The 563,176-nt window shown below is 44.1% G+C and overlaps 4 protein-coding genes and 3 long non-coding RNA genes across 26 annotated transcripts; 5 read left to right on the forward strand and 2 right to left on the reverse strand.

The window, feature by feature from the left end:
* Positions 1–20,023: 20,023 nt before the first annotated feature.
* On the reverse strand, positions 20,024–21,385 carry LOC310687444. The gene is made up of 2 exons (XR_014516430.1): positions 20,968–21,385; positions 20,024–20,295 (listed from the first exon to the last, which is right to left on the reverse strand). It is a non-coding gene; the product is annotated as an uncharacterized lncRNA (long non-coding RNA).
* A 67,886-nt stretch (positions 21,386–89,271) lies between these two features.
* On the forward strand, positions 89,272–458,047 carry CADPS2 (calcium dependent secretion activator 2). 16 transcript variants are annotated; one of them, XM_083463298.1, is made up of 31 exons: positions 89,272–89,789; positions 169,947–170,060; positions 219,061–219,393; positions 233,567–233,647; positions 234,255–234,491; positions 246,178–246,299; positions 268,456–268,567; positions 284,908–285,047; positions 319,657–319,723; positions 334,158–334,266; positions 334,540–334,740; positions 338,655–338,791; positions 342,434–342,621; positions 361,689–361,790; positions 362,965–363,028; positions 364,878–365,001; positions 371,200–371,220; positions 379,812–379,915; positions 387,678–387,834; positions 397,050–397,191; positions 397,313–397,432; positions 407,266–407,421; positions 409,124–409,271; positions 410,274–410,288; positions 413,797–413,871; positions 416,754–416,837; positions 416,938–416,970; positions 424,189–424,206; positions 424,769–424,876; positions 453,767–453,871; positions 457,066–458,047. In XM_083463298.1, exons 1-31 carry the CDS (start codon positions 89,433–89,435, stop codon positions 457,234–457,236), a joined length of 3,945 nt encoding a protein of 1,314 aa, XP_083319424.1. In that variant the 5' UTR covers positions 89,272–89,432; the 3' UTR covers positions 457,237–458,047. The 16 variants fall into 16 exon arrangements, with proteins under 16 accessions (XP_083319424.1, XP_083319433.1, XP_083319432.1 ...); XM_083463307.1 differs by lacking the exon at positions 424,189–424,206; XM_083463306.1 differs by lacking the exon at positions 410,274–410,288.
* Positions 105,282–125,599, forward strand: LOC310687995. The gene is made up of 2 exons (XR_014516722.1): positions 105,282–105,563; positions 125,535–125,599. It is a non-coding gene; the product is annotated as an uncharacterized lncRNA (long non-coding RNA).
* RNF148 (ring finger protein 148) lies at positions 211,042–212,372 on the forward strand. Its single transcript, XM_083462467.1, has one exon. The coding sequence runs from the start codon at positions 211,251–211,253 to the stop codon at positions 212,241–212,243; it is 993 nt and encodes a 330-aa protein (XP_083318593.1). The 5' UTR covers positions 211,042–211,250; the 3' UTR covers positions 212,244–212,372.
* Positions 453,583–459,348, reverse strand: LOC310687976. Its single transcript, XR_014516701.1, has 2 exons — positions 459,057–459,348; positions 453,583–453,693 (listed from the first exon to the last, which is right to left on the reverse strand). It is a non-coding gene; the product is annotated as an uncharacterized lncRNA (long non-coding RNA).
* An 18,409-nt stretch (positions 459,349–477,757) lies between these two features.
* FEZF1 (FEZ family zinc finger 1) lies at positions 477,758–486,193 on the forward strand. Its single transcript, XM_083462479.1, has 5 exons — positions 477,758–480,093; positions 480,356–481,645; positions 481,811–481,945; positions 482,810–482,942; positions 484,320–486,193. Exons 2-5 carry the CDS (start codon positions 480,743–480,745, stop codon positions 484,622–484,624), a joined length of 1,476 nt encoding a protein of 491 aa, XP_083318605.1. The 5' UTR covers positions 477,758–480,093; positions 480,356–480,742; the 3' UTR covers positions 484,625–486,193.
* A 33,470-nt stretch (positions 486,194–519,663) lies between these two features.
* Positions 519,664–559,305, forward strand: AASS (aminoadipate-semialdehyde synthase). Of its 5 annotated transcripts, none has more exons than XM_083463416.1 (24): positions 519,664–519,860; positions 523,165–523,387; positions 524,408–524,584; positions 525,678–525,762; positions 528,427–528,494; positions 529,110–529,256; positions 530,869–530,947; positions 531,027–531,154; positions 531,897–532,045; positions 532,689–532,811; positions 533,480–533,591; positions 537,315–537,374; positions 537,477–537,544; positions 539,489–539,614; positions 542,603–542,755; positions 543,790–543,900; positions 544,732–544,840; positions 546,409–546,549; positions 548,378–548,545; positions 550,426–550,521; positions 551,249–551,364; positions 552,507–552,595; positions 553,836–554,012; positions 555,548–559,305. In XM_083463416.1, exons 2-24 carry the CDS (start codon positions 523,175–523,177, stop codon positions 555,664–555,666), a joined length of 2,814 nt encoding a protein of 937 aa, XP_083319542.1. In that variant the 5' UTR covers positions 519,664–519,860; positions 523,165–523,174; the 3' UTR covers positions 555,667–559,305. The 5 variants fall into 5 exon arrangements, with proteins under 5 accessions (XP_083319542.1, XP_083319543.1, XP_083319544.1 ...); XM_083463417.1 differs by having other exon boundaries at positions 539,489–539,610; positions 542,626–542,755; XM_083463418.1 differs by lacking the exon at positions 519,664–519,860 and adding an exon at positions 541,454–541,483 and having other exon boundaries at positions 520,873–523,387; positions 539,489–539,610; positions 542,626–542,755.
* Positions 559,306–563,176: the final 3,871 nt, after the last annotated feature.

Below are 563,176 nucleotides of genomic sequence, written 5' to 3' on the forward strand. Positions count from 1 at the left end.
GATGTCTGCTGGCGATGCAACACTGGAAAAGGTACTATGATATATATATGGTGGAATTGTTTAAACATCAAACAATTTTGGGAAACAATATATAAAGAAATGAAAAAAATGTTTAGATATTCATTTAGGAAAGCACCAGAAGGTTTTCTATTGGGAATAGTACCAGGAAGTCTAAAGGAAGAAGACAAGACATTATATTTGTGTGCAACAGTAGCCGCAAGGCTATTGATTGCGAAAAATTGGAAAAGTGGTACTGTACCAACAAAGATAGAGTGGCTTGCCAAATTATTGGAGTACTACAATATATCCAAAACAATGGGAGAAATTGGAAGGATCTCAAAAGAGAAGATAGATAGGGACTGGAAGGTGTTTAAAGGATACTTGCAAAACCATATCGAAAAATCAGAACTCCTATGAGAATAAACAAGTTCCGTTTTAAATACTGAAATACTAAATAAGGTGGATAACAATGTGTAATAGAAAAAGAAGCATGAAATTAGGTTAAAGGTGTGTGAAAGAAAGTAATAGAAATGGAAAGAAATTGCAATTGAGTAGATTGGAAGTCTAACACAAAGGTGGGGTGAGGGGTGGTGGATGGTGATGGGGAAAGCAATTATCTGTGGGACTGAGTGTAGGTATGTTTGAATATTTTAAAGGATTGCATGAAATGTATGTTTGTATGCTTGTATATTCGCAATATGTGTGTATTAATGCTGAATTATTTTAACAATGAAAACTTTTCCAAAAGAAAAAGAAAAGCAATTTGAAACATTTTAAATTAAAACAGGGCAATTAAAACAGCAACCCCCAACAACAATGCCCTGTCAATCAATACCCCAACGCAAGAGCCTGTTCAGCCACCTAAACTTTTTGCAGCTGGAGTCAGTCATGACCAGGGGTGCCAACTTGAATAAAATATTGTAGGGGGCTAGGTAATTGATCACATGACACAGTGCACACACACCATTTGAATGGGAATGCCCATCAACTTTGTGGCCCCCTCAAATGTTTTATTGTGGGAACTGATGCCCCCACGGCCCCTAGGAGTTGGCTCCTATGGTCAGGGTTCCACCTTCCCAGGCCAGGTGGAAAGGGCCTGCAAAGCAGACACTAGACCCTCAAAGACCCACAGTGGGATGGTATAATGTCAACTGTTATTTTTTTTTCCTCCTGCAAGTTATTCAGCTGTATGTTTATTATTGTTGTTGTTTGTCTAGATAGTTCCTGGCAGTGAAAAATATAAGCACATCTCTCATCTCTTGAGTCATCACCCAAATGAAAACGTTATCTCAACAGGCAATGCCAGTGAGCAGAATTTTAAACAAATAACTGCTGATTTTTTTGATTTTTTTTAAAAAATGAGATTTGTCTGGCAGGGGAATAAAGTGTCCTTAGCTGACATACTGTCTTGCAAGATATACAATATATTTTCAGTGTTCCATCACATGAAGATATTTCCACATACATGGGCAGCCAGGTATTTTACTTCCCTGAAACAAATGAAGTAAAAAGTGGATAATGTCCGTCAGCTCAAACCCTTAGTGAGAATTTCAACACATATTGCTTTTAAGCAGCAGTTACAGATAGGTAGCCGTGTTGGTCTGCCATAGTCAAAATAAAAAAATTCCTTCCAGTAGCACCTTAAAGACCAACTAAGTTAGTTCTTGGTATGAGCTTTCGTGTGCATGCACACTTCTTCAGATACACAGGTGTTTTCTGGTCACATCTGTTTGGATTCTGTGGCGGAAGCAGTCAATGTACAAGTCCAGTGTGGTATTGCGTCCATCAGGAGGGGTCCATGTGGAGTCCCTTTTTGTGTAACACTTTTTCGGTGGTAGTTGGTTGTCAGTGTTCTGTTGGGAGGGTGGTTGTTGTTCTCCAGTGGGTTGAGAGGTGTTGCGTTGTGAAGTTGTTGTTTGTTCTGATTTGTCTTGTTGTGTGTGTTGAAAATACTCCTTCAGGCGTAAACGGCGGAAAAATGCTTCCAAGTCCCCATAGAACTGGATCATGTGTGGGGATTTGGCAGGGCAGAATGACAGTCCACGTGAAAGGACTGATTCCTCGGCTGGGCTGAGTGCTTGCTGTGAGAGATTGACAATATTGTTGATCTTGTTTTGATTAGTAGCCTGTAGGTTGGAAAGGTTAGAGAGTTTCTTGTTTTTCTGTTTTTTCAGTAGCTCCAGTTGAGAGTGGTAAATGTTTTGTTTTTCCTTTTGGAACTCTTGCCAAGTTTGGTGGTTCCTGATAGAGTTGTCCAATACAAGGAGTTCCTCCTTTATTAGCTTCTGTTTAGAGTAGAGAACGCTGATCAGATGTTTGAACAGCTTCTTAGAGAAAGTGTTGCATAGTTTTCTTGCATATTCACTGGGATACGTGGATTGTAGAGGGTTCTTAATTCTAAGACCCTTGGGTATAATGTCCAGGTTCTTGCATTTAGTAAGAAAGAAGATATCAGTCTGTACCTGTGCAAGTTTCTTGGTGAGGTTGATGGACTTCCATTTCATGCGGCTCAATGTGGTGCCTTCCATAGTTCCAGTTACAGATAGGTAGCCGTGTTGGTCTGCCATAGTCAAAATAAAAAAATTCCTTCCAGTAGCACCTTAAAGACCAACTAAGTTAGTTCTTGGTATGAGCTTTCGTGTGCATGCACACTTCTTCAGATACACTTCTTCAGTGTATCTGAAGTGTGCATGCACACGAAAGCTCATACCAAGAACTAACTTAGTTGTTCTTTAAGGTGCTACTGGAAGGAATGCTTTTAAGCAGCTTGTGAAAGATGGAGTCGTTTGTATGGTGGATTTCTCATTTAGGTTTACTATCTGACTAATTTGGAGGCTTCTTTCAATCCAACGGATGAACTATTAACATGCCCCAGAAGATCAGAGACATACCGTATTTTTTGCTCTATAAGACTCACTTTTCCCCTCCTAAAAAGTAAGGGGAAATGTGTGTGCATCTTATGGAGCGAATGCAGGCTGCACAGCTGTCCCAGAAGCCAGAACAGCAAGAGGGATTGCTGCTTTCACTGCGCAGCGATCCCTCTTGCTGTTCTGGCTTCTGAGATTCAGAATATTTTTTTTCTTGTTTTCCTCCTCCAAAAACTAGGTGCGTCTTGTGCTCTGGTGCGTCTTATAGAGCGAAAAAATACGGTACTTAAATATGTCCATAAATGATACATTTGTTAATGTTTCCCTCAGTCTCTGACATTAGATTGTGTGGCCTCAGCAGAAAGCAGGGCTTTAATGTAGGTCTGTAGGCTACTTTATAACCACTCTGACTGCTTACCCATATGGGAGAAATAATTGAGGCTCTGATGCTATCTCATTGGGAAAGGACAAATTAAACCACCATGATCAGCCACTCAGTTCCATAACTTCACAACTCAGTCCCTAAGCCGGTAAACTTTACTGAGCAAAGACTAGTTTTTAAATCGATAGGGAGTTTGGTACTCAGGAAAAGGTCAGCAAAGCTTGAACTGAAATTGCAGTAATCAGGGCTGCTTCCACACTGGGCATCAACTGTGCAATAGCCACCTTTTGCTTTCTTTTCTTTTCTTTTCTTTTTTCTTTTCTTTTCTTTTCTTTTCTATGTCATTTTTTTCCCCAGCTACCCTTGACTTTAATCACCTTTCAAATGTCTTTAAATACCAAACTGTTTTAGATCGAGAATTTTCATGCTTTATTTTATATTTTTGTAAACCCCTTATAATCAAGCTGTATATAAAGTTTAAGTTTGTTGAAATGAATAAATAAATAAATACTCCCATGATTTCCCTGTTCAGCCTTGACTGCCCCCTCTATGTGACCCCAGAACAATAATGTTTACAGATAAGGTAAAAAGGTAAAGGTAAAGGAGCCCTGGACGATTAAGTTTGGTCAAAGGCGACTATGGGGTTGTGACACTCATCTCGCTTTTCAGGCCAATGGAGCTGGCGTTTGTCCACGGACAGCTTTCCGGGTCATGTGGCCAGCATGACTAAACCGCTTCTGGCGCAACCGTGATGGAAGCCAGAGCGTACGGAAACATCGTTTACCTTCCCGCCGGAGCAGTACCTATCTACTTGCACTTTGACGTGCTTTCGAACTGCTAGGTTGGCAGGAGCTGGGACAGAGCAATGGGAGCTCACCCCATCACGGGGATTTGAACTGCTGACCTTCTGATTGGCAAGCCTAAGAGGCTCGGTGGTGTAGACCACAGCACCACCCATTGCATAGCTAAATGCCTTATCAGGAGCCCTCGTAGTTTTGCTTGGAATCACTCTGAGGAGGTTTTTTGAATCTGAACTTTTATATTTAGTTAGTAGAACAGTAATTTCCATTTCAAGTCTGGAAATGTTGTAGAGGTTTGTTTTTTAATACATGGTTTTTCTTTAATATGGATACCTCCTTTCACTGCTTTCATAGCATCCCAATGGTTGGTAAAACTGGTGTTGTCATTGTCATTTCTCTTCAGATAGAATTGTAGGGTTTCTACTATGCTTTCTGTAAATAGTTGGTTGGTCACTAAAAAGTTCCTCCCTTTCTCACGTCTTATAGAGAGACTCCTCGTATATTAAGGTGGAAGTTGCCCCCTAGTATGGGTTCTCCCTCTGCAAATTTAGGTGGAATCTAGACACATATAAGAAGCATTGTGAAAATGCTTTTCAAAAAAACTTTTTGAAAAACATGTTGAATTTGCCATAGCTCACCATCGCCATCTAGTGTCACATTTGTATAATGTACTTAAAACATTTTATTTGCAGCTGCATAACTGAGTCCTTACTGAATCTACATAATACACTTTGAATAAAATCAAGTTGCTCCAAGTTTGTGGCATATACATGTCCAACAGTTAATTTTTTATTATCATTCCTTGTCCCTTTAGTAAAAATGTATCTACCATTCTTGTCTTTCAGTATCAAGTGTATTTTAAAATTTATTCCTTTGGCAAAAAGAAATCCCTGTCCTTTACTTGAACCTGGTGCTGTCACTCGGTGTTGAAACCAATTGTCACTGAAGATTTTATTTCCCCTAGGGGTGGTGGTGCATCTCTTGTAAAAAAAATGCAATTTGTGGCTCCATTGCAAATAAATATGTGTTGTTTTTTTATATAGGACCACTAATTTCCCTCACATCTGCCACTTAATGAACATTAAAACCAATTTATATTATGTCACAATATTCTGTCCATTTTTAATGTGCTACAGAAATCTTTGTCATTTTCCTATGATTCAACAGTCATGGAAATATTAAAACAATACTCCATGTTTGTTTGTAGAGATAGTGATAGATAGATAGATAGATAGATAGATAGATAGATAGATAGATAGACATATATCCATATATATACATACCTATGTAAGAGCCTTTCGGATCAGATCAAAAATTTGTCTCATCTAGCACCCAGTGACCAATGCTATGCTTCTGAGAAGCCTGCTAGCAAGAGTGCAAAAGCCCACTCCCACTGTTGTTCCCCAGGGAATATTATAAATACTTCTGATGTAATCTTGCCCATCCTTCAAATTGCTCTGTAAGATAGTCCAGTTTCATTTTTATCACGATATTATGGATCCAGGGAACAGTGTAGAATGAAGCTGAGAGATTAAGTCTTGCCTAAGAGCCGAGCCTAATGACTGGAACAAGGCAATTCTCAGCTTCTGGTCCGACCACTATACCAGCTGTGACCCTTCATCAGGGCTGTCTTAAGCATATGCGGTGCCAGGGTGCAAAGATCCACCCCGTGTGCAACCCCCAGATTGCCCAGTCCCAGGTGCACAGGAGGATGGAGCTGGCCAGCCACCTCAGTGTCTTGCGGGCTCGGTCACCGCCAAACTCGCGGCACAGAGTTGCCCACAGCAGAAGAGCCTGCCACAGCGCTCTGACCGACCGGTGGGCTCTTCCCTGGACTCAACTCTCAGGCCCCGGGCTCTCAACCTGGTGCCCCTGAGAGCCCAGCACCCGGGTGCCCTGCACCCTTAGCATCTATGGGTAAGACAGCCCTGCCCTTGATCAAAAGCTGTGTTTGCCAATTGCCAGGTTCTCCGGTAAATATACTACCTAGCGGGGATAGTGAATTTGTGACTTTTCATATGTTGTCAGGCTCCCACCAGCCTCGGCCAGCATGGGCGATGGTATGGGATGAACAGAGTTGTAATCCAAGAACATCTGGAGGGCTAGAGGTTCCCTGACCCTGTATAATACCCAACATTTTAAACACAGATTGGTGGTGTTCATGCATTGTGTTTCCATCTATTCAATGGCATAAGGCAGGCATAGGCAAACTTGGCCCTCCAGATGTTTTGGGACTACAACTCCCATCATCCCTAGCTAACAGGACCCCTGGTCAGGGATGATGGGAGTTGTAGTCCCAAAACATCTGGAGGGCCAAGTTTGCCTATGCCTGGCATAAGGGAACAAAACATTTTATGGGTGCACCTAAAAGATCTCATGTGTGAAATGGCTTGGGGCAATCTGTGATATCATATGAAGAAATATACCCCGGACCAGTGGTCTTTTTCTAGAAAAAGAGGTGCCAGAACTCACCATGAACATCTCCCTTGCTCTCTTATAATGGCAATGGGCACCCACCTGAGAGGGATAGAATCAAGTTCCCGCTGGGAAAAGCCCTGCCCTGGACAATGCTGATTAAGATAAGCTTTGCAATTCTGTCTCTTCCTTCGTTTTTGCTCTTTCTATCCTTCCCTCTTCCTTCACTTGCCGCTATTATTTCCCTCCCAATGCTTTTACAAAGAAAATGGACATTTGAACATACAACTGAAGTCATGGAAAACTCATCACGCTTGCAGCCAAACACCAGCTCACGTTTAGGCTGATGAATATGAGGAACATAGAATTGTCAGAAATGATGGCTGACATATACTGCCCAGTTCTAATGAGTCAATTTGTACTGCAGCTTTTAAAAAAAGCCAAGCCGTTAAATTTGTTGGAAAGGTAAGAGAAAGAAATTTAGTAGCGGGGGCAGCACAATGCAAGGAATTTTAAGTTGCAAGTTGCACTCTGCACATAATTGTGTTGGAGACACAACTGAATCTCTTCTTTGGGCTGTCATGCAATGTTCGCCTCCACCTTCACAATTCAGACTTACAGCAGCATAATGAGAAACTATGCCAGGGTACACCAAAGGCACATGCCCTATTTTTATACATGTTTGACGGTGCAGCAGCAGCATTTAAAGGTGGAGAGGGCATGACTGTGCAAAGCTGGTAATAGGCCCAGGCCAGATGGGAAATGTAAACCACATTTCAGTAATATTTACCAAAGGGTCCCCCTTTGCCTCTACCAGAGGGACTTGGAATAGGCCACTTTAAAGCTGTAGGCCCATGCCAGTTGGCCCACCACTCCCCCTCCATTCTGGCCTAGGGGAGAGGAGAACTTCCCAAGCGACGCATGGCTGCTTCAACATGACTATTCAAATGAACAATTAATTAGTGGATCAAAATGGTGTTATGACAGATCTGTGATGGATGAACGGGTAGAAGAGACTCACCAGGGAGCTATATGTTGACAGGAAAGGAAGCATGCCCTCCAACATTTCTTCGACGGAAATAGGGACGTCCTATTCCATAACAAGGATAACAACAACAATAAATAATTATACTATTTATACCCCACCCATCTGACTGGACTGCCCCAGCAACTCTGGGTGGCTTCCAACATATCTAAAAAGATAATAAAACAATAAACATTAAAACCCTTCCCTATACAGGGCTGCCTTTAGATGTCTTCTAAACGTTGTATAGTTACTTATCTCCTTGGCTCAGGGGTCTCATAACTCCATTTCTCCAATGAAAATAGGGGTCTCCTGCTAGTCCCATCACCTCCTGGCAAATAGAAGGGGAAGAAATGGAGGCAGTGAGAGATTTTACTTTCTTGGGCTCCATGATCACTGCAGATGGTGACAGTAGCCACAAAATTAAAAGACGCCTGCTTCTTGGGAGAAAAGCGATGGCAAACCTTGACAGCATCTTAAAAAGCAGAGACATCACCTTGCCGACAAAGGTCATTATAGTTAAAGCTATGGTTTTTCCAGTAGTGAGGTATAGAAGTGAGAGCGAGACCATAAAGAAGGCTGATCGACGAAGAATGGATGCTTTTGAATTCTGGTGCTGGAGGAGACTCTTGAGAGTCCCATGGACTGCAAGAAGATCAAACCTACCCATTCTTAAGGAAATCAGCCCTGAGTGCTCACTGGATCCTGAAGCTGAGGCTCCAGTACTTTGGCCACCTCATGAGAAGAGAAGACTCCCTGGAAAACACCCTGATGTTGGGAAAGATGGAGGGCACAAGGAGAAGGGGACGACAGAGGACGAGATGGTTGGACAGTGTTCTCGAAGCTACCAGCATGAGTTTGATCAAACTGCGGGAGGCAGTGGAAGACAGAAGTGCCTGGCGTGCTCTGGTCCATGGGGTCACGAAGAGTCAGACACGACTAAACGACTAAACAACAACAAGGAAAACCAGAACATTCCAGAATCAAATCCAAAACCAGGATGGCTTCTGTAAATTTGGGACTGTTCCTGGAAAATAGGGACACTTGGAGGGTCTGCTTCCAAATCATCACACACTGAATCAGGCTGCATGCCACGTTCCCTTCTTGCAAGAGTGAGAAAATGCTGTTAGAACCAAGTCTCTCAGCACATTAAATTCCCAGTCAGTGAAATAAAGTGACATCTCTTTTTTCTGTCCATTAATTTGTTGTTCCATCTGTGTCATGATGAAAAGTGCAGGGGTTTTTAAGTTTGGTTTTTTTTTTACTTAACTGCTTCAATTCCGCATTTACAAGCATGAAGCCCTACTTTGACTTTTAAGGAGTGTTTTCATGGTGTTAGTGTTGGCAGAACATTAGAAAGCAAGAGGGCAAAATGGATCAAATACCCATAAAGCATTAAAACATCACGATGGATAATAATGCAGAAAGAAGAAAAGCTTTCATGATCGAGTCTTTTGCCTGCTGTAGAAAAAGGAGTCTTACTTGTAGCCCCGAGAAATCTAAAAGACTGGATGCAGCAATGACGGGAAATATATCAAAGTTTTCGGCTGTGCAGAATTCAAATGAGGAAAAATATCTTGCTGTACATGGCAAATTCCCAAGTGGGACAGGTTCAACAGGATCTCAATAATTCAAAGCCCTGGAATATTTCAGGTTAGATCAATGTGAAATGAACAAGGCTTTGTTAATTGCCCACCTTGTTAAAATTGTCCATAGGAAATGTAGACCTTTAAAGTGGATTTGCTTTTAAGGCTGGCATAAATCAAGTGGTGGCTTTTTCCTATAAAGGAAAGGCCTCTGTAACGTGGGACCTGGGGACCTAAAGACCAATTGCTGCCATATGAATAAAGCTGTTTTTTTCCAATCATCCCAGCTATCTCGTGTCAGCGGCAGCGGGGGATTTAAAGCAAGTGTACATTTTTAAAACAAACAAAAATAATATCCAGAGAAGCCCTCCAGCCATCCCCACTTGTAAGTATTAGGTACGTAACGACCAGGGACTGGCATTCTCACATGGAGCACCCCTGCTTTGAAACTCCCCACACTCCATGAGACTGCTTGCAGACTCTCCAAGTGCCCCTATTTTACAGGGACAGTCCCGGATTTACAGAAGCCGTCCCAGTTTCTGATTTGATCCTGGAATGTCCCGCTTTTCCTTAGGATGCCTCTATTTTCACTGGAGAAATGTTGGAGGGTATGGAATTATGCAGCCACCAAGCCAAGTAAGGTAAAAGGTAAAGGGACCCCTGACCATTAGGTCCAGTCGTGGCCGACTCTGGGGTTGCGGCGCTCATCTCGCTTTATTGGCCGAGGGAGCCGGCATACAGCTTCCAGGTCATGTGGCCAGCATGACTAAGCCGCTTCTGGCTAACCAGAGCCGCACACGGAAACACCGTTTACCTTCCTGCCTATTTATCTACTCGCACTTTGACATGCTATGAACTGCTAGGTTGGCAGGAGCAGGGAGCGAGCAACGGGAGCTCACCTCGTCGCGGGGATTCGAACCGCTGACCTTCTGATCGGCAAGTCCTTGGCTCTGTGGTTTAACCCACAGCACCACCCACGTCCCACCAAGCCAAATAGAGAAGTCTAAATACAACCTTAAGAAGGCATCTGAAGGCAACTCTCTATAGGGAAGTTTTTTTAAAAAAATGTTTGTTTTATTATGTTTTATGTTGGAAGCCACCCAGAGTGGCTGGAACAACTCAATCAGATGGGCGGGGTATAACTCATAAAGTTGTTGTTTTTGCTGCTGCTGCTGCTGAATAGGACTTTCCTGTTTTCATTGGAGAAATGTTGGAGGGTATGAAATAAGAGCAGGACTCCTGTACCTTTAATGGCTGTGTAGGGGTTTCATCAGGTGCAGCTGGTTATGCTGAAATTCTACACAGCTGTTAAAGGCAGAGCAGCCCTGCATTCTTTTGCATCTGGCTGCATTATAGATGGCGGAAATTGTTCTGCATCAACCACTGAATTTGCCTGCTTCCCTTTCCCTGGCTGCTGTAGAAGAAGGAGCTTACTTGTACCCCAGAGAAGAAGGGTAAGTGAATGGTGCCATTTTGAAACTTTTTAAACTATAGGCCCCATCTACAGTTAGAGACTGGGCATCCTCAGCTTGGAGCAAATAAAAAATGCATAAATGCAGCATGGGAGCATATTATTTGCTTTTTCTGGACGTTTTTTTCTTTTCTTTCTTTCTTTTTTTGTATTTTTCTTGTTAGCTGTACCAAGTGCTCGCTGTCCCTAAGCATGAGACAATAACATTACATTATTTAAGAGAGCCTCTCTAGCATTATCAGGATACAAACCCGTCTCTGGGAATAAAGGTCAGTAAATATATTTGGGTCTTTGTCTGCTATCTTGCTGACATTTTACTATTCCCCATCCTCCCCCCACCCCCACTTTCCTTGAGCAATACACAAAAACACAAACATTAATTTAATGGCCGCCTTTGCCTTGGGTAATACTACTGATGTCATGTAGAGAGAATTCAAAACAACTGGTTCTTCTTATTAGAAGATGTAATAGAATACAGTGGAGCGGCAGAAAGTGATAGATCCTTAAATTTTTTATTAGCGGTCATTTCACTCCATGAGATTTGTTCTCATTTGTCGCTTTTAAATCTTCCCTCTCCCTTTCACCATTTTCACCCCACCACTGTTCCTTTTGCAAAAGTAAGAATTGGGTAACCTGACCTATAACCGCTTACCTAGAAGAAAGCTCCATTCCACAGTGAAACATATTTCTGAGTAAACATACCTAGAATTGCATGATTTATTGTGTTTTTAATATTCTGTTGGGAGCTGCCCAAAGTGGCTAGGGAAATTCGGTCAGATAGGTGGCATATAAAACGTGTTGTTGTTGTTGGTGGTGGTGGTAGTGTGTAAACTCCTTGAGGCAGAGACCCTGAGCTTTTTCCCAAGCCCCCTTTTGCATCTGTTACTCTATGTAAATAGATATTTGCATCCCCTTTAGCATTTCACAGCTGCTAACAGGGACACACCGCTCCTCTTGTTGCCTCAGGAGCAGGGCTTTTTTTTCAGCCGGAACTCTCCAGAACTCAATTCCGGCATCTCTCAGGTTGGCACCATTGCCATTACAGTGGTACCTCGGGTTAAGTACTTAATTCGTTCCGGAGGTCCATTCTTAACCTGAAACTGTTCTTAACCTGAAACACCACTTTAGCTAATGGGGCCTCCTGCTGCCGCCAAGCCACCAGAGCATGATTTCTGTATCTATGTATAGAAATATAGTTACATGCTATCACTGTCTGGTTAGAGACAACAAAGAATCTTTCTTTCGGAATGATGCCTTTCCATTGATATCTGTTTGACAAATAGCACAGTTCCCTGATGTCACCGTTTGCCCACATTTCCCCATATTTTGATCTGGCAGCTACAACCGGGTACATCCGAACTCTGACATGCTTCTAAGAGCAAGAGCATGGTGCAAATGGCCTGCCTTGAGTCTTTTAAATGCCACTGTTATTAATCAAAGCTGCTAAGTAGTAGACCAGAGACGGATAATTAATGTACTTGTCAGGACAGCCGTGTGTACCTATCAGAGTCTTTTTATAGGCTAATATTTTAAATAGGGAAGGTTTTGCATTGAAGCTCTTGTGGGGCTTATTTAATCACCCTGAAGAGGCACGTACAGATGGTAAAGTAGCAATACACCACTTTCTGATACTTGAGTTACGGGGATGGGGGCTGCCTCTGAAGACTGTTTGGAAACTTAAGCTGGTGAAGAATTCAGCAGCCAGGTTGCTTATTGAGGCAAGATGGTTTGAGCATGAATTTGGAATAAGAGAGATGTTATTTGCTCAGTTTGGAACACGAATTTGGAAGATATTATTTGCTCAGTTTGGATTTTCAAATATGAAATGACCTCTTCCCTTCAGATTTATAAACCTGCTATAATGTGGTTTCAATATGGTATTTATTTTTTTAATCATCTTGGTTGTGTTATAGAACCATTTCAGAAGAGAAATGCCAAGAACTGGTATTTTTCCCAAGTGGTCCCATGACTGCAGGCTGCTCTTCACAAAGATCTACTCTTCTGTTTTTGTTTTTTGTTTTTGTTTTTTTGTCTGAAGTTTTGAGGCAGCTACAGCACAGGTTATTCTTCCCTGGTGTTTTGATAGGTTTTATGCTGTTTCTGGTTATATTGTATTCCCTATACGCCTTTCATTGCTGTGTTCAAGTTGGCCCCTGATCTGATTGGATGTTCACCCCATAATCTCAATTTGGGACCTTAGCTGTGCTAGGTAATTATCCATGGAACTAATTTTCATAGTCCTGGATAATTACAGCATGCCAGCTCTTCAGTTTGACATTTGTAATCCTATCATACAGCCTGCAGTACATTAGAATCATTTGCTTTATATTTATTGCTTAATATGCTGTTGCTCCTTTCATGGGTACCTAGACATTTCCTAATAAATAATACGACTAATAATTTATTATTTACATGCTTCCCATCTGACTCGGTTGCCCCAGCCACTCTGGGCAGCTTCCAATAAATTAAAGCACAGTAAGACATCAAACATTAAAAACTTCCCTACACATGGCTCCCTTCAGAGGTCTTTGAAAAGTCAGATATTTGTTTATTTCCTTGACTTCTGATGGGAGGGTGTTCCTCAGGGTGGGTGCGACTACTGAGAAGGCCCTCTGCCTGGTTCCCTTTTACCTCACTTCTCGCAGTGAGGGAACCACCAGAAGGCCCTCGGAGCTGGACCTCATTGTCCGGGCTGAATGATAGGAGTGGAGACACTCCTCCAGGTCAGTGGGTCCAAAGTGTTTAGGGTTTTAAAGGTCAGCAGCAACACTTTGAATTGTGCTTGGAAACATACTGGAAGCCTATGTGGATCCTTTGGATCTATCCTATTTGGATAGTGTTCTCGAAGCTACCAGCATGAGTTTGACCAAACTGCGGGAGGCAGTAGAAGTCAGAAGGGCCTGGTGTGCTCTGGTCCAGGGGGTCACAAAGAGTCGGACACAACTAAATGACTAAACAACAACAACAACATGTGGATCTTTTAGGACAGGTGTTATATGGTCCCAGCGGCCGCTTCCAACCAGCAGTCCAGCAGCCACATTCTAGATTATTTGTAGTTTCCAAGTCACCTTCAAAGGTAGCCCTACATACTGTGCATTGCAGTAGTCCAAGCAGGAGATAACCAGAGCATCTACCACTCTAGTGAGACAGTCCACAAGAAGGTAGGGTCTCAGCCGGCATGGTAGCTAATAGACAGCTGCCCTGGATACAGAATTGACCTGTGCCTCCATGGACAGCTGTGAGTCCAAAATAACCCCAGGATCCTTTAGGGGCATAGTTACCTCATTCAGGAGCAGGGAATTCTCCACACCTGCCCGCCCCTGTCCCCCAGAAACAGTACTTCTGTCTTGTCAGGATTCAACCTCAATCTGTTTGCCGCCATCCATCCTCCAACCACCTCCAGACACCCACACAGGACGTTCACTGCCTCCACTGGTTCCAATTTAAAACAGAGGAAGAGCTGGGTCTCATCCGCATATTGGTGCACACCAAGCCCAAGCCCACTGATGATTTCTACCAACAATTTCATGTAGATGTTGAAAAGCATCTAAATGATTTGCTGAGCTTTCTGATCTGTTACTGGGCAAATTAAGCCCATCCTTTCACCCATTGGAGTGAGTGGGACTTTCAAATGCAAGACTGGATCATGTCCTCAAAGAATTTTGTGTTGCATTGTTGCAAGTCTGAAAATAAAACTTCTCAGTGTGTGAAGCAAAAGTATATTTTTACAGCTCACTTTTTCTGTATTGTAATAGAGCCAACAGCGTTGACAGTGTTACAGTGCAGAGGCGCAACAGGAAATCAGACTGGATCTCTGGAGACAGAATCCATAAATCCATTGATATAATGGAGGAAAGACATCTATGTTTTCCCAGAATTGTGAGCTATAATTTTAAAAGTAGGCATGACTCATTGCATTGCCCATTTCTCCACGTTAAGAGAAAGCGCTGATTTTACCATCACTTTTCTGTCCACTGCAAAGATTAAACTAAAGAGACTTCTAATTGTGTTCCTCATGCCCAGGTTTTACAATGTGAAAATCATATGATATAGGAAAAATGATATTTTAAAGAGCGAAGGAGCAGAATTGAGAGCACATTTTAATAACCATCTGTCCCTAGCTTTAGAATTGTCCAGTCACGAAGACATAAAAAAGATATATAGATATAAAAATTAAATCTGCCAGCTCCCATTGTTGATAACCTTGCCATGAGCTCTTTTTCTGAAACTACCCGACATCGGTTCAAGGGAGGGAAAAGGAATGACATAGTAGTTAGGCTCCCTGAGCTCTCTCTTCCATCAATCTGTCCTCAAAAAAATAAAAAATAAAAATAAAATAGTTAGAGCTGGAAAAGGTGCAGAATAGGGTCAGTAAACCTGCATATCTTGGCCCAGTATACCTGAAGGAGTGTCTCCACCCTCATCGTTCAGCCCAGACACTGAGTTCCAGAAGTGCCATCTTGCCCTCAGGATTGTGGGGGCGCACCACCGCAACACGGATGTGCGACGTCTCACACACACATGCCTGCACACACATATGCATGCTGCCGGCTCCTTTTCCTCCTCTACGCAGCCAGTGAGGCACCCTGAAATACAGTGGTACCTCGGGTTAAGTACTTAATTCGTTCTGGACTGAATGTGCTCTTTTTCATCCCAGATTGAATCCCTTACTCTGCATTTTTCTAGACATTTTCAGATCTTATTTCCGAGAAAGCAGTTGACATTTTCTTTCTTTTTTTTGGGGGGGGGAGGGGAAGAAACATGAAAGAAAAGAAATTCCCTGAACTGCCAGAATGCAACAGTAGGAGGTAAGGCTTCAGCTGTCGGTTTGCTTCCTGGCATGCAATTTTAATTAAGGAGTCAGCATGCATGCCACACAAGCCCACAGGAGCTAGGAGCTAAAAATGAACGTGATCAACGGCTAGGAAACATTAGGGACAGGGACAACAATGAAGTGTTAAGTCTCAGGTGCCTAATATAATGTATACACGTCCAAATAAACAATAGCTATCATGGCTGGTCTGGGGAGCAAGATAAATGGCCTGACAAATGTACTTTATTTCACAAGCCACAGCTATAAGGATATTAATTATTGGCCGGAAGGCAGCATCTGAGAGGCAGCATCATGTAATGAGTCAGCCTGGGCCAGGGAGAACTAAGTTCAAATCCTAATTCAGACAAGTAACTCCTTGGGTATCCTTGAACAAGCCACTCTGCCTTAGCTTAACTTGCTTTACAGGGGTGATGGGAGCACAATATGGGAAACCCCTATGTATTCCTTGAATTCCACGGGGGAAGAGTGTAATGCAAATGTAAGTTTTTAATGTAACATTATACATTCATTATGGGACACGGGTGGCGCTGTGAGTTAAACCACAGAGCCTAGGACTTGTCGATCAGAAGGTCGGCAGTTCGAATCCCCGCAACAGGGTGAGCTCCCATTGCTCGGTCCCTGCTCCTGCCAACCTAGCAGTTCGAAAGCAAGTCAAAGTGCAAGTAGATAAATAGGTACCGCTCCGGTGGGAAGGTAAACGGCATTTCCGTTCGCTGCTCTGGTTTGCCAGAAGCGGCTTAGTCATGCTGGCCACATGACCCGGAAGCTGTACGCCGGCTCCCTCAGCCAATAAAGCGAGATGAGCACCGCAACCCCAGAGTCGGCCACGACTGGACCTAATGGTCACGGGTCCCTTTACCTTTTTATACATTCATTAAAGCATGATATTTATGGTCACACGCTTCTCCAAGCATGGGCTCAGTCTCTTCTAACTTCCAAACAGCTGTGTTTTCCCCTCTTTCCAGACTCAGTACTTTCAGCCTTCTGTATCTCAATTAAGCCATGCCTTGCCGTGCCTATGATTTCCACTTTTACCTTCTCCTGCAGTTTTGCTCTCTTTCTTTCAAGAAGAGAAGAAACACTCCAACACTCTGTTCAACTTAGCAGTGTTCACAGTGGATTCTAAAATACAGTCCTCTTGCTTCGGGTAAAATGCACTCTTTCCTTCACTAGATACTTCCCATGTGACCATCATTAGCCAATCACATGAGAACTACTAGGGAATTATCTAGAATTCACTTAAAAAGATAAAGGACCCCTGGCAGTTAGGTCCACTCATGAACGACTCTGGGGTTGCGGCACTCATCTTGCTTTACTGGCCAAGGGAGCTGACGTTTGTCTAAAGACAGTTTTTCCGGGTCATGTGGCCAGCATGACTAACCCACTTCTGGTGAACCAGAGCAGCACACGGAAACGCTGTTTACCTTCCCGCCGGAGCGGTACCTATTTATCTACTTGCACTTTGATGTGTTTTCGAACTGCTAGGTTGGCAGGAGCAACCAATCAAATTTCAACTCATAGTAATGCAAACAAGCATTTGCGATTTCAGTTAATGAAATTACTATACTTAACAACTTTTTATACACCTGTGTACTAGGAATGGAGGACCTGTTTAGATCGAAACTCCTATAACCCCTGACCGTTGGGCAATGTTGGCTGAGGCTGCTGAGGCTTTATTAGCTAAAGCCATTTTGGACCCTGAAGCTAAAAGGTAAAGGACCCCTGGACAGTTAAGTCCAATCAAAGGCGACTATGGGGTTGCGGCGCTCATCTCACATTCAGGCTGAGGGAGCCGGTGTTTGTCCGCAGACAGCTTTCCGGGTCATGTGGCCAGCATGACTAAACCACTTCTGGTGCAACAGAACACTGTGACGGAAACCAGAGCGCACTGAAACACCGTTTACCTTCCCGCTGCAGTGGTACCTATTTATCTACTTGCACTGGCGTGCTTTTGAACTGCTAGGTTGGCAAGAGCTGGGACAGAGCAGCAGGCGGTCACCCCATCGCGGGGATTAGAACTGCTGACCTTCTGATCGACAAGCCCAAGAGGCTCAGTGGTTTAGACTACAGCGCCACCCACATCCCCAAAACTAAAAGAGCTTCACCCAGCAATGACTCATGATACTTTACTACTCTGTCTTAAAGCTCCCTTAAGCAGCATTAAATCCAGACAATTCTTTTGAGTGATGTTATGCAATAAAGCAACCCTAAGATGGCGTTAGGGACACGGGTGGCACTATGGGTTAAACCACAGAGCCTAGGACTTGCCGATCAGAAGGTTGGCGGTTCGAATCCTAGTGACGGGGTGAGCTCCTGTTGCTCGGTCCCAGCTCCTGCCAACCTAGCAATTCGAAAGCACGTCAAAGTGCAAGTAGAGTGGTGCCCCACAAGACGAATGCCTCGCAAGACGGAAAACTCGCTAGACGAAAGAGTTTTCCGTTTTGGAGGTGCTTCGCAAAACGAATTTCCTATGGGCTTGCTTCACAAGACGACAATGCCTTGCGAGTTCCTGCGGGTTTTTTCCCCTCCCCCCTTTTTTCTAAGCCGCTAAGCCGCTTATCAGCTGATCCGATCAGCAGATAAGCTGCTAAAAGCCGCTAATAGCTCTAATCCGCTAATCCGTCAATGGGCTTGCTTCGCAAGACGAAAAAACCGCTAGACGAAGAGAATCACAGAACGGATTCTTTTCGTCTTGCGAGGCACCACTGTAAATAGGTACCGCTCCAGCGGGAAAGTAAACGGTGTTTCCGTGCGCTGCTCTGGTTCACCAGAAGCGGCTTAGTCATGCTGGCCACATGACCCGGAAGCTGTACGCCGGCCCCCTCGGCCAATAAAGTGAGATGAGCTCCGCAACCCCAGAGACGGTCACGACTGGACCTAATGGTCAGGGGTCCCTTTACCTTTTTAAGACAGCATTAAATCACCTCCAATAATATCTCTCTCTCAGGGTATTGGGGGGGAGGGTACTTTTTTCAAAAATTGGATGAGTGGCTGTTGTTTTCACCATTGGTGGAGTGATCAGGCCTAGCATTGGGATGGGAGCAAAGGAACGTCTGCACCTGCCTCCTTTTATATCTGCTCACATCAGTCTTGACGGCCTTGTACTAAAAATACCTTGTGAATGAGAAACAAATTCATCAGATGCGACTTAAAACGGAGAGCACCCAAGTTCGGGGGCAGAAACAGCAAAGCAACTCCTACGTCATTGCATTCCCTATCTCCTATAAAGGGCAATTAGGAGCAAGATTGAGTTTAAAATGTGTAGGTTAAACAAATAGAAAACGAGACAGTGGGATGAAGAAGAAGTATACAGAGCTTTTGCATTAATTTTGAATCCAGTGCTGTAGCTTGTGGTTGGGATGGGCAAACCTGTCCATTTTGAGTTCTCTCGGTTTCTCATTTTTCCTGTCTTCAGTTCTCCACATTTCCAGTTCGCTATCTATCTATACCGTATTTTTTGCTCTATAAGACTCACTTTTTCCCTCCTAAAAAGTAATGGGAAATGTGCGTGCATATTATGGAGCGAATGCAGGATGCACAGCTGTCCCAGAAGCCAGAACAGCAAGAGGGATTGCTGCTTTCACTGCACAGCGATCCCTCTTGCTGTTCTGGCTTCTGAGATTCAGAATAATATTTTCTTGTTTTCCTCCTCCAAAAACTAAGTGTGTCTTGTGGTCTGGTGCGTCTTATAGAGCGAAAAATACAGTATATTTAGCTCCTTGTGAAAATTCGCCAGCATTTCAGTGTGAATTTCTACAAACACGTGAATGCTTGCCTGCAGTTTTGCCCAATGCCCACATTTTTGCAGAGCAATTTCCCATAATGTACTGAATTTGTTTTGTCTGTTGTGTTCACTTAAAACGGGCATATTTTATGAACACCCTGCCCCAGTATGCACATTTTTTCTAGGTATTTCTTGGCTGGAGAACTACATTTCAAAATGCAGCAAATTTTGAAGGATTTCGGTTATCATTGTTTCACAAACTGTGATTTAGGCAGGTGCTCCTTGAAATGCGAATTGAACTGAATTTCTCCCCATCGCTTATCCATTGCTAGACTGCCTGCTTTGCAGGTTTTATCACCTGGCACTTTCAGGTAGGGTCACTGAAATATACTCGGAGTCGAGAGTGGATTTCATGCTCTTGATTCAGCTCATAGTGGTGAGGAGGAATGGAAGTTCCCCCAGAATGTCTGCTTTATATACATTATTTACACAATGGGCTGCATGTCATTGGCTAATTCTGGAATTCTTTCTCTAGGCCAATCAGGTTGTGGATTCACTTACACCTGAAGCTGGATTGGGTGGCTCCTGCAGACCAATCATACTGCTGCATTGTTCTAGGACCAATCAGACTGCTGCATTCTGAATCCTATTGTTCTGGGACCAATCAGACTGCTGCATTTTGGATCTTATTGTTCTAGGACCAATCAGACTGCTGCATTTTGGATCCTATTCAACTCAGTACATAACACCCCTCCCCTCTAAGTTCCAGTCCTGCCTGGGAGGTCGCATTCATAGTCCTCAAGGTACATCGGCGGCCTACATGTGCGTTGATCCTATTCAACTCAGTACATAACAGTCATGATACACAACTCTGAATTAGATGGATCAATGGCTAGATTCATCACGAGAAGAGAAGTAAATGTGTTGTGTTTCTCCCATGTTGCTATTCTGACAGTAAACAGAACTGGTGATCTGCTTGACAGCAAATATGGATGAGAAGTTTCTCTTTGTCATCCAAATGTTGCGAGCCATTTCCTTCACAGTTCAGGGTTCAAGTTTTGGTTAGAATGTGCTCCATATATCATCTTCTTAAGAAGTCAGACCAAGTGAGGTGACGTATTTATTTCCAATTCATGCAGTGTTGTCCTGGCATTTGGATTTAGTGCTGGTCTTCCTCAGTCCTCATAACTGCCTGAGATACTGAGATAATGAAAGACAAGGAACAGAGAGGGATGGTGTGAGGAAGAGAAATGACAAAGGTGATGTGTTCTAAATATAGTTGCTTCTCTGCAATGTGGAGCCAAATTGGGGTTTTGTTTTTGCCCCATCTTGTCAGACTTCAGTTACTACTTCCTTCCCTCAGACCCTCTTGGGTGTTAAAATCAGCAGAGGGAGCCTTCTTGTTCTTTTCAACCCCTCAGAAGTTCAGCGCATGGCAGCTTAGGAGTGGGAATTTTCTGTGCCAGCCCTAATGTATGGAATTCCCTCTCCACAAAGGTGTGTCTGGCACCTTCATTGTTTAGTTTCCATCCTGTGCTGAAGATGTGCCTCTTTACCCTGGCCCAGGCACAAGCAAACTCGGCCCTCCCTATGTTTTGGGACTACAACTCCCATCATCCCTGTTAGCTAGGGATGATGGGAGTTGTAGTCCCAAAACATTGGGAGGGCCGAGTTTGTCCATGCCTGCCCTGGTCTAAGACACCAGAGATGTGTAAATAGAGGGGCCACCCAATTCTTGGCAGTAATTTGTTTCAAACTGTTTTCGATATTGTATTCTTAAATTCCTGTAACCCATCCAGGTACGTCATGCTGGAGGGTGCATAAGAAATCAAATCGTTCTTATTTTGAAAACCATGTTCCATACCAAAGAGTGTATCAGTAGGGTTTATTCTCCAGGAGAAATCCACCAGTTATTCATTCACTGAATTTGTTCATTGCTGCCAGCAAAGGAAAGACTCCAGGCACTTCGAAACAATAAAAAACCACAATTGCCACAAATCCGCCATTTAAAAATATTACTGCAAACTAAAAGTGTTCATCCACAAAAAACAATTTAGAAATAAAATACTCTTTGCCATTCTTAGCAGCAAGATGATCCCTAAGATACAGCCAAAATGGCCACAGAAACCACAATGCTAAAGCTTCTGTCCAAATTCCTGAGAGAATAAAAATATCTTCGTCTGCTGCCAAAATAATGCATTGGCTGCAGGGAAGCATCCCCAGGGAGAATATTCCAGAATGATAGCCCGTGGGATCTAATTCTGAAGCTTCTGTTGCCTCAGATGATTGCTGTGCTGAATTCTGAAAAAGAACATAGCAAAAACATGAATATACTCAGCGATACTGAAAGCCGAGCTTATGCACTTCGTAGTTGAAGATTTATTCCCCAAATATGTGTCAATTCTGAATGTGTGTGCTCAGCATTCATCATGCTAGGGGCTGGCATCTGACTATGTTTTACTCAGAATTAGACCTATTGAAATGAATGGGCCTCATTTAGTCATGGTCATTAACTTCAATGGGGTGAATACCACCCTAGGTTTCCAAAGCTGGTAGCCAAGGACAAAAGTTGATTACTTCAGCCCCTTACTCTTGACTGAAATGGTCATTGATTGCTGGAACTGGCCTGGAATTATAAAATGGAAATGCATTTACAGAGCCAATACTTTAACTCTGAGGCAATCAATTGGCTTGATTGCCAATTGATTGCTTGGGGATGCCACATGCTGTTTTGGGGTTGTGTGTGGATCTGTAGCAGCTCTTGTTCCAGCTTGAGCCCTGCTACCAAGAGACTTTGTTGGAGATTCCAGAAAGGTTCATGTTTCATGGCTGCCTACTTTCCCTGGAGGCAATGTGATCAGCATAGCTGTCAACCGTCCCTTATTTGGCGGGAAAGTCCCTTATCTCCCAGCGCTGTGTCCCGCTGCTGTCCCTTGTTTCAAAGGAAGCCGCTCCTCTCCCTCCCTCCCTGCCGGCCAGGGAGGAGGGAGGCTCCAATTGTGTTGCTTGGCTGCGTTGCTCACCCAATAAGAAGTCTAAGAACGACTGGGGGGTGGAGCTTGCATGCCTTGTGCCGATCAAATCGGCCGCGTTGCCTGGGGACTCGCCTTTGCTCAGCGCTTCCCAGCGGAAAGGTGACGGTGGTTTCCCTTGCTGCATCCCCTTTGCCGGGTTGCTGTGCTGTGGGAACCACCGCTTGAGGCTTCGTTTGGCTGCTGGCTGGGCTTTCTGCTTTTGGCTTGGAGGGGCTCAGAAGTTGAACATACCTGTATTCGAAAATCCCTTATTTTGGCTGCTGATCCCTTATTTTCAAATCTGTAAGTTGACAGCTATGGTGATCAGTCAGGGTCCTCCTGGGCCATAACTGACTAAACCCATTGAACTGGCTTCTCTTACTCCCAGGGATTTTTTTCAGCTGGAATTTGCTGGAACTCAGTTCCAGCACCTCTTTTTCTACCAAAAAATAGCACTGCTTACTCCCATGCACTGAAATTCTCAGGCATCGTTACGAGAACAAAACACTGAGAACTCTCAGAAGAAAAGCTGGATATTTTTCAAGCATTTTGACAATGGTTTCTGGGCACAATTTCAAGTGCTGGTTTTGACCTATAAAGCCTTAAGTGGATCAGGACTGCAATACTTAGAACTTAGAACTAATTTGAACTTTAAACTAACTCAAACTTAGAGCTATGAACCAATTTGAACTTTGAACTAATTCGAAATTAGAGCTTAGAGCTAATTCGAAATTAGAGGTTCAAACTAATTCAAAGTTAGAGCTTCAAACTAATTCAAAGTTAGAGCTTTAAACTAATTCAAAATTAGCACTTCGAACTTCACACTTCGAACTTTCTCTCTGGAGCTTTAAAGCACAGACCCGTGCCTGGGACTTCCGGGTCAGTGCCATCGGTGAATGGCGGAGTTCCTCCGATCGGAGGAACGGGCTCCGTGGAAATTGGGTCTTCCCGCCGCGGCGAAGGTGGGGACCCGCTAGAAATCCCAGGTGGAGGAAGCCTGGGAACGTGGGGTTTGGGGCTCCGGAGTGAAGTGGGGTGAGCGGCGCGGTGCTGCGAACTGATTGCTATTTTTACGGAGTGAAGCCACACAGCCATTGCCGGAGAGCGCTGACTTTTTCCTGTGGACAATTGGATTTAAAACAAGTACCCGTGAGTAGAAACGGAAAATTGGATCAAGAAATATCTTAATTTGGCACTGAAGCGGGAAGGTTCAAAACAAGAAGTCCGCCTTCCGCTTTCTGTATATAGACTAAAGCAAAAACTTTGTAAGCTAAAGCCTGGAAAGCCGTTAAAAAAGTCTAAATTTCCTTCATCTATAATTATTGAAACCCCCTTGGAAGTAGGAGAAAAGGGGGGAGAACTTTGTTTAACCCCTGCAGGAGAGGGAGTGAAGGAGGACAAGTTTCCACCGTCTCTAACCTGGAAACGGGGTGTCAGAGGCAGAAATAGTTGGAGAGGTTCATTGACTGTGAATGGTATACTTTGACAGATAGCTAAAGAAGAGAAATAAACTGATTCCAATGTTGCCTTTTGCATTTTAAAGAAACAAAATATCTGAAATATATCTGAAAAATGAAAGTAATTTTCCTTTGTTGGACTTGCCTTAAAAAAAAATGGATACAAATAGAAATTGCCTCCCCTAGAGGGAGCTTGTTAAATTGTTGCTGCAGTCTACGTGAGGACTCAACAGCTGTGAGATTAAGATTGTGGGACTAGTCTTTTCTGACCTTGACTAAAGATGAGCTGGGAGGAAGACTGGGTGCTTGCTTTATGCAAGACAAGTGCCTTGCTGGAACAGATGCACGAGAAGATGGATTTGATGAATGAGAAAATGGACTTGATGACTGTTGTGGTTAACAACTCTGGACAAACAGGGAACATTGATACAGAAACCATTCAGGGACCAACTCATGAATCTGTACTGATTGGGCAAGTGCAGAAAATAATGGAGGAGGATGCGGTTGCACCTCAAATAATACAAATGGAGAAACCCGAGGTCCTACAGGAGTATAAGCTGCTGCCATTGAAGATGGAAGTTGGATTGGGCCAGGGGGAGTCTGGAGCTGAGGAGATTCCTAATTTTGGAGAGACCTTGAAATATGTTTTTAAATACTTTTTGGATTATGCTGATGACTGTGGGGAGTGGGACTGTGGGGAATGGGTGGGTTTGATGAAGGGAGATGGAGACAATTTTGGGTTGGAACCCCCCAGAGACCTACTCCTCAATGAGAAAGGAAAGAAATTAAGAAAGAGATCAACAAATGACAAGGAAAAGGGCAAGTATAAACAAGAAGAAGATCTGCAGAAGGGACATGGAAGAGACTTAAGGGCCTCGGACATAAGACTTCCAGGTTGATGGACTAGATGGAATGGACAGTAAGGACTGACACGACCCGAGACCAGGATGAAGACTGGAAGAAAATCTATAAAGAAAATTTTTATTTGGGGAATTAGCCAAAAATAAATGAATATTAGGGAAAATGTGGGAATGAAACTATATGACTCTAGCAGAAATGATATCAGGAGCTATGGATATTTGAGCATTAAGATTCAAGCTTTGAGGTATTTTAGGGTAAGATAAGGTTAAATAAATCAAGGTAATTTAAATAACATACCGTATTTTTCACCCTATAGGATGCACCGTCCCATAAGACGCACCTAGTTTTTTGGGGGGGAAATAAAGGAGAAAAAATTATTTCCCCCCCAGGCGCGCGCAGGCTTCGGGATGCCGGCAACTCTCCCCAAGCAGCGGGAGCGTTCCCGCTGCTTCAGGAGAGATCCGCGAAGCCTGCATGCGCTGAGATCAGCGCACGCAGGCCTCGGGATGCCGGCATCTCTCCCCAAGCAGCGGGAGCGTTCCCGCTGCTTCAGGAGAGATCCGCGAAGCCTGCATGCGCTGAGATCAGCGCGCGCAGGCTTCGGGATGCTGGCATCTCTCCCCAAGCAGCGGGAGCGTTTCCGCTGCTTGAGGAGAGATCCGCGAAGCCTGCACGAGCTGAGATCAGCGTGCGCAGGCTTCGGGATGCCGGTATCTCTCCCCAAGCAGTGGGAGCGTTCCCGCTGCTTGAGGAGAGATCCGCGAAGCCTGCACGCGCTGAGATCAGTGCGCGCAGGCTTCGGGATGCCGGCAACTCTCCCCAAGCAGCGGGAGCGTTCCCGCTGCTTGAGGAGAGATCCGCGAAGCCTGCACGCGCTGAGATCAGTGCGCGCAGGCTTCGGGATGCAGGCAACTCTCCCCAAGCAGTGGGAGCGTTCCCGCTGCTTGCCGAGAGGTCCGCGAAGCCTGGAGAGCGAGAGGGGTCGGTGCGCACCTACCGCTCTCGCTTTCCAGGCTTCAGCGAAAGCCTGCATTCGCCCCATAGCACGCACCCACATTTCCCCTTCATTTTTGGAGGGGAAAAAGTGCGTCCTATAGGGCGAAAAATACGGTAATATGGGGAAAGATGGGAAGGATTTGTTGAGTTAACTATTAGGTTAAAATGTTAAGATAAATTATTTAACAAAAATTGAGAAAGATGGAAAGAATTTGCTGAAATAACTAATTAAACTAGAATACAAAAGGGGAGGTGTGAGGAGGTCAATGAAACAAGCAAATGGAAGTTAAAGATATGTAATTTGAGATTTGTGTTTTTTTTCTATTTTTTGTTTTTTTGTTGCATTGTTGCATTGGTTTTTATGTTTTGTGTTTTTTTCTTCTTTTTATGTATTATAGTGTTGTTTTTTATTTTTCCTATTATTCTGAAACTATTAATAAATATTTTTTTAAAAAAATAAAATAAAGCACAGACCCGTGCCTGGAAAGAGCAGGGCAAAAGGCAAGTCCAAAGTGACACAGTGAACTGTTGCAGTTTCTTTTCTCTCACCTTATTAAACCACAATATGTACAAGCCTTTTCCTCATGTATGCAGCCCCTTCACCCCTCCCTTTGCAGTGAGCTTCAATTTTAAAAAATAAACCAGGAAGCCTTCAGTTAACCAGTTTCCCACTTTGCCTGCACCACAGAACTAGAGTTGCCAGCTTTGGAGCAAGCTATGATCTTAAGCCACTACAAACTATGGCTTAATATCCTTTTCGCTCTCTGCAAACCTTTTTAAAAAACTTGTCCAGAACTGCACATGGCTGACCAATCACTGTTTAGCCACCTCCCCTTCTATAATTATTATGCAATGGGCATAGCTGCTTCATTAGAATCACTCTTGCTTTTTCTGCAGCGCACAAAGGAAAAGATACCATGCAATCAGTGCTCCTAGCGATGTAACTAACAATAACCCTTTTCTAAGTTAACATACGAATAACACTGATAACACTTTTATCTGCTACCTCTTGTAGCATCTATTGTTGTTTCAACTTTCCATTCCTTACTGCAATGATAATAAACTTGATAGTTGAAATTAAACCATGGGGGAAAGGAGAATGAAATAGGCTGATCCCACTCGCATAGTTTTTAATGATCTAAATTTTTTTAAATGATCTAAGTAGCTTAAAATTAGATTTCCACAAGCTTTAGGTTTCCCCATTTATACCTATCAGTATTTTTATATTGCTGCTTCTGCTGTGGTTTTATCAGCTGTGCTGATGTTTTATGGATATTTTTAATGCTTGTTTCAGGTTATTGATGGGTAGGCAGACAGGCTGTGGATGAAGGGATGGATAGTTAGGGAGAAAGAAAATGGCTTGTGTGAGGTGCGAGTGTGGTTGCTCACGAAGATAACAGCCTGTCGTTACAGGTTTTATTGAGTGCAAAAACTTATGTACAGTGCAGAAGTCCAAAAACCTTGTACCTTGTCTGCCTTAATCACTAGAAGATTCTGGAAGTGCCTTCTTCCTGTTTGCCCTCCAGCCCAGGAAAACCCCCTCTCCGCCTTTTTTCCCTACGTGAAATTCCCTGGCGAAAACTATAATAATAATAATATTAATAATTAATATTATTTATAGCCCGCCCATCTGGCTGGGCTTCCAAAAAAATATTAAAATACTGTAATACATCAAACATTAAAAGCTTCCCTAAACAGGGCTGCCTTCAGATGTCTTCTAAAAGTCTGGTAGTTGTTCTCTTTGACATCTGGTGGGAGGGCATTCCACAGGGCGGGTGCCACTACCGAGAAGGCCCTCTGCCTAGTTCCCTGTAACTTGGCTTCTCACAGTGAGGGAGTCGCCAGAAGGCCCTCAGTGCTGGACCTCAGTGTCCTGGTAAAACGATGGGGGTGGAGACGCTCCTTCAGGTTAAAATGCTTTATTATGTTTTTATATATATTGGAAGCCGCCCCAGAGTGTTGGAGGGTATTCAGCAATTTGAATTGTGCTTGGAAATGTGCTGGGAGCCAATGTAGGTCTTTCAAGACTGGTGTTATGTGGTCTCGGCGGCCGCTTCCAGTCACCAGTCTGGCTGCCACATACTGAATTAGTTGTAGTTTCCGGGTCACCTTCAAAGGTAGCCCCATGTAGAGCGCATTGCAGTAGTCCAAGCAGGAGATAACCAGAGCATGCACCACTCTGGCGAGACAGTCCACAAGCAGATAGGGTCTCAGCCTGCGTACCAGATGGAGCTGGTAAACAGCTGCCCTATGTGACGGAAGCGGCACATCCACTTCCCTGGGAGAGGTATCTTGGCTCCCCTCAGCCTGAATGAGCCTTTGCAACGTGACCCCTTTCTGTCGTTGTTCGTGTCTCCAGAAAGCTCCCCCTCCCCAGACTCTGACGAAGTGCAGCTGCTCAACAGAGGAGGAGGCTGTCTGTACGTTCCTGTCTCTCCCCCCTCCCCTGAAAGCCAGACCCCTGACAGCTTGGGTTCAAATATTGCAAGATGGAATTTTCTTTATTCAGCGGACTTTATTTTTCTTCCTTCTGAAAACTCTTGTGCCTACAAAAAAAATCATCTCTTGAGGGTCACAAGTCAGAACCCACAAACATGCATCCTCCTTGCCAAGCCTCTTCCACTCATGTCCTTTTTGACTGCTCCAGTTCAGCAAATGGAGCCAAGCTACCCTTTCTCTTGAGGGTATGCAGGTGGCGCTGTGGGTTAAACCACTGAGCCTAGGACTTGCTGATCAGAAGGTTGGTGGTTCGAATGCCTGCGACGGGGTGAGCTCCCGTTGCTCAGTCCCCGCTCCTGCCAACCTTGAGTTTGAAAGCATGTCAAAGTGCAAGTAGATAAATAGATACCGCTCCGGCGGGAAGGTAAACGGCATTTCCGTGTGCTGCTCTAGTTCGCCAGAAGCGGCTTAGTCATGCTGGCCACATAACCCGGAAGCTGTACGCTGGCTCCCTCGGCCAATAAAGCAAGATGAGTGCCGCAACCCCAGAGTCGGTCACGACTGGACCTAATGATCAGGGGTCCCTTTACCTTTACCTTTACCCTTTCTCTTTTTTAATATTTGAGTTTTTATTTAGACTTTTCAAGTTTATACATTTCGCTAATTTTATACATTTCACCAATTTTACTATCATTTTGACATTTCAAAACTTGACTTCCTTCCCCCTCTTTCTGCGATTCCTTAAATTTGTTTTTAATATCTTCTGCATATCCAAATTAACTTAATTTGCTCCATTATTCATTCCCCTTTAAATATATACTCTTATGAAACTACAGGTTGTTGCAATAATCATGCCAATGTTTTTAATAATCCTGCCAATGATATCTCTTAGGCAGTTCAAGCAAAACTCAGGGGTGGTGAAGACAAGCGAATTTCAACATGATAATGGTCTGTCCGTCACTTTGCTTTGCCTTCCCTTCCCTATTAACATTGGGTGCAGGGAGATGAGGACCACTGAAAGGATACAGACTTTTTGAAATAAACGGATAGACTGCACTTCCTTTCTTTACTTCCAATGGGACATTTGGTAATTAGTCTGAAATTGACAGAACTATGTAATTAAAAATACTGTAGAACCTAATGTGCCTGATAATACCCTGAGAGATCTATTCCTCCTTCTATTGGGCCCATTAATATAACCATCTATTGCTGGGTTCTGTCTAACTAGTCTATAATTTAACTTACAGAAAAAGCATTAAATTGAGCTTCGCAAAGTGTATCTACCCCCTCCCCTTTTATGCCCACGTTACAAGAACTTCACCTAAGATTTAGAGTGCTAGGACTGCATAGGCACCTATAAAACTTCTATAGAGTTTTCAGTAATGTGAATAAATACATAAATTTCAGTTCCTGGTGCCTTCATGGAGATTCATGTTTCCTGCATAAATACATCCTTTGATTTCCCAAATGCTTCTCCAGAATAAATGTGTTTCTACATTTCTGTGTGTCAGAATTGAAAAGGGACTCATCACTAACTGCAGGGAGAAATACTTTATTTTTGGTACCCTCAAATGCCTCAAAGATGTATTTCTGCATTGACACAATTTTACAACGTAGGTCTATCTCACCTGTTACTGGGTAGCCAATTATTCAGCAATCTGATCCAATTGCATTCACTTAAAATAAAAAGCCACATCATTTGTTCTGTGGCTTCTCATATTTTTCCCTTCATCTGCCATTTTCCCCATAAATTTATATGTCACTCGATACCACCTCACCAAAACAGCAGCCTTCATTTTAGAGCGTCAAAATAAGATCTACTGCTATTAGAATAAGTTCCACATTCACGTCGTGAGCAGTATTGCCATCCATGAAGTTTCTCTTGCCAGACCTGAATGTTCCAGCTGCCATTTTATAATAGGATCTTGGTAGCACTTTTGCAAGTCATCCAGCCATATTACTGGTCCAGAAAGGCAACATTATTGGCAGCAATACTGCTCAGATTCGATAACCTAAATATTTTCATCATTCCCTTGACATTAAGCAGGCAGATCAAATTTGGCTGATATCTCTGCTATACCGGTAAGTCTTCAGTAGCCCATTTATGTCAAAAGGGTATAAATTTTCACACTGAATACCAGAAAATTCAAAACAAGACTTGATATTTAGAATGCACCAATGGCTTGACACAGCCTAACTCTGTACCGTCTACACAAGGGTTTCCCAAACTTGGCCTACAAATGTTTTAGGACTACAACTCCCATCATCCCTAGCTAGGAGGACCAATAGTCAGGGATGATGGGAACTGTAGTCCAAAAGCAGCTGGAAACCCAAGTTTGGTCTATACTATAGTGACTGGTCAGTGGTCTATACTATAGTGACTGGTTGCATGTCCTAGGGAATAAAAATAATAAATAATAAATAATAAATAATAAATAATAAATAATAAATAATAAATAATAAATAATAAATAATAAATAATAAATAATAAATAATAAATAATAAATAATAAATAATAAATAATAAATAATTTATTATTTATACCCCGCCCATCTAGCTGGGTTTCCCCAGCCACTCTGGGTGGCTTCCAACAAAACACTAAAATACAATAACCTATTAAACATTAAAAGCTTCCCTAAATAGGGCTGACTTCAGATGTTTTCTAAAAGTTTGGTAGTTATTTTTCTCTTTGACATCTGGTGGGAGGGTGTTCCCCAGGGCGGGTGCCGCTACCGAGAAGGCCCTCTGCTTGGTTCCCTGTAACCTCACTTCTTGCAGTAGGCAACCCCCAGAAGACCCTCGGCACTGGACCTCAGTGTCCGGGCAGAACGATGGAGGTGGAGACGCTCTTTTAAGTATACTGGACCGAGGCCGTTTAAGGCTTCAAAGGTTAGCATCAACACTTTGAATTGTGCTCAGAAACGTACTGGGAGCCACTGTAGGTCTTTCAAGACCGGTGTTATATGGTCTTGGTGGCTGCTCCCAGTCACCAGTCTAGCTGCCGCTTTCTGGATTAGTTGTAGTTTCCAGGTCACCTTCAAAGGTAGCCCTACATAGAGCACATTGCAGCGAGAGATAACTAGAGCATGCACCACTCTGGCGAGACAGTCAGGGTCTCAGCCTGTGTACCAGATGGAGCTGATAAACAGCTGCCCTGGACACAGAATTGACCCACGCCTCCATGGACAGCTGTGAGCCCAGAATGACTCCCAGGCTGCGCACCTGGTCCTTCAGGGGCATAGTTACCCCATTCAGGACCAGGGAGTCCTCCACACCCACCCGCCTCCTGTTCCCCAAAAACAGTACTTCTGTCTTGTCAGGATTTAACTTCAATCTTTTCAGAAAAGAGTCTTTTCTCCTGAAGATGTCAAGGACTGAACCTAGGAGACACTTTGGGGTACCACTAAGCTATGGCCATTCACAAATAAATTCCGATTGCAATGTTTAGCTTCTACACCCAGCCCAGCACTCTGAAAAAGATGCAAGTTACACCCTCCTGGTGAGGAAGGTGCAAATACTAATAGCAAACTTGCTCTCCAAGCACGGATCCTTGTATAGTCAAGACAGCGCCATCCACACACAAGAGGGAGCAAGAACTGTTTCATGTTAGCTAAAGTGGTACCTCAGGTTAAGAACAGTTTCAGGTTAAGAATGGCCCTCCAGAACGAATTAAGTTCTTAACCCGAGGTACCACTGTATTTGTGGGGCATAGGAATTCATTCATTTCCCCCCCCCCAATATAGTCCGGCCCACCACATGGTCTGAGGGACGATGGACCGGCCCACGGCTGAAAAAGGTTGCTGACCCCTGGGCTATAGGCATTGGAGTAAGCAACTTCATATCTCAGTCCAGCCCATCTGCTGGTAGTGTCACTAAGAGTAAAGCCAGCCAGAAGGGATGCCCTATGGCCTACGTCAAATCAGGGCGTTCCCCAAGTGGTCCTCATTGGAAGAGTGGTATGGCCCTAGTCCCCTCTGGGCATCAGACAGGACCCACTCCTCCCAAATCCTTTTAACAGGAAACCTTTACACGTGGAGCGGCTGGTGGAGGCTACAACCTTCCCTCCAACCAAGACCTAGGCTTACCCAATGCCTATCCGCCAATTGAGCCCTTTCTATTGTTATCCTTTCCGAGTACAATTCAAAGTATTGGTTCTGACCTTTCAAGCCCTAAATGGCCTTGGTCCAGTATACCTGAAGGAGCGTCTCCACCTCCATCGTTCTGCCCGGACACTGAGGTCCAGCACCGAGGGCCTTCTGGCGGTTCCCTCACTATGAGAAGCCAAGTTACAGGGAACCAGGCAGAGGGCCTTCTCGGTAGTGGCACCCGCCCTGTGGAACGCCCTCCCACCAGATGTCAAAGAGAAAAATAACTACCAAACTTTTAGAAGACATCTGAAGACAGCCCTGTTTAGGAAAGCTTTTAATGTTTAATTGTTGTTGTTTAGTCGTCTTAGTTGTGTTTGACTCTCCGTGACCCCATGAACCAGAGCATGCCTTGGAAACTCTCACTTTCTTCTCAAAGCTTCTCCTTTTTTTTGTCCATGGAGATTTCTTGGCAAAATACTGGAGTGGTTTGCCCATTCCTTCTCCAGGTGGATCACATTTAGTCTAAACTCTCGGCTATGACCTGTCTGTCTTGGGTGGCCATGCATGGCATAGCTCATAGCTTCTCTGAGTTATTCAAGCCCCTTCGCCACGACAAGGCAGTGATCCATGAAGGGGTTAATGTTTAATAGGTTATTGTATTTTAGTCTTCTGTTGGAAGCCACCCAGAGTGCCTAGGGAAACCCAGCCAGATGGGCGGGGTATAAATAATATATTATTATTATTATTATTATTATTATTATTATTATTATTATTATTATTTTATTATATTTTCTGCAAAGTTCTAGTCTCATTATTTAACTTGTTTTAAGGATCAAACCCAACGTAATTCGTAGGAGGTCAATTCTAGAAGAATAAGGTGGGATGTTAAGTCCTTCGAAAAGCAATGGTATTCCCATTTTGGTTGCCATGAAATCCTTATACAAAACATGGTAGTATCGCAATTTATGGAAACGGCTTCATCACTGCTCTTTTCTGAGGCGACGCTGCCCATTATATAGATGCCACAGATGTTCCTGACCCATCTGTGTTGTTTTTCCCCAGACCTACCAGCAGTGAACACATTCACAGCAGAGCTCCTCTGTATATCTAATTTATAATTTCTCCTCCTCAGACATCTGGAGAATTTTATCAGTGTCTGTGGTGTCACCTAATAGCTCAAAGCTGCCTGCTAGGCTGATCTACCATGACTTGCCTGCAGTTTGCTTAACGGGGATTTTGTGATAAGGCAGAGTCTAATCTGCTCTCTTGCTCTTAAAAGGTGTTATCTGTGCCATGGGAAGGCTGATATTGTTGCTTTATGATGCCTTTAGCTCTCTTCCAATTTGGGCTGTGGGAGGGAAAGGAGTGAATTGTTTCCTGAATTCCAGTCAATTGGGCTGCCTGCTGAGCCACCATTTTGAGGTTTCAGTCTCAATTTTCCCATTTAATGTAGCCTCAGATGTCTGTGCGATCTCGTTGCTAGAAGGCCCAAAGAATCTTTCCTTTCAAAACTTTCCTTTCGAAAAGTTGTATATTTGTTTGCAGCCTGAGCGCCAGTGCCTTCTGGGAGTTGGTTATGGGTGACCCATGTGAACATGGCACCTCAAGAGACAAGACTTGGTTATTGAAAGGAGACTCAGGGACCCGGAGTGTGGACTCCAAGAGAGAGAACAGGTTGTAGAAAACTAAAGCTGTCTTCAGATGCTGCTTTCTCTATGTGAGTAACATGGGGAGCACACAAACCCAATGCTCATATTAACATTTGCATCACAACAAATAGCAATGCCAACTTTTGTGCTTGTTCCTAAAGAACCAGAGAAACACTCTAACAAGTCAGACAGTTGCAAGAACTCTTCTCCCATTGGCGGCTAGCCTATCTGCAGAGGAGACCCTGCTCATGATTCCACCACCAAAAATAGCTCGTAGGGTGGTACTTCTTTGAGGGATGCGGCACTGTGGTCTAAACCACTGAACCTCTTGGGTTTGCCGATCACAAGGTAGGCAGTTCTCATCCCCACGACAGAGTGAGCTCCCGTTGCTCTGTCCCAGCTCCTGCCAACCTAGCTGTTCAAAAGCACACCAGTACAAGTAGATTAATAGGTACCGCTGTGGCGGGAAGGTAAATGGTGTTTTCATGAGCTCTAGTTTCCATCACGCTGTTCCATTGTGCCAGAAACAGTTTAGTCATGCTGGCCACATGACCCGGAAAGCTGCCTATGGACGAACGCCGGCTCCTGCAGCCTGAAAGTGAGCTGAGTGCCACAACCCCTGGAGAGTTAAGTCCAACTTTGACTGGACTTAACTCTCCAGGGCTCCTTTACCTTTTACCTTTACTTCTTTGAGGAGCAGAGAAAGGTAGCAGGGGAAGAGTTGGCTGTGGGTGCCCCAGGGATTATAGGAAATGGTGATTTTGCGCACAGGGGTAGGGCTATGTTTGTCATTACCTACAGGGAGAAGGCCCACCCACATCTGAAGTCAGCCCTGCTTAGGGAAGTTTTTAATGTTTGATGTCTTACTGTGCTTTAATTTATTGGAAGTCGCCCAGGGTGGTTGGGGCCACCCAGTTAGATGTGTGGCCCATAAATAATAAATTATTGTAATATCATTATTGGCTAAAGTCAATATAGGTTTGTCTCTTAATGTGCTGGTTTTCACCAGCTGGGTACCAGGCCTCTGCACATTTATTCCTAATATTAAAGTTTTCCATTCTGGTTACGATCAGCAATCATTTTCCATCTTACCAACGAAGCAAAGCCCATTATATGAAAGCCCAGCTTCCATAATTATCACATTTACCATGCGCAAGAAGCTTGTCAGCAGTTCTGAAATTTCTCATAAGTACAGAGGAAGAAGATGTAGCAGATTAGCTGGATGTCAATTACTGAAAACTCCAATTAAGATTTCTGGGAGATGAAACCCCCTTGGGGTAGAGCAGTCCCACATTGAAGTAAGGCTGATCATCAGATAGCTCAAGTTTCTTCTGAAGAAATGAATCCTCTGAGACAATGAAAATGCATAATGAAATGGAAAGTTACTCATTCCACTGCAGTCTGGGATGTTGAAACTACATGTGTAAAATCTCAACTCTTTGATGGTTGAGTTTTGTCCCAGAGAGGGATAGGGCAGAAATTTGATTTGGTCACTGTGGATTTTGGGATGTTTCTTAGGGGTTTAACACATCTACTTTTATTTTTGTAGGTAAGCTTAGGTGCTAGCAGCCCATCTGTCATCTTACACAGGTGGCACTGTTGTCTAAACCACTGAGCCTTTTGGGCTTACCGATCAGAAGGTCGGCGGTTCGAATCCCCGTGACAGGGTGAGCTCCTGTTGCTCTGCCCCAGCTCCTGCCAACCTAGCAGTTTGGAAGCACACCAGTGCAAGTAGATAAATAGGTACCACTGCAGCAGGAAGGTAAATGGTGTTTCAGTGTGCTCTGGTTTCCATCATGGTGTCCTGTTGCGCTGGAAGTGGTTTAGTCATGTTGGCCACATGACCCAGAAAGCTGTCTGTGGACAAATGCCAGCTCTCTCGGTTTGAAAGTTAGATGAGCACCACAACCCCATACTCGCCTTTGACTGGACTTAACCGTCCAGGGGTCCTTTACCTTTTTTAAACTATCATCTTAAGTTGTATGAAAAGTGCTGCTAGACTATTGACCCTTTGGAGTGGAAGGCCTGTTGAAAGTAGAGAAGTGCAGATGTTTGTTCTTGACCTTGTTTTTGGGTAAGGGAGAAAAATTGTACTCTTCCCACCTAGAAATTGAACCTGTATGTTTTTGTTTCTCATTTTTCCAGTCATAAATTTAGTATTCTACATTTCTGTATCAGTTTGTGATTTTTATAAATTTTTTATTTAAAAAAATCCTCATGGAAACTTCCCAGCATATTTTAGTGTATGTTTCTCCTAACATACAAATTACTTTTATGAAATGTAGCCCAATATACACATTTTCACAAGTAATTTCTCCCAATATAACGGAATTCAGCTTTGCACTATTATGAAAGTTCCGTCAGCCGAAGCATTTCAGCCACACTGAATAATCTCCGCTCTCCTTCTGCACTCTGTTCTGGTGTTTCTCCTGTTCTCCCCCCTCCACCATAAGCCAACTTTGAGAGGTGTAGGGGGTACGTGTGGGAAAAGAGGGAGGGAAGCCCCATTGCATTAGCAGGACTCATTGCATTGTACACATTATTTGCTTTGAAAACTGCTTTACAAAATTCAGAGTGCGGTGAATTTTGAAATATAGCTGTGTTTTGGTTTGTATATTGTTTCTGAAAGTGTGAATTATCTAGGTTGACATTAAAATTCTAACTGAACCAAAGTTATTTCCCATCCCTTGTGTCCCCCCAAAAAAAAACTGTTGGGGATTTTTTTTCTGCATCTGAGGAAAATCAGTGAAATGGTTCCCACCCAACCCCCAAAAAGGGTGGTAGATAATTTTGGGTGCCATTTGCAAAAAGCTCCAACTGGAGATGCTAGGAGACTATGATACCACTTTTAGCAGTAATGGCTTCCCCCAAAGAATTCTGGGAGGTGTGGTTTATTAAGAGTTGTAGGAGATCCCTTTCCCCCTCACGGAGCTACAATTCAAATGACTGGTTGTTAAATTGTTCTAGGAATTGTAGCTCTAGGATCTCCTTGGGGTTGCCTAACATCTCTCAGTACCCTTAACAAACTACTTCCCATAATCCTTTGAGGGAAGCCATGACTGTATAATAATAATAATAATAATAATAATAATAATTTATTTATACCCCACCCATCTGGCTGGGTTTTCCCAGCACTCTGGGTGGCTCCCAACAGAATTTTAAAAACACGATAAAACATCAAACATTTAAAACTTCCCTAAACAGGGCTGCCTTCTGATGTCTTCTAAAAGTCAGATAGTTGTTTGTTTCCTTGACATCTGATGGGAGGGCATTCCACAGGGCGGGCATCACTACAGAGAAGGCCCTCTGCCTGGTTCCCTGTAACCTCACTTCTTGCAGTGAGGGAACAGCCAGAAGGCCCTTGGACCTGGACCTCGATGTCCGGGCAGAACAATGGGGGTGGAGATGCTCCTTCAGGTATACTGGGCCAAAGCCGTTTAGGTCTTTAAAGGTCAGCACCGACACTTTGAATTGTGTCCGGAAACATACTGGGAGCCAATGTAGGTCTTTCAGGACTGATGTTATATGGTCTCGGCGGCCACTCCCAGTCACCAGTCTAGCTGCCGCATTCTGGATTAGTTGTAGTTTCTGGGTCACCTTCAAAGGTAGCCCCTTAGTGGTATCATAGTGCTTTAAATGTTTGATACGAATGTGGCCTAGGTGTTGCATACTGCTAGAACTGGATGTCCTCTTTGTATAATAATGGTATAGATGGCAGTTCAGTAGATCATGGTTTGGTTGGTGGGCAATAACTTTCCAACCCCTGGGTAGAACGAGACCTGGAAAGAGCTTTAGAACCCCTGCCCCCAGTGGTATTTTAGGCGAGGAAATGTGGGGGTTTTTATCCACTGGGGTTACCAGCTACTTGAAATGCAGTCATATTCCACCACTATTAAAATGTTTAAATGTATTTTACTTCCAGAGAGAAAGAAATTGCCCATGTTGTTTGAAATGTTTTATGGGTCTATATAGACTATTAATAGCTCTGCCAAACTCCCAGAGCAACTTTTCCATTATATATATTTTTTTCTTTTTAATAAAACTTATGAAAGAGGTCCATAATGGAAGAGAACATTTCAGCTAGCCCTTTTGCTGGTGATATATTACAATAATAGCCTGTAGGAGTGACATGCAGCCTTTTTTTTTAACAACAACAAAAAGTCTTGTAATGAAATAGAATAGCGATGGCTGCCTGGTGAAAGATAACCCCCCCCCCCTTTTTTAGGCTTCACTTTTTAATATATAAAAAATAAAAGTAAAAAGTAAACGTCAAGGTTGAAGGTAATAAAGAGGGAGATGAATTTCCTAATACGTGGATATTATCATCTTAAACCATAAATTTAATACTTCACACCTCTGAAGCTGAAAGCAGTGCCTAAATCACTTTTAGATTAATGGAACTTTAATTACCAGTGGATGTGCTGTTTCCTTTATTTTTGAAAGAAAAAACCCTTTCAGTCAACATATTTTTTCCATCCCCACGGTTTCTATGATTGAATATGTGAAGATAAGTTATGAGAATGGTGTCAACAAAGAAACCGCAAGATAATGGTCCGGGGAAGAAAAACCCTTACGTTTACAACTGAAGGTATATGGAAGTTGGTTATATTTAGGTGGTGTTCGGTTACTTGGAGAAATGGTGGCACAACTTTTTTCCCCCTAAGGTTCCATGGACTATTCAGAAAACCACCATTCTGCTTCTCAGTTTTTCTAATATCACAAAAGAAAGGAATACCATCTCTTTCTGAAGAGAAGTGGGAAAGGGGTCTATCTCTTAATCACGGTCTCTCTTATTGGCCATTTATTGCAACAGAAAATGCCATCTGAACCAAGAAGATTGGGAACAAAAGATAAGTGCTGAAACTATAGGCTTGATAGCTTTACCCTGTGTGGCTTCAACCTGTGGGTTAATTCTTGACATCATTCACCTACAGCAAATGCCACTCTTCTCCGTATACCATCCTCGGTGTTGTGTAACTGCTGCCTTGACTACAGCATCTACTGAAAAAAGTAGAAGCTGAAATGTTTTGCTTTAAGAATTTCCCATCTCCAGTACTTTTTTTAAGGGGCACTCCAGGGTACGCAGTACCAGCACCTCTTCCTTTGTCATTAAAAAGTATGGCACTTACTGTAACAACTTCATGGTGAGTACATACATTCTCCTGGTATGTCCCACGGAGGACCTTACGGTCTTCAAATAAAAACATCTTGCAGATCCCGGGCCACAGGGAGGTTAGGCTGGCCTCAACCAGAGCCAGGGCTTTTTCAGCCATGGCTCCGATCTGGTGGAACGCTCTGTCACAAGAGACTAGGGCCCTGCGGGACTTGACATCTTTCCGCAGGGCCTGCAAGACAGAGCTGTTTCACCAGGCCTTTGGCCAAGGCACAGTCTGACCTCCTCTCTCCTTCTGTAATCCTCATAGAACTCTAGCCCAATGCTTGCCATTAATTTGATTTTGAATTGATTTTAGAATGAATTGATTTTAGAATGTATTTCAATTAATTGATTGTGATTTTATGTAAACTGTGTTATTTTTACTGTTGTTAGCTGCTCTGAGCCTGGCTTCAGCTGGGGAGGGTGGGATATAAATAAATTTATTATTATTATTATTATTATTATTATTATTATTATTATTATTATTATTAATTACAGACACCTGTTTTTCTAGAGGGGAAGCCCTGCCTGTCTCTATTATATTGCCACCATAGTTTGCTAAGCCATTTCCAAATCAAAACAGAGGAGGAGAATCACATTTCACTACATTTCTCTCCAATGTGGAGTCATTGGAAGCGGGGAATCAGCAGCATAAAACTGCAGCAAAAGTCAGTTCTGAATGGTGCCATCTGGCTAGAACCCATGTCATTTCCAAAACATGCACCATTCCTGAAGATGTTTTGCAGCCTTTCTTAATATATATGTATATATCCAGGTTGTTGGGGGCTTTCTGATAAAGGGGAGAGTGATGAATGGGCTCATATATGATGCTTAAAAATAAAATAAAAATAAAAAGGCAGGCAGCCCACCTACCTAAATCTTGACACAATCGCATGAAACAGCATTGGACTTGATAGAACTTGCATGTGCCATGCAGATTGCTTGTCAAGGCCCCGGGCCTCACAGGTCCCTTATATAATAAAGGCACGGACATGAATATTTTAGGTTAATGGGATAAAATAGTCCACAGATTTATTGGTTATAGATGTGAGCAGTTTGGCTTAGGCATTGGGTGAAACCGGACTATATCCCGAATCCTGCTCATCCTCAGGGAGTCTCACTAAGGGTAAACCACCAGTAGGGGGAGCCCTATGACGTACGTCAAATTGGGGCACCCCTAGGGTCCCCTATGGGGTCGTGGCATGGCCGTAGCTCACACCCAGGCTTTGGACAGGATCCATACCTCCAGATCCCTTTAACAGGATACTCTTATCAAGGAGGGGCAGGTGGAAGCTACAACATCCCCTTCCATAAACAAAGGCTTACACAATGCCTGACCTCACAATTGCTAAAAGGTAGGCGAAAACCCAACGGCTGGAGCCAATTTGCCAAGTGGAAAAATTCTTACCCGGCCCCATCAATATGGCGGCCAACGTATGTCCATAGCAAGATCGCTGTCATAGCAACCAGGTGGGCTGGGAGATCCGGTGAGGAGGCAAAAGGAGGATGTCCCTGGCCAGACCACAGTTTAAACAGACTGGGGCCAGGTCCTGGCATGTCGATTGGACAGCCGGGGGTGTGACATGGCCAGGAGTCCCCAGGATACGGGCGGCATCCCTTCACCCTCCAGCTGGGTCACTGGAAGGTCCCGGATGCCCAGCCGCAACATCACCCACCAGGGAAGGTGAGCAGACAGGTTCACACCAGTGGTGAAAACACTCACCAAGATTATTACATATGTTTTCAGGGTGGAAAGAAGGAAGCCTGAATAACAATTCTAAATAGTTTCCATGCATATAGTGCACAAGTTTCAAATACAGGAGGTAAACCAACAGGGTGACCTCAAAACAAAATGCAATTTTGCCTTTTAAAAGTATGCTTTGCTGGCTGCTTTATACTATGAGCTAAGTGGAACTTATTTCATTTGGCTAAGATGAGTTCATGAGATGACATTTTAAATTCTACGATTTTGCTTTAGAAAATGTTCCCGATAACAGACAAATGGCAGATTATGTAAATAACCATTTAAGGCTCCGCTCCCTCTCCCCTCCCACTTTCACAGCCAGAGCACCCGGACCCAAATTGCTTTATGAACATTTTCATTTAAAAATGTTTATCTTTCTACAACAAATATGTTGAAACTGTTAGCTCTAAAGCTTTAAAGTAAAGAGCTACAACAAATAAACCTCTTGGCCGTGCACCAAGCATTCCCCCAGAAAGGCGGATGCAAGATTACAAAAGGAACCATCTGCTAAGCATGACAGAAACATCAAAAAGTGCAGCGGTGGGATGCTAATGTCTGAATTGAACTTACTATCCAGCACCACTACTGAGATACATCAAAAAAACTTTGAGTGTCAGGTCATTGGGGCAATGGTACCTTTATGGATGCTCTGCTTGGAGCTTCATAAAATTCTGAGCTTGAGCTCTCCATCATGTTGCCTGGCAAGAAATCATTTTGTGTGGAGAGTTCAGCCGGTGCTGATATAGAGCTGAGCATTCTCCTTTAGTTGAAAATCCACTGAAATAAGCTGTGGCACACAACTGCTGTCGGTTATGAGCGTGGCTCCAAGTTAGGCTTTGAAGGGAAGCTTAGGAAGGATCAGTGAACCTCCCAGTCCTAAATGCCAGAGATGGTGTGGTAAATTTTGAAGCGGGGGAGCTTATTGCGATGCCCCCGCAGTGATATGCCCAAAGAGAATCCATAGTCACAAGCCTTTTGCTTGCCTGACTGAAAGATGCAGAGAGTTTTGGATTTGGATTTGATATCCCGCTTTATCACTACCCTAAGGAGTCTCAAAGCGGCTAACATTCTTCTTTCCCTTCCTCCCCCACAACAAACACTCTGTGAGGTGAGTGGGGCTGAGAGACTTCAGAGAAGTGTGACCAGCCCAAGGTTACCCAGCAGCTGCATGTGGAGGAGCGGAGACGCGAACCCGGTTCCCCAGATCACGAGACTACCACTCTTAACCACTACACCACACTGGCTCTCAGAGATGTTGGGGGGTATGGGGAAGGGCTGTACCACTGAGCCAAAGTCTTGCAAGAGCTTTTCCAAGAGTAAAAAGAGTGTATTTGGTAAGCTGAGATTGTTTTCTTCTTCTTCCTTTGTTGCAGAATGATGATAATTTGGAAGGAAGAACTAGATTGCTTTGTAGAACAGCCTCTTTGGCAAGGCAAAACAAAACAACATCTCCCTGTGTTCTAGTGGCTTTAAACTTTGCCAAGCCATTGGCACTCAACCTCAGTCCCCATGGATAATATGGAGATTACTGAGGTAAAGTGAAACAAATTGAGCATTTTCTGCCATATAATTGCAAAGTAATATTGTTATGGTGGTTTGTTTTCCCCAGCCTTTAGATGACAGACTGAGGCTCCAGCCCTAGGCATGCGTACCAAGGAGTAAACCCCATTGGATTCATCGGGGCTTAGTTCTGAATTAGATTGCATGGTAAATGTCTTTAAAAGGATTCTGGTGAAGTTAATCCAGGAACAATACGGCATTATGCTGCAAAATGAAAAAGACGAAGTAGGTATAAAATTGGAATTCAGCTGACTTGGTAATATTGAGGAATCAAGCTAAATTGTCATATTCTGTAAGGGCTATAAGGAAGTTTCCAAGGTGGGGTCAGGAGGGGAGAGGCATTGATTTCCTCCTCCTTTTGGTAGTCACCAAGTTTGTCTGCAAATATCATGAGAAATTAAACCAGAAACACTGGTATGGGCAAAACAATTTCACAGTCAGAGCCAAACTTTATGCCATGTACACAAAGGTGAATGGAAGCTCCAACAGCTTTGCCTTTTAAAGAGAAGCATCTTCAGGAGGGCTGGATCTGAGGGGAGGAGCAGCCTGGAGGAAAGAGGCGCTGCTTAATCCTTTGCCTACCCACTACTTTCTCACGCAAAACTGTCACCTTGGGCTGCTTTCCCCTTTATAGCAGCCAACATGGTGTCTTTCAGACATTGAATGACAATTATCATCTTCCCTGGTTGGCTTCCATGCTTTTTTTAAAAAATAATTTTTTATTAGTTTTACATAAAAGTTATACACCATAAACACAACATTTTCACACATTAAAAAAGGGTTCTTTCAAACTCTGAGACCTCCTTCCTTCCCTCCATGGGTTCCAATTCTAAATTTTATCCATGCATCTTTCTTTCCGTTATATAATCATAGTATCCAAAATCCAAGTTACATTACAAGTGTCATTGTATTCCTGCCAATGATTTCAACTGTTTACAGTGATCTCTCAGCTATGTTAGAAGGTTATTCCAGTCTTTTAAAAATACTTGGTCTTCCTGATTTCTGATCTCTCCCGTCAGTCTTGCCATTTCTGCGTATTCCATCAGCTTAGTCTGCCACTCTTCTCTGGTCGGTACTTCTTCTTCTTCCCATCTCTGGGCAAGAAGCATCCTTGGTTGGCTTCCTGCTGGCTGGGGCTGATGGGAGTTGTAGTTTGCAACATCTGAAGGGCACCACATTGGCTACCCCCCCCTGCAGTGTTTCAAGAGTGTGTGTGGTGGTAAGTGTGCATTTAGAACCCTACAAGCCCAAACACAGCTTTGTCTATTTTGAACAGAATGCCTGGTGGGGAAAGGATTAAGCACCCCCTCTTGCTGTGACACTCCTCTGCTCAAAATCACTCCCTCCCAGAGCTGCTTTTCATCCCCCACCCCACTTATTCCCAAGTATGTGATTTTAAACTGTAATTTGCCTTTTGTTGTTGTTTAGTCGTGTCTGACTCTTCATGACCCCCTGGACCAGCGCACGCCAGGCATCCCTGTCTTCCACTGCCTCCCGCAGTTTGGTCAAACTCATGCTGGTAGCTTCGAGAACACTGTCCAACCATCTCGTCCTCTGTCATCCCCTTCTCCTTGTGCCCCCCATCTTTCCCAACATCAGGGTCTTTTCCAGGGAGTCTTCTCTTCTCATGAGGTGGCCAAAGTATTGGAGTCTCAGCTTCAGGATCTGTTCTTCCAGTGAGCACTCAGGGCTGATTTCCTTAAGAATGGATATCTTCTTGCAGTCCATGGGACTCTCAAGAGTCTCCTCCAGCACCATAATTCAAAAGCCTCAATTCTTCGGCGATCAGCCTTCTCCAGCTCTCACTTCCATACACCACTACTGGGCAAACCATAGCTTTAACTATACAGACGTTTGTATTTGCCTTTTAGGTTTACATAATATGCAGTCTCCCATGTCACCATGCATCTTCTATTAGCAAGATATAGGAAAATGAAGTCGGATACATGTTTAGTGTTCTTAGTGCTGTTCAGAAATACAGTCATTTGTATGTACAACATAGGAAATGGGATTGAATAAACTTCCTTTGAATTGCTGAGGACAAACTCAAAAGCGCGAGGTAGCTGAAATCGAGCATAACAGTTCAAAGGACAATAGCTTCGCCAATATATGCACAGGGCAATTATGGTGTCATACTGCTCTGTGCTCTGTAAATGAATTTGATTTAGACTGCGAGCTATAAGCCATGAATATTAATTTAGGGTGGAAATGATGGGATTGATTAAAGGAGAAAGTGTACTTGTGGAAGGGACGTGTCAGAGAGGGGTTGATCTGAATAGCATTGCATTCTGTTTGAGATCCATTAAGACAGAGCTGTGGAAGGAGCATTATCCTAGCTGCCATGGAAAGGAGTTTTCTAAAAATGGAACAAAGAGCCTTCTTGACAGAAAAGTTGGATTGTGTTAATTAGGATGTCTCCTGTTTTGAAAGATTGCAAGGAATTGCATGTGTGGTTCATGTTGGCTATTACAGTTTCCTCAGAGGCTGCTTCTGAATTGCTGAATCCAAGCGGCTCATACTTTAAATTCTAGAAGTCTAGTGAGAATGGGGAAGTAAACCATGCGAAGGATCCCTTTTCCCTGACCTTTGTACAACAGAAAGTGCTTGTAAACTTTATACCTAACACTGTGAATTTTGTCCTGAAGAGAGTATTGACTCTGAAACAGCAAACAACTACGAAAAATAATGTGCTTTGCAATAAGGACTTGGTTTAGAGCAGAGGTAGGCAACCTAAGGCCCTGGGGCCGGATGCGGCCCAATCGCCTTCTCAATCCGGCCTGCAGATGGTCCAGGAATCAGCGTGTTTTTACATAAGTAGAATGTGTCCTTTTATTTAAAATGCATCTCTGGGTTATTTGTGGGGCCTGCCTGGTGTTTTTACATGAGTAGAATGTGTCCTTTTATTTAAAATGTATCTCTGGGTTATTTGTGGGGCCTGCCTGGTGTTTTTACATGAGTAGAATGTGTCCTTTTATTTAAAATGCATCTCTGGGTTATTTGTGGGGCATAGGAATTCGTTCTTTTTTTTCTTCAAAAGATAGTCTGGTCCAGCACATGGTCTGAGGGACGGTGAACCGGCCCACGGCTGAAAAAGTTTGCTGACCCCTGGTTTAGAGGCTTAGCCTACATTTGTTGGGAAAGTTCTGGTCCTCTCCTCTCCTCCCTTTTCTTGTCTTGTCTTTTCTTCTTCCTCCCTTTCCTTTCCTTTCCTTTCCTTTCCTTTCCTTGTCTTGTCTTGTCTTGTCTTTTACTTTTTTTTCTTTTCTTTTCCTGAACTATTTGAGAATTTCTGTCCTGTCCTGAATAATATCCAGCAAAACTGCCTCCCCAGTTTCACCCCCTGTGAACACAGGAGTATGTGCATGCGAACACAGGAAACTGCCTTATGCTGAATCAGACCATTAGTTTGCCTAGCTCGTTGTTGCCTCTGCTGACTGACAGCTGCTCTCCAGGGTTTCTGGAAGCCCTACCTGGAGCTGCCAAGAATTGACTCTGGGGTCCTTTGCATGCAAAGCAAATATTCCACCAGTGAGCCACATCCCTTGCCCAAATGCCACATGGTTGTTGTTCCTAAAATAAATTTTATTAAGGTTTATAGAGAAAAATACAAAACGTAATACCTTTCCCCTTTTTAAAAAACCAAACTAAGGCATCTATATAGATTCAATAAAAACACAAAAGGGGGGCGGAATAGAGAAGGCAGAAAAGAGAGAAAAGAATAGAGGCTGAAAGAGAAAGATAGAAAAATAAGGTTCAGAAAGTAAAGGACTTCTGATTCCTCATCTGTCCGCTATATAAAAACACAAAGCCACTTTCTGTAAACAAACATTATCTTCAATCCGCTGAAACTTTAATCCCCTGCAATAATTGACCCGTGGATACATTATGGCACATCAGTAGCACAAGGTAAAGATAGTATCTTAGAATTCTGTCGCCTGCTATTGTTCTATATTCTAGGGCTATGTTTACCACTTTACCCAAGGTCTCAAACTAATCCCTTCATCACGTGAAAGGCTGTTGACGCTCAGCCTTTCCTCTGGAAATGTGTTTACTCCCCAAGAACTGAAACTGGTCTGGCTAAGTCAATTTCTTATCTGCATGAGCTCATTTAAAATGTATAAACGCTCACAATGGTTTCCTCCCCCCTTGGCTTACTATGAAGGAAAACACATAACACAGTATGTGTTGCCCAACGCAATAGACTAGCCTTTGCTTGCCTTCTCTATTAATCTGGTCTTTTCAGCAGCTGCTAAATAGCAAGAAGCAGGAAAGAAGATGAACCTGAGCCCTCACAGGAAAGCTTGACACAATGAGAAATGGGAAGTTAGCAAAACAAAGTCATTACAGAAATCCCTTTGGTCAATTTACAGGCGATGAAAAGAGTTGAAATCAGTTGCTTCCATTAACTAGAGTGTCCAGTTTAGGTGATCAGAGTCCGAACTTCTGTTTGCCAACAAATATTAAATTTACTGGGTTGATTGTAAAAAATAATGCTTGTTTTTGCTTTAATTTGATTGTTTTCCCTGGAGAAACAATGTGTTTGTCCTTAAACATTTAACATAAATGCACTGAATTAGGTGTGGCGGCAACAGATTTGATCTAGCAATTTTGCTTGCTGATATATTTTAATTGCACAATCAGGTGGCTCTTGGCTCTTTTAAAACATGTGAATAGATTTAATAATCTCAACAGATGTTGCATCCTGATGTCTGCAGATGGCAATGCTGCCAGACAAAATATCATAATGTCAAGCAAGTATAATTTTCCAACAGGATGAAGCTATTCCTTGCAGGCTACGGTCCAATAAAAAGTTGAGAGCACTTATGCCCATTGCTCTCAACTCTGTTTTATATAAAGTTCCCAATATATTGATACCAATGTTCACTTAAGGGAGTAGCAGTCTAAAGGCTCACATCATTCTTTATTTTTTGTTTTAAATTAAAGAAACAAATTCTTATTCATGCCAATATGAAAGCTGAGCAATATTCTCATAAGAAGCTGCTATAAATATTGTATAAAAGCGAGTGTTTAAAAAAGAAAAGATCAAACACGCAGCATTCAAAGCAACAGCAAGTTGTAAGAATTAGACAAATGATTATTATTTTTTTGTACATAGTATTTATAGGCATTTGAACAGAACTCTTAAGAGAATAGAAAACCAGTCTAACTAGGGCTTTTAAAAACCAAACAATGGTCTGGAGTGAATATTTAAGAGTTACATATGATGATTGCACGGTTACTGTATTGCTAGTTTCAGTTGTAAAATGCTTGGTTTGAGATTAGTGATTGTGTACTATTTTTGTCTGAAAGGAAATCCTTTCTCTCCCAGTTCATTTCCACTGTTGCCCAAAACATTTGAAAACCTAGGAGACCTTGCCCAGTGTGGCTGAACCGGTTGTGGTACTCAAAAACTGCCTCCGCAGTCAGTTACATCTGATCAAATGAGTCAGGTCAAAGTCAACTTGGGTCAGGTCTAGGTATCAAAAGGCAAGACAAAGCAAGGCGGTGCTTGGCTTGGTCGCATCAGGTTCTGATGACTAGTGAGCAGGACCATGGACAGCTCCAAGTGTTCTCCACTCCACTGTTTCCTCTACAGAGGACCAGAAGCAACTTAAGCCTTCAAAAGGTTGGCAAGTCCAGTGGTTCTGTCTGTAATCCTTAAAGGATCTGAAACCAGATCTGTAATCACTTGTTTCTATTGTGGAATAGGAGAAACCACAGGAAACCATCCCTTTAGCGCGAGGATGATGAGAAAGCAATGTACTTGGGCCAAGACAGTATAGGAAGGAGGGCCAAAAGCTGGGTGGGGAGACCTGTCATTCCTCTGGATTCAGATCTTTCCTGGGGGGAGACACTGGGGCTGGGGCACAGGGACCATAACAGAACCTTGCTAAGACTATATTGTCAATTACTACACTGACCTTGAAAGGAAAGTAGCTGTTTCTCGTTGCATTAATAAGAGTACCTATTGAATTTATTAGAATTCTATACCACCCAGAGGCTGCGAGTTCCACCTGACATGGGGGGAGGTTCATAATGTGTGTGTTACATCATGTAACGGAGGCCGTGAGGCCTGGTGGGGCCCTCTGCCCCTATATGGAGGATCAGTGGGGCCCTCCACCATTGTGGGGAAGCACAATAGGGCCTGCCATCACCACCGCGACCCAGCTCATCAAAATTGGGGAGCTCAGCCCTGTCCCCACATACTTCACAGGGGGCTCACATGTCCTCAGCCCCATAGAGTTGCCTATGATACAACCCTTCATCTGAGGATCATGGGGTGGTTTACAATTTTTTAAAAATACAAAAATACGCAACATAGTAACAAGCAAAATCAATGCTCCCTACATAGTTAAAAGGGCCATTGATTGTTTAATTAGCCAAAGCACTGGAAAAGAGGAATATTTTTGCCTGTAACCTAAAGATATGTAACCCCAGGTAGACTTTCTCAATTGTGGCTGGTGATGCTTACCTGACTGCATGCACCTGCATCGCTGCTGCAGGTCCACTGCCACCTACGACTGCACTGTTTGGCACCAAATCAAGGCAACTCTTATTTGCTGAATACTACCAAACTTCTGATGGGACGCAGGTGGCACTGTGGGTTAAACCACAGAGCCTAGATCTTGCTGATCAGAAGGTCGGCGGTTCGAATCCCCGCAATGGGGTGAGCTCCCGTTGCTCGGTCCCTGCTCCTGCCAACCTAGCAGTTCGAAAGCATGTCAAAGTGCAAATAGATAAATAGGTACCACTCCGGTGGGAAGGTAAACAATGTTTCCGTGTGCTGCTCTGGTTTGCCAGAAGTGGCTTAGTCATGCTGGCCACATGACCCGGAAGCTGTACACCGGCTCCCTCGGTCAGTAAAGGGAGATGAGTGTCGCGACCCCAGAGTCTGTCAGGACTGGACCTAATGGTCAGGGGTCCCTTTATCTTTACCAAACTTCGGTAGGCAGCTGTCAGGGACCATGCTGAGGAATGGTGGGAGCCACCCCCTTCCCCTGATCCTCATCAGGATCCTGAATCTCCCCAGGAGCAGGGGAACCGTATAGATTTGGAACAGTGGCTTGCAGAGGGGCATAGTTCAGAAGGCAGAAGCTGGGAAATACTGGATGTTGAACAGCTAGGTAAAGAAACACTGAAAGAGAGAGGGTTAACAGATTCACAGTTGCTGGATAGCATTCCTCCAATCTCCCCAAGGTCACGAAGAGCTCAGGAAGTTTCAGAACAGAAAGCACAGAGGGTACAACTCAGATTATGAAACGTAGGAGTGTCGTAGATTAATAGGGATGGAGGGGATGTAAGCTTAATTGGGAGCACCGCCATTCTGGCTGGATGCTTTCTTTGTCCTTGGCTGTGTTTATTAAAGAAACTAACTGGTAAGAATTCCTTTAGTTTGATCTGCCCATTTGTGGCCATGGGGGAGGAAGCTGATTCCCTGAAGCCTGAAACAACAAGCTTAATCATGCAGGGCTGTGTTTTTTCAGCCGGAACTCCAGCCCCTCTCAGGTGGGCGCCATTGCCATTTTAAGGGAACAAGGGAGGCATTTGTGGTGGTTTCCAGCCCATCTTTTTCTAGAAAAATAACACTGATGTTGTGTAACTTCTTTTCTTTCATTAAGACTCCACTGAATCTCAGCAGAAGCTTTTTTAAAGAGGAAAAATACTTCCAAGGTTTTTTAAGCAGAGTGGAAGGCTTGGATCTCTCTATGTGTCTCTTTATGTTATCCTCTGATCTGACTCTTATTTAGGGAGAGCCCCTCTCTTCAATTAACTCTCCAATTGCCAATTACTAACTGCTTCCTGCTGATCTTCTATTGATTTCCCTCTGCCCATTCATTTGATGGAATACTTACATATTGACAGTTGGCTTGTTAAAATTATTTGTTCCAATTAACCAGCAGTCTATATCCCTTGCTGATTTTCAGTTAGATGAGAAGGAGGATTGAAGTGCTATCTGCCAGTCTGGAAGACTGCTTTGTTTTGCAGTTTTAGACATTTGTCTCCTTTGCTGCTGCAAACTTTATTTGCAAATCTTCCCCAATATCTTTAACAACAATTCTGCATGCAGGTTTTGACCTATACGTCTTTGCCCTGCGAGTGCCAAACCACAGTGGTACCTCTGGTTTCAAACTTAATTCGTTCTGGAGGTCTGTTCTTAGGCTGAAACCATTCTTATCCTGAGGTGCACTTTCGCTAATGGTGCCTCTCGCTGCACGCCTGCCTCTGGTGCACAACTTCTGCTCTCACCTTGGGGCAAAGTTCACAACCAGGAGCAACTACTTCCGGGTTAGTGGAGCTCATAACCCGAAGTGTGTGTAACCAGAACTGTTCGTAACCAGAGGTAGCACTGTATAACAAGAACAATGTGAGGGATGGTGGAAACACAACAGCAGAGATGATTCTGTGTGCAGCTTAAGAGATAACTTTCTTAAAGTCAACTAAGGGAGGGAGGGGAGGTGTTGCTTAGCAATCAGGCAGAGTAGCATGATGTTTACTGAGGTATCACATGCCCTGATTGGCTGTGCAGTTGTTAGGGGTATTTTTTTTTTATTTTGCCACTGTACGTTTGGTTGACTGTCTCCCTGCTATGTTCAAGGTCTGACATAAGAAACACCAAACCTCTCTGTTGCTTTCTCCTCAGATTATTTCTTTATTTCTTTGTTGAACTTATATGCCGCCCTATACCTGCAGGTCTCAGGGTTCACAGAATAAAATCAGAATATAAAACCACAAAATATATAATCAAAACAAAAACAACTCAATAAACTTCCCCAACCCATTTTAAAAGGGCATAGGATGTCAATCAAATCAACCAAAGGCCTGGTTAAAAAGGAACGTTATTGCCTGGCACCTAAAAGTGTAAAATGAAGGCTCTAGGCGAACTTCTCTGGGGAGAGCATTCCACAGATGGGGAGCCACTGCAGAGAAGGCCCATTTTTGTGTCACCACCCTCCATACCTCTCAAGGAGGAGGCACACGAAGGAGGGCCTCAGAAGGTGATCTGAGGTCCAAGTGGGTTCATATGGAAAGAGGCGGTCCTTGTGGTGTTGCGGTCCTGAGCAGTTGTACACTGTTTTGGTCCAGTTTGCTCAGTGAAGTGCTATCAGGACTTCTTCCTGTTTTTCCTGGACTCTGTTATTTAGGTGACTTTGCTAACAAGGGAGTAATATAGCTGCCTTATACCAAATCATATCATTGGTCCATCTAGCATAGCATTGTCTTCACCAGCTGACAGGGGTTTTACGACAAGGGTGGAGAGTCTGTTGCCCTGTGGACGATGTTGGACTATGATTCCCACCACTGGCTATGCTGCCTGAGGCTGACGGGGTTCAACAATATCTCATATAAAATAATAATTATTATTATTATTATTATTATTATTATTATTATTATTATATTATTTATACCCTGCCCATCTGTCTGGGTTTCCCCAGCCATCCTGGGCGGCTTCCAACAGAATATTAAAATACAATAGTCTATTAAACATTAAAAGCTTCCCTGAACAGGGCTGCCTTCAGATGTCTTCTAAAAGTCTGGTAGTTGTTTTTCTCTTTGACATCTGGTGGGAGGGCATTCCACAGGGCGGGTGCCACTACTGAGAAGGCCCTCTGCCTGGTTCCCTGTAACTTGGTGTGGCGTTTGCCTCCTAGGTGGGTCATAAGGAAAGGGTTAAAATGAGTGTGATGTGATTGGCCAGTGGAAACTGATAGAAGAAGTTAGAGTTAGAGTGGGTGTTGTGTGGAAGTCAGTTGAGAGTTGGGAGTTGGAGAAGGAAGAGGGAGGAATAGTCTGTGGGTTGGTGGCAGCGAAGAAAGCAATTACAGTGGTGGCACAGGGTCAATAGACCGTCAAACGTCTGGGGACCCTGTGTGATCGCCACACTTGGCTTCTTGCAGTGAGGGAACTGCCAGAAGGCCCTCGGAGCTGGACCTCAGTCTCAATCTCAAGTCCCTCATGCCTGCTTTCCAGGGTGTCAGGCAGGTGTCTTCAACAATTCTACCTGGAAATACCAGAGATTGAATCAGGGACCTTCTGCATTCAAAGCATGTGCTCCAGCCTGCCACAGATTGACTGACAATGCTGGGATGTATATGTCATGGGTTCAAGCCCCACGTTGGGCAAAAGATTCCTTCATCATAGAGGGTTGGACTAGATGACCCTCGTGGTCCCTTTTAACTCTACTGTTCTATGGTTCTGACTACATCTCCCTGTTTTTCCTAAATATGCATGAAATGCAGAGTAACCTACTAGATGGCACTGTTGCTCACTATAGTTAGTACTGCAATGTCTGAATTTCCTTGTCAGATAGAAACCTTTCATTTTTCAATTGATATTTGAACTTGGATCTCTAGAATTCTCTTTATAGTATGCCAGTAAATTGGGGGGGGGGAGTTGAATTTAGCATCGATTTAATTCCTTTTTAAGTTACACACAGTGCAAATATTTGCTTTTACGAGGCTAAACATCTGGGGACCGTATGCTCAATTGTACCTACTAAAAAGAATAGTTGCTGGATATGAATAATCATACTGATTGGGGAATTATTCCTAAATCCAAATGCGAAAGCCCAGCACCAGGCTGTGTGTTGTGTTTTTTTTAAGGTATTAAATAGATTTCTTGTCATATTCTGGAAAATGTCTCAGAAACATTCTCATCAGCCAGACGTTCCAATTCATTATAGATTTTGAACTGAAGCCAAGTTGCAGGAAGTGATGACAGTTATATTTTGTCTTGTAAATGTCAGTGTTTCTGAGATGTCTGACAAGTAAATCTCTTTGTGGAGGTTTGCAGTTGTGTGCATGTAGACAAAAGACAAGACTACATGTGGGGACTAAAGGAGACCTTGTGGGTAGGGCTGCGGGGAATCAAAATTGATATCGCCAAAACTCAGGAAGAGGAGACGATTCAGAATTCAAAGTGGACCAAGTTTGAGTAAGCCGAACACCACACATGCTGCTTGAGTTATTTTTTGGGTCAGATCAAAATCTGACCTGGGAAAGAGATTCTCTTCATCCCTGGACCCTGCCCCTTGCCATCTTCCCACTTATTTGGCAGTAGCACCAACTGTTGAGAGGTCTCTTTGCATTCCAGGAATACTGGAATGTTGGTCTCTAAGGCGCTACTGGACAATTTTTTAATTTATTTTGACTGCGTCAGACTAACACGGCTACCTACCTGAATCTAAAATGTTTAGGGGTATGCGTCCCCTTGCGTCCCCCCAGGAAAAAAGCACTGGTTAAAAGTAGAAGTCAACAAATGTGTCCTTTTTTTTGCTCTTCAGAATACGGCAGGCCTACTTTCCACATACCACATCTGTTGTTGTTGTTGTTGTTGTTGTTTAGTCATTTAGTTGTGTCCGACTCTTCGTGACCCCATGGACCAGAGCACGCCAGGCACTCCTGTCTTCCACTGCCTCCTGCAGTTTGGTCAAACTCATGCTGGTAGCGTCGAGAACACTGTCCAACCATCTCGTCCTCTGTCGTCCCCTTCTCCTTGTGCCCACCATCTTTCCCAACATCAGGGTCTTTCCCAGGGAGTCTTCTCTTCTCATCTGGGTAACATCTGTTACCCAGCCCAAATTGAGCCTCTTCACGGTTCTCTCTCCATCCAATCAAGTACCACGGAGCAGCTTTACACTCAGCCATTGTAGCTGAGCTGAGGCCAGGAGGAGGGGAGAGTGATATCTCAATCGGCTGCACATCTTATTTATCTGGAAGAGTTCCAACACACTTCAAACTGTGAGCTTCAAGGGAAATTTTGCTTGATGTTTGACATTGGCAGGAGCAGACTTTATTATTGTTGTTGTTATATATTTGTTTATACCCTGCCTTTTCCCTCAACGGGACTCAAGGTGGTTTATAGATAAAAACAACCACTAAAAACACAGGGAAAAAGCAATCTTAAAAAAAAAAACCAAACAATTAAACATGAATAGATTTAAAAGTATATAAAATCTATTAAAACCATACAAATCATTGCAATAAAAACAGGACCGCACCAGCCCCTTTCATTAAAAGCTGTCAGTTCCCAAAAGCCTGTTGGGGGAAAAAACCTTCCAGATGGTAGAAGGGAACCAGTCTAACTTCTCTAGGAAGGTCATTCCAAAGTGTGTGAGAGGACCGCTTCACTGCCTTTGTCGCTAGGAGTGCAATTCTATGGCTACTCAGTAATAAGGCCCATTGACTTCACTGGGACTTTCTCTCTGGGAACTGCATGTATGATTGCGGCCTTATTCCCAGGGAACTGTGTATCACAAGGATCTGCGGCCTTTCAGATATTGTTGGACTACAACTCACTGACATCCCACACCATGCTGGCTGGGACTGATGGGATTTGTAGTTCAGCAGGGCCACAGGTTTGCCATCACTGATGTATAAGCATACATCCCTGGTGTATGCTTTTGCACTGAACCTATACACACACTCAACCCTAGAAATCTATTAAATGATCACAATAATCAATCATAAATGCATGAAGGGCAGATAGGGCTCACCAACCTGAGAAGGTAGCCCATCGAGGAGAAGGGAAACTATGATCCTAGACCTTCATTGCCTTGTGGAGTATCTTCAGGAGAAGAAAAGGCTAAGGAGTAAACCAGGCTTCCTCAACCTCGGTCCTCCAGATGCTTTTAGACTACAATGCCCATCATCCCTGACCACTGGTCCTGCTAGCTAGGGATCATGGGAGTTGTAGGCCAAAAACATCTGGAGGGCCAAGGTTGAGGAAGTAAACCAACTCTACATAAATCCAGAGCAGAGTCCCTGAGACAGTTGGATAACTCCTTGTACACCACCTTCCAGCAACTCCTGTGGTCAAGCTGATGACAAACATATTGCTTTCCTTTCCTTTGGACCACATCAGCAAGGCCAGGGGGGTGGGATCTTGTTACCTGTGTAGCCCAGGATCTCCATACACATTACCCAGGCTTACAAACCGCTAACGCAATGGATTGACTTCACCCCCAGAAGTGCACTCCATTGTCTCGCGAGACTGATGGATGACAACAATAATGTATGAATAATCAGTTTAAACGAAGTGACATAATAGAACAAATGTACCTCAGCAAATTAAATATACTCTGAGTTCATGCTCTTTATTCCGCTCATAGTAGTGAGGAATGGAAGTTCCCCTGAAATGTCTGCTTTATATACATTATTTACACAATGGGCCCCACGTGATTGGCTGGTTCCGGGATTCTCCTGTAGGCCGATCAGGTTGCGGATTCACTTCCACCTGGAGTTGGATTGGGTGGCTCCTGTGGACCACTCAGACTGCTGCAATTTGGATCCTATTCAACTCAGTACATAACAGCAAACAATGGAGGAAACATCTCCTCACTGTTCCACAACTTGTCTCCAGTACCTTCCACGCTGACTTAAAAAGACAGAAGTGGGAACTGTATCCCAGGTGTGGGCCACAATCTTCAGACACGATGGCACAATTTGCATATATCTTCATTTTAAAACTTTCCTTGCTCATTCCAAAAGTGCTTCACAAACTGGGGGGGGGGGGAGAATTAAACAGCCACAGAATAATGCAATCTCGATCAACCCAAGCAGCAATAAAAATAGAAACTGAAAATAGAAGCACCAAAGCCGTGCGAAGGATAGAAAAGAAATGGGCGAATTTCCAAAGCTGCAGAGAACTGAATTTGAGACTGGGAAAATGAGAAACTGAAATTGTCCTTGCCGTGCTGGTATCAAGCATGTCTCCTTGGAGACGGCCTTCCAAGGTCAGGGCACCACCACACACCTGTTGCAAAGAAGGTGGATACAAATCCTGGCACACCTGTAGCAGGTTAGGGACAAACTATTCTTTGTTGTATCAGAGCATAGACGCCAACTCCCTTCTCCCGCCCACCCCATAAAGCATTTAAGCCCCCACCCAAGATAACAGGCATCTCTACTTTTCTTTCTCTTACATGTTTGGACTTCATTTCCCAACAAGCCCTGTAAACAAACTTGTAAAAGGGGTTGCTGGGTGGCAAGAGAGCTGGGATTGGACAAAAACCTCTGACATCATTTCTTATGGCCTCTGGGATTGGAGCTGGAAAGGGGTATGTTTGCAGGGGTTGGAGCGAGTAGAGGAAATCCTGTCACCCCAATATTTTCGTCCATGAAAAATATTAATCCTTTCACCCCCAATATTTTCTTCAATGGGGTGTACCTGTATCAAAGTGACTAAGGCACCAGATCCAGTTAAACATTTTCCCCAGCCCAATTCTGGTCAGTTTGAACTATTGCTCAGAGAATGAAAACTGGCTCTTTTGCTTTTCTAGACCCAAGCATCTCTGTGAAGCAGGAGATAAGCAATAAAATGCACACGTACCAACCTTTTGGCTTCAGTCAGTAAAAAGAAAAAAGAGAAACAGGTGCAGGAGATGGAGACCAGATATTTCCCCTACCATGAAACTGCAAAATAATAAAACCATAAAACAAGCCAAGATGCCCACATGAATCAAAAAAACAAACAAAGACGGCAGCCAGCCATACTCTGGTATCTTTGCCATGGCAAAATATACAGAACTGTTGGTGTATAGAATGGTGTATAGAAACACACGCCTTATCTCACACTTGGAATTAATTTCAGTGTTCTGATGTTCTGTGGAATTTTTGAAATCTTTCCTTGATTTAGATAGCTTCCTCCTATCTTTTAATTGTGCTAGCTAGCAATTAACTTCGAAGAGGATATATGTGATATATCCCGTGTGCTTCAGACTATGCAGATGGTGTCAAAGGTCTAGTTTTGACCTGCCCTTAAGCTTTTTATGCAGAGTAGCACAAAGCTTTTGCTTGCATTTCATAGGTAAAGGATCTGACTCCTCTCTGTGAGTCTTGCTTTGTACTGCATTTCATGGTTAAATGTTATCATCTTATGTAAAAGGTAAAAGGGTAAAGTACCCCTGGACGGTTAAGTCCAGTCAAAGGCGACTATGGGGTTGGAGCGCTCATCTCGCTTTCAGGCTGAGGGAGCTGGCGTTTGTCCACAGACAGCTTTCCGGGTCATGTGGCCAGCTGGACTAAACCGCTTCCGGCACAATGGAACACTGTGACGGAAGCCACAGCCCACAGAAATGCCATGTACCTTCCTGCCACAGTGGTACCTATTTATCTACTTGCGCTGGTGTGCTGTCGAACTGCTAGGTTGGCAGAAGCTGGGACAGAGCAACAGGAGCTCACCCCATCACAGGGATTCAAACCACCAACCTTCAGATCGGCAAACCCAAGAGGCTCGGTGGTTTAGACCACAGCGCCACCCACGTCCATAATTTTATCTATTGCCAGCTAACTTCATTTGTTATTTACTAGCAGACAAATACCCAGTGTTGTTGGGAATTCGGGGTGGGGTGGGGAGGAATCAGTGCAGTTTAGAAATTGAAAATAAAAATAAAATAAATTGAAAATAAGACTTCCACTATCATAATGTCACTGTAGAAATCTCTGGGGTGGCCACATTTGGAATACTGTGTGCAGGTCTGGTCTCTCCACCTCAGAAAGCATATTGAGTAGGGAAAGATTCAGAAAAGGGAAAGCAAAATGTTCAAGAGGATTGAGCAACTCCCCATGAAGAAAGATTGCAGTTAAAAGGGACTTTTAGATGACAGGAAAGTTGGGTAAGAGGTGCCAAAGGAGGAAGCAGATAGAGAGAAATTCCCCCTCTCTCATAACATTAGAAGTCATGGACATTCAATGAAGCTGAACAAGTGCGCCAGCTTGCCACCATGATTATTTAAACAATGGGCCCTGCGTGATTGGCTAATTTCGGGCTGCTTATGTAGGCCAATCAGGTTGTGGATTCACCCCCTCCAGAAGCCTGATTGGCTGCTCCTGCAGGCCAACCAGACTGCTGCATTCTAGATCCTATCGTTCTAGGATTCAGCTCAGTACATAACACCTCTGTAATTTGAGCATGGATTCAAAACTTCAAACAACTGTTTCATCATTTCTCGCTGAAACAAGTGGGATGTCACCCGCATGCTAGAAGCTTGGAGTTATCCTTGGCCACGACAGATCATTAATCATGATGCTATTATTCACTGTCAAATGCCAAGCAGTACAAAAACAGGGAGGACGGGCAGTTTGTGTAACCAAACAGTCTACCTTACAGCATTATTTACGGCTGCACAACCATTATCCCTCTGTTTTGCTAATTTGTCAGTTCAGCAGCTCAGGGGTCCGGGGTGCAGCCCTTTCTGCAATTATGGTGACCTTGTTCTGATGTATGCTACAGACAACCTCTTTTCAGAGATCTTTAGACGGGAAAGAAGCCCTTCTGAGCTTCCCTGAAGAAATGGCCATGACCTCCAGCAGGGTGACCATAGGTTAAATAATGCAGAGCAATCCCAAACTGTGAAAGTAAGCGTGGACTGGAAGAAAGAGGAAAGTTACTGAGTCAAGAGTTAAGGTCAAATTCACTAAAACCATATAATTTTATTTCCTTCCTGTCTCTGCCTAACCATTTTGATTTCTTTCTGTATTGTTGATTAAGCTGTAATGCCTGTCAGCTTGTTTTAATAACCACCACCCATGGGGAAAATAAAAGGCCTGATCAAATATACTGGACTACCAATTACTTCCTTTCGTGGGCTTTGTGCAAAAGATGGACACAGAATTGCTCAGAAAAGAACAAGCATACATGTAAATGTGAACAGGAGCAATGTTTATAAACACTTGTTCCATACCCTCCAACATTTCTCTGATGAAAATAGGGACATCCTATTCCATGGTGATAACTTTTATATTTATACCCCACAAATCTGACTGGGTTGCCCCAGTCACTGTGGTCAGCTTCTAACATAATAAAACAGTAAAAAAAATAAAAAAAATAAAACTTCCTGATACAGTGCTGCCTTCAAATGGCTTGAGGGTCAGATAACTCCATACCCCCCAACATTTCTCTGAGGAAAATAGGGACATCTTGCCATACCCTCCAACATTTCTCCGATAAAAATAGGGATGTCATAAGGGAAAGGGGGGACATTCCAGGATCAAATCAGAAACCAGGAAGGCTTCTGTAAATCTGGGAGTGTCCCTAGAAAATAGGGACACTTGGAGGGTCTGCGTTTGCTTGGCATAGGCTGCTGTTTTACAGTGGCCAAAGGTTCGTTTTGGGAAACTGCAAAGCAGAGAGCACTAACTAGTTGTGTGTTTCTCTTTCCATCACAAAACTAACCAGACTCAATCACTGCCCTCTTCCTCTTACCTAGTGATGTTGGTGGGCCTGGGAGCTAAATACAGTGGTACCTCGCAAGACGAATGTCTCGCAAGATGAAAAACGCGCAAGACAAAAGAGTTTTCCATTTTTTGAGTCGTTCCGCAAGACGAATTTCCCTATGGGCTTGCTTCGCAAGACGAAACGTCTTGCGAGTTCTTGCGAGTTTGTTTCCTTTTTCTTAAAGCCGCTAAGCCGTTAATAGCCGTGCTTCGCAAGACGAAAAAACCGCAAGACGAAGAGACTCGTGGAACGGATTAATTTCGTCTTGCGAGGCACCACTTTATGGATATCTAGTATTGCTATCCAACTAACCCTCTAGGCCAGTGTTTCCCAACCTTTAGTCTCCAGCTGTTTTTGGACTACAACTCCCATCATCCCTTGCTAGCAAGACCAATGGTCAGGGATGATGGGAATTGTAGTCCAAGAGCAGCTGGAGACCCAAGGTTGCTCTAGACCCTCCCTTTGACACATACCTACCCAAACCCAAGTCACCCTCCTCACTGGCCTTGCCCCGTGTCTTCCTGTAGTATTTTTGCCTGGCTAGGATTTATCCTGAGACAATGCCTCTTATTTGCCTGGAAAAAGGATGGAGGAGACAGTGTGCCCCGGGCTCTTGCATAACTGAAATAATAATAATAATAATAATAAATTATTTATAACTAGTCCTTCCCAGTTCAGAAAACTGGGCTCAGGGCGGCCAACAACAAATTTAAAACACTTAATTGTAAAAGCAGCATAAAATACAGTATAAAAACATGAATAACAATAAAATGCAAAGTTCAGAAATCAATTCAGAAATCCATCTAATAAGCATTAGATAGTCATCAGGGCTAGCTGGCTGAATTGGTCCTACTTGGGCCAGCGAGGAGGCCAGGGGAGAATTAGCTGTGGGGTCTCAGAGCGGGTAATCTTCATAAAAGGGGAGGGGGAGGGAAGAGAAGGGAAATAAAAGATCAGGCTGAATTCAAATTAAAGGCCGGGTGGAATAGCTCTGTATTACAGGCCCGACGGAAGGAGGTTAAATCCTGTAGGGCCCTAGTCTCAGAGGACAGAGCATTCCACCAGGCCGGAGCCATCACTGAAAAGGTCGTGGCCCTGGTGGAGGATAGTCTGACTTCCTTAGGGCCCGGGACCTCTAAACTATGGTTATTCATGGACCTTAAGGTCCTCTGCGGGGCATACCAGGAGAGGAGGTCATGTAAATACGAGGGCCCTAAGCCACAAAGGGCTTTAAAGGTCAAAAACAGCCTCCTATACAAAGAGTCACATCTCTGGTCCTCCCCACTTTTATCTTTGACCCCACTCACTACCGTCTATTAAGTTGTCCACGAGGAAATATGGCTCCAATACCCATCAACCCCAACCAGCTTAGCCCAAGGGTCAAGAATGATGCTGGGGAACTGGAAATCAACATCAGGAGGGCCAAAGGTCTAAACCTCAAACTGCCTCCCTCATTCCTGATTTCTGTCACTAATAAGCTCCTCTCCCTATTTTTGCAATTTAAAGGTAAAGGTAAAGTAAAGGGACCCCTGACCATTAGGTCCAGTTGTGGCCGACTCTGGGGTTGTGGCGCTCATCTTGCTTTATTGGCCGAGGAAGCCGGCGTACAGCTTCCAGGTCATGTGGCCAGCATGACTAAGCCACTTCTGGCAAACCAGAGCGGTGCACGGAAACACCGTTTACCTTCCCGCCGGAGCTATTTATCTCCTTGCACTTTGATGTGCTTTCGAACTGCTAGGTTGGCAGGAGCAGGGACCGAGCAACAGGAGCTCACCCCGTCGCGGGGATTCGAACCGCCAACCTTCTGATAGGCAAGTCCAAGGCTCCGTGGTTTAACCCACAGCGCCACCCGCGTCCCTTTTAATTTAAAGGTGCTATTGTGTTTATTTTTCTTCGTGTGGCATGCTAACATTGACATTCTCCAGGACTGGAGCAGTGGAAACATTCCAAACTATTTTTGGGTCAGAATATGTGGGAATGAACCACAAAGAAGTGAGATTTTGGGAGATTTGTTCCGACTGAGAAGTGAAGATGGAGGTGAGAGAAGAATGGACGGAAACCAAGCAGGGTTGGAAAAGGCAGGTGGTTATAGCCATTGCTGATTGGAGTCTTTTGTTCCACACCCTGCTTGCCTAATCCTGCACCAACCAACCATGCAACAGTATTCTAAGCCACCTACCCAGGAACAATGGGGTCAGCTCCTGCCAGTACTGCAACTCTCAGCTGCTCCAGGTTCAGTAAGATCTGGAATAAATATAAACAGGACCACTTACTCTGAAAAGGAGGGACCTATGTTTCAGTCCTGGATTTTTCTCCAAGACAACTAAAAATAGCAAGTGTTTGGCGTTTTTGGTCTTCTGCCAGTTTTTATTCCAGACAAGTATTTGTCTGTTATTCTTGTCTTTTGCATCCCTAAGACGACCCAGAATTCATTGCACCTGGTTCATTTCCACTCCGCCGGAACGATTTGCTCATCATCTTTACTCAGACTGCGGCACTCGGATGTGTGGAGAAATCATCTCGACACCCTCCTAGAAAATATCTTTACCCTTCTGAATTCCACTCAGGCTCCTCAAACAGAGAGGCTATTTAAATCATTTTTGCCAATTCAAGCTGCGTACAATATTGTTCAATCAATTTTGCAACTGAAGTTGGGGGGAGATCAAATGTGAGGACACTGGTGAAGCATAAATCCAAAATTCTTCTTCTTGAATATAATATGAAAGAAAAACACAAACTTGGCCTCTTGCGATGTGCTGAGTGATTTAGTAATATGTGAAGTGGAGGGGGGGGCCTTTAGGGCGCGCACACATACTCCAAGTGAAATATATTACCAGTTCATCATTCCAACAAAGAAATCTGATTTTTATAGTGATAATGTAATTCAATCTCATCATGGTTACAAAGGGTGCTGAAATACAATAGTTAACAATTGGTGCTATTGTGAGATGTTTCGAATCAAATTGGACTGTTGCAAACAGCAGGATTTTACAGAGGTTGTCTATGACTAAATCTTACTCTTTTCCTCTCCTTCCCCTCCCTCTCTTTTGACCAAGAGATTAATGTGCATCACAAAGCAATAATCAATTCTGGTGACGACTGTAGGGCATCTTAGTGTGGCACAAGTTAAATTAACTAATAAAGAATTCATTTAAACAAGATGCAGTCAAGGCATGGAAGGGGGGCTTCCTCCCTCCCTCCCAGTTTTTTTGCAGTAATTTTGTTCTTAAATTAATGGGCCTGATTTATCTATCTAACTTTAAAATCAATCGACAGGCGTTCACAGATGTTGCTAGCTTCAGATCAGGCCTGAGGTCCAGTTATTAATCTTTGAAACAATGGCTTCATTATAATTATACAATAACCATTAAAAGCAAAATGACTTAGATTACATTTTGTGTCTAATTTTTCTTTACAGTGACTGTTACGCAAGTTTGTCATCTGGTTGCTCAGTTTTTGTGTGTGGTTTCTTCCCCCCTCATTAGCAACTTATGAAAAACAATAAAGGGTGGGGGGGGGGGAGAGAGAAGGCTTGTTTGTTTCCCCTGCAGCGAGCTTGCCAGCCAATTCCTTCTTTCTAAGCCTTCCAGATGGCTTTGAGCTATTTCCGAAACCAAGTGTTTAATTATGAGATGCCCGTTTTGACAATATGAATGGGCTGTGTTTGTCCACCTTGGAAATATGGCTGCCGTGAGGGATTATAATCAAGGGTGTCCATCGTTGTGTTAAAAGCAGCCACAACAAGTAAAAGCTACTGAGCAAAGAAATGTTGTTGTTGTTGTTTAATCGTTTAGTCGTGTCCGATTCTTCATGACCCCATGGAACAGAGCACACCAGGCACTTCTGTCTTCCACTGCCTCCCGCAGTTTGGTCAAACTCATGCTGGTAGCTTCGAGAACACTATCCAACCATCTTGTCCTCTGTTGTCCCCTTCTCCTTGTGCCCTCCATCTTTCCCAACATCAGGGTCTTTTCCAGGGAGTCTTCTCTTCTCATGAAGTGGCCAAAGTACTGGAGCCTCAGCGTCACAATCTGTCCTTCCAGTGAGCACTCAGGGCTGATTTCCTTCAGAATGGATAGGTTTGAGCTTCTTTCAGTCCATGGGACTCTCAAGAGTCTCCTCCAGCACCAAAATTTCAAAAGCATCAATTCTTCGGCGATCAGCCTTCTTTATGGTCCAGCTCTCACTTCCATACATCACTACTGGGAAAACTATAGCTTTTACTATACAGACCTTTGTTGGCAAGGTGATGTCTCTGCTTTTTAAGATGCTGTCTAGGGTTGTCATTGCTTTTCTCCCAAGAAGCAGGCGTCTTTTAATTTCGTGGCTGCTGTCACCATCTACAGTAATCAATAGGTTGAATTATTTGTTTAGTATTTGCCTAAACACACTAAACTGAGCATTTGATGGGAATTGTGCCTAAGGAAACATGCATAACACTAAGATGATAGAGCAGGACTTGGGGGTAGCCAACTCCAGATGTTGTTGGTCTACATGCTGGCTGGGGCTGATGGGAGTTTGAATCTAAGAACATCTGTAGGGAACCATGTTGGCTGGCTGTCATAGGAGTGTGCCGGTCAATAATCACACAGTTCAAAGATAGAGATACTCTTTACTGGCAAAACCACAACCTCCACAGTCTTGGTTAAGCATCAGGCCTAATCAGCAGAGCAACTCATTCCTGGTGGTCTTCATGAAAATCAGTTGCCAAGACTTAAATTCCCTGCCTCCTCACATCTGTCTAAGTCAGGCATAGGCAAACTCGGCCCTCCAGATGTTTTGGGACAACAATTCCCATCATCCCTGACCACTGGTCCTGTTAGCTAGGGATCATGGGAGTTGCAGTCCCAAAACATCTGGAGGGCCGAGTTTGCTTATGCTTGGTCTAAGTCCCTTTCTCTCCAGGACTTTCCCCAAGCAATCAGAGACTGCGACTGCATGCAGCCAACCTCTCCACTGCTCTTTTCATGCCTCTTCTGGTTCTGGGACACAAGCGAGGAGGGGAGCTTGTCACAACAGTAGGGGGAGACACCCATGACTCTTCACCAGCCTGACCCATCTCTGCCTCCTGGCCTTCCTCATCTCATCCTACTGCTTCAGCTTCTGCCCCTGGTTCTGAACTTCTCTCTGCCACAGACTCTCCCAGCTCACTTCAGCTTCCAACAACTCCTCTTCCCAGTCTTCTCCCTGTGACCACTCATCATTGTCCCAGCAGTGGGCTCTGAGCCTTCTTCCCTTGGCGCTTCCCCAGCTGGTTCCTTCCATCATTCCTCTGCATCCAACCAGTCCATCATTATTTGTCAGTCCAAAGCTCATTCTGCTGAAACAAATCCCTGTCAAGTCAAAGTTCCAGTCCTCGTGAAAGCAAATGCAGCACTCTTCTATTTTCATTCAGCCCTTAAGGAAGCTCGAAGAATGACTCACTCAAGATAAGCCTTCCTCTGCTCCAAATGCAAATTCTACAAGGTGCCTAGTCTTGATCTGAAATTCAAAACGTGAGCAACTTTGCATCATCTCAGCATCTGAACTGGGACCAATTTATTTATTCAGCATAATCAGAGTAATAGTAGGGTTTCCTCGATTGTATCATGTCAGGCATCGTTCTCCACAACGGGGCTCGTTTTGTATGTGCTTGAAATTTACTGTATAGGGGAGCATTCAAAGCTGGTTAGAAGTACTGCAGTTGAAAAACAGCTTTATCAATGGATTCTGCAGCTTATATTTGCTACTCCACAGCTACAGTATATCTCCCATGTAAGAATGATGCTTTCCTTCCTCAGAGATGGGATCTCTGCAATCTCAACTATTGTTGACCACTTTCCCTCCTTTACTCTGTTCATTTTGTGTGGAAAAAGAGATCTGCAAAAATGCAATCACTGATCAATAATGATTAAGCCAAAGGATTACAGCTTTCTTCCCAGCTTGCTTTGAGTTTCTAGGTTTTGCAGTTAGAAAATCCCACTATTTACTTGCAAACTGAAATCTTTGATTTTGGAATAATGCCAGCCTTGCAGGGCCTGTTTTGTTGCTTTGTTTTTTGCAGAATGCATCTGTTCATTAAACCAATTTTCTCAAAACAATCGCACACGTTAGAAACTGCGCATAACCTTTGTAGAACGGGCATGTTGTATTTAGCCTTTCTGGTAAGAAAAAATGTACACAAGCACACTGATTGCCAGGGGCAACAGATTGATGACATTACATCCCACGAGGATTATTCAGATAATAAATACTCATTCCACTTTTCTGGAGTGCATATTCCCTTCCAGATTCCGTAAAGCAAACCCTTCTGGAGAAAAAGCCTTCTTAACTTCTGAATATGATGGACCTGCCAATGGATTTAGAATGGAAACATGGTTCTTAAGAAAGTCCTACAAGTGTTTTCATAAAATGCTTGCGAGTGTAGAAAACCACTAGATGAGAACAAAAGATACAGGAAGTAAAATGGCAATCTATCCTTTTTATGGATTTTTGGTTATGATTTGTCAACCAAGCAGGGACACAAAAGCAAATGTCAATATCCAACTGATTTCTACTCAGAGTAAACCCTCTGAAATTAATGACAGGGTAAACACCAGCACACACAAAAAAAGGTCACATGGAAGTGTCCAAAATGAAGTACTGAACCCTGAACAAATTAATTCAATGCTGCACTTGTGTATTCTAATCTCATCAGGGAAATCCCCAAAGCCACTAAATGACTTTGTTCAGGTGGATTGGCTGGTGGGTGATGCTTACCTCTGATGTTGCCATCCAAAGGGGATTGTCAGCAGGAGCAGAATGCTCTTTCTGGTAGAGAGGGTGCAGAAAGTTCCCTGAAGGTGCTTCATTTCTGAATGATGGGTGGCGCAAGCTGGTCTTGCCCTTGCCATGGAGTTCTTCCTGGGGGGCAGGGGGTTCAGCCTCCTAGTGATCCTTGAGCACCTGGTTGTTAGCCAGAGTGTGCTTTCCTTTCCTTGTGGTTGGGGTATGGAGGATAAATCTGATTCAGTGTGCATTGACCTGATTTGCACTTTCCACTTTCAAAATTTGCACATTCCTGAATTTTGCACTGCAGCTTTTTAGCCAAGTAACATGTAGAAAATGTGTATATTAGGGCAAACTGTGCTTAAAAATGTATACATTGGTGCAAATAGCATGCAAAAGGGCATCATATCAGAGGAAATCCAAGCTGCATAATGGCTATATTCACACTAAAATGTTCATGGGTTCCATTAAAAAAAAGAAAAGCAATTGGCTTTAGAAATGTGGAGAGCATTTAAAATGGGGAAGAGGAGAAAAGGAAAACCTACATACAGCAACAGTGGCAAATGGCTTTAGATAACCATTAGGTCCGTAAATTGGTTGGGACGTGGGTGGTGCTGTGGGTTAAACCACAGAGCCTAGGACTTGCCGATCAGAAGGTCGGCGGTTCGAATCCATGTGTCGGGGTGAGCTCCCGTTGCTCAGTCCCTGCTCCTGCCCACCTAGCAGTTCGAAAGTATGTCAAGTGCAAGTAGATAAATAGGTACCGCTCTGGCGGGAAGGTAAACAGCGTTTCCGTGCACTGTTCTGGTTCGCCAGAAGCTGCTTAGTCATGCTGGCCACATGACCCGGAAGCTGTCAATGGACAAACGCCGGCTCCCTTGGCCTATAGAGCAAGATGAGCGTGCAACCCCAGAGTGGTCAACCTAATGGTCAGGGGTCCCTTTACCTTTACTCTGAGGATAACTTAGTTGGATACAACCCAATGTCTGTACTTAGCCTGAGGAAACTATGGAACTTCTTGCCACAAGGAAAATGCTGTGGCAAAGAATTTAGCAATTTCCAAAGATGGATTATGTGCAATGTCAGTCATTGCCAGTTCTATCTGCCACCATTTTGTGGCCGACTCTGCCCCCAACACCACAGTTTGTGACTGGTGGGCCTCAGCGAGGAGAGAATATTGAGGAACCCCAGCATATGAGAATCCCACAAGCAGGAGTTGAGTGCAGCAGCATGCTCACTTCTGATTCTCAGCAACTCCTCAAAAACCTTCCTTGTCTGTTTCCATGGAAGCTTTTCTTATTCTCTGTAGATGACCTGGTGAATGACTGCTTAAAAACTCAGGGCACCACGTTGAATGCATTGTCAGCCTGACCACTAACGAACAGTAGTTTAAGCGTTGAAAAGCATCTCCCTCAGAGAGTGCACCCATGCTGGCTGTTTTCTTGGTTTATTGACCTTCTCACTTGCTCCTTTATTCCTCAGAAATAAGTCCATTCCTAACCCCAAAGAATGTCATTCCTGTGTTCTCCTAGTTGCCACTTTTGGCCAGAGTCTTCATCAGTGGTGTAGTATGGGGGGGACCCACGGGGCGGTTGCCCTGGGTCCAAATTGTTAGGGGGCGCAAAATTTCAGCACCTGGTGCTGCCTCAATACATCTGTGCACTTCCGTTGCTGGGTTCCGTTGAAAATGACTTCTCCATGCGGACCAGGAAGTGACCTCTCTGGACAACGGAACGACTCTTCTTTTCTTAACTCTGTGGCTGTGATCTCCTGGGTGGCATGGATGCTGTTAGGCAGTTGGATGTGCATGCGTACTCTGTCAGTTTCCTTCCCACCCACTCCCTCCAGGTGGCCCTGTGCACTGGCAACCCATGCTACACCACTGGTCTTCATTTCTCACATAGTTGTTGGGTTTCTTAAAACTTTCACCATAATTTCAGTGCAGTGGCTTTGGTGACTGCGTGCAACCCTGACAGCACCTGCCCGTCCCATGTTGCTATTTGCGGGTTGAGGGTAGGAACCATCAGTTAAACGTGCAAGACTTCTTCCACATACAGAAAAGCCTGGTGAAGCTTGATCCCTAATCACATGCTTGTGTGCATAGGGAAGAGAGTGAAGCTTGTTAGTTTCCCCTCTCCTTCTGAACAAAATACAGTATTTTTTGCACCATAACACTCACTTTTTTCCTCCTAGAAAGTAAGGGAAAATGTCTGTGCGTGTTATAGAGCGAATGCCTGCGGGTGGCGGGGGGGGGGATCTGCTGCAGTCGTGAGCAGAGGATCCATGGTTCCCCTTCCTTTCCTCCTCCATGGTTACAAAGCATGGATCCACATGGATCCTCAGGATTTTTGCATTGGGCTACTCCAAACTCACTGTCAGATCACATGTCTGTGGCCACAGCATGAACCACAAAAATCATATATCCACTATTTCGTTTAGAATATTTTTTTTCTTGTTTTCCTCCTCTAAAAACTACATGCGTGTTATGGTCTGGTGCGTGTTATAGAGCGAAAAATACGATGAAAATGGAGGTGTTTGATGGGTGGTGCAGAGAGTTGGCTTCTTCTCTTTGCATAGAGGCTAGTTGATGAGCCATTGCAAGGCAATTAATTAAATAAAGAGCCCCACCAGACAGGTATTTTTTTCCTTGGATGTATTGTTTACTAAGATGGAATCATGACATCTTTCTCCAACATTTCTCCAGTGAAAATAGGGATGTCCCAAGGAAAAGTGGGAGATTCCAGGATCAAATCAGAAACTGGGACAGCTTCTGTAAATCTGGGACTGTCCCTGGAAAATAGGGGCACTTGGAGGGTCTGAGAGGAGTACAGTGGTACCTCGGGTTAAATACTTAATTCGTTCCGGAGGTCCGTACTTAACCTGAAACTGTTCTTAGCCTGAAGCACCACTTTAGCTAATGGGGCCTCCTGCTGCTGCCTCGCTGCCGGAGCACGATTTCTGTTCTCATCCTGAAGCAAAGTTCTTAACCCGAGGTACTATTTCTGGGTTAGCGGAGTCTGTAACCTGAAGCGTATGTAACCTGAAGCGTATGTAACCCGAGGTACCACTGTACGAACTTTTCCGCTGCAAAAAATCATACAGGGCTCTGAATTTCAGTTTTACAGCAAGCTCCTGTTCTTTGTAGATGTGCTTTTGCCTGCTTGCTTGTTTGTTTGTTTGTCTGAATTTTTCTAGAAACATAGCCATGCTTCCCATGCTTGCATATGTCAATGTATTCTGCTCTGTTTTGCCAACAGTGCAATCAAAAGTCTGTTCCGCAGTTCTGAGTTTCACAGATGTGCCGTGTCTGACTTGATCTGCGCAGTAGCTCCAGGTTTCGGGAGCCATCTCTGGCATTCTGCGCACACTTTCCCATCATCACCTATTGGAAAAAGAAATGTCATGAAAGGAGAAATAACACTTCAGGTGGTGGTGGGGAGGAAGGAAAACCACAGCAAGACCAACAGTCGACTCTTCAGTATTAAAAGGTGTGGGGAGGGAAAGGTAAATCAGCATGAATTAAGAGCATTCTTTTCGTAAATTGTAAAGGTTACATTTTTGGCCTTTATAGCTCATAATAACCAGAGGTATAATTCTACCTAGGGAATTATCACACATGATTTGAAAAATGGTGGGAGCTCAATCCCCCCACTGCACCCAGATGCTACCCTTTGGCATATATATTGTATAGGGAGCTTTCAGAACCCCCAAGTGTCTCTATTTTCCAGGGACAGTCCAGGATTTGCAGAAGTCACCCCCAGTTTTTTATTCGATCCCAGAATGTCCAGCTTTTCCTTAGGACATCCCTATTTTCATCAGAGAAATGTCGGAGGGTATGGAGTTATGTGACTTCCTGAGCCAAGGAGATAAGTGCCGTGTTTTTCGCTCTATAAGATGCACCAGACCGCAAGACGCACCTAGTTTTTGGAGGAGGAAAAAAAAGAAAAAAATATTCTGAATCTCAGAAGCCAGAACAGCAAGAGGAATCGCTGTGCAGTGAAAGCAGCAATCCCTCTTGCTGTTCTGGCTTCTGGGATAGCTGCGCAGCCTGCATTCACTCCATAAGATGCACACACATTCCCCCTTACTTTTTAGGAGGGGAAAAGTGAGTCTTATAGAGCAAAAAATATGGTAACTATACAACCTTCTGAAGACATCTGAAGGCAGCCCAATACAGGAAAGTTTTTTAATGTTAAAGATTATTTTTATATGTTGGAAGCTGCCCAGAGTGGCTAGGGCAACCCACTCAGATGGCTAGGGTATAAATATTATTATTATTATTATTATTATTATTATTATTATTATTATTATTATTATTTTACTATTCATAGTAGTGTTGAATAGGGTGCCCCTGCTTAATACCGCAGGAAGTGGTTGTGTGTTGTTTAAATATGAAGATAATAACAGAAGCACCAAGCACAGCTGAATAGGAAAACCTATTAAAATGAGAAGTGACCGTTGACTGGTTCTTGCCATTAAGGAAAGGGCAAAAAGGGAAAATCGGAACTATAAGCAGCTGGGGGTTGGGGGGCTAACAGTGGGAAAGCAAAGAGCAAATAATGAGAGCATATGGCCATCATTAGGTTTCACCACCCCCCACTGGAGCTCATATTTTATTCCTTGTCCTTTGTGAGTTTGGTCCCGTGTATTGAATTGACTCTCATTTAACCACCCAATCCAGGCTGTTTAAGTGTGTGTTCTGTTTACAACAGATAAAGACTGTGAGGTAACTGCGGTGTGCAAAAAAAGGGAATCTATATGATGGTGGCTTAGGCCAGGATCTGTTTGCAAACCGAGAGCAGTATATTTCTATCTTTCAAGTGGGAGTTTTAATAGCCACGGTACGCCTTCGTGGAAAAGGAAATTAAAATTATTGACGCTGACAAATCCAGACTAGGCTGAAGAAGATGAAGCGTTTGCCACTTAATTAAGTGACTTCCTTTGCTTGTTAGAAAAGCCATCAAGCGACATACACTATAGTTTGTGACAGTCGTGTGGCTGTGGTTTGTCACAGGGCTGCATGCGTACCTGAGATTAGATCCCACTGATTTCAGAGGAGTCACAAGCTAAGATTGCATGTCTCAGTAAAAACAGCTGAATGTAAGCTGGTCACAACTAATGTTTTTCCCTTGGAAAGCAGGGAACAAGTAGCACCCTAAATGAAATCATTAGTTTTGGTGGGGTCTTTATGATAACTCACTTAAGATAGAATCAGCTGTAGCTCACTGGTAGAGGAACTGCTTTGCAAAGGCCCAGGTGTCTGCAGGTAAGGCTGTTTCTTTCCTTGAAGCCCTGGAGAGTCACTGCTGACAACGCTGAACCCTCCAGAGGGACTAAGACATTCCTTATGCATTCCTGTGTGTTTGCTTCTGGTTATCTTTCCTTGAAGAAGATAGCTCAAGACTGCATTTAAACAGTTGCATATGAACTCGTAAAGGTAAAGGGACCCCTGACCATTAGGTCCAGTCGTGGCCGACTCTGGGGTTGCGGCGCTCATCTCGCTTTATTGGCTGAGGGAGCTTCCGGGTCATGTGGCCAGTATGACTAAGCCGCTTCTGACAAACCAGAGCAGTGCACGGAAACGCCGTTTACCTTCCCACCGGAACAGTACCTATTTATCTACTTGCACTTTGATGTGCTTTCGAACTGCTAGGTGGGCTGGAGCTGGGACCGAGCAACGGGAGCTCACCCCGTCACGGGGATTTGAACCGCCGACCTTCTGATTGGCAAGTCCTAGGCTCTGTGGTTTAACCCACAGCGCCACCCGCGTCCCATATGAACTCATAGTGGGGCACAAATCAAATTCAGGAGAACAGATGGAAATATACATTTGTTTAAGAATGTTCGTTCTCCGCTAGAAGCATTCTCCTCTAGTACCACTCTGGAAGCAAAGGCCTTAATAGATTGGAAGACTTTGGAGTCTAATTTTGCAAAATTGACTTCTGCATACCCTCCAACATCCCACCAATCAAAATTGGGTCTGGCGCTCTGGCATGAGGTAGCTGATTGACACAAGAGCAAAAATCAAGTGTCTTTGGTTTGGCACTCAGACTGAGACAATCCAGGATCCAATCAGAAGCCGAGATGGCTTCTGTTAATCTGGGATGCCACGCTCAGGTTGGACTGGCAGAGTGGTATTCTTCTGTTCTGGAGCCTTCAGACATTATGGTCAGTAAAGCTGTTGGTCCTTATGCTTTTTTCTTTAAATCGTTTTACTCAATAGTTTAAGTGAAAATGGGAACGGTTATAAAATATTTTACCTTTTGAAGACTTGGAGAATCAGTTGTGTTTTCATATTTAGGTGATATTCACACCATACATTCAAAGTACAGTGGTACCTTGGTTACTGAACGGCTTGGCTCCCAAACAAATCGGCTCCGAAACACTGCAAACCCGGAAGTAAGTGTTCCGGTTTGCGAACGTTTTTCAGAAGCCAAACAAGTTGCTTCTCTTCTGCAGCTTTCGACTGAGTGCAGGAAGCTCCTACAGCCAATTGGAAGCCATGCCTTGGTTTTCGAACAGTTTTGGGAGTCAAACGGACTCCTGGAATGGATTACGTTCGAGAACCAAGGTTCCACTGTACTCTTCTTGCAACACTTTGACCCATATGTAGAATCCTGCAAACTGTAGTTTATTAAGGGGGGTGGGAACTGTAGCTTGTTGAGGTCAGTGACCTTAATGAACTGCAGTTCCCAAAATGCTTTGGGGGAAGCCATGACTCTTAAGGTGGTATTTCGATTTAGGTTGCTCTTATTTTCCCAGTCTAAAGTTCTACTCTCCACATTTCTGTATCAGTTTACACTTTAAAAAGAAAATAAAAAGTTATTGTGAAAATTCATCAGCCTTCTAGTACACATTTCTCCCAATAGACACATGTTTGCAAAAGAGTTTCCCCTAACTTAGTGTATTTCTGTATGTTATTCTCAGAAATATATTTTTATTTGCACTTTAGTACAGTGGTACCTCGGATTAAGTACTTAATTCATTCCAGAGGTCCGTTCTTAACCTGAAACTGTTCTTAACCTGAAGCACCACTTTAGGTAATGGGGGATCCTGCTGCCGCCGCACTGCCGGAGCACAATTTCTGTTCTCATCCTGAAGCAAAGTTCTTAACCAAAGGTACTATTTCTGGGTTAGCGGAGTCTGTAACCTGAAGCGTATGTAACCTGAAGCATATGTAACCCGAGGTACCACTGTATTGCCATTTTGGTGCACATGCATTGGCTGGAGAACCGCATTCCAAAATTTGGAAAGTACAAATTCAGATGGATGTTTCATTTCACAGCTTTGTTTGAAAAGTGTGAATTGGGGAAGATTGTGTATCAATGGGAATGGTGTTGAATTTCTCCTCCCTCCCTCTGAGAAGAGTTGGTTATCTTCCTTAATGCTTGATCTGGTTTCAGGCTGGGTTGCAATTCAGCAGAAGAACTTACTCCTAACCTGAGTAAACATGAGTTATGCTGAACCACAGATCACTTTTGTTTGTTGAGCATTCTTCCACTATACAGTGGTATCTTGGTTTTCAAACTTAATCCGTTCCGGAAGTCCATTCCAAAACCAGAGTGTTCCAAAACCAAGGTTTGCTTTCCCATAGAAAGTAATGCAAAATGGATTAATCCATTCCAGACTTTTAAAACAACCCCTAAAACAGCAATATAACATGAGTTTTATTATCTAATGAGACCATTGATCTATAAAATGAAAACAATAAACAATGTACTGCGGTCACACAATCAATCAATCAATCAATCGGTCGCTGAACTGGGTTCCACACAGTCACAAAAGCAAAAAAAAAAAAAAAGAGCCACAAAAATGCAAAATAAATAACAAAAGCAGACAGACCTCAGCGTAACACTCAAAACGGAGGCGTGGCACTCAAAGTGGAAGTGTAACACTCAGAATGGAGCACGTTCGGCTTCTGAAAAAAGTTACACTTACTTCCAGGTTTGCAGGATTTGGGTTCCAAGTTGTTTGAGTACCAAGGCGTTTGAGGACGAAGGTACCACTGTATAGCCTACATCTTGCAATACTGTGTTTCTACTGCCGGTACTTTTGTTGCTAGTGCTCTGTCCATGCTGTTGAGAAGAATATGGTTGCCATGAGATGCTTCCGTGAGGATGGCGGAATGCCTGTGTGTGTGTGTGTGTGTGTGTGTGTGCGCGCGCGCGCTGGGCATTTGCATGCAATGTGAGCCTTGGAACAGCTGAGGGTTGGGAGCTCTCTGATTATTGGAACACTTCTCTTTTAACAACATATTTAACCAGTAGGCTAATTCCAAGCTGCGGATGAGTGGGTGGAAGAAGTCTTTGGTCTCATACATCTCTCTCAAAATCCACTTTGATCATAAATTAGTTATGAAGATCATTTCTCTTCCAGTAATGCCTTTTAAAGATCCTGTTCTGCTGCAGATATAATCAGTCTCCACGTAGAAAATTACCAGATGCCAGTTGCATCCCAGGCAATCAATGTATAAAGCGCCTCTCTCAGTAAAGCCTGCTGAGAATCAAGTGCATTTATTACACACTGGTGTCACGCCTGATGCAACCGTTTTACCATTTTAATCGGCCAGTGTGTCATTTTACACCGTAGCTATTGATGTGATGGTTACCAAATGTGTGCTAGGAAGGCAAAATGAATTGTGTGCCGGTGTGTGCACAACTACACACACACACACACACACACACACACACACACACACACACTTGCACATAACACAAGCAGAGATGTGACGGCATTCTTGTTTAATAAGGTTTTCCTTCAGATGTGACCTCGAGGAGGTGCGGCCCAGTCATTTATGAAATATTAATTGTACATCTATGCATTTTAGAGTACAGTCGCAGCTTGGAAGTCAAACGGAATCCGTTCTGGAAGTCCGTTCGACTTCCAAAATGTTCTGAAACCAAAGCACAGCTTCTGATTGGCTGCAAGAAGCTCCTGCAACCAATCGGAAGCCACAGAAGCCGCGTCGGACCTTCGGCTTCCAAAAATAGTTTGCAAACCGGAACACTCACTTCTGGGTTTGCGGCGTTCGGGAGCCGATTTGTTCGGGAGCCAAGGCGTTTGAGATCCAGGGTACGACTGTATGAAGGAATTGTTGTAATTGTTTTTAAAATGTGTATTTTTTATATTTATGACTGCTCTGGTGGCCTCAGGCAATGAAGTGGTTTATAAACATGTAATTAAATAATAATTACAATGTAGGTTTGTCTTTTTTTGTGACACAGTCTTGAGATCAATCTGCATTCCTCTCACAAATGTCCATTCTCACACAAATGCACACCATTCATGCACTGTGCAACTTCTGTACACATCACCACAACCATTTATTATTTATACCCCACCCATCTTGGCTGGGTTTCCCCCAGCCACTCTGGGCGGCTCCCAACAAAATATTAAAAACACGATAAAACATCAAACATTAAAAACTCCCCTAAACAAGGCTGCCTCCAGATGTCTTCTAAAAGTCAGATAGTTGTTTATTTCCTTGGCATCTAATGGGAGGGTGTTCCACAGGGCAGGCGCCACTACCAAGAAGGCCCTCTGCCTGGTTCCCTATAGCTTCACTTCTCGCAGTGAGGGAACTGCCAGAAGGGAAACGTCCATTCACTCACCACAAATATACAGTGGTACCTCGGGTTAAGTACTTAATTGGTTCTGGAGGTCCGTTCTTAACCTGAAACTGTTCTTAACCTGAGGCACCACTTTAGCTAATGGGGCCTCCTCCTGCTGTTGCCGTGCCGCCACTGCACGATTTATGTTCTCATCCTGAAGCAAAGTTCTTAACCCAAGATACTATTTCTGGGTTAGCAGAGTCTGTAACCTGAAGTGTATGTAACCTGAAGTGTATGTAACCTGAGGTACCACTGTATTTCCATTCTCATCCGCTCACCCACTCAGGATAATGCTCCTTCCTTCCTTTTCCCCATCAGTATTGTGTGGGTCTTTCTGCTCTGTGGTCACATGGGCTGATATTTTGTCATGAACTGGCAGGACAATTGGGAGGAGGAAGAGGACCCCGGCGAGGGGTGCAACTGGGACTGGGACACACTGGGCCAAGCTGGGGATGGGGAAGGTGAGGTTGGTGTAGAAAATACTCATAGGGCGACAGGGGATGATGAGGGAATGGGGGTCACTGCAAAGGAACCAGAGCAGCAGGACCCGTCACCAGAGCCAGAGGGGCCCCTGTCTCCATGACCATGGTGGGTTCTGAGGAACAGGGAAAATCTGGCAGGGTGCTCCTGAAGGCAGAGGCAGGCAAGGGCCCACAGCCCATCTCCATAGTTGGCCAGGTGGGGCTCGCGAGCTCTGGGAGGAAGTGTGTGATTCCTCAGCTTGCAGCAGGTGAGTTTCATCTGTGTGATGGCCTGGGATTCAGACTCAGAGGCTGAAGCTGAGGAATCCCAGCCTGCACAGGAGTCCCCGCCTCCAGGACCAGCTGAGCCAGGGCTGGGGCCTGAGCCTGAAGGGTCCTCACCTGTGCTGGATCCTCAGGTGCAGGCACCAGCTGAGTCTGCTCTGGCCCCTGAGGTGATGGAGGACCCATTACCTGCACTCCCAGCCCCGTCAGGGGAGGCTGAGGTTGCCTCTGGGTCCGATAACCCTCCAGCCTCTCCTGAGCTACAGAGGCTCAGGGCAGAGAGGCGGGGGGAACTAAGTTCCCGCAGGAGGAGTGCTCGCCTCCAGGCTAGGAGAGGTGAGTCACCTGTGGACTGGGGCTGCCATTTGCCTCGGGGCAGATAAAAGCCAGCTAGCCCCAGTCCCAGGTTGCGGGAGCAATGTTGTTGCTAGCCTGTTCCTGCATGCACCCTGTCCTGCTCTTCTGCCAGAGTTCCTGACTCCTCCCGACTCCCTGCCTTGGACCCAGCTACAGCTTTGACGGACAGCCTCCACACCGCACCATCGACCTCGGACTGGACTCGGACCTCGCCTCTCGGTTAGCCACCAGGATCGGCACAATCTGCCTCATCAAGCCCAGATGCTGAAATCAGCATGTTAAGGACAACAGGGAAACAGAGTTGAGGTGCTGGGTCTGCTCAACTGTCCATGCTGAAAGGCCTCCGCTTGGATGCTCCAGAATCTCAATGGGACTGGGCTTTGGGCACATGGATTGACCCTGAACTGGGGACTTGACATACTGACTTGCTGCCAGGTAGGCCAGGTGTTCAGGAGAGATTTTAACTCATTCTCAATCTGCATTCACTGCTTCAGAACTTTTTTAGGGGTGCAAACTGGTGTAACTTGTGGTTTCTGGAAAGTTGTTTTTTGTTGCTCTCAGCCAAAGTGCTACCTTCTCCCAAACTTCATCACCCTGTTCATGGGTTTCAAAGTAGGACATTGGGGGGGGGGGGGAATGAATGAATGATTGTTGTTATTATTTAAGAGCCCAAAAATGAGGGCAGGAAGCATTGCCCTTGCTCCAATTTGGCTTTATGATGACGTCAAGTGATAGCATCTGAAGCCAAAACAGAATGAGAGCAAAACTTCAAGCCTTTAAACTATAATACAGTCATACCTTGGAAGTTGAACGGAATCCTTTCCGGAAGTCTGTCTGACTGCCAAAACGTTCAAAAACCAAATCATGGCTTCTGATTGGCTGCAGGAAGCTCCTGCAGCCAATCAGAAGCCACAGGAGCCCCATCAGATATTTGGGTTCCAAAGAATGTTCGCAAACCGTAAGACTCACTTCCAGGTTTGCGGCATTCGGGAGCCTAAACCTTCGAGAACTAAGCTGTACGAAAACAAAGCTATGACTGTGTTGTGGGTGAAACGCATCGCACCCAGTAGCAGCAGCAGGGAGTGTGATTGCTACTGCCAACAGGGTCACGGAAAGGTAGAAGAATACAAAATTGTGAAACTCCAACCCCATGAAGCCTTTCCTTCCAACAACGACCTGGGCTTGGGGTTTATTTTTATACCTTAACCTTGTGATATGTGCTCTCAAAGGCTGGTTTACTTCCCTAGCAGAGGGTCTTCTTCCCTAGTAGAAACCTGGGGGTGGATAGAAGAGGAAGAATAGAGAGCAGAAGAAGGCCTCCTTCTCTTGTCCTTCTGTTCCCCTTCTGGAGGCATTTGAGTTTGGAAAGACGCAGTGTAAGGTAGTCTCTATGTGAGTATATTGTATTCAGTTATTGGGTATCAGAGTTTTTAGGGGCTAACTAGGCTGGGATAGTTGGGATAGCAGGTTTGTTGGTTTTTGAATTTCTGGTGCAGATTTTTTCAATTTCGTTGTTCTATATGGTACAATGACAATAAAGGTTATGGAAGCAACCCAAAGGGGAACCTCGAGATCAGAACCATTTCAGCTGCAAACCTGCTTACTTTGTGGTTTCCACTAGCTGAGCAGGTTCCTAGCTGATAACAGTAGGCTCACCATAGCTTTCTTCGTGAGAACAAAGAGTTAAAATTCTCACGGAGAGCCTTGAAGTTTCACTGGGCCTGGCCTCAGCATATCTGCGGCACATAGATTAGCCAGGAGAATAGGAGGAAGTTCCACCCAGCTTTCCTGTTTCCCGGCTTGGTCTGGTGCAGAAGGTGGGGAGTTGGTGTTTGAAAGGAAAGACTCGGAAGGGAAAGTAAGAGGAACCCATCTAGCACCACACCATTGAGAACAAATGCATGCTCTGAATGATCTGTTGGTTGAATTGCCCACTCTTCTGAATTCTCATTTGACAAAACGAGTGCCTACGTTGACTTTTTGAGTGTATTATCTTTCAAGAACAAGAACAAGTGCATTCAGAAATGCACTTAATAAGGCTCGATGTGCTGCAAATTATGATCTCTTAAACCCAACCAAGCAAAACCTTCCATCGCCAGTAACTGTTGCAGACGACCTCTCCTCTTGAGTTATCCTATGCATCTATTGTATAATTTATTTTATGTTTTGCATGACAACCCCCACTCATTAACAACTTAGTCATGGGTAGGAAAACTAAGGCCCGGGGGCCAGATCTGTCCGGCCCAATCGCCTTCTCAATCCAGCCCACAGACGGTCCAGGAATCAGCGTGTTTTTACATGAGTAGAATGTGTCCTTTTATTTAAAATGCATCTCTGGGTTATTTGTGGGGCCTGCCTGGTGTTTCTACATGAGTAGAATGTGTGCTTTTATTTAAAATGCATCTCTGGTTCATTTGTGGGGCATAGGAATTCGTTCTCACCCACTATATATATATATATATATACACACACACACACACACACACACACACACACACACACACACACACACACAACACACAGTCCGGCCCCACACAGGGTCTGAGGGACAGTGGACCGGCCCCTGCTGAAAAAGTTTGCAGACCCCTGACTTGAAGGTAAAGGGACCCCTGACCATTACGTCCAGTCGTGACCGACTCTGGGGTTGTGGCGCTCATCTCGCTTTATTGGCTGAGGGAGCCAGCGTACAGCTTCCGGGTCATGTGGCCAGCATGACTAAGCCGCTTCTGGTGAACCAGAGCAGCGCACGGAAACACCGTTTACCTTCCCGCCGGAGCGGTACCTATTTATCTACTTGCACTTTGACGTGCTTTCGAACTGCTAGGTGGGCAGGAGCAGGGACCGAGCAACGGGAGCTTACCCCGTCGTGGGGATTCAAACCGCTGACCTTCTGATTGGCAAGTCCTAGGCTCTGTGGTTTAACCCACAGTGCCACCCGCATCCCAGCCCTGACTTAGGTCTTCACAAATTGTGAAGGTTTAACCCACAGCGCCACTCGCGTCCCAGCCCTGACTTAGGTCTTCACAAACTGTGGCAGGGAATGCATGTGTTGAAAGGGATGTTCAAATTCATTCACTTGTAAAGCTCTAACCAGCTCTCTTAGCCAGGGGCCTGTGTGGGTTGCCATTTCCCAGGGCGAGGCAAGTGTTGCACCCCCTGGTGGACTGGGCAGCCATCAGTCCCTTCGCCCACCAGCATCTAACCAAGGGATTCTCTCCTTGCAAACTAGCCCCAACCTGGAAGCTGTCGTGGGACATTTTAGGACAAAATTTCCTCATTGCCCTTGCTGTAACTTGTGTCTCTGACTTGGAAAAGTGAGTCCTCTTTTCCGAGGGTTAAAAAGCAGGTAGAATAATAGCTTACTGTTTGCCAAAAAGGAGAAAATGTACAACCAAAGAAAGAGGTAAAAGATTTGAAGAAAATCTATATATGCTACAGTATGTTTAGCAGCAACTTTTAAAAGTCCTTGGTGATCCATTTTTCTATAGCAAAATTATCTGCAATGAACCTCCCGTCCCAGACTGAACAATTAGTTCTGCCTACAGAAGCCAATTTCAAGAACTTTTTTTAAAAATAAAAAATAAAAATTCATCGCATGTAGGCTCTCACAACAAATCCCCATTAGCTAAATTCAAAAAGAAACATGAACAGGTTGCTTTTTAAACATTAATTTCAGGCAAATTCACTAAATTTGTAATGAAAAATCAGTATGGAGAGGCTGGGAAGTGAGAAGTAATAATGAGACCAAGAATGTGTGGAAGTAGATGGGTTGCCACCTCACAAACATATTTGGATGAAGGATGGTATAGAAATTTAACTAATGATAATATACAAATTTGCATGGAATTTACATGTGTTCATTTGAATCTACAGATGCAAATATAGACATAATTATTATATGAACCTGGAGAAGGTAATCTGGAGACAGAGACTTAACAAGCTTCAACAGTAGTAGTAGTAGTAGTAAGGTAAAGGGACCCCTGACCATTAGGTCAAGTCACGGACGACTCTGGGGTTGCAGCGCTCATCTCGCTTTATTTGCCGAGGGAGCCGGCGTACAGTTTCCGGGTCATATGGCCAGCATGACTAAGCTGCTTCTGGTGAACCAGAGCAGTCTACTTGCACGTTGACGTGCTTTTGAACTGCTAGGTTGGCAGGAGCAGGGACTGAGCAACGGGAGCTCACCCTGTTGCGGGGATTCGAACCGCCGACCTTCTGATCGGCAAGCCCTAGGCTCTGTGGTTAACCCACAGCACCACCCATATCCGTTAGTAGTGGTAGTAATTTATTGTTTATACCCCACCCATCTGGCTGGGTTTCCCCAGCCACTCTGGGCAGCTCCCAACAGAATATTATAAACACAATCAAACATCAAACATTAAAAACTTCAGTTTTCTCCCATCCTTTGTCAGAGCAAGAGATTCATTTGGAGCTACCTGGACTTGCCTCCTTTTCCATGGGATCTGCCATCAAGTCAAAATATCATAGCTTTATAAAACCTGGTTTATTATACCTGGGCTCCACAGCTGCTGCCCCCTACTTTTGCATAATCAGCTACCTGCATGTTGCATGCACAAACCAACTTGCTCCTCCAACAGTTTAAAAGCTATGGGGTGAGAGAATGAGCTGGGGTGGGTGATCCCATTAGGCAATTATAAGTGCACAGATGCCAACTCTATAAGGCACAATGTTGGGCACAACTCAGCACCTTGGATTGAGTAAGTTCGGTTAGGCACCAACACCCACAGAAGCCAAATTGGGCAGAGCCGAATGCTTAAATTTCACTTCCACTGTGTTATGTTATTTAGGGTACAGGCGGTTTTAATTAATTTCTGCAGCAATTTAATACAAGGAGGCAGTGCAGCCTTCTGATCATGTAATTAATTTTACGTCAAATATGTCATATCATTCCAAATATATCATATAATCAAATTTCCCCAGTCTTGTTCTCTACCAACTTAAAAAGGCCTGTAATCTAATTAAGCCCTACAGTGCTTTCATTAATATATATATTTTTAGGTACTGGATCCCTGAGACACATTTTAAGGCTTATGAAAACAAAAGGCAGTGTTAACTGCATCCTTAGTCGCATGTTTACATCCAAGTCTAATGTTAGAGGCTGAAAAGACCTCAGATTTTGTAAATGATCTGCATGCTAGGAAGCCGCTAGCCATCCAGAAAATTAGTGACTCCAGACAATTCGTTGTAGGCCTGAAAGATACAAAGAGTCGGCTTTTCTTTGAATAGCAATGGGATCTTTATTATAAAATGCTACTGGCATGACCAAAACACTGCAGAAATACTTAAGATAATAAGCATGGAAAGTTCAAATGCTAAAATGTCAGTTTGGCACTAATAAACTCCTGCAAAAGGCCAACGTGACTGAAATATGAGGAGATGGGAAAGAAAACATTCAGATGTTGATAAAAATTAGACTATGGGGAGCAGAGGTGAAAAATTTCTCCCTAATAATAATAATAATAATTTTACAATTTGTACTCCATCCATCTGACTGGGTTACCCCAGCCATTCTGGGCAGCTTCCAACATGTACAGAGTTTAAGAAATGCTTTTTATACATGTCTGCCCTGTGATGTTTTAAAATGATATATCTAATATAATTCTAATAACATTAAACAGGTTAGGTCCATTAACTTCAATGGGCCAGATTTGACTAGCCAGGTGTGTTAGGGAAAGCTGCACAAGTGCTCCCACTAGCACAAGGAGGCTTCCTCTTTGTCTCTCCCCCCGCCCCCCAAAAAAGAAAGGGCCAGTGTAGTAGTTAGCATCAGACTGGGATCTGGGGGACCAGAGTTCAAATCTCAACCTGGCATGTCGGAGGAGCGAAAGTGGCATCGTTCCATCTGCCAAGCCCAAATCTTTGAACTGATGGAATGACCAGAGGAGCATGGCGATGAATTCCTCCCAGTAGGTCTGCTCTGAGCAATTGTTGCATGCCACCCTAGGTCTCCATTGCGCTGAATTAAATTCTCCTTCCCTTCCCACCCCCACCAGGGCCCCAGTTTTGCTCCAGCCTCTCTGCAGATACCACTATGTACACCAGGGGGCGACAGCGTTTACCTCACCTGGGCCTGTTCACTCCAGCAGAGATCCCTCCATGGGCCAGATCGTGCATGCGTCCATGATTTCCGGTGTCTGCGCATGCACAGACGTGATTTTTGGTGGCGCGGAAGTGAGTCCCTGAGCTGTGCTGCGCCACTTTAGCGCAGTGCGAAGGGACTCACCGAGCAAGCAGCTCGGTTCGGGTGCAGCTTGTGGCTGGTTAAACAACCCCCATGGGCTGCTTGTGGCCCATGGGCTTTAGGATGCCGACCCCTGATATACACATACAGTGGTACCTCGGGTTAAGTACTTAATTCGTTCCATAGGTCTGTTCTTAACCTGAATCTGTTCTTAACCTGAAGCACCACTTTAGCTAATGGGGCCTCCTCCTCCTGCTGCTGTGCCGCCAGAGCACGATTTCTGTTCTCATCCTGAAGCAAAGTTCTTAACCTGTAGCACTATTCCTGGGTTAGCGGAGTCTGTAACCTGAAGAGCATGTTACCTGAAGTGTATGTAACCTGAGGTACCACTGTACATCAATTGCATTCACACATTGATGCGACATCTGGTTTGGCCCGAAGCGGTGTTCCATATATCTGTCGTTTCAGCAGAGCTTTCCTGTGGATTGTACTTTAAGGCCTTACATTTCCTCTCCCTGCCTCGCCGTAGCAAGGATCCACATTTAATGCAACATCCAAGGGACTTTTAAGAAACAAGAACCAACAACGAAATCGGAGAGGCACAAAGGAAGGACAGCACAGAGATGCACTTTTATTGGGCGACTGTCTGTAGCCAGAATGCATCTGGCATGCGCTTTCCCAGAGAACACCAAATTGACAGGGATAAAATAGATCCACATAATGTACTTGCTGAAAGCCCACCTCATAAATATTGGATTCCCCCCCCCCGGTATCTCTAGCTTTTTAAAATTTCTTTATGCAGTAAAGACAAGTGGGCTATCTGTACTGTATCCCGCCTTCGAGAAATAGATTGAATCAAATTCCCTTCAAATGCCTGCATATTATATTCAAACAGGATTGTTCGGGGGGGCGAGGCAGGACTTGGGATGACTGGTCCAATTACTTGAAATGCAGATTTCAAAGATGGGCTCAGAGATTCCATTTGCTTTGATCGTACATTGCGGGCACCAGCGGCTTTGCAAAGCAAACCCTCTCTTCTCTTGAGCAGTAGCAAATAAGCTGTCTACGTGGCACAGAATGAAAAGATCCGATCATAGCTACAGTATTTCTTCCTGTTACCAGTTCTGATTGCTGTGTGTACTTGTGGGGATAGAGTATATGCTTCACTCTGGGTCTCCCTCCTTCTCTCCCTCCTATTATTGCAAATAGCTCATTTATATTGCTCTATTTGGGGAAATGTTGCCATTTGATTTTTTTTTTTTTTTTTGCCAGTGATGTTGCCTTAGCCTGGACTAACTCATAAATGTTAACAGGGACAGTTTAGAAAGAAGTCATATTTAGAGACTCGGCCACCCAGTTCCTTAAAGAGTTGAAGACTGTGAGTATCCTTAGTTTTGAGTAAACATGCTTGGTTTATGAATGATAGGGATTTTGTTAAGTACAGTGGTACCTTGGGTTAAGAACTTAATTCGTTCTGGAGGTCCGTTCTTAACCTGAAACTGTTCTTAATCTGAGGTACCACTTTAGCTAATGGGGCCTCCCGCTGCCGCCGCACCGCCACCGTGCGATTTCTGTTCTCATCCTGAAGCAAAGTTCTTAACCCGAGGTGCTATTTCTGGGTTAGTGGAGTCTGTAACCTGAAGTGTCTGTAACCTGAAGCATCTGTAACCCGAGGTAACACTGTAATATCAATGAAGAGGGGGGAGGGGAAAAACACTGGGAGAATATGCAGCTGTCCCATACAGGGATCAAACCTACAGCCTTGCCTTATCAGAACCACGCTCTAGCCTACTGAGCTACCCAAGAAAACTTGCATGGGCCCAGGGGCATAGCTAGTTGCTCCGGCACCTGGAGAGGCTGTGGTGGCGCAATCTGCGCATGGGGGCGCCGCGGCAAGCTGCCCACGGAGTCCGCCTGGCGGACACAAGCCCCACGCTGCTGTTTCGGGCAGCATGGGGCCCAAGCCACCACGTCACTCCCAGGAGAGAGGCGTGGCTCAGGCATGCTGCAGGCCAGGCCATGCGGTAAGTGTGCCCCCCCCCCACAGTGTACCATTTTGTCACCCCCTCAGGAATGACACCCAGGGAGGATCGTACCCCCCCTTCCTACTCCCCTGCATGGGCCTAAAAGAATTGCTCCATTCAAAGGGCTGACTTGATCCATGCAGTGAAATTATAGGCAATCATGGAAAATCCTGAGAACGGAAGTTTGTTGAAGGGTACTGCGAATTGTAGTTCTGTGAGGTTAGCACCCTTAACAGCACTTTTGTGATCTCTTTCAGCTTCTGCCTTCTGGAAGAAGGTACAGGGTTATAAAGACTAGGACTAGCCGCCTGAGAAACAGTTTCTATCCAAATGCAATTTTGGTTTTAAATGCAGTGTAAGGAGTCTCTATGGGAGTACATTGTATTTAAAAATGGGGTATCAGAGTTTTTAGGGGGCTAACCAGGTTGGGATAGCTGGGATAGCAGGCTTGTTGGTTTTTGAATGTCTTATTTTTTCAATTTCGTTGTCCTGTATGGGGCAATGACAATAAAGAGTATCGTATCGTATCATATCATATCGTAACAAGCTATAGTTCCCAGGATTCTTCATGACTGTTAAATGTATGGTATGGATGTGACCTGTGGCTTCTCAGGAACATAGTCCTATTTACAACTTTATGGTGGTATAGTACCAGAAAGCAAGCTGAGGCCAACTCTAGGGACCTTCCCGGTCATTAAACGATGACAACAGCTTCTGGGAGAGCTGTGTGTAAATGGCCCCTTGATACTGTCCACCCCATTTGGTCACTGAATTTCATTCTTCGAGTTTCTAGGGGTCAACCGTATGCACACTTGGGATACAAGCCCTGTTGAATTCAGTGAGACTTAGTTCCACATAAGCTTCTTCAAGACTGAGCAGCAAATGATTTCGGTGACCCAGGAGGACGCGACTGTTGCCAGTAAACTTGATGGCACAAACTCGGGTCATTTTTGATCAGCCTATAAAGAGGACCATGGTGACGGCAATCATCTCTTTCCTTTGTGATTTCTAATGGTTAATACCCAAAGGCAGGAGTGCTGATCCAGCAGGATTCAATCAGTTTTTATGGTGTTTTTTGTGATTTTACAGTTGCTTTGGAGCCATTAGCTGCCTCGAGTTTCCACTGGGAAAGAAAGGCTAGCTATAAATGGGATGAAATAATTAAATGAACTAGCTGTCTTTGCCAGGCTCTATACCTCGGTCGGTTGGATTCCATTGCCATGGAAGAACTGGTAGAAATACCTTTGATGATGCTCTGAGTGGTCAGTATGCTCCTCTTGTATACATTCAGGCTTTGTGTAGAAACATTAGGCTGTATTTCTTGCATTTTGCAGACTCCCCCCCCCCCTTTATATAATCTTTCCTCTATTCCCATTTGTGGGTATGTAATAATGCTTCATGCATCTGATGAAGTGAGTTCTAGTCTAGTAAGGCATTTGCTTCAATAAAAGGCCACCCTGAACTCAAGATACTGAGAAGTAAGTCTCACTGACTACAGTATGATGTACTTCTGCAAACATCTGCCTTGCTAGCTCTGTTGGTAGAACATGAGACTCTTAATCTTAGGGTCATTGATTTAGCCCCATATTGGGCAAAAGATTCCTACGTTGCAGTGGGTTGCACCAGAATCAGCCTTTCTTAACCTGTGGATCCCCAGATGTTGTTGAACTACAACTCCCATCACCCCACGCTAGCAAGGCCAGAGCTCAGGGATGATGGGAGGTGTAGTCCAACAACATCTGGGGACCCACAGGTTGAGAACTGCTGGACTAGACTATCCTTGTGGTTCCTTCCAACTCTACAGTTCTGTGATTCTATATGAATGGAATTGGTGTACATATGTGAAACCTGAGAAGGAACCCTGGAAAGACCCCAACTTTGGCAGAAGGAGAGGGGGCCAAGGCCCTCCAAGCAGGCCCAGCTTGCCCATGAGGTGGAGTGAGGCAGCCACCTTGGACATCAGAATGTCAACGGATGGCCAACCTCCTTCCTTGGAGGTTTTTAAGCAGAGGTTGGGTGGCCGTCTGCCATGGATACTTTAGCTGAGATTCATGGATTGCAGAAGGTTGGAGAAGACCTGCGAAGTCTGGGGATGGTGGTCTTAAAATTGTGTTTCCACACATTGAACTTTTAGAGCCCTGTATGCCACTCCCCCTTATTTGACTATAATTGCGTGAGCCTTTAAAGGTGGTAAAGGGACCCCTGACCGTTAAGTCCAGTCACGGATGACTCTGGGGTTGTGGCACTCATCTCGCTTTACTGGCCGAGGGAGCCAGTGTACAGCTTCCAGGTCATGTGGCCAGCATGACTAAGCCGCTTCTTGCGAATCAGAGCAGCGCATGGAAATGCCATTTACCTTCCCGCCGGAGCGGTACCTATTTATCTACTTGCACTTTGTGTTTTTGAACTGCTAGGTTGGCAGGAGCAGGGACCGAGCAATGGGAACTCACCCCATCACAGGGATTCGAACTGCCGACCTTCTGATCGGCGAGCCCTAGGCTCTGTGGTTTAACCCACAGTGCCTTTTAGTGCCCCTCAACAAGGTGCTGCCCAGGGCATGGACATAGCCAGGATTTTTGTTGGGGGGAGGAGAACCTCAGATTTGTATTGATTTTTATTGATTGGGGGGGACAGTTGCGCCCCCTGGCTACGCCCATGGCCCTGGGGCAAATTCCAGCATGGGCTCCCACATAGTACTAGGGTTGTCAGAGCTGCCTCCACTACTCTCTTCATCTCTGTTTACTATGCTACCTATAGGCCAGGATTTATGTTCGGGGGGGGGACACCCACTTGTTATCATCCTCTAGCTTTGTCTAGCAGATTCGGAATGAAATATCTCAACAACAGTTGTTCTATATTACTTTGTATTGACCCCAAGCACTCAGAAAAATATGTCGGAATCTTTCTACAACTTTTACTTTTAGTTAAGTATCTTTATTTACTTGATTTAGGGGGGCAGTCCCCCCCCCCCGCTACACCCATGCCTGGTGCTGGTGGCATTTATTAGGGGAGCAGAGCACTGCCATCGCTGAAGACAGGCACTGAATCTTGGGAAATCTAACATGGTGACCACTTGATGTGGAAGTGGATTGGCTCTCATAATAAATACCACTGCCCTAGAGCCATTTGTCCCCCCCCCCTTTTTGCTGGGCATTGCCATTCAAAAAGTGTCCTTGCCCTGCAACATCATGTGGGGGGGGCAGGGCTTGGTCCCCCCCCCGTATTTTATTCAAGTTGGCACCCTTGCATAGGCATAACCAGGATTTATTTTAGGGGGGCAGGCTTTTTGTTACGGGGTGGCAGAACAGAGTTACCTGCGATGCAATTGGTCCGTTAGTTCAGTATGTTTATTTATTTATTTGATTTAGGGGGGGGGGCAGCTGCCCCCTGGCTATGCCCATGCACCCTTGCCTACCAGAACCCCTAGATTTCCCCCCACCCCCAAAAAACACCAATTTTCCCGAGGAAGGAGAAAGCATCCTGCGGCTTATGGTTTTCAAGTAGTTTTGCAATGAGAAATATTATCCAAAGTTGACGGAGCCCTGCAGTTGTATTTAAGGTGCGGGGGAAGGAGATCTCTATCATGCAGGCGCAGACTCCCCCCCCCCCCTGTAAACATGGGCGTTACCAGGATTTATGTTCCGGGAGGGGGGCAGGCAAACCTCAGTTAAGTCTTTTTATTGATTTACTCGCTGGGGAGGCGAGTGGCATGCAGCTGCAGTACAGTACAGTGGTACCTCAGGTTACATACGCTTCAGGTTACAGACTCCGCTAACCCAGAAAGAGTGCTTCAGGTTAAGAACTTTGCTTCAGGATGAGAACAGAAATCGTGCTCCAGTGGCGCGGCGGCAGCAGGAGGCCCCATTAGCTAAAGTGGTGCTTCAGGTTAAGAACAGTTTCAGGTTAAGAACGGACCTCCGGAAGGAATGAAGTACTTAACCCGAGGTACCACTGTATAAAGCTGCTGGGTTATAAAAGCAGCAAGGTTGGGCAACTGCAGGGCCCGGGAGCACCGAAAGCTCGTGGCTGATCCTCTCACTGAGAAAGAGAAAGGGTCTTTGGCTCGGCTCGCTTGTCTGGCCTGGCGCGGTGCGCCTTTCGCCTTCTGTTCCACGTGTTGCTTGTTGTGGGCGCTACAGGTTTCCCACCTGTGCGTCTCGCCGCCGCTGCTGTCAGCGAGGCGGAGCCGCGGTCGGAGAAGTGACAGGCCAGCGCGGGCTCTGATAGGATCCCCGGTGGAAAACAGCGCCCAAGCTCGACCCCTTTCCCCCCAAACTCCGCCTCTCCTCCTCTCTCTCTTTCTCTTTCTCGCGGCTGCCGCCGGCGGCTCGCTGGTAGGAAATAGTCGGGCGTGGAAGCTCGACGTGTCCGGAAAGGTGCGCGCTGGTCGGGCAGCTGCAGGCGCCTTTGCGCGCGGCGCTCTTTCTCGCCTCCAAACGGCCGCGGGGAGCGAGCGGGCACCATTATGCTGGACCCGTCGTCTAGCGAAGAAGAGTCGGACGAGGTGCTGGACGAAGACCGGCGGGAGGTGCTGGTGGTGGCGGCGGCGGCCAGCTCCCCGCGCACCCTTCCTGCCGCGCACCGAGAGCCCGGGCGCCCGGGGAACCGCGGCGTTGGAGACGGCGGCAGTGGTGGCGCGTCTGGGCGCCCGGCGAGCCCCAGCCCTTCGGTGCGCAGCGAAGGCAGGGAAGAGCAAGAGCGGCTACAGAAGGAGGAGAGCGAGAAGCGGCTCCGGCTGCAGCTGTACGCCTTCATCGTGCGCTGCATCGCGTACCCGTTCAACGCCAAGCAGCCCACCGACATGGCCCGGCGGCAGCAGAAGGTGAGGCGCGCCCGGAGCGCAGCGCCAGCCGGACTCGGCCGCAGGACGCGCCGATGCTTCCCATTCCGCCCCTTCTGAGCGGCGGATGGTTTGGCTAGGGTGGGAAAGGTCCGGCGGGCGGGAGGACTTTCCCTTTCCAGCCACTTTCCCCTCCCACTTTCAACCTCCCGAGCAGGAAACTGCAGGCATCGCATGCAACTGGTAGCGCGAGCCTCTGCTTGCAAATCGCCTGTATTGCAATGCGTGCCCGGAAGATCTCCGCGCAGCGAAGCGGTTCCCAATAACTTCTGGGTTCTGGGAGCCAGGATTTCTGTCACGGGGGACAAGTAGCCAGGATTTATGTGTGGGCGGGGGGGGGGAGGCAGGACACGCACCTGTCACCATCCTGTGTCTAGCAGACTCCCAATGCAATGTCTCACCAACAGTTGTTTTAAATTACTTTCTTTTGACTTCAAGTCAGATAAATCTGTCAAAAATTGCCTGCAATTTCTACTTTGTTATTTTTATTTATTTATTTACTTAATTGGGGGGGGCAGCTGCCCCCTCTCTCCCTGCCCACGTCCATGTCTGGGGGTCGGTGAGGGGGAGAAGAGATTTACAGTGGGTCGCAGGATCTTCTCGCTTCTTCCACCTGGTCTTTCAGTAGATCGAGCTCCCCCCTCCTTTTCTTTCTGGCTGCAGTATGTTTTGTGTCAGTGGGTCACACGGCGCAGAGACCGGGAAGTCAACTCTTCCCCTGTGTGCTGAGAAATGCCTGTGCGCGCAACCGCTGCCTGTTGGATGGCGTTGCCGCTCTTCCTTTGCTGCAACAGGTTGAGCCGCTCTTTCCTAGTTATCGGGAGCCGGGAAGGGGGGTTGGGAAGCAGCTCTTCGAGCGCACGCAGCTCCGGGGCAGGCGCGCAGACGGCTGGGTTGGTGGGGTCAAGTCTCGGCGGTCGCGTAACGCGGATTCCTCAAGAAACGTCAACTCTGCTGCTCGCTGTGGAGCCGGAAAGCCGGAAGGAAACGCTCCCTGCAGCGTAATCCCCGTGCAATTAAATGCGGGATATAGAAACATAGGAATCTGCTTTATAGCCAGACGCATACCGTTGGTATTGTTGACACAGGCAGTCAGCGGCTCTCAAGCCTTTCCTGGTTACGCCATGCCAGGGAGGGAAGCGAGGACCTTCTGTTCTGCCTGCAAAACGTGTGCTTTGATCTATTGTCCCCCATCCTGCTGTGTTTAGTGGGGCACAGTTCCTAATAAGTATTTTTTTGGACTGCGGTCTTTACATTTGCAGTCCTGTACCCACTTACCTGGGAGGAGGTCCCAGAGAATTGAATAGGGCTGACATCCTACGACATGTATAAGATTGCAGTTAGAGGTTAGGCTAGCACAGAACAAAATTTGGAGATACTACGCTGGAAGGGCTGAACACTGGGGGACTGGGTGGATTGGTGCTGCTTGAATTCAGTAGGGCTTACTCTTGAGCAAGTTGTTTATTCAGTGGTAGCCTAAGGGGTTTATGTGCCTTTGTTTATTATAACAGCTTCACCAAGTTGCAACAACTCTAGTCAGCTGATACTTTGTTATAATATGGGCACAGCATTATCTCCAGTTGCCGAGACCCGCATTGTTTTCCTCCTACTTAAGCATCTCTCTGTGCCTCTTGAAGGTGATACATGATTTCCTTTGGAAAGCAGGTGATTGAAAGCAAGATGCTTAAGGGAAATAATAGAGTAGAAATTGCTTCAGGCAACAAGACATCCATTTTGCTTGGGTCCCCTGTGCAACTGTGTGTTAAGAGACCGTCGCCCAATGAAATGAAGCTATTGACACTCCAATAAAACGGAACAGAATTGTATCTGACTAGCCAAGCATTATTTAGGGATGAGCTTCTTCAAATGTAGCATCAAATGTAGCATCCTTTAGTTACAAAAGGGAGTGGGGCTGACTTCCTTGAAAGGCCTTTTATTTTATGGTGTCCCTGAGCATAATAAAGTATGGAGGTTAAAAACAACAACTTTTGAATGGTGCGTTGTGTGAGTACAGGGCTTCCCATCCCTAACATAGGTTCATCTTTCTCCTCATCCAGTGTGGTGTAGTGGTTAAGAGCGGTGGACTCATAATCTGGGGAACCGGGTTCGCGTCTCCACTCCTCCACATGCAGCTGCTGGGTGACCTTGGGCTAGTCACACTTCTCTGAAGTCTCTCAGCTCACTCACCTTGCAGTTTGTTGTGGGGGAGGAAGGGAAAGGAGATTGTTAGCCACTTTGAGACTCCTTAGGGTAGTGATAAAGTGGGATATAAAATCCAAACTCTCTCTCTCTCTCATCCTCCTCTTCAGCTCCATTTCCTTGAGTTAAATTGGACCCCAGTTCTTTTTTAGGGCCAGATCTCTGTGTGAGATTAGCCTTCAGGTGAATGCTTTTCGACAACAGATTTGAGGAGCTGAGGAAAATTTCATGTCCAATCTGAACACCTTCTCTGGAAAGATCTGTGAGCAGGCTGCTAGGGGAAGTCCTATGTTTCAACGAGAGATCACATCTTTTGCATACAGAATGAGTTCTCGGGTTCAAACCTTGGCCTCTCTGGATAAGGCTGCAAAAGACTCCCATTTTCATCCTCAGAGAGCTGCTTCCAGTCAGTGTAATCAGTGTAGAGTGAGGTGTGTGTTTGTTGAGTGGGCAAAATGCTGTGCCGGATAGACCAATGGTCTCTCTCGGTCGAAGGCAACTTTCTCTTTCTTCTAGATTCTTGCCAGCTCCTGGAGGTATCAGGAGAAGTTCAGAAGTATTTTCAGTCCTGGCGTAGCATTTTCCACGTGAATTCCTCCATCATAGTCTAAAATGGTGCCCATGAAGAGAAAACCTTGGTTTGGAGGGAGCCACTTAATGTTATTTTTCTCTATGACGCCTACTAGATTGTCATTTGAGGCTTTATTATTTGGGGCAATGTGGTGTTATTCTCTTGACTGTCTGGTGTGCTGCTACCAAGAGTTATGAAAGTACCTTATTGTGACTCTTGTGATTACTGTATGTCAGTGGCGTAATGGGGGACTCTTTTCTGCTTTGACCGGGGTTTCCCAAATTATACCGCAAAGTGACTACCTTGATAAATAGTCATTTTTATTTTCTGCCCCACCAATACATTCCTCTTGATTTTGTGACAATTAATGGGCTTACTGAGGGTGGGAGAACAATGTGGAAAAAGTATAAGGTCAGTGGACAACATAGCTTGATGAAGACAACCCAGCCAGATGATTGGGGTATAAATAATAAAATAAGAATAGTAATTGTGGTAGAATTGGCCTCTGAACAGCAGACTAAAGGATGGATATTGGGTGAAAAACATTTGACATCTTATCCTGAATTAAATGCTATCTGTAATCATTGCTCAGAAGTGATGGCTCCTGTATACTGTAATTAATGGACCTGAGTTTCATTTGCTTTGGGCATTTACGTACATTTGGCAGGGGGACATTAATTTCTGTATTGCAGTGGAATTGTGTCTGCAACACAAGCCCATAGATGTGATCATCAATCTTGCTTAAATGCTAGTACTGAGAGATGTGGGTTTTGAGAAATTCTTTGAAACCTTCCCTGTTTCTTTGGTAGCAACTGGAATGTTTTACTTGTTCCAATTACAGCTTCATTTAAGTGTCCTTTAAAAATAATAATTCTTTAGGCCTGCTGGAATCCAACTGTTTGAGAATGACTAAAGCACATGGCTTTATTTAGGCAAACAATGCTAAATGGACCCAACAATGAATGATACTGTACTGTAGCACAGAGAAACGGAAGACTTCACAAACCTGTTTTGTAAGGGCAAAGCCTATTGGTATTGATTTTCTGTGTTCTATATTAGTAAATAATTGCTGTTCTCTTTTTGTACCCCTGAGTATAAATTGCAGGAGCTACTGAAGTTTCCTTTCCTTTTCCGAATTTCATTGAATTCTCTGGCATTCCTCAAACTGCTTAATTATTGAGTCCTGCGTTAGTGGGGGGTTTTGTCTGCAAAAAATATTCCTGGATATGTTTGTGCAGCTAGAAACCAGCAGATCTGGGAGTTGGTTAATAAAAATGAGAACTTCAGACCTCCAGATCCTAAAGGATATTAACCTTTTAAAATATGTAGAAGAGCACTGGAAGACTGATGCCTGTCTTGGAATGAAACAAGGCACACAGAGTTCTTTTATAAGGTATCTTCCCGATACCTTCTGACAACAGATGATTTGTTGTCGTTGTTCTTGATGCACAGCAACCCCATCTGTCATTTTTTTCTTACTCTTCATTTGTCACTACTTTGAGCTTGTCCATTTGTGTCGTCTCCATCATTTCTTCATGTGCCTCCCTTTCATTCCTCCTCCTCCTCCTCCTCCTCATCATCATCATCATCATAAATTTTATTTATACCCTGCCCTCCCGAGCCAAGACTGGGCTCAGGGTGGCTAACACCAGGTATAAAAACAATTGATTGAAATACAACTTAAAAACAAGATTAAAATACGACATTAAAACATTAAAATGCAGCCTCATTTCAGTAGGAACTCAAATCAAAAACTTTTTTGGGGATGAAAACATCAAGTCTTCACCAAGGCCAGCTATCCAGACTGGTCCTACGTGAGCCAGAAAAAAGCCAGGGAAGTCTCCAAATAGGAGTTCCATCACAGAAAGAGAAAAAAGGAAAGAGGGGGAGGGAATCAGGCTGGTTCCAAGCCAAAGACCAGGTGGAACAACTCTGTCTTACAGGCCCTGCGGAAAGAAATCAGATCCTGCAGGGCCCTGGTCTCATGAGACAGAGCGTTCCACCAGTGTTGAAAAGGCCCTGGCTCTAGTTGAGGCTAATCTGACTTCCTTAGACGTCTGTGTCCCCGAATTGGGAGAGAACTGGAGGGGACCAGTCAGCTCAGATGTGGTGGGCTCTTTTGGATTCTGCACCACAAATCACAAGTCATTTGGATCAGCATGGCTCCCAGTTCTGTTTCCTTCAACCCCCAGGGAATGGCGTGGCAGGGCTAATGGAGCATTCCCTATACTGGTGTGTGTAACAGTTATTACTAAGCAACTCTGGCAGTCTTACTTTTCCTTACTGTTTTAGGGTAAAAGCTACCCACTATTCAGATTTCAGCCTTGGGGAATTTTAAAGCTGCAAAACTGAACATAAATGGTTTAAAGCATATTCAGATCCGGAACAAAATGGATTGCAAATGCAATTACAAATGTAGATGGACTATGATTAAAATTAAGGCACAGGGCCTTGGCACATCTCTTTGTATTAATACAGTGACCTCAGGTAAAGTTTTCCATTCCTGCTGTGCACTAGACTGTGTGCAGGTTTTGCTAATTGATTTCTCCATGCGTTGTGTCGGTGATTTACCATAATGTGAGTTATGTCCTACAAGCAGTAGGAAACTCACCTCAGACTTCAAAAAACAAGTGATACGTCTGTGGAGGTTCCTGTAATAAATATATAGTTTGGTCAAAACATGGCATTCCATCTGAATATCTACACTGTAGGAAACTTCCTACAGTTGTACTTCAATGTTTAGTGGTGGAAGTGAGATGTGACTGAGACAAATAACTCCTTGGATGGTAAAATAGATAACTCATCCTATGATAAGTCTCTCCTTGTGTTCTGGCCTTTTCTCTACAGCAATCTGTCTCTTCTCTTTTCCCTCCCCGCATACCTAACATGTACCTCAAAGTCAGAGTCGTACAGTTTTGCCATGTGGAGAGTTTAGGCCTGAGCTTGTGATAATTTTTCTCTGTAAGTCGAAACTATGTTAGAAACTCTGATATACAGGGGGTTCAAAAAGTAACTACAGTGTTACCTCAGGTTACATATGCTTCAGGTTACAGACTCCGCTAACCCAGAAAGAGTGCTTCAGGTTAAGAACTTTGCTTCAGGATGAGAACAGAAATCGTGCTCTGGTGGCGCGGCAGCAGCAGGAGGCCCCATTAGCTAAAGTGGTGCTTCAGGTTAAGAATGGACCTCCGGAATGAATTAAGTACTTAACCCAAGGTACCACTGCATACACCTATGGAGAGTGCATTTATAGTAGGTGTACAGTTACTTTTCAAACACCCTGTATAAGCTGCCAAATAGCTCCATAAATCAAGTTTGCAATCACCAAAACGGAATGTCTAGTTTCCATTTTGGGGCAAGATAGCTCTAAAGTCTTATTTTTAAAATGATGAACTGATTGTGATTGATTCTCAGTTAAACACCTGGCTAGTTCAGATGACAACCTTGACCTAGGTGAAGAGCTTTGAGAACTTAAAGAAGAAAAGTCACTTGATCCAGGGACTATTCCAACCTCTTTTCCCTAATGGCGGCTGCTCCTGTTCAGGCAGCACAGAAAAAGCTTTTTGCTTTCTAAAATTGATTCCGATTGTGTAGATAAAATAGAAGTAATAGAATTCTACAGGATGTGGTATGAGTATGTGAAAACAGTCAAGATCCAAGGATCCTTAGGCATTCACCTCCAGGTAGTGGAGATCTCAAGCACCATCCTAGCGCCCAGGCATCTTCACTGGGTTGCAAGTGGCCGATAGCTAGGTGCAAAATGTGCCTGGCACCAGGCTAATTTCGAACACTAAAATAATGGTGCATTTGAGAATTCTGCATTGGCTTTTCAAATATACATTCCCAAAGAAACCAGAGGCTTTTCTATTAGGGATAATAGGAGATGAAGTGAGAAAAGAAGACTGCAAATTATTCTTGTATGCCACGACTGCCGCAAGGATTCTTGTGGCCCAAAAGTGGAAATCGCAAGAGCTACCAACCCTAATGGAGTGGCAGACGAAATGATTCGAGTATACTGAATTGGCAAAAATGAGTTATAAAATTCGAGACCAAAAAGTGAGGAGGAGTGGAGTAAATTTGTTGTGTATATACGAAATAACTGTAGAAGTTTAAAAACTGTAGCAGGGATAACATAAATCTTGTGATGTATATAGAATGTAATTAAGAATCTGCAGGAATGGATGTAAATTGGGAAAACGAAAGGAGGGAAGTCCAGGCGCGAAATTGCGCAGGGTAAATAAGAAGATAAAAAAGGTTGAATGTTAAAGTTAAAGTTTTATTTAATTTTGTTTTGTTTATGAAAATCAATAAAAAAGTAATAATAATAATAATAATAATAATAATAATAATAATAATAATAATAGAATTCTGCATTGGCATGGCTTTTGATTGACTGTTGAGTGAAGGCCATCTGGCATGCCTGCCCATTTTCTCCACCAGTTCCCTCTTCAGGACAAATGAGTAGCTAACCTTCACAGGCTGATACCAGTGCGGATGTTGTGTGGATTTCACACGCACTTGGTCCCTCAAAAGATGGCACATCTTCTGTACTTAGTTCCTGTGTATTCTGTTCAATAGATTACTGTCATGTTCAAACAAGTTATTAAGGTCGCCCTTTGAAAAACAAGAGTGATTGGAGTCGCAGGTCTATGCAATAAATTTCCAGAGTTCAACCTTCTGACAATTGTGCTCCTTCGTTTTTTAAAGGACCTAACTTTCCAAGGGGTGATTTGCTGCTCCCCAGTGTTCTTTCCGTTTTATGTTTCTGCTAACGATTAATAACGGGCTACTTCTGCCTGCTCATTCACACTTGCTCAACATGTAGCATTTGCAGCCTCCAGTATCTTGCGAGGTGTGCTGCTATTTTTATGCTACTGAAAATGACTTTCCCCAGGGAATTCTCCCGGGGATTGTCTCCCGTTGCTTGACACAGGCTGTTAACGGATGCAGTGATAGCCTTTTCATGCTTGATGGGATCATTGTTGGCCGTGTTAGAAACTCAGATATATAATAACCCAGGCATCAAGTGCCTCCTTAAACCAAGGCTACAGTCACCAAAACGCAAAGTCTAGTGTTTTTTTTTTTTAAAAAAAATTATTTATATCCCGCCCTCCCCAGCCGAAGCCAGGCTCAGGGCGGCTAACAACAATAAAACAGTACAAAAGTACAACATAAACAACATTCTAAAATCATTCATTATAAAAATTAATTAATTCAAGCCACTAGCAACCATTGGGCCAGAGCTCTGCGAAGATTGCCGAGGGAGGGAGTCAGGCTGTGCCCTAGCCAAAGGCCTGGTGGAACAGCTCTGTCTTGCAGGCCCTGCGGAAGGATGTCAAGTCCCGCAGGGCCCTGGTCTCTTGTGACAGAGTGTTCCACCAGATCGGAGCCACAGCCGAAAAAGCCCTGGCTCTAGTTGAGGCCAGCCTAACTTCTCTGTGGCCTGGGACCTTCAAGAGGTTTTTATTTGAAGACCGTAGGTTTCTCTGTGGGGCATACCAGGAGAGGCGGTCCCGTAGGTACGAGGGTCCTAGGCCATATAGGGCTTTAAAGGTTAAAACCAGCACCTTAAACCTGATCCTGTACTCCACCGGGAGCCAGTGCAGCTGGTATAGCACCGGGTGAATGTGATCTCGCAGCGAAGACCTCGTAAGGAGTCTCGCTGCAGCATTCTGCACCCGCTGGAGTTTCTGGGTCAGTCTCAAGGGCAGCCCCACGTAGAGCGAGTTACAATAATCCAGTCTGGAGGTGACCGTCGCGTGGATCACAGTGGCTAGGTCAGGGCGAGAGAGGTAAGGAGCCAACTGCTTAGCTTGGCGGAGATGGAAAAATGCCGCCTTTGTTATAGCTGCAATCTGCGCCTCCATGGAAAGGGAGGTGTCGAAGATTACACCCAAACTCTTAACGGACGGTGCTGGCACTAATTGCACCCCCGCAAGAGATGGGAGTTGCCATTTTGGGGCCAGGCAGCTCAAAAGCCGTGTTTTCCAACATGGCTTTTTGGTTCCTGAAATTAGTTCTGATTGTGAAGATAAAATATCACGGGTGGAATTCTACAGGATGTGTTGCTAGTGTGTGAAAACAAGTAAGGCCCAAGGATTCCCCAGGCATGCACCTCCATATGGTGGAGACGTCAGGCACCATCCTGGCTCCCGGGAGCAGTGCACCAGAGCAGCGCACGGAAACACCGTTTACCTTCCCACTGGAGTGGTACCTATTTATCTACTTGGATTTTGACGTGCTTTCGAACTGCTAGGTTGGCAGGAGCTGGGACCGAGCAATGGGAGCTCACCCCGTCGCGGGTATTCGAACTGCTGACCTTCTGACTGGCAAGTCCTAGGCTGTGTGGTTTAACCCGCAGCGCCACCCGTGTCCCAATTGGTTGATAACCAGGGGCAAAATGCACCTGGTGAATTTCGAATGTTGGTTGTCCGTATCTGAAGCAGGGGTCCTGAACAGGAGCAGATCCACATATGAAATGCACCAGTTCTGTGTGCTGGTTTGTACTCTGCACAAGCGAGAAACCTGTTTATGTGGTATGGAGGAACAGTGTGATCATACGTACCACCATGTGCCCGATATAGTCAACATTGGACCGTATATGTGCTACATATGTTAAGTTCCGTGGAGGTGCATGTGCCCTTTTTGATTTGTTAGGTGTGAACTTCGCTGCCCTTGCTTATCAACACCATAGAGTGTCCCTCTGTTTGTCAGTAAAACTGGCTTCTCATTTTTTTATGTGTGCAAAAGTTGGCCCTTCAAACTTAGAGTGACTTTTCTCTTTGAGCACTTAGAATATGTTTGTGAACATTCCCAGTCCCCACAGCAGCTTATCCAGTGGCTCCAGAGGTTTGCTGGTGGCAGGAGTTTTTTTATTTAAGCTTTTAAAAATAATAATAGTAATAATAATGTTTCTTGGAAAGGTACTTGAGTTTATGTATGATGGGAAGTTATTTGTGGCATGCATTTAACAACAAAAATGAAAACATCAGCTTGCATGTGTATGTTTATAGGCAGTTTGTTACAACTTGGTGTGCAACTCTTACAACTTCTAGCAGTATAAAAAAGAGTTGTGCTTTTTTAAACTATGACAAGCTCTATATCGGAAAGTGCAGATACATGCTCAGTAAGTTCATTGCAAAAAGCCAACTCTAAAATGCAGAAATGACTGAAAAGCAATTGTTCTTTCTCTGTTCTGGCACGGAACCCTGTTGCCAAAAAAGCCAGATTCTAGTTCAAAGGCTGGTGAGATTTTTCTGAATCAGTGCCATTTTTAATTGGAATTGGAAATAGGAGCCTGAGGATGAGGAGATGAACAAGGTCCACAGGCCCAATGCTTGATTTGATCCTACTGGTTCTGCATCGACTGTTGGAAGTATAAACAATCCAAATTGTGTGTGTTCACACACACACACAAATACAGGGGGTTTTTTTTGGGGGGGGAGGGGGACAGTACTCACTGATATGGCGTACTTGCACCCTTTTTTGATGCCCATGGCAGCCATTTGAGCTGGCACCTGTGACACTTCTATCAATATGAGTACAGATACTACTTTTTAAAACCAAAACAACATTACATTAGGTGCTAGAACTCATGTTTTGCTAAAGGTGCTGTGGGTGCCAACACAAAATGGTTGCCATGGGTTGTAAATAGAGGCTGTATATACACATTCAGACAAGCACATACATTTGAAGTTCATGTCGTGATATTCGTTTCAACCCTGATGTGTGTGTCTGTGTGTGTGCTATGCAAAAACCACAATGTGGTAAAGACTGTGAAACTGCCAATGCCTCTACATAGCTCCATCCTTATTTCAGACGTTGTGATGTATATGGCGAGGTTTAGCTGGTTATACATTTCCGAGCACAATTCAAAGTGTTGGTGCTGACCTTTAAAGCCCTAAATGGCCTCTGTCCAGTATACCTGAAGGAGTGTCTCTACCCCCATCATTCTACCCGGACACTGAGGTCCAGCGCCGAGGGCCTTCTGGCAGTTCCCTCACTGCGAGAAGCCAAGTTACAGGGAACCAGGCAGAGGGCCTTCTCAGTAGTGGCACCCGCCCTGTGGAACGCCCTCCCACCAGATGTTCAAAGAGAACAACAACTACCAAACTTTTAGAAGACATCTGAAGGCAGTCCTGTTTAGGGAAGTTTTAATTTTTAACAGACCACTGTATTTTAATACTTTGTTGGAAGCCGCCCAGGGTGGCTGGGGAGACCCAGCCAGATGGGCTGGGTATAAATAATAAATTATTATTATTATTATTATTATTATTATTATTATTATTATTATTATTCATTGCAATGTTGAAAACCAGAATTGCCCATCCCTAGCTGTATGTGAACAAGCTTCCCCGTTAATTGGAAGCCTGATTGTGCAGATCTCCACATTGGATGAATGGGCAATTCATACATGTACTACTAGTCCCCCTCTCAAGACTTCCTCTTCCTCAGTGCATGGATGATAGGAACATGGTGGCAAGGTCATGAATGGAGGGCCCTTCAGAGAGTTGTGGGAGGGTAGAAGAGATTGGTGCTTCCACGTGGCATCAAATGAGTATCCCCTCTGAATTTTCTGTGATGCACATTCCATTTTGCAAAGAGATGGGAAATGTAAGCAGCCCAAAGCTCAACTTACAGTCATCACCCAATACTCTCTCTGGCCCTCCTATCTTATCTGACACAATTAACTGCTTTTTCTTTTGTGGAATAGTCATTAGGGAGAGCGATGGAAGCAACACATTTCAAACAAATCCTCAGTCTGAAATAAAGCGCATCTCTGAAGGGATAGTTGCTCTGCTTATATTATTTTGGAAAGCTTACAGAATTCCTTCCATGGGACCACAACACTTAATTTTATGAGCCGAGTTTCGTTAATGAATTCTAATTGTTTCTAAATGTGATGAGCGTTTATTCCATTTCCTCCCATCAGATGCAAAATGAGGTCAGCTCCAGTTACAATCATTTGGGAACATGCCTGCTAATAAATGCGAAAGCAGTTTTGATATAAGTGTTGCCTCATAGGTTGAATAATTTGTGTTTTGACTGACTTAACTACTGCTTTCTGACAATTTCCAGGGTGGTTTTTTTTTTAACAGTCTGCAAATACAATTGAGATAATTTGAAAATTTATGTATTGTGACAAAATGATCGTATCCTCTTCCATTGGGTACACTTGAATCTTTCTGCCATCTCATCCTTTTTGTTGAGCAACATTGTATTATGAGTAACTGAAAGAGGTCAGGGAATGGTGTTTCAATGAACAAGCTAATCTACAAAGGAATTTAAGGCAGTGTGTTTCCACTGACTAGCATAGCATTCAGCCTTCCATCAGCAAATTAGCAACTTACAAGTTATCGTTCCTTAGATAGTGCAGGAGGCAAAGTTCTTAAGTGCAGGGTGTTTATATCTTGGGACATCCTTATGCTGAATACCATAGTTTAGTGTGATGTGAAGGAGGGAGCCTCTGTGTAGCTGAGAGGAGGAATTCATAATTTCTCCACAGAGCCAGGGAGCACTTGTGAAGCATAGAAGAGCCAGAGCATTGTGGGTAATGTGTGAGGAACTTCTCTTATATTCAGAGTAAATTGGATACTGAAAGAACATATGACTTGTTGTGTTCAGCATAATTCTAGGAGTTACTTATTCAACTGTGAACATAGAGAAGAACCTCTTGTCTCTCTGCCAGTGATAGAGGCCTAGTTCTCACTAGGAGATGAGGATGTAAACTTGTGTCTGTGTACTATGACTTCAAGGTAAGGTAAAGGACCCCTGGACGGTTAAGTCCAGCCAAAGGTGACTATGGGGTTGTGGCGCTCATCTCGCTTTCAGGCCAAGGGAGCCGGTGTTTGTCCACAGCATGACGGAAGCCAGAGTGCACGGAAACGCTGTTTACCTTCCCACTGCAAAGGTACCTATTTATCTACTTGCACTGGCGTGCTTTCGAACTGCTAGGTTGGCAGGAGCTGGGACAGAGAAACAGGAGCTCACTTGGTTGCGGGGATTCGAACCACCAACCTTTTGATCAGCAAGCCCAAGAGGCTTAGTGGTTTAGACCACAGCGCCATCCACATCATGGTGTCCCATTGCGCCAGAAGCGGTTTAGTCATGCTGGCCACATGACTCAGAAAGCTGTCTGTGGACAAACGCTGGGTCTCTTGGCTGGAAGACGAGATGAGTGCCACAACTCCATAGTTGTCTTTGACTGGACTTGACCATCCAGGGGTCCTTTACCTTTACCTTTACCTTTTTATGGCTTCAAACAGCAAGCGGGGCTCACATTACGGCATGTTCTTTTTATTAAACAACGGGAACCCTACACATGGAAAACCAGCCGATTGGGGCTAGGTGAGACCCTCTTCTTGACACCTTAGATCAGTGATGGCCAAACTTGGCCCTCCAATTGTCTTGGGACTACAACTCCCATCATCCTTAGCTAACAGGACCAGTGGTCAGGGATGATGGGAATTGTAGTCCAAAAACAGCTGGAGGGCCAAATTTGGCCATCACTGCCCCTAGATAGAAAACAAGAATCTGATATACTGTCTGATATACCTTCTATGCTCTTGCCTATATATGCATGACAAGGGTGCAATAAAACATCTTTACCACAAACAAATTATGGTGGTATCTGTTTGGCTACTTCTGAAACGTTTTGAATTTGAGAAAGGAGGCTTCTGTTTGGAAATTGTTTGGCCGCTATCAAATCATAAATGAAAAACCAGCTAATACATGATGTCAGTACATCAATTCTACCTCTGATCTATTGATGAATACACGAGGAAAAACTCTGCAAATAGAAGTAACTTTTAAAAAGGTGACCTGCCTTTATAGAGTTTGTTTTTTCACGATGGGGGGCATTAGGGTTTCTGTTTGTGCAGTTTGAGAGAAATTAGTAAGATGTTGTCAGAGGCTAACAGAGCACAAGGGGAATTTCCTGCTGATGCAGGAAACTTGAATTATAGGTCACCAAGTTTTCAGTACATCCCTAGTTTAGGCTTCCAAAAGCTTCCATTCTTTACAGTCCCTTATTCACTGAAAAATTGAAAGTATAAAATATTTGATACACCCCCTCAATTCACAGGAAAATGGATCTGAGGCCTAGCCCATCGGCCTAGCTTTAAGACAGTACTGTATTGCAAGCCTACGTGCCTCTGAAGAGCTGGTCTTTGGGTTGCTGCTGTTTTCTCAGTTCCTACACAATGCCAAGAAAGCTTTTTAAATTAAATGTTTATTGAGCTTGTACAACAGGTACACAGCAGTTGCAAATGTAATGTGGTATGCCAAGCAATCTTGGCTGTACTTGGTAATATTTGCTCCATCTAATTTTTTTTGAACAGAGCCAAAACAGAGGCAAAAACAAATTAGTCTTATAATTATGAGGCGAGTTACATCAAATATTTTGGCTGGCCGTGAAAGGTGTTTTGATTTCCCTCCTTAATTCCAATTCAATGCCATAGATTTCCTTTTTTAAATTCAGAAGGATGATTATGGTTACACTTGCTTTCTTGAGAATAATATTGCCTGTACTATCAAGATTTAAGTGTACTGACAGGAGCAGCGTCCCTAGTTTTTTGTGACTAGAGAATGTAGCTGAAATAGCTAGTGTGCTCCACCCTATGAATCTTGCAAAATAGGCTTCCAGTTACATATTTCACCTTGCATTTTCTAGAATAATGGTTGTGAAGAAGCAAAGAGACTTTGCTGGAAGTGTAAACGGGTAGATGTGGTGGGCTTGCAAAAAAGTGAGGGTATTTTATACATTTTTTTTATCTCGCATGTATCATTTCCCAAAAGGAGCATATCAAAAAAGCCCAAAGGGTTTCTGTTAGGGATTATAGGGGCAGAAATCCCCCCTCCCCCCAAAATGTAAAAGTTATTTATGTATGTAATAACAGCAGCTAGGATTTTATATGTGCAAAAATTGAAAGGAAGAAGTTTCCACCAAAGCAGATTGGATAAGTAAGATAATGGACTCTGCAGGGCTGGCAAAATTAACAGCAAAATTAAGAGACTCTAATGATGAGTGTCTTATGGAAGAATGGATGACTTTGGGGGGACTATTTGAAGAAATATTATAGTATGATAAACTCGTGAGCAGGATTTGAGGTATGAGTGACAGAAGTAATTAGATTATAATATTTTGGTTATGATTTGATAGAAAATGGGGTGCAGCAGAAGGAGAAAAACAACTCCATGGGAAAAGGGGTGGAAAGTTGACAAAAATAAGAGAAAAGATGACACTGTGTTATGACTGTATATATTAAAAATGTTGAAGTTTAATAAAATATAATTGAAAAAAGAGACTTTTACAGAAGGCAATTGAAGATTTGGGCATGAATATCGGGTGCGGTTTCTGAATGGATGCTTGGGTGCCATTTCATAAAAAGAGGGGGGTGGAAATTTGGAGCAGAAGGGTCAGATTCACCGCATGTTTCGGAGCATATTTCTGCTCTTGGACAACTTTGAGACTAAATTCCAAAAGAAGACATTGTGCACAGAAATAATTTTATACTTTTTTCCAATGTAAAGCAAAGAGATCAACATATGACATTTTCTGTCTGCCAACTGTTCCAGAAGAAGGGATCCCCAAATGAAGGTTTTTGGCAGGATTTTGATTTGCAACCTAGGGTAGGGGAGGATGTGGACTGGCCCAGGGCTGGAAAGAGGAAGGAGATCTCCAGTATGCCAGCAAGTATGCAGATGTGTTGCTAGAGTGGTGTCTTGAAGCCTTGTGTGCAGACAGGGACTGCTTTGGAACTGGAGTGTAAATTTGGAGCCTCGGATCCACAGCTGGAGGAGATGCCAAAGAGAAATCAAAGGGCTCCAAAAAGACGGAACCTGTGTTTTGAGCCTCCAAGTAGCTTGTTGATCTCATTGAATTGAGAACGTTGTGAATCCCCAGCCCCGTGCCGGATTTACGTATAAGCTAAGCAAGCTATAGCTTAGGGCCCCACTCTCTTGGGGGGCGCCCAAAAAAATTAAAGGTAAAAAAAACCCTGGATGTACATTTCCAAAATATAACATAAAAAACAAATTAGATAAAACCTACATACAGCAAAAAGGGACGCGGGTGGTGCTGTGGGTTAAACCACAGAGCCTAGGACTTGCCAATCAGAAGGTTGGCGGTTCGAATCCCCGTGACGGGGTGAGCTCCCGGTGCTCGGTCCCTGCTCCTGCCAACCTAGCAGTTCGAAAGCACATCAAAGTGCAAGTAGATAAATAGGTACCGCTCCGGCGGGAAGTTAAACGGCGTTTCCGTGCACTGCTCTGGTTCGCCAGAAGTGGCTTAGTCATGCTGGCCACATGACCTGGAAGTTGTTCGCTGGCTCCCTTGGCCAATAAAGCGAGATGAGCACTGCAACCCCAGAGTCAGTCACGACTGGACCTAATGGTCAACGGTCCCTTTACCTTTACCTTACATACAGCAACAGTGGCAAATGGCTTTAGATACCCATTAGGTCCGTAAATTACCGTATAGCATATAGTCAGCACAAAAGAACAGCAACCATTTGTTGTTGACAAAAGACAGGTGGACATATAAAGGGCCCCATTACCTTCAGTAGCTTAGGGCCTCATCAAACCTAAATCTGGCCCTGCCCCAGCCGTGCACCGTTCTGAGATTGGAGTGGCATTCAACAATATTTCAGCATCGCCATGGTGTGTGCAGAGGATTCAGAAACAAAAGTTAACATTCCTCTTCTAAATCCTTTCACGTCGAAGCTAAAGGGCAGGTACATACCTGTTTTGTGTATCAAACGCATGTCTTGGTGGAAGGAGAGTAGAAGGGGCAGGATTCTAAAGTTGGCTCATGACAGCACAGTTCTAAGATTCAGCTTCCTAACATGAATGCGGCCGTTAAGCGTTGGCCAAAGTGAGATGCTTGGCAAGTAACCTGCAGAATTTGGCACAGATCCAGTAACTCTGACTATAGTGAAAGGGGATATAATCCAGTTTTGTTACATATTTTGAAATCAGTGGACCTTAGCAGTTTAGCTGGATCAACTTAAACAGGAGAGATTCTAAAACTTTGGTTTGATCATGCCCGATAGCAATAATAATAATAATAATAATAATAATAATAATAATAATAATAATAATTTATACCCCTCCCATCTGGCTGGGTTTCCCTGCACTCTGGGTGGCTTCCAACAAAAGATTAAAAATACATTAAAACATCAGTCATTAAAAACTTCTCTAAACACGGCTGCCTTCAGATGCCTTCTAAAAGCCAGGTAGTTGTTTATTTCCTTGACATCTGATGAGAGGGCGTTCCACAGGCCAAGTGCCACTACCAAGAAGGCCCTCTGCCTGGTTCCCTGTAACTTTGCTTCTTGTAGTGAGGGAACTGCCAGAAGGCCCTCGATGCTGGACCTCAGTGTCTGGGCTGAACATTGGGGTGGAGATGCTCCTTCAGGTATACTGGGCCGAGGCTGTTTAGGGCTTTAAAGGTCAGCACCAACACTTTGAATTGTGCTTGGAAACGTACTGGGAGCCAATGTAGGTCTTTCAGGACCGGTGTTATATGGTCTCGGCAGCCGCTCCCAGTCACCAGTCTAGCTGCCGCATTCTGGATTAGTTGCAGTTTCCGGGCCACCTTCAAAGGTAGCCCCACGTAGAGCGCATTGCAGTAGTCCAAGCGGGAGATAACCAGAGCATGCACCACTCTGGTGAGGCAGTCCGTGGGCAGGTAGGGTCTCAGCCTGCATACCAGATGGTGCTGGTAGACGCCTGCAAAGTCATGAAAAGTAAAGTAAGTTCATCATTTTTGGTCCGAGTTGGGCAGCTTACATGGAGGTTATTCAGTTTTATTTTAACAGCCACCTTGTGAGGTAGGTATCTAAGTGGAAAGATACCAGTGAAGCTGAGTTTGCTGGTTTGTGTGAGAGCTTTTCATTTCTTATTAGTGAAGAGGGAGGAGGAAGATAGCAAACAAAGCAGGCAACATGGTGCCTGCAAATTATTCGCAAAGTGTCTTTTTAATTTTTTAAAAAGTTTTTATTTATACTTTTCAAATTTATACATTTCATTAATTTTACAATCGTTTTAACATTTCAAAGTTTGATTTCCTTCCCCCTCTTTCTGCGGTTCCTTAAATTTACTTTTTAATATCCTCTGCATATCCAAATTCATTTAATTTGCTCATTTAATTATCTACTTTAAATATAAACTCTTATGAAACTGCAGGTGATTACAGTAATCCTGCCAATGTTTTTATCTGTTTGCAATTTATCCGTAAATATTCAGCAAACCATTTCCACTCTTTTACAAAAAGTTTGTTCTCTTGATTTCTTATTCTTCCAGTGCGTTTTGTCATTTCTGCATATTCCATAAGTTTTCGTACCCATTCTTCCTTTGTTGGGACTTCTGCTTCTTTCCATTTTGGGGCGAGTAGCATTCTTGCTGCTGTAGTAGCATACATAAATAAATTTCTATACAATTTAGGTAGTTCTGTCCCTGTAATTCGCAAAGTATCAGTTCAGCTGAGCTACCCCTTGGGAAGCTCTCAAGTCTCCACCTTTTGTTCACCAGTATATTGCCTTGCTGAAACACTTACCACAATGTTATTGTCCCCCCCCCAACTTTATTACCTGGGTTATGAAGGTGCCCTAAAGACGTTTAAAGCAAAGATTATAGGATAATACACACAGCGACTTGCGATCTCGATCACACGCATTCTGTAGTCCGCTGGCAGTAGGAGTACAATATGGGCATGTCTTTAAGTTAACACCTTACATTAAAAACCTGACAGTACCAACTTATTGAAGGTTATTCACCAAAGCCAGACTAAACGTCTTTCCTTCTGCAGTGTTGGGTTCCCTACCAGGACAGACTTTGCTCATGTGCTCAAGACATCAATTCTATAAAACATATTTTGTTGCACTGTGCGAAATATGAGCAGGCCAGGGCTGAACTGATATTACCCTTGCTGGTACCTTTCCCGGGAAAATCAGAGGCTCACCATGTCAGTTTCCTATTGGAAGACAGGACAAATGCTAGAACATTAGCAGTGGCCAAGTTTTTATCGGTGGTTGCAAGAACCAATGATCCCTATCTTTAAGTCTGAACAAAATGCTTGTTTAACCTGGAGGTAGGCTGTCTGAATTGTGCATTGCTTTGTAATGATTTGTTGGGTCTTTGGACCGTAATAAAGATGGATTGATTATTGCAGTTCTACACATATGGATACAGAAGTCCCATTGATTTTGGGAGGCTTAATCTCAGGTAAGTGTGTTTAGGACCTAGGACAGATTTGTTTACTGATATTTGTTTACTGATATTATGTTTGTAGTGAGATTTTGAATCTGGCTCATAGCTCATTCTCTGAACCAGCACGCTAGACTAGCGCCAATCAAATAATGTGTCGGTTTGATCTGCTCATATGGTGAATGAATGGCATGATGCTTTAATTGAAGACAGGGTGGGGGAAAGTAAATCGCTTTGCTTTAGGCAAATCATGGCAATTATCTGTCTTGCTGCTTGATGCTCAGTTGACTGCTCAGCTGGTGTCTACCATCTCTTCAACCCTTCATTAATTTTTGAATTACAGATTCAAAGGCCTCATGGCAGGAGACCAAGAGTTGCTTCTCAACATCATGAGATGGCTATGCAGCTACCTTTTTGGGGGATCTAAAATATGCATTAGGTCTTCAAAAATTAATATTGTCAGATACAGTAGCCTTGGTATGTCTTGCAATGGCAACAGCTTCACTCGTTTGCATCTGCATTCTTCTCCTTAAAGGAAATTTGATTCTGGTCGTGTACATAAACACACTGTGAAATGAGTTCAGAATCTGACATTTTTGCAAGGTGACAGAAGCCCATGGAACATCAAATCAAGAAAAGAACTGCTGTCTAATTCCTCAGCGTTGCTTTGCTTAAAGGTTGCAATTCAGCCTTTGCTGATCTGAAAGGTTGCACCCCAATGGAAATAGATTTGTAGCTCCAGGTTGGTCAGACATAACTATCATTGCATGGAAGGTGAAAGGTTTTCAAGTCCCTTGAAACCTGTTTTTTTCCTTTTGGAGGGAGATGGAATGGTCTCCCCAGGGAGCCTCGCTTAGCACATATATTTAGGCACCAGGCACTATAAAAACACAAAAATGCATACCATAAGGACAAACAAAAAGGAATGATTTTGCCTGGTGTGTGTGGTTTTGCTTTTGTTTGTTCTTGTGGCATGCATTTTTGTGTTTTTATATTGCAAATCACCCTGTGTCTTCAGTAGAAGGGTGGTATAGAAATTTAATAATAATTTTAAAAACCCAATATGTACAAATCTAGAAAACATGTAAATATCAGGATGAAATAGCTGCTTACAAGGTCTGCTGTTTTAATATTGATGCATCTTATTGCCAAACATCAGTAACCAGTCTTGCAAATACATTTGATACATATGGAAATAAGGCAGACCACAGCTCCCAAAAGTGTGCCATGCGGCCCAATCCTGTATAAGTTTACTTGGGAGTAAGCTCAATTGAATTGAGTAGAGCTTACTCCTAGGTAATGTTGCAGTGAGGCCCATCAGGATCAGTGTGACAGTTGAATAAATTTATATGTTCAGAATGTGAGACGGTGATCCTAAACACTCCACCTGGAAGCAATTCTGATTAAAAACAGAAGAGCTTGCAAGAACTGGCTCCTCAGACTAGGGACTCAAATACATTCGTAAAGAAAAAGTGCTTTATATGTGTTATGACACTGTGACACCAGATGGCACTGTGGAGTCCAGACTTTCGTCACCATGATTTCCCTTTATCAAGTTTAAAGGTAAAGGGACCCCTGATCATTAGGTCCAGTCGTGGCCGACTCTGGGGTTGCGGCGCTCATCTCGCTTTATTGGCCGAGGGAGCCGGCGTACAGCTTCCGGGTCATGTGGCCAGCATGACTAAGCCACTTCTGGTGACCCAGAGCAGTGCACGGAAACGCCATTTACCTTCCCGCCAGAGCGGTACCTATTTATCTACTTGCACTTTGATGTGCTTTCAAACTGCTAGGTTGGCAGGAGCAGGGACCGAGCAACGGGAGCTCACCCCATCGCGGGGATTCGAATGGCCAACCTTCTGATCAGCAAGCCCTAGGCTCTGTGGTTTAACCCACAGCGCCACCCGCGTCCCTTATGAACAACACATTTAACTGAAATGCTTCTTTGAAACGTGTAATCCAGCACAAGTGAAGAATGATTTGTTTGGCATGATTTGGGTGCAACTTAAGAAAGCAAAATGTCACTTAGAGAAGGATCGGAACTATTTTCCTTGAAGCTTGAATTTGTTTTATTCTGGATTGTTTTGTTAGATGTTTTAATTTGCTGTAAACTGCTTTGAGAATTTTTTCTTTAAAACATAAAGTGGTTTAGAAATGAAATGAAAAATAACTGCCATTGCAAAAATAAAAGCCACCTAAACATTCTGTTGTGGCCACCGTAACCTAGGTTTAAGGTTCCATTTGGTGATTAGCTTATATATCTAAGCTTCTAACACTGCTTAAAGTATTTTTATACCGCCATAACAGTTATTACTTCCCACAAAGAATTCTGGGGACTGTAGTTTGTTAAAGATGCTGAGAGCTGGTAGAAAACATTAAGCTGAGGTGGTTCTTTTTCACTATTGAAAAGTCTGGGTTCAGCTCCAGTGGTTATTCATAGTACTTCCATCTACAATTGTGATACACCTGCCCTCAATTTACTCTTGGGAAATTCTAAAATAATTAGCTAGCTTATCTAGCCTTTTTCCAAAGTGTGGATTAAAAGGCATTAACACCACGAACCGCCTCTGCCAAATTTTAGCTTTATGGTAGATTGGACTCAGTTGCTTGCAAATTTTTAGATACCCTTTGTGCTTAAATGGTTAGCTTTTGGAAACTTTTACATCTGGAATATAAATGTTCTGTGTCCTTTTTTTTTTTTTTAACATTGATAGGACTGCTGGGCAGTTCCAAGTATTTTGAACACTGTATTTATAGCTGCTTCTCCCCTGTTGAAAGAGATTGAAATGTTTGCTTTAAGCAATTAGGTTTTCAAGCAAATACATATCAATGTATTTAATTTAGACAGCTGTTGTGCCAAGTTCTCATACTCTAATATGCAATTCTTGCAAGTAAATATTGATGTGGTAATGTCAAGGGGGAGAGAGAGGGATGGTTGGGTATCCAACGCAATACAGATTAGAAGCAACTGCAGAACTGAGGTCTGGCACTAAATGTCTGTTGTAAGATACAATAGGAATAAGGCTGCCATACGTCCAGAATTTCCTGGACACAGTTGGAATTCATTCGTCGAAAATTGCATCTGGGTGGAATTTTCGGAAACTGGTTAAAGTGCCCAGCAAAACCCTGACGTATGGCAGCCCATATCGGAAGTGTTGATTTTTTGGGTGAATTTCTGTGGGGCGGGGGTGGGAAAGCTTAACAGCTTTGGCCCAAAACCAAACAGCACAACTTTATGGTCCAGATTTCCACTTCTTGAAATACGGCAACCCTAAATAGGAAGTGAAAACCACCTTCAGGACATATGCCAAGGACATACAAAACTTGGAGAAAGGTAAAATTATGTAGGCCCCTAGTTGCTAGGGCTTATTGACCAATAATAGAATTTTGGGTGAAGAGTTAATTCATTAAAGGAGATGGGACGGATTAATAACAAATGAATTTAAATGACCTTGGGATAAATCCCCTTTTGCTTAGTGGGAGAATGTATAGGATGGGTTGCCAGTAAATAAAGGAAATCTACAACACTGGTATTTATTTTTTTGAAAGGAATGGTTGTTCGGGCAAGCATTGATCAGTGCAGGGTTAGTTGTCATCCCTGTTTTGGCTCGGAGGTATCTACATACAGTAGAGCAAGCACACTAAATTTTCTAGATCCCGTCTGCTTAAGTGGCATGGTTGGGAATGGGCCATAAGAAATCACAGAGAACAAAGAAAAACTGGCTTTCATGTGCTGCACATGAAATACCGTATGTATTACAAGGTTGGATACCATATGCACAATCCGAGTTGTTGTTGTTTAGTCGTTTAGTCGTGTCCGACTCTTCGTGACCCCAAAGGACCAGAGCACACCAGGCACTTCTGTCTTCCACTGCCTCCTGCAGTTTGGTCAAACTCATGCTGGTATCTTCGAGAACACTGTCCAACCATCTCATCCTCTGTCGTCCCCTTCTGCTTGTGCCCTCAATCTTTCCCAACATCAGGGTCTTTTCCAGGGAGTCTTCTCTTCTCATGAGGTGGCCAAAGTACTAGAGCCTCAGCTTCAGGATCGGTCCTTCCAGTGAGCACTCAGAGCTGATTTCCTTCAGAATGGAGAGGTTTGATCTTCTTGCAGTCCATGGGACTCTCAAGAGTCTCCTCCAGCACCGTAATTCAAAAGCATCAATTCTTCGGCAATCAGCCTTCTTTATGGTCCAGCTTTCGCTTCCATACATCACAATCCATACAATCCGAGTAGTAGTAGTAGTAGTAGTAGTAGTAATAATAATAATAATAATAATAATAATAATAATAATAATTATTAATTATTTATACCCCACCCATCTGGCTGGGCTTCCCCAGCCACTTTGGGCAGCTTCCAACAAAATATTAAAATACTGTAATACATCAAACATTAAAGGCTTCCCTAAACAGGACTGCCTTCAAATGTCTTCTAAAAGTGAATAAAATATACCAAGATGGAATATAAACTTTGGCTTATTTTAAAACAGGTATTTCTGTTGAAATGTGTGGATTGGTAATTTCCCGGATGGTTTTGACCGTATAAAAATTAGCACGGTAGAGTTTCTCTTTCAGTCAATGCTACTTTTCCTAAGCTCAAACAAGCCTTTACAGCAATCTGTCTTCTGACTATGATGTGATAATCAGATTCCTATGTAGAGATCTTTGTGGAACTGATGAGATAGTAGATTGTGCTACTACAGTACATCTTATTTTGTCCTTTGTACATGCAACCCTGTTTTAAGTTTCTAAATACCGACTTCTCTTAGTGCTTGAAGGTATGCCTTGCTGGAAAAGGGAACATTGTGTTGTGTCTGTGAAATGTTGTATCAGGAAGCTTTTGTCTGCTTAGGGAGCTGCTTAAATGATTCACGTAATTAACCTGTTATCAGATATTGCTCATGACTGACAGTACAGTTTTTACTGTGATAATATAATTGGCTTCTTCACAAGTGGCCTTAAAAAAAAAAACCTAAAAAAAATGTGTGACTAAGTGCCAAACCTCAGTATAAAATATGTCTATGATATGATAAAGTATAATTTAAAAATTTGGGGTAAGGCTTTATTCCTCCAAATTGCTTCCAATAAAGGTAAAGGGACCCTGACTCCTTAAGTCCAGTCGTGAACGACTCTGGGGTTGTGGCGCTCATCTCGCTTTACTGGCTGAGGGAGCCAGCATTTGTCCGCAGACAGTTTTTCTGGGTCATGTGGCCTGTGGGACTAAGCCGCTTCTGGCAAACAAGAGCAGTGCACAGAAATGTCGTTTACCTTCCTGCCGGAGTGGTACCTATTTATCTACTTGCACTTTGATGTGCTTTCGAACTGCTAGGTTGGCAGGAGCTGGGACCGAACAACGGGAGCTCACCCCATTGCGGGGATTTGAACCGCTGACCTTCTGATCGGCAAGCTCTAGGCTCTGTGGTTTAGACCACAGCGCCACCCATGTTGGCTTGTGTTAAATCTAGAGGAAGTCCTCAGACCGAAACGATGCCAGTTGGACGTTGCCATCCCTGTACCACAGACTAAGGAGTGCTCAGTCAGCAGTAGCTAGTGCCCATTGTGACTTGGAGGGCAGAAGGAAGGGGACTTAGAGGGGTAGGTGAAGCCAGAACCAATGAGAGGCAGGGCCACGTAATTCCAGCTTTGTCCCCACTCCCTTCCTTGCTGGGTTCTGCAAGGGCAACACTGAAACTGTGGAGGAAGATAACAGGCACCCTCTGGACTGGTTTTAAATAAGAAGGCTGGCCGAGGGCAGACTGAGGTTGGTGGGGCAGTGCCCCATTTGCTGAAATGGACCAACCTCCAGAGGCTCAGTTCTGCTTAGTATCTGCTGGCGTATGTGGGAGCCTCAGATATATCAGCTAGGCACCAAGTGGCTCCTTAAACCAAGGTTGCAGTCACCAAAACAGAATGTCTAGCTGCCATTTTGGGGCAGGACCTTATTTTTCCAATGATGGATGGACTATGATTGATTCTCAGTTAAACATCTGGCTAGTTCCAATAACAACCTTGAGCTAAGTAAAGAACTTTGAGGACTTAAAGAAGAAAAGTCACTTGCCCAAGGGGCGGTCCACATATATATATATATATATATATATTGGCCTACTCAGACTTCTTTTTCTTAATGGCAACTGCTCCTGCTCAGGCTGCACAGAAAAAGCATTGTGGTTCCTGAAATTCATTCTGATTGCGCAGATAAACTATAACTGATAGAATTCTACAGGATGTGGTATGAGTGTGTGGAAGCAGTCCAAGACCAAAGATCTCCACAAGGTGGAGATTGTCAAGAGCTGTCCTACTCTCGAGTAGGACCCTGGCAGAGACACATGCCCAACTGGCATGTTCTCTCCCTCCTGGTTGATTATTTGGGAGCTTCAAAAGCTTTCTTCTGCCCGAACATCACAGCGACTGATGCCAACAGATGACTGATGCCACAGCTTTCTTCTGCCCGAACATCACAGTGACTGATGCCATCAGCACACTCACGGATCTGCAGAGTTTGCGCAGTTCATGTAACAGAACTCAGTAGCTCAGCATTTTGCTAATTTATGTTTATTTACATAAAATACACTCGGAGCATTCTGACTTTGCTCCTTCCTCTTTCTCATCAAACAGAAAGAGAAAGAACAAAGGACAATAGTCCAATTTCCCAGAACACAGTAACACAAACATCCTGTCTCCATTACTTCCCACTCTGTGGAGTCAAAACATACACCGTCATGTGATAGACAACAATCTCATGACCTCAATCACAGAGCAGGAATCTTAACAGAGATGTCAGGCACTATCCTGGCACCCAGGTATCATTACTTGTTTGCAAGTGCCCAACAGCCAGGTGCAAAATGCACCTGGCTGATTTCGAACACTGTGTGGGAGAGACAACAAGGATGATATTCCGGGCTTCCAAAAATAGCTCACTGATTCCTTCACCCACCTTACTTACTTACCGTGTGTTTTAAAGTGGAATATTCCTTTCTTATACAGTGGACGCTCGGGTTGCAAACGTGATCCATGTGGGAGGCATGTTCGCAACCCACAGCGTTCGCGACCTGCATGTCTGCGCATGTGCAGGTCGTGATTTGGCGCGCATGCGCAAAGCACAATTTAGTGCTTCTGCACATGCGCAAGTGCCGAAAGCCAGAAGTAACTGTTCTGGTACTTCCGGGTTCAGTGTGGTGCACAACCCGAAGTGTCTGTAACCCGAGGTATGACTGTACTCACCTCTTGTATCCAAAAAACTAGGCGCATGGGGTAGTATGTATAACATAGCCTCATAAGAACTAACCATAGCTAAAGTTTACCAGTGCTGTAGCTCCCAAGTTGTAACAAATAACATATGTGTATTCTTACTTTGTACAAAATATGGAGAACTTTGAGAGCAGCCTTTGGTTTACTTCTCTCTCCTGCAAGTAGCTACCTTTGTGTAAGTAGCTGGGCCTACATTTGTACATAAGGGGTGGCGCTGTGGGTTACACCATAGAGCCTAGGACTTGCCGATCAGAAGGTCAGCGGTTCGAATCCCCGCAACAGGGTGAGCTCCCGTTGCTCTGTCCCAGCTCCTGCCAACCTAGCAGTTCGAAAGCACGTCAAAGTGCAAGTAGATAAATAGGTACCGCTCCAGCGGGAAGGTAAATGGCGTTTCCATGTGCTGCTCTGCTTCGCCAGAAGTGGCTTAGTCATGCTGGCCACATGACCCGGAAGCTGTACGCCGGCTCCCTCGGCCAGTAAAGCGAGATGAGCGCCACAACCCCAGAGTCGTCCACAACTGGACCTAATGGTCAGGGGTCCCTTTACCTTTACCTTTATACCCTGCTTGCATAACCAATCCAGGCAGCCTCGAGAAATATGAAACAAATCAGACTTAATGGTTATGGCTCTGGCCTGTTTCCAGGCAATGTCCTCAAGATCACATACCATTTGGAAGCTTAATGCACATTTTGAACAATTTCACTACACAGTTAAGAGTTTGGTATTTTGTTTTCCTTAGGCAGTTCCTCAGTGGGCCGTGAGAGAGGAATCTCTGTCATGTAATTAGGAGTAGCAACATTTGTGTTTTTTGAAGTACACATCTGGGTCGTCTTTTAGGTTTTACGGATGAGGAAAGTTCGGATTGTGCATCCCTTTTCCCTACAAATGTTCCCATCTGGACGGATTGGGTTTCTTGCTGCCATGGTGGTCTTAGAGGCACAAGGGTAGAATTTATGACCCAATCTTGGCTGTGATAAATAATATAATTTGGTTGGACCTGGGAAGAATGGCAGTGGTTGTCAGGACCCCTACACTGACCGGCAGCCTAGACTCCGGCTTAGATGAGGAAGCGTTGTTCTGGAAGCAGTTCTAAATGTCATGAAATTCTACTCAATATTGATTCAGAGTAGAACTCCGATGTATGGTTAGCAGAGTGAAAACTTAAACACAGAGGCAATTAATATTTCATCTAGCAGAACTTTACTGCTACTGAAGGCAAATGAGCATAATGGTCACAAATCCAATACATTCAGGATTGGCACTGGCCATAAGAAATCCAGTTGCAGCAGACTTAAACTTACAATAACTTATAATACGTCTAAACCTTAATATTAAGCATCTTGTGTACAGAACACCATGCCAGAAGGAAAAGAGACAGAGAGAGTGAAACCCAGGCTCCCTCTGGCTTTACTTTTATTGTCAGCATGACCTTGAGTGAAAGAGATAAGAGAAACAGTTTAAGCCAGCTGTACGAAGCTTCTCTGAAGGTATAACACAAACATCATGAACCTTCTGCTTGTTTCTTTCACACAGAGAAGCTTCCAGAACCCTCTTGAATTAATTAGAATAGGACAGATCTCTACACATCAGATCAATACTTTCTGTACTGTACTAAGAAATTCAAACTGACACTAAAAGCAGTGGTTCTAGAAGCAGAGATGATGGCAAGCAACCCAAGTCCCAGTACTGTAGCTAGACCTGAACTAGAGTCCAGTTGGATTGGGACCCTTGATCCAAGGACCCTCAGATCAGGACTTCAGGAGTCCATCTCATCAAGAGCTTGCATCTCTGAGGAACCAACTCACACCCCCATGTTGCCCTTATCAGTACAGGAAGCCAACCTCCAGGTGTCTTTGTTGAAGGAGTGCTCCCAGGAAGAGGAAGAGCTTGGGAAATAGGACCTGGCCTTGGCAGCATAAAATACTTCAGTCCATTTTTAGGTCACATGATACATATGAAGCACATGGTTTCTCCTAATACATCCTGGGAACTGTAGTTTACACCTCACAGAGCTACCATTCCCAGCAGCCTTAGCAAACTACAGTAGAACACACATGGAGCTGTCCACGGTTCTGGAGCTATCCATGGTTCTGGAGCTGAGTGGCTGCCAGCCCCACCATGTTTACCTTGACAAGGGCAGGGCAGCAATGCTTGTTTACCCCTTTGTCGGCTCCTGGTGTGCCACTTAAGCCAATTAATATGCTCAGGGTTGAAGCATGGAACCTAGGAACGTAAGTAAGCCTGACTTCTCCATGAAAGGGGAATGGCATCCAGATAAATAGTGCATGTCCTCTTTGCCCTTCAAACATGCTTTGCCCCATATGATGCTCCTTAAGATAGAAACAATAGGTTAGACCTCCGATTAGGATAATAGAATTGTAGAGTTGGAAGGGACCAAAAGAGTCGTCTAGTCCAACCCTCTGAATGCAGGAATCTTTTGACCAAAGTGGGGCTTGAACCCACAATCCTGAGATTAACAGTCGCATGCTCTACCAACTGAGCTATCCCAGGAATGATCTAGGTAGCCTTCCTTAGCATCCAAGTGATCAAGTGATCCAACTTTTTTTAACCTCATGTCATCCAATTTTCTTAATATTTTGTACACTTGTTGAATGGTCAAAACTAAGTTTAAATCTACAGTTTTAATATTTTTAACTCATCCCAACTTTGAGTTACGTGAGTTTGAAATTTCAAAAAAAAAATTACAACTGGCCAAACTTAAAATGAAACGTCATGTGCAACCAATGCTCTTGAAAAGCATTTGGTGTAAAGTATAGATAATGGAAGAATAAATGCTTTCAGACCCATTTCATGTGTAAGGTGCCCCCCCCCCATAATTCTGATGTGTATTTTGTTCTAATGTTCATGAAATGAAGTAGATGAGGCAGATGAGGAGTAGAGAAAGGAGGTCAATGATCTGTGGTTAGGTTGGAACAATTGTGTCAATGCAAGGGTGTTTGATTAAAATTGTGTTCTGTCTTATGCATGAAGTGTGATGAGCACTTCTTGTACACAGTTTGTTTTATTCTCTTTTCAATGAAACCTCAAGGGAGGCATAAAACGTGATGCCATATAGCTCTCCTTGCCTGTGAATTCTGCTTGTGTGCCATTGTTGTAGAATTCCCTTAAATGGTCGCTTGTTCACTGGAGTGGGGGTGGGGTGGGTGTTGTAGGAAGAAATATAAATACATACATATGAATGTGCTGGAAACTGCAAATGCTACATCTAGTGGTGCTATATACTACTATGAGTCTAATCGGAAGTTAAATGTATTTATTTTCTCTTTTTAATTCTTTTCTTTATTAATTCCTTTCTAACTTTTTCTTCTTCCTTTTTTAATTTCTATCTCTTCTCACTTTTTCCTTCTAGTCTCTTTTCTTTCTGATCTGCTAAGAAAGAGACAAAGTTAAATACATACGAAAAGTTGACTAATTCGAAGTGATGCTTTGTAGTTTGTTAACTGTTGTTAAGATGGTCAACCGTAGCAAAGAGTGAATTGATATATTAGTTATTGTTGATTTATTGTTATTGTCAAATCTTAAATAAAATTTATTTATTTATTTATTTTAAAAAGAAAGTGTGGGGGTTGGACAAATGATAACAGAGAAGTAATGAAAATCAGGTGTCGTGGCTACAAGAACGATGCCAGTTGGAATGGGAACTTTTCATCCTTGCATATTGGGATGGGCAAGATCACAGGATTCCTTGACCTCTGAAGGGGGGGGGGGTTATGAAAAACTAACTAAGAAAACACAACCCTCATTAGTCTACTGTTTTGTGATGTGCCTCTTATTTTAAAAAGCAGTCCTGGTGCTTTACAACAACAACAACATTTTTATTTATACCCTGCCCATCTGACTAGGTTTCCCCAGCCACTCTAGGTGGCTTCCACCACATATGAAAATGATAAGATGTCAAAAATTAAAGACTTCCTGATACAGGACTGCCTTCAGATGTCTTCTAAAAGTTGTGTTGTTCTTTATCTCCTTGACATCTGATGGGAGGGCGTTCCGCAGGGCAGGCACCACTGCCAAGAAGGCCATCTGCCTGGTTCCCTGCAACCTCACTTCTCGCAGTGAGGGAACCTCCAGAAGGCCCTTGGTGCTGGACCTCAGTGTCTAGACTGAACAATGGGGGTGGAGATGCTCCTTTAGCTATGCTGGGGCGAGACCATTTGGGATTTTAAAGCTCAGCACCAACATTTTGAATTGTGCTCGGAAATGTACTGGGACAATTTCTGGGTTTGTTTTTTAAGCCTAGTGACACATCTTCCTGTAAGTCATAAAGGTTTTCCAAAGGGAATGATAGCAGTGGCTGGGGAGAAGAAATAAGAGCTTAGCCGATCTAACATTTCATTCCTTTTTTAAAGGTCTTACTTGGGAGCAGGTGTTCCTTACAGCAAGCCACAAGAGAACCGGGTGACTTGTTTTGTTTAAGCGAGGAGCCAATAATTTTACTAAGTCATATGACTGCAATAAAAGTCAGACTGCATGCTGCCAATTAGGTTTTGCTATACGCTTCGATTTGAGAAGAAGAAAATAAGGGGGGGAAAAATCTCCCCACAATTTTTACATCTAGCAATAGGAACATTACAGTGATTACCTGCAGAGCCCGAGAAGGAGTAACCACGTAATGTGGGTTTGCATCCATCCTCTCTGCACTTGAATAAATAGATGCCAGAATAAATAAATGACAAAATGTACGGCTTTACACAGTATGCACACATCTGTAATAAAGCCCATTGGTTGGGGGAACGGAGAGAAGCTAAGCAAGAATGTTAAAGAATGACTTCTTTTATACAGTGTGCAGATATATATATATATATATATATATATATATATATATATATATATATATATATATATTGCTTTCGTAGATTTTCACGGGTACAGGAATGCAGGTTTTGGTGTCTTCGGGTGTCTTCCCGTGTAAGAGTTGGGGTGTCTAGGCGACGTTTCGACGAGGTCTCACTCGTCATCTTCAGGCTGGTGTTTTCGGCTTCTTGTTACTGGAACAGAGCAGGATCTCAGTGTTTGAGTTCCTATAAATACTGTTGAGGGGGTGTGGTGTATAGCCTCCGACGTTCTGGGCAGAGAGGAAGTTCCCAGGTTAGTGTGACTTTTCTTCTTTTGTTCCTTAATTACTTGAGGGATATCTTGAGTGATTTCTTGAGTGATATTCTGAGTACCACTTAGGAGGGTCATTAAGTGTGGATTAGTTGCTAAAGCTTTCGTGTCTTGACCTCTTGAGCTTGTGAAGAGTTTTTCTGAGAAGATGGCTGTACTGCACTTAGTTGTGTTCTGGCTTGGCTTCGTGTATAGGGGCGAGCTGTGGTTTTGTGCCCTGTGCCAGCCAGATCTGAGTAGGGATTGCAGGGGGGTGCAGCATCCGGAGGTGCCACTATGGTTTGGCTACTGGATGGTGTCTGTAATTTATCTGTGGAGAGGGTCTGGGTTTGGGTCTGGTGTGGTTGATTGGAGATGGCGTTCTGTGTGCCTCTGGTTCTGGTGTCGGTTTTTGTGGGGAGGGCTAATTTCCAGATGTCTGGCAGGCGGGACGTGTCGTCACGCTTGTTCATGTTGTGAGGGTGTTTCTCTATCTCGATGGCTTCCATGATTATTCTCTTGTGGTGATGTTCCATGTTAAAGAGCAATTTGGAATCTGCAAAATTAATTTCGTGTCCTGTTTCTTTCATGTGTTGGAAACAATTTATCTCTCCACAGATAAATTACAGACACCATCCAGTAGCCAAACCATAGTGGCACCTCCGGATGCTGCACCCCCCTGCAATCCCTACACAGATCTGGCTGGTACAGGGCACAAAACCACAGCTCGCCCCTATACACGAAGCCAAGCCAGAGCAGAACTAAGTGCAGTACAGCCATCTTCTCAGAAAAACTCTTCACAAGCTCAAGAGGTCAAGACACGAAAGCTTTAGCAACTAATCCACACCTAATGACCCACCTAAGTGGTACTCAGAATATCACTCAAGAAATCACTCAAGATATCCCTCAAGTAATTAAGGAACAAAAGAAGAAAAGGCACACTAACCTGGGAACTTCCTCTCTGCCCAGAACGTTGGAGGCTATACACCACACCCCCTCAACAGTATTTATAGGAACTCAAACACTGAGATCCTGCTCTGTTCCAGTAACAAGAAGCCGAAAGCACCAGCCTGAAGATGACGAGTGAGACCTCGTCGAAACGTCGCCTAGACACCCCAACTCTTACACGGGAAGACACCCGAAGACACCAAAACCTGCATTCCTGTACCCGTGAAAATCTACGAAAGCAAATATATATATATATATATATATATATATATATATATATATATATAGTATGTATGTACTGTATAATGTTTAGTAAGGAAGACGCCCTGGACACTGTGCCCACATGCTCTTTGTATAGGCATCTGTTCCAGAGGTTTTGATATGGAATATTCCCTGGTGGTTCTTGAACAGCTTGTTATTTTTATCTCCTTCCGGTTACAGCAGGCAAGATCCATGTTTCTGATCACTTCACTGGTGGGTGGAGTGGATCCCACACTGGCCCTCCCTTGTACTGTGGATGGTTGAGTCCAGGCCGATCTCTCTAAGCACCAGTTTGCTTTCGACTTTAGAGCTTTACCCTTCCTCCATTTCCCCATTCCAAACTCCCTTTCTCATTTGCAGATCCTTTCTTCTCTGCTGTTTCATATTCTCTTCATAGGTTTAAAGAGTCACCATTGCTCTGCCAGCCAGTCTCCAAATCTATGGAGAGTGTCTTAATATACGTCCGTTGCGTTTTGTGTCATGAAATGTCTGAACTTTAGGGTCCTAAATGCCTGGCTTTTCCAAGGGAACAATTTAGTAGGATGAATATGTACAGTAGAAGTGACTTCCAGTGGATGGACGTCAATTATACTGTTATTTAGATGGTGTTGATTTGCTGTGTAAATTAGGCACATATTTGTCTAGCATATTTGACTAGGGCGCATTCCCAGAGCACTTTCTCATGAGCAGAGGGCTTATTTTTAATCCAGTTTTTGAAAATGACCTTGATGTGTATCTCTGTGTTAGATGTGTGTCTTTATCTCCAAAGGATCTGGGTGGCTTATACAAACACACAACTCATTTTTTTTTTCATTTCTAAAAAAGAGCAGAAAGAATAACAAAGTGAGTCAGCACCTTCATCCATTGCAGAGACTGCAGGTGGTTCCCTGAGTTGGACTACCATCAGAAGAAGGTGGGAGGGTCGTATTCCTACCTGACATTTTCCTCTGGCCTTAGATGTTGATCTCTGGACTTGAAAGAGACCCAGAAATTTTCATCTGCCACTTTCTGATTCTGTATTCTTTGCCTGTCTTTCCAGTAGTCATTCTGTAGATTCTTCTCTGCTCATTCACTTCTCTCTGTTCTTGGAACTGTCTTTTCTTCTTGCCTCAGTTCTTCTCTTTTTCTTCTTTAATATTCCTGTTTCCTTTTCTTGGTAAAAAGTAAACTTTCATCAGCTTGTCATGATGATTGTCTACTTTTCGGAAAGTGTTGTGCTTCATTGGAACATAGAATGTGAGCTTTCTACAATGATGTCTTCACTCTCCCAACTCCCATGCTTTTAGTTGCATTTTGTTTGTTAATACACACTGGATCAAAATATTGGTTGTATATACCCAGGAATGAAATATTGAGAAGGTGACAGAAAACTCACAGCATTGGCTGTTTGGGGAACTCCTTCTGGAATACTGCTAGGACAAAAAAAAGGTATCGAATTTAATTTCCCTAGAACTGTTTCATAGCTGCTGCTTTTAAAACAAAATGGTTGGAGGATAGACTTTTCCCCAGGACAGAGTGCTGCAAATGATTGCTATTCCAGGCTAAATGGGTACAGTTGGCAAGGAGACATTTCAGCTATGTACACACTCCTGTTTTCTCTGCATCCAGTGCTTTCTCAGTAGCAAACATACAACATAAGCCACACTCCATCTCTATTGTGCCATTTGTTTTATATACTGTGTTTTGATGGACACTCCCCCCCCCCCCCAATTAACCAGCTTCGGTCTGAATTGAGAAAAAGAACAGGCTAGGTGCCTTTTAAGCTGATACTGGGATATAGACTTACTTGTACTCATCTGCCTTCCTATTACTCAGTCTCCCAGTGTTGTTGTTGTTTAGTCGTTTAGTCATGTCTGACTCTTTGTGACCCCAAAGGACCCCATGGACCAGAGCATGCCAGGCACTCCTGTCATCCACTGCCTCCCACAGTTTGGTCAAACTCATGTTGGTAGCTTTGAGAACACTATCCAACCATCTTGTCCTCTGTCGTCCCCTTCTCCTTGTGCCTTCCATCTTTCCCAACATCAGGGTCTTTTCCAGGGAGTCTTCTCTTCTCATGAGGTGGCCAAAGTACTGGAGCCTCAGCTTCAGGATCTGTCCTCCCAGTGAGCACTCAGAGCTGATTTCCTTCAGAATTGAGAGGTTTGATCTTCTTGCAGTCCATGGGACTCTCAAGAGTCTCCTCCAGCACCATAATTCAAAAGCATCAATTCTTCGGCGATCAGACTTCTTTATGGTCCAGCTCTCACTTCCATACATCACGACTGGGAAAACCATAGCTTTAACTATACGGACCTTTGTCGGCAAGGTGATGTCTCTGCTTTTTAAGATGCTGTCTAGGTTTGTCATCTCTTTTCTCCCAAGAAGCAGGTGTCTTTTAGTTTCATGGAGTCCAAGAAAGTAAAATCTCTCACTGCCTCCATTTCTTCCCTTTCTATTTGCCAGGAGGTGATGGGACCAGTGGCCATGATCTTAGTTTTTGAAGCACAAGAATTGAATGCACCACTTCTGCTAAATAGCTAGCTAGGCGTCTCCATCTTCAGACTTGTGCTCTGACCTGGACAGTTGGAGCAACAGGGCAAACACACTGCCATCAGCACATTTAAACCCCCTCTTCTGACGTGGTGTGTGTAAGCCTTTGTGGCAGCTCCAGCTGCTCCAGTCACTTTAAGCCCTTTCTTTTCCTTGGAGACAGTCAGGGAGGAGATTGGGGAGATTCTCTCTGGGCCAGTCTCTTCCCCCTCTGTGCCTTTCTGCAAATCTCCCCTGCCACCTCTTCTCCTGTCCAGCCCCTTCCTCTTTCCCCTGCCTTATGAGCAGTGCCGGATTTACATATAAGCAGAACACTGACAACTGGGAAACACTGGCCTGCGAGTGCTCCAGTTGGAGAACAGCCTTTACCATGGGCTTTGAAGACACTCAAACTCAGGATGCAAGGGAGAAACATGCTAAGAGGAAGGCACACTTGGCAAATCCACACCGTGATCATCTCCCACCCGGAAACCAATGTCCCCACTGTGGAAGGATGTGTGGATCCAGAATTGGCCCCCACAGTCACTTACGGACTTATTGTTAAAACCATGTTTATGAAAGACAATCTTACTCGGCTACGAGTGATCGCCAAAGAAGAAGAAGCTAAACAAGCTATAGCTTAGGGCCCCACTCTCTTGCCCCCCCAAAAAAAAGTAAAGGGGAAAAAACCCTGGATGTACATTTCCAAAATATAAGATAACAAACAAATAAAATAAAACCTACATACAGCAACAGTGTTATCTGTTGTGTAAGCTCCTATGATGTAAGTAAAGGGCCCCGCCTGCTAGCCTGCTCCCTAAAATATCACTGGTTTGCTCATTTTTATATATAGGATGCCTACATTCTGCATGTGCAAATGGCTTTAGATACCTATTAAGTCCATAAATTACCATATAGCATATATTCAACACAAAAGAACAGCAACAATTTGTTGTTGACAAAGGACAGCTGGACATATAAAGGGCCCCATTACCTTCAGTAGCTTAGGGCCTCATGAAACCTAAATCCGGCCCTGCTCATGAGTGGCACAGAATCCAACAAATCACTGTCCTCTTCTCCTAGATCATCCTCCCACCCCTCCTCAGCGCACTTTTCGGATTCTTGCCTGTCCCTGACACCACCTGCCTCCCATCATCTTTAAGGGTTAATTTCATTTTGAAGTGCTGTGATGATTTAATGAATCAGGTCTCCTGAATTTCAGAAGAAGGCATCTGGAGGAAATTCTGGTTTTTAATTGCCGAAGAAATTTGCTTACTCCAAATGAATAATGCTCTGCATTAGGATAATTTTGTTACTGTTAATGAGTTGATAGACCTCAATCGGCATTTCAGATGTGAGGCAGCAGGGGACCGATGATGACAGGGAGATAATCAGGTTTCTCAGTGGACGAGCTGAGTACTTGAAAGCACTGTATGTACCAAGACAGTAATAATTGAGCATATATCTGAATGCTTTAAGTTGTAAACTGCTTAAACATTCAGAATCCTTTTGACCAGGGATGGGGAGCCTGTAGGAATTGGACTGGGAGGAACTTAACATTGCCTAGGTACTAACCTCATTCATCTTGAGTGAATGGCTGTGGAAATCAAGGGAGAGGCGTTCTCTTGGATTGTAGCTGCAGTCTTCTCCTTCTATTATCTACCACACTCAAAGCGCTCAGGAACAATGAGCAATCTATTTTTCTAACCCAAGGTGCCCTGACACACAGCCAGCCTTCTCCATTATAGTGCTCTCTTCATTGCTAAGAACACCCGGCCAATTAATAGTATGGCTCTCATGGCATTTTCAAAGGCACTCTTAGGAAGGAGGTGTATTTTTAGAAGATTCCTTATTTCTGTCTTTGTCCACAACCGCAGTGGTTTGTTTTTGAAATGAACATGGGAAAGTTGGGTTCCACGGTGGCTTATACAGCTGAAAGGTATTATCTTAAGCCCCTGACCATCTTTTAAAGAAGACATGCCTCAAGCAGTCCATCTGAGCTACTGCAAAGAAGGCCTCTCATGTTTAGTTCAAGGAAAAGTGTATCTCTGTGTTACGGGGATTGCAGCTTCCTTGTGCAAAAAAACGGGGCTGTGATTGTTCTGCTTAAATTCTCCAAAGCTGTTCCGGTTCCACAATTTCGATAAACAACTTGTTTCAGCTGCTCCTATCACAGCAGTAGTAAATTGTTGGTTACCACCTCATTCTTAAATTGTCGAAATGGAAGGAATGAGGAATTCACACTCCCAAAGAGATGAGGAGCTCACAACCACAAGGTGTGGTCTCACTCTCTTAACTATTAATTGGTGTGTATCTGAAGAAGTGTGCATGCACACGAAAGCTCATACCAAGAACTAACTTAGTTGGTCTTTAAGGTGCTACTGGAAGGAATTTTTTATTTTGACTATGGCAGACCAACACGGCTACCTATCTACTCTCTTAACTATGGTTATCAGATAACATTAAGTTTGTGGACTCCCCTTCCCCCAACCCAAATCTCTTTATTTTTTGTCTTAGAAGTGAAGGGTTAAGACGTGAAGTTGGAAAGAGTTGCTTACGCATCAGTGGTAAAAGGGTGGGTGTTATTCCTTAATTCATTTTCCCTACTCCTTGTAATTCAAGTTGAGAACCACTTCGGGAGATAAGTCCTCAGCCATGACCACCAAACCAAAGACACCAGAGATCTTTGGAGTCTGAGCTCCAAGCATAAATGGCCCAAGGCAGATTGGAGTGAGCCTTGTGGAATTGCTCACTTTGAAATATTTTTCAGATCAAAGGAAGGGTTTGACCAGAAAGTCTTGAGTAAAATAATATACTGTTGCACTCCACTCAAATCTCTGAAAGGTAAGAGATTCCAGGGGTTCTGCAGCTTAACTATGGCTCATGTTTTGGGAATGAGGCACAGAAGAGACTGTGGTATCTTTAGGATATATGGCTCATTTACACATAGGTAAAGGACCCTGGAGGGTTAAGTCTAGTCAAAGGTGACTATGGGGTGCGACACTCATCTTGCTTTTCAGGCCAAGGGAGCCGGCGTTTGTCCACAGACAGCTTTCCGGGTCATGTGGCCAGCATGACTAAACCGCTAGTGGCACGCAGAGGACTGTGATGAGTGCCAGAGTGCGCGGAAATGCTATTTACCTTCCCGCCACAGTGGTACCTATTTATCTACTTGCACTGGCATGCTTTCAAACTTCTAGGTTGGCAGAAGCTGGGACAGAGCAATGGGAGCTCATCTCGTTGCAGGGATTTGAACTGCTGACCCTCTGATTGGCAAGCTCAAGAGGCTCAGTGGTTTAGACCACAGCACCATCCGTGCCCCTTTTACCTATTTACTCATATATACAACTGAGCCTATGATAGAAGGGTTCACAGCATTAACACCCCAAGGGTCTTTTTTCTCCCCACTCCACATCCTTGGGTTCAAGCACAAATCAGCCATGGCGTTCCTTCTGCCTTTTCCAGCCTGAAACTTCTTGCATATCGCTTCTAGCTCATATAACCACAGACTATTTTCAGCTCTTGCCTTTTGTCTTTCTAACTAACCAGGGCAGGAGACCCGCCCATTTGTCCTCTGGCACAGAGCCACTCCTTTGTTTTCTTAATAGTCCATCACCGTTCCTTTTGTTCGCTTAATGGCCCATCACTCGGGCTGGCTTAGCTATTCCCTCACTAGTATCCTGCTGGATCCAGGAATTTGAAGGGTCTTGTTTACAGCCTGCTTCTTCCACCTCCTCACACAAACTGGTGTGGCACCCACAAACTCATAACAATATGTTTGTATTTTCTGAAGCTGAGAGCCAATTAAATGCCGCCTTAGAGGTTCAAAACTAACACCTGCTTGTGTAGGAAGAATTAATTGTTCTGTTTTCTATAGCATTCCTTTTCTATTCACGGGAAAAGGAGGAAGGGGTGAGTGGGTGCACAAATAAGATCACAATAGTCTTAAAAATACTTGCTTGGGGCCAACCATTACAGTAGTAGACCATGCAGCATCTGTGAGCTGGACAGGGGTGTATATAGCATACATTTGCTCTGCATGTAGTCTCTTGTAAAACTAGCAGCTCTCCTGTCTGCCTGGAGAAGTATATTTCTCTCTAGTATGCTTTGCTTGTATGTTTTCTCATCAATGTGGCATATCCAGAAAATTCCAATTTTTTTGCATAGGACAATTTCCATTGGAAAATTTTCTGGTCCCTTTGTGTTTCCATTCGGCATGTTTATTTTATTTATATTTAGTAAATGGAGCTAAAAACATTGAACCTGCCAAACTTGCTTAATATAGGGTACTTACAGTTGGTATGCATTCATTGCTATTAATGAACTTATGAAACAGCGAAAAAATAAATGCACCGGGGGGGGGGGGGGATCCACACCACATAGCAGATATTTGTGTAGAATCATAAAATAGTACAGTTGGAAGGGACCCCGAGGGTCATCTAGTCCAATTCCCTGCAATGCAGGAAGCTCAGGTAAAGCACAGTAGTACCTTGGTTTTCAAATGTCTCGGTTGACGAACATTTGGTTTTTGAACACTGTAAAAGGTAAAGGTAAAGGGACCCCTGACCATTAGGTCCAGTCGTGACCGACTCTGGGGTTGTGGCGCTCATCTCGTTTTCTTGGCCGAGGGAGCCGGCGTACAGCTTCCGGGTCATGTGGCCAGCATGACTAAGCTGCTTCTGGTGAACCAGAGCAGCGCACAGAAATGCCGTTTACCTTCCCGCTGGAGCGGTACCTATTTATCTACTTGCACTTTGACGTGCTTCCGAACTGCTAGGTTGGCAGGAGCAGGGACCGAGAAACGGGAGCTCACCCCGTCGCGGGGATTCAAACCACCAACCTTCTGATCGGCAAGTCCTAGGCTCTGTGGTTTGGGTTAAGCGCCACCCGTGTCCCGAACGCTGTAAACCCGGAAGTAAATGCTTCGGTTTTCGAACACGCCTCGGAAGTCGAACATGCCACACGGCTTCCACTGAGTGCAAGATCCTGGGGCCTAGCTGTTGGCTATTGAGTTTTTGGTTTTTGAACATTTCAGAACTCAAACGCTCTTCCGAAATGGATAATTATGTTCGAACACCGAGGTACCACTGTATCCAGATACAGATGGCTTCTGAATACCAGTTGCAGGAAACTGCAGGAGGGAAAATCTCTCTTGTGCTTGAATCCTGATTGTGGGTTTCCTACAGGCACCTGTGTGGGTGGCCACTGTGAGAATAGTGAAAATCTCCAGGGTGTGCATATCGACAGGAACCCTATAATATTTTCCCTGGACCAGTTACAGTACAACAGAGAGATTTAATGGAATCATGAGTGTGTATCTTACATTAATTTTTTAAAGAATTTTTCTTCCTCCCACAATTGTGAAGAATCTTGTTAAGCATCATTGTAACATGTTCCTTAAACCTTTCCCTTCTTCTTGTGTACAGCAATTATGGTGTTCAGGCAACCGGCATTTGTACTTTGCAAACTGTATTGTAACCTGATATTAGATGCATTGCAGTTGTGTTTCAAAATATCTCCCTCCCACTGATAGCCTCCCAGTATAAGGGTTAAAAAGCTTTTGGGAAACAGTTGCGTGTGCCTTCGAGGTTTAATAAGAATCATAATATTAAAGAGCTGAAATTAAATAATAAATTGCCTTTATTAAATGAGATTATACCCCGAACAACCCCTTTTATTATTAAATCAAACCTGGGGAATAACCATTTGCTTGGTAGCTTTGGGCAGTCAATATGTTTGTTGTAAGAACATCATCCATCATATTAAAAAAGAAAGAGAGAATAGGGAAAAGAAAAAGCTTTTGGCTTTCAGGATAAAAAACAACAACAACCCAACATTATTGTAGTTCATGTCAGAGTGATGTTTTCCAGTAATAATATCATGTTGACATTACGGAGGCCAACCTGAAGCCTTCCTCAGTCTTGTGTCCCCAATTGTAGTCGGAGAACAACACCCATCCTGGGGTCAGGGATTATGGGAATTGTAATCCAGTAGAATCGAGGTTGGAGAATGCAGTTTCACAACTGCAAGCAGAACCCACTATAACACGGAGAAATGAGTGTGCTGAATGACTATGAAGTTTACGAAAGAAGAGCTTGTATTTTTCAAGCTCTAGGTAGAAGAGGGAATCCGGAAGAAGAAGAAGAAGAAGAAGAAGAAGAAGAAGAAGAAGAAGAAGAAGAAGAAGAAGAAGAAGAAGAAGAAGAAGAGGAGGAGGAGGAGGAGGAGTTTGGATTTGATATCCCACTTTATCACTACCCAAAGGAGTGTCAAAGCAGCTAACAATCTCATTTCCCCTCCTCCCCCACAACAAACACTCTGTGAGGTGAGTGGGGCTGAGAGACTTCAGAGAAGTGTGACTAGCCCAAGGTCACCCAGCAGCTGCCTGTGGAGGAGCAGGGAAGCGAACCCGGTTCACCAGATTATGAGTCTACCGCTCTTAACCACTACACCACACTGGCTCTCTTCTTTTCTGGGAAGAAAAGAAACAGATAAATAGGAGGAGTGTTGTATCCGACAGAGGCTGGGATGAAATGCACAAGATTGTAAAATTGTTAAATGAGCAGTTCATCAAGGAAGCCTGTGTCATGAGAATGGTATAAGGGAACTGGAAACAGCTTTGTGGAGATTCAAGGATTCTTGAATTCAAACCTGATGGAAGTGTTTGCGCTGAGTCATTGGAAAGGCTGGGGCACTTGTGGGTTGCGACGAATTTCCATTCCACTTTCAAGGCAGCTGCCTGTGGAAATTTTGCCTTGGGCAGTCATTTTTTTTAGCTTGCCACTGTTTAACTTCCTTAATCAAATTGCAGTAGTAGACGACCCTGTTGTTCACAATAGATTTATTGATGTGCTTTGTTCCCCTACCCAACAACAAGAAAGAATGGAGCCTGTTAGCAGAGAAACAAAAAGCCATAGCCGTGTTTTGCATCATGAAAGTCCCATTTTCAATCTCTCAGAAAGCTTCCGTGTCTGGAACCCCAAAGAGTCCCTGCCATGTAAGACAATACTGAGCTGGATGAACGAGCAGAAAGAAATTTGGTTAATGGATTTGGTTGAAGGCCTAAAATCCTGGCTGCAGGTGTGGCAGGTTTGGTGGCAAGCATAGTTACGCTCGAGTGGCAGTTTAGGCAGTGGGTATACCTCAGGTTTTTAGGAACACGGGTGGCACTGTGGGTTAAACCACAGTGCCTAGGGTTTGCCGATCAGAAGGTTGGCAGTTTGAATCCCCGTGACGGGGTGAGCTCCCGTTGCTCGGTCCCTGCTCCTGCCAACCTAGCAGTTTGAAAGTGCATCAAAGTGCAAGTAGATAAATAGGTACCGCTCCGGCGGGAAGGTAAACGATGTTTCCGTGCGCTGCTCTGGTTCACCAGAAGTGGCTTAGTCATGCTGGTCACATGACCCGGAAGCTGTACGCTGGCTCCCTCGGCCATTAAAGCGAGATGAGCGCCGCAACCCCAGAGTAGTATGCAACTGGACCAAATGGTCAGGAGTCCCTTTACCTTTATACCTCAGGTTTGGGTGGAGGGGAGGTTGTCGTCTCTGCCTGCCCCTCCAAAGGTAGGGTGTCCCGTTAAAGGGATCTGGGAGGAGCTGATTTAGCATTCCTCAAGGCTGCAATCCCTTCAGGGGTCCCCTTATTTGATGTAAGGCAGGAATTGAAGTGTAGGTGGGTTCCCATGAGGCAAGACACAGTGATAACAGCAAGAACCTTTATTGAACTAACAGAACTGGACAACAGGGATGAAGCAACTGCTTATATACTTTTCTGAAAGCCTGGGCCACTCCCACTCCCAACGTGATTGGCTGTCTGAACTTCCAAGCTGCGAATCATGACTCAAGAGTTTAAGGGCCAATGGCAGAGACCCAAATCTTGAAATGTTCTGTGATTGGATATCATGTATCAAATCAGAATCCTTAGTCCAGACTCAAGCTTAGGCAAACACTGACCACTGAATACATAACAGGAATCCCCTGCTGTTGGATAGGCCGTTGGCTTCACTTCCAGCAGACGGGCCAGAAGTTAATGGTTGCCCAGTGCCTGTGCCAGACCTCTTAACCTCTGTCATCAATAAAGTTGTGGCCTTATTTGATCCCATCTAATTTGTTGTGTCCATCATTCATATCTGCTCAGAGAAGGTGTGGGTGTGCTGAGCCTGGGCACGCAAGCAACTTGAGCTGCAGCACATGGATTTAAGTGAGTTTAGTCACATTGACTTAATCCTAAGAAGTCTCAATTTTTGCAGAAGACTCTGAGAATCTTATGAGACTTCTGTTTATCGCTGTTTTGTTTGCTTTTTGGCATATCACCCGCCTCTTATTTGATTTAAGCCTTTGTGTATGAGCTGAGTGAAATTCAAACATAATTCTTTTTTTTCTTCTCCTGCTTGCGTTTGTTTAACTTTGGCTTCTTTCTTTTCCCCAATTGTAAAGGGATTTAAGATAAAGAATTAGAGGGAGTTATTTTCATCTCCCCCCCCCCCAAATGGGATTCTCAGGGCCATTTCCCCTTGTGCAAAAACCTCAGCTGGGAGCTCTTGCTGCTGAACAAGCTTGTTTATATATAAAGGACAATGAACTGAAGAATCCCTCTTTTTAAGCTTTATTGCAAGGAAATTTTCTAGAGACACAGACGTTTTGAATTGGAACCTTGGGGGGGAAAGTCACACTTTTGATTTCAAGGAGAGATTGACTTCGAGAAAGTTGCTTTGCTGCCTTGGAAGCCTTTGTGTTGTGTCAAAGTGACTCCGTAAAGAATTAGCATTTATTACCGAGAATTATAAACACTGTCTTTAAGCTGGGAAATATGCAGGAGGTGTTTTCTCTCCACCCCAGCCCCTCCCGCAGGATTGTCTATCTTGGGTTTCCTTGCTTTTTTGTGTGTGCATTTTCTAGGACATTTTGTAGCTTTTGTTTGGTCTAAAATCAGCTTCCCCTTACTCTTCTACCGCTGTTCTCATGACTTGAGAATTACATCAGTGAAATGCAAGGTCAAATACCACTTAGAGAGGAGCATAATAATAGGCAGCTCAAATTATCTTCTAGTTAGCCTTAATGCAAAATTAATTACCGACTATCTGCCCTTTTGTAGTCTCCCCGTCCATTTCTGCGCAGGATGCTTCTGCTGTTAGTGATTGGAGGATTAGGTTTGGATTGGTGAAACGGTTCTCCTCTCTTCTTGACGACTCTGTTCATGATGCTTAGTAAGAACTCCTGTTTTTGCACATCATAATCCCTCGCCAGCATTGCTGGTCACAAAGGCTGCTGCTGTTCATGCTTTGTTCGTTTTCTGTATTTGTAAAACCTGCTTGTTCCAGGACCTCTGAGAATGTTCCATGAATCTATTGAAGCTTATCATCTTAATTTTGTTCTGTTTTCAGTTTATGTATTTTTATTTTGTACTTTTCAAGTTTATACATTTCACTCATTCTATACATTTCACACAATCGTTTTGACATTTCAAAATTTGACTTCCTCCCCCCTCTTTCTGCGGTTCCTTAAATTTATTTTTAATACCTTCTGCATATCCAAATTAACTTAATTTGCTCATTTATTCATCTTCTTTAAATATATACTCTTATGAAACTGCAGGTTATTACAATAATCCTGCCAGTGTTTTTATCTGTCTATAATTTATCTGTAAATATTCAATAAACCATTTCCATGCTTTTATTTAAAAATTGTTATCTTGATTTCTTATTCTTCTGGTAAGTTTCACTATTTCTGAATATTCCACAAGTTTTTGTATCCATTCTTCCTTTGCTGGGACTTCTGCTTCTTTCCATTTTGGGGCGAGTAACCTTCTTGCCGCTGTAGTAGCATACATGAATAAGTTTCTGTACATTTTAGGAAGTTCTGTCCCTATTATTCCCAAAAGGAAAGCTTCTGGTGTTTTTTTTACAAAGGTTATTTTAAACTTCCTTTTCATGAAATGAAAAGGATGCTTATCACCTTAATTTAAGAATTCCTTGGAACTGGTTCACACATTAGAAGTACAGTGGTCCCTCAAGTTACAAACGCCTCAGGTTACAAATGCTTCAGGTTACAAACTCCGCTAACCTGGAAGAGTTACCTCGAGTTGAGAACTTTGCCTCAGGATGAGAATGGAAATTGTGTGCCGGCGGCGCAGCAGCAGCAAGAGGCCCCATTAGCTAAAGCGGTGCTTCAGGTTAAGAACAGTTTCAGGTTAAGAACGGACCTCTGGAACAAATTAAGTTCGTAACTAGAGGTACCACTGTAGAGGCATCCATCTCGTATCCTGTGTCAGAGGTTCACTGTCCAATAACACTGAAGTTTCTCTCCAGTAACTCTTTCTGAATGTAGACAGGGCTGCCCCTGCCATTAGTCAGAGTGAGGCAACTGCCTCAGGTGGCAGAAACCTGGAGAGGTCATTAATGGTTGCAAAAGTGCTGGAGGGCAGAGCTGTGTTTGCCATACAGCTTGCCCTGTGTCACCAAAACCAGCCTGCTGTATTGGAGACAGTTTTTGTTGAAGTAATATTTGACTGATGGTCAGGTTGGCTTCGGTATGCAGGTGGCGCTGTGGGTTAAACCACAGAGCCAAGGACTTGCCGATCAGAAGGTCGGCGGTTCGAATCCCCGTGACAGGGTGAGCTCCCATTACTAGGTCCCTGCTCCTGCCAACCTAGCAGTTCGAAACCACGTCAAAGTGCAAGTAGATAAATAGGTACCACTTCGGCGGGAAGGTAAACGGCGTTTCCGTGCACTGCTCTGGTTCACCAGAAGCGGCTTAGTCCTGCTGGTCACATGACCCGGAAGCTGTACGCCAGCTCCCTCGGCCAATAAAGCGAGATGAGCGCCGCAACCTCAGAGTTGGCCACGACTGGACCTAATGGTCAGGGGTCCCTTTACCTTTACCAGGTTGGCTTCTGCTTGTGGTTTTGGGAGACCTCATCTTGTATTTCTCCTCAAGGAGTAAAATTTCTGAACAAAGGCCTATGTGGTGACAGGTCATTGATCTCACTGACCTTTTGTGGTGCTGAGAAGCCCCTATGGTGGCATAACATGACCACCAATGGGTTGAAGGTTTTTTTCCCCCACATGAAGAAACACCATGGTGCAGCTGCATCAGTGCCACCAAACACATTCATCTGCCACAGCTGCAACAAAACGTCTCTTCTGTATTGGTCTCTACAGGTTTGGCTTAAACCCTGAAGATGCACTCATCCATTGTCTCCCGAGCAGTACTGTTTTTCATGAAAGAAGTGCCAGAACTCACTTTTTCTCTTATAATGGCAATGGCACCCACCTGAGAGGTGCTGGAACTGAGTTCTGGTGAGTTCCAGCTGAAAAAAAGCCCTGTTCCTGAGGCAGAGGGATGCCAGGCAAAGTTCCCCATAATGCAGAATTGGGTGACAGTCCCTGATAGCAGGAGCTGAATTGAAGAGATCCATATGACTCAAAAACTTCACACAGTACTTTCGAATCAATGTGTAGAAAAAGGAGGGGGGAAACACAAGCATGGCGCCTCTGTAATAAAGGGTATATGCAGGCTGCCTTGCCCACAGGAATGAAAGCATTGCATATATATCTGATGTAAAATTAGCCTATGTACGTAAAAACACACACATTGCAGTTCCCTCTCTCAAAATGTGTGGTGCCTATTAGGAGGCAAATCTAAACTTTCCAGACTCCTCGCCCTCTAAAGTGTCTTAAGGCTTTCCAGGTCCAGGGCCCACCTCTTAGTTTTAATTTCTAGCACGGTACATTTCTTAATTTCTCCTACTAGATCTAGCCTGTTGGCCTGTCCTCCATTGCCCCTTTCTCCCCATCCCTTCCCAGTGGTTGAGAATCCATTTGTTGCACTGCTGTTTGCCTTCCCTGGGTCAGATCGCAACGCTGTTTGAAAACAACAGCTATATCCTTCCATGTCATTAAACAGGGCTTTTGAGATGTTGGAGCAGTATTTCAAACCTTTCTTTGAAAGACCCTTTTAGGCAGTGTTTTTATTTTCTGGGGGGATGCAGGAGTACGCATACCTCTAAACGTTTTGTGAATCTAAGTTTGGCCACATTGAGGTGCAGTTTTCAATATGAGTAGGAAAATGAGAGCTCCCCTAAACATTTTTTTAAAGAAAAAAAGCACTGCCTTTAGGTATTGCTTACTGATTTTAATATAAATACAAACCTCTTACTGTGAAGAAGCTGTGTTTGTACACTTACATTTTAAGAGAGTAACTGGAGAATGTGATCTCTTTCTTCCTCTTCCTCCCCCCCCCCATTTTAAACATTTTTGGTGGAAAGGGCAAATAAAAAGGTAAAGGTACCCCTGCCCGTACGGGCCAGTCGTGTCCGACTCTGGGGTTGCGCGCCCATCTTGCTTAAGAGGCCAGGGGCCAGCGCTGTCCGAAGACACTTCCGGGTCACGTGGCCAGCGTGAGAAAGCTGCATCTGGCGAGCCAGCGCAGCACACGGAAACACCGTTTACCTTCCATACACTTGTATGCAAGTCCTAGGCGCTGAGGTTTTACCCACAGCGCCACCCGCATCCCGGAAAGGGCAAATAGAGAGAAACAAATGTATGTTTTATTTTCCCCATGCAGTGTATGGAGAGCAAACCACTTTGCAACTGCAATTCACGTCCCTTTTGTGTTTGTGAATGTGTGTGGGGGGGGGTCTATTTTGTTTTGAGTGGCTGAGCACAACACACCCTGGCTTATTTGTCATCGCGCCATGTAGGTATGTTTTGTCATCTGTTTGGCGCACGTCTTTTAATTTGTGTGGAACCCTTATTGACTTTCAGCAGAAGCTCGTCTTCATCTGTTGCTCTCCTTTTCCAGAGGAGGACACAAATTTTAATTGGAAGTTCTTTCTGCTTCTCCCTCTTATCAGTTATGGTTCATGTGCCTGTCTGCAGGCTTGCAAGCTGTCAGTGGGTTCTCCGCAGTTCCTCATACTGGAGAAAATTCTGCACAGATAACCCTGTGGAAGAAAGAATATACCTAACCCCAGAACCGGGGAAAAACAATTTTCGATTCCCAGGTGCTGCTACCAGCTAATTTGCAGGTGTCAGCCTCTCTGTGAAGTTAGGAAACAGCAAAATGCCTAGGCATCAGCATCAAATGTATAGGTACCCATTTATTGCTTTGTTTGGGGTGTATTTTAGTGCATTTGTTTGCCTCTCTGCAGGACAGCACTTTCAAAAGTGCTTTTAAAGGCAAAGAACACAGGAGGGCATGAAAGCCGGATGAAGAGTGTCTTTATCAGTCTCTTGTGTCCTACACACACCGCCCTCTCCTTCTTCTGCAGTGCTTTCTCTGAAATGCACAGCACCCGCTGGCTGTTCCCTAACATTGGTATTAATTCAAAAGCTGGTTGCCTCCCGTTCTCTGCAAGAACCCATGGGGTTCCAGGCATTCACCCAAGGTCTGTGGTCCTTTGGAGAACTGGGGCATGGCAGAGACTCTTGTAGCTTTAAGAAATATGGTTCATTCACCTATTTACCTCTTCAGTCTGCATGGAGGGGATCAGGCTTCCTCAACCTCGGCCCTCCAGATGTTTTGGGCTACAACTCCCATTATCCCTAGCTAGCAGGACCATCATCAGGGATGATGGGAATTGTAGTCTCAAAACATCTGGAGGACCGAGATTGAGGAAGCCTGGTCCAGATCTTACAGCATGGTCATTTCACAGGGGGCTTGTACTCCACAGCGATGTAGCCTTGGAGTCCAAGGCATCTCTCACAGCTAGCCTGCCGCCTGCCTGCCCAAGATGGATCCCAGTCTTTCCTCTTCCTCCTCCTCCTCTTCCTCCTCCTTCTTCCCAGCAATCCTTGCTCAAGATTCTCTCCTCCTGTCACCTCACACCCAGTTACCCTGGCAACTTTCTGAAGCCCCATTCTCTGTTCACACCCCAGGTCAAGCGGGGTGGGGAGAGAGAGACAGTTCTCTTGCATTGGCAATGGCTATCAAAGACCTTGTATTGTTTCTTAATGGCCAGGTCATTTTGCATGGGCTAGCCCAGGAATTCCTCTGCAGCTTGCATTTCTCCCTTCACATCCCAAATAATCAAAATCCTACCATTTAGTGGGTCCCCCCAATCTATAACACCATGAAGGGGGTCTTTGTGCACATAGCTTTTCTGTGTGTGGTTTATCACAGGAATAACTGGTTCGTGTAAACCTACTCCTGTTTCCATTATTAATCTTCATTCTTGCATGGTTGGGTTAGTACAGGGATCTGCAACCCGCGGCTCCGGAGCCGCATGTGGCTCTTTTACATCTTTGCTGCGGCTCCGGGGAGGATACTAGCGAGGGGAGGAGGCGCATTGTGCGCCCTGACACTCCTCACTGTGGCGGGCGCTGTACTGGCTGTGACGTCGCATGGGGGCAGTGCGTGCGTTACGCACCGTCCCGACGTCACCTTCCCGCCCACTGTCAGATCGTGGCTCCGGAGATATATTTGTTTTAAATGTCGCAATGGTTTTGCGGCTCCCAGTTGTTGTTTTTTCTTCGGAAACGGGTCCAAGTGGCTCTTTTTGTCTTAAAGGTTGCAGACCCCTGGGTTAGTAGTACTGGTACTACTAGTATGTATGTATGTATGTAAGTATGTATGTATTTATTTATTTATTTATCAGACATTTTAAAAAAAATCCTATACAAGCAACAAACAAACCAGTATCAAGACCAGAAGGTCAATACAGCGATTACACATTAATAATAATAATAATGATAATAATAATATATTTATACCCCACCTATCTGGCTGGGTTTCCCCAACCACTCTGGGCGGCTCCCAACAAAATATTAAAAACATGATAAAAGATCAGACATTAAAAACTTCCCTAAACAGGGTTGCCTTCAGATGCTTTCTAAAAGTCAGATAGTTGTTTATTTCCTTGACATCTGATGGGAGGACATTCCACAGAGCGGGTGCCACTACCAAGAAGGCCCTCTGCCTGGTTCCCTATAACTTTGCTTCTCACAGTGAGGGAACTGAGGGACCTCAGTGTTTGGGCTGAACAATGGGGATGGAGACTCTACTTCAGGTATACTGGGCTTAGGCAGTTTAGGGCTTTAAAGGTTGGCACCAACACTTTGAATTATGCTCGGAAACATAATGGGAGCCAATGTAGGTCTTTCATATATGCTTCTATTACTTTTTGTGACTTTGGATGGAAGTCTTGATTTCTTAATGGGTGGACCCTTAATCGGTAGCAACTGTGTCCCATTCTGATACATGTTTGGGCCAAAAAGGGTGAAGACAATTGGATCTTGTAAGGGATTTTTCTAAAGATCTTCAGAGAGAACTGCATCTTCAAATCAATACTGGACTTTTTCTTTATATAATAAAACTCCTGTCTTGTGAAGCAGTAGCTTTATGAAAGCTGGAGTACCCCATGGGGCCATCTACTTAGTCGTCATGTTGCAGCATGAATAACATAATATATTTAGCTACATGCTTGATACAGGAGAAGGTAAAAATAAAAATACAAGGTGATGTGAAAGAAGAACTGTCCCAAAAATGAGAGCTGGGTTGCCAGGTTTGGCACTCAAGACAGTCTGGTGCCTGTTTGTGCTCAAAATCCATATAATTTCTATTTTGCAATTGTTGGGGGTTGGGGTGGGAATATCATTCTTCATCTTTGTTTCCAAGTTTCTTTGCTTTACGAACTTGTCTAATCTATGCCTCCGGAGTTTTATGAGCTATTCCACAAAGTTCCTTTTGAAATCTGAGCCAAGATCCTTATCATGGATGTCTGTAGAGGAGAACTTAAACATTACTATAGAACAGGCCAGCACTGTGCCATTACACAATATCTTCAGACAAAAAGCCTACTTTTTGCATGGATTTACTCAGTACTTCTTCCATGTGCTTTCTATCCTGAAAATGTTGGGGTTTTTTGTATTCTGGATAGTGAGTAGATGCAGATGTTTATTTACCAGGTATGCATGGTTCAATCTAAACCAGTCGTCTACTCTAAAACATTACACCTCTGACTAGAATTTTACCATTCCTCTATTTAGCACATCAACTGAGAAATCTGGGCAGATTACTCTGCAGCTCTGGGTGTTACAGGTAGTTGTTTTACTATAGAGTTTACACAATACTGGGGACGCGGGTGGCACTGTGGGTTAAACCACAGAGCTTAGGACTTGCTGATCAGAAGGTTGGCGGTTTGAATCCCTGTGACGGAGTGAGCTCCCGTTGCTCGGTCTCTGCTTCTGCCAACCTAGCAGTTCGAAAGCACGTCAAAGTGCAAATAGATAAATAGGTCTACTCCGGCGGGAAGGTAAACGGAGTTTCCGTGCACTGCTCTGGTTCACCAGAAGCAGGTTAGTCATGCTGGCCACATGACCCGGAAGCTGTACGCCGACTCCCTTGGCCAATAAAGCGAGATGAGCGCCGCAACCCCAGAGTTGGTCATGACTGGACCTAATGGTCAGGGGTCCCTTTACCTTTTACCTTACACAATGGTACACAGCCACTTGGCCGGAAAACCCAGTGTTCTTCCAGTGTTCTGCTTTGAAATAGCGTCTGAGCCTGTGTGAACACAAACCTGTTTGTAGCAGGAAAATGGAGTTCTCTCTCTTTTTTTTAATAATTTTTTTATTGTTAAAATAATTCAACATTAATATACATACAAACATACATTTCATACAACATACCTACATACATACAACATACCTACAACATACCTACACTCAATCCCGCAGATAATTCCCATCACCATCCACCATCCACCACCCCTCACCCTTTGTGTTAGACTTCCAATCTACTCAATTGCAATTTCTTTCCACTTCTATTACTTTCTTTCACACACCTTTAACCTAATTTCATACTTCTTTTTCTATTACACATTGTTATCCACCTTATTTAGTATTCCAATATTTGAAACGAAACTTGTTTATTCTAATAGGAGTTCTGATTTTTCAGTATGGTTTTGCAAGTATCCTTTAAACACCTTCCAGTCCCTGTCTGCCTTCTCTTTTGAGATCCTTCCAATTTCTCCCATTGTTTTGGATATATTGTAGTACTCCAATAATTTGGCAAGCCACTCTATCTTTGTTGGTACAGTACCATTTTTCCAATTTTCCGCAATCAATAGCCTTGCGGCTACTGCTGCGTATAAATATAAGGTCTTGTCTTCTTCCTTTAGGCTTCCTGGTACTATTCCCAATAAAAAACCTTCTGGTGTTTTCCTAAATGAATATCTGAACATTTTTTTCATTTCGTTATATACTGTTTCCCAAAATTGTTTGATGTTTAAACAATTCCACCATATATGTATCATAGTACCTTTTCCGGTGTTGCATCGCCAGCAGACATCACTACAATTTTTATTCATTTTTGCTATTCTTTCAGGTGTTAAATACCATCTGTGTTGCATTTTGAGATAGTTTTCTTTCAATGTATAACACATAGTGAATTTCATATCTTCCTTCCACAATTTTTCCCATTGTTCAAACATAATATTTTTCCCAATATCTTGCGCCCATTTGATCATTGATGCTTTAACCAATTCATCCTTTGTTTCACACTCTAAGATCAAATTATACAATTTAGATATATTTTAGATATGATTTTTCTTGTATTAAGTATTTATCGAATTTTGATATTTCTTTTTCAAATCCTAACTTTTTGTCTTTCGCTAATCTGTACTTAATTTGAATATATTGAAACCAATCACTAATATGAGCTTTAATTTATGTATAATCCTTTAATTCCAATTCTCCGTTTTCTTCCTTTAATACCATTTTATAGGTAGCCCAGTTTTCTTTCATATTTAATTTTTTCACTTCGACAATTTCTGCTGGCGATGCCCACCAAGGAGTTTTCGGTTCTAGGAGTCTTTTATATTTCTCCCATATTTTATATATAGACTTTCTGACTATATGCCCTAGGAAGCCTTTATGCACTTTGACTTTTTCATCTATTAGATAGGCATGCCATCCAAATCTCGTCTCTACTCCCTCTAAATCCAATACATCCGAGTCATCTAATTTGATCCATTCTTTTAGCCAGGTCAGACCCACTGCATCATGATATAACTCCATGTCAAGGAGGCCAAATCCTCCTCTCTCCTTCTTATCTATCATAATTCTGTGTTTTATTCTTGGTTTTTTCCCTGACCACACGAATTTAGCCAAATCTCTTTTCCAATTATTAAAACATTTATCTCCTCCTAGTATTGGGATACTTTGAAATAAAAACATCATCCTTGGTAATATGTTCATCTTTAATACCGATATTTTCCCTAGTAAGGAAAGATTTAATTTCCCCCATATTCGCAAATCATTTTTTATTTCACTTTATCTTTTTCTTCCATTTTTTTCACTAGTATTTTGGTTTCCCCATAGTTTAATTTGAATCTTGCTAATCTGCCATATTCATTTATACATTCCAATATCCTAGGTGTGCATTGTAGGGGATTTTCTGTTGTTATCATAACGTCATCTGCAAAGGCTCTTAACTTGTATCTTTTTTCACCAACTACTATTCCTCTTATTTGGCTGTCCTGCCTTATTTTCTTTAATAGAACCTCTAATACTATTATAAATAACATTGGGGATAGGGGGCATCCTTGTCTTGTACCTTTAAAGATATTGATTTCTTCTCCAAATTCTCCATTAATAATAATTTTTGCTTTCTGTTGGTTATATATTGCATTTATACCTTTTTGGAATTTTTCGCCTAGACACAATTCTTTTAATAGTTTTTTCATAAATTCCCATGAGACTTTATCGAAAGCCTTCTCCACATCGATTGAAATCAGGGCTGCTTGTTTATCTCTTCTTACTTGTAGATATTCCATTACAGTGGTGCCCCGCAAAATGAATGCCTCGCAAGACGGAAAACTCGCTAGACGAAAGAGTTTTCCGTTTTGGAGGTGCTTCGCAAAACGAATTTCCTATGGGCTTGCTTCGCAAGACGACAATGCCTTGCGAGTTCCTGCGGGGTTTTTTTCCTTCCCCCCTTTTTCTAAGCCGCTAAGCCGCTTATCAGCTGATCCGATCAGCAGATAAGCCGCTAAAAGCCGCTAATAGCGCTAATCCGTCAATGGGCTTGCTTCGCAAGACGAAAAAACCGCTAGACGAAGAGAATCACAGAACGGATTCTTTTCGTCTTGCGAGGCACCACTGTATGTCTATTATATTTCTAATATTATCCTTTATTTGTCTTCCTTCCAGAAATCCAGCCTGATTTTTATGCACTATTTTTCCTATAATTTTTTTCAACCTGTTAGCCAATAATCCTGCATAAATTTTATAATCTGAATTCAACAACGAAATGGGTCTATAATTTGAGACATATTCCAAGTCCGTGCCTTGTTTTGGCAGGAGCGTTATATACGCTTGAGTCCAAGAGTCTGGAATATTCCCCTTCTCTACTGCTTCCTCTATTACTTCTTTTAGTGGGTCAATTAATTCATTTAACATTTCTTTATAGTATTCTGCTGGTATGCCATCTGGACCTGGGGATTTCCCTATTTTTAATTTTTGAATTGATTCCTTAATTTCTTCGGTTGATATTGGTTCATTTAAGAATTTGTGGTCTTCTGCTATCTCTATTAATTTATTTTTCTTTATATATTCCTCTATTTCCTCTGTTGGCACTTCTTCTTTTTGATATAATTTTTTATATTTTTTTGAATTCTTTTTTAATTTCTGTCATATCCCTTATTGTCCTCTCTTCTACCTTTATCTTATTTATTAATTTTTCATTTCTTTGTTTCTTTAATTGCCAGGCAAGGATCTTGCCTGGTTTATTTGCCCATTCAAAAATTTTATATTTCCAAAATTTGATTTGTTTTTCTACCTCCTGTTCTATAATTTTATTGTATTCTACTCTCAGTAATTTAATTTCTTGATTTAATCTCTCTTTATTTTTGCTTGCATAGGCCAATTTTTCCTTCCTTTTAATTTCTTCTAAAAGCTCCCTTTTCTTTTTTTCTTTATTCTTATATGCTATTGAGTTTTGTTGTATGAAATATCCCCTAACAACTGCCTTCCCAGCATCCCACAATGTTTTTACATCTATCCCTTTCCTCCAGTTGTTTTCAAAATATTCCTTCATCAACTTTCTGGCTCCTTGTATTACTTTTTGATTTTTTAATAGGAAAACATTCATTCTCCACCTTTTTCCCCCTTTCTCCTCTTTTCCTTTAAGAGTTAATGATACTGGATTATGATCTGTAAGTGTTTTTGGTAATATTTCAGCATTCTCTGCTTTAATTGTCATATCCTTAGTAATCCATATACTATCGATTCGACTATATGAATTTTTAGGTTTTGAGAAATATGTAAACTCCTTTTCGACAGGATATTTATATCTCCATATATCCACTAAATCAAAAATCCTTACCATTTCCACAAAGCTTTTGGGCAGCTTCCCTTCATCCCCCCCCCCTTTTCTTCTGTGATCTATCCAATTCTGGTTCCATTACTCCATTTAAATCCCCTAACACAATAATTCTCATATCTATATATTCCATTAATAACGATCTTACTTTAACATAGAATTCTGATTTTCTTTCGTCTGATCCATAGATTCCCGCTACTACAATTGGCTCCCCCTCTAGTGATATTCTGTCTTCCCTTTACTTTTGTGGTAGCATTACTTCCCCTCCGCTATTTTTACTCCTTATTTTGTTTTGGGTTTACTCGCTTCTTGAGGGGTTCCCCCCAAGTTTCCTTCCCCCCCTTGTCTTATTTCATTTTAGGTTTTATTGTTACTGCTACCACTTTACGTTTATTTTAATATAGAAATAGAGATTTTACCATCTTGTCGCTGCTTCAGTGATGTGAGGCTTTTCACCGGTCTGTTTGATGTTCTTCTCTGTGCCTGGATTCCCCCCCACCTCAGCCTTTTATTCTTTTGGCGAGGGGTGCCAGGACTCCAAAAAGACACTGCCGAAGTTTCTTTGGCTTGAGCTTCCTTCCAAGCCTTTTCAGAGGTCATTTAGCCAAACGTTGCCCCTCACAGTACCGGTGTACGCCCTGACTTGCTTACTGCAGTCAGAGCTCACACTGTTGCAGCTGTGGTAAAAGCGGAAGTCTCAAGTCGTTCTCAATCTGGAATTGTTCATGGTCATCTTCAACATGTTGCTCTCAATCTAGGTTAACCCTAGATCTTGCTGTCTTGGCAGGGCAAGTGTAATTGCTTGATAAGGATTTGAAAACCTTCCCTTTGTTTAGATTATCCATGCCTGTTCCTTCCTGCACATTGCCCAGGTGAATGAAGAAGAAAGTGGTGCTTACAATCTTGGTAGATGCCCACCCACAGCATCATTGGGCAGGTGTGGTTTCATCCCCACCGCCACCTTGCCAGGGCCACCTACAAGTGGGACGTGGGTGGCGCTGTTGTCTAAACCACTGAGCCTCTTGGGCTTGCTGATCAAAAGGTCATCAGTTTGAATCCCCATGATGGGGTGAGCTCCTGTTGCTCTGTCCCAGCTTCTGCCAACCTACCAGTTTCGAAAGCATACCAGTACACGTAGATAAATAGGTACAGCTGCAGCGGGAAGGTAAACGGTGTTTCCATGTGCTCTGGCACTCGTCACGGTCCTCTGTGCACCAGTAGTGGTTTAGTCATGTTGGCCACATCACCCAGAAAGCTGTCTGTGGACAAATGCCTGCTCCCTCGGCCTGAAAGCGAGATGAGCACCGCAACCCCATAGCCACTGTTGACTGGACTTTAACTTGTTTAATCTGTTTTCAAATGTACGCATTGCAGAGTGATGTAGAATCTGTCAGGACCAGTGCCCCAAGCCCCGGGACACCCCCAACTGTTGCTTGATAAACAGAGTAGTGGAATTTCCAAAAATTCACAGTATTTTCTGCAAAGTCTTCAGTAAAGATTACTAAGGCTTAAAGCTTACAGTTTGTTGTTAGATCCCTAGCACGGCAAACACTTGGCTCAATTAGGGCAAAATCCAGTTAAAGCATAAAAATCACACCACACGGATCTAAAATACAAAAAGGAAAGGAAAGAATAGAAGTCAGAAAAAGAATGAGAATGAGAAAATGCTCACTGGGCAGCCCTTCCCAGTGGCCTTGGAACTAAGATAAGACACGTAGCATGAAAACAACAGCTGTGCTTGCCTTGAATGAACACTTTGGAAATATACCAGAATGCTTCCGGTAGCTTCTATACTTCACAAAACTTCATACCTTGACAAAATCAGTCGGCAGTGAGCTTCTCAGAATGAAGCCAGTTTCAGAATAAAAGCAGTTTCTCAAGAAAAATAGGCAATAGATATAAATTGTGTGTGGACAACATAGAAAAAACAGTTAGTTTCCATGGATTCTAAAATAAAAATGTGGGCACACAGCCTGAGAAGATAGTTTACTTTTAAGAAACTACCTCAAATGAAATCGCAGCACCTGTTAAGTATGACTTATGTGCTTGTAATTGCTTCGGGAAAAGTGGAAATAAAGATGTGGCAGCAGAAATAAATATGGGAGAGAATAACTTTTAAATCAGATTGAAAGTTAAACCCACAAACCCATATTGCCTGCAAGGTTTTACTACCTTTACAATGGAATGATTATAAATTCTTCACAGAAAGAATAATTGCAACATAGCACATCCTATGAATCTTATCAGTTGTCAGTGCTTGAAGCGGGGATGGGTGGGTGGTTAAGATGGTTTTGCATCAAATTAGGCCTGTTGGAAAGAAAGGGGATTGTTTTAGGCCCACCTGAAACTATGAGGTGATAGATAGCCTATCCTGCTTTAAACACTGGCCAGCATTCTCTCTCTAAACTCTTAATAATGGAATACCACCAGTGTTAGAAACTCAAATATGTAACCTAGGCGCCAAATGGCACCTTAAACCAGAGTTACAGTTGCCAAAATGGAATGTCTGGTTGCCATTTTGGGGACAGACAGCTCAAATGTCGTATTTTCCAACATGACTTTTTGGTTCCTGGAATTCGTTGTGACTGTGCAGATAAAATATCATGGATAGAATTCTGCAGGATGTGTTGTTAGTGTGTGAAAACAGTCAAGATTCAAGGATTCCCCAGGAATCTTCACTTGGTCACAAGTGGCCGATAGCCAGGTGAGAAATGCGCCTGGTGTCTGGAAAATTTCGAATGCTGAATACCACATCAGTTCATAAGAATACATTCCTTGTTATTGTGGGATTAGATTTTGTTGTTAACTAAATTCTCATAAAGTGTCCATTCCTGGTTTTGGTTTCCAGATTTGGGATGTTGCATTAGATAATTTATTTCAAGAAACTTCTGTTTCCACCTGGGATAAGATGGACAATTCTTTCCCCTTCCCATCTCTTTTAATGTGCTGGCGAATCATGTGCACACAATCTCTCAATGTTATTATTGCATTCCACCATCACAATTTTTACCCAAGTTGTGCCATGTCAGGGGCATGTGAAAATGTCCTTTTCCTAACCACCAGATCAGTCAGCTTCTCCTGTCTGAGAGAGTTCACATTTCTGAAACTTAGGATCAAGTACTTGGTGGTGTATCAAAGAGCATGTGGTTCTAAAATATCATTGGAATAATAATTAGAACACCTTTCTGGAAGCTGACTCTTGTCGTGAATACAGATTACGAGCCTGCTCTTCATTTGCATTTAAAGGCAGGCATTTGACTTTAATCATTTAACCATATAGAGTTTAAAGCAGTACCGATAAAGAAATAATCACTGAGCACCTTTCATGCACATGACCTTTGGCAGTGTGTATCTTAACACGGAGACTGGAGTTTGAGATAGCGGCGGTCGAAGGAAGTATTAAAAGCAACAGCCTCCTCTTCTGCTTATAAACAGAAAGCTTGAACTCTTTCTGGAAATTCTTGGCACATGTCATGTTAGGGGACAATATTTGCAGACAGGAGATACTGAGGCTTGAGGAGTCATTTGTCAGTCAGTTAGAATGTCATAGGAGCGTTAAGTTAGAATAAAATGCTATTCATTTCTGATATTTAGCATAAAAGGTAAAGGTACCCCTGACCGTTAGGTCCAGTCGCGGATGACTCAGGGGTTGTGGCGCTCATCTCGCTCTGTAGGCTGAGGGATAGGCGTTTGTCCACAGACAGCTTCCAGGTCATGTGGCCAGCATGACTAAGCCGCTTCTGGTGAACCAGAGCAGCGCATGGAAACACTGTATACCTTCCCGCCGGAGCGGTACCTATTTATCTACTTGCACTTTGATGTGCTTTCGAACTGCTAGGTTAGCAGGAACTGGGACCGAGCAACGTGAGCTCACCCCGCCATGGGGATTTGAACCGCTGACCTTCTGATTGGCAAGCCCTTGGCTCAGTGGTTTAGACCATAGCGCCACCCACTTTTCTGTGTTCTACTGCCTATGTCTTTAATAGAATCATAGAATCAGAATCATAGCGTTGGAAGAGATCCCAAGGGTCATGTAATCTAACCCCCTACAATGCAGGAATCTCAGCTAAAGCATCCATGACAGATGGCCACCCAACCTCTGCTTAAAAACCTCCAAGGAAGGAGAGTCCACAACCTCACAAGGGATTCTTTGTCGCTACGTTCCCTCAGCCCTTATTGCTGTGTGACCAGTTCGTTGGTACCTTAGGGTGTCAGAAATCAGGTTATTAAATGATTCATATATATATTTATTGGCAAAAGTTGAGGCACCCTTTTTTATATCATCCGAGCACAGAAAAAGAAATAAGAACCTTTACTCTCTAGAAACAGAAGGCAAATGCAAGGGCTGAAACATGAATAAACCAACAGTTTTGATTGTCTGATACAACCAAAACTGTTTAAACAGCTGCATCAAATGCCTCTAGACAGAAATGTTGACTTCTGTAAGAGCTAGTCTTGCCACAAAGAAAGGTGTTTACAGTCCATCAAATTTTCTTGGATCCAGCTTACCCCCATGGCTGCAATGTTCTATGTGTTCACATTCATACTTCCTCAATGTTCAGTCTTCTCGTTACTATATAACATTGGCCTTTTGCAGTTAATTCTTGTCTTTGTATCAGAAAGGCACCCGGCCAATTTGGTTGCCAATAAATATTGCTGCAGGCATTTCTGAGATCATAGTCCTTCCAACGAGTGGCTCCTGTCCAGGTTTGTTAATTGTCTTACTTTAAATGTTGTGAAGATCCTGTGCCCTTTTAAAATGTGGATTTCTGGGGTAGGGGTTATTGGGTTGTTGTCTTTATTTTGATTATGTATTTTGTGGTTTTATACTATCATCTCTCATCCTATCATGATGTGAACAAACTCTCTCTGCCCCTGGTGCTACCAGTAGCAATATCTAAGGCAAATTTTGTCCAGTGGTAACATGGTTGTTATAAGAGTTCTAAGGTCCCAAATATAAAATAAACGTTGATAAATGTAAAAGGCAAACATGTACATAAGTATACAAACCATGTATCTGAAATAGGACAGGAGAGCAATCCTGAAGCCATTTTGACTCTCCCAAATTGACCTCAACAGCATCTTAAAAAGCAGAGACATCACCTTGCCAACAAAGGTCTGTATAGTTAAAGCTATGATTTTCCCAGTAGTGATGTATGGAAGTGAGAGCTGGACCATAAAGAAGGCTGATCGCTGAAGAATTGATGCTTTTGAATTATGGTGCTGGAAGAGACTCTTGAGAGTCCCATGGACTGCAAGAAGATCAAACCTATCCATTCTGAAGGAAATCAGCCGTGAGTGCTCACTGGAAGGACAGATCCTGAAGCTGAGGCTCCAATACTTTGGCCACCTCATGAGAAGAGAAGACTCCCTGGGAAAGACCCTGATGTTGGGAAAGATGGAGGGCATAAGGAGAAGGGGACAACAGAGGACGAGATGGTTGGATAGTGTTCTCGAAGCTACCAGCATGAGTTTGACCAAACTGTGGGAGGCAGTGGAAGACAGGAGTGCCTGGCGTGCTCTGGTCCATGGGGCCACGAAGAGTCAGACACGACTAAATGACTAAACAACAACAACAATTTCTCTGCAAGGAGGAAGGAAATAGGAAAGTCTCTCCATTGTCTTTTGCTTAGCTGTATTAAGGGTGTATTTGTGTATGAATAGGGTGAGCCTGTGACCTGGATTCAGGAATTAAAGTATTTACCATTGCAAAAGAATGGCTAGGCTGCCCAGGTAAAACAATCAGGGACCATTAACAGATATCCTGGCAAATAGGATTTCTGCTGTAGACCGCCCCCCTTCTGTGATGTATGTATGATGTTTTGTGGGGGCGGTCTTGAGCTATAGGGTGGGTAATTTCAAAAGTCTATATAAAGGGCTTGCGCACCATTGTTCTGGGTCCCTCTTCCTGCGTGTGGTGAGTGAGGACCCTGTTGCAACAGTTTAATAAAGATCAGGCTTACTAACTGCTTTGCTTCTCAATATTCTCTGGTTGGTCTCTGTTATTTTCTCCTACCGGCAGGGAACCCACTTAAGGACTCTATACAGGCTCTTGGATACCTCATAAGGGAAAAGGAGCAGGTTTTTTCTATAACATTGTACTAGTGGCACCTGTGACAAGAGGTTGCAGTGCATTCTCACCCGGCTACCTCTTTCTAGGACACTCCATTCTATTTCCCCTTTCCTCTAGCTTTCCAGTTTTCTTTTTCAACCGAAGCTCAACATCCTATGGCAACAGAGCATGCTCAGTCCTCAATGCACTACTTTGATGTTTTACCTGCCCCTTAGGTTGTATTTTGAAAAGATTCCTTGTACTTCTCCAAATCTTGGAGTCCCTCCAAGCACGCTGACAACTCTCTTTTGTTTTCCAGATGCCTTATTTTGGCATTGTTCCTATTGTCACTCAGCACCTCCGTTTACAATTAACGAGATTGCCTGTAACAGAGACACACACAAAATCACTTGGCTTCTAAAATCTTGCTTTTAGTTATGCTCCTGCAGGACTCTCAGCTCCTCTTACCTTTGTCTGGTTTCAAAGGCTTTGGTTTTAGCCACTATGGCTCTCACATTTTCTTTTTCTTTTTTTAAATGAATATTTATTAGCATTTTCATAAAGAACAAAACATATAACAACAAGCACAAAGATAAACAAAGAAAAAACAAGAAAAATACAAAAATCAAAGACATAAAAAAAATTAAAAACACCTGATTGTTCATATACTTATTCTCTTTTACCCTGTTTCTCAGACCTCCTCACACCTCCCCTTCCTGTATTCCAGTTTAAATTGTTGGTTCAACAAATCCTTGATCTACTTCTCCCATTTAACTTAATTTAATTTATTCTATCATTTTATTAATTAAAATCCGCCATTAAGCGATGGCGCCAACCCGGAAGTCCTATGGCTCTCACATTTTCACACACAACATGATGATTATATATTTTTTGGAGGGAAGAGATGAGAGCAATAGTGGGCTGATTTTATCCTTCCTCCCCCCACCCTTCCCCCTTGCATATGAATTCTTTCGGGCTGCACTTACGGAGCCTAGAACATTTGAAGATGCCAGTAGTATCATGAAAAGGAAGAGATTTGGGGTGGGTTGTTGTTTTTTGTCTAACCTTAAGCAGTATGTCAAAGACTTACATTACAGGAAATTCTAGTAGTGCAGATGGAAACAGCTTGGTCCCACAGTTAGAAAATTGCTTGCGGTTCACAGACTGTTAAGTATGTAATAGGTGATAATGCCTTGAATTTCTGCATCATAGAAACTATGTCGTGTGCCTAGAAGGAACATCACATTTCTTCACATCAGCTTGTCACATGGAAGAATGCCCCTGCCTTTCTCCTTTGCTCTATTCTGGAGGTTCCCTTGCCCTGGGCCCATGGGGGGGGGCAGTGTGTTGGGTGAGACGGGAGGAAAGCCCCATTCAGCAAGTGGAAAGCCTTTTGCAGAATTTCTGTTAGGTGAATTCTACCCTTAGATTAAGGGACGCAGGTGGCGCTGTGGTCTAAACAACAGAGCCTAGGGCTTGCTGATCAGAAGGTCGGTGGATCGAATCCCCATGACGAGGTGAGCTCCCGTTGCTTGGTCCCAGCTCCTGCCAACCTAGCAGTTCGAAAACATGTCAAAGTGCAAATAGAGAAATAGGTACTGCTCTGGCGGGAAGGTAAACAGCGTTTCCATGTGCTGCTCTGGTTCGCCAGAAGCAGCTTAGTCATGTTGGCCACATGACCCGGAAGCTGTCTGCGGACAAATGTCGGCTCCCTAGGCCAGTAAAACTAGATGAGCGCTGCAACCCCAGAGTCATCCATGACTGGACTTAATGGGCAGCAGTCCCTTTACCTTTACCCTTAGATTTGTCAGAATAACAATATGTGTATTTATCTGCTCCCACTCTGTATACAGTGGTACCTTGGGTTAAGTACTTAATTCGTTACGGAGGTCCATTCTTAACCTGAAACTGTTCTTAACCTGAGGTACCACTTTAGCTAATGGGGCCTCCTGCTGCCACTGCACCGCCGGAGCATGATTTCTGTTCTCATCCTGAAGCAAAGTTCTTAACCCGAGGTACTATTTCTGGGTTAGCAGAGTCTGTAACCTGAAGCGTCTGTAACCTGAAGCATATGTAACCTGAGGTACCACTGTAATTGGCTGTGGCTGGTAAGGAAACGTTAAGCTACATGCCAAAACTGGGGATGGGGTGGGGCTTAGAGAACTCAACAGGGGATCTTGGGTAAAATAGCATCTCCTTCCTGAGTATCTTGTCTAGTTCTGCTCCACATGTACATTCCAGCTCAGAAATAGTTGTCATGTTTTGGGGGAAGGAGGAATGACTCCCATCACCTTGTCTGTAGATACGGCACTTCAGCTGGGCCAGAGAGATAATTTATTGTCAAATAAGTGCAAGGTGTTTGGCACTGAAAAACCCCATAATCTTCAAAGTTCGAGGAACTGACTTGACAGTTATAAAATATATAGTCCAGACAGTGCTCAGTTCCTCAGCGAACACACCTGTCTCTTCTGATCAATAGTGGATAGACTTGAATGGCAAAGCTGTGTGTCATTCTAGCAAGTGCTATTGGAAATTCACAGTGCTCTGCCTGGCTAGTGGTAGATGAGGTGTTTCGAAGATATCAATATTATTTAGTCAGCAGGTGATTGTAGGACTTTATTAATTGCGGTTGAGCTTCCTGGTTGAGTGATGCTTCTTACTTTGGTTTTCGGCTCCTCCGCCTTCTATTTTAGTGCACTTAAAATCATGTCTCGGTATTCAGTTAGCCCGTTTTATTTACTAAATCAGATTATGTTGACTTCTGGACCCTCAGCAGCTTCTAGTCCCCAGGTAGATAGAATTATTTAGTTCTAGGCACAGGAGACTACTTCAGCAACAACAAAAGGAATATTGCCAATTCTCCTTTCCATCCTGCGCTACAAAAGACATATGAGCTATTTATGCACTGGGTTAATGCAAGATGTTAATACTGTCCTATAATTTAGGAGTTAAGGGGTCAGAATCACTCCCTTTTCCATTTTGGAGCTAACCACTTCAGTGCTTTATCTGCACCAATGTAAAACTACAGAGCGCAGTCCTAGTTGAGGCGGGTTTATGAATTGTGATTTGCGGTTCGTTTGTGGCTAGCATTAACGCCAGACCAAATGTAACGAACGAGCTCTGAAACTAAAAGGGATGGAAAGGAATTGTGTTCTGAATTGCCAAGACCTTAGTAGCATTGTTTTGCTGCCTGAGGTGACACAGGAAGGTGTTCCCAACACAGCCTCGCTTACCGGGATTGCGCAGCTGCAACTTCCATGTTCTAGCAAGGTCTTGCAAGAGGGTCATGTGAGCTCTCCGGGCGTTTGTGAGATCTTGCTGGAAGCTGCTGCCACCTCCTCACTTTGGCAGGGTAAGATGGGGCACCTACAGTGGCAAAGAAGTGACTACAGTGGTGGCTTCCACCAAGATCTTGCCAGAACCCAGAAGCCCACCACCACAGCTGCTTCTCTGGCAGTGGCAGCTGCAGGCAATCCATTGGGGGCGGGGGCAGATCTGTCACCCCTGTGGATCTTGGTGTCCCAAGGAGACCGAAATTGACTCATTAAAAGGTTGGCACTGGTTTTGAGAGAGCTGTTGTCCAGGCATAGGCAAATTCCAGCCCTCCAGGTGTTTGGGACTAGAATTCCCATCATCCCTAGCTAACAGGACCAGTGATCAGGGATGATGGGAATTGTAGTCCCAAACATCTGGAGGGCCGGAGTTTGCCTATGCCTGCTGTTATCTATAGGAATTGGTGTTCTCTGGACCCACCTTGTCCTGGATGCAAAGCTCCATGGAAAAGCAGAATCTTGAAGCGAATGGGGATTTCCCATCATGCCCCTCTTCACCTGCAACCAAGGTTTGGTAATTTAAACAGGTTGTTTTTGTCAAGTTCCTGTTTAGGAACAAGTGAGTCACTTTATAATTCTTAAACAAATCAATCTTTAAAGAACTGGCAACTCTTTCTGAGTGGTCCTCACCCCCTCTTTTCGTGTAGTTACTCAGAACAAAAAAGAGAGCAGATCTAGATGTGATGCTAAAGACATCATTACAAATCACAGCAGGGGTTTTTATTTATTTATTTATTTATTTTAAAAAACACATTAATAGCAGGGTGGGAGGGGAGCGATTTTCATCGGGATCATAGTTGGGGAGGCCAGGACCTCCCCATGTCATGCTGTGGTCCCATTGAAAGGCCTTGCTATTTCATTTTAAAACCCTGAGGTGGTTTCTAATGACATACCTCCCACTGCATTTAGTTTGGTGCTAGGGTTTTGTACAAACCTGACAGAAAAGAATGTGTTAAAACAAAAGTCCAGAAACCCTTCAGTGGGGTCTGCATTAATTGGATTGCAGGGACCCTAGTTTTCGTAAAAAATAATAATATTAATTAGGTTATACAAACAAAGAAGAGAAATGTTCCAGCAAGAAGAAGCGTTGATTGAGGAAAATACAACAAAACTATGTTGTTGCTGTTAGTCGTTTAGTCGTGTCCAACTCTTCGTGACTCCATGGACCAGAGCATGCCAGGCACTTCTGTCTTCCACTGCCTCCCGCAGTTTGGTCAAACTCATGCTAGTTGCTTCGAGAACACTATCCAACCATCTCGTCCTCTGTCATCCCCTTCTCCTTGTGCCCTCCATCTTTCCCAACATCAGGGTCTTTTCCAGGGAGTCTTCTCTTCTCATGAGGTGGCCAAAGTATTGGAGCCTCAGCTTCACGATCTGTCCTTCCAGTGAGCACTCAGGGCTGATTTCCTTAAGAATGGATCAGTTTGATCTTCTTGCAGTCCATGGGACTCTCAAGAGTCTCCTCCAGCACCATAATTCAAAAGCATCAATTCTTCGGCAATCAGCCTTCTTTATAGTCCAGCTTTCACTTCCATACATCACTACTGGGAAAACCATAGCTTTTACTATACGGACCTTTGTTGGCAAGGTGATGTCTCTATATATTGAGACATTTCTCCCTCTCCCCTGCCCTTCAGTCCTCAGCAAGCTTTGTAGGGTGGGAGAAATGAACACAAACTATGTCAATAACTATGCAAACCATCGCAATCCAAACCAAAGAGCTGCTGCAATGAGACTTTGGAATCAGTGGATCTTGGGCTTGTTTTTTTCCTGTTTTATTCTGTTGTTGAGAACTTTTCTCTTAATTTTCCTAAGTTCCATATTGTTGACCATAGCTCTTAATAAAGGAGAAAAATGCTACACTGTGCTGAACAAGCTTGTCCATTTTTCTAGCCTTTGTTTTTCCTGATAATCTAATTAACGTTATTGATACTAGAACTAGTTGACTTCTAGTAGCACATCAGTCAGAAATGGTTACCAGGGGGTAAGCTGGCAGTGCAAAATATGGAGGATATATTATAAACCTATTAAAATTAGAACACGAAACTTACGCATTGGTTATTAAATTCTAGAAGAACATGTATGCTATTATAACGAAATGAATCTGTGACAGTAGTAAAAGGCGGAGATTGTAACAGCCACCCAGAGTATTAAATTAAGGTAAAATTGTATTGCTCGATTTCTACCTGGTTTAATGATTCACAAGTGAAGCTATTCCTCACGGGTACACTGGAAGGTCTGGAGGGATCAGTAAGAAATTGCTGTTAAATTAAAATTGCGTGTCTGGAAGTTTGATGTAGTGATGGATGCCTGTTTATCCCCACAACTATTCAATGTGCTATATTTGATGAGTGTTTCCTAATATAAATGGGGTGCTTACTTTACTAGTGATAACATTCTCCGACCCATGTTCCCATATCTGTCGTAAACTATTTAGCTCAGGTTACAAGGGCCAGTCCTGAGCTAAATAGTTTATGGCAAATATTATTAGGTCAGGTTACAAGGGCCAGTCGCAAGGGACACGGGTGGCGCTGTGGGTTAAACCACAGAGTCAAGGACTTGCTGATCAGAAGGTCGGCAGTTCGAATCCCCGTGACCGGGTGAGCTCCCATTACTCGGTCCCAGCTCCTGCCAACCTAGCAGTTCGAAAGCATGTCAAAGTGCAAGTAGACTGCTCTGGTTCACCAGAAGCGGCTTAGTCATGCTGGTCACATGACCCAGAAGCTGTACGCCGGCTCCCTTGGCCAATAAAGCGAGATGAGCGCTGTAACCCCAGAGTTGGCCACGACTGGACCTAATGGTCAGGGGTCCCTGTCCCTTTACCTTTACCTTTTACAAGGGCCAGTCTGCTGTGCCTCCTCTACCCTTACCCTGGCAGCTCAGCAAAAAGCATTCTTTTGTAGCAGTGGCAGACTGTGTTGGGTTTTGAGGGCCAAAGATGGCAGAAGACCTTTTTCAAGTTTGACCACGTAGACACTGGCAGCCCCTTGCCAGTGTGGGCAAGTGGGGCTTTCAACAAAATGTTCCACCATGGAGTTCTCTTGTTCAGGATTCCAGCCGGCCCTTTCCTATCTCTCCACCCCCAGTTTTTTTGTTGCCTCTCTCTCCCAAAAGTAGGCGAGTTAAATCTGTGATGATAGATTGGGCAAGAGATGTAGGACAAATATAATATTTGAGGATTGGGAAAGATTGTGGAAGAAAGGGGTCAAGTTCACCGCATGTACTCTGTTAAAGGAAAATATAATGAAAATGATGTATAGATGGTATTTGACTCTTTAAAATTAGCAAAGATATATCACAACTGTGACAATATATGTTGGAAATGTAAAGAAAAGGAAGGAACCTTTTATCATATGTGGTGGACCTGTCCCAAGGTGAAAGACTTCTGGGAAAAGATTTGAAAGATGAATTGAAGATGAATTGAAAAAAATGTTGAAATATACATTTATAAAGAAACCAGAGGCCTTTCTTCTTGGAATAACAGGTTTGGAATTGCCCAAGAAAGATGTTAAATTATTTTTGTATGCCACAACTGCTGCCCATATTTTGTTAGCTAAAAAGCGGAAAACTCAAGAATTACCAATGACAGAAGAATGGCAGGTGAAGATGATGGGTTTTCCGGAGCTAGCCGACCTAACCGGAAGAGTCCGTGACCAGAAGGAGGAGGAGTATCAGGAAGAGTGGATTAAATTTAATGATTATCTAGCTAAATTTAAGTCAAATTAACTGAAAACAGCTTGCAGATACTTAATTGGCTTAGGATTTTATTTATGTTAAGTGATGAATTAACATGTTTAATTCCATAAGGTGAAGATTTAAGGATGTTAATGTCTAAGTTAAATTTTATAAGAATTGGGATTTGGAAAACCGTTAAAAGGACATGCAATGAAATTCAACCAAGGGGAAGCGAGGAAGTCACTTAACAAAGTTAATAAGTGTAATTTCCAATAAGGCTATGATTTATGTTTGTTTGTCTTATGTGTTTGTTTATTTATAATATTGTGAAAACTAATAAAAAAATTGAAAAAAGAAAAAAAAGTAGGCGAGCTTTCTGTATCAACTGAACCACCTGCAGTCACCATTAGGATGTTGGTTTCTTTTTTCTCCTCCTCTCAAGGGCATATGGTGCTATTCTGCATGCAGTAAAGATCCAAACTGTGAATGAATGATCTCTTGGTAGGTAGGATAATACAGAATCTACATGATACCTCACAATCTTTTTTTGTGTGATTGGCTATCCTATGCTCTTAGGACTCTTCTGAGGCCACATCGCCTCTCCAGTTGCCTCCTCCAATGTTTTTGCCTGGCTGAAATGTCTCCCTGAAGTCTGATAAGGTCTCTTGCTTTCCTACCGGCAAAGCAGAGAGGTCTGTGAATGTGCAGGAGCTAGCCTATGCTACAAAGGTAGAATTTGTATTCATTCCTTTGTTGTATTTCACCTCTGGCCCTGCCCGCCACTGGCAAGTGACCCTGGGGCTGGAAAAGGTTTCTCAAGACTATGATAATAGGTTTGTGACCTAAGACTCTCCTCCTGGAAGAGAGGGGAGTGGTTGTGGACGGGAACCCGAGCCCCGCCTCTAGCAGGGGGCGTTAGCCCCCTGCCTCCCACTCACCTGGCTGGCGCCCACGCCCATCGGCAGGCACCCAACCAGGTGCCTCCGAGGGGGCGTGTTCAGCAGCCTAAATGCTGCGGCGCCAGCCCCTCCTCTGCCTCACTCTTCGTCGTCCCGTCACAATTCACCCACCCTCCACTCCCTTTGAGCTCAGGGTCTTAGTTTTCCTTGGCCTTGCTATGGACCTTAGGTTGGTCGCCCTGGTTGTCCGGGGGGCCTGGTAGGAATTTTTCCATTTGGCATTAGGCTTTTGGTTTTTTCGCCTACCTTGTAGCAATCGTCACAACTCTCGTGGTATTGGTGGGTAGGATAGGCATTGGAATAATGTGTTGTGGTGTCGAAGGGCTAGGTGTGGCCATCGCCTATGCCTTCAATTTTTGGGTATTCCGTTAAAGGAATCTGGCGGTCGTGTATTCTGTCCGATGTCTGCTTGGCGGGAGGCCATGGCACGACCCTCGGTGACATCAGGGGAGAGGCTATAGTTGGATTAGCATCAACAGGCTGGTGAATAAACCCCCTTCATTTCAGACTCACCCCTCTCTGAGGAGGTGGAGTCAGCTGACGTAATCCAATGCCTAAGCCAATACCTTTTCACTTGCTGTAATCAATAAAGTTGTGGCCTTTTCTTGCCCATTAACCTTATATCACGTGTCCTTGTGTATTCATTCCTCTTTGGGGGGATCGGGTCCTCGAACCACAACTCAGCCTTAAACCACCACCCCCGCTTCTTTGAGATATATAACCTACAAAAGATACTGATCTACGAAATTCCCTGATATGGATGGTATATGATAATATTACTTTCATTAAAGCTATTGCGTATATTTCTGTCCTGTTCTAGATATCATGAGATTAGTAACATAAAATGTTTGAGTGGGTTTTAGTTGTTTTATGTGTGCTTTTTTATAATGCAAGTTCCAATACTACCTTGTCTTCAAATAATAATAATAATAGTAATAGTAATAATAATAATAATTATTTATTATTTATACCCCGCCCATCTGGCTGGGTCCCCCCAGCCACTCTGGGCGGCTTTCAACAAAACACTAAAATACAATAACCTGTTAAACATTAAAAGCTTCCCTAAACATGCTCTTTGTTCATTTGGTCAGTTCACGAGTGAAGCGTCTTTTAGTGTTGAAATTTGCATGATGCAAAGTCATGTTTCAGTTGGCAGACATTTAGCTAGCTTTGTTTTGGAAACACTTTCCTGTTTAGTATTCAACACGTAGAAGGCAAACTGACTCAGCTATTTAAATTCAGTTCCCTTAAGGTGTAAAGTACTGTCATAAATTGCATTTCTCCTATTAATAGTGATGATTTGTAGAAACTGGAACGTTTTAACTGATTTCCTTTTCCCCAAATATGTTACTCTGCATATAGTATATAAGAATAATATTTTATGTAGATTTCTTAGCAGAATTTCCTTGCTATGCTTTCATTTTTGTTTATTTACTTATGGGGCATAAGATTTAAGGGCAATAGCTATGGATGCACAGAACTGTTTTTCAATATGAAATATTTTCTGACTAGCTCTTTTTATTTTTAAATAACCTTTTCAGAGTTGGTTCTTTCAGTAAAGGAGAGAGTTCTTTCCTGTTGTTCTAAGAGTTGATGAGCAACAAACTTCTTTTGAAATGGGCATGACATGTTTTCAGTCTATAAAGCCTGATCTGTTCCTGGCTGCACAATGGATGGTGTGTTGTTGTGTACCTGCTTTGCTTTCAGTTTACACAAGGGAGTGATACAGGAAATGGGTTGGGAGAAATGGAGGAGTAATAGCATAGCAGGTTTAAAGGCAGCAGCGCTGGTAGAATTGAGGACTCCGAACAACACGAATCGTGGACTAAAAAGGCAAACAGGAAGTCACATTCAAGCTGTGGGTCTTTTTTTCCCAAGCAACACCTGAAGTCTGGGGGGGGGGGGTGGCATCAGTTTTCAAAATGAAGAAATTAAACTGTGGTTGTATAACGTTAACAATCATAAACAACTTCTCCAGTTACCAGGAAATCATGGGTGGGAGTGGGGAGCAATGGAGGAATAAAATGCTGTAAGGGGGAGCAGGTTTTGTTGTTGTTGATTAGTCATTTAGTCGTGTCCGGCTCTTCGTGACCCCATGGACCAGAGCACGCCAGGCACTTCTGTCTTCCACTGCCTCCCGCAGTTTGGTCAAACTCATGCTGGTAGCTTCAAGAACACTATCCAACCATCTCGTCCTCTGTCGTCCACTTCTCCTTGTGCCCTCAATCTTTCCCAACATCAGGGTCTTTTCCAGGGAGTCTTCTCTTCTCATGAGGTGGCCAAAGTACTGGAGCCTCAGCTTCACGATCTGTCCTTCCAGTGAGCACTCAGGGCTGATTTCCTTAAGAATGGATAGGTTTGATCTTCTTGCAGTCCATGGGACTCTCAAGAGTCTCCTCCTGCTCAAAAGCATCAATTCTTCAGTGATCAGTTTTCTTTATGGTCCAGCTTTCATTTCCATACATCATTACTGGGATGCTAGCAAAAACCCTCTTCTACCAGAGGGATAGTGAATGTATATTTTGCCTCTAGAAACTTTTTAAAATGAAACCTGGGGATTATTGTTTGTTCGGGGTGTGGGTGGGGAGTTACTAGCCTGATGCAAACCCCCATGCAGGAAATGCTTTTCAATTATATATATTATAATTAAGGAAAGTGGGAAGTCCATTTGTGCATTGATGAAGGCTCGCGCATACCTTGAGATCAGTGTGGCATTCATTACAAAGTAATATTCCTTTTGTTGGAGCCTGTCAGCCAAACTGAGGCAAAACACATAGGCTAGCCTTGTCAGTTAATGGTTCAATTTTGCTAGCACAAACTATGTAATGATTAAAACCATTACCTTCCTTTTCTGACAGAAATTCTCTTAGATCTCATCTGAACCCTGGAGATGCCAGATAGGACCAGCAAGGCATTCTGCCACCTGGGCACCAGCTTCCCTGAGCAACTGCTGTTGCTTTAAGTTGCTTTTTTGCCACTGGCATGGCAAAAAGCAGTGTTCAAAATTAGCCAGGCGCATTTTGCCCCTGCCTATCAGCCACTTTTGCCAACAAAGGTCCGTATAGTAAAAGTTATGGTTTTCCCAGTAGTGATGTATGGAAGTGAGAGCTGGACCATAAAGAAGGCTGATCGCTGAAGAATTGATGCTTTTGAATTATGGGGCTGGAGGAGACTTCTTGGACTGCAAGAAGATAAAACCTATCCATTCTTAAGGAAATCAGCCCTGAGTGCTCACTGGAAGGACAGATTGTGAAGCTGAGGCTCCAATACTTTGGCCACCTCATGAGAAGAGAAGACTCCCTGGAAAAGACCCTGATGTTGGGAAAGATTGAGGGCACAAGGAGAAGGGGACGACAGAGGACGAGATGGTTGGATAGTGTTCTCGAAGCAACTAGCATGAGTTTGACCAAACTGCGGTAGGCAGTGGAAGACAGAAGTGCCTGGCGTGCTCTGGTCCATGGGGTCACGAAGAGTCGGACATGACTAAACGACTAAACAACAACAACATCAGCCACTTGCGACCAAGTAAAGATGCCTGGGTGCTAGAATGGTGCCTGATTATCTCCACCATCTGGAGGCACATGCCTAGAGATCCTTGAATCTTGACTGTTTTCACACACTCATACCACATCCTGTAGAAGTCTATTAGTTATAGTTTATCTGCAAAATCGGAACAAATTTCAGGAAACAAAAAGCTTTGTCTGTGCAGCCTGAGCAGGAGCAGTCGCCATTAAGGAAAAGAGGTAGGAATGGACCAATATATAAGTAGACTGTCCCTGGATCAAGTGACTTTTCTTATTTAAGTTCTCAGAGCTCTTAACTTGGCCTTAAAATGCACTTCATTGCAAATGAAGCAGTAGGACTGCCCCAAAACCTTTGTAGGGGCAAATAATATTGAAAGTGTGATTGCATAACAATTTCGTAGGAGCACAAATCATGATGAATGCATAATAAAAATAACATTTGGGGGGACTCTCTGACAACTCAGCAAGGGCAAATAAATGCACATTTGAGGGGATCTGGAACTTTTTTCTTCAGCCAGTGATGAACTTGTGTATTGTATTTAGTAGATGGGAAATGCAGAAAATCAAACCCATAAAAGAAGTTATTGCTACCTTAGCTCCCTACCTGCGTCATATATCTGCTAAGGAAGGCCCTTTGATAGTCCTCCCTGAATAATTGTGTTTTCTGGCATCCTTATGTTAGACCAGCATTTTATTTTTCTTCCTTTACTAACTTATTAAGAAGATTAAACCCAAGTTTTATATGAGACAAGTTGTGCCTGCAGAAACCACACTAAGCTTTTATGGCCACATCTGTGCTTGGGTGAAATGGGAAGATGCCCAATGCAGATCACATAACTAATTGGAAAGGTTTTCTGCCACTGAGCTGTCCATTCAAGAAATGGAAACTATATCCTGCAAAGGATTTTAATATGGGGCCAGGGCTGGGAACCTTATTAGTTGGTAAGACTTTCCCAAGTCAACCTCTTGGTTGATATTAGCGTTCCATGACAGGTGACTCTGAGTGAGGAAGATATTCCACCAAGCTCTAAAGTCTCATTACTAGAATTGCTTTTCCTTCATTCTTCATGTGTTTTTCTGGTCGACATAAACTTAGGACGTAACAAATCTGTTAGTCTTTTACGCCGCTACAGAATTTTTGTTTTCTCCTTTGTGCTTTTCGGGTATTTAAGTTAGACTTCTGTCTGAAGTAGGATTTCCACATTTAGAAATAAGTTAAATATCTGTAGTTTTTGTGAGAGTTTTGAAGAGAAAAAAATATTGTCTGAAGAACTGGTGTGTGTCAGTTACCTCTGAAGTTTTGGTTCTTTGTTTGTGTGGTGGTGTGCGCTTTTTGTGACTGATCTTGATTTCAAGGTGTAAATTGAATGTTATTCTAGGCTTTTTCATCTTTTTAAGAAATTATACATAAAGCACAAATGGATAATCTAAAATAACACACAGTAGATGGCTTCAGAGGCTTAATAGTGAAACAACAGAGGATGCAGAAGGCTTAAAAGCGAATGGTCTTCTTTTTTTAAAAAACAACAACCGTGAAATTGGGCCTAAGAGAGGTGGGAAATATTTTTATGGACCTCTTTTAAAAAGTTGGTTCATATACCAATAAATATGTTGCTTTGGTCTTTGAGGATATAGTAACCAATGAACCATTTCGTCGCCCAAATTAAAAACTAGGAAATGACTAAACCGCTTCTGGCGCAACAGAACACCGTGACGGAAGCCAAGGTGCATGGAAACGCCATTTACCTCTGCGGACAAACACCGGCTCCATAGGTATGAAAGAGGAAATAAATGCCGCACCCCATAGTCGAATTCGACTGGACTTAACCATCCAGGGGTCCTTTAAATGCTGAAGTGGAGGGATTGGTCTTTAATCCATAGCAACAGAACCTGCCAGTAACTATGGGTGAAGCAACAGCAGCCACAGAATATGACGAAGCCAGCCATAGTGATCTGTATTGCTGCTATAGTGGTCACCTGTCTTCCTTTACAGAAGACCGCTCTCTATTAAGACTCCTTTGAAGGAGTCCTCTACTTGAAGGGCTAACTAGTTCAAGTAGTGATGACTCTAGGAATAGATTACAGGGGCCTCGAAAATTTGCTCATCCACAGTAAACACCCGGACAACAGACTGAACAGGTACAGTTGCTTTCTCTACGGTGAGATGCACTGTATCAGTAATTTTTCCCAGAATTTGTGTCCATACAGAAAAATGGGGAAATGTTAATTTTATGCAGATCTGTGCCATCTTTTGCACCCCTCTCTTTGGAGGGTGGTGGTGGTGCCATCCTAATTGCTGCATTTTATCATTCTGCACTAATTTTTAGAAGCAGGAGATAACCACGTAGTCATTTGCCCAACTGCATAGACTTGTAACAGATATTAAAAGTGATGGAGATTAAAAAGTTCAGACAGTAGTTGCAGTTGTTCCAGTATCATTCCCAGCATATTTCATCAGTTTGCATTTGCTTCTTTTTGGGTAGTGAATCATAATCCTCTTAACTACTTGTACGCAGTAAGAATCTCAGAGGCAGTTCTTATTTTTGTGGGGGTTTTGCTTGCCTGTTTCTGTAAGGAGAAATTAAATACCCGGTTTAGCGTTTATTTGCTTGCTGTTACTAGAAAAAGGGGCTTCAGCCACAAAAGAGTTATGCCACCTACTGGCATATCTGTATATTTTGGAAGAACCATAGGAGAAAGACAGCAGCAACTAACTCAGACGATACTGCATTTTTAGAAAACAGAATCACACAGATTGACAAAGGCAGTGATATCTCTGCTATTTATTTATTTATATTTCATATAATTCATTCGCTGCTTGATTGCAAAATACTCCTAAAAGGTAAAACAAGGGGAGAATCACAACCCTCCCTTCAAACATACAAAAGTTAAAATACTAAAACAGATTAAAATTGAGACCTCAACGTTCTAAACATCTATTTATTTGCTTTGCAACACGAAGCTACAAATGATTAAAGTATTAGTTAAACAGAGCTGGTAACAGTATCTAATTGCAAAGCATTTCGGAGAACAGTGAAACCATTTAGCATAATATGAGTATGGCAAACTGTAATGTGCCTTCATTAGCAAACAGTGCCTTTTGATTTGCGCAAAGAAGAATAAACATTATGCCTGCCTAATAAAACAATTCTGTGTGTGTTTTTGCAGGAAATGGGCAGAAAGCTTAGCATTTGTTTGTCAGCGGTTTATTTGCGATGCAGCATGTGTCAGGGAAACATTGTAATGACCAGCTTCAAGATGACACAGTCTTGTCGAAGAGGAAAGTATAGACCACATTTGTCAGGTGGCTAGAAAGCTTGATGCCCTCTTAGAGGCTAATGTTTTGGACTTTCCACTTCAGGACGCTTGAAATGTATATGGAGGGATTGGAGAACCTGTGGTCCTCCAGATGTTGTGAACTTGGCTGTGCTTGTTGGAAAAATGCCTGGGAAGGCCGCCACCTTCCCAAGACACCGGGGCATCTCTCCGGTGGTCACCCTCTGGCTGTAAATCTTCCTCAGTCCAGAGAGACCGGTAATAAGCGACCCCTCCCTCCTGAGAGGAGCACAATCAGTAGCTCTAAACTACTTTATTTACAGTCTATACACAGAGAATCCATCAGCGTGTCTGCTCTCTCTGAGCAGCAGTACAGAAGAGCACACTTCACACAGAAGCGAAAGTAACTTCATCACAGTACTGAGACTGTGCTGAGACTTCCTGTCTCACGCTCTCAGACACTCACATGATATAAACAACCATTGTGCTGCTCTCGGAGCAGCTGGTGAGATAAAAATCCTAACAGTGCTCGCTAGAGCTGATGGAAGTTTGGAACCCAACAAAAGATTCCTCCATTCCAGGGGGTTGAACTAGATTACACTCTTGGTCCCTTCCAACTCTTCGATTCTACGACTCTATGACACTTGGGAGGGCCGCAGGTTTCCAATATTTATTTATTTTATTTATTAGATTTATACGCCGCCCTTCATCATACGATCTCAGGGCAGCTCACAGAATAAAACACAAGACAAAAACAAGTAAATAAGGAAAACAGAACAGCAAAACAGTACCTGAAGTATACCTGAAGGCGCATCTCCATCCCCATTGTTCAGCCCAGACACTGAGATCCAGCTCCAAGGGCCTTCTGGCGGTTCCCTCACTGTGAGAAGTGAGGTTACAGGGAACCAGGCAGAGGGCCTTCTCGGTAGTGGCACCCACCCTGTGGAACACCCTCGCATCAGATATCAAGGAAATAAACCACTATCTGACTTTTAGAAGACATCTGAAGGCAGCCCTGTTTAATGTTTGATGTTTTATCGTGTTTTTAATATTCTGTTGGGAGCCGCCCAGAGTGGCTGGAGAAACCCAGCCAGATGGGCAGGGTATAAATAATAAATAATACATTATCATTACAATGGTACCTCGGGTTAAGAACTTAATTCGTTCCGGAGGTCCGTTCTTAACCTGAAACTGTTCTTAACCTGAGGTACCACTTTAGCTAATGGGGCCTCCTGCTGCTGCTACTGCGCTGCCACCATGCAATTTCTGTTCTTATCCTGAAGCAAAGTTCTTAACCTGAGGTACTATTTTTGGGTTAGTGGAGTCTGTAACCTGAAGCGTCTGTAACCCTGAGGTACCACTCTATTATTATTATTTATTTATCATATACCCTCCCCTACTATACCTGTTCTAAAGCCACGCAGACTGAATGCAAGTCCGCTCACCCTTGCGTTGCAGCGCAGGCTCTTCCAAGACCCTGACGGGGGATACTGGGATCAGCATCCAGTCCGGACAGGTGATTCATGTGTAAGCCCGTGCCGCCTATCAGGAGCTGAATCCTAGCCTTTACCTGGGAGTGGCAAATGGGAGTGCAGGCTCAGGTGCAGACTGGGACACAGGGTAGAGCTGATGGAGTAGGAAGGCTTCTCTCAGGTCCACGACCTGGCCATTTAAACAGCCCACACCTGGAGCCCTTACCTGTTATTTCCCTTGTCGGGTTCCCCACCTGCCTTCCTGTCAGGTGTGTGTGCAGGAGCCAGGCCCTGTGACCAACAGGACTTTGCAGGACTGGGGCCTTCTTAAGTTTGTTCTGAAGAGGCAAGGAGCAGCCTCACAGGTGAAGCCGATTGGTAACTCACAGCACCTGGTGGCAAGATCTGGGGAGGGATATAAGGTCAACATTTACCATCGGCTCTTTGCCACAGCAACACGCTTCCTGCCTTGTTGCGTTTGGCTTCTTGTTTCCTGATCTTTGAACCTCGGCTTCTTGACTCCCTTCTTCTTGATCCTCGGACCCTTGACTTCGTGACTCCTTGCTTCCTGATTCTCAGACCCTTGGCTTCTTGACTCCTGGCTCTCTGACCCTTGAACTCTTGGCTTCCTGACTCCTGCCTTCTAGACCCCTGTTCCTGCTCCCACCCCACCATCTTGCCCCTGGTCCTGACGTCCCCTACCAGGTCTTAGATTGCTCATGAACCGGACCGTGACACTTCCCTCATTTCAAGTGGTGGTTTCATGACCTTGCTGTGGCTAAGGTGGCCGTCGTGTTCTGGGGCCAGGTAGGAATTTGCCCACCGGTCAAATTGGATCCAGCCTGGTGGTTTTGCCTACCTCATAGCAATTGCCACAACTTGTTTGGGCATTGGGGAAACCTCAGCCTGGGCTGAAGGGGAGGTTGTAGTCTCTATGTGCCTCTCCAAACGCTGGGTATCCTGTTAAAGGGATTCGGGGGGGGGGGCATTTCTTCATGCCCAGCCAGGGCCCAGACTGATGGCACTCTTCCAGACAGAAGTCCTTGCAGGTGTTGTCCTATTTGAAACCCCTGCGCAGATTGACCAGAATATCACAGATTGACAGAATATCGGGCTGGAAGTATTTAATTGCCCAAGCCAAAGCTCTTTCATCTGTATTCAATGAAGATGTAGCCTGTTTTGATCCAAAAACCAGTCTGTTGTCTTTGGATTCTCTGTGGGGTTGGGGACTGAGGAACATGATGTCTGGGCCCACAACTGCTAGGACATAAGACTCCTAACTATTATTTATGGTGGGTTTTGATGTACAAAAGTGGCGTGTAATTGTTCGCCTTTAGTGCTACAAGTCTTAAGGTTTTCATTCTTGTTTGAGTTTTGTGGAGGGGGGGGGAACAAATACTTGTTTTGTTTAGATTGAGCAGTTAAGCTACTTGCTGATCTTTGGAGTAATCATTCTGAAAAATCTTCAGGCAAAACTGGGACATGTTTTGTCCCAGTTAGGGATTCTGGGCAGGGAAATGGTTCACAGTAATTGGGGAAAAGGTATATTTAAATTTCCTGGTTTTCGTAGTACTCTTGTAATATGGCCTATAGTCTCCATTCATGCTGCTGCCTTGATAACATCTCTCCCATCGTGCACATAAGCTCATTTCTGCTGCTTAAAGTGTGTACAGTACAGTGAAGTGTGTGTGTGTGTGCGTGTGTGTGTGTTGGGGGTGAGAGTGCAGCAACATGCACACCCTTCCCTCCATCTCTTTGTGTTCACACCACTGTGCAGTTGGAAACCTTTCAGATTTTAATAATAGAGGATGAGCCCGTTTTAACCAGGGAAATGGTAAAAGTACCAGGAAATTATTGTGTGACTGTAGGCTATCAGAACATGAAATTAAAGCTGTTCTGTTATAACAAATTACATAGATTTTGTAGCATAAACAAAATTGTGTTATCTATTTTATCTTAGGGTTGCCATATTTCGGGAAGTGAAAATCTGGACACAAAGGTTGTTGAGGTTTTTATTTATTGGGTTTTGTGTGTTTTTTGTCTACATTTGTTGAGCGTTTTCTCTCTCTCCAAAATATCCCCCCAAACATAGCTGTCAACTTTTCCCTTTTCTTGTGAGGAATCCTATTTGTAATAAGGGAATTTCCCTTTTAAAAAGGGAAACATTGACAGCTATGCCCCCAAAAGTTTTTAAATAATTTTTTTTTAAAATTCCGACAAAAAAAATCCACTCCCACAATGGATTGCCATTTAAATTTCCCGAACATTTAAAATGGCTGCCAAATTCTGGGAACATCCGGGAAATTCCAGACGTATAGCAGCCCTAATATCTATCTATCCAGGTGTGGTTGCTAGCAGTTATTGAAAGTAATGGCATACTGAGTTAAAGGAGGAAATTGATGTGTGGGACAACTAAGAGTTTTTAAATATTGGAACGAATCAAAATGTGTAGCTTTGCTGACTGAACTTTTGCTTTCTCTCCAGCTGAACAAGCAACAGCTACAGATTGTGAAGGAGCGCTTTCAGGCCTTCCTGAATGGAGAGACACAAATTGTGGCTGATGAAGCATTTTGTAACGCAGTTCGAAGTTACTATGAGGTAAGTTGAACGCGGTTGTTCCTGGGGCAGTGCCTAAAATGGGTGGGAGCATAGGCGTGTGTGTAAAAATCCTCGCCCCCAATTTTATAGTAGTATAAAATTGTGTGAATACAATTTCTTAATTCTGCTTGGTGCCTCCTAGGGATTGGAGTTGACAGAGGTTTAACATAAGATTTTCCGAACAACCAGAAAATGTTATCCCTTCCCCCACACTGATGGTGACATGCTGCTGATCTGCTGCCCCATCCAGCACAAATCTTGAGTCACCTTTCGACACATTCTGCTCAGCTAGGGATGTAAGAGGGCATCATTTTCTACTCCACTCTGGGTTTGTCATATGCAGTAGTGTTTCTGTTCTGCTGCAGTTTGCCTTCTGCCAGCAATTAAGTTATGTGTCTCACTGTCCACTATGGTGATATTGCAGTAGATAATACCAATCCTGATTGATTTACCTGAGATGAATAAGAGAACATAGACAATTCCCACTCCTGTTTCTTGTTTTCATTGGAATTCTCTGACATCCCTACTCTCAAAATCTGAATTCGAGATACCACCAGCTTAACTTTAAAAAACGAGGCCCCTGAGGCCTGACCGGAGCAGGAGTTACTATCGGGAAACTCGGAAACTAGGACAAACGAGCCCACCCAATCCCCTCTGCTCAGAGAGAAGGCGGGATCCCCTCACTTGACTGAGTCGGAGGAGTGGCTAAAAAACACAAGAGCACAATATTTGGACTTGGACAACTGTCCCTGCATTCTGATAGGGCTGTATAAAGATCTGCTGAAAGAATACTCAACACAGATAAGCAAAGAACTTGAGCCAATCAAAATTTTCCCCTCGGAATGTTTGGGCCTGCTTACTTTCCTGACTTGGCTAATTAGGAGAAAAGAAGACTGCCGTCCCCATAATGCAGTCAACAAGAAGCCAAATGGAAATATAATCCAGTCAGGTACTGAAATACCACCAGCTTTTTCAGCTTTCAGAAACTGGTAGGCTGGAATCTACTTATCCAAGCAGCAGTACCTCCTTGTTTCCATATGGTCCAACCCTTCCTTCCAAGTCTGGTGCCTAATAGAAACTTTACCATCAGTACCTTACCACATTCATCACTTTGCACCAAAGGTGATCCACCTGAGAGTTAAACTACTTCATCCTGTCTTCTGCATATTTCTTAGCTATCTCAAGTAAACACCATTTGCAGAAGAGTGGAACATCTTCATTCTGGAAACCTCCGCTTGTGCAATTGATCTACTAGCATAAATTTAGTGCATGAGCTAGAATATGTCAATTTTTGTGGCAAAATGTTTCCTGAGCATAGCTCATCATATCCTACATATAACGGAATAATTGACTCAGTCGACAGAATAATTAAAGCATATTCATCGCATTCATTCATCGCAGGTCATATATGTGCAATGCACAAACAAAGATATCAATTGGTGGACACCAGAGAATCATCACAAAAGATTAATAAGCAATTTTTCAACTGAGTTAGCCAGCTTTTTTCAGTACTACTGAAGACCCCAGCAGATATGATGCATTGTTAGCTAGAGTATATATTTTATATATACTAATGTTTTATTTTATATATACCAATTTTTTATTTTTTACTAATATATTTTATGTGTTTTTTTAAAAAATTCATGTTTTTAGGAGTATAATAGAGTGCCCTAACTACAGTAGTGCTTATTTTACAGCATCTAAAATATTTGTCAAATATGAAAATCCAGAAATCAAGTATTGAACAACATTGATCTAGGACCTTGGAAATTGAAAATCAGATTTAATTCTGGCTTCCATTTAATTTTTCTGCCTTTCCCTGGATCTTTTCCCATTCTTGCTATAACATTTTCAAACACATCTCTTATTACCATGAGGTCGAAGCCAAAAGGCTTGCAAGCCTAATTATAGATCGCTGAGTGTGGAGAGGCAAATTCCCTCCTGCTTTCCCCCCATATTACAGATGATACCACACTAGAAATGGCATATGAAGAGCTTAAAAAGTCTTCTGCAGAACTCTGAATAGACTTCAAGTCACAAGCTTTTGTTGTGGCGATATAAAGGAGCATTTCCCCAATGGGAACATTTTATTACAGTCCTTTTGTCATATGTACCCAACACTGAGACATGGACTATTTTGGCAAGCTGTAGAAATCAATGAACAAATAGACCAACTGAATGTCTGAAGAATATGCTTCCTAATTCTGGTGGCTGTTCGCTTTGAGACAATTCTGCAGAGCAGGCCTGCAGCGCAAATTTGGTGACGCTCCCAGTACAAAGTAGACCTTGATCACAAGGCTAATTATCAGCAGAAGAGAGGCTGTGCTTGCAGCGATCATTTAGTTATGCAATAACTCACTTGAAAGAGAGCAGTACTGTGCCATTGGTAATGCCATTGGTCTTGGCTATTCCAAACAACATCTACTCAGAATCCATGGGGGGAAACTAGAAGAATCGATTCTGAAAGCATATTGGCAACAAAAGAGAGGAAGAGATAATTCCAGAAGTAGAATCCAAGAGAAGAGAAGCAAGCCTTAAGCCAGTATTAGGAGGGGAAGGATTGTATTCTGGAAGAATGAAAACCCTAGTGTGCCAATCAAAATGCACTGGTTACTCTCTGGTTTCCTGCGTGCCAGAATAAATGCTTTTCTCCTAAGCACCAGCTTGAGGCTTAGCTCTTCCCTTCTACACCAGGAAACTGACAACAGAATGCTAGAGTCTTTTGAAGCTTTGTTCACAGTATTTACTGTAGGGAACCAGGCATACTTTCAACGAAGGGGAGGAAACGGATAGGAGGGGTAGAACTGTATGAGTACAAAGTTGGGTATATAGATGTCTGCTGCAAGGACACTAAAGTCTGGGCCCTGTACTGCTGTATGTGATAACTTTAGAAGCAATGTGGTTTCAGGGTTAGTGTTAGACTAGGGCCATGGACCAAATATTTGCTTAGATTTGAAGCTCACATGGTGAGGAAGTTGCGTTCTTAGCCCAAACCATATCAAGGGGTTGTTATGAGGATTAAATGTGGAAAGGTAAGCCTGTGCACCATCCTGAGCTCCTTGGAAGAAGCATAGCATAAAAAAATAAATCTAAATTTTATTATTACTAATAGTATTTGAAGGGGATGGGTTTTCTGAGTAGTTAAGGACATGTGTATCATTAACCAAAGCAAGTACAGTGGTACCTCTGGATGCAAATGGGATCCGTTCCGGCGCCCTGTTCGCGTCCTGAGTAGAACGTAACACACGACTGCGCGTCTTCACACGTGTGGGTCATGTTTTGCCGCTTCCGCACATGCATGTGATGTCATTTTGAGCATCTGCACATGTTCGAGTGGCAAAACTCGGAAGTAACGTGCTCCATTACTTCCGGGTCGCCATGGAGTGTAACCTGAAAACGCTCAACCTGAAGCATATTTAACCTGAGGTATGACTGTACTGTATATTATTGTCCCTACATTCATAATGCAAGATCTAAAAACAGGAGATCTCTGCACTTTTTCAGCAGCTGCTGATTACTGCCCTCTGTGGTGAAACTGAGTAACCGTAGACTCATGGAAGAACCACCAAGACCTGGCCTGACTTCACCCACCCAGAGTGTCCATTGGTTCTTCCTGTTCAGGAAGAAGTATTAAAAACGATCCTATTTTAGATATCATGCACTGGCTGGATGCAGAGGAATGGTGGTAGGCAGCAGTTAGGGATCACACAAGGGAAGAAGGCTCAGAGCCAGGGATTGGTGGTGGGATGGCAATGCGTGGTCAGAGGGAGAAGACTGGGAGGAGGACATGTTGGAAGCAGAAAGGGCAACAGGGTTTAGTGAGCAGGAAGAGGCTGTGGCAGAGAGCAGTCCAGAATCGGAGGCAGAAGTGGAGGCTGCAGAGGAGGCAGGCCAAGAGGCAGAGATGAGGCAGGCTGCTGAAGAAGCCAGGGGGTCTCCCCCTCCTCTTGGTTTCCTAGAATACGCGGAGAAAAGAAAAGTACCGAGGAGAGTTTGGTTGTGTGCAGACACAGCCCGCGACTGCTTGGAAAAACCCCTGGAGAAGAGGTGTAAGCGGCTGTGGGAAGGCAGGAACCTTCAGTCCTTGCAACGGCCTCATTGGGGCAAGACCTACTGGGAAGAGTTGCTGCGATTGCTAGGCCTGCACTGTTTTGGGTTTTTTGAAATAGTGTTCACTTCACGAACACTGTGGTTTTTTATTGCTGACCAATGCCTGACTCCAGCTCCCGACATTAGCTGAGCTTTGCTTGATCAAGGAGGTTTGCCTGAGCTCTATTGTGCTTGCATTTCTGGTCGGTCTTCTTGGTCTTGACTGTTCTTCTGCATTGCCCTTGGGTCCAGACTCCAAATCACTACCCTGTCCAGTGTGAGCAAATGCTTAAACATGCGGCTTCTTTTTCCAGCCAATGCAATCCACCCCACTTCCCAGACCATTTTTTTTTTTTGGTCATAGTAGTTATTTGCATACTTGCGACTGAAATGTGTCTGAGAGCGCTCTGTTGCAATGAGCAACACCGAATCTTCAAGAAGCTGTACCCTGTCAAATTATGAACTATTTTTTATGTAAACTTGAGCAGGGCAGTACAGTCATACCTCGGGTTAAATGTGCTTCAAGTTAAGTATTTTCAGGTTGTGCTCCGCAGCGACCCGGAAGTAGCGGAGCACGTTACTTCCAGGTTTCACCATGCGTGCATGCGCGGACGGTCAAAATGACGTCAAGTGCATGCGGCGAAATGCGACCCGTGCACGCGCAGACGTGGGTTACGTTTGCTTCAGGATGTGAGCGGGGCTCCGGATCCTGTTCTCATCCCGAGGTACCGCTGTATGTTGAGTGGAGAAACTGCAAAAACAGGACGTGTCCATGGCTGAAATCCCATAAAGAAAAATGAGCAGCAAAGGGCTAAATTTATGTAATCAGTGTTCATGATTGCTTGATGAAAACCAATGGAGAGCAAATTTATGCCTTCAAAATGGCCTGTTCTGGTAACTGAGGACCTCTTGACAGTAATCTTGTTTGATATTGGGGGAAGGGAGGAGAGAGTGGGTACGAGGGCTTTGCTCAATTTGCATTTTCCACTACAGTGATATACTGAAAGGGCAAACTGGGAAATCAGGATTTTTACAAGCTTGTATTCTCTAAAGAAATAGTTGTAATGCTGTCGGAACAATTGTTCTTATCATGTTCCCTTTTGAAGGCTGCCTTACGATCTACCTGAGCAGTAAAGAGACTGCTTAATGGCTAAAAGTAGTCTGTAGTTTTGCTGAGGGGTGAGGGTAATATCAATATCCTTTTTTCTTTTCTTTTTTGGAGACATGCCTTAAATAAAACATCATGGCTGAAGAAATTAATTACTCGCTCTACTTGTATGGGAAATATTATGGCTGCAACACTTCTGTTTAGTTAGCAGTAACTACCTCATTAAGGAACTGGTTCCACTGTCTGATCTGCCCTTGTTACCAAAACTTTCCTCTAATTACTCAGTTTATTTATTTTTCACTTTTAGCAAACGTAAGTTCATTGTCTAGCTCATTGCTTTCAAATGCAAATAGGCCTTTTCTTTTCCTTTATTACCCTATGAGGAATTGTGTTATGGTGTGCCTACTGAATATGCGTTATTTTGTCTAAATGAAGGAATTTTCCTGCTGTCCTTACATATCACCTATCTGCTGGCTATGTGTGAGTTCTTCCTGCTTTCTCAATCTGTTCCCCATAGGCCTGAAGGGGGCAGGGAGGGCAGGAGGGCAAGCACATCAAACTTTTAGGCCCCAGTGCCCATTTCTTCATCCTGGTGTGGCTGCAAAATCTTCAGATAAGTATTATGGGTGAGGTACAAAGTCCGGACAAGTGGAAGACCGGCTAGTCTTTCTCCTTTCCTGAACAGGCGGAAGAACTTTTACTGTGTTTACATAATCCAAAGAGTGATGGGGAGTGGTGGTTTCCTAAAAGTGGGGGGGGGGGGAGTATCAGAAACTAGGCTGTAGTATTCAATAGTTGTTATCTTCTATATGTCTGAATTGGTTGTGATTCCTCTGATACTGAACAGGGTAAAAGCTACAGCTGTTGGTCATCAATAGGGCTGGGCGATACTGTAACTGCTTTTCAACATAGTGATATTTCGGCTGCTAAATATAGGGCTGCCATATTTCAAAAAGTAAAACCACTGCCTTCTAGAAATTCCCCCCAGATGTCATTTCCGCCTTTGAAATCCTGGAAACATCTGGGAAATCTCAGACATATGGCAGCCCTACCAAATACTGTGATATGTTGATAATATCGCAATGCATGGAATTTATCTTGGCTGCTTCTTCCCACCTCAGGGGAGGAAGAAGCAGCTGAGATACGTCAACCAGCCCAATGTGAGCCCCAATGCCTCTCAGGCTTGTGTGTGGTCCAGAGGGGCTTGATTGAACTGCTTAGCTGATATGGGGGGGGAGCTCCTATTTGACTAAAAAAAAAGGTAAAGGAGCCCTGACAGTTAAGTCCAGTCATGAACGACTCTGGGGTTGCGGCGCTCATCTCGCTTTACTGGCCGAGGGAGCCAACATTTATCCGCAGACAGTCTTTCCGGGTCATGTGGCCAGCATGACTAAGCCGCTTCTGGCGCAGCCGGAGCAGTTCACAGAAATGCCGTTTACCTTCCCGCCGGAGCAGTACATATTTATCTACTTGCACTTTGACGTGCTTTTCAACTGCTAGGTTGGCAGGAACTGGGACCGAGCAATGGGAGCTCACCCAGTCGTGGGGATTCGAACTGCTGACCTTCCGATCAGCAAGCCCTAGGCTCAGTGGTTTAGACCACAGTGCCACCTGCGTCCCTATTTGACTACCTGTAGTCAAATGGCCCAAGCTTACCACAAGGAATGGGGAGCAGGTCTACTTCTCAACCTTTTCTGGCTTACAAAAATATTTAGGTTTATTTCCCCAAGGCGTCTAGAATACAGTGGCACCTCGGGTTACATACGCTTCAGGTTACAGGCGCTTCATGTTACAGATGCCACTAATCCAGAAACAGTACTTTGGGTTAAGAACTTTGCTTCAGGATGAGAACAGAAATCACACAGCGGTGGTGGTGGCAGGGGCCCCATTAGCTAAAGTGGTACCTCAGGTTAAGAACAGTTTCAGTTTAAGAACAGACCTCCGGAATGAATTAAGTTCTTAACCCGAGGTACCACTGTACATCAAATAAGGACTGTCTTCTAACCAATTAAATCATATCTCTGTCTGACTTTGGATTTGCATTTAAACAGAAAGCTGGATTCCCACCCCCCTGCTGTGCACAATAATAACCCTTAAGAAACACCCAGAGACTATTCAAAATACATTCTCCCTCAAAGCTCCTATTTACACCTGGCAATACAGAATGCTGAAACCGCACTTGTCACATAGATCTTTTAGTAAATACAACCTTGGTGGAACAAAGAAGTAAGCCATCCATTCTAATGGCTTCTGAAAGCCCAACTAACAAAACCTGGATGACTTTTTTTGAGAGAGAGTGAGAGCGAAGCAATGTTTATTTCCAAAGCACTTTTCATCCTGTGGGCTTTCTAAGCAGATGCTGGCAGAAGGTTAAAATTTTAAGCATTCCCTCCTTCCCCATTGCTTCATCTCTCCAAGTTGGAAAGGAACAAGAGGCATTGGCCCTCTTTTATTTATATATAGTAAAGGCTGCTAGAGTTTCACGTTTTGCCTATTCACCAGTAGTTTTGCTCAATAAAGGTAATGTTCCTAATGCAAATTAGTCAACAGGCTGATAGTTAACCAGCCAGGTGTGTGTAGGTAACTCTTATTAATGGGTAAGTATTGGGAATTACACGTGGAATAGAGAAGGGAGAATTGCTGGTGGGGGGGGGGGTTGATAAGGAGCCTCAGTATTGCAGCAGAAAAACTTGAAAGCTGTGGTCTTGTTCCTTTTATCCATTATTTATAATGCCATTATATCATAGTAAATTTCAATTTTATTTTCTCCTGTATGCATTTTAAGTACAATTGTGAATGTCGTTAAAATGCTTCTTTTTCTTCTGGGCTTGCTTTGGAATTCTGTGACTTCTATCTATTTCATGCAGATGCACGCGTTTTTATTATAAGCCCTGGATATAGACAATAAAAGAGATAGCAAAAAAAAAAAAAAGTTATTAGAATTGGGCCACAGTACCCTGTAGAAATCTTTGCGTGCAGTGGAAGCTTTAATGTGCTTATTATTTTTATTGCTGTAACAGTTTGTTTTGAAAATGGTTACCAGGAGCTAACATCACTACCATTTCTTCCTGAACATTTTTGTATGCTTGTATCTTTATTGGTTTGTTTTAAAACTGTTAGGAGCAACACTCAGAACCAGCCACTCATTACAGCATAATATTTAAAGTTCCAAGAATCGCTAGATTTTTAAAAATTCTATTTTTGAGGCAACTGCTAGAGACATAATGGTATTCTTACATTAACTTCTTTATTCCCCCCTCCCTCCTCAAGTTTCCTTGTATTCATTTATAAGGTACAGTCATTTCTCTGGATATTCCTGAATGATATCATGTTGCAGAGCATTAGACTGAAACAATTTCACTCAATATATGACTTTTAGACTACATCTGAAGGCAGCCCTGTTTAGGGAAGTTTTAACGTTTGATGTTTTATTGTGTTTTTAATATTCTGTTGGGAGCCGCCCAGAGTGGCTGGGGAAACCCGGTCTGATGGGCGGGGTATAAATAATAAATTATTATTATTATTATTATTATTAGTAGTAGTAGTAGTTACCACAGTTAGGGCTCTAGGACATACCTGTTCATTAAATTAGTGTTGGTATTTAGCCTGATAATTTCTGGAAAAAATTGCTACCAGAAGAAGCTCTAATAACTACAGTGGTACCTCGGGTTAAGAACTTAATTCGTTCTGGAGGTCCATTCTTGACCTGAAACTGTTCTTAACCTGAGGTACCACTTTAGCTAATGTGGCCTCCCGCTGCCGCTGCGCCGCCACTGCGTGATTTCTGTTCTCATCCTGAAGCAAAGTTCTTAACCTGAGGTACTCTTCCTGGGTTAGTGGAGTCTGTAACCTGAAGCGTCTGTAACTGTGACAAAAGGATTCTGTACTAGAGGAGCATTTTAACCTGCCTCACCAGGGCCAAATGCCAAGATTGTGTATATATTTTTGGAAAAATAGCATCCAGAAATTCTTTGCAAAAATGTGTAGATTGGGGTAAACTGCATACTAACATGTGTATTTGGAAGAAATTCACACTAAGGTGTGTGTGTAAAATTTTACTGTGGGCTTTTAAGAAAACCACACTGCGATGTGGAATTGTGAACTGCACTTCAGAATGGAAAAAATGAGAAATGGAGAGAAACCTCAATTGACAGATTCATTCATCCCTATTGCAGATTTAGATTTCTGATCCTTGGTTGTGCATGCAAACAGTGGCAGGGGATTGCTCTTGTGTGCTCTCTGTGCTCCAGCTGCCGCCACTGGTAATGGGATCCCAATACAAGAGCATGCCTTTAAATCTCATGCAGTCTTGAGCGCCGATTCCCTTGCGCCGAGGCTAGCACAAATTCAAATCCTCTTAAAAGTTGATCTTTTAAAATTGGATTATTGAATTAAGGGCAATGATCGGTGCGGAAAGCCTAGCATAATTATGTGTGGCTTGCTGAGGACTTGCTACAGCAGCCAGTCAGGGGAAAGGAGGGGACAGGATTTAGAGGACCAAATTCATGATTTAGCAGGATAGTATATTTTAGTTATAAGTTTGCTAATACGTAAGTAATCAACGTTTAATTAATCTACCCATTAGCTACTCATGTGTTGAAAATGAACAGTTTATTACATCAGTTGCGTATTGCAGGCGGCTGAAATATCAACTGCATTCAAAATTATACCTCTGAGAATACATCTTAATAGGCCACTTGGTGGCCCATTAGTGTAACATTGTTGTTTTTCTGTATCCTGTGCCAGATGAATTAAGCATAATTCATTTCTCTACTGCAAAAACTTACCTAATTTTGCAGAGCGCTATGATTGAAATCTCATTTCTCTTGGTAACAGTAATAAAAGAATGTAGAGCTTGCTGAAATATCTTATCAGGCTTCATTTGGCTGCTTTTAAGGTGGGGTATTATCTGTAGAATTCAAAATGCATCACAGTGAACTTTGATAGGCTATGAGCTATGGCTCATATCTTCTGGCAGACACAATCCAACTATGAAAATGTCCCCTAAGCTCTTTATTCTACGCAAATGTAATGAAATCACTTATGGCACTCTTAAGAAAGCTTAATGGAGATGTTTATTATATAGGCCACTTCGAATGGGGTGGAACAATCAGCTCAAATTATTGCTGTTGAAGGTAGCCTAGTTCCATCTTTTATAAAATGGAAGGAATAGGAAGATCCTAGGTGTAGCTGGTGGGGAAACAAAAAGTTTATATGCGTGTCCACCTAGCTGGAAATCTGACACTCACTGGACTAGCATAGAAAATTCTGGATATTGCCCAGTATAAGATAAGCATGCTCAGAGCTCAGATAGGCCAGTCATTTGCCTTCATATCCCTATGGAGGAAACGTGACTCTTAATTTCTGGAAAACATGTTTGAGTTCGTTTTTAAGGGCCAATTGTTTATCTGTTTCACTTATTTTGGTCCTGGATGTGGTGCGGAAAACTTTGGCGCAGGCTGATTTTGGTTGTTGTGGGATTATTATGATCTGCGCAGGACCTTCCGGTTATTTGATATAATTTTGAGGCCCTGAGATTCCAAACAGTGTTCACCAAAAGCAAAGTATCTTGGCGGTTAACAATGTTGGCTGTGTGTGTGTGTGTGTGTGTGTGAAGAGAGACCTGCCAAAGCAACCTGGTTTTACAGATGAAGAGGAACATAGTCTGTACTATAAAGAATACTTCATACTGACTGCAGTTTGTTTTGCTGGACCTTTTGCCCCCAAACAATTGGCATTTTTATATTGTGGAGAGTTGTATTAGCTCACTTTTGTCACACCGCTGGACATAGAAGGAAAAAAGAAACCAAGCACAACATTTAAACCTGGATAGCTCAGTTGGTTAGAGCACTGTGCTGATAACACCAAGGTTGCAGGTTTGATCCCTGTATGGGACAGGGGATTGGACTAGATTATCCTTAGGGTCCCTTCCAATTCTACAATTCTATTATTCTATGTGGCTGAAAAGCAATGCCCTAATGTTTTGCATATGCAGGACTGCCCTTAACATTCAGCAAGCCCCTCCAGTATTAGGAACTTTGGCAGCCATGCAGCAAAACTTGTAAAGAAATATTTGGGGGATCTGAGAGTCTCCTTCTCTCTCACAAGCAGAAACTAGGATGGAAAACATTGAGGAGCTGGCAAGAGAAGAAGTGCTGCCTCTGTAGAGATTCAATTTAAGAGAAGGCTAAAAGGTGATTCTGGAAGAATGCTCTTTAATCTGAGACATGACTTGAGAACATATGGAAGAGTGGCTGCTGGAACAGAGCAAAGACCCAGCATCCTGGTCTCACAGCAGCAGAGGTGTTGCCTATGGGAAGACTGCAAGTAGGAGTTCAGCACAACAGTACTGTTGATGTCCAGCAGCTGGTATTCAGGGGCACCCTGAACTTAGAGGTATGACAGGGCCATTGTGACTTTGTTGTTTAGTCATGTCCGACTCTTCGTGACCCCATGGACCAGAGCACGCCAGGCACTCCTGTCTTCCACTGCCTCCCACAGTTTGGTCAGACTCATGCTGGTAGCTTCAAGAACACTGTCCAACCATCTCGGCCATTGTGACTAGCAGCCATCAATAGTCTTGTTCTTCATTAATCTTCCTAACCCCATTTAATCCCATCCTAGTTGGAGGCCATGTCTACATCTGAATTCTAGAGTTTTAATTGTGCAAAGAAGTACCGTCCGTCGTGAATGGTCCAGTGCTCACAATGATCACAGAGTTGCCAGTTGTCATTCAGTGTCGCAGGTGAAGGGAAGGCCGCAAGAATAACACAAGAGACCGGTGTAAGGATGAATGAGGCCACTACTTTTTTGATTACAGGAAAGAGTAGGTTTGGCTAAAGCATTGGGCGTAGGGCTGCCATATTTCAAAAAGTGAAAATCCGGACACAAAAGCTTTTGCCAAAATCTACACTTCTGACATGGGTTGCCATACATTTGGATTTTCCTGGACATTTCCGCGATTTCCGCGTGGATGCTGTTTATGAGGGCTGAATCCTGGCTATGTCTGGGGAAATTCCAGATGTATGGCAGCCCTAATTGGGCATGTATCCCACATCAGGCAGTCCAGATTGTGATAGGAACCTGGTCGGGTTGAACTTGTGCCCCCAACATGAATTGGGCGTCACAATCCCACACAGGTCACCATTGGGAGAGGTTTTTTGGCCCATTAGTGAACTCCCGGACAGAGTCACCCCTTCTGGACCCCTGTAACGGGGTAGGTAAACCAACCCCTGGATGGTTAAGTCCAGTCAAAGGCAATTATGGGGTGCAGCTCTTATCTCGCTTCTGGCTGAACAAGTTGGTGTTTGTCTTCAGACAGCTTTTCTGGGTGAACTGCCGACATTCCGATTAGCAAGCCCAAGAGGCTCAGTGGTTTAGACCACAGCGCTACCCGCGTCCCTGATACCTCTGTGGCTAAGGATCCAGCCCAGTGCCTTATCCACTGTGAAGAAGTATTGTCCATCATGACAGGTCCAGCATTCATGATTGTCAGGGCTGCCACCCAGTCCCAGCTCACATAGGACCAAGTCAGCCAGCGTTCAGTTTCAAAGAGTCTTTATTGGATTACAGGTTCCATTTCCAAACTGCAATGTGCAGCCCTACTTCTTCTAGGTCAGAACGACGAAGACCCGTCTGAGTCCCCGCCTCTAGCGCACCAGCTTAATACCCTAGCCTTGCTCCACCTCCTGCGCCTTTCCTTCCGTCTCTGGGTCCTTCTGCCCCCCTGGGTCTCTCCCTTCCTACTCTCTTCTGACGCAGACCCCCCTGACCCTTCCGCCTCCTTGCGGAGGGCTTTGGGACCCGGCTCACTCTCTGGGCTGCTGACTGCGCCAGCTTCCGCTACATTTGAACTTGGCGCACGCGCCCAACTCTCCACTTTCCTCTTGATCGTTTCATCGCTCCCCGAGGTGGGCGTGACTACTCCTGACTCATGCCCTCCCTCCTTCTGAAAGTCTCCGGAGCCCGATATCTGGTCCCCTTTCTCCCCGCTGCTCCCGGCTGGGCACGTGGGTCCCGATCTCCAACTGCTGCTTTCTGATCCCTCTCTGGACCCTTCTTCCTGGGGTGTCCCCCTGCTCTCCCCCCTTGCTCTGGCTGCTGGCGCTCCCTTCTGGGAATCCTCGGACTCGCTAGACAGGCTCGGTGATCTCGGGTCGTCATCCCCACTCATCCTTCCTTCGTATTCCTCCCCCTCGCTCTCTGTCTCCTCCCTTCTCTGCGTCTCTGCTCCTGAACCCCTGACATCCATCCCCCCCTCGAAGCCCCCCTTCCCCCCTCCCCGCTGTCAGGGGTGGTTGGTGGGTGCTCTGTCGTCACGGGAGTGAATGTCGGATACAGTTCGCTCCCCGTTGCTGGCCGCCAACTGAAGACCTCCGAGTCTTCCTCCCCGCGTTCGTCAACGGTGATCTCCTCCACCTCCATTTCGGTGCCGCCGTGCTCGAAACCAAGGTCCTCCCCGCACACGTCCATGTCAGTCTCTGCGTCTGTCGCTGGACCTGGTGTCTCCTGCCACTTCCGGCGCCACTGCTCCTCTGGCCGATCGTCCCACCAATACGAGTTGTCGGACGCCGAACCCTCCGGTGACCCCTCTGGGGAACGTGTGCGCGGTGCGGGTTCCCCTTCCGAGTCGAAGCCATGGAACGTGCTGGAGGAAAGCGTGGGCGTAAACAACCAGTCGTCGAAGAAGCCCGCTGGCATAGGTCTGTGTGGGAAAAGGGCATGAAACTCGTCCTTGAGCAGGGGTTCCTCCAAGGCGTAGTCCGGCACCCAGCTATTAGCACTGGCCCGGGTGCCCTCCCTTGCTAGGAGATATTCCACTCCGTCTTCCCCCCATCTGGAGTCCAAAATCTCCGTGACTTCGTTGATGGGGTCCTGCTGTGGCAAGCTTCCCGCCTCCGTCCGCTCCGGAGACTGACTTGGTGCCGTTCCTGGTTCCTGGAACCTGTGCGGTGCCCTGTAGGGAGTGAGCACCGACCTGTGGAACACCGGATGCATCCTGGAACCCTCCGGTAGCACCAGCCGGAAAGCCACCGGGTTGATCTGCGCTTCGACTCGGTATGGACCGAGTTGCTTGTGCCCCAGCTTCCTCTTGGCTAACGATCGGGTCGGCACCGCGTGGGCTGCTAACCAGACCCAGTCTCCCACTCGGATCTCCTCGCCCACTCGCCTGTGCTTGTCAGCTTGGACTTTGTATGCGTGCTTCGCTAGCTCCAGCTGCCGTCTGAGTTGATCGTGGACCTCTTGCAACTCAGATGTGAAAGCGTCCGCCGTCTGTGGTTCCCCTTCCCCCACTCTGTCCAGTCCCGGGAAGGTTCTGGGATTCCTCCCATTGTTGGCGAAGAACGGCGTCACCCCTGTGGACACGTGTTTCGTGTTGTTGTAGGCGAATTCGGCGAGCGGCAGGTAATCCACCCACGTCGCAGGCTGTTGATTGGCATAGCATCTCAGGTACTGCTGCATGATGGCATTGACCCTCTCCGCTTGCCCGTTGGTCTGCGGGTGCCTTGCTGATGTCAGGTTGATCTTGACGTTCAGGAAGCCCATCAGCTTTTGCCAGAAATTCGAGATGAACTGGCGTCCGCGGTCGGACAGTATAGACCGCGGCAGCCCGTGCACTTTGAACACGTGATCTATGAACAGTTTGGCTGTTTGTTCTGCCGTGGCCACCTTCGCACACGGTATGAAATGTGCCATCTTGGTGAACAAGTCCACCACCACTAGTACAGCTGTCTTGCCTCTCGAGCTGGGTAGATCCGTGACAAAGTCCAGGGCCACTCTCTCCCATGGTTCAAACGGCGTTTGCAGCGGTTCCAGTAGTCCCGCCGGTGGTTTGTGCACCGGCTTGGCCCTCTGGCAGGTGTCGCACCTCGCGACGTAGTCCGCGACTTCCCCCCTCAGTCTGGGCCACCAAAAGTCTCTTGCGACCAATTCCACCGTTTTTTCTGTGCCAAAGTGCCCGGCCGTGGGTGCGTCGTGCAGCTGCTGCAGTACCCGGGCGCGAAGTTCGTCTCCCGGCATGTAGACGGCCCCTTTACGTAAGAGCAAGCCGTCTCGTATCTGAAACTCGTCGCCCTTCGCCGTGCCCTTGTGCACCTCTGCCATCTTCGCCTGCGCGAATGAGTCATCCTTCAACGCCCGTCGCACCGCATCCAGGTCTACTGTGGCTGAAGCGCACGCCCACGCTGTTGGCGCGAAGATGTGCATGGCTGCCGCTGGCGTCGCCTCTTCGAGGTATTGCGGTTTTCGGGACAGTGCATCCGCCATGATGTTGGTGTCGCCCGGGACGTACTCAATTCGGAAATTGAAGTCAGCAAAGAACTCCGCCCAACGTATCTGCCTCTGGTTCAGGAACCGAGCCGTGCGCCAGTGCTCCAGATTCTTGTGGTCCGTGCAGACCTGCACCGTGTGCTTGGCGCCGATCAGGAAGTGCCTCCACGCCTTGAAAGCTGCATGAATGGCAAGCAGCTCCCTATCCCAGATGGTGTAGTTCTGCTCCGACTTGCTGAGCTTTCTGGAGTAGAACGCCCCCGGCCTCCAGACCCCCTGCGGGTCCCTCTGCAGCAGGACCGCTCCCACCGCTCTATCGGACGCGTCTGTCTCCACCCGCAGCGGTTTGCTGGGGTCGATATGCAGCAGTTGCTCTTCCGACGCGAAGAGACGCTTGAGTGTCTGAAAGGACCGCTCCGCCTGCTCCGTCCAGATGAATTTCTTTTTCTTGGAGCTTAGCGTGTCCGTAATAGCTGCCGTCTGCATCGCGAACCCCTTGATAAACTTGCGATAGAAATTGGCGAATCCGACAAACCTCTGGACCTCTTTCCGGTTGCGCGGGCTCTTCCAATCCAACACCGCACGAACCTTGGCGCTGTCCATGGCTAGCCCCTTGTCCGACAGCTTGTAACCCAAGAAATCCACCTCCGTCGTGTCGAACTGGCACTTCTCCAGTTTGGCGTACAGTCTATGCTGCTGCAGCCTCTTCAGCACCTCCCGAACGTCCTGGTCGTGTGCTTGCTGCGAGTCAGAGAATATCAGGATGTCATCCAGAAAGCAGACACACTTCTTGTAGAGGAGTCCCGCCAACACGTGATGCATGAAAGCTTGAAAACAGTGAGAACCGTTTTGCAAACCAAACGGCATCACTCTGTATTCGTAGGTGCCCAGAGGCGTGAACATGGCTGTCTTCCACTCATCGCCCTCCCTCATGCGGATGAGATTGTACGCTCCTCGCAGGTCCAACTTGGTGAACACGCGTCCCTTGCGCACCGTCGCCAGTAGGTCGTCAATCCTGGGCATGGGGAAATCGGAGGGCTTGGTCATTCTGTTTAAGAGGCGGTAATCCACGACCAATCTTTTTTGGGGTGTGTCCTTCTTCTTCACGAAGAAAACAGGACTGCCCCCTACTGCGCTGGACTCCCGGATGAAACCGCGCTGCAAATTGTGATCGATGAACTGTTTGAGTTCCTGTAGTTCGTCCTCAGACATGGAATATAGCTTCCCCTTAGGCAGCGTCGCCCCTGGCAGGAGGTCAATCTTGCAGTCATATTGCCTGTGCGGTGGTAGCTTGTCTGCCTCTTTCTCGCAGAAGACCTCCAGAAAGTCCGCGTATTTGTGGGGAACTGCTTGCAACGTTCCCAACTGCAGTTGTGAGTCCTCCTCCTCCCCCTCCTGCCTGGGCAGGATGCAGTGTTCTGCGCAGTAAGAGGAGCCGAAGATCAGCTGTCTCTGGTACCAAGCCAGCGTTGGACTGTGCCTGTCCAGCCAACTCATGCCCAACACAATGGGCGTGTCCGACAGTCGGGTGACATTAAAACTGATGACTTCCCTGTGGTTACCAAGTTGCATCACCATTGGTGGCGTCTGCTTCACCACCTGCCCCCCTAGCAACTCTCTGCCATCCACTGTGACGACTTGCAGGGGCAGAGTGGCAGGCAGTAGCTTTATAGCGTGCTGCTCCACAAAATCCTGTGCTATAAAGTCTGCGTTGCTTCCAGAGTCCACAGAAAGCGGCACTTCTATAGTGACGCCATTGGGTAGCTGGAGAGACGCTGTGAGCTGCACTACTGGTTTGGGTGGGAGGGGGTCCGTGGGTTGCAATATCGCTGGGGACTGCTTCACTGATGCGTCTGGCTGGGCCCCAGTGCCTCTGTCTCCAGCCAGACATCGTCGTTTCCCTGCTGGGCTTCGCTGCATTGCGTGGTCGCTTTCACCGTTGCGGAGGCTGCAGTGTGCTTGGAGCTCCTCTGGGGACACTCTTTCGCCAAGTGTTGAGGGCTGTCGCATATGTAACACTTCCTGGTTCCTCTAGGGCAGTGTTTCCCAAACGTTTTTGGGCAACGGCACACCTGCTTACCGGAAAAAAATCTCGCGGCACATCACCATTAAAGCCCCGCCCCGTGACGTCAGCGCGCAGCGTCACGCGGGGGGGGGACGCACAAAAGTGAACGTTTTTTCCCTTCCCCTTGCCGGGGTGGGAGGAGGCAGCAGAGCGAGGGACTGAGGGACGGCGGCAGCTGAGGCGGCGGCGGCTGTTGTGGTGGTGGCGGCGATAGCGGGCGGAGGAGGAGCCGTCGCCGGGAGTTGCTGCTGCTGCTGTTGCTGCTGCTGCCCGGACATGCCGGCCTCCTCCTCCTCCGCTGTCTCGCGCTCCTCCCTTTTGCGCGCGCTGCCCCGCCGCTCGGCACCACCACCGCGGAGCCGCCCCCGGCTCGACGCGGATCCTCGCCGCCGCCGCCTCTTGCCGCCCGACTCGCCCGCCTCCCTCCCACGGCACACCAGCCGGTGTCTCACGGCACAGTAGTGTGCCGCGGCACACCGGTTGGGAAACACTGCTCTAGGGGGTTTAGTCTTGACTGCCGTCGGTGCAGAGGCTCTGGTAGCTGACTGAGCCCTGGCGCCTCCCACCTCCATAGGTTCCACTCCCCCTCCTGGCGGAGGTGTGGATTGCGCACACGCTGCTTCCCTTGGAACGAAAGAGAAACTTCTCGCTGCTTCGCGCCCTCCGCGTCCTTCATCTCTGCACCATGGACGTTCTTCCAGCCTCACCCCCACAGTCAGCGCCCTTTGGACCACCTCCTGCGTGCTTCGGGGCCTCTCCCCCCTCGCAATCTCATCCTTCACAGCAGAGCTTAGACCCTCCCAGAACAGGTCCCTGACTGGGGGCGAATCCCGGTCCCATTCCAATGCACTGACCAGCGCAAAAAAGCGGGCGTGGTACTGCCGGACGCTCGCCCTCCCTTGTTTCAGTCCATGAATCTCCCGTCGGGCAAGATCCACATCAATGGTAGACAAAAAACACGCATCCATCGCTTTGATGAAGGCATCTGCACTCTGAAGCGCCGGATCTTTATCCCTCCACAAATTGCGTAGCCACGCTTTAGCATCCCCATGCAAATGGGATAGTATAAACCCCACTTTCTCTTCCTCATCTCTAAAGTCTTTTGCCAGCAGTTGCAGTGCGCACATTACATCTGCTCGAAAGTTGGGGTACTGTGGTAAATTCCCATCGAAGTGAGCCACCAGCCCTCCTGCTCTCCGTGCCAACCCAACCCCCTCCGGTCTGGGTCCTGGCTGCCCGTGCTTAACCCATGCTTCAAACCTGGCGTGGAGATCTCGGTAGGCGGCTGCCGCATCCTCCTCCCTTTTCTTGGATGCCAGTACCTCCGCATTCAATTGGGTAACTGCCTGTTGCAGCGCTGAAACTTTCTCTGCTTCCGTCATCTCTGCCAACCGTCGTGAGCTTGCTCCCAAACACCGATCTCCTCCTCCAGCTGCTTCTGTCTCCGCTGCGAGGTATCAGGTGTCAGAAGCTTTGGAGACGGGTCTTACTGTCAGGGCTGCCACCCAGTCCCAGCTCACATAGGACCAAGTCAGCCAGCGTTCAGTTTCAAAGAGTCTTTATTGGATTACAGGTTCCATTTCCAAACTGCAATGTGCAGCCCTACTTCTTCTAGGTCAGAACGACGAAGACCCGTCTGAGTCCCCGCCTCTAGCGCACCAGCTTAATACCCTAGCCTTGCTCCACCTCCTGCGCCTTTCCTTCCGTCTCTGGGTCCTTCTGCCCCCCTGGGTCTCTCCCTTCCTACTCTCTTCTGACGCAGACCCCCCTGACCCTTCCGCCTCCTTGCGGCGGGCTTTGGGACCCGGCTCACTCTCTGGGCTGCTGACTGCGCCAGCTTCCGCTACATTTGAACTTGGCGCACGCGCCCAACTCTCCACTTTCCTCTTGATCGTTTCATCGCTCCCCGAGGTGGGCGTGACTACTCCTGACTCATGCCCTCCCTCCTTCTGAAAGTCTCCGGAGCCCGATATCTGGTCCCCTTTCTCCCCGCTGCTCCCGGCTGGGCACGTGGGTCCCGATCTCCAACTGCTGCTTTCTGATCCCTCTCTGGACCCTTCTTCCTGGGGTGTCCCCCTGCTCTCCCCCCTTGCTCTGGCTGCTGGCGCTCCCTTCTGGGAATCCTCGGACTCGCTAGACAGGCTCGGTGATCTCGGGTCGTCATCCCCACTCATCCTTCCTTCGTATTCCTCCCCCTCGCTCTCTGTCTCCTCCCTTCTCTGCGTCTCTGCTCCTGAACCCCTGACAATGATGATCACAGGATAGCAATTCCCAAGCAGAGTGTTGGAAATCTAGGGTTGCCATATTTCAAAAAGTGAAAATCTAGACACAAAAATTGCCGAGCTTCAAAAGACAGAAAGAAAAAGTTGAAGTTTTGGAGCTCTTTAATGAAATTTGCTTTTTAATGGGTTGCCATACATCTGGATTTTCCCAGATGTTTCAGTGATTTCCTCCCGGATATTGTTTTCGACAGCTGGATCCTGGCCACGTCTGGGAAATTCTCGATTTACAGTATTGCAACCCTAGGAAAGCAAACCACTGTGCCACAAGAAAATGGTTTCCATGTTTTAGGGAAGTATGTCAATCAAATAAAGAAGGCTGTGGAGGAGGTCTAAATCAATAACCAATTGTAGCCCCTGATTTGTAAGTTAATAAATATTGTCATTTTTAAAAAAAGATGTTCCATTTCTCTCTACCTCTCCCCCCCCCCCAAGAGATTTTTGCGCCAAATTTAGTTGTCATTTGGTGACTGTGGGTCTGACTTTGTTTCATGGAGGGTAAGGCTCTGTCCTACCTAAAGTATCAGAAACCATATGCCTCTGAATGTTGCTGGGGAATAAAGGTGTGGAAATTGCCACATGTCCTGTTTTCTGCTTCTCAAAGGTATTTGGTTGACCACTTTGAGAATGGGATGTTTGTCCAGAGGAGGCCTTTGGTGTGGAGCTCTTACATTCTTATGTAAATCCACAAGAGAAAATAAACATACTGATATAACAAATGAGACCAAATTTGACTGAATAGGAAACAGGTTCTCATTAGAAAGAAGCCTCCGAAAGAATCTTTCCAGTGCCTATAAAATACTAGACCACTAAATATTTGATATTTTATCTGAAAGTCAATGGCTCTAAAGGGAGAAATTACTATGACTAATCTGCCTCAGAGTTACTGTTAAAGCTATGTGAACCTTGACACCTAATTGGGATGCAGAAAAATAGTCTAATTTATAAAAGTTTCCATTTTGCATACTAAAATCTGAAGGGATTAAACTGTAGCCCAAATGTTCGTTAATCTTTCTGTTAAAGCGTTGCTGTCTGAAGTGCAGCTGGGTGATTACTAAATTTAAATGAATTTAATATTCAGAATGCATTCTGAAAAGCCATTATGCAAGTTATAACTTTTTCAGCCATCATTCTGAATCAATCAACTTTGCACAGAATGAAAGAACATGTTTTGTTACTTTTCAAAAGAGAAAAGTTCCTCGTTTTAAAAGAGAAGCTGGGAAGGAGGTGCAATCTTCTGAAACATTATTTTCCATTTAAAAGTTGTATTATGTCCATTAGAGAGTAATGCTTCAGGCTGAAGATGGAAAGAAAGAGGCAGACACAAGCCTCAGAGTACAAATTGTCCACAGCTTTATTTAATTTCTACAGTCAATAAATGGATTAACATGTAATAAAGAAGAGAAGGTAGGAAGGGGCCCCGGATCTCAAACTCAATCTCTTAAAACAGGTATGGAGAACTTTGGGCCTTCCAAATGTCACTAAACTACAACTCCCATCAGCGCCAGCAGGCATGGCTAATAGCCAGAGATGAGAGTTGTAGTATACAACCCTGGGATAACCCTGATAGATTGGGTAGGTTGCACTTCCTGCCCAGCCTGAAATGGAGGTGAAGCCATGAAGGACAAGCCATGAAGGACAGATAGGCCTCTTCTAAATCATCACCACCACCACCACTCAGATCTTGTGGTATGGAGAAAGTAGGTTTTCTCCTTTTTTGATGACATCAGAACTTGGGGACATCCAGTGGAGATGAAGATTCAGTACAAACAAAAGAAAGTACTACTTAGCACAGTGCATCGCTGGGCAGTGGAATTTGTTCCCATGCGAGACTGTGATGGCTGCCATCTTGGATGGGATTAGGCAAATTCAGGGAAAATAAGGCCATCATTGACTACTAACTCTGATGGATATGTGTCATGGTGGTGTAGTGGTTAAGAGCGGTAGACTCGTAATCTGGTGAGCCGGGTTCGCGTCTCCGTTCCTCCACAGGCAGCTGCTGGGTGACCTTGGGCCAGTCACACTTCTCTGAAGTCTCTCAGCCCCACTCACCTCACAGAGTGTTTGTTGTGGGGGAGGAAGGGAAAGGAGAATGTTAGCCACTTTGAGACTCTTTAAAGTAAAGGTACCCCTGCCCATACGGACCAGTCGTGTCCGACTCTAGGGTTGCGTGCTCATCTCGCTTAAGAGGCCGGGGGCCAGCGCTGTCCGGAGACACTTCCAGGTCACGTGGCCAGCGTGACGAACCTGCTCTGGCGAGCCTGCACCAGCGCAGCACACGGAAACGCCGTTTACCTTCCTGCTATAAAGCGGTACCTATTTATCTACTTGCACTTAAGAGTGCTTTCAAACTGCTAGGTGGGCAGGAGCTGGGACCGAACGACGGGAGCTCACCCCGCCACGGGGATTCGAACCGCCGACCATACGATCGGCAAGTACTTGGCGCTGAGGTTTTACCCACAGCGCCACCCGCGTCCCTTTGAGACTCCTGAGGGTAGTGATAAAGAGGGACATCAAATCCAAACTCCTCTTCTTCTTCTTGGAATACTACTCAATATTGATGCAGGGTAGATTCCAATGTATAGTTAGCAGAGTAAAAACTTAAACATGTTGCAGGATTCCCAAAAATAGACCAGAGGCAATTAATATTTCATCCAACAGAGCTTTGCTTCTACTGAAGGCAAATGAGCATAATGGTCACAAATCCAATACATTCAGGATTGGCACTGTCCATAAGAAATCCAGTTGCAGCAGACTTAAACTTACTATAACTTATAGTAAGTCTAAACCCTTAACACTAAGCGTACTAGGTACAGAACAACAGTCCAGAAGGAAAAGAGACAGAAAGATAAAGTGAAGCCCAGGCTCCTTCTGGCCTCACTATTATAGTCAGCATGACCTCGACAGATAGAGATAACAGAACCAGCTGAAACCAGCTGTATGAAGTTTCTCTGAAGGAATAACTCAAATACATGAACCATCTTCTTGTTTCTTTCACACAGAGGAGCTTCCAGAAGCCTCTTGAATTAAGTAGAACAGGAAAGACCTATTCTTTCTATACTAAGAAATGCAAACTGACAATATATTCCTCCTCCACTGTGAGAATAGGATGCTAGACTAGATGGGCCAATCCAGCGGGTTCTTCTCATGGGAGACTGGGCAATTTCATTTCAGTAGCTCTCAAGTCACTTGATCTTCTTCTAATGGCCAGAAGGCCCACATCTCACAGGAAGCATCCTCGGGACATATGCCTTGGCTAGAGGCCAGTGCCATCACTTTCTGTCCCATAGCTCTCCCCTCACCACAGGCCTTGCTGTGGATTTAAGGTGAGGTTTGTGTGTTCATGATACCCTTGTGCCATAACAAAAACGACTGAAGCATCCAAATTAACCTGTGTGCTTTGTTTTTACTGGTGCATTTACTTCTTTGATAGTTTTGTCACATTTAATTCATATATTTCTTGCAACCATTGAAAGAAAACTACACTTGATCTGTAACACAAATAACAGCTGCCATGAACTGGCAGGCCAACAGGGAGGAGAAAGAGGATGCTGGCAAAGGGGGTTGCCAGGACTGGGACACACTGGGGCAAGCTGGGGATGAGGAGAGGTTGGTGTAGGAAGTACTCACAGGGTGGGGGAAATTGATGAGCAGACGCTTAGACTTGATTTCATTAGAACTGCGTGAAGATGGCGGCTGCCAGCAGCAAAAAGATCTTTGGATTGATTCGGCAGAAACACCTACGTGTGAGGAGATGCTGCAAACTTACAGAGGAGAATCCACACAGAAACACACCATTGCCTGTTTTAACTCGCTTGTGGGAACAACTCAGAGGCCGCGAAAGAAGGAATAACAGGAAGAATTGGAGGAACCATTGGAAGTGACAATGAAAAGCAGTGGAGATATGAGATGATCAGAACCCTCCAAACTTGAAGCATGGGAAGTCCTATTAAAATTTTATAACCTGGCAGAATATTTGGATTATTTGATATGTATATGTATAATTTGGAATATTTAATGTGATTTGATTGGATTGTTAAAGTGGAAAATTTAATAAAAATGATTTTTTTTAAAAAAGGGAAGTACTCACAGGGTGACAGGGGAAGGGGCCCAGTGCACAGGAATCAGACCAGCAGGGACCCAGAGCGAGAGGGGCCCCTGTCTCCCTGAACACTGCAGGCTTCGAGACATAAGGAGCAGCTGGCAGGGTGCTCCAGGAGGCAGAGACAGGCAAGGGCCCACAGCTCAGCTCCATAGCTGGCCAGGTGTGGCTCACTAGCTCTGGGAAGGGGGTGTGATTTCTTAGCTGGAGGAGGCTTGGAACAGGTGAGGGTCACCTGCTTCATCAAACCCAGATGCTGCAATCAGCATGGAAAGTGCAAAAGGGAAGCAGAGCTGAGGTGCCGTGTTTGCATATTGACGGGCCTCTGCTTGGACACTCCAGGATCTTTGAGAGACTGTGCTTTGGTTTGGACTTTGGATACATGGATGGACCCCGGACTGGGGACTCGATATACTGACTTGCCGTCAGGTAGGCCAGGGGTTTAGGACAATAGTGTCGTCAGTGTGAGATTTTGTTGCAGGATGACTTGTGAAGTTCTAGTAATGTGACCCCCACATCCATGGGTTTTAAGTTTCAGGGAACCATGCAGTGTTATGTTCAAGGCTGCAGAAGATGACATGTTGTTTTTGTTTAGGCGTTTAGTCGTGTCCAACACTTCGTGACTCCATGGACCAGAGCACGCCAGGCACTCCTGTCTTCCACTGCCTCCCGCAGTTTGGTCAAATTCATGCTGGTAGCTTCGAGAACACTGTCCAACCATCTCGTCCTCTGTCATCCTCTTCTCCTTGTGCCCTCCATCTTTCCCAACATCAGGGTCTTTTCCAGGGAGTCTTTTCTTCTCATGAGGTGGCCAAAGTACTGGAGCCTCAGCTTCAGGATCTGTCCTTCCAGTGAGCACTGAGGGCTGATTTCCTTAAGAATGGATAGGTTTGATCTTCTTGCAGCCCATGGGACTCTCAAGAGTCTCCTCCAGCACCATAATTCAAAAGCATCAATTCTTCGGCGATCAGCCTTCTTTATGGTCCAACTCTCACTTCCATACATCACTACAGGGAAAACCATAGCTTTAACAATACGGATCTTTGTTGGCAAGATGATGTCTCTGCTTTTTAAGATGCTGTCTAGATGACATAACAGCAGAATTACCCATTTTGCTAGTGCTCCTTGCTTCTACTGGAGATCTTGTATTACCCTGACTTGTTTTCAGGTGCATTTCCTGTTTGCCAGCATCTCACATGGGCTGCCAGATTCAAAACAGGCATTATATATATATATATATATATATATGCAGGTTTTGGTGTCTTCGGGTGTCTTCCCGTGTAAGAGTTGGGGTGTCTAGGCGACGTTTCGACGAGGTCTCACTCGTCATCTTCAGGCTGGTGCTTTCGGCTTCTTGTTACTGGAACAGAGCGAAGCCGAAAGCACCAGCCTGAAGATGACGAGTGAGACCTCGTCGAAACGTCGCCTAGACACCCCAACTCTTACACGGGAAGACACCCGAAGACACCAAAACCTGCATTCCTATACCCGTGAAAATCTACGAAAGCATATATATATATATATATATATATATATATATATATATATATACACATGAAAAGCAAGGTTTCATCAACTTTCCTTGCTAAACTGCTCCTCTTTTTCAGAGATCATAGAATCATAGAGTTGGAAGAGACCACAAGGGCCATCGAGTCCAACCCCCTGCCAAGCAGGAAACACCATCAGAGCACTCCTGACATATGGTTGTCAAGCCTCTGCTTAAAGACCTCCAAAGAAGGGAGACTCCACCACACTCCTTGGCAGCAAATTCCACTGTCGAACAGCTCTTACTGTCAGGAAGTTCTTCCTAATGTTTAGGTGGAATCTTCTTTCTTGTAGTTTGGATCCATTGCTCCGTGTCCGCTTCTCTGGAGCAGCAGAAAACAACATTTCTCCCTCCTCTATGTGACATCCTTTGATATATTTGAACCTCCTCTTCTCCAGGCTAAACATGCCCAGCTCCCTTAGCCGTTCCTCATAAGGCATCGTTTCCAGGCCTTTGACCATTTTGGTTGCCCTCCTCTGGACACGTTCCAGTTTGTCAGTGTCCTTCTTGAATTGTGGTGCCGAGAACTGGACACAGTACTCCAGGTGTGGTCTGAGATGCCCATGAATCGGTTGACTTCTGCTCCCTGAAGCATTGACGGACCTGCTCAGCAGCCAGAAGTCTTTTGTCATCTTTCTCTATCCAAATGCTAAAAGGATGTCTAGTGTCAAGACAAAGTGTTTGTTGGACTTTGAGGGGGAAGGGCTATGTGTCAGTGGCAGAGCATTCAGAAGGTTCTGGGTTCAGCCCCAGGCATCTTTAGCTAGGGCTAAGAGACTTGTCTGAATAAGGCAGCTTTCTACATATGTTCCTAGCTGCTGTTCTCTTTGACCAATCTGGGCATGTACAGTGGTACCTCGGGTTAAGTACTTAATTCGTTCCGGAGGTCTGTTCTTAACCTGAAACTGTTCTTAACCTGAAGCACCACTTTAGCTAATGGTGCCTCCTGCTGCTGCTCCGCCGCCGGAGCACGATTTCTGTTCTCACCCTGAAGCAAAGGCCTTAGCCTGAGGTAATATTTCTGGGTTAGTGGAGTATGTAACCTGAAGCATATGTAACCCAAGGTACCACAATATATAGCTGCAGTTCATAGGGTGGAAAAATCCAAGGCATCTTGCAAGCAGAGATTTAGAGGAGTGGTAGAAACTCATGATAGGAAAACAGAGGGTTAATGCACCAAGAAGCCTAAAACATAATGTAGAGGCATACCGCACTACTTCCCTTATATTGCCTTATTTTGCATCTTTTCTGATGCAAAAAGGATTTAAAATGTGGAGGCTATATTTGGCTGCCAACATTACTCAGTTCAGTTTTCCCAATAAAGTCCAAAATCCCATCTGCTGGTGAAAGAGATCAAGGCAGTAGGGAAATGCTTAATGCTAATTCAGTGGTGTGGTCTTTTTCTCATAACTTCTCTGTAATACCTGCCAACATTTTTAAAGCTATAAACCAAGAATGAAATCAAGATATGACGTTGTTTGCTCCACATTTCTAGGTAAGTTAGTTACTCTAGCTGGTCAGCGATATTGGAAAGGAATGCATAGAACAGCACATACCTTAGATTTGTGTTTAGTTCCTTTGCAGCAAATAGAGGATGGGCACATCTTCCATTGCTTGCTACAGTTAATTTAGAATTATCCAGGAAAGAAATAGAGAAACCTGGAAAACTCTGTAAGCAAATCCAAAATATGAGGTGGAGGAGAATTTGGGGGCTCGTGCAGCTTGCCTCAGTTTTGAGATGGGCTTTAGTTAACTCCCTGAGGTTTACTTCCAAGCCTGATTTGGAGTAATTTAACCAGCACTTCTCATAGCAAGAAATGTAGTTTTTTGTTTTTATTTCTGTATTGTGGGGGAGGGGTTTGGCTTTGGAGCCTAAATTTGAAATTGTGACCACTGCTGACAGAAATGGCTCAAATATCATTGATGTTTCAGACAGAACATTGAAATGGCGCTTGCCTGATAAAAAATAGAATGGATCATGCCTGAGGTGTGACTTGCCTTTCCCAGTGGTAGAGTTGACTCCAGCAGTGGTATGTAGGATTGGTGTCTACCTCGTGCCTCACAAGAGTATTGCAAAGATTTACCGCTTGTGATTGGCTTAAAGTTTGACCATGTAGAAAATTGGCTAAAGGGTTTTTGAAAGGATGTGCTCCATGTCTCAAGTATAATATGTGCAAGTGGTAAAAAAGGTAAAGGACCCCTGGGTGGTTAGGTCCAGTCAAATTTGATTGTGGGGTGCAGTGCTTTACTTTGCTTTTAGGCCGAGGGAGCTGGTGTTTGTCCGCAAACAGCTTTTCTGGGTCTTGTGGTCAGCATGACTAAACTGCTTCTGGTGCAACAGGACACCGTGACGGAAACCAGAGTGCACGGAAACGCTGTTTACCTTCCCGCTGCAGCGGTACCGATTTATCTACTTGCACTGGTATGCTTTCGAACTGCTAGGTTGGCAGGAGCTGGGACAGAGCGATGGGAGCTCACCCCATTGCACGGATTTGAACTGCTGACCTTATGATCAGCAAGCCCAAGAGGCTCAGTGGTTTAGACCCCGCAGAGGATTGTTGTAGAAAGCACTAGTGTTTCTTATAGCAAATTCATACTGTGCTGGGAGTAAAATACACGTTCACTTCCTATTGGGAAGCTGGTGAAGCAGGTTTTCCAGGTGAGTGGTTCAAGGTGTTTGTACATGTGCATTGTATTATACTTTCTTCATCTGCTGCAGAAAACCAGCTTGACATGGGAGTTTCAATGGTGCTTCAAGTGTACTATGGATGAGGAACTTGTGGCCCTCTCAGTATTGTTGGACTACAGTGCCCATCATCCATGGACACTAGCCGAATTATAATCTGACAAAATCTGAATGGCCACAGGTGCTCCTCGCTGTTTGCGCCATTGTTCAGAATGCACACTTTTCTAGATCTTTCAGCCATAGTAAAGAAATGTTTCAGTGGGCTGGCTGCAGCCAGGTCATGCAGAACTTCCTTCAGAGTCTAGAATGCATTAAATCCCTCTTGAATTTCAAAACTCAAGGGCAACAATTTATGTTTCTTGTCTTGGCAGATTGGAATGATTGTATAAAGCACCGCTGTTGAAGTTTATTTTCTCCAGTGGGGCATGTTGGGGAGAGATTGAGGTGAAAGCGAAATATGCTGTCTAATGGCTAAAAAGCAGAAAACTCTCTGTTGGCAGAGGTCTTCATCTTATGTTTCCCTTTGCTGTTTACTGGCACAAGTTTTAAAAACCATCTTCCAGTGCCAGCAGGTTTTCAGAGGGCAGGTTGGGATTTTGCCCGTTGCACATCCAAGCTGTTAAACATAAAGCACAGAACAATTTGTATATGTGTCTTTTTATTTTTTCAAGTAGCTTCTCGTGAAACACAGATGTTTTATAATGCAGAGAGAGAGAGAGAACTTGATTATGTCAGCCAAGCATTCTACAGAATTTCAACGTATCAGCTGCCAGTGTACAGTTTTAACATTGACTGTTAACAGACTCCCCAAGGAAACAGACAGAGAACATAAAGAGCAATAGAACATTAACTTATTTAAGTTACATAGGAAGGAGGGGGGAACTATGCAGTTAACAGACTTTTGGTAAAAGAATGTGGACCATAATGTTGCTTTTGGCTTCATCGTCTGGCTTCATGGTAAATTCTGTAGACACCCTTGCACTTTGACCCTAGCTGTAGCCCATTACGGTGTGCTGGTGGTGTTGATTTATGAATCACATTTGACGTGTGTCTCCAGGGCAGTTTACAAACCTATTGTAAAACCGGCTAAAATTAATTCTAAAAGCAGCAACTAAAGATAGGTTTAACAACAACAGGTTGTGTTGTAAAGCTTTAATTTTTTATATACTGGTGTGCCTAAATATCAGGTGTCCTGGAGGTCTAGCTTGAATTTGGCATCTATATGGGAACCCTTGGAGAGTGTGGGATGTGCCCAGGTTTCCTTAAAGGTAAAGGTAAAGGGACCCCTGACCATTAGGTCCAGTTGTGGCCGACTCTGGGGTTGCGGCACTCATCTTGCTTTATTGGCCGAGGGAGCTGGCGTACAGCTTCCGGATCATGTGGCCAGCATGACTAAACTGCTTCTGGCGAACCAGAGCAGCGCACGGAAACTCTGTTTACCTTCCCGCCGGAGCGGTACCTATTTATCTACTTGTACTTTGACATGCTTTCAAACTGCTTGGTTGGCAGGAGCATGGATCGAGCAACGGGAGCTCACCCCGTAACGGGGATTCGAACCGCCGACCTTCTGATCGGCAAGTCCTTGGCTCTGTGGTTTAACCCACAGCACCACCCATGTCCCAAGGTTCCTTAGGGCTGTGCAAATTAACTCCTTTAATGATAACCACCCAATCTTGTTATTCACTCCGTGTCTTCTGTCTTTCTGCCTCTGGAATTCTGAATCTTCTTGCCTCAAGGAAGCATGTATTACCACTGCTAATAAAAGCATTCTGGGAAATGTTATATAATGAACTGAAAAGTAACTTTTATAACAACAAAACAAAACCAGAGACTTTTTTTATTAGGAATTGTAGGTGCTGAAATTCCAAGGGAGTAGAAAATACTTTTTATGTATGTGACGACAGCTGCATGAATGTTATTAGCCCAGAGATGGAAAGAAGATAAAGTCCCTACCAGAGAGGAATGGCAGATTAAGTTGTTGGACTATGCTGAAATGGCAAAACTGACCAGGAAGCTCAGGAACCAGGAAGAGAAGAGCAAAACTTTAATAAGGAATGGGATTTTTTTTAAAAAAAAAATCCTTGAAGACCACTGTAAGCAGTTGAAAATATCAGCAGGACTGCAATAACACTTGTGTAGCGAGAACTATGTATATAATGGAGTTATTAAAAATTTGATTTTTTTTTAAAAAAAAGATGCAGTAGAAGAGGTTTAACAACAGAACCCATGGAAGGGAAGGTGGGAAGTCTAGGGATTCGGAGAAATCTTGTAACTCTGGATGTGATGTGGTATGATTATAAACTTAAATGTGTAGAACTAAATAAAAATTATTTGCAAAAAGAAAAAGAAGAAGCATGCATTACACATGAATGAGACTTGTGCCCACCCATAGCTTTTCCCTTTCCTGTTATTAGGGCACGATTAAACCTGAAGTCTTCAGTGAACCATGTTGTCTATTCTGGAGTGGACTTTGCAATCTCTTCTCTCTCTTTCTCAACAAGCAAAAATGACTGCTGATGGAAACCCTTCTGGTAGAGAGCACTGCTGCAGACATTAAAACTTGTTTTACACCAGCATGGGTGGCGCTGTGGTCTAAACCACAGAGCCTAGGACTTGCCAATCAGAAGGTTGGCGGTTCAAATCCCTGTGACAGGGTGAGTTCACGTTGCTCCTGCTCCTGCCAACCTAGCAGTTTGAAAGCACGTCAAAGTGCAAGTAGATAAATAGGTACCACTCCAGCGGGAAGGTAAACAGTGTTTCTGTGTGCTGCTCTGGTTTGCCAGAGGCGGCTCAGTCATGCTGGCCACATGACCTAGAAGCTGTACACCGGCTCCCTCGGCCAGTAAAGCAAGATGAGCGCCGCAACCCCAGAGTCGTCTGCGACTGGATCTAACAGTCAGGGGTCCCTTTACCTTTACTAGTTAGAGAGAACGATGGTGCCTTGTATTGCCAGCATGGTCTTAGGTGATGATCTCCACACCTGAGATGAATCAATGGCCTCTGTTACTTGGAAAATATTATTTGGAGAAAAAAGATTTATACTGTACAGCACAATCATTATGCAGTTTTCTGTTATCTTTGCCACCTCAACAGCCCTGATAGCTGAGAAGTTAAACTAGGACCATGAAATCAGATGATACTTGCTATGTCAGGAAGGTTGTGGCCAGTTTTAGACTCTTGGCCAATAGGGTTGCAGTATTTATATGAGTCAATCCATTGTTTATGCTGTCTTCTGCTACTTGGCACCACCTCACTTCACATGGCTGTCAAAAGGGTAGGCTGATCCCAAGAACAATCTCTCCAAAACACAAACGTGGAAAGAAATGTTAGCTATCTGTGCCATCTTTTTTTGAAGAAACCATTAGCCATTGGCATCTTGTCACCTGAGCCATCACTTGGATCTTTCCCCCCTCCCTTTTCTTTTTTGCCTTTTTCAAAAGCAGGAAGGAGGAATGAAGCTTGACAGTAACTATGGAAGAAAGGTTTCGTCGTGCTGGAAACCGGTTATCTGCCTCCCCTTAATTTTTTGCCTGCCTCATTCTCAAGCAGCGAGTCAGTCCATCTACTATATGAACCTGACCCTTCACTGGGGGAAGTGGGCCATGTCTGAGGTGTACAACCCGCCACTGTTTGAAGAGAACCTTCCTTCAAAGAAGATGGTGGGGGTGTTGGCGATCCCGGCAGGAGAAGCAAAAGATGCCTGTAGTCTGGGCACGGATTTCAATGTTCCACCGAACACAGAGGCCTGGATAGCCTTCATTGCAAGAGGTGGTTGCACTTTCAAAGAGAAAATAAAGGTGGCTGCAGGGAAAGGTGCTACCGGAGTCATCATCTATGACCATACATGTCCAGACAAAGAGATTCTCATTTTGACCCACAAGGATGGAGGGGACATAGCTGCAATTATGATCAGCAGCCTGAAAGGAAAACAGATTCTACGTCTGATTCAGGAAGGTATCCGTGTAACTGCGGTCATTGAAGTGGGAACGACCCAGTGCTTCTGGAAGATCTATTTGTGTGCTTACTCTCTCATCCTGACTCTGGTTGCCTATTTAGTATTATGCTGCACTCCGGGGCAGATGGTGGTAAGACATGAAGAAAGGGGTATCCAGGGAACAAAGGCAGAGCTCCGCAAAGCTGTTCACTTGCTAGCGCTGCGCAGGTTGAAAAAGGGCGAAATGGATCTAGCGGACGAGACCTGTGTGGTGTGCTTGGAGACGTACAAGCCGAGAGAGGTGTTGCGTGTTTTGACCTGCCGGCACGTCTTCCACAAAAGGTGCATTGACCGCTGGTTGCTAAAGCGTGGCATTTGCCCTATTTGCAACCATGCCATTATCCAAAGGAACTGAGAAGGATGGAGTCGCTTGCACCTCGCGTGGCTTCCAGAAGCATATATAAAAGTATTCTTCTCACTAGACAGATGAAGAACGAATATTTGTCAGAGGAAGGTGATTTGCATCTGAGGCTTTTGGCAGTTGTAATCGGTAATTAAAGTCCTAAACGCATGATCAGCAGCTCTTAAATCTGAAACTTTTCTTTCGCAGAATAATCCCTTCAGCGATAGACTTCTGGGGTGTGTCGGCTCTTGTGTAACATCAACAGTTTATGAGTGAAACCTCCTAGCTCAGGAAGCATTTCATATATCCGTTCAAAGTGTTTTATTTTCTCCAGAGACTCTGTTCACGTAAGAAACCCATAAGCACAAAATTGGTTTATTTTGTCACCTGAAAAGCCTCTGAAGTTGAAACAATATTTCAGCTGCATTTTTAGCAACAGAGATTCACCAAGGAGGGGGAAAATATATATCAGTTTTGTGTCACGGCTGCATTGAGAGGCTCTTTTCAAATTATTTTTGAACCACTGGGCTTTTCTTTTGGTCCAAAACCTCTGTTGCACCAAATCCAGTGCCAGCAGCGTGAAATCACGTTTCTGTGTAATGTTCATGCATGGGAAGATTGCTTTGCAGCCAGTGGTCTTACTCATGGGCAACACAATGGGATGTGTGATTGAGGAAACAGAGGCGGGCTACAATAGATGGGAAAATATTTCTAAAACCAGTAAAAAAGGTTTGCAAAAGTCTTGCACTTTCTGTGACAGAAGAGGAAGCCTTATGACATTTACCACTTCTTTGTAAGGAATGTTTAAGTGCTTGAGTGCTGCAGCTGGGATGTGTTCTGTCTACTAAGCAAAACCCTTCTAGAAAGTTCTGTTAGTCTGGGCACCATGTGTGCAAGGGCAGATCTACTATGAAACTAAGGAAGCTTAAGCTCCAGGGCCCCTAATTCCAGAGGGGTCCCAGAATCAACTTTTAGTCCACGTTGCTTAAAAAAGTTGGGGTTTCTCCAGCTGGTTTTTTTGGAGTACAATTCCCACCACCTCCGACCACTGGTCCTGCTAGCTAGGGATGATGGGAGTTGTAGTCCAAATTTGGAGACCCCCCAAATTTGGGAAACCTTGGCCTGTTAGATCCAATTTGAGTTGCACAACTCAAATTGCTTAATTTTTCATTGCATATATTTCATCAATCCCAAAATTTGAAAGTCAGCAGCACAGAGGCTGTACGGGTTGTTGTAAACAACCCAACTGAAGAAGATAACAGTGGTTAACCCAGAGCTTGTTGCGAAGGGGCTCCCATAACAGTTGAAGCTCTAGGACCTCCAAAATGTGGGTCCACCACTGCATGTATGCGCAGTGATGTAGCCGGGCCAGGAAGAGTCCTCAACCAACAAGTTGCCCGTGGTTTTTTGGCAGAACTGTGTTCTACAGGTCCCTGATAAATGCAGGATGAAAACCTGTTATAGGTGTAGTGCAAGAAAAATGAGATTTCCCAGCAACAAATCATTCATTGGAGGAAAGATGTCTGCACTATGTATATAACTCTGGTAGAATTGTAATATGGAAGGGGGGGGGGAACTCTATAGGAAAGGTCTATTTCTTGATCGCCAGGTGAGGGGAAAAGAGGGATCAATGTTCACGGACTCTGCCCTCTGTACTGCATGCTTGACGCTGTCTTCCATGCATTGGATGGGGAAAGTCTGGCGAAGGGAATTCTGTGTAGGCACCCTGCGTGATTTAAAACCCACACTGAACAGGGTCATAAATCCTGTGGGGAGGCTATATGCCTAACACTGCTTCTCCACCTCAGCCCTCCCTGTCCCCTGCCACACTTTGTAACGTGGCAATGGGCATTTGACAGGGCAGGCACCAGCAAAAACATCCTTCCTTGTTCTTCCATCCCTCACTCAAGTTGATGGAATTACAAGAGGAGGAACGTTCGGATAGGACGACCATTCAAGTGCCGATCCATAATGCAGATCTGTTATTTTGTCAATGGCTTGCTTGTTTTCTTGTTTCTTAACAAAAACAATTGGTGGTATGGACTATGGCAATGCACTCTACATGGGGCTACCTTTGAAGGTGACCTGGAAACTACAACAAATCCAGAAGACGGCAGCTAGACTGGTGATTGGGAGTGGCCACCAAGAACATATAACACCGGTCCTGAAAGACCTACATTGGCTCCTAGTATGTTTCCAAGCACAATTTGAAGTGTTGGTGCTGACCTTTAAAGCCCTAAACGGCTTCGGCCCAGTATACCTGAAGGAGCATCTCCACCCCCATTGTTCTGCCCGGATACTGAGATCCAGCTCTGAGGCCTTCTGGTGGTTCCCTCACTGTGAGAAGTGAGGTTACAGGGAACCAGGCAGAGGGCCTTCTTGGTAGTGGCGCCCGCCCTGTAAAACACCCTCCCATCAGATGTCAAAGAAATAAACAACTATCTGACTTTTAGAAGACATCTGAAGGCAGCCCTGTTTAGGGAAGTTCTTAATGTTTGATTGCTTTTTTGTTGTTGTTATTAATATTCTCTTGGGAGCCGCCCAGAGTAGCTGGGGAAACCCAGCCAGATGGGTGGGGTGTAAATAATAAATATTCATTCATTCATTCATTCCTTTTTCCATGTGTGATTTTCAGGATTGTGTTTTACCTAGTATCTCATGGTATATTTTGCTTTCAATGGTGCCTGCGTAGGAGGTACCAGATACTTTACAATGTTTATTCCTAGATGGTACAGAGATCCACCAGAGGCCTTTAGCAATTTCCCATTCTTTAGCTCACCCCACAGCCTTGATTCCCACTTGGAATATCCCAGTTTGTGGACCTGAATGTACACAAGTCAGGGTTTATGAAGGCAGAAAGAGACAAAAGGACCAAATAATTGGCTGCAGCTTAGATGTGGAAATCCTGGTTCCTTGAAAGCAGAATTCCTTATTTGAAGTGAAATGGGGAGCTCTAGTTTAATGTTGGTTAATTTGCTGGGATCATGAGGGAAAGACACAGAGTACAGGACCGTGATGTTCATTCTCGGCTTCATAAACCACACTTTGAATGGCAGAATTTACATCAGAACTGAGCCTGTAAGTTTTCAGGAAATTTTATACTGCCAGGAAACATCATGGAAGAACTATAAAAAGATTATTATTTCTCTAGTTACCTTCTCACCGTGGTTACAATAGACTCAAAGCTCTGTTTTTAGCTCCCTGTGAATCACACCAGAGTTGTTGACTGTCGGCTGTGTACACACCATACAATTAAAGCACATGACTTCTGCAAAGAATCTTGGGAGATGTAGTTAAGGGTGCTGGGAATTATAGCGCTGTGAGGGGTAAACTTAGTTTTCAGAATTCTTTGGGAGATGCATTGTGCTTTCATACTGGCTGAATGTGAGCTTTCATGCAAGTCCTTCCACTGTGCTTGAAAAGTTGCTTGAAACTGTAACTGTTGTTATAAGAAGAATACAATCACTCCTCTTTTTTCTTTATCAGTCCCATTTAAAAATTAACGAGACTTCAAGATTATTCCTAGGCTGTTGGAAAATTGGAAGAGAGAGCTTTGGCTCTGTTTTGCAATAATCACGGCATAGGCTCTTTCTCTAAATCAGGGGTCAGCAAACCTTTTCAGCAGGGGCTGGTCCGCTGTCCCTCAGACCTTGTGGAGGGCCAGACTATATTTTGAAAGGGGAAAAAATGAATGCATTCCTATGCCCCACAAATAACCCAGAGATGCATTTTAAATAAAAGCATACATTCTACTCATGTAAAAACACACTGATTCCCGGACCGTTCGCAGGCCGGATTTAGAAGGTGATTGGGCCAGATCTGGCCCCTGGCCCTTAGTTTGCCTACCCATGCTCTAAATTGTCAAAGTAGTAGAAACCACCACCTCCCCCAATATTTTAAAGGGGCAGATATAAACAAAAGTGGCATAGCTGGTGGTATTGATGCTCAGGTCAAGAATATCAAAGGAAAAGAGAGAGAGAATAGGATTTGCCATCTTGCCATTATGTAGTCTGTATAAAAAAGTACACAGCATAAAATGAAATGGTTGGTGGTTTCAATGATCCCATACATGGGCCATCAACTTGATTTTGTGGACACAGTGCAAACCAAACATCTGTATTCGCTAGAAAAAAAGGATACCTGATCTTTCTAATTCCCTCACCAGTAAAGGAATATCCCCCCAAAACACCAGCAGACGTCTCAAGGGAGGAGGCCTGCCCCACCCCAAATGAAAACATCTCTGTAGGGAGCTCTACCTATTTCATACTTCAAGAATTTGGACTGGAGGTGTGTATTATTTTTCCCTGTGGACCTGAAGTTTCTTTGTTCTTCTCTCCCCTGCTCTCTTCCCCCTCCTCCCTTTAAAATATGAGTAAGCTAAGGAAGGAGTGGTCATTTGAGGCAGTTCTGATGTCACAATGGCTACAGCTCTCTTCCTGATGACAGACCTGCATGTTGTGATCTATGGTGGTGGTTCTGTGTCTTAGTGGTATGGAGTTAAGGGGAGTGGGGGCTGAAATTCTACGTATACATGTTTGTGAGGTTTAGAGTCTGCGGCGCCTTTCTAGTCAATGGGATTTTTGATCTTTCTACAAATATGGAAAGACATCTTTGTTCATCATGTTGCCTTGGCTGTTTGACCATGTGAGTCATCGCTTGGATTTTTATTTTTGCCGCTTGCAAAAGAAAAATGAAACTTCCCAACAATGGTGGAATAAATGTTTCCTCTTTCTGGAAGATGGCTTTCAGCCTCTCCCTAATATTTGGTGTGCCTCGCTCTCAAGCTGCAAGTTGCTCTGTTGGCTATATTAATCTAACCCTTGACAGTGAGAAGTGGGCCATATCAGTAGCACAAAATCCAGCTTCCTTTGAGGAGGACCTCCCTTCAAAGAAGATGGTAGGGCTGTTGGTGAAGTTAAAGATGCCCACAGAAGCTAAAGGTGCCTACATCATGGGAGCTAAGTTCAGTACACCACCGGACACTGAGTCCTGGATAGCCTTCGTTGCAAGAGGAGGTGATGCTTCTGAAAGGAGAAGGAAGGCACCTGTAGGAGAAGGTGCCACAGGTGTTGTTATTTATGACCATTCGCATCCAGACAGAGAGATTCTCATTTTGACTTGCGACGATGCCTGCGATATTGCCACCATCATGATCAGCAGCCTGAAAGGAAACCCAATTTTGCAGTTGATTAAGGATGGTATCCAGGTCACTGCTGTAATCGAAGTGGGAGCTATGCAGTGCTTCTACAAGATCTACCTGTGTTTATTCTTCCTCCTTTTGGCATTTGTTGCCTGCGCAGCATTGTGCTGCACTCCGGGGCAGACTGGGGCAAGACAAGAAGAGAGGAGTGTCAGGGCAGCAAAGGCAGAACTCCGCAAAGCTGTAGATTTGCTTGAGCTGCGCAAGTTGAAAAGGAACGAAACGGATCTCGCAGGAGAGACCTGTGTGGTGTGCTTGGAGACATACAAGCCGAGAGAGGTAGTGCGTATTTTAACCTGCCGGCACGTCTTCCACAAAAGGTGCATTGATCGCTGGTTGCTAAAGCGTGGCATTTGCCCTATTTGCAACCATGCTGTTATCCAAAGGAACTGAGAGGGATGAAATCACTTGTATCTCGTGAGGCTTCCAGCACTGCTTTAACTTTCAGAAAGCATGTATAAAAGTATTCTCCTCACTAAACAGGTGAAGAACTGATATTTATTGGGGGAAATGATTTGCCTTTGAGGCTACTGGTAGCTGGGACCGTTAATTAAAATCTTAAGTGTATGTTCAGCAGCTCACAGATTCAAAATTATTTTATTTCACAGAAGAATATATTCAGCAATCGGCTTCTGAGATGGCTGTGCTCATATGTGAGAACAACAGTCTTGAGTGAAGCCTCCTAGTTCAGGGAGTATTTCATATATCCTTGCAAAGTATTTCATTTTTTCCAGAGACTCTGTTCAATTAAATCCATAAGCACAAGATCAATCATCGCACACTGGTTCAGGTTGCTTGTTGAAAGCATTTTTGCTTTACTCCTACCAAGGAGGACAAAACTAAAGAGGGGGACTGCCATTTCTCTGTTGAGATACATATGCATCTACTTTTTAATTTCTGAAAAATAATGTTAGGCAAAAATGTGTTTGGGAGGAAAGCTCCATGGTTAATCCCAGATAACTGGCTTTAGCCCAACAGTGCATGAGCCTTTGCCTCATCTTTCCTAGAGTGTGTTGGCAGGGAGTGAAGAGGAGGAATCAAAAACATATGGCTCCTCCTCTTCACTTTTTGTTGTGCTGGAGTCTCTATCCATATGTTCAACTTACAATGCCAGTGGAGGATTCTAAACCGAAGCATCACCTCCATACGAGAAGCATATTTAACATTATTTCTCTTTTTAACTATATTTGATAACCCTAGTAGCAGCAGTCAGTCAAATACATATTATGGTCAACCAGCCACAAAGAAATATCATGTAAAAAAATACATCATCGCAGCTTTTGAGGAAGAAAAATAACAAGGGGGTCTATTAAACCAGTTACGGAATAGGTGACAAAATATCTGAACATCTCTTTGAGATGCTATGATGGTTACCTCTTTTAACCATCCCTGCAGCACTAACAGACATTCAGATATTTTGCCACCTATTTAGTAATGATTTTATTGGACCCCTCAAATAAGATACTCAGAAGGGCCTCTAAGGAAATTAGTATTATTATTATTAATAATAATAATTTCCCACTTTTTCCTCCAGACACAGACTCAAGGCAGCTCACGGATAAATCAGAAACTGCTAAAAACATGGACAAAGCCATCATTGAAAGCAACTGAACACTAATAGAATTAAAATAATATATGTGATATCTATTTTAAAAATACAGATAATTAGAATAAAAGCCCTACAGCACCAGCCCTTTCTTTAAAAAACAACAGTCAGTTCCCCCAAAGCCTATTGGAACAAGCAGGTCTTTACCTGCTGGCGGAAGAACAACAAGGAGGGAGGGAGCCAGTCTTAACTTCTCTGAGAAGGGTGTTCCAAAGTCTGGGAGCAGCTACCAAGAAGGTCCTCTTCCACCAAGCAGGACAGGGAGGGTGGCGAGACTGAGAGATGGGCCTCCCATGAAGATCTCAAAGCCCAGGCAGGTTTGTATGAGGGAATACAGTCATTCAGATAGCTTGGACCCAAGCTATATAGGGCTTTATAGGTCATAACCCGCACTTTGAATTGTGCCCAGAAACAGACTGGCAGCCAGAGGAATCGTCGTAACAAGGGAGTTATTATGCTCCTTATAACCAGCCACAGTCACAGTCTACCTGGAATTCATAAAAATAGATAGAACAACACCTCCAGCCCAATACCTGCAGAAATCTTGGGCAGTACATTAACAGCAAAAGTATAACTACCCCAGTCCATCAAAAGGCAGTGGGGCAGGGGAGCTAAGATTTTATTTGGTGCCAGAAAAAAATGACAGCAAAGGTGCCAGGCGGACCTCACTGGAAAGCGTTCCACAGATGGAGAGAACTATGACTGAAAGGGTCCCTTTATTCTCTGAGCCTCAGGGAAAGGCCTTGGATGAAGATCTAAGGGTCTGAGTAGGTTCATATAAGGAGAGATATGCCAGAAGATACTGGGGTCCTGAGCCATTAAGACCTTCATACGTCAAAACCTTGAGAGTGAAAACTGGCGGCATTTTCACACCTTGTCAGTTAGTACGTTAATCTAACGACAGAGCTGGGGGGTCATTTTTTTGCAGCGCTCTAACAGAGAGAGTCAGAACCTGACAGTGGAATATTGCATAGACTAAAGTGCACCAGCGAAAAACAGTTGTGTGTGTTGCTATCTGCTCACCTAAGCTGTAACGATACAGCATCACATACCTTCAGACTTCTATTAGATGCCAAACCCTCCAGTAAAAGTTACCCAGAAGGTTGTGAACATTGATTTACACACTATGCAATACTTTAGTTGTACATCCGCATTCTGTGTGGTGGGGGAGGGGATAATAAAAGTATAAGGTAAAAGGTAAAGGAGCCCTAGATGGTTACGTTCAGTCAAAGGCGACTATGGGGTTGTGGCGCTCATCTCTCTTTCAGGCTGAGGGAGTCAGCGTTTGTCCACAGACAGCTTTCCGGGTCATGTAGCCAGCATGACTAAACCGCTTCTGGCGCAATGGAACACCGTGACAGAAACCAGACCACACGGAAATGCTGTTTACCTTCCCACCACAGTGGTGCCTATTTATCTACTTGCACTGGTGTGCTTTCAAACTGCTAGGTTGGCAGGAGCTAGGACAGAGCAACAGGAGCTCATCCCATTGTGGGCATCTGAACCGCCGACATGATCGGCAAGCCCAAGAGGCTCAGTGGTTTAGACTACAGTGCCACCCACACCCAAAAGGGTATTTGGATGCTGAGCCAGTAAGATTTTATATAGACCACGTCCTAAGTCAGTGCTAATTGGCAGAGTTGTCCACGATGTCATAATTTCATTATGTAACAATGAGCTACTTCACTGGAGGAAAAGCCACCCTGATTTTTGCTTGATGCCACCTGCCATAAAGCTTTGCCAAGTATCTAAGCCTGGACAGCCTGCTGAGGTTGCTTCTCTGCAATTTTGGGGGGGATAGGTTTTTAATATCTCTCTGCTAGCAGCGACTCAGCTTTGGCATGCTGGCGACTTTTGTCCGGTCCTGCATTACTGATTCAGCAGCTATTTTGCAGGTGCTAAGATGAGCATGCCTGGGACTGCCATTGGAAGAGGAAGGGCAACATCTCTTTGTTACCTGCACCTTGGCCTCCTCCTCGCCCTCTGTATGCACAGCTCAGGAGCTGACGCCTTTTGGGTTGCCAATCTTAACATATCGTTCCTAGTAGCAAATCGGACTTTGTGGGAGATTTTGGAAAACGGGGTGTTTGCGAGAGCCTCTCCTTTGAAGAAGGTGTCTGGGGTTGTGGTGCCTCCAGAGGGTCTACATCAAAATGCCTGTAGCTCTTTAACACATTTTAAGAAGCCAGCGAACGGGGACAGTTGGCTAGCTCTCATCATGAGGGGACGGTGTTCATTTGCAAAGCAAATCATGGTGGCCGCAGAAAAGGGAGCTGCCGGTGTGATCATCTATAATTATCCAGGTACAGGCAATGCTATCTTTCCCATGCATAACTTTGGGGCGGAAGATATTGTCTCAGTTATGATCAGCAACCTGAAAGGCACAGATCTTTTGCATTTGGCTCAGAATGGCATCCAAGTGAGGGTAACCATTGATGTCGGAAAGCACCATTACCCATGGATAACCCATTACATGGGTACCATTTTTGTTTTTGCCTCCCTTGCTGTGGCATATTGCACCTGCTACTCTGCCGCAAGGCTGCGGAGATCAAGGAACCCGGTCCAGAGATGGCCGCAGGAACTTGATATCGGTAAGGCTATGAATGATCTTGAGCTTCGCACATTGAAGAAGGACGACAAGGAAGTTGGGTCGAGTGGAGAGAGCTGTGCGGTGTGTTTGGAAATGTACAAGCCGAAAGACATAACCCGTGTCTTGCATTGCAGACATCTTTTCCACAAAGCCTGTGTTGATCCTTGGCTTATGAATCACCAGACATGTCCTGTGTGTAAATGGGACATGCTCCGAATGGTGGGAAGCATTGCAACGGAAGCGGAGTCATTGGGTAGGCAAAGGCCAAATGAAGTTTCTCCCATGATCAGTTCTTCTAAGCAATAGGACTGTCGTGAGTTCATGAAGGAATGCAACAAACGCTCATTCTGGAGACAAGCAACTTTTTCCATGCTTAATTGTCTCATTCCTAAAAATCAAGCGTAAGCATATGTGAAATAAAAAGCTTTGCTTCTATCTCTCTGCAGTTTTTAATGTCTGTTGGTTCAACAAGAATAGAAATTGCTTTAGGTTCATGAGTTTCTCCCGGGTTGTATGCATTGAATTCATTTTGGGTTGTGTTTTTTCCATATATTTTTTTAAAAAAGCAAAATCGAAACATGTTTTCAAAATTGTAAACTGAATCTCTTTGAGTTTTACAACATACAACTGCAGTAGCGCAAATAACTTTCTCCAAAGAGGACTCTTGTATGTAACTTATTAACAATTAAACCTCAAAGGTGATGCTTTTTCCTTTTTAACTCTTTTTGTATTACATGGTCCTAAATGTATGGTGGCAAAGAGCAATGGAAACTGTTGTTGCTGTTGTTTAGTCGTTTAGTCGTGTCCGACTCTTTGTGACCCCATGGACCAGAGCACGCCAGGCACTCCCGTCTTCCACTGCCTCCCGCAGTTTGGTTAAAGTCATGCTGGTAGCTTTGAGAACACTGTCCAACCATCTCATCATTTGTCATCCCCTTCTCCTTGTGCCCTCCATCTTTCCCAACATCAGGGTCTTTTCCAGGGAGTCTTCTCTTCTCCTGCGGTGGCCAAAGTATTGGAGCCTCAGCTTCATGATCTGTCCTTCCAGTGAGCACTCAGGGCTGATTTCCTTAAGAATTTTGATCTTCTTGCAGCCCATGCGACTCTCAAGAGTCTCCTCCAGCACCATAATTCAAAAGCATCAATTCTTCGGCGATCAACCTTCTTTATGGTCCAGTTCTCACTTCCATACATCACTACTGGGAAAACCATAGTTTTAACTATACAGGCCTTTGTTGGCAAGGTGATGTCTCTGCTTTTTAAGATGCTGTCTAGGTTTGTCATTGCTTTTCTCCCAAGAAGCAGGCGTCTTTTAATTTCGTGGCTGCTGTCACCATCTGCAGTGATCATGGAGCCCAAGAAAGTAAAATCTCTCACTGCCTCCATTTCTTCCCCTTCTATTTGCCAGGAGGTGATGGGACCAGTGGCCATGATCTTAGTTTTTTTGATGTTGAGCTTCAGACCATATTTTGCGCTCTCCTCTTTCACCCTCATTAAAAGGTTCTTTAATTCCTCCTCACTTTCTGCCATCAAGGTTGTGTCATCTGCATATCTGAGGTGGTTGATATTTCTTCCGGCGATCTTAATTCCGGCTTGGGATTCATCCAGCCCAGCCTTTCACATGATGAATTCTGCATATAAGTTAAATAAGCAGGGAGACAATATACAGCCTTGTCGTACTCCTTTCCCAATTTTGAACCAATCAGTTGTTTCATATCCAGTTTTAACTGTAGCTTCCTGTCCCACATAGAGATTTCTCAGGAGACAGATGAGGTGATCAGGCACTCCCATTTCTTTAAGAACTTGCCATAGTTTGCTGTGGTCGACGGACAAATTTAGTGTCTCTGATCTGTCTCACTTTCACACATGCTTTTCCATAATTCCGTTTCATCTTTTTCCATATTAATCTGAAGATTGGATATATATATATATATATATATATATATATATATATATATATATACACACACACACCCTCAAATATACTTAACTCCATATTAGTTATATGATAAAATATTTTTGAATCTCCTATTATGAAAACTCTCAAGGTTGTTTATAATAACATCCATTAAAATACAATAACATCAATAAAACCCAGTAGCAGTGTCAGTCAATATAACATGTAGCTAAAAAAAAATTACCAGTAACCTAGTGTCAATAACCAGCAAAGGGTCTTAGTAATGAGTACTTTTTCCACCATGCGTCAAAATGGCCTCTTCATCAGCACATGCCTTATTTCTGGGCAGAGACTATTCTATCTAAATCATTGCACCACAACAGAAAATGTCATTTTTCTGGTTACTGCAAGATGTGCTTCTGCCCTCTGCAACACAACTAGGAGGAACTTCAGTAGATGCCCTTAGTGAATAAATAGTGTGTGTGTACATCACTCAAAATGACCAGAGTCCTATCTCCAGGCTGTACAAGGCATTGCAGTCATATAGTTTGTTACATTTCTATCCCAGATATCTTTCATGGTGGTAGTCTCTCTTGGGACACTGACTGAGCCCAGAGCCTCATAGATTTATCAAGCTGGCTCATTCCATTGTTATGCTCTTCAGACCATGGCCTGACACCTATAATCTTACCCTGCTAGGAGTTGAATAATATCAGCCATCCCAGTGTCCTTGGTTTAATAAACAGCTAGCAGGTCACACACTATACCTGGGTTCCTCTATGGATGGTGTTAAGTTTCGCCATGGAGAAATACCCTTAATTCAGTGTTTTATGTCGTACTGAAATTTTTATTAAACATTTAAATCTTGACAATTTTACTGATATTTTTTTTCTCTTAGTGATTTTAACTTAGTGATTGTATAATGTTTTCCTGTTCTGAGCTGCCTTGCCTGCACTTGACTCGGAAAGGTGGCATAAAAATCGTTCTTAAAGAAGAAAAATTATTTAAATAAATAAATTGGAGGGAAACGTAGCCGCCTGTTTTTTAAAAGACCCTCACTCGATTTGTAGCTAGAAACCAAGCCTTGCGATCATGACCAATTTAACCTGGGCACAAGATATTGGACATAATATACAATCTGAGGACTGGGGAAAACTGTGGAAAGCAAAAATTACAGATTGTTCTCTCTTGAAAGAAAACTATATGAAAATAATGTATAGATAAATTAAGAAATAAATGAGGAAATCCCGGTTAAAAAGAAAAAAAAAGAAAATAATGTATAGATGGTATATCACACTAGTACAAATAGAAAAAATGTACAAAACTGGGTCAAACATATGCTGGAAATATAAGGAAAAAGAAGGTACTTGTTATCATATGTGGTGGGAATGTAGAGAAATTAAAAATTTTTGAGAAATGATATATAATGAATTGAAAAAAATTTTTAAAATGACATTTGTAAAAAAAACAACCCAGAAGTATTTTTGTTAGGGATTGTAGGACAAGACCTGCCAAGAAAAAAAATATATTTATGTATGCCACAACAGCGGCAAGAGTCTTGATTGCACAAGGATGGAAGAAGGAGGAAATCCCAATGAAGGAACAATGGAAGAAAAATTGATGAACTATGCAGAGCTGGCTAAATTGACATACAAATTACGGGACAGGACAGCTGTGACATTAAGGAAGAATGGGAAGTTTTTTCAAATTATCTAAAAAGACAACAAAATGAACTGGACTCCTCGGCAGGTTTTGAATAAACATCCACAAATTTATTAGGGGAACATATGACAGACAAAATAAATATATGTACAATTTTATAATATGCAGAGAGTGATATGTGCAAAGAAATCAGAGAGGGGAGCTGAGGGAAGTCTTTGGTGGGAGGGGGAGGGAGGGATGGGGGAAGGGGAAAAATAATGTAATTGATTAAATTGATTGATAACTTGTCATGTTGAAATTGTTCAATAATTTTTTTAAAAAAAATAAAATAGAAACCAAGCCTTGCAACAGACAGAGATGCCAACTTTGACCCTTAATCAACAGCAGCAATGTACTAATAAGAGGCCTCAAGAGTGCAATTCATGTCAACTAATACGATTTAACTAATAATGTGTATTAAGTGCCCTCTGACATTATATATCAGAGAAACCTTAAGGCAAGGGTTGATAGGACATATATTAAATATAAAGGCCCAAAAACCTTTAGGAAGCCTATTGGTAAGCATTTTAAGCTTCTTGGAAACAAATTCAGACTTCAGGGTAGCTGTTCTATAGATGATCAGTTCTGGGGACGAATGGAATATATGATAGCAGAACGAGAACTTGTACTAGAATTTGATTGTAGCAATCTGGCTTTGAAGAGTGACTATGGGTTTTAGGCACATTACAGAGACGCAGATTGCCCTTATTATCCTCCATTTTTGCATGCTGAGCTTAATACCACTCTTTTTTGGGGGAGGGGGTTAGATATCTTTGTAAATGAAAATGGGATATCCTCTCTCTATCTGCTGATAGCTGACTTATCCCACTCTGCTTCTATCCATTTCTGCAGCTAATGAAGGAGATTATTACCTACAGAAACTCATATACAGCACCTAATTTAAAGTGCTACTCTGCTCTTCTACTGAACAGATAGGCTTGTCTGCAGAAAATATTTTTGCAGTTCAGTTTTGGGGGATAAAAGTAGCTCTGGGGGAGCTCGGCAGGAAAAACTTCCCCAGCCAATATTGATGTGGAAAAGTTCTTCCCGTACCTCGCAACCTGCAAAGCCCTCTTAATTGCCATGCACTTTTTGCATGGTATTTTTCTTTCCTGTTTCTGCTTCTTTTTTCTTCCTGGATTACTCACCTGGGTGATCACATTATGAATTGGATTGGATCCCATTGTGAACAGGAGTGATACCGTGATACTGCTGCATAACCAGCTAGATTTGGCTCTGTGGGTTTAGTCAAAGGCAAACAGTAATTTGAAAACGAAAGCGTTGCTGTCTCCCTCTTCTGGAAGGAAGCCAACAATTTTTCCTCTGGCAGATGGTGTGATAAACTGCAGATTGTTGACATGTTAGAAAAAGTCACTTGTGACATCAGGGTGACCAAAGGACAAGAAAAAGGAAAAGCTTTTTAAGCAACTTGGCATGTTTTTATTTTATGTACCTCAGGGCCTGGAGCGTAAAGATGCTTGCCAGTCTCATACATCTCTCTTCAGCTGGCTTAATCCCTTTTCTTGCAATAAGGGACATATTAGGGTGGACTGTGGGGCGGTTTGGGGAGGGACTGCCAGTCTCCTTTGAATAGGAAAAAAAGTTAACTGCATTTTGTGTTATGTTGCTTTCTCTTCAACTGCTGATTGTGTAGTTACTTTATGGGAAAGGAATCATAATTCTGAAATTAAAAGACAATGAGAGCATTACTTTCTTAACTGGTCATCTGGCCAATACAGTGGTGCCCCGCAAGACGAATGCCTCGCAAGACGGAAAACTCGCTAGACGAAAGAGTTTTCCGTTTTGGAGGTGCTTCGCAAGACGAGTTTCCTATGGGCTTGCTTCGCAAGACGACAATGTCTTGTGAGTTCCTGCGGGGTTTTTTTCCTCCCCCCCTTTTTCTAAGCCGCTAAGCCGCTTATCAGCTGATCCGATCAGCAGATAAGCCGCTAAAAGCCGCTAATAGCGCTAATCCTTTAATCCGTCAATGGGCTTGCTTTGCAAGACGAAAAAACCGCTAGACGAAGAGAATCACAGAACAGATTCTTTTCGTCTTGCGAGGCACCACTGTATGGGGTCACTTGGTAAATGGACATCACAAATCTAGTCAAGTAGATTTTGGAGACATGAAGCTTTCGCAAAACCAATTGTAGTGCAAAGGAATAGGTGAAAATTGTTGCAGGTGTTGTATTATTAAAGGGATGTTGAGTCTTTGGCACTTCTTAAAGTATTCACAAGATACACTGCATAATATTAACACAACCCCCTTAAGCACCTGAATTACAGTGTTGGTATTTGGAGTGAAAATCTGGCTAGTTTTAAGTGTTAGGAATTGGGTGGAATTTTTAGCGAGATCTTAAAGCTGATCCTTCAAAGGTATATTGGAGCATTAGATGGAGGAGCTCACTGCAGCGTCCATTGAAATAAACACAATTTTGAAATGATCTGCGGACTGGGCTGAGCTATCTGGCAAATTCTGTAGAAAGGGAGCTTCGCGCAATCTTTGCAAAGTATTGTTTGACCTAACTCTTCTCACTTTGGCAAGCAGGGCTGTAGCAGGGAAGAAGAAGTACAGTGTCCATTGCATTTGCGAGATGCCTTTGGGCTAAATTTTCTTTTAGTGCTCCTGAATGTACTCTCCATGCCTCATGGGAGGGACATATACATGTGGAAGAGAACAGTTCATGTAACTGGAACTTGACTAGCTGTATTCCTTGCGACATTCCCTATAGCCAACTTTATTTTCCATATACAGTGGTGCCTCGCAAGATGAAATTAATTCGTTCCGCGAGTTTTTTCGTCTTGCGAAACACGGTGTCGGAAAAGTTTTGAAAAAGCTTCAAAAATCGCCAAAAACCTCAAAAAAGGCTACCACACCGCGTTCTATGAGTTGCTCCTCGAAGTCAAGTCGCAACTGTATTAACGGTGTTAAGAAAAAGGAAACAAACTTGCAAAAAACGCAAGACGTTTTCGTCTTGCGAAGCAAGCCCATAGGGAAATTTGTCTTGCGAAGCAGCTCAAAAACCGCAAAACCCTTTCGTCTAGCGAGTTTTTCGTCTTGCGGGGCATTTGTCTTTTGGGGCATCACTGTAAATGGCAGGTTTTAGCAATGGCTTCAGCTACTCAGGCTTTGGCCTTTGTAGTAGTTGGAACCATTATCCTGAAGCAAGGGTGACATGTTAGTGGTGACTTTTCTTGCTCTCTCACACTCATGCTTTTACTGGCTTGGGAGCCAGTGTGGTGTAGTGGTTAAGAGCGGTAGACTCGTAATCTGGTGAACCAGGTTTGCTTCCCCGCTCCTCCACATGCAGCTGCTGGGTGACCTTGGACCAGTCACACTTCTTTGACGTCTCTCAGCCCCACTCACCTCACAGAGTGTTTGTTGTGGGGGAGGAAGGGAAAGGAGAATGTTAGCTGCTTTGAGACTCCTTCATGTCGTGATAAAGTGGGATATCAAATCCAAACTCTTCTTACATGCTTGTTTTCCTAATTCCACTTTTTTCTTTCTTTTCTTAAAAAAAAAAGGTATTTCTCAGGAGTGATCGAGTTGCCAGGATGGTCCACAGTGGAGGATGCTCGGCAAACGACTTCAGAGATGTGTTTAAGAAGAACATAGAAAAGAGGGTTCGGAGTTTGCCTGAAATCGATGGATTAAGCAAAGAGACTGTGCTGAGTTCTTGGATAGCCAAATATGACGCCATTTGCAGGGGAGAGGAGGACTTGAGCAAAATGCCCAACAGGATGGCTTTAAGTGCCGTGTCAGAACTTATTCTGAGCAAAGAGCAGCTTTATGAAATGTTCCAGCAGATTCTGGGAATCAAGAAACTGGAGCATCAGTTGATCTACAATGCCTGCCAAGTAAGGAGCTCATCTCAGTTCTGTAGACCTTTCCTTCTTAGGTTGACCAGTTGACCATATGTAAACCGCCCTTCGCTTGTCTTGGGAAGAGGGGTTGGTTGTTGAACCATGCTGAGATGTGTAACTCTGTGAGGGGAATTACGGATCTTCTGCCAGCACCCGTATCAGGCTATAGTTCCCAGGGTTCTTTTGGGGAAGCCATGGCTGTGGTGCTGCTTTAAAGGTACAGGACATATGTGGCCTAAGCAGCAGACCAGGGTTATCTGTTCACAAGAGCATAAATGAGCTGTTAGTTGGTGAGGGTCAGTCCAAATTTTTAGCTGTGTCTGCATCTCTCTCCATCTACCCTTCCTATTTTTGTGCTTGTGTGTGTTTTTCAGCCATCCTCTCTGCCTGCATGTGTGCCACATATCAATGGCGGAGTTATTTTGGCCAAGTGTACTCAGGAATAGAAAAGTCATGTGCAGCATCTATCTGTAGCTGATTGTCATACATTTCTTTGCTTTTCTTTTCTTGCTTCAGAAATAATTTTCATATAGTTCCATTTTTCCTGTTTCAGAAATAATTGCTTCTCTCTTTCTGAGTAGTTGTTTTTCCATTGCGAGTATGAAAATGGCAACTAGGAGTCAAGTGCAGACAATTTGAGCAGACAATTTTAATAGTGATCTGTTTTCCTTTAAATGGTGATGATCTAAGTTCCTTGTGTAACACAACAGTAAGGAAAACATCAATAGAAATCCCCTTGATCTTATCTTGCTAATAGTAAATTGGAGAAGTCAGCCTATAATATGGGAAATACTTGTACTAAAAAGAGTGCCTTCCAGTCCGTTGTGTTTTCAATACATTTTTCTGGGTATACTTTTTTTTTTATATTTGCCTTCCACAACTTTCTCATGCGTTGCCTAGTCTAGCTTTTTATCTTCAATTTAAATTCTGATTCTTTGCATTATGACCATTTTCTGCACACTCTCACTGATGGAACGAAATTTGCCATCTTTGGGTATTTTAATGGCATCTACATATTGCCATGGAAACATTTCACGATGAAATTTCTGAAATCGTCTAGGATAAGTTGTATAATAGGGTTTGTTATGAAAGGGATTAGACTGTCTGGTCCAATTTCTGTTTGGTGGAGATTTAATTTTGACTTTCGGGGAGGTATTGGGGTGGGTGGGGAAACAGCCAGGGTCTGTAAATCTATAAATTTTGGCACAGTACATCATTTGTATGGAATAGTTTCTGCTGGGCATTTGGCAAATCTTGGAGGTCTCCAAATGGATTGTGTCTAATGATGTTTGTGGCCTGACTCCTAAGTGTGAAATTACCGGAACTCAGAATTAATTTTCATTGGCTTGCACCATTGGGCTCATGGATGTGAGGTTTTCCATCTTCTCCCCTTTGAGCTACTTGAAGCCCACTAGAAAGCCTTTCTGGAGAATTGGGGGCCCTTTGTGTAAAATATGGGATGGAATATAGGTTTACTGGGGTGGGGATGGAATATCCCAAAATGGACAGACCTCTGACACCTGTACCTCACAGAAGGAGGAGAGCAGGTATGGATATGTTTGGAAACCAGTGGTGTGTTACATGAAACATTGGGACGTGGGTGGTGCTGTGGTCTAAACCACTGAGTCTGTTGGGCTTGCTGATCAGAAGGTCAGCGGTTGGAATCCCCATGATGGGGTGAGCTCCCATTGCTCTGTCCCAGCTCCTGCCAACCTAGCAGTTTGAAAGCACGCCAGTGCAAGTAGATAAATAGGTACCACTGTGGCGGGAAGGTAAATGGCATTTCCCTGCACTCTGGTTTCCATCATGGTGCTCTGTTGTGCCGGAAGCAGTTTAGTCATGTTAGCCACATGATGCGGAAAGCTGTCTGTGGACAAATGCCAGCTCCCTCGGCCTGAAAACGAGATGAGCGCCGCAACCCCATAGTCTCCTTTGACTGGACTTAACCATCCAGGGGTCCTTTACTGATCAAAGAGAGATAAAGGAAGTAATTCTAAGTGGAAGTGGAAGTCTCAGAGCTATTTCTCTTATTGCCTGTCCACACAAGGATCAAACCTTTTGTCGGTTGAAGGAGTGATATTTGACATCTAATGCTGTGATTGATTCTTTTGGTTACTTGGTATTCTGCAAAGATCCAGTACTTGGGAAGAGTTCTCAAGGCAGTATTCTCTGTTTTGCAATATTTATATAACTCCCAATAGACAAACGTTCTCTGGGTGGTTTACAAGTAAACACACGCCATAAGAAACACACGAGTAAACACACCCATAAGGACATAAGATATACAAATAAAGCCTAACAGCATGCAGTCTAAAATAAAACAAAGCCGGCAACAGGATGCACCCAAGGTAGACCCGGCAAGGCAGTGTGTGGATCTGAACAAGTACTCAAAAATTGTTTACAACTGGAAAGACTTGGAAAATTGAAAATTGCAACACTGTAGGCTCCAGGGACGCATATCTGGTGAGGGCATTCCTCAAACAGAGAGCTCTCTAGTAGCTGCTGCTTCTGGTGAGGGAAACCTGAGAGGAGTGTCAGAAGGTGATCTCTGGGTGTGTGTAGGAGGACACGATTTGTCAGGCATCCCGTCCCATAAGCAGAATGCTTATTATCAGTATTCTAGCAGTGGCACACACTGTGGCTTTACAGAAAATTGTTTCAGATTGCAGTATGCTTTGGGATCATATTCGGAAGCTGAAGTGTTAGATTTGGAACTCAGGAGTCCAAATTTGAATGTTGGGCTTTGTGTCGCTTGAATATATTGCCCAATTTCCCTGGCTGGAATTTAAACTCGGCTTGGGGAGCAAATTGTTTGAAGTTGTTATTCCGCCCAGACATCTGAAATAAAAATAACAAGCCAATTTTCTATCTGTCCAATATTTCTAGAAAACACCTCTCCATTTTATGTATTTATTTATTTTTACTTCAGTACTGTGCCAGGATCTCAGGGTCCAGAATATACATGGGTCAGCTGGGTGTGGAAAGTTTGCCAGACAACTTTGTAGCCCCTGCTACAGGGTTATGGATTTGAGAATATTTTAAATGGGTAGAACACAGAGCCACCCATTTATAAAAAGAATGTAACCATGATCAGTTGGATTCACTCTGGTTTCAGGTTCAAGAAGCCACTGCTTAATGATAAAGAAAGGTAGGTGGTATTATTTTAAAATCCACCCTGCTCTGTTGGTATCTGAATTTGTTCCTAAGCTATCCTGGTTTTCCTGTGGAGCAACAAATAGATTTTCTCAAATTAACCATTTATTTAGTGTGAAGAAATGTTGAGGACCGTTGACCAACATCTCTCCTGAGAGGGAGAATAGCATAGAACAGGCATCCCCAAACTCGGTCCTCCAGATGTTTTGGGACTACAATTCCCATCACCCCTAGCTAACAGGACCAGTGGTCAAGGATGATGGGAATTGTAGTCCCAAAACATCTGGAGGACCGAGTTTGGGAGTGCCTGGCATAGAGATACAATTTGGTATTTTGGTTACAGTGTCAAACTAGGACATGGAGACTAGGGTTCAAATCTCCACTCAGCCACAAAAGTCATTTGGTGGCCTTGGGCCAGTCACTGTCTCTCAGCCTAACCTGCCTTGTGGGGGTTAGGGCTGGACGATATCTAGTTTTCACCATTGTGATATATCACCAGCTAAATGAAGACACCTCTTCTCACCTTTATGTGAGATAAGGCACATCAAGCTGGCCCCTGAAATCTAGTTTCTAATCAATTTGTGGTTTTTTTGTCTCGTTCAAATTTTTCATTTTCAAGGTTTCAAATTAATACAATCAAGAACAAAATGTGTTTTGTTCTGTTTTCTGTTTGAAGGAAAGGACTATCCCATTAGGGACCCCTGACCATTAGGCCCAGTCGTGACTGATTCTCGGGTTGCAGCGCTCATCTCGCTTTATTGGCCGAGGGAGCTGGCGTACAGCTTCCGGGCCATGTGGCCAGCATGGTTCTGGCAAACCAGAGCAGCACACAGAAACACCGTTTACCTTCCCGCTGGAGCGGTACCTATTTATCTGCTTGCACTTTGACATGCTTTCAAACTGCTAGGTTGGCAGGAGCAGGGACTGAGCAACGGGAGCTCACCCCGTCGCGGGGATTCGAACCGCCGACCTTCTGATCGGCAAGTCCTAGGCTCTGTGGCTTAACCCACAGTGCCACCTGCGTCCCAATCCCATTAGGGTACCAGTTCCTAAATTATTATCCGACTCAACATTCAGCAAAATTGATTATTTTATTTGCTACTGAATGCTGACCTTAGCGAGGGAAATGTGTGTTCTGCCTGGTATTTATTGTTGTTGCCATGCCAGTTATAATTTCATATGTTATCCATCGTAGTTGAATACTTTCCCAGATCCTTAATTTTAGATGACAAGTCTACAGATCAAGGCAAATTCTTAATGCATATGAAGCCAAATATTAAGTCCCAGTTCTAGCAGACCTCAGCATGAAACACAGCTAGGTCAACGCTTGTTAGCAAACCACAACACAGAGGCTTTGAAAGCTGTGATTTATTCTGACTGCCTGTGTTCAGTTTGTCCGTAATGACCTTCCACCTGGAATATCCACATATTCCTGTGCTGTACGGCTAGGAGTGTTCACTGCTTGTGGCGTTCCTACAGTTGTGCTGCTTGCTTAAACCAGAGGAAGAGGTTTAAGAAGTCTCAACGCCACAGCTACATGACGGATTTGCTTGATGTTGCCTTTGGCATGAGATGTCATGAGCATGTTTTCCTGATCAAAAGCACGGACTTGGGATCACAGAATGTGGTTTGACTAACCAATTGCTCCTGAAGGAGCCATGAATGGAGGATGTTCTTGTGAGCGGGGGGGGGGGGGGGTCAGACATGTGTCCTCTGTGGTTGTTACATGACAGTTTCTCCTACCTGGGCGATTATCTTTCCACAAGGGCCGACATTGATGCCGAAATCCAGCATCGCCTTAGCTTCGCGAGTGCGGCTTTCTTCCGATTGAAGTGAAGAGTTTTTGAGGACCGGGACATTCGCAGGAAAACCAAAATGCTTGTTTACAAAGCTATTGTACTACCAGCCTTACTGTATGCTTGTGAGACAGGGGCCACTTAAAACGCCATCTCCAACTCCTCGAAAGGTTCCATCAACGGTGTCTCAGAAAATTTTTACACATCACTTGGGAAGACAGGTGAACTAATGCCAGTGTACTGGAAGAAGCAAATATCACCAGTGTTGAAGCAATGATTCTTCAGCATCAACTTCGTTGGACTGGTCATGTTCTGCGGATGCCTGATTGCTCTTTCAAAGCAACTACTCTATTTCAAACTTCAAAATGGAAGGTGTAATGCTGCTGGTCAACAAAAGAGGTTTAAAGACTCTCTCAAGGCAAATCTTAAAAAATGTACAGTAGTATAAACACTGTGAAACACTGGCCTGCGAGCGCTCCAATTGTAGAACAGCCTTTACCAAAGGTGTCATGGGCTTTGAAGACCCTCAAACTCAGGACAAAAGGGAGAAATGCGCTAAGAGGAAGGCACATTTGGCAAACCCTCACCGTGATCTACTCCTGCCCAGAAAGCTATGTCCCCACTGTGGAAGGACGTGTGGATCCAGAATTGGCCTCCACAGTCACTTACGGACTCAGCGTTAAAACTGTGTTTATGGAAGACAATCTTACTTGGCTACTAGTGATCGCCAAAGAAGATGACAAGGAAATTACAGAAGCTGACAGGCATCTGGGGTCAGCACTGTGCAGACGTGATGTCCTTAATGCAGTTCACATTTACTTCACCAAAGTTGGAGCATATTATCTTGATTTGTGTAACTGAAGGAAAAGAGGCACTATAAATACATGCAGATTTAAGGGTGTGTGTGGGTTGTGTGTTTTTTTCCTTCTGAACCTAAGAAGCTTGCTGTGACAGAAGGTGGGAGAGGAAATGCTGCTGTGAGCTGTTCCCCACGTCCAAATTTTCTTGTTGATGCTGCTTTTCAGCATAGCAGGACTTGATGCCACAGTTTTAGAGTTATTACCACTGGGCCTTTGGCAATAACTTTCTCTGCTTACTACTATTCTGCCTGGTTTTGTTGTTGTTGTTGTTTTTAAGAGGAGGGTCAACATGGGAATGAAAAGTGCGTTCTTGTTCTAGGTATGAATTGATAATAATATATAGGGTTGCTATTTGCATGTTCAGACCCAGAGACCTCCCCCCTAAATAAATTCACACATGACTCAAATTTTAGTTTTGGTTTTTGGCAGAATTTAGGCCACAACGTTATTGATTATAGAATCATAGAATCATAGAGTTGGAAGAGACCACAAGGGCCATCGAGTCCAACCCCCTGCCAAGCAGGAAACACCATCAGAGCACTCCTGACATATGGTTGTCAAGCCTCTGCTTAAAGACCTCCAAAGAAGGGAGACTCCACCACACTCCTTGGCAGCAAATTCCACTGTCGAACAGCTCTTACTGTCAGGAAGTTCTTCCTAATGTTTAGGTGGAATCTTCTTTCTTGTAGTTTGGATCCATTGCTCCGTGTCCGCTTCTCTGGAGCAGCAGAAAACAACCCTTCTCCCTCCTCTATGTGACATCCTTTTATATATTTGAACATGGCTATCATATCACCCCTTAACCTCCTCTTCTCCAGGCTAAACATGCCCAGCTCCCTTAGCCGTTCCTCATAAGGCATCGTTTCCAGGCCTTTGACCATTTTGGTTGCCCTCCTCTGGACACGTTCCAGTTTGTCAGTGTCCTTCTTGAACTGTGGTGCCCAGAACTGGACACAGTACTCCAGGTGAGGTCTGACCAGAGCAGAATACAGTGGCACTATTACTTCCCTTGATCTAGATGCTATACTCCTATTGATGCAGCCCAGAATTGCATTGGCTTTTTTAGCTGCCGCGTCACACTGTTGGCTCATGTCAAGTTTGTGGTCAACCAAGACTCCTAGATCCTTTTCACATGTACTGCTCTCAAGCCAGGTGTCCCCCATCTTGTATTTGTGGACAGAAGGTGAGTGGTTTGACTAGCTCCCTGCACCCTTGCAGGGATTTTTACTTATTTATTTTACTGGGTTTCTTGCCCATCCTTCACCTCAAGGTCCCAGGATGGCTTACAACAAGAAAATACACAATTATAAAATAGTTGCAACCATAAAACAAGCTTAAAAACAATTAAAATGGCATTTTACATGTGAATATAAACAACCACAAGCATGACATGACAAACCTGTTTCCCCCCTAAAGTTCAGCTAAAGGCTTCTCCAAGGAAACAGAGAACAGGTTAATGACCATTTATTGTATTGATAGTTTTGCCATCTTATTTGGTGAACTGATGATAAATTTAATGTTAGGAACAAAATCAGATGAACTTAGGAAAGTAAAATTTAACTTGGATGAGCATAGTCAAAATAAAAAATTCCTTCCAGTAGCACCTTAAAGACCAACTAAGTTAGTTCTTGGTATGAGCTTTCGTGTGCATGCACACTTCTTCAGATACACTGAAATAGAAGTTGCCAGATCCTTCTATATAGTGAGAAGGTGGGGAGGGGTGTTACTCAGAAGGATGGTGGGAATGGGAGATAGGCAGATAGCTGGGAGAGCCTCTCCCAGCTATCTGCCTATCTCCCATTCCCACCATCCTTCTGAGTAACACCCCTCCCCACCTTCTCACTATATAGAAGGATCTGGCAACTTCTATTTCAGTGTATCTGAAGAAGTGTGCATGCACACGAAAGCTCATACCAAGAACTAACTTAGTTGGTCTTTAAGGTGCTACTGGAAGGAATTTTTTATTTTGACTATGGCAGACCAACACGGCTACCTATCTACTATTGGATGAGCATGTTACATTGGTCACACAAACACCTGCTTTCTAACTTGTGCCAAGTGAAAAGAAAAATGGATATGTTTTCACTTTAATCTCTTCTTTGAGATTCTTAGCACGCGCGCACACACACACACACACACACACACACACCCCTTGTGAATGCATGGGGTCTTGATTTGGAGGCACTTATTTGTGGGTGACTATCTATGAATTGTCACGTTACATTGGTCACATTAACATCAGTCATTTGCCAGAAAACCTTTTCCCCATAGTTTCCAATGATCAGCCCCATAAGTTTGACATTTGCCCATGAAACATTAGCATTTTAAGTATATTGCCACAGATGGGGAGGAAAGGATTCATATTTTTAAAGAAAACACTTTTTTCAAGTTACAGATAAATTTTTGATGCTTCAAAACTCTTACCTGTGGTCACGTATTTTGAAACACAATATAAAGAAAGCATTAAGGCTACCTGTATCATATTTGTTGATTATTTTTGCAGGGAAAATCAAGGCAATTAACAAACAAATAGTTTAATGTTAATTGAAGTTCAAATTATATCAGTTAAAACACAAGATATTAGGTGAGGATGCATACAAATGTTACATTGGTCATCAAGGAGCTACCCAAACATCTGTTACATTATGCTGATGATTTTTGTCACAGGCTTCCTCCAAACTGAAGTACACAATTGGAGAAACTAATTTGCTGGTGTCTTGGGATGATCATCCGTGTTCATTTTAAACAGAGATTATCCACCCTGTTTTCCATTATTATGGATTTTAGGAGATTAGGCTGGATTAGTTTCATTGCTATGGTTGGTTTAATTAAATCGACAAAGCTGTGTGTTCTGGCGGCGGCAAGAACAGAATAGACTAGGCTAAAATTATGTTTGTGACAATTTTTCTTAAGAAGATCTGTTCTCCTGTTTATACACTTCGTGTGATGAGGGAGGTCTGACAGAATAGTAAAATTCCTCCAGAGGTGAGATGCTGGGCTGAATCTCTCATAGTGTCAGCTTCCAGAGAGTTTCTCTCATTGCTACATACATAGCTATTATTATTATTATTATTATTATTATTATTATTATTATTATTATTATTATTATTTTATTTTATTTATTTATACCCCAACATAATATTAAAAACACGATAAAACATCAACATTAAAAACTTCCATAAGCAGGGCTGCCTTCAGATGTCTTCTAAAAGTCAGATAGTTGTTTATTTCTTTGACATCTGATGAGAGGGCGTTCCACAGGGTGGGTGCCACTACTGAGAAGGCCCTCTGCCTGGTTCCCTGTAACCTCACTTCTTGCCGTGAGGAAACCACCAGAAGGCTCTCGGCGCTGGATCTCAGTGTCCGGGCTGGACAATGGGTATGGAGACGCTCCTTCAGGTATACTGGGCTGAGGGCTTTCAAGGTCAGCACCAGCTCTTTGAATTGTGCTCGGAATTGTGCTGTTTTAGTCATGTTTTGAAGGCACTCAAATGAAAACATTATGTTGTGGTATTTTCTTTCTAGTGAAGTATTTCTTGATTATTATTTTACTAAGTAAAATAAACCCCACTTCCTCTGTGACGTTCCTGCCTGCCCCACCCCGAGGGAAGATCTGTCGCAGGGATTGTATTCTAGGTGCAGAGACTCCCTATGTAATTTAGAATTTATGATGGGGGAAAGCTTTCATTCAGTTCTCATTTAAAGGCAAAATTACCTAATCTGCACTCTCTGAAACAACACGCAAACTGGAACACCGCCTCCTTCAGAGTTTGCACTTCTCCAAATGTTTTCAGCGCATTTCACCAGCTCAAGTAATGTGTGCAGAAATACACGTGCTGGGGTAAAGCGTGCATTAAAATGCATATATTAATGAAAAGAACATAAAAGATGCATTAGATTGAGCCAAGCGGTCCTGCAGATATGTGTATCGTAGGCAGAATTATACACAAACGAGTATATTCAGAGTAACATGCATGAAAATGCTGATACATTTTCGTGAGCATTGTCAAAAAGTCACAAACTTGCAAGGAAATTTCAGCAACCGGAATTAAGATTGACCAGATGACAAATTAAGAGAACCAGAAATTGACCGACGTGCCCATCTCTCTTGAGAACCCTGGGTGATCAGGGCTGTATTTCAAATGATTCTCATCCTATGAGTAAGAACACCCAAGGTGTGCTCTTGAAATGGCAGAATCTATTGATATTTTCTTACATCACCAAAATCAAGGTCATCTATAAACTGGAAGGGAAAGTATATTTCCATGTCAAACCAGATTCTCATTAGAACAGGCACCCCCAACCTTCGGCCCTCCAGATGTTTTGGACTACAACTCCCACCATCCTTGACCACTGGTCCTGTTAGCTAGGGATCATGGGAGTTGTAGGCCAAAACATCTGGAGGGCCGCAGGTTGGGGATGCCTGCATTAGAAGATTCTGCCATATTTGTATTTCAACGATTTCCAGTAATTTTGGTTTCGTTGATGGATGACCTTTGCAGAGGGACAAGGGTGGATGTGACCTCGCTCCTGTTTCTTGATCTCTCTTCAGCATTTGATATCTTTGACCATGTTATCCTCCTGGAAATGGGATTTTGGGGCACTGTATTACAGTGGTTCCACTCATATCATCAGGACCGAGTCCAGAGAGTCGTATACTGAGAAAGGGGGATTGAAATCTTCAGTTACAACCGACCCTGTGTTGAAACCTCTTTTTTGGTTTTTAGTGCCTGAGCTATGTTTTCGATATCATTCATTTGGCCACATGAATTCAAAATCACCCTTTATGGCATAAAGTTTAAGCCCTGAGAACAAACAAAAGAAGCAGCTGGATAAATCTCTTGGCTCTGCCTTGTGTGCAATGCCTTTTTTAACCTTTATTTAAGCTGTATGAAAGTCAATATGAGTAAATCAACACAATGCCAGGTGTACCTTTTCAGGAAGATTTTCTGCGTGGTGATTAAAAGAGCTCAATGTATTGCTTTAAGGTAAGCCAGCAGCAATGTGTTGAATTCTAAGAGGTTGAGTCTTGGATCAGTTTGGGTTTACCATGTGGAAGATAATATACAGGAGAGACGTGTCACTATACATCCAATGCTAGTAGAAATGTAGGATTCCCATGCTCTTACACACAAAGTAGACAACCCACAGCTCTAGCCAGAAGTTGGTTATAAATATATTCCATTTTTTTCTAACTACAGTGGTACCTCTGGTTATGAACTTAATTCATTCCAGAGGTCCGTTCTTAACCTGAAACTGTTCTTAACCTGAGGTACCGCTTTAGCTAATGGGGCCAGCCACGCTGCCACTGTTCTCATCCTGAGGTAAAGTTCTTAACCCGAAGTACCACTTCCACGTTAATGAAATCTGTAACCCGAAGTGTTTGTAACCCGAGGTGTTTGTAACCCGAGGTACCACTGTACCCCAGGGCTTTCAAAAGTGCCATGTGGAAGTTGTGCAACAAGATTCTGAGATACCATTTGCATTACAGAAGATGTTCTTTGAGTGTGCCTGCCTCAGGTTTGTGAACTCACCTCCATTGGCATTCAGATTTCCAGATTCTGAAGAACACAAACAGCCAACAGAATTCTACCTGTAAATTATCTTTAGGGCAGGGGTGAGGAAACCTGTGGCCTTTCAGATGTTGCTGGACACCAACTCACCCCAACCCCAGCTAGCATGGCCACTGGGGTATGAACCGCCAATGTTCTGTGAACATTGTTCTGTGAACCGCCCTAAGACCTCTGGGTATAGCCCAGTATATAAATTCAGTAAATAATAATAATAAGACAATAGTGCAGGGTAGGGCTGGGGGATAACTGGTTTTCAACATCGCTATATATCACCAGCTTAATGTCGCAATATCTGGTTTTCAACTTTCAATATCTGGTTTTCACCAGCTAAACATCGTGCTATACAGTAGTACCTCTGGTTGCGCACAGGATCCGTTCCAGAGCTCTGGTCGGATTCCGAGGAATTCACAACCGGAGGTGCCTGTTCTGCACATGCGCACAGCGCGGTAGAGCACTTCTGCGCATGCGCGCAGGGACGAAACCCAGAAAAATATTTTGCCGCGTTAGCATCCTGAAGGATATACAACCAGAGGTGTCCAGAGGTACCACTGTACTAATACCACAATGTCTGAAGTAAGGATGGAGCTATGTAGAGGCATTGGCTGGCTTCACAGTCCTTTACCACATTGTGATTTTTGCATCACACACACACACACACACCATAATTCACAGTATATTGACAGGTCAAAAATTATGAAGCCAATATCATGATGTGGACTGCAGACCAGTTTTGGACAATATATTGATACATTGTCCAGCCCTAGTTCTGGGATTGTACTATGAATTGATGGCGAAAAGCAGAGACATCACCTTGCCGACAAAGGCCCGTATAGTTAAATCTATTGTTTTCCCAGTAGTGATGTATGGAAGTGAGAGCTGGACCATAAAGAAGGCTGATCCCCGAAGAATTGATGCTTTTGAATTACGGTGCTGGAGGAGACTCTTGAGAGTCCCATGGACTGCAAGAAGATCAAACCTATCAATTCTGAAGGAAATCAGCCCTGAGTGTCATTGGAAGGACAGATCCTGAAGCTGAGGCTCCAATACTTTGGGTACCTCATGAGAAGAGAAGACTCCCTGGAAAAGACCCTGATGTTGGGAAAGATGGAGGGCACAAGGAGAAGGGGACGACAGAGGACGAGATGGTTGGACACTGTTCTCGAAGCTACCAGCATGAGTTTGACCAAACTGCGGGAGGCAGTGGAGGACAGGAGTGCCTGGAGTGCTCTGGGGTCACGAAGAGTCGGACACGACTAAACAACAACAACAACATTTCCTAGCAATCTGAAGTATAGGTTCCAACTGTCCAGGAGCACATGGAACCAGGCTGAAAATGGGAACCTGCAAAGCCACTTGGAGCCACATACAGGAGACATCTTACAGTATGTGGTGCCTATGTGGTGCCTGTTCTTCACTCGGAAAACACTGTGATCTAACATGAAGCTGTCTTTGGCACTGTGAAATAGAATCGATGGCCTTTGGGGGACCTTTCAGCTCAAGGGTTCTGTTTGAGCTGCTTCTCTGTGTAGCACTTGTCAGAATGGTAGCTGTAGCAAGGTGCTCCCTGAGGTATTAAACTGAGAGCACTCTTACAACACACTCAGAGTCACATAATTAACAATGTGTTTGCATTCGTATTATAATATCCCCAGGCTCCTTGTCATCTGAGTGTCTTTTTGAGTTATTTTAATTCGTTTATTCTCATCAATGTACTGTGCTTCAGAAATGTATACAGTGAGTTTATATAAATAATCAAGATGTCTCTGGAAATGGCTTTTTAGAGTGATGCAGATTTTTTAAAAAATAATAAGGTAGCACAGCAGTTGTTAAGATCATACACTCTATAATATAAACAGCCTGTTTGAACTGAAAGCAGAATTCAGCATCTTATTATTTTAAACGCGTTTCTAGTCTTGAAGATAGACATGAAAGCATGTGAGCCATGACTAGTACAATTTTAGAAGCTTGAAGAGATGGGATTGCAGCATGCAGAATGAAGGTTTGCTCTTCCGGTTGCTAACAGAAAAACAGTGCCATGCAACTGTGCTTTAAAGGTAAAGGGACCCCTGACCATTAGGTCCATTTGTGGACGACTTTGCGGTTGCGGCGCTCATCTTGCTTTATTGGCCGAGGGAGCCGGCGTGCAGCTTCCGGGTCATGTGGCCAGCATGACTAAGCCGCTTCTGGCGAACCAGAGCAGCACACGGAAACACCGTTTACTTTCCCGCCGGAGTGGTACCTATTTATCTACTTGCACTTCATGCTTTCGAACTGCTAGTTTGGGAGGAGCAGGGACCGAGCAACGGGAGTTCACTCCGTCGCGGGGATTCGAACTGCGGACCTTCTGATTGGCAAGTCCTAGGCTCTGTGGTTTAACCCACAGCACCACCCTAACTGTGCTTTAGCCTGCAAAACAACAACAACAAAAAAACAAACAAACCCAGTTGTAGTCTCCAGTCTTTTCCTCAGTGCATCTTGACCTTATTTTACCATGGCATCTTAAAGGCTGCTTTCAATTCAGAATATCACTGTCCAGTCTATGGATTTGCTTCCCATGTGGCACTGGTTGCAGCCATTTGTCAAAGGCCACTTCTTTGATATTTAATTCCGCCCTTGACCGCGAAATGAGTTTGCAACATTGTGTTTCCTTGTCTTGTTGATGATGCACTCCCCCCGAGGCTGAATTTTGTTTTGTTGATGCCAATATCAAATAGTGTGCCGTGCCTGATTAGTACTTTATTTTAATATTGTGGTGTGTTCCTTCCTTCTTCTTTTTTTATTCAAGCTGGACAATGCAGATGAGCAAGCAGCCCAGATTAGACGCGAACTTGATGGGCATCTTCAAATGGCTGACCAAATGGCCAGAGTAAGTCTGGTGTGTTTTTCTTTCTAGCTTTAACGAGTAGAGTATTTTAGTGATCTGTTTAAGGTTGCAATCATGTTCATGAATTCAGTGGGACTGTCAGGATGCTATCAGTGGCTCCCGCTGGTTGCCCAGGAAAATATATAATGATAATAATGTATTATTTATTATTTATACCCCGCCCATTTGACTGGGTTTCCCCAGCCACTCTGGGCAGCTCCCAACAAAATATTAAAACCATAATAAAACATCAAACATTAAAAACTTCCCTAAACAGGGCTGCCTTCAGATGTCTTCTAAAAGTCAGATAGTTGTTTATTTCCTTGACATCTGATGGGAGGGTGTTCTACAGGGCAGGTGCCACTACCGAGAGGGCCCTCTGCCTGGTTCCCTGTAACCTCACTTCTCGCAGGGAGGGAACTGCCAGAAGGCCCTTGGAGCTGGACCACAGTGTCCTGGCAGAAAGATTTTTATAAAGTATGTTTTTATATTTATGTAAGAGCAAATACCAGGTAAGCAGGCTTATGTTGATCTGAAGAGGATTTTAAAGTAATGCATGCAGTCACTGAACAGTAACTTACACACCGAATTTTTAAAAATATTTTTCAAGGAAAGAAAATTTCCAAAGTTTGTATCGAAAGAAATGGAACACATGTATATAGAAGAATTGCGGTCTTCAGTGAATTTGCTAATGGCAAATTTGGAAAGCCTTCCAGTGTCCAAAGGTGGCCCGGAATTTAAATTACAGAAGCTAAAGCGATCACAGAATTCTGCTTTCATGGACCTGGGAGATGAAAGTGATGTTCAGCTGTCGAAATCTGATGTGGTGCTGTCATTCACGTTGGAGGTGAGTATGCATATCGTGTAATGCTTGCTGACAGTTTAATTTGCTCTTTGTAATTCTAAGGCAACACTATTTGTGCAGCCCAGTCTTTAGCTGGCAAACACTCCATTGCAAATTTTGTGAAAATGTATGCAAGCCTCTGCTGTTATTGGTGGCTAAATGCATAAGAAAGATTTCAGGCTGTCGGTTAAATTTGGCTGGTGTAGCTCTCTTTTGTGTAAATGTCATGTTACCTTTTCCAAGGGTGTGATTCTAACTAAGGCAACACAAAAGAAGAATGATGATGATGGCTGGATCATATCATAAGTTCTTCATAAATAACAATATAATAATAATAATATAATAATAATATAATAATAATTTATTATTTATACCCCGCCCATCTGGCTGGGTTTCCCCAGCCACTCTGGGTGGCTTCCAACAGAATATTAAAATACCTTGGGTTAAGAACTTATTTCATTCTGGAGGTCCATTCTTAACCTGAAAGAGCCTGTTCTTAACCTGAGGCACCATTTTAACTAATGGGGCCTCCCACCGCCACTGCACGATTTCTGTTCTCATCCTGAGGCAAAGTTCTTAACCCAAGGTACTATTTCTGGGTTAGTGGAGTCTGTAACCTGAAGTGCCTGTAACCTGAGGTACCACTGTACAATAATCTATTAAACATAAAAAGCTTCCCTAAGCAGGGCTGCCTTCAGATGTCTTCTAAAAGTCTGGTTTCTCTCTTTGACATCTGGTGGGAGGGCATTCCACAGGGCGGGTGCCACTACCAAGAAGGCCCTCTGCCTGGTTCCCTGTAACTTGGCTTCTCGTAGTGAGGGAACCGCCAGAAGGCCCTTAGCGCTGGATCTCAGTGTCTGGGCAGAGTGATGGGGGTGGAGACGCTCCTTCAGGTATATCTTCATAAACACATCTTTCCTTGTTTTCCTCTTCTTGCCCAGTACATCAGGACCTGTTCAAAAAGAGTGGCAGGTATAACTTTACCACTTGAGGTTACAGGTAGACCATAAAGGTGTACCAGTGGGAAACAAGCACCTTAGGGTGAATGGTAGGCTAAAACCTCTCTCTCTCTCTCTCTGGTCATGCAGGGATCCATAGATATGATTGCTGTGCTGAGTATTTTCCATCACTTATTGCATGTGTGGCAACCCCACATCATTCTCCTGCACAGGTGGAGGGCAGGAGAATTTCCTTGTGCTTTGGAAGTCCTTGGAGCATTTCTGAAGTGCAGTGCAGACCCCCATTTGTCCTCCTCCTGAAGCACAGTACAGTGGTACCTTGGTTCTCAAGCTTAATCCATTCCGAAAGTCCGTCCCAAAACCAAAGCGCTCCAAAACCAAGGCATGTGTTCCCATACAAAGTAATGCAAAATGGATTAATCTGTTCCAGACTTTTAAAAACATCCCCTAAAGCAGCAATTTAACATGAATTTTACTATCTAATGAGACCATTGATCCATAAAATGAAAGCAATAATCAATGTACTGTACTGTAAAATAAATAAGACAGTATTGTAGATGATACACATAATAAAAATAAAAATTCTTACCTGCACTGATGATAGTCATTGTTTGGATGGGGGGCTTTTATCCATTTCTGCAATCACACAATCAATCAATCAATCAATCAATCAGTAGCTGAACTGGGTTCCACACAGCCACAAATACAAATCAACCGAAAAAGCCTCAAAAAGAAAAATGCAAAATAAATAGCAAAAACAAAAGTGCTAAACTTAATCCATTCCGGAAGCCCGGTTGACCTCCAAAATGTTCGAAAACCAAGGCACATCTTTTGATTGGTGCAGGCACCCCGGAAACAATAGCCGACAACCGCATCTGATATCTGGTTTCCGAAAAAAGTTCAAAAATTGGAACACTTACTTCTGGGTTTTCGGCATTTGAGTACCAAGGTGTTTGAGAACTAAGATACTACTGTATCGTCCTGACCTCTTATGCTGCCCTTTGGACGTATACCGAGGTTAGAGAACGTTTTTGCTGCTATTCAATCTTTTCACCAAATGTGGAGGTTTGTTCTCTCCCATTTCTCACCGCCACAACCCCTGGGCCATTTCAGCATGAGAAGCAATTCAGATATTTTGTCTCCGAATAGCTAGGGTCTGAAGTGTTCCTCTCCTGGAAGTTTGCTAATTCTGCATTGTGTACAGAATTACGCTCTAATTCAGCCAATTGTCTGTTCTCAGTTCACCGATACGGCCACTTAAGAGATTTTGGAATAGGAACATATACAGCCTTAAGTGTAAACTCTTGTCGCTTCCTGGCAAAGTGCTACAGGCACTACATTCAATTTGTGATGATAGTAAGACAGCGTCAGCACAAAAGTTCTCTCCTCACATTTTTCCCTTAGGTTTGAGGAGAATACCGTAACACCGGATTTTCACTTTTTGAAATATGGCCACCCTACCCAAGTGTCTAAAATAATCAGGGCGGAGGAGGCCGAACATGGCACAGCTTTGGGTGGTCTGCTGCTGCTGCTGCTGAGGGGAAGAGCTTAAAGCAGCTCCCTGCTGGGCTTAGGAAGAGAAAGTATAGAATGTGGCAGTGGGATTTAGCCATAAGTGATAGCCATTGCCTCTTATCACAGTGTTGATAAGGTTTTTGCTTTGTTTTTGGTAAATAGGTCTTGTGGGACATAATCTTTTAAAGGAAACACAAGCCTTTCTGCAGCATCCCTGTATTAATTTGCAGAGAGGAATCCACTTTTACCATTCACCAATCCATATTTTATATATATATATATATATATATATATATATATATATATATATATATATATGCAGGTTTTGGTGTCTTCGGGTGTCTTCCCGTGTAAGAGTTGGGGTGTCTAGGCGACGTTTCGACGAGGTCTCACTCGTCATCTTCAGGCTGGTGCTTTCGGCTTCTTGTTACTGGAACAGAGCAGGTGTTTGAGTTCCTATAAATCCTGTTGAGGGGGTGTGGTGTATAGCCTCCAACGTTCTGGGCAGAGAGGAAGTTCCCAGGTTAGTGTGCCTTTTCTTCTTTTGTTCCTTAATTACTTGAGGGATATCTTGAGTGATTTCTTGAGTGATATTCTGAGTACCACTTAGGTGGGTCATTAGGTGTGGATTAGTTGCTAAAGCTTTCGTGTCTTGACCTCTTGAGCTTGTGAAGAGTTTTTCTGAGAAGATGGCTGTACTGCACTTAGTTGTGCTCTGGCTTGGCTTCGTGTATAGGGGCGAGCTGTGGTTTTGTGCCCTGTGCCAGCCAGATCTGTGTAGGGATTGCAGGGGGGTGCAGCATCCGGAGGTGCCACTATGGTTTGGCTACTGGATGGTGTCTGTAATTTATCTGTGGAGAGGGTCTGGGTTTGGGTCTGGTGTGGTTGATTGGTGATGGCGTTCTGTGTGCCTCTGGTTCTGGTGTCGGTTTTTGTGGGGAGGGCTAATTTCCAGATGTCTGGCAGGCGGGACGTGTCGTCACGCTTGTTCATGTTGTGAGGGTGTTTCTCTATCTCGATGGCTTCCATGATTATTCTCTTGTGGTGATGTTCCATGTTAAAGAGCAATTTGGAATCTGCAAAATTAATTTCGTGTCCTGTTTCTTTCATGTGTTGGAAAAGAGAGGAAGTTTTTTCTTCTTTTTTGACGGCATTCTTGTGTTCTGCGATACGTGCATTTATTCGTCTGTTTGTTTGTCCAATGTACGTGGCTGGGCAGACTTTGCAGGGTATTTCATAGACCCCTTGGTTTTCCAACTGGATTTTATCTTTGGGGTTTCTGAGGATATTGGCTATTTTTTGGTTGGTGCAAAAGGCTGTTTTGATATTGTGTTTATGGAGGATTTTGCTAATTTTATCTGTAGTGCCCTTGATATAAGGAAGGAGGGCCATGCCATTGTTTTCTTCTGTGTCTTGGTTTTTGGGGGGTGTTTCTTTTTGGATTAGCTTCGTAACCCTGTTTTGCTGGTATCCATTGGCGATTAACACATTTGAGAGATTCTGTAACTCAGTTGTCAAGTGGTCTTTGTCAGCCAGGCGTTTGGTTCTGGAGATGAGAGTCTTGGCTACGGAGTTTATTTGTGCAGGGTGGTGGTGTGATTGTGCATGTAAGTAGCGGTTGGTGTGTGTTTTTTTCCGGTAGATAGTGTGTCCTAGTGAGCCATCAGGTTTTTTGTAGATTAGGACGTCAAGGAAGGGAAGTTGGTTGTTGGCTTCTATTTCCATAGTGAATTGTATTTTGGGGTGTAGGCTGTTGAGATGTGTGAGGAAGCTATCTAGTTTTTCTTTCCCGTGTGGCCAAATTACAAAGGTGTCGTCAACATATCTGAGCCAAAGTTTGGGTTTGTGTTCTGACTTGTCTAAAGCATTGGTTTCAAAGTGTTCCATGTACAAATTTGCGATGACCGGTGAGAGGGGTGATCCCATAGGTGCTCCTTCTATCTGTTTGTATCTTTGTCCATTGTGGATGAAGTACGTGTTGGTTAGGCAGTGGTTGGTCAGGTCCAGGATGTATTCGGGGGGATTGTATTTGTTTTGAATGGCTGTCAAGGCTTCATTAATGGGCACTTGTGTGAAGAGAGATACAACATCGAAGCTCACAAGTAGGTCATCGGGATGTAGGTTTTGCTTCTTTATTGTTTCTATGAACCCAAAATACAATTCACTATGGAAATAGAAGCCAACAACCAACTTCCCTTCCTTGACGTCCTAATCTACAAAAAACCTGATGGCTCACTAGGACACACTATCTACCGGAAAAAAACACACACCAACCGCTACTTACATGCACAATCACACCACCACCCTGCACAAATAAACTCCGTAGCCAAGACTCTCATCTCCAGAACCAAACGCCTGGCTGACAAAGACCACTTGACAACTGAGTTACAGAATCTCTCAAATGTGTTAATCGCCAATGGATACCAGCAAAACAGGGTTACGAAGCTAATCCAAAAAGAAACACCCCCCAAAAACCAAGACACAGAAGAAAACAATGGCATGGCCCTCCTTCCTTATATCAAGGGCACTACAGATAAAATTAGCAAAATCCTCCATAAACACAATATCAAAACAGCCTTTTGCACCAACCAAAAAATAGCCAATATCCTCAGAAACCCCAAAGATAAAATCCAGTTGGAAAACCAAGGGGTCTATGAAATACCCTGCAAAGTCTGCCCAGCCACGTACATTGGACAAACAAACAGACGAATAAATGCACGTATCGCAGAACACAAGAATGCCGTCAAAAAAGAAGAAAAAACTTCCTCTCTTTTCCAACACATGAAAGAAACAGGACACGAAATTAATTTTGCAGATTCCAAATTGCTCTTTAACATGGAACATCACCACAAGAGAATAATCATGGAAGCCATCGAGATAGAGAAACACCCTCACAACATGAACAAGCGTGACGACACGTCCCGCCTGCCAGACATCTGGAAATTAGCCCTCCCCACAAAAACCGACACCAGAACCAGAGGCACACAGAACGCCATCACCAATCAACCACACCAGACCCAAACCCAGACCCTCTCCACAGATAAATTACAGACACCATCCAGTAGCCAAACCATAGTGGCACCTCCGGATGCTGCACCCCCCTGCAATCCCTACACAGATCTGGCTGGCACAGGGCACAAAACCACAGCTCGCCCCTATACACGAAGCCAAGCCAGAGCACAACTAAGTGCAGTACAGCCATCTTCTCAGAAAAACTCTTCACAAGCTCAAGAGGTCAAGACACGAAAGCTTTAGCAACTAATCCACACCTAATGACCCACCTAAGTGGTACTCAGAATATCACTCAAGAAATCACTCAAGATATCCCTCAAGTAATTAAGGAACAAAAGAAGAAAAGGCACACTAACCTGGGAACTTCCTCTCTGCCCAGAACGTTGGAGGCTATACACCACACCCCCTCAACAGGATTTATAGGAACTCAAACACTGAGATCCTGCTCTGTTCCAGTAACAAGAAGCCGAAAGCACCAGCCTGAAGATGACGAGTGAGACCTCGTCGAAACGTCGCCTAGACACCCCAACTCTTACACGGGAAGACACCCGAAGACACCAAAACCTGCATTCCTGTACCCGTGAAAATCTACGAAAGCATATATATATATATATATATATATATATACACACACACATACACACACACCATATTTTTCCTTGTATTGGACGAGGTTTTTTGACACAAAAATCATGTCAAAAAACTGGGGTCGTCCAATACACAGATAGTGGGAAGGGAGGAGATGCTGCTGGGTGCGGGGAGTGATCTGTGGGAGCTGGCTGGAGGTGCGCAGCTTCTCTCAATGCCGCAGCAAGTGGGGAGCGATCTGGGGGCGCTGGCTGGCTGGAGCGCAACTTCCCTCAATGCTGCTGCGCGAGGGGAACACTCCCTATCTGCGCGCGGGAAAAGATCTAGGGAGTGTTTCCTGCCCGCAGCTGCTTTGGGCCATCTCCCCTCATTTTCTTAAAATTGAGTCCCCCAAAATGGGGTAGGGGTCCTAATACATGGGGGCATCTAATAGACAGGAAAGTATGGTATATCAGAGTGTCAGATGTTGCTAGGCAGAGTGTATCAAAACTGCTGTCCTATCAGGGATTAAGTTCTGATGGGCACCATGGTAATGTTTCGTAAGGAGACGGCATTGTTATTTCCCAGACATTCCCACCACAGATGGCAGCATCATTGCAAGGGGGCATGGGGCCATTTCTTCACAAGCTGGCTGTGTTATGTGAGGATTTTATTTACTGCCCTTTGAATCAAAATTGTTGAAAGCGGTTGTAGGGGTAGCTTTTCCATAATTATGAGCTTTGGTTTCTGAATTGAGAGAGGCAACTCAAAAACCGTCTGTAAGCCAAGAAGAGCGTAGTGGGGTTTTGGTTTGTTTTTGTACCTTAGGACTATCAAAATCTTTCTTTTGTTAATAAGGAAGAATGGTTTAGGAGACAAATGCTCACTCGAATTTAAAGGGGAGAAATGATCATAACATAGCTTTGTTGTGTGAAGAGAAAGCCAGAAGTCCTTTAGAAATAGGATCCTTCTACTAGATTTTCATTTGTGCTACAAATGTGAATGTACATAGTCTTATTAAGTCGGTATTCCCCAAACCTTTGCTACCTAGACTGTATTATTTAGTACTCTGGGATAAATTGGAAGACATGTTCAGTTCACACCCAGAGAAACATAAAATATGTCAATTTGCTTCCAGAACAATATGCTAAGATCTTCCATGCAACTGCCCCTTTGGGCAGGTTTTTGGATTAATGGTGATACTTCTGGGACCCCCTCCTTCACTGTTTCTGGGGATAGCAGTGGACTCTGGGCCTGTTTCCACTTGTCTACTTCTGCACATGTTGACTATTACGTATCCTGTCAACACCATTTTATCTGCGTGTTTTGCTTAACCAGTTTTAAGTTGTGCTAAATGTGTGTGTGTGTGTTTAACAAAACTGAAATATTTGTGCAGTAGTGTTTAAATGAAAAGTGAAGTAATTTAAAAAAATTAATATATCTGCTTTTCTGGTCAGTATTCTTTTAGCACTGTGTTTTTAAAATTGGGGGTAGGCAATACAGTGGAACACCGGTTTTTGAACGTAATCTGTTCCGGAAGACCGCTCGACTTCTGAAACGTTCAGAAACTGAGGTGCAATGGGTGTTGGCAAATTGCATTGAGAAAGACGAACAACGTGCAGTGGAAGCTGTTTGACTTCCGAGGAGCGTTCGAAAACAGAAACAATTACTTCTGGGATTTCGGCGTTCGAAAAATGAAGCATTCGGCCTCCGAGATGCTCGAAAACTGAGGTTCCCCTGTATTTTAATTCTAAAATACATTCATCTGCCTCAGAAAAACAAGTTAAACAAGTTAAGTAATTATGTAAAATAGCCAATTGGGAGTGCTCTAGTGAATATTGTAGACTTTCGTTTTAAAATTGTGTCCTCAGAACAATCTTCTCTGTTCTTGCATGGCCCCTTGTCCATGTAATTCCAGACTAGTTAAGTAGTATTGGGAGTTGCCTAATCCAATGATCTTTCCAAAACTGGCAAGGCATAGTTCATCCTATTTATTCATGTGAACTGAAGCTGATAGCAGCTTTATCTGTGGTAAATGAGCTAAAATGTCTGTGAAGTTTTCCCCAAAACTGTGAGTAAGATGTAACTGTTCCCGAGAGAGAGAGAGAGAGAGAGAGAATTGTCTTAGATGTTTTGTTTGTTCTTTTCCTCCAATTCCTTAGATGTCAGACTGTAACAATGATGTGCTACTTTCCACTCTGGGAAACGTGTGTGCAAGTTGGCCCGCATACGTGCAGATTTCTGTTAAAAAGAAGCGGGGGTGGGAAGGGGGGGAGGAGGAGAAGCTTTGTCCGAATAACATCAGACACTTGATAGGCTTCGGAGAAGTGCATGTGATGGAAAATCACATGCATAGCCAGGTATTAGTTAGCAGTTGCTACTCCGGAAAAAGACAAGCTATTTAATTCAGGAGGCTGCTTGGCGCGGGTGGCACTGTGAGTTAAACCACAGAGCCTAGGGCTTGCCGATCAGAAGGTCGGCGGTTCGAATCCCCGTAACGGGGTGAGCTCCCGTTGCTCGGTCCCTGCTCCTGCCAACCTAGCAGTTCGAAAGCACATCAAAATGCAAGTAGATAAAATAGGTAACGCTCCGGCGGGAAAGTAAACGGTGTTTCCGTGTGCTGCTCTGGTTTCACCAGAAGCGGCTTAGTCATGCTGGCCACATGACCCGAAAGCTGTATGCCGGCTCCGTTGGCCAATAAAGCGAGATGAGCACCGCAACCCCAGAGTTGGTCATGACTGGACCTAATGGTCAGGGGTCTCTTTACCTTTACCTTTACTCCGGAAAAAGACGAGCTATTTAATTCAGGGGGCCGCTTGGCTCTTCAGCGCTGGGAACTGTGTAGCAAATGCAAAAGCAGAGCCCTAATTCTTACATCCATCCAGAGGCAGAACTACAGTAGCGTCGTGTAACTGGAGCTTTGGGCAGTTGGGCTAAGAGTCCACTTTGCACCTAGCCCATTTTGTGGTGGTGCATTTTGTGGTTCATGTTGTTCTTCCACCATGCTACTGAAGCCTTTAGCAGAGCGAATGCATGAAAAGGCAAATAGTTCTTCCTCTCTGTGAGCAGTGCCATTTTGGTTTTTGGCTACTGTACCTTATTCAATCCCAAAATTGAAAACAAGCCTTAAAGGAAAATCTGGTGTTGGGCCAAAGTATCACAGAGGTAAGTTGAGGTGGAATGAAAACTTTGCCTACCAAAGTTTTGGGTTCTTGATTCAAGCTAAGACACTAAGACAGTGTTTCCCAAACTTGGGCCTTCAGCTGTTTTTGGACTACAACTCCCATCATCCCTAGCTAGCAGGACCAGTAGTCAGGGATGATGGGAACTGTAGTCCAAAAACAGCTGGAGTGAAGGGTTTTCCAAACTTGGGTCCAACACATAACATTTTGGGTGGGTTGAGGTTCTGGTTAGTTCTTACCTTAATATGTAAGGTATTTTTGACTGAGGAAAAAACCTCGACTGACAGGAACAGGCTTCCTTCCTTCCTGTAATAGGGAATGGTGCTACAGCATGTCTTTTTCTCCAGTAAAAAGAAGAAAAAGCAAAAACAAGCCCTAGGCCACCTCATATTAAGGCGGGATAGCCAATGTGGTGCTCTGTAGATGTTCTGGACCATAACTCCCATCAGCCCCAGTCAGCATGGCTAGTGGTCAAGAATGCTGGGGGTTGTAGTGAAAACAGACTGTTGCCTACCCCTGTATTAAGGTAAGAATGAAAAATACCCACACCCTGCAAAAAAAAGGCCCTAAAATTTCGTCCCCTCAAAAAGTCACCAAATATTTTCCCCACTTTCAGTGGAGGTTGAATGGTCCTGCAAAAATATGGAGGGATATTCAGTCCAGGTTCGGTATGATTAATCAAAAACTTCATGGAAGCAAATCTCTCTGAAACCAATACAGATGCTATAGTCCCTAGGTTTAATTTGCTTTTGACGTTGACTTAATTAGTTTCAGTCTTGCTTTGCTGGTAAAACAAGTCCTTGTTGTGAATGACTGCTAGTTGAAAGTAGCTTATGTGGTCTTAGGGTAATGACTGTATCTCAGTGATACATGCTAAAAGAAAATTAAACATGGCAATATCCGCATAAGTTTGTGTCAAGCACTCAGCCTCTTCACTGGTAGCAGGCTGGATCCAAAGATGTTCCCTTGGGTGCTTTGACACATTTCTGTCAATAAACTTGTATATCATAAGAGAGTCTTCATGTGCACCCATTCATATCCCTGAAGTTCATTAGCAGTGCAAGTATTTCTCAGAACCTTAAGTCTAACTAGTTTTTCAAATTTTTATTCAAGGACATCACTGGTGTTGAAGGATTGCATCAAGTTATGAAAAGGGAGAGTAGCTTCAAAACTTCACATTTTTTCAATCCACTCCTAAAATGTTTTTGAGCAACAGCATGGGCACAATTGATAAACTAGTTTTTGCTGTTAAAGGTGAACTACACACTCAGAGCAACCCACTATGGAAGTGGTACAAAGGCCATAAAGTGTTTTTTATATATTAAATTGCCTTTCCGCTTTAGATCTTGAAACTCTATTGTTGTGTTTTGTGTTTTTCTGCACAAGTGCTATAGAGTTTGCATCTTAAAATGGAAAATACTTGTTTTGTCCTAGTTTGGTAGCTTAAAAGCACTTTGCACAAAAGAAGCTCAGAATACAATTTTGTATGTTCGCTTCACTGTTCAATAATATAACAACAACTTCAGGGTGTTGTTGGTGTTCTCTTTTTGCATACCACTAGATTAAAGGTAAAGGTAAAGGGACACCTGACCATTAGGTCCAGTCGTGACTGACTCTGGGGTTGCGGGGCTCATCTCGCTCTATGGGCCGAGGGAGCCAGCGTTTGTCTGCAGACAGCTTCCGGGTCAAGTGGCCAGCATGACTAAGCCGCTTCTGGCAAAACCAGAGCAACGCACGGAAATGCCATTTACCTTCCCGCATTTACCTTCTACTTGCACTTTGACGTGCTTTCGAACTGCTAGGTTGGCAGGAGCAGGGCCCGAGCAACAGGAGCTCACCCCGTTGCGGGGATTCGAACCGCCGACCTTCTGATCGGCAAGTCCTAGGCTCTGTGGTTTAACCCACAGCGCCACCGGCATCCCAACGTATTGACACAAAGTAACTCGAACCCTCAATATTCTGATCCAAAGTCAGATGCCTTATCCATTAGGCCACGCGGTCACCACTAGATTACATTAGATTAAATGCATCTTTCAGGATTGTAGACGTAGCCTTGATCCTCAGATCATTGCATCCACCAAACAGATATTCTTGTGCTATCTGTGTTCACAATTCTGATCAATCGATGGACTGGGCTTCATCCTAGAAGGATAACTGTCAAATCTTACCTGGTAGACGCCAAGTGCGGACCCAGTCTGGTACAGATCACAGTACACACAACCACGTATGCTGTGTATGTTTGTTGCTGCTGTTTTATTCCAGAGCACCACTTAGAATGGAGGATTATCTGCACACATAGGCCTGCTTCTGGATGCGCGGCGTATAAAGTTAGCATTTTTACAGACCCATCTGGGTCCTCCTTTTTTATCCTTGATGATAATGTGGTTTACATGTGTACTGCTTTTGTTTCGAACGGTTGATGTTCATTTGCTGTGTCTTGTTTTCCTTGTTCAGATTGTTATAGCAGAAGTCCAAGGCTTGAAGTCGCTTGCTCCCAACCGCATTGTTTACTGCACGATGGAAGTGGAGGGAGGAGAGAAACTCCAGACAGATCAGGCCGAAGCATCGAGACCACAGTAAGCGTTGCGCCGGGATGGTTATTCACAAGAAATGTGTGCTCCACATGGTGGGGAAACTGTGCCCCAAAGTAGATGCCATCTTTTTTTAAAAGAGGCAAAATAGAAGCTTCGTTGGTTTTATTGATGTTATTTGGGGGCAGGCAACCCGCTACTTTGGGGACGCGGGTGGCGCTGTGGGTAGAACCTCAGCGCCTAGGGCTTGCCGATCGCATGGTCAGCGGTTCGAATCCCTGCGGCGGGGTGAGCTCCCGTCTTCGGTCCCAGCTCCTGCCCGCCTAGCAGTTCAAAAGCACCCCTAAAAGTGCAAGTAGATAAATAGGTACCGCTTTCTAGCGGGAAGGTAAACGGTGTTTCCGTGTGCTGCGCTGGTGCCGGCTTGCCAGAGCAGCTTCGTCACGCTGGCCACGTGACCCGGAAGTGTCTCCGGACAGCGCTGGCCCCCGGCCTCTTAAGTGAGATGGGCGCACAACCCTAGAGTCGGACACGACTGGCCTGTACGGGCAGGGGTACCTTTACCTTTAACCCACTACTTTAGTAGTAGCTACAGTGAAACGTACAGTCAATGACAAACCTAGATAGCATCTTACAAAGCAGAGACATCACCTTGCCAACAAAGGTTCGTATAGTAAAAGCTATGAATTTCCAAATAGTGATGTATGGAAGTTAGAGCTGGACCATCAAGAAGGCTGATCACAGAAGAATTGATGCTTTTGAATTATGGTGCTGGAGGAGACTCTTGAGAGTCCCATGGACTGCAAGAAGATCAAACCTATCCATTCTGAAGGAAATCAGCCCTGAGTGCTCACTGGAAGGACAGATCGTGAAGCTGAGGCTCCAATACTTTGGCCACCTCATGAGAAGAGAAGACTCCCTGGAAAAGACCCTGATGTTGGGAAAGATGGAGGGCACAAGGAGTAGGGGACGACAGACAAGGAAAGAGGGCACAAGGAAAGATGGAGGGCACAAGGAGAAGGGGACGACAGAGGACGAGATGGTTGGACAGTGTTCGTGAAGCTACCAGCATGAGTTTGACCAAACTGCGGGAGGCGGTAGAAGACAGGAGTGCCTGGGGTGCTCTGGTCCATGGGGTCATGAAGAGTCGGATACGACTAAACAACTAAACAACAACAACAACACAGTCAAACGTATGTCGCAAGCTTGGAAAGGGCACAGCGGTAGAGCATCTCCATTCCCATGTCCAGTCCCTGACATCTCTAGGTAGAAATTGGGAGTGTCCTCTTTGTGAGTCAAGGACCCGCCACCCACTTGGGGATAAGAAAGACAAATGGACACAGTACATTAGGTTAATGGGCTAAACAAGGCCACAACTTGATTGATTACAGCATGTGAGAGGTATTGGCTTAGGCATTGCATAAAACATCAGAGTGTGACTCCACCCCCTCAGGGAGGGGTGAGTCTAACAAGGTTTAACCACCAGTGGGAGGAGCCTGTTGATTCAAATACAACTGAAAGCTCCCCCTGATGTGACTGGGGGTCGTGCCATAGCCCTAGCCACCAGCAAGGGCATTGGACAGGATCCACAAGTGCCGGGTTCCCTTAACGGAATACCCATAAAGTGGAGGGGTAGGCGATGGCCACACCCTGCCCTCCAATACACAAACATATTCCAATGCCTAACCGCCATCTGAGCCAAAAGAGGCTCACCGCCAATACCCCCACAGCTGCAACCAATCCCTAAGGCTTCTGATGATGTCGGCCAGCCAAATATCATTGCTGAGATCCGAAAGGTGAACACCGTCATCTCGAAACAAAGACAACTCGCTGAACCGGATGTCAGCATCCAGAATCACATGGCCATACATATAGAACAATTTGTGTGCCACCACACAATTTAAGAGTTTCCTGGATTTTTCAATGGCCATAGGGCTATGGGAGCCTTGCCAAACCCTTTTCTTCAGAAGGTTGGACCGTCGAAAACCAGCAGTGGAATGAAAGGGAAGTGCTGCCATGGCAACATTTGAGCGGCAAAACCCCGCCCTCAAGCCTCCACCTGATTGGTTGGCTACCTGCCGCAGCAGCCAGGTCAGCAGGGCAGGGGCTGGAACACCCCCTGCTAACACGGGAAACAGCTCCTGCTCACAACTCCCACCTCTGTAAGGAGGAGAGGCTTTCTATAACCCTGGAGAGCTGCTATGAGCCAGTACTGAGAGAATACTGAGCTAAAAGGACCATCAGCCCAACTCTGTGTAAGGCAGCTTCCTATGTTCTCCCTTGCCATCCTGTCTGAATGTTGAAAAGTTGTTTTCGGGGTATCACCACCAGAGACAAAGTGAATGGCAAAAGGGACAGGGGGAACTTGTGTATTGTACAGTTAATCAGTGCATATTTTTCCATGATTTCCACTGACCAGAGATGCTTCAGTTATCCCTCCATTACCTTTAGTTTGGAATCTTACCTTAAATGAATTCAGACCAGAGTCAAGTTTTATAGTCTGATAAAGATTATTTTCCATTAGAGGATAACATGCCAAAAGTTTTTTATTAAGATTTGATTACCAAGGCACTATTTGGTTACAAGGAAGAATAGGTTTGCATTTTAATAATATGTTTACACTCAGTGCATTAAAGTGTGTGTGAACCGTGCAACTGATGTTTCTCCAGTCTAAAAAACCCCTCTAATATATATGTTTTTCTAAACACAAGATGCGTCTTTTCTAGGTTAGCAGGAGGGTGAACTGGGGAGGTTCAGCAAGTGCAACCAGTTTATAATTAACGCTCCATAATCAGTCCTAACAAAGCCTACTTATGCGCTGAACATCTTCTAATTGTACGATCCACTTATTCCAGGTAATATTTGGAGAGTACAATCAGCAAAAAGGACTTGATGATGCCACCTATCATTTGAAGTAGAAAAGTTGGCGTACGGGTAGATAATGAAGTGTTTATTTGGTTGATGTGATTGACCTCTGGGTTGCGCAGTTTTCTTCAGAGGCCTCTCTCAGCTGTTAAAATGTCATCCAGGGTCTTTTGCAAATGTGTTTTAAGAAAGACCGATGAAAGTTTTTCCTGCTCCCTAATTGGCCCTGTAAAACAATTGGAAAATTGTAGTCAACAAGCTCCCCAGACAACAGCTACAAAACAGACACTTGTTCAAAACAAACACAAAAACCCATTAGGAAGTATTGTAAGCACATAGATAGGATTATGGACCGCTGTATTAAAATTGCTGTAGACTGAAACTTTATTCAAATGTTGCAGAAAAAGCTTTTTCCAGTTTTTTTAATGTCGATTTTATTAAAGGTTTTTTTAACATATTAAACAATAAAATCCAAACTCATTTATGAAAGAATAGTACAAATGAAGATATCAAGAGAATCAGAAAAAATGAGAGGGGGGGAAAGAAAAGAAAGAGAAAAAACAAAAGAAATAGAGATAAAAGAACAGCACTTCCACAACCCTTTCTGTCAATTGTTAGTATGACCATTGTTTATATTATTTAATATAAACATGCCAATAAATGTTTCTGGCTGTAATTAAAATTCAGGTTTTGGTGCTACTCTGCTAAGTGGTATTTTTTCCCTTCTAGGTCCAACCTTCCTCTTTCATCACTCAAAAAGTTCAAAATGGCTTCTCATCAATTAATTTAGCATATTTCCAGATTGTATTACTCCTGATCTTGTGACAAGCTTCTCTCTCTCCCCCCCTCCTTTTTTATTTATCTTTCTTTTAAAAAAAGAGTTTCACCAAATCTGAGTAATATAGCCCATATTTCATTGCCTGTTAAGTCATATGTCCCCATCCCGAATTTCTGTGTCTCCTACGTTTTAGATGTCTGCTAGCACTTCAGCTTGTCCTTTTTTATCAGAGTATTCTCTACTCTTACTGAAGGAGGTCTTGCTCAGCTGCTCTCAGAGGTCCTTAGAAGCAAAGATTCCAAAGATTAAACTTGGAATCTTCTGCATGTGCAGAAGATAAGCTCTTCCGTTGAGTGGGAGGCCCCTTGTTTTATGCAGGTTATCCATGCTTCTGTGATTACTTTCCGTTTAGTGGCAACTGAAGTGTCAAGTCAGGGACAGGTACATCACATTTGCCTCTGTTAATATAACTGGAGAGCAGCATTCGGGAAAATAGTACAGGAACAGCTGAATGTTGAAATGTTCAAAATGGCTTCAGAAAGCTAATATAAATTATAACCTTTTTCAACACAATGGCCGCATTCCCTTGGGGGCAGACTAATGGTGGGCAGAAGCAAAATTAGGCAGATAAATAAATGTGAATTTTAGCTTTCTACGGGTGGCACTGTGGGTTAAACCACAGAGCCTAGGACTTGCCGATCAGAAGGTTGGTGGTTCGAATCCCTGCGATGGGCTGAGCTCCCATTGCTCGGTCCCTGCTCCTGCCAACCTAGCAGTTCGAAAGCACATCAAAGTGCAAGTAGATAAATAGGTACCGCTCCGGCAGGAAGGTAAACGGCGTTTCCGTGCACTGGTCCAGTTGTGACCGACTCTGGGGTTGCGGCGCTCATCTCGCTTTCCTGGCTGAGGGAGCCAGCGTACAGCTTCCGGGTCATGTGGCCAGCATGACTAAGCCGCTTCTGGCGAACCAGAGCAGCGCACGGAAATTCTGTTTACCTTCCCGCCGGAGCAGTACCTATTTATCTACTTGCACTTTGATGTGCTTTCAAACTGCTAGGTTCGCAGGAGCAGGGACTGAGCAACGAGAGCTCACCCTGTTGCGGGGATTCGAACCACCGACCTTCTGATCAGCAAGTCCTAGGCTCTGTGGTTTAACCCACAGCTCCACCCGCGTCCCATTTGCCCCTACATCAGGGGTGTCAAACTCAAATTCATCGGGGGCCGCACCGGCAGTTTGGTCACCCTCAAAGGGCCGGTTGTATCTGTGGACTATGTGTCCACTCTTTATTATCACTTTCCCATCCCTCCTGAAATTGCCTTCCCTCTGCATCAGCTCCGCCTCCGCCACTTCCACCCCCCCCCCAGGCCTGGTCGCTCTTCTTGCGCTTGTACTTGTCCTTGTACATCTTGTTGCGGTGCCTCTTGCACATCCAGGGCTTGCACTGCTTGGCCACTTGCGTGGTGGTCTCGCTGCAGCCTTTGTAGGTGCAGCTCTTGCAGCCACCGCCTCCTCCCCCTCCCCCCGACTGGGCGCCGCCCTCCTCCTTGTCGTCCAGATCCTCCAGGCCTCTGCCGGGGCTGCCGGCGCTGTTGCCTCCGCCCCCGTCGCCCCCCGCCACCGGGCCCAGCTCATAGAAGACCATGAGGCCCGAGGGCGCCTCCGAGGCCCCCCGCAATGGTGGCTGTGGCTGCCGCACCACCTGGGGCTGCAGCAAGGCGCCCACCGCCTCCCCGCCCCCGCCGCAGGGCTGCATCACCAGCAGCGTGAGTGGCTGCGGCGGGGAGGGGGAAGGCGACGATGAGGAGAAAGCGGCCGAGCTGCCACTCGTGTTCCCAGAAGGCTCTGTCCTCCGGCAGGCCTCGCAGCCAGGGCCTCTCACAGGGCCCCTCGGCTTCCACAGTAATGGCAAACGGGTGCCACGGGCCGGGCGCTGACAGGTTGCCAGCTATTATGCACGCGCGGGGAAGGCGGCACGCACGCGACCTCCGCCTCCTTTCCCCAGAAGCTCACTTAAGCGCGCAAGCGCAGAGGCGGCGACGGCGGGGCTTTCCCCCCAATCCTTCCCCGCCTGCGCATACGCGTTGCACGCCCGACGTCGCGCATGCTCAAAAAAGGCCGCTAGGGTAAGCAATCTCCTTTATATTGGCGTTAGCGGGAGGATTTGTCGCGCGCATGCGCCGTCGCGTTAGCAGCCTGCTCGATGGGCGGGTGGGAAGCGACTGGGCTTCTAATAGCGGGCTGGGGCTACACGGGCCACATGAAGAGGTCTGGCGGGCCGGATTCGGCCCGCGGGCCTTGTGTTTGACACCCGTGCCCTACATAATTACATCCTTATTTTAGACATTATGATATTTTGTTGTATCACAATGTTTAGCTGATGATATATCATGATATTGAAAACCAGATATCGCCCACCCATATTGGTGAGCGAAGTCAGAGAGCTGTGATCGATAAGCAAGTTGTTTGGATAGCTGGTAATAGGAATCGCTGGAGTCCTAAAGAGCTGTTGTTTCCTCCTCCACTTTTGTGCATTTTCCCTGCTTGTCTTATTTTCTAATCCTTGGAATCTCCGTAGTTTGCTCTATCTCCCCCCCTAGCAACCAGGATGCATCTTTTCTGCAGTATGCTCATCTGAGATCAGGTAGTCCCTAGAAATTACTATCTGCAAATACTACGACACAGTAAGTGTGGGTGGATGTTAAATAATCCCTTCTCCCTGCAAAATGAAAATATGAAAAGTCTGCAACAAAGAGTAGGCAAGTCCTGTTCTGCAGGAGCTAAAAACCAGATACGCATTTAGAATCTATGGTACTGTATAGTTAATTTACGTTGCAATGCTATGTATGTCTACTCAGAAGTAATTATCTTCATGTTTAATGAGGCTTAGCACAGGTAACTGGGCAGAGGATGGCAAACTAGATTTTGGTTTAGGGTTGGCATTGGGGGGAAACAGTTTTCTTCTCCCTTTAAGCATTGTATGGCAGACAGAAATTCAACAGATTAAGCCTTTTCTAGCATGGAAATACAATTATGGAAAAGCTTTGCCAAGATTGTACAGCTGTTTTGTTTTATGACACCATAAAATTCTACGCTTTTGTGGTATATGTTTAAAAGTCACTCCCTAAGCAGCACACAAAAAGCAAGGCAAAGCGTCTGAAGGCACACAGAGTCAAGGGAGGAGAATAGTTGATACAGCCAAAACACAAGAATCAGATTGCAAAATACCGTATTTTTTGCTCTATAAGACTCACTTTTTTCCTCCTAAAAAGTAAGGGGAAATGTGTGTGCATCTTATGGAGCGAATGCAGGCTGCACAGCTAGCCCAGAAGCCAGAACAGCAAGAGGGATTGCTGCTTTCACTGCGCAGCGATCCCTCTTGCTGTTCTGGCTTCTGAGATTCAGAATATTTGTTTTCTTGTTTTCCTCCTCCAAAAGCTAGGTGCGTCTTGTGGTCTGGTGCGTCTTATAGAGCGGAAAATACGGTACCTGGAACAAGTCCAAGTGAACTGGTGAACAGAAATAAAAGGAGCCCATTTTTAGGCCACGTTTTCTTCAAAACATGGCCTGAAATTTCTTCTTCCACATTTTCATTCACCCAAGAGTGTTAATGACTGCAGCCATGTTCAGCCTATCACTGAAGAACGTTTGGCCAAGGAACTGCACATGAACGTCCCATCTGGTAGAGAGCAGAGAGAGAGATAAATGAGGGGGGAGAACAAGAGAAGGATGACAGGAGGATAGAAGGGGGAGGGAGCCAAACGAGGGTGACGGAGCAAAAGAGGTGGGTGATAAACAATAGAGTTGGAGTAGGGAAGTGACTCACTGCTCACAACGCTTCTCATAATCTGGAGTGCACAATGGTGAACAACATTACAGTTTCTCCATGGGCGACATTGTCCACCACTGCCATGAGCAGCCATATTCTTTGAGCCATCAGACCAAGCCAGCATGACCAATGGACAGAGATTATGGAGTTGTACTCCCAACAGAAACTGGCTATCCACAGCTTCCTCATCTTTGCTTCCGACAGAAGGGGCAGGCAGGAAATAGCCAAATCCTTTATTTGAGCCCAGAGCAAGCAGTGTGACCAGTTGTTTCTCTTCAGGTAAACTGGGCTTTAATAAGAGCATAGAGCCCAAATATAGTTCATTGATTTGATTGATTGGTTATATTTCTATGCCGTTTTTCATTCAAATGAATCCCAAAGCGGCTTACAAGCAATAACTCACAATATCATGACAGAACATAATAGAGCTTTTGGCATAAAGCATATAGAATAACTAAAACAGGACAGCTGCATGTCCCTGCATTGCAGGGGTTTGGACTAAATAATAATAATAATAATAATAATAATAATAATAATAATAATAATAATAATAATAATATAATTTATTATTTCTATCCTGCCCAGCTGGCTGGGTTTCCCCAGCCACTCTGGGCGGCTTCCAACAAAAGATTAAAAATACATTAAAACATCAGTTATTAAAAACTTCCCTGAACAGGGCTGCCTTCAAATGTCTTCTAAATGTCATATGGTTATTTATTTATTTGACATCTGATGGAAGGGCGTTCTACAGGGCAGGCGCCACTACCAAGAAGGCCCTCTGCCTGGTTCCCTGTAACTTCGCTTCTCTCAGTGAGGGAACTGCCAGAAGGCCCTCGGCGCTGGACCTCAGATTATCCCTTCCAACTCTTTGATTCTGTCAGTGAAACAATTACGATCTGTAAAACACAACAGCTGAAAAATAAGCTGAACATCACCATTAAAGCAAAAGTCACATTATAATATTAACAAATCAAGACAACATTTATAATCTATAAAGCAGTATTAACAAAATAAAAGCCAAAAGATAGATTAAACACTGTTAAGTTCATATACACAATCTCCACACCAGAGGTGCCCTCTTCTCCAGAGGATCGAGGGGGCCCGTGTACAATGTCATGCGATAACAACAACAACAACAACAACAACAACAACAACAACAACAACAACAACAATTTTTTATTTATACCCCGCCCATCTAGCTGAGTTTCCCCAGCCACTCTGGGCGGCTCCCAATCAAGTTTTAAAAACAATACAGCATTAAATATTAAAAACTTCCCTAAACAGGGCTACCTTCAGATGTCTTTTAAAGATAAGATAGCTGCTTATTTCCTTCACGTCTGCCACCACCGAGAAGGCTCTCTGTCTGGTTCTGCAATGTCCTTAATGTCACGCCTGGTGCCCTCTGAACAATGAGGTGGACTTCCCCCCTCAAAAGTTCAGGGGAGCCACCATGCCTCACCCTCCAGCCCCCTTGCTCCACACACCCATGACTCTCAATCTTTCACTCTATTCAACTCATTAAAATGCACATATACATAATGCCCATGGTTGCAACTCCATTCTGAACGTTCCTCGGGCTGGAGATGGGGCAAGGCAGGTGGAAATAGCCTCTTAGTTGCCATATGAAGGTGTTTCAGTGTCATTTTTACCATGATGTAAATGGGACGTGGGTGGCGCTGTGGGTTAAACCACAGAGCCTAGGACTTGCCGATCAGAAAGTTCGGCGGTTCGAATCCCCGTGACGGGGTGAGCTCCCGTTGTTCAGTCCCAGCTCCTGCCAACCTAGCAGTTCGAAAGCACGTCAAAGTGCAACTAGATAAATAGGTACCACTCTGGCGGGAAGGTAAATGGCGTTTCCGTGTGCTACTCTGGTTCGCCAGAAGCGGCTTAGTTATGCTGGCCACATGACCTAGAAACTGTACAACGGCTCCCTCAGCCAGTAAAGCGAGATGAGCGCCGCATCCCCAGAGTCGGCCACGACTAGACCTAATGGTCAGGGGTCCCTTTCCCTTTCCCTTAATCTGGAGAATAAGAAGAGGCATCAGCGATGTGCTGATAAGCTCCAAGTGTTAGAAGATCATGTTCACTGTTGTCCCGATCAGTCTGCATGCAAAGCATGAGATCAATATACAATGTAAAGCGTTGCCAGCTGCTTTACTTGCCATTTCCAGTGCAAAGGGATTTTTTATCACAAATGTTAGAAATTAGATCCTCTTCACGTTAAGAACATTTGCTGCATTTCTCTAATGGTTATTCCCTGCTGGGAGTCTGATGGACGACACATGAGTAGGGAAGCAATCCAATTAATCAATTAAAATGTCTTAAATCGTCGAAATTAGTCTGTTACTCCATCAATTTAAATTTGCAAACTGGTAAAAACTGTGCTTCTGAAGCAAGAAATGTGTGTGTTCTAGGTAATGCACCTGTGTCCTAGGAGGGAATGTCTCCTTTGGTGATCCCTCCTTTGTGAGGAGAATGGTCGGTACCTCTTAAGATGATGCTTGTCATCTGCAATTTTTAGAAGTACTTGTATTAAAGCTTCATATATGTCTCAGAGAGGTTGTCTTTTTAAGTCCGTGTTTAAAAACAGATGGGTGGGGTACAAATAATAAAATTATTATTATTATTATTATTAGTGAATCTGTCAAATTCAGGTTCTCTCGGTTTCTTCTGTTTGCCCTATTTCCCCATCAATTTGCAATATTTACTTTACAGATTGGTGTTCATTTCTGCTACAATAGGTGATTCCTTGCTAGCTGTTTCCCTAATATAATGTACCTGTGGCCATCATTTTCACTGATATGTGTGCTTCTGTACACCTTTGGGCTGGAAAACTACATCACAAAATTCAGAGAAATGTGGATTTTAAAAGTAGTTGTGTTTCAGTTTGCATATTGGTTCAGGAATTCTTTATTTAAAAGTGAACTGAAATAGTTTCTCCCCTTGTTGTCAGCCAACTTAAATGTTTGTTGCTATTTGTGGAACATTTGTATTCTTTTTTCTCTTCTGTTAGCAGTTTTCTACTTCTTTATGCTTTCAAAAGGACACCAACACAGACAGTGACCTTTTCCACAAAGCCTCACTTTAAAAAATACTTTTGTTGAATCTTAGTTGTCTAAAGCAGTTACTGTTTCTCTCTTTTGCTTACATGCTACCAGGTTTCCCTGTTGCTTGAACAGCCAACTCCTTAGCATTTTCCTCTTGGCAGTTCTTGACATTGTTAACCATGGAGCTTTCCACAGTAATGTCCATAGGATTTCTTGACCATTTAAATTTTTATTGCTGTAAATGTTTAATAACAAAATGTTCAGACAGAAGCTCTTTACAGCTGCTGTAAAAGAGAGGAAATTTGAGTTCCTCTCACTTGGTTATACCAGACTATGTCTTTCTTGTGTGTGTTGACCCACCACAGAGATACCCCAACACCTGTGTGTTCTTTTTTCTATTTCTTCTTTTCCCATTTTTTAGTTTTGCCTGCAGAAGGCTTCCTATAGTGTATACCCCCATTCTACCCTGCTGCCATCCCTCTTTGACATCTTTCAGTGGCCATCTCTATTCAAAAGAGAGATTCTCAGTCTTAATCTTTCATAACATCTTCATCAATGTCTTCAATGAAAGAGTTGCACTTTGTGTTGTTCCTTTTACAGTAACAATTTTCAGCTTGCCGGGCTTTGTTCTCTCTACATGTTGTTTTCGTTACAAAAATATGCATTTCTGATTGCCGTTGCTAACCAAATCCCAAAGTATTGAATCTTATTCAACATTGATCTTGATAGTTTGATTATTTTTTTTAATAGTCTCTGTGAAATTGAGTTACCTTTGTAGACACAATACTTGCAGATGTCACTAAAATAAAATTACCCACTACAGCAAACATTGCAGCTGTTACATTTGTGTCATTTTCAAGAGTGTAAGTAAATAATACTTGAAACAGTACATTACTTTTGTATGCGTTGCTTACATGGACATATGTGCCGCATGATTCCTGCAAATGTAAGGACAGAGGAGATTTTAATGGAAACTCACAAGTAATAAATCTTCATGTTGAAATTTAATTAATCTGGATGCAGCTTGCTTGTACGTATTACTGATCTGAGTTCCATTTTGACATGAGTTTTAAAAGAATGTTTCTTTATTACCCTGCATTGGACTGAAAGATTCTGTGTAAATTGGATTAAATAATTTATTTAGAACATCTATCAGCATTGCTAAGCTGTTGAAAATAAGAATTAGTTGTACATTGCAAAGACAAGGGAATAACTTTTGGACGTATTGCATTAAAAGCAACTCCTTCAGAAGATCTGCAGCAGAAAGATGAGGAGGGAAGGAAAGGAAAGGAGGAGACTTTGGCAGGTTCTGCCAGTTCCTTCCCTGTTGTGGTAGGTGGGCAGAATTCAATACAGCAAATTTCAGAATAATTAGTTCACATTTTGGTTCCTGACATATTATTATTATAGCTGTCCAGAAGCCTTGGACAATGAGAACTTGATTTTAAAAATAAAATAAAATAAAATGGTAAGGTTGAAGGGGAGTGGGGAGTGTGGCATAACTGCACTATATATCTGTAAAAACATTAAATGCAACAATTGGGATCTTTAGGCGTAAAGGCACCCCTGACCATTAGGTCCAGTCATGGACGACTCTGGCATTGCAGCACTCATCTCACTTTACTGACCGAGGGAGCCAACACACAGCTTCCAGGTCATGTGGGCAGCATGACAAAGCTGCTTCTGACAAACCAGAGCAGCGCATGGAAATGCCGTTTACCTTCCCACCGGAGTGGTACCTATTTATCTACTTGCACTTTGACATGCTTTCGAACTGCTAGGTTGGCAATTATTTAGAAGTGTTGTGCAAGTGTTGCGCCCACATTCAGATCTTTTCAGCCCCATAGCTCACTGCGTAACTTTGGCCCTGTCCCTGTGCCTTTGGGATTAGTCAGAATGACATGACCCTATCTACATCCCCCATACTTTGCCATGTGCTCCTGCTCCTGCTGTGTATTAGCAAAATGCCTGTCACCACATTATGATGAGTAGGGAGGATGTACTGAGGGATGAGTTGCATCTCTCGGGGAACCCTGGATGTGTTCAGTGAGTGTGTGCTCTGTACCCAGACACATCAACTCTCCCCCAAAATGGGATTCTTCCCAGTGTCAGGTGTGGAGGGCAGTATTTCTCAGTACTGACAGCATTCTACATACATCCTACCTAAGTGTGATGCTTTGCTAGTCGTTCCTTGGGGAGGAAAGTAGCAAGTCACGTGGAACAAACGATATACATACATTTGAAGACCCTGCTAGAGCGGGATCTTAAACCTTGCCCTCCACCCTTCTTAGCTCAACATACTTCTCTTTGCACACATCCATGCTGGATTCCCTTTCTTGGTTCTGCTATAGCAACTGGAAATCAACTGTTTACACAAACGCGTGCTCTTCCAAAATATCAGGATGAATGAAAAGAAGCAGAAATTGGTTCCAGTGATCCTTGAGGTCCCTGCAACCCAGCAGGGCATCTAGACATCAGGGGTGGGGATTGATTTTCACTATGACTACATCACTGGATTGCATCCTTGAGCTATGAGAAGACCTCTTGCTTGCTTCATGGGCAGCCGCCTTGGGACTGCATTCTGGTGGTGGATGCATTCGGACACACGACTCTCCACCCTTCATCCAAGCAAGCAAGAAGTCTTATCACAGTTCAAGGACACAATCCAGGCAGGCAGAGTCACTAGAGGAAGTTGCAGAGCAGAACCAGTGCAGGGTGTGGCCCGTAGACAGTCCTGAGGGCTAGATAAAGAAGCCTGGAGGGGTGCCAGAGACCAGGCAGAGGAGTACTGCTCTGATGAGGAATAGTGGGAGCCTCCCCTTTCCCCCTGCTCCTGACCAGAATCCTGGAGCTGCCCAGGAGCAGTGGAGCAGTATAGATTTGGAACAGTGGTTGCAGAGAGGCATAGTTCTGGAAACAAAAGTTAGGAAGAACTGAGGGGGGTTAACAGCAAACTGAAGAAGAACAGGAAGAGAGAAAGCTAACAGACTCTCTCACACACTGGAAAGTGTCCAGCCTATCAGTCCAAGGTCATGTAGAGCAGATAAGGTGGCTACACAAAAAGCACAGTGGTTGCGAGATCAGGTTGCAAGGCATGGAAGTGATTAGAGGGGAAGTGGGTGGAAACCTTAATTGGGAACACCTTCATTCCGAGAATGGCTGCTTTGTTCTTTTGCTGTGATCATTAAAGACTCTTTAAATGGCAATCAACTCTCTTTGCTTTGTCCTGCTTATCTATGGCCAAAGCGGGGGAAGAAAAAAGCACACCAAGAACTCAGGCCAATGTAAGTTTCAATAGTGGGAGTGGTCCGTACTCACAAATCAATAGTCAATAGTAACAAAAACTAATCCATTCAAAAGTATGTATTCTGATAAGGATTACAAACTCAAATAGAGATTACAAACTCTAATAGAGATTACAAACTCAAACTCAAACTCAAAAAGATATGTATAACATAATAATTCGTTACAAAGATTTTCTCCTTTTCACTCTACAGTAATGTTGATCCTTATAATTTATCAGCTTGCAGATGGAGACTCAGTTTCAATCATAGAGCAGAAGTCAGAAGTCAATTATGGATTAGAAACCAGGACAGGGCCCTGTTTCGATGTATTCACCTTCATCAGCTGGAAGTATCAAATATTACATGAAAACACATTTAAATTCTAAATTATCATAAATTATAAAACAGTCATAAATTACAAAACAGTATTATATACCATTGGGGGGAAGAAGCCGAGTCTCTGAAGCCTGAAAAGGGGGCACGTTTGCCCCCCTCCAGACCTGAGTTTCCCCTCCCCTGATGTATATAATTTTGTGTATTTTGCACTCTTGCAGACATTAGTATTTCATTGGTAAACAATGGCACAAAGATTGATTCATTTTGTGAAGGTACAGTGGTACCCCGCAAGACGAACGCCTCGCAAGACGGAAAACCCGCTAGACGAAAGGGTTTTCCGTTTTGGAGGCGCTTCGCAAAACGAATTTCCCTATGGGCTTGCTTCGCAAGACGACAGCCCATAGGGAAATCTCCAGGACAGCGGGGAAGCGCAGCGCGTCTTCCCCACTGTCCTCGGACCTCCTCCCGCCGCCGGCTTCGGAACGAAGCTCCGATGCCGGGGGGAAACGCCTCCTCCCGCCGCGCGGCATCGGAATGAAGCTCCGATGCCGGGCGGCGGGGGGGGGGGAACGCCTCCTCCCGCCGCGCGGCATCGGAACCAAGCTCCGATGCCGGGCGGCGGCGGGGGGGAACGCCTCCTCCCGCCGCGCGGCATCGGAACCAAGCTCCGATGCCGGGCGGCGGGGGGGGGAACGCCTCCTCCCGCCGCGCGGCATCGGAACCAAGCTCCGATGCTGGGCGGCGGGGGGGGACGCCTCCTCCCGTCGCGCGGCATCGGAACGAAGCTCCGATGCCGGGCGGCGGGGGGGGGGGGAACGCCTCCTCCCGGCGCACGGCATCGGAACGAAGCTCCGATGCCGGGCGGCGGGGGGGAAACGCCTCCTCCCGTCGCGCGGCATCGGAAGGAAGCTCCGATGCGGGGGGACACCTTCTCCCGCCGCCCGGCATCGGATGGCTTTCCTGAAGACTTGGGGTGGGAGGAGGGTTTTCCTTCCCACCGCCAACATTCAGAATGCTGTTCTGAATGTTGGCGGTGGGGAGGAAAAACCCTCCTCCCACGCAAGCCCCGGGAACAGAGGGAAAGCGCTGCGCGCCTTCCCCTCTGTTCCCGTACCTGTCCTGAAGGCTTGCGGTGCGGAGAAAAGCCCTTCTCCGCACCGCCAGCCTGGCAAGCGGTTTCCCTAGGAACGCATTAATTGATTTTCAATGCATTCCTATGGGAAACCGTGCTTCGCAAGACGAAAAACTCGCAAGAAGAAAAAACTTGCGGAACGAATTAATTTCGTCTTGCGAGGCACCACTGTAGATGCCTGCTCAGTTTGCATGTGTGTATTCTGTTGGGATTGTGTGGGCTCACTTTCCGTTCTCCCCCCACCCCACCTTCCTTTTTTTCATTTTTGAGATGCAATTCCAAGACTTGATTGTAATGACTTTTCCCATTTCCTCCAAAAAATTCCCACTCCCTTCCATTAGCTTGCTAAAGGTGCTGTATTTTTGAGACGCAAAGCTGACGTCTGGGTTGTTTTCCCCCTCACTGCCACTAACATGTCAGGACTATATAAGTATTAAATCTGCGGTGACTGACATGCCATAATTGCTCCATCCCAGAGTAAGAGATTGCAGCATTTTGTCTCCAAGGCACCTGTTCCCTGCAACAGAAATCAATTCACCGTACGATAGCTCACAGATGGCTAGGTGCTTGGGGGTTGGGGGCGGGGTGAATCAAAATGCATAAATTGAAAACACGTACAAATGTTTTCCACAACTTTAGCTGATTAAATCTACAAATAAGGTTGTCATACTACATTAATGGTCTAAGACAGGCTAAAGTCTATGTTACCGAGGGTTGCTCTGTTCTTTAGGAAATGGTTGACAAGCCAGAAATGTAGTTTGTCACATGATTTTGACTCTGCCAGGACTGGTCAGGCTCCATATTAAAATCAGAGCACTGTAATAATGAAGGCCCAGTTTATGCAGCATACAAACATCTACATTTGGAATTTTTGCTGTGATTTGAGGCATTAAAAACAGGGAGGGGGAGAGATGTTCCACCTTTCCCCCAGGCCTTCACATTGCTGCACAACACATGTAACCACTGCCACCCCATATATTTCCTATGTCTCCCAGTGATGTGTAGTTAAAACAGACATGCAACAAGTCTTCCAAGCCGTCATTTATCTCTCCCCAACCCCTCTTTCACACACAGCAGCCACTGAAGTGGTTTGGAGGGCAGGAAGTATGTGGTCACAGGTGTCAATGTAATGTCACACATCCGGCTAGATATTATGAGGAGATCTAGGGGATGGGATGCAGACTAAAGTCAGCCACGTGGTCACAACTCTGTATCATGCTACGCACCTTTACATCTCAAGGGTGCAAAAGATAACGTCTTCTCCATACCCCCTGTCTATGAAGCATTCATTCTGAGTTGCTTGTACAAGTCTTGCAGAGCTTAGCTGGTACCTCGTCTCGTTTGAGCAAGCAATCTGGTTTTTTTGTAGGGAAGTTCATCAATGGCGCACGTTCATTCTGATTTGCTTGTAAGGTGTTTAGAAGTCTTACCATTAATCATTTGTTCATTCCTTATTCCCAATGCATTTCCCCACCACTTTCCTAACTGCAAAAAGAAAAAAAAAGCTATTTTAAAGTGGATTTGTTGCACAAGGACAACAGAGCCTTTTAGTTTATTTTAATTGCACAAACCAAAGTTTACGGTGTGCACTTGAATATCTCCTGCCAAACAGTGACAGGCCGGAGATGCCCTTAGGCAATCTGCAATTGTAATTTCTCTCTCTCTCTCTCTCTCTCCCTCTGAAATGAATACTTAATCATTTTTTAAAAATGAATTCTTTTTATACATGAAATGACTTCCTGAAGTGTATTATCTTACTAGCGTTTCTTTGAATTGTTTCTATCTTCATTTCTTTCCTACATAATAATGTTCTCTTCCTTGTTTCCAAGTGCACTTACTGTTTAAATTTGCATGATAAAAGGCTTGAAAATTATTAATTGGCTTTAGTGATGTGATGCCCCCTAGGGTCCTTTGGAGAATACTTAGCCTAGCATCTCGGGGGAGTCGCTTAGGTAAGCTGAATTAGATACCCAGTTGCTCAGCTCCAGGGAGGAGCATTAACTCAGTGACAGCTCACACTTGTTGCACACTGAAGGTCCCAGATTTCAGTCCCTGGAAAAGGACAGAAAGTTCCCCTGTCTGAAATCCTGGAAAGTTGTTGCCAACATTGACTGTTATCACCCAACTCAGGATGATAAAGGCAACCCCTGGCACTGTATTAAGCTCCAACAGGGCTCCCATGCTCCAACGCTTGTGTGCTGGTTCCGGGGGGTTACCGTGCAGCGTGATCCGAGTCCGGTCCAAGGTTGAGGGTGTGGTATGGGGGCTGTCCGTCAAGACTGAAGCCCCGGTCCACAGGTCACTCACCTCTCCTGGCCTGGAGGTGAGCACTCCTCCTGCGGGAACTTAGTTCCCTCCACCTCTCTGCCCTGAGCCTCTGCAGCTCAGGAGAGGCTGGAGGGTTACTGGACCCAGAGGCAACCTCACCTTCCCCTGACAGGGCTGAGAGTGGAGCACCTGCAGGCAATGGGTCCTCCATCACCTCCGGAGCCAGAGCAGATTCAGCTGGTGTCTGCTCCTGAGGATCCAGCACAGGTGAGGGCCCTTCAGGTTCAAGCCCCAGCCCCAGCTCAGCTGGTCCTGGAGGCAGGGACTCCTGTGCAGGCTGGGATTCCTCAGGTTCAGCCTCTGAATCCAATTCCCAGGCCATCACAGCTTGCCATCTTCAAAATCCTATGGATGAAGTTCACCAAGTGGTAGAGCCACTGCTTTGCACACACAACATCCCAGGTTCAAACCCCAGCATCTTCAGGTAGCCTTGGAAATGTGCCCTGTCTGAAATCCTGGCGGTTAACTGCCAGTCACTGCAAACAGTGCCAAGCTAGATGGATCCAATACAAAGGCGGTTTGTACTAGAAACCAGACTTTAATTGTTGCAGCTTCAGCCCTCTTGAATTCGATACCAATTGGAACTACACAAGCACCTAGCATCTTGATATTCTTCCTTCTTTTTTTGGCAATCACTTGTAGCCAAGTAAGATAGTCTTCCATAAGCACGGTTTAATCAGTGAGTCCGTAAGTGACTGTGGAGGCCAATTCTGGACCCACACGTCCTTCTACAGTGGGGACATTGGTTTCCGGGTGGTAGTTGATCACAGTGAGGGTTTGCCAAGTGTGTCTTCCTCTTAGCACGTTTCTCCCTTTCGTCCTGAGTTCGAGTGTCTTCAAAGCCCATGGCACCTTTGGTAAAGGCTGTTTTCCAATTGGAGCTTTCTCAGGCCAGTGTTTCCCAGTTGTCGGTGTTTATACTACTTTTATTTTTTAGAATTGCCTTGAGAGAGTCTTTAAACCTCTTTTGTTGACCCACCAGCATTACGCTTTCCATTTTTAAGTTCAGAATAGAGTAGTAGTCAAGAACAAACTATCTTGATATTCAGATAGCCGCTGAAGTTGTGTTTGTTGAAGAAGGCTTTACCTGAAGTGTGACCCATTCATTTTACTGAATTGAATTGTAGAAATTGTTTTACTGCTTTTAGTTTACTGAGTCTGCATCTTTTCTTTTTTAACTTATTGCACACCACTTTCGTAGCTTTGAGGTTTATAAATCTGCAAAGCAAAATAAATAAATTTTAAACTAACCCAAACCTGCCTTGGGGACCCTGTGAGCGCCCAAAAGATATAAGATGAATATTTTAAGTAAATAGAAGTTAGGTTATCCTAGCAGGCACAAAAGGCAGAGGTAGAGTCAAGGATATGAGTAGAAAATATTTCTTCTGGCATCTAATGCTTGCATAGCTTCATAAAATAAACACTTAGGCTATCTTTGACAGAGTTGCAGTGGATCAGTTGTAAGAGGTAACAGTTCTGTCAGAAGTTAAATGACCCTTTTCTGCCCTCCTGGCAGAATCCACGGAACATAACTTCTGCTATCTCCAAAACATCAAAGCCTTAATCAAAAATTGCATGTTTATGTAAAGTTCGCTGTAAAATTGGCACAGTTGCATAACTAATGGAAGGGAAGAGAATCCAGTTGTTATAGCAGCGCATGCTTTTGCTTACTTTAGGAAGGTACTGTAAGTTTGTGGTCTTGGTAACAGAAAGGTCAGATTCAGACTAGGACATGATAAGTAACTTTTACAGTTGACGTATTGCACCATTAACAACAGTTGACATATTGCATCCCATGACAGCGGAACTGCAAGGCAGAAGCTCTGTGCTGAAGGCAGACATGAACTTCGATTTGTGAGGACTAAGGGTCAGACTGAAGGTGATAATATTGACTATATTGTCAATTGCACGAAAGTCCCATTTATTTATTTTTTACAATCTGATGTTTGCAATCCAGTTTTGCTGTCTTTTGACAGGTTTGTTTTATGCCCAGGAATTTTGAAGCTTGTAGTATTGCTGCCTGTTGCATGGTGCATTAGTCAGTAATCTTTATTTCATTCGTGACTTCTTCTAGGATGTCCAGAGAAAAGAAGCATTTGGGCGATTAATAACTGTACTGAGTAAATAAAAAATATTTCTAAATCAGAATCTGGAGAAAGATGCAGTCTCAGGAGTAACCCTATAGTTTAATATGGATGACTTTTCCATTGTGGTCAAAAATCAAGACAATTGGGTCTATCGGCAGGAAGTTTTGGCATGGGGAATCTACCATGTGAGAATTCTGATTAATGGGCCACTCCTCCCCAACCAGACCCTCGTGACAACTGGTGTCCCTTGTTGCACAGATAGAGTCCTGTTACCATGTGGCTTTTGCAATTGACTGGGTCTTCTGTGTAAGCCTCGGCCCAGTATACCTGAGGGAACGTCTCCATCCCCATCGTTCAGCCCAGACACTGTGGTCCAGCTCTGAGGGCCTTCTGGCGGTTCCCTCACTATGAGAAGTGAGGTTACAGGGAACCAGGCAGAGGGCCTTCTCGGTAGTGGCACCCACCCTGTGGAACGCCCTCCCATCAGATGTCAAGGAAATAAACAACTATGTGACTTTTAGAAGACATCTGAAGGCAGCTCTGTTTAGAGATGTTTATAATGTTTGATGTTTTATTGCTCTTTTGTTGTTATTATTAATATTCTGTTGGGAGGCACCCAGAGTGGCTGGGGAAACCCAGCCAGATGGGCAGGGTATGTTGTTGTTGTTGTTGTTGTTGTTGTTGTTGTTGTTGTTGTTGTTGTTGTTGTCTTGCCATAGCAGCTACAGGCAGTGGCGTAGGGAGGGGTGGCATAGGGGGTGGGTCGCCCTGGGTGCCACTCTGGGAGGGGTGACAAGATGGCCCCTGCCTCCCCCCAGCTGTAGAGTGGCCAAGGGCACCCGCAGTCCATATGGGCGCTGCTTGTGCGCCGCCCATACGGCTGCCACGCGTGCATAGTCCGTATGGGATGCCGCTCGTGCAGCAGCCTGTACAGTCACCATGCAAGCGGCAGTCCGTACAGACGCTGTGCATGTGCGGCATTCTGTACGGAGTGTGCACACGCAGGTTGCTGCACATGCGCAGTCCATACAGGCTGTGCTGCCCCGGGTTCTGGAGAGGGTTCCTCCGCCACTGGCTACAGGCACTTCATTAACTCTTCTGCTCCCATGTTGTACGCTACCATTGAAGATGTGTTTTATAATAGGTTGGGTGTCATCAAAGAGTTGTTCAGGCATCTCTGTGCCTTATGTTTGCATGTAATGTAGACACATCCACAGTGTGTAGTGTCATGGTGGGTGTGGGGAAGGGTGCCAACTTGGCCAGGGACATTGTGGGGAAAAAAATATTATTATTATTTATTGAACTCTAAAGGTTCTCCGAGCGACTTAATAAATGTATTACACCACTGGGATAGCTCGGTTGGTAGAGTTTGAGACTCTTAATTTCAGGGTTGTGGCTTCGAGCCCCACTTCAGGCAAAAGATGTCTGCAGCTCAGGGGGTTCAATTCCTGACAGTAAGAGCTGTTCGACAGTGGAATTTGCTGCCAAGGAGTGTGGTGGAGCCTCCTTCTTTGGAGGTCTTTAAGCAGAGGCTTGACAACCATATGTCAGGAGTGCTCTGATGGTGTTTCCTGCTTGGCAGGGGGTTGGACTCGATGGCCCTTGTGGTCTCTTCCAACTCTATGATTCTATGATTCTATAATTAGACCCCCGTGGTCTCTTCCAGATCTACCATTCTATGATTCTGTGATATGTTCTAAGATGTTAATGTTCTGTACAACATGTAACCCCTCCAAAAAGCCCACCATAACAGCAGTACAAAACTCCCACAGCCCACTAACAATAAAACAAAACAATGCTCAGCAGTTTTAAGAACAGGAATCAGCACCCTAGCCCAGAAGTCCCTCACCACGTCAACCCATAGATTTTGATTGTTTCTTTGATCTCCCCATCTACCACCCCAAAAAGTCCGGCCTCCAGTTGGGGGGGGGGGTTCCTCCAGGGATGATCTGGCAAGCTGTTTTCTCCTTGCAGGGAGATCAACAGCAAATGCAGATAATTTGATTCTTCAACTCCTGTGCTGTGGAATCCACTGTGTGCACATAGGATCATTAATGCATTACGCCACTATTAGCCCACATGTAGTGTTCACCAGGATCCTGAGTTAAGAACACACTTGGGCTGCACTAGACAATTGTATAAGAAGCTTGAAAAGCAAGTTCAATGCCATAACATTAATCTTAACCACCTTCGGTTTATTTTAATGGGATAAATACAAACTTACCCAAACATAAATTTGTAGAAGTCCATCTGCTTCGTGCTACAAACTCCCCGAATATAGTTAATCTTTCATTATGCCATCTGCCACATTGGGTGATTTTTAATTACAGAACCAATATAGGAGAATTGCGAAAGCTCTTCTATCCTGGGAACTTGAGTTTTCAGATGGAGGTAGCAACTCTGTAGGGAAGTGCAAATGCTGTGCTTGCTTACAGGGGCCTCGAGAGATTGCCGCCGCCACAACGCTTGCTTTTTAATGCATTTGGAATTTGAATATTGTCATTTATTTTGTTGCAGATGGGGAACTCAAGGGGATTTCACCACCACACATCCACGGCCTGTCGTCAAAGTGAAACTTTTCACAGAATGTACCGGGGTTCTGGCACTGGAAGATAAGGAGCTAGGAAGGGTAAGCGCTCACATAATTTTCAAGAATTTAAGATGCTGATAGAGGGTGTGATGACTGGAGGCTTTGGGGGAGCTGAACCCCCTGAATGTTGATCAATTTTCAGCCATGGTGCTCAAGTGAAACTACCCTTTATTTGTGACCTTGGTGATACATACGCTTTAAGTATTCTATGTTTGCAATTTGACTTTCTGTTACCATACAAGGGTAAGAAGTTAGACAGACCTTTCAATGGGTAAAAGACAACCTGGTGTTAATTGCTGATTTTAAGCTTCCACTGTTGTTTAATGCTGACTATTGGAAGCCTTTTATTTTGGTGAGAGTTTGAGACACAAAGATAAAGTTATTACCTCAAGCTTACGCCGCATCCGAGACAATCTCTATGCAGCAACCAGTGTGTGGGCTTTAATCCAGTCTCTGTTCTGAAGTGTCTGGGTAGTTTGTGATGCCATATTGAAAGCGAAACAAAACTCCACCAATATCACAAAAGTTGGTAGAATAAGATGTCTCGAATATCATTGTATCTAGTAAATTGAACGGAATCTGTTCCGGGAGTCCGTTTGACTTCCAAAATGTTCGGAAACCAAGGTGCGGCTTCTGATTGGCAGCCAATCGGAAGCCACGGAAACCGTGCCGGAGAACGTCTGCAAACCGGAACACTCACTTCTGGGTTTGCAGCGTTCTGGAGCCAAAGCGTACGAATGCCAAGGCATTTGGTTCCCAAGCTATGACTGTATTAAAATGATGTGTTATTTATCATCCTATGCCAGGATGCTTCACAGCAGGGTTCGATTCTTTCCAGCGGCAAGGAGATCCATAATGTGAATCTGCAAGTAAGAAAGCATTCTCGATAGATAGGTGCATGGTATTTTTTTAAAAAGAGGATTCATTCAGTTGAGTTTACAAAGGAAAAGGGGTTTTTTCTTAGTGCAGGGATGGAGAACCACAGATCCAGGGGCAAAATACAACCCCCCAGGCTTCACTGTCCTGCCCCAGAGCCCTTCCTTGGCCACCCCCTCCCTGTTCTTGCTCTGAACAAAGAAAGAGAGAAGAGAGCGTCTGAATTTCCCAGGAATGGCTGGATTTTGACAGCAAAGGCAACACAGACGCTCCTGACATTTCCCTCTCATGAATTTGTGAGGTTTATTGTCCACTTCTAACTATCAAAAAGGAAGAGTTGAGCTGTGATATTCCAGTTCGGAACACTGTGTCCATGTAATGGTTTAATGATGCGATCTTAGCTGTTGCACATTAATGGATGGCTTTTTCATCTGGAAATTTATTTTACAGCAATAAAAATTCATTTGAGTTCCTCGGAGCCCAGTGGCTCCTAATGACAAGTTACCTAATGAAAGGCTCTGCTTTTCTCCCTGCTCTGAATAGTATTACCTTTATTTCCTCGCAGTGCTGTGCCACTTAGTGATTTGAATTATGCCTTTTTTATTATTATCTGTGAAATCTCTATAGGCATTCAGTGGTAAATCTTCAAAATTCTGAACTTCATTCCAGACAAGCAAGTCCCGTTGTAAGTAGGGAAAGCTAGCCTAATTCATCATGCGTCATTTTGAAAAGATGCTTCTACACTTTAATCAGAACTATGTTTTCAACACTCTTACCTGTTCTACAGTAAATTATGTCACAACGTCCGATCTGTGTGCAAAATACAAGTTGCAAAGCCAGTTTGAATATTTCTTAATCGTTCCAACACTTGGCTGGCTGCCATCCAATGCCTTATGGGACTTTTTTTGTTGTTATTCTTTTTCTGTGTGTATTTTGCATTTTTATATTGTGATTTTATGTTGTAACCACCTTGAGACCTGTGGATATAGGGCAGCATATTATAATAATAATAATAATAATAATAATAATAATAATACTCTCTAAGCATTGTTATCACTGGCAAATAAATAATACTAATGCTTTAGCTAAAGCTTGGGTACTAGATTTGCTTCAGAAGTGTGTGCCTGAAAATTTGCTTGACTAAGGAAATGTGACTAAAAATAAAGATGTAAATCATTAAATAATAATAATAATAATAATAATAATAATAATAATAATAATAATAATTTATACCCTGCCCATCTGGCTGGGCTTCCCCAGCCACTCTGGGCAGCTTCCAAAAAAATATTAAAATACAGTAATGCATCAAACATTAAAAGCTTCCCTAAGCAGGGCTGCCTTCAGATGTCTTCTAAAAGTCTGGTAGTTGTTGTTCTCTTTGACATTTGGTGGGAGGGCGTTCCACAGGGAGGGCGCCACTACCGAGAAGGCCCTCTGCCTGGTTCCCTGTAACTTGGCTTCTCGCAGTGAGGGAACTGCCAGAAGGCCCTCGGTGCTGGACCTCAGTGTCCGGGCTAAACGATGGGGGTAGAACGATTACTTTTGATTACTTGTTGCAATAGAATCAATTGTAATATCATTTGATTTGTAATATACAAATCAATTGTATATGTAATGTTATTGGACTCCAACTCCCATCATCCCTGGTACTGCTGGGAATTGGAGTCCAACAATAAGCAGAGGTTCTCCATTCCTTATTTATGGCATTACCAATATAAGGCTATTTACCTTCTTCCCTCAGCCCTCTGTCTCTAAAAAAAAAGAGAGTGAGAAATCCATGTCTGGCACTATGCTTGATAAATCAGATTGTGTAATCATGCATAGTGGTATTTTTCTGATAAGTTTTCCATTTTTTTATATATATATAAAGGGACCTTTATTACTTGAGTGCTTTTTGTTGACTGTTTTTATATATTGAGGCACGCATCTTTCCTCAGCGCCGAATTGAATGTTTTATTGTATAACACAGCTTTAGATGGGAAGAGATTTAGAGATGGAAGAGATTGCATTCAGTATGGTAAGAAAGGTAATGAAAATAATGGACAATGAATATGGGAGTCTGAAATGAATAAGAGGGGGAAAGTTTACAAGATACTCATTTTGCTTGTTGATCCCATCTGATAAGAGGCAGATGAGTGATAAGATCCATACAGTCATTATTGGAAGGAAGGGAGTAGGTGGTGCTGTGGTCTAAACCACTGAGTCTCTTGGGCTTGCCAATCAGAAGGTCGGCAGTTTGAATCCACGCTACAGAGGGAGCTCCCGTTGCTCTGTCCCAGCTTCTGCCAACCTAGCAGTTTGAAAGCACGCCAGTGCAAGTAGATACATAGGTACCAATTAATCAGGAAGGTAAATAGCGTAAAGGAGTTAATTGTATTAGAAAGAGGATTTTGGAGAACTGTCACAATGAAATTCAGTTGGGGGGGAATCGAGGAAGTCAGACTACAATGAAAGTTAACTTGGATTTTGGAAGTATTGACTGTTTTTATTCTTTATTCTTTTTCTTTTTTCTTTTAGTATTGTAATATGTTTCTTTTGTGTTTTTTATATGTTATATTTGTTCTAAACGTGGAAAATCAATTTGAAAAATTTGAAGAAGAAAAAAGGAAGGTAAACGGCATATCCATGCACTCTGCCATTAGTCTTGGTGTCCCATTGTGCCAGAAGCGATTTAGTCATGCTGGTCACATGACCTGGAAAGCTGTCTGTGGACAAACGCTGGCTCCCTTGGCCTGAAAGCGAGATGAGCGCTGCACCCCATAGTCGCCTTTGACTGGACTTAACCATCCAGGGGTATTTTATCTTACCTTTTTTACCTTTATTGGAAGACAACCACCCAAGTTTCATCCTATTGTTCAGATGTTCTTAACGAATGTGTCTGATCATTGAATCAGATCAGTGTTAAATGTTAAGGGAAGTTTTTAACTAAATGAATATTTTTAACCCTGTTGATTCAATTGATTGGTCCTCTTTTTCTGTTTCACATATATGTACTTTATGTTTCTGTCATGATGGCTCAAAACAACAATATGAACTTTGCTTGACTTGATCATTGCAAGTTCCAGCTAATCATGTGCCCATCTGCACGGCAGAAAAGAATAGGAGCAGAACCTGTTTGGTGTTCTCTGTTTACATTGCCCCTCGATAATAATAATAGTTGTTGTTATTTATTTATACCCCAGACACTTTGGGCGGCTCCTAACAGAATATTAGGTAAAGCTAAAGGGATCCCTGACCATTAGGTCCAGTCGTGACCGACTCTGGGGTTGCAGTGCTCATCTCGCTTTATTGGTCAAGGGAGCTGGTGTATAGCTTCCAGGTCATGTGGCCAGCATGACTAAGCCACTTCTGGCGAACCAGAGCAGCACATGGAAACACCGTTTACCTTCCTGCCGGAGCGGTACCTATTTATCTACTTGCACTTTGACGTGCTTTTGAACTGCTAAGTTGGCAAGAGCAGGGGCCGAGCAACGGGAGCTCACCCCGCCGCAGGGATTCAAACTGCTGACCTTCTGATCAGCAAGTTCTAGGCCCTGTGGTTTAACCTACAGTGCCACCCGCATCCCCAACAGAATATTAAAAGCATAATAAAACATTGAACATTAAGAACTTCCCTAAACAAGGTGGGCGGCACTACTGAGAAGGCCTTCTGCCTGGTTCCCTGTAACCCCACTTCTCACAGCGAGGGAACTGCCAGAAGACCCTCAGAACTGGACCTCCGTGTCCGGGTAGAATGATAGGTGTGGAGATGCTCCTTCAGCTATACTGGGCTGAGACTGTTTAGGGCTTTAAAGGTCAGCACCAACACTTTGAATTGTGCTCAGAAACGTACTCGATATTATGTTAGCCCAAAATCCACTTATGCTGTGTGGTATTTTCATGGGGCATGTGAAATATTACTATAGACCATCCAGTTGTTGGCAAATACTTATACTGGAGGCAAGAAAGGCTTCTGTGTAGGTATCCTTTGGAGGCAGATCATATGTTATAGCATTGTGTGCAAAACAGAAGCAGTGAGCAACTCATTTTCCTAATTTCTTGTGAAATGTGCACAGACATGTACATCTCACTCACAGTGAGTTCTGTGTGCTCTGTGATTCCAGACTGGATGAGATGCGTTTAATTCCGCATCTCAGTTCTTAAAGCACAAACCAATAGTATGAGTTACTCCCTCTTCATTCTTTGTTCCTCCCTAGTGTATAAACTGCTTCAAATCCACCATTGTTGGCAAATATCATAAGACCTCTAGCTTCACTTTAACAGCATACATAGTAAGTATATACAGTGGTACCTTGGTACTCAAACGCCTTGGTTCCCCAAACGCTGAAAACCCAGAAGTGTTCCAGTTTTCGAACGTTTTTCAGAAGCTGAATATCCGATGCGGCTGTCAGCTCTTGTTTCCAGGGCACCTGCACAATCAGAAGCTGCGCCTTGGTTTTTGAACATTTCAGAAGTCAAATGGACTTCTGGAACGGATTAAGTTTGGCACTTTTGTTTTTGCTATTTATTTTGCGTTTTTGTTTTTGAGGCATTTTCAGTTAATTTGTTTTTGTGACTGTGTGGAATGCAGTTCAGCTACTGATTGATTGATTGATTGATTGGTTGATTGATTGTGTGAAGCAAGAGATTCTGAGAGAAATAAAGTTACACCAAGTGCAGTATATGAAGATGATAAATCAGGAAATTGAATGGAAAATTAAACAAATGTGACAAAGGACTTTTGAATCGGCAAATAAATGTGGGAAACTGCTAGCTTGGCAGATGAAGAAAAGACAAAAACTTAATACCATTACCAATTTGGAAGTGGAGGGAAAAAATATCCAGAATCCAGTGGAAATTAGAAAATGCTTCCAGAGGTATTTTAAACAACTATACACACAAGGGCCACAGAAAGAGTTTGATATAGACCAGTTTTTGCGAACAAATGGACTTCAAAAAATCTCATAAGAAAATAAGATAATGTTGAACTACAGAATCACGGAACAGGAGGTAGAAGGTGCCATTCAGAATATGCAGCTGGGAAAATCTCCAGGGCCGGACGGTTTAACCTCAAAATACTATAGAACTTTGAAGGATTGGTTAATTCAACCACTAAAGGAGGTTTGTAATGAAATTTTGGAGGGGGAAAAAGTGCCAGAGTCGTGGAAAGAAGCATTTATTACACTTATACCGAAAATTGAGTCTGAAAAGACACAACTTAAGAACTACCGACCCATATCCCTGTTAAATGTGGATTACAAAATTTTTGCTGACATTTTGGCCAAGAGGTTAAAAAAAGTTCTAAAGGAAGTGATACATAAGGATCAAGCTGGCTTTCTCCCAGGCAGACATTTGTCTGATAACACGAGGAATATAATTAACATATTGGAGAAGTTGCAAGAGGAAATCAACACAAAAGCAGTTTTAATTTTTGTGGATGCCGAGAAAGTCTTTGATAATATTTATTGGAGTTTTATGAGGAAAAACCTTCAGGGGATGGGGGTTGGTCAAGGGTTTGAAAATGGTATAAGTGCAATTTATTCAGAGCAAAAGGCTAAATTAATAGTTAATAACGTGGTAACAGAGGAATTTAAGATAGAGAAAGGGACACGACAAGGCTGCCCAATTTCCCCTTTACTTTTTATCTCCGTCCTGGGGGTTTTTGTTAAACATGATTAGGAGGGACCATCTGATTAAAGGTATAATGGTCGGAGCTAAACAATACAAACTGAAAGCTTTTGCAGATGACCTAGTTTTGACATTACAGGAACCAGAATCTAGCACCAAAAGAGTATTAGAACTGATCCAAGAGTTTGGTCAGGTGGCAGGATTTAAGTTGAATAAGTTAAAAACTAAAGTTCTAGAGAGAAACTTAACAATGACCAAAAGAGAGAGGTTTCAGAATGAGACAGGTTTAACAGTGGTGAAGAAGGTGAAATACCTGGGGATCAATATGACAGCTAAAAATGGGAAATTATTTAAGGACAATTATGAAAAGTGTTGGTCAGACGTTAAAAGGGATCTAGAAATATGGTCAAATTTGAAGCTTTCCTTGTTGGGTCGAATTGCAGTTATTAAGATGAATGTATTACCAAGAATGTTATTTTTGTTTCAATCGTTACAGATAATAGACAAGATGGACTGTTTCAAGAAGTGGCAGAGTGACATTTCTAAATTCGTCTGGCAGGGCAAGAAACCCAGAATAAAGTTTAAAATATTAACTGATGCTAAAGAAAGAGGGGGATTTGCCCTGCCAGACCTTAAACTTTATTATGAATCAGCAGCTTTCTGCTGGTTGAAGGACTAGCTGCTTCTTGAGAACACAGACATTTTGGACTTAGAAGGTTTTAATAATATTTTTGGATGGCATGCATACCTGTGGTACGACAAGGTTAAAGCTCATAAGGCATTTAAAAATCATATTGTCAGGAAAGCACTGTTTAATGTCTGGACACGATACAAAGACTTACTTGAAAATAAAACCCCAAGGTGGTTGTCACCGATGGAGGCAAAAGCTCAAAAAAAACCTCAATATGGAGGCCAGGTGGCCAAAATATTGGGAGATTTTGGAGCAAGAAGGAGACAAATTGAAATTGCAGAGTTTTGAGAAATTAAAAGACAGAGTGCGAGATTGGCTTCATTATTATCAAATAAGAGAGGTTTACAATTTGGATAAAAAAATGGCTTCCAGGTGGAAAAATCAAAGTTGGAAATAGAACTGTTAGATCCCAAAACTAAGATACTTTCAAGAATGTATAACTTGCTGTTAAAATGGAATACTCAAGATGAGACGGTTAAATCTGCTATGATTAAATGGGCACAGGACGTTGGACATAATATTATGTTTGCTGACTGGGAACAGTTATGGACCACAGGTATGAAATTTACGGCATGTAATGCCTTAAGAGAGAATATTATGAAAATGGTATACAGGTGGTACATGACACCAGTCAAGCTTGCAAAAATCTATCATTTGCCCGATAATAAATGCTGGAAATGTAAAGAAACTGAAGGTACATTCTTTCACCTTTGGTGGACGTGCCCAAAGATTAAGGCCTTCTGGGAAATGATATATAATGAATTGAAAAAGGTATTTAAATATACCTTCCTGAAGAAACCAGAGGCCTTTCTCCTGGGCATTGTCGGCCAATTGGTGCCAAAGAAGGACAGAACTTTTTTTTATGTATGCAACAACAGCAGCAAGAATACTCATTGCAAAGTATTGGAAGACACAAGATTTACCCACTCTGGAAGAATGGCAGATGAAGGTGATGGACTATATGGAATTGGCAGAAATGACTGGCAGAATCCGTGACCAGGGAGAAGAGTCGGTGGAAGAAGATTGGAAGAAATTTAAAGACTACCTGCAGAAATACTGTAAAATTAAGGAAAGTTAAAAGGATGTTGGATGGGAAATAAGTGGTATTGGTAAAAAGTTTTTTAAGAGTATGCAAGTATGGATTGTTAACACTTAGAAATATATATTTACAATAGGTGATGACACAGAGTCATGAAAAATGACAGAGGGTAAGGATTTGCTGAAAGGACTTTTGAAATGGGAATACAAAAGGGGAGGTGTGAGGGGGTCAAAGAATCAAGGTAATGAGATAAAGGAGGATTGAAGGATGGAATTAATTTTAAACTTTTTGTGCTTGTTTTTCCTTTTTTTTACATATCTAATCATTGTTTTTTCCCTCTCTTGTCTATATAATTTTTTCTCTATGTGTATTTTCTTCTTGTCTTATTCCTCTCTTTATTTTTTAAATTGTTATTTGTGTGAACTGTATTGTATAATTCTATGTTTATTTCTAAAATCTTAATAAATATTATTTTTTTAAAAAATGATTGTGTGAAGAAAGGGATAAAAGCCCCCCATCCAAACAATAACTATCATCAGTGCAGGTATGAAAAAATAATTTTTATTTTTATCATCTACAATACTGTCTTATTTATTTTATAGTACAGTACATTGATTATTGCTTTCATTTTATGAATCAATGGTTTTGTTAGATAGTAAAACTCATGTCAAGTTGCTGTTTTGGGGGGTTGTTTTTAAAAGTCTGAAGCGAATTAATCCATTTTGCATTACTTTCTATGGGAACACATGCCTTGGTTTTGGAATGTTTTGGTTTTGAAACAGGTTTCTGGAACGTATTAAGTTTGAGAACCAAGGTACACTGTACGATCAATAAGGTTTATAGTTTTAATGCTGGCATTAAATAGGGTTTATTGGTTCTAGAATTGTCTGCTGCTTTTATTGCTGAGAAGCTTTTAGCCCAAATATCTGACCTAGAGGAGCTTTGGCCACATAACTGTCAGGACTTGATGAGGAATGTGTGAGTTGGTCAACAGGGAAAAGGAGTGAGACATATATACCGGTACTTAAGTAGCTAACCCTTCATTGATAGAATAGTGCAAGTGAAATGTATGGAATTTTGAGTTGTAATGGCAATGGTGGGGGTGAGTTGGGAACAGAGTTAACGTTTAATTTGCTTGGCAATGACTGAGATTTTAAAACTGTGTGCATATTCTAGCTTTCATGTACATAAAAACATCAGGATTTGTTTGACAGAGGCCAGTTGCAAAGGTAATCTGTGTATGAAATCCATTTTTAAAAATGTGTTCTTGCGTTTGAATCAGGAATGCTAATTTCCTAGTCCCAAAGATTCATTTCATTCCTTTTTTGTCATGTTCTGTCCTTTGAATATCAAATATTCAAGATTACTAATTGAAAGTGACAGCCATTGTACTTGCTTAACACACAAGTGAATACAATGTGGGAGCAACAGGTGGTGTTTGACTACAGCGACTATCTGAGTATAAAGATAATTCATCCTTGTTCTAGTGATTATTCAATTAAGAAAAGAAAAACTTATTATTCTTTCTTAGCTGCTCGTCAAATCCTAAAGCAGTTTGTATAACATATTATCTTTTATGGAGAAGATACTGCCTCAGTTCTATAATTGCTTGTAGAAATCTTAAAATAACTTGTTGGCTCATCTTGTCATTAAAAAGAAGAAGAAGAATCAGATCCAACTTCTTCATTATTATAAGTGTTCTTCTTTGTTGGAACTGGTATTGCTGTTTCGTTTCTCTTATTTCCAAATTGGACAGTGAAGGTTGTGTTTCCCCACCCACCTCTGCCCCCAAACCCTATATTTTTTTCATCCCACAAGTTCAAAATTTCCAGCAGTGTTTTAATCTGGGTGTAGGACCTTGAATGGCCGACTTTTGCTCATCCAAGCTGGTCAAGTACTGTATTTTTCGCTCCACAAGACACACGTTTTTCCTCCTAAAAAGTAAGGGGAAATGTCGTGCGTCTTATGGAGCGAATGTGTGGTCGATCGCTGGCTCCCTTTCTGGCCCTGCCCCCTTGCCCACACCTCCATTGTTGAATGTTCTGCAGATGGAGGCTGTTTGTTTCCCCAGCGACTGGCTGATTAGATTATCTGTCTGGAAACTGTAGACACGGCTCCCTTTCCTTCTTTCCTAAAGAAGCTGCAGAACTGTGAGTTGAACCCCATAAAAACAGGATTTTTTTTCCCTTTGCAAAGTAAGCTCAACAACTTTGAGCTGATCCTCAAAAAAAGGGGCTTTCCCCCTTTCCTCCTCTAAAAACTAGGTGCGTCTTATGGTCAGGTGCATCTTATGGAGAGAAAAATGTGGTAATTCTTGTGAGACGGACCAGTATATCTTCCCTTGCCTCTAGCACCACAGGCCCCTGGCGTTCTCTAAATCAGGTCCTTCATATTCCAGCACTTTCTCTCATCTAAATTCTATGCTAACATAAAATGAGCTCCAGCAAGCTTCAAGGCCTGTCACCAGAATATGTGGTGTCTGTTTTTACGGAATATCTCTAAATATCTAGCCCTGTAGACATTTGGAAAGTGTACTGCTCATCTTCCAGTGTGGTGGCCTCTTCAGCGAGATTTCTTTTTCGCTGGTCTTCTCCTGTGACCCTCTCTCTCGTTCTGTCTTAGTGGCTTAGTTTGTGTCTCGGCTAGAGAATGGAAGCTGATGGCTGGCATTCATCTCAAGGAGATTGAGGTTATAACCTGTACGTTGAGATAAGAAAACATAAGCCATGGTAGACGTTTTTGCTTCCCCCCCCACCCCGCCGCCCGCTCTCAGGTTCAGTCTATTGAATCTGCTGGAGCAGGTATAGGTCAAGAGGAAGCTGTGGTTGCCTGAATTTGATCCAGGAGAAAATGCTGCTATTCCTTCTGCTTTCTGTCTCTAGCTCAGTAATTGGCGTGGGCTGAATGGTAATCGTGAATGCAAGTAGTGGTAAGAAAAAGGAGGTAAGGTGAAGGAGATGTACTGTATTGACGCACTAATAGGGCAGAGTGAACAGGAGGGATAATAACGAAGGCCATCAATCTTTGCAAATATTTGTACAGCAGGGAATTGGGGCTGGTATCTAGAGTAGGAGGGACTCAAAACCATAGCTGTCAACCGTCCCTTATTTGGCGGGAAAGTCCCTTATCCCAGCACTGTGTCCCGCTGCTTTCCCTTATTGATGATGTCCCTTTAATTTCCCAGGTTTCAAAGGAAGCAGCTCTTCTCCCTCCCTCCCTGCCGGCCAGGGAGGCTCCAACTGTGTTGCTTGGCTGTGTTGCTCACCCAATAAGGAGTCTAAGAACGACTGGGGGGTGGAGCTTGCATGCCTTGTGCTGATCAAATCGGCCACGTTGCCTGGGGACTCGCTTTTGCTCAGCCCTTCCCAGCGGAGAGGTGACGGTGGTTTTCCTTGCTGCATCCCCTTTGCTGGGTTGCTGCGCTGTGGGAACCACCGCTTGAGGCTTCATTTGGCTGCTGGCTGGGCTTTCTGCCTTTGGCTCGGAGGGGCTCAGAAGTTGAACATACCTGTGTTTGGAAAATCTCTTATTTTGGCTGCTGATCCCTTATTTTCAAGGCTGCTGGTCCCTTATTTTCAAATCTGTAAGTTGACAGCTTTATTTATTTATTTAATTTAAATTCATCATTAATACACATATACAAGCATACAAACATACATTTCATACAATCCTTAAAAATGTTCAAACATACTTACATTCAATCCCACAAATAGTTCCTTTCCCCATCACCATCCACCAGCCCTTCACCCCACCTTTGTGTTTGACTTCCAATCTACTCAATTACAATTTCTTTCCACTTCTATTACTTTCTTTCACACACCTTTACCCTAATTTCATACTTCTTTTTCTATTACACATTGTTTTCCATCTTATTTGATATTTCAGTATTTGAAACGGAACTTGTTTATTCTAATAGGAGTTCTGATTTTTCGATATGATTTTGCAAGTATCTTTTAAACACCTTCCAGTCCCTATCTATCTTTTCTTTTGAAATCCTTCCAATTTCTTCCATTGTTTTGGATATATTGTAATACTCCAATAATTTGGCAAGCCACTCTGTTTTTGTCGGTATTATACCACTTTTCCAGTTTTTCGCAATCAATAGCCTTGCTGCTACTGTTGCGTATAAATATAAGGTCTTATCTTCTTCCTTTAGGCTTCCTGGTACTATTCCCAATAGAAAACCTTCTGGTGTTTTCCTAAATGAGTATCTAAACTTTTTTTTCATTTCATTATATATTATTTCCCAAAATTGTTTGATGTTTAAACAATTCCACCATATATGTATCATAGTACCTTTTCCCGTGTTGCATCGCCAGCAGATATCGCTACAGTTTTTATTCATTCGCTATGCATAGTTATGAGGGCAGCGGGAGAAAGTCTAAAAGAGCCAAATCATTTTTCCCCCTTCAAATTTATTTATTTATTTGGTTGGTTTTTCAAATTAAATTTTTACAGAGATATATCAAACATAAATAGTAAAAAAAAACCCAACAGGTTCTATTATTAATTATTTCTTCCAGCATCATTTATGATGCTCCAAATCCTTTACCTCTTCCATTATGTCCAGAATTCAACCATAAACTACAAGTGATATTCCAATCCTACTAACGAATTTAACTATTTACAATTTTTCCCCATTCCTTATTAAAATTTTGGTCTTCCTGATTTCTGACTTCCAGTCATTTTAGCCATTTCAGCATAGTCCATTAACTTCATCTGCCATTTGCCTCTGGTAGGGACTTTATCTTCTTTCCATCTCTGGGCCAATAACATCCGTGCAGCCGTGGTGGCATACATAAATAGTCTTTTCTGCTCCTTTGGGATTTGGGCACCTAGAATTCCTAAAAGGAAGACTAATTCCCATTGGTTAACTTATTAGTAACAGAACATGACTTGTACAAAAATGAAAGATGCATTACATTCTAAACTTGTTAAATGGTGAAAATTTGGACAACCTTGAAGCAGCTAAAACATACCTGGGTGGTCCAATTGAGAAAACCTTATATTATTATTTTTTTAGTTAGGGTTTGAAATATTCATTATTTACTGGCCATGGTACGAAGGAAATTCGGCAGAAATGTGAATGTAGAATTACCTTTATTGTACTATGAACTTCATACAATTTCTGGATTCATCTGCAATTGTTTTACCTTTTTTGTTCTGTCTATCACTTATTAATATATTTAAACCCATTTTAACCACTTTTTTTTTTGCAAAATTAAGAAATTATTGTCCCAATACATCAGCCCTTACCCATACATATAATAACAGAAAAGCTAAAATCAGAGATATTGCAGTTTCATAAATGGCAAAGAAAGTGTGTGTGTGTGTGTGTGTGTGTGTGTGTGTGTGTGTGTGTATGAATGACTAACACAGGGCCAGCCAATCAAAGCCCTGCTTAACTAAAAAACTATGGAGGTGGCCTTGTTATTGGCCCAGGAGCTGGCCATTCAGTGATGGGTAAATCCAGCTTCTGCTGCAGACCTGAAGAACTTATTCCTCCTAATCTTGAGTTCAAGGGGAAAGATCATTATGCACCTTAAATGTGGACGGTGTGCATGCACTGAAAGAGCATATAACTATATGTATCTTTTGGGCTTCAGATTTTCATCTTAAAAATATTGAGGAGTGGGTGATGTTTCCTCTGACTCAGCCTTTGGAATCAGAGAAACAATTCACAAAGTTTATCACGTTCTTGATATAAGGAGCTGGACGTAATTGAGAGGAAAAGAATCGCACCATTACTCACAAGTCCTTTGCTAGGAATGTATAATCCAAAAAGAAGAAAGGTGTTGCGGGAGGGCAAGGGAGGAAACCAACCTGAAATAAATCCGCTGGTTTATTTATTATAGATGAGTGAGAAATCTTCAAGAAATGCCTTGCTTGGGATTCTGTTAGCGTAAGCAAAAAGAATCATTTGAACTTGTTAGAATCCTTGTGTCGCATCCTAATGCCTCATCTTAATATTGCCGTTTCGTTACTTACTTAGTTCCTTTTATAAATTTGCTTCCTGTGAAACATCTCAAAGCCATTTAATGACAAAAACTGATACAGAAGTGTTAAGGTGAAAATCATTCTTTGAAATGGTTCGTGTGTTCTGGAAAACCTTCACACCTCTATATCCTCTTTCCCCCTCTGGCCATATTGTCTCCAAATGTGGTGTTAAAGCAGTAATGTCGGTCTGGGGTTTGTCAAGCTGTGCAGCACTGCAGGTGTGCATTCGGAGCAGGGCAGAGAAAGCATTGCTTCAAAACATGTTCAGTTGCCACATGACAGTGAATTAGAGCATAACTGGGAACTTCCGTGGGAGACGGACGGCTCCCAGTCTGGATTTTATGTTGATAAAAGCTTGGGGGCAGCAACAGCCAAAGCAGCAATCTGGAGAGAGAGTCACTTAGGATATGGTTACCAGATGTCCCTGTTTCCCGGGGACAGTCTTACAAATCTTTCCCTGGACAAACTCCCTCCCCAGAATCTCCCCAGATTTCATTTAATGTCCCCAGATTTATATTTTAAGTGCTGTAGATTTATTAGTAGGGAATGAATGTTGTGTGATTGGTTCAACGGCACAAGACACATCATATGGGGCCTTCCTTTGAGGCAAAATGGTGGGTGCCACAGCAGCGAGCACCTCCTGAAGCCAGCCAGAGGAATGGCTTTAGATCTAATTATGGTAGATCGAATCTCACATTTCATCTAGTTCAGCCATTGAAAAATGCAAAATTCAGCCATCCGTACCCTCAGCAGCCAGTATTAAGGCTGTGCAATTAATATTTGGCATGATGTAGATCAGGGGTCAGCAAACTTTTTTAGCAATGAGCCAGTCCACTGTCCCTCAGATCATGTGGTGGGCTGGACTATATTTTTTTTTTGGGGGGGGGGGGGAATTGAACGAATTCCTATGCCCCACAAATAACCCAGAGATGTATTTTAAATAAAAGCACACATTCTACTCATGTAAAAACACCAGGCAGGCCCCATAAATAACCCAGAGATGCATTTTAAATAAAAGGACACATTCTACTCATGTAAAAACACACTGATTCCTGGACCATCTACGGGTCGGATTTAGAAGGCAATTGGGCCGCATCCAGCCCCCGGACCTTAGATTGCCTACCCCTGATGTAGATCAATGATATTTTTCCACATCGGTGTTGGGTGAGCGACTAGTTTTGTTGAATTGGAATATAACTTTTAAGTAACAAATGTCATTTTTAATATGGAAAAAAGGAATAGAATATTCTACAAAATATTTTAAATAAAGAAATTACAGGACTGTCTCCAGAAACTATTATTATATTTGCTGTTTCATGACAATGAATGAAGACTACAGAAGCTGCTCAATCCTGCAGCTGCTTGCTTTGGGGAATTAATGTTCAACATTATGCCTCAGAGGATGCACTTAATAGAAGAGGGTTTTTCCTATAGAGTCTGCTACTGTGCAGGTGTCTGCGCTGGTGAGTATAAATGGTGACAGAGAGCAAGGCCTTCTCTGTTGTGGCACCTCAACTGTGGAACTGTCTCCTTCTGAAAGCACGAATGACAACATCTTTGGTTGTGCTGTCACCAAGCAAAAACACACCTGGTGTTCTGGACCATTGGGCGGATAATAGTAGTGTTTCTCCTTAATACATGGGGGGGGTTGTATGCTGCTCTGTTTCACTGTGGCTGGTACTATTAATTATTGTGTTTTAATTATTCTCTATGTTGTACAATATTTTCTCTATGTTAGAAACTGCACTCTATACAAAATTTCAAAGTGAAACAAATACTCCATGCCCTCTCATAATTTCATTTTATATCTTGTATAACCTGTTGTTTATAGCGGGGATAACTTGAAAACAGTGCATAGCCCCATCTTGAAAATGTTTGTATCGCTTGAAAGGTTGTTTTTCAGGCGCATTGAAGCTTTGAATTCATGAATGAAACAGGTTTGGTATCAAAGTGATCCAAAATGTGATGTTTTTTGGAAAATAAACTTGTCTGCTTTGAAGCTGGATGTGTTAAAATGAAGCTGAAGTCTTTAAAGATTTGCTTCTTCTATAATCCCCTTTCAAGCAGGAGAAAAGTGACAGAATCAGCTTCTGTACTGGCCAGAGCTTACAAGTCAATTGGTTAGAAGTTTTTCAGTGTGATAAGCAGCTCTCATTGTGTTCTCCGCAGGTAGTATTGTATCCAACATCCAATAGCTCAAAGTCACCTGAGCTGCATAAAATGATCGTCCCCAAAAACAGCCAAGACTCTGATTTGAAGATAAAGCTGGCAGTGAGGATGGATAAACCGGCACACATGAAGCATTGCGGGTGAGTTTTGCAAGCAGCAAAATTTTAATTCTGTTTCTAGTGGACACATAGTTTTTGTTTGGTTTGTTTTTTCTTCTACTGTATAATCCAAAGGGTGGGGGGGAATTAAAGAAATAATGCAAGTATGACTAGAGGAAATGCAAGCTTTGTTTAAACAAAGAGTAACTTGTGGCTTGAATTGAATGTATAATAGAGTCATTTGAGGATCAAAAGCCGTCAGGGGAAACTAATGTATGCAAGAATGAATATTCGCTGGATTTTAAAAAGACGTGCTCTTGAATTTTGGCATTATGGTTTCCATCAAAGGTTTTTTTTTAAAAAAAAAAAAACCTTTAAATATCAAATATTCCTGTCTCTTGTGTATGAAAAAATTGCTACATGCAGTTATTTTCTATTGTAATTTTCTAAGAGTTTGAGATCTGCTCACCATTCCTCATTCCCTGTGAATAGTCTAAAACATTGGTTCCCAAGTAGCTAAGTATTGCAGACCTCTTTCAAAAGCCAAGCTATGGACCCCCTACTTCTGAAAGTTTTTATAACTTTATGGGTCTGCGGACCACCAATTGGGAACCACTGGTTTAAAAAGATCATAGAATCATAGAGTAGAATCATAGAATCATAGAGTTGGAATAGACCACAAGGGCCATCGAGTCCAACCCCCTGCCAAGCAGGAAACACCATCAGAGCACTCCTGACATATGGTTGTCAAGCCTCTGCTTAAAGACCTCCAAAGAAGGAGACTCCACCACACTCCTTGGCTTCAAATTCCACTGTCGAACAGCTCTTACTGTCAGGAAGTTCTTCCTAATGTTTAGGTGGAATCTTCTTTCTTGTAGTTTGGATCCATTGCTCCATGTCCGCTTCTCTGGAGCAGCAGAAAACAACCTTTCTCCCTCCTCTATGTGACATCCTTTTATATATTTGAACATGGCTATCATATCACCCCTTAACCTCCTCTTCTCCAGGCTAAACATGCCCAGCTCCCTTAGCCGTTCCTCATAAGGCATCGTTTCCAGGCCTTTGACCATTTTGGTTGCCCTCCTCTGGACACGTTCCAGTTTGTCAGTGTCCTTCTTGAACTGTGGTGCCCAGAACTGGACACAGTACTCCAGGTGAGGTCTGACCGGATGATTATTTGCATACCCGGGATCACCTCAGGTGGCAGGTTGAGGACAGTTCGAAGGGGCAGCAGATCTGTGCCTCCTTTTTCCTTTCTCACTCCTTTAGCACAGTGGGGCTTCGCCAGGCCGTCTCCAGTTGCCTCAGGCAGAAGAGATGGTGCCATTTTGTATTTTGTCCCAAGTAGCACAATGTCTGGGGCTGGCCCTGGCTGTTGCCCATACAGTGGTACCTCGGGTTACATACGCTTCAGGTTACAGACTCCGCTAACCCAGAAATATTGCTTCAGGTTAAGAACTTTGCTTCAGGATGAGAACAGAAATTGTGCTCCGGCGGCGCGGCAGGAGCATAGGTGATGCTTCAGGTTAAGAACAGTTTCAGGTTAAGAACGGACCTCCGGAACGAATTAAGTACTTAACCCGAGGTACCACTGTAGTGCCTTGGCAACCAGTTTTTGAAATGAAAGGGGCATGGAAAAATCAGATTGCAAGGTGACGGGAAAATCTCCCTGTTCGGGGGCAGGATAAAAAATCGCACTGGGCATGCCTCAGCTCTTGGGCCCACTCAAAGTAGCTCAATGGATCCTGCTCTAACAATAGTAGTAGTAAATAATAATAATAATAATAATAATAATAATAATAATAATAATAATAATAATTTATTTATACCCTGCCCATCTGGCTGGGTTTCCCCAGCCTTTTTGGGCGGCTCCCAACAGAATATTTAAAACGCGGTAAAACATCAAACATTAAAAACTTCCCTAAGCAGGACTGCCTTCAGATGTTTTCTAAAAGTCAGATAGTTGTTTATTTCCTTGACATCTGATGGGTGGGTGTTCCACAGGGCAGGCTCCACTACCCTCTGCCTGGTTCCCTGTAACCTCACTTCTCGCAGTGAGGGAACCGCCCAAAGGCCCTCGGAGCTGGACCTCAGTGTCCGGGCTGAACGTGTCAGGAGCTGAAGGAATCTGTGTGTGGCTGCCCCTTGTTGTGAACCACTGAACGACTTTCTCAGGGAAGAAATTTCCAGACTGACTCTGCCCACCCCAGGATCACTGCTAGAGCTTTATGGCCAGGAAGGAGTGGGAAAGCCTTCATTTTTTAACTTGCTAGGTTTTTTTTGCATCTGAGCAATGTTATTTGGCGTGGTGGGATATAACTTTGGCACCACCCTCCCAACACCAGCAGCTTGCCACCATGGTAGTATAGCGTCAGGAACTGGCTGGATGAGGAAGAGTGTTGGGAGCTCCCCACCCGAGAGCCCCCCAGGGAGGGCACTGAAGACGACAACTTAAATCCTGGTGGTGGGGCACTGAAGAGCAGTCTGCGGAAGGGGCGAACTGAGAGGTGCTAGAAGCAGGGGGGTTGAGTCATCAAGGAGGGGCCAGGAGAAGTAGGACCTTCCAGGACAGGGTTAGAGGCCGAGAGTCACAGTGTGAGGACAGACAAAGAAGAGTCAGATGTTGCCCCTCTGCTACACAGCAGCAGGACAGTCCCATTCCTGATGGCTCACCTCCCCCTGTGACAGCCCAGTTGAGGAGAGTCCTCCACGCTGCTGAGCAACAGGCTGGACAGGCCCAGAGCATAGCTGTCAAGCGTCCCTTATTTGGCGGGACAGTCCCTTATCCCAGCGCCATGTCCCGCTGCTGTCCCTTATTGATGATGTCCCTTAAATAAGTGTTGTTGTTTTTTTGTGTGTGTTGAATATATGCTATATGGTAATTTATGGACCTAATAGGTATCTAAAGCCATTTGCATGCAACAAAATATGTATTTTATCAAAGTAATTGTTGATCTCTTATTTTGGCTGCTGATCCCTTATTTTCGAGGCTGCTGGTCCCTTATTTTCAAATCTGTAAGTTGACAGCTATGGCCCAGAGGAGGAGCTCACCCCCTCGACCCAGCCTTTGTCTGCTTGGGAAGGATCCAGAGTTATGGTTCCCAACGGGGAGGCAATTTGATTTTTAAGGGGGGCAATTCGAGAATGAGTTATTAACAGTGAATGGCCTTTTAGGCTTCCTCCACATGAATAGGAGCTCACTTTTTGAATGAGAAGAATTATGTGTCCCTGGGGGGGCATGCATCAGGATTTTAGAGATGCTTAGGCGGGGCATGGCCAAAAAAAAAGGTTGAGAACCACTGGTCCAGAGTGGAAGGCAGGAGGGGGAAGCTAGTGGTCAGTTTCAGCAACGTCTCAGCTGCGTTAAGGTGAACCAGAGGACTCTGCTGTTATTTTCTGTTAATAAAGAGCTAATTGCATTCTGTGCCTCCTGTGTGTGCCTGCTCTGTGCTTGACCAGGCTCCTTAATATCTCATTGACACATAGACAGGGCTCATGGACAGCAACAGTGAAATTAACCTTGAGTTCCTACCAGTGTGTCTGTGCAGCCCATGGTTTCTCCACTGCCTGTCTCAGCCCTGTTTCAGCTGCAGAGGTGGTTAGACCCTGCTACTGTTGTTGTTTAGTCATGTCTGACTCTTCGTGACCCCATGGACCAGAGCACGCCAGGCACTCCTGTCTTTCACTGCCTCCCACAGTTTGGTCAAACTCATTCTGGTAGCTTTGAGCACACTGTCCAAACATCTCATCCTCTGTCGTCCCCTTCTCCTTGTGCCCTCAATCTTTCCCAACATCAGGGTCTTTTCCTGGGAGTCTTCTCTTCTCGTGAGGTGGCCTCAGCTTCACGATCTGTCCTTCCAGTGAGCACTCAGGGCTGATTTCCCTAAGAATGGATAGGTTTGATCTTCTTGCAGTCCATGGGACTCTCAAGAGTCTCCTCCAGCATCATAATTCAAAAGCATCAATTCTTTGGTGATCAGCCTTCTTGATGGTCCAGCTCTTACTTCCATACATCACTACTGGGAAAACCATAGCTTTAACTATATGGGCCTTTGTTGGCATGGTGATGTCCAGTATCCCTGCCAAGAAAACTCCATGGACAAAGACCCCGCTACTACTTGTTCCTAAACTCCAGCGTGTCCCCATGTTCTTGGTTACCGCTCAGTCCTGATTTGCTGTTTGCTTCCAGTGCCCTCCTTGTTCCTTCATCCTGCCTCCTAGTTTTGCCCCAGCCTCCCTCACCGGTGCCAAACACGGACCTGCCGGGCTCCCAGCTCATCTCAGCCTGCTGCCCACGGCCCGGCTCTGACGGGAACAAAAAGCCTCAGCGACGCTGTTCCCCACAGTTAAGTGTGAATGCCTTCACAGGCAAACGGCAATAATAATAATAAAAAACTCTGCCTGCGAAGGAACAAACCGTTCCTTGTGTACCAAAACGAAAAGGTCACTGTATAAATAATTTATGGCAGGATTTTTAAAAATTTATGAAAAATACTATCTTTGAGCTCCAAGCGAGGGGAGCGGTTTCAAATGATTAGGATGTTACTGTTCTGCCTACAGTCCATGAACAGTACTGTTGCCCCTATTGAAGAGGACCTCCCTATATCCAGTGGTTTTAGAAAATCAGTTTCCAGGTTCTAATATTACCTTCCTTGGTAAGATGATCGAGAGTGTGCTAACCAGGTAGCTGCAGGTATGCCCAGAAGCAGATTATCTGGATGCGTATCATTCTTGTTCCAGGCTGGTTTTAGCACTTGGCCCCCCTGGTTATCCTTGGAGAGACAGGAATGTGTATGGCCCTGTTGCTTTCCCTTGATCTCTCAGTGACTTTCAACACCACAGAACATGGTGCCCTTCTGGAATGATTCAAGGAATGGAGGCACTGTATTACAAAAAATAAAATTGTAGGTCTGTCTCCACCCCGTTCCCTTTAATTCCCCAATCTCACTCCAATCTTTAATTTCCAGTCGTCACCTGATGAACAGAGATTAAATCTTGCTACCTACTCTGTGAAATTCGCAGCAGGAGAACAGGATCACACAGCCAGGGCAGGATCAAATCTTGTCCTCTCATCCGTCAGCTAACATCTCCAGTGGCGTCTTATCAGGGGGCTGTCGGGAGAATGCAGGTCATCCACAGGTCATGAGTATGACTTGAGACACAAAATGCAACTAGCTTTTACACACAAAAGTAAAACAACAACAACAACGCAACAGAGCTCATCAGAACTAGTCTCCCCTAGTTGAAGACATTGCTGGAACTGGTGTCTGGCCCCTCCTTCCCTCTCTAGGCCCCTCAAACTCTACTCCTCCCAAGCAGCCATAGACTGCGGCGACGGGAAGAGCTTCCTCTCTGGGCCTGTCTGGCCCATTGGTCAGCAATATGCAGGACTCCTCATGTTCTGAGTATCAGTGGAGGAGGAGAACTAGCAGGAATGGAGCTGTCCACCTGTAGAAGTAGCTTCTGCCTCCTCTTCACTGGTCTGCGCTCACACAAGATTCTTGGCACCCAGGCCTGTCCTGGAATGGCTTCCTTCTTCCGTCCTCTCTGTGCTCACTTGAACCTCCTCCTTCTACTACCTCCCAACTTGTCCCTTCAGCAGACTGGTCCCCACTGTCCTGGGTCCATGTCTCCTTCCTTTGTGTCATCCCTGGTGGTGGTCACCCCTCTTCCTCATCCAGTCAGACCCTGACATGTCTATGGCTAGAAGTGTTTATGCTGGCCTTACAGTGGTTCACTGGTACAGCTGTTTCTAGGCTGGGTTGCCCTGGGCTTAGTTGCCCATTCTCTGTTGACCTTCCATCTGGACTACTGTAATGCTCTCTTTGCGGGGCTGCCCTTGGAAGAGGCCGCAGCTAGTGGAGCATGTGGCTGTTAAGCTGGCAAGTATGGCAGCCTGGTGGTACCATGTGTTCTGAAAGCTGAGCACCGGCTTCCCGTGAGCTTCCAGTCCCGATTCAGTGTGTTAATACAAAGCTCAAATCAGCTTGAGACTCAGGTAGCTAAAACAGTGCAGCCCGCAATATCAACCACCACAGACTCTAGAGTCAAGCAGGAAAAAGGGCTCTATTAGTGGTGCTGCCTTTAGTGAAATGCCCTCCCTGGCGAGGTGCATTTGTCCCCCTCTAATATCTTTCAGGTGGAGCTTCAAAGCACTCATTTTCACCCATGCATTTGACAACTGAAAGATACTGTTCCAGTGCATGGATAGTTCAGTTGGTTAAAGCACGATTTCTCATAACGCCAAGGTTGCAGGTTCAATCTTCATATGAGGCAGCTGCATATTCCTGCTTTGCAGGGGGTTGGACTCTATGTGGGGCTACCCGGAAACTACAACTAATCCAGAATGCGGCAGCTAGACTGGTGACTGGGGCGGCCGCCAAGCCCACATCTTGAAAGACCTACATTGGCTCCCACATTGGGCAGCCGCCAAGCCCACTTCTTGAAAGACCTACATTGGCTCCCAGTACGTTTCCGAGCACAATTCAAAGTGTTGGTGTTGACCTTTGAAGCCCTAAACGGCCTCAGCCCAGTATACTTGAAGGAGCGTCTCCACCCCCATCGTTCTGCCCGGACACTGAGGTCCAGCACCGAGGGCCTTCTGGCAGTTCCCTCATTGCGAGAAGCAAAGCTACAGGGAACCAGGCAGAGGGCCTGCCCTGTGGAACACCCTCCCATCAGATGTCAAAGAGATAAACAACTACCTGACATTCAGAAGACATCTGAAGGAATGTCTTCAGGGAAGTTTTTAATGTGTGACATTTTAATGTATTTTTAATCTTTGTTGGAAACCGCCCAGAGTGGCTGGGGTAACTCAGCCAGATGGGCAGGGTACAAATATTTATTATTATTATTATTATTATTATTATTATTATTATTATTATTATTATTATTATCACCATCATCATCATTATGAATGATCCTCAGGGTCCCTTCCAACTCTACAATTCCATTATTCTAGCTGTGAGAGTATGTGGCTGTTTGACACATTTTTACATGCTGCTTTTATTTTCAGTAGTTTTGTTTTCTCACTCTGGTGCTCACAGCCCTGGACTTCTTTGGGAGGAAGGGCAAGGAGTGAGATGAAATAAAATATTTGCTGTTTCAACCATTTCAGCTAACTGCTTGGGACCCAAAGGGTGGATTGTGAAAGCCAACTTTGTTACATCAATTCTCCTGGCTTCGGCCAGGAAGATGGCATTTAATCTCAGTTGAGCATCAGTACAGCTTGGATATCTAAAATACAGAAGAAGTCTGAAATGCATTGGGACTAACTGATAATATTAATCCATGGGCACATGCATCCACTGAACAGATAAGCAGAAACACTGGTTTTAACTCACTTAAGGTTAAGTGACTTCAATTAAGTGCAGTGTGTGGCTTAAAACAGAGTTAACCTTGGATTTATGGTAGTTCACAATGTGGTATTGTATGTACGGTATTGTCAACTACAGTATGTATGGTGTTACATGCTCTTGACTGCTGCTCATAGAACTGAGACCGGATATACACTTTTAGGGTGTTGTACTAGAACCTGGTAAGGGGCGCGGGTGGCGCTGTGGGTTAAACCACAGAGCCTAGGACTTGCTGATCAGAAGGTCCGGCGGTTCGAATCCCCGTGATGGGGTGAGCTCCCATTGCTTGGTCCCTGCCAACCTAGCAGTTCGAAAGCAACACAGTGCAAGTAGATAAATAGGTACCACTCTGGTGGGTAGGTAAACGGCGTTTCTGTGTGCTGCTCTGGTTCGCCAGAAGCAGCTTAGTCATGCTGGCCACATGACCCAGAAGCCGTACCCGGAAGCCAATAAAGCGAGATGAGCGCTGCAACCCCAAAGTCAGTCACGACTGGACCTAATGGTCAGGGGTCCCTTTACCTTTACTAGAACCTGAGAGAGCAGGGTTCAAATCCCCACTTGGCCATAAAGCTCACTGGCTGACCTGGGGCCAGTCACCAGCTCTTAGTGTAACCAACCTCACAGAGTTTTTGTGAGGATGAAATTGGGAGGAGAACTACCTTGAGATCCTTGTAAGATAAAGGTGACATATAAATATAGTTGTTAATAATAATAATAATAATAATAATAATAATAATAATAATAATAAAACACTACCATGCAGCTTTAAAAAGCCATGGCTTCCTCAAAAGAACCCTGGATTTGTTAAAGTTGCTGGAAGTTGTAAGGAGACCCCTGTTCCCCTCACCAAACTACAATTCCCAGAGTTCCCTGAGAAGGGAGGATTGAGCGTTAAACCACTGTGAGAATTACAGCTCTATTGGGGGGGGGGGACTCTGAACAACTCTCCACACACTCAACAAACTACATTTCCCTTAAAACCATGGAGAGACCTGGTCTGAACAAAGACATTGGATTCTTATCTCATTATACATGACTAAGCCATTTTTCACCTTCTCACCCCTTGCCTTTTCCTGTAAGACCTATTGCAGTCGTTAAGAGTCGTCCAGGACATTCTATACAAGATCTCAAAGTAGCTGTTTTACTACAAAGGAATTTCAGAAATAGACTGGAAAGAGAAGCTGCTGAATTGCAACTCATTACCAAACTTAAAACCATGGAGAGACCTGGTCTGAACAAAGACATTGGATTCTTATCTCATTGTACATGACTAAGCCATTTTTCACCTTCTCACCCCTTGCCTTTTCCTGTAAGACCTATTGCAGTCGTTAAGAGTCGTCAACAGGCTCATCTCAGCTATCTGCCAATCACCCATTCCCACCACCCTTCTGAGTAATACCCCTCCCCACCTTCTCACTATATAGAAGGATCTGGCAACTTCTGTTTCAGTGTATCTGAAGAAGTGTGCATGCACACGAAAGCTCATACCAAGAACTAACTTAGTTGGTCTTTAAGGTGCTACTGGAAGGAATTTTTTTATTTTTGACTATGGCAGACCAACACGGCTACCTATCTGTAACTACATTTCCCAGGAATCTTTAGGGGGAGCCATGACTTTTTAAAGTGATGCTACTTTAGATGTAAAGTGCAGACAAGGCCGTGTGGACTTAAGGGGGAAAACATACTTCTTAGAACGGGTTCCTTCTAGCATGTATGCTATATGTGCATCTTGACTTGGAAGAAATGCCTAGCTTTGAAAGTAACATTACCTGAAAAATTCGTTTGGCTGGATGGGTTATGTTTTAGCATAGCCTAGTGGCCATCAGCACATATTGCATCGTCAAGCCAAAATATTTTAAAAACTCATTAAAAGTTGCTAAATAAAATCAGCAAATACAGAGTTATTGACAAGGGAGGGGACAAACAAGAAAGCAAAGAGGAGGAAACATTCTTTATAAGTTTTGGTTGCTCTCAGTCTACTTGTTTGCTTGTGCCTCAGGTGTTTACTACTAACTTAAGAGACACACAAACCTGCTAAGTCATAGTAGCGGTTCATACAATTCAGTATTATCTGCTTTGAGAGAGGCAGCAGCTCTAGTTAAATATGTTAAGTTAAATTAATTGGAGAAGCTTGCAAATAACAGATAGGCTTAGGATTTAATAATAATAATAATAATAATAATAATAATAATAATAATAATAATAATAATAATAATAATAATAAATAATATCTTTATTGTCATTGCCCCCTCTTGGGGACAACGAAATTACTTAATCAGGTAATGGGATGAATTAGTATGTTTAATACTGAATTGGAAAGGAAAACAAAAAGGACTTCCGGGTTGGCGCGATCTGGAAATGGCGGATTCCCTCCGAGCTCCGGAGGGAATCGGCTCAGCGGTGGATGGGTCTTAGCCGTGCCGGCGACACGGGGACCCTTAAAAACCGCAGGCGCGGAAGCCTGCGGACTGAGGACTCGGCGGGTGCCTCAAGCGCCCCCCCTGATTCGCAATGAGCCTTTTTAAAGGCTACGGAGGGGATACGGGGGACGGCGCGGCACTGAGAGTCGATCGCTACCGCCACTGAGCGAAGCCGCGAGCCATAACTGGAGAGCGCTGACTTCCTTCCTTGAAATTTGGACTGAAAAAAGGAACCCGTGAGTAATTTGGAACTGAACTTTAAAATTTTTACCTTTTGAATTTGAGACGACCGGGGGGTGTGCTAAAAGGAAGTCCCCACCCCCCCCCCCTTGCAGACAATCCAGAGCAACGAAACAAGAGCTAAGCTGGAGCGCCCACCCTGTAAAGGGTGAGTTTCAAAAAGACAGTAATTTCCAAGATTTAGAAAAGTAAATTTGACTAGGAGATTGGAGTGTTGAAGGAGCCTTTGTTTTTTGGCAAATAACCCTCCCCCCCGGGCCCGGGAGCGACCTGTTTTGGAGCCTGTACAGAGGAGCAGAGTTTGACAGCTGTCAAAGCTGTCAAATGGACTGTTAATACTGAAAAATTGCTACTTAAGACCTCTCCGGATTAAAAGGAGTTACAATTGAACTAAAATTGTGGGAAACAAAGAAACAATAACAGGACAGAGGATTGTTGGAGGAAAGAACACTCAGCAACCAGATTCCCTCTAGGGGGAATTCTGTGGAATTACAATGGCTGTGGGTGGAAAGATACTGAGAGAAATCGAAAGGATGTTTTCACTGGTGGGAACATTACAGGAGCAGACTACAGCTATGAGTAAACAGTTGATGACCTTGGATTTGGAAACAAGTAGTTCTGCTGAATGTGATGATGACCTGAGTGAGAAAGTACCCACAGCTGAATTTGAAATAATAAACAAAGAAGAGGAGAAGACAAAACAAGAAAGAGAACAAGCTATCTGGGAAAATACTAACCAGAAGCCGGCATCTGGAGAACACAAGCAAGGAGACTATTGGAGTAAATCCAGTGTAAGTCTACGAAAGATACAGAAGACGAAAGTGGAGGCCCTGGGAGTTTATGGAATTCAGGAAATAGAAACAAAGAAGTACAATTGGGGCCTACACATAGACTTTAACTTTGACTATCATCAAGATTCTGACCTACTGGAGATTTCTCAGCAGTTGCCTCTAAATATGGGAAGAGACTATGGACTGATTGGACTGATTGTTAAAGAAATCTTTCGAGACTCGATGACAGACAAAAAGGACTACCAACAAAACCGGCGGAGAGGGACTGGAAAGGATTTGAGAGCCTCGGATGTGCGGAACCCAGGCTAAAAACTGTTATTTTAGACATGTCTTGGGAAAGGACGCATAGCGGGGATGGGAGGGAGGGAAGCATTAAATCTAAACAACACTCAAGACCAGGGGGTTTAGTAATAAGAAAATTATGTAAGAAAAAATGAGAAATCGAGGGAAGAGAACTGGGGTCCAACTTAGGGAAAATTTTATTTTTGTTTTTTATAAAAGGACTAATATTAAGACGGAAGAAATGCCAATTTGCTGATACAAATTTGGGAATAGGGATGCAAGGGAGGGGGTGGGGGGAAGTCAAGGACCAGGGTCAGAAAATAAGATTTTTGGGAATTATATATGTTTGTTGTTTTGTTTGTAATTGTCTTCGTGTTATGTGTGTTGGTTTTGTCTATATAAAAAGTGAAAACCCAATAAAAATTTTTAAAAAAAAAAAAAAAAGGAAAGGAAAACAAAAAGATGTTAAGTGATTAAGTTAATTTTATAAGAGTAGTGGTTTTGGAAAACCGTTAAAATGATATACACTGAAATTCAACCAGGGGGATACGAGGAAGTCACTTTACAATGTTACTAAGTTTGATTTAAATACGGTAGAGATTTATGTTTGTTTGTGTGTTTGTTTGTTTGTTTAAAAAACATTTGGAAAATCAATAAAAAAAATTGGGGGGGAAAGCAAGAGAGGAAGCAGCTTTGCAGGGTCTGAGCAGACCCTTTCCTGGCTGTTTCAAACCCTTTGTTTGGAGGTTAATATGAGCTGATCTGCTGATCTGTGGGTTATATTATTCATTTTTGCAGGGGTGTGGATTTTGCAAACATCTTGGATTTATGTTTTTGTTTTTTAATTTTAAAGTGTAAATCAATTAAGGCTGTGTGCATCTTTTGTTTCCAGCTGTGAGAAAGTCGATCAAGCCTTGCCACAGATTGCATTGGGAATTCCAATCATTTCTGAGAATGGAATCTCTACAGTTTCCTAATACGTCTTTGCTCTGTTTTTTAAAGCTGCGAACCCTGCAAACGCTCGTGGCAAAGTGTGCCAAGCCTTTGTCATGAGAGGGCAGCCTCTTCATCAGATCTTATGGTGTGGGCGAGATGATACTGGTGACCGGGACGGGGTGCACTTTAGATGCCCTGTACCTAAGCCATTTTTAGGGACGCGGGTAGTGCTGTGGGTTAAACCACAGAGCCTAGGACTTGCCGATCAGAAGGTTGGTGGTTCAAATCCCCGCGACGGGCTGAGCTCCTATTGCTCGGTCCCTGCTCCTGCCAACCTAGCAGTTCAAAAGCACGTCAAAGTGCAAGTAGATAAATAGGTACCGCTCCAGCAGGAAGGTAAACGGCGTTTCCATGTGCTGCTCTGGTTTGCCAGAAGCGGCTTAGTCATGCTGGTCACATGACCCAGAAGCTGCACGCCAGCTCCCTCAGCCAATAAAGTGAGATGAGCGTCGCAACCCCAGAGTTGGTCATGACTGGACCTAATGGTCAGGGTTCCCTTTACCTTTACCTAAGCCATTTGGGGCTTCTTATGCAATATTCATCACAGTAATTGTTTCCGAAATATCTTGGTGACCAGTGCAGATGTTTCAGAGAAGGAGGGCAGACTTTTTTTACCAGATTGTCCCAGACTTTCTCATATCTCTCTCTCTCTCTCTCTCTCTCTCTCTCTCTATATATATATATATATGTGTGTGTGTGTGTGTGTGTGTGTAAATGTCTAACCTTCCTGGAATGTTATGGGACAAAAGCACAGGTACCTCCTAAGCTACCTCTGTAAAAGGCAATGAGTGTGGTAAGGCTGCAGCAATGAAGCACACAATAAGACAACAACACAATAAAGCACTATAGCACTAGGTCAATTTGCAGCACACCTCTACGATTTCTTAGCATATTTTTCTGCAAGTTCGTTTTCTTGCTGTATGTTCAGGCTGCCAAAGATATTGATGTTGATTCTGACATGTCAATCTCTGTGCATCAAGTTGCATATAATAGGTTGAATCATTGGAAATAAAGTTTAGTTTTTGCCACAAAAATGTGGTGGCATTTCAACCTTTTAGGTATTCGTTTGTTCTTGTTCTGAACAAAATGAATAGATTTAAGTAAGTTTAGCCAAAAAATAAGGAAATAAGAAGATTTGAACATTGCAGAGCAGGTGACATGCAGAAATTATTTTAATGAGTCATTGCATAATGATGATGAGATTACATGCAAAAGGGTTAGGTAATAAAGAAACAGAAGTTCTCCTGGTAGATCCATAGAGAACAGATTATAGCAACGAGCTTGATCTTTTTCTCTTTCTTTGCAATAATTGCTAGTAAAGGGATCTTGGAGACCTTTGTAACAAGTTGCAGCCATTTTAATTGCAGAGAGAAGCCGAGGGGCTTTTAATTGCCAGAAGATATATTACTAAACGAGGTATCACTTTGCATTCATTTCAGAGTAATTAGTCTGAAATATTTGCAAAACTTGGGGGAAATCAGATACAAACTCAACTTTTTTAAACCACAATTTGGACTAACGTCCCATACAGTGCTACGCAGCTGAACGGTTTCCTTAGTGGTTTAGGCTATAATCCTGTGATTGGTTGGCATTTAAGCCAATTGACTGCACTGGAAATAAACTCTCCACTGTGTATTGGACTCATCAGCATGTTTCAATCATGGGGAAAAAATCTGAATCAGGTCCTTTCAATTTAAATAAATAATCTGCTGTGATACTTTTATGCACTCATCAACACTGCAATAGAGCTTCAGTGCAATCACATTTATTTTTTACTGAGTTATTAAAGCTCTAGTAGGAGACAAACTATTTCAGAATGCTTATAATGTTCACCCTCCCCCTTTTTTGTCTTACCTGATTTGCTAACTGCCTGGAGCTTCTACTGCCAGGCTTGTAGAATTTTTGTTTTTGTATAAAATAGTATTTTATTGATGTCCAATGGCTCTGATTCTTCTTATTTCCACTTATCTAGACATTGCTTTGAGCCACTTTCCCCATACTTAAGTACAGTGGTACCTCGGGTTAAGAACTTAATTCGTTCCAGAGGTCAGTTCTTAACCTGAAATTGTTCTTAACCTGAGGTACCACTTTAGCTAATGGGGCCTCCCGCTGCTGCCGCGCCGCCAGCATGCGATTTCTGTTCTCATCCTGAAGCAAAGTTCTTAACCTGAGGTAATATTTCTGGGCTAGTGGATTCTGTAACCTGAAGCGTATGTAACCTGAAGTGTATGTAACCCGAGGTACCACTGTAATAATTGAGCCACATCCCTTGCTATTTATTCCTTTATTTCTTTTGTGATTTGAGTTATTTTATGCATACCCCATGTAATACAGCCTTCATAGCCTCTCATGGCATGCCAATAAAGATACCTGGTGCATAATTCTCATTAGAATAGCAAAGTACTGCATCTTTATTTTATTTTTCTATGCTGGCTTGTTTGGTAAGTAATAAAGGATTAAGATGTCGAACAGGTAATAGTCTTTTAAAAAGGTAAAGGTAAAGGACCCCTGACAGTTAAGTCCAGTCGCAGACGACTCTGGGATTGCAGTGCTCATCTTGCTTTACAGGCCAAGGGAGCCAGCGTTTGTCCGCAGACAGCTTTTCCGGGTCATGTGGCCTGCATGACTAAGCCACTTCTGGCGAAACCAGAGCAGCACACGGAAACGCCATTTACCTTCCCGCCGGAGCAGTACCTATTTATCTACTTGCACTTGACGTGCTTTCAAACTGCTAGGTGGGCAGGAGCTGGGACCGAGCAACGGGAGTTCACCCCGTTGCAGGGATTCGAACCACCAACCTTCTGATCAGCAAGCCCAAGAGGCTTAGTGGTTTAGGATGTTGCTTTTGGACTCCCATCAGCCCCAGCTATCAGCATCCATGGTCCCTAGGGATGATGGGAATTGTAGTCTTGCAACATCTATAAATCCACAGGTTCCCCATCCCTGATACAGATGCACATTTATATCTGTCCCTTTGGTGTGGGTGGGAAACTTCATTTACATGTATTGACTGTTGTCACATTAAGATGTTTCCCTATGTCTAGTACTAAATATGTGCTTTTTCTTGTTGTGCATGTTATCTCTTAACCTACAGCTGCTCTCAACACAACTTGTGGTCAGCTTTGAGGGGCTTCTGTCTCAAGATAAAACAAAGCTCTGTTTCCCCCCACAAAAGCATGTTTTGTTTCTCTGGAGTCTGGCCTATTTCTTGTGCATCTGTTTAGGCTCATTCCAGTTCTTTCTAGCACTGAGGAGAGAGGAAAAAATACTTCATTGTGAAACACTTACAGCTTCCATTTTGATTACATATTGAGAAGCATTTAATTATCTTATCTCATTTAATTAGCTTCGCTGCTGGGGTCAATTGCTTTTTTATTAGCATGGCAGACTTCCGACTTTGATTGGCATGAAATAACATAAAACGCCGTATTTCGTTTTAAGGCGGCACACTTCCAAGGCTTTGGCCGTTCTGTCGTTTTATCAAATTGTAACATGATATGTTCTATGTATTACTATCAGGACCAACAGAACTTCTCTGTTTCTGATCAGGGAATTTGAAGGCGGAATGTTCTTAACTTTCTGAATGAACAGAGACAGAAAAAGTCAAGGCGTAATCCAGAACAGTAGTGCAGTTTGAATTTCTATGTTCCTTAGCACCATTCCTGAAGCTAGTGGTGCATATTTTTAACGCTAATTAAATTTTGTGATGAAAATATAGCAGTCCCTTAAATTCAGGCGTGAAATGCTAGTCCACTTGTCTTCACATTGATAGTGGATGTGGGCAGAGACAAAGCCTACACAAAAAGACTTGGTTAGCGTGTAATACTACACCAAACTATGGCCTAGTGCAGGGGTCGGCAAACTATGACCGAGGGGCCGGATGTGGCCCCCCCCAGGCTCGTAAAACCGGCCCGCAGACCCTGGCACCCTCTCGGTCAGTCCCTGCGCGGGGACTGACTTCCGCGACACTGACACGACTTCGGATTGGCTGCAGGAGCTTCCTGCAGCCAATCCAAAGCTGCGGACGGCTCTGGGCAGGTGGTGACGCTGGCGTGGCTTCTGATTGGCTGCAGGAAGTTCCTGCAGTCAATCCGAAGCCACATTGCCCACGTGCTGAGGTAAACCTGGCAGCGGCCATGGACAGAGGGGCAGGTGGTGGGTCTGGACCACGCCATGGGCATCGTGACGGGCGCATCGTCGGGCTTCAGCCAGAGCTTGGCGCACCTGCTGGCCCTGTGCCTGGTGCCTGGCTTGGCACTGCTGCTGGTGGCACACTCGGCAGCCACGCTGGAGGGCTATCTGTGCACCACCTGCTCGCCGACCTGGCCTTGGACGACGGGCGGCAGCGTGTTCTGCATGCCGCCTGGGATCTCCATGGGGATGGGCTGATGGAACAGCTGCTGCTCGCCAACAACGCCAGTGAGCGGAGACACCGAGATGCGCTCCTGAGCGCGTGCAGAGTGTGTTCCTCCTGCAGGTCTGGAGGCAGCTGCAGGACCGGCTTGCAGGGTATTAATATTTTTCAAAATATAGTCTGACCCCCCACAAGGTCTGAGGGACAGTGGACCGGCCCCCTGATGAAAACGTTTGCTGACCCCTGGCTTAGCGCAAGTGTGCACTCTCCCAAACAGGAAATCACGGCCACTTTGCTCCTTCACTGGTCCTGCTGTTGCTCTGCACCTTCTCCAGACAAATCATGGGCTGCAAACCGAGAACAAGCCTTATGCTCGTGGTTGGTCTGGAGTGAGACAAACCATCACTTAGCAGCACAGCAGTAACAGGACCCAGAAGTAGAGCAGAACAGCCACACTCTCTTATCTGGGAGCCCACACATTCCTGCTAAGCCATGGTTTAGTTTGGCTTGGCATTGCAAGGTAACAGGGTCACAGATTTCCATGAGACTGAGAAGCCTGTGCTGTCAGGAATGTGCACAGATGTTCAATGTGAAGTTGGGGAAGGGTCTGGGAGCCACACACTTCAGGATGACATGTGAGGAAGGGAGCTTCAATTCTCCATCGTGAAGGGAGCCATCAAGGTACGTTAATGGCCCCAATGGAAGTTAATGACTCTTGCTATATAGGCATTGCCGTACAGAGAAGAAGCTAGACCAGTCTCCCTTGGGTTATGAGGCTGTATTTTGCAGAATGTTCATACCACAGAAAGAAAGGCATGACTCTCAATAACTGCACAGTCCCTGTTCTGCTATATTTAGCAAGGTGAAAAGCTGTTGAGGGAGTAGATTTTTAGTGCGGAAATGGCTAGTAAGGAATTATTTGGAGCAGGAGCGTCCTCTCTCCCAGTCACCCCTCTCCTCAGCCTGAAGCCACACACAGGTGTGATATTTGGTTATAGAAATCCCTCAGGGGAAAGGATCACAGGGCTAATTGTAATAAGACTCATTCTTACTTAAGTGGTGAATCTTTGGGCTGTACCATTTCAGACTTGCAGGTAGGCAGGTGTTCTGTAAGGGGGAGGGAACACACCCTGCACATAGAAAATTAGCATGTCCGAGAGACAAGGGTCTATCCTGTCCTTTTCTCTGACGTGCAGAATTTCCATGTGCCAAGCGCTCTCTCTCTCTCTCTCTCTCCCCCCCCCCCCATCTCGATGAACTTTTGCCTGCAGGTGAAAATTTTCCTCCTTTTAAGAATGTTTATCTTGGAGGGTCCCCAACCTCTAACTTCTCCACAGCCTTCATTAATATATGTGACTTTCCTAACACGTTGATATTGGCTGAAATTTCCATTTTACAGACAGTTCCTTCTGTCCAGCGACTTATTTTTTTCCACCCTTAAGGTAGTACTGTGTACAGTACAATACGTGTTCAGCTACACACTTGCTTATAAAAGGCAGTGTTAAAGTGCTTTCAAAAGGCAACTTTGATTATATTGGCATTTGTGATACCAGGATGCAGTTCATGCACAATCTTTGTTATTAATCCGCTGTCGTCTGGTGAGCAGTATATGAGCTATCTAAAACTAATACAAGTGGCTTCTGGTCCTCTGTATTAAACAGCATTGGCCACAAGAGGGCACCATGGTTTAAAGGAAAGCTAAGAAACTGTTAAGCCTACAGGTGAACTTGAAGTTCAAAATGTAAAATGGGCAATGTGAAAAGCGTTTGGGTTTCATTTTCTAGTGGCAAACTCAATTTTTTGTTTCCAAAGCTTAGTTATATGCAAACTATATCATGTTGGGTGCCCATTCTATTTTGTTTTGGAGGAATGACGACAGACACTATTTCCTGCCTTAAAATGTATTTCTGCTTTCATTTTGAAGAGTGTGCTACATGCAAGACGTTGCAGTCTTTGATATTAGGTGTTCATAACTTTTTGGGTTATATCCTTCAGTGATCAGACCTCAGCTATGTCTGTTCAGAGGCAAGTCACACAGACTTCAGGTTGATAAACTTACAGTGCCAACCCCCCTTAATGCATTTTAGGTGTATATATGTAAGGAGTTTTTAGAAGTCTAAATCAAAAGAACATAAAAATGTCAATCTGACACATAGGTAAAGGTAAAGGGTAAAGGGACCCCTGACCATTAGGTCCAGTCGTGACCAACTCTGGGGTTGCGGTGCTCATCTCGCTTTATTGGCCGAGGGAGCCGGCGTACAGCTTCTGGGTCATGTGGCCAGCATGACTAAGCCACTTCTGGCAAACCAGAGCAGCACACGGAAACGCCGTTTACCTTCCTGCTGGAGCGGTACCTATTTATCTACTTGCACTTTGACGTGCTTTCGAACTGCTAGGTTGGCAGGAGCAGGGACCGAGCAACGGGAGTTCATCCTGTTGCGGGGATTCAAACCGCTGACCTTCTGATCGGCAAGTCCTAGTCTCTGTGGTTTAACCCACAGCGCCACCTGAGTCCCCAATCTGACACATAGAGGAGTCTGAATCCAGCTTCATCGTGCAGGTATATTTGGCAAATAGGATTGCCTTTCCCTGTCAAGAGTCCACATGGGGTAGTTATTTGTCTCATTTGCATGTAACGCTAAGCCCATAAACTCTGATTTATTAAGCCATACTGAGCCCAAATGCATCTTCTTCACTCCTCCCTACCATGAAAGAAACCATGAAGAGGCTAGCTTAGCACGATGTCTGAACCAGGCCAGGATGATGGTTTGTTTTGCTCATAGCAAGCCAACTCGAAACCATCATTTGTTCTTGGCTTTGCGATCGTGACTTGTTAGGGTGAAGAAACCACGGTTGTGGGTGTAGACGACTCTTCGTGGTTTGCCTACCTCCTTGTGGGAGGTGGAAGCGAAGAGGAAATACTTAAGCTCTGGGCACCAGCAGGGACAAAATTGAAGAAGCTCAACTGCAAGACAGTTAAAGCCCAGGAGATGCAGAAGATGTCACCTTGTGCTAGAAAAGTTTTGCGCAGGAATGAAATGAACTACAGTGGTACCTTGGTTTACAAACTTAATCCGTTCCTGAAGTCCGTTCTTAAACCAAATCCTTTCTTAAACCGAGGCGCGCTTTCCCTAATAAGGCCTCCCACCACCGGTGCCCTTGCACCGTTCGGCCTCTGTTCTTAGACCGAGATAAAGTTCACAAACCAGACCCCCAAAAGTTTTGGTTCTGCACCTGGGAGAGAACGATTTGGTGGGGGTGGAAAGGCATTGCCCTGACCCTGGCTGCAGGCCATTTACCTGGCAATGACCATCTGCTGGTCCAATCTCCTATGCTGGAGAGGGATTGACAGGCCCTCTCGCATTAATTATGCGGTGCAAAAAGTCGACAGGGCCATGCGCCACACCATGCGACAAATGGACGGACTCTCTATTCCATATCCCACCATCAGAGTGGATAAGGGCGGTCTTTTTAGGGCTGACGGGGTACATTTGACCTCCCTGGGGATTGAGCTTTGGCTGCATGACCTGCACCAAGGCCTTAAAGATTGGGCGGACAGGCGTTTGTTCTTCAGCTGTGGGTTTCTTGGCGGTGAGGCCCCTTAGGGCCTCGGATGGCAGATTTAGGCCTTGGCAAGGTATCCTTTAGTCCAGTGGTTCTCAACCTGTGGGTCCCCAGATGTTGTTGGACTACAGCTCCCATCATCCCTGAGCTCTGGCCTTGCTAGCGTGGGGTGATGGGAGTTGTAGTTCAACAACATCTGGGGACCCACAGGTTGAGAAAGGCTGCTTTAGTCTATCTTCAAGTTGGGGGGGCATTTCATGTGCACAAACACCCCACACAGTGGCATTTGCAGGGTGCTCCACAAATAGGACTGTTCGTAAACCAAGGTACCACTGTGTAACTAAATAATAATAATAATAATAATAATAATAATAATAATAATAATAATAATTTATATCCCATCCTCCCCAGCTGAAACCGGGCTCAGAGCGGCTAACGACAGTAAAAATAACAGTTTACATAAAATCAAAATCAATTAATTGAAATACATTCTAAAATCAATTCATTCTAAAATCAATTCAGAGTCAAATTAATGGCAACCGTTGAGCTAGAGTTCTGTGAGGATTACCGAAGGAGGGGGTCAAACTGTGCCTTGGCCAAAGGCCTGGTGGAACGGCTCCGTCTTGCAGGCCCTGCAGAAAGATGTCAAGTCCTGCAGGGCCCTAGTCTTTTGTGACAGAGCGTTCCACCAGATCGGGACCACGGCCGAAAAAGCCCTGGCTCTGGTTGAGGCCAGCCTAACCTCCCTGTGGCCCGGGATCTCCAAGATGTTTTTATTTGAAGACCGTAAGGTCCTCCGTGGGACATACCAGGAGAGGCGCCCCCGTAGGTACGAGGGTCCTAGGCTGTATAGGGCTTTAAAGGTTAAAACCAGCACCTTAAACATGATCCAGTACTACACCGGGAGCCAGTGCCACTGGTATAGCATGTGTTCTGCTGGCACAAGCATGTGAATCTCTGTTGGAACCTTCCTGTTAGAGGGCTGCACTCTTCCACTAGCAATGACACAAATGTTTTCAGAACGCCACAACCAGTGTGGTACTCATGCTTTTGTAGATTTAGTCCTACGCCTTTGGTGGCTGTGTCACTCATGGAATTTGGTTTCAGGAAGCTGTTAAGACAGTATACTTGTATAAAGGGTCCTTCAGGTCCTCAGTTTCGGGGGGGGGGGATCTCTGGAGAACCTCATGTAGAGATTCCTGGAGCCTATTTTACAAAGTGCGCAATCGATCGTGATGAGCCAAGGAGTCGGTCAAGGGAGTACGCCGACAAGCTGCTAAATTCACTCCAAAGCTGAGCAGCCGACTCATGGAGCAATCAGTGTGGTATCCTATATATTAAACACCATGTAAAAATTGCCCCAGGATACTCTATGCCAAACGATACGGAGTCGATGTAATGACATTCTAAATCAGCCTGAGAGTGTTTAGACCACCCACGGGTAATTGGAAGTGGGGGCAGTTCTTTCAATAATAGGGTTTAAAGCTTTTAGTGACTGTTGTTGTTGCTGCTGCTGCTGCTGCGATTTTGCTTGTACAGTTTTGTAAGTTCAAAGTGCTACAGCAAAGTCTATCGTGGCCTAACCAGGATCCACCGTGCTTGCAGAATCCAGGAACAAACCAGGAACATTCCGCTATGTTTTCACACCTGATGCAACCAAGTATTACACATCCTACAATAGTTGCTTCTCCCCCGCAAAAAAAGAGCACAGTAAGAAGCTCAGATATCTGTCTCAAGCAATATGGATACTTGGGTTCTGTGCAATCCCAGCATGAGCCATACAATGTGCAATAATGGATTTATTGAATTCCAGCACAGAGCAGGGTCTAGATTCCACCAATGTTTTCTGCAGGTAGAAGCCAGCAAACATGCTCCCAAATCTGAGAGCCCACAGAAGACAGGGGGAGAAATGTGGTTTGGATAGACAAGCAGAAAAGCTTGCACATACTGATCAATCTCTTTAGCGCTACCTTGAATTGGATCCCAGATTTTAAATATATATATATTATTATTATAGAATCTGTTTTCTGGATCAGGATCAGTAGAACTCATAGGCAATTTCAGAAGTTTTTAAAGCCTCACTAGTGATCATTCGTGTTTGCGAAACATTTTATCCATATGAGAAATTAGGAGCAGTTTCTCTTAAACTGTTTTGCTTGAGTGAAATATTATTATTATTATTATTATTATTATTATTATTATTATTATTATTATTATTATTATTATTTATTTCTACCCTGCCCATCTGGCTGGCTTTCCCCAGCCACTCTGGATGGCTTCCAACAGAAGCTTAGAAACACATTAAAACATCAGTCATTAAAATCTTCCCTAAACAGGGAACCCTATCAGTTTTTATCGTCCCGTTTTGTAGCTACTTTAGATGGACTGCGCAGTGGAATGCAGAATGTGAGTCTACCTTGTATGTGTGTATACACACACAAAAACAGATATATATATATAAATATGTAACACCGGCTTGATGTTTGTTGACTCAGTAGTCTGACAAACAGCATCTGAGAGTTTCTAAGAAGGTCATCTAAAGCCCACTTAACACTCGTGTAGCCTCATTGACTTAAATTGGATTATACCCAATGCAAGCAGCCACTGAAGTGCCTCCTAACTGTGCTCAAAGTGCAATTACAAGATTACTGTACAACTCTGTGGTTGCCTCTGTGTGGATTTAGATGGTTTTGAATTTATCAGTCACCTTTCTGCTGTGTTTTTATGTCAGTGGCAGCCCAGTGGAGGGGAAATGCGTACTGCTTAATCTAGCAGGGTTTCCCAAACTTAGGTCTCGAACTGCTTTTCCACATCATCCCTCACCACTGGTCCTGCTAGCTAAGGATGATGGGAATTGTCGACCAAAAACAGCTTGAGACACAAGTTAATGCAAGCTGCTGTGTGTGTCCCATTAAAAGGTAAAGGGACCCCTGACCATTAGGTCCAGTCGTGGCCGACTCTGGGGTTGTGGTGCTCATCTCGCTTTATTGGCCGAGGGAGCCGGCGTACAGCTTCTGGGTCATGTGGCCAGCATGACTAAGCCACGTCTGGCGAACCAGAGCAGCGCACGGAAATGCCGTTTACCTTCCCACCGGAGTGGTACCTATTTATCTACTTTTGACATGCTTTTGAACTGCTAGGTGGGCAGGAGCAGGGACCCAGCAACGGGAGCTCACCCCATCACGGGGATTTGAACCGCCTACCTTCTGATCGGCAAGTCCTAGGCTCTGTGGTTTAACCCACAGCGCCACCTGCATCCCGTGTGTCCCATTACCCACGGCATAAATTCCTTCCCCAACCTGATGCTCGCCAGATGTTTTGGACTATAGTTCATTTCATCCCTGATCATTGTCCTTGCTGACTGGGGCTGATGGGATTTGGGGCAGCAGCAGGCTGAGGAACAGAGCAAATCAAGGCATTCATATTGTCTTAAGAACCTCTTGTTCGTGTTTTGGGACAGGCTGGTTGTTTTCAAGTGGAATTTATGGTTTTAATGAATATGTGCTGCTGTCAAAGGAGGTTAGCTGTGGGTGCCATTCAGGCTTGCCCTGTACTCTTGGAAATACAATGTGATTACTCGTGTGTTGGATCTGTGTACCTATGAAGCTGAGGTCGCTTCTCCACCATTGGGGTGTGATAATTAATTTGCAAGGCCCTCCATTAACCTCCCAGTGTAGCTTTGCTATTAAACAACTAATAAGTGTGTTGACTTGAAACTTTCTCGTTTCCTTGATGAGTTCCAAACCTCTGGCAGTGTTTTAAAATATTTTTGTTAAATTAATTTCTTTGGCAGCTTTTGTTTAAAAAGAAGGAGAAGAAGAAGAAGAAATGTGATTATGAGTGATTACAAGTATAATTACAAGATACCGCAAATAGCTTGGTTCATAAATTATGGGGTATATGCTAAATTGTTTCATGGCTGTAGCTGTGGAACAGGTTGAAAACCAGTAAGGTGCAGTGGTTGTAATTTTGGTCTAAGAGTGCAGAGATGTCACCATGAAGTTCAGGGAGTGAGCTGGGCTGGACCAGCCATACTCTCTCAGCTGATGTGAGGACAATGTTTGGACTCTTGGGCACACCATGTAAGTTTTAAGGACTGGTTTTAATTCCTGCATTGCAGGGGGTTAGACTAGATGGCCAACTCTGCAGTTCTATGATTCCATGAAAATGCTGTATTTTAAATAGTTGCAACCACCCTGGAACCTCAGGGTGAAAGGCTGGTAATAAATTAAAATGATGGTGGTGACAATGATAAGAACTGCTGCTCCATGTTCCCTGAAGGAAAGGCTAGATTTCAAATGTACCCAGATAAATAAAAATAGCCATGTATACTTCAGTTCATTATTATTATTATTATTATTATTATTATTATTATTATTACTACTATTATTATTATTATTGTTATTGTTATTTATTTTTACAGTAGTACCTCGGGTTATAAACACCTCGGGTTCAAACACTTCGGGTTACAAACTCCATTAACCCGGAAGTAGTACCTCAGGTTAAGAACTTTACCTCAGATTGAGAACAGAAATCACTCAGGTTAAGAACAGTTTCAGGTTAAGAACGGACCTCCGGAATGTATTAAGTTCACTACCCGAGGTACCACTGTATTATTATTATTATTATTATTATTATTATTATTATTATTATTATTATTATTATATTTTATTATTTATACCCTGCCCATTTGGCTGGGTTTCCCCAGCCACTCTGGGCAGCTCCCCACAGAATATTAAAAACACGATAAAACATCAAACACTAAACATTTCCCTAAACAAGGTAAATTTGGAAACACAGTTCTCCAGCCCAAGCAGTGCTTACGAAAATACATATGCTGGTGAAAATAGGATCCAGAAATGTTAGAAGAAATATGCCTACAAAAGGTATATTTTTAAGGAGAAATTTGCAGTCAAATACCACTGAATTTTCATAAGGACATTTTTTTAAAAATTACTAGCTGATATGGAAATCTGGAGAACTTAATAAGATTGGAAAGGTGAGAAACTGAAATGGAAATGTTTTCCCTTTCCTAATAGTGCATAAGAGAAATTATCACTGGAGAAAGATGGTTTTGGCTTTCTTATAGTAGTACATGTGTACTACATATCCACAATTGCATCCTAGTTACTGGGGAACTGCAGGGTAATGAAGCCTTATGACCTGCGGCCCCCCTCCCCTTTTAATCCAAGGGAACTGATCCTGTGATCTGTCGTACTGGGTGACAATCATCTCTTCTCCTGGCACTGGAGCTCAACCCTAGGCCCTCAATTTTACAGTGTTAAGCTCAAAACCTATTGTACTTCCAAGTAAGGTTGCTAGAAAGCATCACAAAGCAATGGCTGAGTTTACCTGCGCTATTGAGTGTCCCTGCAAAAAGGCTGTGTTACGAAAGGCTACCAGGAGTCAATTATTTGTCTTACATGTAACTTTCAAAATAATAGAAGTGTGGGCCTCCTGAATGAACATTTCTTGAGAGCATGTGCTGATTTCGCTTTTTTGCGTGTTGGTGAAGGTAGATGGTCAGAATAAAAATATGTAAGTGAAAAAAGAGGCACGACATATTATCTAATAGAACAGTTATGTGGCTAAAGGTTAATTTTTTATTTTTTATTTATACCCTACCCATCTGACATGGTTTCCACTTTTGTTCCACTTTTGAAAGGAACCATTTCAGAGTCTGTTGTTTTGCTCCTTCCCCATTTTTCTTTATTTTTCTTCAGTCCTTTCAAAAAAAAAAAAAAATGGGGAGGGTGGCTTGACATTTAGGCTAATTTATCTGAATCGCCGAATAATTGATGCTTTTGAATTATGGTGCTGGAGGAGAGTCTTGAGAGTCCCATGGACTGCAAGAAGATCAAACCTCTCCATTCTAAAGGAAATCAGTCCTGAGTGCTCACTGGAAGGACAGATCCTGAAGCTGAGGCTCCAATACTGTGGCCACCTCATGAGAAGAGAAGACTCCCTGGAAAAGACCCTGATGTTGGGAAAGATGGAGGGCACAAGGAGAAGGGGACGACAGAGTACGAGATGGTTGGACAGTATTCTCGAAGATACCAGCATGAGTTTGACCAAACTGTGGGAGGCAGTGGAAGACAGAAGTGCCTGGCGTGCTCTGGTCCCTGGGGTCACGAAGAGTCGGAAACGACTTAACGACTAAACAACAAAACATCTGATGTATTTATCTCTATTTCTATGCAAGCATATATTAAGAATAATGTTTAAATGCAGGTGTTTTTTAAAGGAATCTGTTCACTTTCTTTCTTTTTCTTGTATTGGATTTAGAATGATTATTTAGACTGCAATCCTGGGTTGAAGTCCCATTGAACTGAATTTACTTACTTTTGAGGAGGACGTGAATAGGATTGCTCTGATAGAACAGCTGCTTGGATCAAGATCAGGTTGTGACTGCTTTGGGACTTTTGTTGGAAATTATAAAAGGGTTCCTGCATAATTTCTGATTTTGTAAGCATGCATTCAGAAGGAAGAGAAACGTCTTGATACAGGAGGCGAGAAGTGACCACTAATTATCTAAGAAAAAGGTGGCATAAATAATATGATTTTGTTTTCTCTTTAGGATTTTTTTTTAACTTAAAGGTATTGAATCCCCTTGTTTGCAGAAAGTGGTCTGCAAAGGTGATTTAATAGATTCGTTTATTTTCATTTATGGCCCATGTTTATTCCATCATAAAATGCAAGGCAGTTTAGCTGGGGTTCCCAGGTGGTTTTCAGGCACTGAAAAAGCCTTGACCTACTTCATTTCAACAAGGTAGAGCACCATGCTGTATGCAGCTACAGTAAGTAAAGAATAAGAGTGGAGTGTTTCTGAAGATGTAACTCCCACCGTGGCAGTGGTCTAGCAAACATTTTGGAAGCCCGGTGGGCAGTTTTTCTTGGCTTATGGGGGGGACGACGACCCTCTAGCTTCACCTTTTCTTTTTTAAAGAAACCCCTTTTTTTAAAAAAAATAAAAATATTATTTATACCCTGCCCATCTGGCTGAGTTTCTCCAGCCACTCTGGGCGGCTCCCATTCGAGTGTTAAAAACAATACTGCATTAAATATTAAAAACTTCCCTAAACAGGGCTGCCTTTTAGTAAGGTTGCAGAGAACCTACAGACCACATATATACCTTCTACTTTTAGGTTATAAAAACCTACCTACCTACTGTTTGAGGGTGATATATTTGTTGCGTAAGCACTCTGTGTTTGACAGGCAAACTTTCCTGATTTACAGTGACTTCCAGCGTAATGCTTATATTTGTTTCAGTTGTCTTTATCAGTGAGATGTAGGATGTGCTTTATTTTACATGTGAGATGTGCTTCACTTTTCTTTAGTCAGAAAAATTGGAAGTTCCAGCTGGCCTGTATTGTTCAGAAACTGAACTGATGAATCTCTGTTGCTTTACATTTGTGGCAACAGCCAATATCTTGAGCCTCCTTCATTATGCCTGTATTAATGGGCAAAATATACAGGAAGGAGTAGAAGTAAAGTGGGGGAGGGAGGAAATCAAAGAAATATCTGGGGTTTAAATGCCAGTTTTCCTATTCATGATAGAAGCATCTTGTTCATTGGAAGTAAATAGAAATGTTCTCCATTATTGTTTAGCTTTCTTGACACTCAAGATATTTGTACTTAGCAAACATAATTGCAACAGCTGTTTGGGCTGATTCTTCCCCCCTTTCCCCCCCCCCCTTCCACCTATTTGTTGTGAAGATGTATTTAGTCCTCTTTCTCAAGAGCGCAGAAAAGTACTAAAATCAATCTGGAAATGTTTGCTGCTACGCTTCTGATGACCCAGGCCATATTGTCGCCTTGAGTCTGTTGTCTCTCTCATCCTCAATGGAAGGCAAAAAAAGAGGGGGGGCTTAATCTTGTAGGGTTAAATAAAAGAAGGAATGTGGTACAAGGAAAGATTCCTTTTATGCTAGGCAACAACACTGAACATGTCGTGATGACTGAAAGTGCCTGTGGGCATTTGGTCCCTATTGGTTCTCACATTGAATGCAATGATGCCAACAGATAGCCTGTATTGTTGTCAGTTAAATGGGATCATGAGTGTCTGAAAGGTGTTTGAGAATGAACTGAAAATCATTTTCACAAGTGGATGATTACTTCTGCCACATGTTAACCGAACTCTATCAGAATGGCCCAGATTTTGAGACTGCATTAATTGCTCTTTCAACCTTGACTGAGGTTTCTTTTTAAGAAAGCCCTTTGCCGGACTAAACAGCTATGTGTATTGATTTTTTTTCCTCCTTCTTCCCCTTGTTGTATTTTCCCCTATTGTGATAAATAAAACCTTATAGAAAGCAGAGAAGTTGTATTCAGGATGCATATGGGATTGTTCCATTCCTTAGAATAAAAAAAACACACAACCAAACAAGGAGAAAACAATCTCTCCGAAAGTCATAAAGCCAGCCATCTCACGTGAATGAATTGTTCCAGTATTCCATAGACAAATTATTCATTCTGCTAGCCATTAGTAATGAGGACATTGTCGTCAACATGTAGAACTGTGAAAACTCCCAGCTTGGTTTTAATGCATAAACTTTTGTTCTCTCTGTACATATTTGACATACTGGCAGATAATAGAAACTATCATTGTTGTGTATTTTGATTTTTTTGTTCCTTTTAGAACTTAACTTCAGGTGGCAGGGGAAGAATCTTTTCCACATGCTGTATTAACAATTTTGATTATTGCATTTAACACAAAACACCGTTTTCTTGTTGTGGAAGTCAGCACATCCGAGAAGGGAATTGTATAAGGATAGTCACTTGGAATATGTGGCAGGGGGAAACAACCCAGGACCCATTATAACGTTTGTTATTTTGAACAATACATTTCAATAATGTCTTTGAAATGTCAGTGGTGCTAAATGGGGGACTTTGCACACTCAAAAAGTCGCAGAGAAGAGAGCTCATTATGTAATGGATTAATTAGACATAGATTAGGCTGCAGTCCTCTATGTTTTGCATTTCCCTGCCGAAGGGCAGAGGGGAGGATCCAACCACCTAAGACCATAACCCAGTGACAGAGCAACTGTTCCATATATACAGTAAATCCCAGATTCAACCCCCAACATCTACAAATGGTGTGGAAACCTGGAGATCTGCTGTCAGCTAGTGTAGACATTATTGAGCTCAGTGGACCAGTGGTCTGACTCAGTATACTGCAGCTTCTTATTTACCCAAAAGGCTCTTCCCTCCAACCATGGAAACCTCCTCAGTCCTTGCCCTTTTGATATTGGAGCTCCAATATCAATAGAAGTAGAAAGGTGGTGCGTTGGAAATCATGCATCCCAAAGATCTAGAGGAACGATGGGGAACTTCTGGTACCCAAACCAGTCTTGGCCCATCGGGGGTCCGCGTTGGTCCATTGTGTACCTGTCCATCAGCTGACACCTCTGGGGATTCAATCCTCTGGGGCCTGAGCCACCCATTCATCAGCTGAGGGTGGGGTTGAGTCCTGCTCACTTTGGCTCCATACACCTGGGAACAAGGTGCATAGCCAAAGCAGTGCGCGGCTATTTGAAAGCCCCTTTGCAAACAGCCTCACGCTGCTTTATAAACCTCCGATTTTAGCATGGCATTTCCTGATTGTTGTAGCTTTTGCCTTTCCACTTCAGTTCTGAGCAATGTGAGTAGGGGGTTATTTAATTTCCCCCTTTGCATTGTTGTAACCAATACGGAAGCATGGGAAGAAGCAAGGCTTTTCCTGAAACCTGGTAAAGAATTCCAGAATTGGGGAAGCATACTGACCAAGCCTGCAATCTTATAACATACTTGAATTCAGTGGGACTTACTTCAGAGTAGGCATGTTTGTGATTACACCGTAAATCAATGTGAATTTCAGAAAGATTTGTTCATTTAGAAATGCGTGCAAACATTTTGGGGAGCTTGTAATCAAAGTTTGACGAGCTTAAATGGATTGTAGAAGACAAGGGGGTATTGCAGGCCTTGAAAGAACATGTGGAGGGGGTTGCAAGCTGCAAAATCTAGCTTCTTTGCTAGTTCCCACACCCTCCATTATACCTTAACAACTGCCACCACCACACAACCCCCAACATCTCCATATTCAACAAACGGAAGGCGTTCTACATGTATACAGATGTATTGGGTAAATAGCAGCCATTTTGTACTGTTTGCTTTAAAATACAGGGCGGTGCACATAATGTTGCATGTGGTGGTGTGTTCCTCTATATATACCTTCCCTGCAGGAAAAAGGTTACAGCATTTTCAACCTTTTTGAAAGTGGAGGAGGAGGAGAGAGTGGGAGATCAGCCAGCAGAGACCTCCTTGGAGAGTCTGGGAGATCCTCCTTCTCCAAGAACTCATTGATCACTTCGCATTCAAGAGCAGAGAATGCAGAGCAGTGTGGCTCCTGGGATTTCCCGTAGGCTCTCAGGATGTTGTTGGGGACGGAAGAGGAGGGACTCAGCTTAGGCAACGTCTCCCTTGCGTGGGGACATGGGTTCTTTGCCTTGCACCCAGATGACTGAATAAAACCCATAAATACGAACTTGCTTGTTCTTCTTGCCTTTGATGCTACCGGCGGGGAGGAGAGGATTAGCCATGCCTGACATCAAGTGTGTTTCATACACTTTGATGTAGCTGTAGGCTCCATGTATAGCTAGAGGGGAGAGGTAATGTTTGGGATATCAGCCACCTGTGAGGGTCAATGCCAGTCACCTGTGTTAATCATGCGATGTAGCCTGCCTGGGCCTATAAAGGTTGGGTGTGGACCAGCCATCTCCTTGCTCTGGAGTCTGTCCCATGGAATGCTGGGAGCAGGGGCAAGGAGGGAGCCATCGGACCTTTGCTATAAGTTTGTACCCTTTTTTAAATAAGCTGTTAGACCTGATCACTCTGGCGGTTTGGGCACCTTTTTCTTTTTTTAATAAATTTAAACGATTTCCATAAGTTCCCTTGGGCTTCCCTCCTCCCCTTTCGTGGGTCCTTATGTTAACTTTTTCTCATGCACCTTCTCTGTTAATCCAATGCTATTAATTCTCCGATAAAACCATAGCCCACCTTTTAACTACAAGCTTCATTCCAATCCTAGTAATAATGTTAATTGTTTACAATGAATGTTTTAGGGAAATTAGATATTTTCCCCATTCCTTATTGAAATTTTGGCCTTCCTGATTCCTATTCCTTCCCCTCGGTTTTGCCATTTCTGCATAGTCCGTCAGTTTAATCTGCCATTCTTCTCAGGTAGGGACTGTGCCTTATTTCCATCTCTGGGCTAATAGTATCCGGGCAGCAGTAGTCGCATACATGAAAAGTCTCTTCTGGGTTGCTTGGAATTTCAGCACCTACAATTCAAAAAAAAAAGGCTTCTGGGTTGTTTTTAGAAAAGGTTATTTTAAACATTTTTTTTTCAATTCATTGTATATCATCTCCCAAAATTCTCTTACTACTTTACAAGTCCACCACATATGATAGAAGGTGCCTGGGCTCCTTTCTTTGGAATTTCCTCCATATCCGAACTCCTGTGAACCCTCTGCCGGCTCTGCAGGGATATTTCAATTGGCGTAGTTGGCAGGATATTTCAGGGCAGTCACCTTGTGAAGCTGAACGGCAGGAGAGTCAAGACAGGTAACAGGAGGAACCTTTTCCCACGATGCATATTTGCTACCTTGAGATGGTGTGATGGCCACCAGCTCAGGCAACTAGCTTTAGAATGGGCTTCAATAAATCAATGAAGGACGAGGCTGTCACTGGAAATTATATTTCTTCCTATCCAAGACTGTGTGCCTCAGAGGACTCATATCATGTGTATGAAAGGAATGTTGTGGTTATGTCCCACTTGTGAGCTTTCTAACAGCATTTGGTTGACCACTGGGGGAGATGGAATACTGAACTAAGATAGATTTTTTTATCCAGTCCAAAAGGTCTTTACTTACATTCTTTTCTTTTTTAAAATAAATTTTATTTTCAGTCTACAAATACACACCTTCCAATCACATACTTCCAATGCAAATACATATCAGACTTCCCTTCCCAACGTTTTGTGGTTTCTTCTCTTACTGAAATTTTTAACACTGCCTTTTCCACTTTATTTTTTAATTATTCTACTATTAAGCTTAATAATTCTTTTAACTGCTTGATTTAAATTAGCTCTATTAATGTACTTAATTGAAAAAATGATTTTTCAGTTATTCCACAAATGTTCCCCACTCCTTGATAATCCCCCCCCCCCTTCTTGGTTTCTTACCACACCCGTTAATTTTGCCATTTCAGCATAATCCATTGATTTCATCGGCCACTCTTCCTTAGCTGGAACAGTATCCTCTTTCCTCCTCTGGGCAAATACCATTCTGGCTGCAGTTGTAGCATACATAAACCAATTTCTAAGGGCCTTCAGAATTTCTGTGTTCACTATCCCTAAAAGAAACGCTTTGGTTTTTTTACTAAAAGTTATTTTAAACATTTTCTTCAATACATTGCAAATCATTTCCCATAAAGCGTTGGTTCTCTTACAGGACCACCACCATATGGTAGAAAGTGCCTTCTTTTTCTTTACATTTCCAACACAGATTTGATTTTGATTTACACATTTTTGCAAGTCTGCTAGCAGATAAATATCTATAGATCATTTTCATATATTTTTCTTTCAATGTATAACATGCTGTGAATTTCAAATCTACGTTTCATAGTTTCTCCCATTTCAATATTGTGACCGATATCTCTTGCCCAGTGGATCATCACAGATTTCACCTGCTCCTTTGCCAGAGCTCTTCCCTAGCATATGCCCAGGAAAGTGTTTTGAGTTGTGATAAGGAAAAAGCTCTTCTGCATTCTGCTGAGCATGCTTTTCCTTTCACCGGAAACATCTCAATAATGCTAATATAAGGAATAAAGGGCAGGTTTTCAGAGCAAATGGTCTTCCGGGCAGGCTATAGCTCCTTTGCTGCTTCCTTTTTTTTGAAAGCCAGCAAAATCCTGCCTTTCATCTTGAGTAGCAAGAGTATGAGACTTTCTGACCCAGCTGAGACATTAAGGTAGTTCAGTAGTAATCCTATTTGCATTGGGTCTGCTTTGCATACGGGAGTGGTCATGTCATTATACCATTGTAAGCACTGCAGCCTGAGCGTGTGTTTGGAATATTGGCCTGCACACAGACACACTTCCTTCTGTGCAAGCGTGAATGAAGAAAATGAATCACTGCACGCAATTTGTATTTCCATAGGTGATTTATTCTTCAAAGTGTCTGAGTGCAAAGAGGTGGCAGCTTTTTAGGGGTGTAAAAAGTAGAGAATCCACCTGGACCATATTCTCCTCTTTCCATGCCTCTTTAGATGGAAAGACTTGGGTGTACATCTTAGGTCAAGCTTAACGCAATGCAAGCTTCTCTTCGAATGACAATACAGGATCTTTTTTCAAAAACAAGCAGGGTTGCTTTGTGTTTAATATTTACAGGAAGGTTCTTAAAACTGGGGTGGGGCACAGCTAACCTGTGGCCTCCAGATGTTGCTGTACTCCCCAGGGAATTACCATATTTTTTGCTCTATAAGACTCACTTTTCCCCTCCTAAAAAGTAAGGGGAAATGTGTGTGTGTGTTATGGAGCGAATGCAGGCTGCGCAGCTATCCCAGAAGCCAGAACAGCAAGAGGGATTGCTGCTTTCACTGCGCGGCAATCCCTCTTGCTGTTCTGGCTTCTGAGATTCAGAATATTGTTTTCTTGTTTTCCTCCTCCAAAAACTAGGTGCATCTTGTGGTCTGGTGCGTCTTATAGAGCGAAAAATACGGTGTGTTTTTTTGGTCTTTGAAGCATTTTATCAGCGTAGACTTTCTTATCAAACTGCTATTTCCCCTTGTGTAATTAACTACATCTTGACATACAAAATGTTACAAATACATTGAGTGTTCTTCTAGTGTTTAGAAGAGGCACCATCATGAGTAAAATTTTGATGGAGAATAGAAACCTACTGTTATAATAAACATCAGATGAATTGCAGAAAACTAGAGTCGGCAATGCAGACAAACAGCCTGTACAGTGGTACCTCGGGTTACAGACGCTTCAGGCTACAGATGCTTCAGGTTACAGACTCCGCTAACCCAGAAATAGTACCTTGGGTTAAGAACTTTGCTTCAGGATGAGAACAGAAATTGTGCAGCAGCAGCAGGAGGCCCCATTAGCTAAAGTGGTACCACAGGTTAAGAACAGTTTCAGGTTAAGAACGGACCTCCAGAATGAATTAAGTTCTTAACCCAAGGTACCACTGTAGTTTGGCACGTGGAGGTCTGCTTCACATAGTAGGATTTTAACGTCCCGAAGGCCGACCACACTGAAGTCACAGTGGTGAGCCAAGAACTCGCCAGTTTAAAATTTGCCTCACCAATAAACTTAACAAGGTAATGTTCAGCAAATCTTAACCCCATGGAAGACAATACTGACTTGCTTTACAAGATTGCTGAAAAGATGAGTAATATGATATCTGTATCATACTTGAGTTGAAAATAAAATTGTAAGCATATCATGCAGAAAATTATACAGGAATTTTAAGGGCAGGTGGATAGAGGGTAAAACAAAAATCAAGTGCTTAAGTCAAAAGGAGCTCAAATAGTGTTGCTAGTATGCCATTGGGAGTCATTTTAGTGTAACATTTTAAATTATGATATATATTTTTTTACTTGGCAGGTATTTGTATGCACTTGGGCAGAAGGTGTGGAAAAGGTGGAAAAAGCGCTACTTCGTTCTTGTACAGGTTTGTAATGTTTGTTACCTGTTCAATATGGATAGTAGTATTGCCAGGAACATTGGTGGAGCAATAAAGCTTCAGTGTATGTAACAGCTCCAGTGTTGAAGCTGCATGTGTGTTTGTTTTTAGTTTTGCAGTTGAGAAATGTGAAATTTAGCCCATAGAACTGCTTCTGGTTTCTTAAAACCTGGTTTCACCAAAACCTTTAGCATTCACAACACTTTTTCAAGTGGCCCCGTGATTATGTATGCAAGGGGTATACAACATCAAGCCCTTCAGATGTCTGGGACTACAGATCCCATAATCCCTGTCCATTGGCTGTTCCGACAAGGGCTGCCCCAGCACAGCTGAACGGTCAGGGATTTTCAGCTGTTCAGCTGTTCCCCCACCTGCCCCAGCACAGCTGAACGGTCAGGGATTTTGAGATTGGGAGTCCAACAATATCTGGAGATCCACAAGCCAGTGTGGTGTAGTGGTTAAGAGCGGTAGTCTCGTAATCTGGGGAACCAGGTTCGCGTCTCCACTCCTCCACATGCAGCTGCTGGGTGACCTTGGGCCAGTCACACTTCTCTGAAGTCTCTCAGCCCCACTCACCTCACAGAGTGTTTGTTGTGGGGGAGGAAGGGAAAGGAGAATATTAGCCTCTTTGAGACACCTTCGGGTAGTGATAAAGCGGGATATCAAATCCAAACTCCTCCTTCTCCTCCTTCTCCTCCTCCTCCTCCTCCTCCTCCTCCTCCTCCTCCACCAGAGTCCAACAGGGCTTCTCCAGAGCTCTCAGGATACAGAGCAGGGCTTTTCAGAGTCCCTTGCCCAGTGCCCACAATAACTTTGGGGTTAAAGGAAGGGAAGGGTAGTTTTTTGCCCCTCCTCTTTGACATGAGGCAGAACATTCTCTCTGCTTGTTCTCAGCCTCAGGTTCGTGTGGGGAAGGATTAAAAAAAAAAGAGCAGTATGCCCGTGTCAGAAGATTTACAGGCAGTAACCTCCATATTGAGCCATTATGAGTGTGGCTTTGTTTTCAGTACCTGAGAAAAACTTCGCAGGAAGATGCAATGCTTGGTTGTCTAAAGACCTCTGTTCAATTACTGCAGCAGACTGTAGGCTCTGTTCATTGATATAAGCTTATACAGGCCACTTGCAGCTTTATTGACAGTATAGGTAAAGCACACAGTGGTGAGGGATGAGCATTGTGATATTATTGATCCTTCATTGATACGCTTAGCGATTGCTTCGCAACTTCTGTTGGGGCTGGTGCATTTCAATATTGTGCGGGTGGTTTCTTTTTTCATACCCGCTGAAATTTAGATCCATGGTGTTCGAGAAAGCTGTTTGAATTCATTTGCTGTCATTTTGACCGTTGGGACACTTGAAGTCTCCCTTGCCCACGAGTAATCACTTGGTTATCTCAGTTATGTGAGCTGCCCTGCAGTTTCTGACAGACACAGATCAATAGAATTATGCCTAAGGACTGTAGCATTTATGCATGGTTAGTTTAGCTTATCCCAAGTTATTCATCAGCAGACATTCTAAATCAGTATCTCATACTGGTCTTTGCCTCAGATAAGATGTGATCATGAGTCTCTTTCCACTTACTAGTTGCTAAAATCAATATATTATCCTCCCCCCTCCCAGCATGCCATGTGATACTTCTTGTGAATGCCTAACACAACTACAATAATTTGCAAGGACTTTTTCCTCTCTTTTTACATTGTCAAGCAGGGGCACCAGCCCCCAAATATTTTCGAAGTAGGGGCCAAGCCCCACAACATCCAAAAAGTGCAGAAGCAAAGTGTGGAGCCAAGCACAGCATGGCTCCAGTGGTCGGCTCCTCTTCCTGCTACGGAAGGAAATAATAATAATAATAATAATAATAATAATAATAATAATAATAATAATATCATTTATACCCCACCCACCTGGCTGGGCCTCCCCAGCCACTCTGGGCAACTCCCAACAGAATATTAAAAACATGATAAAACATCAAACATTAAAAACTTCCCTAAACAGGGCTGCCTTCAGATGTCTTGTAAAAGTCAGATAGTTGTTTATATCCTTGACATCTGCTGGGAGGGCGTTCCAAAGGGTGGGCTCCACTACCGAGAAGGCCCTTTGCCTGGTTCCCTGCAACCTCACTTCTCACAGGGAGGGAACCGCCAGAAGGCCCTTGGAGCTGGATCTCAGTGTCCGGGCTGAACGATGGGGGTAGAGACGCTCCTTCAGGTATACTGGGCCGAGGTGGTTGAAGCAGCCTCCCACCGGTGGTGGCATCAGGAGGAATTGCCCACCGTTGAAGCTGCACAGCTGCAGCATTCAGCTCCGCCCCTGCCTCATCTTGACAGACTGCACAGGACATCAGTGTCACATTGCCCTCACAAGCCGGTGCCTCTGCCCACAACACAAATTCCAGTTGCTACAAGTGGGTTCTAGAACAAAACCTTCCAATATTTCCCCAGCCCCCCTAGCAGGAAGGATCCTGTTTAGGGTGCTAAGCAGCCAACCCATGCTTCCCTCCAAAATACTTTAAGCAGTTTGCGGCTGAAGTTGATTAACTACATCCACCCACCCACCCACCCACACCAATAATCTAGCTTTCGGTTTTGTTTTGAACCGCGTTCCTTCTGCTTTCTGATTCTGAGGTTGTCTTCAGAAAGGACCATCTTGTCCCCATGAAAGATCTGCCCTTGCATCTCCACATGCCCCCTCGCGCACTCAGCTGCTCATCCTGCTTTCCTCTACCTGCAGTCTGATCTGAAGTGCACAAGTCTGTTCCACCACTTCATTCTTCTGCATGAATAGGGCAGATGCAGAAGGACTCCAGGAAACAATACAAAGTGATGGGCATTTTGTTTCTGCTTTCATATCTTTTGCACTGTTGACACTTCAGGAGTTGTACAAAATCGGAACATTTTTTATTTCACCTCCGTGCAGCAGCATTTATCAAGAGGTTGATGAACTGTTGGGCTGCATAGTGAATAACACCATTAAGGGAACTAAGAAAAGCGGCGTGCATCAGGTAGCACCAGACTGTTGAATTAGCTCAGCAACCTCTTGCCTGATAGTGACAATCACTTTCCATTTTACGTCTTCTACCCGGCAGATGATGCAACTGCTGGTTTTCTCAGCAAACACACAAGACTGGAGGCCCCATAATTTCCTAGTTGCATTTCCTGATTGCTGGGGAAATGCACAAAGTCCATCTGTATGTTCAGGAGGCATGTTTTGCCCTGGCATATCTGTAATGGAGCACATGCTTTGTAAGGATAAGATTCCAGGTTCAACTCCTGGCATGCCCACCTAAAGGACTTCTCTCCTGCTTGGCAGCTTCATATGTAGTGGAAAGCAGCACAATCTAGAAAGGGTTTATGGGTGGGGGTACATGGAATGGTGATCTCAGCTGCAACTCAACATTTGTCATGGACTGGTTGGACGCAGAGGAGTGGTGGGAGGAACCAGCTGAGGAACCACGCAGGGAAGACGTTTCAGAGCCTGGGAACTGGTGGTGGGACAACAATGAGTGGTCAGAGGAAGAAGACCAGGAAGAGGAGGTGTTGGAAGCTGAAGAGGTATCAGGGCTTAGTGAGCTGGGAGAGTCTGAGAGAAGTCAAGAATCAGAGGGAGAAGCTGAATCAGGTGCGTGAGGTCAAGAGATGAGTAAGGCTGCTGGAGAGTCATAGGTGTTTTCCCCTCTTGCTGAGACAAGCTCTCCTCTCCCAGAACCAGAAGAGGGGCGAAAAGGGCGAAGGAGAGGCTGAATGCATGAAGGCACTGCCTCCAGGAAAAGCCCTGGAGAGGAGAGGACTTAGACTGCTGTGAGGAGGTGGGGACTTTCAGTCTTAGCAACTGATTTTCACAAAGTAATACCACCAGGAATGAGTTGCTGTGTTCATGAGGCCCGACACTCAGCCAAGTCTGTGGAGATCCCATTTTTGCTAATGAGGAGTTAACTCCAAGTTTGAGCTGTGTGATTACTGACCAGCACACTCCTGTGACATGATCATTTTCCAAAGTTGCTGTTCTGTAGGTGGTGGTAGTTGTAGTTCTTTACACACTTATTTTTCTTTTCTTTTTTTTAAAGATATTTATTGCAATTTTTAAACAACAAACGTAACACCAAACACATAACAAACAAAAAAGATCAAAGTAGGATTATAAGAAAAAGTAAGAATAAGAAAAGAAAATACAAATAAGATAGAGTTATTCATGAATCATATTTTCATAATCTTTAGACTTCCTCACATCACCCTTCCCTGCGTTCTCAATCATATAGTTATATGCAGCAATTTGTTACCTTACTTCCATTCTTATTTTATAAATCTCAAATATTCTATTCCAAATTTAAAATGTTTTAATCATAAATTAAACTGCTAGACTTGAACATAATATTACTTCAAATTTCGCCATTTCCTTATACATCACTTATTCTCATATATAAAAAAAAATCCTTCCAGTAGCACCTTTAAGACCAACTAAGTTAGTTCTTGGTATGAGCTTTTGTGTGCAAGCACACTTCTTCAGATACACAGATGTCTTACAATAAATTTACTACTGCCGTGTTTCTCTCAATTGTGCATTCTCCTAACATTCATACAGTTTGTAATGTTTTTGTAAATAGTCTTTAAATTTTTTCCAGTCCTCTTCCACCGTCTCTTCTCCCAGGTCTCGAATTCTGCCAGTCATTTCAGCCAACTCCATATAGTCTATCAGTTGCGTCTGCCATTCTTCCAGTGTGGGTAAATCTTGGGTCTTCCAGTACTTTGCGATGAGTATTCTTGCTGCTGTTGTTGCGTACATAAAAAAAGTTTTATCTTTCTTTAACACTCCTTGGCCAACAATGCCCAGAAGGAAGGCCTCTGGTTTCTTAAGGAAGGTATACTTAAATACCTTTTTTAACTCATTATAGATCATTTCCCAGAAAGCCTTAACCCTTGGGCACATCCACCAAAGGTGAAAGAATGTTCCTTCAGTTTCCTTACATTTCCAACATTTGTTATCAGGCAACTGATATATTTTTGCCAGCTTGACTGGGGTCATGTACCACCTGTATATCATTTTCATAATGTTTTCTTTCAAGGCATTACATGCTGTGAACCTCACTCCGGTGGTCCATAACTGTTAAGGATTGATTAGCTGCTTGTGCGTAAAAACGTGCTCCCTCAGAGTTTGTGCGACCCCACAAACCTCCGTGTGTGACGGAGCTCCTCAGACATGTCTGCTCTAGTCACTAGTAGAGTCCGACAGTGGCTGTCTGCGGAAGCGTTTCCAGCAAAGGAGCTCCTTAACGGAAACGCGTCTCCTGGACTCACGGCGTGACAGTTTCCGGCGAGGTGTGGGTCTCCCTATGGGAGACTCAGATACCTCCCCACTGTTCTCGCTGGAAGCTTCCCTGAGCCCTCCCTCCTGCTCGCATTCCCTCAGAGACCCACTCCTCCCCCTGCTGGTCCCTGCTTCAGCTGTTGAGTCTCTTTCTTCCTCCCTGAGTCCCTCCACCACCTGATGCTCCGATGGCAGTTCCCTGACATCCACCTCCCCTCCAGGGCCCCCCTCACCCCCTCCCATTTCCTCTCCCCTGGGAGGTGAAGGGCTAAAACCCCGAAACGAATCTTCCTCATCTTCCGACGTCTCGAACAATTCCCTCCATCGATCGTCGTCCTGGCTCGCTGAATCCTCTTCCTCTTCAGAATCTGGGAACCCCTCCAACTCCTCTTCCTCGTCGGTGGTGGCAAAGTATTCCCTTCGGAACCTCGCTACAGGCTGAGGTTTACGTGGGAACCTCTGATGAAAAGTCTCTATTAAAACTTCGTCATTGACATCCTCTGCCCTAACCCAGGTGTTTTCCGACTCCGGTTCCCCTTCCCACATTACCAAATACTCTACTTGATCTCCCTTCCACCTGGAATCGAGGATCTCCGCTACATGGTAGCTGTGTTCCTTCTCCTCCATTGCTGGTCCCCTAGTGACCCTCCCTTCACTGTCTCCTCTATACGGTGACAGCAACGACCTGTGAAAAACTGGGTGCAGCTTCATGTGGTTCGGTAACCGGAGCCTGAAAGCCACTGGATTGACCTGCTGCATGACTTCAAACGGACCCAGCCTTTTGGGTCTTAATTTCTTACAACCTCCTTTGAACGGCAACCCTTGGGTTGACAGCCACACCTGGTCCCCCACCCTGATGCTTTCACCTTCCCTTCGGTTTTTGTCTGCCTGCCTCTTATATTCCTCCTTAGCCCTGTTTAAGTTGAGTTGGAGCTGGCGATGGATCGCTTCCATTTCTTCAACGAACTGTTCTGCAGCTGGAACGCTCCAGTTCTCCCCCTCCCCCCCTGGGAAGGCTCTGGGATGGCACCCGTGATTAGCCAAAAAGGGGCTCATCCCCGTGGACACGTTCTCTGCATTGTTGTAGGCAAATTCTGCCAACGCCAGCTTCTCCACCCAATCATTCTCTCTGTCATTAACATAACACCTCAAATATTGTTGGAGAACCCCATTTGCTCTTTCCGCCTGCCTGTTGGTTTCTGGATGACGGGCCGTTGAAAAATTAACCTCTACATGCAGTAAGCTCATGAGCTTCCTCCAGAACCTGGAAGTAAATTGTTTCCCTCGGTCTGAAACCACCCTCAAGGGGGCGCCATGCAACCGAAACACATTCTCTACAAACAATTTGGCTGTTTCTTCTGCTGTGACCGCATGTGAGCAGGCTATAAAGTGGGCCATTTTAGTTAACAGGTCTACTACAACCATGATGGCTGTTTTCCCTCTAGACCTTGGCAGATCAGTCATGAAATCTATTGCTACTGCTTCCCACGGTCTTTCAGGTGTGGGCAGTGGTTCTAATAAACCAGCCGGCGCCCGCCTCTCCCCCTTGGCTCTTTGGCATTGTTCACACCCTCTCACATACTCCCGCACATCTTCCCTGACCTTGGGCCACCAAAATTCCCTGGTAACCAGCCACATGGTCTTGTGTTGCCCAAAATGCCCTGCTGTGGGGCTATCGTGCAGCTGCTTGAGTACCTTCTCCCTCAATTCCCCTTCAGGTATATATAACGCTCCCTTATAATACAATGCCCCGTTTCTCTCCTCAAAACCACCGGATTTGTCTTCCTCCCTCCTGAGATCCCTGAGTTTGTCCTGGGCGTATGCATCCTGCACCGTACCCTCTACCAATTCCCTTTGCCCCACCAAAGTCGCCCCACACACCCAGCGGTCCTCTGGAATGATATGGGTTTCTTCGGGTGCTCCCTCCCCCTCCAAATATTCAGGTTTGCGTGAGAGAGCGTCCGCCCTAACATTCTCTGGGCCTGGCACGTAACAAATCTCAAAGTTAAATTTGGAGAACTCCTGGGCCCATCTCAACTGCCTTTGGTTGAGCACTCGCGCAGTTCTCCAATACTCTAGATTTTTATGGTCCGTGCACACTTGCACCTTATGTTGTGCACCAACTAGCAGATGCCTCCATCTCCGGAACGCCTCATGAATAGCAAGAAGTTCTCGGTCGTACACCGTGTAGTTCCTCTCGGATTTGTTCAGCTTTCGCGAAAAGAAGGCACACGGTCGCCACTCTGACTCCTCCTTCCCCGGCTGCAGAAGAAGCACCGCCCCTATGGCTCTGTCAGATGCGTCTGTTTCAACCCTTAGCTTCTTTCGTAAATCCACATGCAGAAGTTGTTCTTCAGAGGCGAAGGCCCTTTTCAGCTCCTCAAACGCTCGCTCCGCCTCCGCCGTCCATACAAACTTCTTTTTACTGCTGAGACAGTCAGTGATGGGCGCCGTCAGATGGGCGAAGTTGCGGATGAACTTACGATAAAAGTTTCCAAACCCTAGGAACCTCTGCACATCCTTCTTGGTTTTGGGTGTTTTCCATTCCAGCACTGCCTGTACCTTGCCGGGATCCATGGCCAATCCCTTGTCTGACAGGCGGTACCCCAGGAATTCCACCTCCTTGGTATGGAACCGACACTTCTCCAGTTTCACCCACAGCCTGTTGGCTTGCAGTCTGCTCAACACTTCTCTGACGTCTCTCACATGTTGCTCCTCATTCTCCGAATACACCAACACATCATCTAGGAAAGCAACGCAATTCTTGTAGAGCAAAGGGCCCAGTACGTGGTTCATAAAAGATTGAAAACACGCTGAGCCTGCTTGTAATCCAAATGGCATAACGAGGTATTCAAATGCCCCCAAAGGGGTAAACATGGTGGTTTTCCATTCATCCCCTTTCCTTATGCGTATCAGGTTGTACGCCCCCCTTAGATCCAGCTTTGTAAAAATCTTTCCCTTCCTCACCCTGGTCAAAATATCATCAATTCTGGGCATAGGGAAAGCCACCGGTTCAGTCACTGCATTTAACCTCCTAAAATCGCATACAAGTCTCGGCTTGTCCGCGTTTTTTTTGTCCACAAAGAACACTGGGCTACCCCCTGCTGCTTTGGACTCTCTGATGAAGCCTCTCTTCAGGTTCTTGTCAATAAACCCTCGCAACTCCTGCATTTCTCTGTCTGACATGGCATACAACTTGCCCACGGGAAGCTGTGCTCCAGGGAGTAAATTGATCTGGCAATCAAAGGGTCTATGAGGTGGTAGTTGGTCAGCTTCCTTCTCGCTGAACACGTCGCTGAGATCTGCATACTGTGGTGGTACCTTCACCTTCTCCATTACTTCAGTCCCTGCTAGGGTGGCTTGGGCCCCTGCTGAACCCTTTTCCCCTTTGCAGTGTTCTAAGCAATGTGCTGAACCAAAGGACACCACTCTTTGATGCCAGCCAACCAGCGGATCATGTAGAGCTAGCCAGCTCATTCCCAAAATAATGGGAGCGCCTCCCAGGGTGGCCACATTAAACGCTATCAGTTCTGTGTGCCTTGCCACCCTCATTATCATTGGGACAGTCTGCAAGCTGACTCCTCCTCCCAACAACTCCCTGCCATCGATCGTGGTCACCTGCAGGGGGTTGCTTAAAGGGATAGTCTGTATCTGGTGTTCAGCAGCAAACTCCTTGCTCATAAAATTGCAGGAGCTGCCTGAGTCCAATAGCGCCTTTATTTTTAGGGGGTGCCCATTTTGCAGCTCTAGCGACACTTCAATCACTAGAGCAGGTCGAGGAGCTTCTGGCACGGGCACTTTCACTGCTCTTTGGCCTGGCTGCAGTGCCCCGATTGTGGCAACCAGGCGTTGGCTTTTACCTGCTCCGTTCCCCCCTGTTCTCCCCCCTCAACAGCTCCCACCATCCCTTGCCATTCCTTCCTCTGGGGGCAGACTCTGGCAAAGTGGCCTGGCTGTTGGCAGAGATAGCATTTCCGGGGGCCCTTTCCCTCCTTCTTAGCCCCCTCGCTGGTTTTTGAAAATGTGCGCGCGCGCGCTGTTCCGATTTCCATCGGCTCTGCCGGCGGGAAAGCTGGCTCAGGAATGTCTGGAATGCGGAACTCCTTCCAACGTTCCCCTCTCCCTTCCCGCCTCTCCAAGGCTCTTGCCTCCTGCCGCGCTCCTATGGTCAGCGCAGATTTGGTCAGCTGATCCATAGACTCCGCCCTGGGGCTCCGTGACAGCTCGTCTTTCACCGCCGAAGAAAGACCTTCTTCAAATAGCATTTGAATGGGTGCCGCCGATAAATCCCAACTCAGTCTGTGAATCAGCATGGTAAACTCAGTCCAGTACTCACGGACAGATCGACTTCCCTGCTTACAAGCCATTAGCTGTCTGCGCACCGCCCCTTCCTCAATATCGCTGGAAAACATGATATCCATTGCACGAAAGAACTTCCTCGTGTCCTTTAGTATGTCATTGTGCGTTGCCATTAGGGGTCGAACCCAGTCTCTCGCCCCTTTCTCAAGATGCCCAATTACAAAAGCAACTCGCGATTCCTCATCAGGGAACTCATCGAACTGCACATTAATGGCATATTGCATCTCTGTCCTAAAGGCATGGTAATCCTTGGGGTCCCCCCCAAATTTTTGCACCAATCCTGGTACCTTTCTGGGGAATTGAGTGGCTCTCCCCTTCTTGTCTGCATCCTGAGCCCTTCTCTCCTCCAGCCTCGCCGTCTGCAGCGCCAGTTGGACCTCCAACGCTCGGTATCTATCTTCCAAGCTTGGACCAGCTCCAGCCCCCGCTCCTCCGGTTCCGGTTGGTTCGCTCATGATGCTTTCTCTTGCACAGGCAGCGTACAGAGACTGTCGGACTGCTGTTAAGGATTGATTAGCTGCTTGTGCGTAAAAACGTGCTCCCTCAGAGTTTGTGCGACCCCACAAACCTCCGTGTGTGACGGAGCTCCTCAGACATGTCTGCTCTAGTCACTAGTAGAGTCCGACAGTGGCTGTCTGCGGAAGCGTTTCCAGCAAAGGAGCTCCTTAACGGAAACGCGTCTCCTGGACTCACGGCGTGACAGTTTCCGGCGAGGTGTGGGTCTCCCTATGGGAGACTCAGATACCTCCCCACTGTTCTCGCTGGAAGCTTCCCTGAGCCCTCCCTCCTGCTCGCATTCCCTCAGAGACCCACTCCTCCCCCTGCTGGTCCCTGCTTCAGCTGTTGAGTCTCTTTCTTCCTCCCTGAGTCCCTCCACCACCTGATGCTCCGATGGCAGTTCCCTGACAATAACTTTTCCCAGTCAGCAAACATAATATTATGCCCAATGTCCTGTGCCCATTTTATCATAGCTGACTTGACAGTTTCATCCTGCGTATTCCATTTCAACAGCAAGTTATACATTTTTGAAAGTACCTTAGTCTTAGGTTCTAACAGTTCTGTTTCTAATTTCGATTTTTCCACCTGCCTTAAAGACCTCCCTAATCTGAGCATAGTGTAACCAGTCTCGCACTTTATCCTTTAGTTTCTCAAGACTCTGCAATCTCCAGGTATCACCTTCTTTTTCTATTATTTCCCAATATTTCGGCCAATTGGCCTCCATATTGAGTCTTTTCTGGGCCTTGGCTTCCATTGGTGACAGCCACCTTGGGGTCTTGTTTTCTAGTAAGTCTTTGTATTTTGTCCAGACATTAAACACAGCCTTCCTGACAATATGGTTCTTAAAAGCCTTATGAATTTTTACCTTGTCATACCACAAGTATGCATGCCATCCAAAAGCATTGTTAAACCCTTCCAGATCTAGGACATCAGTGTTCTCAAGAAGAAACCAATCCTTCAACCAGCAGAAAGCTGCAGATTCATAATACAACCTCAAATCTGGCAGGGCAAACCCCCCTCTCTCCTTAGCATCAGTTAGTATTTTAAATTTTATTCGGGGCTTTTTGCCCTGCCAGACAAACTTAGAAATATCTCTCTGCCACTTTGTAAAGCATTCCACTCTGTCCACAATCTGTAGGGTCTGAAACAGAAACAACATTTTTGGCAATACATTCATTTTTATCGCAGCAATTCGGCCCAACAAGGAAAGTTTTAGTCTTGACCAGCCTTCTAAGTCCTTCTTAATTTCTGTCCAACACTTTTCATAGTTGTCCTTAAATAGGTTCAGGTTTTTGGCAGTCATGTTAACCCCTAGGTATTTCACCTTTTTAACAATTTTTAAATCTGTCTCTTTCTGAAACCTTTCTGATTCCTCAGTTGTCAAATTTTTTTCCAAAACCTTTGTCTTTTGCTTGTTTAATTTAAAACCCGCCAACCGACCAAACTCATGAATCAGTTCTAAAACCCTTTTCGTACTAGATTCTGGTTCCTGCAATGTCAAAACCAAGTCATCTGCAAAAGCTTTAAGTTTGTACTGTTTGGCTCTGACCTGAATCCCTTCAACCAACCGGTCCCCTCTAATCATACTCAGGAGCACCTCCAGGACCGAAATGAATAGCAAAGGGGAAATAGGGCAACCTTGTCGTGTTCCTTTCTCAATCTTAAAATCTTCTGTCACCACATTGTTAACTATTAATTTAGCTTTTTGTTCTGAATAAATTGCCTCTGCCATTTTCAAACCCCCATCCCACTCCCATCCCTTCAAGATTTTTCTTCATAAACATCCAAGAAATGTTGTCAAAGGCCTTCTCCGCATCTATAAAAATCAACACTGCTTTTGTATTCATGTTTGTTTGTAAAAGTTCCAAAATATCAATAATGTTTCTAGTGTTATCAAACAAATGTCTACCTGGGAGAAAGCCTGCCTGGTCTTTATGAATTACTTCATTTAATACTTTTTAAAGTCTACTTGCCAGAATGTCAGCAAAATTTTTGTAATCCACATTCAGGAGAGAGATGGGACGGTAGTTCTTAAGTTGTGTCTTTTCAGTTTCCAATTTGGGTATCAATGTGATGAAAGCTTCTTTCCACGATTCTGGTGCCCTCTTCCCCTCCATAATCTCATTGCAAACCTCCATTAATGGTTGTATCAAATAATTTTTCAATATTTTATAGTACTTGGAGGTAAGCCCATCTGGCCCTGGAGACTTGCCCAATTGCATATTCTGAATGGCACCTTCGATCTCTTGTTGTGTTATTTTATAATTCAGGGTTGTTCTGTTTTCTTGAGACAGTTTTGGTAGGCCATTCCTTTTCAAAAATTGGTCTATCTCTGTCTCATTTTGCGGCCCTTGAGTATAAAGTTGTTTAAAATATCTCTGGAAGCACTTTCTAATCTCCACAGGATTCTGAATGTTTTTCCCTTCAATCTCTAAGTTAGTAACCGTATTTAGTTTTTGTCTCTTTTTCAGCTGCCATGCTAACAGCTTCCCACATTTATTTGCCGATTCGAATGATCTTTGTTTCATTAACTTGATTTTCCACTCCACTTCCTGATTTATCAATTTAGAATATTGTGCTTGGTAAAGTTTAATTTCTCTCAGAATCTCCTGTGACTTCGGTTTCGATCTTAGCTTTTTCTCACATTCCCTAATTCTCTCCAAAATCTTATCCTTTTTCTCATTCTGTGCTCTTTTCTTTATGGTGTTCTGTTGTATCAGAAACCCCCTCATTTGCTTGCTTTGCTTGCGTCCCAGATTACTCTTTTTTCCACCGTGGTGTTCAAATTTATTTCAAAATAGTCCTTCAAAGCTTTTGGGGGCTTTTTAATGATCTCCTGATCTCTGAGCAGGTTGTCATTCATCTTCCATCTAAAGGAGCCGGTTGTAGTTAGTCTGATATCCATCTTTACTGCGTTATGGTCGGAGCAAGTCTTTGGGCAGATTTCCACTTTCCTAGTCTTAGGTGCCAGACCTCTAGTTACCCAAATTTGGTCGATTCTTGTCCATGTCAGTTGGGCTTCAGAAAAGAATGTTCCTTCTCTTCCTAGGGGGTTTTTTGACCTCCAAATGTCAATCAAATCCATATTGTCAGTCAGTTCAAAAAAAGTTTTAGGTAGTCTGCCATCTTTTGAAACGTTTTGGTTTTGTGACTTATCCATGTTTGTGGACACCACCCCATTCATGTCTCCCATCATAATGATGTTACTATAGTCCAGATAGTCCAGCATTGTCTCATGCAACTTCTTGTAAAATTCCGATTTCCCCTCATTTTAGCTTTTCACAGAGGAACACCCTTTTTCTCTCAGCCTCAGCCCACACCCTCCCATTTATAGCTAATGGTGATAAGTCACTTCCTTGCCATACCTGGCAAATAAATATCCTCTCTCAGTTCACCCCCACCCCACCAGATAAAATGAGAAGTCCATCTCCCCAAAGACAAGAAACAGTTATACGGTACATGTTAGCAGAAAGAGAAGGACAACATGGGTGACCGTCTCACAGATCAGAGTGGCCCAATTTTTGTCATTTAAAAAAATGGGTATTTCTTTAAATATTACTTCAGCTCATTCAAAATTCATCCTTTTTATTTATAAAATTAAATCAATTTGATATCACTACAGTCTTAATGTTGCAAAGAGATCGGTAGCATTATCTATTATCCCCAGTGCCAAAATGCATTTGTCATTGAAAGACTAAACCGTAGCTTTGCTCTGATGTGTTGAGTCCATTTCAGGCTGTCCGTGTGAAAGTAATAGGACATCTTCATGATAGCCATCTTCAAATATTTCAAGGGCTGTCACGTGGAGGATGGAGAAAGCTTGTTTTCTTCTGCTCCAGGGGCTAGGACCCAAGCCAATGGATTCAAGTTGCAAGAAAGGAGATTCCAACTAAACGTCGGGGGACACACCTTTCTGACACTAAGATCTGTTTGACAGTGGAACAGACACCCATGAGAGTTGTGGACTCTCCTTCCTTGGAGGTTTTTAAGCAGAGGTTGGGTGGCCATCTGTCATGGAGGCTTTGGTTGAGATTCCTGCATTGTAGGGGGTTGGACTGAAAAACTCTTGGGGTCCCTTCCAACTCTACAATTGGAAGAGTCTATTCCTTCTCAGCTATGTGGAAAGTGATTTGTAACTAGATAAGCAGTGGGTAGCTTATCTGCAACACACCAGGGAGTTGGGTGAGGTATCTTACCAGTCTTCTGCAAGTTGCAGTACAATACGACGTCATGAACTGTATCCAATCCAACTTCTTTTTAAACTCAGGTTAGCCAGTACACATTTGCAATGTGCAGCTACAGAGAGAAGAAATCTGAGCCCCAGGAGTTAATGCAGCTCGAAGGATACACTGTGGACTATACAGCGCCTCATGCAGGTATTTTGCTGTGTGATGCTTATTCGTTATTTATTCAACTGTTCTTGCAAATGATCTCATGTAGCTAAACAAAAACAAAAATTCTTCAATTGCAAAGTAAAACTAGCTAAGGGTCACAGAAAGAGGGGCAGGCAGGAGAAGCTTTCTGTAAAGCCCCTAAGTAGCAAATATTTGTGGCATTCTGTGGCCTGGTTCCTTTTTATGTTCCAACCTTGATCATATTGGAATGAAAGTCATATTGGAATCGGAGACTATGACTGATTGATTTTGCAGGTCTCCAGGGTGGTCAGATGTTCTTTAATGCAGTCAAAGAAGGTGACACAGTGATATTTGCCAGTGACGACGAGCAAGATAGAATCCTCTGGGTTCAGGCAATGTATAGAGCAACAGGTCAGTCCTATAAGCCCATTCCTGCAAGCCAAGCCCAGAAGATGAACCCAAAAGGAAGCAACATGCAGGCAGATGTGTTGCAGAGTAAGTTTGTTTTGTTTTTGTTTTTTGCTTTTAGGACTTCATTACTGTCATTAATCAGTATTGGAACTTGATCTTTCCCGACAGCTTGTGTCATGAAATGCCTGATTGCTGCTCATTACCACGCTTGCGCTACCTTTGAAAATGTACAGCTGATACTTTTAGAGCTCAAATGCAGATTTCCATGGAAACAGTATTTCCTTAAATAAATAAAAAAAAGTGTTGTGGTGAGGGTTGTGGTTGTTTTTTTTCCCCAGTGGTTCTGTATTGTAATGCATATTTTTGATCTGGGACTTTGCATTGCTCAGCAGCTGTGCAACATCTGCACAAAGGCAGCGGCTGAAGCGATGGCAAAAAGCTCCCAGCCAGAAGTGCATCTGAGGATGATTGAGGGTCTGGAAACTAAGCCTTATGAGGAGTGTTTGAGGGAATGGAGTATGTTTAGCCTGGTAAAGAGGCGACTGAGAGGAGATAATGATATCTAAAGGGCTGTCATGTGGAGCTTGTTTTCTCCTGCTCTGGAGGCTAGGACCCAAACCAATGGATTCAAGTTGCAAGGAAGGAAATTCTGATTCAACACCAGGAAGAACTTTCTGATAGTAAGAGCTGTTCAGCAGTGGAACCAGGCTCCCTCGGAAGTTGATGGGCTGTCCTTCCTTGGAGGTTTTTAAGCAGAAGTTGGATGGCCACCTGTCATGGATGCTTTAGTTGAGATTGCAGAGGGTTGGACTTGATGATCCTTGGCTCCCCTTCCAACTCTACAGTTCTATGATTGCAAATAACCCTTTTGCCAGGGAGAGAACCAGAGAGGAAAGCAAAAGCTGCCATTCCATCCACAACAGCACCCTTGTCCTAGTGTCCGTCTGAGATGACCTCCTTTCTTTTGGGGATTGTAATGGTGACAATAAATTTGAAATGGAAAAGCAATGCTCCTTGGGATTGGATGATAGGTGTCAGGAGTGCGTGCAGGAGCCAGGCCCTGTGACTAGTAAGCCTTTGCAGAGCTGGGGCTTTCCTAAGTTTGTTCTGAAGAGGCAAGGCATGGCCACACAGGTGAGGCCGATTGGTAACTCCCAGCACCTGGTGGCAAGAGCCGGAAAGGGATATAAGGTCAGCATTTCCCTTTGGCTCTTTGCCACAGCAACACATTTCCTGCCTTGCTGCGTTTGGCTCCTTTGCTCCTTGGACTCTTGACTTTGTGACTCCTTCCTTCTTGATCCTCATAAAGTGGTTGATATCTCATAAAGTTACCTCCTACGCTTACACATCTTTCAGTCCAAGCTGCTACAGTACTTCATGGTTTATTACAAGGGATGGTAGAGCAGGCATAGGCAAACTCGGCCAGTGGTCAGGGGTGATAGGAACTGTAGTCTCAAAACATCTGGAGGGCCAAGTTTGCCTGTGGTAGAGTCAAGCAGACAGCCCCTCTCACTCTTGCTGGTTTTCCATTGTTAAGAGTGTCAGCAGCTGATGGGATTATTTTGGTGGGTGATCCTCTGCTCCATTTCCATCACCAAGACCACTGAGAGAAATAAAAAGTGGGTTATTAAAAAAATAGTCTGTTATCTATCATAAAAACATACAGACACCATGCAAGTTATGGCTTTTGTTGAACAATGCCCATTGCGACCCCTGACTGTGGATTGGGTGCTTTTTCTTCTCCTTAGGAAATGATTCCTATTATATTTATTCTTGCTATATTTATTCAGCTTAACCTCATTTTATCGTATTAGTCATAGGCTGCCACAACAATGTGGAATCAATTTAGGTTGATGTAACTGCATTACATATGCAGGGGACCATATTAACAAGGAGTTGATGCCTTCATTGTGCTGCATCAATACATTTCCAAAAAGATGCATAAACTAATTTTCATTTTTCTGTTTTTGAAAGACTATATAATGAAAAGAATGGTATTGAAAGACCAAGGCTACGAATGCTTTGGAAATTTCTGTCTTGAGCTCTTATGCATGAGAAACAAAAGACAAAACCATGCTTTTCTGAGCCATCGGATAATAGTTGCTTAATTTTATGCAATGAACAATACTAAGAATTGTTTAAAAAAAAATCCTTCTTAGTATTGTTTGAAAATGAGGAGAGTTTTAGTAATGAGCTGTTCAAAATGTTTCATTAGTGCCATGTGATTTCAGGAAATAAAATGCCATGCAATTTAAGACCAATTCCCATTTTGTTTTGGTGTTTTGATATTATCTATTGTTGGTTAAGACATGTAAATTATATACAAAGTGAACTCTGTTTGTCCTTGAACTAGTGGTGATCCCTTTGGGGTGTAATCTACCTTTCACTTATCTGTATGTTCATGTTATGACTTCAATGGGATTTAACTGTGCACAGGATTGCAGCTTAAAGGGTGTTTAATCATTCATGGTGTTGCTTCGTAAACGCTGGAAAAATATACTACTGTTTCTGCAGATGATCATCTCGTACCTTAAATCATCAATGTACTGTCACACTGTTTATTTGCTACATCCACCTTGGTGAAATCTGTCACATGGATGTGACTCTTGCTTTGACAATGCAGAGCCAAGTGATATGAATTAGTTTGTGCATCTTTTCAGGACGTGATACTGCAGATCCTTCAGCTTGAATTAAATAATTCTTCCATCTGCAAATACAGCTGAAAGTTGGACTTGACATGGATCAATATGATCTGGGGCTAAATTTCTAAATGTGACTGATTATGTTAGCATCATGCCCACAGATCAATATGGAGTTTTATTATGAACCCAACTCTATAATTGGGTTTAATCAATAAACTTTTGTCTCTTTTTCTATAGAAATTTTAGGTTTGTACTATGCAGTTTTGTCAAAAGTACATTTAGGATGCATCTTTTCCAGTAACGAACATAAAAAGACCCATATTTGAAATTAAACGAACAAAGAGGGAGCGGAGACCTTATTGTAAGGGTTAAGTCAATTTTTGAGTTGATAGCAAACTATTCACCCCCAATGTTGTCTATGGAATCCAAGTGAGCTAATGTGCTAATGCATAACTAGTCCTTTTGGTCACTGTAAGGCTTTTTCCGTCCATACTTGGTGGACAACTCGCATTCAGGATTTTGACAAAACATACCATTAATGAATGCAATCACCAGAGCTTGTCTTTTGACAAACCCGCGGGGTTCAAAGGCGTTGAAAGACGCAATCTGTGAGCAACAATAAGTCCGGATCTCTGGTTGAAATGCCATTTAAGATGGTACGTTGTCTATAATTTACACACACAAAAATTGCTCCCTGTTTTGTTACTCAATCCTGGAAGGTTGAAGGCACTCTATCCCATTACTGCATTATATTTGTTTCATTAAAAGCCGCATGTAAAGAGGAAAAGGCTGGAAATGACCTCGTTCAAGCCTGTGTGTTCATTTCTGCTCCAGTTTGCCATTTGAGAAATGGCCTTGAAGCCATGTTTGCTTGCTACTTTGGTCTTTGATGAGCATCTTTGTAATGCCCATAAGCTGAGGCCTCCTCAAAACTTTATAGAGTGAGGGGTTTTTTAATGTACAAGATCTCTGTTGCACTTACTACCTTGTGAAAACAGGCACTCCAGAAAGAAAGTCTGTTGTTCCAATATTTTACAAGCTTTCTAGAAGCAGTTAGAGTAGACATCCTTTCTGAAAAATATCAGAATGGATTGTTAAGTCTGTCTCAAGTCTATGTAGGGGTAATGTTCATACTATATGAAAAGGGGACTGTCTGCTGCCTGTTTATCCATTGCTATGTTTAAACCATTGCCGTTTGCTTAGATTTTATTGTGATAGGTATTTATCCAGGAGGGGTTTGGCGAGGCATGAAAGAGCAGATGAAACTTGAATGAGGCTGTTATTGAATTAAATTTAAAGCCTGTCTTAAAGCGGAATAATCTATATCCATACATTCATTCTCCTCCCTATGATCAGATGCAGATCGCGCTCAGAAACATGGCATGGATGAGTTTATTTCTGCTAATCCTTGCAAGTTTGACCATGCTGCACTCTTTAGAGTACTTCAGAGTAAGACCTTGGATCACCGACTGAATGATTCCTATTCTTGTTTGGTGAGTAAAAAGGCTGGAATAAAAGAAGTGGGGAGAGAGAAAAAAAGTGAGAAATAGTTGTTGCAAAGTGGTCTTTTCTTCCAGACTCATTTAATAACTGTGCGTGAGGTTGGGATAAAGGATTTCAATCGATTGGCTTCAAATTTGAAAATTATACACTTGAAGACTACTGCTGTGCCACTCAATAGAGAAGAGAATAGACTCAAACTGACTCTGAACCGTGGTTTATCAGCTCCTCTAGGGAGGGCTGAATAAAAACAGAAGGCTTTAATAAATATGGAACCCTCTGTGGTAGGATTTGCTAACACCTGTACAGGCATTTTAAGGTACAAATCTAGCTCGCCAGATGTCAAGCATTATGTCATCTATCTTGTAATTCTCTCCTCTTTCATGGACTGGGAAGGAAAAAGAAATCCAAAGAATAGAATCAAAACCACAGGGGGAGAAAGGCAAATAGATTTATTGTGCTTGTATTCAGCTGAGTCAAGGTTAGCTTTGTAGGCTTAAATCCTGGATAAATTACTTACCGCTCTAGGGGTATTCTGTAATTTCACTTTTTTTCCACTTTCAAAAGAAAGCATAGAGCATTTGAGGAGTGGAGGCTGCAATCGCAAGGCTGCATAATCACGAAAAATTAAACAACATTCATGTTCTATCCTTCCTTATCTACTGATCAATCTTTGCCTCGGCTGACTGGCTTGTTTTGCTTAAACAACAAGAATGATCCCACTTATGGGGAAAGTGGAGGTTAGGAGTAACTTGAAAAATGCCTTCTCAGTTGCACATAAATTAATGTGATATGAGGTCTAGTTCATTAACTGAAGTGTAAACTCTGCTGTGGGGATTTTTTATTCTGATTATCTATGGTAATTCTTGATTCCAAGATGTAATTTTTCACCAAAGAACCCAAGCTCATGCTGATCATCGCCTATCCTGGCTCCCTGGCAAACATGCCACTATTATGTACATGTTTTCTGATGACGCTGTGGGTTAAACCACAGAGCCTAGGACTTGCCGATCAGAAGGTTGGCGGTTCGAATCCCCGCGACATGGTGAGCTCCAGTTGCGCGGTCCCTGCTCCTGCCAACCTAGCAGTTTGAAAGCACGTCAAAGTGCAAGTAGATAAATAGGTACCACTCCAGTGGGAAGGTAAACAGCGTTTCTGTGCACTGCTCTGGTTCGCCAGAAGCGGCTTACTCATGCTGGCCACATGACCCGGAAGATATATGCCAGCTCCCTTGGCCAATAAAGCGAGATGAGCGCCACAACCCCAGAGTCAGTTACGACTGGACTTAATGGTCAGGGGTTCCTTTACATTTACCTTTACTTTCTGATACAAACACCATGTTTGGAGAGTTTATGTTCAACATTTTTAGATATCCCTTAAATTAAAACATATTAGGTGTGAGAATGTTACTTGCCCCAAAATGGAAAGAAGCAGCAGTCCCAGCAAAGGAAGAATGGATACAAAAACTTACGGAATATGCCGAAATGGTGAAACTTGCAGGAAGAATGAGAAATCAAGATAACTATTTTTTTAAATAAAAGAATGGAAATGGTTTATTGAATATTTACAGATAAATTATAAACAGATAAAAACATTGTCAGGATTATTGCAGTTTTGTAAGAGTATATATTTAAAGAAGATGAATAAATGAGCAAATTGCTTTGGATATGCAGAAGATATTAAAAGCCAATTTAAGGAACCGCAGAAAGAGGGGGAAAGAATGATTGTAAAATTAGTGAAATGTGTAAACTTGAAAAGTATAAATAAATAAATGAAATATCAAAAATAATAAAAATAAATAAAAATAAAACATATTAGATGTGAACCTGGAAACTATTCCCTGAATGAGCAAAGTCATGGAAGTATGCAGTCATGGAGTTTATGGGCTGTTCTGGGGAAGGTGAAGTCTCTAGATGCCTCTCATATCTCCAGCTAGTCTTCTCACTCCCTGCTGTGTCAAATTAGTAAGTTGCTCACTGGTTACTATTTTTATTAATATTTTATTAAGAGAACTTCATTTATTAAAAGACAGAGTGAGGGGGAGGGAGGAAAGAAAAAGTGAGTGAGAATGAAAAAGAAAAAAAATCATACTGTTACATTACCATACATTAATATATAGGTGTGCAGATTCTTATTATCCTAATAGGCATGAAGTCGTCAGTAACCTAATATGTTCTGCGTAAAGTCATTCAGAGTATCATTGCATTTTCCAAAGAAAGACTGTGGGTGGTAATTCCTCGCCTCTGAAAATGAGGTTCTTAAGTTGTGGTGACCCAATAGGGCTTGAGAGGCTAAAATTATCTGCAACTAAACTACAGTGGTACCTCTGGTTACGCACTTAATTTGTTCCGGAGGTCCGTTCTTAACCTGAAACTGTTCTTAACCTGAAGCACCACTTTAGCTAATGGGGCATCCTGCTGCCGTGCGATTTCTGTTCTCATCCTGAAGCAAAGTTCTTAAGCCGAGGTACTATTTCTGGGTTAGCGGAGTCTGTAACCTGAAGCGTATGTACCCTGAAGTGTATGTAACCCGAGGTACCACTGTACTGCTGAATCTGCATTGGCCCACCTAAATGTCGTCAGCCTTCTAGTTAAAGTTTACTACGTGATCTCAGCTGGCCTTAAGAGAAGAACGTAGCTAGCAATTCTGAATGAAATTCAATGGAACAGGCTCCTGTGATCTTTGATCTCTAATAACATACTTCATACTGGTGACAGCAGTCACGAAATTAAAAGACGCCTGCTCCTTGGGAGAAAGGCGATGGCAAACCTAGACACTTTGAGACCATTGTAGAATGTACAGTCTAGATGTAATAACTGGCAGGTCTGGTTGTCAGCACTGGGGCATTTTGGGTGTGAGGGGTTTGTGCGGGGAAGATACTTTCCTTTTAAAATATTGGAAGCTGACTGGGCACAACCTTGGTGATATCTCCCAATTTGGACTCTTCTCCTGAGCAGTTAAACTTCCCTTTTGCTGTGTGTCTTTTCTCTCATGAGATAATTCTAAGTCATTCATATTTGTTATTTTTCCTGAAAGCAACATGAGAAACCTCTAACCTTCCTTCCTCAGGAAGAATTGGGAATATTGCAGGAAATAACTTTGAACATCTTAATCCATTTCTGTTTGCGATACCTCTCTTCCCTCCTAGAATCATAGAATCATAGAGTTGGAAGAGACCACAAGAGCCATCGAGTCCAACCCCCTGCCAAAAAATTGTTCACGACACTGTCAGTTTTGGAGCTAACAACAAATCACATTGATTAAAAATACAATGGAACCGTTATATTTTTCGTTGATGAACATTTTGGAACTCGGAACGCCATAAACTTGGAAGTAAATGCTTCTGTTTTCAAATGTGCCTCGTAAGTTGAACTTCTGAGGCGGCTTCCTGGTTGAGTTTTCTGTATTAATTTTTTCTGTTTTGAGGCTTCTGTATTGAGTTTTTTATTTTTGAACGTTTCGGAACTCAAACAGTCTTCCGGAATGTATTATGTTTGAAAACTGAGGTTCCACTGTATATTGCATGAAAAACTGTAGTTTTCTGTTCTTTCTCTCTGAAAATATTTGAAAACAGTGCATAAAAGAACAGTCCAGATTTAATGACGCAACACATTCCCCCTTCCCATCTCTTACAGGGTTGGTTTAGCCCGGGCCAAGTCTTTGTGTTGGACGAATACTGCGCTCGTTATGGTGTGAGGGGCTGTCACCGCCATCTGTGCTACCTGAATGAATTGATGGAACACTCGGAGAATGGTGCTGTCATTGACCCAACCTTGCTCCATTACAGCTTTGCCTTTTGTGCTTCTCATGTTCACGGCAACAGGTATTTTAATATGCAGACTTGCCAGGAAAGTCATAAGGCTATGTGACAAGGAGAGGGGAGTGATGTATTTAGACTTAGCTTCACCCACACACAGTGTAGCAGAGGAATGAACGAGCATCAAGAGTTCAGTTCTTGCAAACGGTCTGTGTGTGTTCTGAAGTGCAGTAGAACATTTTTATATCAAACTGAACCTCACTTGAAAATATGCAGGCATTCTGAAAGATCTACTTTGGAGGGCTATTTCTTACCAAACACAGCAGATGTTTGTTACATGTCTTTATATGCATTGTAGCATAAAAAGTAGAGGTGCATATTTTGTAAACGCATGAAGGGGTGGGGAACAATGCACCACTTATTTAGGAGAAATGTAATGCCGTCTAGGAAGACCCTGCTTTCTAGTGACCCATAGATGTCCACTGCAAATGAAGAACACTTGTGGGACCCAGTGATGACCTCTGGGTGCTGGTGTGAACTTCTATCATTGGCCTATGCCTGGGTCTAAAAATCTCTGTCAGTGTCTACCATGCATAAGATGTCTGGGAAAACGGCTATCATAGGTTCCAATGAATTGCTCTCGATATTGGCTTTGTTTTTGTTGATGCCAAAATACATCTTGAACTCTGCTTTGAGCTAAGTAGAGGGAAATTTTATAGTGTGTGTAGCATTTTCATATTCTGAAATGAAAGCTGCAGTTGTTTTGAAAGAGGGGATTTTGGACTCCTTGAACTTCATGTGGTAGACTCTGGCCTCTGGCCTAGTTTCCATTACTCCTTTCCTTGCTAAAATGGTTTGAATTCGGTCACACTTGCAATGAAGTAGCAATAAATGGACATGTGTGATAGTCAGTGTGGTGTAGTGGTTAAGAGCGGTAGTCTCGTAATCTGGGGAACCGGGTTCGCGTCTCCACTCCTCCACATGCAGCTGCTGGGTGACCTTGGGCTAGTCACACTTCTCTGAAGTCTCTCAGCCCCACTCACCTCACAGAGTGTTTGTTGTGGGGGAGGAAGGGAAAAGGAGATTGTTAGCCACTTTGAGACTCTTTAAAGGGAGTGAAAGGCGGGATATCAAATCCAAACTCTTCTTCTTCTTCATGTGAATTTAAGTGAACGTTTGGTTTTTCTGAGAACATAATTAGGGCTTGTATGGCAAAAGCCCTGAATTTGCAGCAGTGGTACAAGGCAAACAATCCCTAGCTGTATAATTCAAGAAATGGTGCATGTTCATCCCAAGGGACAGGTGGCTTTGGGTAACTTCGCTTTGTTACTTTGAGCACATCTGTTTCCATATTAATGGCTTACAGGTAAACAGACTTTTTAATTGTGTGCATGTATAGATTTCAAGAATATCACAGTGTGTAGAATGAAGAGGATTGTGTGTGGTGTTAGAGGAAGGGTAGATGAAAAGCTCTTCAATTTGGGTAGGCTGAAAGCAAAGAGTAAGGTTACCATAACCTCTATCATAGAGCTTCAATATGAGCTTCAATATGCTGAAGACAACATAGTCTGTGCACACTTGGAGGATGACCTCTAAACCATCCTAAATATCTTTGCAGAAGCTTATGGAAAGCTTGGCCTATCGCTCAATAGCTAAAAAAACCCAAAGTGCTGCACCAACAAGCACAAAACAACCCCTCTGCAGCACCATAAATTCAATTCAGTGGTGTAATGTTGGAAAATGTTGATCATTTTTCCTACCTAGGCAGTTATCTTTCCCCAAGGGCCAACATTGATGCCAAAATCCATCATTGCCTGAGCTTTGTGAGTGCAGCTTTCTCCTGATTGAAGCATAGAGTGTTTGAGGATCGGGACATTTGCAGGGAAACCACAATGCTTGTTTACAAAGCTATTGTACTACCAACTTTGTTTGTGAAACATGGACCCCTTATAAATGCCATCTCCAACTCCTTGAAAGATTCCATCAACGGTGTCTTCCCAAAAATTTACATATCACTTGGGAAGACAGGCGAACTAATGTCATTGTACTGGAAGAAGGAAAGATCACCAGTGTTGAAGCAATGAGTATTCAACATCAACTTGGTTATACTGGTCATGTTGTTCGGATGCCTGATTATCATCTTCCAAAGCAACTACTCTATTCCCAACTTAAGAATGGAAAGCATAATGTTGGTGGACAACAAAAGAGGTTTAAAGATGCTCTCAAATCTTTAAAAAAATAAACACCAACAACTGGGAAACATTGGCCTGTGAGCACTTCAATTGGAAAATAGCCTCTACCAAAGGCGTCATGGACTCTGAAGAAGCAGAAACTCAGAACGAAAGGGAGAAACGAGCTAAGGGGAAGGCACGTTTGGCAAATCCTCACCGTGATCAACTCCTGCCTGGAAACCTATGTCCCCACTGTGGAAGGACATGTGGATCCAGAATTGGCCTCCAAGCCAACTTAAGGACACACTGTCAAAACCATATTCATGGAAGGCAATCTTATTCGGCTGTGAGTGATTGTCAAAGAAAGAGAAAAAGAAAGTAAGTAAGTACTTCTGGGGGGACATGTTCTGTTCCTTCTGAAGTAGTTTGCCCACCTTTGGTCCCCATCCTGCACTCAGCTCTCACAAGTAGCTCCTAGAAGCTGTCAGCGTGCAACAGCGGCCACACCCCGGGAACGGCTTTGACTTGCCAGCTAAACCAGGTGAGAGTAGCCAATGGGCCTCAAAGTTCAGTGAGTTAGGGACTTCCCCTGCGTGTGAAGACAGGCTTCAGTGGATTGAGTGGACAAGATCAATAGTGGGTCCAATGGTGAAGAAGACGGTTTCAGCACATGCCGCAGAGGGAAGTGAAGGGCAGATGGGGCTTGCCACCAGGAAAGGGAGCTCATCTAAGAGGAGGAAAACTCTTGCCCTAAATCTCTGCTGCCTTGTACGTCATCTTTGGGAGACGAAAAGGAGTGGTGTCCCTAAGATGGTTGGATGGCACCTTGTAGGCCTTCTTCTGGCAACTCCTCCAGCCAAGCTGGTGCCAAATGTATTGCTCTGATTTCCATTGGACCACATCAAAGCCAAGAGAGGGGTCTTGTTGTCTGCACAGTCCAGGACCTCCATACACACTGCCCAGGCTTGCACCCCAGAGAGGTAATTTCAGTTCTGCTAATACAACAGTGTGACTGCACCCCTGCAGGTGCACTCCATTCTCTCTCAAGACAAATAGATGCTAACAACAACAACATCAACAACAACATCAACAACAACAACAACAGGATAATGACCTCACTGCTGCAATAAAGGTGTTCTGCTTTGATAATATATTCAGTTAGCTTTTCTACAATTGTAGGTTTAAAAAATGGTGGATAATCCAGCTTTCAGTCTATATTTTTGGAACAGTGAGAGAGAGAAAATTCTAGTCCATGGGTGCACTCTTTTGACTGGTGGTTTGGGATGGGATTATGGTTTTATGGCACAGATAATTTTACTCATATGCCAAGTTACATGGTAGTCATTTAAAGATCCAACTCAGTTTTAGGAAAAAGAAAGAATTCACGAGTACACCAACTTATCAAATTTGGCTCAATGTTAGGTGGTTTTTTTTAGGCAGCCTATTTCTCTGTCCTTGACTTTATGATCTCTTGTATCTTATACAACTACTTCTTTTTTTGCCACCTTGGACACAAGCTCAACAATTGTCTGTTCCCTTTGGTGTCCTCCCATTCTTGTCCATATGCCTGACTTACAAATGGAGTAGCTTTGATTGTTAAATGTTTTTCATAGGTTTCCTCTGCACTGATACAGTGTTCATATAGACAGCCCTGGCCTCTTTGTGAAATGATTGCTAATTGTCAAGGTCTCCTGCTCTCCCTGTCAATGCAACTCCTTTCCAACTGAAGGCAAAAGCACTTGGTTGCCACCCTGACTTGCATTTCCATTTTCCCAAGAATTTTCAGCAACTTCCTGATTAAAGGAAGCTTTTTTAAAAAATAAATAAATCAAGCACTCAACAATAATTGTACCCAAATAAAGAAGCAACATTATAGGACCCAAACTAGAATGGAGTCTAAAATAGTTCTAGAGTAAAACATTTGACATAAAATTCCTGATTTATCCACTGGTGTCCAAAGCTGATTGAAAAACTAAATAAAAATAGCAACAAACACCAGTATAAAAATACAAAATGGCCATACACAAGGGGAAAACATATAAGAGGATTCCATAATCTCCTGTTAAACCTGCAGAATCCAGTTCAGTGGAGGTGGGATTAACCAGAACTCCAGAGATTAAGAAGACCAAAGGATCTTTTCACAAGTTTACCTATAGGGACTCCTTTCTCCAAACAGGAAATTACTCTGCTTTTATACAACTCTGACCATTTTAATTTATTTGCTGTAGGGAAACTAGATCACCACTCTAGTCTTCACCAACAATTCATCTTCACCTCTCCTGCCAACAGCTTTCTCAAACAAACTAGGCATCTCTGTATTAAACCGGAGGAAGAAAATTTGTTCGGTGCACTTTCTAGGTAGTTTCTAGTCTTACATCCATCTGAAAAGAAGACAGAACAGGGACGAAAACAGCAAGAGTGAGAAGGGGGAAAGAGAGTCACCAGATGGAAAGAAAAGATGTAATCACATTTCAAAATGCAAGAAAAGTCACCAAGTCTCTCTTCATTTTTTTATTTCTTTATTTTTAATAACTTTTTTAAAAAGTTTTTACCTCAGGTTTAGGGTTCATAAAAGTAAAATATACAGAACAATATTAATAAAAAACAAAACAACAAGTGGGGACAATCAGATATTAAATCAATGACAAGTAAGTAGTTCCATATTTATGTCAAATATAGGGGGACCGATGGAGGTCACTCAATGCTGCTGGCCACATGAGCAACTCTTCTCATATCTTATTCACAAGGGTGTTTTGTCTTAGCTCAACTAATAATAATAATAATAATAATAATAATAATAATAATAATAATTTATTTATACCCTACCCATCTGCCTGGGTTTCCCCAGCCTCTCTGGGTGGCTTCCAACAAAATATTAAAAATAGGATAAAACATCAAACATTAAAAACTTCCCTTCAGATGTCTTCTAAAAGTCAGATAGTTGTTTATTTCCTTGACATCTGATGGGAGGATGTTCCACAGGACAGGTGCCACTACCAAGAAGGCCCTCTGCCTGGTTCCCTGTAACCTCACTTATTGCAGGGAGGGAACCGCCAGAAGGTCATTGGAGCTGGATCTCAGTGTCCGGACGGAAAGATGGGGGTGGAGACGCTCCCTGAGGTATACTGGGCCGAAGCCGTTTAGGGCTTTAAGGTCAGCACTAACACTTTGAAATGTGCTCAGAAACTAAGGCCTTGTCATCATTTCCGCACCTGACAAAAAACATCTCCACCCTTAAAACAACCATTCAGGCCTTATTCAGTCATGAGCCAGAGCTTCTTGACAAAATATGTTCTCCCTCCTCCCTGAGCTTCTGGGGTGATCACTTTCAGCATGCATGTAGATTTACCCCCTGCAAAAAAAGGGGGGTCCAGTGACTCCACTATCTTGTTTTTATAAGACCTATTTTTCATGAGCCTTCCTCTGATCACACTTGTACATGGAGAATTTAATAAGACTATGCAAAAAATTAACCTCCCGGCTTCCATTGCTCCTTTAGTTGTGTGTATTTTACTCTGATCTTCAGGAAAACAAAGATAAGTAATACATGTTTGAAGCAATATATAAATAAACCTGAAGGATAGATGGCCAGCTTACACAAAGCAAACGAGTCTGTCTCGTGGTGTTCAAAAGGCGGGCTCTGTCATCAAGGTCTCGGTCTTGATTGCCTTCTATAGTTGGGACTGAAATTGACAAGGACAAGAGAGGACATCCTTGCAAAGATGAGTTTCTTACAAGAATATGATGGGCTAGCTTTCAGCCTCTTTCATTAATACTATTTTGTTCAGTGAATGGGGATGGGCTTTTCTTTTCTTCCCCCCTCTTTTTTGTACAAAATCTCAAGGCCTTTACTGGTTACAATGAAAGCCTACTTTCCATGCCAACTCTTGAGCTGCCTGACACATTCATAGAAATTTTCGCGTGGAAGCCTGACTGCATGTGACTACTTCCCTAGCCTTATTTATTGTCTGGTTTTGAACCTTTTGGTGCTAATGTTTAGCACAGTGTGTCCTATAATTGCCCAAACTTATTTCAATAATTCAAAAGGAAGGTAGAAGTATTTTCTTTTATTTATTAACACGAGTGAAGGACATCGGTGCACGCAGGACGTTGAAATATCTGAGAGAGCACATCCTCCTCCACCACTCTGTATGTATTCCTCCTATTCAAGCCGCTGTATTTGTGAGGCATTATGAGTGTTTTAGAAATAAAAGAATAGAATGGCGTTGTAAAGAGAGGCTCCAGCTGGTATTAAGATACTGAAATAAGAGAAAAAGAAATGGGAAGAAAGGGAGAGAGAAGAAAGGTAAGTCAAGGACAGAAACAGTAGCTCTCACTCGGAATTTTGCTCACACACAGATAATAACATCCACTCAATTCATCTACAGCATTACAAAGGGGGAGAAAAGGAATTTCACAGACAAAGCAGGATAGGTCAGAGTTCTAGGCTGATATCTGTGATTATACATCGTGCTGTGTAATCCTATGTATGTTTTCTCAGAAGTAAGCTCCATGGAGCTCACTGAGGCTTCCTCCCAAGTAAGCACATGTAGGATTGCAGCTGTGGATCTTCTGCTGGCATCATGGAGTCACTGGGTTGAGCTCTGGCTCCACCCTGCTCATGAGGCAGGAGAAAAAAACTCTCTGGGGAAGTGGGCGGCTCCCAGTCAGGTTGTTTTGTTTTGTTTTGTTGCTCCTGCCTGAACGATGCAGTCCCATCATGATTGGCTCCTGCTTTTACTCAGGCTAGTTTTGCCCTTCTCCTTTTGAATTTCCTTCTCCAAATCCTGAAGCCTTCCCAGAGAAGCTACTCTAGGACAGCATGTCTTGATGGAAGTCATGGTTCCCACCTTTGGCACTTACGGAGCATGCTAAGAAGACCTGTGGGTATCGGAGGCCACATCAATGCTTCCTGTTGCTGCAGCCTGATCTCTCGGCATCCAGTTGGCCTGCTGCCTGCAAACCCTTTGCATGGCTGAGCATGGAACCACCTCAGCAGCCAGCGGCTTTTCGTGGTGTAGACCTCCCAGTAGCCCACAAGGCTAAACAGAAGCAGAAACACATGGAAGCTTCTAAAGCATCTCCTGCAAAAGCAGTTAGGTCGCCACAAGGCCCTTCCCTTCCTCAGTGACCCACAGCAGACCCAGCCACTATTGGCACTCCCTTGGGAAGGGATTCAGATGACAGCCACCCAACCCTGACACAGGCTTTTCATTCCACCACCTCAGATGAGGATGAATTTGTGGGGTTTCCGGAGGCTGCTTCTTCTATCTCAATCCCCTAGGAAACCAACCTCTCTCCCAACACATCCAAGACCAGCAGCGCCCACAGGGGGACCTCTATCACCATAAATTATTCAGCAAATTAAAGAAGCCATCCCTGAGTACAGGCTCCTTCTCCTTCGTTGTAACTGAAGAAGGGAAGTGGAGTGATGGATCCATGCTAGAGGAACAGACCTCTGACACCTGTTCCAGGATGCCCATTGTTGCAAGTCTTGAGCATCTCTCACTCTGATGACCCCGTTCCCCCAAAAGAGGCTAAAGTGCTACCAGAGCTACAAACTTCCACCAGATTTGTTCCAACCCCAACAGACAACAGGCAATTGAGGAAAATGGGATATATCTCTCATATATATACTTGGCAAACTATACACTTGATTCACCCACATTTTCAGCAAGATTATAGTTGCCCTGGTGCTCCCCTTTCTGGGCATTCACACCTATCCTTACCTAGAAAATCTAATCCTTCATCTCCCAACACAAGAAGAAGCACGCCATCATCTAGAAATCACTATGCCAGCCTTCAAAGCCCATGCCTTCATCATCAACCAACAGAAAACCCACCTAATAATGGCCTCTCCATGTCCTCCTACAGTCCGAAAAAATTTTCCCGTAACTTCCGTCATAGAGCTTCAGTATGCTGATGACAACGTAGTCTGCGCACACTCAAAGGATGACCTCCAAACCATCCTAAATATCTTTGCAGAAGCTTACGAAAAGCTTGGCCTATCACTCAGCATCCAAAAAACCAGGTTGCTGCACCAACAAGTACAAAATAACCCCTCTGCAGTGCCACAAATCCAACTCAGTGGTGTAACATTGGAAAATGTTGATCACTTCTCCTACCTAGGCAGTTATCTTTCCACAAGGGCCAACATTGATGCCAAAATCCAGCATCGCCTGAGCTCTGCGAGTGCGGCTTTCTCCCGACTGAAGTGCAGAAAGTTTGAGGACTGGGACATTCTCAGAGAAACCAAAATCCTTGCTTACAAAGCTATTGTACTACCAGCCTTACTGTATGCTTGTGAAACATGGACCACTTATGAACGCCATCTCTAACTCCTGGAAAGATTCCATCAACAGTGTCTCCAAAAAATTTTACACATCACTTGGGAAGACAGGTGAACTAATAGTGAACTGGAAGAAGCAAAGATCACCAGTGTTGAAGCAATGATTCTTCAACATCAACTTCATTGGACTGGTCATGTTGTGTGGATGCCTGATGATCGTCTTCCAAAGAAACTACTCTATTGCAAACTTAAAAATGGAAAGTGTAATGCTGGTGGTCAACAAAAGAGGTTTAAAGACTCTCTCAAGGCAAATCTTAAAAAATGTACAGTAGCATAAACACTGTCAACTGTGAAACACTGGCCTGCAAGCGCTCCAATTGTAGAACAGTCTTTACCAAAGGTGTCATGGGCTTTGAAGACACTCGAACTCAGGATGCAAGGGAGAAACATGCTAAGAGGAAGGCACGCTTGGCAAATCCACAACTTGATCAACTCCCGCCCAGAAACCAATGCCCCCACTGTGGAAGGACATGTGGATCCAGAATTGGCCTCCACTGTCACTTACAGACTCATTGTTAAAACCGTATTTATGGAAGACAGTCTTACTCAGCTACGAGTGATTTTCCACTGAACATATTTCAGGAGAATCCAGCACCCAGTTAGACTGGCTGAGTCAAACCAAACTAGATCTATGAGGAATAGATGCTGCATCATCCGATCTTCTCTCAGCTTCAGAACTGCTACGGGCTCTTCGTGGTGGACCTCTTCATGAACTGGGCCACCCAGCAGCTGCCACCGTTCTTCTCACTTCCAGGATCCTCAAGCAGAGGGCTGTCATGCTCTAACATCCCCATAGATGTGTGTTCCTCAGCAGCTTTCTCCACTAACGCCCCATTGGAGATATTTGTAGGGTTGCCACTGGGATATCCCCTAGCACCTTTACAAGGCACTATATGATTGGTTTGCATTCATCTGCTGAGGCTTCCTTTAGGTGCAAGCCCTGCCACAGTAACCTAGTCTACAGTTGGGGTCCACCCTAACTGGGTAAGCTCTGGTACATCCCAATCCAGTGACCCCATTGTGCCAGTAGGAGATAGTACGGTTGGTACTCACCTGAACTGTAGAACTCTGATGGCATCATGAGGTCACTGGAGCCCACACCCTAACATGGACTACAACATGCCTCATTTATTATTGCATGTTCTCATGCTCTTTGGGCAGCTGGTGCTGTTAATGTATTAGGAGAAAGTGGGCTTTTACCATTTGTGACATCGATGACTGTTGGATTTTGGCTGCAAAAATGAGGGAGAGCCTCCCATTTTCCCGAAGAGTTTTTTCTCCTGCCTTGTGACCAGGGTGGAGCCAGAACCCAATCTAGTGACCTCATGATGCCAATCAGAGATCTACACTTCAGGTGAGTACCAATCATACTTTTCCTAAGTCAGGCTTGACAAGGAGAAAGACATCAACATGGAGACAAAGGCGTCTTAAAGGCCCAATGGTGAAATGGTTTGGCTGTGCTAGATGAGCAGTGTGTTCTGTTCTTAAGAGGGCCATTGCATCCCTATTACCAGCTTGGCGAAGACCATATAAGGATGTTGCCTTTCAGAAGCCGAGTGCATAGGAGTGCCATGTTTCCACTTCATACAGCAGGTAATTAATGTTTGTTTTTAATGCCAGTTTTTCTCCCAGTGTGTGGTGGACAATCTTTTTGCATAAGATGCTATGAAGAAGCTCCCTGTATCTTCTCCCTGCCCTCTGTTTTAATTTTTCTGTTGCATTGTAGTCATACATTAACTCTACAGCCACACTTCAAAAAAGACAAACTAAATTGCTCTTGCTAGCAGTGGCAGATAGCTTTTAAAAATTAAAATGGAGTACCTTGCAATAACGTGAGTGGTGCAAGGAAATGGAGCGATTGTTGTACCACATTTGTCTGCGGTTGTTTTGAACCACAGCTTCCACATGCATAGGCAGATTGTCATCCTCTTTTATTTTACAAGTGTCTAAAGCTACTAGATGCTATACAGCAGTAATTGGAAAAAATCACATTTGTCCTGACCTTAAGGCTTGCAATCGCAATGTTACAGACAGAGACGAGAATGTGGTGGGAGGGGGGTCAAGATGAAAAATCAGGGAATATTTTAAGTTAAACTAACCAGATGAAAGACCAAGCATATATTATGTATAAAGGGAATTGGGTCAAAAAAACAGACAAGTGGGTATGAGAATTGAATGAGAAAGAGACGACCAGTCTGGTGCCCAAAAGTGCAGAATCAGCCCCCACAAGTTCCAAGTGGAAAACAATATATGCGGTAAAAAACAAGGCAGAGGTTCAAGGCATAAATATCAGAGATAAAGCCTAACTGCTTGAGATGATAAGAGAACAGGCCCAAATTCAGGTAACGGAGTGGATAAATGTGTCATCCCTAGCCTTCAACTAGAATTGTATCTCCTGGGACTTCCAGGGGACTTTGTCTTAAGTGATTACTTTGTCCTGGTAGCCAATCAGTACTTGATCTTTGAGGATCACCTTTTGAGACTATTTGACTGATTTGATTCCTGTGAGATGGCATTCACCTTTATTATTTTACTATTCAGCCACTGTATAATTGTGCCCCCGCAGTCCCATACTATTCAAGCATGTCAGGAAGATACCATGGGTGATGATAGCAAATGTCACAGAGAGATCCAGCAGAATCAAGAGGAACTGCCCCTGCCGCCGCCGCCACAGTAGTCACCCTCAAAGACTACCGACTGTGTTTTAGCCACAAAAGCAGGCCTGAAACCAGACAGGAAAGATCCCAGATAACTCTACTTCATCCAAGAAATCCCAGAGTTGAGTTGCCACAATCTGCTGTAGGAGCTTCTTCAAAAAGGAAAAGTTGGAGACTAGCCAATGATTGTCTAGGATAGTGGGATACGAAGATGAGGTCTTTCATAAAGGTATCACAACCACTTCCTTTGAGGATACAGGGACACAGCCCTCCTGCAAGAAAGCATTTATGATCACCACAGCACATCGGGCCAGCTCTTACCAACCAGGATGGACAGAGGTCCAGTCCAGATGGTTGGCATCATCCCTCCAAGCAACCTTTCCACACCATCAAGTTGAACAATATGAAACTCATTCATCAAAACTGGAGAAGCATCCCCACAGATCCTGCCCTTAGTGTGGAGACCATGTCAGAATGATTAAAGGTGATTTTGTCAGTGTTCTGCAAAATTGTCATCACAAGATCACCAAGGGTTGATCTATAACCCCTTGCATTCTAGAATCTATCATAAGATAAAGGGACCCCTGACCGTTAAGTCCAGTCGCAGATGACTCTGGGGTTGCGGCGCTCATCTCTCTTTACAGGCCAAGGGAGCTGACGTTTGTCCTCAGACAGCTTCCGGGTCATGTGGCCAGCATGACTAAGCTGCTTCTGGCAAACAAGAGCAGCGCACGGAAACGCGGTTTACCTTCCCGCCGGAGCGGTACCTATTTATCTACTTGCACTTTGACGTGCTTTTGAACTGCTAGGTTGGCAGGAAGAATCTACCATACCTTCCCCAAAATAACTGTTGAATGGCACTGCTAATGTAGTTGTGGCAGAAAAGCATAATTTTACTGCCATCGCTGCCGTAGACTAGGCCTGAAAATGGGCTCCCCCCTTCTTTTTTCATGAACATTCATTTGCCACTGTTCACAGCTGCTCTTTCACCCTTCCGTTTTCCGTTTGATAGCCATTCCCCACCCTGTTCCATTCTTCCTCAGGTGAACTCAGCCAATGAAGGGCTTACATCATAGATGTCACGATGTTACAGAGGAAACCAGATATGGCTCCTCGTTGACATCACTAACTTGGCCAAATCATGTCCATGTAGGATGAAGACAGCATACAGACCACAAAATGAACTCTTTGCAGCTCTCGTCCATCAGTGACTAAAATCTGCGAAAACAAGGCCTGTGATTTATAATGAGTTCTGGGAAATGTGCCCCTCCCTCTCAGCTCATGCCTTTCCTTGCATAGTGTTCCCAAGACAAAATCACTGTTTAGAGGTGCTAATGTTGCTCGTCTCTGCTGTCCTTAGCCCTAGATTTATATATTTGAAATATGCATGCAGTGGGCTAATTATGTAAATAGACTATAGACGTGGCAATCTAAACAGTAGCAGTGGAGGTTAAGTGAAGGTACAAAATACAGAAAAGGAGCTATTGTTTTCTTCTTCATCATCTCATCTTGTATCTAGTTCTCACGCTGAGACTTCCCATTTTGTCCCTCTCTTTCTGAAATGATGTTGGTGGGAAATACATGAAGTGCAAAGTGACTTTTTCTCCCTGCTGAGAAGCAGGTTGAATTGACAGATGCCCGGCCTGCTTCCAAGGTTGGCGCCTCACTCCCTCTCTTGGATGGAAGCTGATGCACTGAACTTTCGTCAAACAGATAATCAAAGCGAATGCCATCTCACGGGAACCAAATCAAGCCTCTTACCACCAACGTTGTAGCTTCGCCCTTTATTGTTCTTAAAGTTTTCCTTTCTTGCGGGGGGCGGAATCTGCAAAAGATGAACTCTGTAAGATATTTCACAGACTTTGGGAACACAAATGTCAGAACATGGAGAATTTCCTTTCCAGAGAAGAAGCTGGGCCTCTTGTGAAGGCACTAAGACATGGCAGAGCATTGTTGTACTAGTGCCATATCTGCCTTGCTGTTTAATAGGTTTGCAGCTGGAAGTATTTTTTTTTACGGTTGCAATGTTTGCCAATGGACGCAGAGTCTTAAAAAAAAGTCTCATTTCTCAATAGTTTGTGTCAGTGGCAGTTCTGAAGTAGGGACATTGGTGTATCTTGTTCTCTTTGATGTTTTGCAATCTTGAGTGTCTTCGAAACCCTAGTCTGCACTGGTTTTCACTTTGCTTCCCGTTGCCCCTTCAGTGAATTATTCTCTGTCCTGTGGGCCATTGGAGACTGCAGCAAAAAAAGAAAGGATGTCAGATGAATGTATTTTGGACTGTTTTCTATCAGTTGGTTTTTTGTAGCAGGGAAGATTAAGTCACTTAGCAATTTGCATTCCCTTTGATTTGTTACCTCTCCTGGTTGCTGTGTACTGTTATTTTAAGTGTTGGTGATGATAACACAGGAATGGGGTGAACAACTTTCTTGGCTTAAATACTGTCTATATGCCACCCATACGAAGTTCCTGTCCTTCTCTGGGAACTAGATTAGTACTAGGAAGAGGTCTTCCAGAAGGGAGGGAAAGGAAACAGTAGAAAAGCTTGGCGATACCCTTTAGATATTTGAAAGTGGGGAAAATCAACACCACTTGTGTTTGGGCTGTGGTAGAAAAACTTTAGGCAGGCTCGGAGATATCTGTTTATCTTTGCAGATACAGAATTTATGTCGTTGGCCCCAGCTGCTATCTCAGTGCAGACTTTGGAATCTAAGAAAACATAGCAGCTTGTAATCCTCAGTGGCAAAGGAAAAGCTTTCTTCCTGAAAATCAGGAAGCAGAATTCAAGCTCACTTTACACCTGACTTTCATCTCCTGTTTAATCTGCACTTATGCTAAGGAAGCCTGCTGAAAAGCACTTTCTGGTAAAAGGAGGAAAGGGGTGAGGTGGGAAATACGAAGGATTTAAGGTTTCTCAGGAAGCTGAATGCTAGTCATGACCTTAGACTCATTTTCATGGCATTTTCTGGTGCAGTAGTATTTGAAAATATCCCCAGTCCTTTGCTGGTTCTGAATGCTTCTAGTTATGCCTCATTTTAAAATGTGAGGAGCGGCATTTAAACTCTGCAGTTTACACCCTTATTGAGGACCTAAAAGATGGAAAAAAGGAATGTAGTGTGAAGCTCTTGTTTTTTTCAGCATTTCTCAGCTGGAAGTATCCAGGTCAGACTGTGATCTCACCATGAATCGCTGCTATTCCAGAGAGGTGCATTTCCTTCCTTAGGGACTGTACCCTTTAAGAAGCAGAAAAGATATCACAGCAAGGGTCTCAAGACCTGCCTTACTGCCACCTCTCAGTGGAAAAATAATTTTAAATCTTTATTCCCTACAAGCTTAGACAAGGGAAGACAAATTGCCTTGTTCCTGATGGAGTTGTCTTTGTTTCAAACCATACACGATTTTTTTTTGGGGGGGGTATTGTTCACTTTTACTATTCTGAGGTACAGGTCACTGCATAGTCAGTGAAAATGGATCTAACAAGCTCTTTGAAAATCCTAGGTGTTGTCAGCAGAGTTTTGTACGACAGCAAAGTCAGGTAGAGACATGACGGGCTGTGAGGTCTCCCATGTGCATGTAGCGAATCTCCTCTTACGGCAGGTTAACAGATGGTGACATTATCCTGGCTCACCTTTCTCACTTGTCACTATCAGGACCCCTGGCGCTCGGCTGTCACACGTGTGACACACTGCAGCGAAGTTTAACATGACAGAAGTATTTCCTTTCTCGCTGCAGAATGCAATTTCTCCTGACAGTCAAATCAGACGGAGGATTTTACCTGTATCTCAGCACGTTCCATCTGTCAGAACGCCGAGGTAACGGTGTCGTGGCATTCACTGCAAGGGAGGAGTGAAGTTCCTTCTTCTTTCACATTGCATTTATGAAAGAAAAGAGTGATGTACACATCTTGGCGGTGTCTGATGAAATTGCTGTCCTTGAAATTTATCTTTAAAGATGAAAAGCACGTTGGGCTTCCTAACCTGACAGGTCACAAGTAGAATTTATTCAAGAGAAGAGAGAAGCCGGCTGTGTGCCTATTGGTGCAGCAAATCATGTCATGACCAAGCGATCACATTCAGTTCTTGAGAGCTAAAACGTCCAGCTAATATTTGCTTAAATCTTTCCTGATATTTTTGATAGTTAAGTTATAAATAACACAGACGATATCAGCTATATAATACTCTTTTTGTCACTGATGTATGCTGCAGGAGAATACCTGGTTGTATCTTAGGTAAGGGTGTGTGCTGGAAAGGACTAACCTTGGTTTAGATCTCACTTTACAGGGACACAGGTGGCGCTGTGGGTTAAACCACAGAGCCTAGGACTTGCCGATCAGAAGGTCGGCGGTTCAGATCCCCGCGACGGGGTGAGCTCCCGTTGCTCTGTCCCAGCTTCTGCCAACCCAGCAGTTCGAAAGCACACCAGTAAGAGTGTGTGCTGGAGAGGACTAACCTTAGTTTAGATCTCACTTTAGCCCCAGCAAGCATGGTGGACGTTGTGCAGGGAATAAAGAACAGGATTCAGAGGAAGGACCAAGTGGGTTGACAGAGGAGTTGTGAGGGGCCCAGTCTGGTTCTAACCCACTGCAGGGAGCAAAGAGTAAAACCCCCTGTCCTTCCATGCTAGAGATCCAACATGGATTAGGGCCCCTCTGCTGGCTTCTGTAAATAGATGTACAGTGGTGCCCCGCAAGACGAATGCCTCGCAAGACAGAAAACCCGCTAGATGAAAGGGTTTTCCGTTTTGGAGGTGCTTCGCAAAACAAATTTCCTATGGGCTTGCTTCGCAAGACGAAAATGTCTTGCAAGTTCCTGTGGGGTTTTTTTCCTCCCCCCCCCCCTTTTTCCCAAGCCGCTAAGCCGCTTAACAGCTGATCCTAAGCCGCTAAGCCGCTTAACAGCTGATCCGCTAAGCCGCTTATCAGCTGATCCGCTAAACCGCTTATCAGCTGATCCGCTAAGCCGCTTATCGGCTGATCCGCTAAGCCCGCTAAGCCGCTAATAGCGCTAATCCGCTAAGCCGCTAATGGGCTTGCTTCGCAAGACGAAAAAACCGCAAGACGAAGAGACTCGCGGAACGGATTCTTTTCATCTTGCGAGGCTCCACTGTACAAATATTTAAGGGCAGAACCCTCAGTCTGTCCCTGTCTACATAACTTTAAACTACGTTCATATTAGTGTGAAAATAGGAGGGAAGGTCAGAGAGTACCCTTTTCATATATAATATTGCACCCACGCATGCAATGTCCCATTGGGCTTTTCCCTGGTAGTAGCATTTGCATGTAATAATAATAATAATAATAATAATAATAATAATAATAATAATAATTTATTATTTATACCCTGTCCATCTGGCTGGGTTTCCCCAGCCATTCTAGGTGACTCCCAACAAAATGTTAAAAACATGACAAAACATCAAACATTAAAAACTTCCCTAAACAGGGTGCTTTCAGATGTCTTCTTAAAGTCAAGTAGTTGTTTATTTCCTTGACATCTGATGGGAGGGTGTTCCACAGGGCAGGCGCCACTACCGAGAAGGCCCTCTGCCTGGTTCGCTGTAACCTCACTTCTCACAGGGAGGGAACTGCCTGAAGGCCCTCGGAGCTGGACCTCCATGTCCGGGCTGAACGATGGGGGTGGAAACACTGTGTCACCCTCAGCAATCAGAGATGGGATTGAGGTACAACAGGAGGTGTGCTTCTAGCTCTTGAAGTTGTACAGCAAAGGTAGGGAGTTTCTACCACTGGCAGAGACTCTTATCAGCCCTGTAGACAATATCTACACTTATTATGATCTTGCCACAATGCAAGAGGGGGGAGGGGGGAGAGAGAGATGTAAATGACCAGAAATTTAGGAGAGGATCTCTTGTTCTTGCTTTTTGGCATTTGAACTGACATTTCTAAATAGGCACACGACATGTTGCCATGTGCTCTGGGCTCTGGGCTACTCTAATCCATGAATAAAGGAGACAAAGATTTTGTACTTTACACCATATTCAGTTGTGCGGCTGAAGGAATGGCTAGATATTCAGATTTCTGCAAGCCTTTTGCCAACATTCTGTGTACTTCGATGAATCCTGCCAGACCTCATTCTGAGACACACACACACACACACACAAACAAACAATAGCCAAGAATGGCATTCCGCTACAAAAGGATGAATCCAAAGAACTGCAGGTGGTATGTGTTACTTTTGATGCTTATGTTGCATTCTCCGGTGTGCAACATGGACTTTCCAGGTGGGGTATACTCTGGAGATAAGGCATAAATCTGGCACACATTGCACCAAGCTATTAACTTTGAAAGTTGCCAATTGCATTTGAGCTCAAGCTGACTGGTTTTATTTGAGTTCTCTGTTTGTAAGACAAAGTAGATCACGTGGACTGGTCTCTTTTTTTTTTAATTCAGTGACCTAACAGTTATTATACACACGTGTACTTATGCTGTCATAGATGAGCAGGCATTAAGGAATGTGGAAAAAGAAAGAAAGGGTGCAACCCAAACCAAGAGAAGAGGACATGATGGGGAATTATGAAGGCCATGGTGCTATTCCATCAAATACCTATAAATTCAGGTTGCTGGATTAAAGTTGATTTGGTGCTGTCACGCAACAGACCCGCTCAAAATAAAGTCACTAAACAATTTTGCACTAAGGAAAGCGATGGGGAAAATGCCTGGGAAAGGATGGGATAGCAATTACTTGACATGACATTTTATAACCTCCTCGCAAACAAATGGAAATGGATGCTTGACAATTAGCCGACGTCGCCAAATCTCCCTGCAGACTTTGTGTGGCAAATAAATCAGAATGATTTCATCTGAAAGTCACCTAAAGTTACCTTCTGTTCTGCACATGGACATCGTTAACAGGATTTGAGTCACAGGCCAATAATCCAGAGAAGGAAAAATGCATTACATATCTACTCTTGTGAACGGATCCAAACTGAACAGCAAAGTACTGGAAAAATGGGTCCAATATAATAAAGTTCAGGTGGTTTGATTTGATTTCATAATTGAGTACTGTAAAGACATTTAACCACATCTCTAAATGGACAAGGAGGGATTTGGATCCATACAAAAGAAGGAAGACCTCACTGCCTTCTGTCCTGCTTAAACTTAAAAGGCAGGGGTAGGGGACATGCGACTTTCCATATATTGTTGGCCTACAACTCACATCATCTGAAGAATGGCCATGCTGGCTGGAGCTGATGGGAGTTGGAGTCCCAGCAACATCTGAAGGTTCCCCATCTCTAACTTAAAAGAACAAGAGACTGGGACCAGCCGTGAAGCAGTATCCCTAAGGAGAGCATGATAGCTGAACATTGTTTTCTCGATGGCATCACCCTTGCTTACCATCACATTAGGGAAATTGTGGAGTTTGGGATCAAAGTCAATATTGTGATGGAAGGGTGCTCAGAGAAGCCTTCTTTTGTAGCATTTTCATGAACCGATGCGAAATGTATATACGTTACAAAGCTGCCAGACATGTGGTCCATTAGGAACTAGGCTTTAAATTGAACAGCTTCTAACCTCATTCCGCTCTACCTGTTTTGTCGTCTCTGTGGGCCACAATATTAGTGGCTCTTAACTGCTCACTGCTCTTTAAGTTCTGAACTGGACTCCTCTTCACACCTTGAAAATGTATTTTAATTATTTTCAATTGTTGTGTCCTCTATTATATGTACGTGACACAGTTAGCAGCTTATTTAATTTCACACTTCTGCTGCACCATTCCTCTCAAAGAGCTGTCTCGGTAGTGTATGACTTCTAAAAGGCTGTTTTATTGCCATCAGGGCTTTGTCCCCTTTACTCCTTTTGATGCTGAAGTGTTATGTGAAATTATAACTGGTAAACTCTAAGTGCCTATGTTTTCAAGGTGACGCATTAATGAATTAAGACACGATTACCACTGTTCTGTCCTTAAACTTATGATGCATTTTGTTAAAACCTGTACATTTCAGACCAGATGGAATTGGAACGGTAACCATTGAAGAGAAAGAAAAGTTTGAAGATATTAAGGAAAGGCTTACTTCTCTTTTGGAAAACCAGATTAGCCACTTCAGGTAAACTGCAAGTTTGACATACTGCAAGTTTGACATGCCTATTGCTATGAGGAAAGAAGGAGATGGTGAATCAGGGTTTAGATCCTGGTGCAATCTTAAATTTGAATGCCGTTCAGTTTTTATAAACCAACTAAGGCCTTTGAAGAGGGATATCACTCTTCCCGTCAGTTGGTTTTTTAAAGAATCAGACATTTACTCTACCTAATGTTGCAAGTCGCATGTGAATTTTGCCCATTCTGTACCAATTTATGCCGGTTATGCAAACAGATCAGAGACTTGCAAGCATGGATAGTGCAGACCAAAAATATATAGCACAAATGACCCCTCCTTTAAAAAATATAACATTCTCACTTAACACTGATTTTGCCTATCAGTCATTGCTATTTGTCCTTGGTGGAGAGTGAATTGTTTACACTAGGCATGTCATAGCGATTTGGAATGTGAAATGCAACTTTACAACCAGTAGCGTTTCTGTATATCTTAACATATTTTATATGGTAACAAGAGAAAGCACAAGGACAGGGCAAAAATCATGCAGATAATCTAAGAATATCTGGGCAAGAAATTCAATACCTTTGTTATTAGAAGCTGAGGATGTAGAAGTTTATTAAGGCTGCAATCCTGTACTCATTTATCTGGAAGCAGGTCCCATAAACCTTAATGTAGCCTGCTTATTTCTAAGTAATTCTGTGTGGGATTGCACTGCTAACTTGTTAATCTTGTTGATTTAAACCTCTATGAAATCTCAAACAATACTAGTAATTGGGGTAGTACACATTTTACTTCTGACCCAGTTCCATCTTGAAGCCATCCCAATAGAAATGAAGAGCCTTAAACCTTGCACACCCACATTAAAAGCATCCATGAATAAATGTGTTTTGAGAGCATGCCTAAATGATTGGCATGAGAGAGTCAATTATACCACTCAGGGCAGGAAATTGTACAACTTTGGGGTTCTGTCCCTCATGCCCACCCACCTATGCCCCCAAAGGAGCACATTTCTAAATAATTTTAAAAGAAATATATGGAAATGTTGTTGTCACACAGAGGTGCAACTTTAGCTGAGATTCCTGCAATTCAGGGGGTTGGACTAGATTAGATGGTTCTTGGGGTCCCTTCCAACTGTACAGTTTTATGATTCTAATAAAGGGTCTATCTTTTGTCTATCTTTAAGGTATTGTTTCCCTTTTGGGCGTCCAGAAGGAGCGTTAAAAGCTACACTTTCATTACTCGAAAGGGTACGTTCTGAGTTTCATTTAAGTTTTTCCAGTACGTGTGTATTTTTTAGAAATTGACCAACGTGTACACATTACAAACTTTGGTATTATTTCCAAAATGTTAATTCCCCCCCCCCGGGGGGGGCAGACACCTATTTAGTACCGAATCAGTTGAGTAGAACATGACTTTAAATATTTTTAGACTATTTTAAATCAGTCATGGGATTCATATCTTTAGAATTCTCTCACATAGCAATATACTTTATGGAGGAATTCTCCATGGAAATAAGTAAAGTCTTTCATGCTCATAAAATGTAATCCCTAAAAAACGTAAGTAAAAGTGGGTTGGATCAGTCTACAAGTTGACCTAGTTCAGTATAAGGCTATCAGTGGCGAATATCCATGATAACCCGTGTTTAAGGAAATTTGCCTTTACTGCATACTGCTTTAAATACCTTCCATTGCTAGACTCTTCAAGAAATCTTAGGAAGCTCATGAACAATGTCCGGAGAGCTAAATTCAGACCTAGGAGGCATGAGTTCAAACAGAGGTACCACAGGTGGTGCTGTGGTCTAAACCACTGAGCCTCTTGATCTTGCCGATCAGAAGGTTGGCAGTTCAAATCCCTTCAATGGGGTAAGCTCCCATTGCTCTGTCCCAGCTTCTGCCAACCTAGCAGTTTGAAAGCTTGCCAGTTCAAGTAGATAAATAGGTACCACTGTGGCAGGAAGGTAAATGGCATTTCTGTGGGCTCTGGTTTCTGTCATGGTGTTCTGTTGTGCCAGAAGTGGTTTCGTCATGCTGTCCACATGACCTGGAAAGTTGTCTGTGGACAAACGCTGGCTCCCTTGGCCTGAAAGCGAGATGAGCGCCACACCCCATAGTCGCCTTTGACTGGACTTAACCATCCAGGAGTCCTTTACCTTTACCTTTTTACCAATTTGAATAAAATATTGGCTGATTGTCTTGCCTTAGCCGCACCTACTCTTTTGTGGCCTGTTTCAACCCAATACCAGTCTCCGGTATCATTCTTGTGGCCTCCCCTTCACCTGCCACCACCATTATTTTCCTGTGCCGGCAATGAGGTATTTTTCTTATTGGAATTTGTGTGGTAGGGCAAATCCAGATTTAAGTAAAGAAAAAGTATGGACTGGCATTTTGATGATGACGACATCATGCAGATGCCATGAAAAGCTTCTGAGTAGGAGCAGCACCCTATTCCACAATAGTGTTTTTTGGATTTGATATCCCGCTTTATCACTACCCAAAGGAGTCTCAAAGTGGCTAACATTCTCCTTTCCCTTCCTTCCCCACAACAAACACTCTCTGAGGTGAGTGAGGCTGAGAGACTTCAGAGAAGTGGGACTGGCCCAAGGTCACCCAGCAGCTGCATGTGGAGGAGCGGGGAAGCGAACCCGGTTCACCAGATTACAAGTCCACCGCTCTTAACCACTACACCACATAAACATCCATGTGAAAGCTCCCTACAAGTGCTGTAGATGAACTCAAGCCAATTGATGTTTTCTTATCCTTTCCCCTGCCCCCAATCTTTAATGTAAAGATAATTTGACCTTATGAACGGCTATAAATATTACAAGATAACATGTATGTTAAGTACTGTGTAAACACTTGTTTTAGCCTTGTGTTTCATTTAGAAATGATGTCTGCAGGTGGGCAAGTCAATGTTACGGCCTAAACGGCTGCTTTTCACTCAAATCTGCAGAGATTAATAGCTAAGTCGATTAGCGACTTCCTTTTCTTTCAGTCTCTAATTGCCAGCAAATCTAAAACAACTATTAGTATATGTTGAAACCTTTTCTCTTGGGGGGTTATGGTAATGTGTCTAACTCAAGCACTGTCTTTGACGCAGGTTTTAATGAAAGATATTGCCACTCCCATACCAGCGGAAGAAGTGAAGAAAGTGGTTAGAAAATGTCTGGAGAAAGCAGCCTTGATCAATTACACTCGGCTTACAGATTATGCCAAAACAGAAGGTTAGTCCAGCAATCAGCTAGCTACCAGAGTGGCTGCAAAAGCTATCGGCGCCTATTAACTGAATATATTTTGTGAGCAGCCTTTTCTCTTTCCTGAGCAAAACCTGTACCACAGCAAGGAGAAATATCTCATTAAAATCTCAGCTGGTGAACTACTGAGCTTTTTCCTATTCATGGCTTTAATATACCTCCTGGGACCGCGCTTGAATGAATGATCTTTGCTTTGTGCTGAAGTTCTCCTTTGTCCTTTATTTTAAGGGCAGTTTTGTGTGTCGCATAACTGGCCCAAATCAACCCATTCTAGAGGGTACTTTCTTGCCCAGTTTTAACATTTGAACTTAGTTGCATAAGGAAGAGACATTGGGCATTCCGGAGCCATTGAATATAGCCCCTTACCTAGCTCCAATTCCCGGGTTGCCCCTTGTTTATTAATGAACCGTTAAGAATACACATAATGAAATCCATCTCGAGCCCTCAGCCAATGGGCTCACTTACTTGTGAAGCTAGAGAAAGCTTTCTTCCAATAGGAGAGAGTGGACTTTTTTGAAATTTCCCTTTTGTGTGAGTAGTGTTTTAACTCCCAGGGGTGGGGCAGGGTGTCTCAGATGATAAATAATCATTTAAATCTTGAATAGAAACCAGATACATTTATATAACATATAATAAAGGGGCTTGCAACATCAAGAATTGTTGGTGAATAATAATAATAATAATAATAATAATAATAATAATAATAATAATAATAATAATAATAATTATTTATTACTTATACCCCACCCATCTGGCCAGGCCTCCCCAGGCACTCTGGGTGGCTCCCAACAGCATATTAAAACATGATAAAACATTAAACATTTTTTTAAAAATCCCTAAACAGGGCTGCCCTCAGATCATCTTCTTTATATGCAACAAGACTTGCAAAGGAACACAGGATGATACAGATATTCATCTGCACATTTTTTCACTGCCAGATTTCCACCATCTCTATGGTTAAATGGGAAAATGTTAGGTTTCTGACTTGATAATCAACTTGATAATCAGTTGGGGCTTGAGCTCCCCAAGACCATTTCCAGAAATGTTGACAATTGTAAACATGTACTTTATTGTCTATTTCACATTGCTTTATATTTCTACATTACCTAAGATGCTGTGGTGTGGTTTTTTTATTCCACCATCACCTATAATCTTTAAGAAGAAATCGGAAACATGATGGAGTTGTAATGGGTTATTTTGCAAAGCAAAGTATGGAACATATGAAGCTGTGTCACACCAAATCAGATTGTTGGTCATCTCCATCTCAGCCTACCCCATCTCAGTGCTCTTCAAATGTTATTGGACTCCAACTCCCCTCAGCCCCAGTCAGCCCCTGACAATGGTCAGGGATGATGGATGCTGTAGTTTACAACAATTGTGTGTGTGTGTGTGTGTGTGTGTGTGTGTGTGTGTGTGTGTGTGTATGTACCAATATTGTTCCAATAACAGCCCCATTATAACAATCCCAATTTTATCCAATTAATGTCATTTATTCAAATGTCAAATTATTCAATTTAATTAAACTGGGGGCCCTGCATGCTAGAATTGGTGAGTTCATTCTTCTATATTTTTTTCTGTGTTCCAAATTGTTAATAATTTTCATTCCATCCAGATGTAAGAATCTCCTATATAACAGCTACTATCTTGTGATTTCAACTTGTGTTGGTATAATAGGTAATTTATAAAGTTTTAAGTGAAGAACTTCAGCTGTAATCCTCATTCTTTCCTGCGTGTGACAATTTCCCCCATGATGTTTTCCCATCCATATATGGGTGCTTGTATCCTTTACTCCTGCAACTGTTGATGGTTCCTGTCATGTCTTGGGAGAAGCTGTTATCTCACAGTTTCCAAAAGTCACTGCATTGCTTCGTCCCGTGATTTGCCTTCCAATAAACAAGCCACCTTTGCCATTTTTCCAGCCTAGGAAGAACGGTCTGAATCCAGACTGCAGATAGTTAATCCAAAAACTTCTCTTCTCACAGCTGGTAGAATCTTTTCCTTCCTGCTGCTGATTTATGCCCATTTATCCTTATCTCATACACATTCCTTTCTGGATAATGGAGGTTACGGAAGATTTTGCTCTATATTTTCAAAGCACAGCATTTCTTCACCCCTTCCCTCTCAGCTCCTTTCTCTCAAACATGCAGTTCCAATTTTGTTAAGTTCCACATTATACAGTAGTACCTCAGTTTTTGAACGTAATCCGTTCTGGAAGACTGTTCAACTTCCAAAACGTTAAAAAACCAAGACGCAAAGGGCGATCTGCAATTTCAATGGAGACAATGGGGGGGGGGACTCAGCGGAAGCCGTTTGACTTCCAAAAAGCGTTCAAAAACAGAAGCAATTACTTCTGGGAACGTTCTGCATCCGAGACGTTCAAAAACCGAGGTACCACTTTATTCCAATTTATTCCATCCTCACTTGTGCAGATATTTTAAAATAAAACTTGCATTCTGGGGCAGAGGGTTGCCATATCATGAATGTAGAGAAAAACCGTAAGTAAGCAAACCTTGGGCTCCCTCCCCGTATTGTCTCTTTCACCTAATGAAATCCGCCCTCAATCCAAACCTTTCACATCCTTGTAGCTGGGTTGTATTTGCAGTTTCTTATCTCATCGTCTCTGACACGCACCTGTAGTTTACTCCAATTAAAGTCCAATTAGCAGGATAACCTGTGCTTCCAGGAACAGGATGGGGGGGGGGTCGCGGCAGCCAGAGTGCTCCATGCACCCAGTGTCTTTGCCTACCCTCACATTCCATGGGGAAGCGAGTGCCAGACCTCCAGGCAAACTGCAGATGGGAGCCTGATTCCTCTTCCAACTGAAGAGGAATGCAGATAATGAAATTCCCCCATCAATATCTGATTATCTGCATCTCTCTCTCTCTCTCTCTCTCTCTCTCCTTTTATGTTGGGAGAGTCTCCATTCTTGGCGGAGGTAATTTGCAACGTCTTCATACTAAGCATAACAATAACATGAGTTGTTTAAAATTCATAATTTGGTGGAGGCCATTGTATAGATTATTATTTTTCTAATCACATGCTCAGTATATTCTGCAACAGTTTATTTTTCGCCTGACTGAAATTGTAGTCACAAATAATACCAAAAGCAGGGGAGAGGAATGGTGCCGGTTGTATTTAACAATTCGTTTTAACTTATTTTCCCGTCTCTTCACCATCACTGACAAACATGAGTTAGCCAATCTCTTGAGTGATTAACCAAAAAAATAAAGCCATCTCATCACTATAGCAACCAATATTATATCATGGGAATAACAACATGAAAGCACCTCAGTAACCAGTTTATCATAATTAATTAAGATATCATGTTGTGTTTAAATGAAGGAGGATATATGTGGATCTTTCTGAAAATGAGAAAGATACCTTTTCACCTTCAGCTAGCATCCTATGCATGCTTGCAGCAGGGGGCTCTTGCTGTTCAATTATCTAGAGTTTTTAACAAGCTTGTTTGGCATAATTGGTGTAAAAATAGAAAGTTTCTAAAAGAAGGCACCCAAGCTGGGCTGAGAGTCAAGCAAAGTAATCTTGGTGTGGAACTCATTGTTTACAAGTGATATAAATATGTCATTCCTTAGATCCTCTGAAACTTTACAGAAATGTGAAAAAGGAGTCACATTACAAAGTACAATGTATTTTTAATTTCTTTTTTTGTCGTGGGGACTAGGTATGAAAGCTCACTGACCAGGGCCAAGTATATCTGAGTCAGACTGGTGGGGCGGAGGCAAGATGCTATATGTGCCCCCCTTGAGTTGTGGGGAAGAAAAGCATGAACAGAATTAGTTCTTGACGGAAACAGGAATTCCATATTGACACTCCCAGGGGGAAAAGGCCATATAACTGGCTCAGATTATTGCGTTTAAGTGATTTGAGTCAACAGTGTAAAGTACAAAAACCTAAACGGAAACAAAAGATAAGTGAGGCCTAACTCTCTCTTTAGTTAAAGGTTTCTTTCATACAGTAAATAACAACAAAAATATCACATTATTTCAGCCAGAAACATGGGAAGACTTGAGATTGGTAGCGTTAATAAATATTCCCACATTCAGCTTCCTGGTGTTTCTGGGTCCTGGAATCATGAGTGAGGGAGAAAAATGTCTCTCTTTCCACTATCCCCACATGTTGCTCCCTGTCCCACTGTCTAGTTTTTTGTCTAAACAGCTCCAAATACTGTATCCTTTCATATGGATATGCATATGGAACTATGCATAGCAATTCCTTTTCAAAGTGAACATGCCCATAGGGCCTAATTTTTCAGTTCCAAAATTTTACAAACAGAATCCAGTTTTTAAGAAGATTTCTGTACAGGCATTTCTTCTTTTCCTCAAACATTTATTAACTGTAAGCTTGTCTATAAACATAGGATCCCATGTTTTTCTCCTTCACTGGCCAAGAGTTAGCCAACAAGCTGATTTCCATGCTTTAGCCAGTGAAGCGCATGCTATTGTTAACATGTTCACAACTAACACAACACGTTCCTTTTGAACCTGCCCCTTTATTGCTCCCAGTAACATTGCTGGGGAATTAATTTGCCTGACATACCACAATTATATCCTTGATACCTTTTACAATAATAAGTCAGTATTGTTTTTCCTCTCTTAGATCTCCAATACCTAATGGATATATTTTGACACGTTTTTGCTATTCTCATAAGCATTAAGTACCAGTATTCTTCCAAAATATTTTCAATTTTCTTCTGTCACTGAAAGACTGAATTCTGTCACATGCTTTTATCCCCAAGTCATTCCTTTTAGTTGTATCCAGGAGTATTCTATAGATTTTTGGTGTCAAACCTTTTGTTATATCAGCTTTTTCATAAGATGTCAGTGGTCTCTTTATGTTCACAAAGGCCCTTTGAGACTTTTTTTTGTAGTAAGTAACAATAAGTGAAATATTAATAATAATATACCCTGTAGTTATTTGGAAATAGTTTCTAATTTGTAGATAACAGGAAAGGATAGCTGTAGACAGTGATTTCTTTATCTGGATTGATGATGCAGATTTCAGTCAGGGCAGGGGTGAAGTTTTGCAGCCCTGCAGAAATGCCATCAGAAATACAACAATTCAACACAAGCAAAACTATGTGAATTTGCTTAGTATGTATAATTCATTCAAGTTGCACAATCCAGTTTTTCTTGGCATACAATGTCAGGATATGTTTTAAATTCAGAGTACAGTGGTACCTCGCAAGACGAATGCCTCGCAAGACAAAAAACTCGCTAGACGAAAGGTTTTTCCGTTTTCGATTTGCCTCGCAAGACGAATTTCCCTATGGGCTTGCTTTGCAAGACGAAAACGTCTCGCGACTTTTTTTTCTTTGTCTAAAAACAAAGACATGTTTTGTTTATAAAGTTAATTTATTTTCCCTTAAATTTTTGAACTGCTCTTTACAGTATGTGTGACTTTAAAGAGCAGTTAATAAACTGTTGTTGTACCAAATTTGGCTTTGTTTGGACTTTTTTTGACCATAGGAACGCATTAATTGATTTTCAATGCATTCCTATGGGATTTCGTGCTTCGCAAGACGAAAAATTCGCTAGACGACAAAAATTGCGGAACGAATTAATTTCATCTTGCGGGGCACCACTGTACCCATAGTCATCAAATACTACCATTTTCTTAACAAAATAGATACCATACCTGACGGACGGCCTACAGAAGTTTGGTTGACCCAGTATCAGTTCAGTTGGTTGCTGGTGTCAATGGAATGTTTAAAAACGTTGATCTTTTTCTCTGATTTACATCTGCAGTACATTTACTCCAATCATTATTTTTGGTTGTGAAAAAACATTCAATTATTAATTGCAGAAAATGGGTTTTCTTGTTGGTAACAGAGCATATTTCATAGAAGTTAACAAAAACACCGTTCAGGCTTTTCCATATGAAGAAATATAATGCCCATTATAGGATAGAAAATAAAGTCACAGACATCATTTATTTTCTTGCTGATCCCATATAAAAATTATGTTGTGAACTTGATTATCGGGATGAATTTGTTTCTTTTTAACAGGATGTTAAAGAGGTTGCATATTTTTGGTTGCTAGAATAAACTGATTTCTTATACATTACAGCTTGACTTACATAATGGAGGTAAACTAATACTACTATTTTCTGCTTCTCCCTCCTCCCTTTTTTCGTGCCCTTTCATTTAAGCTACAAATGAAAAGGATCCAGGTGACTGCTGTGTTAATTGTGTGCATGTATGCATGCATGTATTTAAGTGTTCATTGCGGCTTTATTAATTGTACAATGTAACAACAATAAAATCAATGCATGCTTATTCAGAAGTAAGACCTATGGGACTTACTGCCACCTAAGTATATATGGGGCCTTTGGCTAAGTCACCGGGACCCATTGTATCAAAATGGAAAAAGAGCCCTCTCTATGTGTTGTAGTCAAGGAGAACTTGTGACAAGGTTGTGGATCTCTGCCAAGTAGCCCCTCCACATCCAGTTCAAATGTCGGAAAGGTGGGAACCTTCATACAGACTTCCATGTGATCTACAGTTCCATATCACGTGTCAGCCTTTTCATGCGAAGGCTTCCTCTTCCCACTAGACATTTGCACTGGGCATGCAAGAGCCAAGATGACATATTCTCCATAACTTGTTAGCATTACGCTTGAAGAGGGCTAATGTCTATCACAATTCAAGTTATCCAACTGGCAGATGCATTCTAGGGGGAAGTTATTACCATGGACAAAATATTTTACAAGATTGTATAAATGTTTCAGCTTCACTTATAGAAGATTACATCTCGCACATAACAAATTGACCACAGTATAAAAATAGACCATTTAATGATGACAATACAATACACAGTGTTTTGTTTTCTAAATGAACAATTAAAATGGCACTGCAGTAGCTTTACGCTTATATGTTACCTCACGGACCACCTCTCTTCATATAAAATATCCTGGAATCTGCGTTCACCATCTGTGGCCTTCCTTCTTCGTGTGCCTCTTCCATGTGAGATCCAGAGGGTGGCTGCATGAGAAAAGGCCTTTTCTGCAGTGGCCCCCTGCTTGTGGAATGCTCTCCCCAGGGAGGTTGCCATGCGTTTTCAATATGTATATTTTAGGCGCCAGGTGAAAACTCTTCAACCAGGCCTTTGGCTGATTAATATCCTACAGCCTTTTAAATGTGTCTGTGGGAAGGGGGGAGTATTGTTTTGTTGTTTTGGTTTAATCATTTACATGTGATTTATTTTGTATTTTATTCTGTGAGCCACTCTGAGATCTTTTGATGAACAGTGGTAAATAATAATAATAATAATAATATCAGTCTACACTGGGGAACCGTGCAGGGCCAAAATCTCCTCGTTTTTCCAACAGTTCTATGGAAGCTGAAACAACCACCAATTTGATCACCAGCAGTGTTCTTTCTGCAGAGAAATATCTAGGGGTAGCAAATGTGAGGTACAGTGGTACCTTGGTTGTCCAATGCCTTAGTTGCCGAACAAATCAGCTCCCGAACATCGCAAACCCGGAAGTGAGTGTTCCAGTTTGCAAACGTTTTTTGGAAGCCGAACATCTGATGTAGCTTCCAGTTGGCTGCAGGAAGCTTCTGCAGCCAATCAGAAGCCGTGCCTTGGTTTTTGAACCCTTCCGGGAGTCGAACAGACTCTCATTACAGATTAAATTCAAGAACCAAGGTACCGCTGTATTCCAGTACTGGGCTGGTCATTTGGGATCTTTTCTTTTGTGGAAAGCTTTTTTCCCCCCAAAAGCCATCCCAGAACCGGTTTCAGTCATGTGACACCCCATTCTCATCAAGTGTATGTTGAAGCAATTTTTTTTAAAAAATCATTTGTAGAGATTGACAAATGGAGCAGGGAGGAGAGCAGGAATGGACCATCTCCAGATATCAGGAGTGCATGCAGGAGCCAGACCCTGTGACCGGTAGGGCTTTGCTGGACTGGGGCTTTCCTAAGTTTGTTCTGAAGAGGCAAGGTGCGGCCGCACAGCTGAGGCCGATTGGTAACTCACAGCACCTGGTGGCAGGAGCTGGTAAGGGGTATAAGGTCAGCATTTCCCTTTGGCTCTTTGCCACAGCAACACGCTTCCTGCCATGCTGCGTTTGGCTTCTTGACTCCTTGCTTCCTCATCCTCGGACCCTTGGCTTCTTGACTCCTGGTTTCCTGACCCTCAGAGCCTTGGCTTCTTGACTCCTGGCTTACAGACTCTCATTCCTGCTCCCACCCCGCCGTCTTGCCCCAGGTCCTGTCGTCCTCCACCAGGACTTCCACCGCCCGTAAACCGGACCGTGACACCAGGGAATTTCAAAGGTGGAGGAATCACAAAGAGACAAAGGTCTTGATAAGGGGCCTTGCAAGTTTCCACCTCTTGCTTTCTCTTTGGTCTGCAGGCTGAAGGTTCCTCATCCCTGATCTCTTGCCTCCACTGACTACTGGCAGCATCTCTCCAGGGTACCCGACAGTCTTTCCCAGCCCTGCCTGCAGATGTCTGGGATTAAGCTAGTGACGTTTTGAATGCAAAGCATGTGCCTCTGCCACTGAGCCACTTGGTTAATATTACAAATAGATTAAAATTTCTCTTGCATGTCGAGGTCCCCCAGGCCACCCCTAAATAAATCACAATTCACACACAATTTTTGTTTAAGATTTTTAGCATAATTTTGGCCACAGCTTTATTAAATTGCATAAATGTGAGTGGTTGCTTAGGCATTGGTTCTGACTATCTGTCCCCTGCCCCGAGACAGAACTGACTTCTGGATTCCAGTGAAAGCCAGTCAGGGAAAATGATATTGGGGAATGAACGGAATTCCCTTTCTGCAGCAGCATTGGAGGGACAGGCACAGCCAATCCATGCCCCTCCACCAACCAATTCATAAAACCAATGCCTAACTGCAACCTTACAAGTTGTGATGATTTGCTACGCAGTAGGCAAAAACCAAATGGCACTAGCCAATCAGCCAGCTGGACAAAATTCCTACCAGGCCCCTGCCCGAAAGGCAGATGACCCCATGACAGGCATAGCAAGGTCAACGCAATAGCCCTAGATTAGGGAGGGTGGGCGGGCGATCCGATGCACACAGCAAAAGAGCCCAGTCAGTGCTGCGTGACTTGGGATAAAGTTAAAAAAAGGGGGGGAAAGAAAAAGAAAATTTAGAATTTTGAAGCACTGGAGAATTATAAAGTAAAATGTGTAATTTTCCAGAAAGTTCCACTGCCCACCTCACCCTGGTCTGAGGTTGACTTCTTTGAAGCTCATTTTCCTTCAGCAGACAGTAGCCTAACAGCATTTATAACCAGTCTCAATTGGTGGATTTCTCACCAGACTATGTGTTCCATCTAGTGTCAGCTCACAGACAGTATTATTTTATTTACTTATTCCAGTGCTTATCTTTCCTCAACACTACATAATGAGATTAAGGGAAGAGCAGGGCAAATGGCAGTAAGTTTAATTTCCACCCTCCAAACAATTTCTGTCCACTAAAGTGAGATGCCATCAATGGAAAAAAATGCCACTGTTGGACCTTTGGGTAACATATAGGTGTAAAGCCGTGACATTTTAATTGTTCATTTAGAAAATAAAACACTACGCATTGTATTATTATCATTAAACGGTCTATTTTGCTATTGTGGTCAATTTGTTATGTGCGATGCGTAATCTTCCATACGTGAAGCTGAAACATTTATACAATCTTCAAAAATATTTTTCCGCAGTAGGAACTTCACCCCAGAATGTGGTGGGGTACTACATTTTAGGTTGCCGCTTTTGTGATGTTGCTTCAGCGTGTTTTCTTAGTAGCGGCTAGAATTTCAGGGAACGGGTTGATTAGAATTTCAGTCCTCTGAACTTTGAAGGGGACCTTTCCTTGTCCATGTGGCCAGAGCAGAACTGGAGCAGCAATGTTCTCTGAAGTTCACACACCTATGAGTGAGCAGTGTGTGTGTGTGTGTGAGAGAGAGAGAGAGAGAGAGAGAGAGAGAGGGAGAGGGAGAGAGGGAGAGAGAGAGAGGGAGAGAGAGAGACCCACACACGTGCGCACGCAAATGTGCACATCTAGCATACTGATTGGTGGCTTGCCTCTGTGATACGTACATGCCATGCCAGGCACAATGGATTTCCTCCCTTTTTGTGCGCGTGGACTCTTGGTGCTACTGCCGAATCGGCACAGAGAAGGGTTGCCTTGGTGATGTCCCCGAGGTTAAGGTCACTTTCCATTTTCAAAGACGGCTAAGGTGGTGATGTGATAGCTTTGAGTGATATTTGTAGGAGTGGTGAAAAGGGAGCTGCTGACAGGGTTGTGCTCCCATTTCTCCTCCTCCCTGGGAGAGGCACGGTTTCTCTAACAAGGTTTTTTTCCCTGTTCTTTTCAAAGCATTTTGATCCCAGTGCAAATTAAATTACAAGCTTAAACACTCTTTGCATTTAATCACAGAGTAGGAGCTAGATCTGCTTTTCTTCTACCTGCATGGCACCCTTGTAGTTTCCACCTAGTTCCTGGGGAGTAGAGGGCAGCTCCAGGGGAAGAAAAACTATTCTGTGGGGGCCTAATAATGAGTTGTATGCATAGAGAATCTTAGCATCTCTGTGGATGTGATCAAAACTTGGGTGGTACAATATGGTTAGCAAAGCAGAAGCTGATGACTATTACAGAATTCGTTGCAAATTCTGCAAAATCCCAACCATATTGGGCTTTAAAACGTGTTTATAGCTCTCCTGATTGCTAGAGCAACCATAAAATATGGGAGCAAGTTTTACCTTGAAGTTCGTTTATATAATCACAATGGGACTGTCTGTGGTGGCGATGTCAGTGCCCAGGACTGCCTCAGTTACATGTCACCAACTCTCGTGGTTCCATACTAAGTACAGTGGTACCTCAGGTTAAGTACTTAATTCGTTCCGAAGGTCCGTTCTTAACCTGAAACTGTTCTTAACCTGAAGCACCACTTTAGCTAATGGGGCCTCCTACTGCTGCCGCGCCACCAGAGCACGATTTCTGTTCTCATCCTGAAGCAAAGTTCTTAACCCGAGGTAATATTTCTGAAGCACTATTTCTGGTTTAGCAGAGTCTGTTGTAACCTGAAACGTATGTAACCCGAGGTACCACTGTACCTCCAAATTCTCCCTGCTTTTCCTTTTTCTAGCCTTATCTGTCCAGAGCTGGTTTATAAAACACTCTTGAGAAAATAATAAAGGTTTTTGTCATTTGCCCTTTTTTGGCATTGTAAGCAATCTAGTAGATACTTTGAATCGACTCAGGAGTTTGACACTACCTTTCTTCCTTGAGCCCCTTTTCCAAAAAAATTCCAGGTAAATATTGTAGATGAATTAGTCCCCGATCCTTAACACATGTGCACATAGTTGGAAAACAAAATGAAAATTCTACCCAAATCTCCTCATTTTGAGACCAGACGAATGCAGGCAAATGAGTACATTTAATTTGTGCATATCTGGGTTTACTGACTAAGCGATCTGGCTTTTTAATGCAGAATTCAAATGCATAAATACAAAAGTAGACACGACATTATAATTTGGTTAGCTTTTGCCCCTCGCTGCCCCAGAGTTAATTTTTGCACATTTTCCATACACATTCTCTTTTTCATCCTTCATCCTTGGTTTGTTTGCTCATGTTAACAATAATGAATGTTTATAGTTGCATATCTACCATATCTACACTGGGGGAAAAAGTGATCAGATTGTGCCATTCAATAGGACTGGGATAGATCTGGGATCATGACATTACCAGATTTTAGCTTCTGTTTGCTGATGAAATTAGCCAGATTTCTAACTGTGAACGAGTGCAGCGGTGCAAATTTGCTGGGGGAGGGGGATGGAGAAAAGAAAAGAAAGAAAAAGGCTGACAAAGTGAAGGACGAAGGGCAGGCTATGGCCAGGAAAAAGGACAATGAGAGACTTCTGTCCAGACAAATGGCTCAAAAGCTTGCACCTCTTTAATGAGGTCTTTTACAGACAAGTTTTCTATAAAGAATGGCTGCATGTAAATGCCCTCCAAGCTCACAAGGACTTGTCTGAAGGAAAACAAGAGCACTAGAGGCACTATTGAACTGAAGGCAGAGTAGAGCCATTTGTGAATGTGGTGAGAGGCCTTCTGCGGTAATTTAAAGCTCTTAGTGCATGTTCATTTCACTGAAAGAACAAAGGGCAAAATCGGTGAGTTGGCCGGTGGCATATATCTTTGTGTTGGATGCTGGTTTTCGTTCAACGGCACAATAATCAAATACACGAGCAAAAGGCTTGTCTGTGCTAATGTGCAAATCCTGCAACCTTGCTGTGTTCATACAAGCAAGAATTTGCTGAGTCTGTGATGCTTCATCACTACCAATTCAACAATATGAACTCGGCCATTTCATCGCGTTGACCTCTGATTCACACACCCAGACCGCCCCCCACCTCTCTCTGGAGGGCCAGAGCTCCTTCATATCTGGTTTAGAGTGTTATCCAAAGGCCCACAACTCGCAGGCTTAACATACAGAATAAGAGAACAAGAAAAACATACGTTTAAAGAAGATTAGAAAACATTTATTGAATATATGGGAAATAATTGTGTACAGCTGAAAACGCTGGCAGCATTAAGATCAACAGTGTAAATAAGTTTTGATGGATGTAATAATGGAATACTGAACGGTATGGTTTTTGTAAAATATGCAGGGGTTTATGAAATGAAAAATGAGCCAAGGAAAGAGAAGAAGGGAAGTCATTTATATCTTAAGGATGTAAAATGAGTATCTTAAACTGTAAAACGAAAAATGGAATAAAAATGAGATGCAGTAGTCCCTCGGTTTTCAAGTGTGTCGGAAGCCGAACATTTTGGTTTTCGAACACCAAAAACCCGAAAGTAATTGCTTCAGTTTTTGAATGCGCCTCAGAAGTCTAACGGCTTCTGCTGGGTGTTTTTCAATTTTTCTAATATGAACTTGCAGCCAGCCCTTTGTGCCTTGGCTTTAAAACGTTTCAGAAGTCGAACTGTCTTTTGGAACAGATTACGTTCGAGAACCGAGGTACCACTGTATGCAATAGAGTGTCATCCAAAGTCTGCGAACAGTGCAGTTATAGCGTGAGATGCAAATGGAACTCATAACCCACCTACTTTCAGCAGCCAGAAACACCATAACCAGACACTGGAGAGACCTGTCAGGAGTAAGCATGGACCAATGGTACCAAATATTATGGGAAACAGCCTTAGTAGAAAAATTAACCAATATACTGAAACTGACATGGGGACAAACAGAAGAAGACGCCTTCACCCCGGTGTGGCTACCCTTTATCACATACACAGCCCAACAAGACAATGGCAAAAATCCACCAACAGCATACGAATCAATATGGTTAACCTGATTCAAAAACACCCACCCACCCCACTCACACACAAAAACAAAGATCACCACAGCCAATCACAAACAAAGAACCACACCCTAGGCCAACCCCAACCTCTCTCACTACCAAAGGGACACAAGTGAATAGCAGAGAACCGGCATAAGCAACACTGACACAAAACCTCACATATATAAAGTATAATAGAAACATCATCACCTGACACTACCCCCACTCACCTTTTCCCCCCTCCACCTCTTTCCCCCTTTTCATCCTAATGTCTCAACAAATGAAACTGATCTGTAGAAACTGTTACAGTGGTACCTCAGATTAAGTACTTAATTCGTTCCAGAGGTCCGTTCTTAAGCTGAAACTGTTCTTAACCTGAAGCACCACTTTAGCTAATGGGGCCTCCCGCTGCTGCTGCTGCACCGCCGGAGAACGATTTCTGTTCTCATCCTGAAGCAAAGTTCTTAACCCGAGGTTCTATTTCTGGGCTAGCGGAGTCTGTAACCTGAAGCGTATGTAACCTGAAGCGTATGTAACCCGAGGTACCGCTGTACTTGGAAAGAGAGAGAGAGAAAGAGACATTGCACATACTTTTGTAAACCAAGAAAATATTTATTAAAAATACATTATACATAATAAATAAATGAATGAATTGTTCCTGTAGAGCACAATTTTTCACCCACTGTGAACCCCAATGTAGGCAGCTCAATTTGAACATAACACTAGGCGTCCCTTCTACATCTCCAGTGTCGTTGTGAGGAGGTAATTTGTGGCTTCCATCTTAGATTAGGTGCAGTTTAGCATGTCATCTGAGCACTAAACTGAGGTTAATCGTAACTGTGGTTAGTGAAAACTTACCCGTCTCACAAACTGTGGTTTGAAGGTGGTTTGTTTCTATCGGCGGTAGGTAGTATTCGCCACGGTTTGTCCAGGTTTGAGTGACATGGCCGGCTGTGGTTGATCAAAAGCAGATACAGATGCTTCCAAACTCCTTCGGATGACCACATCGGAGGGAGAAGCAAGGAACGCACAAGCCTAGAGGAAAGCTAGTTTCATTCCCAAACCAGCCCATTGTGTGATAGAGGAGAAAAATAAGCAACTAACCTCTGCTTTTGTTCTATAGCTCACAATGGAGAGGATTCAGACTTGGGTGTGGCAAAAGTTGAGCACCTGATGTCCCAGTGCAGATGGACCTGTTACTTCTGAAGTATTAAATTAGAAAGGGCTCACAGAGTGGTGTTTTTTGGGGGTGGGTTAAATATTTTTTGCATGCATGCAATCTGGTCATAACAACATTGCCATTATCTATATTGAAAGCATGGCTGATGTGCTTGAAAGTGTCAGCCTTTTAAGTCCTCAAATTCTGTGTTGTCTCACTTCTCTGGAACGTTTCCTGTTCCCACATTTTCCTAGCTGTGATCATCCTATCATTTGTGTGTTCCTTTTCACTGCAGAGACACTGAACCAAGCGTCTCCTTCTGTAAAGCTGGAAGAGGTTATTCATTTAGCAGAGCTCTGCATTGAAGTCCTACAGCAGAATGAAGAGCACCATTCAGAGGTGAGGATAACGGCATTAGCTGTACTATAATGCTCAATAGCCACCGTCTATGGCCTCGGTGTGAAGCAATTCTGTCAAAAAACATTACAGCGAAATCCTGTGACATATGTTAAAGGCAATTCACATTTGCAGAGCTGTAATAGTTTTGAAGGTTATGAAAAGTGAAGTGAAATAAAACCCGACTTGGGTTTTCTCTTGAATAAGCTTCAGGTTTCAACATTAAAAATAAATAAATATAAACAGCAGATAAAGCAGAAGGGAAAGGGAGAGATGCGTCTAGTCGTCAGTCCCGAAATCTCACAGAGTGCATAGTGCGAATGATCCAATTTCCCATCTCTTGACTAAAATAAATAGCAGAAGAGAAAGAGGAAGGCCCTTATGAATGACACTAGATTTAAAAGTTAGAAGGGAGAGGCACGTTTAGTATTGCTGTAAGCTAACCAACAACACAGTCCCATTTAATCTGTCTTTTCCTTTTAAAAAAGTGGGTTCAGTCCATGAGGAAGCTCTGTTAAATGAATGAACATGCATTCTGCTCACAGGCAAGTCCTATTTGTTTTGGGGAAGCAAATGTTGGAGACATCCCTAAATAACTTCCACTGAAGCCACGCGGTACCAGTGATGTTTCAAGAATTAAGAGTTCCCTTTATTTTACAAAATGAACAAATATATTTCATACACTTGCATTAATATTGTTGTTATTAAGCGTGTTAAAAGTTTGATCAACTAGCTTACAAAGATGCTTGGAAGTTCATATTTTTTGAAATAAAAACCTTTTGTATTTTTTTTCCTGGGAAATCATACAAAGTGGTAAACTAAGATATGGTGTCTATAAATATGATCATTCAAAACATCTGTTTTTATCTCACACTGTCGATTCTAGATTTTAGCTTACATCTGTCATGTGTGAACTTGTTATGGATATTTTATTTTATACTGAAGAAACAGCTGCTTCAATAATTTGAAAAGCACTCCCAAGAGGGATTATTCTTCACTAGTATTACCACTGCGTTACTCTGTAAATAATTACTTAATAAAATGTATATGTGGGTTTTGTCTTCTGAAAATATGCATTAAAGTGAAACTTTTTTTAAAGTGTCATAGGAAATGTCAGAACTTACATCCTTATTATTATTATTTTGTCCTTAAATTGCAATTTTAGTACATAGTTCTGGAAATAATTTTACATACAGGCATACATTTTATAATCCTGATGAATATTGTCTTTTTGAAAAATATTCATTATATCTCTCTCCAAATATTAATAACTGAAAATAACTTGATACTATTAAAGACAGTACAGATCTCATATCATTGTAGAAAAAGAGAACCTGTAATCTGCTGGCTTCAAACCCGTGTTTAACCATTTTAACTTTTTCCCCCCACAACACTACCAAAATTTTGGATTTCCTCAGGGAAAAGAGGTATGTAGCTCATCCCAACCAAGGCAGGACATTTTTTTTCATGGTTCCATGCATGGAATTGTTAACCACTTTCAAACATGTCGCATCAACTCTGTTTATTGATGGTTTCCTTTCCCCATATTTATCTTCCTTCTAAAATCCATCATATTGGTATCTTCTCTTTCCTCCGTGTGGTTCTGCCTTTAAGTTTCACCTCTCTCGTGGAGCCATCAAACAACTTTGAGCAGGACTGGAGAACATTTGACCCTCCAGATGTTGCTGGACTGTAACTCCCATCGTCTTTGATCACTGGCCTGTTGGCTCGACCTGATGGACATTGGAGTCCAGCAACATCTAGAGGACCAAATCTTCCCCCAGACCTGTCCTTTAAAAGACACATCAGTAAAATCAAACTAATGAATCCATCACTGGGTTGTGAACACAAAGACGGTAAAATGTGCATGGTATGTTTGGAGCTTTTCAGGGCCTAGACTCAAGTAGGTTGGTATCCTGTAGCCTGTATCCTATAAGGTAAAAGGACCCCTGACCGTCAGGTCCAGTTGCGGACAACTCTAGGGTTGTGGCACTCATCTCGCTTTACTGGCCAAGGGAGCCGGCGTACAGCATAACTAAGCCGCTTCTGGCAAACCACGGAAACACCGTTTACCTTCCTGCCGGAGTGGTACCTATTTATCTACTTGCACTTTGACATGCTTTCGAACTGCTAGGTGGGCAGGAGCTGGGACCGAGCAACGGGAGCTCACCCCGTCGCGGGGATTCGAACCGCCGACCTTCTGATCGGCAAGCCCTAGGCTCTGTGGTTTAGACCACAGTCCCACCCACGTCCCATATGTATATGTATCCCATATAGAACACTCAAACCTACCTAGAGCCAGGAGATCCATGAAGGCTTCCAACGTGGCTGCAATTGTCCACCAAGCAGGATAAGGGAATCTGAAAAGAATCTCATCTAGCAGGAGGCAACCCATGTCACGGATGGTCCCCCAGGGAGAAGCTGCAGAGAAGGGATAGATGCCGTGTGTCACTTCAGTCTTGAGCAGAGAGTCAGCAAATTGGAGCCACTGCTGAGTATTGTTCTGTCGACTGTGTAGCAAGTGCTACCATATAGTATAATACACATTTTAAACAATAGCCTGGAAAAAAAGAAATCAGCCTTTAATCTCATACAATGACATTTCTCTCTCTCTTCCTCTCAGAGTGCATGTGATAAATCACTAATTGCATTCATTTTGGTGTCTTGTTATATGGAACAACGTTGTGTCTATGATATTTGTCTGTCTAGTTTAACCACTTTATTCATAGGCATCAGTGGGTCAAGAGAATTTTTCCAATACAATTGAATTCCCTCCCCCCCACACACTATATTGTTTCTCTGCAAGGATATATAGAGATGGGAAAGAAATTGACTGGTTTCCTGGGCTGCATTGTATGTTGCTTTAAGTACATGCTCGAAATGAGATATTTAGTAACGAAAGCAAAGCAAGATTGGGGAGAAGATTATATAAAGGGAAATCTTTTAATGCCTTTTTCTCCCAGTTTCAGCTTTTGAGCTAATTAATTAGATGGTTATTTATATAGTTTGATGTTCTTCCTCTTAATTGATTTGATTTTTGCAGTATTTTTATCTGAGATTTCTAGTTAGAGGAAGGAAGAATCTGACCTCTGGTTTTCACATAGGCACCGGTTATACTTTTTGATGCAACCAATTACCATTTTCTTCAGTAACAGGTAGAGAATGGTCCGGTCATTGTAAGAGCTAACCGATCTTGGAAAATACTTTTTCAGCTGTCAACAATATTCCCTTTCTAGCTGCAGCCATTAAACCCATGCCAAAAATTACCAAAGTCATAAAAGAGTCAAGGATATGAGTGACACCTATGTGGACATTTTTAGTATCTCAGTGCTTCGTTACTCTTAAGAGTCCTGATTTATTAGCAGATATGTCTAAGTACCTGTGGCTATCATTCATATCTACTGTAGTCACAATGATATGTTACTTCTAATAACTACCGTTAAGGAATTCCTTATCAGTCATCTACAATGTTGTTGTTTCAGGGGGGGAAACGCCACAATGTTGTATATTAATATTTTGTAATTATCCAGGGGAGCATATATCTCTGTAGCTGATACCGGTGAAGTATGCAAATGGTACATAGGAATATAAGAATCTGCCATTTACCAAATCGGACCATTAATCAGTCACAAAAGATCAGTCGGTAGAGCAGGAGACTCTTACTCTCTCATATATATATATATATATATATATTTGCTTTCGTAGATTTTCACGGGTACAGGAATGCAGGTTTTGGTGTCTTCGGGTGTCTTCCCGTGTAAGAGTTGGGGTGTCTAGGCGACGTTTCGACGAGGTCTCACTCGTCATCTTCAGGCTGGTGCTTTCGGCTTCTTGTTACTGGAACAGAGCAGGATCTCAGTGTTTGAGTTCCTATAAATACTGTTGAGGGGGTGTGGTGTATAGCCTCCAACGTTCTGGGCAGAGAGGAAGTTCCCAGGTTAGTGTGCCTTTTCTTCTTTTGTTCCTTAATTACTTGAGGGATATCTTGAGTGATTTCTTGAGTGATATTCTGAGTACCGCTTAGGTGGGTCATTAAGTGTGGATTAGTTGCTAAAGCTTTCGTGTCTTGACCTCTTGAGCTTGTGAAGAGTTTTTCTGAGAAGATGGCTGTACTGCCCTTAGTTGTGCTCTGGCTTGGCTTCGTGTATAGGGGCGAGCTGTGGTTTTGTGCCCTGTGCCAGCCAGATCTGTGTAGGGATTGCAGGGGGGTGCAGCATCCGGAGGTGCCACTATGGTTTGGCTACTGGATGGTGTCTGTAATTTATCTGTGGAGAGGGTCTGGGTTTGGGTCTGGTGTGGTTGATTGGTGATGGCGTTCTGTGTGCCTCTGGTTCTGGTGTCGGTTTTTGTGGGGAGGGCTAATTTCCAGATGTCTGGCAGGCGGGACGTGTCGTCACGCTTGTTCATGTTGTGAGGGTGTTTCTCTATCTCGATGGCTTCCATGATTATTCTCTTGTGGTGATGTTCCATGTTAAAGAGCAATTTGGAATCTGCAAAATTAATTTCGTGTCCTGTTTCTTTCATGTGTTGGAAAAGAGAGGAAGTTTTTTCTTCTTTTTTGACGGCATTCTTGTGTTCTGCGATACGTGCATTTATTCGTCTGTTTGTTTGTCCAATGTACGTGGCTGGGCAGACTTTGCAGGGTATTTCATAGACCCCTTGGTTTTCCAACTGGATTTTATCTTTGGGGTTTCTGAGGATATTGGCTATTTTTTGGTTGGTGCAAAAGGCTGTTTTGATATTGTGTTTATGGAGGATTTTGCTAATTTTATCTGTAGTGCCCTTGATATAAGGAAGGAGGGCCATGCCATTGTTTTCTTCTGTGTCTTGGTTTTTGGGGGGTGTTTCTTTTTGGATTAGCTTCGTAACCCTGTTTTGCTGGTATCCATTGGCGATTAACACATTAGAGAGATTCTGTGATTCTGGACAAACAAACAGACGAATAAATGCACGTATCGCAGAACACAAGAATGCCGTCAAAAAAGAAGAAAAAACTTCCTCTCTTTTCCAACACATGAAAGAAACAGGACACGAAATTAATTTTGCAGATTCCAAATTGCTCTTTAACATGGAACATCACCACAAGAGAATAATCATGGAAGCCATCGAGATAGAGAAACACCCTCACAACATGAACAAGCGTGACGACACGTCCCGCCTGCCAGACATCTGGAAATTAGCCCTCCCCACAAAAACCGACACCAGAACCAGAGGCACACAGAACGCCATCACCAATCAACCACACCAGACCCAAACCCAGACCCTCTCCACAGATAAATTACAGACACCATCCAGTAGCCAAACCATAGTGGCACCTCCGGATGCTGCACCCCCCTGCAATCCCTACACAGATCTGGCTGGCACAGGGCACAAAACCACAGCTCGCCCCTATACACGAAGCCAAGCCAGAGCACAACTAAGGGCAGTACAGCCATCTTCTCAGAAAAACTCTTCACAAGCTCAAGAGGTCAAGACACGAAAGCTTTAGCAACTAATCCACACTTAATGACCCACCTAAGCGGTACTCAGAATATCACTCAAGAAATCACTCAAGATATCCCTCAAGTAATTAAGGAACAAAAGAAGAAAAGGCACACTAACCTGGGAACTTCCTCTCTGCCCAGAACGTTGGAGGCTATACACCACACCCCCTCAACAGTATTTATAGGAACTCAAACACTGAGATCCTGCTCTGTTCCAGTAACAAGAAGCCGAAAGCACCAGCCTGAAGATGACGAGTGAGACCTCGTCGAAACGTCGCCTAGACACCCCAACTCTTACACGGGAAGACACCCGAAGACACCAAAACCTGCATATATATATATATATATATATATATATATATATATATATATATATATATATATTTGCTTTCGTAGGCCTAGACACCCCAACTCTTACACGGGAAGACACCCGAAGACACCAAAACCTGCATATATATATATATATATATATATATATATATATATATATAAATTTTTATTGAATTTACATTATTTTTACCATAATTACAATCCGTTAGAATCATAATGTCACCTACAGTATAGCCTTGCTCAAACTGAGCCTCGACTTCACCCCCTCCGACTGCTTGGCTTTCATAAATATTCACTTACAACTTAGCATTTCTAAATCAACCTACAGTGGTACCTCAGGTTACAGATGCTTCAGGTTACAAACACTTCAGGTTACAGACTCTGCTAACCCAGAAATAGTACCTCGGGTTAAGAACTGTGCCTCAGGATGAGAACAAAAATCGTGTGGCGAAAGCGCAGCAGCAGCAGGAGGCCCCATTAGCTAAAGTGGTGCTTCAGGTTAAGAACAGTTTCAGGTTAAGAACAGACCTCCAGAACGAATTAAGTACATAACCAGAGGTACCACTGTATTTACCTTCTTTCATGCTTATAAAATTTACCTTAATAATTGTACAGAGGTTCCAATAATTAACATTACAAAATATTTTAACTCAAACCTGCAAACGTTCTCAAATGTTTACAGTGTTCTCTCATCTATTGTACAAATTTACTCCAGTCCTTTTCAAACAGCTTGTCGCGTTGGTTTCGTATCTTCCCCGTCAGCTTCGCCAGTTCTGCATATTCCATCATTTTAATCTGCCATTCTTCCAATGTTGGAAGTTCCTGCTGCTTCCATTTCTGGGCTAAAAGTATCCTCTTGGCTGTGGTAGCATACATAAATAAATTTATGTCTTTTGGGGGGATTTCTTCTCCAATTATACCCGACAAAAACGCCTCTGGTTTTTTAATAAAGGTATTTTTTAAAAACTTTTCCAGTTCATTGTATATCATATCCCAGTAGGCTTTAACCTTAGTACAGGTCCACCACATATGGAAGAAATTCCCCTCCTTTTCCTTACATTTCCAACATTGTTTTTATTATCTAAACTTCACTGTCATTAGTTCTTTCAGTAATCCATTACATATATTTCAAATCCTGCCCACAACTTCATGTATGGGTAATACTTTGGTACAGGCATAGGCAAACTCGGCCCTCCAGATGTTTTGGGACTACAACTCCCATCACCCCTGACCACTGGTCCTGTTAGCTAGGGATGATGGGAGTTGTAGTCCCAAAACATCTGGAGGGCCACATTTGCCTATGCCTCCTTTGATAGATAATCCATCAATGTTCTCCATTTCTCCTTTATCATTATGTCCTCTTAGTTGGGCAGTTAATTTCACCATTTCAGCATAGTCCATCAGTTTCATAAGCTGTTACTCATAATGCTTTTAACCAATGAAACATTTCTGCCCTCAATGAAATATACCGTATTTTTCCGTGTATTAGATGCCCCCATTTATATGACAACCCCTATTTGGGGGGACTAAATTTAAAGAAAATGCCATGCCGCTGCAGGACACGTTCCCTAGAGTGTGCGCCTTCAGCATGGCATGGGGGGGAGTTGCGTGCCCGCCAACCAGATGGCTGGCGGTCCACAGCTTCCCCGCCACACCACTATCCGTGTATAGGACGACCCCAGTTTTTTGACACGATTTTTGAGTCAAAAAACCTCATCTAATACATGGGAAAATATGGTATGCGCTCTTCCTTCTTCACATAAGTAATATACAACGCAGAATATGACTTTCCTTAATGCCGTCTTTTCCCCCTAAGCAGAGTGTACACAACTTGCCATTGCTTCATGAAAATGCACGTTAGTGTGTTTCATCGTATTTTGTGTGTGTGTGTGGAATTTTGATTTATTTTCCTACTCCCTTTTAATTAAAATTGTGTCTCACTTGTGATGCAGGCCTTTGCTTGGTGGCCAGATTTGCTGGCTGAACATGGGGAAAAATTTTGGTCTCTGTTTACGGTTGACATGGATTCCGCACTGGAAGCACAGCCACAGGACTCCTGGGATACTTTTCCTCTTTTCCAGTTGCTTAACAACTTCCTACGAAATGACCGTAAGCTTTTTTTTAACAGTTTAGTTCTATCATAACATCAATTGCAGCTATGAATTATTTTGCCTTTCGAGTGTTCAGAGCTGGCCCAGATCGTGTAAATCTATGTAAACATATGTATTTCATTTAACCCTAGCCTTTTCACATTTGTGAAAGTTGTGACCCTGTGTGCTGGTACATGGGAGTAAGCCCTGGTGGACTCAATGGACTTCCTTTAGAGTAAACATGCATAGGCGTGGGCTGCAAGACAGCTGTCAGCCAATTATGTATATACTAAATTAGATATCAGGACACAGCCGTTATATTAAATTAGCAAAAGCTAATAAGATATCTGTGCAGAGTGGCTCTAACAGTTTTCTTGCCGAACGGGGTATCATAATTCCTGGGACATCCCCTGTTAGAGAATCATGCTCTGGTTCTGCTATGTGCTGCAAAACAGATGCATGTGAGCTGCAGAAAGGCTAAAAATCTCTTCTTGCCCTAGAAATTCAGAATTGAATACAGTGGTACGTCTGTTTTCAAATGTTTCTGTTGACTAACGTTTCAAAACTCGAAAGCCATAAACCTGGATGTAAATGCTTTGATTTCAAACACTTTTTGGAAGTCGAACACGCTGTGTGGGTTCTGTTTTGAGTTTCCCTATTGTATTGAGTTTTCTGTGTTGGGTTTTCAGAACTCAAACGGTCTTCTGGAATGGATTACGTTCGAAAACCGATGTACCACTGTGTTCCACAGGAGAAATTTTAGCAGGCAGATCTCCTTGGCATAAAAATGAAGCCTATGTCTCTCTCGTGCATATTTCCATGTTGCACTTCACAACGTTTCATTTCAAAATCTTTACTTATATAGGCGCCGCCCCTTACCCGGTGGGGGTTACGTTTCTGGCCCCCGCGTGCGTAAGTGAAATCGCCTGAAGTGGGGAGCACCCTCTAAACACCCCTTAAATGCTCTCTCTGCCGCACGCTCCTAATCTAGACCAAAAATAGTGCACTAAAAGTATCCACAACTAGAATTGAAGCTCTGGGGCTGGCGGGAGGCTGAAGGATGTGCCGGAGAGCAGCAGCAGCTGTACAACTTCTGCACATCAGCTGTTAGGCGGGGAGGCTGAGCAGCAGAAACAATCCCTACTGCACCGCCAATCTCTTCTGGGCTTCCTCTGCCCTCACTGACGTCCACAAGGACTCTCCAGCTTTCTCCAGCCATTTCCGGCTTCAATTTGAATTATTTTAATTTTTTTTTTCCTTTATCAAATTATCCTCTAATGGTGTTGTTTTATTTGCTGGTCACCTGAATGATATAGTGATAGAGACTGATTTTCACATCTGACTTAGAATTTACTTCCTGCAGCCAATATCTGTATTGCAAGTACGGTAAATTGAAAAGGGTTCCTTTTATTTTGGAATGGTATCTGAAAACAGGGCATGCTGAGATAATGTATTTTATGGAGAATCAAGGGGAGATAAACGTTGGTTTCTTTGAAACAAAAATGTAGATATGTGGGTTGATTTTTTTTTTTGCATTTTAGAACATAGTTCAAGATGGAATGCAACCATTTAGGGTTCCTGTCCTTTATTGTGAATGGTTGCATTTAATACCGCATTTTGCGCCCCATAAGATGCTCCGGCCCATAAGACGCACCTAGTTTTTTGGGGGGGAAATAAAGAAAAAAAAATTTATTTCCCCCCCCCCCCCAGGTGCGGGGCTGGAAGAACCAGGTCGGGGAACAGTGGGAAGGCACGCTCTGCCTCCCCGCTGTCCCCCGAGCTTGTGGGGCTGGCGATGGGGAGAAGTGCACCAGTCCCGGGAGGGCAGGCAGCTCTGTGCCGCCATCCCGAGCGGGGCGGGACTTAGCGCCCCGCTCGGGATGGCGGCGTAGACCTGCCTGCAGTCCCGCGACGGCAGGCAGCTCTGTGCCGCCATCCCGAGCGGGGCGGGACTTAGCGCCCCACTCGGGATGGCGGCGCAGAGCTGCGCTGGTCCCAGGACCGCAGGCAGCTCTGCAGGGCCACCGGGAGTGGGGCGGAGCTTCTCCCCCGGCTCCCGGTGGCCGGGCAGAGCTGCGCTGGTCCCAGGACCGCAGGCAGCTCTGCGCGGCCACCGGGAGCGGGGCGGAGCTTCGCCCCCGGCTCCCGGTGGCTGGGCAGAGCTGCGCTGGTCCCAGGACCGCAGGCAGCTCTGCGCGGCCCCCGGGAGCGGGGTCGGAGCTTCTCCCCCGGCTCCCAGTGGCCGCGCAGAGCTGCGCTGGTCCCGGGATTGCAGGCAGCTCTACGCAACCCTCGGAGCCGGTCTCCCGAGGGTTGCGCAGAGCTTCCTGAAGCCTGGAGAGCGAGAGGGGTCGGTACGCACCGACCCCCTCGCTCTCCAGGCTTCAGCGAAAGCCTGCATTCGCCCCATAAGACGCAGGCACATTTCCCCTTCATTTTTGGAGGGGAAAAAGTGCGTCTTATGGGGCGAAAAATACGGTAATTTAATAATGAATAAGTGATAAAATAATTCCGCATGATTTTTCATGGACCATTGACCAACCAGTACTGATCATCTCACAGACTCTCCAGAAATGGATAACTGGAAGGCTTGGATTTACATTCTTCCCCCCCCCCATCAGTCAATTAAATATGTAATTACTTCAAATAATTATGGGGGGAAGCTTTCAAGGGAGGAAGACAATTCATTTAAACGACAGAAAATGCGTTTTCATTATGAAGTAATTATGAACAACGTTATGAAGCGCTACTGAGGGAACTCAAAGCACTGGCATTTTAAAAGACCTAATAGCCCTGATATGTTGGGGAGGGGTGAGTTAATAGCAAGAAAAAGCAGATTTGGGAAGCGTTTTTTAACATTTGTGTGTCATTTTCCACCCTTGTTCTAACTGTGAGACATAGAGAACCTGATCTTTCTGGCAAGGAGAACCATTTGGGAATCCCATTTATGCCACCTGAAAGCTTTTGTGAGTTGTAAATAAGATAGCTAGGGGGGGGGGGGAATTATAGAAAATAATTCATTTTTTCCATCAGCAAACCCGCTAGTTCCTAGTAACCCTTCTGTCTCTAGAAATGCAAGCAGATTACAAATAATTATTCTATAAGGAATTGATTCCTAGATAAAATACACTATTCTATGTAGTTTGTCTGTAATACACAGACTTTTCACAGAGTTAGCCTATTAAGACCATCGGACAGAATACCCTATGCTTGTGGGACTGGTGTCACAAAGAATCTTCATGTAACGACTAATAAATATTTGTGGCTGAACTGCTAGGTATAAATCTATTGCTGAAGACGTCCAACTCTTTAAAAAGAGCCCCACATAAATTTTTAAAAATGGACACCCCCCCCCGAAAAAAAAAACCTCGAGCGTGTTCTCGTGAGGATAAAAAGGCTAGTGTTAGTAATTAACAAGGAGAGTGAAGTGGAGTCAAATTAGCCATAATAGAGCCCATAGTGACTGTTAAAGTTACCTCTCATTATCAAAAAGCTCATTAGGAAATGAAGAGGTGGAAATCCCACTGGGTTATTCTCTCGGTGAGGCCAGTATCAGAGATGATTTTTTCGGGTTTCTTTTGAAATGCAGAACTGTTAGGTCCCCATATTGTAGGTGAAGTTAATCTTCAGCCTTTGAAACGTGAAGGGTTGACACCTGCATGTTGTACTATCTCAAGAGCTTTCCGTCAACTCAAAATCTGTGAAACTGCAGATGGTTTCCAGATACACCCGATATGAGTACCCTGCCAACATTTTAAGTATTATTTTAACCTTTTGATTATTTAATGAAACAGATGTAGTGTTGTTATCACATGTATATAACCACAGTGCCATATTAGAAATTCCTCGGATGAGAAGCTAATTCATTTCCCGTGGAATTGCAACCTTTTGATAGGTGGCCCTCTCTTTCAAATAATGCAGAAAGAAAACCTTGAATTGCTTCCGTCTTCTATACCACATGATTCTTCTCTATATACTGACTTCATCCCTAGTACCTAAAATGCCATCATTTCTAAGATAGCTTCAGAAGACTGTTTGTGCTTACTGCATGTGTGTATATTTACCTAATGGGTTAGAGGCCAATATATCAATGAAAGTTTGTCGGGCTCAATTTGCTCAATTTGAAGGATTGTGATGGTTTTATAAGATATACACTGAAATTAGATGAAATAATTTGGAAGGTATGCCCTTGACTTCAGTAAAAAGCCATATTTGACTAAAGGTCAAGTACTTAAGATCTACCACTATGTAGAAACTCAAGTTTGAATGAAGGTCAAGCATTAAAATGCTTATCTTCAGCGTTACCATGTTTAATGAGTGGAGGTGGAATTTGCATAATATGTTACCATATATTCATCCTTCCCACTGGACCATATGGAGTGATGCTAAACCTCACACTCTGATGCACATCTGTCTACTTAGTGTTAAATCCATGTCGGCATATCATCATCTGTAAGAAATCTGCATACATTTAGATGGAAATCCCAGTGAGTGTTAATGTTGCTATTCCTATGCAAATCTATATAAATTGGCCCGTAAATCCATTTGATAATTCAGTCCACTTCTGTTTGATATGCTTATGGTGGGCAGCTTCCACATTCCATACCAAAAAAAAATGGTATCATTTTGCTATTTGTGACACTGACTGGTGATATGATCTTTAGGGACCACTTTAGCTGCTGTGATGGAATGAGGCAGGAAATATTTGGTTCAAATCTCTGGTGAGCCATGAATAGACGGGGCAACCTCTCTTTACTAACTTCTGGGTGGTTATAAGGATTGCTGAGTAATGAAGTACCATGGTACCTTGGTTGTCAAATTGCTTAGCTCCCAAACAAATTGGCTCTTGGATGCCACAAACCCGGAAGTGAGTGTTCCGGTTTGTGAATGTTTTTTGGAAGCTGAACATCTGAGGTGGCTTCCACTGCTTCCAATTGAGTGCAGGAAGCTCCTGCAGCCAATTGGAAGCTGTGCCTTGGTTTTCAAATGGTTCTGAGAGTTGAGAAGTGAGGTTACAGGGAACCAGGCAGGGGGCCTTCTCAGTAGTGGCGCCCGCCCTGTGGAACGCCCTCCCATCAGATGTCAAGGAGATAAACAACTATCTGACTTTTAGAAGGCATCTGAAGTCAGCCCTGTTTAGGGAAGTTTTTAAAGTGTTATCATGTTTTAATACAGTGGTACCTCGGGTTAAGAACTTAATTCGTTCCGGAGGTCCGTTCTTAACCTGAAACTGTTCTTAACCTGAAGCACCACTTTAGCTAATGGGGCCTCTTGCTGCCGCCGTGCCGCCGGAGCACTATTTCTGTTCTCATCCTGAAGCAAAGTTCTTAACCTGAAGCAGTGTTTCTGGGTTAGCAGAGTCTGTAACCTGAAGCATATGTAACCTGAAGCGCATGTAACCCGAGGTACCACTGTATTCTGTTGGGAGCCGCCCAGAGATTCTGGGGAAACCCAGCCTGATGGGCAAATTATTGTTATTATTATTATTATTATTATTATTATTATTATTAAGCACACAGTGCCGAAGCTTCCTTTTCGGAACATAAAACTGTGAGATGAAAGTGTGGGTTGTTGTTTTCTAACATGCTACAGGGAAGAATGTGTGTTGGCAAGTCTTCCTTCCGAGCGGCCATACAGACAGGCTCCCTTCTCAGCTTGACCTTTTTGTGGGGCTTTAAAAAAAGGTAAAGGGACTCCTGACCATTAGGTCCAGTCGTGACTGACTCTGGGGTTGCAGTGCTCATCTCGCTTTATTGGCCGAGGGAGCCAGTGTACAGCTTCCGGGTCATGTGGCCAGCATGACTAAGCCGCTTCTGGCGAACCAGAGCAGTGCACGGAAACGCCATTAGGGTTCCCCAAAATTGGAACATAAATAAGCCCATGGAAATGTATCCTCAGGCTGATGCAGATTCGTACCAATATGCTCATAAGGAGCCATAGCATGGCCCAGGGATCAGCAAACTTTTTCAGCAGGGGGCCAGTCCACTGTCCGTCAGACCTTGTGGGGAGCCGGACTATATTTTGAAGGGGAAATAATGAATGAATTCCTATGTCCCACAAATAACCCAGAGATGCATTTTAAATAAAAGCACACATTCTACTCATGTAAAAACACCAGGCAGGCCCCACAAATAACCCAGAGATGCATTTTAAATAAAAGGGCACATTCTACTCATGTAAAAACATGCTGATTCCTGGACCGTCCGTGGGATTTAGAAGGCGATTGGGCCGGATTCGGCCCCCGGGCCTTAGTTTGCCTACCCATGGCACAGCACAACGAGCTACAAAAAAACCGCAAGAGCTAATGGAGGGGGAGCAAGGGTGCATGTACATTATGCAGTCTGAGCTGTGTTCCCTTCAGGTCTCGGATCAAGGTCCATAGAAGCTGCGGAGCTGAGAATAGTGGGGAGAGATCAAGGTGAGGTTGGGAATGAGAGGTTGCAGAGGGAAAGGTGTGGAGCACAGCAGCGTAGTGGGGAGAAACCATGGATAGTTGCTGGCATTTAAAAGACATGTTATAAGAACAACAGTCCGTGGTGTCTAGAGAGCAGGTGTACTGGGTCTAATGTGTGTGCTTTGGGAGATGGGGGTTTTTTTTCCTGATGGCTTTAATGAACCTAAGTGCAAAAATATGTTTATGGTGGCTGAAGCTTGGCTTTGCTGCTTTGCTTTTTTTTTTTAACCGTTTTTCTTTCTGAGATGTTATTCAATAACAAACGCTGTTAATGTGAAGGAAACACAAGGGGAATGAGTTGCTCAGGCTTTGCCTGCAGCCCAATATCCATATCAAGTTGGCAGGTGAAAGCAACCTACTCGGACCCTGAGATCATCTTCTGAGGCTCTCCTTCAAGAGGTCCGGAAGGTGGCAAGACGAGAACGGGTCTTCTCTGCAGTGGCTCCCTGTCTGTGGAATGCTCTCCCCAGGGAAGTTCGCCTGGCACCTTCATTATACGCCTTTAGGCGCTAGGCAAAAACATTCCTTTTTAACTACTATAGGAAACAGCCCTACTAGAAAAATTAACCAATCAACTGAAACTAACACGGGGACAAACAGAAGAAGACGCCTTTGCCCCGGTATGGCTCCCCTTTATCACAGCCCAACAAGACATTGACAATAATCCACCAACAGCATACAAATCAGTAAGGCTAACCTGATCCAAAACACCCACCCACCCCACTCACACACAAAAACAAAGATCACCACAGCCAATCACAAACAAACAACCACACCCTAGGCCAACCCCAACCTCTCTCACCACCAAAGAAGCACAAACGAACAGCACGAGCAACGCTGACACCAAATCCTACATACATTAAGCAAAATAGAAACATCAGCACCCAACACCCCCCCACACCCATCTCCCCCCCTCCCCCCCTTCCCCCCGCCAAACGTCTCAACAAATGAAACTGATTTGTAAAAATGTTACATGGAAAAAATCCGAGAGACATTACACATACTTCTGTAAAACAAGAAAATCTTTAATAAAAAAGCACACACCCAAAACTAGGTCTTTGGTTGACCTAATCAACATCCCCATACCCTTTTAAAATATGGCTCTTTGGGGGGGGATATTATTGGGTTATTGCTTTTATTTTTATTTTATATACTGTGATCTTTTTTGTGAACTGCCCTGAGACCTCCGGGTATAGGTCAGTATATAAATTCAAATAATATTAATATTAATAACAGCAACAACAACTTGCAGCTCCACATCGGAAAATGCACTTGGGGCACAATCCTATGCACATTCACTAGAGGTGCCATTGAGTTCAGTGGGGCGTGCATTCAAATCAGTCTGCACAGGATCACGGCCTCAACGGGGCAGTTGGCAAATTAGGAAGTGCTTCAGTTCATTTTTTAACATATGAATTGTAAATGGCGTTAGCTTGTGCCAGACCTCCTGGTCCAAAATGTGTTCACCTCCAAGCAGGCGAATCAAAAGCATGCGCAAACAGGGTCTTTCTGGATCAAATCCTGTGTGAACACGTGGGGAGAAGGGAAGGGAGGGAAGTTCACTGCATAAGTGGAAATACAGTCATACCTCGGGTTAAATATGCTTCAGGTTGAGCGTTTTCAGGTTGCGTTCCGTGGCGACCCAGAAGTAACGGAACAGGATACTTCCGGGTTTCACCACTCGAGCAAGCGCAGGCGCTCATAATGATGTCACGTGCATGAACAGAAGCGGCGAATTGTAACCCACGCAGGCATGGGTTGTGTACTGCTCAGGATGCGAACGGGGCTCCGGAACAGATCCCGTTTGCATCCAGAGGTACCACTGTACTTGTGGGGGTGGGACAAACCTTTATCTCCATTGCTAGTCCCCCAGAGATAGCCTAACTACTGTTATTTAGGCTCTGGTAACCTCAAGGTTAGATTACTGCAACACGTTATACGTAGGGCTGCCTCTGAAGATGGTTCGGAAACCTCAGCTAGTGCAGAATTCAGCAGCCAGGTTGCTCACCGAGGCAAGACAGTTTGAGCATATTACGCTGATGTTTCGACTGCACTGGCTACCAGTTAGTTTCTGGGCCCGATTCAAAATGCTGGTTTTGTCCTATAAGGCTTTAAGGACCTCCTCTCTCCATATGAACCTACCTGGACCCTCAGATCATCTTCTGGGGTGCTCCTTCTTGCGCCTCCTCCAAAAGAGGTCGAGAGGGTGGCATAGTGAGAATGGGCCTTTTCTGCAGTGACTCCCTGTTTGTGGAATGCTCTCCCCAGGGAAGTCCGCCTGGTGCCTTCATTATACACCTTTAGGAGCCAGGCAAAGATGTTCCTCTTTAACCAGGCCTTTGGCTGATTGATTGACATCCAGTGCCCTTTTAAAATGTGTTGGGGACGTGGAGATTACTGGGTTGTTTTTGTTTTGTATTTTCGTATTGTGTTTTTATGTTGTCAACTTCCCTGAGACCTGCAGTATACTAATAATTGTAGGTGATGATAACAACAACAACAGTATCTAGTTAATTTTAAAAGCACTAATAAATCAGTATTTATGACTTGCTGCGCACGTTTTTATTGAAGAATATCAATAACTATGGCAGTAAACACCACAAAACGTGACATTAGATTGCTGTTATGGTACCCTCACAGCACAAGTATTTATAATTAAGATGTTTAAGTAACCTCTGGCGGAATGCCGTCAGCACGTAGTGTCATCTTTAAATCCGGTCGTAACCAAAGCTAGGGAAATAATTGCAACCTATTTTTTTTTTGTCTGTTTGTTTTTCAAGCACTTTTGTGCAATGGAAAGTTTCACAAGCACTTGCAGGAGATTTTTGTTCCCTTGGTCGTCCGCTACATTGATCTCATGGAGTCCTCCATTGCCCAGTCCCTTCACAGAGGTCTTGAACAAGAATCATGGCAGCCTGTCAAGTAAGTGTTTCCAGAAGGCCCTATGCCAAATTTGGTCCCCATTTGGTTTGCACCTACTCCTCCAGCTTTCCTTTTTACAATCTATTTTTATTGTGCTCCTACGTTGTCTATTTCTCTGCAGGACCATCACCAACAGTCTTCCCAATGTAGCTCTTCCAAAAGTTCCAAGTTTGCCTCTTAATCTTCCACAGATACCTAGTTTTTCAACACCAACCTGGATGGCTTCTTTATATGATTCCACGTGTGTATTCTTGACTGATCTTTAAACGTTGAGTGTGTGTGTCAGCTCTGCACGGCCTTACTGATGTCATGTACAGCTGTATTTGGACTGCATGGTGTTTTGTGATCATTTGGTTGGAAATTGCAGCTTTTTGGTTGAAAGCCAAGCATGGAATGTCATTGGGTTGTGCTTTTTGGTGTGTAAAATCTCAGTAGGATGTAGCTTAAAATTAACTAGGCAGAGGTTTGTTGTGGTACATTTAGCAGTCATCACCCTTAATTACATAATTGCTGCTATTTAGTTAATAAGCAGTGTGGAAACACTTTAAATTATTGTACTTCAGTATGGTGGGGTTGTTGCTTTTTTTTTTAATGTCAATAGCTCTTCGTGTTTTGGCATGTTATTACTAATCCACTGCATGTGCTAAAAGATTTTTGAAAATAGCAGCCACAGCAATTGGTTTGCGTTATTTTTCTCTGGCTTTTCTAGATTCCCTCGTAATAGGACACTGCCCAAATTAATCGAGTTCAAATCTCACTTAATTAGCTATTGGCTGTCGGAGATTACGTCCCTGTTGTTGTTTTTTAAAACAGATTCAGAGGAGCTTTTGTAGTTTAAATGAAGAACTTCTCAATTAAGCATTGCAGTGGTACCTCGGGTTAAGTACTTAATTCATTCCAGAGGTCCGTTCCAAACCTGAAACTGTTCTTATCCTGAGGTACCACTTTAGCTAATGGGGCTTCCCACTGCCGACGCACTGCCGGAACACAATTTCTGTTCTCATCCTGAAGCAAAGTTCTTAACCCGAGGTACTATTTCTGGGTTAGCGGAGTCTGTAACCTGAAACGTATGTAACCTGACGTACCACTGTATAGCAGAGAGAGGATTTTTTTTGGGGGGGGAGGTGGAAGGCTCTCCATGACATATATTCAGCAAACAAATGGTTATTTTTAGGATTGCTTTCATACCTAGTACAGTGGTGCCTCGCAAGACGAAAATAATTCGTTCCGCGAGTCTTTTCGTCTTGCGATGTTTTTCATCTTGCGAAGCACGGTCCGTCGCAACTACGCCTCTTCAAGCGGCTTTAAGAAAAAAGCGCAAGACGTTTTCGTCTTGCGAAGCAAGCCCATAGGGAAATTCATCTAGTGAAGCAACGCAAAACCGAAAAACCCTTTCGTCTAGCGAGTTTTTCGTCTTGCGAGGCATTCATCTTGCGGGGCACCACTGTACTAAATCAAAGTTTATAGCACATTTACAAGCAATGGCCCATTTCTGGTTCCATTACTCTTTGCTGCCTTGCCTCTACAGTGGTACCTCTGGTTACATATGCTTCAGGTTACAGACTCCGCTAACCCAGAAATAGTACCTTGGGTTAAGAACTTTGCTTCAGGATGAGAACAGAAATCGTGCTCTGGTGGCGCGGTGGCAGTGGGAGGCCCCATTAGCTAAAGTGGTGCTTCAGGTTAAGAACAGTTTCAGGTTAAGAACGGACCTCCAGAATGAATTAAGTACCGTATTTTTCGCTCTATAAGACGCACCGGACCACAAGACGCACCTAGTTTTTGGAGGAGGAAAACAAGAAAAAAAAAATCTGAATCTCAGAAGCCAGAACAACAAGAGGGATCGCTGTGCAGTGAAAGCAGCAATCCCTCTTGCTGTTCTGGCTTCTGGGATAGCTGCACAGCCTGCATTCGCTCCATAAGACGCACACACATTTCCCCTTATTTTTTAGGAGGGAAAAAGTGAGTCTTATAGAGGAAAAAATACGGTACTTAACCCGAGGTACCACTGTATTATTATCTCTATTTCGATGTTCGGAGGTGATTGGTCTGTTTAGGGAAGTTTTTAATGTTTAATGCTGTATTGTGTTTTTAATATTCGATTGAGAGCCGCCCAGAGTGGCTGGGGAAACTCAGCCAGATGGGCGGGGTATGAATAACAAATGTGTAACCAAAATAGCACTAAACAGGAGTGCTCCACACCGAAGCTGTCCAGATGGATTCTAGAATGTAAGTGGTGAGAAACTTTTCTTGAGGAATACCGGGCGCTCAGTAGAGTGCATGATCTTCTACAGGTAGATTTTCCATTGAGGCTTTTTTGGTGTGCTTCTGCGCCAGTCGATTCTTAGAACCACCAGTAGGTCACTGTGACCACTTTGCCTCTATGCCCTTCTGTGTGCCACTGCTCAAACAGTGCCTGGGGCATCCAGGGCACTGCGGAGACCTATTTCATGAGATCAGTTTAAGTTTTTGAGGCCTATTGTCAGGAGCCGGAGACAAGAGTAGATCAGCAATAAAAATAAACACAGTGTCCATGTGGTTAACTTTGAAAAAACCAAAACATTGCAGGCCTAGTGATCCCAACAGCCCTTCCCAATGAAGCAGTTGCCCCAATGAAGCAGTTGTGAGGTCTGGAAGTCCCTGCCTTCCCCCAGCTGCCTCACTCCCCTCCTCGCCAGGGGAGCGTGTCTGTGCACAACCAATCTCTTACCTGGCCTTTTCAGTTCTCTGCGTGTTCTAGGAGACCAAGGGGGAGATTGTTCCAACTCTACTTCCCAGTTGCTCATACCCCTTTGAAGGGCAAGTTGCTCAAGATGGTGGTGGTGCAGGTACTCTTGGAGGAAACTGAATATCAAGACCCATTTCATTCTGGGTTTAGATGTGGTTTTGGAATAGAACTGGCCTTAGTCATCCTGACCGAGGACCTTCTCCAGAAGAGGGACAGGGGAAGTGTCTGTCGGAACCGGGGGATGAAAAGCTAATCCCCAGAACTACAGATATTAGGCATGCATGCAATTTTACATTTTCCAAATAATCTTCTTTTCTGTTGCTTAAAAATAAATTAAAATGAGTACCGCCCACCCAACCTCATTTACTGTATTTTCCCGTCTATAAGACACCCCCATGTATAAGAGACACACACACACACACCATTTTGGGGGACTCAGTTTTAAGAAAATGAGGAGAGATGGCCCCAAGTTGTTGAGCCTCTCCCCATGCAGCTGCGGGCAGGAAACACCCCCTAGATTGTTTCCCGCGTGCGGTGACACCGGAGGAACTTGCGCTCCTGCCAATTGGATGGCTGGTGGGAACGCAACCTCCCCCAGTATCTCCGCATGCGGGAAACGACTCAGGGAGTGTCTGCCGTGCGCAGCGGCATGTGGGAAGTTGCGCTCCTGCCAACGAACTGGCTGGCAGTGCGCAGCTTCTCCCCACGCAGCTGTGGGCACGAAACACCCCCCACATTGCTCACTGCTCGCTACAGCATTGGGGGAAGCCACGCTCCCGCCAACTAACTGGCTGGCACCGCGCCGCTTCTCTCCCCCCCCCCCCATGCCACTATCCTTGTATTGGACAACCCCAGCTTCTTTTTCCTTTCTTTTATTATTTATACCCCGCCGATCTGGCTGGGTTTCCCCAGCCACTCTGGGCGGCTTCCAACTGAATATTAAAAACAACACAGTGCCAGACATTAAAAACTTCCCTAAACAGGGCTGCCTTCAGTTGTCTTTTAAAAGTAAAATAGTTGCTTATTGCCTTGACATCTGGTGGGAGGGCGCTCCACAGGGCAGGCGCCACTACCGAGAAGGCCCTCTGCCTGGTTCCCTGTAACCTCATTTCTCACAGCAAGGAAACTGCCAGAAGGCCCTTGGCACTGGACCTCAGTGTCCGGCCTGAATGATGGGGGTGGAGATGATCCTTCAGGTATACAGGACCGAGGCCGTTTAGGGCTTTGAAGGTCAGCACTAACACCGTGCTCGGAAACGGACATGACTTCTAAGTCAAAAAACCTTGTCCAATACACGGGAAAATACGGTATCTAAATAGCCTGGGTGACATCTGGAATTGGGATCCTTTGGGCAAGGTGCTTTCAGCGCCTCCCCCCAAGCTGCTATTGGCAGTGCCCATTCTCTTGCCTCTCCCTCTGGACCCAGGCTGTACCACCTCCCAGAGAGTGGAGGCAAGACATGCAGAGGCCGCAGAGATTTCTCTATGTGCTTCTCACTGCTAGGGCACTTGATTGCTTGTTCAGAGAGCTCAGGTGAATTGTCAGCAGCAGGAAAGAGAAGGCGCAGCAGAGCCAAGAGGCTCCGGGGATTAGCAACAGGCCGCTACTGGGACGTGGGCTCCAGCAAAGTGCTTGACAATGCCAATGCTTGACACTGGCGCTGGGATTATGCAGAGAGCGTTGTCACTCGTTGACAGGGAGAATGGGCAACTGTGGCTTATTGAGACGAAGACAAACTGTGGCTTGTCTGTGAAGCTCAAAAATATGAACGACAGAAACTGCCTCATACGGAGGAATCAGAACATTGGTCTGTCATCTCTGGCTAGTAAAAGCTTTTTCTTAGACCTGTTCCCACTCATCCCTGATCCAGAATTGCCAGGGATCTTTGGCATGCAACTAGTGTGTTTTACCACTGGGCTGTAATAACAAAATGGATTCTTAAAAAAAATCTTGGAGAATTGAAAAGTTACTGCTTGCACAGAATATCAGCTGATCTCTATTGGTCTTCGGGTTTACTACTTATATGTTTTAAACCTTGCAGTGTCTTCCTATTCTAAAAATTAAATTGCAAACCTTTTATAGAGGTATAGAATGCTCAACACAATTTACTGTACATTTTAGGTTACAATCATTCATACACATGCACACACATGGGGTGTCAACTTGAATAAAATATTGGGAGGCAGGTAAGCCCCACCCCACATAATTGATCACATGACATGGTCACACACACCATATTAATGGTAATGTCTACCAACTTTTTGGAGGGGCCTCAGATATTTTATTTGGGGTAAAGGGCCCTTGGCCCCTAGGAGTTTGCTCCTATGTATACACACATACTGCATATAAATTAAAAAAAATTAAAAAAAATTGTCCAGTAGCACCTTAGAGACCTATAAGTTTGTTTTGGGTATAAGCTTTCATGTGCATGCACACTTCTTCAGATACCACACAAAAGCTCATACCCAGAGCAAACTTAGTTGGTCTCTAAGGTGCTACTGGACGATTTTTGGATTTTTAAAATTTATTTTGACTGCGTCAGACCAACAAAGCTACCTACCTGAATCTAGAAACACACACACACACACACACACACACACACACACATATACACATATACACCTAGGAGCAAGTCCCATTAAACTCAAAGGAAATTCCCTGTTCAGGGAAGCTTTTAATGTGTGACATTTTGATGTATTTATAATCTTTGTTGGAGGCCACCCAGAGTGGCTGGGGAAACCCAGCCAGATGGGTGGGGTACAAATAATATGATATTATTATTATTATTATTATTATTATTATTATTATTATTATTATTATTATTACTTCTGAGTAGACATGCATAGGGTTGCACTATTCATCTAGCTGTACTCAGCTATGGTGAACTAAATATAGTTTGCCAAATATACTTATACCTATTAAAAGTAGTATCTCTGATTCCTCCAGAATCAAATTTTACATGTTTTATTTAATGTGCTTTATTTGTAATAGAAGTATGGGTTGTTTGCATACGGTATAGCTTGTCAGCTGGCCTTTCCATTCACACAAAATGGATACCCTCCCCCTTTGTATGGTTAGAAACAGGGAGTGTGTGTTCTTATCTCTCATTGCACAGCCCCAAGAACATAATTACTTTGTTTTCACTTGTTTTTGCTGGTCCGTCTCTTTAATGGCACATTTGGGGCATTGTGGATTAAGGTGGAGGAGGTATTAAGAGAGCAAAACGCTTTGCGTAGCATTCACTCTTCTGCTTGATTGGTCCCTCGAGAGGCCAACACAGAGGACCGCTTGGCTAGACATGAAAAGCACACTGAATTATGCTTGGCTGTGAGGTTTGTTTTTGAATTTTCAGGAACATGAGTGGGTCCTGTAAGGGCTAGCTAACATTCCTACGGGATACATGTCAGAGGAAAACTCAACAGGTCACCACTTGGGAGTGTGAGCTAAAATTGCGTTGTCCGCAGTGTGGTAGGAGCAGCACCCTTGTTCATAAGCATAAGAAAGATCAATATTCCTACAGCCAGGGAGAGAAGCGTAATTCTCTCCTTAGTTATACACAGTTGTGATTTCTCTTATTTCTTTATTAAAGTGATCTGCCCTCCACCCATTATTTCAAAGAAATGCCAGGACAATGAAACAAGCAGGACAGCAATAAAAGCTGTGTCAGTAAAGCAGCAGAAGCGGTAAAGTTTCTGTGTCATTTATGCAGTAGCCAGAGATACTAGGAATTAGCTGGGAGAAGCTTGGGTGAAGAGGTACGTTTTCAGTTGCCGGCAGAAACACACAACTGTTGATGCCCACCTGATCTCCAAGTGGAGGTCATCTCATAAAATAGGTGCCACCACAGAGCAAGCCTTCTCTGCACCACTGTTGAGTACAGTAGTTGAGATCCTTCACAGATCGCAGTGACATTAATGTTGCAGTACTTTGAAATGCAAACAGTTTCATTCTGTGCCAGGGGAGTAAGAATAGCGTATCCACCCCTTGCTTTTATATAAAGCAGTTGCCAAAGATTAAAATCTTTTTAAAAAGTGACAATTTATCATACGTTTGAATTACAAGAACTTTGTGCCAAAGGGAGAGACAAGTCCTAGTGCAGATATTGCGTCGTGATCAGCGCAGATAAATTATGCACCATTTCCATAGACTATTGTAGCATTGTCAGTGTCAAAGCCTCTTATCCCTGGGAGAATTTTATTCGCGCAACCAAACATATCCAGTGACAAAATTTCTGCTTAGCTGCATTGCTAGGAACACATTGTTTCTTTGTGTTGCTGCAGCTTACCTTCCTGTGTCCATCATCTCCCCCCCCCCCAAAAAAAAAAAATCCTTCTGTGAATATTGTTGCGCAAATTCCCAGATGAAAGAACAAATAAAGTTATTGTGACTTTGTGTCATAAAAACCATAAGAGGCATTGATTACTGGGTGTTTTTGACATTTCATGAACCAGCGGCTATTGTAGCTTTTACCGTAATTGGTGAAAGCCAGTTTAAATGGCTAACAGGAAATGGGTATGCATAGGAGTATTTTAACAGCATTTGAGAGAAAATAATTTCTTCATTCTTTTTATTAGGCCTGTTAGGAAACTGATACATAATTTTTTAAAAATACTGGACATCACACAATAAAAATTGGTTGGCTTCATTCTGCTTTTACAGATGGAGCTACATCACAGAGCACAGACAAACATTAAGCTGACTTTTTTTGGCTTATTCAACCTTTATCCTTCCATAAATTAGAGTGCGTGTAATGTACAGGCCAAATTCAGATAATGGGTGTAACAGACATTATACCATGCAGGACTTTTATCACAAGTGTCAGATTTTTCCTTGCAGACATTTTTCAATCTGGTATGACCCTCAAGGGAGTGGGTTGCGCTGTGGTCTAAACCACAGAGCCTAGGGCTTGCCGATCAGAAGGTCGGCGGTTCAAATCCCCACGTTTGGGTGAGCTCCCGTTGTCCGATCCCAGCTCCTGCCAACCTAGCAGTTCAAAAGCACATCAAAGTGCAAGTAGATAAATAAGTACCGCTCCAGCGGGAAGGTAAACGGCGTTTCTGTGTGCTGCTCTGGTTTTCATGTTCTGTTGCACCAGAAGCGGCTTAGTCATGCTGGCCACATGACCTGGAAAAACTGTCTGTGGACAAACACCGGCTCCCTAGGCCTGTAAAGCGAGATGAGCACCGCAACCCCAGAGTCGTCTGCAACTGGACTTAACGGTCAGGGGTCCCTTTACCTTTACCTTTACCTTACATGACCCTCAAAGCTTGCATAGTCTCTTCTTTGCCCAGAAACAGACACCCCAGGCAGAACGTAATGTACAACCTGCACAATTTTGGGGTTCATCCAGGGGTCTCATTGAACCTGAATCCATCCCAGATACAGGTGTAGCTCTTTGGGCCTTTTCATGTTAGTCCTCTAAAGTCCAGGTGCAAAGGTAAATAGTGAACTTATATTGACACCACCTTGACTGCAGGTTGCAAAGGGCAGGGAGGTGGCCATGGTCAATGTGCTGGCAGAAACTGCCCTTCCTGCCACCATTGCTGCCACTCCCTTCTCAAGACGTAGGGAAGGCAGAAACATTGCCATCACTCTCATCTGGCTTCTTGACTATATCAGTCAGACTTGGTTCCATGATGAGTTTCGCCCTGGAGAAACTGCTGAAGAACTTTTCCTCTTCCTAGAAAAAGGTTCAGTTAAATGGTTTCCCGTTTTCTGCTCACAGATAGGGCACAGAATTAGGAGAGGCGGTGTAAATATGTACAATTTTTTTGGCAAAGAGTGTTTAAGGAGGTAACAGAAATCACTGGGTTAGAGCTGACCAAAAGTCCAGAGGTAGCATTAATATCAATTTACAATGGGGTGGAAGGTTCACAGTCTTGCTCACAAATTTATTGACAGCTGCACAAATTATTATAGCCAGGAAGTGGAAGGGGCAAGCAGAATATAAAATGGAAGAATGGTATAAAGTGGTGTGGAATATAGCTCTTAATGATAAATTAACATGTGTCATTAAGGTAAGATGGGGAATAGGCAGGTTAAATGATTTTGAGGCGATATGGAGGGTGTTTGTAGAATTTGTACTGTTAAAATGGAAAGGGGTCAAACCATCGCAAGAGGTGTTGAAATTTGGGGGGGTTGGATAGTTACAATGACATATCGGCAGTGGCGTAGTGTGGGTTGTCAGCACCCGGGGCAAGGCAAGTAATTTGCGCCCCCTAACCCGTGGATTTGTGTCCCCTAACCCTAACCCCCAGATGTTGCACCCGGTGCGGCTGCCCCCCCCTGCCCCCCCACGCTACGCCACTGCATCTCGGTGGTGGGGTGCACATTTTTATCCTTATTTATTTATGATTATTACTTTGTCAAAAGAATAATAAATAATAATAATAAAAGAATTTGGAGAGGCAATCTGTGCATGGGTCTAAGTTGTGTAGCAACAAAGCAGCCAAACCACTGAAAGTACATTAAGTCATAATAATGGGTAGGAGAGCTGGGGGGAAGGAATCACATCTTGCAACCAATGCACCCCTTTGGTTTTTAGATAGTACATGGGTAGACGAGTCTAAAAATCCTGGGGCACAAATTTTCAGGGCCCTTTAGTGGCTATGGTGATTCATTTACCAGAAGTTATGTATTCAGCATTAACTCTAAAAGTACAGTGGTACCTCGGGTTACAGACTCTTCAGGTTACAGACTCCCCTAACCCAGAAATAGTACCTTGGGTTAAGAACTTTGCTTCTGGATGAGAACAGAAATCACAGGGTGGCGGTGGGAGGCCCCATTAGGTAAAGTGGTACCTCAGGTTAAGAACAGTTTCAGGTTAAGAACGGACCTCCGGAACAAATTAAGTTCTTAACCTGAGGTACCACTGTATGAACATAAGCCTCCTGGCGTATATTGGCTTAGGGGCTTGGCAAATCTTTTTAAATTATTGAATTAACGTAACCTGTGAATTATTGGGTTCTATCTCCAACCCCCAAAGATGAACAGAACTGAACTTTGATACTTTGAAACCCAAGAGGTGCATTGGTTGCCAGATGCAAAATACATTGGCATTGTTTTCGGCTCTCCTACCCCATTACAAGATGGCGCCCTCCTGCCAAGCTGTTGCTTGGCAAGACACCGTTTCTAGCCGTTGCTACCAAGGCACTATTTGTGCCACATCAGATAAACCTGTTGGAATACTGGACGGTCCAATAGGCATAACAAAATGATAATGTTGCCAGAGCTGCTTTTATGTTCTTGTAAAAAAAACACCCAGTTCCAGTGCTTAAAAGAGGGGAGGGCTCTGTTTTCACTAGCGCTGTAATTCAAACAATGCCTTGAATGATTTGTTGTTGTAGCAACGGGTCAGCAACGTCGGAAGATCTCTTCTGGAAACTTGACGCACTGCAGATGTTCGTCTTTGACCTTCATTGGCCAGAGCCGGAATTTGCCCACCACTTAGAACAGAGGCTGAAACTCATGGCCAGCGATATGATAGAAGCATGCGTCAAAAGGTATGTGGGCAATTTCAGAAATTGCCACACAAATGCTACCATTTCTGGTACTCCTGTGGATGTTTGAGTTGGGCAGCCTTGTGTGAAAGTGGCAGGATTAATCCAGCGGTGTGGCATTGGTTGTTGGTTGCCTGGGTGTCAGGCTTTGTGGAATCGGATCCCTCTTCTGGTGGCAGTAAATAAGCGATCAAACGAAAGGAGTGTTCTTACCAATTAGTTACCAATTCTTACCAATTAGTTTCTAATCACAGCGAGAGACAAAGGAATGTGTATCCCTCTAGAAATGGCGTTGCTCCCAGTAAAGGTTCACCCCCTCCATCCCCATTAATCTACATCGGGTAATCTGAGCTTGTTGCCACCGCACTTTCTGTTCTATCACTTTCAAAGCCTGTCTAGTCTTAGGGGAAGGGGAGCCAGGAATGCTGTCTAAGGACACTGAATCTGCCAGCTGGTATTTCCTCTTCTAGCTGTTCCTCCCCCAGTATTTCCCAGCTTTTCCTCTCTGGACTATGCCCCTCTGCAAACCACTGTTCTAAATCTATACTGTCCTCCTGCCCTTGGGAAGGTTCAGGACAGTGGGGGGTGGCTCCCACCATTCCTCCTCAGTCCAGCCTCTGACACTGTGGTGGGTGTAGACGTGTATGCCAGGAGAGGGGCATGCTCTAGGCAGGGCCGTGTCAGCTGAGCTCTTGCCGCTGACACCACCGTACTGACCCCCACCCCCACAGGGGCAAAGTGAGGCCACGTGCCTGCCTATGTAGGGGGAGCCTGGCCGGCTGACATGGCCCTTGGCAGGCAGAGAGGAGCACTGAGCCAGGCCACACTGGGGGAACCTGCATGGGAATGCCTGGTTTGCGTTTTCTCAACAATTGTGTGCCCAGGGCCACAGGCCCCCCACCACCACCACCACACACTATACTCCTGGATTCACCCAACAGATGGGGGTGGCTTTAAATCACTTCGTAAAGCGTGGTGGGCAATTGACATGATGGTTCACTCTTCAGATCTGGCCTCTTTCGCAATGCTGTCACAGACCCCATTTTCATGTGGGTATGCTTAAGACCACCTGATTGACTGCTTGCCACTCCATGGAGTGATTTTAACATCCCTTTCTGGCAAGGCTAGCTGTGTGATATATGTGCGCTGACCCTTAGACTTCACCACTCAAGTTAACTTCTGAATTCCACCCGGGTTGCGAGTGCTTTTGTAAGTGAAAGTGCAAAAGTGAAGAAAACAATTATTACGCACTCCCCCCCCCCTAAAAAACTGTCACACTTACTGGAACTCTTAACAGCATATCTTTTTATTTTAAAAAATTGTCAGAAGTACCTGAATATGTTACATGACAGTCTATATTCTGTTTTTGCCAGTTTGAAAATTGTGCAGAAAGCTTATCTGTCAGGATGCATTTGCTGCAACATGTGTTTTATCTGTGTTATGTTTTGTCATGCTGTTATTCAGTCAAAGCAGTATCTAACCTTGAGGGGGCTGACGGAGCACCTTGCTGGAAAGTTTTAATAAGATATGTGAAAATGATAATTCCACTGTTTTACGTGCAGGTGCCTAAACATTTCTACTTTGGTTTTTCCATATTTGAAATTAATTTTATGTTAGTACATTTAGCCTGGGTTTGTTTTTGCACTTCATTTATTTAGAATTTTGACAGTCCTTTCTGTTGCGATCCCCACATTTTAATTAATAGAACAAGAATTGCCTTTGAACTCAAACTGCAAAAGACAAATAAATCTACGGACTTGCGCATTCCCTCTCCTGTGTGCACGATGTTCAACGTGCTGGTTGATGCCAAGAAACAGACTGCTAAATTATGTGTCCTGGATGGCGGGCAGGAGGTAAGCAAACATCTTGAAATGTCTGTTTCACAAGATCAGGAAGAACACAGAAGGCTTTTGCCAGATTTCAGCTCCAGGGTGGCTATTACAGGTTTTGAGGAGGAAGAGCAGGGAGGCGAAACATAGTCAATAAAGAATGATGTAAGAAGCCACTGGAGCAATGTCCTTGCTCATCCCTTGTCCTACCAGTCTCCTACTATTGCTCTTCTATACCTTGCATTGTCAGATAAAGGCTTTCTGGCCAAGACAACCTGAGATGGAGGACAGTTGTAATCAGAATGTTAAACTACATTAACTCTGCAGTGCATGATTTTAGAATGTGCCTGCATTTTGGTGATGGTTTTCTTCATATTTGCTGTCAAAGTAGGGAGGGGTTGAAGAAGAGGTCCACAAATACAGTCATTAGTGGTGACCATACAAATAAAATGATGATGATGACGACCAGAAATTTAACTTTAACCACACACAAAAAAGCAAACATGTCCAGGACCTTCTGTTATAGGGGTGACTCTACTGACAACATATGGAGGCAGAGAGTGCCTCTTTCAAAATGGCACCAGACTTGAACAGCTTCAGTGTTGTGGATTGGAAGGGAGGGGTTTTTGTGAACACAGAAAGACCCACCTGCCTTTCTCCCTGTCACCTCCCATCCCAGGCAGTCGGTACAAAAGCAAAGACTCTCCTTGGCTTCTGTGAAGCAGGAAGTGGCAAAGCCAAACTTTCTGGTTCCTAGACCCATTGGCTGGGCCAACAAGGCTAGCCCAAATGGACCCCTAAATTGAAAGGTCATCACACATTACTGCAGTGTTTTGCTTCGCAGTACAAATGTCAACCATATTTATGTGCATTCGTTGTTTTATAGCATTACAATATTTTTATATTCTGTGTTGATCCATATCATTTCATTAAGTCTATTTATTTCTCATACTATTTTGTAATGATTATTTTCCCCATTTTTCCCCACTCTCTGGTTTTTGGGGGGCTTTCTGTCACATGGCCCAGTTTGCTAATCAGTGGGTAAGTTGATTTTGTTTTAGAATTTCTTTCTGTCTTCAAAAGTGTTTACGTGTCCATTGCTTGTTGTGAACAGTGTGGCGAGAGTGGTAACAACATTGGTCCAAAATGTAGGTCCCCAAGCAAGAGAGTCTGTATGTGTTCCATATTTGCCAGATATATCTTCAAGACTCAAGAAAGGAGATTCTGACTAAACATCAGGAAGAACTTCTGACAGTAAGAGCTGTTAGAGAGTGGAAGGGTCTCCCTTGGCAGGTTGTGGACTGTCCTTCATTGGAGGTTTTGAAGCAGAGGTCGGATGGCCATCTGTCATGGATGTTTCAGCTGAGGTTCCTGCACTGCAGGAAGTTAGACTTGATGACCCTCAGAGTCCTTTCCAACTCTACAATTCTATGATTCTTTGATTCTACATAGAAATAGGAATGGCAGGTCCTTCAGTAGTTGTGCGTGAGAGGGAATTTGGCAGCTTATGGCACAAGACTGGAGAAAGCCCATTTCCACACAAATGTTGAAGGACGGCAGCCCTGTACCCTTATGTATCCAATCACCCAAATACAAGGGAACCAGATATGACCAGCAGGCCAGATCCCTTATTCCGCCACCTGCTGCAGGCCACCTTTGGCAAGTAACAGGGCCGCCCACTTGTCAGAGATCAAAAGGGACTTGCTGTCAGCATCAGTTTACTGGTTGGAGGTTAGCAAGCCCCTTTGATTTAAATTCCACCTGTGAACAGACAGAGCAGGGCTCGCAAACAGTGCTTACCTCCTTCAGCTGAACTTGGGAGGTCTTGATGGGGGACTCCTTAGTGTAGCTGATCCCAGTGGGGCTTGCTGAAGATCAAGAGAAGGTCTTTCCTGCCCTCCCACCCCTAATCACAGAGTGAGAGTAGCGTGTGGATGTGCTTGTGGGTGCCGTAGGTATGGGGAGTGAGTCAGTATGTGTGTGCATGCACAGGTGTGTGTTGGCCATACCCACCTCTGGCATGCACCCCATTGAGGCATGGCCAACTTTCAGTGTGGGCCCGGGTTGAGGAAGGTTAGCCACTCTTGCCCTAGATCAAAACCATAATGGTTGTAAAAAGAGCCAAAGGAAGCTCCAACTCATTTTCACATGTTGAGATTTTGGAAATGTTTATGTATGAAGAAGTCAAAGTATCATTTCCCCCTTAGAACTTGAGGCTTGGCACCAAAGACGTATGTGTGCACTAATGCACGTGCAAACCAAAAGCCACTGCAAAAGGAAAAGTGAATAGAGTTGCCATGCATATCAGCATTCCATCCATCCATTCATTTATTTAACAGGCTTTATGTACCACTTGCTCATCAAAAACTCTTAAACAGTCTACATAAAATATAAAAAAACACATTTTAAAATGCCAGTGGAAAAATGAGCATTTAAAATCCCAAGGTTTAATATCTCAATTTCTACAGGCCTATTCAACGCCTTACTGAAATGGTGTGGCACAAAAGTATGCCCGTTCTTTGGAAGTGTTTCCATAATTATTATTTTTTTGCAGAAAGCAAAAGCCATACTTATTTAAAACATCCCAATGTTTGTAATCACAGTTTTAAAATATAGCAAAAGAAAACAGAGGAAATACCCCCTAGCTCGTCTCAACTATGCCTTACGCTTAAGGTGGTTGAAGGAAAGCCCACCAGTCCCTTCTCCTTTGCTTCTTTCAAGCAAAAGCCCACCATTACTGTTCCTTTTTTTTGGCGACTTGTTACTGACTCCTAAGGCCTTTCTCCCCATGCTTGATCTCATTCAGCATCACATAACTGAGCTTCCTACCATTGTACATATGAGCATTGGGCATCTTTTGTCAATTCCCTCTCATACCTAAACTGGGTTCATCAAAGCTCTCTTTTAATTCCTTTATAATCAAAGAAGACCCAAACACCCGAGAGGTCTTCGAAAAACACACCAAGTAGTGGCATTCCTTAACTCACCTGCAAATGGGCTAAGCATTGGGGGGGGGGGCTTTAACACACAAAATAATCCCTGGAGAAGATACATGATCGTGAGCACTAGGTATCGGCGCTAAATTATGATCCCCACAAATAGCCTCATTCAATCATCTTAAGACGGTTTCCTGAAGCCTGAGAAATTCTCATGCTCGCAAACTGAATCGCAAGCTCTTTTCTTCCTTGCATGTGATTCTCCCTGGCTGCAGAAGACTAATTTACTGTGATTATAAGCTTGCTCACGGTTACCCCGATGGCTGTGCCTTTGATTTTCGTGGGACTTGAGAATGGGCAACTGTGGACTACATTACAGTCCCTTTTATAAAAGCGGCAATTGGCACTTCCCGACATTACATGTGTATCTGCATCCATTTACTTGTATACAAAATGTTTGCTTCATTAATCTGAGCACAGTGGGCAGTTGCTTGACAAAAGGGCAGCTCTCCTGGGATTTATTAAGTACATCTGTGTGGAAACTTTGGGAGGAGGGAGGGAAAGGAGGCAAATAGCCTTCAAAAAGCTAAATTTTAGAAAACTATTCAATGGGCTCCTGCCAAGTTAGCCTAATGTTTATATTGATTTTGGTGCTTTTACTCTGAGCATTATGCTCTTGCTGTTTCAGGTAGCCTTGAACTATCAAGATAGGGTTAGTCTTTACAAGTCATATTTTTTTGTGAAGTGGTTGGTGGGGCATTCTTCTCCCTGGAACAAATGTTCTGAAAGGAGAATTACTTCTTCCTTTTTTAATGGATGTACTTTGAGAATAGAAAAGGAGCCCTTTCTCCTGCTAACTGCAGGATGGAAGTCTGCTCTATTTATCGCCGAAACAGGGTACGAAAGTCTTTCAGGTTTAATTTAAAGTGGGCTTCTTTAAAGAGACGGCATTTTCATTAGTGGAAGAAAAGGCAGAAGCAAGAAGATGGAGAATAACAGCTGATTTTGTTGTTATGCCTTTTGTTGTTATTACCATCTCTTCAGGTTTCCTGGTGGAATTTTATTTTTTGCCCATGTTTGAACAGATTATGCAGGAGTTGTATAAACTGCAGTTCACTTCATGGATAAAAGGGCTCTTTTTTAATATTTAACAATTGGCCTCTCATTTTATTTCTAGAGGCCATAACTTATGAATGAGAATGGTTAGATATAAAGTGCTTTATTTGGGGGGGGGGAGTCATCTTGCTTCTGCAGCTGAACCAAACCTTTGAGCTGAGGAAGAGGGAAGACCCACAACCACCTTAATTACAGAGAGACAAAAAGTATCTTTCACATTCCTTTGCCTGAATAAGAATAAGACCTCAGTGCGTCTAAATAATAACCCTATTAGCTGCTTAACTCAACAGCGTACATGGGAAATTTTTCAACACAGAGTGTAAGAAAGTACTAACAGGGTGGATCATTTTCAAGGTTTTGTTCATTGGGGGTTCAAAATGATAATTTTGAGCAAATCTGATCTGTCAGGTTTAGACTCTTTGTTCTATGTATGACTTATGGCAAAAGTGTTGTGTTCATATAACACACTAATGCTGCTTTTGTCTCCTAAAACGCAGCAACAATACCATTCAAAAATAGATGACTTGATTGAAGAAACGGTGAAGGAAGTAATTTCACTTCTTGTTTCAAAGGTAAATCTATTCACACTTCGTAGCTGAAAAGCACTGTGTCTTTTTTTTCTACAATGCCTGCTTTCTACAATAAGGAGATGTTTGGTATTTTTCCTGTTGCATTTTTAGAGGAAAATAGGCTTGGTGACTAACACCAGGTCAGTTCATCACGATGTTTACAGATTTAAATTAGATCCCTATTTGATCAAGGATTCCTATGCAGCGTCTATTAATCGGGTATATTTCTTTTGTGCTTCATACTACAGTACCTTCATTAATTACTGGCATCGACCATGACCACATTTGTACTATATTAAGATTAGCTTTAATTAGGTACATCGTTGTTTTCTTGCTTGTTTCATGATGCACGTGAAGCAAGTGTGTTCTCCAGATTTTTCAAAGGCTTTTAAAGCCTATTTTAATTTTGACATTGATCTTACATAGAAAGACCCTGAAAGGCTTTTTGTTTAACTCTTCTTTTTAGCCGCCCTTATTTTCAATGTTGCTTCTTTGCATTTCTCCTTCTATAAAGGGAAATCTTGAAATAATTACGTTGGTCTGAGAATGTTTCAAATAAAGTAACATAAAACTTTACAGAGAAGAAAATGCACTTTCATGAACAGGGTGGGTTGTGAGGTACAGGACCAATGGGAATGGCAGAATTATCAGCCTCAGCTTGGCCCAAAGAGTAATAAACAGTGGTACAATTGCACCTGGTTTTCCCCAGTTTGACTCTAGTATCTCTCCATGGTCTAGTAGCACTAGGGATGTGGAGGGATTCCAACATTTGAAGCTACAAGCTCTAAACTGGAGATTCTTAGGTACAAAAAAAGTGCTACCCACAAGTAATTTCAGGGACAAAGGCAGGGGGTCCCAAACTGTGGTCCACAAGCTTCGTTTAAATGGTCCATAGTTGTGCCCTATAAGTCACGGAGGCCTCTAGACACTAACATGGGCAGATAGCATCAAAATTAACCTTAGATTTTAGTCAGATTTGGATTTTGAGTATTGTATTGACCACACTGGGTGTCACATAGGTGCTCAGAATGAGTTGTGTGAAGTTAACTTACTTTTTCTTCACACCTGATCAGGCTAAAACACGGACTTGCCCCAGGCAATTAATTGGCTTCTTTGTGTTCACCAAATATCCCAAAATGTTTGGACATGCCTTCTCATCACGCCTTAAGTTTTTAGCAGCTACAATCCCAGTTTACCTGTGGAAAAATACAGGTTGATCCCTCAGTTATCTGAACCTGTATTTTCCAGGTCTAGCTCTAAAACTGACCACCTTCCAGCATTGGGGTCATTGGAGAACCATATTTACTATCATTTGGCACCCTGATTGAGATGACTACAGTGAATTGAGCAGATAAACTGCTTTGATGGGATTCAGCGGTGTATAAATTTTATGAAAGAAAACTAATAAACTTAAATAGAAGCTATTCAGTGTTGCGGTAATAGGAAGGCAGAGAACAGGTGCCATCAATTGAAGTGGGGCCCTTCCTTATATTCGAAACACAGCGAAGATCACTTCTTGGTGTAATGAGACATGTTTAGATGATGATGTAAGACTAATGGTCTTACAAATAGATATGTCGGAAACAGAACAGGTTAAAGATCTGACGACTGCAGTTTACTACCGTAACCCCTTCAAGCCATTAGGAGCCTGGGTGAGCGTCTCAGATCCTTACAAGGAATAAGGAATGTGACACTGTTGTGACACTGTTAGAGTGGCCATTAACAGCATGCCAGGGGGAATTTTGTCCTGTCCTCTCACTCACAAAGTGGTGCTCTGATGTTCTAGGAATGAGAGTCATCTGGACGGCAAGCAATTGCTCTTTAAAACATTTGATAGGTTTGTCATAAGGCCTATTCGCCTGGAAGTACAAGTTGCAGTAATGTGACAGCTAATACAGCTATAGCATATATCGGTGTGCATAGTTTTGTTTTATTTTTAAATTAATCTCTGGTCTCGTTTAAGGTGATAGGGTTCTCATTCTGCTTTACCCTTCTGGTGATGTGACTTCCAAAGTACGAATGATTAGGAATTGGAGTTCTTAGTTTTTTAGGGTGCAGGTTCTCATTAATGGCCAACAGAAGTGGCTTTTCAGCTCCCTGGCTGGTGTTTGAGTAACGCCAAGAAAGAAATGACACAATACGCTTATTTCTGGGAAGCTTTCTTGTGATTCATAACAGAGGGCCAAACTTGGCCTTACGCCAGTGGCGTAGCATGGGGGGTGCAGGGGGGGCTGGCCGCACCGGGCGCAACATCTGGGGGTTAGGGTTAGGGGGCACAAATCCACGGGTTAGGGGGCGCAAATTACTTGCCTTGCCCCGGGTGCTGACAACCCACGCTACGCCACTGCCTTACGCATGTAGCCTCCCAACCTCCTTGATTTTAAAATGAAAAGTACTGAGGGATGTCACCGTTTTGAACTGGCGGGGATGGGTTAGGATCTGCTTAACCTTTTCCTCCCCAGCTGTTTTTTCTGCTTAAAAGCATCTGGGTGAATTCTGACTGGGCACTCCTTTCAAGTGAAATGTTACAATTGCTGCAAAGCCCACAAGCAATAAGGAGCCAGAAGGACACAGAGATGAGAAGTAATATCATTGAATCTTTAAATCCCAACACTTTGTTATTTAAATTGAATGTTCTGGTTACAGTAGCTGTGGTGGGGAAGTAGTAGTCCATCAGTTTGTATCCTTCCACAACATAAATTTGTATATTCTAGATTGCTGGATAGACTGAGCGCCCTTTTATGTAGCATAGATCTAGCTAAGGAATTGCCAGTTGCAGTGTTTGGTTGCATAGTAGCAGCCACAGGAGAAAAATCCTTCCCCTCCTCAGCCTTAGGAGTTTTACAACGGCATTATCAATATTTACACGCTGCCTCTTAATGTAGTTCATTTCAGTGCTGGAAGGTGTGCTGTCTAAATTATCAAGGTATGATGAAGGCACTTTCTTCTCGTCAATCCTTTCATTCACTGTAAGTATTCCAGCTCTTGTAACAATTGCTTTCTAAAGTCCACTCTGAGCTAACAGTGGTTAGTTACAGGTTTTGTTTCTTGCTTTTTATCTCTCTGAAGGTGAAAGCAGCTGCAAAATACGTGGACGTTCCTGTAAGTAGCCTTTCCTCCCCGGTACTAGTTTTGTAAATTTTGCCGCTTTCCACAATGTGTACTTTTTCATGTGTTATCATTATGCTTTCCTTTAGCGGTTCATTATAGCTTTACAACAAAGTATTTAAACAGATACGTCGTGCCCCTAGAGGGGGTTTCATTTCCCTTAAGCAGAAGCTAACTCTCCAAGCAAAACTAAGGAAGGTTACTCTCAGTGTACTTTTTCAGCTGCGGAGGAGTGAGGATTGTAACCTAGGAACTGTTTCACGGGGGACGTCTTGTCATTGGGAAGTATTTCTCCAAGGCTTAGCTCATTTGGGTGGATGCTTTGAAAATTATATCCTTTGTCCGTGAATATCTTTCTTGCGCACCTCAGATGCTCCAGCCGCTGTTGCTCAGATTTGCCAGGTTATTCAAGCCTAAACCTAATTTCTTTCAAACACTGGAAAAAGCAATACTGTACAGAATGCTATCCTGTTCTAAACCACCTTTCCCTTTCAATTATCAGTCATTTTTCCCCTCTGAGAAAATTCTAAGCTTACCTGCTTTCTTTCAATGCTTTCAAAGCTGACCTAATGCAAAATCTGGGAGTACACTAGAGCCGCGCGATACCTGCTTTTCAGCTTCACCAGCTAAACATCGTGATATGCTGATATATCACAATGTCTGAAATAAGGATGGAGCTATGTAAAGGCATTGGCTGGCTTCACGGTTTTCCCCACATTGTGATTTTTGCATAGCACACACACACACACACATCATGATTCACAATATATTGCCAGGTCAAAAATTATGAAACCAATATCACAATATGGCTTTCGAACCAGTTTTGGATGATATATCGATATATCACCCAGCCCTAATTACTGTAAGTCCTGCCCTGCAGAAAGACGATCATGTTGCATGTATCCTTTATGTGCATAACATTTTCCTTTGAGTTCCACAAGTGAGGATAAACATCCCAGTATTTGCATACATAATTGGATTTCCAGTGAGGTTGTGGCAAGCCATTAAGTTATCTGACTAACCCAAATGTAGCCAAGCCGTGCTTGCAATTGTTACTTTTATCACTATTGCTGTTGGTTAAGATTCTGACAGATTGTTAAGATGTCAGTAATATCCCCAGCCCTTTCACCTGCAATGGCTTGGCTTTGTTTAGCTGCCTAGTTTTTCTTGCATTATAGGCTCTTGCTCCACTTAATGAATTATAATGTAGATTTTTTTAGGTTGCAAATAATTCTTACACTTTGGATCTTTTAAAAAAAAGATGATGAAGAAGAAGAATGCCCTCTTTTTTTGTTAAGAAGCATCGTGACAGTTCTGTGTTTCTCCCTCCTTCTGGTACACTGTTAACGCTCAGTTGAAAGGTTTGGCCTGCTCTTCTGTATTTGCATCTGTGGCTGGGAGGGGGGGGAACCCCTGTGGGGAACAGAGGTTTTTACCAGGCACCGGACCCTCCTACCAGTGAATGGAGAGACATGACCTGCACCTGCAGGATTAGGTGAAGCCACAGGAAGATCATTGGCAGAAGCATATAATTAGCAAGGAATTTCTCTCTCTCTCTCTCTCTTTTTAAATCATCTTCATCCTACCAGGTTAACAAGTGATTAACCCTCAGGAAAAGAATCTGCTGTAGTTTACTCCCTTGTTTTAAACTCTTTCCCTTTTTTCTCTTGCCGTGGTATTTGGTTACATGTGTTACAGTGACACACTAACCCTGTTACCATGCTTCATTTCCTGGGATTCTGCCTTGATGCCTTTGTGTTTCCAGATTTCCAGCTTACCTTTGCGCATTGTTGACTGTGATAAAAAGATGTCTATATTCTACCAAAAAATAACAGGCAGACCAATGTACCTTTTCTCCCTTGAAACTGGGCAATTGATCCACCGTGTCGGTTTTTTTAGCAATTTGTCAGACATTTGCTGAACCAAATATACTTTCTGCTGTCCCTTCCTCACTGCCATCTAATCCTAAAGAACCACAGAGCAGAGTTTGTTGCTTCCTGCATCTTCAAACCTTTCACGATACACCGAGTAACAAATTGCTCTATAAAAGAATGACTTTAAGCTGGGTTCCCTGTCTCATTGCCAGATGTGGCTGGCAGGGATAAGATGGTGTAGAGCTCCCAGCTTCAGGATCACTGCCAATTACCAACAGAGGTGAGGCACTGGGGAGGTCGACAGGGTTGGAGGTGCAGTGGAAGAGTCAATTCGCTTCTTAGGCCACTGCTTCCACACTGTGCAAACCTCCCCGTTGCCTTGCCTCTCTCAGTAACTGGCAGCGACCCCAGCATTGGAAATCGGAGCTGCCTAGCCCTACCCTACCAACTAGTACTAGCAGTTATTCAACCTCCGGGTATGAGGCGGTATATACCGTATTTTTCACTCTATAGGACACACTTTTTCCCCTCCAAAAATTAAGGGGAAATATGTGTGCATCCTATGGAGCGAATGCAGGCTCCTTGGCTTCAGCGATAGCAATGCAAAGCCTCCAAAGTGCAGAGGGAGCGCTCCCTCCGCGCTCCGGAGGCTACGCGTTGCTATCACTGAAGCCTGGAGAGAGAGAGGGGTCAGTGCCGCCTGAAGCCTTTGGAGATCAGCGGGAACTCTCCTGGCTTCAGCAGAGAGGGAGAGCTGTGCAGCGCCCCTTCAGCGAAGCTGGAGGAGAAATGGAAGGGGCTCCATTTCTCCTGCCACTTCGTTGAAGGGGCGCTGAGCAGAGAGGGGGAGAATTATTATTTTTTGTTCTCCCCCTCTAAAACAAGGTGCGTCCTATGGTCGGGTGTGTTCTATGGAGCGAAAAATACAGTAAATTCAATGAATAATAATCATTCACATAGTCTACCTTGGTGGTATGTGCAAGGTTGTAGGCCCAGCTTGAGCTGGCAGAGTTTTGGCAGCCTGGTCCAGCTCTTCCTGCTTCTCAGGAGTGGTGCATCCCATTTCGCCGCCTGAGGTAAAACAGGAACAGGCCACTATGCCATGCTGCCCTTACCTGGGAAGCCAAAGAGTCGGCGACTCTGCGGCACCGGCAGTACTTCTCTAGCGGCAGCACTGCTTCCGTTGCCTGAGATGGCTGCTTCTACTTCCTCTTGTTTAATATCCCATTGCAAATGGTTCCTACAAAATTACAGTACAGGCTTATAATGCTGACAGGTGAGTGACGACCTTCCCCTTATCAGCAGCTTCTGCCCAGCTATGTGTTTTCCTTGGGTTGTGGTGAGGTATTTTGGGACGATGGCTGCTGCCGATGTAGCAGTGCTGTCACCAGCGCGATGTTTTATTTATTTCATTTCAACAATTGTGGGTGGTACTGAGCTGACTTTTAGTCAGAGTTGACCCGCTGAAAGTTATGAACGTGACTCAGTTGGATCCATTCATTCCAGTTGATCTGTTCTGAGTCTAATACTGAATTTCCACTTATTGCTTAACACCACAGCTTTTTAAGAACTGTGTAATCAGGTTACAAAAAAAAGATAAAATAAGTTGAAATTAACTGTAAAATGAAGAAAAGGCTTGCCGAAAATGCCTGCGTGAAATTTAATAAGTCTCCACCAAGCACTTGATGTTCAACAGTAAGTGAGGTCACAACATGTTCAACAGGAAGTGAGGTCACAACATGTCGTTGGTCACAAAATTCCTGGTTTTGCAAAGCAATGTAAGGTGTTGCAGCACCACAGAGTGAGCAAAGTATGCCAATAGTGCAAAGGTTTTCAACCTTTTTGAGTCCACGGCTCCCTTGACCAGCTACATTCTTTCCACAGCACCCCTGTGGGGCTCAGGAGCCCAGCTATGTCACCCCTTGCCTGGAGAGCTGGCAACCTCTCACCCCTTTTCAAACACTCTCCTTTGTGGAGTGTTCCCTCAGCCTCATCTCCTCTCTCTTTGGGAGGCAGAGACACGGGAGGGCATCAGAGGAAGGGCGGGAAGGAAAGAGGAACAGTGGTGCCCCTGACCTTCATTCGAGGCACCCCAGGGTGCCACGGCATACTGGTTGAAAACTACTGCAGTAGTGACCTTTGCATTCTGAGAACTCCAGTCCGTAAGCGGACAACCCACTAGCTTGTAGACAGGCACACTCACAATTCTGTTCTCAGTTTCCCCATTCCATTTTTCCAGTTTTGCTCAATAACTATAAATTCCTTTACACTGACATGGCTGCAGAAATATATTTTGTCTCCTTAATTCTGAAATAAATAATCCTACGCTGGTTAACAAAGCAGCTTGTCAGATCTTAGACTTGCAAGTCAAAAGGCTCTGTTTGAGAAGCTCTTTTCAAATAGTGCCTTTAAAAAGTTTCCAGTGACTTAGGTAGTGTATCTTAAATATTTGAAAGTGCCGTAGATCTTTTTGTTTAAAATGCACTCCCTAAGTAAATTTTCATAAAAGGGAGTTTTAATGGCTCTTAATTAGCTGTTTAATCCAGCTTCATTAGCTTTATAAAGGAGAACTTAACCACTGTAGTTCTTTGGAGAATCATTTGTGTTTATCGAGGCATGTATAGACAGTGAGTAAAACTATTTAAAAGGAAAATTAGATTTTTTTCCAGCAATTTATCAGAGATAATTACCCTGTGTACACTGGAGGGGGGGAAAGATAGTGTTTTAAAGAACTGTAATTCTAATTGGTAAATGTCACCAGCTGTTGCAGTTATCATTCTTGTGTATATTCTTCTAATGATTAGAGTCTCATGCTACAAGCTACATGAAAATATATTCACTAGGTGTGAAATTCCCATATGTCACAAATTAGGTAAACATTTCCAAGAAAAAGGGAGAAAGATTGCTAATGGGAACCCCCCCCCCCAAAGAATCGACTGCTTTCAGGCTATCTCTTTTTTTAAAGAAAAAACGACAAAAACTAACTTGAAACCAAATTTGCATGTTTCACTAAAGATATTAAAGAGCAATTTGTTGGGAAGAATTGCTCCTCAACATAATACTAGCTTCCAAACTCTTTTCATTTGTGATGTTGATCACAATTTGGTTTCATTTTTCCTCCTTGTGAAATCCCCTGAAAACATTGCTGTAACATACATAATGTTGAAATACTACTACACCTTCAGTTTAAATTAGGGTTGCCATATTTCAAACAGTGAAAACCTGGACACAAAAGTTGTTGAGCTTTTTTTGGCCAAAGTTCTTGAGCTTCTTAGGCAAATTAAGATTTAAAAAAACACTTTTGAGCTATTTTAATGCAAAAACGACACTTATTAGATACGCCACGTTCTGTACAAAACACAAAAAGTGCCATTGTCCTCCTCTCGAGAGAGGTTGTGACATAATTTGGTGGGTTTTTTTCTGATGTGCTGAAATAGGGACCTCAGTAAAAGTGTGTACACACAATGCTCCTGATTCCTTTAGTCATGGTTAAGAGAGTAAGCTAGAAGATCCCCTCACCTCACCTCTCCCTGGCTTCCCCCCAACTGGTGTTAATTATGGTTATATCAGAACATAAAACCATGGCTAAAGGTAACCAGTATTCGCACTAAAGCTTCCCAGCATACCCTGTTAATCAGAGTTAAAGTTAAGATCAATGCTGACTTAAGCATTAACATAGTTAAAAACATAATTGGAAAGAGGAACAACTGCAAAGACCCACAATCCAACAACAACAACAAAATATTAAATACACGACAAAACAGCAAACATTAAAAAACTTCCCTATACAGGGCTGCCTTCAGATGTCTTCTAAAAGATAGTTGTTTATTTCCTTGACATCTGATGGGAGGGCATTCCACAGGGTGGGCACCACTATTGAGAAGGCCTTCTGCCTGGTTCCCTGTAACCTCACAGTGAGGGAAGCGCTAGAAGGCCCTCGGAGCTGGACCTCACTGTCCGAGCAGAATGATGGGGTGGAGATGCTCCTTCAAGTATAATGGGCCAAGGCTGTTTAGGGCTTTAAATGTCAGCACCAACACTTTAAATTCTGCTCGGAAACGTACTGGGAGCCAATGTAGGTCTTTCAGGACCAGTGTTATGTGGTCTCGGCGGCCACTGCCAGTCACCAGTCTAGCTGCTGCATTCTGGATTAGTTGCAGTTTCTGGGTCACCTTCAAAGGTAGCCCCACATAGAGTGCATTGCAGTAGTCCAAGCAGAAGATAACCAGAGCACGCACTGCTCTGGTGAGACAGTCATGGGCAGGTAGGGTTTCAGCCTGCATACTAGATGGAGCTATTAGACAGCTGCCCTGGACACAGAATTAATCTGCACTTCCATGGACAGCTGTGAGTCCAAAATGACTCCCAGGCTGTGCACTTGGTCCCTCAGGGGCACAGGTACCCCATTCAGGAACAGGGAGTCCTCCATACCCACCTGCCCTCTGTCCCCCAAAAACAGTATTTCTGTCTTGTCAGGATTCAACCTCAATCTGTTAGCAGCCATCCATCCTCCAACCGCCTCCAGGCACTCACACAGGACCTTCACCGCCTTCACTGATCTTTTAACCATTTAAGGTGTGATACACCCACCTTTTCTCAATCATGATTACTGGTTTTCAGAAGGAATTTGAAAACATTCATGTTTATCCAGGCATTTGATGACTGAACACCATTCTTGGCAATCTTGAGATGATTGAAAGACAGAACATTTTTTAGACCGTTTTAACTGTTTTAGAGGTGTTTAACTGTTTTTAGAAAACTTCTTTAAAAATAGCTTGCTGCAAATGTGTTTGACGCCCTGGACTCTTTCAGAAGGAAGGGTGAAATAATAATAATAATAAAATAATAATAATGGCTTTTTCAGCCAGAGCTCAGGGGATATTACTGACATCTTAACAATCTGTCAGAACTCAGTTCTGGCACCTCTCAGGTGGGCACCATTGCCATTATAAGAGGCGGCCAGCTTTGCAGGCAAGGGATGACCTAACTGGGCTCCTGAGCGCGACAAGGGTACTGAAGAAAGAATGTCATTGGTCAAGGGAGCCGTGGACTCAAAAAGTTTGAAAACCTCTGCCCTTGGGTCTTCATCCTGCCAACACTTTGAAACTTTTCAGATCAGGCAAGTGAAGAAATAATGAAAGCCTGTTGAATTCGCCTAGAGTTTCTCCTCCAAACTATGTCATGTGAATTCCTCAGTCTCAAACTTGGGTTGATTCCAAGACCAACCTGGGGCGGGGCAGGGAAGGAGGGAGAACAGTAAAAAGTACCGTGTGTTTTCTTGACTTGTAATGTATCCATCTTTTGTTTTCATATCCATGCTATGCTACTATACATCCAGACTGCAGACCACAACTGTGTATGTATGGATGAGTAAATATAATGGACTTTAATATATATATTTTTCATAGTATTGCGCATGAAACGTCTCATGGTATTTATAGAAGCCTTTCCATTCACAATCAAATTATGGCATTTTCCTCTCACTACCGTGCACTGCTATGTTTTTCTTTTTCTTTCCGTATGATTGCCTCTGTGTGTCAGCACCTGCAAAATACACATCTGGAAAGAAAATATATATCAGTGACACTTGAAACATGCATTACTGTATATTTTGGGGAGGTGGGGCTCGGGAGTGAAGCTCTTTGGAAACAGACCAGAGTCTGCTTCTGTTAGAAGAACGGACTCCGCGTTCACCAAATTTAAATTCCAGACCTGCTGTAAATTTCTGTCAAATCTGATATGGATTTTGGGTGAGACGAAATGATGTGCATATGTGCATGTTTTTATTATTATTATTATTATTTGTATAAATGTGTGTTTACCTGAAGAATAAGATTTATCACACAGTGCAAGTTATACCTCTGCGGTCTTCCCTCCTGCCCCTGCCCCCAATCTTTCTTTCTCTCCCCCTCTCACAGAAACCGGGAATGGATCTAGCAGACACTTACATAACGTTTGTTCGTCAGAACCAAGACATACTTCGCGATAAGGTCAATGAAGAAATGTACATAGAAAAACTGTTTGATGTAAGTATAAGTAGCTGTCTGAATCCCAAGTGATCTGTCTGAATATTACGAGCTTCTCTTTCGGGCTGCAATTGCAGAGCAAGATACTTGTTTTTGTTGGTTATTGCCATGCTGACAAACCGGCCTTAACTATTCTATACCCAAGAGGCATACTGGTTGACAAATAAGTTAATATAAAGATACTAGCGCTATGCTGTCATTGTAACTTCACCCTATTTTTTATTTTTTAAAGAGCTGCCACAAAGTAGAGGGTCTTGGGAACTCTGAAATATTGCTTTTCCTGATGGTGATGGTGATGATGGGATGTTATGTTTTGGTGAATCCTCTCTGCACTCTGATCTTAAATAGATGAAATTATCACAGTGGTTCACATAGCTGGTTGCTATATCCTATGCTGGTCCAAGCAGGGCAAATCCATTCTGCTTTTCACTCTATCAACTGTCAATAGTCCCCCTCTAATAGTACGTGGCCAGATGTCCAGTATGTGGGGCTTTAGATGAAATATCTTTCCAATCTCTCCCAAACCGTGTGCTTTGCACAAGCTCATTGTGTATATTTATGCAGAGCCCCTTTGCCCCCCCCCCCCATCTTCAGCTGACAAACTGCCCCCAGATTGACTTGCAAATAGAATTAAGACGGTCCCTGCCCTCAGGCTCACAATCTAAAAACCACAACACATAAGGAAATGGGACAAGGATGTGGGAAACTAACGCGTGAGCTAGTTCTTAGTTCTTGCAATGGCTGGCTGTAATGGCAACATTTCATAAAGAAGAAGAAGAGAAGGAAGTTGCTGGTGACTCAGCAGAGCCAACAGATTCTTCCTGTCCTCACCTATCTCCCTTTGCTGTAGTCTGAGAGTTTGGCTGCAACTAGATAACAGCTGAGGAACGTGGGTGGTGCTGTGGGTTAAACCACAGAGCCTAGGACTTGCCGATCAGAAGGTCGGCGGTTCAAATCCCCACAACGGGGTGAGCTCCTGTTGCTCGGTCCCTGCTCCTGCCAACCTAGCAGTTTGACAGCACGGCACAGTGCAAGTAGATAAATAGGTACCGCTCCGGCAGGAAGGTAAACGGCGTTTCCGTGCGCTGCTCTGGTTCTCCAGAAGCGGCTTAGTCATGCTGGCCACATGACCCGGAAGCTGTACTCCGGCTCCCTCGGCCAGTAAAACGAGATGAGCGCCGCAACCCCAGAGTCAGCCACGACTGGACCTAATGGTCAGGGGTCCCTTTACCTTTACCTAGATAACAGTTGAGAGAGGACCCTCACTCACACTTCAGACTTGCAATTTGCATTTCCATGGATGGGTGTCCCTCCTGGATGTCACGAGTGCTCACACAAAGAGAAAACTCCCAAGTGTGAGTCCACCTTTCACTCTCAACATTCTCTGCCTTGCTCTCCTGCTCTGTCTTTGCATTGTCGTCCTCCTAAAGCAAAGTGGCCACAGACACACTTTCAGTGCAGAGCTCTGTAAACTGCCCTGTGATTTTCAGATGAAAGCCAGTATGCAAATTTTTAAAAAGCATAAATCAATGAGCAAGCTCTTGAACGATCTAAACATATACGCTTGCACTGGACCGTTTGTATGGACCGTTCTTCTAAGTGATCTATTTCCTCGGGGTGTTGCAAACTTCAGCCCCTTGACTCTCCTCACGGAGAGCTGTGATTCCGATTTTTTTAAAAAATAGTTTTTATTAAAGTTTTTTTGAGGGTTACTAAACAGGGAAAGGTATCATCTGTCATCTCCACTTTGAAGTGATGGAGTCTTTTTCACAGTGAGAGACACTTTGGTCATAGACATCTTTCAGCTGAGGGGGAAAAGGATAGAAAGATGTTATTTTGCTCTGTTGCCTAGTGTTAGCATCGGGGTTTGTGTCAGCATCATGTGGGTAGCTCCTTTATTTTTATATATATTTATATTGATATTGCAAGAGATTGGGGGTCCAGAGCTTGGTTGGTTGTGTTCAGTTGATTGCAGTATGGCTTGTTTGCAGGGGGGGGGGCGAGCTAGGTTGTTGGGTCAGGTTAGCTAGATTGGTTTGTGTGCTGTTGGGGGGGATAGGTTGTCTTGCAGTGCTGTGTATGTGATAAAGAGGAACCATATTGAGATGAAGGCTTGTCTGTGTGCTAGTCTAAGTTTGTTGGTTAACTTCTCTATAGGTGTCAGGCTTCAGGGAATCCGCTTCATCCCCCGTGGCAGTAAATAAAAAGATCAAACGAAAGGAATGTCTTACCAGTTAGATTCTTTAATAATCACAGTGAGAGATAAAAGAACACGTCTACCTAGAAATGGTGGTGCTCCCAATTAAGGCTCACTCCCCCACTCCGTCCCCATTAATCTACATCACTCCTACATCTTGTAACCTGATCTTGTACCCTCTGTGCTTTCTGTTATAACACATTCTGAGCTCTTCATGTCTTTGGAGAAGGGGGGGGGGTGAATGCTGTCCAGAAACTGCGAATCTGTTAACTCTCTCTCTTCTAGTGTTTCTTCTGCTAGCTGTTCCCTATCCAGCATTCCCCAGCTTCTGCCTTCTGAACTATGTCCCTCTGCAAACCACTGTTCCAAATCTATACTGCCTTCCTGTTCCTGAGAAGGTTCAGGATCGGGGGAGGGGGGTGGCTCCCACCATTCTTCCTCAGTGCAGACCTCCTCAGCATGGTCCCTGACAATAGGGCAGTTTCCCATACATTTTGGTACCAGGGGTCTATTTTCACTCCACGAAATCTCCAGAATAACAAAACAGGCAATGGAAGCAACTCCAGAACTAGCCCTATTAAATATATTCCAGGGCAGCAACATACACACACGACAAGGAACTCATAAGTCACTTGCTCTCAGCAGCTAGAAATTTCACGATCCCATTTTATGTGTATTTAGAGCACTGAGTGCATCAGTCTGGATAAGCCCTCTAGCAGCCTCCCCTAAGACTGTTGGAGAAGTCTACCTTTCTTCGGCAGTTCACTACGGTCAGTTCTTGCCCCGGGTCTGAATTCGCCTTACCATTTGCCAGAGAGGTGCATCTTTATTTATGTTCCATCTCCACGGCATTTTAGAAAGCTTTTCTGGCAGTTTCGTTTAATTATGCAAGTTGCCGCAAATGTTTTCACAACAGCGATTCACAGCCTTTGCGGTGACACTTCGCTCGCGGTAGTTTGCGGAAGGTCTCGCTTCGCAAGACTCTCGTGTCGCCGTTCGTCGTCTGTTAGCTTGACTGCTCGAAAGGAGCTTGACTTTAGCACTCAGTCCCTTTTCTTACAGACACTTCTGAGCGGTTGTAAAATTATTTTTGAAAAGTATCATCTGTTTTAATAAGCTAAGTGTTAGTATGTGTGAAAGAACGGTTTATTTATTTATTTGCAAAAGCTATGATGCCTTGCAGAGGTAAAAAGGGAGGGGGGGAACAACTCCATCCTTCCAGCTGGCATTTTTACAAAGTACCAGAGACATATTAGCAACTTCTGCATCAGTTTGGTGTTGCAGCGGGATCTGCAAGCATATGGTTCATTTCTTAGGATTTCTGCCTGTTTGCACTGTGATTTCTCTCTCTACAAATGTTTAAAACTTAGATAGGAACCTTGATAGAGATTTCAGTGGGCGTTGGGCCAGATCCATAGCACTCGCTCCTGCGATGTATTGAACACACAGTCCTGATTCTGTGCTAAAATGTATTCTTTAAATAAAAAAAAAACAACAACCAGGCATTCAACATGGCATCCAGTAGTAGTTTCCAGCAGATGGAGTTTACCTGTTCAGCAGTGAGATGCCATGGTGGAAGCTAGGATTGGGGAGGGAATAGGAAAACATAGATCAGGTAACGGTCTTTGTGCTGGACCACAGCATCTGGTGGTGATTCTTACCTGGGATTTGCAAGCTGCTAGCATCATCCTGTATGGGTCTGGATCTCTGAATGTGCCCAGCAAAGACCATGCCTATTAACTGCGCTTACTGAGCAGGAAGAGAACTCACAGGAAGAAGGAGCACGCTGTTCTCTTCCCTCCTTCTCCTCCCTTTTAACTAACCCTCTCACCCGGTGGTCACAAGATTTTGGCCATTCAATAATCATGGCCCAATGGGAAAACTTATGGAAGATCAATTGGAAATTCACAAATTGTTATACGATTAGAGGGAACTTGCAAAAAATGCAACACCAATCCTCTGCACAGGGAAGAGCTGGTTTGTAGCCCAACTCCTATGAGCTCATGGTGAGGAAAAACAGGTTTTAGGCTTTTCTTTATTGGGGTCAGGCATTAAAGGGCAACTCATCTTTACCTGGGCGTTTAAATAATAATAATAATAAAATAAAAAAAAATTATTTATATCCCGCCCTCCCCAGCCAAAGCTGGGCTCAGGGCGGCTAACAACAGTCAAAATAGTCCAACATTCTAAAACATTCATTCTAAAATTAATTAAATCAAATTAAAATCAAATTAATGGCAACCATCAAGCAAAATTTTGTGCAGATTGCCAGAGGAGGGGGTCAGGCTGCGCCCTGACCAAAGGCCTGGTGGAACAGCTCTGTCTTGCAGGCCCTGCGGAAGGATGTCAGGTCCTGCAGGGCCCTAGTCTCTTGTGACAGAGCGTTCCACCAGGTTGGAGCCGCGGCCGAGAAAGCTCTGAGAAATGGGGTGGGAAGGAGGAGAACCACGCTCTGTTCACCCCTGGCTACATGTGAGATTATGTTGGACTTCCCTCCCAAAGGAGCTGAGGCAAGTGCCATCCTTGATGGGCTTTAGGTGGGCAGTGAAAGCATATTTATTCCATGTGGCTTCTAATCTATGGCTGTTTTAACTGTGTCCTTTTGGTCTTGTATCCAATGTGGTGCTAAGTCAGCATCCCATCAACACAATAATTCCTGCTTGCACAACAGGACTTCACCCCCTCTCCTCCCACACCCCAAACCCTCCAAAACTCTGCTCTGGGTGGTTGGGAGAAACCCCAGGACAGAATAGCTGTCAAGTGTCCCTTATTTGAAGGGACAGTCCCTTATTCCAGCACCATGTCCCGCTGCTGTCCCTTATTGATGGATGTCCCTTAAATGTCCCTTAAATGATGTCCCTTAAATGATGTCCCTTAAATTTCAAAGGAAGCAGCTCCTCTCCCTCCCTCCCTGCTGGCCAGGGAGGAGGGAGGCTCCAACTGTGTTGCTTGGCTGTGTTGCTCACCCAATAAGAAGTCTAAGAACGACTGGGGGGTGGAGCTTGCATGCCTTGTGTGTGGCTAGTTGATGCAAGCTGAGGGTTTTTTTGAATGTTGGACGCCATTTTGTTGCACGTGCTGCTGCAAACTTTGCAGTGCAAAGCCAGGCTGGGGAGCCATCTTAAGTTGAGGCTGCATAGGCCTTGTGGTGCATGTGATTCAGATTCTTTTCAGTTGAACCTCTGGTTACAAAGTTGGTTGGACAGTGTTCTCGAGGCTACCAGCATGAGTTTGACCAGACTGCAGGAGGACAGGAAGACTGGAGTGCCTGGAACAGGTGAGGCTGCAGGTCCCTTATTTTGGCTGCTGGTCCCTTATTTTCAAATCTGTAAGTTGACAGCTATGCAGGACAGATGCTGGAGTCCTGTGTCAGGGAGAAGGGGGTAGGAATCCCATTGCACCAGCAGGAATCCTTATGCTTACTTAGCACTGCACTAGATGCAAGCCTCCGGTTTAAAGTTTCTAGTTTTAACTATAACTTTGGTTACTTGGTTGTGTTTTGGCTTGGGGGTTTTACATGATCTACTTCAGGAGCCCATGTTAGGGGTGAAAAGTGGCCTAAAAAAGTAAACATTTGAGTTGCCGTATATCACCTGGTTCCAAAACCGTACTCTCTAAAATCCATAGAACTGGGCTAAGAAATTGCTATGGATCTGTTGCATCGCACTGGAGGACTCAGTCCCCTGTGCTTTTTAAAAGGGCTTTTGTTGTAGCTATTGGCAAACCGACACCTCCAATTGTGAAAGCCGTGTTGATGTGCTTCAGCTGTCTCTACAACACACACTGTGACAGCAGTTTTTATCTTGCCACTTTCTCCTCCACAATAACGGCGGTAAGAGCTCTCTCACAAAGCTCACCCTAGTTGGTTAAACACAGATTCACATTCCTGTGTGAAATATTAACAATGCGCCACCATCTCTACCTGTTCCAGTGGAGTTTTAATTGGCATTAGGCTTAGTAAATGAGATGCTAAAGTAACCGACTTAAAAAATAAAATTAGCTGGTGTTAACCTGGTCATGTGGCAAAGGTGAATGTTGCTCATTAAAAAATGTTATTTCTGTGGTAAACATGCTTTCTGATCCACATATATGCTTCTTTCCCTGAAATAATAATGCTTCTTCACATTTCTTTGGGTTACATATCAGTTTGACATATTGTCATTTGCGAAATAAATATGAAGATAATGTCTGTTATGAAAAGGAGAGAAGGTGTCAAGTAAAGTAGAAGAATGCTATTTCTTGCAAGTCTTGGGTGCTCTACTTTTTTTTTTTAAGGGATCTCTGTGGGCCCACCAGATGTGCGTTTAATTTACAAAAATGAAAGTGCAGTTTCAGGCTCTTGGAATAGTTAAGGCATCGCTAATTAATGTCACACGATCCTGAGTATATATTCTTGGTTAGTGGTGCTGGATCAGACCCAAGCCCACCAAGTCATAGAAACATAGAATTGTAGAGTTGGAAAGTATCCTGAGGGTTACTTAATGTGACCCCCCGGAATGCAGAAATCTCAGCTAAATTATACATGACAGGCATCCCCCTTACGCACAATAGACTCGTGTGTGACCACGTATACGCATGGCATCAGGAAATAAACTCTAACCAGAAATGGTGTGTGAGAGAGCTGGAAAGTCCTCATGGCTTGCAAGGAGACCCTCACCAGAGCCCCAAGAGGAAGTCAGTGAGCTAAAAGTCAAGAAGAAAATGATGCGTGGGAACATTCTTCTTATGGCTGGTCCAATAGGAAATGACTGTTGACCTGCCAGTGGACTGTTGGCTGCCTTCTGTTGATCTCCAATTGATTGGACAGAAATGATGCTGGTAATATTATGTAGGTTTTGAAACCACCTTAGTCAAGAAGAGCAACTTACCCAATGGCCGTGGGCCTTGCTTCTCGGCCTCTTCCTTTTTGCAGGTTTTCAGCTTGCAAAATGAAGCTTATTTTGAATATCAGTTGCATCAAAAGATATTGAAACCAAGTTGGTGGATGTACTGCATGTATTTTCATCCTAACCATAGAAAACATGGATTCACCATTCTCGGATATCACAAAATGGACTTAGAATGTATGGGTTGGAAGTATAATACATAGATTCCAATGAGAGAGAGATGAAATAATTACAGTGTAATAACTGAGCACAAGTTGTCCCTTTCTTTCTGCCCAAGCTTTCAAATGTAGCCAATGGAGTTTTCTTCCATTTGGAGGGTCAATCTACACTACTAACTTTGTCCTGATTAAACAGCTGTTTTGCAAAAGCTTAGTGTGATCATGGCTTCATTTTTTCCAGTAGTTGCAATCACAGAAATTGCTGCTGGCTCTCCACATGTTCACGCTAGCTAGTCTCCATGTGATCAGACATATGAATACGTAGAAAAATCCAACCGTTCGAATCGGCTCTTAGTTTAAATGCACCCCTGTAACACATTTGGTCGGAAACTTTGTCGCTAAGCTATGTACGTCTTTTGAGTACCTCCAGTGAGTCCCTCCTCCATAGCCCATTTCCATGTATAACCCACCCTATCTCTAGGGATTGGAGTAGTTAACAATATGCCCAATTAAAATGTGAAATACCATATGCCCAGAATAGATTAAAGGAACTCTGCAGCTGTTGAACCTCAGGCCTTACCACTCACTTGAAAACCAAAAAGAATTGTCGTATTTCTGGGAAATATTCTTGGCTTGGTGGAGTTTCCAAAAGACAGGGGCTCCGATGTCAAGGGCCAGCCACTATAACACTTCTCTCGATGCCCTTGCCTTGCTGTTCCAACTTTGAATCTGCACATCTGAGTGCCAAGATGTTAGTAGCTTGTGGGAGCGAGACCAGTGCAGCCTTCCCAAAAGATCTTGTTCAAATGTTGGCCAAGGGGGGTTGGGGTAGCTACACCATTTCAGCAACTTGAAAGCTGCCCCTGAAAATGGTCCTTTCCCTTCTTCTTCTTCATCATCATCATCATCTTCTTCTTCTTTTTCTTCTTCTTCTTCTCCTCCTCCTCCTCCTTTAATCAGCTTCGGTCAGTTCACTTCTGGGTGCTGGGTGAAAATGAGAGGTGATTTCTCTGCTACCAATATGTTATTGACATTGAATGCTAAATCTCTGCCTAAGTACATGCCTCATGTTGCACATAAGGAAGGAGTTGGTAAGAATGTTCTCTGTGACCTAGAGTTTAAGCTGGCAGAATCCATTGACTCTGAAGGACTGGAGCGACCAATGCATATAATCTGCTATTTTTGTTGTTTTTGACTTTCTCTGACCTTTGTTTTGTAGTACAAGCAATGCTTTCATGTAGAAGGCAGTCGTATGTGAACGGCACTCTTGACTTGGTCATAACCATTCTTGATGTGCATTTTAATGTTTATTTTTTTGCATCCAATGAAACAGATGGTTCCGTGATTTGGGGGTATAACAACAATCTGAATTGAATGCTAATAACATTTACCACATTTCAGCATTTTCCCGTCGAAGGAAGGCACAGGCTAATGCAGGCTCTGTGAGACACATGAGGCTGCTTGGTGGAACAGGGTTTCTTTTTCTGAAGTTTGCAGTGTCGTAATGGAGATCTGTGAGCATTTGTTCTCAGTCTTAAGTAACTAATACTATATGCATCACTTCTGCATTCTGCCCTTTTTTGAAGGAACTTGCTGGTTGGCCACATGGCAGCCTATAAGAGCCCACCCAAGACTGAGCTTTGTACATGTGGAGATTTATTACATTGAATGGTAACATCCTGCCACTGTGGCCTGGACTCTCATAACTTATCTATGTCATGTTTGAATGTTTTTTTGCCATCAATATTTTTGATACTGCTGTGGTTTCAATAGCACTTTTCTGTCCTGTTGAAGTCTGTTTTAACTCTGTCCTAATAATTCACACTTGGAGGGACGCGGGTGGCACTGTGGGTTAAACCACAGAGCCTAGGACTTGCCGATCGGAAGGTTGGCGGTTCGAATGCCCGCGACGGGGTGAGCTCCCATTGCTCGGTCCCTGCTCCTGCCAACCTAGCAGTTCAAAAGCATGTCAAAGTGCAAGTAGATAAATAGGTACCGCTCCGACGGGAAGGTAAATGGCGTTTCCGTGCGCTGCTCTGGTTCGCCAGAAATGGCTTAGTCATGCTGGCCACATGACCCAGAAGCTGTACGCAGGCTCCCTCAGCCAATAAAGCGAGATGAACGCCGCAACCCCAGAGTCGACCACGACTGGACCTGGTCAGGGGTCCCTTTACCTTTACCTTTAATAATTCACACTTAGTATTCATTGCCATAATTCTCTTTCTCTCTCTCTGTGTGTGTGTGTGTGTGTGTGTGTGTGTGTGTGTGTGTGTTTTCTCCCGCTCTTTCAAGGTACAAACTTCAGCTTTCAAAACAGCTCGTTCTCAGATTACAACTTTGTCAAGTGAGTTTCAGCGCATCATCTTCCGTTTTGCCACGTTAAATTATCGTTTGCAAGTTTGGGGCTTTGACACTCTTTCTTTTTTTTAAAGCAAGCTCTTCTTTTGATCTCGATTCTATGCCAGAACATCTCCTGCAAGTTGAGACTGGGCCAGTGAGCTCTTAAAAGTCCTCTTCTTGAATCGAAAGCCTGCATGAGAATGAAAATCGGGGGAAATTGGAGAGAAGCGTGACTAAGGGAGCCTCACGAGACAATGCATTGTAGCTTGTTGAGCTGCGTATTTCTTTGATAAGTCAAAATAATCTTTGAGAAATATGTGGACTTCTGCTATCGGGTTTCGAGAAGCTTAGAAAGAACACAACCGTCACTTGGCACAAAGCCAGAAAGAGACATTTTTGCCTGATGCACCTGGGCATATGAAGCAGATCTGGTAGAATCAGCTAATTAACAACACCGGCTTAAACAGGCACCTCATCTGGCAATGTAGTTAGTTGCCTGATGGTGCTCAGCAGGACCTGGTAGTGCTTTTTTATTTCTCTATCCTAATGGTCTGCTGCCCACCTAATTTCGCCTTATTGTCAAGCCACTACTTACCGCAGCTTGAGGCCCTCCCAGGAGGCTAAATTATTATCAAAGGATTAGGGAGATGTAGCCTTGCAGCTCTGACATTTCTGATTACTTGTCTATGCCAGAACACTAATTAGCTGTGACTAATTAAGAAAAATGTCCCTGCCATAGAAAACCATTTAAAAGAACCGAGAAGTAGAAAAACAATTCCAGAGCGGAGCACTGCTCAGATTTTGCTGATGCTCTGTACATTTCTAGTGAGTTTTAAACTCACCTTTAATTGTGCCTTTTCTCCCCCTTTTTTTTTTTTTTTTTTGTCCCGCTTGGGTAACAAAAAGCCCCTTCATATAAGAATCGATCAGAGGTTTTCTCCGTCGTTGGGGGTGGGGAAATAATTGCCTCCTTTTCAACGTTCTTTTGTAGCATCAGGTTTCCCCCCATACGGCATGAAAGAGCAAATCTTGTAAATTTCCAAACACGTTAACAGGCTGTTGTGGGAGAAGGTGCCTCGCACGCAAACGTGCATGTGCACACACACACACACACACACACACACAGTGCAATCCACCGAGCGCTGCTGAGAACAGCCACCTTTCATCTCAGTGGGGTTTGGATTGGTCCCTCACAAGCCTTATTAAAATAAGTGGAGGTTGTGCAACCACAGGGCTTGATGAATTGCTCTCTCGGTCAATCACCTTTGAAATGCCCTTAAAAACCATCAAAATATTTCAAGTAAGGGCTAATAAAGACTTCCTATCTCCCCGAGAATATTCACTGCCTGCCTTTCAACAAATGGAACCCGTCAAAATAAAATGGAATGGTAAATAATAATAATAATAATAATAATAATAATAATAATAATAATAATAATAATAATAATAATAATATACTGCCGTTCATCTGAAGATCCCAGGATGGTTCACAACAAAAAAATACAAAATGAGAACACAAGATACATTATAAAAACAGGAACAAAAACAAACTGATATCCCTTAATAGCGCCTACTGAGAATAGTGGACCAACTCTTTATTTTATGCTGACACCATCATAGGGAACATATCCAACTTAACTCTTGGACCGGGTGGTCCTGGTGGACCCTGAAAGGTAGGAGAGAGGAAAATACTGCATAATAATAATAGTAATAGTAGTAGTAGTAATTACTATTATTATTATTTGTTATTTATTTATATGCCGCCCCTCTGACTAGGGTGCCCCAGCCACTCTGGGCTGCTCCCAACAAAAGAATAGTAAAAACACAATCCTATAATACTGGTTCATACACTTACGCAGTTATGTACACTTTAAAATAATTCCTTGTTATAGTCAACTTTGCCATAATAGTTTGTGTCCTGTCCTCCGAAGGGAAGTGGTTTGTGTTTAGAAGGCTTGTGATAGTTCAGGCCAAGTTGATTCCATAAAGTCTCCCCCAAAAATTGCCTATGTGGGAAAGAAGAACAGTCCAGTGAAGACTAGGCATACTCTAGTCACAGGCTGCCAACTGAATATTGTGGGTGGGAGAGAAAGTAAACTGAGGGAATGGACTGGAATTTCCTGAAAAGAAGGCATCGTTCACCCACTGAACCTTTAGAAGGAACATTCTGCATTTCGATGTTCTGTTTCTGGCTTCCACTTGTTCTGTTTTATGAAATACTGAATTGCCTCAGCAGCTGAACACAGCTCTCAGCCTACCGGTGCTGCTTAAGTCTGTTTATACTGCTTAAACTTCACTTGCTCAGTTTTTCAACATTCATCTCGTAAGAGATTGCCCTTAGTAAAGGTAAAGGTACCCCTGCCTGTACAGGCCAGTCTTGACAGACTCTAGGGTTGTGCGCTCATCTCACTCTAGAGGCCGGGAGCCAGCGCTGTCCGCAGACACTTCCGGGCCACGTGGCCAGCGTGACGAAGCTGCTCTGGCGAACCGGCACCAGAGCAGCACACGGAACGCCGTTTACCTTCCCGCTATAAAGCGGTACCTATTTATCTACTTGCACTTAAGAGTGCTTTCGAACTGCTAGGTGGGCAGGAGCTGGGACCGAACGACGGGAGCTCACCCCGCCGCGGGGATTCGAACCGCCGACCATGCGATTGGCAAGTCCTAGGCGCTGAGGTTTTACCCACAGCGCCACCCGCTGTGGGTAAAAGAGATTGCCCTTACTTTCCGCATTTATGCCATTTCTCTCCCCCTTGATTTAAGGTGGTTTCAGGAGATTGGGAGTATGGCCAATAGCTTGACAATGTAAACATTGTTTAGATTTTTAATGCCTTTGATTTGGAACCGCCGAGGTACAGTTTTTCATTTTGCTGCCCGGCCAGAATTGGTTATGCATTTATGTATTTCCATTTATTTACTTAACTCATTTCTATTCTATTGCACCCTTTAGCCATGATGGCTCCCAGAATGGCTTTAAAAAGTCAGTACCAAGACGGTTCCTGTCCTCAGTCTTACAGTCTAAGACAGCGGTCAGAAAACCTTTTCAGCCACTGTCCCTCAGCCAGACTATATTTTGAGGGGGGTGGAAATGAATGAATTCCTATGCCCCACAAATAAGCCAGAGATGCATTTTAAATAAAAGCACACATTCTACTCATGTAAAAACACCAGGCAGGCCCCACAAATAAGCCAGAGATGCATTTTAAATAAAAGGACACATTTCTACTCATGTAAAAACACGCTGACTGTCCACAGGCCAGATTTAGAAGGAGCGTTTCCACCTCCATCGTTCTGCCCAGACACTGAGGTCCAGTGCTGAGGGCCTTCTGGCGGTTCCCACACTACAAGAAGCCAAGTTACAGGGAACCAGGCAGAGGGCCTTCTTGGTAGTGGCACCCGCCCTGTGGAATGCCCTCCCACCAGAGGTCAAAAAGAAAAATAACTACCAAACTTTTAGACATCTGAAGGCAGCCCTGTTTAGGGAAGCTTATAATGTTTAATAGGTTATTGCATTTTAGTGTTCTGTTGGAAGCCGCCCAGAGTGGCTGGGGAAACCCAGCCAGATGGGCGGGGTATAAATAATAAATTGTTGCTGTTGTTAGAAGGCGATTGGGCCAGATCTGGCCCTTGGGCCTTAGTTTGCCTACCCATGGTCTAAGACATGACAAACAAGGAAGAAGGAATAGGAGGGAGGAGAGAAAAGCAAACTCACCCAGACGTGCTTAAAGTCGCTATAATGTAGTTACACAGTTTGGTCTGTGCAGATTCTCAGTGCCCTGTTGGGGTCCAAATGTGGGTTCACTAGTCCAGATGTAGTTCTTCCCCCCTGTCTCTTTGTTCTTCCTTGTACCACTGTGGTGACACAGTTCTCAGGCCAAGAACCCACGAAGATGATTTTCTCTGAGCAAACACACATCCCACACTGAGTCATGATTCAATCAGCAGGTTGCACCTTTAGAATGAATCCTGCCACTTCCTCTTCACAAGCCTAATCATGTCATTGGCCCGACATCTTCAAACTTCCCTAGTTCTGAGAAACAATGATCCTCCAAACAACAGAAAAGTCTATATGTTGTATCCTGATAAAGAATTGCTAAGGTGTGTGTTTTTTATGTGAAGAGCTCCTGTCCAGTAAAATGACATTTCCCCCATGAGTCCTGTGCATTTTACAAAGTTCGTTCAAAAATGGCATTGTAACTGTAACACAGAGTAGTATTTTAAAATCCATGAAACATGATTATTTTTATCAGCAATTTTCAGATTGAATATATTCATTTTGATTTGAGATCGATTTTTGAAACAAAATGTAGTTTTAAAGACTTTGTTTAGTATTTTTTTAAAGCTTTGATTAGACATGTCTGTTTTATAGTCTGTGCATGTGGCAACATTTCTGTAACATTGCAAAACATCTGCATTCTATAGCGATATTGTGAAGTATCAGAATATTGTAGTATATTTATACTGCATCAAAATAGGGTTTGAGCATCACAGATTTCAGTGTAGTTAGTTGGACAAAATTTTTAAACAAGCCTACTTTTATTTAAGTGACCCTCAAGTACAGCCAAAAATGTTGATTTAAAGCACCCTGTAATTGCTGGTGAGGGGCTTCATAAATCTCTGTCTTAGAATTAAATAAACAGCCCACATGTCATTAGGAGCAAGCAGGAAAAAAAGTGGGTAGTTCACAATTATACAGAACTTTTATCAAGGGGGATTTTTAAAATGGTATTTCACCTTACTCAGATCAATGGGATATATCCAGCCGTAATAGCTCTGAAACTGTAGGTGAATCAGTTGGAGAGTGTTAACTGGGACTGCTGCCTCCTCGTTCCGTGCAGTCAGGAAAAATCAATAGGATCTCTACCATTTGGATTGTCTCAGGTCATATTTTTTTTCCACCATGAAGTGCCAAGCGCAGGCACCATTGAGGGTTTATTGATTTCTGCATGTACTGTAAATATACACACATTTAATCAGCAGGAGAAGCTCACAGTTTCTAAAGACAAACATGTACTACTTTGCCGGTGTGCTGTTGTATGTGTTACCTAGCTCAAGAGAGAGAGAGAAGGGGGGGAAGCCTGCCAGTGTTCATAGCAGCAGCTTTTTCTTTTCTGGAAGTCTTTGTGGAGAAACATAATAATTCTTACAGAGATACCAGGGAGTGGTGGTGGATATAATCATAATTCTGTCTTAATAGCGAACTTGGGTGGGTGAATGCCAGCTGGAAAGGACCCAAACTGAGGTCAATAAGAGACTAGAGGGAGGTTGTATGACCAGGTGAACCCAGAGGTATGCAGAAGTAAAGATGTTTCTGGTGTTGATTTTTACAAAACAGAAAAGGGTATGTATATATATCAACAGACACCGGAATGTCCCGCTTCTTCTTAGGACATCCCTATTTTCATTGGATAAATGTTGGAGGGTATGGAGTTATCCGACTCCCCAAGCTATCTGAAGGCAGCCCTGTATAGGGAAGCTTTTTAATGTTTAATGTTTTTATATATGTTGGAAGCCACCCAGAGTGGCTGGGGCAACCCAGTCAGATGGGCGGGGTATAGATAGTAAAATTGTTGTTGTTGTTGTTGCTCTCCTATTTTCATCGGTGAAATGTTGGAGGGTATGTATCAATGAGCATTGAGCATGCCCGGTGTCCTCACGGAGCCATGGAATATTGACTGTCAGCAGAAAAAGAAAAAAGTTCCCCTAGGAGAGGCTGGAAGGTGAATTCCTTACAGCTTATAGTATCCCAGAGCTTGAAGGCCTGGCTAGCTGGCTGGCATCCAGAAGGGCAGAACTCCTGTTCTGGAGGGAAAAGATGCACTGCACTGCAACACCGTGTTGCAGATCTAATGGAAAACAGTGGCAGAAGGGGCTGTCCCAGCATTAGGGTAGCCAGTGTGACTGAGCTCTTTCCACTCTTTCCAGCAAAAGTTCAATTAGGAAATGTAATGCCATAGGCTTTTTTTAAAGAATAGCTTCCGTAAATGTTACTGGTTTAGGGTGACCATTTACGCATCACCAAAAAAGAGAGAGTGCACATTTGCACAAAATTTGCAGGTGCTATTGCTATGCCACTGTGTGTGTGTGTGTGTGTGTGTGTGTGTGTGTGTGCATTTCAAATACAATTCAAAATTGTTACGTCTTCTATTACTTTCAAAGATACAAACATTAGTGGATTTCCCTTCCTCTCCTTCCATTGCTCCTTATATAATCTACTCCCTCCCACATCTTCTTAGTTTTCTAATCCTTTCTCTTTTGCAGCAGGAGGCCCCATTAACTAAAGTGGTACCTCAGGTTAAGAACAGTTTCAGGTTAAGAACGGACCTCCAGAACAAATTAAGTTCTTAACCGGAGGTACCACTGTATATTATCTAGTCCTCCTTAAACCATTTTTCATCTTGATGTCTTAGTCTACTGCTAATTCCGCATATTCCAACATTTTAAGGTGCCACGCTTCTTTCATTGGTACTGCTTTAAAGTTCTTTTTATATTACTTCCTAACAATCTTTAATTATGCTGCAAGACCACCACATGTGGAGGAATGACCCTTCTACCTCTTTACCCTTCCAACATTCCCAGTTCCGTATCTTTTTCAGTGTTCCTTGTTCCAACAGAGGATGCCTTCTTTTAAAGTGGAACACAGATATGACTACCCAATATTTGAGCTTGCCATTTGACTCTTTCTGTGTTTCCTATCTTAACTGCCTTGGAGGTTTTTTCCCCTTAGTGTCAAGTGGTATATACTTAAAAAAAAATATTACAAACTAAGGAGCTTGTGGTATATAGCATGGGAAGGGTTTCATACAGGATAGCAGAATATAAGGTAAAAGGTAAAGGACCCCTGGACACTTAAGTCCAGTCAAAGTCGACTGTGGGGTTGCAGCGCTCATCTCGCTTTCAGGCTGAGGGAGCCGGCGTTTGTCCAGACAGCTTTCCAGGTCATGTGGCCAGTCATGTGGTTTAGTCATCTAAACTGCTTCTGGTGCAACAGAACACCTTGATGGAAACCAGAGCACACAGAAACACCATTTACCTTCCCGCCGCAGCAGTACCTATTTATCTACTTGCGCTTGACGTGCTTTCAAACTGCTAGGTTGGCAGGAGCTGGAACAGAGCAACAGGAGCTCAATCCATCACAGGGATTTGAACCACCGACATTCTGATCGGCAAGCCCAAGATGCTCAGTGGTTTAGACCACAGTGCCACCTTCATCCCATCACAGCAGAATATAATCTAGGCAAGAAGCCCAGGATACTTCTACGTATCCTGTGGTTCCAACAGCAGAGAGAGATGTGCAAAGGGGACCTCATATATCGTGGCATGTGATTAAATGAGTTAATGCCGTATCTTGCTTTTTCAGTTTGGACTAATTAGACCCATTTACGATGGAAAGTGAATATCGAAATATCAGCTTAGTGTGGCAAGGCAGAAGCATTTCATCAGTTGAGTATCTGCAGCAGTTTTATTCCCAGGCAAGGGATAAGTGATGGCTTCTTTAAAAGAAGATGAGACAAATTCATGGATGACACGGCTATCAATGGCTGCTAGCCATGCTGGTTGTGTTCTGCTTTCACTGTTGGACACAGAAATGCTTCTGAATGCTCCTTGCTGGAAACCACAGGAAGGGAGAGTGCTCTTGTGTTCAAATCCTGTTTGCGGGTTTTCCTCAGTTACATTTTGTTGTTGTTGTTTAGTTGTTTAGTCGTGTCCAACTCTTCATGACCCCATGGACCAGAGCATGCCAGGCACTCCTGTCTTCCACTGCCTCTCGCAGTTTGGTCAAACTCATGCTGGTAGCTTCAAGAACACTATCCAACCATCTCGTCCTCTATCGTCCCCTTCTCCTTGTGCCCTCCATCTTTCCCAACATCAGGGTCTTTTCCAGGGAGTCTTCTCTTCTCATGAGGTGGCCAAAGTATTGGAGCCTCAGCTCTAGGATCTGTCCTTCCAGTGAGCACTCAGGGCTGATTTCCTCAAGAATGGATAGGTTTGATCTTCTTGCAGTCCATGGGACTCTCAAGAGTCTCCTCCAGCACCAGAATTCAAAAGCATCAATTCTTCGGCGATCAGCCTTCTTTATGGTCCAGCTCTCACTTCCATACATCACTACTGGGAATAGCTTTTACTATACGGACCTTTGTTGGCAAGGTGATGTCTCTACTTTTTAAGATGCTGTCTATATATATACGTTTGGATATTATTTTGAGACTTCATACCAATTGCATTGGGACATCCAGTACATATTATACTTTTGTTGTATGCAGGGCTGTATTTGTTTTGATTAGATTCTGTTCTCTTTATTCCTTCCTTGTTGGATACTGAGCTTGTGGGTTTTCCTCAGGCATCCAGTTAGCCGCTGTGAAAACGGGATGCTGAATTAGGTCGTCCATTAGCTTTATCCAGCAATCTGTTCTTATGAGGAAGGAATAATCAACTTGTGACCCTGACTGAGCACTACTGATTGGACAGCAAAAGCCATCATTATGCTTTTGACACAATCACATCTGGGCCATTTTACAGCAAGCATCGTGCTGAACAGCTCAAATCAATGGCAACAGAGGAGGCCTGCAGGATGGGCCTGTAGTACAGATGTGTTGAACTCCCATCATCCTTGAGTCATTATTCTGGCTGGGACTGTTGGGAGTTGAAGTCCCAGGGAGTTGAAGTCCCATCTGGAGGGTCCCAAGTTTCCCACCCCAATTTCAAGGCGCTCCACCATTCTTGTATCCCACATTCTTCCCATTTTTCTCCATGGGGGGAAAATAAGAAAATTCCCCATTCTAAGCAGCCAGCAGCATCCTAGATGCTTTTCTTCCCTAGTGAGGGGAAATCATATAAGGCTGTAACATCATCTTAGAATCCTCTTCTAGGATTGTTGTCAGAGTCTTTTCTCCTACAGTAGAAGATGATTGATCCTCCAAGCACCCAAATGTGATGGAAACGAACCAAGTGACTTTTAATATATAGAGAGAGTTAGATATTTAATTGCACTTAGTTAAGCTCTGTTTACTTACCCAAAGCCTCATAGTAGTACAGAACCAGTGTATTTAGGGAAGAAGAGTTCAACAGCTGTTGGAGTGGCTCTGTGCCCAAGGAGATTTGACTCCACTCCTTTTGTTTACGAAAAGAGGGGGGGAACCATCTAAGTAGAGGAGGCTGCCTTTGAATATATTTCATATTGTCGCCTTCCACCTCTTGCGGAGCTGTGTTGATTGAAAATCTCACGTAACGTTAAGTGGGCGGTTGTCTGTCTGCATCGCAAAGCTACGGCTCGGTGCGGCGCGATATGGAAACTTTGCGGCATCTGCTCAAGGGAGCTGCAGAACTGGAATTTGACGGGGCACTGAAGATCAGGTGCAAGGATTGGCGGAGAGGGAATTCCACGTGCCACTTCTGCAAGTCCCATAGTGCAAGAAGCATCTATGTTAGAACATAATATTTAAAAGCAGAAATAACATTGCAGGTGTCTAGGTCTGTGTTCCCCACCCCCCGTGCAGAGTTTTGATTCCGTTCTACGCCTACCATATGCATGGGAAGGCACAAGGGATAGGCAGGTCGTAAACAATGCCATTTAAAACTGCATCGGTTGGTAAACAGATTGTTTTGCGTTAATTCTGGTTTCAACATAATCCTTTAAATAAGGATTTGCGCCGACTCCATTTCCACAATGATGCTTTATTTCTACTGCCAATTTGCTCCCGGGTCTGGTTCAGTTCTGTAAATTTTGTTAATTCGCTAACATCTTGGGCCCAAACTACCTTCAGCAACATCTGATCCTTTCTGCTCCTCCTCAGTCTTTGAGATCCTCTGATGGGGCGATTTTTGTGGCTCCTCACACCTCTACTAGGCCTTATCCAGACAGACCTTAGCAATGGAATTGTCTTCTTACCAACCAGTATTTATTGATGTTCTCACCAGAGTTTTAATTTGTGCTTTGGCTCTTGTTGTAATTTTATCACTCCCGTTGTGATTTTGTGCAAGTGTGATTTATAAATATTTGAATGAATTGATGGGTGAAGTGGGGGTCATTGTCAGGACCCACTTCCCCTGGAACGCCATGCCCCTTGGTTTGGAGGGGGCTATATGGGGAGAAGGAGGTATTGTGAAATAATGGGTTGCAGCTCTGACCAAGCAACCCTTTGCATCAGAGTACTGCACAAGGGTATCTGAATGAGGTTTAGCTCTGACACAGAAGTATACAGAGTGGAGCTCCTCCTCCTAAGGAGCTTTGCTTTTGGCTGAATGTGTTTTTTCCTAAAAAGCATGCCCATTTGTTGGTAGGCTGCCAGTTGCCCGTTTTCTTCCTAAAGCAAAGGGAGATAGCTGGGGAATGTTTTGAATGGGCTGCGAAACCAAAGCTCCCCATGCAACTCCCCTGAAAAGAGCTGTCAGCATCGTTTGGCTTCAAGGCGAAAACTCTCTCTCTTGCCCACACACCAATAGCTGCCGAGGGACTAAATCCCACTCCCAACTAGCTAGGCATCTGCTTCTGAAGCTATGGAGTATTGTTATTGGTTGGAACCATAGTAACCCAAAGGGTGAAAGGGTCGAGATCCTTGGAAAGCACAGATTCTTCATTTCTCCCAATCTAGTTTCACTTCCCTTCCATACGGAGGCCATCTGTCCTCTAAAATCCAGTTCAGACCATGTGAATTGGGCATCGGTGGTTAAAAATATTTTGCATCATAAAATCACAAGGCCGTTTTTAAAAGCTGCTCCCGATCCTCCCTCCCCACACATTTACACGCTCCAAATCAACCGTACTAACAAACCAAATGTAGGGTAATTGTATAAAATTAATTCTGACACAGGCACAGTTTTACAGATGTGGCTTAGCATTACACACAAAAACGCAGTAGCGGGTGTTTTGGGTTTTGTTTTTTTTAGGCAATATTAATTTCAAGTGTATTGACTGGAGACCATCAAACTATAAATTAGCTGATCTAGGATAATTAAGGAGGTGACACACACCATAATGGAAGATTGTTGGCAGTTAATAGGCGGTTTCAATTATGAAGTTGAACTTTGCAGGGGAAGGGTAGGGGGCTTAATAGGCCATTAATTTTCAACCACATATGCATAATGGAGAGCATCCAAATCTCTCTCTGATCACTTGCTCTTATACCTACAATTGCACATTTATATGGACAAAACAGAGGGTTTCTTTTGTGGGGGAGAAGCCTTTTCTGTTCTCCCAAGCAGGTCTGTTTGCTTGCTTTTCTCCTTCAACAAAAAATAAAATAAAAAAAATGTTTTGGGTGACCTTTAAATATTGTCTTAGATTTTATTTTGAAAATTCAGACCTTTGGAAAGGCGTTTTAGCCAATTATTTATGAAAATTCTATTTTATTGTAGAAAGGTAGTGAAAGGTAGAGAAGCCTGAAATCATGTGAGAGAAACATAAACGATGTACCGTGATAATGAAGCATGTTTATGCAAAGAGGTATGTCTGTGTAATCTGTCATTACTTGAGCCGTTCACCATTCTGCAAATGAACCAGTTGCTCAATAGATGTGATGATCTGAAGTGCTATCTATTTATATATGTATATAGTTGGCTTGAAAACTAACATGTTTCTCCCCACCCCCCATAGAATTTGGGTAGCCCTTTTGCCATCACTCTCTGCAGTGCCGTCGTTTAATATAATACTGCAAATGATAGAGGCATTGTGGCTAAAATCCTAGGAGTTTTTTCACCTCCCTGGCTGTCCCTTAATAGGCTCGGTGTCACAAACGGACAGAGCTTCTGTTTTTTTGTTTTTACCTGCATTTGATTAAACTAAGTTCTCTATTATCCATGCAATTACAAACATTCTTCTCTGAATCCCCGAGCGTGTTGTTAATTTGGCCAATACTGCATTTTCACCCATCGCTAGACAACGGTGCAGCATCTAAAATAGCAAAGTCTCTTATTTAGCGGCATGCGGCTCTGCACCTCGGCTCCTGCCATCTTAATAAAGCAGGTCTTTTCCACTGAATGTGTGGTTTTGCCATTATCTAGGACTGTAACTAACACCGCGGAAGAGGATCCACCGGGATCTTTGCAGCGCTGGTTCCTAATCATGTAATATTATTTCACGGTTTGTGCTATCTGCTGCCCCAGCCCTATTCATTTTGGCCCTGGCAGGATTGTGCCCTTAATTGGGGGGAAATGCAGCTCTGCTCCTCGAGAGGCAAAAGGTACCATATTCTCCTCCCCATCACCACCACCCGCCTTCCTCTTCATCAGTGACCGGTCGCCAGAAGAGCCAAGCCAAAGAAAATCCCTATGTGGTCTGGTGATTCAAAAGTAGGAATATCAGGACTCCGAGGTCTACGGCTTTGTGTATTAGTACATATTGAGTCTTCGTTCCAGGTAGCAAACAGCTGCATCTTTTTTTTAGAAAAATCTTTTTTTATAAAAAAAAATAAATCTGCAATGTGTTTACCCCCCCCCCCCAAGAGACAAGTGTTCGATCTAGTAGGCTCCGTCTCAGAACATTATAGATTAGTAGTTGAGCGAGGTAGGGATTGTGAATATTGAATATATATTTTTTTGTATTTCCAATGGCCGGCCGAATAATGAAATTCCTTAACTACTTCTCTTTAACTTGGCTGAAGAAAGCTCGGTATGTTGCTAAATCTCTTTTCACCGGCACTGCCGAGAAACAACTTTAATCCTTGTTAGAAAATTGCCAAGTCTGAGGCTGACAAAGAGCTCATGCTTGTTCCATTGTTAGTGCTCCCGGGCCCTGAGAGTGGAGCCCTTTACAGCTGCGTGGATCCAGCCTGGCTCAGCTGTACTATTTAAGAGAGGAGGGTTTGTCAATTTCTATTGACAATGGAGAGAGTTTTTCAGCGCCTGTAGCAGTGCTGGACGCAGTTGGGGATCAACGCCAGCCATTCAAGCTGCACCCTCTTTCATTGCTTTGGTTTGTTAATTCAAGACTAAAGGTCCACTGGGGGGGTTTAGGGTGTTTAAGAAAGCTGATGAACTGAAAGCGTTTACGGCCCTGGTGTGGCAATTTCCATAGTCGGTGGCAGCTATTGGCACGGAGTGAGCTGTGTCCTTGTTGACCCTCTGGTTATTAAAAATGCACAAGTGCTGCGCTTCTCAATATTTCAACACTCTTTCATTGTCAATACCACCTTCTGAGCCCTTCAGCTTCTTACTTGCTCTAAAGATCTTCTTAGATTGGGTTTGAAAACTTCACCTTAAACACTAGATTAGACTGATGTTCTGTTTTCCGTGCTCCTGTTGATTTGTTGAACCTTCCTAGGGCTAGAAAGCAAGTAGCAGCTTGATGGGAAGACGGGTCGCTAATATGATTTACCAGTCTACAGTCATGCACAATAAGTGTGAATAAATACAGGGGTCTTGCAGAGTCAACCCTAGCCTTTCCTTTTTTTCCCTCTTTTTTTTTAAAACTTCAAAAGAGATATTTCAAGGGAAAATGAAGTGAGTAATACATGCCCTTACAGGAGCTGTCTGAACTATGTATTGGGGGGGGGGGGAAGGAGGGAGAGAACAAATTTTCTTTTAAAATGGTTGGCTGCTGTCATGCACTGGTGTGAAAAATATATATATAATATACACTTTCTGTTTTATTCCTGTGTAGGCAACAGCGCAGCAACAACAAAAAAGCAATAATGCCATAGAATTGACATCAGGGCACAATGTAATGCCTTTTCAATTTTCCCTCCTCCAAGCTCAGGGGAATGTGATTATTCGGGGTGTCGTTGAAAAGTATTGTTGTTTTTACTGTAAGAACTTTGGAGTCTAGCAGGCATCATTCATTGATGCGAGGGGAAAAATAATTGTTTGTCTTAAAAACACAAAAAGCTTGCATACTGCCAGTGAACGTTGTTTGAGATAAATAAAGGTATAGCTTTACTGTGCTCAAAATGCAGAGGGAATATGGCTTCCTTAGCTTTCGCCGTCTTAGCCGTTTTATTCAGAAGGCTTTGGAAGGGAATGGTTTGGCTAGGATTGGTTGGAGTCACAGGTGGAGCTTACAAATTTTGTTACGGGCCCTTCCGCTCCGACCCCACTGCCATACAATTTGAGCACTGGCTGTCCTTGTAAAAAAACATTACCTGTGGGTTGTCATTTAATTTGCTATATTTTTGCACTGAATATGAGAAGAGCCCTGCTGGTTCAGACCAAAGGCCCATCTACTCCTGTTCTCACAGTAGCTTACTGGATAGAATAACTGTAGAGTTGGAAGGGACCCCTTGAGGCATCTAGTCCAACCCCCTGCAATGCAGAAATCTCAGATGAAACATCCAAGAGAGTCTGCAACCTCCTGTGGGAGACTGTTCCACTGCCGAACAGCTCGTATATCATAAAGTTTTTCCTGATGTTTAGTCGGATTCTCCTTTCTGGTAACTCGAAGCCATTGGTTTGAGTCCTACCCTCCAGAGCAGGAGGAAAATAAATATTGATCCCTGTTACCTGGGACAGCCATTGAGATATTTGAAGATGGCTATCATATCTCCTTTCAGTCTCCTCTTTTCCAAGCTAAACATCCCCAGCTCCTTCAACCGCTCCTCATAAGGCTTGGCTTCTAGACCCTTGATCATCCCAGTCGCCCTCTTTGGCACACCTTCCAGCTTGTCAACACCCTTCCTGAATTGTGTTGCCTGCGGGAGGCAAGCAGGAGCACTGCGGGAGGCAAGCAGGAGCACACTTTCCCTACTTGTAATCAGAGGTGACTGGCATTCAGAGGCATACTGCCTGCAATACTTGAGGTAGTGAGCAGCCACCATGGTTAGCAGCCACGGTGAACCTTATTGTGCTGTTCTGTCTCACACCAAGTTGGATCCCAAGATTTTGTTCCATCAACAAACAAAGCAAACGAAAGCTTGGGATCCAACCGCAGCTTTGCAAGCCCTGTTTTGAGCCTGTGAGAGATTGGGTTAAGATCAAGCATGATTGGGACTTTAGCGGTGATGGGATTTCATTTGGGAGGCCTTTGCAATCATCTTCAAAACCAGTCCCTCTGGTACAGCGGCAGTGTTCGCTGGGAAGATTGCACTCAAAATGTGCAATATACCTTCCCAAAGATGCTTCCGCGATTACAACCTTTGATGTGCATTGCCTCTCAGCCAGTAAGGCTCCGTTTGACTGTGTATCTTTATGCTAAAGTGAAAAAAGACTTCCCGGGTGTGTGTTCTGGGTGCTGTAAGAAGCACGTCAGCGCTTCCCCTTTCAGGCAGCGATGAGATGGGGGTTTCTTTAGCCTGTATATATTCCTGAAAACCTTATGCACATCCAAGAACCTGCAAAATATTCCAGTCAAAAATCCTGTGGTCCTTTTGACTTCCAAATTCGGCGCTACACAAGGCTCGTTTTCTATTAGTAAGGAATGGAAGACAGCAGAAGTGTGACTTAAATAGAAATGGATATTATAAAATGGCTATTAGAAATCATGCTCGTGATTAACACTTCTCGGGGCTTTCCGCCCCACTCCACCCTGCTACTTGCAACTAAATACAAAGAAGGGTGATGCTAAATGTAAAATTCCGGACCCGGCGCTGTTTACCAGCTTATCCTGCCCAGTGCTAAACAGTGATTTTAGCATTTAAAGGTTCACAGAAAGGGGCAACAGCAAGCACAGGGCCCTGTTTGATGTGTCTGCACGGGGCACATGGCATTTGTGTGTTTAGGGGAGTGACTTTGGCCAAGGTTCTTTTCTCTATTAGCCTCCCGCAACCCCATTAATTTCCTTTTCAGGGAACGGCAAATCACAACACTTCCTTCGACAAGCTGCAGCTTGCTCATTTGTGCAAAGTGGCACCACTTCTGCTCCCGCCTTAATTGTTTGATGCCCAGTCTCCTTTGCATAGCTAATCGACGGCCCGCAACGTGGGCTTTCTCCTTTTCTCGTCGAGGGTGCCGGTCTTCCCATGGAAATGGGCAGCACTGGATTGTGTTGCACACCTCCGAGGTTAATTCTTCCCAAGGTCTGTTTGATAAGAGAACAGATTGGGTCTATCATATTGCATGTAACAATGAATAGATACAAAAGAACAAATGGTGGTTGAGAGAGTGATCAGGTGAGCGAATTTATTGTCGCAGTGAATTCACTCAGATACCATCTGTTAAGCTACATGACACTCATCCCAATGTGGCTGACAGCATTTATTTGAATGCCACCTGTTATCCATGGATTTAAAAATAACTTCTAATCAATAATCATTCATATATATATATATATATATATATATATATATATATATATATATATATAGTGTGAATAAGACTCGTAAAAGCAAACTCTGCAAGGCACTCATCTTTTAATGTTTGCTTACTTCCTATAGACAGGATTCAGCTCTGAAGAGAGTATGTCAGAAATAGATAATAAGTGAAAAGGAAACTCCTAATCTGCATATATTTGCATGCCTGTTCACAGCCTTTGCAGGTGCTAAACAACAAATGGTGGCTAGGTATTGTGTTCGACAATATCCTTATTTTGAAATAGTAACACTACAACGCCTCAGAATTTATATTTCAGAATTTTTAAATCATGGCTAGCAGTCCTAGAGCAGATGGACTTCGGCCAAAGAATCCCAGGAAATATACTTTGTTAAGGGTATTGGGAATCATAGCTCTGTGCAGAGGAGACTTGCACACAGCGTCATTGAAATGCAAAGCCAATCACAAGTCCTGCTGGGGGTCATCTCCACTCAGGAACACCAGGCTTGCCACCAGTGCAGAATTTAAATGCAAGACCTAGTGCAAGCCTGGCTAGGATCAGGTCTACTTTGGAACCCACCAGATGCATCTGGTTCCCCACCTCTGTTCTAGAAGTGCTGCTTTGGGACTCAATTCCGAGGAATTTCCCCAGCACAAGCCATATCAAAACATTGGTGCAACTCCCCATTTAGCTGGGCTTTGAGCAGAAAGCATACTGGCGGGCTGTGAATGTTATCATTAGCTCAGTGGTATCTGGGAGTGTGCTTGCCGTCGTTTCAATCTTTCCTTTATTGCCAGGGCTTGTCCAACCAGAGAGGCAAAATAGGCTCCCCCTTGGGGTGCCAAAATTCCAGGGGTGCCTGAAAGTGCCTCTGCCCATGCTTTTGGAGGATGTGCACGGATGAAGTTTAGCAGCTCCTTGGCTGGGTAGTATCTTCTGCTTCCCAAGAGACACACTGGAAGATACCGGTACTTCTGATCTCTGCTGCCCAGAGAGGGAATAGACAAGAGGGGTTTTTTAAGGGCAGGAAGTAAAGAACTGCCAGGCATTAGAAACCAAAGGAAGATGATTATCTGGTTAACTGTTCATTATTTAAGATGCTGTTATTTCACTGCTCAGCCTAACATGCACATAATAAGCTGCAAGATGGGTGCAGCATTATTGATGATGTTGTTGATGTTGTTGTTGTTTAGCCAGGATACCTTTGTTCAGCCCTAATTTCTGCTTGCTTGGTTCTGGCTGCATGTACTAAATCGTATTCATATAGCCTCCACTCCCTGAAGCTTTGTGTTCCCCATTTCTTGTGTGTGTGCAGATACACAAACATACCCTCTCCTATTGTAAAGGAAGAGGAAATTATGTTAGGAAAAGGTTTAAAGCTGATTCTTTCTTTTTTTTAAGAAAGCCCTGAAGTGCTAATTCTCTCCAAATGCAATTTTGCTCCAAAATGAAACCACCACTCTGTTTTTCATACTTTGACCACAGGGTTCTGTTTAGTAATTGATACTGAGAAAGACTGAAGCTACAGATGTGGTTTGTTTTTCTATTTTGCCTTGGCGACTGGTTAAATATCAATGCTACTTCTTTTAGCTAAAGCCTTCCTAACATCTTCGATTAAGAACATTGAATATACCTAGTAAGCAACCAGGTAGTGCCTTGGCCAACTCTGAAATGCCTTCGCCTTTCCTTAGGTCAGTATTTACCTCACGGATGGGAACCTTTGGCCCGCCAGATGTTTCTGGACTGCAGCTGCCTTTATCCCTGAGCACCCATTGTGGCTAATGCGAGTCAGGGTGCTCCAAACAGTCTCTTTTTTTGAGAGAAATTCAGTCACAGTCCCAGGCTGTGAAATTAGCTGGTTTGGAGCTCTTGCAAAAAACAACAACCCATTTTCCTAAAAGCCCAGACTTCCCAATAAGGGATGTGATTAGTGCAGTAGGGGAGCTGGGGGCGGGGGATGGAAATCACATCTGGCAACCAATGCACCGCTTTGGTTTCAGATAGTACATGGGTAAAGGTAAAGGGGCGCCTGACCATTAAGTCCAGTCACGAACGACTCTGGGGTTGCCGCACTCATCTCGCTTTACTGGCCGAGGGAGCCACCGTACAGCTTCCGGAGGTCATGTGGCCAGCATGACTAAGCCGCTTCTGGCAAACCAGAGCAGCACACGGAAACGCCGTTTACCTTCCTGCTGGAGTGGTACCTATTTATCTACTTGCACTTTGACGTGTTTTCAAACTGCTAGGTTGGCAGGAGCAGGGACCGAGCAATGGGAACTCACCCCGTCGCAGGGATTCGAACCGCTGACCTTCTGATCGGCAAGCCTAAGAGGCTTGGTGGTTTAGACCACAGCGCCACCTGCATCCTTAGTACATGGGTAGACAAATCTAAAAAGCCCGGGACACAAATTTTATGGCCCTCTAGCAGCTATGTTAGCTCAGAATCATAGAATTGATAATCCTCAGGGTCGCTTCCTACCCCTTGCAATGCAGGAATATGCAGCTGCCCCATACGGGGATCAAACCTGCAACCTTTGTGCCATACATTATCAGTTCCCTCATCCCAATTTTAGCGTCTGTCTGGCTCCCCACCCACCCCCTCTATTTCATTACACCCTTGGTAAGAGAGTGAGAACTGCAAAAAACGGCAGGAATTGTGTTTCATCGTCGGATGCCCTCTTCTTCCATTAGACTTCATTTCCCTTTTTGCTAAGTGAAACTTGCAGAGCTGTGCAATTTTCCCCTTCGTCTCCGTAAATAATCTTCTTCCCCCTACTGTTTTAGCAATCAGTTATTTCATGCGAGCGTGCACACGGAACACTCCTTTTTGCCTACCGATCGCGATGTGCGAAACACTCTTTCACATGAAGATGGCCCAGCTCAATGGCACTGAGGAGTTTTTGCTAATGCTAATTTGCGTGAAGACCAATTCAGGTCAAGTTTGCCAATTTCCTAGCAACGACACTTGCCGTTTTACTGACCGGGATCAAGGCATCGTTGACTTCAAGGGCTGATTTGCAGCCCGTTTGAAGGGTCCAATTTGCCTCTCATCGCCAGATCTGCTAAATAAATAATGGCGGACAGGACATATCTATAGATATATATTTACTGTCTCTTCTTTTTTCTTAACAGCAATGGTACAGTAACTCTATGAAAATCATCTGCGTGTGGCTGGCTGATAGATTAGAACTGCAGCTTCATATCTATCAGCTGAAGACTCTCATCAAGATAGTGAAGGTAAATATATTAGAATTTGATTGCACTGCAGCATTGAAAAGAGAAGCAAACAATGAATTGTTCTGGCTTTTTTTTTTTTTTTTGAAAAAAGCAATTTTATTGGTTTTTAAACTAATACAATAACCATTGTAACCTAGCAGTACATCCAAGTGTTTGTCTCTAGACATAAACTGACACATTCAACATTCAAACATACTAATGTAACCCCTCCACTGAGAATATTGAGTAATTGATATAAGGAGGTCTTGATTTTGGTCATTAACATAGTTAAAGAATGGGGTCCACATTTCTTGGAAGACATCTCTCTTTGTTATGCCTTTAATTGCCTTCTTGTGTCTGGTAAGATGCTCAGACGTTGCTGTATCCCAGATATTGTGCATCATATGCATCAATACAGCAATTTCCCCAAAGCTTTGAAACACTGCTGTAAGGTGGGTATTCCACTTTAAAAAATGGGAGGGCAGCCCAATGTGTTCATGGCTGAGATGAGATTACATCACTTGTTCCAAACCTGTTACCCTTTGGCTGTTTTGAGACTAGAGCTGCCATCAGCTAGCTTGGCTGGCGCTGATGGGAGATATAGTCCAAAACTGCTAGAGATTGGGAACGTTGAATTAGTTCTTATGGTCTTGGTCTCTGTGATTCATGAGCCGCACCGAACCGGCTACAGCGCTTGCTTGAAAGGGCTGAAGCAAAGCAATGCAGTAGTACCCATCTTACTTGCAGTGAAAAGGTGCCTTTTCGAATTATCTGGAACTGGCAGAAAGAATAATTTGTTTAGTAGCTGAATCTGTGCTTCGCAATGGAAGTCACCACAGCAAATCTAGAGTGGTGTATATAAGCCAAATTGTACAAGCAGCTAGCTTCTAATAAACATGTCCCCGGAGGCCAGAACACTGCAGAACAGAAACCCAAAAGGCCACTTAATGAGTGATTGGTGAGGTGATTTAGTGGTCTGAAGGCCTATCTGAATCTGTTCAGCTACTTATCAGGTGCAAAAATGGAAGGCTGCACAAATGGAGATTGACTGATGGAAACATTTCCCCTGCCAGCAAATTGGATCCTACAGCTCCCAAGGTGATTTCAGTGGCCAAGCACCACCGAGTGGAATTTGTGTGACTGCATACACGTAGCAAAGGGGAGTTAAATTGGATATGCAGCTCCTACAATTATTTTTATAACTCTTTTTTTATTATTATTAATATGGATCACTAGTTTTGCACGAGCAAAAAGAATTCTACAGAAGTAGTTTAAAAGAGATGACTTGATCAAGCCTTCAGCATGATCAACTGAAGAGTTTGCACATCGAACTGAAGTCTTATTTTCCAGTTCAGAAGTACTAGTGTTTCGGGCATTCCTGCCACAGGCAGGGCCACGATTCGGCACACTTGCTCAGTTGTTAGCACTGGATCTCAATCTGGAGCCGTATTTTGGTATTCAGATGGTTGTTTAATGCAGTTGATCATGAAAAATACAGTCCTCGGTTCAGAATAATCAGCTAGTTGTGCAGCTAAAGGACATGTAAACCATCCAAGATGTGTTTCGCTTTGGAAATGTGAAGCAATAATAGGTACAATCTTGTTTTTAAGCACCTGATTTAACATTCTTGTGATTTAAGGTTAACAGAGCATGGTCTTTTTGTATTCAGGGTAGTTCTCTCCCAACTCCGCAAATCAAAGCAAAAAGACAGTCCTGATTCCCAGTGGCTGTCAGCCCAACACATTTGTTGTGTATGTTTTGCTGCATGTGACAATGAAACGCAGCCTACATTGCAGCATTCAGGATGAATCGGCCAGTGTCTTTCATTAGCCCAGGTTCGGCTGGTGGAACCATTGCTCGGGCAATTGTGCTGTACCTGAGCTATACCGTTACGGCAGAGTCATGTATTAAATTAAATATTTGTACTTACTCAAGGCACATGATTCCCAGAGCTGCTGCTCTTCCTGATAACCTCCAGGAGAAAGCATCCCCAAGCCGCACAGGCTATTGGAGAGTTGCTCATTAAGTTTAAGAGCCAGCTCATTCAAGACACAGCAATTACTTGATGAGAGTTTGATACGTTTCTTTGGAAAGCGTGTGAAAGAATGCTACTTTTTTTTTTAAAAAAGAGCGCTGTTTTCTTCCCTGTTTTTGTGTAATGCAGCTCTCTCTCTCTTACACTTACACTTACACACACACACACACACACACACACACACACACTATGAAAGGTACCGGAAAAGAACTTTCTGTTGGGAGATGTTACACTGAGAACTACTTTCAGGCTTTTTAGCACCATAAACAAAACATTTAAATAGCTCTCCCTTGCCCACAGCAATACACTCTGGGGCTTGGGGGTTGGGATCCTGTTCTCGTGTGTTGTGTTGAAGAAGGAAGCATAGCTTAGGGTTAAGAGCATGCGATTTCCATCCAGAACATTCCAGCTCCAATCCTTGACATCTCTAATTTGGGACTACAATTCCCATCATTCCTGATTACCGGTCTTGCTAGCTAGGGACGGTGGGAGCCGTAGTCTGAAAACAGCTGGAGACCCAAGTTTGGGAAACACTGAGTTAAAGGATCTCAAATATAGGGCTGGTACAGACATCATCCCAAGCCCCAGAGGAGCTGTTGCCCTCCAGATGTTCTGAACTACAGCTCCCAGAAAAATCATGCTGCCTGGCAGAGAGGCTGATGGGAGTTGTAGTGCAGAATATCTGGAGGGCACCAGTTCAGTGAATGATGTTCTGAAGATGCCATGGTAGACTGTTGTGATCAAAACAGTCCAATGGTCTGCTTTTTACCTACCATTCCCTTTTTTTGCAAATTGATTTTTTTCCCCACATTATTGCGGATTTGTTAAAAAACTGAGCAAATTTAATATTTTCAACAACAGAAAGACTTCCCACCCCCTTCTTAGATGTGTCCATAATTAACCCTTATTGCTGCTTATATTTCATAGTTCTAATTCACATTCCATTTTTTCCTTTTATCCATCATCATTAGTTAACATTTCCAATATTGTCACGTGAGGATTACACATCCATTTATCAAGCCACGTTAATTCACCAATTCTATTCCACACACCTTTCCCCAACCCTTTATCGCGGTCAGGCCTTCATTCCATCTGCCCACTTCGATGAGGCTGACGTTTTTAGGGAACTACAAAAGGGAAGAACTGACCCTTTGCTGAAAATATTCTCTTGTCACTACAGAAGACCTATCGAGACTTCAGGCTGCAGGGCGTGCTGGAAGGAACCCTGAACAGCAAAACATACGACACCGTCCACAGCCGTCTGACAGTAGAGGAAGCCACGGTCTCTGTGTCTGATGGGAGCGGACTTCAAGGCATCACAATGAAGGACAGTGACGAAGAAGACGGCTGACCACCTGCTTCCCCTCATGAGTGTTTGTTCCGTAACTTGTCCTCACACTTCGCGTTTATGGTTTTGCCTTAATGCCCCGATGCTATGGTGTAAAATTCATCCCACTTGTAAGGGAGGAAAGGTGGGCTAGAAAGGGAAAGGGGGTGGTATTGGGGCAGGGGTGTTTAATATCGGAGACATTTTGAAGACAATGGCCAGGGTGGGGGTGGGGGTTGCATATTTTTCTATGTAGCTTTGCTTTGCACTTTTGAGAATGCCAGCATGGAGTGTGGGCTCCATCCCTTTCTGTTTGTCGCATTGCGGTTTCTCTTCCTGTAACCGGACAGGAGAGCAGACATTGTACATTGCACAATAACTACAGGCAGTCATCGTTGGAAACTGTTCAGAGCAGGCATTTCATCTGCAATGATTGCAGCCTGAAAATGTATTTCCCATGGTTTGTCGCTGTTGTGTTTTGTTTCTGTTGTCGGTCTCTTGCTTTTTCTTCATTCTTAGGAGACATGTATTTAAAAGAAAAACTTGGTCCCTAGTCCTTTGATTTTTGCTTTGTATAAAAGGCAAGAGGATCTCCAAGGACTGCCAGGGGAAAAACACACACACACCACTGCAAGTGTTGCATCTTCTCTCTTGCCAATTTAAAAACTTTCTCATCTCGTTGATTGTCCAGAAACCTGCCTTCAGTATTTCTATGTCTCTGTGAAAATTTGCAGGCAATAAGAATCTCCCTTTTCCCTCCTGTCATGACCACTTCTGTATCTAGCCCACGTTTGTACAAAGTTCCAAAATTAAAATATGTTTGCAATATTTGAAATCCGTCGACCTCCAGCGTGTGATTTGTTTTGCTGGCAGGAGAGGGCAGTTGCAAAAATAAAGTGCAATTGTTTCCTGGAGCCCTGCAACATTTGATAAAGTGTTTTTATATGAAGAATTACCTGAGTGGTCTAGCCTATAGTTTTTTCATTTAAGAAATTACTTGCATCTCAATATTCTCCGGTGATGTCTTTTCAAAAAGGCATTCTGCTTTTGTATACCTTACATAAAATGCATACATCTCTGCCTATTGATGACAGCTTGAATGGTTCCAAAGTAATCTGGAAGAGCACTGAGCGAAGAAGTTGGGGGCGGGCGTTACTTATGTTCCTAGTGACCTTAAATGCCTGGCCTTAATTTAGCAGTGAAGTGCTTTACTTCAATGAATTCCTTAAACAATTCAGAATCGCTGTGGCTTACGCGGCGGTTCTTTGCAAAGACAGGTCGCGCAACTTTGCGGCTGCTCTGTGAGTACAAAGGCTTGAAGGATTGAAAAGTAGTGAGTTCCAGAGAGGAGCTCATTGTTTTGTTTCGTTTTGAAGCGCTCATGTAAACTGCGCTGAACAAGGGCAAACAAGTTACACTTCAGCAGAGCTTGGCTCCTCCTCGAAGTGGCAATTACTCCTCGTTCTCCAAGAACTCTCGAGAACTTGAAATAGAGCTATTTAGTGGGAGAAAGGGCAAATAAAATATTCTGTGTTCTTGCACTGTCCTCACAAACAGGATGGTGAGGACAATATGTCTGGGGTCTAGCATTCTCTTTGGTCTCCCTTCAGGAAATAACCTTCCCAAATGATACCAAGAGATGCCAAAGATTTTTGGATAGAGTGAGTGATGATCATTACTCCTTCCGGCAATGTTTGGGGGCTCAACACAGAAATCTCAATCAAAAAGCAACGGGAGTATGACATAGGTAACCAAATATACCCCAGCCAATGGACTAAACTGTGGTCTAAATCTTCCTTCAAATCCATCTCAGACAACAGAAAGGAACACACCTTGAAACTTACCTATAGATGGTACCTAACACCATGGAAGTTGGAGCTGATACAGCCAGGAACCTCACCAAAATGCTGGAGAAGCTGTAGCTCTACAGGTACATACCCCCACATGTGGTAGGACTGCTCCAGAATCCAACCCCTCTGGACATCAGACCTACCTGAAATATGCAAAATAACAAAACAGGTATTAGAAGCCTCCCCAGAACTACCAGATCTACAATTATACTTTGAGGCATTGGGTTTGTGCTGGATTACTGAAGAACAAGCAGGTGACTGGGAGCGACCGCCAAGACCACATAACACCGGTCTTGAAAGACCTACATTGGCTCCCAGTACATTTCCGAGCACAATTCAAAGTGTTGGTACTGACCTTTAAAGCCCTAAATGGCCTTGGTCCAGTATATCTGAAGGAGCGTCTCCACCCCCATCGTTCTGCCCGGACACTGAGGTCCAGCACCGAGGGCCTTCTGGCGGTTCCCTCATTGCGAGAAGCCAAGTTACAGGGAACCAGGCAGAGGGCCTTCTCGGTAGTGGCGCCCTCCCTGTGGAACGCCCTCCCACCAGATGTCAAAGAGAACAACAACTACCAGACTTTTAGAAGCCCTGTTTAGGGAAGCTTTTAATGTTTGATGTATTACGGTATTTTAATATATATTTTTGGAAGCCGCCCAGAGTGGCTGAGGAAGCCCAGCCAGATGGGTGGGGTATAAATAATAAAAAAAATTTTATTATTATTATTATTATTATTATTATTATTATTATTATTGCTAGATCTGGAAGGGCATGATGGTAAATATGGATGGCATGCCTGTATGTGGTATGGCAGAGCCAAAATTTACAAGAGCTTCTCCAACCATGTGATCAGAAAGAACTTGATTAGAGTCCAGGGAAAACACAAAAACTTACTGGAAAGAAAGACACCACAGGAGCAATAACTAGGAAAAAGATTAATATGGAGAACCAGTGGGATATTCACTGCAGCCAACTGAAGTCAACCAACTATGCCTTGGGTCCCCCAACCTCTCTCACCACCAAGAAAAGCTAATAAAAGAATAGAAAGAGAATGTGACGCCGACACAAAAACCTTGCACGTAACACTATGTAAAAGAATGAAAGTTTATGTCAGGGACAAGCCAGTGGTTTCAAGTTCCCCGGAGGGAGGGGGGAACCTGGGAGTGGAAGAAGAGGGCGAGGTGTCCGATGGGGAGGGAGATAATGAGGAGAGAGCTGTGGGAGCAAGCTGAGAGGAAGAGGCAGGAAGGGCTAGAGAGCCAAGAAGTTCACAGGAGCAGCAAGGGTTAAGCTCAAGCTCAGAATCTTTCTCAACAGCTCTGATGAGACTTGGGAGAAGAGAAGGGCTGAAAGGCGTGGGTTGCTGGAGGGGCAACCGCAGGCCTCAGCAGAGATCTGAACTGAGTGACTCTGATGGATGAGAAGATGTGTTAATGACCCGTTGTAAATACTGTAAATAAAGACTATTTTAAAAAGTCATGGCAATTGTTGTGAAGAGAGGATACCCTCAGCCCTGACAGTTTACCACCCCTCTCTTCTCCCCCCCCCCCAACCTTATACCGACTACAACATTAATGTCTCACACCGGATAGAACTGATCTGTAGAAAAGACTTTATGATCTGAAAACAGAGATGCTGTACTTTTGTAACCCAAGAAAATCTTGTAATAAAAGCAATTTTAAAAGAAGGAGAAACAAAAAACTTTTTAATAATAATAAAATAAAATAATAAAAATTTACTATTTACTGAGTTTCCCTAGCCACTCTGGGCGGCTCCCAGTCAAGTGTTAAAAACAATACAGCATTAAATATTAAAAACTTCCCTGAACAGGGCTCCCTTCAGATGTCTTTTGAAGATAGGATAGCTGTTTATTTCCTTCACTTCTGAAAGGAGGGTGTTCTACAGGGTGGGCGCCACTACCAAGAAGGCCCTCTGTCTGGTTCCCTGTAACCTCACTTCTCGCAATGAGGGAACTGCCAGAAGGCCCTCGGTACTGGATCTCAGTGTCCGGGCTAAACAATGGGGGTGGAGACGCTCCTTCAGGTATACTGGACCAAGGCCGTTTAGGGCTTTAAAGGTCAGCACCAACACTTTGAATTGTGCTCGGAAACGTACTGGGAGCCAATGAGATCTCTCAGGACCGGTGTTATGTGGTCCTGGCGGCCACTCCCAGTCACCAGTCTAGCTGCCGCATTCTGGATTAATTGCAGTTTCCGGGTCACCTTCAAAGGTAGCCCCACGTAGAGCATGTTGCAGTAGTCCAGGTGAGAGGTAACTAGAGCATGCATCACTCTGGCGAGACAGTCCGCGGGCAGGTAGGGTCTCAGCCTGCGTACTAGATGGAGCTGGTAGACAGCCGCCCTGGACACAGAATTAACCTACGCCTCCATGGACAGCTGTGAGTCCAAAATGACTCCCAGGCTGCGCACCTGGTCCTTCAGGGGCATAGTTTCCCCATTCAGGACCAGGGAATTCCCCCACACCCGCCCGCCCCCTGTCCCCCAAAAACAGTACTTCTGTCTTGTCAGGATTCAACCTCAATCTGTTAGCCGCCATCCATCCTCCAACCGCCTCCAGGCACTCACATGTTTTTTTAAAAACATACGCAAAGGAAGCTGCAGAGTCAGACAATTTGGCCTGTCTAGCTCAGTATAGTCTTACATTGAAAGGCAGTGCCTCTTTGGGACTTCAGACTGGGTTTTCTTCCAGTCTTACCCAGAGATGCTGGGGACTGACCTTCTGCATATGAAGTTTTACCACTAGACTATGCGCCATCCCAATACCAGTCTGTGGGTATTCACTGGTGATGAGACAGAGCTGCAGGTTAAAGATACACCTTGCCCAAAGCTTTGCTGGGAGTTTAGCTGTTGCCTGCAGGTACTGTATGTGGTGGGGGTGGTTTGTACCTTTGGTACGTAAAGAAAAAGCAAAACCTCCAGGAGGAAGCTAACTGAATAACCTGCTTCCCATTCCTACAATTCAGCCACTTTTAAAGCTACAAAAGTGCAAGCTGCTTAAACCGGTCTTTAAATTAGTTCGGTCCCAGTGCAAGGTGTGTGCCGCCCATGGCCATTAAAGCACATTAGCATTTCCTGCATTTGTGACCTTCAAATTCTCCAGAACCCTTCCTTGTGTAAGTGTTACGCAAAAGGCAGCACCTATAAGAGCACAAATGGTTCCGGCTCTCTCCACAGAAACCCAACAGAATCCCAGATCCTTTTAATTTAATTGAACATTGCTCATCTGTGTGTATTCCCAGGGCGCTCGCCAGGTATTAGCATCATTGGCCAACTATCAAGGATCAGACTCAAGTCAAGGGCCCATCAATACCTGGGTTCCCCACTCCCAGCCTTACTGCTGCTGCTCCTTGTTATCATTGCCTGTACACAGTCCTCTTTAAGTGAGTAAGCATCACAGGAGAAAGGAGGAGCACCAACCCAGCCTCAAGCTTCTCTTCCCTTCCCTTCTCAATGGCTGTAGCCAAAAACACAAGAAGGTACATCTTGCCCAATGCCCCTCTCCCAGAACGTACACCATACATTGTATCCCTGTTCAGAATTCTACTCACCCCTTTAAGCAGCGGCCAGAGAACCTCCAGCCCATGAGAATCATCATCATTTTAACATCCCTTCTCCCTAAAAATCCGAGGGCAGGTTACATAGCCAATACGTGCCCAAAACTTAACAAATGGGGCATTAGATTCCCCCTTCCTTCTGGAATTTGCACTGATGGGACTCTGAAAAGGGATCCATAATCTAGGCATCAGATTCCATATTTCTACCAGTCCAGGAGCCATTCATCTGACTCCATCTTTCTATTTCCTTTTTCATTTCCTCTTAACAAAGGGAGACAATTAACCTTAAAGAGTCCCCTAATTATGCAGTAATCCTTAGCCCCAGATATCTTACCCAAGTGCCCTCGAAAGTCGATGTCCCCTTATTAGCTCTAGAGATAATTCCCCCTAACTTTCTATTAAATTGCAGCAGGGCCTCAAGTGGTTCGTTGGGACTAGTTAAAGCAGGAGCCTCATCCTTTGCGCAGAACGATATTTTAAAATCTTTCTCCTAATCCCTTTCATGCCAGAATGCTGCCTTCCAGCTATTATCATGGGTTATTTAACAAGCAAAGGCGTGGCAAAGGAGGCAGCTTTGTCCAATGCTACTTTTCAGTAGAACCTATTAGTTGAATTTCTGCATGTCATGGAGTCAATAAACAAAGCAATAGGAAATAGCTAGAGCTGCAACACAGTTGTTTAAAAATGGAATCATACAGTTGGAAGGGACTCAGAGGATCATCTATTCTAGTCCAAACTCCTGCAATGCAGGCAGCATTGAAAATTTGCCAAGCGCATTTTGCACCTGGCTATTGGCCACTTAGGGACGCGGGTGGCGCCGTGGGTTAAACCACAGAGCCTAGGACTTGCCGATGTTGGCTTTTTGCAGTATAGTAACGCTGCAGAGAGCTTGCTGGGGAGACCATGCATTAAAAAGGGACTCAAAAAGTACTTAAACAAGGTTTTAATAAGAAAAACAAAAACTCCATTTACACTAACAACCAAACCAGACCCAACCACCAACCCATCCCCCAGGGTAATGGGAGAGCTAGGTGCTGCTCCTTATATACTACAACCAAATGATGACACACCTTAATCAAATACAACTCAGCAGCACCTGCTATGTTTCACAGCTGTAAAGCTGGGTCTCGTTATCTTGCTCTGGCCCTTGCTCTGGCCCCTTAAAGACATACACATGGAGTGGAACAATGATGAACCTTTACATTTAAAGAAACCATTCAACAGGTCAGCAGTTTGAATCCCCACGACAGGATGAGCTCCCGTTGCTCGGTCCCAGTTCCTGCTAACCTAGCAGTTCGAAAGCACGTCAAAGTGCAAGTAGTTAAATAGGTACAGCTCCGGCGGGAAGGTAAACGGTGTTTCCGTGCACTGCTCTGGTTCGCCAGAAGCGGCTTAGTCATGCTGGCCACATGACCCGGAAGCTGTACGCCGGCTCCCTCAGCGAATAAAGCAAGATGAGCGCCGCAACCCCAGAGTTGGTCACAACTGGACCTAATGGTCAGGGGCCCCTTTACCTTTACCTTATTGGCCACTTGCAACCAAGTGAAGATGCCCGAGTGTCAGGATGGCACCTGACATCTCCACCATCTGGAGGTCCATGCCTGGGGAATTCCTTGGATCTTGATTGTTTTCACACACCAGCAACACATACTGTGAAATTCTATCCCTGATATTTTATCTGAACGAATTTCAGGAACCCAAAAAGTTGTACAGTGGTACCTCGCGTTACAGATGCTTCAGGTTACAGACTCCACTAACCCAGAAATAGTACCTCGGGTTAAGAACTTTGCTTCAGGATGAGAACAGAAATCGTGCTCTGGTGGTGTGGCGGCAGCGGGAAGCCCCATTAGCTAAAGTGGTGCTTCAGGTTAAGAACAGTTTACGGTTAAGAACGGACCTCAGAACGAATTAAGTTCTTAACCTGAGGTACCACTATATTGGAAAATATGACTTTCAAGCTGTCTGGCCCCAAAATGGCAACTAGACATTTTGGCAACTGTAACCCTGGTTTAAGAAGTCCTTTGGTGCCTAGCTTATATATCTGAGCCGGATAGGTGAAGCTGGACCTTCCCCAAGGCAAATGAGGGGAGGTTGGAAGGGGATGCAGGGGACTCGACTACTCTTCCTGGCAGAGAAACACCTGTTGTTGGCAGGAACAGTGCCCATTACTCTAAGGTTCTGTATAGGATGGGACGGGGTGATTGTGGTGATTTTTTTTCATATGGTGCTGAAGTGACTTCAAAACAACCCATATCAGGGCTGCCATATGTACAGATTTTCCCAGACATTGACGGGATTTCAAGGGTGGAACTGATGTCCGAGGAGAATTTCCAAAAGGTGGCGTTTTGTCCTGATCTTAGGCAGGTCAATCAAAAAATGTGTTTTTGGGGTGGTTTCCTTTTAAAAAGCTGAAAAACTTTGGGAGTTGTCTAAAATAAAGTTCAGCAGCTTTCGGGTTTCCCTAAAAAGGAAAGCTCAACAATTTTGGGGTCTTCCTAAAATGGCATGCATTTGATGGGCAGCCGGCGTTTTTTTTCAGTGGTTCCCTTAAAAAAAGCTCCGTTGTGCACACATACCCATGAATTTGTAGATCTGTCTGCGCTTGGCTACCCAGAGCTTAAATACATGACCTTTCACACACCCTTTCCAACACACGCATTTGGAGAGGATCCCTAACTTGGCAGAGAGATAAAGATAGAGAAGACCTGAAACACAGGACAAAACTGTATCAATTCAGGATGCAGCATTTTACAGAAATACGGAACAATCTTGTATCATACAGGACAGGTGGCCACCCGTCCTCAGCCCCGCTGCGGATCAACCACAGCTGCCTCGAAACCAACGCGCGCCCAGCCATGAAGGCTCAGACGAAAAGAGAGCCGCCAGGCCGAGTTTGGCGCCCTGCACCGGCTCGGAAGGAAACTCCTGCTCCGCTTCCTGGCGCCTCGTGCCAGTGTTGGGCCCCGAAGCGCTTCATTCATACTTACCCGGATTCCGCGCTGAAGGAGACCCCAATAACCGTGGGGCGCAGGCGGGCCCTTCCCCAGGACTCCTGGGGAATGCCAAACGTTTACACCGCCATTCCCTCCCGGACGACGCCTCTTTCCAAGCCCGCAGGCCAGGCCACGCCCTCCACGCAGCCATTGCGCTTTTTTCACACCTGAGAGTTGTTGGCTAAAAGGGCTCCCAGGCGCAGGTGTCCGGGCAGGATCGTCACCTGCCGCTTAGAAATAAGCTCTCTCCTTCGATATTTCAGAGAGTCAGAGCATCTCGGATTCGGAAGGACCACCTAGGCCAACTCCCTGTAAGATCACACCTGGTTTTAAGAGCGAAAAGCCATGGGGATCCTTACCCGGGATGGAGGCTTCCCCTGGTGCGTTCTGCGCGCTAAGGCGCAAAGCGCAGGTCCCGGCGGAAGCTCGTTAAAGGAAACTTTCTGCTGGGCGATTTCAGAGACCAGCGGCTTTTTTATCAGCACCCTCTCCCCGCTTTCTGGAACCTCTTTCAGGACTAAAGACAGAAGGACTGTGCAGTTGACTTCCCCCCAGGTTGTCGGGGCTGCAGTCCTGCGCGTTCTTGGACAGCACTGAAACCAACAGAACCCGGTAGGATCATTGAGGATTATTAAATATTATTAAATGTTAAAAATAGAATCAAACATTAAAAACTTCCCTAAACAGGGCTGCCTTCAGATGTCTTAGGGACAGGGGTGGCACTGTGGGGTTAAACCACAGAGCCTAGGACTTGCCGGTCAGCGGTTCAAATCCCCGCGATGGGGTGAGCTCCTGTTGCTCATCCCTGCTCCGGCTCCCTCGGCCAATAAAGTGAGATGAGCGCCGCAACCCCAGAGTCGGTCACTACTGGACCAAACTGTCAGGGGTCCCTTTACCTTTAAAAGTCAGATACTGTAGTTGTTTATTTCCTTGACATCTGATGGGAGGGCGTACCAAAGGGCGACCCCCTTATTTCTGAGCATCACAGTGCTTTCCCACCCACCCTCTTGTGGTTTTGTCTTTCCCCATACTACATCTGCAACCCTCACATATACCTGGTGCCCCCCCAACAAGTGAACTTTTGTTAAAGCAGGCAAGCCTGGTGAGAAACTATGCTGCCTGATCCTAAATGTCTGTGTATACCTGTTTGATGGGGGGTGCTAAAATGCTTCAGTCACAGGAGCCCACTCGAGAGAGCCCCAAAGTTGATGGGCATTGCCACTGAAATGGGGTGTGCCACATCTTGTGGTTGATTTTGTCGGGGCAGGGCTTACTTGGGGCTCCAAATATTTTATTCAAGAAGGCACCCTTGGCTTTGATCATTTTCTTTCTGTGTTATTACCTTTTCTCTAGGAAGTGTGCATGGTTTTCCCCACCCCAACTTCCATTTTATCTTCACAGCAACCTTCTGAAGTAGGTTATGCCGAGAGACAACAACTGACCCAAAGTCACCCAGCATAGCTGAGAGGGGTTTTGAACCCTGGTCTCCCAGGCCCTAGGCCAACCAAAACTCTTAATGACTACACCACATCGATGAGAGGAAGGCACTCTGCAATGCCCACAGGTCTTATTTTTTTCTCATTATGGCCCCATGTTCCAAGACTTGACTCTTAGAGACAGGTGTAAGGGCTGGGGGAGCCAAGACTCAATTAAACCAAAGATTTATTTTCTCTGTCTACAAAGAACCACAGCTTTCAAATGGTTGCTCATATGCATGTTTACTCAGAAGCAAGCTTCGCTAAAAAGAGACCTGCTTCTGAATGAATGTGCTTTAGGTTTCAAGGTTTTACTTCATTGTCCTCAACATTATGCCCCTTTTCACAGGCTTCTGTTCTAGAGTGACTGTCTTTTTTCCTCCCTTTCTGAGCTCTTTTGTCTTTACCGTTGGAGTGAAAGGCAGAAAAGCAGCAACAGGAAACGTTTCCAGGCATGGATATGCAGAATTGAGCTGGTGAACCTGTTTAATTTCTGCCTGAGAGGTGCCCTGATTAGTTAGCCATCTTTGTATTTTATTGATAATTAGTAGTTGTATGCAAGTAAGATGTTGTTGTTTAGTCATTTAGTCGTGTCTGACTCTTCGTGACCCCATGGACCAGAGCATGCCAGGCACTCCTGTCTTCCACTGCCTCCCGCAGTTTGGTCAAACTCATGCTGGTAGCTTTGAGAACACTGTCCAACCATCTCGTCCTCTGTTGTCCCCTTCTCCTTGTGCCCTCAAGCTTTCCCAACATCAGGGTCTTTTCCAGGGAGTCTTCTCTTCTCATGAGGTGGCCAAGGTATTGGAGTAAGATAAATGGCCTTTAATTACTGAAAGTGCTCTGGGGAGGGGGAATGGCTCTTATATATTTGCAGGGGGGCAAGGGAGCATCTTAGGCTAAGAAGATGTTGCTTCTTCTACGAATGGAGTCAGAGAGAGAGAGTCTGCCTCCCCTGAGGTATTTTGTTACCTGCACAGGTGAGGCCTTGCCCACCTCTGGTCACATGCAGAGGAAGTCTCTCCCAGCCCAGGAGGAAACAGGAAATTCCGACTGGCTGGTCCAGACACCCTCTTTTTATGTCCCCTCTAGGAATGTTGTATTTGACTGCTCTGTGTCTCACATCCCACGGGGATGTGGGCATCCCGTGTGGCAGTGGCATGATGGAATAGAACAGTGGCTCTCAAAGGGTTTGGGTGCCACACTGGTGTGACAGGATAGGCTGGCAAGTGTGGCAGGAAGCTTCATTGTTGGATAATTTCTGGAAGTCCCGTGATCATACTATAAAGTAGTTGTGTTCTGTGTGACCAATCAAGCACTTCTTTTTGTTTTCCAATGCATTTCTTGTCAATTGAAAAATCGGTGTGGTGCGAGCAAATGTTTCCTCAGAAAGCGTGGTCCAGAAAAAAGATGCTGAAAACCACTAGGATAGAAGGATCCATTTCCTGTCTTCTGGCCCTGCGACTTAAGGCCGTATTATTTTCCCTTCAGCTGCTAATGCCACCTCTTCTTGACATCTTGCAGTAGTAATAATTCCATACAAGGGTTTCTGTGCCAGCGGAGGAGGAAGGAAGGGCAACCTCTTATTTCGCAGCAGGGACAATGAAGTCATGTGGGTTGCTATTTGCCAACCTCTGTGTGCAGACTAAATAATCTTTGCTCAGAGTGAAACCCATCAAACGAGGTACACAGATGAAGAGGCAGGTGATGTTACTAGGTGTGCTTTAGGGGTTAAACTCTGATCCACCTCTGTCACTGGAAGCCCAGGTAGCAGGGGCATCTTAAGTATATCTGGCACTGTGGTACAAAGATCCCTTCGGCGCCAGCATTTTCCCAGAGTTGCCGACCATTTTACGGCGCTGCTAGCAGCTTTGCAGGGCTGGAGGAGGCAGGCAGTGGCTGGAGGGCGGCTCCTTCGGCGGGGAAGAGGCGAAAGGCTCCAGACACAGTGCTGCTTCAGTGAAGCGGGCGAGGGCGGCAAGCTGATGCCGGGAGGCGCTGCGCTCAGCCTCCACCTCTTCCCTGGCACCCTCCAGAACTTGGCACCCTGGCGCCCCGTACAACTTGCTTCTATGGGCCAGGTGGCTTCAGTGGTTAGAAGCACCTGCTACAAGCTGTGTGAGGTGCAATAGCTACAGCTATTCATTGACCAAGAGAGTTTGTCCACAGTCGTTTAGACCAGAGCTTTCCAAACTGTTCATGTTGGTGACACACTTTTTGTACATGCATCCTTTGGCGACATAGTAATTCACTTTGCATTGTTTCGTGACACAGTAAGACTCTGCCAGCATGCAACACCGCTGCTCAGAGATGTGCACTGATTGTCCAACTGCTACTGGGCCAGGTTCAAGGGTTTACTAATCATATATAAAGCCCTAAATGACTTGGGACCAGTTTTGTTGCAGGATCAACTTACAGTGGTACCTTGGGTCGCATATGCTTCAGGTTACAGACTCTGCTAACCCAGAAATAGTACCTCGGGTTAAGAACTTTGCTTCAGGATGAGAACAGAAATCATGCACCAGCGGCGTGGTGGCAGCAGGAGGCCCCATTAGCTAAAGTGGTGCTTCAGGTTAAGAACAGTTTCAGGTTAAGACCTGACCTCCGGAACAAATTAAATTCTTTACCCGAGGTACCACTGTACTGTATAAATGCCCTCTTGACCACTACAATCTGCCAAACCGGCACTGTTCTAGGGGCCACATAATACTTGATTAACATGTGTCATAAATTTATATTTTGGTGTCGCAGCACCCACACTTTAGAACTCCCTGTCTATTGACATCAGGGAGGGAAGTACAGTGGTACCTCGGGTTACATACGCTTCAGGTTACATACACTTCAGGTTACAGACTCCGCTAACCCAGAAATACTACCTCAGGTTAAGAACTTTGCTTCAGGATGAGAACAGAAATCGTCCTCTGGCGGCGCAGCGGCAGCAGGAGGCCCCATTAGCTAAAGTGGTGCTTCAGGTTAAGAACAGTTTCAGGTTAAGAACAGACCTCCAGAACGAATTAAGTTCTTAACCCGAGGTACCACTGTACCTTCTCTACTCTTCTGGGTGCCTGCTTAAACATGCAGACATGTAGAAGTTACATGTGTTTTTATTTCTTTTTAGCTCCTGTTGATCTTAATCATTTTTGAATATTTTCTGTATATATTTTTATCAACAATTTTTATATTTTCAAAAAAAATTAAATATATTTTATAAAATAAACCACTTAGAGATTTTTCTCTCTTTTCTGTAAAGCGCTTAGAGATTTTCTTACACTCAGGCAGAATGTAAGTTTTGTTAAATAAAATAAAATGCCACTTTTCTTTTGAACGATTAAAAAACAACAACAGCCTTTGTTATGACCAACCAAAATGCCTTATGATAGAGAGCAAGCCTTTGTGTCTTCTAGAAGTCTTTATCAAGCAAAGCAAGAAGAGTGTGTGTGAGAGAAAGCTTGGTTGGAATTGAAGTCATCATGTCTGCATTAGTCAAAAATTCATTTTTCTAGTATCGTCTCAGAAGAGCTGTGTCTTGGGGTTGTTGAGAGGAACACCTGCAAGTCAGCATTTGCCATTCACTGATGTGTGGCCATTCAAGGGAGTGTTACATTGCAGCCAGGATTGCATCTGGGGTGTCTAGATGCAAAAAAAAGAGGAAACTAGAAACCTGATAAGGAGGACTGACCATCAACCAGAACCTGTGTTTGGAAACAAGCCCCACTGAGTTATATTAGGGTTTTACCACCTAAAGCTATGGTTTTCCCAGTAGTGATGTATGGAAGCAAGAGCTGAACCATAAAGAAGGCTGATCATCGAAGAATTGATGCTTTTGAATTATGATGCTGGAGGAGACTCTTGAGAGTCCCATGGACTGCAAGAAGATCAAACCTATCCATTCTGAAGGAAATCAGCCCTAATTGCTCACTGGAAGGACAGATCGTGAAGCTGAGGCTCCAATACTTTGGCCACCTCATGAGAAGAGAAGACTCCCTGGAAGAGACCCTGATGTTGGGAAAGATGGAGGGCACAAGGAGAAGGCGACGACAGAGGACGAGATGGTTGGACAGTGTTCTCAGAGCTACCAGCATGAGTTTGACCAAACTGCAGGAGGCAGTGGAAGACAGGAGCGCCTGGCATGCTCTGGTCATGAAGAGTCAGACACGACTAAGCGACTAAACAACAACAAAAGTGTGCTGAGCATTTCACCCTGAGTTGTGAGAGCTGCTTGGTTTAAAACATCACTCCTCAATACCTCAGCCTTCCAGCTTTGGCCCCGCCATATTCACTGGGAGTTGTCACATATGCCTGCAGAGAACATCCAATCCTTGCCTGTTTGTTAGGGAAGGATTGCAGGGAAGTTCCCGCCCCTTTAATTGTTGTGTCAAAGTCTAGCATCGCATTTGCACCAGGCTAAGTCTTCTTTAATACGCCTAAGCATTTAAATGGTCTGTCAGTCTGTCTGTCTCTCTCTTGTTCAGTGAACGTTTTTTAACTGCTTGCTGTTTTATGGTGATTGCTTTGCGATGGCCTCATTATCACTTCGTAGGAAGCAATTCATGAATTAAATGAAATATCTCGAAGCTATTTCATAACACACACATATATACTGTGTATTTAGGTACTAATTCCTATATGACAACAATTTCATAGCCAATACAGAGTCAACAAGCTAATTGGGTGGCTTGTTGAAGGATAAATGTCTTCAGCAGATGCAGAAGACATAATAGATTTCTGATATATAACAGGAGAGGGTACCAATTTTATGGAGGGAGGGAGGAATGTGTTTTTGTGGGAGTTGTTTTGTATGATCATTTAGTTATCACTGTTTTATGTTTGAAATATTTGTTTACCGTGTAAGGTGCCTAAGACCTTTGGGTATAAGGCAACTTGTAAATCATAATCATATTTCAGCAAGTGTAGAAATCCCCTCTCCTGCATACCTGGTAAAGGGACAAGAGCATGGTCACTTATTCAGTGAATCCATCACCTAGAGTGGCTTTAGACTAGAGAGTGGCTTGCAGTGAGCAGTATCCGTGAGAGAGTTGTTATTGATACAGGGGATATTGACAGAAGTATACTTGACCTGAATATTCCCTGGGAATATGACATTAGCAGGGTTGAGACTGGCATGGGAGTTACTGACAGTCATAGCTGATCCCTTGATCTGCACCGCGTTTACTTGGGAGGAGGTGCTATTGATCTCAATGGAATGTGCTGCCGAGTACGGATGTCTAGGGGACATCAAGGGGACCAAGAAAGCTAATTTTAAACTACATAAGCGATGCATTAATGCGTTGAAAACTGGCTGAGATCTTTTAAGGCCATGCTGCAAGACCCACATCAGCAGCCAGCGCTGGTCCAGAAAATGTCCTGCCACTGCTGCCTTTCAAATGCCCAAATTGCAGTGATTTCTTACAAGACAAGATGGTAGCAACTCTCATTAGAGTGGAGGTTCCTGGCTGCAGTGGCCACTGATTGTGATATGGGTGATTTATTGCCCCAGGGCCAAAATAATTTGGTCAGCCTTGAATCCTATGAGGAGCTATGGTTTGCTGCTCCAACTCAAGCAGAACAAAATGTATTGCGTGGGAGAAGGGGATTTTTTGAGCAGGACCTGGGGGGGGGGTCCTGAGTTCCCTTACCTTTTTTCAATTAAATAATTATTTTATTTATTTATTTTGCCTGGGGGTGCTGGAATATACACCCAATGCCTGAGCCAAAAATCCACCCATATCTGTAATCAAAGTTTTGACAATTTCTAATCCAAATTATTAATAATATCTTACATTTCGCCACTGGCAGGGGGTGGTTGGTCTGGCACTGTCACTGGGCTGGTAATAAGCAAACTTATTGATGAGTTCTCCCACCTTTTTCTCCAGAAAAAAGCACTGGGGACCCCCTTTAACATTATTTTTTTAAAAAAAAATATCGTTACAAATAGAGCAGTTTTTTTGTGTCAGTTGACGTTAACGATGGGAATATTCCATCAGTTCTGACTTGAAACATAAATTAGTAGCCCATATGTCTAAATAGGTATCCGAGTGAGAATGACGATTATAAATGATGCCTTCAAACGTTGGAGAGGGCAGAGACATGTTCCGCGCCCTGAGCAGAGGGAAATGAATGTTGGTTCTTCTGTAAGGGCTGGCAGGGCCGATTTCTATTGTCCACGCTTCAGCGTTTGTGACTTAGTGATTTAGTGCCATCCACAGTTTCATGAGCACGCCATTTTATTTTATACACTGCATGAAAGTCCTGTAGTTTATTGTCCCGTGGATCGTCATTTGTGTGTGTTCGTGTGGTTTTTCCCCTCCACCGTCTCACCCCTTTGTCTGGAGCCCAATCTCTAAATCTCTCCGGACGGCTGCAAGTCTGAGTTCATGCTCACGCTTACGCGGAACCAAGCGCCCAAGGAAATATGTCTTTTGCAGCCTCTGTGGTCCGGCTTGGTTAGCAGGTGGTTCGTGAGGGGCTGGGTTTCCAAAAGCGCAGCAATCGCTGCATCGGCTCTGTTTAGTTTGCCTTTCAGTCCTCTCTGGGTTTCAGAGCCTTTTGCGAACGCGCGTCTGGCGACCTGGGCCTGACAGCCGTTGATGCGCTCCGAAGGCGCGCCTGGATGAACCGGGGCAGGTGAAACCGTGTCAAAAGCGCAGGCCTCTCTCCCGCAGCTGGATTGGGGTAACAGGGCCGGCGGTTCACTGTGGACTCTCACACATTCTGCAGGGGGGGATACACACACACTCTCTCTCTCTTACTTATTTGCAACAGCGGGGTTGCTTTTACCTTTATTCTAGAACTCAGATGCAAGTGCGCAAATTCGGCTCGCCTGCCACAATAAGATACACATATTTTAGCGCACGCAGCGCTGGGTTTTGGTGTTTTTCTTGAGGGGGTTTTGTTTCTGTTTTTTTGCTGCTGCTTTGGATAGGGCTTATTTCTCACCATACACTTCCACAGTGGAGCAATTCTTTCCCTGAGAGGAGCTGGACAGATGGAGTTCAGGTGCAGCGTTCAGGCTTGCCAATTTCCTCTTCGACGTGGACGCGACAGACTAGACGTGCGTTTCCGCTGCCTTTTGACTTTGAGAGAAGGCGAAGGCGTTTATTTCTTGCTTTGACGGAACTGGCTTTCCAAAGGGGGGGGGGCAATAAATACCCAGCCACCCACCTCACCACTCCTCTGTCTCGCTGAGAGGCTGGGAACCTTGCAGAAAGTTTCCTCTTGCTGCCATAGCCCAAGGTTATTGTGTGGAAGATTAGAATTGGGCATGGGCACCCGGAATTTATTTTGATTTCTGGAAGGGGGCAAAGTAAATACTTCAAACAAACAGCTAAAAGTTTCTCCCTAAACAAATGAGAATGGGGCCTTGCCCCTTTGCCTCACATCTGGGGTTCCACAAATCCTAGAAACGTCCGCTATTTCAGGCATAGGCAAACACGGTCCTCCAGATGCTTTGGGACTACAAATCCCATCATCCCTAGTTAACAGGACCAGTGGTCAGGGATTATGGGAGTTGTAGTCCCAAAACATCTGGCGGGCCATTTTAATAGTTTTTATTGACGGCATTTCTATCCCACCTTTCCTCGAGTTGGCGTACAGGATTGTCCCGCTCTCCACAACAACCCTTTGTGGTAGGTTAGGCTGAGACACTGGCCCAAGGTCACCCAGTGAGCTTCCTGGCGAGTAGGGATTTGAACCCTGCTCTCCCCGGCGCTCTAACCGCTATCCGCGCTGTCTTTAGCAATGGGGGGGGGGAATGCCCCCACCAAGTGGGGAAAAGGCGGTTATGCGATCCTTCACCAGAAGCGTAGATGTCAAGTTCAGGTTACCCCGGCGGAAGGCGAGGTCTCGCCCACACCCTGGGCAGAAAGCGGCCCTTCCGACTCGACGGGGCGCGCTCCTTCGGATTCCCAGCTGCCCGCGATGGGAAGCGGCGCGAAGCTCGTGCCTTTGGTGATATTGGCGATCTAATCGCCTCTGGGTTCAGATATTGCCCTGAGGTTGCGATGCGTTTGCCTGCTAATGGAAAGCCCAGAGGGAGAGGGCTTCGACCACAAGTAAATGTAAGTGAGCAAGAAAAGCAGGAGAGAGAGAGAGAGAGAGAGAGAGAGACGGCGTAAAGCGAGACACAACTTCCGTGGAACCATGCAATGTTAGTTCTGGGTGAGACCCGTTGTGCTCACTGGGGCTTATTTCGGAGTCAATCTGGCTGGACTCGGTCTGTACGTGGAGCGCAGATAAAGCTGCTTTCCTCTTCTCTCCCCCTCCAGGTTACATAAGATACGTAATTTAGAAAGGCGCAGGGGGGGGGATAACAAAGGCTGTATTTGGGTGTGTTGAAGGGCTGGAAGTTCAATTCAGTTCTAGTACTCAGAACGAATTCCGACGTTCAGGCTTCTTTCATTCGAAGTCAGGGGTTCCCAGACCTTTCTGCCCCACAGACCACTTGAAAATTGCTGGGGGGTCTTGACGGACCTTTCTGCCTGTTGTAGCAGCCGCGGCAATGCGCTCTGTTACATGCTGTGCGATTTTGCATTGTCCGTGCTTCTTCAGTTTCTTATACATTGCAGTTAATTACAGACTCCAAACTGTAATACAATAAAATGCAATACTGTCTTCGACCCTAAATTCACAGGCATGTCCTGAGTGAAGCTTGTCTCGTGTTCCAATGGTAGGTTGCCATATTTCAAAAAGTAAATTTCTTGAGCTTCTTTAAGGAAACCACCGACATTGTTGAGCTTTTATTTTTGGGAACAAACAAAAAAATAGTGATATTATGCCTTTGGAGCTGCTTGCGCTGTTTTTTCCATCGGGATTTTCCTGACATTTTGCCAATTCGGCAAAATTTTCCCCTGACGCCATTTTTTACACCCGAAAACTAGGACATCTCAGGAATTTTCCTGAGGTATGGCAAGCCTAGCCAATGGCCACAGTTTGGGAATCTCTGTTAAGTGTATGTCTTTTGCACCAAACTCCACTTGGTGGATCTGGGCAGTTCTAGCTTTCTGTTTTAAAATTAAAAAAGTAGATCGCTTTAGTCTGAAATCATCCCTTCCGTCTCCTAAAAGAGTCGCTTTAACACGGGCCCATTCTGCACTAGACATTTAAAGCATTATCATACAGCTTTAAACTGCTACGGCTTCCCCGCAAGAATTCTGGGAATTGTAGTTCCTTAAGGGTGCTGAAAGTTGTGCGGCAGTCCCCTCCCAGAACTACAATTCCCAGAATTTCCTAGCGAGAGAGATGTTAAAGCACCCTAGGAAACGGGAATAGGAGTCTCCTGACAACTCTCAGCATGCTTAAGGAACTAGAGTTCCAAGGATTTTTCGTGGCAAACTCTGATTGTTTAGAGGGGTATGATACTGATTTAAATGTCTAGTGCAGATGGCGCCTGAATTATTCTCTCCCTGAAACGGGTAGGGTTTTTCTGCGACCTTAAGCATCCCTGGCCTAGGCTTCCGGTCTTCCTCCCTCGTTTCTTCCTTCCCTTGGAAGAAGATTTGGGAGTTCGCCTGATTTGCCTGCCCAGGAGAAGCGACCCGCTCCTGGTTTCGGCTTGGGTAGAGGGCACATTGCCAAGCAATCCTTCTCTGGGCCGTTTCTGGTAGAATCTGGCGCTACTTTTCTTTCCGGAGTCTCTAGCAAAACTGTAAGGATCGATGTTACTGGTGGTGACCGGGTCGCTCTTTAAAACGTCCGCACCTCACATCCTCGCTGATAAGTCAGACTCAAGACTCTGGGCAATGGGCACGTACTTCGAGATACAGTAAAGAGCCGGCTTTAGGCTAAGAGAGCAAACGGATTGACTGGTGAGCCAGCGCGCGAGTTTGCGCGCAGCTAATCCACTGGCTCTGGCAGACCTATCTTCCGAGGAAACAAGCTTAGTTAGGATGGAGACATTTTATAGTTGTGGTGCCTTGAAAAACCAAAGGCATATATAAGATGACAGGTTTCGCTTCCTCCGATGCAGAAAGCTGCGGTTCTTTAGGTTGAGAGCCAACAGGGCTGGACATGATGGGCATGAACTTCTACACAAACTTGCCTACGATCCAGCTGCAATTCTATACTGCCAAGTTCTTACGGAACTCAAGAGGATTTCCTTTTCAATCAACCAGTTTAGGATGACCACGCGTGACTGGAATTCTGCGCACTTGCGCAGAGCGATCCTACGCACTTGCAGTCCCATCTGCTTCCAGGAGGGTCTTCCTCCCAAGTTTATGCATTTAGGGCTGTTGCCTAACTTTGGAGAATTTCAAGGGCAGAAGTGCTTCGGAGAAGCATTCCGAAGTAACGCTGCATTGTGGCGTGAATTCGGCTTGGAAAGGGAGATCTTTTCCCTTCCCGGTGACACTTTCCATTTCAGCCTAGTCTGTTCTTTTTACTCTCTGGCTCTTTCTCTCTCACACTCTTTCTTTTCACTGTAAAACCAGAATCCGGCGCTAGATTGCCCAAACTCCTCCTCAGTCCGGCGTTGTCTTAACGGCAGAGCCAGTAATTGCCGCTTTGGGACCCGGTTTCCTACGCTCCAGCGACGACGCGGCGTGTCGTTTCGCCTCCTCCCAAACACATGTCAGAGAAAAGTCGATCTCAGAAAGACCAGGAGCGAGCCAGCTGTTGAGGCGCTAAGGAAGCGAAAGCTTCGCCTGAAATAGTTCCCAGCCGAGGAGGCGAGGGGCCAAATCCATTCCCTTTAAAATTCGACGGCGCGGGATTGATGGAGGACGCGGCGAGGTGCCCCAGAAGTAAATGGGGAGTCGGGCAGATAAGATATTTTTATTAAATAATAAACAGATTAAATATAATAGGAGGAAGATAAGTGACCAAAATGTTTCCTTGTCGCCCAGGTGAGCCGGTTCACCTGTACGCTGAAACCAGCCTGGTTTGCCCCCTCGCGCCACAACTGCGCCCGTCTGGCGTCTGCCTCGGGGGCCGAGGGACGGGAACCTGAGCTTCCCTCGGGGGAGAGAACTTTTGCGCCAACCCATCTGCTGTGGGGAAGGGCTCCGAGGGAGAAAACCCCCACCTCCCCGCTGGAAGGGAGTAAATGCAGGACTCATTGGGCGTCGGAGGGAAAGGGCTTGCCGCGTCTCGTTAGATCTGCACGGTCTTTCGACGTATCCCAGCTAACGCAGAGCTGCCCACGAGTCCCATTAAATGCTAGGGAGGGTGATTCTGCCGTGATGTATTTAAGAGGCCAGCCTGACGACGCTGGTCGCGTATATTCTAGTTGTGGGGATGGAATGAGGAGGGGGCGAACCGTGTGCGCCCCCTCGAGCTCCTTGACGAAAAAGGGTGGGGTAGGCATGCAATAAAGGAAGGAATGAATACACAGAATTCTTATCCCAAATGCCCTTAAAAGAGAAGCACCCGCAAAGAGCTTTACGGCATTTCTCCTGTGGGGCACGGGACCAGCCACTCGCGGTGGGCATGGGACGGGTATGTGGAAAGGAAAGAAATATTCCACGCCTCTCTAGTCCCACTTGAGTTACAAAGCTTAATGCGTCGCGGTCGTTTTTGGAGCGTTTGTAATAATATATGTTGGTGGTTTGTTTGTTTGATTGATTGATTTTGTTTTTTTGTCCAGTACAATCGGTGGGTGTTTTTTCTTTTCTTTTCTTAATTCATTCCTTTGTGCTGAGGGTGCTGTGAAGCTATTAGGAAACATTGGATTTAATACACAAGCCAACCCCGCATTCTGCTGCCCGTTTGCGTCCTCTCGGCGGAGGAAATCCACGCCCGCGCCTTCCCCGGCCTGTTTACATAGCCCTTGGCCCCGGGGACCGAAAGAGAGATTTGTCGTTAATTAGTGGGTCATCTGAAAGCGGAGAGGCTCCAAACCAATTTGCCCCGAAACGGCCCTGTAATAGCCCTGCAATTCACTTCCTTGGGCTCGTTCCAAATTTGAAGGGTGGAGGCTGTCTTCCGACGGCAAAGCCTCGCTCGCTCCCGCCATTCAGCCGGCAACTCACAAGCGAGAGAACCGGGATCTGTTTCTCTTTTAAACCTAAGAGAATCCGCGTGGTTTCTGTTTGGTTAATGAAACTGGTTTAAAGCTAAACGCTAGTTTGTTCCCGGGAGCTCTGAAAAGTACCAAAAGCTCCGAAAGGTTCCTTTGAAGGAACACCTCGCTATTTAGAGCACAGCGAGGCTGTGTTGCTAAGCAGCCTCTAGAAAGCAGGTTGGACTGAAAGCCCAGTCTGAGGTGAGATGGGGGAAATGACTCCAGAAATTCCCTTACTCGCTGGGTGAGCAATCTGGAGCCATCAAAATCGACGGCGGTGGGGGAACCACCTCTTCCTCGTTGATTTCAATGTGATCTCTCACTGTAGCCTCCCGAGTTCTCGCTGGGAGAGCTGACCTCTGGTTTTCGCGCTGGGCATTTTGCCGTCTGTCTCTCCCCACCCCCAATTTGCAGTGGTTGGGGTCGCCCTTGCTTGAATAGCTATTGAAAGTTTGGTCTTGGGCGAGGCCATCATCCTCAACGCTCTGGAAACCTGGGTCTCCCCGACGGCTTCCTCCTTTGCATCCGGCTTGCCCGTCTACACTGGGACGCCCCGTCTAACACCCGCTCGGAGCTGCAGCCGCCGCCGACAGCCCCGCGCTTTTCCTCGGGAAAGCGAAGCGTTTTTGTTTCTTGGGAAGGGCGGCGCGTTTGTCAAAAGGCCAGGCGTCCAAAGGACTACCTCCGAAGTGGCACCGAGAAAGGAGGGGAGGGAGGGAGGGAGGAAAGAAGCAGCAGACCCGGGGCAGAAGCAGAGCAGCCAAGACGGCGCCCAGGTGCACAGCGCGGGGATGTCGGCCTGGGCTGAAACTGACAAGCAGGCAGCGCAGCTACCCCTCCTTTGTCCGAGAGAAGCCCATCGCCGTGGCCCCCCAATTTCCCTGATTTAGAGGTCACGCCGCGAATTGTCTTTCCTTTTATGATTATAAAGGAAAAGATGATGTCATTTAAAGGCAAACAAGACCATTGATCTGGAGGCCTCTGAAGCCTGTGTAAGGTAAGGAGACTGGGAATAATAGGAGGGGAGAGGAGAAGGAGGGGGAGACCCAGAGGCGGAGGGGGAGGGGAGAGCCACCTCCTTCCCTCTGGGCGGGGGGAGGAGGCGGAGGAGGATCGGGCGCCAATGGAAAGTAGCCTCCTGATCTTGGGAGCGGGGAGGGAAGGGGGTTCCACTTTCCTCTCCCCCCCCCCCCTTCTCCTCCTAATGCCTGTTGGAAGCGAATTGAGCAATTATCTAGTTTACCTTCTCCTCTTGGAAGTTAACGATTGGCGGGATCGTGGCTGCTGCTATTGACCCAACACTTTCCATTGAGAGAGAAAACGAGGGAGAGAGGCGAGGAGGAGCAGACAGGGGCGACCGTCCCCCGCCAAAGGCGCGCAGAGGCGGCGATGGGCCGGCACGAGTCCGTCGGGATGCGCAGGCTGGTGCCGCCGCCGGCCGTCGAGATGGAGAGGCAGCTGTCGGCGGTCCAGACGGCGAGCGAAACGGCGAGGGCGACGGCGGCGGTGGGCTTGGTGTGGGCATCGGAGGACGAGGCGTCGCGGGTGGCAGCAGCCGCGCGGGGCTCCGTCGGCTCGGCTCAGTGAGCGGGCTGCGGAGGGGCAAAGGCAGCTGGAGAGGCGCCCAGGCAAGCGAGCGGCCAGCCATGAACAATAGCGGCCAGCCGCCACAGCAGCAGCACCCCCCGACGGCTGCCAAGAGCCTGGCCGCTCCTCGAGCCAACATGTTGAGTGCCTCCAAGCCTTTGGCATTCTCAATCGAGCGCATCATGGCCCGGACGGCCCCGGAGCCCAAAGCCCTGCCGCTGCTGCCCCACTTCTTGCAAGGAGGGGGCCCCAAAAGCGCCGAGCAGCACGTCAAGCCGCAGCAGCAACAGGCGGAGGCGGCGCTCAGCCTGGCATCTTCCATCCCTTGCATGATCCCTTTCGTGCCGCTGGCCTACGAGCCCTTAGCCAAGGCGGGCTCGGAGCCCAGGAAGCCCCCGATGGACCCGCCGCTGCCGCCCTCCCCCTCTTCTTCCTCGTCGGCGGCGTCTTTGAGCTGCGCGCTGAGCCTCAAGCCGCCGTCGGGGGACCTGCAGCCCCTGCAACAGCACTACAAGCTTGTCCGGCCCCGCGTGGTCAACCATTCCTCCTTCCACGCCCTGGGCACCCTGGGCTACTTCAGCCGCGCCACCGAGCCGCCGCAACCGCCGCCGCCGTCGGGCCTCAGCCTCCACCCAGTGGCGTCCTATTTCCTAGGCTCGCCGCTGCACGCCTCCTCTCCCGCCGCCTTGCACGCCCCGACGGCGCCCAAGGCCTACCTGGCGGAGAGGAACAAGCTGCACGTGTTGCCGCCCGGCCCCGACAAATACCCGACGCCGGCCTTCAAGGATTTGGCGCACGCCCAGCTGCACAGCGCGGCAGCCGCAGCCGCCGCCGCAGCTGCCGCCGCCGCCGCGCACCTTCTGGCCACCGACAAGCTGCCCTTCAAGAACGTCGGGGCGGACTTCAGCCGCGGCTCGCCCAGCGCCAAGCCCAAAGTCTTCACCTGCGAGGTCTGCGGCAAGGCAAGTGCCGGATCCATCCCCTCTCCCAAATCCGATCCGCCAAGGCGGCCGTCGAGGCTGCTGTTTGCTGCGGCTGCTGCGCTGGCTTTCTCGCGCACCCTTTCTAATCGCGTTTCTTGTCTCTTTCTGCTTTCACTTTCTGACCCCTCCCCTTCCCCCTTCAAGGTCTTCAACGCGCACTACAACCTCACGCGCCACATGCCGGTGCACACGGGAGCCCGGCCCTTTGTCTGCAAGGTCTGCGGCAAAGGCTTTCGCCAGGCCAGCACACTCTGTCGCCACAAGATCATCCACACCCAGGTACCGACCGACCGCGCGTGATTGCTTGCTCGTTCGCTCTCCCTCCGCTCTGCGCCCAGCAAACGCGCGGATTTCCCGACCGCCGCGTACAAAGCCAACAGCCACGCGCGGCTCCCACTCGACGGCTCCGCGCCGTGGCTCTGCAAGCCTCCTCCCTTCCCGTCCCTGGTCCGTCGAACTGGCCAGCATCTGACTCTCTCGACCCTCTGTCTGAGTTAGACTGTTCTGCCTCCTCGACGTGCGGAATGTTTGTTTTCTGGAGGCAGTAACTGGAAAGCTAGCTGTTCGTCGTGTGTGTGTGTGTGTGTGTGTGTGAGAGAGAGAGAGAGGGGGGGAGGGGGGAAGAAATACTAGTCTTTTTTTCTTTCCCCCCTTCCCCAACAATAGGGGACATTTACAATTGGTAAATGTCCCCTAGACAGCCACCTCTCCACATTTCCCTTCCCTCCCTTTCCCCCACTACTGCCTCTCACTCCGTCGGCTGTTTATTTCACTAGGGCCGCCATCCTGAAATGCGCTTCCTCGGAAGTAAGCCCGACTAAACTCACATCCCACCAAGCGCGATTAGGCTCCGAGTTCCAGCTTCGGTATTCTCCCTCCCCGCAACCCCGCGCGAGTCTCCAACAGACTTGAGGGGCGCTCGCCGCCAGAGTTTAAACTTAACAGGACGAGGCCCTCTCCGGTAGCAAAGGAAGCTGATCTTCTATCCAAGCGAAAACAGCACCTTCCTCCCCAGTTCTTGCTGTCCTGGGGGGTGGGGGAAAAGAGAGCCAGGATTGTGCCCCGCTTGGAGAGAAGCTGCAAAACGGACTGGCTTTTGATTGCGTTTGTCTCTCCTTAAAATTTTTAAAAAATAAAATACAGGAGAAGCCTCATAAATGCAACCAGTGCGGGAAAGCGTTTAACCGGAGCTCCACGCTGAACACGCATACGCGGATCCACGCGGGCTACAAACCTTTTGTCTGCGAGTTTTGCGGGAAAGGGTTTCACCAAAAAGGTACGACTCTGCATTCGATGGTGTCGTTGTTGTTTCAGCGCGCGCGCACACACACCCTTTTTTCCTCCCGCGTCCGATGTTCAAAACGAATATGCTAAAAAAAAAATTAAAACGGATATCAAACGGATATTTTTTAAGCGTGTCTAAAATGTTACGCAAGCATTATTGTTTGTGTGAGCTCGGAGAGTTACGTTGCGGGAAGACGAACGGAGGATCCCCGCTGTTATACAAAACCAGGAGCAAAAGATAGAGAGAGAGAGATATCTATTTAGCTTCTCCAATTGTTGTTTTTCTGAGATGGCCACTTCTGTTTAATTGGGGTGAGGGGCAAAGCGTTAGTGTGGATTTAAAAACGCGAGATCGATTGCAATTATTGTGAGGATAATTGGGATTAACAACTTAGTTTGTGCAGGTTTATGCGGAAATAAGTGCCACTGATTTCCGTGGGCTTGCTTAGAAATAAGGCCGCAATTTCCTGAACCCAGTGGGACTTACTTGTGAGGCGGCGCGTATATTATTGAAACCCAAGGCAGCGATGTCTTGCACTCTTACCTGGGAGTAACCCAGTCGAGCCCGACGGCACTTATTTCCAAATAAACGAACTATAGGCTTGCAAGTGTTAACCGGAGTCTTATGAGCGTAAACTCCGAATACTCTGCACGGTTCTGTTTGTAGATGCAAATTGCAAAAGGAAAACCCGGATCCACAACGCACCGCTTCGGATTAAGATGGTTCCGCTTCATTCCCATCTTAAATATTTATTTGTGAAGAAAATCTTTAAAAATAAAATTCGTAGATTTTGTTTAGTACCGCATTGTGGGTTATTCCAGTCCTAATTTAATCCACCCCAAAGCGGTTTGATTTCGCTGGCTAACGATTTTATTTTGGATGAGGGAGAAGGAGAGGAAAGGGATTTAAACCGCTTTATTATTTGGAGTACCCCGGTTCCTGAAGGTCAGTCTGGAAGTCAGTTCACGGAATTTTGTCCAAATAAGCGGCGTTTTGGATCTGGGCACACAAATCGGCTACCCAGGAGCGTCCCAAGATTTCAGTTTCTTTGGATTTTGGTGTCTGTCTGTTTGCGTGTGTGGTTTTTTGTTCCATTGCTCGTTTCGTTCTTGTTTTAAAGTAGAAAAAACTAAAAAGAATTTGAATTCTTTCGACGGAATGGACTCGGGAATGCCAACCGAAGAAGTTAACCCGAGCTAGTTTTGTGTTGTTGGTTTTTTGGGGTTTTTTTTTGTTTGAAGCGGGGTGTGTGGGTGTGGGTGTGCGCGCGCTTGGGCTGTGTGTGCTTGGGGGGCGGGAGAGGGTCTCCCCACGTGCCTCACTGAGCGCCTCGCCCTGTTGTTTGTGTCCCCCCCCCCCACCAAACAGGAAACTACAAGAACCACAAACTGACGCACAGCGGCGAGAAGCAGTTTAAGTGCAATATCTGCAACAAAGCCTTCCACCAGGTGTACAACTTGACTTTCCACATGCACACCCACAACGACACCAAGCCCTTCACCTGCCCCACCTGCGGCAAAGGCTTCTGCAGGAACTTTGACCTCAAGAAGCACGTCCGCAAACTGCACGACACCAACGGCAGCGGCGGCTCGAGCGTGGCTCCCTCGCGAAGCGCCGTCGAGCCAGAACTGCAGCCGCCGCCGCCGCAGCCAATGCTGCTTCACCGCCCGTGAGGCGCACCGCCGCCGTCCGCCCTTCTTCTGCATGCACTTCGACGGCGGTCCGCGCTTCTCCCGCGCTCCCTCCAGAGAAAGCCGTCGGGTTTTTCTTCCCCTCTGGGACTGCTGGAGAAAGATAGAGAGACAAGGAAATTGCTTTGGGTTGTTTTTTCTCTCTGCCCCCGACAGTCGGGGAAAGAAAGACTCGCGTCTCCCCGCGTGAGCCGGGGAGCTGGTTTTGAGAAAACCAGGACTAATGAAACGTTACTTCGGGCGTATATTTATTGAAAAAGCTGGGTCGAGACCCGGCCGGGAAGTCTGCCTAGAGTTGCCAGGTGCTCACCTCCAAGAGGGGTGCGGGGAAGAGACCCCCTTTTGCTATGAAAGTCCCCTGTCCTTTTTTGAAAAGGCCCCTTCCTTTTAAAGGACTTCCATTCGCTCCAGAATTTCTTGCAGCGCCCAATTGGTGTCTCTTGTGTGTGAGAGAGTGTGAGAGAGATTTTAAAGCGTCGCCCCCACATCCCAAACTCTGGGGTATCCCTTGCTCAAAGGAGTCCTTCTAAGTACCCTGCCCCACCGAAAACAGCGGGAGGGGGCGCTCCCTTTTCAAATGCCACCTTCGACGTGCGCCATTTCAAACTTCAGCGCGCCCGGCGCTTTATTCAGCGGCTGTTAGGTCCCGGGTATTTAAATGCAGGATTCCCTGCCTAAGGTTATCCAAATATATATTCTAAGCTCGGGTTCAGCAACCGGTGGCAAGGGTTTTCTAGCTGAAGGGACGCTGACTTACGTCGCAGGCCCTCCTGTCCTTGCCGCAAGGCCCCAGTCCCACCCATCTGCGGTGCCCCGGGAGCGCGACTGACCTTTCTTGGGAAGAGATCTGCGTCCTTCCCAAAGTGGTAGCGGCCTTCCAGCGGGGATCTCCCCTTAGCAAAGAGTCGCCTTCCCGCCCCGCTGTAGAAAACGGAACCGGCGTCTCTTTAAAGTTCAGCGGTGGCTCTGCACTGCAAGGACGGCCCCTCGACGGTCCGGAAAGCGTCACCCCACTTGAGCTCAGCTCCACGGTCGTGTGTGTCACCTTAATTCAGAGTGTGGCTCGTCTAACTGTGTGCGTGTATGAGAGAGAGAGAGACGCCTTTTAAAATATAGCAGACCCCTCCTTTGGCACGGAAGGTCTCATCCTTGAAGGGATGCGTCCCCAAGACGATCTCTTGTTCCCCGACATCCAACAGTGTGTTATTTTGGGCTCTGACAACCCTCGATATTCATCCCTCGAATTCGGTCGCTGTATATAGAATAACCCCGTCCCCTCCTCCCCGAAAAAGAAATGTGTCGATTGACTTTGCCGGCTGGCTGAATCTCGGATTCTCGATTTTCCCCCTTTCCCCGACGGTCTTCTCCCTCCTACTCCTCCTTCTCCCTCCCTTGTGTCTCATCCCCAACCATCGCCAACTCTCCTCTCCTCGACCTTCGTGATCTCTTGTGAACGGGGACGGGGTTGGCTTCAGTTTTGTACGGATCTGAAATTCCCGGTTGTATTTTTAAAAGAATTATTATTATTATTATTATTGCACGTGCCAAAAAAAAAAAAAAGACTTGGTGGATCTGGTGGCAAATAAACGGGCGAAGCGCCCCTTTCAAGCAGAGTGCGTTGGCTCTTGGCGACTCGAGGTGGCGGGGAGGGAGAGAACGGGTCGTGGATCGGCGCCAGGGGAGTCGCTTGGCCTCGCCGTCGGAGCTGCGAGGCCTCCCGGCCGCCGCCCTTTGCTTGCGAGGCTCCGCCCGACACGAGTGTCGTCGAACTGCCAAGCGCTCCTTCCTGTCCGCTTGCCAAAGCGCTGATCCAACTGCTAAAGACTTTAATTAAGACTCGGGGGTAATTAGTTCGGATTGATCAAAGCTCAGCGACTCGAGATGATTCGCGGCCAGCCAGAGCGCGCGTCCCTCAGCCAGAGCGCGCGTCCCTCCTCCGCTCCTGTTGACAGAAAGGCGAGAAGGAAGCGTGCGCCATAGCGCGCAGTCCGAGGACGGCTTCCCTGATCTCCTCCACCTCCTGGCGACTGCAGGTCAGGCAGGCCTGGGAGAACCCCTCCCTCGGCCTCAACCTGGGCCCGGCAAATGGGGCGAAAGAGCCCACCGAGGGCTCCCACTCTCGCACCCTCTGGATCCATTCCGGATGACTTGGGGTCGCCAAAGGAGGCGGCGAAGACTGTGGGTGGCCGGCACGCCGCGCGTTTAAAGCGCATAGCTTCCTCCGATTGGTGCTGGGAACTGTAGATTATCAAGGGTCCTGGGACCTTGGGCGCAGGGAGGGCTAACCAGGGGTCAGCAAACTTTTTCAGCAGGGGGCCGGTCCACTGTCCCTCAGACTTTGTGGGGGGCTGGACTATATTTTGGAAAAATAAATAAAATGAACGAATTCCTATACCCCACAAATAACCCAGAGATGCATTTTAAATAAAAGGACACATTCTACTCATGTAAAAAGACACTGGTTCCCAGACCGTCCGCGGGCCGGATTGAGAAGGCGATTGGGCCGGATCCGGCCCCCGGGCCTTAGTTTGCTTACCCATGGGCTAGACTATAATTCCCAGGAGCCGCCCCTCCCATTAAATGCAGCCAGCAACGGGGAAATCAGGAGGCAGCGTTTCCTTTTCTCACGACGGTCGAGAGCTTAGAAGGTTTTTGGCAGCCAAGAAACAAGCCAGAGAGCATTGCGAGGGTCAGAACCAGTCCGCTGGTGTGGATCTATTATAATTCTTGTTACTATATATTTTTAAGTAGCGCCCGGTGTATTCTGGAATAGGAGGGCATATAGGACGGGAGGCAGACGGCTAAAATACGTCTGGCGAAGCGAGTGGCAAGAGAGCAAATCAAAGGCCAAAAGGAAGAGAGAGAAAAGGCAAAGGGGGGGAGGGTAGCGCCCTAGGGCAACTGGGGGCGGGGTCTCGGTGGGGCTAGGCGGCCTTTCACCCGTGGCCAATGCAGGCCTTGGGTTGCGGGGGCGTCCTTGACGTTTTGTGTTCCCCGGAGTCTCCCGCTTTCTTTCAGCTAGGGGCAGTGGCGTAGCGTGGGGGGTGCAGGGGGGGGGCCGGGCGCACCGGGCGCAACATCTGGGGGTTAGGGTTAGGGGGCGCAAATCCACGGGTTAGGGGGCACAAATTACTTGCCTTGCCCCGGGTGCTGACAACCCACGCTACGCCACTGGCTAGGGGTTATATATAGGCAAGTGCCTGCGTGTGTGTGTGTATCTAGACCAAGTTTTCATAGAAAATCACAGAACTGTAGAGTGAAAGGGACCCCCGGAGTCATCTAGTCCAACCCCCTGCAATGCAAGAATCTTTTGCCCGACGTGGGGCTCAGATTTTGTTTTTTGAAGCCCTTAAAAAAGAGAGAAGACGCTTCCTCTTCACCCCGGAAAAGAGCAATGTGCAAAATAATAGGGAGCATAATCGGTGTGATTCGCATGCCGTCGAAGGCGAAGCTCTTATTGATTCTAATCACCCTCGATGGCGCCCGACGTCATTAGAGTCATTAGCGCCGCTTCGTCTTGACAAGGCGCGCTGCCAGGAGGCGACGGGGCGGCTGCCAAGTTTGTTGGCTTGTTTGTTGGGAGGGGGGGCTTGCGATACCATTTTTCCTCGTACGAGCCCCCCCCCCTTTATGCATTTCTTGACGTGATTTATATACTATATATAATACATTAGGAATCTGGTGCTATTTAAGCGCCGGTGGTGGGCATCGCCAAAACAAAAACAAAACTTGGGTTGGTCAGAGAGAGAAATCTTATCAGAAGTTCCCGTCTCCCTCCTGCCAAATGAATATAAGAACGGGATTAGTAAAATTTCACCAAGCTGAACAGAGAAAACAGTTAAGGCCACTTTCGTCCCTAACCGCCTCCTTACATCATTCCCAGGTAAATTTCCTTGGAAGCCACGAAAAAAATGATTTTCCATGTAAACGTGCTTAGGATTTGGGCGGATGCCACTCGAACGATTCTCGTTCAGCAAAAGACGCGGCATCGCCGTTGTTGGGATGGTTAGTAGAGAAGCATGATTGTTATTTTAGATTTAACAACAAAGAAAGATCTATAGTTATTTTTGGGGTTGTTGTTTTTTCCAATAAAGGTTTTTTTTTATTTAAAAAAAATCCGACCAATTAACTCTTCCTCTTTTTCGAAAAATTTGAAGAAATTGGAAAGATAAAATAGATGCATGATTAACTGTCGGATTCTTCTTTTTCTTTTTCTTCTTCGCCGTTAATCATGCATCTGTTACTATTAAAATTTTATCACCGTTATTCATACATCATCATCATCATCATTATTTTATTTTATTTTATTTTATTTTATTTTATTTTATTTTATTTTATTTTATTTTATTTTATTTTATTTTATTTTATTTTATTTTATTTTATTTTATTTTATTTTATTAAAACCCCATGCTTTTTGGCTACAATGCTGCCATCTAGAGAATCCGCTCCTTCTTGTTTTTTTGCCGAAGCAAAGACCCAAGCCATTTTCTTTCCGCCCCTCGAAGGTGCGAGGCTTGCTTTTCAAGCCAACCTCGAAAAGGAAACCCGGCTCCGGCTCCGCGGCTGAGCCGCCGTCGCTGGCGCGTCTTTTTGCGCAACGCGCGGCGCGTTTTTTCCTATTGGAGAGGTGCTCGGATCGCCATCCAGGCGCCCGCCATCTCCTCCCCCTGTCGCTGGCAGAACTGTTTCCTTCGCGGGCAACTCTTGAGTGGGGAGAGCGCGGCGTTTTCCGCGGCGCTGGTTTTTGTTTCATTAAAAAGGTGTCCTCCTCTGGTTTTGCTCTCGGGAAGCGTTTTGGCCACAAAGAATGAGGAAGTGGCGCTTACAATGCGACCCTCTCCTCCCGTTACTCCCGTAGGCCAAAGTGCACAGGATCGCAGCTTTGCGTGTGATCCTGACAAAGATGATTTGCGAGCAACGCGTCTAAACGCAATATACTTTTGTTCCCTCAGCCAAGCAACCCAAAGCAGCAATCGCGCGCTTGGCTCTGGCGTCTTCTCCAAACGCCGACCTGACCGATACCTGCTTGCAGTGGCGTAGCGTGGGTTGTCAGCACCCGGGGCAAGGCAAGTAATTTGCGCCCCCTAACCCGTGGATTTGCGCCCCCTAACCCTAACCCCCAGATGTTGCGCCCGGTGCGGCCGCCCCCCCTGCACCCCCCACGCTACACACTGCCTGCTTGGCTTCAAAGAAGGGGGTGACCTCCTGTAACTGCAACAGGCCATGCCGTTGCTGCGCGTTAATTCGAATTAGCTGGTGCCTCTCTCTGGCCAATCCGCTCCACCAGTTTGGCGCGCATCTCCAGTCAAAGGATCAGGGCAAAGGATGAGATCTTGTGCAACGGCTTCTAAGGGCGCAGAGGCTCAAATCCGTATCATACAATGAGTTGCCGATGCTTCCTGGGAAGAAAGTTCTTATTGGTTCTCACGGGACTTACTCCCGAGGAAGCGAGCGGTGCCTTGGATTCCATCTCCGATTTGCGTTGCATTTGCTTTGTTGTTGTTGAGATTTATTCCTTGGGATGGGGAAGAAATATATATATACATGGCATTATTTCACAGATCGGATTCCTCCCATCCTTTGACAGGGCACATCGGCTCAAAGGACTGGCATTGGATAATTTAAATACTGTATCATCCTTTTTACTTTATTGCTGATCTATTACTGTTTCCATTGAAGAATAGTTCAGTCAGCAGAACCTGAGACTCTGAATCTTGGCCAAAAATTTCTGTATTGCAGGGGGTTGGACTAGATGACCCTGGGGGTCCCTTCCAACTCTACAATTCTGTGATAACTGGGAAGGCGTATGCCGTGGGATTCAGCTGAGCTCGTGATTCCAGCTGCAGTGCAGTCCGCTTACCTGGGAGTAAGTTCCACTGAACTTACTTCGAAGGAGACGTTCTACAGGGGGAGGTTTCGAGGAACCAATCCTGACTACACAGTGACATCCTGCAAAGGACTCCTAAGTAAACGTGCACAAGCTCGGGCTGTAAGAGAGGTTTGGTAGCTTTTAGGATTCGCTGAATCGGGGCCAAAAGGCTAGAGGTGCTCGGCCACATGCAAACGAGAACTAGGCTCTTCCACCTTGAAGGAAGTTCGGAAGCTGCACGTGACAACAAGATGTACCTGCTGAAATTTTGCCTTCTGCATACAACTATTTAGGGCCCCCTGCCTCTTATTTCCTTGGCCCTTCAGACTGAGACTTTAACCAAAAGAAGCTGAAGCAAGATGAATAAGTTTCTAGACCATAAGACTCTCCCAACTGGGTATGACTATTATTTTATACAAAACCTCTGTGCCTGCCTCAAACCCCACCCTTCTCTCTCTCTCTCTCTCTCTCTCTCTCTCTCTCTCTCTCTCTCCCAAGTATATCATAGGATTGCAGAGCAAAAGGGGACCCAGGGGCCATCTAGACCAACCCCACAATGGACCTAGGAGACAGTCCATTATTTCTCGCATGTTGCCCGACAGAGCTGAAGCCGAGAGGCTGTGACTTGACCACAGCGTCCCAAAGAGTCTCTTGTGAGGATAGCAGACACCTAGATCCTCAGATCCTAGATTTAGCTCTTGCTACACAAGAATGGCTGCTGGATATTTTCCTGCCCTATTACCAGGTGCGCATCTATAACTTAGCCTTCTCCAAGTTCCAGTGTGACTAGAATTGTCCTCCCCATGCCACCTGCAACCCAGCAGCACTCCTGTGCGTTGTAGTAGCAGTAGTGGTAATAATAATAATAATAATAATAATAATAATATATTATTTATACCCCACCCATCTGGCTGGGTTTCCCCAGCCACTCTGGGCAGCTCCCAACAGAATGTTAAAAACACAATAAAGCATCAAATATTAAAAACTTCCCTAAACAGGGCAGCCTTCTAAAAGTCAGATACAGTAGTTGTTTACAGTTATACCTCGGGTTGAAGTAGCTTCGGGATAAGTATTTTCCGGTTGCGCGCTGTGGTGACCTGGAAGTAACCGAGTGCATTACTTCCGGGCTTCGCCACTCGCACTTGTGCAGACGGTCAAAATGATGTCATGCACATGCGAGGAAGCGGCAAATCGCGACCCACACATGTGCAGACGCGGGTTGCGTTCACTTCTGGATGCGAACGGGGCTCCGGAACGGATCCCGTTCGCAACCAGAGGTACCACTGTATTTCCTTGAGATCTGAAGGGAGGGCGTTCCACAGGGCGGGCGCCACTACCGAGAAGGCCCTCTTCCTGGTTCCCTGTAACCTCACTTCTCACAGTGAGGGAACCGCCAGAAGGCCCTCGGAGCTGGACCTCAGTGTTATATGTGCTGGCAGGAATTCAACAGGTATAGCTTTCCTTGGCACGACACCTGCTGATGGCAAGCAAGAAGCAAAGAACTCATTCCCAGCCTGCATGCGCTCCTCCATGCAGCAGTTAAAGCCCTCAAGTCGTGCTGCAGAGAGAGCTTTCTTCCCCTTTGCTAAGACTCGCCCATCCCCCATGATCTCTAGGAGGCGACAGTTAAGCATCGCCCTAGGAGCTCTGCATTGTGTGTGCCCTCCGGCGCCCTCTGTCGGAATTCCCTGTCCCTGCAGCAAAGCGGCACCGCATTCGCTGCACCGCATCCCTCTAGTTTTCGGCTGGATTGCTGGAGATTTCCCTATGTAAAAACCCACCGTTCTCAACTCATTATATGCTACGGCAGATCTTGCCATCTGAGCTCCACGTGGCCCTTGGGAAAGTTTCTACCTCTTCATAATTTGGGTTTTTTGTTTTTTTTAAAATAATGCTAATAGGAGCTGCATAGTAGTTGAGAACAATCACAGTGGCCGGGGTTCATATCTTGTTTGAAGGCAAAAGCACGGTTTTAGCATGTGGGGTGGCAGGGGCATAGCCAGGGGGTGCAGCTGCCCCCCCTAAATCAAGTCAATAAATTATAGAGAGAGAGTGGTACATACGCTTCAAGTTACATACGCTTCAGGTTACAGACTCCACTAACTCAGAAATAGTACCTCCAGTTAAGAACTTTGCCTCAGGATGAGAACAGAAATCGTGCAGCGGCAGCAGGAGGCCCCATTAGCTAAGGTGGTGCTTCAGGTTAAGAACAGTTTCAGGTTAAGAACAGACCTCCAGAACGAATTAAGTTCTTAACCCAAGGTACCACTGTATATGGGTGGGACATGGGTGGCGCTGCGGGTTAAACCACAGAGCCTAGGACTTGCTGATCAGAATGTCGGTGGTTTGAATCCCCACGATGGGGTGAGCTCCCGTTGTTCGGTCCCTGCTCCTGCCAACCTAGCAGTTTGAAAGCATGTCAAAGTGCAAGTAGATAAATAGGTACCACTCCGGTGGGAAGGTAAACGGCGTTTCCGCGCACTGCTCTGGTTCGCCAGAAGCGGCTTAGTCATGCTGGCCACATGACCCGGAAGCTGTATGCCGGCTCCCTCGGCCAATAAAGCGAGATGAGCACCGCAACCCCAGAGTCGGACACGACTGGACCTAATGGTCTGGGGTCCCTTTACCTTTACCACTGTGTATGTACACACACACGGGTGTGTGCTTTGGGTTAAACCACAGAGCCTAGGACTTGCCGATCGAAAGGTCGGCAGTTCGAATCCCCGCGGCGGGGTGAGCTCCCGTCGTTCGGTTCCAGCTCCTGCCTACCTAGCAGTTTGAAAGCACCCGTAAGTGCAAGTAGATAAATAGGGACCACTTTCTAGTGGGAAGGTAAACGGCGTTTCCGTGTGCGGCGCTGGTGCTGGCTCACCAGATGCAGCTTTGTCACGCTGGCCACGTGACCGGAAGTGTCTTCGGACGGCGCCAGCTCCTGGCCTCTTGAGCGAGATGAGCGCGCAACCCTAGAGTCGGTCATGACTGGCCCTGATGGGCAGGGGTACCTTTTTTACCTTTTTATGCACACACACACACACACACACACACACACACACACACTTAACTGACCAATTTTGTTGCCGATAGCTTGTTCTTCCCCCTCCCCCAGCAAAAAGCCTGCCCCCTCAAAATAAATCCTGGCTATGCCCTATGCTAACTGATCACTTGTGTCACACATAACTCGGTTCTCCCCCCGCCCCCCGCAAACAAAAACATAAAGCCTGCCTCTCTGGCTACACCCATGTGGGGTGGTGGAGAGAACGAGGTGTCTGATGGCAAAGGCACAGCCAGGGGGCGGAGGCCATAAATCAAGTAAATAAATGAAAATACCTCACTTAACTATACAAGTTTACACTACATGTTTGGGGAAGGGTTGTCAAACGTCATAATTCTTAAGCTATGAAGCAAACTTCCTCGCCTGTTCCTGAAAATCAAGGTTCCCTCCTCAAAATTGACTTGATCAACTAAGCAGCCACATGTTAGAGTGCAAGAGAGAGCAAAGTCTTTGCACCTTTAATAGAAGAAAAAATTCAGCATGTGTAGCTTACACAATGAGTGGAATTCCTTTTTCTACCCAGCCATCAAAGGTGCAGGAGGTTTGCAATGTTTTGCATGTGGGGGAAGAAGGGAGAAAAGGGGTGGGGAGAGAGAGAATGAAGGAAGGAAGATCCATTTCAGGCTTGACAGGTTTTGGAACAATCCTTTCTCTGGGATGCATTTTCCCTACAAGCAGTTCTCACAAACCCCAACAGTGGGGGGGGGGGACTAACCTTTCTCCAAGAACTACGTTATGTGCCGTATTTACGTAAACAAGCTATAGCTTAGGGCCCCACTCTCTTGGGGGCCCCCCAAAAAATTAAAGTGAAAAAAACCCTGGATGTACATTTCCAAAATATAAGGTAACAAACAAATAACATAAAACCTACATACAGTAACAGTGTTTTTTGTTCAGGCTCCTATGACGTACGTAAGTAATGGGCCCCGCCTGCTAGCCTGCTCCCTAAAATATACTGATTTGCTCATTTCTATATATAGGGTGCCTACATTCTGCATGGACTTTGCATTCTGCATGGACTTTTCAACCATTACTTTGGTAAAATGCATATTTTGTTATGTGCAAATGGCTTTAGATACCTATTAGGTCCATAAATTACCATACAGCATATTTGTTGTTTAGTCGTGTCCGACTCCCAGCGGCGTAGCGTGAGTTGTCAGCACCCGGGGCAACGCAAGTAATTTGCGCCCCCTAACCCGGGGCAAGGCAAATAATTTGCGCCCCCCCTAACCCCTAACCTGCGAGTTGCCGCTGGCGCTGCTGCCCAAACGACGCCGCTTGCCCGGAGGAGGGGGGCAGAGAGGTGAGGAAAATGCAACGGCCCAGCAGCTGCAGCAGCACCGGCGGAGGCGGGGCTGTGAGGAGGGGCTGCCTGGCGCGTCCTCCGCGGCGAGCGCTGAGAGCCGCTGCCTGCCGGGCACCTTCAGCCCGGACGCGCGCACAGCTCAGCAGTTCCGCGAGACATGCGGCTCCGCTACAGCCTGCGCCCGAGGCTCTTTGGCGACTCCGGAGGCAGTGAGCGCGCCCCCCCCCAGATGTTGCGCCCGGTGCGGCCGGCACCCCTGGCACCCCCCACGCTACGCCACTGCCGACTCCTCATGACCCCATGGACCAGAGCACACCAGGCACTCCTGTCTTCCACTGCCTCCCACAGTTTGGTCAAACTCATGCTGGTAGCTTCGAGAACACTGTCCAACCATCTCCTCCTCTGTTGTGCCCTTCTCCTTGTGCCCTCCATCTTTCCCAACATCAGGGTCATTTCCAGGGAGTCTGGAAATACAGCATATATTCAACACAAAAAACAGCGACAATTTGTTTTTGACAATGCAGGACAGCTGGACATATAAAGGGCCCCATTACCTTCAGTAGCTTAGGGCCTCATCAAACCTAAATCTGGCCCTGGGTATGTTGACATCAGCCAGCCCTCTGAGCACCACATGCACACACCTACACACAACTCACCAACACCACACTTGCCAGCACACAGCTCTCTTTTACTTGCTCACAAAACAAACCTACGCACATGAGAAGAGCCTGTGGGACCAAACCAAAAGCCCATCAAGTCCTGTGTCCTGTTCTCACAGTGGTCACCCAGGTGCCTGGGGGGTGCCGATAACAGAATCTGACTGCATCATCACTTCCTTGCCTCTTGGTTCCTGGCAACTGGTATTGAAAGAGAGGCCTAGTGCCTCTGACAGCGAAGGTAGGAAATAGCCATCATAGCCACGCAGATGCCTGAGCACACAGACATGTGCAGAATGGACATTTCCGGCTCTCCCTGTTCTGATGCTGGGGTGGAGATTTCTGGAAACCCAGGCTTTTAATACTTCTGGATGCATTCAACCTGGGCAGGGACTCTGGAAGCACAAAACATGGGACAACCTGTTCACCTGATATGTGCAGTGGTACCTCGGGTTACAGTCGCTTCAGTTTACAGATGCTTCAGGTTATAGGCTCCACTAACCCAGAAATAGTACCTCGGGTTAAGAACTTTGCTTCAGGATGGGAACAGAAATTGCGGGGCGGTGGCAACAGGAGGCCCCATTAGCTAAAGTGGTGCTTCAGGTTAAGAACTGTTTCAGGTTAAGAATGGACCTCTGGAACGAATTTAGTTCTTAACCTGAGGTACCACTGTAATGTGTTCTTTTCTTCTCCGCACCATCTCTGTAACTATTCCTTTATGAACAGTACACCAGAAACTGCAAAGCTCCTTAAAAAAATATCAGTTGCCATATTTTTTTGACAACATACTGTATTTTTCACTCTATAAGACACACCAGACCATAAGGCGCACCTAGTTTTGGGGGGAGGAAAACAAGGAAAAAAATATTCTGATTCCCAGAAGCCAGAACAGCAAGAGGGATCGCCGCACACTCCATAAGACGCACACACATTTCCCCTTACTTTTTAGGAGGGGAAAAGTACGTCTTATAGAGCGAAAAATATGGTATATTGTGACGTTCGAGAAATTAATTCTAGATGGATCCAAAATTTAATGCATACGGAATTTCTCAGAATCACACTAAATACATATGTTTAAGCATGGTCCCCCCTCCCTCATTTATAAGCTGCTGTAGCTGAAATAAGCAAGCACTCTTCCAGACTCCTTGTTTATTGAGCAGTTAAATGATGTCCACTCTTTGCTGAGCACTCCTCCTGATTTGCTTACGCGGAGGAAATATGAGAGGGATTATTCATCCCGATGTGCTTGCGTGCTGCTCGTACTCCTTCCTGTTCATAATTTGTTCGTCCCACACTTTGGGGCGCATTTCCTCTTCACACTCCTCAGTGGCATTGGGTGATTGGCAGGTGGGCCTCCATTCAGACTTGCTCCACGATGGGTGGGGGAGATAATGATCTGGTCTGTCGGTCAAATCCAGTTCACCACCCCTGCACTAGGGTGGCAGAGTACTTTAATCCCCTTGAATTGTGCAACACTTCCAGCATGCTCTTGAATCACTCCTGCAAAATTCTGACGCCCTGGAGGTGACCTCTGTCACCAATTCTTGTAGGTATCAAGGTTTCAACATCTCATCCTCAGATGAAAACACACCCTTTTTCTGCACAGGCCTTTAAGGGTAGAAGATGAGATCAGGAGATCAGAACATCCCTTCCATCAAAAGTTACATGCAATCAAGCCATGTAACCCATCCTGGATGAGCTGTCAAAGGTAAAAGGTAAAGTTAAGTCCAGTCAAAGGCGACTATGGGGTAGCGGCGCTCAACTCGCTTTCAGGCCAAGGGAGCCGACTTTGTCCACAGACAGCTTTCCGAGTCATGTGGCCAGCATCACTGAACCACTTCTGGTGCAACGGAACATCATGACGGAAACCAGAGTGCACGGAAACACTGTTTATCTTCCTGCCACAGCAGTGCCTATTTATCTACTTGCACTGGTATGCTTTCAAACTGCTAGGTTGGCAGGAGCTGGGACATAGCAACGGGAGCTCACCCCATCATGGGGATTCGAACCACCGACCTTCTGATCAGCAAGCCCAAGAGGCTCAGAGGTTTAGGCCACTCACATCCCTTTGATGAGCTGTTAAATGCCTATGAGTAAATAAATTTGAAGTAATAACCTTAGAGTGCCGTCCTATACATGTCTACTTAATGTGGGCTCATTTCCAAGTGAAAGAATATCGGATTGCAGCCTTAAAAGGTGTTGGTGGAAATTTGTACATAATTTCAATAACCTCCTTGCAAAACTGTTAAATATTTCTACATGCTACCATGTAAGAATGCCGTCTGTTTTGGGTGCAGTAGCACCCCCAAGTTATTCATTTCACCTACTTTTATTTTACACAAGTGCATCCCAGAGTTATTTTACTTGCTCTTAAAGGATTCGGCTACCATTTATACAGGACTTTGAACCATCATATGAGCTGAAACTGAGTATTTAATGCATTTTGGTAACTGGATAATGAATTTTGAGGCCACCTTATTTTCATCCTTATGTGGTGATTGCTGGCTTGTTCATTTTTTTGTCTTTTGCACAGTCAGGACAAATTTAAAAAATGGATGGTTTTTAAAAATAAAAATATGTTATTACAAATAATGTTTTTTAAAAAATACCGTATTTTTCACTCTATAAGACGCACCAGACCACAAGACGCACCTAGTTTATGGAGAAGGAAAACAAGGGGGGAAAAATATTCTGAAACTCAGAAGCCAGAACTCAAGAGGGATCGCTGCGCAGTGAAAGGAGCAATCCCTCTTGCTGTTCTGGCTTCTGGGATAGCTGTGCAGCCTGCATTCACTCCATAAGACGCGCACACATTTCCCCTTACTTTTTAGGAGGGAAAAAGTGAGTTTTATAGAGCAAAAAATACGGTATATATGGAGAAAATGGAAGGTGAAACTTGACTGGAGTAAATATGAATTAAGTATCTGTCTCCGTTTCCATGGGAGATAGTTTTGTGTGAGATCGATTGTGTGTGAGTCTGGCTTGGTTCATTACTAGAATGTAATCCCCATCATTTTACCACTGGATAATGTGGTCCAAATAGTTTCTCTATCTCTGCCTTGGGCAAGCCATTGACTCTGTGCTGAAATTTTCACCTCACTCCTACTTGACAGTTACACAAGCCTCACAAAGGAAGGACAAAACCAAGACTGCAAGGAAGGTGGTGGTGGGAACCCAAAGTTTCACCTCCTAAGACTTCATTGGGACTCTAAAAACAATCGCTCTCAATTCAGGCCTACAGATTGTGCAAGCATCTGCTAGAAAGGTGGGGCAGTGATTGCTTTCATGGAGGTTCTGCATAAGGAAGAAGCAATGTTTGCTTGAACAATGCAAACACCCCCGGAAGGCCGTCGTTTGACTAGAAATATAATGGGATTAGATATGCCATCCTTGATGTTCTATCATTTCATGGAGGGAGTGGTAGTCAGTTGTTAGGGCTAGCCAATGCAGGGAGACAAACAGTGCAAGTGTCTTGGGAAGATAAATATGTCCTCATTCCTTGCAGAGGTGGGGGAGCGCAGAGGACACAATGAGACGAAGTAGAGATCTATGGGAAATGGTATTTAGTAGGGGAAAGAAACGACTGCCCAGATGTCAACAGGGACTGGAAGGGCTCTGGCGAGCGTGTGATGGAGACCGTGGGGTCAGAGGCTGACTCAGGAGAGGGGTTCAGGGTTTGGTGCCACCCGTGAGGCAGGAGCCAGGGCAAGGGGCCAAGGACAAGCCATCAGAGAAGGAGGTGGGGGGCTCAGGATGTGTTGGAAGCTGAGGAAGAGACTGTTTGGGTGATGGGTGGGCTGGTCAAATGTCCCCTGCCCCCTGCCACACTGTCTCCTAGAATCAATAGGGGCTTGAAGAGGGAAGAATCATAGAATCATAGAATCATAGAATCATAGAGTTGGAAGAGACCACAAGGGCCATCGAGTCCAACCCCCTGCCAAGCAGGAAACACCATCAGAGCACTCCTGACATATGGTTGTCAAGCCTCTGCTTAAAGACCTCCAAAGAGGGAGACTCCACCACACTCCTTGGCAGCAAATTCCACTGTCAAACAGTGACAACTTCAGTGCAGGAGCAGTTTTTGGGTTGCGTGTATGCACTCCAGCAGACAAGGGCGTAGCCTACTGTTGCTTCAACTATTCCACTGGGCACAATCCTAGCAGGGCTGTCTAACCCATAGGCGCTAGGGGTGCAGGGCACCGGGCTCTCAGGGGCACCAGGCCGAGAATCTGGGGCCTGAGAGTTGAGTCTGGGGAAGAGCCTGCCCGTTGGTTGGAGCGCTGTGGTGGGCTCTTCTGCTGCTGTGAGTTCAGGGGCGACCAAGTCAGCGAGACACTGAGGCAGCCAGCTGGCTCCGCCCTCCTGCGTGCCTGGAACTGGGCAACCTGGGGGGAGTGGGCGCTGGGCGGATCTTTGCCCCCGGCGCCGCATATGCTTAAGACAGCCCTGAATCCTAGAAAGGTTCGTGTTAACTACGTAGACGTTAGAAACATGTGCGTGTGTGTATCTGGTGCACCTTAGGAGCTGCTGTAAGTCTATAAAGAATTAACTATTGGCTACATGGGCGTAGCCAGGATTTATGTTGGAGGGGTGCAGGACACCCACCTGTCATTTTCCTCTGTCTGGCAGATTTGGAATGAAATGTCTCAGTCACAGTTGTTCTAAATTACTTTCTTTTTATCAAGTGCTCAGAAAAATCTGTCGTTTCAATTTCAAATATTCTGATTATTTCTCATTTTAGTTAAGTATTTTTTATTTATCTACTTGACTTAGGGGTAGCAGCTGCCCCCCTGCCCCTCCAGCTGATTGGCTATTTGCCTTCCTTGGCTAGGTGTGCTATCTCACCATCCCTTCAACTTCACTTTGTGAATTCAGGTGTATGTCAGCCTAGGGAGGCAGGTGGCGCTGTGGTCTAAACCACTGAGCCTCTTGGGCTTGCCGATCAGAAGGTCAGTGATTTGCATCCCCATGACGGGGTGAGCTCCCATTGCTCTGTCCCAGCTCCTGCCAACCTAGCAGTTCGAAAGCATGCCAGTGCAAGTAGATAAATAGGCACCGCTGTGGCGGGAAGGTAAACGGCATTTCCGTGCGCTCTGGCTTCCATCACGGTGTTCTGTTGCACCAGAAGCAGTTTAGTCATGCTGGTCACATGACCAGGAAAGCTGTCTGTGGAGAAATGCTGGATCCCTCGGCCTGAAAGCGAGATGAGCATCGCACCCCATAGTTACCTTTACTTAACCATTCAGGGGTCCTTTACCCTTTTACCTTTTGCTCTCCAGATGTTGTTGTTTTTTAAAATGATATTTATTGAAAAAAGATTTTTTTTTAAATTACAAAGAAATTACAAAGAAATGGTTAATTTTAAAGTCCAAATTCCTTTTTATTTTGCCAGTTTTTATTTGAAGTCCAAATATTTAATGTTCCAGTACTCACGGTTGGTTATTTTAGATGCCAAATTGTCCCAGGAAAAAGGCAGCGCTCTCCGGCAACGGCTATGCGGCTTCGCTCCACAGAAGAAGCAGTTAACTCACAGCACCGCGCCACTTCCCCCTCTTCACTTCGGAGCCCGTTTGTGGGTTCCTTTGTGGGTTGGAGGGGCGCTAAGGGTGCCCGCCGAGTCCCACGGTCACAGGCTTCATCCGCCTGTGATTTCCAGAAGGGTCCCCGCTACGCCGCAGCGGAAAAGATCCGTTTCATGCGGAGCTAGTCCCTCCAATTCAGAGGGAGTCCGCCATTGCCGGTGGCGCCACCCCTGAAGTCCTTTGCTCTCCAGATGTTGGAGTACGATTCCTATCGCCCCCAACCATGACCCTGGGAGTCCAGCAACAATAATTTCAATACAAGGGGGCTGGCGTCATGCTCTCATCTCAGCCATGCCGCCACCCCCAGGGCAGGCAGGCTTTAAAGAGCTGCCCCAACCACTGATGTATGTCTAGTTGGGGCAGCAAGTGTTCCCAATGTTGCCTGCCTGCCCAGGATCCTGGTCCTTACAGGACTTTGCAGTCCCACCTATTATCCAGGTGCTCTGATTGGTATATTTGGTCCTCTGCCACTTCCATCCTCGCAACAACCCAATGATGGAGATGAGTTTGGAAGAGAGTGCTTAGCTCACCCAGTGAGCTTCATGGCTGAGTGGAGATTCAGATTTAAAGCTGAGGAGTATCTTCATATAAAGGTAGTAGGGTGACAGAGTTTCCTATTCGTTTGGTAGCTCGGTCAACGCAAGACCCACTTTGTGTCATGTCATATCAATACGCTACTGAATCTCTGTACAGTGGTGCCTCGCAAGACAAAATTAATTCATTCCGCAAGTTTTTTCTTCTTGCGACTTTTTCGTCTTGCGAAGCACGGTTTCCCATAGGAATGCATTGAAAATCAATCAATGCGTTCCTATGGAGACCGTCCGGGGACAGAGGGGAAGCGCCGCGCACGTGCCTTCCCCTCTGTCCCCGGACCTGTTTTAAAGCAAGGGAAGGGGCAGCGGGGAGAATCGCTTCTCCCCGTTGCCGCCCCTTGGTTCAAAAGGGGTCCGGGGAGAGAGGCAATGCAATGCATCTTGCGAAGCGGCTAAGAAAACAAAAAACTCCTTCGTCTAGCGAGTTTTTCGTCTTCCGAGGCGTTCGTCTTGCGGGGTACCACTGTACCAAGTTGGCACTTGGTGGTGTTTAGACAAAACAGTCCTGTGCTTGGAATGAAATTTAGCACCAACAGCAAAGGCGTGAAAGGCAAACGACTCAGCAGGCATATGCATCTACATTATGCATTAATGTAATTTGCATTTTTAATGTGGCATTTAATGGAGATTTTAAAAGCGTTCTCGGCTGTTTTGGAAACTTGATTGAAAAAGAGATGTTCACCATTTCCTGTGCAACAATATTCAGCGTATAGCATAGGTGTGTTTTTAAACTATTCAGAAATCACCCTCTGTTTTCTGGAGAAAGAGCAACTTCCAACTTGTCAGGATTCAGTTTCGGTTTCTAGACCCTCATCCAATCTATTGCAGCCTCCAGACACTGATCAGCCCCAGTGGAACAAGTTCCCTCAACACAGATGGCAAGAAGTGAAGCTGAATCTTCCCCCAAATCTCTGGACGATCACTTCCAGTGACTTTGTAAGCGTTAAAGAGTATGTGAGACAGAATTGACCCTTGTGGGACTCCACAGCACAATTGCCATGGGGCCAAAGTAGCGCACCCCCCCCAACACACCCAAGACTCTCTGAAATTGGCCATGTAGATACATATGGAAACACAGAGACCCAATTTATCCAACTCCCCGTCCAGAGAACTGGTCCAGGAGGATCCCAAGATTGATGGTTTCAAAGGATGATGAGAAATCAAGGAGGGACCTATAGGATTGCCCTCCTCCTCCTCTTCCTCCTTTCCCAATACAGTCAATCAGGGCAACAAATCTGTTTTGGTGCTAAAACTAGTCCAGAAACTGGATTAAAATGGGTCAAGTTAATAAGTTCCCACCAAGTACTTTAGGATCAGGTTTAAGGTGCTGGTTTTAACCTTTAAAGCCCTATACGGCCTAGGACCCTCGTACCTACGGGACCGCCTCTCCTGGTATGTCCCACAGAGGAACTTACGGTCTTCAAACAAAAACATCCTGAAGGTCCCAGGCCACAGAGAGGTTAGGCTGGCCTCAACTAGAGCCAGGGCTTTTTCGGCTGCAGCTCCAATCTGGTGGAACGCTCTGTCACAAGAGACTAGGGCCCTGCGGGACTTGACATCTTTCCGCAGGGCCTGCAAAACAGAGCTGTTCCACCAGGCCTTTGGTCAGGGCACAGCCTGACTCCCTCCTTTGGCAATCTTCACAGAACTTTAGCCCAATGGTTGCCATCAATTTGATTTGAATTAATTTTATAGTGAAATGATTTTAGAATGTTGTATTATTTTATTGTTGTTAGCCGGCCTGAGCCCGGCTTCAACTGGGGAGGGAGGGATATAAATAAAATTTATTATTTATTATTATTATTATACATTTAAAGCATTTTAAAAAGCACCCCTCGCAAATCCTGGGAACTGTAGTTTTTAAAGGGTGCTAAGAATTGTAGCTTTGTGAGGTGTAAACTACAGCTTCCAGGATTTTTTGAGGAGGGGGCTATATGGTGTGTACACAGCCTTATTTTGTAACCAGGCCTCCTTTTAAAGGCTAATTGGGTATTTGTTCTGGGGATATCTATGTTTTGACTATTTTAATGAACCAAAATTTGTTTAAATGGACAAGATTCCACATAAGCCCCATTCTGCATGTGTATGGAAAACATGTTTGCCACCTCTGCCTCCTCCCCATAATAAGGAGAGGAACAAATCCTTGATTGTAATTAGCGGATATTTGTTAGGACAAAGCCGACAGCATCTTAGAAGTGGCTGCTCTGCCTATGCTAAATACAGCACGTCGGAAATAGCATTTCTCTCCATGCATTTGGTACGCGATCGGACAAGGACACCCAGTGTGATACTTCGATTAATTGCTGAGCTCGTGATGCAGAGAGCGAGCATCAGTTTGCCAGTGCGATTTAAACCAATTAAAGTGAAACTTTGAAACGAAAGCTCGGAAGAAGTTGAGTGTTGCTTTTATGGCTCATTAACTATTAGCACTAGCCGTAGTGCAAAATGGCTGTTAATTAACGTAAGTGTATCTGTTACACAGCCTATTAGCCACCAGAGAGGGGGACGCATTGGAAATGAGATGCGGCGTGATCCGGCAAATAATAACCTGGCTTAAGGTTCACATAAAAGCTCACATATTGTGGATCTTTGCAACAGGAAGTATTCCCTTCCTTTGTGCTATGTCCATGTCGAGGTCTAAGTAAAAGTTTGGGAAGATCTGATTCTCCCCCACCCCCCTTCCATGATCAGGAGAAAAAATTATATGTATGAAATATCCAATAATACAACGCTCTAGGGTTCAATTTATTCAATTCTCCGCCTAGCTTGCCTGAGGATGCTCTGTTGAGTTTCTGGCTATTTCACTCATGAAATCTTCGCACCAGTGTTGAGACCTGTTGTCAAGGAGAACAGGATGGAGTTCAGAACTGCAAGTCTCCACCCTGTCTTTCTCTTAAAAATCCTACTACTAATTTCCTTTCCATGTCTTGCAGACAAAAGAGGGTTGCCATAACAAGGCGATCCCTAAAGCTATGCCCTCTTTCTTTCTTTTTTCTTTCTTTTGTATAATTTTTATTAAATTTTCTGTTTTACGTTTTAGAAAACTCATTGAAACAACCTTAAAATATCAATGACTTCCCTTCTTCTCTTCCCATGGTTCATTTTGAATAACATAAATCCCTGCATATTTTATATAAACTAAACCATTCAGTATTCCATTATTACATCCATCAAAACTTGTTTACACTGTTGAATTTATCTTAATGCTGCCCACGTTTTCAAATGTGCACAATTTTCCCCCATATATTCAATAAAGGTTTTCCAATCTTATTTAAACATATGTTCTTCTTGTTCTCTTATTCTATATGTTAGGTCCGCAAGCTGCACATATTCCATCAGCTTAAGTTGCCATTCTTCTTTGGTTGGGACCTTGCTTGTTTTCCATTTTTGGGCTAACAAAACACGGGCCACAGTAGTGGTATACATAAATAACCTTTTTTGACACCTGGGAATTTCCGTCTGAATTATCCCCAACAAAAAGGACTCTCTTGTTGTTTTTTGAAAAGTACTTTTAAACATTTTTTTCCAGTTCATTATTATTTCCCAATACTCTTTTACCCTTTTACAGGTCCACCACATATGATAAAACGTACCCTCAGTCTCATTGCATCTCCAGCAAGTATCTGATTCAGTCTTATACATCTTAGCAGGTCTACTCGGAGTTAGATACCACCTGTAAATCATTTTCAGGTAGTTCTCCTTCGAGGAATAGCATGCTGTAAACTTCTGATCACCCTTCCAAAGTTTTCCCCATAGATTTGGCCACGCAGTGGCATAGTGTGGGGGGTGCAGGGGGGCGGCCGCACCGGGCGCAACATCTGGGGGGTAGGGTTAGGGGGCGCAAATCCACGGGTTAGGGGGCGCAAATTACTTGCCTTGCCCTGGGTGCTGACAACCCACGCTATGCCACTGTGGCCATGCCTGCCGTAGACCATTAGTCAGGGTAGCCAACTTGAATAAAATACTGGGGGGAGGGCAGGTAACACCCGTCCCATATCAATCACATTATGCGGTGCGCACACACCATTTGAATGGCAATGCCCATCAACTTTGGGGGGCAGCCCCCCTCAATATATTTTATTGGGGGGGCAAAGTTGGTTCCTATGATTTCAATCACCCAACAGACATATATGTTTACCCAGGTTTCCCTGGACTCCAATTCCAAACTCCTCTTCTTGCACACTTTCCTCTTTTTATGTTAAGCAGTATATACCGTATTTTTTGCACCATAACACTCACTTTTTTCCTCCTAGAAAGTAAGGGGAAATGTCTGTGCGTGTTATGGAGTGAATGCCTGCGGATGGCGGGGGGAATCTGCTGCAGTCGTGAGCAGAGGATCCATGGTTCCCCTTCCTTCCCTCCTCCGTGGTTACAAAGCATGGATCCACATGGATCCTCAGGATTTTTGCATTGGGCTACTCCAAACTCACTGTCAGATCACATGTCTGTGGCCACAGCATGAACCACAAAAATCATATATCCACTATTTCATTTAGAATATTTTTTTTGTTTTCCTCCTAAAAAAACTACGTGCGTGTTATGGTCTGGTGCGTGTTATAGAGCGAAAAATACGGTAAATCATAGAAATAGATAACCAGACTCCCCACATCACTGACCATTGCTTATGCTGGCTGGGGCTGATGCAGTCCAGAAACATTTGGAGCGTCTCAGGTGCCCTTTGCCCCTGGGTGGAGCATCCAAAATATTACTGATAACCCACAAATGAAGTCTTGGCAATCTGGTATATTGGATATTAGGTGGGGATGGAACCAGCGGAAAGAAGCACATTTGGAGTATAGCAATAGTAGTCTCAAATCGTTGTCATTTTAATCTGGGGGAAACCACTTCATGTTCCAGGTATGATGACCCAGGTACGCTGCAATTTGAAAAGACAAATACTGCCTGTGGGGATGGAATCAAGTTATATTTTCCAAATGGGGAAAAAATGTGATTGTGCAAACAGCTCTTTAGTGTACCGCTGCTGTCCTCTCTCAGCAGCCATTCCATCAGGCTGCAGCAGAGGAAGTGGTAAAATCACACAGTCCACTTGGCTGGCTCGGCCTTTCCACCTGTTTTTTTTAATAAAAAAAAATGAAGAATTAGTTCCTGAATTTGCTTATTTTCTTGTTCTTTCCTCAGTCCGTTTCCTCCCCAATTCTTTCTATCATCTGTCACACCTGCCATTAAATGTGTCTTTGCATCAAATGTGCAGGGCAATTTGTTATTTTAAAAAATGCAAACCGCATTAGCTGATAATTAATGGGCTCAGAGCAGGCACAGAGGGGCAAATTTAACCCTTCCCAGCCCCTGTTCTGAAATTCCCCTTCTGAAACTAACCGCAAGTGGCAGCCAATGGGAGATTTCCTCCTCATGCCATTTTCCTAGGATTTGACTCAGCGCATGGTGGGGGCAAAACATTAAAAACCCACCCCTCAGCTCCACGACCTCAGCTTTGCTCTGGATTGGGGCTTCAGGCCACTGCTATTTACTCAAACAAAGAAACGCCATGCAATTGTTTATTCATTAAACTCATAGCCTGCCCTTGCGTCCAAAGGAGCCCAGGGCAGCAATCACTTCTGTGAACAAAAAATGCAATGGCAAATATTTACCGCACTTTAGAACGGTCAAGAAATGCCTTAAAATGATAGAACCTCTAAAACAAATTTCAGAAGAGATGTCACAACGTTGTGTAGCTGGCTGGGCCTCTTGAAACATTTTGAGCAGAGTGATGTTGTCTGTCTAATGTCTGTTTTGACCTTATATGAAGTGCCTGGAAAACGTTTAGCCAGAGTGGCCCTCTCAACCTCCCTACCTGGCCCTTGGAACGCTCTGCAAGCTACAGTCCCTACTTCACAGTCTGAGTGTTTTTGTCTGGGTGGAATATGCCATTGAACTTGCATAATGTCCTTTCCCTGTCTGGATAGAGGATAAAAAAGGACTGTGTGTAGAACTCAGCCTAGCGCACAAAGGTAAAAATTATATTTTTAGCTCCAACCAGTTTTTTGCCTTGGCTACCACTGACACATTCCCCTTGGAGAAAGGTTATCCAGGAAAAAAAATAATAATAATAATAATAATAATAATAATAATAATAATAATAATGATAATAATAATAATAATAATAATAATAATAATAATAATAATAATAATAATAATAATAATAATAATATAGCATATCCTTTATGAATAGCAATAGGGATATCATGTCTGCATGTGTGCGAGACAGAGAGAGAATGAAGGAGACCCGAGTATTTATCCAATATAATACAAGCAAGTTTGGTGCCAGAACAAATTGGCCCTAGAGTAAAAGTTTTCACCTTGAAATGCTAGGAGATTGTGAACGATATCTTGTTGAAAAGAGAGGAGTGATGGGAAAGAAGAGTGTGTTTTTATAAAATAATGTATTGGATAATGCTCTGCATATATATTGCCCACAGGTAGTTATGAAGAGCAGTTACTGTGCGGGGCCCAAACGGGAGCTGATTTCCTAAGATTACTGAGGGGAATGGCTTAATTTCTCCTCTGCCTATGAAGGAAAGGAGCTGCGTTGCATAACGTGCCAGCGGCACATTCTAAGAAATCTGGATTCAAATTGGATTAGCTCACACATAAAAATGAGTCTGACTGTCAGAGCCTGACTCCTGGTGGAATTCTGTCTGCAGAATAAACACTATTCAATTTGGCACGGTTGGCAGTCTCTGGGCAGAATAGCAAGCATGGGGTGCGGGCCTAAGCTAAAGTATATTGGTTGTGCCTTACTTTGCGGGGAAAAGCGGGAACCTTGCCAAGCTCTAAGTGGCATTATCAGCCCCTCAGGCAGGTGCAAGAAGCAAGTGAAGTTTGGCAGGGCCGGCTGAAAAGACGAGGCTGGATTTTTTTTCATGTGGGAAACTGAAAGGAAATGTGGTTGCATGACTAGTAATTTCTTTTTGAAGTATTATTATTTTTGCCAGGGCTTTTTTTTCCAGGTGGGTGCCTCTCAGGTGGGCGTCATTGCCATTCTAAGAGAATGTGGGAGTTATTCATGGTGAACCTTTTCCCCTAGAAAAATAGCAGTGATGATGATGATGATCAAAGGCACACTTTATGCAGTCAGTGAACACCACGTTGGTTGAAAACCTGCTTGGTTAGTTAAGATGAGGGTTGCCAGGTAAGGAGCATCCCAGTCCTTGAGATTTCAGAGGGGGCCCCGTCTCCATGAACACTGCAGGCTCCAAGCAAGATAACCACAACCCAGTTCCCTAGCTGGCCAGGTGGGGCTCGCTAGCTCTGGGAGGAGGGGTGATATTTCTCACCTGGAGTAGGCTTGAAACAGGTGAGGGTCATCTGCCTCATCAAGCCCAGATGCTGCAACCAGCATGCAAAGTACAAAAGGGAAGCAGAGGTGGGGTGCTGTGTCTGCTCAACTGCCCATGTTGATGGACCTCAGCTTGGATGCTCGTGGGCCTTGATGGGGTTGTGCTTTGGGTTTGACTCTGGGCTGTATCCTGACTGCAGGACTTGGCTACTTGGATTGATCCTGGACTGGATTTCCTAACCTTTGCTTGTGTGGCTGGATCCTGGACTTTGTACCTGATGCACCGACCTGCTGCCAGGTAGGCCAGTGGGCAAAGAGACAGCCTGGGGGAGCTCTCTGGGGTAGGAAATCCAATACAGTGGTACCTCAGGTTAAGAACTTAATTCATTCTGGAGGTCCATTCTTAACCTGAAGCTGTTCTTAACCTGAAGCACCACTTTAGCTAATGGGGTCTTCCGCCGCTGCCGCACGATTTCTGTTCTCATCCTGAAGAAAAATTCTTATCCCAAGATACTATTTCTGGGTTAGTGGAATCTGTAACCTGAAGCGTCTGTACCCTGAGATACTGCGTACCAGTACCTTGGGTTACAGATGTTTCAGGTTACAGATGCTTCAGGTTACAGGCTCCGCTAACACAGAAATAGTACTTTGGGTTAAGAACTTTGCTTCAGGATGAGAACAGAAATCACACGGTGGCAGCAGCGGGAGGCCCCATTAGCTAAAGTGGTACCTCAGGTTAAGAACAGACCTCCAGAATGAATTAAGTTCTTAACCCGAGGTACCACTGTATTGCACTAGTAAGGTAAATGTAAAGGACCCCTGGACAGTTAAGTCCAGTCAAAGGCGACTACAGGGTTGCGGTGGGTGCTCATCTTGCTTTCAGGCCGAGGGAGCTGGCATTTGTCCACAGACAGCTTTCTGGGTCATGTGACTAGCATAACCAAAGCTCTTCTACCACAACATCGTGACAGAAGCCAGAGCGCATGGAAACGCTGCTTACCTTCCTGCCACAGCAGTACCTATCTATCTACTTGCACTGGCGTGCTTCCGAACTGCTAGGTTGGCAGGAGCTGGGACAGAGCAACAGGAGCTCACTCCATCACGGGGATTCGAACTGCCGACCTTCCGATCGGCAAGCCCAAGGGTCTCAGTGGTTTAGACCACAGCGCCACCCACATCCCGGAATTGCACTAGTACCACCTCCAAGGAGACCCTGTCCTTGTTAGCTTCTGTCTAGCTGTGGAGTGACTTAGTGGGGTCAGAGAGCAGGACCTCTGAATCCAGCCCCAAGCAGATTCATGCGGATACAGCAGGTTCTGCAGGTAATTTGTTGCCAAGCTATTTAGGGGCTTGAAAGGAAGTTCCTTAGGGGCTGGAAATGAATGAGTAACCAGTTTTGTTGGTGTGAGATTGGTGTAATAAAATCCAGCTGCTGCACACCCAAGATTTGGGGGGTTGCGTCTTATACCCGTTGAGTGTTTGCCAGCCTCTGTTCACAGCAAAGTAGTTTATTTGGGATTTGAATTTGGCAGAGGCCAAAAGTGCTTGCTCAGTTTTCAGTGCCGTTAATTTTTTTGGCCGAGTCTCGAGAGACAGTCCACTTCTATATAGAACAGCAGGTCCTTCGGCTCATTTTTCCCAGTACAATTGGCTATGAAAAACCACACTGCACTTGTCTGCATGCATTTCATAGCAATAAATCAGCCCTTCAATATACTGTTTGCCTGCTTGGTAATATTTGGTGACTTAGATGAAATCTCTTGGGCCTCTTCCAAGATTCAGGACTTGCTGCTGCAAATGATTATTATTACTGTATTTGTATTACTGCTTTAAAAAAAAAAAAAGAAGCCTAGCACCATCTAGTGGAAATATCAAGTACTGCTGAGTTGCTGCAGATCTGGAGGGGTACACATTTTTTAATTAGATTTGCTGCTGTGTCCATGGGTGTGTGTACAGTGGTGCCTCGCAAGACAAAATTAATCCGTTCCGTGAGTCTCTTCGTCTAGCGGTTTTTTCGTCTTGTGAAGCAACCCTATTAGCGGCTTAGCGGCTTAGCGCTATTAGCGGTTTAGCGGCTATTAAAGGCTTAGCGGCTTAGCGGCTAAAAGGCTATTAGCGGCTTAGCGGCTTAGAAAAAAGGGGGGAGCGGAAAAAATCGCAAGACTCGCAAGACTTTTTCGTTTTGCGAAGCAAGCCCATAGGGAAATTCGTCTTGCGAAGCGCATCGAAAAACGGAAAACCCTTTCGTCTAGCGGGTTTTTCGTCTTGCGAGGCATTCGTCTTGCGGGGCACCACTGTATGTGTTTTATCACACACAAGTGGTTCAGTTTTTCTGTCTGTGCATTGGTGCAAGCTTGTCCACAACAAACAGCCTAAATCTTATGCCAATGTTTAGGAACTGCACAAGACCTGAAGGTGCCAACCCTGTATGTGACAGCTGTGCTATTCATTGCATGCAATGGAACATTAGAAAAGGAACTGAAAATAAAACCACCGATAGCGTAAAGCTGTTTTGCACAACTATGGTGTGATGTAAAAATCGGGGTTTGCCTTTTGCTGCCCAACTCCCCATGGGGCTCTGAGTCCCCTAAGTCCATGATCGGTCAGAGAAGAATTGATGGAGGTAGGATCCAGTGGAAAGTAAGGCAGATATTTATTTTTCTGTTGCAACAGAGTTCCCTCCCCTCCTTCCAAGGAAGGAGAGACCCTGAACAAAAGTGTGCAGGAAATTTTAAAGACTTTTGACATTGCCCAACTCCCTTAGCCAAAGACCACCCCAAAATCATCATACATACATCATAGGCAGCCTACAGCAGAAATCCTGTCTGCCAGGATACCTGATAATGATCGCTGAGTACATTACCTGGGCATCCTGGCCATTCTTTTGTGATGGTTTATACTTTAGTTCCTGAATCCAGGTCACAGGCTCACCCTATTCATACACCAATATGCCCTTAAGACAGGATTTGTAAGAGGAAATGACAATGGGAAGGCTTTCCCCATTTGCCTCCCTTACTGCAGAGGTATATTTGAGGTCACTGGAAGAGTCAAAATGGCCTCAGGATTGCTCTCCTGTACTGTATTTCAGACATATGGTTTATATATTTAGAGACATGTGCATGATTGCTGCGGCGCAGGATCGCCCCACCCCTTGGGCGGATTGCTCCGCCCCCCGGGTACATGGCATGGGTGCCCCTCTGGGTGCCCTAGTGGCCAGCTCCGCCTCTGCCACCACCTCACCCTTCACTTCCTGCAGCTGAATATCTTGAGCTACTCCTGTCCATCTCTGGCATACCCTCCAACTTTTGTCTGATGAAAATAGGGACATTATATTCAATAATAGGGACGCGGGTGGCGCTGTGGGTTAAACAACAGAGCCTAGGACTTGCCAATCGGAAGGTCGGCAGTTCAAATCCCTGCGATGGGGTGAGCTCCCGTTCCTTGGTCCCAGCTCCTGCCAACCTAGCAGTTCAAAAGCACACCAGTGCAAGTAGATAAATAGGTACCGCTCTGGCAGGAAGGTAAATGGCATTTCCATGCACTGTCCTGGTTCGCCAGAAGCGGCTTAGTCATGCTGGCCACATGACCCGGAAGCTCTACGCCGGCTCCCTCGGCCAATAAAGCGAGATGAGCGCCGCAAACCCAGAGTCGGCCACGACTGGACCTAATGGTCAGGGGTCCCTTTACCTTTTTATTCCATACCCCGCAACATTTCTCTGATGCAAATAGGGATGTCCCTATTTGCATCAGAGAAATGCATCAGAGAAAGCGGCACATTCCAGGATCAAATCAGAAACCGGGGTGGCTTCTTTAAATCTGGGACTGTCCCTGAAAAACAGGGATACTTGGAGGGTCTGCTGTGGCACAGGAAAGCAGTTTTTCCAAGCTATCCTTGCAATCATGAGGCTTGTAATATTGCTAAACACACACACACAAGGCCTTCAATTGTGCCCCTCAAACAATTTCCTGTTTCTGCTCAGGATCACCATGGGGCAGAGATCAAATAATGTGCTTCTCTTTTTCAGAAACGGGGCTTGAGAAACTGTCATGGATCACAGAGGTATTCTTAGAACAGTCAAAGTCTCATTTGGCAGCACTATAATTAATTGTCAGATAGATGACATTACTTGGAGTCGTCAATTTCTGCTCCCCCGTGCATATATTTTAAGTTCTTGGCATGGGCAGGGGGACATTTTCTACAAACTATAGTGCTGCATCAGTGACCCAATGGAAATGTGCACATTAAAAAGCTCCTATTATCTTTCTGAAATCAAATCACTACCTCGTTTGCCTCTGCCTTGGATGTTTTAAGATAATGAACACTTCCATAGCAACAAAAACCTGATGAGAAACGATTAGTTTGATTTGGACTGTTGCAAAGGGGGGGGGGAGTAATATAAATTGTTGGAGGGGGCGGAAAGCTGCATTGAGACAAAAACATTAAGGGGAATAGATTTCTACCGCCCCCTCTTTCTGCTTGACAATCGTCTTATCTGAAAAGGGAATGTGTTCCGTAGGGAAGCGGAGCAATGCAAGCAGCAGTTTTCCATGGGCCAAAGTGGTACATGATGCTTCTTGGGATGTGGCCGGGTACAAAAAAGACTCTGTGCATGGGCACATGTCCTGAATACGCCCCAAATTGATGTGCATTAATTTATATGGGCAGCAGTTTATAAGATGGAGGGAGGCAAGGAGCTTGCGGGCTTGCACTTTGCAACATGCTTGGATCCAGTGGAAGCTGGTCCATCAGGGCAGGGCTGTCCAACAGGTAGACTGTGATCTACCGGTCGATTGCTGGTGGATCCTGGTTGATTGCAGGATCATTGTGACGTTAACATATATGAGAGAGTGCTGGAGGGGAAATAGTTAAATAGGTTGCACAGACAGGACCCAGGGGGGTGGAGTCGGTGGGTCTATAAAACTTGTTCTGGGAGGAGTTAGTTGGGAGTTGTTGGTGGGTAGTTGGTTGGATTTGGTGGGTTGGCTGGTTGGGAAAGGCAGTTGGTAATAGAGAGACAGGGCAGTGGGTTCTTGAGTGAGGGGAGGTAGAAGAGATAGAGAGAGGAAGATAAGACTAAGAAAGTAAAGAGCAACAATGTTTGGAATGCTGTAAAAGTTTTGTTTGTGTCTGAAATAAAATATACTCTTCTTTATTAATTGAAAAGCTGACTGAGACTGAAGTGATTTTACCAGGGAGGACCTGGTTGGTGGCAGCAGATTAGTGGTACGGGTCAATAGTCCGTGAGACGACTGGGGGCCCCCGTACGAATGCCACAATCACCCCCCCCCAAAAAAAAACCTCAGCAACTTTGGCTTCCCTAAAAATAGCTCAACAAAAATGGTCAATCCAATGGGCAGATCACTGCCAGATTTTTTTATAGTGGTTGTAGATCGCAGTCTCTTGCTAGTTGGACAGCCCTGTCTCTCTATTACCAAATGGAGAGGGCAAATGGAGAGCTGCCCTGCTAATCTCAGTCTGCCTGCCTGCAGTTCTGACTTAAAGCCCAAACAAAGGCTTTCACCGCCTCTTGGGACTCACCTGTCTTGTGCCGAGAAAGCATGGACTTGTAAAAGGGTAAAAGAGTATTGGGAAATGATCCATAATGAATCGGGAAAAAATGTTTAAAAGTACTTTCGCTCCCAAAAAGCAGAGTCCTTTCTGTTGTGTAATTCAGACTGAAATTCCCAGGTGTCAGAAATGGTTATTTATATATGCCACTGCTGCGACCCGTGTTTTGTTAGCCCTGAAATGGAAAACGAGCCATGTCCCAACCAGTAAAATGAACCCTGTAAAGAGAAGAAGGGAAGGCATTAATATCTTAGTAAAGGTAAAGGGACCCCTGAGCAATTAGGTCCAGTCGTGGCCGACTGGGGTTGTGGTGCTCATCTCGCTTTATTGGCCGAGGGAGCCGGCGTTTGTCCACAGACAGCTTCCGGGTCATGTGGCCAGCATGACTAAGCTGCTTCTGGTGAACCAGAGCAGCGCACAGAAACGCCGCTTACCTTCCCGCCAGAGTGGTACCTATTTATTTACTTGCACTTTTGACGTGTTTTTGAACTGCTAGGTTGGCAGGACCAGGGACCGAGCAACGGGAGCTCACCCTGTCGCGGGGATTCGAACCGCCGACCTTCTGATCGACAAATCCTAGGCTTTGTGGTTTAACCCACAGCGCCACCCGCGTCCCTTTTAATATCTTAGTATTATTTTAATTGTAAAACTGAAATTTTAATAAAAATTATAATATACATATACATACATATATGTATGTGTATGTGTGTGTGTGTGTATATATATATATACTCTTACACGGGAAGACACCCGAAGACACCAAAACCTGCATTCCTGTACCCGTGAAAATCTACGAAAGCATATATATATATATATTATATATTTATATTTATATATATATAGAAAGCATGGGCCCAACAATCAGGTTTTCCCCCTTGACCTGCTCTTTTCCCAGGGAAAACCCACTCTTTAGCTCTATATCGGAACAAACAGCAATCTGCAGAAAATCAGATTGCTCTGGCTGAGTGCTAAAGAGTGGTTTTCCCCAGGGGGAACCAGCAGGACAAAAGTGTGGCTATATGGCCCTACTTTTCATAGGCGGCTCCATACGCAGTACACCTTCAAATCAGATTCCTCCCCTCAAAGAATCCTGGGAAGTGTAGTTTAAGGGTGCTGGGAATTGTAGCTCTGTGTGGTGAACTACAGCTCCCAGGGTTCCTTGGGGTGGGTTGTGTGTTTCGAATGCACTTTAATGGTATAGTAGGCAAAAAACAATGGCCTGCCCTAAGTTCAGATACCTTTCTGGTATACAGCTATAGCCCTGTAGTGACCCTTCATTTGAATCATTTTTATTTTTACATTAACATCAAATATATCTCACTGGTTCTTTTAAAATGTTGATTAATTGTGGTCCATAGGCCCTCGATACCTAATTAATAAGGTGCCTTTTCCTAGTGTTAGAAAGTCAGAGTCCGTGAATGACTTTTATGTATCCTGATATCTTACAGAGACAGAGCTGATTTAAAAACGGATCCTAGTTTTTCATCAGCAGGGGAAAATTTATTACTGTCAGGACATATTTGGAACTGTTAAAACCAGGTCTTGCTCTGTCACCCTGTTGGAGTGTTTGGTTGGCAGAGTTATGCGGTCTTGAATATGTCATATGCTGCAAGTTACAGGGCAATCTGTTTGAAATTTAGACACCAGAAATATTTGTTTGCACATCCAATTAGGCTAATTGTGTCTTCTGCGGTGGATGCCTGCAGTTCCCTTAGTACCATATTCAAATTGTTTCGTCTCATTAAGTAGTTTAATTTAATTATTTTCCACTCCACTCTTGGCTGCATTCTGTGCCTAGCCATTTAAAAGTTTTCCCAATTAAACAAACACTCACCATTCCATGGCCATTTCCCCCCTGAAGGTATTGGCCTAAGCCTTGGAATGGCAATGGTTTTGTTTAAATTTGTTTCATTTATCTCTAATCTAGCAACCTACCAAATATTTAGGGGTGCATTTGAACATCTCTTAAGTTATCATAACCAAATTTGCACGATTTGCAGCTTGTGGAGTGGCATGTGTCTGGTGTGGAGGGGCAATGTAGGGGTGGCAGCGGCGCAGTGTGGGTACAAAACAGCAGGAGCACCACATTGCCTCCAGCTCCCCACACCTCCTGCTCTCCCTTGGGTAAGTGGCAGTGACTTGCTGTATACCAGGAGATAAGTGGAAGCCAGGAGATAAGTGGTGCCATGGGCATAGCCAAGAGGGGAGGCAGGGAGAGGCAGTGTCCCCCCCCCATAGATCATGTAAAACAATAGAAATACTCAACTGACCAATCACATAGGTTCTGTCCACCCCCAACTTTGTTGGACTGGTCATATTGTGCGGATGCCTGATTATCGTCTTCCAAAGCAACTTCTCTATTCCGAACTTTAAAAATGGAAAGCGTAATGCCGGTGGTCAACAAAAGAGGTTTAAAGACTCTTTCAAGGCAAATATTTAAAAATGTAGTATAAACACCAGCAACTGGGAAACACTGGCCTATGAGCGCTCCAATTGGAGAACAGCCTTTACCAAAGGTGTTGTGGGCTTTGAAGATGCTCAAACTCAGGATGAAAGGGAGAAACGTGCTAAGAGGAAGGCACGCTTGGCAAACCCTCACCGTGATCAACTCCTATGCAGAAACCTATGTCCCCACTGTGGAAGGACGTGTGGGTCCAGAATTGGCCTCCACAGTCACTTACGGACTCACTGATTAAACCGTGCTTATGGAAGACTATCTTACTTGGCTAGGAGTGATCACCAAAGAGGAGGCCCCCAATAACCCCCCAACAAAAATCCTGGCTATGCAAGATGAGTGCGCAACCCCAGAGTCGTCCGTGACTGGACCTAAGGCTCAGGGGTACCTTTACCTATCTAGGGATGTGGGTGGTGCTGCAGGCTAAACCACAGAGCCTAGGGCTTGCCGATCGGAAGGTTGGCAGTTCGAATCCTCCCGTTGTTCAGTCCCAGCTCCTGCCCACCTAGCAGTTTGGAAGCACGTCAAAGTGCAAGTAGATAAATAGGTCCCGCTCCGGTGGGAAGGTAAACGGCGTTTCCGTGCACTGCTCTGGTTTGCCAGAAGCGGCTTAGTCATGCTGGCCACATGACCCGGAAGCTGTCTGCGGACAAACGCTGGCTCCCTCGGCCTACAGAGCAAGGTGAGCACACAACCCCAGAGTCATCTGTGACTGGACCTAAGGGTCAGGGGTACCTTTATCTACCTTTATGCCTGTGACTGATACCCTACACAAGTGGTTCCTGAGAACAAGGAGCAAGTTTTCATCTATGTTTGAATCTGCCATTTTGAATCAAGGTTACGGATTGAACCTTTCAAATTTGCACTGATTTCAAAATGGATAGTGTGGTTTCTAAGAATTCCTGAGGTAGGAGGCGGTTGTTCGCCAATGTTTCTCAAATGAGAGACCATTCTGCAAAATGACCCGTAAGCCCATGGCAATGGAATGTAAGGATCTCCCATCTTAACACGTGAAGAGAACCTCTGGGTGCTGACCATGGATGGTAAATCCCAAGCATGGACATTGCCATTCAAATGTTGTGCATGTACCATGTCATGTGATTTTGTGGGGTGGGGCTTATCTGCCCTGTCCCCCCATGGACGTAGCCAGGATTTATGTCAGGGGGTGGGCTTTATGGGGGGACAGAACCTCAGTTAAGTATTTTTATTGATTTACTTGATTTATGGTGGCAGGCAGACCCCCCCCCCCCGGCTAATATTTTATTCAATTTGGCACCCCTGTAACCAAGAGTGCATTTTTGTGATAGGACCATCAGCTCAATTCTGGCACTGGAATGCTTTAATTTAATGTTCTTTAATTCTAGGGGAGGAGCGTATTGGTTCTTTCCAGCCACTTTTTTTTTGTACCTAGAGATTCTAGTGAAACAAAGAAACCTCTGCAAGCCTAAAACCCAGAGATGTATTTTAAATAAAACCACACATACTACTCATGTAAAAACACGTTGATTCTCAGACCGTCTGTGGGCCAGATTGAGAAAGCGATTGGGCCACATCCGGCCCACAGACCTTAGGTTGCCTACCCCTGTGCTAGACCACTGTTAAGGTACACTGTAACTGGCAACAACTTTCCAGGGTTTCAGGCAGAGATTTTCTACAGCCTTACCTAGAGAGACCAGAGTCTGAACCTGGGGCTTTCTACATGCTAAGGGAGCTAACTTGAATAAAATATTGAGGGAGGGGGCAGGTAAGCCACGTTCTGCGTAATCGATCACAAGATACAGCGCACACACTCCATTTGAATGGTAATGGCTGCTGCTGCTGCTGTTATTCCCTGCCCATCTGGCTGGATTTACCCAGTCACTTTTCGGGGGGGGGGTAGCCATCTTAAAAAATTTATTGGGGGGGGCTAAAGGGGCCTTGGTCTCTAGGAGTTGGCTTCTATGCTACATGCAAAGCATGTACTCTGCTCCAGTGTGACGGTAAATGCGGAACTCACATGTCCCAAGCTTGCATTTCATGGCCTTTGGGTTTCACATTTCTCTCCCCCCCCTATTTTACATTTCTCTCCTTTCCTTTCCCTTTTTTTATATGCATACACCAGATCTGTCAGAAAGGGGGCTGTGGGCCTAAGACTGCCACACGACCGGATTTCCCCGGACACTGGAGAAATTTCAAAGGCGGAATTGACCGGGGGGGGGGGGGGATTCTGAAAGCTGTTGCTTTGTCCTGGATCTTAGGCAAGTCACTCGAAAAACTGAGCGTTTTTGTAAAAAATAAAAATACCTCAACAACTTTGGGGTTTGTCTAAAAAAAAAAAAAGTTAAGCAACTTTCAGGTTTCCCTAAGAAAATTTCAACAATTTCGCTGGTTTCCTTTAAAAAAGTTTTGGGGGCTTCCAAAAAAAAAAAAAAAAAAAAAAGGTCAATCGTGGGGTCTTCCTGAAAAAAACCCTCAATCTTGGGGAATTCCTTAAGTTCAATTTTGGGGTCTTCTTAAAATCTTCTTTTTAAAAAGTTCAACAACTTTCGGGGTCTCCTGGCTTTTCGAGTGCTGCTCGTTGGTGCCTTGGGAAACCCTTCTCCAGAGCGGGATCCTCGCGTGCTCTCGCCTAGTGATGCAGCTCCGGGTGGCCTCTGCGACTGGCGGAAGGGGAAGGTTGCTCCCACGAGGTCGCGCCCGATTGGCTGGCGGCGGGGGAGGCGGCCCGACTCCCCTCGCAATGTTGCAAACCGCGCGCCTTTGATGGGCAGCTGGCCGCTTGTTGCGCAAGGCCAGGCAGGCGGAGCTCGCCGGGGACAGGCAGCGGGGCGCCCACCTTTCCCACGCGTGGATCCGAAAGGTAAGCGAGCAAAGTGGCCCTCGCTCTTGGAAAGGGCAGCCTGCCTTCCTTCCTATCTGCGACGGGGGGAAAAGCCTGAGCTTTGCCGCTCCTAGGTGCTGAAGGAGGAGATCATATATGTATATATTTGCAACGGAGGCCTAGGAGCCTCAGGGAATCCCAGCGCCCACGTTGCTGCTGGAGATGCTGAAGCGGCGAGATCTAGAGATCCAGGCGCCTGGAATCGCTTGCCTTAGGCCTCACCGGGAAAGCCGAGGTGCCGACCTGCATTGCACAACCTCTAGTGTGAAGCTGCGTTGCGTTTTTTTTTTTTTAGTGGAGCTTTTTTCCATTTCTGGCAATGCGTAATTGGAGAGCGTCGCGCACTCTTGCCTTTCCTCGCGCACTCTTGCCTTTCACGTTTGAGCAAGCCTTTAAGTTTCTTTTTATAATGATTTTTATTAGTTTTCAAAACTAAACTAAGCCTTTAAAGTTTCTAGCTCTCAGTGTGGGAGCCCAAAGAATTCTTCTTCCCAACGGATTAGGCAGAGACCCCTTTGAAAGAGAGAGAGAGCGCTGCTCCTCTGATTACTCGGCCATATGGGTGCTTTCGTGGGCCAAAGAAACCGGCTTGTGTGCTTCCTGCGCGTCTCCCCATCTCTCCTTCTACCTGATGCTTCATGCACCTGATGAAGTAGCATCCTGGAGTTGGAAGGGACCCCCGGGGTCATCTAGTCCAACCCCCTGCATTGCAGGAATCTTGTGCCCAACGTGGGGCTGGAACCCACAACCCTGAGATGAACCCGCGTGCTCTAGCAACCGAGCTATCCCACAGAAGTTTATATAATTTTTTTTAAGGTAGTTTTAAAGTTGCCACAAGCCTGTGCTGTTGGTTTTTTTTTGCTGCGAGAAACGTAAAAGGGTTCTGGACATTTTAAATGTCTTCCCTTTTCATTTTATAGGCTGATGGGCAATGAATGCGGTGAGCAACTGACTCTTCTCCACCCCCTTTTGTCTCCCTCCCTGCATTCCTCAAAGCTGGAGACTTGAGGAATTTTTAGCCTGAGGGAAAGGTGGTTGTTTCTTTCAAGAGGAGTGGTTAGGTTGGCCTTTTGATGCCAAAAAGGGCAGGGCTCTTTAAAGCAATGGTTCTTAAAGGGTGTGGCAGGAGAGGACTGCAAGTGGGGGGGGGGGGAGATTCAAGGACAATCAAAGAAACATTTAAACACGTCAGTGTAGTATGGTATCAAACAAACTTTTAGTATAGTATCATAGTATAGTATCAAAATATTTTTGATAGTATAGTATAACTTTTTTGCAGAATATGGGTAATTATCTTTTCAAATTGAGAGCAAGATCAGTGAACTAGGACAATCCTCGTTGTGTTTGTTACCAATAAAAAAAATAATTGGTGTGCTGCGAACAAATTTTTATTCTGAAAGTATGGCCCAGAGGAAAAAAAGTTTGAGAACCACTGCTTTAAAAACCAAAAATATGTTAGCATTTCAAGGCTCCCTGTCTTTAAAGTGTCTACAAGGTGCTAGTCTTCAAGGAACCCCAATACTCTTTTATTGTTCGCCTTTCTACCTTGCTTCTCTAGTTGACGATGTTCATAGGCCCTGGTCTGGCAAATGTACAGCCTTTGCAACTAGAGACAGATAAATTTAACAACCTTTTTGCATTGCCCATAGAAAGGCATAAAATCTCTTGCTGTTGATATCAGTGGTAATTGGCTTCCACTTATTGGAATATGTAAGGAACTTTAAGCTCAGAAATGTGAATGGTTTTACTGAGGGCTTGGTTGTCCTGGTAGCAGTCTTGCATTTGTTTGGAATATATTTAAGAGGCAGTGAGTGTGCTTTTCTTTTTTGCCTTAAGCCAAGGCAAAGTTGGACCACAGAGCTCTCCTGACTTCAAGGGAATAGTGTTTGCAATGGCATCAGAGAGGAGGGAAGAGGGTTGGGAGTGGTGAACTTTTCCACTCTCTTAGTCATCAAATAGCAACTACTGTTTGTCCTAATGACTGGTGAATCCTACAACCGAGACCAAATAGTTGTGAATGTGTGTATTGAACCATTGTTGCTGATAACTGTAATAGTAAAGATGTTAAAGCTACAAATATAACAAATTGTTCTCTATGTTATCCAGTCTGATATATTGTGGCACTAAGATCAACAGTTCCCAGTCTGCCTTGCGAATGTTGTCAGGCTATGTTGAGATGGGCAGTAGATCATATTTGGAATCAAACCACTTTCTGCTCAATACTGGAGCCACAATCTATTGAAATTTTACAATGCCTGCTGGGTAATTTTACTGTGTTGATATGTATCAATAACCACATGCACTTTGAAAATTGAAAGTTGTCATTCTCCCTTCAATCTTACATGAATTTGGTGTGTAAAACAGTGGGAGTGATGTCGGTTGCAGTTCCAGATTTGTAATGTTTGGGTTTTTGCTTCCAGTGGAATAGCGCTTGTTTCAAAGGAAACCACCAAGGTTACTAAAGGGGTAACTAAAACTTCAGTCCTAGGCACACTTACCTGTGAATAAGCCTTACTGAACTGAATGAGATTTACTTCCAAGTAGAAGTAAGCGCTGCAAAACAATTTTGGGACTGCAGTATGGATATCTTCAGGGCTGCGTCGAAATTCTTCTTTTTATAATGTAAAGAGAAGGCCAGGATTTCATATTGCATTTGACAATGTAAGAAAATGTACATGGTGCTGGTCATGTTTAAGAATGGAGGTATAATTATTTAAATAAAACCAATAAATGGACAAATGTTGGACAAATGTTGGTGGTTATAGGTTGGCCACTGCCAACCTTTCACACTGTGTATTGTTCTTCCTTCCACTTAGTGTGAGAACCATAAATCTATTCTTGCATCCATAGTTTTGGAATTAAATGTCAGAAGGGACTAGCTGATGATTTAGGCCAAGTTTTTCTCATTCATTCTGCACTGGTTACACTGTTTAGAATTCTTGCATTCCTTGACTGAATTTGAGATACAAATGTTACTTTTGACTGTTACCAGATTGCTTCCCTTGTAACAATTTTCAGTTCATGTTCTCACTTGTAAGGAAGACAACATTCAAGGTTTTTCCCCCTCTGAAAAAGTTTGAAACGTTTGCACAGTTAATTGGCAATATGCAGTTATGACTTCTGCATTGCACCTTGTGTTAAAAACCAACTAGTTTTACAGCAGATTTCTAAGGAGACCAGGCGTTTTCTTTGTTGGGGGCAGGAGATAGACGGACACGCAATGGCTGTTTCTGACCAGCTTTATGTTGCATCTCCTTACTACTTTGTCTTTGCTTGCTGTTAGGTTTTTAATCATGCTTCGAGCATTCAAACGCACAGGTGGTAGGTTTGAGAGCCATCTTTCAAGGTGGCAGCATTATCATAAATCTGTCCTGGCAATCAGAAGAGAGGATGTCAATGCCTGGGAAAGAAGAGCCCCGTTAGCCCCACGGCACGTCAAACTTTTAACCAACCTGGGCTACAAAGTTCTGGTGCAACCGTCCAATCGAAGGTCCATCCATGAAAAAGTAAGTGCCGACATTTTTGTTGTTGACCATGAGGGTAGGAGCGGCGTACAGTTTGTTTCTTGTGCACGTCTAATCACAATTATTGGGCCCTTGATGTTACAATGCCCATAGTGGTTTTATGGGTGCTGATGAAGCCTCTTGGCAGTGATTGCCCGAACTGCTCTGATGTCACAGAGGGACTGAGCAAGCCACAAAGTTTGCTGTTGCTGTTTGAGCTGCCTTGTTTTCTGGAGTTGGGCAGAGCAGGGTCCAGAAGGCCCTAGAGGAGGAAAGGTTGAAAAAGCAAACACAAGGGACTTGGTAAAGAGGTGGTAAGCACGAGGCAAGTTTGTAGAACTGGGTAGCACCTAGGAAAAGAGGGCTGGAAGGAGGAGTGTGTGAATGAATGACAGGAGGAGATGGTGCAGCGAGGAAGGAGCTGTAGATGAATGAGTGGACGATGGAAGAGTTGGAAGCAGCAGAGGGGATGGAGGCTGAGGTTGACACAGTGGTGACTTCAGTGCGGGGTCCAGGCCCCACTCAGCAGAATGGGCAAAACCCCAACAGGGCCAGCACCCCCCAATTTAAAGTAAATGAAGTAAAACGGCACCTGAACTCTGTCCATAATAAGCTGAGAGTCTAAAATTGCTTTAACAGCCCCACTGAGATCACATAAAGATTTATGGAATCAATATTGTGGTGGCCTATGGCTTAAAAAAATTAAGGTTCATTCGTATATGAACCCACAAGCCACATCTTTTGCTGAAAGCCTCCCCTCTTTCTGATATGAAAATAGCAATCCTTGTGTACTGCCATTTTGCTCTGGCACCAAGTGTGTGGTTTCATTTAGAAATGGCAGGTGAGAACAATACCCCTCATAAGTGGGGAAGGAATCTCTTCTCCCCCACCCACAGGAGTGGATAGCCAGTATAGAAATAAGGCTCACCTTCTGGAATAGCATCTACTGAACTATCTCCATATTTTCTGCCTTTGTTCAGTTTGGCTCGAGACGTCAGTTCCTCTTCAATGCTTTGTTTGCAGGACTATGTTAAAGCTGGTGGTATTATACAGGAAGACATTTCGGAGGCCTGCCTGATTGTGGGTGTGAAGAGGCCGCCGGAGGATAAGCTAATTCCCAACAAGAACTATGCATTCTTCTCTCATACTATTAAAGCTCAGGAGGCAAATATGCCCTTGTTGGATGAGATCCTGAGCAAGGTAATATTTCATTTGCCGAGGATTGCTAACTATTATTGTAATATGCTGAAATGGTCAGTTCAGCAGAATGAGAGGATTTGCAAAGTGCAATATTGGGTTTTCATGATGCGGCAATGAATTGACGGCAGTGTGTTTTAGTAGCATAAAAGGCAACTCACTCTACGTGACCCAGAAACTCCAGCGGGTGCAGAATGCCGCGGCGAGACTCCTTATGGGGTCCTCGCTGCGGGATCATATTCATCCGGTGCTATACCAGCTGCACTGGCTCCCGGTGGAGTACAGGATCAGGTTTAAGGTGCGGGTTTTAACCTTTAAAGCCCTATATGGCCTAGGACCCTTGTACCTACGGGACCGCCTCTCCTGGTATGTCCCACGGAGGACCTTACAGTCTTCAAATAAAAACAGCTTGAAGATCCTGGGCCACAGGGAGGTTAGGCTGGCTTCAACTAGAGCCAGGGCTTTTTCGGCTGTGGCCCCGATTTGGTGGAACACTCTGTCACAAGAGACTAGGGCCCTGCAGGACTTGACATCTTTCCCCTGGGCCTGCAAGACAGAGCTGTTCCACCAGGCGTTTGGTCAAGGCACAGTCTGACCCCCTTCTTCTGTAATCTTCATAGAACTCTAGCCCAGTGGTTGCCATTAATTTGATTCTGAATTGATTTTAGAATGTATTTTAACTAATTAACACTGATTTTATGTAAACTGTGTTATTTTTACTGTTGTTAGCCGCTCTGAGCCCAGCTTCGGCTGGGGAGGGTGGGATATAAATAAAATTTTATTAGTATTATTATTAGTGAACTCAGAGTAGACCCATTGAAATAAATGCACTCAAGGCACATTTTCCCTGGTCTAACCCCCTACTGAGATGAATGGAAGTGGCTGGAAGGCTTATCTTTGCCCCTTTTTATTTAGAAATCCCATTTATCTCATAGGAGATGTTCCCAAAGCATTGCTTTATAAAATAATTGAAGGGACTTCCTTTACACACATCTTTCTATAAATGGCAGGGGCTGCTGTGATTTGATTTTAATTTTTAGTGTACTCAGATGAATGGAGCCTGAGAACAAATGTATTCGGTGTGTTGTACTTGCAGAACATTCGACTGATAGATTACGAGAAAATGGTGGATCACAGAGGAGTGCGAGTTGTAGCCTTCGGAAAGTGGGCTGGCGTTGCAGGTATCTAAAGAAAATTAATATTGTGTTTTGGCCATTTTCAACCAGAAGGAACTCCATGTCTTTGCACCTGCTAGCTTTTATTTATTTAACTTGCTCATTCGCTATAAAAGCATTAACACACTGCTTAATGTTATATTAAAAAAATCTCTATAAACAGTAATTAGTGAGCATGGGATCGGGGAGGAGGGATGCTTCTGCTATGCCACCTTCGAGATTTTTGCATTTTATTTTATTCTATTTTTTATTTTTTTATTTATACTTTGCAGGTTTATACATTTCACTAATTTTACAATCCTTTTGACATTTCAAAACTTTACTTCCTTCCGTCTCTTTCTGTAGTTCTTTAAGTAATTTATTATTATTATTATTATTATTATTATTATTATTATTATTATTATTATTATTATTTTATTTATACCCCGCCCATCTAGCTGGGCTTCCCCAGCCACTCTGGGTGGCTTCCAACAAAATATTAAAATACAGTAATAAATCAAACATTAAAAGCTTCCCTAAACAGGGCTTCCTTCAGATGTCTTCTAAAATATATCTGCATATCCAAATTAACTTAATTTGCTCATTTATTCATCTTCTTTAAATATATGTTCTTATGAAACTGCAGGTTATTACAATAATCCTGCCAATGTTCTTATCTGTTTACAATTTATCTGTAAATATTCAATGAACCATTTCCACTCTTTTATAAAAAGTTATCTTAAGTTTTTGTATCCATTCTTCCTTTGCTGGGACTTCTGCTTCTTTCCATTTTGGGGTGAGTAACGTTATTGCCGCTGTAGTAGCATAGATGAATAAGTTTCTGTACAGTTTCGGTAGTTCTGTCCCTATAATTCCCAAAAGGAAAGCTTCTGGTGGTTGTTTTTTACACAGGTTATTTTAAACATCCTTTTCATTTCATTATACAGTGGTACCTCGCAAGACGAATGCCTCGCAAGACAAAAAACTCGCTAGACGAAAGGTTTTTCCGTTTTCGATTTGCCTCGCAAGACGAATTTCCCTATGGGCTTGCTTCGCAAGACGAAAACGTCTCGCGACTTTGTTTTCTTTGTCTAAAAACAAAGACATGTTTTGTTTATAAAGTTAATTTATTTTCCCTTCAATTTTTGAACTGCTCTTTACAGTATGTGTGACTTTAAAGAGCAGTTAATAAACTGTTGTTGTACCAAATTTGGCTTTGTTTGGACTTTTTTTGACCATAGGAACGCATTAATTGATTTTCAATGCATTCCTATGAGATTTCGTGCTTCGCAAGACGAAAAATTCGCTAGACGACAAAAATTGCGGAACAAATTAATTTCGTCTTGCGGGGCACCACTGTATATCATTTCCCAGTAAGCTTTAACCTTACTACAAGACCACCACATACGATAAAAAAAACTTATTTCTCTTTACATTTCCAACACTTATTTGATTTAGATTTATACATTTTTGCCAATTTACTTGGTTTTTGCACCTTAAGTGAGACATAAGAAACTTGGGAAACTGCCTTTCATCTGCTCAGTACTACTCGTCTGTGAGGAGGTGTTGTGTGGATAGTGTATATGAACGTGCATGAGTGCTGACTGTGCAAATGTGAGTCCAGGTACACACCTGTAACATGCCTATCCCTGTAAAATCTGCTTTGGCAGTGGCATTCCAGCAGGGCTTTTTTTTTCAGCCAGAACTCCCCGTAAATCAGTTCCAGCACCTCTCAGGTGGGTGCCATTTCTGTTATAAGAAAACAAGGGAGCCTGTTTATGGCGAGTTCTGGCGTCTCTTTTTCTAGAAAAATAGCACTTCTTTCCAGGGTCTTGAGCCAGGTCTTGCCTGATCCATTTATAACTAGACACAGTGAAACCTGGGAGCTTTTGCATGCAGAACAAGAGCTTCACTACTGCATTATGGCCTTTCTTATTTTCTAATTTTTAAGATACTAAAACGCATTTCGGAAACAGGAGAATGAAACCCCCCCTAAAATATTCTGCTTGAAGCAACTATTAGGAAATAAGGATTTGTTTTAAGTTTTTCATGTATGCTAAAACTCAGTCTAAGCTTCTTTTTTAAAACAGTTAATGAACATGGATACATATACTATAATGTTAATGTTTTAGTTAAATAAATTCTTTAAATTGTTATTAAGGAAATTGTTTTTCTCCTTCCAATAAAGTACAGCAGAAAAGTTGTCCAAGTAGAAACAGTTAACTTATTAAACCTCACAATGATTTCATAATTATCTGTCTATGTATTTCTAATAGTATAACCAAATTAGTAATTTTCGATATAACTGTAAAAACTACTCTGAAATTTGATTATTCCAAAAATGAAACCTTCACCTGGTTGTAAATATTAAGATTATACCAGCAAGAACAAGTCTTTCTGTAAAAAAAAAAGAAATATTTAAATCAAGTCTTACTGACTAATGATTTAAATCGTGATTTAAATTGATTTGATTTAAATCAAATCCACCTTGGGCTTGGATGACTGTTGGGTTCGTGGTGGATGTTCCGCCTTGCCCAGGCACTTGGAGCAAATGGGTCGTTGGTCCCTTGAGGCATTGCAACTCTAGAATTCCCTTTAATTTTCCTTACTTCTCTCACCAGTTTGACTCTGCTGCAGCATTTAATAAGTCTGTGTGCTGTACTAACTGTGTATTATGTAATTCTGAACCAGGTATGATCAACATTTTACATGGAATGGGATTGCGATTTCTTGCCCTAGGGCATCATACTCCTTTTATGGTAAGGCTCTCCCTCCCTCCCCCCCTCTCTCTCTCTTACTGGGGGAATATGGCGGTGGAGGGGTAGGATGGGTAGATTTTTGTTAATTTGTCCCAAAGGCCTATTGACTCCATCATCAACAACATCATCATTTTGTTATTTATACCCCGACCATCTGGCTGGGTTTCCCCAGTCATTCTGGGTGGCTCCCAACAGAACACAAAAACAGAATAAAGCTTCAAACAGGGCTGCCTTCAGATGTCTTCTAAAAGACAGATAGTTGTTTATTTCCTTGACATCTGGTGGGAGGGCGTTCCACAGGGTGGACGCCACTACCGAGAAGGCCCTCTGCCTGGTTCCCTGTAACCTCACTTCTCACAGTGAGGGAACCGCCAGAAGGCCCTCGGAGCTGGACCTCAGTGTCTGAGCTGAACAATGGGGGTGGAGATGCTCCTTCAGGTATACTGGGCTGAGGCCTTTTAGGGCTATAGAGGTCAGCACCAACACTTTGAATTGTACTCAGAAACGTACTGGGAGCCAATGTAGGTCTTTAAGGACCGGTGTAATATGGTCTTGGCAGCCACTCCCAGTCACCAGTCCAGCTGCCTACTGACATTAATCTCTTCCTGGTTTCAGCACATTGGTATGGCCCATAACTACAGAAACAGTAGCCAGGCTGTCCAAGCAGTCCGCGATGCTGGTTACGAAATTTCACTAGGCTTGATGCCAAAGTCTATTGGACCCATAACATTTGTGTTTACAGGCACCGGCAACGTGTCTAAGGTAAGGAATTCTTCAAATGCATGGCACTAGTACATTTTCTCATTGCAACTGAGATATTGGCTTCTTGTTGTACATATAAGGCTTGTTCATATCTTCCAATAAAGCTATAGGCCCGTTTTACTGCATTTCTGTTCCTTCCACACAGGAATAATGAGATGTGCACATAAATTTTCCCATGCGATGGCTGGAACATAGGAAACTGCCTTATATTGAGTCAGATCATTGGTCCAAGTCAGTGTTCGAAATTAGCCAGGCGCGTTTTGCTACTGGCGTGGGTCCAGTGGTGACCACATGGAGATTTCTGGGAGCCAGGTTGGCAACTGGGCCTTACTCCACAGTTGATACAATTTTAATTTCCACTGCGTGTGTTTCTCCTTCTTGCATACTGGGATGAGTGAATTGTTGTAAGAGCAAGCTGCAGTCAAGCAGTGTGTTGTTGTTGTTTAGTCATTTAGTCGTGTCCGACTCTTCGTGACCCCATGGACCAGAGCACGCCAGGCACTCCTATCTTTCACTGCCACCCGCAGTTTGGTCAAACTCATGCTGGTAGCTTCAAGAACACTGTCCCACCATCTCGTCCTCTGTCGTCCCCTTCTCCTTGTGCCCTCCATCTTTCCCAACATCAGGGTCTTTTCCAGGGAGCCTTCTCTTCTCATGAGGTGGCCAAAGTATTGGAGCCTCAGCTTCAGGATCTGTCCTTCCAGTGAGCACTCAGGGCTGATTTCCTTCAGAATGGAGAGGTTTGATCTTCTTGCAGTCCATGGGACTCTCAAGAGTCTCCTCCAACACCATAATTCTTGGGTGATCAGCCTTCTTTATGGTCCAGCTCTCACTTCCATACATCACTACTGGGGAAACCATAGCTTTAACTATACGGACCTTTGTTGACAAGGTGATGTCTCTGCTGTCAAGCAGTGTAGTTGAGATCAAAGAATCATAGTATTGTAGCATGGTAAGGGACCCCAAGGGTCATAGACAAATAGATATTTCGTTGTTGGGATGCAAGGTGCCATATGGTGCCTAGCTTATATGCCTGAGTTTCTAACACTGGTCCCAAGTCCGTGTCTAAGTCAGATCATTGGTCATAGTCTGCATGGACTGACAGCAGCTAGGAGTCTTGCTGACCTACCTGGAAATGCCAGGGATTGGAACCTGTGACCTTTTGTGCAAGGCATTTGTTCTTCCACTGAACCTGAGCCCCTTAAACTAGTAGGATGAACATGACCTGTAGGTCTCTAGCTGTGTTTATGCTGCCACTGCTGTTTGATTTCTGCCCCTGAGGAGCACCCAACCATCTGGAGAAGGTGCAAAGGGTTTGGAGGAGTTGGATGGTTGAAGGTCTAGGTAGCAAGTATACATTCTGGAATAATATGGTAGGAAACTTGGACAAAAGCAAACAGAAGGCGATGCCTGAGGTCATACACTGAATGATGTGCTAGTTCCACAATTTGAACTCCAGTCTTCTAGGTTTAAATCCAGAACTTCTCTCTCTTTCTGATGTGTGCAGGATAGTCCTTGGCAGAAGTGTTGTTCCTGTGACTGCCCAATACCTTGCATATTATTTATTTTTTGGTAAATCTAACCTCACTATCAGTCTTACTTTTATCTACAGGGTGCCCAAGAAATGTTCAATGCCCTCCCTTGTGAGTTTGTGGAGCCCCATGAGCTGAAGGAGGTCTCTCGAACTGGAGGTAGGGCATTCTGGGATGGGCTTCAGAAGCTCTGCGGGGTATGTTGTTTCTCTTTTATTTACAGTGCTCCTCTCCACAGATCTCAGAAAAGTCTACGGGACGGTGTTGAGTCGACACCACCATCTTATAAGGAAGACCGATGGTGTGTATGACCCCGTGGACTATGACAAGCACCCAGAACACTACACCTCTCGTTTCAACACGGATGTGAGTACACCTCTCCCATTATTGTACCCTTAAGTGTTCCAAGAGAGTCAGCCTCTGCCCTATAATTACCATGACCTCTGTTACCCACGACACCCAATTTCCTGTCGGTGTAGCTCATGTGACCAATGTGCTTTTCTAAAAAAAAAAAAAAATTAAGCTGATGATTCTCATATATATAATTTTTCTGTTTTACAATTTAGAATACTCATTTAAGCATGCTTAAAATATCCATGACTTCCCTTCTTCTCTTTCCATGGTTCATTTTGCATATCATAAATCCCTGCGTATTTTACAATAACTAAACCGTTCAGTATTCCGTTATTACATCCATCAAAACTTACTTACACGGTTGAATTTATCTTAATGCTGCCCATGTTTTCAAATGTGCATAATTCCTCCCCCCCCCCCAATATATTCAAGAAACGTTTTCCAGTCTTCTCTAAACGTATGCTCTTCTTGTTCTCTTATTCTGTGTGTTAAGTCTGCAAGCTGTTCACATTCTATCAGCTTAAAGTTCCCATTCTTTAGTTGGGACCTCCCTCGTTTTTCATTTAAGCTGATGATTGTCTAGATGCCTGTTGCATCTAGAGAACCTCCTGGTTCCATGACCAGATGATAAAGTGAGGCATGCTATCAGCATCAAGGATTTGCATCACATAGTTATTGAATCACATAGTTAACTATTTGGATCAAGGTGTTGGTTCCTTACAGGATAAGAAGAAATTGCAGCTTTATTTTGCAGATTGCACCTTACGCAACTTGCGTGATCAATGGGATCTACTGGGAGCAGCATACTCCACGGCTGCTAAGCAGGCAGGATGCGCAGCGACTTCTGGCTCCTCTGCGACCTTCTGCTGCTGCTACTGAGGGATGCCCACAATTGCCACACAAGTAAGAAGCTTGTATTTGGTGATAGCAGGCATCAGTGAAATCGGCGCTGGGGATCCTCTGTTTTTTTTGTTTTTTTGGGGACTGTATTTGCTCAGAGGCAATCTTATGGGGACTGAAACTAGAAGTGGGTGGGGCCAGAGCTAAAAATTTGACTTGGCTTAAAGTTTGTTCTGTCATGGAATTCTACTCAATATTGATCCAGAGTAGAACTCTGACGTATAATTAGCAGAGTAAAAACTTAAACATGTTGCAGGATTCAAAAAAATAGACCAGAGGCCATTGTATTTCATCCAGCAGAGCTTTACTTCTTGGTTCTCCAGCTGTTTTTTGGAGTATAATTCCCACCATCCCTCACCACGGGTCTTGCTAACTAGGGATTGATGGGAATTGTAGTCCAAAAACAGCTAGAGAACCAAATTTTAGGAAACCCTGGTCTAGAACCATTCCTTGTTTGAAATCTTTACTAAGGTTCCCTGAGGAGAGTATTTTGTTGAGTACTAATGGCAGACTAAATCTGTCTTGTTCAGCTCAGCTGTTGATTTCTTTTGACACTGTAGATGGTGGTGCACTTGGGAGTTGTATCTTCAAGGCTTTAAAAAACTGAAAATCATTTATTGACTATGTGGCTGTTGTTTTTTAATAGACTTGTTGCAATATGTGACATCTCTGCAGACACTGGAGGGTCTATAGAATTTATGACAGAATGTACAACAATAGACAGCCCCTTCTGCATGTATGATGCCGATCAGCATATTATCCACGACAGGTGAGAGGGTCTTTCTAATTTTCTTTTGTGTTGAAAAGCTCAGTTTTAAAGCAACACACAGTTATTTCGTAGTGTTTCATTTAATTGTGATGGGTACAGTTGAGGTGTCTCCAAGCATGCACGGGCTTGGATCTTGGAGGTTAAATAACTTAACAAAATGCACGAGAGGAAACTTTCATTCCTATTTTGTGCAGGAAGGTCACTCACACACAAAAAAGCCACTTTGGAAGGTTTGTGGCCTTCCTGAACAAAATAGGATTGACTCTTGGTGGGGAGAAGACAGTTCGGAAACTTTAGCTGGTGCAGAATGGTCAATGGTTTGACCATGTAAAACCAATCTTGGCCAGAATGTACTGGCTGCCAATTAGTTTCTGGGCCCAATACAAAGTGCTGATTTTGACCTATAAAGCCTTAAATGGGTGTGGGCCACAATAGCACATAGCACTTCCTCTCCCCATAGGAAACTTCTTAGACTCTGCAATCATCCTCTAAAACCCTTCTTCATGTGTCTCCTCCAGGAGAGACCTGGAGGGGTGCAAGGAGCCTTCCTATCATATCTTTAGGTGCCAGGCAAAAACATTTGTGTAAAAAAAAATATGTTTTTTTAAAAAGAGAGAAATAGCGCACAAAGCTTTTGTTGCCCGGAATCAAATTTCTGTCTTTTCTAGTGTGGAAGGATCAGGGATTTTGATGTGTTCCATTGACAATCTGCCAGCTCAGCTTCCTATAGAATCAACAGAATGCTTTGGAGACATGCTTTTCCCTTACATTGAAGAGATGGTAAGTGGGCAACTTGTTTCTGTTTTGAGTGTTTAAGTGTTTGTGCGTTGGGGAGCTTCTGGCCTGCCCCATAGGTAGGAAATCTGCTGTAAAACTTAACTGGCAGAAATGAAGTGTTTCTTAGAAACTAATTCAGACTACACAAGGTAGAAACTTCTCAAATAACAGTTTTTTGTGGGACCTCCCCCCCCTCCTCTGAAACCTATGGCTGCTAAACACAGGTGACATGGAAAGTTGTGCAGACCTCTCTAAAAAGAGCCGTTCCAATAAATGTATTTATCAATTTTGATGAATAGGATTTTGATTCTTTACGGTACTCATTTTTCACAGTGGTGATCTGGCCAGTTGTGTAAGTGTTCTTTTTCAGAGGGGAATTAACTGTGTGTGTGTGTGTGTGTGTGTGTGTGAGAGAGAGAGAGAGAGAGAGAGAGAGAGAATTCATTTCCTGTTAATAGCCAAATCTTAGTGCCTGTGTTGTGACAAGACATCACGTTCACTACAGTGGTACCTCGGGTTACAAACCACTTTGGATTACAGACTCTGCTAACCCGGAAATAGTACCTCAAGTTAAGAACTTTACCTCAGGATGACAACAGAAATTGTGTGGCGGTGGCGTGGCGGCAGCAAGAGGCCCCATTAGCTAAAGTGGTACCTCAGGTTAAGAACTGTTTCAGGTTAAGAACGGACCTTCAGAATGAATTAAGTTCATAACCAGAGGTACCACTACATGGGATTCAGGTTGATAAGGGAAAAAATCCTGGGGTGTGGATTTGTTCCGCTTTCCAGCTTATTGTGGTGCCACTCCCCGTGGATCTCTCCTGTCAGCAAAGGCGGAGTCTGCAGTCAAGTTAAAGAAGCAAAACAGCGGTCAGTAGACCTGATCCTTATTTGTTGCAACAAGGTTCAAACGCACAAAGACCTCTCCCCATTTCCCATAATACATTTTTCAACAGCATCATCGATACATCACAAATATGTCACAAAGTAGAAGTGTTTGCCGTGTAGAAACATGAGCCCCATCACCCACTCCTGTCAACAGCCCCAGTTCTCAACACCGTTTAACTACCCTCTTTCCCAAAGAGCAGTAAAGGTATTTACACATCCCCCTAGCTAGCTGCAAGGCTTTCCTGCGCTTCTCCTTTGAAAGTATCAGAATTCAATCCACCATCCTGATGGATTTCTGTCTAGGGCATGAGCTGCCCTTGATCGCCTCCTGCCTCCTATTGTGAGGCTAAGTTCACACCTTATGGAGGGGCAAGGAGTATGTGTGACCTTATGCTTAAGGGATTATGGGGGCAGGGGGAGCCCTGGATTACCCTCTTCCAGAGGATTCATTAGCCGTTGGAACCAAAGAAATCGGTCAAACCGTTGAATTCAGAACAAAAAGAACATCTATAAACAACCGCATACCCTTAATTTTGAGGTTGCCGGGAATGTAGCTCTGGAGTGGAAAAAAGTTCTCTACCCTGGTCTATATACTGACTGGCATCTCTCTAGGGCTTCATACCAGTCTTTTCCAGCCTGGACTGGATTGAACCTGGGATCTTTTGTATGCAGATCAGATGCTCTGCCATTGAGCTTAGGAAGCCCTTGCAGTCAAGGCCTAGCAGGTGACATTTATATACCCCTCTTCCTGGTCATTGTTTTTCAACTCTTCTCTGAAGCTGTGTGTTAATGGCTTTGGATGAGTCATAAGTGGCTGCTTAGAGAGTGTTAATGGTTGTTGTGTAGACGGGAAGCAAGAAATTCCAAGAGTCCTGGGCTCCCTTAATGGCAGCAAGAGCTTTCCTGCGAATATCTGCTGCTGCAAAAAGTGAGAGAATGCCACAAACCATCTACCCTCCATACAGTGTTCTGCACTGTGGTGTAGAGCCCCTGTAACATTTTTTCTTTTGACACAGGTCATCGTCACATAATCTGACCACTTCCAATTCCCTGTTGAATTAAAAAGAGGGGGAAATGATTATCTTATAAATACTGTATAGCAATTTCTTTTTGCTGTTCGTTAAAGGCCTTTGTATATGCTTGTAATAATTCAAGTGATTAACTGTACAATCCTATGCATGGCAAGAGAAAGTGACCAGTAAATTTAATTAATAAATAATAATACAGTGGACCCTCTGGATACGAATGTACGGTAATTCATTCCCGGGGTCTGTATGTACCCTGAAAAATCCGCAAGTAGAGGCGCTGCTTCTGCGCACATGCGTGGTGCAATAAAGCGCTTCTATGCATGTATGTCCGGCAAAACCCAGAAGAATACACTTCTGGGTTTGCTGTGTTCACAACCCGAAAGCTATGTTACCTGAAGGTAACATAACCTGAAGATCCAATGTAATATACTGGAAGTAAGACCGGCTGAACTGAAGTGTATGTGTTCTGTGGAGCTTTGCTTAGACATAGGCCGTAACCATAAAAAACACCCGGTTTTTGAGTTACCACAAAACAGCCAGACAAGAGTGAGGTCACCCTCCTCTGTTGGCACATGGCCTCTCCCGAGCTTTGGTCCAGGTGCAGTAGGGGACATAATCCTGTAACCCGTTTTGAAATAAGATTCAGCTCCCATCCCATGAGCTGCTCTGCGTGGAAGTGGCTGTGGGCGCCATCTTGTTTGTCACCTCAGGTACCTAAATGTCTCAGGCCAGCATTAAGCAGTGTTTGAAACTCCCACTGTATCTAGGCACATTTTGCGACAGGGAATTTCATCAGTTTCTGTGCTCTGGGCACAGCCCTGCACCTGAGATTTTCGATTAAAACTGCAGAGTGGAAGGAAAAGACGACCTTTTTTTGCCTCCCCACTTCCAGCTACTCTCCGAAGACTGGAGAAGAGACCCTCTTAAAAATATTAGGGGGGTGGGCAGGAGAAGGACTAGACCTTGTGTAAATGACCATAATATTTTAGCTGCAGTTCATTCATTTTCAGCTTTGTATTTTTGTTATTTTTTAAAAAAGCAAGCGCCCAGCCATTCCGTTGTTGCGCCTGTAACCTCATTTTTGGGTGCCATTTAGCTCCTAGCTTTCATATCTCAGTTTCTTACACTGAGAGTTAGCACTGTGCATCTTGGGGAGACAAGTTGCTACATCACCTGAGGCAGGAAAATATCTTGGTCCAGCCCTGGCCAGGTAACTCACCAGTGTTAACTTATCTCTTCTCTGATCAGTCAGCAAATACAATCTCATGGCTTATCATCACTTTGTGTAGTTAGGAGAGCTTTTCCCAGCCATCCTGTCTCTTAACTTTAGCTATTGTATGGGTGAAAGAATGAGATTTCCAGAGTTACACATGTCTGTCTAGATTAGTGGTTCCCAAATCTCTACTAAGGAAACCACAAATAGAATTTGTCCCTTGTCTTTTTGGCCTTCCCCCTAATCCTGACTCGATTCTCCAGCCTGTTGGTCCTGTTTGCGGGCGTCACGCGACAGCAACAAGATTTGTTTCATGTGTAGTATATCTTGTCTAAATGGTGGCACAGCGGCTCTGTGAAGCGGGGTGGAAGGGGGAAGTGAATCTAGGAAGAAGAATTTAATTGACAATTGAAGGTCAGGAGAATTTCAGGTCTTCGAAGTAGCCTGACTAGCAACACAGTCTGCATTTTAATCTCAGTTTAAATCTTGACGGTTGCCTTGTTTTTAATGAAATATACTTTTCCAAGACTCTTATCTGTGAAAGATAATTATCTGTCTGAAAGCAAGTGCTCTGACGGGAAACCTTGATCTCCACAGCTGTTATCTGAAGCCTCGGAGCCCCTCGAAAGCCAGAATTACTCACCTGTAGTTAGAGACGTAAGTCTTGCAAGCCAATTGACTCCTTTTTTTCTCTCTTAACTTGGGCATGGCGAGGTCAGCCGCCAGGAAAGTAATGATGTGTTTCGTATACTTTTGTAGGCAGTGATTGCATCCAATGGTTCATTGACTGATAAGTATAAATATATCCAGAAACTGAGGGAGCGCAGGTAATATAGCTTTCTCTCCCCACCCCCAGTATATCTGACTAAAGTTTTGAATTATTGTGTCATATTGTGTTTCAATGCTGATGGGTTATTCCTACCTTGTTTTCTGTGGCGAAGCATGAGTGTGGCACGGCTGTCACAAGTATTTATTCTAATGGTGCTGATGCGTAAGCCAACTCGGGGACCTTCTCTGCCGCTTGTTCAGAGACGTGTTAACGATTCCACATTTCAATAATTTCTTTCCTCTGTGAGTTTGCTGAAAGAATGCCATGGGGTCCCCACAGGTCTCTTGGGAAAAAAATTAAACGGGGTGGTTTTCACTAGAAAAAAATGATTTTTTTTTGGGTGGGGGCTGTGCTGAGGAGGAGGCAGTGTTCAAATGAAAGAACGCGCTGCAAAAGAATAGAATTGAAATACAGCCAGAGACAACAGTGAACAGATCTCAGCTACATGGGAAAATTCATTTCTGATCTTGTACACGGGAAACAGAAGATGAGAACAAAATCTATCCACTGAGCAACCTCAAGAGAAAGTTCTTGAGATCTTTAAAAAGATCTAGCTCAGGGATTGGGGAGCCAGCTGCCCTCCTAATAGTCTTTGGTTCCCAACTGCTCTGTGGTACTGGAAGTTACAGTCCAACAGGAAGTAGAAGGCAAAGGATGAGGCTCCTTGTTCTAGGTTCTCAGCTTTTTCTCTCTTTTTAGTGTTTCAGTTCTCATGTTGGGGAGGGATAGGCTTCCCTAACTTTCATCCTTAAAATATGTCAAAGCCCAAACCTTGAAGACACACAGCCTGTAGGGACCTGGTTCCTCCATCCAAGGACACGGGTGGCACTGTGGTCTAAACCACTGAGCCTCTTGGGTTTGCCAATCGGAAGGTTGGTGGTTCAAATCCCCACAACAGAGTGAGCTCCCGTTGCTCTGTCCCAGCTTCTGCCAACCTAGCAGTTCAAAAGCATACCAGTGCAAGTAGATAAATAGGTACCACTGCGGTGGGAAGATAAATAGTGTTTCCGTGAACTCTGGTTTCTGTCACGGTGTTCTGAAGCAGTTTAGTCATGCTGGCCACATGACCTGGAAAGCTGTCTGTGGACAAACGCCGGCTGCCTTGGCCTGAAAGCGAGATGAGCACCGCAACCCCGTAGTCGCCTTTGACTGGACTTAACCGTCCAGGGTTCCTTTACCTTTACCTTTTTGCCTATCCAAGGGCTGTAAGAAGAATGCTTTCTTTGTTCATGCCTCCTTATTCTAAGATTCAGTAACTTTAAAAAGTTCATTAGTCAATGTAGCCGAGTGTTGTCTACACCAGGGCAGCCCGACTATTCATGCCAAGGGGGTTGCAAGAGAGCTTTGACACGGAACCCGCATCTTGTCATGTGTGGGGTGGCCTGAGACCCTGGCAGGGTCCCAGAGTCCATCAAAAAAGGCCCAAAGACTGCTTGTTGGACTGTCCTAGTCTATCTGGACTGGTAGTGTTTATCCAGGTTTATCCTGCAAGGAAGATTTTGTCACTGAGCCACTTCTCTTCCCTGGAGCCTTTAAAAGCCAGAGTTTTTACTTTTTATTTTCATATTGATCATGATCATAACGATGCAATTTAGCAAAACAAAATTAGCACAGAAAAGCACATTCAAAAGTGTTTTAAAGTGACGATATGCCAGGAGTAATTTTCATAGTTTTCCTTGAAAGCATAAAAAAAATAAATGCAGAGCAGACCCCAGAGTTGTGGGCTGGAGACCTAATATTTTGCAGTGCTCGTCTGGTTACTTTTCCACTCCAAATTGAGGCTGAAAGTGTTTTGGCTAATGTTAGAATTTTTGGAAGACTGGATCGAAACCATCATGTTAAAGAGAGCTCCTTCTTGCTTTCAAAACTTATTTTAAAACATACCAGTTGTTGAAGCCTGTTTTGTTGACTTATTCTCTTTACTGACTTTTGTCTCTTCTAGGGAGTACACCCAGTCACTGACCATGGATAAAAAGAGGAAGATCTTGATACTTGGATCTGGCTATGTCTCGGGGCCTGTGATAGAATACCTCACGAGAGACCCCAACATTGAAATAACAGCAGGTTTGTAAATAAGACCGTAGCATTAGAAGCACAAAGGAGTTGAGAGTGTTGCCTTTGTATAAGTAAAAAATTCCTGTTTAAAGTCCTAACATACCTGATACTCAGATCAGTGCTCCTTATTTTTCATTACAAAGTACAGCCATTGGGTGAGATCTAGCATTGTAGCTCCATACACTTTTCGCTCACATGAGGCCATAATAATAATAATAATAATAATAATAATAATAATAATAATAATAATAATAATATAATATATTTATACTCTGCCCATCTGGCTGGTTTTCCCCAGCCACTCTGGGCAGCTCCCAACAGAATATTAAAAACACAATAAAACATCAAACATTACAAACTTCCCTAAACAGGGCTGCCTTCAGATGTCTTCTAAAAGTCAGATAGTTGTTTATTTCCTTGACATCTGATGGGAGGGATTTCCACAGGGCGGGCACCACCACCGAGAAGGCCCTTGGCTTACATACAATTAATATATCCACATAGTAGAACATCGCAACATAAATTGTATAAAACAATTAACAAATCATCAGTAAAACAGCCACCTTCTGTAAAATACTCTTAACAAAACAAAAAAATGGCTAAAAAGGCCAACCCCAGGAAAAGTCACATTATAAAATTTGCAAAGCATTACAGCTCTCCTAATCCACAAAACAAGATTAACAGCATTAACAAACCAACAGCCAAAATAAAACCAAGCACTGTTGAATTCACACACAAACTCTCCCCATGCCTATGACTCGTAGCCTTCCACTCAGTTCATCGAAAGGCAAATACACATCATGCCCATGGAAGCAACTCCATTTTGAAGGCTTCTAGGGCTCTGAGGGCTGGGATTTCTGCTCATGTGGGGAGAGTTACACTGATGGAAAGGGCCTTTCTAAGTTCACAGGTTTCCTTGAGTACAAAGGCTCCTTCTGTTCACAGAGTGACTGCATTGGCTCATTTTTTATGTCACGGTAAACTGTAGTAAATATGCATGTCACAGTAAACTGTAGTAAATTTGCATGCCACAGTAAACCGTAGTAAATGGCTTACTGTGAATGCGCTTCTCTAGGCTCCTTTGCTCCCCTCCATTAGCACATGGAAGAAACAAACCACAGACTGTTTTCTACATATTGTGGTTTGTTGAGGGTGAAATAAACCCTGACTCAGATATAACGCTCAGCCAGGTATTGTGGTTTGTTTCTCCACAGTAGGAAGAGAGGCTCAAAGGAGTTCGACTGACTCATATATGCTTTACTGTGATGTGTACCTATTGTATCATATCTATTAGGAGCTATGTCTTAAGGAAGGTGGTCAAAGCAGAAAGGCAAGCAGGTGTCTCGAAGGAGATGGGTGTGGACTTTGTTTCATCTTCTGTGTGTCTTGAAGCCTGAATGTATACATACATTAGATACTTGCCCGTGAGGGAAACAAACAGTGCAATATCTTTGGCAAATCCAGATTTTCAACATCTTACATGGAATGGTTATCTGCTTCTGAGCCTTATTATTGGAAGACATTGTTTTCCCTTCTATTTCTGTAGGTTATTTTATGAACTTTCCCAGATCCTATATTAACATTATTTTTCAGAAACAGATCTGAAACTCAGGCTATTAAAATAAATAAATTTGAGCATTTCAGGCACGATTCTATCATGTTCTCGGCAGTCACGAGTGCTATAAATTTAGTTTGTTTGAACAAGACCTCTAGTTAGCAAGCTGTACCAAAGGCTGGCCTGCCTCTGTTGGTGGAGACTTTTGTAGGAGTGAGTGGCTTAGAGCTTCTAAGACCTAGCCATCTTTTAGTCTTTCATTCGTTGATCTTCTTGATTTCTTTCCCCCACTAACAGTTTCTTCGTTGAGCCTTTATCCTAGAACAGGTACTGCTTTGCCTGCATGGATTAGCTTAGTTTTAGTTGGGTCTTGCAAAGTTCTGGAATGGATTTACCAAAACTGAGCGGGTGACTTTGGGTCGGTCACAGCCTCTTAACCTACCTCGCAGGGTCATTGTAGGGATTAACCAGGGGGGGTGGGGAACCATGTATTCCTTGAAGACAAAGGTGGGATGTAAATGCAAAGAAATAGGCTTAAGAATAGGCTTAAGACAGGACGCGGGTGGCGCTGTGGGTTAAACCACAGAGCCTAGAACTTGCCAATCAGAAGGTCGGCGGTTCAAATCCCCGCAATGGGGTGAGCTCCCGTTGCTCGGTCCCTGCTCCTGCCAACCTAGCAGTTCGAAAGCATGTCAAAGTGCAAGTAGATAAATAGGTACCGCTCTGGCGGAAAGGTAAACAGCGTTTCCGTGCGCTGCTCTGGTTCGCCAGAAGCGGCTTAGTCATGCTGGCCACATGACCCGGAAGCTGTATGCTGGCTCTCTTGGCCAATAAAGTGAGATGAGCGCCGCAACCCCAGAGTCGGTCACAACTGGACCTTTACCTTTACCTTTACCAGGCTTAAGAAAGCTGAAGGCCCAGCCGGATGGAGATGTTAGCCTGGCATCCAGAAATCTCCATGTGGTCGCAATTGGACTTGTGGCAATTGCAAAATGCGTCTGATCCCTTGGGAATTTCTAACACTGGGCGAAAGGGAGGGGTCCTGGGAATGTGGAGTCCCAAAGGCTCCCTTGGCAGCTGGACAGAGGAGGGGGTGGACAAGGGGGTTCATTCTTCCTGGTGGCAATCTGTCACAATTTTATAGAGAAAAGGGGAATCTACCAGTAAAGAAAATCCACCCCCATCCAAAAAAAACAACAACAACCCATGACACACCCTTTAAAACAAGGATGAGCAGCAACCCATGCTATCCAGGGCCCAGTTAATTTCTCTGAAAGCTTCTAAATTTAAACCAGGCACCCCCCCCCCCCCATTTTATACAGAATTGGTCCTGCCGAGGTTGCATGACACTACATGACTGAGTTGTCTAAAACTTGCTGAGAGGCTATGAGTGAATGCTTATTTAATGGGAGCTCAAGAGGAGGAAGTCTTGTCTACCGCTTTCAGCCAATGTTCTTGCTTTACGACAGCATCTGTCATGAAGAAACAACTTGAGCAGCTGGCTAAGAAATACAGCAATGTTGTTCCTGTCGTTGTGGATGTCACCGAAGACGAGAAGAGATTAGAGGCCATGGTGAAGAAGCACAACCTTGTTATCAGGTCAGTGTGTTCTGGTGATCGCGTAGATCAGGGGTCAGCAAACATTTTCAGCAGGGGCCGGTCCACTGTTCCTCAGACCTTGTGGGGGGGGCAGACTATATTTTGGAAAAAACAATGAACGAATTCTTATGCCCCACAAATAACCCCAAAGAATGTGTTATATAAAATAACACATTCTGCTCATGTAAAAACACCAGGCAGGCCCCACAAGTAACCCAGAGATGCATTTTAAATAAAAGGGCACATTCTACTCATGTAAAAACACGCTGATTCCTGGACTGTCCGCAGGCCGGATTTAGAAGGCGATTGGGCCAGATCCGGCCCCCTGTTTGCCTACCCATGGTGTAGGTGCTTCGGCGATTCCCCATAGTGTGGGTACAATGGGCCAGGTTAGCTCTTGACAATTTTACCTGGTAGTGATGGTACTGAACTTCAGGCTAGAAGATGTGGAAAAGCCCAAAATGCAACTACCGGGAGTTCATGTGTTAATGCTTTTAAGAGATGCACTGAAGTGTGTATTTGTGAGAGAGGTCCATTCTTTCAACTGCATGCTTGACAAGGATACTGCAGAATTGACTGTGGCTCCCTCATTCATGGGTGACCCTTTCATTTTAGCATCATTATAAAAACCAGGACTTAAATATTTTTCATGGAATTGCCTTCCCCATACTGTGCTACACATACATTGTCCCTTGATGCAGGAATGGTTCTCTTGTTGGTAACATGCCTCTTGAGAGCCAGTGTGGTGTAGTGGTTAAGAGCGGTGGACTCGTAATCTGGTGAACCGGGTTCGCTTCCCCCCCCCTCCACCTGCAGCTGCTGGGTGACCTTGGGCTAGTCACACTTCTCTGAAGTCTCTCAGCCCCACTCACCACAGAGTGTGTGTTGTGGGGGAGGAAGGGAAAGGAGAATTTTAGCTGCTTTGAGACTCCTTTGGGTAGTGATAAAGCGGGATATCAAATCCAAACTTTTCTCTTCTTCTTTGAGAGTCAAGGACAGGGCAGATCAACCTAAGTTCACATTTGTCTTTTTAGCTTGCTGCCTTACGCATTCCACCCTGTGGTTGCTAAGAAGTGCATTGACAACAAGGTGAATATGGTTACTGCCAGTTACCTGACACCTGCTATGAAAGAGCTGCAGGAAAGGTAAGTCTTTCTTATGTTCTCCCTGCTAAAGGGAGAAAGCAACCCTGTATCAGGAATTTTTAAATGTCTTAACGTTTTACAATTTTTCATGTGCTGTAAGCCACTCAGAGTGGCTGGGAAAACCCAGCCAGATCTTTCATGCACATCTCTTGACTCGATGCTGGAACATGCGTTGCGAAAATAGTGTTACTGTGGCAAGTACCACTGCTTGCACATGGAACCACTTTCAGCAACCATTAGGGCTTCCTTTTTACAGTCCACTGGTGGCTCAGAACTCATTATATAGATAACAGGTGGCACCTGTACAAATATAAAAATGCTTTAAAAAAAAGTTTTGAAAAATACATTGAATTTGGCATAGCTCACTGTCTCCATCTAGCGTCACATTTGTATATTTCACTTTACAACACATTTGAAACGTTTTATTGCCAGCTGTGTAGACGACTCCACAGAGTCTTTAGCGAAGGCAGCTAGTTTAAACTTTACTGATGCAAATGAAAGACGCAGTCATGTTTTCTAAGTTCTGTTCAAGTCTGCAGATCAATGGGAGAAGGGCGTACCGTTCCTCCTTGTTCTCCTTGTAAAAAGGGGGTGAACAGATTCAGTTGTCTGGATGTGGGTCCCCTATTTTTATATTGTTTGTGAACCGTTGAGCTTGGTTTGTGTTTCGGTGCCTCCCAAGGGTCCCAATTGAAGCGGGACATCCCAGATTGACAGAGCGATGCGGTGCCTCAATTTCCCCATTGGAAATCTTGGGATTTGTTCTTTTGGTCTGTAAAGATGCCCCGTTACGGAATTCTTGTTTTGAAATGATACGCCCTCTTATTTCAGTGTTGAAGCGGCTGGCATTACAGTTATCAGCGAAATGGGCCTGGATCCTGGGCTTGATCATATGCTGGCGATGGAGTGTATTGATAAAGCGAAAGAAGTGGGGGCTACGGTAAGCTCAATAAGTAATCAATCTGTTCAGAGGTCTTCCCCTCCGCACCGCTCCTATTTTATAATACCTCCTTTGTTGTGGGTTTATCAGCTGTCACCCGCTGGGCTTAGAACATCCCACTCCTTCCAGCCCTTCCCAGCTCCAAATCTAAAATTTTGTATTTTCTTCCTTTTTCACTTACACATCAGCTACTGCCTCACACAGAGACAGGGTGGTAGAATAGAAGTGAAGTCCAGGCCATTTCCTTTGAATTCCTTTAAATATAGAATTCCATTTAAAAAATAAATTTAATTAAATGGTTTTTCAGATTAAAACTTTACAGTCACATATCCAACATACAACATGGAAACAAGATTCCGAAGAATCTCCTGGACTTCCTTTCCTCCCCTTATGGGTCCTATTGTTACCGTATTTTTCGCCCTATAGGACGCACTTTTTCCCCTCCAAAAATGAAGGGGAAATGTGTGTGCGTCCTATGGGGCGAATGCAGGCTTTCTCTGAAGCCTGGAGAGCAAGAGGGGTCGGTGCGCACCGACCCCTCTTGCTCTCCAGGCTTCAGGAGAGCCCCAGCGCCAGCCCCACAAGGTCGGGGGACAGCTGGGGGACGCAGCGCGTCTCCCCGCTGTCCCCGGACCTGATCTGAAGGCGGGCGGCAGGGAGAAGAGCGCTTCTCCTCGCTGCCTGCCCCACAAGCTTCAGGGACATTTCCTCCTGCATCTTTTATAATAACCTCTCCATTGTGTCCAAAATTCACCATTAAACTACAAGCGTTATTCCAATCCTACTAACGATTTTAACTGGTTACAATGGTTTTTAAGATAAACTATAACTTTTCTCCATTCTTTATTAAAATTTTGTTCTTCCTGTTTCTGATTCTTCTGGTCATTTTAGCCATTTTGGCATAATCCATCAGCTTGATCGGCCATTCTTCTCTGGGAGGGTCTTTATCTTCTTTCCATCTCTGGGCCAATAAATATGGAATTTCATACAGGAACATGATTGCACACAGGGGATTCAGCTGATATAAGTCAAGATTAAGGGTGCAATCCTATAGGCCAGAGGTGGGGAACCTGAGGGCCGTGTTCCCTTCTGTGCAGCCTTTTGAGGACCGCTTGCCAGGTGGGTGGAGCAAGCCCGCCCCCATGAGTTCTGCAAGGCTTACTTCTTGGGACATGAGTCCCATGTTCTAGGTACATTAGTTCAGGGGAAAGTTGACTCTGCTCCCCTCCCCATAGCTGTGTTGGGTCTGTGGGGGATGAGCATCTGGCTGCTTCTAGACTAGGAGGCAACTGGGATGTTGGAGAACTGTTATGGCCATGGGGTGGACTTGTATCCATCTTTGGCCTGCTCTGGTAACTAGCGTGTTGTCATCTGTTTTGCTGTGTTGCAAATATATTGTAAGCTGCCTCAAGTAGGTCATTTTGTAAACAAAGTATGGATACTGCTAAATGAAGACGTGGGTATGGAATTGCAGCCTCAGCAATGCAGAATAAAGCTGTGCCGAATGAACCTGGAGCTTTTGGACGGATATAGTTTAATTGGAGACGACTCCTTTTCTTCATCTGCAGGTGGTGTCTTACACTTCCTTCTGTGGTGGCCTGCCCGCTCCGGAACATTCTGGCAACCCCTTGAGATATAAATTCAGCTGGAGTCCACAGGGCGTCCTGCTCAACACCGTTCAACCTGCCACGTATTTAAAAAATGGAGAGGTGAAGTTGTCTTCATATACCTGTTAAAATGCAAAGCTGGGAAATCACTAAGTATAATTCTAATAATAATAATAATTAATGAGTTATTTTCCTGTCTTTTCTCCTTGACTGAGTGTACCGTGCTTAGAAATAAGGCACAGAGTGCCTCTGACTGCAGTCGTAGCCTTGGGATTTGTTTTTTTTGTGTGTGTGTTGGAATCATTCTCACAGTCCTGCCACACACAAAAACACAATCCTGTTTCCTCCCAAACTTTCAATTTAGCAACCTAATCTTTCTGTAAAATACTTTTTCATTAAACAATTGGGAGTCGAAGTCTTTACCAATCTACTGTTAGCCCCCCAGAGATCTGTTAGTAGATCCTAGGCTACTTTCTGCCCACCCTGTTTTAGGCTACATACCCTCCAACATTTCTCCAATGAAAATAGGGACGTCCCATTCCTTAACGATAATTTTACTATTTATACCCCACACATCTGACTGGGTTGCCCCAGCCACTCTGGTCAGCTTCCAACATATATAAAAACATTAAAAAAGAAGACTTCCCCATGCAGGATTGCCTTCAGACGGCTCAGGGGGGGTCAGATAACTCCATACCCTCCAACATTTCTCCAATGAAAATAGGGACATCCTAAGGAAAAGTGGGACATTCCACGATCGAATCAGAAACCGGGATGGCTTCTGTAAATCAGGGATGTCCCTGGAGAATAGGAACACTTGGAATGTCTGAGACTATAATTCTGAGTGCCCGGTTACCTCAGGCCAAGTGAGCAAGAGATTGTTGTGGCTTGAATCCTTGCCCATGCATCTATTCTGCTCCCGGTGTAGTGATCTGGTTCAACCAGTTCTACTGGAGTTCAAAATGTGCAGAAGCACCTCAGGGTTCATGTTCTTGTATTTTATTTTTATGAGTACGATTAGTAGAAGAGTGCCTGTCTCTTATTTTCTTGTTTTCTATGACAACTCCATGTAGATGCTCTCATTTAAAATGCATTTCTGCATTTATGTCTCACCCTACTGAAGTCTTCTGTGGTTATCAAATTAAAATGACCAATAACATCAATATCCTTAGAATCGGGGTCATTGTTTGTGAGGTTCTATAGCCATGGACACTGATTATTTCCCAGGTTTACTCATCCCAAGCATAAACTTTGCTGTCAGATGGGATTGTTCTAGGTTACAGTCTGAAGTAGTCCAATCAGATGACTTTAAGATCGCTTCTGAAATTTTACGAGATGCCATTGGTGTCTAAATAGCTCTGCGCATAAATATCTCTGTGTCTCCAATGCCTTAACATGAGTTTGCAGAGTTGTAATATGAGAGATGTGTTTATTGGCTGCTTGAGCCAGGCAAGGTTCAAGAGCTGGAGCCTATGCATACTCTGAATCCACTTAAATGTCATAATCTTAACACAATTTATTCCTGTGACTTTCAGTGATGTTGTAATTCTATGTGACACTTGCATTTTTGAATGTTTAGGACCAAAGTTTATAATCATTCCGGTTTAAGACAGCCCAGAACTGAGCAATTTTTATTGCGAAGAACTGGTTTGCTAAACTGAATGTTACGCTGTTACTCTTATAAGCTAAATAGTCTTGAATGGATTCTTGTTGAGAGCCTGAAGGGTATGTTTGCATAGGTAGTTATACTGAGAGGTGTAGAGGGAGAACAGGAAGTTGAGGATGGGTTTGGGATCCTCCTGCATAGAAATGAAAGGAATCCACAGTCTTCCGTCTCACGGGAGACGGACATTTCTAAATAGGGACTTGGTGCGTGTGAGGACTCCTGTTATAAAACATAGTACTGACTATTGTTTTTCACAATCCTTAGATTATTAATATTCCAGCCGGAGGAGCTTTGCTTGATTCTGTTACTGTCATGGATTTTTTCCCAGGATTAAATTTGGAAGGTTTTCCAAACAGGGACAGTACAAAATATGCCAAACCCTATGGCATTCAGTCAGCTCACACTCTCTTAAGAGGAACATTACGATACAAGGTAAGTACGTTTGGTACCGTGAAGGTCATGGGGAATTCCAGGTGAACGTATGTTAAGGTTTTTATCCGTTAAGAGAAAATTCAGCTGGAGTGGGAGGGGACGGTTCTGTAAATGGCTGATCTGCCAAGCTTAGCTTATGGCTGTGCTTATGTAATAAAATATTGTAGAAATGCGAGGGTGTGGAGAGCATCCATTTTACTTTGTGCAAGTTTTGGATAAAGATTGTCCTGTGTGCCCTTAACTGTGATCTCATCTGTAGTTTTATAAATCATTTAACACGGTTCTTTTTTTCTAAAAAAACCCACACGTTTAGGGGTACTCTCATTTTGACTCAAGAAAACCATCATTTTATCGTTCAAATAGGGAAAAATAAATACAGTAAATGGACAAAAGTACAAAGATTCACAAAATGCTTAGGGGTATGCGTACCCCTGTGTCCCACCCACCCCCAGAAAAAAAGCACTGATTTAATGTGTCAAGACAAATGGAAGTTGTTAATATTGCAGTTGTTATATAAGGGATTGTTATCTTCACTGGAATATAATTGAAATTAATAAGATTTTGGAACGCAGAAATAAAGTAAATCATCAAACCATCAATGCTAGCACGCAGGGGGCCACCTAAATTATATCATTTGGTATTTGAATGATTGGTATTAATAATTGTATTATAATTTGGCATTGTTATAATGAGGCTATTATTGGATTATTGTAATTGAAAACTAATAAAAATTATTATTAAAAAAACTGATCAGCCGTAGCTCACCCTTTGCATGTACAAGGTATTGGGTTCGATGGAAATAATCTTTATGCTGTAAAAATGTTCTGTGAGATATTTATGTGAGATCTTGGGAGAATAATTGCTAGTTGGGGGATGAAATATTGAGTTAGATCAAGGTTAGCTAATCTGTGACCCTCTGCTGTTGGGCTATAACTCCCATCATCCAGACAGGGGTGGACTTTGTTCTATCAAAATTCAATAGTGCCCTGTGGCAAGGCTAAAATTTGTCTTCCATTCTGCTCAATTCACTGTGTCACAGTTACAGCGCCCCCTAGGCTGGGAACCCAGTGCAGCGGAACTGGTCGTTGTGCCCTAATTTTCATTTTCATTTCACCTTTAATTTGTATACTGCCTTTCTATTTTACTATACACAAGGCAGTTTGCAGCAACAAAATATACAACCAGGAACTCGCACCTTGTAATATAACCTGATCCCATACAGAAAGTCACAATAAAACATAACTTTAAAATGGAACGACTTCTATCAAATAAAGTAATATTCAATAATTATTAGACTATAATAGTGCACAATAAAATTAACTCTCGAAACATCGGCAAACAATAATGAAACACGAATACACTCTTAACCGTTACAATGAATAATTACAAAACTATGATCAATAAAAATAACTGCAAGTCACAGTGCATAACATACCAAAATGCATGCAGAACTATCCACCTCTGTTCCCTGATCATTGGTCATGCTGTAGTTGGAGTCCCAACAAGGGGCACAAGTTCTCCACCTCTGGGTTAGATTGACCTATGGCCTGACAGCACAATTGTATGTATGCTTGTTTATTTTATTTAAATTATTTCAGCATAGCACCCTATCCAATTTCAGGGTGGCTTACAAGAGCAGGAAAAGCGCAACAAGGCACTTATTGCACAAGAACTGTGTGTGCAAAAGCCGTCTTCAGATTTGTTGCATGTCGTTTGCTGCCTTCTGTCAAAATATCTATGCAGGCATATCGAAGGAAAGCTCAAAGGTTGGAATGGGAGGGAAACCATGTTGGTAGATTTCTGGTGTCGCATATGAGTTTGGCATGTTGATCCCTGTGTTCTGTGGCAGTTTCTAAACCCCCCCCCCCCCGTTCTTCCAGGGTTATTCTAAAGCTATTGGAGGCTTTGTGAAACTAGGACTGATAAATTCAGAGCCATGTCCTATGCTCAGTGCAACAGCAGCTTCTATAAGCTGGGTGAGTGTTCCTTTCATGGTCCAAGAGAAGGCTGCAGCTGAGGCATGTGTGAAATGGATTCACTTTGTATTTTGCCATCTACACCTATAATTATTTTGAAATCCAGTGTTCACACAACAGTGGGCTATCCCATTCCTGACAACAAAGCTCTGTTTGCACAGCCAACGGCTGTACCTTCTGCCCTTCTCATAAAGGTAAAGGTAAAGGGACCCCTGACCATTAGGTCCAGTTGTGACCGACTCTGGGCCGCGACGCTCATCTCGCTTTATTGGCCTGGGGAGCTGGCGTACAGCTTCCGGGTCATGTGGCCAGCATGACTAAGCCGCTTCTGGCGAACCAGAACAGAGCACGGAAACGCCATTTACCTTCCTGCTGGAGCAGTACCCATTTATCTACTTGCACTTTGATGTGCTTTCAAACTGCTAGGTTGGCAGGAGCTGGGACCGAGCAACAGGAGCTCACGCCATCACGGGGATTCGAAACACCGACCTTCTGATCGGCAAGTCCTGGGCTTTGTGGTTTAGCCCACAGCGCCACCCACATCCACCCGTCTCATAGCCCACCCCTTTTCACATTTCTACTTTGAATGTGGACCGTTTCTACTGTCGCATGAAAAAGCTGGTGTTCATCACCTGCGGTTTTCTTTAGGTGCAAATGCTTGTACTTTCAGTGTTCTGACTATCGGATGGTGATCTGTTATTATTGTTTTATATATATATATACCCAGAAAGAACTTATGTGCAAGCTACTTGGACTTAAGCAGTCTGCCACATACGATGATCTCCGAAATGCCGTCTACAATAAATTGAATGAGGATGAAAGGCAGCTGGATGCAGTTGAATGGTAGGAGATTTCGGGATTGACCTTTCCCCACATTTTTTCCCCTTTAAAGTGCCTCTCTAGCAAGACCAGCCCACTCATGAGATAAGGTGAGGCAGAATGGATCCACAGGGGCAGCAGATCCCAATGTAGATCTTCATTCCCCCACTTCTTTCTGATGTAGATCTTTACTCACTTCCTCCTTCCCTGGCAGGGAGGCGAGCGCCATTTTGTGGTTGGCCTCAGGTGCCCAAATGACTTGGGCCAGACCTGCTTTCTATCATCCAGGCATATGAGACTAGTTAAAATGGCTAAGAGTAGCCTGCCAATTCCCAGAGAGCCAGTGTGGTGTAGCGGTTAAGAGCAGTAGACTCGTAATCTGGTGAACCAGGTTCGCGTCTCCGCTCCTCCACATGCAGCTGCTGGGTGACCTTGGGCCAGTCACACTTCTCTGAAGTCTCTCAGCCCCACTCACCCCACAGAGCGTTTGTTGTGGGGGAGGAAGGGAAAGGAGAATGTTAGCTGCTTTGAGACTCCTTCAGGTAGTGATAAAGCGGGATATCAAATCCAAACTCTTTTTCTTCTTCCCATTTCTTAAAAGCATGTTTCAAAGTGAAACATTTGGTGTGAAACTGCAATGTTCAGCAGCTCAATTTGCATGTAGGCCACTGTCTTGATGATGTTGTTATGTGATACTGTTCTTCATTTGCATGCTTCATTTTGGCTGTAAGGCCACAAATGCATAACGATAGAATAAGATTATAAAACAAGCGAATCCAATAAAGGAGTAACGGCCATCAAAATAATTACTGTGACATAATCGGGTGTACTTAACCTTCTCGGCTCTCTGCATATATCTTGATAGAACGTAAGTAAAGACTGAAAAGGAAAATGCAAGCTGATTGCAGAAGTTTGGTTATGCATGGCAACGCTGGAGGTCTATCCCCAGGGCATGGCACTGTAATAAGGATGCCAATTAAGATGTGAGGAGGATTGTTGCATCTGCTTTGCTTTCTCCTGACACACCGGTTGCCTGACCCAAATTATGATGTGGTGGCATCCCATTCTTCTTGGTTTGCAATCATGGGCTCAAGCCACAGCTCTGTTTTTTAGGGGAAGGTCCTGGGCTTTTTCTGACAAATGGTGCCTTGTCCTTGCTCTTTCAGGTTGGGGTTACTTGGAGATGAGCCCGTTCCAATAGCAGAAACAATAGTCGGCGCACTAGCGAAACACATGGAGGCCAAGTTGTCCTATGGTATGTGAAACACTCTCTGCTCATGCTGGTTTTGACCTATAAAGCCTTAAATGGCTCAGGACTGCAATACAGTGGTGCCTCGCAAGACGAAAAAAATCCGTTCCACGAGTCTCTTCGTCTAGCGGTTTTTTCGTCTTGCGAAGCAACCCTATTAGCGGTTTAGTGGCTTAGCGCTATTAGCAGTTTAGCGGCTAGTAAAGGCTTAGCGGCTATTAAAGGCTTAGCGGATTAGCGGCTAAAAGGCTATTAGCGGCTTAGCGGCTTAGAAAAGGGGGGGGCAAAAAAAAATCGGAACACTCGCAAAGCAAGCCCATAAGGAAAATCGTCTTGCGAAACAGCTCAAAAACGGAAAACCCTTTCGTCTAGCGGGTTTTCCGTCTTGCGAGGCATTCATCTTGCGGGGCACCACTGTACTCCGAGGACTGCCTCTCCCCATATGAATTTACCCGAAGCCTGAGATCACTTTCTGAGGCCCTTCTACATGTGCCTCCTCCTTGAGAGGTTCAGAGGGTGGCAATATGAGAACAAGCCTTCTCCGCAGTGGCTCCCCGTCTGTGGAATGCTCTCCCTGGGGAGGTTCGCCTGGTGCCTTCATTATACACCTTTTTTAACCGGGTCTTTGGTTGATTGACATCTGATGCCCTTTTAAATGTGCTTGTGGAAGGGGGAGGGTTGTTGGGTTTGTTTCTATTCCTATTTTTATTATGTCGTCTGTGTTGTTTATATTGCAATTTTATGTGAATTCCCCTGAGATCTACAGGGGTACAAATCTAACAAATTATGATGATAAATAATATTATATATACTAATATTATTATATAATCTCAATCCAGCTATATTTTTGAATTGATCTCTCCACCTTGTGTGTGAAGCTAAACAAATTATGTTGCTGCCCCCTCCCAATTGCTAAGGGCTGCCCTCAACCACTTTAGCATGTCTAGGCCAGAATACTAAAACGAGCAACTTCATTTTATTCCTTCAATCAAGGCTATTTAGCTCCCCAACCCGATCCCATTTATTTTTATATTTTATTTCTGGTTGGACACATTCTGCAACGTTCTACATTTGGGAGGCAGAAAGATGAATTTCCTTCACAATCAAAAGCAGAGCTAAGGAGAACAGGGATGGTATCTTTCACACACTGAGTTTTTCTTGGGTTTCGTGCAATTCACTGTTAAAGCTACAGCTTGTTCATCTTTTCTGACAACAGAAAAGCAACATATTTCTGTCTTTCCCTTAGGTCCCGGAGAGCGCGATATGATAGTCATGAGGAATGAAATAGGAATCAAACATCCGTCCGGTCATTTGGAAGACAAATATGTCAATCTTGTGGTGTACGGAGACGATAAAGGATATTCCGCAATGGCTAAAACTGTAGGGTACCCGACTGCTATTGCAGCAAAGATGGTTCTCGATGGTACGTACGGGTCTTTCTAAGTTGTGTGGTACACCTGGGATGTGTGGTTCTTTTAAGTAGTCTTCGAATGTGCAAGTATTGTTTTAGGCAATGGGTACTGAAATAATTCTTAAAAGGCTGTATCGTTATTATTAATATCCCTATTAATAAACACTTGTGGGGCTTTTTTGTATGTGTGTTTGTACATGACAACACTCACCAGTATGGAATACTGGCACCTCGGTTTTTTTGCTCCCCATGGCAGCCATTTTGTGCTAGCAAAATTGAGATAGATAAGACTTCCAGCAGTTTTTTATCTCCCCACCACCACCACCAAAGAAAACACCCCACTGCTCATTTGTAAGTGTGAATTATAAGTCTTAAGCTCATCACAGTGATTCTGTGGTCATGCGGTTCATTGTTGTCTTCACATTCGCCACAGTTTTGTGTGCTAAGATCCTTATCACCCATGTGAGCCATCATGTCACATACGTGGGGCAATTTCAGGGTTCCAGCACCCAGCAGGACCCAATGTTGTTATGCGTCCTGGAAGCCCCAGACCCCTTGGCACTCTGTAGAGAAGTGTGTTTGTGTTTGTTATTATTGATTTTAGCATTCATACTGTTTTCGTAAGGTGTTTGGGGCCATTTATATGAGGAAAGTGGTTAATTGCAATAATGAATAATATAAAGTGCAGGTAGACTCTGCCATCTGGAACTCCTTGTAGCTTTGCTCAGAGTATTGCTGCCAGCCAAAGAGGAGGGACCTCACAAGATTTTGTGCAGGGTCCCCTCAGCCTGCAGCTTTAAACTGTAAGTGTAAGAGGAACTGGTTTGTTTTAAGAATTGGTAGTGCTCTAGTGCCCAGTTCCTCCCAACTGAACCCTTTCAGAAGCTGCTGGAGTACATCTCCAGTTATCCCTGTCTCTTGGACATGCTGACTGGGGCTGATATGAGTTGGATTCCAACAACTTTTGAAGCACCCCACGTTGGGGAAGCCTGCTATAAGCGCACGTAATTTCGCTGTTCCACTGTGAGCAGAGTGCCAGGGCTTTATTTCGGTGAGGCTACAATCCTTGTCACCCCACTTAAATTGAATTAAATAGGACATACTTCTAAGAAAACATGGTTAGGATTGCACTGTAAAGTTTTAAAATAATTGCCGTACAAGTTGCTTTTTTTCTCTATATCTCCTTTAAAGAAGAGTTAATTAAATACAAGAGGTCTGGCGGGTGGCAACACAGGAATGGCCTTTTTTGGCTTGGCTCCCCCATTTGTCGAATGCCATCCTCAAGGCGGCTTGCTGGGCACCTTCATTACATAGCTTTAGGCGCCAGGCGAAAATGTTTCTCTTCAATCAAGCGTACGGCTGATTAACATACCCTGGCCTTTTAAATGTATCTGTGGAAGGAGGTTATTGGTTTGTTTTGCTTCTGCTTTTATTTCATTATGTATTTTGAAGTTTTAGGTTGCGAATCGTCCTGTGATCTTCAGATGACGGGGTGGTATACAAATTTAATTAATGATAACAGTGACATTTTTCTCTTTATGTTCCAGGAGAAATTGACACCAAAGGCATGGTCATCCCATTAACCAAGAATATTTATGGACCAATACTCGAACGTGTTCGAGCTGAAGGAATTACCTACAGTACCCAGAGCGTTATCAAACAATAAAGGAGACGTATTTTCTACCCTCCTTTTTTCCAGCCCGTAGTTTTGCACGCACATTTTGAAGCCTAAAAATTGTTGTCCGTAGGCACTATTCCCCTGAAAGTCTTCCCTGTCCAGAGCCCATTGAAATGAATAGCAGCTACACAACAGCAGAACTGTTCTCTTGTGTGCAGTGCCAGTCTGCTTTAGTGAAACTTCGACAAGAGAAATTCCGGGTGAGTTGTGCTGTATGCCTTTTTTTACAGACTGGGATCCAACCCACTCTTGACCTGGAAGCAAATCCCATGTAATTCAGTTTGGCTTACTTCTGAGCAGGTTGCCCTGCAAGGATGATTTGTAAAGCTTTCAGGTGGAGAACAGGCGTCCAGTCATAGCAGAGGAGCACAGGACTCTTCAAACGATGCCAAAATGTTTTTATTCATGTCCTAAATGCTGCAACATTGCTGAATGTAGTGAGTTCAAGACTTCATTTTTAAACGGAACAATGACCCCGAATATGTGACAAGAAGAAAATTGTAATATTTCTTGCTTTCCCCATTCTATTCATCATATGTGTAGTTGGCCTAAGGTCCTGATACATACTATGAAGAGCTTCTGTTTAAAGTCCAGGAGGTGTTTCCCCCCACAAAATAGCAGTCATTTTATGGTGTCATCGGCCTTCTCAGAATGCATATGGGGCAGCCCTCCCACAAATATGCACCTCAAGTTCCTACTTGCCTGATGGCCATGGAGCCAGATGTGTGTTGGAACCGCATGCCTCTGTACCCTACATGGATCCCATCGTGAGGTTTGCAGAGGCCATAGCTCAGCCCTGGCACCTCCTTGTAAAAGGATCTTTGGCAGAAAGAAGAAGAAAGGCCTGTGCCTAGGACTGAAGACCTATTCCAGGCAGAAGATAAAGGGTCACATAGACCAATGGTCTGAAAATCCTTTCATGGCAGACATAGCCATGGGAGTTTCTCTCTCTCTCTCTCTCTTGTCCTCATCAGGCGTTCCACTTAGGTTAAAGTAAATGTGGGGGGCAGGAGGAGAATAACTTCTGCGGCCTCCTAACTTCGTTGGGTACTAAAATTTGAGGCACCTTCACAAATTTGCTTTAGACCGTCAGTTTCCACAAACTGGAAGGTGACAACTATAACAATCGCGAGGATGGAGCTATTGTCTTCATTCGCCCCACCTAGGTGTTTACTTTAACCTGATCGTGATACCTGAAGGGGGCTTATATCATCATATCAAAAGTGGAAACTCATTTTAATTTGTACTATAGTGCTTAGAAAATCACATCAAGAGTATTTTTGTATGTATTGGGGGGAAACCATGATTGTTTAAAACACTTTAGTAACATATTTGATGTGAGAGCTTGGAAAATGGCATTCTCTGTATCCTACGTCAAACATAGTTTTTCACATGTGCCAAATTTTGTATTGTTTGAAACCATGCTTCAATCTCCTGGTTAATATCCAAAGCGGACCTGAGCTATGGAAAGACAGTGTATTGCAGCTTGTATGCTTGCTACAGGCTTTTCGTTTCTCTACTATATGTTCTGTGAAACTATTACGTTGTGCCTCTAACATCTATATTTGCTTGTGAGGTACAGCAATATTTTAGATGCAGTTTTTTGTGCTGTGTGCACTGTCCTTTTGAGAGAAACGCCTAAGTGTTCTTGTTCTGCAGTTGCCTTTCCAATCAACCTCACCCAAAACAATAAATAGGACATTTCGGCATACTGGGCTTGTTAACTATGACCATTTCTCTGCCTTATATCACTCATATCTGGTAGTTTTAAATGGAGACGTTCCAGATACAGTCAGGCATCCAATGTCTTTGCCGCAATAAATGAATAAAAGGTCATTTTCTTCCTGGAAAAAATAAGGTCAGAGAGAGCCCATCTGCTTTGGTATGTTTTCATTGTAAGCACCGGGGATACATCGAATGCATCACATGACCTGGTTATCATATGGAATTTGGCTTCTGAAACTCAGTGGTTGTCTTTTGCATGTAATGCTAAACTTATGGGTTATGGGTTAGCACATGAGCCACAGCGAGTCTTGGGTTTGCATGCTCCATTCTCTTCCTGCAATGCAGTCCTGAAGGAGAGTTTGGAAACTTTCATTTCTGATGCAGACTTAGACTATATCTGCAGCTTTCCATGTTGCCCAGACCTAGATTGACCGCTTAGTCTGAACCATGCTTAGTCAAGCTATAGTTCTTGAAGCGGCCGTATTTTCACCAGCTGTGATTAAGATAAAACACAGTTCAGGGTTCAGATGTAAAAACTAAAGTGTAGGTTGGGGGAGCGTGGGAGCCCAAGACTCCTTATGGCTTGTCTTCATTATTGCAGTTCGCTGTTGCATGTGAACCATGCCATCGTTTCATTTTCAAGTTGGAATTAACTTGCTAAAAAAGATTTTCGTTCTGTTTGCCTCCGGTATTCTGGATTTGTCAGACATCTCAAGAGTGAATTGCCAAAAAATAATTGTCACCTCTGGCACGATCTCTTTAGTAACGAGTTGAAAATGTAGATGGATCTCTAGTTTTGTTATAAAACTCCTGTTTCTTTTGGACAAAATGAACCGAGAAAATGAACTATAAACTGAAATAACCGATGTCGAAAACATGTAGTTGTCACGGAGAAGAAGCCGTAGGAAAGTGGTAGAGTGAAAATGATTTACTAGGAGAACAATGAAACTTTCATTTCAATTCTGACCTATACATGTTCTGTGTTCGAATCAGGGGGCTGCCAGCCTAGAAGCCTCTTGCCACATGTTTGAATGAAGGGCAAGCTATGCCTCACAATCCTCTAACTTCCTTACGGTAAAGAAAGGTCTGTTCGAGAGCAATCAAGAAGGTATTAACTTAAGTCATCTTACCTGTGTTCTTACAGAATATGTCCGCGTACAGGAATGTGCTGCAAGAAACGTGAGGAAGAAATAAGTTCAACGGGTTTTAGTGCTCACCCAGCCCCCATGCTGTGGTGGAGTTTGTATACCAGACCAGTTCGGCTGCTGGCTGAATTCAGCCCTCTTAAATAGCTTGGAGGGTTGACTAAGCGGAAGATGGCTTCTTTGCTCTGTGAAACACCACATTTCCAGTGCCAACCCTGATGAAGGGAACACACAAACTCCCTCCTGGCTGGGTGTCCTTTTCAGTCTTCTTGCCATAGTCTGGTTTACTACCTTTGGGGCTCTCACTTTCTCCCTCAATGTAGGGCACAGAAAGCCACACCCCCCCCCTTGGCATGGAAGCATCCCTTCTGTTTTTTTGTTTTATTTTTTAGTAATTGGGCAGCTTTTCAGTTCTAATAGGCTGTTTATGACTTTTATTTTAGAATTAAAAACCCAATGCATTTCCTCTTCCCACCGCTCATCCAACTCCCCCAGGCAAGAAGTTTATTTTCATGGAAACTCTCCTTTTATATGACTTAATACTTTCAGTTTGCAGGTCTGGAAAGGGACAAGTAAAATCGCATCACTTAGAGCCCGGATCACGGAAAAAGTTTGTGTCTGCATTTCTTTTCAGTATACTTTTTGGGATCCTTTTCTTACCAAGGGCAAAGTGTATTTTTATGTGCTGTATTGGGTTTGGGTAAATCCCGTGCTGCTTCTGCAAATGCCATTCTCAATTAAAATCTTTTGACTTTCATTTATGCTTGCCTCCTTTCACGTGGATCAAAGCTGTGTGAGTGTAAGATACATTTCATCTTCAGATGCTATAGTGGGTGGTGGTGGCATAACACAAAGTTAGTCGCCCCTGACAATCGGTTTATCATGGGTAGTTAGCCAAGTTCTGCTCTTCCGATTGTGGCGATCACACAACATTAATTTCACTCACACTGATGCTGCTGCTGTCTATCAGAGTGCTTCTCGGGACCAAGAAAAGTTTACGAGGTGGTAACACCAAACTCATTTCACAGAAATCTCTTCAAAAGTTGCACCATAGCTTTCTAGAAGAGCGAGAGCAGGGGTAGGCAACCTAAGGCCCGGGAGGCGCATGCGGCCCAATCGCCTTCTAAATCCAGCCCGCGGACGGTCCGGGAATCAGCGTGTTTTTACATGAGTAGAATGTGTCCTTTTATTTAAAATACATCTCTGGGTTATTTGTGGGGCATAGGAATTTTTTCTTTTTTTCAAAATATAGTCTGGCCCACCACATGGTCTGAGGGATGGTGGGTCGGCCCATGGCAGAAAAAGGTTGCTGACCCCTGGGCTAGAGACTTACTATTTCAAAGAAATGAAATCTCATAATCTTTGACACCTGCCCAGGGCACCAGTAAGCCTTTGTGGGTGCCATGGGTTGGCAACCCTGGCCTTACATGCTGTTGGTGTGTGAATCTTGTCAGTTTTATGTTTGCTGATTGTTTTGAGCTGTGAACGTTAAGGTTAGTGAGGTAGTGGAATATCTTTCTGGGAGGTTTTTTTTAAAGCTGCTTGGGTAAATGAAATTGTTTTATTATAGAAAAGCACACGTGTGTGTGTGAAAATGTGAGTCTCCTTTCAATGGCTAGATTTGTTATTCTGCTAGTAGGTTCTATGTAACCTCCAGGAATCACAGCCGTGAATACTGATGGTTCATAGGTTATCTGGAGGCATTTGGCTGACCTTGTGGGAAGCAAATTTAGGTGGATCTGGCCAGAATCTTCTTATATTCTTTACCTCAAACCTGTGCCAAGAAAAGCACCTATTAAGTTGCCCATCACATTTTGATGGGGTGGAATCGACACACATATCAAAAACCCTGTGAAAATGCTTTTTTAAAAAACGTTTTGAAAAATACGCTGAATTTTGCATAGCTCAGTCTCACCATCTAGTGTCACATTTGTATATTGCACTTTACAACACATGTAAAACGTTTTATTTGCAGTTCTGTAGCTGAGCCCAGGATGCCTGTCGTGTGACGAGCTGTAGTACGAAACAAGAATCAATGTAAGAAAACAGACAACATTTTGTCAAACGGTTAAATGGCAACAATTTCAAAACAAACTCATCAAAGTTAAAAGTGGCATTTCAAAATGTTGGTAGTGACCTCATGTTGATTTTCCTAGATGACTGTGCTTTTGAAATGTGTTAGGCAAATACGATCCCATGCAGGTTTACTTAGATTAGAAGCGAGTACCACTAAGTTCTGCAGACTTTACTCCCAAATAAGTGTGGGATTGCAACCTGGATAAATCTTTTCCTGGCACCCGTATCAAGTTCACTTCCTGGTTTTCCATTTTTGTTGTTGTTACTTCGATGCTGACCTGTCCTGTGTAACTAGGTAGCTATTGTCAAGTTTGCATTTTTTGTAGTCTGAGAAAGGCAAACAAAAGTTAAATAGGCATTGCTAGTTAAATGTCTTGGGAGACTTGCAATAAGTGAAACAGCATATTTTCTACACTTGACCCAGTTTACCGAAGTAGGCTCTGTTTCTTTTGAGTCTGCAGCATGGATTACAATAAAAATTAATTAGAATATGTCATTTTTGTCTGAGACTGTTTGCTAGCTCAATTTAGGAACAGAGGCACATTTATTAAAATGAATAATCCAGGACAAGTTGAAGATTATGAAAGATTTCTTATTCCTTTTTGCTCCAGATCAAAACCCAATGTGTTGCTAAAGAGATTATTCCAAGGACTTATGTTTAAATAACTAGTCAGCATGCTAAAATGATGAATGTGATTACAGATGTTGATGGAAGGAAACATTGCAAGCAGCAGACAATTCCTTGCTTTGTTTTATTTATTTACTTACTTAAAATAACACCCCTTCAACGAAGTTTTGCATAAAGGTGGCTATCTTAGTGTAACATTCTAATGGGGGGCATTTGCGCCATAGTAAGTGATTTTAGGATTGCAACTTCAGTTCACAACCAGGTTGATTTTCCTGGGTCAAATAAGTGGTGCACAAGATCATTATATCCTCATTGATTATCTGAATTGCTCTGTGCCCTAGGATTATGGGGTGGGAGAGAAAATAGAAGGAAAGAGGATTAGGAAATGGGGTTATAGAAGCAGCCATAAGATCAAAATTAACCCTGTGGCACTTACATCCCCAGAGATATTATGAAGAAGAATTATTGGGGCTGCTTATGCTCAGTGCTTGTTTTGGAACAAATAAGGGGGCAGGATGAACTGTCCCAGTGAAAATTGTTTTGCCTTTTAAGGCCATGCATCTGGAACATAAAAGCCACCTTCTCCTCCGGTGTGTACTTTAAATGCAAATTTGGATTTACTTTCTTTTTGAAGGCAGCTCATTGTCTTCTCCGGTAGCTGCTCAAACTAGAGCAGGGGTAGGCCACCCAAAGCCCGCGGGCAGGATACGGCCCAATCGCCTTCTCAATCTGGCCCACGGACGGTCTGGGAATCAGCGTGTTTTTACATGAGTAGAATGTGTCCTTTTATTTAAAATGCATCTCTGGGTTGTTTGTGGGGCATAGGAGTTTGTTCATATTTCTCCAAAAAAATATAGTCTGGCCCACCACATGGTCTGAGGGACGGTGGACCGGCCTATGGCTGAAAAAGGTTGCTGACCCCTGGACTGGAGTGATCCCTGAGGTAGCAGCAAGCATGCACTTTGTAACAATAAAGAGCGACAGCACTATTTGCCTTTTTTGCAGGTTCAACCTCTGTTGTTTTACTGTACCTCCTGAAAGGTGACTGGAACTGCTAAAGCTGTCAGTGTACGACATCCGTTTAGCAAGCAATCTGAGAATAGTGTGCCATTTAGGAAAAGAGCATACATGGAAAGATCTAGTCTTCCTCTCCTGTTTCTGATCACATGTGCTGATCTATCGGCGGCACATCTCTCTCTAGTTATTAAGAGGTATACAGATGTATCCACACAATGTTCAGAAAATATACTACTGGTGTGTTTTTACTTTCACTTTTCTTTTGCAGTTGGTGACTAGGCCATTCAAAATTTGTGCTCTTTTTTAATTAAAACAATATCTTTTAAATTGGATTTTTTTTTGTGTTACATAGCAAACAGATAAATGAGGAACAGTACGTCTAGTGTCTCCGCTTTCACTTTATAGTCTATTTTTTAACAGTTTGGTGAGAGACATTTTTGTCATAGACATCTTGCAGTTGGGGAGGGGGATATTGTTATATTGCCTATTCATAGTGTCAGCATCACATCATGGGTTAGGTCCTTTGTTTATGTATTTATTTTTATTCATGAGGTTAGGGGTTCCCGAGCTTGGTTGGTTGTGTTTAGTTGACTGTGGTGTGGCTTATTTGTGTGAGGGAGGCGGGCTAGGTTGTTGGGTCAGGTGGGCTATATTGATTCATTTACTGTTGGAGGGGACAGGCCATTGTCCTGTTGTGCTGAGGATGTAATACAGGGGAACCACACTAGGGTGAAGGCATCCACCATAACTTGTCCCTGTGCTGCTTTGAGTTTGTTGGTTAAATTTTCTAGTAGGGTGGTTTCCCATACGTTTTGGTACCAGTGGTCTATGTACGCTCCTGATAGGTCCTTCCAGTGTCTAGTTGTGATACTTCTAGCAGTTGAGAGTGACATATGCACTCATGTGC

The sequence above is a fragment of the Podarcis liolepis genome (genome assembly GCF_965112155.1).
Source record: "Podarcis liolepis genome assembly, chromosome: 10".
Classification (NCBI taxonomy): Eukaryota; Metazoa; Chordata; class Lepidosauria; order Squamata; family Lacertidae; genus Podarcis; species Podarcis liolepis.

Coding starts and splice junctions, on each gene's coding strand:
- CADPS2 (XM_083463298.1), top strand. CDS start 89,433: ATGCTGGACCCGTCGTCTAGCGAAGAAGAGTCGGACGAGGTGCTGGAC. Junction 397,192..397,312: donor GAATCATGGCAGCCTGTCAA/GTAAGTGTTTCC, acceptor ATTTCTCTGCAG/GACCATCACCAACAGTCTTC. Junction 453,872..457,065: donor CTCTCATCAAGATAGTGAAG/GTAAATATATTA, acceptor TTGTCACTACAG/AAGACCTATCGAGACTTCAG.
- RNF148 (XM_083462467.1), top strand. CDS start 211,251: ATGAGCATGCCTGGGACTGCCATTGGAAGAGGAAGGGCAACATCTCTT.
- FEZF1 (XM_083462479.1), top strand. CDS start 480,743: ATGAACAATAGCGGCCAGCCGCCACAGCAGCAGCACCCCCCGACGGCT. Junction 481,646..481,810: donor CCTGCGAGGTCTGCGGCAAG/GCAAGTGCCGGA, acceptor TCCCCCTTCAAG/GTCTTCAACGCGCACTACAA. Junction 481,946..482,809: donor ACAAGATCATCCACACCCAG/GTACCGACCGAC, acceptor AATAAAATACAG/GAGAAGCCTCATAAATGCAA.
- AASS (XM_083463418.1), top strand. CDS start 523,124: ATGTTGCATCTCCTTACTACTTTGTCTTTGCTTGCTGTTAGGTTTTTA. Junction 525,763..528,426: donor AAAGTGGGCTGGCGTTGCAG/GTATCTAAAGAA, acceptor ATTCTGAACCAG/GTATGATCAACATTTTACAT. Junction 554,013..555,547: donor AGCAAAGATGGTTCTCGATG/GTACGTACGGGT, acceptor TTTATGTTCCAG/GAGAAATTGACACCAAAGGC.